Raw genomic sequence first — 556,618 nt, 5'->3', positions numbered from 1 at the left:
AAGGGCAGTTTTCCTCGATGTCTTTCCCAGAATATAAATCTCCATATTTCAGATCATACAGAGGCTGCTTGGGTGGGTGTTTGGCAGTCTAGTCTATAAAAATAAAGCAAAAGAAAAAAAAGTTTCACCCACCTTACCCTCTTGCATTGTCTGTTTCTCCCACCAGCTTCCCCAAGGATGAGAGCCATTTCTTATCTGTCTTCCTTCATCTTCTCCAGAGACCCACACAGGGCCGGGTGCAGATAAATACTTAAAAAAAAAAATGTTGAACAGTATGGCATTGTGCCCACCTTGCTTGCAGTGGGCTCACTCTCAGCTAGCAGCCGCTCATTCTTCCCGCGTGTCCAGCCTGGTGGATCTGTGCTGTGGCATGCACTGTTTGAGTCCTGAGAGACTGGCCAGATTCCAGGGCAGTACTCACTGCTTGATGAAGCCAGAAGAATGCCTGAAGCGGATGAGCACATTCCCATCCAGTGTGCAAATGGTAGTGAAATCACTGTAGCTTCCTGGGGGGAGTCAAACGCCATGACCCCAACACCAGCAGGAAGATGGTGGTGGATACATGAACAGAAACAGATTTTTTCCAGAATGCAGAGTCCTTGAATCTTACTCTATCCAGGGTCATTACCACTGGAGTGTAGCTTTATTGTTTTCCATTGACTTGAACCTGGTGGATCTCATTTGTAAGAAAAGGTTTTCTGATAGCCTCACTTGCTCAAGGGGGGAATGGCTGCTGTGGGAAGTTATGAGTTCCCTGCCTGGGGTGCTGGATAACTAACTAATTGGCAGAGATGTGGTGGAGGTGGAGAGGACTCCCAGCCCCAAGATGCTATGAGTCCCATTGTCCCCAGGAGGCTGCCAGGGGTACGCAATCTGATGCGGATTTCACAACGCAGTTTTGAGGTTAGTGATGCAAGTTCATTCAGGAGAAAATTGTGGCTGGTGAGACCGACCCCAGGCTGCTGCTTGGGGCTCAAAGGGCCTGACTCACGCTTCACAGCCCCTGCCAGCATTTCACAGGGAAGCGATGTTGTCTCTTGTTCTTCCCGAGCTCATTCCCTGAAGTTAGGTGACTGGTCTTCAGCCTTCCTCTCTTCATCCCGCACAACCCCCCTGGGAAATCTCATCCACACCCCTGGCTTCAACCCTTACCTCTGTGATGACAAATCCTCACACTGTGTCTCCAGCCTTGACCTCATCCCTTAGCAACAGACCCATCTAACCAACAGTTTATTGAACGTCTCCATCTTGTCATCCTATATCGCAAACGCAGTGTGTCCCAAATTAGGCTGTTTTCTCCTGCATTCCGACCTGACACCCTTCACCCAGTCAGTCACCCCACACAGAAACCTTCCTCCATCTCCCTCTTACGTCCACTTCTACGTTGCATTCATGTTCCGTGTATTCCCCCCTTCAGTGCCTCTTTTTATCAGCCCGTTTTATTCTAGTTCTTTCGCCATGAATTTCATTACCCCTCTCCTGGGCCTTACTGTCGACGTCACGACGGGTCCTTTTGTGCCAGCTCCCTCTTTTCTAACCACCACACTATGTGCTGCTGCCAGAGGGACTAGCCTTCAGCTTGGGTGGGATCATGTCACTCCCCTCCAAACAAACAAGGATAAGACATAAAAAGACTGACAATATCAAGTGTTGGCAAGGATACAGAACTCCCAGAACTCCCATGCATTGCCAGTAAGAGTGTAAATGGACAGAACGCCTTTGGAAAACTAACCCCCATGTCTATTCGCATACCCTGTGCCCTATAGCTTGACTCCTTGGTAGGTACCCAACAGATGCACGTCCACAGCAGCCCCAAAAGACACGTGCAACAAGATTTACAGCCCCTATCTGGAAACTACCCAATGCTTGTTAATAACTATGGTACAGTTGTACAATGGAATATTAACAATGATAAAGAACAGACCACATTTATGTAGAGCCACATGATGAGTCTTGAAAACATGTTGCTTGAAAGAAGCCACATGCAAGAAAATAGGGAAAACTAGGGGCGCCTGGGTGGCTCAGTGGGTTAAGCCACTGCCTTCGGCTCAGGTCATGATCTCGGAGTCCTGGGATCGAGCCCCGCATCGGGCTCTCTGCTCTCTCGGGGAGCCTGCTTCCTCCTCTCTCTCTGCCTGCCTCTCTGCCTGCTTGTGATCTCTCTGTCAAATAAAAAAAAAAAAAAAAATAGGGAAAACTAATGCATGATGTTAAAGTTAGGATAGTGGTCTGTCTCGTGATTGGGTAGTTCCTGAAAGGGAACCAAAGGGGATTTCAGGAGTTTTAGTAATGATTTGTTTCTTTAACCAGGTGATATTTGCATAGGTGTGGCCAGGTTGTGAAAATGTTTACAATTTTCTGTATATGCTATATTTCAAAAAAGTTTACTAAAACATGCCCACCACACATACACCAAAAACAGTGTTGCTTCCATGTTCCTGATACCCAGATGAAACATTTCCAAACCCTAGCAGAACATTCAGTGTTCTCAATGGTATGACCCAGTCTCCCAGGCACCTCCTTCCCACCTGTGATGTGTGTCATCCACACTAGGTCACTCCTTGATCTTCTCACACATCTCTATGCCCATGCTTCCGCCGTTCCTTCTGCCCAGAATGCCACCTCTACTGGGAGGCCTCCCCTGATTTCTCAGATCAAACAGATCTTTCCCAATATTGCATTCCCGTGGCATTCTGCTTTCCTTCTCTCACAGCTCTTAGAAACCTCTGCTTGCATGTGTTTCCTTGACTGGAGATCAACCTTGAAGGCGGTAGGAACAGTGTCTCATTCATCTTTGTGAAACCTCCTAGGGCCAGTGCTGTGCTACAGTGCTTGAGCTAACAAATGTTTGACAAATAATTATGTGCTCTGAGTTAAGCCACAGTCCATACTGCCAGAAAGCCAAGACACCCAGCATGCCTGCAAAAAAGGTCTTGCCAAGAGCCAAGTCGCTTTGGAAGTAAACACATCCTGCCGTCCTTTATTGGCTGCTGACAGCCAAGTAGATGTAAATATGTTGTGCAGCATTGTGGGCGTGTCCAATTAGACCCGGTGAGACCGAGCAGCCCCACTAACATGAATAAGCTGTGCAAATATGTGGTTAATGACCATGTCGCTCCGTGTCAATTCTTAATCCCAGATAATTAGCAGATAGATAATTGGTGGAAGAATGGGAGGTGCTGATGGATGTCCCATCACTTGGGTGAAGCTAATGATCCTCTGTGGATTAAGTTCCACCCTCTGTACGTGTTGATGGCTCCTATTCGAAATGCTCCTTTTGAAAGGGCCTAGATCCAAGAAGAGGTGTCAGGATCTCCAGAGCAGGGCGTAGGCATCCACACTAATTCCCAGGCTGCTTTCACGGAAGGTGGGTGGATGGGCCTCGTTGTTACCATCCCAGACAGCTCAGAGTCCCATACTGCCCCTGATTTGGTGTGTAATCCTGAGTAGAATTTTTTTTTCTCCTCTCTTGGTTTTACCATTTATCTAATGGCAGTAGGTGGAAAGGATGGGATGGGCGTGTTGCTTTGGGAACCCATTGTAGACAAGAATTCCCCTTCTCTGTTCCTTCTAGGTAATATCAGAGGCATAGTTAGCTGGCCTGGATGATAGGATGCTTTGGAAGGGACATTCTGGGGGAGAAAGAAGTGTCTGAGATGTAAGCTGACAGTACCTTACATGCGCTGAGGCAGGGCCAGCTAGCTGTCCACCAAGACAGTGCACCTAGTTCCACAGTATTGAAGCATCACTGGGATGAAGCTGGCTAGCTAGGGACTCTCTTTTCCAGGCCCCTTTGCCCTGAGCTGGGGACTTGGGAGTGGTTCTCACTACTGGAAGGTGAATGTAAGTGATGCATGTCGCTTCAGGGCCTAGCTATGGAGAAGATGGTGCTCAGTTGCCACATGGAGAGTCACCTGGTAATCGGGAACAGCCTAGATGGACTGTTCACAAGTGGAAAATAAAATCCCATTGTATCAAAATTTCAAAATTCTGGGGATTTATTTATTACATAAAGTGAGAGGTCCCTAACTGACTTGGTAGGTAATCAGGGAATCAGGTTTTTTCCCCATGAAGCTGATACTGAGAGCTGGAAAGGGAAATTCACTTAGAGTCCACAAATATTTACTAAGAATCCTCTGTGTCAGACACTGTACCTACTGTGTGTAGGTACCATGTTGAGTGGTTGATTTGGGATCAAATGAGTCAACGTGAAGGAAAATATCAAGTTAATACTAGTTTTGGTGGCCTGCAGATATGGCAGAAAACAAGAAGGTGGCCTTGAATGACTGGAGGGTCAACACTGACCTATGTCAGTCTATATCTGGCACATAATAGGTGATTTTTCTATACTGGCAAACTCCTCTGTGCCAGGACAATTTTAGACAGTTGGGATACAGGGTAAATAAGTCACTGCTCTGTCGTCGAGGTACTCATGCCTAGGGCCTGGTTCTCAAGAAGGGATGATTTTAACCTTTTGTGGACATTTGGTAATGTCTGGAGATACTTCTGGCTGTCACAGTGGGATGTGGGTAGGGAAGAAGGGGGGAGGTATTGGCATTTAGTGGGTAGAGGTCAGAGATACTGCCAAATGTCCTACAATGCATAAGACAGTCCCCTATAACAAAATATTATCTGGACTCAAGTCTCAATAGTGCTGAGGTTGGAAAACTTGTTAGTATGGTCCTAAGAACAGAGGGGTAAAGAGGTAAATCTACTAGATGCTTCAAATATAGAGAAACAAACACCCAATGTAGTGCTATTATGGTGTAACAAAGATCCATTTCTACTGGTGAGATTCTGTAAGGGCCTTGAAGGATGTTGAATGTGAGTGGGCTGCAGATTGGACTATCCCAAGGGACATACAGAAGGGGGGGCACCCCAGGGAATGGCACTGAGCAACTTGTCATAACTGAAAGTGATGAGCCCCAATTCCAATTGTGAATTATGTCAGGGGAAGCACTGATTGGTTGAGACTGGGATAATGAGTGTGATGAAGATGCTTTGTAAAGGGCAAAATTTGGGTCATGGCAATAGTTATTATAAAGAGATGGACTATAGGGGCACCTGGGTGGCTCAGTGGCTTAAGCCCCTGCCTTCGGCTCAGGTCATGATCTCAGGGTCCTGAGATCGAGCCCCACATTGGGCTCTCTGCTCAGCAGGGAGCCTGCTCCCCACCCCCTCTGCCTACCTCTCCGCCTACTTGTGATCTCTGTCAAATAAATAAATAAAATCTTTAAAAAAAAGAAGAAATGGACTATAGATGTTGGAGGTTGGTTTGGATTTAGAAGTTTTAACGTTTTAAACTCCTGTGTAATGATTTTGTTGCCATAGACAGTCTTCTTTGTCCTGAACCCAGTGGCTAATTTCTTTTTCCAGAAGTGTGAGCTAGTAGCACCAGGTTACACAAACCGAAGGAGCACTACTTGCATTGCTCGGAAGACCAATTCCGTAGACAGTTGTGTGCATGGTGACCCTGGAGTCACACACCCTGGCAGCCCTGGGTTCAAAAACTTTCACATTTGACAAACCCTTCATGTTCATGAGAATGGAACTTAAGGAAAGCTCTGCAGTGGAGTCACGTGTAGAAGAGTGAGCTCTGGACCCAGGAGGCCAGTTTTGAGGCCATTATCATAGCTGGTTAGGTCACACCTTTTGAGCTTTAGTTAGTAAGAATTTTATATAGAATGTGGAACCCAAGATTTTTGAATCTAAATCCAATGTTCTTAAAAAAAATTTTTTTGGTGAAATATATCATCCATATAGAAGAGGAAGTTGGTACAGTATTCTCCTCCTCCTCCTTCTTCTCCTCCCCCTCCATCATCATCATCATCATCATCATCATCATCATCATCATCATCATTATCATCATATCAAAGGAGCATCCCTGAGCCAACCACCCAACATAAGACATCAGAACAATTATCACAGACCCCCTGTGATTCCTCTCCCCTATTTCTTCCCAATTCGTCCCAGGCCAAGGTAACTACTAACAAGATTTTTGTGCTAATTACTCTCATGTATTTCTTTGTAGTTGTACCATGATGTTACAGAGGACTGACATTCAGCCTGTTGCTCAGGTACAGCATTTCCCATTGTTTACAGCTGGTGTGTGTTTCAGTTGGCTGGGTGTCCACTCTGATTGGTTGGTGCCTGTGCTGAATAGTCAGCGAATTTCTAGTATCACTCCTATATGTTTGAACCCCAAACAGAAAGGTATTCTTTTGTTTCATCCATTTAGCATTTTTCTGATGGAATCGTAAAAGCACGTATTCATCTGTGCCTTTTCTTTATCATGCTCAACATTTTGTTTTTAAGATTCATCCATTTTGATGTTTGTAGGTGTAGTTCATTCACGTTCATTTCCAACTTGTATTGCATTGTGTGATATACCACTATTTATGCGCTCTGATTTGATAGACATTTGTGGATTTTCCTCCGTTATTTAGCACCACGAATAGATTGCTGTGATTATTCTTGCACGCCTTTTGGCGCACATTTGCAAGATGTGCTACATCCGTGTTTATGTCCTCTTTTCCTTAACCAATTGTATTTATTTGAGCCTTCTCTCCTCTCTCTCAATCTCTTTCTCTTTTATTACTGAGACAGATGTATTCTCTGTGATGGTGTCTTTGCTAAAAATCTCCTTTAGTTCTTGCCAACTTTTGCTCTGTATTTTAAAGTTGTATTGTTAAACGCATACAAGTTTAGAATTATTCTCTCCCTGGTGATTTGAAAGTGTTATTATTACGAGGTGACCCACCTTATTTCTTGTGAGGATTTTTTCTTTTTTGCCATGAAATATATTTTGTCTGATATTATCACTGATATTATTAGGCTAATTTTATCAATGTGATATATTTTTACATTAAAACTTAATACCTTTAGATAATTATGGCTTTATATGTGGTTGTAAGAAATAATATAGAGAGATCCTGGAACAGCTTAGTGAAGCTAAGCTGTTCTCCACTACTGTAATTTTTTCATTTCAAAAATGATATTATAAATGGAATTATACAGCATGTAACCTATTGGGATTGGTTTTTCCTTCACTAGGCATAATTCTCTAGCAGCTCATCCAAGTTATTGTGTATATTGATAATTCATTCCTTTTTATTCCTTTATTGCTAAGTAGTATTCCATGGTATGGATGTACCATGGAACTATTTACCCATTGAAAGACATCTGGGTTTTTTCCTAGGTTTGGGGGGGATTTTTTGCTATTATGAATAAGCTGCTATAAACATTCCTGTACAGGTTTTAGTGTGAACATAAGTCTTTATTTCTGTGGGATAAATGCCCAAGAGTGCAACTGCTGAGTGTGTGGTGGTTTCGTGTTTAGCTTTATATACTAAGCTGCCAAATTGTTTTTCCAGAGCAGCATTACCATTAGTGATCCAGTTTCTCTGACTCCTGGCCAGGATTTGGTGTTGTCACTGTTTGTTTTATTTTAGTCATTGTGGTAAGTATGGAGTGATATGTCATTGTGGTTTTAATTTGCATTTCCCTAATGGCTAATGATGTTGAACATCTTTTCATGTGCATGTTTGCCATCTGTATACCGTCTTTGGTGCAATATTTCTTTTACCCATTTTCTAGCTGGATCTTTTTTTTTTCTTACTGCTGAGTTTTGAGAGTTGTCTATATATTCTAGATCTAAGTCATATATCAAATATGTGGTTTGAAAATATTTTCTATCAGTTTGTAGTTTGTCTTTTCTTCCTTTTAACAGCATCTTTCACAGACAAATATTTTTCATTTTTTTTTTTTAAGATTTTATTTATTGGGGCATCTGGGTGGCTCAGTGGGTTAAGCCTCTGCCCTCAGCTCAGGTCATGATCTCAGGGTCCTGGGATCAAGCCCTGCATTGGGCTCTCTGCTCAACGGGGAGCCTGATTCCCCCTCTCTCTCTGCCTGCTTGTGATTTCTCTCTCTGTCAACAAATAAATAAATAATCTTTAAAAAAAAAGATTTTATGTATTTATTTGACAGAAAGAGAGACCACAAGTAGGCAGAGAGGCAGGCAGAGAGGGGGAAGCAGGCTCCCCGTTGAGCAGAGAGCCCGATGCAGGGCTCGATCCCAGGACCCTGAGATCATGACCCAAGCCGAAAGCAGACGCTTAACGACTGAGCCATCCAGGCGCCCCTGTTTTTTGTTTTAATAAAGTCCTATTTAGCAATTTTTTCTGTTATGTATTGTGCTTTTGCTGCCAAGTTTAAGAACCATTTGTCTGCCTAGTCCCACATCCCAAAGATTTTCTGCCACCTTTTTTCAAAAAGTTTTAGAGTTTCATATTTTCTGTTTAAGTCTGTTACCCATTTCAAGTTAATTTTTGTATAACATATGGGAGTTAGAGTGAGGTGGTGGTGTTGTTGTTTTGGGTTTTTTTGCCTGTGGGTGTCCTGTTGTCCCAACACCATTTGCTGTAAAGGCCATCTTTCCTCCACTGTCAAAAATAACTTGGTGATATTTGTGTGAGTATATTTTGGGGTTATCTATTTTTTTATTGATATGCATTTTTCCCTCTATTAATACCACACACTCTTGATTACTGTAGTAAAGAAGAAGTCTTGAAATTGGGTAAATGATTCCTCTCACTTTGCAATGGACTAAATGTTTAGTCTTCTTAAAATTCTTTTGTTGGGATTCTGTCCCTGACTATGAGGATATTAGGAGGCAGGGGCTTTGGAAGGTAATTAGGGCATGAGGGTGAAGCCCTCATGAATGAAATTAGTGCTCTTATAAAAGGACCACAAAGAGCCCTCTCATCCTTTTTAACACCACATGAGGATACAATGGGATGCTGGTGTTCTGCAGTTTGAAAGAGGACTCTCACCAGAACCCAACCATGCTGATGCCCTGATCTCAGACTTCCAGCTTCCAGAACTGTTGGAAATAAATTCTTATTGTTCATAAGCTACCCATTCTATAGTATTTTGTTATAGTCGCCCAAACTGATAGAATATACTTAATTTTTAAAAAATCGTTTGAACTATTCTAGTGCCTTTACATACATTTTAGAAGAATTTTGTCTGTATCAATAAAAGCTCTGGCTGGGATTTTTAAAAAAGATTTTATTTATTTATTTGAGAGAGAGAGAGCACAAGTGGGGATGAGGAGGGCAGAGGGAAGAGGGAGAAGCGACTCCCCACTGAGCAGAGAGCCTGATGCGGGTTTCAATCCCAGGATCCTGAGATCATAACCTGAGCCCAAGGCAGACACTTAACCGACTGAGCCACCCAGGCATCCCTCTTACTGGGATTTTGATAGGAATTACAGTAAATTTGTAAATGAATTTGGGAAGAATTTACAGCTTCCTGTAGTGAGTTTTCCATATGTTTCTCCATTTATTTAGATTTTCTTTGATTATTTTCATCAGAGTTTTAGAGTTTTCAGCATACACGTTCTATACAACTTTTGTTAGATTTATATACAAATTTTTTGTGCAATTGTATTTTTTTTTTTTTTTTTTTTTTGGTCAGAGAGAGTGAGCACAGGCAGACAGAGTGGAAGGCAGAGGCAGAGAGAGAAGCAGGCTTCCCGCTGAGCAAGGAGCCCGATGTGGGACTCGATCCCACAACGCTGGGATCATGACCTGAGTCGAAGGCAGCCGCTTAACCAACTGAGCCACCCAGGCGTCCCTGTGCAATTGTATTTTTAATTGTAATGTTCACCTTTTCATTGTTAGGACATAGAAATCTATTTTTGGGGTATGTTTACATTGTATCCTGTGACCTCGCTGGACTCACTTATTAGTTCTAAGAGCTTTTCTTGCTTGCTTCCTTCCTTCTTGTTTTTGTTTTCGTTTTCTTTTCATTTTCCTTTTTGTGGAGTCTTTGGGTTGTTCAAAGTAGATGATCTTGTCATCTGAAAATAGGAATAGTTTTATTTTTTTCTTTTCCAATCTTCATGCCTCTTATTTCATTTTCTTTTTGCACTATGTTGAACAAGAGCGATGAGACTGGACATCTTTGCTGTGATCTTGATCTCCAGATCTTTCACCATTAAGTATAATGTTAGCTGTAGGTTTTTGGTAGACATTCTTTATTTAAGTTGAGGAGGTTCCCCTTTTCTTCCTACTTTTCTGAGAGTTTTTATCGTAAATGTTAATTTTATCAAATGCCTTTTCTGCATTGAATGATATGATTATGTGATTTTTTTTCTTCTTTAGCCTGTCAGTATGGTGGACTACAATGATTGATTTTTGACAGTTGAACTAGCTTTGCATCTCTGAAATAAACTCTGGTCATGTGTGTGATTCTATTCATATTGCTGAATTCTATTTGCCCATATTTTATAAAGGAGTTTTCTGGGGTGCCTGGGTGGCTCAGTCGGTTGGGCCTCTGCCTTTGGCTCGGGTCTTGATCTCAGAGTCCTGGGATCAAGCCCCACATCGGGCTCTCTGCTCAGTGGGGAGCCTGCTTCCCCTGCCCACCCCCACCTGCCTCTCTGCCTACTTGTGATCTCTGTCTGTCAAATAAATAAAATCTTTAAAGAAGAAGAAGAAGAAGAAGAAGAAGAAGAAAGAGTTATTTGTCTATATTTATGAGGAATAGTGGTCTATAATTTATATATGTATGTACATAGTTTATATATATATGTATAAATATACATGTATATTTGATACAACCTTTATCTGATTTTGGTATCAGAGTAATACCAGCTTCCTAAAATGAATTGGGACATATTTCTTTCTCTTCTCTTCTTGGAAGAGATTATATAATTGTATTAATTCTTTAAAAATTTGGTGGAATTCTCCAGTGAAATTATCTGGGCATGGAAATCTCTTTTTTGGAAGTTTTTTTTTTTTTAAGATTTTATTTATTTATTTGACAGAGAGAGAGAGATCACAAGTAGGCAGAGAGGCAGGCAGGATGGGGTGGGGAAGCAGGCTCCCTGCTGAGCAGAGAGCCCGACATGGGGCTCAATTCTAGGACCCTGGGATCATGATCTGAGCTGAAGACAGAGGCTTTAACCCACTGAGCCACCCAGGCACCCCTCTTTTTTGGAAGTTTTAAAAAATTACAAATTCAGTTTCCTTTATCTTTAAAAGGCTGTTCAAATTATCTGCTTCATGTTGGGTGAGTTGTAGTAGTTTTTGTCTTTTGAGGAATTTGTCCATTTTATCTAAGTTGTCAAATTTTTGTGTTTTGCGTTGTTTATAGAATTCCTGTATTAGCTTTTTGATGACTGTGGGGTCTGTAGTGTTTGTTTCATTCCTGATGTTGGTGATTTATCTTCTCTCTTTTTTCCTTGATCAATTTTGCTAGTGGTTTTTTAATTTTATTCATCTTTTCAAAGAACCAACTCTTTGTTTCCTTGATTTTTCTCTATTATTTTTATTTTCAATTTCAGCGATTTCTGCTCTTTATTATTTCCTTCCTTCTTTTCATTGGGGTTTACTTTGTTCTTCTCTTTCTACCTTCTTGAGGTAAGACCTTAAGTTATTGATTTGAGATTTCTCCTCTTTTCCAATGTATGCATTTAGTGCTATAAGTTTCCCTCTCTTGCTTTTTTCTGTGTCCCATAACTTTTTATATGTTATATTTCATTTTCTTCTTTTTAAAAGATTTTTTTATTATTTGAGAGAGAGAGAGAATGAGCAGGTGAGAGGAGAAGAAGGAGAGAGACAAGCGTACTTTTGGTTGAGCAGAGAGCCTGATGTGATGCTCTATCCCAGGACCCTGAGATCATGATCTGAGTGGTAAGTAGATGCTTAACTAAGTTACACAGACCCCTACACTTTCATGTTTAAAAAAAAAAAATTCCCCGAGACTTTCTCTTTCATCCATTGAGGTTTTTTGTTTTTGTAATCTCTACCAACGTGGGGCTTGAACTCATGACCCCAAAATCAAGAGTTGCATGCCCTACTGACTGAACCAGCCAGATACCCCTCTTTTACCCACTGAGTTTTTAGAAGTGTGCTGTGTAGTTTCCAAGTGTTTAGAGATCTACCTGATATCTTTCTCAGAGCACTTTGGAGAGCTTATTATATGTGATTTCAATTCTCTTTTATTTTTTGAGTTTTTTTTATGGTCCAGGGTATGGTCTATCCTGGTACACATTCCATGGCATTTGAAAAGCATGTGCATTCTACTGATGCAGGGTGGAGTGTTCTACAAATGTTAATTAGATCTTATTTTGGTATTGTTGAATTGTTCTATTTCCTTCTGATTTTCTGTGTATGTGTTCTACCAGTTACTGAGAGAGGGATGTTGAAGTCTCCAACTCTATTTGTGAATTTGTCTTTCCCCTTTCAGTTCTATCAATTTGCTTCACATATTTTGTTAGCTCTATTGTTTGGATTTCTTTTTTTAGGATTTTTTCTTCTTTTTTAGATTTATTTATTTATTTTAGAGAGAGTGTGTGAGTGGGGGGAGGGGCAGAGAGAAAATGTCAAGTAGAGCCCCCCGCCCCTGCTGAGTGTGGAACCCAACGCAGGGCTCGATCTCATGACCCTGAGATCATGATCTGTGCCAAAATCAAGAATCAGAGGCTTGACTGACTGAGCCACCCAGATGCCCCCTATTTAGGATTTCTAAGTATACTTGCTAGATTTACCTTTTTGTTATTATGTAATGTCCCTTTCTGTCCCTAGTAGTTTTCTTTGCTCTGAAATCTACTTGATATGAAATTAACATAGCCCTTATTTTGGGGGGGTTCTTTTTTAAAGATTATTTACTTATTTATTGAGAAAGAGCACAGAGTGAGTGAGAGAGAACATGAGAACAAGAGAGGGAGAAGCAGGCTCCCCACTGAGTAGGGATTCTTCACCAGGGCTCCATCCCTGGACATTGGGATCATAACATGAGTCGAAGGCAGACACCTGAGTGACTGAACTCAGGCATTTTGGTTTGATTTTTTAAATTATGTTTGCTTGATATATATTTTTGATCCTTACTTTCAACTTGCCTATATTGCTGTATTAGAAGTGAAATTCTTCAGAGGAGCATAGAGGAAGGGAGGGAAAAATAAAACAAGATGAAATCAGAGAGGGAGACAAACCATAAGAAACTGTTAGCCATAGGAAAAAAGCTGAGGGTTGCTGGAAGGGAGGGGAGTGGGAGAATGGGGTAACTGGGTGGTGGACATGAATGGGGACACGTGATATAATTAGCCCTGGGTATTATACAAGACTAATGAATCACTGAACTCCACCTCTGAAATCAATAATAAACTATATTCTAATTAATTGAATTTAAATAAAATTAAATTTAAAAAAAGTTTCTTACAGATAGCTATATTAATTTCCTATAGCTGCTAAACCAAATTACCACAAATTTGGTGACCATGTATTTATTCTCTCACAGTTCTGGAGGTCAGCAGTCCAAATCAGTTTCACTGGGCTTAAATCAAGGTGTTGGCAAGGCTGATTCCTTCTGGAGGCTCCAGGGGAGAATCCATTATTTGTCTCTCCTAACTTCTAGAGCCTGCTGGTATCCCGTGGTTCATGGCCATGTCACTTCCCATGTATCAATTATCTGGTGCTACATAACAAATTACCCCAAAATTTAGTAGCTTAAAACAATTACATTTATCGGGGTGCCTGGATGGCTCAGTTGGTTAAGCATCTACCTTAGGCTCAGGTCATGATCTCAGGATCCTGGGATTGAGCCCTACACTAGGCTCCCTGTTCAACCAGGAGTCTGCTTCTCTGTCTCCCTCTGACTCCCCTCCCACCCCCTACTTGTGCTCTCTCTCTCTCAAATAAATAAAATCTTCAAAAAACCTGAGTTACATTTATCATCTCCCCGTTTCTCTGGCCCTCTTCTTCAGCATCACTCACAAGCCTGCAGTTGTCTCAAGGTTTGACTGAGAAGGACCCACTTCCTAACTCTCTCACTTATTTGCTGGCGGGATTAGTTCTTTCTGTTGGACTAAAGTCTCAGTTCCTCATAAGTTCCTTAGTTCCTGACCATCTGGGCCTCTCCATTCAGTATTTAAAATATGGCAGTTGGCTTCGTTAGAACAAACAGAGTGTTAGCAAGACAGAAGTCACAGCCTTTTGTGACCTAATCATGGAAGGGACCCCCTATCATTTTTGCCATATCCTGTTCATTAGAAGCAAGCCACTAGGTCCAACCCACACTTATGGGGGTGGGTGGAAACTACACAGGCTGTAAATACCAGAAGAGGGGATCTTGAGGAGCCTTGTCAGAAGCTGCAGCCGTGTTGGAAGCCTATATGGAGCAGGTAGGAGGGACAGATGAAGTATGAGGCACATCGTGCCTGGGACAACTATCAGTACGCCATCTGGAAGGTGAATATAAGAAGTCTGGACAGAGGGCAAGGGCTTGGGTATTCAGGCTATCCATGGGCACCCTGGGTCTAGCAGCCTATAAGATTGGGCCCAGATCTGGGTAGGTACTGGCCCTACTTCCCTAGACCCAGGTTGAGTACCAAGGTGGGATTGACCTTCCTCCTTCTTGCTACCAAGCCACTTTCTTAGGTCTGCATACTGTGAGCAACCACTACAGGCAAGGCACAATGCCAGGCACAGCATTATACCTGGGCCAGTAATGTGCTGGGGTATCCATTCACTTGCAAAATTCATAGTATAACAGCAGGAGCACCAGGTCAGAGACTGATGTCACAAGTTTAGTGTGGGATCCACCGTACTTGCCCGTGACTTCTCTTTGGGCTTCAGTTCTTCATGCTATAAAAACAAGTGCAGTAAAACCGCCCCCATCTCACTCACTTTGGCGTTGTTTAGAAGGCTTTATGAAGTAATGGCATGGATGGCCTTGGAAATAAACCATCATACTACAATTATCAAAAATGTTCACCATTATACACTTCCATCCTCATTTCATATGCAGGGGACAGAGACTCAGACTCACCAAATGTTATGCTAAAGAGACACAGAAGGACACCTGATTGCTCCCAGCCACACACATCTACTCTGTGTATAGATGAGACTACTGAAGACAAGGGATTCACCCATGATCATGCACAAAGTGGTGGCTGTGGATGGGTGAGGCCGAGTCTTTTGACTTCTAGCATAGTGCCTCTCTCAGAACCGGGAGACTTATGATGTGAAGTGTTATCTCTTAGAAGCTCTGGTGCCCAGGGGCACCTGGATGGCTCAGGGGGTTAAACCCTCTGCCTTTGGCTCAGGTCATGATCTCAGCGTCCTGGGATCATGACCTGAGCCGAAAGCAGAGGCTTTAACCCCCTGAGCCACCCAGGCGCCCCAAATAAAATCTTTTTTAAAAAAAGAAGAAGAAGAAGCAGCAGCAGCTCTGGTGCCTGACTGCCTGGATTCAAACTCTGCTCTCCCCATTTCCTGGTTTGTGTTCATTATCTCCCAGGGGAGTTTGTGGAGACCAGAAGGCACCAAACTGTGCCTGCCACAGAGCTCACCGAATATAAGCCATTGTCATTGGTATTAGAGAAGGAAGGCAGTGTTGTGTCCATTTAATTGCTAGGGAAGGTTAGCCTGAGACTTACCTAGGTACTGGGGCCAGGATTTGAGCCAGAACTTTCCTGACAAAAGCAGGCAGCCTCTCAGAAAACAGGAAAGTGCCAAACCTGGGTAAGATTGTACTGTTATTAGTAATATACCGTAGACTCCAGGTTCATTTCCTGCATGAGGATGAATTCAGGAGAAAATTTTCAAAATGAGACCTGAAATCCCCTTGCTAAAGTGAGGTTTCTGCCAGGGCATATAACTTACAGGGCCACTCAACCTTGCTGTAATGTTTTGGGAAAGCTGTTTATGTTCATCGTAGTTTGGGACTTGGGCGGAAAGACTGTTTCAGTTCTGGGGTTTTCTCTCCTATCAGGCCCTGCTGCAGGCCCAGACGGGCCCCTGTTGGAAGGAAGTCAGCCGTCCTCCCCCCAGGAGGAAGGGCCCTGCCGTCTGTGGTCGGGCAGCATTGTACTTGCTGGATTCCAGGCTGTCAGTCTCACGGCAGCACTCCCAGGACGCTTAGCCTGTAGATTGTTTTGTTAGTTTTCTCCTACAATTAATTTGGAAATTACCCAGCTGCCCGCAGCCTCTTCCAGGTGTTCTGTAAACTATGGGCCTGATCCTGCAGCCTGTGCCTTGGTGGGACCACTGGTGGCTGGAGCTGGGAGAGTACCATGTCTGTCTGCCATGGTAGGGCTCATTTTAAGCAAGAGCCGGTCCCCTTTGGCTTTGGCATTAACCGTCCTACCTTGTAGAATCTGAGGCAGCCAGATCTATAGACTTCACAGACAGTGTCTTTAAGCCTCATGCACCCTGTAGAAATAAGTCAGGGGCATGTGGACAATCTACCCCACTCAGAGGCCCAGAGAGACAGGACTTCTCTGCAGCTCCAGTCGAAACCAACAGGCAAGTTTCCCAATTCCCATATCCTGGGAGGAAAAATCCTCAGGCATCTAATTCATTTTGCTGTAGACCTGAGTTGAGTTCCTCAAAGGGTCACATGACCCTGAGCTTGTTCTCTCTTCTTAGACTTCAGTTGCCTCATCTGAAAAAATGCAGCTGAAACCTGTTGCAGAGGATAACGTGTGGAAGTACTTGGTACACCCTGAACACAGCCTCTCTTCCATAATGTCAGAGTTACAAACAGTCAGCTCAGCCACTGCCCAGCCACTTGGAGCTGGGAAATGGTGATGGCCCGAGAGAGCCCTGGACAGCATCTAAGATGTTTGCTCCCTGTGCAACCACAGAAAGTGACCTTCCCTGGTCCTTGGTTTCTCTTTCCATAAAATGAGGATGGAACTAGACAATGTTTCAGCTGCGAGTTTATAAAAATAGCAAAGGAAATCTCAAAGGGAATAAACTAAGAATCAATTTTTCCCCCGACTCATGAGGGTCACCTTTTGTATCAGTTAGGATACGTTTGGCTGCAAGTAACAGAAAGCCCAAGGAAAAGCAGCTTAAACTTGGAGGACATTTGTTATCTCCGTAGGTGCCCAAAGCTGTAACGGCTCTCCAGTGTGGGTTCTTGCAGCAGCCAAGGGACGTTGCCAGGCCTGGCGTTTCTTCCCATCTTTCTGCTTTACGGTCCTCAGCAGGTTGGTTTGGCCAACATGGCTGCCGCACTTCCAGGAAGCATGCTCAAACAACAGTCAGAGAAAGAAAAGGACTGCTTCTCTTCCCCTGTCTCTTTTTCAGAACAAAGAAATGTTTCTCAGAAGCCCTCAGCACAGTTTTCTGGGTATCTCATTGGCTTGGAAAGTATCCTGTGGGCATTTCTAGGTAATTCCTGGCAAGAGTGATGGAATTATCACCATGGTTACTCATAGACAAATCCACATTGAGCTCAAGGGTACTCCAAGAGGTAAGACTTCTCCGAACACACACGGCTATCTGAAACCTGGACAAAATCAGAGTCTTAATGAGCAAAAAAGGGGGAAGTCAGCTGGGTAGATGACTAGCTGTGTCTGGTACACTTTCTTGAATATGGCAGAAAGAGGGTGTACTGTTGTATTTCTTGAATATGGCAGAAAGAGGGTGTACTGTTGTATTTCTTGAATATGGCAGAAAGAGGGTGTACTGTTGTATTTCTCTCCGGAGTTTCCGCTGTGTGGTTGTTCTCAACATGTTCCACTTGACTGCTCTCAGCTCTGTCACCAAGAGTGCTGTGTCCAATCCCCATGGTAGGATACTATTCTTTTGAGCACCATAGCAGAGAAAATGTGGGCAGATCACACTTCACACAAGGTTGAATAGTCGTATGAGGTTGTGATGAAAATCTAGAGTAAGAGAAAAGTGTTACATGGGAGGGGGAAATCTTGAAAATGCTTATATTAAACCTAATGTTTCCCTAGTGTAAGAAGCCCTTCACAGGACCACTCATGGACACACCATGCTTCTACTCTCAGTCCCTGAGTTCCTGAGAGGTCTGGACCTCTGTGAGAGAGTGACATGATCTGTTGCTGTTTGATCTGGGGCACACACTGGCTGCTGGTAGGGGTGTGTCTGAGGGAAGCAGTGGAGGGAGCAGGGAGACCTGTAGAGAGGCTAGTACTGTGAACCAGGAGAGAGATGATAGAAGTTCCTGCTGGGTTGGTGACCTTAGAAGTCCCAAGGTAGCATGAGGTTAGAAGGTAGTGGTCAGAAGAAATTTATGGTGACAGGAACACCTAGGGGTGTCTGGGGAACAGCAGTGGGTGTGTTGGCTGGAGACCAAAGGTGCAGGAAGGGTAGCTATGGGAGGGGAGGTTGGGAAAGGGGCTGGCATAGGTATCATGGAGGGTTCTTAGTGCCTGGGAGCAGTTTGGGCTTTCTGCTGTTGACATCAGGAGCTTTTTCCCAAAGGACTCAAGTTTGGCTTCAGGAAGTGAAGATTGTGGTGGGGGCAGAATGGAGGGGAGGAGTCAGGAACACCCATGCGGAGTTCCTGGCTGGCTGCTGGGGAGGGTAGCAGGAGTTAGACCCTGTGAGGCTATGGTTCTCACACTTTATCTCTGATTGCTGAGTGCCTCTGTGCCTGAAAAACCATGAGGCTCGGCTCTGCCCCCACTCCTGGGAGAAGCAGCTTCAGGTTCTCAGATAGCAAGATAAGCTGGTGCTCTACATCAGGGCTGAGATCCACCCTGATTCTGGCTTCCCAGTCTCTTCCTCACCCTGGGAGGGGCTGACAGTTGATCCCTGGGCCTCCCAGACTACGTGCTTCTGCACCTGGTTAACTCTGGGCTGAGCTGGAAATCTGAGCCTGAGCTCAGAAGAGGGGTTGTGCGCCTGGCAGAGGGGCACAGGGAGCTCCGTAGGGACCAGTCATCCTCTCCTTAAGTGGAGCAGAAAAGGCCATTCCAGGAGCTCTGCAAAGGCCAGCCTTGGTCTCAGCTGGGAGAGAAGATGCTGGAGAGAGGGCAGGGACAGACCAGACACCAAACTTGATAAAGAGCTCCTATCCTCCCTCGCCCCACCAGTCTGCGCCATTTTTCTTCAGTTCCGTTTTAATTTAGTCTGCTGTTCAGTTTAGGCTGAGAAGCACCAGCTACACTGCTTTCCCTCTAGGGTAGTTCTAAGCTATTTACTTAACCCATCCCAGCCCAGTTTTACCAGTTCATCCAGTGGAGGCCCTATCAGGTAAGTCTTCCAAGGCGCAGTCCACCCCAACCCCCAGCTCCCACCTTTACCACGTTCCCATCTGATTACTTCCATCTCCACATTGCCTTTTATTAAGATGATCATCAAACGCGCTCTCCCTTGTGGCAGCGGGCATAGGTTCTAGTCCTGCTTGAACACTTATAGCTCTGAGATCTTGGAAAGGTCATTTGCTCTTCCTTTAGGTCTGTAGAAACTCTACACACACTCACAGTATTCTTCTTATTGAGAATGCATGTGAGCACTGAGACGAGAGTCCTGGTTCTCCCAGTGAGTTGGTATATGATCCTGGGCGCTAGCCCCATTCTCTCTCTCTCTTTTTTTAAATGTTTTATTTATTTATTTGACACACAGAGAGAGAGATCACAAGACTGGCAGAGAGGGAGGGGGAAGCAGGCTCCCTGCTGAGGCTAGATCCCAGGGCCCTGAGATCATGACCCAAGCCGAAGGCAGAGAGGCGCAACACACTGAGCCACCCAGGCACCCCCAAACCCCATTCTTCAGGAGACATGCATGCCCTCTGTCTGAACTGCTTTCATCAGGGACGTTTTTTCTTAGTTACCGGGAGTCAGCTCCACTCAGGAACAAAATGAGCATGGAAACCAAATTCTCCTGAAAGGTGTGTATTTGAGGCAGGACAGAATTCATTAGTGTCCAGAATCTTAGGCTATCCAAGGGGCACTTAAAGGCTGTACTGGAGGATCCCTTGGCCAGGACAAACTCAGAGATGGGGTTTCCTTCCTGCTGGGGCTACTGTGTCCCAAGAAGAGAGCATTATTTTTCTCCAGAATCCCTAACTACTCCCAAATTTGGGGCTAGAGCTGAGGGAACAGAGACCAAGTTTATTCCATACTTGGGAAATGGCTTCTGCTTAGGGAGGTTATAGAGACCAGAATCCAAGATCTTCCTGCCCTGGCTCTAACTGGCACCCCAGCTTTCAAGATGCTTTCAGGTATAACCTCATTGAATGCCAGGTCACAGTTCAGCCTTAAGGCTGGGGACATAAGGTGAGATGCACTAGGGCTAAATTCCAAGACTCAGAAAGTACAAGCCAGGGAGGAGATGAAGTGCTCCACCAGGCCTTCCTCCCTTGCAGCCCAGCTTGCTCCCCTGTGCAGCCAGAGCCTCAAAGTAGCGCTGGGATCACTGGGGTTCTTGGTCAGGAACAGGAGGCTCCTGGAAGTTACTCTGGGATCTCTGATCTTGACAACATAATGCATTTTTTTTCATTTCTCTAAATTTCTGCCTCTTTGCCTAGGGCATATGAATCACCTGAGGGTCTTGCTGAAATGCAGGTTCTGGTCTAAAGATCTGGGGTAGGACCTGAGCTTCTGCATTTGCAGTGAGCTCCCAGGGGATGTCCCTGCAGCTGGTGTATGTCCAACACTTGAAGTTGCAAGGCTTCAGTCTCTTATGTAAGACAACGGGAGCCGGAGCGCATCCTGGCCCTTGCATCCAGGATTCAAGTGACCCAGAACAGAGAAGATCAAGAATGTGAGAGTAGGGGCGCCTGGGTGGCTCAGTGGGTTAAGGCCTCTGCCTTTGGCTCGGCTCGGTTCATGGTCCCGGGGTCCCGGGGTCCTGGGATCGAGCCCCACATCAGGCTCTCTGCTCAGCCGGGAGCCTGCTTCCCTTCCTCTCTCTGCCTGCCTCTCTGCCTACTTGTGGTCTCTATCAAATAAATAAATAATGTTTTTTTTTTTTTAAAAGAATGTGAGAGTAAAGGGGACCTGCCCCCTAGTTTTGTAGCAGGTAAGAATGAGGCCTACTCAGTGTAGGAAGGAAATTGTTCAAGATCTCACAGCCTTTCAGGACAAAAGTTGAGACTTAGGCCTCCTGCATAGGAAAAACAAAAAGGAGAACTAGAGATACTCATTGAGGTGTTCGCTGTGCTTTCTCTGGCCAACTATGGGTTCCTTTGATTTCTTTCTTTTTAACTTGTTTTTGTTTTTTTTCTTTTACAATGAAGATGTACCAATTTTTGTAGTAAGAATACAATTTAATAAAACATTCTCACAAAGTTCTTAGTAAGTGAGATTATGTTTATGAACCGTGCTAGGTAAACTAACCATATACATCAGCTTCGTGTCATGGGTGTGTAGGTCGGCTTTAACCATCCCTAATTTATTTCAAGGACGTTACTCTTACTCCTCAGGGCACAGGAATCACGGAGATGGGGAAGAAGGCCAAAGCCGGTTACCATCCACAACGGCCGCCAGCAGCTTCCTGCTCCCCTCCGCCTCTGCTGTCGGGACACTTCCCCCAAACGCTGGCCGCAGGAATCTTTCCCTGTAAATTGGGGGAGAAGTCTCCCTAATCCGTTTTCGTAGTAAACGACCTCAGGCCAAGTCTGCTTTTGTTGCTGGTTTCCTAAACTTAATTGCAAAGCAAAGTTAATTTGAAAGAAAATAAATGTTACAGCTCTGGGGCGAATTCTGACGAGCCTTGGGCAATTAGGGAAGAACGCATCTAATTACCCACAGCCCTGGGGCGCCTGCACACGACGCTGGGGGTGCAGGGCCCAGAGAGGGGCAAATGATTTTTCTAGTTTCATTAAAGGAAGAAGAAAAAGAGAAACGTACCTCGCGTTTCTGAGCCCCCAGATGGGGGAACAGGGAGGTTCTGTTCCACGGTTTGGGGATTCCTAGAGTTGGAATATTCCAAGACCCCGCAGTGAAATGTTCTCAAGATCTCGAGTCCCGCGGACTGTGGTTGAAGCCGGAGCGGCGCTCCCTCGCCTGCGCAGCTTCTATTCCAGGCAGGCCGGATGGCGCTCGAGCTTCGGGTGTCCGAGGCCCACGGAGAGGCCGAGAAGCGCTGACGGTCTGTCTTCAGCGCCTTGATCCAACCCTCCCGCCTCTCCCCGTCTCTCCCGGCTGGCTTCCGCTGCGCACACCCAGTTCCCTGCTCCCGGTGTCCTCCCTCTCCAGGCCAGACCCTCTTCTAGGGCATAACCACACCTGACGTCCTAGTTGACAAAAGGGAGAAGGGAGGGGAAGATGCGTTCACTTTCCCACCCCATCTTTCTCGCTCCAGGAGGCTTCGATAAGACGGCGCTTTAAAAAATTAAAGCTTCTCCTCCCTCCTGTGCCCAGCACTTTATAATTCACAAAGCGCTTTTCCGTAAACTCTCATCTCCTTTAACTTAAAGGAGGACTCTCTGAGGTGGCCACAAATTCCCATTCACAAATTGGACAGTGGAGAAAAAGGGACTGACAGTTAATGGCCAAAGCACTGGTCTTGGTAACTGAAAAAACAAAGGGTCAACTCCCGCACTAACTGGGCATATAGACCACCCTTCCCCAGCGGGAATACCACGTCTGGGCTCTTGCCAGCCAAGGACAAAACCCCTGGGTGGAGGGCTCTCAGTTTTCCTGGTAACTGCCAACTAGGCAAAGCATCTTGACTTCTGGGCTGGGAGAGCCAGATTGTCAAGCTGCACATGAAGAACCTTAGAATTTCATTCCCGCAAGGGTCCATAGGGAGATGAGAGAGGCCCCAAACAGAGTTTTGCAGTCTCAGGGCTGGATCTGGAACCTGGACCCACTGCAGCAAGGTCAGTGCTCCAGCTGCCTCCTGCCTCCAGAGGGTCATTTACCACCACTGAAGTCAGGAAGGACCAACATCTAGACCTGTGGTGTCCAATACAATAGCCATCAGCCACGTACTGCTACTGAGCACCTGGCCTGTGGTTAGTCCAAATTTAGATGAGCTGCTAGTGTAAATGCACTCCAGATTTGGAAGATTTAGTCTAAAAAAGATAAAATATCTCCACAATTTATATATTGATTGTATGTTCCAATGATAGTTTGGCTATATCGGGTTAAGTACAATGTATTAGTTAATCTCAGCTGTTTAAAATTTTTTATTAATATGGCTACTAGAAAATTTTAAATTACACATGTAGTTTGCATTACACTTCTATTGGACTGTACCGATTGAGACAAATACCCGTCTGGACGGAATCACATCACATTCACATGTCTTTGTGAACAAGATAGAGCAATTGACAAAATTAAAAATAAAAATTACGAGTGGTTTTCAGTCTTCTCACACAATCCCCACCTCTTCCCTAGCAAGTTAACTACACAGAAAGGGGCTGAGTATCTCTTGCCAGAACTCGGTCAAAGATTTTTATTAAAACAGTTCATCTAAATCCTCAGGTTTATCTGAAAGCTGCACACCGAGCCTCCGGAGTGTTTAACATTGGAAATGTTCACTCCAGAATAAAAACTTGTAAGATCTCCCAAGAGAATGGTGAGAAAGTGGTTGGATTTTCTATGATTTTGGTCAGCTTCACGCTTAAAACGAACGGATACAAAACAAAGTGAAAGATCCAGTTTCTTTCTAAAGCTTACTTCACTGGCAGCCCCAATTATTTTTTCTCTTTCCTTTTCATGCGGCAGAGCGTGCCAGGGATGGAAGAGCCGGCTTGACCAACGGAGAACTGTCACCAAAGGGCTCCCCTGACTCCTGTGGTCTCTCTGAATTTTAGTCTGCCAATTTGGTCCGGGGTTGCTTAATGAAAAGAAAGAGTGGGCAATGGAAAAATTTATTTTTACCTGCCTCATTAGAAAACCGAATTTATGACCTCGCAGTAACAACTACCAAATCATCAGCACATCATGCTCAAAAGATTCAAGAAATTATAATATATTTGCTGCCTGGAACCAACCCAGAGACTCTAGGTTAGGCAGCTGCCATGACCTCTATTCCTGTACTTGGGAATAGGGCTAGGCCCTGGGTGGTCCCCCCTATGCTGCCAAATATGCAAGGCGGCATCCTTGACGACAATGGGGCCCTTAAAGATCACACGGGGCGCCAATCCTGCAGCCCTCCTGTCAAACAGCTGGGGGAACAGGGGGTTTGGGCGGTGAGACTTAGGTCACACTATAGAGCTGAGGAACGAACAGTCCAGACTGAGAGTCAGGTCTGTAGTTCTTAGAAGCAGGGAAAACCAGCCCCCAGTCAAACGGAGCAGAGATTTCCCTGTTGTGTGTGTGTGTGTGTGTTTGTTTGTTTGTTTTAAAGAGGGAGGCTACTTCTCTGGCAAATTCATCCTCCGCACCTTAAGGAAGATGCTACTGGAGCCTTTTAGTTACAGTAACTTAATCAAAGGCACAAGAGGCAGAATCGTGTAAAAAGGCCCGAGTTTCTTGCAATATAGGGAAGAGTGAAGACGTGATTCCCCACAATGTGGATCCTAGGGTCTGGCGTAGGCATTGCGCTGCGCCCCGATTATCGCCAAAGACTCTCCCCAGTAGAATGTCAGAAAGACATGTCCTTTGGAACTTCGCCTTATCGAGGGTCCTTTGTCCCAGTCCGTGGACCACCGCAGCCCCTCCCCACCTCCTCCCATTTCAAACGCGAACCGGGTGTGTGTGTGTGTGTAGTGCACCGGTTCCTTCTACGCGGCGCTCAACCCTCTCTCCAGTTCTGTTCTCAGGTCTTGGGGATACTTAGTTCGTGTGGACAGCCGAGGTATCTGCGAATTTCCGACTGTATGCTGGGCTCACATGGCGGACACATATCGATCCACACCGCCGGGATAGGCAGTCGCATGGCGAGCATGATAGGCGCCTCCACTGCTCCCTCCGAGCTGCCCACCAGGATTATAGCAGGGCGCCAGCGCTCCGAACTGGCCGGGCGATGTGCGCCCATAGAAGTCCACCGCGGTTTCGACGCCACCACCGCTGCCACCCGCGGAGGGCGAGGCGGGCCCAGCCAACCGGCCAGCCGCGGCGAAGAGGGCACTGCCCGCCCCTTGCGGGTAGGCGCCATCCGGGCCCGCGTAGGCGGCCGCATAGGCGGAGGGATTGGCAGGTCGGGCCCCAGCGCAGCCCGCAGGCTGGTAGCCGGTGGAGGCGGCGGAAGCGCCGGCCGAGGCAAAGGCGCAGGAGCCCGCGGGCCCCGACGGCGCGGGGCCCAGTTCAGGACTAAGCGGCCGCTCAGGCACCAGGCCGAAGACGCGGCACGGACCTGGCGACGCAGCGGGGTAATAGACTGGGGGCGGCGCGCCGAGCGACGGCGGGGCATAGCCTGCGTAGACGGCGCCCGGGTAAGGCGCGCGGGCAGCGGGCACCGCGCCCGGGAATATGGCGGCGGCAGCGGCGGCGGCGGCAGCGGCGGCGGCGGCGGCCGCGTCGTGCATGTAGGCTGGGTAAGTGGAGAGGTCCGAGCGCTTGAAACGCTTGCGGCGGCGCAGGAAGCTGCCGCTCTCGAACATGTCCTCGGCGTTGGGGTCGAGCGCCCAGTAGTTGCCCTTGCCTGGACGGCCGGCCTCGCGCGGGATCTTGAGGAAGCAGTCGTTGAGCGTCAGGTTGTGGCGGATGCTGTTCTGCCACTTTTTGGGGTTGTCGCGGTAGAAGGGGAAACGCTCGGTGATGAACTTGTAGATGCCGCCCAGCGTGAGGCGACGCTCCGGCGCGTGCGCGATGGCCATGGCAATGAGCGCTATGTAGCTGTAGGGCGGCTTTCCGCGCTGCAGGGGGCGCTTCCGCCGACGCCCGCCCGCGCCGCGACCCGCCGCCTCCGCCGGGACCCCGGTCCCAGGCTCACCGCGCTCCTCCTTCACGGCCGCCAGCGCCTCCGTCTGCGGCGGCGGCGGCCGGCTCTCTGCCGTCATGGCGCAGCCGTCCCGCGTCCCGGGGTGTCCCCGCCGCCCGCTGCTGTCGAGGGGCGGGGGCGGGTTTGGGAAGCCGAGAGGCTGGGCTGCAGGGCCAAGGGAGCGGGCACTGGGCCCCACTGCGGAGAGCGCTGGGAGGCCTCGTGGGCTGGGCACCCAGCGCACCGCTTCCGCAGCAGGGGTGACCGGGAGGCTCGGTGCCCGCGGTGTCCGGGCTGGCTCGGTGCAGACAGAGGCTCAGGAGTGTCCCGCCCACCGACGGCTCTGCTCGTGTTCTGGAGCTCGAAGCCAGGCGCCGGCAGCGGTGTTGGGACCGGGCCTAGGCCCCGATCGCCGGCTGAAGGGCCCTTTGCGCGCTGGTGCCCGACGGTCAAGGGGTCCGGAAGCGGTCCTGGGGCTGGGGCGCCTGCAGCTGCTCTGTGCTTCCCGCTGATCTGAGGTTAACCTTCGAAGTCGTGCGCCCAGAGGAGGCTCCGGGCCGGAAGGCCTGAAGCGAGGGCAGTTGAGACAGGCGTGGGGCACTCCGGTGGCGTCTGCCTAGGCGGCGCCTCTGTGGCCCAGCCTGCGGAGGGCAAGGAGGCAAGATGAGCACTGGTGCAGGCCAGGCGGGTAGGCCGGCGACTGTTCCTCTTTTCACCGTTGGCCTCCGGCCGCTGAAACTGCAGGCGAAGCGCTCCCGTACACACACCCGGACCGGCTCCTCCCTCCGCCGGCTTCTCCTCCTTAAAGGCGCCAGGAAGGTCGGGGCGGCGCCGGGTGCCCGCCCGCCCCCCGACTGCCCGCCCCCTGGGCTCCGGTGCACCACTGCAGGTGGGAGCAGCTGTGGAGGCGCGGCGGGAGCCCCACAACGTCAGAGCGGGGAGGGCACTCGGAGCTCGCCGGGGCTGGCCTCCCTTGCGCGCCGACGGGGAGACTGAGGCCTGGAGAGGCCAGGGACTGTCTCAGGAGACCTTGGCGCGGTAACTCAGCGCTCCCGGACTTCACTAACCTCTGCAGCAGGCTGGGACCCGCAGGTGAAAAGGACCGGCTCCCGGCTCGCTTCACTTTTTTTTTTTTTTTTGTCGGGAGAGGTGAGGAATGGCCGAGGGGGTGCTTGGTTCTTGTGGAGCAGAGAATGGGGAAGGAAGAAGACCTTCCAGTCGGCTGGCGCTTAAGGTATTTCAGGGGTGATTTTCAAACCCCAAAACTGCCTTGCCCATTGCCCATCCTGTCCCTCATCCTTCAGACGAGGATTCCTAGGCCCGATCCGGGAGGTGACTTGCCCCAGCCTCACTTTTGCCGCTTAACGGAGCCTCACACCTTCGGCTGTGTTAAGAGGCGCTTCGCCCGCCCGATCTGTGCCCGAGGCAGCCACTTTCTCTATTTGGGTCCCAGGTTCCTGGACTGCACGGAGTGTTTGCACCTCGAGAGACCTTCCGTTGCCAATTTTTAGGGAAAGCTCCCTCCCCATCACCTGTCTTTGGGTGACCTGGGTCCCCTCAATTCGGAGGAAAGTGGCGCACGGCTTGTAGAGGATGAAGGCTAGGCTTCTGTGCTGTCGTGGTAACCTCCTCCTCCAGTTCGCCCAGGCCAGGGAGGGCTCCAAGTGGCTCCCAGAACCCCGGGGGAAGCGGAGCAGTCCCTTCCCGCAGAGGGGCGCAAGGGCTGCGAGAGGAGGGGGCTTGAGGTGTGGGTGCTCCAGGAGCGCGCGTCTCCAGGGGAAGGGGCGGGCACAGGGGGGATCCATTTGCTTCCCGGGTGTCCGGTTTCAGAGTTCGTTTCCGGCCATCCCCCAAGGTGGGACCTCCGGCCTCACCCGAGACGCCCTGCGGCGGCCGCCCTGCTAGCCTGCGTTCGCTTGGTGGTCTTGCGCGGGTAGACCTTGGGCGGGTCCTTTCTCTGAAGCAGGGCCTCAGTTTTCTGCTCCGTGAATTGGGGGCGGGAGGGCAGATGCGGACCTCGGAGTCCTTTCTGCCTTTAGGAATCCGGGTCTTGGCGCCCATCCCAGAGGTTCTAGCCCGGGTGCAGCTTTCTGCAGGGCTGCGTGTGTAGGGCGAGACGGAGCGAGTCTCAAGAGCGCGGACCGCAGGGCCTTCAGGGATTTTAATCGCGTCCTTGGTGGCTGCGAGCCCGTTGTAGGTTCCGCCCGGCGGAGCATTGAGGCAACTAACTGCCTTCGGTAGAAAGAGGCAGAGAACTCAGATCCTCGCTCCGCCGACCCGGGTTTGGAAGCAGTTGCATGGTTTGCATGAAGACCTTCCTCAGCGGATGGGTGCTTGAATGACTGGAGAGGGGCTTTTTCACTGGTTCAGCAAAACTCTGTTTCCTTCTTCCAAAGTAACGAAAAAGCAAAAATCCAGATTTCACCCTGTTACGTTTTTGCAAAAGGAAAAAAAAAAGTTTAAAAAAATTTATTTTAGCCAGATTACGTCATAGCAATCTTTCAGCGCTCGATTTTGTGGCTCCATGTACTTCCAAAATTCCAAGATTCAGATTTCCAAATTTTTAAGTTTGGATCACTATCCCAACAAGTTTTCATAAATCAAATAATACGATTCTGTAACTCTTAAGTGTCCATGACCAGAAGTCTAAATTCTTTAACTGTAATTATATTCCTATGACTTTAAGCTTCTGCTCAAAATGTAAAAGCGAATTCCTTGTATTTTGAGATGCTTGGAACTAAGATTTTATGTCTGAAAATATGATGTCACTACCGGGAACTGTGGCTTCCTTAGTTCTTAGATATTTTCACAGCTCTGAGATATATATTACTTAATTTGAATTCCTTTCTAGAAATACCTGATTAGAAGATTTGGGTTGCATAAATGCACTTCTCTCTTCTTCCTTAATTCCAGAATGTTAGTACTGGATCCAAAGAATTACAAGATGTCAGTACTGGCTCCACTATTCTGTAACTTGAAGACTCTAATTCTGATAATTCCTATAATAGTCATGACTGTATGCTTTAATGATTGGTCTTTATGATTCTTTACTTTTAAGCTCCAATGATTATGACTAGAAGCCTCATGTCTCGGAATTTCTTGATCCTCAATGTTTTGTATCTGTGAAGCCATTCTTCTAGAATTCCGATTCCTTTTTCTCAGACTTTGCTGCTACAGAGCTACACCTGTGCATCAGATCAAGCGTTAGCATCCTGAGATTATTACTTCCTAAGGTCAAGATTTTCATGAACAAAAAAGGATCCTAAAGATTCTATTCCATAGATGTTTTATTCTCGTAAGACATTTCAAAATTCTGTACTTTGAAGAGTCTGTAAATCCATGATGCAAAATTCGAAGTAAATGATTTGATGAATGAACAGGGAGAGTTAACCGTTTGGATCAAAACTCTGCAAACAGGGGCACCTGGGTGGCTCAGTGGGTTAAGCTGCTGCCTTCAGCTCAGGTCATGATCTCAGGGTCCTGGGATCGAGTCTCAAGTCCCGCATCGGGCTCTCTGCTCAGCAGGGAGCCTGCTTCCCTCTCTCCCTCTCTCTCTTTCTCTGCCTGCCTCTCTGTCTACTTGTGATCTCTCTCTGTCAAATAAACAAATAAAATCTTTAAAAAAAAAAAAAAACTCTGCAAACAGATCCCTCAAGATGCCAGGGCGTTTCTTTGCTTTTGTCTGGTCAAGTCCTCCCTCTTCTCTGGTACAGTGTTCCTTAACATTTGTGGAGAGTAGCACATGCCACTGAGAACCATTTGAAAGCCACAGAGTGGGTTCCAGCCCCTTGGAGGTTATTCTCGTAGTTTAGAAGGGATGGGTTAGTGTAGACGTGGGCGGGTGCTGGGTGATTTCCATCTCCTCTGCACCTGCTTCCAGCCCTCAGAGTATCCCCAGCATACACCTTTGGAAAAACCCATTTTATGTTCAGTTTTTAGGGGGAGGGAAGAATGCTGGTGATCTGTAGAAAACCATGCGGCTCTTCTCCAGGAATTACTTTCCTGAATTTAGAAGTGCCCTCAGCTTTGAAGTGCCCTCAGAAGTTTTGTAAATACAAAGGAGAGGATCCGTGGAGTTATGGGAAATTCCTTCATAGCCCTTGAACCAGATGCCCTTCATGCAGATGCAAAGGTAACTAGCGCTTCTCCCTAAGGAAATCTTGGAAATACAAGTTGGAAGGAAACTAGGCCCAGATTGCCAAAGGGACTTGCTTGAAGTCTTGTAGGGGAGGTTCTGGGCTGAAGGGGAAACTCAGGTCTTGGGGTCCTTACCTTCTGGGCTCGCAGCCTCTCAACCTTTCCTGGAGCTCTCAGAGCCTCAGTTGTGCTTATTGGCCTGGCCTGGGTCACTCTCCTCACCAAGTGACAGTGGAAACTCCAGGCCCCAATGCTTGCAAATCAGATCCAGGAATCTTGGGACAGCAGGGAACACAGTGAGCTCTGTTTGGTTTACTCTGGGACAATCAGGATCAGCAGACTGTATGTCTTCAGAGAGCATCAGACAGAACACTGCCGCAAAGGGGGTCCCGTGTCACAGTGAGCCCAGCCCAGCCACGGATAGCTGCAGTGCTGCTGAGTGAGAGCTCTGACTACAGCTAGCTCAATGTTGGCCCAGAGACCTTAAGCCATCTGCTTCTCTTTTAGGCCTCAGTTTCCCCATCTGTAAAGTGGGGGATCCCCTACCTGTCCACCCTCTTCCAGAGAGTCAAAAGAATGGAGCATCACTGTGCCGTGATTGTTTTCTCCACCTTTAAATTGCTTTCAGGGAAAAACTTGGACCATGGGGAACGAAAAGCTCCTGGGGCAAAGTGAAGTCATTCTCACTCATGGGGGGAGATAAGACACACACCTCAAAGTAGCGGTTGAAAGTAAAATGTTTTCTGCAGCTTAGCGCAGAGGTTTTAGATTTTGAGGCCCCTCGGATGTGGCCTTTTTCCTCGAGTAGCACGACACAGGGACTCCCAGAGCTCCGTGGGGGCCACACAGCTTTGAGCCCTCTTGCCATTGGTTCACTTAAACGCTCTGAACGCAGAATTAGGGTCACTCTCCGAGACAGATTTAAGGAACTAGGGCTGAGAGAGGTGACTTCTGCTTCCTACCCGCCCCCAACCCGCCAGTCCTCCGGGCTAGCACTCCACCAGCTTCCCGGCTCCTGGCGAGGAAGCACCTCTTCCTCGCCTCTCGTCTTTCTCTGCTCCCAATCCCTGCTCCGCAGTCTTCTCCCAATCCTTCCTGCAAGTCCCTGGAGCAGAGGGCTCCGGAGCTGCCTCGGGCATCCTGGAGCTGTAAAGGGCGGCGAAAAGGGAACCCCCCCCCCCTTTTTCCGCCAAGGGCGCGGACTTTGCCCTGTGCGCACAGCGGGTCTGGGACAAAGCCGAGCCTGAGCTTGGGTCTGGACCTCACACCTGCCCAGGTTAGCTCCGCCACCTGTTCTCGGGTGCTCAGCTCAGCGAGCTTTCCCAACTAGGGACCTAGGAGTGCAAAAGCGCGATCCGGCTAAGCTCAGACCCAGCGGGCCACCGCACTGACGGGAGCTTGGTGGTGATGGTGGCTTCTCCTAGGAAAGCCATGTCCCGGTTCAGAGGTGGCAACGAGAGCCAGAAACTGGGTTTTCTCAGTGTGGCGGGTAGGCGCACGTCGCTTAGATTCTGGCTCAGGCGCAAACCTCTGTGGATCGTCAGGCATCCGCATTTCTTAGATTTTCCGTGCTCTCTGCAAGGCGTTGGGACTCGGAGAAGCCCATAGTTGGCATGGAAAATCATGGATATTTATGTCGAGGTAGAGTTCCTGGTTTGCAAGACAATCTCAAAAGGGCTGATGATTACTTCCCTTTCCCCACAAAGGGGAAATGCCCCAGCCTGTATTCTAGTTTAACCCCCTGGCGCACACAGGAAGAGACTGTGATCTGTTCCCCCCCTCTCCAGGCGAAGGTAGGCCCAGAGCAGAGACTGGGATCCTTGATGTCTCCTGCAGCCCGGTGTGGGAGCCCATCAGGATGTCTCCAGGTCCCTGGTGGCCGGCTGAGTGTGGGGCTAGGGGTGATTAGAGCTTGACCGGGTTCCCCAGACACGTCCCCTCACTAACCCAACACCACTGGTTGCTCAGAGCCCAGGGCAAGGGCTGCGGTGGTCAGGGGGAGCTGGAAGATACTTGTACCCTGGGGGCAAGTGCAGGTGTCCCAGCTCTCCTCTGGCCTCTTTCCTTAGGACATTTTGGGGCCTCTTGTATATCTCTAGGCCTGGGAGTGTGTGTCTCTCTGGTCTCCCCTTCTATCTTTCTGCCTCTGCGTGTGAGTAGGCATGTACCTGTCCTCCCTTTCTGGGAGCGTCTCTTCAGAGTCGCTCCCAAGGAGAGCCACTGGTGGGAAGTGAGGGGGCCTGCACACTTCAGCCAGTGCCAGGCTGCCCCCTCATGTCTTCCCCTGCAAAGGATGGTGTGACAATGGCAAGAAGGGATGGAGGGATGTCCGGTCAGGAGGGTGCTGCAGCTGGTGGGAGTCCTGATCTTTAGTCTTTCAGGGCCAAGTCCTCTCAGAGCCCTCTGCTCCCTCCCCTCTGCTGAGCCTAGCCTGAGGAAAGGGGACACAGGGTTAGCAGGTGCCAGCAATCCGGACACGGACACGTCTAAAGCTCCAGGCAGTCCTCAGCAGGATACTCTGTCTCTGCATCAACCAGGCCACTTGGCTGCTCAAGACCCTCAGTGGCTCCCCTTCATCCAAGGCAAGCTCAAGTGCAGGTCAGGGCCCTCCCTGCACAATGAAGCCCCTTCCCAACCCTCTTCCCTTCCTGGGTCTCACTGCCCCCAGCTTCAGCGTACTCCCACCACGTCTTCTCTAGTTCCTTTGTGTAAGTTCATGCCCTCAGCCTGGGGAAGCAGCCCCTTCTCCCCACCTCAGCTCAAATGTCTCCTCTTCTGGGAAGTCCTCCCTTATCTGCCTGAGTAAGTGAAACACGCCCTCGTTGAACCTGAAACACGCCCTCGTTGAACCTGCCCCAGCATGTTTGGATTTTGGCACTTGTCACATGTTTTGTGGTGTAATGATTTGGTTATGTGACTGTCTCTGTTCTTCTCTGGGAGCTCCTTAGTGGCAGGAACCGGGACTTCATGCAACTGGGCACCCAGGTCACCAGCACAGGGTCTGGCACAAGGCACAATGTGGCCCTGCTATGAGAGCCATTTAGTTAGATTTACCCAGGCCAGGGTCAATTCCTATCTCTGCCTCTTCCTAGCTGTGTGACCTTCGACCTATCTTCGACAGGCGCACCTCAGGCCTGTCCCCAACTGGGCTTTGGGGTATATCCAGGAGATCAGGCAGGGCACTGGATCTGAAAGCACTGGATAAGTGTGGCTACAGAAAGAGGCCCCCCTCCGCCAGGTGCTAAGCAGGACATGAGAGAAGGTGAAACTTAGGGCCTTGGGTTTGCATGCAGACTTGGTTTCTGCCCAGGCAGATCTGGCCCAACCTTTTGGCAGGAGGACTGGGGAAGGCTTCAGCATTGGGCTGGGTATATTCAGAGGCACAGTCTTTAGTCCTGAAGCTGTCCATGTGCTCCACCCATAGGGTGGGAGTCTAAGGGCTGTGGGGCTGGTTAGATCTGGGCTTGCCCTCCTGAGGTGTGTTTGGACATACTCCAGGAGTAGGAAAGAGATGAGAGGCTGGTGCTGGGGTCCTTTTAGAGGATCCCACCTCCTGCTGGTGTATGTGGCTTTCTGTCTTTCCTGACTTCTGGCCAGGCCAGACTAGCCCCAGATGGGATGGCCAGATGGACTGCTGAAACTTGGCTCTGGTCAGTGGAATAACAGTAGTGAAACCTCTCGCAGGCTTCTATTATTTCCTTTTCCAACGTTCTAATTTTCTCATAGATGCCAAGTACTTCCTGTTTGTAGTTTGTGGAGCTGCCTGTGATCATTGTTGGGGGACCAGTTTTCTGGCCAGGGATGATCGGCATTGGCTTTACCCAATGAATAAGGTGACCCAAGCTCAGGTAAGTAGCTCTGCCTCCTTTTCCAGGTTCACTTTGCTGACCACCTCCTAGTCCTCCCCCCTTGGGAACTGAGTTTCTGTCATTTATGGTATTGAAATAACCTAAATGGACTAACAGCAATGGAAGACTTTCACGGAGAAGAAAAGAATGTGTCCTTCACATCACACACTAGTTCTGTTCAGCGTTTTGTCCACGATTTAGAAGACCTAGAAGGCAAGCTGATTGAGCTTGTGGCTGACCCCCCACCGAGGTGCTGATGCTGGAAGTTGATAGATGCTAGACTCAGAATAATCACCAGGTTGGGAGACTGAGCCAAAACCAACAAAGGAGATATTTTTAAAAAGTGTTATGAAAACATTGTAACATTACAGGAGACAAAACAGGAAGAAAAAGCCACTCACATGCCAATTACCTCTCAATCACCTACTAGGTTTTCCTATGTTCTGGTTTTTCTTCTTCTTTGTGTTCTTACACTTGTATGTCTGTTTGCATAGGTATAATCATAGTGTACTACAATTCTGTAGTCTTCGCCCATAATGCATTTGCATTATTTTGTAAACATAACTGCATGTTACCCCTTACTTTCCATTTTTCATCTACAATTGTGAGCGAAATGCTCTAGTGTTGACTTAACCCTATCATGCTCGCTTGGCAATTAGGTAATTCTCAAGATCTTTGATTTAGGTGATACCATGAATGTGTTTGTACAAAGAGCTTTTTATTTCTTTTGACATATCCTTAAAACAAATTCCTAAGAGTGAGATTAATGGGGCCAGGAATGTTTTTATGGCTCTTAGTATAGTGCTACCAAATTATCTCCAAGGCATTCTGCAACTTACTACAATCAAGATAATTAACATATCCATTATCCCTGAAGGTTTCCTTGGACCACTTGGTTTATCTGCTCCACCCTGCCTTTTCGTAGGCAATTACTGATCTACTTAGGGCACTATATTTTGCATTTAATAGAATTTTATCTAAATGGAATAGCAACTGTATTCTTTTTGTCTGGCGGCTTTCTCTCAGCATAGGTATTTTGATTCTCGTCCATGTTGTGATATCAATAGTCAATTCCCTTTTTTTTTTTTTTTTTTTTTTTGCTAAGTAGTATTCTATTATATGGATACACACAATTGTTTCTCTATTCACTTGTTGATGGACATTTGGACTGTTTCCATTTTTGTCTATTACAGACAAAACTGCCATGAATGGTTGTGTAGAAGTCTTTGTGTGGACCTATGTGTTTATTTCTCTTGGGTAAATATCTAAGAGAGGAATGTCTAGGTCAGATGGTAGATATATGTTTAGATTTTTAAGAAATTGCCAGAATTTTTCACAAAGTGGTTGTAATTTCACTCATTTCTCCTAGCGGTATATGAAAATTCCAGTGGCTCTGCCTCCTCACCAATATTTGATATGTTCAGTTTTTCAATATTTTACCCTTTTTAGGGGTGCCTGTCTGGCTCAGTCAGTGGAGCATGAAACTCTTGATCTCAGGGTTGTGAGTTCGAGCCCCATGGTAGATGTAGATTACTTAAAAATAAAATCTTAAAAAAAAGTACCCTTTTTAGTGAGTGTACTATGTACTAGTATCTCATTGTAGCTTTAATTTGCATTTTTCTCAGGATTAATAATATAGTATTCATTGTCATGTAACAAATTACCCCCCAAATCAGTGGCTTAAAACACCAAACATTTATTATATCACAGTTTCTCTGGGTCAGGAATCTGGGTGCGGCTTAGCTGGGTGTTAGAGGAAAATTGGAGAGAAGAAGTAAAAAAACAAAGGGCTGGAAAAGTGGACAGAAGAAAAATGAATTAATGGACTTAAAAGAATTATTGTTCAGCTCAAAGTAGTTGTTCTTAAACCTATTGTCAGGCTGTAGTTCTATAGGTTGGAGGAGTTTGTTCCTGATGAGTCTGGGAAATGGAACGTTTGTTGAGTAAGGTACCTGTAATAGGGGTTTGAATAGGAGCTATATGTTAGTTCATTTAATCATTCCTCAGAACAGTCCCATTTTACAGATTGAGAAATTGAGATCTGAGAAGTGAAGTAAAACTTGGCCAAGACCATCTACCTGAGATGGATTTGAGCTCCCTCTTTCTTGCCAGAGCCTGTGCTCTTACATCACAGTACCCTAGTATATTTCTGTGTTAAGATACTTCCAACTCTGCCTCTTGGTGTTCTTTGCCTCCAAAGCCAACGGGATTTCTCTGAGAAAGTTCTAATGCCAGTAAGTAGTGCAGCTCCTCTCATCACTCAGATCTCTAGTTGTGGTAGCCCAAGTGTTGGTGGAGCTTGAGCCATGTTGCAAAACCTCCCACCTTCCCCAAGCCTAATAGACTCGAGTGGCCTCCGTGAGGTTGACCTCACTTAGTAAGAAGACTGTATGTAGGTCTTTGCTCTGGCTACCTCCATGAATGATTTTTTTTTTTGAAGTTGGGATATGAATATTTTTTTTTTATTTATCCATGAATGATTTTTGCCCCATAATGGAAGTCACCCGTCGCCCAGCCCAAGATGTCCTCTGCCCTGTCAGCATCCACCCGGGTCTAACACCCATAGATACAATAAATCTTGGATGTGATGCCACTTCAAGTTTTAGCTCCAAGCAGTAAGTGGGTTTGGGAAGGTCCAGTCTTCTCTCCAGCCTTAGTTTTTCAGCTATCTCATTGAGGGGGAGGATCTGGTTGGCCGCATTAGAACCCCATAGAAGAGAAGAGTACAAAGTCTGTTCCAGTCTCTAAAAGCACTAGGCATTTTCTATTGATGAAGTTATTCATAGGTCTTGCATTAAAACTATGTCACACATAAAATGCAGATCCACTTACAGAAGTTACTAAAGTTTTGGCCATATTTTTGGACATGAAATTCCTCAACGTTTACAAAAAAGTGTATCTACCATTCATGTATGTGTGTATATTTTAAGAACTGTGGAATTTGTACTTGTTAAGAAAAGGATCCTCACTCTCAAAATGATTGAGAAGCACTAAGAGATTCCCTATCCCTTCTGTAACCAGAGGGAGTAATACTAAACATATTTAACAACCACAGTGTTTTTCAATGAGTATAAAGTTACAGTTATACAAGGTGAGTAAATTATAGAAACCTGCTGTGGGACACTTAACAATACAGTGTTGTGAACTAAAAATGTGTTAAGAGGGTAGATCTCATGTTAAATGTTCTTTTTTTTTTTTAAGAAATTTTATTTATTTATTTGACAGAAAGAAAGAGAGTGCACATGTAAGCACATAAATGGGGAGCAGCAGAGGGAGAGGGAGAGCAGGTTCCCCACTGAGCAGGGAGCCCGATGTGGGGCTCAGTCCCAGGACTTTGGGATCATGACCTGAGCCAAAGGCAGACGCTTAATGACTGAGCCACCCAGGCACCCACATGTTACATGTTCTTTTTTTTCTTGAACTTAGTGCCGTTTTATTATTATTATTTTTTCTCAAGGACTGAAAACATTTATTTTTTTATTAACATATAATGTATTATTTGCATCAGGGGTATAGGTCTGTGATTTATCAGTCTTATACAATTCACAGTGCTCACCATAGCACATACCCTCCCCATTGTCTATCACCCATCCACCCCATCCCTCCCACCCCCCTCCACTCCAGTAACCCTCAGTTTGTTTCCTGAGATTAAGAGTCTCCGATGGTTTGTCTTCCTCTCTGGCCTCATCCTGTCCCAGGGAAAATTTTCCCTGCCTTCCTCTATGAGCCTCTGTCTTGTCTCTCAAATTCCTCATATTGGTGAGATCATATGATAATTATCTTTCTCTGATTGACTTATTTCGCTTAGCATACTACCCTCCAGTTCCAACCACATTGTTGCAGATAGCAAGATTTTGTGGTTTTTGATGGCTGCATAATATTCCATTGTATATATACTCCACATCTTCTTTATCCATCATCCGTTGATGGACATCTGGGTTCTTTCTATAGTTTGGCTATTGTGGACAGCGTGTTACATGTTCTTAACACACACACAGGAGTATAGTAATTCTTTTGGAGGAGATGGATATGTATGTTACTTTGGGATGATGGTATCACCAGCTTATCCATATAACCAAACTCACCAAAATGTGTGCATTAAATATGTGTTGTGTTTTGTGTATCTATTATATGTCAATAAAGCTGTTGAAAAAAACCCAAACCAACAAGTCAGGGGTATTGATCAACCAGAATGTAGGCACTGGAAGAGAGGCAAATCAGAATGAAGGACTGCATTACAGCATCCCTCCCCTCCAGGGTTTCAGGCTTTAACCCTGCAGTCATAGCACCTTGGGAATCCCAAGGAATCCCAGACGAGGTGTTGAGACAACCTGGACAGCTGGGAGCATGGATATGGGTGGGGGTGGGAGTTTGGACAGTTGCTGTTTACCTATAGAGCATCTCAGTATTTCGATACCTAAGTATTCAGAGATTGAGTGGAGGTCATCCTTCCAGTTGCTGCACGGAGATGGCACACCATGCCTGGGCACCAGCTTCGGCTCCTGCATCCCTGTACAGCTGACTTCCCAAGGTGCACAGTACCCATCTGCCCCAAATTTGACTTTTAAATACTGGGCAGTTTTCCACCCAGGTGGTAACCTGTGACCCTCCAAAGCTGGTTATGGTTGAATGAGCTCATCTCTTCTTCACTACCTGCATACAAGTGAGCTTTGTAAATGAAAGGAGTCAGAAGTCGGTTCTGGGTTCACATAGCAGCTCTTCTGCTTTTTTCCATATGCTTTCTAGGGCACTGACCTCAGTTTTGTAGTCAGTTAATGGGATGGTGACATCTGTCCTGTCTCCCTCATAGGGCTGTGTTGAGGTTTAAATGACAGGAAGGAGGAGAAGAGCTTTGCAAACTGTAAAGGCTGTGCACACATGAGTGGGTCTCTGTTCCATAGACTGGAGGATTTGAGATCTGAGATCTGAGAATGCTGCTTGTCTGCTTCTGACTGAATCAGGGGTTATAGACCTGAATGTTCCCTGACTATTCTCAGATGGGATCATAATATAGCTTCAGCTTTTTATGGGGAGGGAAAGGGTGGGCTGCAGAAAGTGTGCTCTTTCTTCTCCCTTAACTCTGCAAAATTAGAGCTAACATGGACTGCTAGAGACTACCGAATTCATCCCCTTCATTTTATAAATGGGGTCACTGAAGTCCAGAGAGGGCCAGTGAGTGGGCCAAGACCATACAGTCAGTTAGTGGTGAAGCTAGAACCGGGTCTGATGCTCAGCTCTTTTCATCACAACATAAAATGTGTTTCGTGGCAAACCACTCATTCACGTTTTCATTCATTCAGCAGCATTATTGTGTCCCTACTAAATGGTGGGCTCTGTGCTATTTTGGGGATAGACAAGTTGGGTGCAATTCTGCTGTCTGGTTGCATATGACACTGGGCAGAGAATGCCCTTTCAGCGTCCTGAGAGGGGACCAGATAAAGTGTTACCTCTATGGGTCTGGCAACCTTTTGGGGAGGGGGCTGGGGTCGTTTTTGAGAACAGTCGGGAAAAGTGTGGTGCAGAAGTTCAGTGATGCTGACCTAACACCAGTCAACAACCAAGCATCTTCATCTCCAGCCACTCGCATCGCAGACGTGGATGTTGAGGCCCCAAGAAGGGAAGGGATACAACCAGGGTCTCGAGCTGGAAAGTGCCCGTGCCCCTTTGAGAACAGGGTGTGATTCCAGTGCCTTGTGGATCTTGTGAACTGGTGCAATTTAGGTAGAGAGAACATGGGTTTGGGTGCTGAAGAGACCTGGGTTCAAATTCCAGCTCTGCCATTTCCCAGCTCTGTGAGTTTGGGCCAGTTTCTATTTTGAGGACTTTTTCTCACGTGCAAAAGAGAGAGAACAGGGTACTTACCTCCCAGGGCTCCTGGGAAGGTGAAATCAGTGTCTTGGACTGGAGCTCCTAGCTAGGGCCCGGCATGCAGCGGGCACCTTATACGTGTTTCTTTGCTGCCCTACAGCCCTTCCTGTGGGCGGTTCATCAGTAACTGAGGGACCAAGTACTCCTGGCTCTCTGCTCCTGAGCCCTGTGCTTCCAGGGGAGAGGCCTTGAAGATGTTCCTCAGTTGAACTATAAGGGTGGTGGCAAAGGTGAGGTTTGCTGAAGGCTCAGACGTGCAAATTGGGGCTCTCTCCCCCGAAGTGCTCTCTTGGGCTCTCTCTGTCTCTCTCTCATGGGTGGGGACTCCTCAAAGCTCCCTTAGGCCCAGTTTGGATGCCCAGAGCCAGTGCCATGCCTGACTGCACAGGGTGTCAGTTTTGCCTTGTGCCTGCTGCATTCCGGCTGCGTATGTCAGCACCTTATGAAAATCTTCCAGGTCTCGGCTTTGAATAGCCCCTTGGCTGCCTGGGAGGGAAGAGGCTGCCTCTGTTTTGCCTGTCAAATCCTCCGCTTTGTCTGTCTGCAGACAGGTAGGCCAGGTCCCCTGACATAATACCGCTGGGACCATCGCTGTCAAGGCTGATTTTGTCCCGCTCACGCTGAACAAACAGCCATTCAGACCCACCAGCAGAGGCCATGCGTAGCAGGAGCTGCTATTCTCCCCATGCAGTTTGATGACAAGCTCTAAGCAGAGGCCGACTGCCCCAGCGGGGAAGGGGCTGAGCTCTGACTTGCCTCTCCCAGCCTCTGCCAGTCTTCCTTTCCTAGCTGAGTCAAACCTTCCAAAGGACTCCCACGTTCGCTCTGGCACTGGCTGCGCCTGTGATACAGGGAGTGGGCAAACCGAGAGGGAGACCCTGATCTAGAAAGAACCTGGAAAACGCATAGAGAACCCGATAACCTGCCAGATTTCTTCTTCTGCCTTCACCGCTAGGAGCCCTGGAACAAACTTAGTCCTGGAGGTAATAATGAACTCATCCCAGTTGCCTGGTAACATCTTTAATCAAGTTTTCTTTAATGTGCTTTTTTGTGATGGTAAAATACACGTAACATAAAAGCTACTGGTAGCGACATCCGGTCCATCGGCAGTGCCTGCAATCATTGCCATTCTCAAGCTTCGGGGCCTTTTCATCACCCCGGAAGGAAACTGTTTACCCATTGAGCAGTCCTTCCCTGCTCTTTCACTTGTGAGACAGAACAGGTATCCTTGTGAAGTGAATAGGGGCCATGGTCTCTAAACACAAGTAATAAAAAAGAGAGAAGTCGTAAATTTTATTGCGTTAACTAGATGCGTTCACTTTTTATTTTATTTTTCCATATTCACTTTTGTTTCCTTCTCTTTGTTCAATTAGGGACTGAGTTATGGCTCATTTCTTTTCTTTCTTTTTTTTTTTTTTAAAGACTTTATTTATTTATTTGACAGAGAGTGAGAGAGGGAACACAAGCAGGGGGAGTGGGAGAAGGAGAAGCAGGCTTCCAGCCGAGCAGGGAGCCTGATGCAGGGCTGAATCCCAGGACCCTGAGATCAAGACACCTAATGACTGAGCCACCCAGGCATCCTTATGGCTCATTTCTGATTTGGCTGTGTCATAGCAAATTACCTCCTTTCTTCTCGCTGCCTTTCCGCTCTTCCTTTTTCCCTTCCTTCACACCTTCAGATCTGTTGTCTATCTGACCTATCATCATTCTCTCAAAAATCTATGAAAAAAAATCTGTCTATGAACTATGTATGTGTCTATCTATCCATCTATCTGTCTATCCAATCTATCTATGTCATCTATCTTCCTACTCTCCATCCATCTATCTGTGCCTCTCTTGTTAAACCTAGATCATTGGCTCTCAGTCTTGTACCTTAGAATCACCTAGGGGTTTTAAAATCTGTTGCTTGGGTCCCATCCCAGGCCAGCTGAAATAAAAACGTTTGGTGTGGGACCTAGCTAGGCATCTGTATATTTTTTAAAAGTTCTCCCAGGTGATTCTGATGCATGATGAAGGTTAAGAATTATTCACTTAAATTAACTTCTCTGATGATACTTATCCTTCTGCAGAAACTTCTTATTTCAGTTCTGGTCCTCTGTTGGTCGCTTTTTGTTGTTGTTGTTGTTGTTGTTGTTGTTGTTTTTACATAAATAGCTATTTACCACATGTAATGGTGTATAATCTGCCTTCTAACAGTATGTATAAACAACTTCCTATGTACTAAAAACAAAAAAACAACTTCCTATGTACTGAAATAATTTCTAGAAGCATTATCTTAAAGGCTGCCTAGTATTGTATTAATATATATGTTACATTTATTTCATCAGTCTCCTCTTGGGATTTTGATTAGAATTTTATCAAATCTATAAATGAATTAGGGAAATTTTATGTATATTTGATAAATTTATTTCATTTAACTTAAAAGTATTAACTTAAAAATTTTGATTGTAGATAAAAACAAAAACAAATGATGAGTACCTCGGGTACTCATTGTCTGGCTCCAACAAGTGGTCACTCCTATTCACTTCTGCCTCATCCATAGCCCCATCTTATTCTACAATCCTATAATTTTTAGACAAACCCCAGACATCATATAAATTTATCTGCAAGTATTTCAGTACATATCTCTAAAAGAAAACAAAACCCCAATAACATTGCTGTGCCAAAATAAAAGAAATTAACAGTAATCCCTTAATATCATCAAAGGAAGCTTGATGGCTTGTGATGGTTCAGATATCCAAATACCTCATAAAGGTATTTGTTTAATTTTTACATTTTGTTTGGGATTAAAATTTTTCTTATTGTGCTCATCAACCTTAGAATTGTTTTGATTGGTCTTAACTCTCATTAATTATATAAATTCCCAAACCATCTTTAATTTTTTTTCCTAGGAATTTATTTGTCAAAGAAACTGGATTGTTGGTCTCATAGAGTTTCCCACATTATGGACTATATTTTTATGGTGTATTTTATCTTGTTTCTCTGTCTTCCGTATTTCCCATTCATTGGCGGCTAGGGCTTAAAGTTTATATATTTAACCTTCAAATTCATGAACGTTTTATTCATCACTTTAAATTAGGTTTTCCTTAATGTCTATCAAATAACATTTTCTATTTTTCTCCATAAAACTCTTGCATATCTTAAAATTATTTCTAATATTTGTTTTGGGGTTTTGGGGGATAAAATTGGAAATGTTAGCTGTTCTTTTTCTTTTTTCCCCAGCTTTATTGTGATATAACTGACATATAACATTGTGTAAGTCTCAGGTGTACAATGTGATGATTTGATACAAATATGTTGTGTATATCGCAAAATGTTTACCGTGGCTGAGTTACTTACATTCTTCACTGTACATAACTACACTTTTTGTTGTGTTGGTGAGAACATTAAGATCTACTCTCTCAATAATTTTCAGAAATACAATATCCTATTGTAATTACCATGCTGTACATTAGATCCCCAGAACTTATTGCTCTGATGAGTGAAAAGTTTGTATCCTTTGACCAATATTTCCTCCAGACTCTAGCCCCTGGCAACGACCAATCCACTCTCTGTTTCTAGGAGTGTGACTTTTTAGATTCCACATATAAGTGAGAGATTATCCAGTATTTGTTTTCCTTTGACTTAAGAAATGTTAACTCTCCTTGAATTGTCCTTTCTACTTGTTTGTTGCTGATGACTACAAATACAACTATTCTTTTTTACCTTTGATTTTTAACAGCAACTGGTTAAACTCACTTAAAACTCTAATAATTTATTTATTTATTTATTTAATTTTATTATTATTTTTTTAAAGATTTTATTTATTTATTTGACAGACAGAGATCACAAGTAGGCAGAGAGGCAGGCAGAGAGAGAGGAGGAAGCAGGCTCCCTGCTGAGCAGAGAGCCTGATGCGGGGCTCGATCCCACTTTGGGACTTTGGGATCATGACCTGAGCTGAAGGCAGAGGCTTTAACCCACTGAGCCACCCAGGCGCCCCTCTAATAATTTATTTTAAAGTTCTTTGATTTTGGGGGCGCCTGGGTGGCTCAGTGGGTTAAGCCTCTGCCTTTGGCTCGGGTCACGATCTCAGGGTTCTGGGATCGAGCCCCGCATCGGGCTCTCTGCTCAGCAGGGAACCTGTTTCCCCCTCTCTCTCTGCCTGCCTCTTCGCCTACTTGTGATCTCTGTCAAATAAATAAATAAAATCTCAAATAAAATAAAGTTCTTTGATTTTTAAATGAAGATAATCACATGTCGTATAATTATACAATCTTATAATTATATAATCTGAATAACAACACTTGTTTTATATATATTTGTTTCTTCTATATATATCTATATCTATAACTTTTTTTCCTTATTGCTCTCAGTGCAGTAATGAATGGAAGGGATGATACTGGGCATCCTTGGTTTGATCTCTATTTTATTTTATTTATTTATTTATTTTTTAAAGATTTTGTTTATTTGTCAGAGAGAGAGAGAGAGAGTGCACAGGCAGACAGAGTGGCAGGCAGAGGCAGAGGGATAAGCAGGCTCCCTGCCGAGCAAGGAGCCCGATGCGGGATTCGATCTGAGGACACTGGGATCATGACCTGAGTCGAAGGCAGCTGCTTAACCAACTGAGCCACCCAGGCGTCCCTGATCTCTATTTTAAGAGAATTTTTAATGTTTCATAATTAAATGTTCTATTTTGCTGTAGGTTTTCATTTGTTTTTGATACACTTATCAGGTTAAGAGGTTTCGCTCTGTAACCAGATTTTAGGAAATTTTGTCTTAAGTTGGATGTTAATTTTTCAAATGCTGTTTCCCCATCTGTTGAGATAACCACATTCTTTAATCTGTTAATATTAATCTGATTTTTTAAAATATTGCACCTTGCATTTTGTGAATAAACCTTAACTGGAACATAATGCGTTAGTATTTTTATATATTATTGGATTTGTTTTGCTAATAATTTGTTTGGAATTTCTGCATCGAGCTCATCTATAAGGTTGGTCTGAATGATCTTTTCTTTTAATGTTATTTTCAAGCTTTCATATCAAATTATGGTATAATCATAAAATAATTTGGAAAATAGTTACTTATTTTCTATTAGAATTATTTTTTCTTGGGATGCTTGGGTGGCTTTGTTGGTTAAGCATCTGGCTCTAGATTTTGGCTCAGGTCATGATCTCAGGGTTGTGACGTCAAGCCTGTGTAGGGCTCCATGCTCAGTGGGGAATCTGCTTGAGATTCTCTCTCTCTCTCCCTCTGTCCCTTGCCCTGCTTGTGCTCTCTTTCTCTTAAATAAATAAATAAGTCTTTTTATAAAAAGAATAATTTTTCTTAAGAGTTTGATGGAATTTGCTATTCAGATCTTCTGAGTTTTTTTCCTTTGTAGAAATATTTTCAACATTTAATTCAATGTATTTGATCATAGGACAACTTGGTTTTGCATTTCTTCTTAAGTCAGTTTTTAAAATATTAAAAGATTTTTTAAAAATTTTATTTATTTATTTGACAGAGAGAGACAGTGAGAGAGGGAACACAAGCAGGGAGAGTGGGAGAGGGAGAAGCTGGCTTCCCGCTGAGCAGGGATCCTATGAGGGGCTTGATCCCAGGACGCTGGGATCATGACCTGAGAACGAATCACTTGAGCCTAAGGCAGATGCTTAACAACGGAGTCACCCAGACGCCCCTATTTTTTGAAGCAGTTTTAGGTTCACAAAAAAATTGAGGGAAAAGTACAGACAGCTCCTACATTTTTTTCTTTTATTTTTTTTTGTATTTAAAAAATTATTATTATTTTTAAAAAGATTTTACCTATTTATTTGACAGACAGAGATCACAAGCAGGCAGAGGCAGGCAGAGAGAGAGGAGGAAGCAGGCTCCCCGCTGAGCAGAGAGCCTGATACTGGGCTTGATCCCAGGATACTGGAATCATGACCTGAGCCGAAGGCAGAGGCTTTAACCCACTGAGCCACCCAGGCGCCCCTAAAAAATTATTTTTTTAATTTTTATTTTTTAATTAACATATAATGTATTATTAGCCCCAGGGGTACAGGTCTGTGAATCGCCAGGTTTACACACTTCACAGCACTCACCATAGTACATACCCTCCCCAATGTCGTAACACAGTTCCTACTATTTTCCACCAACTCCCTCCCCAGCCATCCCCATTATCTCTATCTCTAGCCAGAGTGGTACATTTGTTAAAATTGATGAACCAACATTGATACATCATTATCCATTAAGTCCATCATTATCAATTAAGTCCAAACTTAATGTAATTAAGTTTACATTAGGCGTCACTCTTTGTGTTTACATCCCATGAATTTTGACAATTGTATAAGGACATGTAGTCTTCATGACAGTATATAGAATAGTTTAACTACTCTAAGATCCCCTGTAGGGGGTGGGGTGGAAATCCCCTGTGTTCCACCTGTTCACATCTCCCAGCCCTCAACCACGGCACCTATCTTTTAATGTCCCCATAGTTTTGCCTTTTCCAGGATGCTATGTGGTTGGAATCATACAGTATGGAGTCTTTTTTAGATGGGCTTCTGTCTCTTCATAGTATGAGATTCCTTTATGTCTGTTCATGGCCTAATGGCTCATTTCTTTTTAGCCCAGAATAATAATATCCCATTGTATACAAATACCACAGGCTATTTATTGATTCACTTACTAAAGGACATCTTGGTTGCTTCCAGTTTTGGCAATTACGGATAAAGTTGCTATAAACACTTATGTTCAGGTTTTTTTTTTTTTTATAAAGATTTTATTTATTTGTCAGAGAGAGAGGGAGAGAGAGCGAGCACAGGCAGACAGAAAGGCAGGCAGAGGGAGAAGCAGGCTCCCCGCCGAGCAAGGAGCCCGATGTGGGACTCGATCCCAGGACGCTAGGATCATGACCTGAGCCGAAGGCAGCTGCTCAACCAACTGAGCCACCCAGGCGTCCCTTATGTTCAGGTTTTTATGTAGACATCAGTTTCAGTCCATTTGGGTAAATAGGAAGGATCACGATTGCTGGGTCATATGGTAAGAGTATGCTTATAGTTTTATAAGAAACTACCAAACTATCTTCCAAAGTGACTGTACCATTTCACATTCCCACGAGCAGTGAACGACCTCCTCGATGCTCTATACCTTTGCTAGTACTTGGTGTTGTCAGTATTTTGGATTTCTACCATTCTGATAGGTATGAAGTGGTATCTCAGTGTTGTTCTAATTTGCAATTCCCTAATGATGTATGATGTCACTTGCCATCTGTATATCATGTGTGTCTGTGAAGTATCTGTTCAAATCTTTTACCCATTTAAAAAATTGGGTTATTTTCCTAGTGTTGAGTTTTTAAAATTCTTTGTATGTTTTGGATAAGAATCGAATATCAGATTTGTCTTTTGCAAATATTTTCTCCTGATTTGTAGCTTGTCTTCTCATTCTCTTATCAGTGTCTTTCACAGAATAGAAGTTTTCAATTTTAATGAAATTGTCTAATTTATCGATTTTTTCTTTCATGCATCATGCCTTTGATATTCTTTTTTTTTTTAAAGAATTTATTTATTTATTTGACATACAGAGATCATAAGTAGGCAGAGAGAGAGGAGGAAGCAGGCTCTCCACTGAGCAGAGAGCCCGACACAGGGCTCCATCCCAGGACCCTGGGATCATGACGTGATCTGAAGACAGAGCCTTTAATCCACTGAGCCACCCAGGCGCCCCACCTTTGATGTTCTATATAAAAAAGTCATTACCAAACTCAAGATACATCTATATTTTCTCCTGTGTTATCCTCTAGGAATTTTATTATTTTGAATTTTACATTTTGGCATATGATCCATTTTGAGTATTATCCATATTTTGTGAGGGATGTAAGGTCTTTGTCTAGATTTTTTCTTTTTTAACGTGTAAATGTCCAGTTGTCCCAGCATCATTTGTTGAAAAGACTATTCTTTCTCCATTGAATTGCCTTTGCTCCTTTGTCAAAGATCATTTGACTATTTGTGTGGATCTGTCTCTGGACTGTTTATTCTACTCCATTGATGTATTTGATTTTTGTTTTGTTTTGTTTTTGCCAATACCATTGTCTTGATTACTGTACTTTTTTTTTTAAAGATTTTATTTATTCATTTGAGAGAGAGAGAGTGCATGAGTGGGGTAGGGGGTAGGGGCTGAGAGCAAAGGAGAAGCGGACTTCCCTCTGAGCAGGAAGCCCAATGCGGGGCTCGATCCCGACCCTGAGATCATGACCTGAGCTGAAGACAGATGTTCAACTGACTGAGCTACCCGGGGGCCCCTTGATTATTGTAGTTTTACAGTGAGTTTTAAAGTTGAATAGTGTCAGTCCTCTGACTTTGTTATCCACTAGCATTATGCTGGCAATTCGGGGCATTTGCCTCTCCAAATAAACTTTAAAATCAGTTGGTTCATATCCACAAAATACATTTTTGGGATTTTGATTGTGATTGTGTTGAATCTATAGATCAAGTTGGGAAAAACAGATATCTTAAAAATGCTGTCTTCCTAACCGTGAATATAGACTATCTCTCAGTTTATTTAGTTTTTCTTTGATTTATTTTATTAGAGTTTTATAATTTTCCTTATATAGGCTTTGTATAAATTTCTTTAGATTTATATGTAAATATTTCTTTCTTTTTTTGGTGCCAATGTAAATGATACTGTACTTTAATTTCAAATTCCAATTGTCCCTTGTTGTTATATGGGACAGAAGTTGACTTTTGTATATTAACCTTGTATTCTGCAAGCTTGCTATAACTTCCCATTATTTCTAGGACTTTTTTTTCTTGTCAATTCTTTGGGATTTCCTACATAGGCATTTATGTCATCTGTGAATTAAGATAGCTTCCTTTCTTTCTTTCTTCCTCCCTCTCTCTCTCTCTCTTCCTTCCTTCCTTCCTCCCTCCCTCCCTCCCTTCCTTCCTTATCTGTATATTCTTTTTCTTATTGCAGTACCTGGGACTTCTTATTATTGATTTTTAGTTTAATTCTATTGTGGTCTAAGAGTATACATTGAATCATTTCTATTCTTTTAAATTTGTTAAGATGTTTTATGGCTTAGAATGTGGTCTGTCTTGGTAATTGTTCCATATGAGCCTGAGAAGAATATGTATTGTGCTATTGTTGGGTGAAGTATTCTGTAAATGGTTAGTTATCATCATAGCCTTATGTTCATATTTTCTAATTTCTTTTATTTCTTGATACATAATTATTCTGATAATTCTAATAGCTTAAGTTTGTAATTTTTACAGTTCTGATCTACCATGTCCTTTTTGTATGTGTTACATTTCTGACTATGAGATACTAGTTTTTATTGGAACTTAATCTTTGGAAATTCCATGGACTTTATATCCTCTCCCTCTTCCTTTCTTTTAAGAAGTAGAAATACTCTCCTAAGTTTCTCTGTTCCTTTCCTATGTGAAAGTCACCTGGGGGGGCACCTGGGTGGCGCAGTGGGTTAAGCCTCTGCCTTTGGCTCAGGTCATGATCCCAGGGTTCTGGGATCAAGCCCCACATTGGGCTTTCTGCTTGGTAGGGAACCTGCTTCCTCCTCTCTCTCTCTCTCTCTGCCTTCCTCTCTGTCTACTTGTGATCTCTGTCTGTCAAATAAATAAATAAAATCTTAAAAAAAAAAAGAAAGTCACCTGGGTTTTATATAAAGTTATTGATTCACATTTTAAAAAAGATTTTATTTAAAAAGTGGGCTTTAACCCACTGAGCCACCCAGGCGCCCCTGATTCACATTTTTTACTTTCAAAACTCTAGTATGTTACTTTATTGTCTTTCACACTACTTTTGCAGATAGAAATTTGAAGCTGATTGAGCTGATTTTCTTCTTTTGTCTTAATTTTTTTTCTGTCTTTGGAGATTTTCTCTTTTTTATATCTTATGGTTCTGTTTTCCTGAATATATTCAGATGACTTCTAAATATATTCACTGACTTTTCATAGGAAGTGATAAAGCCTTTCAATTCCCGAATTGTCATATTTCATCTCTGATAAGTTCTCTTTTATAGCTTTTATTATAGCTTGTTTCATTTATTCTAATTTTTTAAGGAACACCAGTTAAGTGCATATTGGTTTATGCTTGTTTTTCCTCTGTCATTTTGCCTTTCACTAGTTTAGTGTTCTGAGAAAGTGGTTTTAATTCCCTACAACATTAAAAAGCAATTTTTATTTGCCTGTGAGAATTCATCATTCTCCTATTACTGGACATCATCAGTGCCCTGACTGACATTTACCTTGGCACTCACCTCTGCACATCGGAGGCTGCTTACTGTGAACGCCTATGACTTCACTCTTGGTCCCCATGTACAGCAAATTGGAAGTTCCAGGAAGTGAACATTCTCAGAAGCCACATCAAACAATGACAGATGAAGAGTTGAAAGGTACGTGCCCAAGGTTCCTTACTTCCAGGTGGGAAAACGCTGAGGTATGGTCTACACTGTTGAGCAGAATTTTCCAGTTTCCCATGGTGGAAACCTGCTCAATAACTTAGCCATTATAGGCTTGCTTTCCTTCCCCGATCCACTGGTGCTTCCTGGGATCACTTCCGGTATAAACTACTTGCAGTCACAGCCTTGCTACAGTGTCTACTTCTGGAGAAACACACCCTAAAACAGACATTGAAAGTATTTCCAATTTTTGCTATTATAAACAATATATTGATGAGTATATTTGTACATGGGTCTTTTTTTTTTTTTTTTAAGATTTTATTTATTTGTCAGAGAGAGAGCACAAGCAGTCAGAGTGGCAGGCAGAGGCAGAGAGAGAAGCAGGCTCCCTGCTGGACAAGGAGTCTGATGCGGGACTCGATCCCAGGACCCCGGGATTATGACCCAAGCCAAAGGCAGAGGCTCAATCAACTGAACCACCCAGGCGTCCCTGGGTCTTTGTTTGCATCTTTCACTATTTTTTCTAGAATAGACTCCCCAAAGTGGAATTGCTAGGTCACAGGGCATAAATATTTTGTTTTGCTTTTTTTATTTTATTTTTTAGGTCATAAATATTTAAAATCTATAAAATAGATATTGCCAAATTTCAGGTAAGACTTAGGCAGAAATTGGACAGCAAGCAGTTTATAGCTCAACCCTCTGAGACCAGGGTGCTGATGAAATCTTCATTATTTCTGCTGGCCCATATCCTTATAGTCTTAAAGGATATGAGCAGTGTAGGCTTTTTCAAGTGAAAGGAGTAAATGCTGGCTGTGTTTGATTTTTTTGTTAGGTCAGCCTCACATACTAATCTTATTCAAATGTATCCACCCTTATTTTGACTTTTTAAACCATTAGTCTCTCTCTGTGCCATCCTGTCAGACTCTAACCTTAGCCACGGTCCTCCTCATGCTTACACTGTTTTATTTATGCAGTTTATCTGAGGTCCTTCCAGTGATCCTCAATTTGATAAGCAGATATGAACAGATCTGTTTGGAAAACTGGAAAGCATGTTGAGCCCAGACCTAGGGTTCAGGGTTTGTAATTTTGGATTCATCCCCTTTCCTCTCTTAGCCTCAGTTAGAGTTGAGGAAAACTAGGCTAGAGAGAGGCAGTGAGTTGCCAAGATCAAACAAGAGAGGTTAACATGGAGCTGGGTTCAAAAGCTGGTCCCTTTGAGATGGTGGGACTTAAAACCCCTCTGGGTGGCCATGATGAATCTTCCCCACTTGGCCCTGCCCTTGCCCATGTTTTCTAGCTCAAGCAGATGTTTAATCTGCTACAACGTTCTAGCACCTTCCTTCACAATCAGGGCTTTCCCATCACTCTGGACTCCTCTGCCACCATGCCTCCTTACATGCTTTTTTCCTCATACGTCTCCCTGGCTTGTCTCTTACCTGGTCCTGACCTATCCTCATCTCTTTTCCCCTGCATTTCACTGGGAGGCTCCTCATGAAACACCTGTTCAGCAAAGCTGTCCCTTTCCCATAACTGGTGATTGATTCCTCTGTTCTCTGGACTAGACTAGAAGCTCCTTGATGCCAGGAATGGGTCTGGGAGGCCAGGATATCTCCAGCACTTACTACAGTGCCTGCCCCAAGGCCGGTGTTGAGTGAATGTCTGCAAAATGAGCAGATGATTGAATAAATGAAAACAAATGGAAGGCATTTGCTGATCGTCTTGAATGGGGATTTGTTTGAAGATCAGCAGTCAAATTATTTTAAAGTCCATCCTCACAGAGCTAGGGAAATGACGTGAGAATGACAGGCAAAATGGCTTCTAAAAATACCCGAGCCTCAGGGTCTTATTTTTCACACCTGGCTTGGCCAGTTTTGTTTATTCAGAATTCTCTTATTTCCATATAAATGACATCCCTGATATCAATCTGGTTTTGACTCTCTGTCTTCCCATCTTTGGGTTAAAAATTTTTAAAAAGGTTGTTATGGTGACTGAGTTCCTGGACTTCACATTCAGGTCTTCTTAAGAGGTCCTAAAGTGTCCTATGTCGGGGAGTGTGCCGAGAGCCTGACCTCCGACAGCTAATAAAATCCTCACTGGTCAGTAGTATTCCCCCTCATTTTGTAAGTAAGGAAACAAGTCCAGAGAGGTGAACTTCTACATGGTCACCCAGGAAATGAGCCAAGAAGCTGGGATTTGAACCTACATTAGGATCCTTTCATGCTGCAATTCTTTTTTTTTTTTTTTTTAATTTTATTTATTTATTTATTTATTTAATTTATTTATTTGAGAGAGAGGGCGCACAAGGTGTGGAGGGGCGGAGGGAGAGGATGCAGCAGACTCCCCACTGAGCAGAGAGCCTGACAAAGGGTGGGAGAGGCCTCCATCCCGGGACCCTCAGATCATGATCTGAGCCCAAGGCAGACGCCTAACCGACTGAGCCACCCAGGCGCCCCTTGTGCTGCAGTTCTTGTCCCCCCAATTTATAGAATGATTCCACATCAATCATCTCAGTGACTCTTGGAAGCTACTTAATGAGGGAAGAGGCTCCCTAATTCCACCTTACCGGTGTAGAAATGGAGGGAGTTAATTTAGGACTTCAGCTCAGTCCAGCAGACGCCTCACTCGGCCCTTGCCAGGGATGTGACTGTGTTCCCTCTCCCAGTCTCAGAATCCTCATCTGCAAAATGGGAATGAAGGCTGTTTGTCCTCCACTGACATGGGACATAGAGTGTCTCCTCCAACACCACTGCTCCCACTCCCCGACACCACCTAGGGGTCCTGTGACTCAGTTCTGACCCTGACTACCCAGAGCTAGCGTCAGACTCCGCGGGCTCAGTCCCACAGAACCGCCCTGACTTTGGAGGCCATTCCAAGGAGTGGGCCCTTGGCTTACCTGCACTTCTGCCAGACGTGGCTATGAAGTCGGATTCCCAGAGGCAGTAATGAGCCAGACAAATCTCTCATCCCAGAGAATCTCTACTTACTGCTGCAGTTTACACAAGGAGGTCTGTGAACAGCCTGAGGAGGAGGTACGCAGGGTGCTATCCGAGAGTCCTGAGTGGACAGACTTCTGTCCCCATGGATTGTGGAGCGTGCCCTCCCGGCATCCTGATGTAGTTGCCAACTCAGAAGCTCTCCGAAACCATTTTCTAAGGTTTTTTTCTTTAAGATTTATGTATTTGTTTATTTGACAGAGAGGAAGAGAGAGAAAGAATAACAGAGGGAGAGGGAGAAGCAGACTCCCCACTGAGCAGGGAACCTGAGGCCGGACTTGATCCCAGAACCCTGGGATCATGACCTGAGCTGAAGGCAGACCCTCAACTGACTGGGCCACCCAGGTGCCCCAAGTTTTTTTTTTCTTTAGTGGGGGTTTCATTACATATAATTGGTTAGATCGTTGGCTATTGGTGATTGAACTCAGGTCAGAGGTGAAAAGTAGGGCTGAAAATTTCACCCTTCTAATCTATATCTAGGTCCTTCTGGTGACCTCAAGCTATTTGCACCACCCCCCAAACCACTGACCTCATTAGCATATGCTCAGGTAAGGTTGAAAGGAGCTTATTATGAATAACAAAAGATACTCCCATCACCCCTGTCACTCAAGAAATTTAAAAGGTTTTAGGAGCTCTGTACCAAGAACCTGAGGTAAAGACCAAATACATGTATATATTTATTATTATACCTCAGGGGATAATCATGGTAAAAGTCATGCTGGGGGCATGAAATGAAACAATGGAAGCAAAGCAGCTAGTAGACATGATTTGTGTACAGGAAGCAAAGGGAGAGGAGACGAACACTGAAGCTGGAGTGGATGGGAATGAGGTGCAGCTTGGGAGGGGTTGGAGGGCGGCAGGCAGGGTGGATGGCTGGACTGTCCACAGACTTAGTGGTGACTACCCGCTCATAACTACAGAGTTAGCTTGGAGAGGCCTCACTGAGGGAATGATCAAGTCCAAGCTGCTTGGATGGGTCCAGTGAGGGAGAAGTCCTCGGCCAGCCCCTTCTTCTTGAACCTTTCTTTAGACCTTTCCCTTACCAGCCTATCGAAGGCTGCTGTCTTTTCCTCCTGCCTTCCCAGTCCCACCTACACACACACACACACACACACACACACACACACACACACACACACACACACTCCTGGGACTCATGTATTCTGTCCGCCGAAACAGCCCATCACTTCTCCTAACAGTTAACATCTGCCACCTGAGCAGCTCTCAAGGTCATTCATTCAACCACTCACCAACCCAAGCTTTGAGTGTCCTGCCTTGGCCACATTGAGTTGGATAAATCATGCCTCCCTGCTCAGTAAACAGTTTCTCTGTCAGTCTTCGTGATGCTTTTTCAGATGCATAGCCTGTCTCTAGATGTTCTCGTACCTTGCTGCTGTAGGAGCTAAGGGCACGCTGCCCCAAGATCGGACCACTTTGGCACATTGGTTATTTTGAATAAAAGTTGACTGTCCATGCAAGAAGGACATTCAGAACATTCAGAACTTTCTCTTTCCCCCTGAAAGTAGGAAACAAATCTCCCCTGTGAAAGGTACCTTCCCTGTTCCAGGAGCGACATCCTTTTCACCAAGATTGGAAATTTAGAGCCCAAAGACTGTATAAACAACCCTTGTTACTTTCAACTAATTGACTACCCCAGCCTAAATTCTGTTTAGAAGAGCCAGTCCTTGTTAGCATAGTGGTGAGTATCCCCGCCTGTCCTGTGGGAGACTGGGGTTCGATTCCCTGATGGGGAGGCCGCAGAGTGTTTTGGGGCACCTGGGTGGCTCAATGGGTTAAGGTCATGATCTCAGGGTCTTGGGATGGAGCCCCACATCAGGCTCTCTGCCTGCCTCTCTGCCTACTTGTGATCTCTCTCTCTGTCAAATAGATAAATAAAATCTTTGAAAAAAAAAATTCTGTTTAGAATTCCTTCCTAATTGAAGCTCCCAATGTTAAGTTTTCTTTGTCATGTCAATTCCTCACAGATTTATTGTCTGTCTAAAAAGTATAAAAATAAAAAGTATAAAAATCACCTGTCTTGGACACTTTTTTTTTAAAAGATTTTATTTATTTATTTGACAGACAGAGATCACAAATAGGCAGAGAGGCAGGCAGAGAGAGGAGGAAGCAGGCTGCCTGCTGAACAGAGAGCCTGATGTGGGGCTCGATCATAGGTCTTGGGATCATGACCTGAGCCGAAGGCAGAGGCTTTAACCCACTGAGCCACCCAGGCGCCCCTGTCTTAGACGCTTCTTTAGGTTTCAATTTCCTTATTGAGCTTCCATGCACATGTAATAAAACTTTGGTTCTTTTCTTTGTTAATCAGTATCGTGTAAATTTATTTGTTAGTTTAGCTGGAAGACCTTAGAGGTAGAGAATTTTCCCTTCCCTTTACTGCCCTTAGGAAATTCTTCATTGGCATCCCATTTCTTCTCCTTGAAAATATTTTTAAATTACTATTTAAATAATGTTGAATATTAATAATATTAATATTATACACATCACCTCTTGCCTGAACTTTCAGCTTTTTTTTTTTTTAAGATTTTACTTATTTATATGACAGACAGAGATCTACAAGTAGGCAGAGAGGCAGGGAGAAAGAGAGAGGAGGAAGCAGGCTCCCCGCTGAGCAGAGATCCTGATGTGGGGCTCGATCCTAGGACCCTGGGATCTTGGCCTAAGCCAAAGGCAGAGGCTTTAACCCACTAAGCCACCCAGGCGCCCCATGAACTTTCAGCTTTTATATCTGCATGAATACTACTAAGCTTACAGAATTGATTTTACTGGAAGATAGTACAACAAAGTGGTTAAGAGCTTGGACTTTGGGGTTGGAATAGACCACCTGGGTTTGAGTCATGCTTGTATGTCTTAACAACTGTGAGATCTTGAGCATGGTACTTCCCCTCTACAAGCCTCCATTGTCTTATCTGTAAAAGTGGGGTTATAATGCTCAACTCAGAGTTATGAGTTAGGTGGGATAATGCTTATTATGTGCTTAGCATTCAATGCATACCGATGATTATATCTGTAGTCAGAGTGTATACATTGCCATGACCTACTTTCTCTGCTTATCTTCATTTCAGAAAAATTTTCTATCTTGCTACTCATTGCTCGTATTTATTATTTTGAATGGCTACAGAATGTCTCATCAAGCTTCATTAAAATTAACTTAGTCATTTCCTTATTGCTAAGTATTTAGGTTATTTCTGGGTTTTCTCTAGTATAAATAATGCTCTGATTAATATTTTAGAACATAAAGTACTTTTTAAAAGATTTTATTTATTTATTTGACAGACAGAGATCACAAGTAGGCAGAGGGCAGACAGAGAGAGAGGGAAGCAGGCTCCCCGCTGAGAAGAGAGCCTGATATGGGCTCCATCCCAGGACCCTGGGATCATGACCTGAGCTGAAGGCGGGTCTTTAACCCACTGAGCCACCCAGTCGCCCCTAAAGTATTTTTTTAATAGCAAAACAAATTGAGTCCAACATATTTTTATCTCAACTCTGTGTCAAATCTTATGATAAATGTGGGGCACTCTGATCAGATTGAGGGGCCACCAAATGTGGAGTGTCCCAGTTGGGTGGGGCCTGGTGGTCAGGATGGTGAAAGGATTCACCAAGGCAGAACAAAGGAGATAGAAGTAGCAGGCAGAACAGCAAAGGAGAGATTTCAAGGAGATGGTGGTGAGGGGCCACACTTATAGGGCAGAGTGAAGGAGTATGGGGATGCATGGAATTTCCCCTTTTTTGGTACTCTTAGGAGTTGTGCCTGGCTGTAACTGGTCAGTTAGGGCCCATGATTATTTCAAAGAGGGTCGTTTTGTGTGTGTTGTGTGTGTTTTTAAGATTTTATTTATTTATTTGACAGAGACAGAGATCACAAGTAGGTCGAGAGGCAGAGAGAGAGGGGGAAGCAGGCTCCCTGCTGAGCAGAGAGCCCAATGCAGGGCTCCATCCCAGGACCCTGAGATCATGACCTGAGCCTAAGGCAGAGGCTTAACCCACTGAGACACCCAGCCCCGCCGTTCCCCCGCACTGCCCGCCACACACACAGTGGGTCATTTAATGAGCCTGTATGACTTGCCTGTTGCCGCTCAGCTCAGTGCTCGCTGTAGGCCCTTAGTGTCTACAGTCAATACTCCGGATGCGAAGATGGCTCAGCCTGGCTCCCTTCCTACAGGGATCTCAGGGTCTTTAGCAGGAGAAGCCTTGGACTTACCTGCCCATTATATAAGGCAGGAAATACCAATGCTTTCAGAGAGGAATCAGCTACAGATGACTGAAGTGAAGGTGAGCGGTTAGTGTGGAGGAAGTGTTTGTGGACCAGGAGGCTCCATGAAAGCCCAGCTCATCCACGCAGACATGCATCCAGCATGCTAAGCCCTCCTGCTGTCGGACTGTGTCCTGCCCTCGGAGCCTTCACGCCGTCGGGACTGTAAAACCAGGACTCTAATCCAAGTGGAGAGGCCACAGGGAGACTGACCGCTTTTCTCATGAACCCGTTGCGGGGTGGAGGAAGGTGTCTGAGGAGGGCTTTGACCTGGACTCGGAAGGATGAGGGAGACAGAGTCTTGGGGGAATTATAGAGAGAGGCCTCATCTGGGGTCCTCTGGGATGGAGATGGAGCATACAAGGAGTGAGGACAAATTGTTTCGCTGCTGGTTTGTAGTTGTGATGGGTTCAAGTCCTGGTAGAGGAGGAGGAATTTCTCTATAAGAACATTTTTCTTCCAGGGGACCTAAAACATCTACCTAGCACGAATGTCTGCTGATTTCCAGGTCACTTTCACTCACCAACCCATGACAAAACTGGATAGTAAAAGAAAGCAGCACTCCCTGGGTACTGGGAATACATTTCTTAAAAATTAATTTATTTTTTAAAGTTATCTCTATACCCAATGTGGGGGTCATACTCACAACCCCAAGATCAAGAGTCCCATGATCTGGGGTGCCTCGAGGGGCTCAGTCCATTAAGTATCTGCCTTGGGCTCAGGCTGTGATCCCAGGGTCCCAGGATCCAGCCGCACGTTGGGCTTCCTGCTCAGCAGGGAGCCTGCTTCTCCTTCTCCCTCCTGCTTGTGCTCACTCCCTCTCTATCTCTCTCAAATAAATAAATAAAATCTTAAAAAAGAAAAAAGAGTCTCACGATCTATCAAGTGAGCCAGCCAGGTGCCCCTCACCTTCATCATTAAGTGTACAGTTCAGTAGTGTTAAGTACATTCACATTGTTGTATGACCAATCTCCAGGGTTTTCTCTTGTAGCACTGAAACTCTGTATCTATTTATTGAACAGTAACTCCTCATTTCTCCCGCCTCCCAGCCCCTGGCATTACACTTTCTGTTTCTGCGAATTTTACTTCTCAAGGTATCCTGTATACGTGGAATCATACAGTATTTGTCTTTTTGTGACTGGCTTACTTCACTTAACATAATACTGTCAGTTTCATCCTTGTTGTAATGTGTCAGAATCCCCCCTGCCTCCCCCTCAGACAACCATTAATCTACTTCTGTCTCATAGATTGGCCTATTCTGGATACTTCATTATAAATGGCATTATAAATGGAATTGTACAATAAACAACCTTTTGTGAATGGCTACTTTCACTTACCATAATGTAATGTGTCTAAGGTTTATCCATGTTGTAGCATGAATCAGTATTTAACTCCTTTCATTGCTGAATAATATCCTATTATAGGTGTAAAATACCACATTTTCTTGATCCATTCACCAGTTGATGGACATTTGGGTTGTTTCCACTTTTTGGCTAATACAAATAATGCTGCCATGAACATCTGTGTACAGATTTTTCTGCATGCGTTTTTTTACTTCTCTTGGTTATATACCTAGGAGCGGAATTGCCATTTGAGAAAATTACCATTTGAGAAAATGCCAGACTACCCAGGTGGCTGCACCATTTTACATTCCCACCAGCAGTGTATAAGGCTTCCAGTTTTTCCACATTCTTTCCAACTGTGTAATGTGCATAGTGGGTTGAAAGGGGCTCCCCACCCCAAAGATGTATTCATGTCTTAATCTCTTAATCCTTGGAAACTGTGAATGTGACCTTATTTGGAAAAAGGGTCTTTGCAAATGTAATTGATTTAAGGATCTCAAGATGATATCATCCTGGATTATCCAGGAGCACCTTAAATCTGATGATAAACATCCTTTTAAAAAACACACAGAGGAGAGACACAAAGAGAAGAGGAGAAGGCCATAGGAAGATTGGGCAAAGATTGGACTGAGCAGCCACAAGCCAGGGAATGCTGACAGCCACCCGAATCAATAAGGAATGGATTCAAACTCTCCTAAATCCTCAGGAGGGAGGGTGATGCTACCAGATCTTGGGTTTGGACTTCTGGCTTCCCAAACTGTGAGATAATAAAATTCCGTTGTTTTAAAACCATTTGGCTTGTGGTCTTTTGTTATGGCGGCCACAGGAAACTGATGCTTGTTATTATCTGTCTTTTTGATTATAGCCATAATGTAGCCATTCCCACGGGGGCAAACCCCACCCTTGCAGAGTATGGGGCTAGACAGAGACACAGGACTCCAGAAGTGGCCTGATAAATGTGGGCTGCAAAATGCTGTCGCCTATATGTCCTTAGTGCCTGTGGTCCCAGAATCTTTGTCCCATATTTTGTCCCCAACTTTTGCCTCCATCCTCGTGGTGCTGTTAGTTCTGGGTCTTGGCCCCAAGTCTGCAGCCAGCAAGCTGAGGTGCCAACATGACATCGTGGGTTTGAGCCAACGAAGCCCAGATTGCTAGCTGTTGCCCTGAAACACCTCTGCAGATCAATCCATCAATCCTGGCCATGAGAAGCTCTGGTGAGAGTGGGGCTGCAGCCTGTGGACCTGACCCTGCCCAAGGGTGAGGAGCCATGTGGGGTTAAGGGTTTTAGTTGGGTCCACTACACCTGCCCTGGTGGCTATCTGAAATGGGCAGTGTCCTCTCTACCTCCCCAACGTCACTCTGATCCTGGCCCTCTTCTCCATCCCTCCCTTCAGCCATTGGACCATTGTCTTCCTGGTCTCCTGCTTCCAGCATCCGCCACCTTCAGCCCACCTCCCACACCAGCTGTCAGAGGGCCTTTGCTAAGGCACAGCCCTGATTATGCTTCCTTCGTCAGAAACTGGCAATGACTTCTCATCGCATACCTAGCAGATTCAGCTGTAAGGCTGGTATTCAAAGCCCTCCTTGATCTGGTTCCTTCATCTCTCTCCAGACTCACTTCGGTCTCCACTCCACCCCCATCCTTTACTCTCACCAAACAGAATGACACACTCTTCCCCAGATGCACTCCCTTGCCTTTGCTCTTATTATTTCTTCTTCTTAGAATGCCCTTCTCACAGCATCTCATGGGCTGAAATCTTTCTGCTCTTCACAACTTGGCTCAGATGTCATTCCTCCATAAAGCCTTCTCTTTTCTCCTGATTGGAAGTGGTCTTTAGTGCATTGCATGGCAGTCTTTGGTTCCCTCACCTGCGGGACCAGGGCTGCGGCGGTACACATCTCTGGGTATTGGTTGGCGGGGGGCAGTCCCTTCATAGTCTATGAGACTGGTTTCCCTTTGGGTTGTGCAGTTAAAACAACCTGTGCAGCCCTACATGGTCACTCTGGGTGGGGCCACTTTATCCCCTAGAGTCCCGAGGTATGGGACCTATGACCTTCCAAGGACTTTCCCAAGATAAATGGGCTCCCAAATCTAAAAAAATAAATAAATAAATAAATAAATAAAAATGAGCATACCCAAAATGAATAAGTTCTAAAGAAATATTACTAAAATTTCCTACTTTATAGTAAAAATGTTTCTACTGAAATCTATTTTTATATTAAAACATTTTCATTTTAACTGATGAGATGCAGCTTCCAAAGAAAGAGTTATTAAGGCTGGTGATGCTAATGATGATGATGATTGATAATAAGTAATATATATTTAAGGTTTATGTGTACTATTCACTATTCTAAGCATTTGACACATTTTTAATTAATTTAATCTTTATGGTAGTCCTGTGGTGTTGTGCTATTATCCCCATTTCAGAGATGAGGAGACAGGTGTAGCCTCTAAATCTTAGATGGCAGAGGCTGCTAATGACTCAGTGCTAGGTCCAGCTTAGCACTTGGCATGGAATGGGTACCCGGGGGTTGTAAAATGGAGGAATGAACAAATAACTGACTTGAAGCTCCTTCACAGCATCTTAGATGTGCCACACATGTCTCCAGGAGATGGGCTCTCTCCTATCTTACAGATTTCTTGTAGCTGTTCTTATCCCCATTACTAAGCTCCGGTAATTTAACCACTTCAGGTGGTAAGAAATGGGTTTAGGTGACTGCTTTGCTAAAGGATTATTGTAGGGATTCATAGGAAAGAGAAACAGAAAACTCCTGAATGGTCCACAGAATCAAGACTCAGGGAGACCTGGAGCAGCATTTTGGGTGCACCAGGTTTAAGCGTTGTGCTGCGGAAGCAGGCTCCCGAGGCTAGTAATCAAGATACTGTATACAAAGAGTGAGCAAAAGAGAATGGGGGTGGCTGTAGTATTATCAGACAAAATATATTTTTAAAAGAACTTAAATTTTGACAAAATTGTATATTTTTAATTATACAATGTGATTTTTTTGGCCATCATCAAATTAATTAATATACCCACCACTTGTCACCCATTTGTGTGTGTGAAAATACTTGGGATCTACTCTTTTACAAATTTCAAGTATGGTATATAATATGATATTATTAACCACAGTCACCACAATGTACATTATGTTCATTATAATAGAATTTATCTTATAACTGAAAGTGTGTACCCTTTGATCAATATCTCTTTTTTCCTCCCACCCTGTCACCCCCCCACCCCCCAAACCCTGGTAACTACTGTCCTACTCTTCATTACTGTGAGTTCTACTTTTTCATTTTTGTTTTTTAGATTCCACATAGAAGTGAAACACGTGATACTGTCTTTCTGTGTCTGGATTATTTCACTTAGTATAATATCCTTCAGGTTTACCTATGTTGTTGTAAATGGCAGGATTTCCTTCTTTTTTTCTATTAAGGCTGAATCATATTCCATTATGTTGATATGCCACATTTTCTTTACTCATTCATCTGTCAGTGGATACTTAGGTTGTTTCCATATCCTGGTTATTGTAAATAGTGCTGCAATGAACATGGGACTGCAGCTATCTCTTCAAGACAGAGATTTTTATTTCCCTTGGATAAATACCCAGAAGTGGAATTGCTGGATTATATGGTAGTTCTGTTTTTAATTTTTGGGTGAACACCATACTGTTTTCCATAATGGCTGTACCAATTTACATTCCCACCAACAGTTCATACATGTTCCCTTTTCTCCACATCCTCATCAACTCTTACAATCTTTTTTTTTTTTAAGATTTTATTTGTTTATCTGACAGAGAGAGAGAGATCACAAGTAGGCAGAGAGGCAGGCAGAGAGTGGGGGAGGGAAGCATGCTCCCCACTGAGCAGAGATCCCGATGCACGGCTTGATCCCAGGACCCTGGGATCATGACCTGAGCCGAAGGCAGAGCTTTAACCCACTGAGCCACCCAGGTGCCCCCAATTCTTATAATCTTTTGACTTTTTGAAAATAGCCATCCTTGCAGGTGGTGAGGTAGTATGTCATTGTGGTTTTCATTTGCATTTCCCTGATGATTAATGATGTTGAGCATTTTTCATGTCTCTATTGGCCATTTGTATGTCTTCTTTGGAAAAATATCTATTCAGGCCATTTGCCCCTTTAAAAAATCAGATTATTTGTTTTTTTGCTGTTAAGTTGTAGGAGTCCCTCATAAATTTTAGATATTAACTCCTTATCAGAACTATGGTTTGCAAATATTTTCTTCCATTCCATAGTTTGCCTTTTCATGTTGTTAACTGTTTCCTTTGCTGTGCAGAAACTTAGTAGTTTGACATAGTCCCACTTATTTATTTTTGTTTTATTGCCTGTGCTTTTGGAAACAAATAGAATTTAAGTCAAAAAGATTACAAGAGACAGAGAAGGACAGTATAACCTGATACAAAATTCAATCCATCAGAAAATATTAAATTATTTAACAATTATAAACATGTACACACCTGAAAATAGAGTCCCAAAATATATATAAAGCAAAAATCTACAGACTTGAAAGGAGAGATAGTTGGTTCTACAGTAACTGTTGGAGACAAGGTTGGATTTGGAGTGTTGTTCTCCAACTAGTTCAGGCAATTCAGACTTGAAGAAGAAAAATTAATTACAGAGCAATGAGTCACCATGGCTTTCAGAGCCAAGGTGAGGGGGGAATAAGGGCAAATTCAAAATAAGTGGATGGGATGCTGCAGCACACCTCTGAAGCTGAGGGCATGACAGTTCAACTGGTGGACAATTACAGGTTTAAAAACAAATTGCTATATTTGCATCATTGGCAGTGGGCATGGGCATCAGCACATCATCTACAGCACCTTGGAGGCCAACTGGAATTTCTTTGGTTGGTTGCTGCCCTCCTTTTGAAATGGCCTCTGGTCTTCATGTGAGATTCCTCAGCTTTTTAGTGAGTACCTACTATGTGCCAGGCACTGAAATGAATAAGACAAGGAATGAAGTGCTGACACCTGGTACAATACAGAGGAACTTCCAAAAACATGATGCTAAATGAAAGAAGTCAGACACAAAGCGCCACATGTGATATGATTCCATTTATATGAAATGTACAGAAAAAGCACATTTGTAGAAATGGAAGGCAGATATCCAGATGTGACTGGATAGGAATGAGAAGTGTTGGGCATGAGGGATTTTAGTGGGATGATGGAAACATTCCAAAACTGGTCTGTGGTGATGGTTGCACAGCTTTGTAAATTTATGTTATGAATAATTTAACTGTATGTTTAAAATAAATGAATTTTATAGTATATAAATTATACTTCAATGGGCTTTAAAAAAAATCATGAGGTCTCTGCCTCTTTTTTGGGAAGGTGGACCTTCTTCCAGAAGAGGGATTTGCAGGACACATATTTGACCTTGAGATGGAGCCAACATGTATCAGGCAGAGGGCTAGGCACTTGAGGGGAGGTGGAGGGATGGAGAGGGAGATGTGCAGTTGACCCATTTCGCTTCGGGAACCTGTACTGTACATACTGCATGTTCCATACCTCCCCACAAGCAGTATTCATGCCTAGCTCAGGAAAGGACCGCAAGACACTGCCCATGTCTGCTCTGATTGGTTTATGCTTTGCTGATGTTTTTTGTGATATTCAGCCCTGGGTGTGAGTGTAAGCCCATCCAGCCCAGTCTTAGGACACTGAGGCCCAGAGTGGGGAGGGGCTGTGATCCTGGTTCAAACAGTGGTTGGGTGGATTTGAACCCATGTCTCCAGCACCTCAGACTCCTGCTTCTTCTCAGCAGTTCTCTTTGAGTTCCTGCAGAGCAGGATCTTGAGGACCTGGGGTTGACTTAGAGGAATGGTCTTTTTCTTCTTAGATGGTAGAAATCTGGACTTAAGGACCAGCTGTGACACTGGGGGAAAATGCTCCCTCTCTTGGGGACCTGGCATCTGTGTTTGCAAAATGGGGACCATGGGATGACGTGCCATGAGCCCTGATCTCCTGTGAATAAAGGTCTTACTCTAAAGAGCTGGATAGTTCCAACCTGCCCAGGAGCCTGGGACATCCCCTCCCCTGGGCCAGCTCCTGGAGGTGAGTCACAGGGAAAGAGAAGATAATTCCATTATGGAAGGGGGCCACCCACTGGGGCCTTATTATCCAGCATAATAGTAAAGTAATTGCCTCCATTATACAGTGCCTCATATGAACCTAGCTCTGTGGTAGGTGCTTCCCATGGTTTATCCCACTTAATCCTCACAGGGAAATGGCAAAAGGTAGGTGGTATTATTTGTATTTTACAAAAGAGGAAACTGAGGCTCAGAGAGGCAAGGTAAGCTAGTATACATTCCCTACCCGCATCTGCCTGTTGAAATATTACACAGAGCTTGAGACTCATCTCTGGCACAGTGGCTCTCCTTGGGCTCATCTCAGTGTCTCCTGCAACTGTGTCTGTCTGTCTCCCTACAGCACTTTGGTCGTAGGCTGTGGATCTTTGAGTCTAGGTCAGTTGCCCCACTAGGCTAGGAGCTCTTAGAGGGCAGGAAGTGGGCCCTGATGGGCTCTATCTCTCCAGAGCCTGGCCAGGCCTTCTGGGAATGTAGTTCAGATTGGCACCCAATTTACAAATTGGATCAAGACCCACAGGTAGCAATAAGAAGGAAAAATACAAGGTCAGCAATGGTGAAAGTAAGCCATAATCCCTGCAACAGCCCAATCCCTGGAAGAAGGGATAATGATCTCCATTAAAAAACAATAAGGAAACTATCTCTGAAGCTTGAGCAATTTGATTGAGGTTACACTGCCAGCCTGTGGAGGAACTGGATTCAATCCGTGGCCTGTATGATTCAAAAGCCCATGTTCTTTTCACTGTTCCAAGGAAGTTGCCTAGATTTTAGTCTTTGATTCCTCCTTCACAATTTTTGCCCTACTCACAAGCTACCCATGAAATTGTTTGATCAATATTTTGTCTTTAAATCAACTTACCTTTTTTTTTTTTTCAGGTAGGCTTCACCACCAGGGTGGAGGCCAGCTGGGGGCTTGAACTTACAACCCTGAGATGGAGACTTGAGCTGACATCAAGAGTCAGATGCTTAACCGACTCAGCCACCCAGGGGCCCCTCAACTTACTTTTTTAAAACATAAATTAATTCTGATGAGAAACTTCAGATGGAAATCTAGTACCATTTGTCAAATTAATTAGTCATTATAATAACCAAGTTCATCCCAGTGCCTTAAAAAAAAATGGTCTCTTTGATTTCTTGGTTGACCCATTCATTGTTTAGAGCACGTTATTTAGCCTCCATGTATTTATGTCCTTTACAGATCTTTTCCTGTGGTTGATTTCTAGTTTCATACCATTGTGGTCAGAAAAGATGCACGGTATGACTTCGATAATTTGTTGGGGCTTGTTTTGTGGCCTAATATGTGATCTGTTCTGGAGAATGTTCCATGTGCGCTTGAAAAGAATGTGTATGCTGGGGCACCTGGGTGGCTCAGTGGGTTAAAGCCTCTGCCTTCGGCTCAGGTCATGGTCCCAGGGTCCCGCATCAGGCTCTCTGCTCAGCGGGGAGCCTGCTTCCTCCTCTCTCTCTCTGCCTGCCTCTCAGCCTACTTGTGATCTCTGTCTGTCAAATAAAGAAATAAAATCTTAAAAAAAAAAAAATCTGTTTCTGAAAAGAATGTGTATGCTGCTGTTTTTGATGGAATGTTCTGAATATATCCGTTAGATCCATCTAGTCCAGTGTGTCATTCAAAGCCACTGTTTCCTTGTTGATTTTCTGTCTGGCTGATCTGTCCATTGATGTAAGTGGGTCTTGAAACTATTATTGTGTTACTGTCAATTTCTTCCTTTATGTCTGCTAGTAGTTGCTTTATGTATTTAAGTGCTCCCAAGTGGGTGCATAAATATTTACAATTATTATATCTTCTTGTTGGATTGTTCCCTTAATCGTTATGTAGTTTCCTTCCTTGTCTCTTATCTCCCCAGCTTTCTTTTCGCTTGCATCTGCATGGTAAATGTTTTCATCTCATTCTTTCCCTCCCTCCTTGCTTCCTTGCTTCCTTCCTTCCTAGTTTACTTGACAGAGAGATAGAGCACAAGCAGGCAGAGTGGCAGGCAGAGGGAAAGGGAGAAGCAGGCTCCCTGCTGAGCAGGGAGCCCTATGCAAGGCTTCATCCCAGAACCCTGAGATCATGACCTTAGCTGAAGGCAGACTCTTAACCAACTGAGCCACCCAGGTGCCCCCATAACCTCACTTTCAATCTGCAGGTATCTTAATGTTTAACGTGAGTCTCCTGTAGGCAGCGTAGAGATGGCTCATCCCAGTGGCTTTTTGGGTAGTCTGCACATATACTCTGGGGAATCCATGTCACACATACCGATGTGTTTCACATTGTTCCTATGACCCCTTTTATTATTTTTAAAAAATTTTTAAAAGATTTATTTATTTAAGGGCGTCTGGGTGGCTCAGTCCTTAAGCATCTGCCTTCGGCTCAGGTCATGATCCCATATTGGGCTCCATGATCAGCGGGGAGTCTGCTTCTCCCTCTGCCCCCACCCACTCATGATTTCTCTCTCTCTGTCTCTCTCTCTTACTATTCATGGTCACATGGTGCCACCTTTCTGCAAGGGGGCTAGAAAGTGCAGATTCCTATGGAAGGAAAGAAGAACCAAATAATAGTGAGTGTTAGTAATATCTCCTACATTTTATTTCTCACACCATGGGAGGGGTACTAAATATTATTTCTCTCCTATCAGTGAGGGAACTGAAGCCCAGAGAGGCAAGTGGACCAGAGCTACACAGATGGCACATGGATTCGAACCCAGGCAGTCTGATTGTAGAGTTCACATGTCAAACCCAGAGTGCCTGCCATCTCATCAGTAATCTATCTGTCTTAGTTTCCCATGGCTGCCAAAACAAATCACCATTGACTCTGTGGCTTAAAACAACAGGAAATTATTGCCTTAAGTTCCAGAGGCCAGAAGTTGGAAATAGTTTCACTGGACTAATTTCAAGGTGTAGGCAGGGCTGTTTCCTTTTGGGCGCTCTAGGGGAGAATCCATCTTCTCTTTTCTAGCTTCTGGAGGCAGTCTGCGTTCCCTAGCTCTTGGCCCCTTCCTGGAATCATTCTAATCTCTTTCTCTCATTCTCACTTTTCTGCAGTCAAGTCTCCTGCTGCCTCCCTCTTGTAAGGACATTTGTGATTCCACTTAGGGCCCATCCAGATAATACAGGATAATCTCCCCATCTCAAGACTATTAATTTGATCACACCTGCAAAGACCCTTTGCCATATAAAATAATGTTCACAGGTCCCAGGGATCAGAATGTGGACCTCTTTGGGGGCCATTATTTAGCTCGTTACACTATCTTATTATTTAGATTCTGGTTGTCTTTGGTCTGTCCTTTTCTTGGGGCCCCAAGCACGTTAGACCTTGCAAGATAGCGATTTGTCGTGGTTTATTTCTTCTTTTGGAATTCAAGTCCCCTGAGGGCAGGAACTAGGGCGATTCACCTTTCTCTCTACAGAGTCCAGCACATATAAATGAAGTCTAATTGTGGAAATGATTGAATTGAATGAGCTAAACATTTCTCTTGAGGTCATCAGAAGCAGCTATGGTGAAATGGTGGTGTCCCAATATACCACCTTTCTGAGGAGGAAGAGGGGGTAACTTGTCCCCCAGGGCTCACTGCTGCTTTATCCTATGCTGCTGCCTCAAGCCCATATGTTGAGGTGAGAGCTAAGGGAAAAGCTGGCCGTCTTCTCACCAGCCTCTTTGACTCATTGACTCACTCAGCAAATATTTATTGCCTGTATCTACACATTAGTAACGTGGCCTTAGGAGTCTTTTTGGTGCCTTGTGGAAAGGCTTTGGGTCATACCTGTTAAGTGCATAGGCACATTCCCAATCAAAGAGGTGAGATGGAAGGAGGCTCAGGATATTCTGGCTTAAGTCCTAAATTTGCTGCTGCCTTGGGCAAGTCGCACCCATTCCTGGAGTGTCCACATAAATCTATGTGATTGCATTTACCACATAATTAAAATGTAATAATATATGGTTTCTGCACTCTCCTTCCATACCACGAGTTCCCTGAGGAGAGGATAGTGTCTATGTCATCTTCGTTTTCCCACTCACCTGGTACATCATAAGTTCTTAGAAATAATATAATGGTATAGTAGTGATGATGACAAAAGCTATTTATGGAAAGCTTACCATGTGCCAAGCACTGTTTCATGTACTTTCACATTTAACTCATTTAATCCTTGCAACAGTTCTATGAATTAAATAGTATAATTATCCACCCTCTGCAGATGAGGAATCTGAGGCACAGAGAGGTTAAGTAACTTTTGCAAAGTCACACAAGTAGTAAGTGGCAGTACCAGGGTTTAAGTTCAGATCCTCTGCCTATAAATACTCTGCAGTATGGTTTGCTTAAAGAATGGGATAAAATGTGGAGATGTGAAGTGAGGAACTCCAAGGTCTCTTTAGCTATGATTTCCTGTGAGTTTCAGAAATGTAGCAGTCTCAGCAGACTATAAAAAGAGAAATTTGCTCTGGCATAACAGTGTGGACCAGGGAAACAGGTCCACATTGGTATAGGCAGGGCCAACTGTGAGTGGGAGTGTGAATCCCGACTATGGCAATTATGGATGTGACCTTGACAAAGTATTTAACCTCCTCGATTCTCAGTTTCCTCATGGGGCAAAAGGATACTTACACCTGCATTGTAGAGCTACCAGAAGAATAAAATAAAAATATAAAAATAAAAGAGAATGCCTTATGAAGAAGTGCTTCGTGCAGAGGAAGATCTACAGAAGACTGTGGAGTTTGGGTTGTAATTGTTACTAAGTTGGATATTCTTTACAGCAGAACTTGGTGGGTCATTTAGGTGGATCAGCTTCTCAAGGATTATTGTGAGATCCCCATGGTAAAAAGTTAAGTGAGTCCAAGGGTGGTCTGCTTTCTGGATGTATGGACTTCGGATGGAAATGTGGCAGCTTGGCTGTGTGTGTGTGTGTGTGTGTGTGTGTGTGTGTGTGTGTGTGTGTGGTGGGGTAGTCTTGGTGTCAGTTGCTGGGAATGCAGGTGGAAACATAGAGCGGAACAAACAGGAACTAGGGAATAAGGAAATATGTTCAAATTCTAGCTCTGCCATTATCTTCCTGTGTGATCTGGCAGGTTTGGCAAGTCACCGACATCTTTGGGTTTTTGATTCTCTAATTCCAAGGTGAGAGGGTAGAATTTGAAAGTCTCTATGACCAGCCTGGAAGTTTCCAAGCCAAATTCTTCAATGAATGAAAATTCCTCTAGTGTCCATGTCTACTAAAAGAGCAACTGTTTTTTTCCTTCCTGCTGGCAGTTGCTATGTATTTGAACCAAGCACAGGTGAGAAGCTTTTTGTTCTGGCTTTCAGTTCCCTCCCCTCTCAAGTTAGCAAGGAGCTCCACGAGGCCCACCTGTCCTAGGCAGGTTGGCTCAGGGCTCTGCACAAGAATACCCAATTAGTCAACAAACATTCATTTTATTTTTACAAAAATCACATAATTAGAAAATAAAGGATTATGGGAGAAAACATAGATAAGCAAAGTGAACAAAACTAAAATCTCTTAAAATCCCGTCACCCAGAGATGATCATTATTAACATTTTGGCATATATTCCTCCAGATGCTTTTTTCTATGTGAATTTAATGAAAAAATTAGTCCCGTGCAGTATATACCTAGCATTTTGCAACCTGCTTTCCCCACCTAACATTATATCATGAGTGACTTTCCCATATATTGCATATTCTACATTTGTAACAGCTGCAAATTATTCCATTCCATGGGTGTGACATTTAACCAATCCCTTGCTGGACCTCAGTTATTTCCATTTTTCAGTCTGATGAATGTCATGTCCTTAAATATTTGAGTACAATCTTTCAGGCTTTCTTAAATTTCTCAGAAGAGGAATTGCTGGGTTGACAGATTTGAACATATTAAAAGACTTTGATACGCATTTCTTTTTGCGTTCTAAAATGTTTGTATCAAAACAAATTCACCATGAGATGAGTTTATGTGTTACCATGTTAAGAGCAAATAGGAGGAATGCTTCTGTTAATCAAGTGTCAGGGAGGTCAGGGAAAGCTATGCAGAGGAAATGCCTAGGTGGAGATCTGCAGGATAACTAGGAATGAGTCAAACAAAGAGAGACAACATGTAAGAAGGGCCAGAGACATTGCAATTTCAGGACAGAAATAAGTTCCATGTGGCTAGAGTTTGGAGAGCAGGCAAGTAACAGGAAACTAATTGGGGAGAAACAAAAACCCAATGTAAGGTGACATACATTTGTATTTTAGGAAGGTTGCTGTAGCTTCATTGTAGAGTGGATTGGAGGGGACAATACTGAAGACAGAGTGACAAGTTAGGAGGCTGTTGCAATCCCCCAAATGAGAAATATGGCCATGGCCACGACTGGGATAGAGGTAAAAGGATAGGACGGACTTAGTGATTGTTTGGATTGTAGGAGGATGGGAAAAGGGAAACCTTAAAAATGGTTCTCAGGTTTCTTTTCCACCTGGGGAGGATGGAGAACCTGGGCACTGCCCTATGGTTTTGTGATAGGAAGATGGTATATTCAGCCTGGAACATGCCAAATGTGAGGCCCCTGTGAATCCATTTGAGTGGAGGTAAACATCCGGATCTCTAGAAGAAAGATCTGGGCTGCAGTGGCTGCTGGTACATTAAGTCTTTGAGAAGATGCAGTCAATTCAACCCTCACCAAGAGACAGACATGTCTAAGAGCACCTCAAGGCACACCAACGTCTAAGGGACATATAAGGGAGGAAGAACCTGCAAAGGGACTGGAAGAAACATCCAGGGGTAGGAAGAAAACTTGGAGTGCCTGTTGTCATGGAAGCCAAGGGAAAGGAATTTTTCAAAGACAGTGGTTGACAGAGCCTGATACAGATCTGTACCTCACATTTCCTCAAGGATTACCTCATTCAAATCTCCCAACAAATAACTGGGGGAGGGGGTGTGTGTGGGAACATTCATCATACAATTTTGAAAGAGGAAACTTAAGACCAGAGAAGGAAGGCAAATTTCCCAAGGTCCAGCAAGTCACTGGCAGACAAAGTTTGAATCCAGGTCTTGATTGAGTGTGTGGGCCAGGAGGGAGAGCCCAGCACATACACTTCTTTTTTATTATTTTTTAAAAATTTTTAATAAACATATAATGTGTTATTAGCCCCAGGGGTACAGGTCTGTGAATCACCAGGTTTACACACTTCACAGCACTCACCATAGCACATACCCTCCCCAATGTCCATAACCCCACCATCCTCTCACTACCCCCCTGCCACGGCCACCCTGTTTGTTTTGTGACACTAAGAGTCTCTTATGGTTTGTCTCCCTCCCAATCCCAACTTGCTTCATTTATTCTTTTCCTACTCCCCAAACCCCGATGTTGCATCTCCACTTCCTCATATCAGGGAGGTATGATAGTTGTCTTTCCTGATTGACTTATTTTGCTAAGCATAATACCCTCTAGTTCCATCCATGTTGTCACAAATGGCAAGATTTCATTTCTTTTGATGGCTGCATAGTATTCCATTGTGTATATACATCACATCTTCTTTATCTATTCATCTGTTGATGGACATCTAGGTTCTTTCCATAGTTTGGCTATTGTGGACATTCCAGCACATACACTTTTAGTATGAGCCCCTTGGGTGGGTGATAGGAGAAGCAATGGCAACCACTCCACATGTACCTAATGTGTAGCAGTGTACCTAGAGCGGGCACTGCTCTAGGCCTCACCTACATATTTCCAATCCTAACAACCACCAAGAGAGGTAGTAATTTTGCTCCTAGGGCACACAGGAACCTGGGGCCCAGAAGTGAAGTGACTTGTCCAACATCACATCTCTTGGCAGGTGGTAGGGCCAGGTTGGGAACCAGGCCCTCCCCTTCTCCAACGATGATCACAGGATTGCGCGGCTGCGCTTTCCAGAAGATGGAGGCGGCTACTCCAGCGGGAACACCCAGAGGCAGCCCCCCACCACCCGGGACCCCCATTCGCCCCTCGCCCCCGCGCGCATGCCTGGCCGCTGAGCCGTGAGAGCCGCTGCCCGGGGCCCTCCCTCCCGCGCGCCTTGCACAACCGGTCCAGATAAGTGCTGCGTCTCTGGGCAATTATCGCCTTCCTGCCGCCACCGGGGCTGGCCGGGCAGAAAGCCAAAGGCCAAGGGACTCGCAGCCACCCAAGGAGAGCGGGACCCGCCGGTGGGGCCAGGCACCACCGCCACGCGGTTGCACAACGCCCGGACGCGGGAAGCGGCGGGCGGGGAGGCGGCGCGGCGCGATGACGTCACGCGCAGGCCGGCGCCCGAGACTCCGGCCCCTGAGCCCGGGGCTGGCCGGGGAAAGCTGGCGTGCTGCCAGCGCCCTGCCAGGTAGCCGGGGGCGAAGCGTCCTGTTCTTCCTTCCTCCCCGTTCGTTCTTCTCCGCTTCTTCCCTTTCCTCTCTTCTTCATCTCGTTTCCCTTTCATCCCTTTCTCCTTTCTTCCTTCCTTCCTTCCTCCCCTCCTCTCTTCTTCCTTCGTTTTCTTCCCTCCCTTCACCCTTCTCCGACCACCGCTTCCTTCCTTCCCACCTTCCTCCCCTCTCTCCTTCCTACCTCTCCTTTATCCTTTCTTCACTTTAAAAAATAATTTTCTGAGATCTGTTTTTAATTGTGGCAAAAACAAATAACATACAATTTATCATTTTACGTGTACAGTGGTGTTAAGCACATCCGCATTGCTGTACAGCCCATCTCCAGGACTTTTTCATCTTGCAAAATTGACACTGTAGCCATCAAATAACAACTTCTTTCTTCCTCCCCCTTCCCAGTCCCTAGTAACAACATTTTGCTTTCTTTTCCTTCATTTCTTCCTTTTACCTTTTTGTGCCTTTCTTTTCCTTTATTTCTCCGCTTTTCCCCCTCCCTCTTTCCATCTTCCTCTCTCTCTTTCTTTTCTTGAAAACCTGATGGTCCTTGCCAGCGTTCTACAGTCCGTGCCAGGCGTCAGGCCAAGAGACCTGTCAGTGAGGCTGTTACAGGTCTGGTGAGTCACCATTCCTCCCCCGTGTGTCAGGGCCAGTGGGCGGCCCCTGGAAACTTCACCTAGCTTTTCACTGGTAGGCAAACATGTCCAGCAAGGAACTTTTGCCAGGAAGAGTTAATTAGAGAGAGGCCCTGATTCCAGCAGAGTCTAGGGTCAGGCTGGGAGCCCCTCTCTCCTCTGGGCCTTCCCCAACCCTGGGGCTTCCCTTCTAGGCAGTGCAAGACAGCCATGATGATGGTGATGGTGGTGATAACTTGGACTGACACAAAACTTTACAGTTTACAAAGCATTTCCATAGACATGATCTCATTCTTGTTCTCACAACAATCTTGGGAGGTAAGCCTTATTATTCCCGTTTTACAGGTGAGGAAACTGAGCTTCAGAAAGGTGAAGGGATTTGCCTATGGCCATGGAGCAGGTAAGCTGCCCAGTTGGCAAGGTGGGGACCCAGATTTGTATCATAAAAGCAGAAAAAAGTGGCTAGATTAGAGTTTAAAACATTAAAAACCAAAAAACACCTCATTGTTCTCTTCTGTGTTCCCATGCTACCTTATTTAGACCTTTTGAGTGCAGATGACACCTGATGGGTTTTCAATGCAAGGGCATAATAGGGGGCAGCTACTGAACGAGTGGTAGAGGTATTTGATGGCATGCAAAGAAAGTGTAAAAGAGCTGATTTTCTAGCAGTTAGGAGACTTTAAAAGTCAAATTGAGTTACTACTTAGCTGTCCCTGGGTTACCTGGAATTTTGTCTTTCTGTTCAACATATTGCGAGAATAGAAGTCATGTAAGAGTGGACGGAGTTGGCAGTTCTACCTTTTCTGGGTGGAATGTCTGGCTCATGGGAGTACATTGTTTCAATTCCTTTGTTATATGTTGGTGTGGAAATAATTTTTAGTGTCATGGGAAATTGTGGTAGATTAGTAATGTTCACCAGTATCCATTTCTCCTCTACTTTTGGGTATATGGAGACATACGCTCCCCTGGCCTCTTGGAGTAAAGCAGTACTCTGTGGGCTGGAAGGTCCAGTGACTGGCCCTCCACCCATTAGTTCTCTCTCCTCCAGCTGCACTGAGGCTACACTTCAGAATATTGGAACTTTTGGCCTGGGTCTCAGAGAGATTACCATGAATGTAATCTCCTGTCAACTGTTATGGTTATGTAGAGTGAGTAAGAAATAAACCCTGATGGTGTTAGATTACTCAGATTTAGTCTGTTTGTCACTGTGGCTTAATCTAGCCTATTCTGACCAATACATTATCCACAGAGCAATCAATCTAAAACATTAAGTGCCTAGTCAATTTTTTAAACATAACTTCCATCTTTTGGAACAAGATTTAAATATTTTAAAGACAAAGATATTAAAACTGCATACTTTAGTAGGAAATATAAGCTTGATTTATCTTTTTGTCCCTAAACATCTCATCACATATACTTTGAAAAATGTTTTTTAAGAGTTTCATTGAGATATAATTTAGGGGCTTCTGATTGGCTCACTGGGTAGAACATACAAGTCTTGATCTCAGGGTTGTGAGTTCAGGGCCCATGTTGGACATGGAGGATACTTAAAAAAAAAAAAAGGTATCATTCAAATGCAATAAATTCCTCATATTTAAAGTGTATAATTTGATAAGTTTTGGCATATGCAAATACCAGTGGAATGATTACTACAATTATATTATTAGTTATAAATTATAATTAATTATAAAACTTTCCTTGTGTTTGCTTTCCCTGTCCCTTCGCACCAACCCAACCCTATCATTTAGTCACCAGGCAACCACTGACCTGCTTTTGCCCCAGAAGCTTAATTTGCATTTCCTAAAATTTTATATAAATGGAATTATACAGTGTGTACTGATTTTAATCTGGCTTTTCATCATTCAGTGTAATCCTTTTGAGATTTTCCAGATTTTGCATGTGCCAATAACTTATGTTTTATATTGCTGAATAGTATTCCATTGTATGGATATACCACAGTTTATCCATTCCCCTCTCTCTCTCTTTTTTAAAGATTTATTTATTTATTTATTTGACAAACAAGAGATCACAGGTAGGCAGAGAGGCAGGCAGAGAGAGAGGAAGGGAAGCAGGCTCCCCGCTGAGCAGAAAGCCCGATGCGGGGCTCAATACCAGGACCTTGGGATCACGACCTGAGCCAAAGGCAGAGGCTTTAACCCACTGAGCCACCCAGGCACCCCTATCCATTCCTCTCTTGATGGACTTTGGTTGTTTTCAGTTTTTTACTATTAACGGTAAAATTATTATAAATATCTGTGCATGAGTCTTTGTCTTTGTTTGGACGTATGCCTTCATTCTGTTGGGATACCTAGGAAAAGAATGGCTGAATCATGTAGTAGTTGGTGTATGTTGAAGTTTTTAAGAAACCACCGAACTGGGGCACCTGGGTGTTGCAGTGAGTTAAGCATCCAGCTGTTGTTTTTGCTTTCGGTGGTGATCTCAGGGCTGTGAGAGCAAGCCCTGTCTCATGCTCTGCTCTCAACGTTGGGTCTGCTTAAGATTCTCTCTTCTTGGGGCACCTGGGTGGCTCAGACGGTTAGGCATCTGCCTTTGCCTCAGGTCATGTTCCCAGGGTCCTGGGATCAAGCCCCATGTCAGGCTCTTTGCTCAACGGGAACCTGCTTCTCCCTCTCCTTGCTGCTCCCCCTGCTTATACTCTCTCTCTCTCTCTCTGTGTCAAATAAATAAATAAAATCTTAAAAAAAAAACCCAAGATCTCTTTTCTTCTCCCTCTGCCCCTCCCCACATTGTGCATGCATGCACTCTGTCTCTCAAATAAATGAATATGTCTTCAAGAAAAAAGAAAAAGAAGAAACCACCAAACTGTTTTCCAAAGTAATAGTAACATACATTCCCACCAGTCATCTGTGGTAGAGGTTTCTCATTCTCCTGCATCTTTGCCAGTAATTGTCCCTTTAGTCTTTTTAATTTTAATCATTTTAGTAAGTGTGCAGTGTATGTCATTGTGGGTTTAAAAATTGTGATAAAATGCATAAGCATAAAATTTGCCATTTTAACTATTTTTAACTGTGTAGTTCAGTGGTATTTAGTACAATCATAATATTGTGAGCCATCACCACCATAGTTGCAGAATATTTTCATCACTCCGGAAAGAAGCCCCATATTCTTTAAGAAGTCACTGGCCATCCCTGCTTTCCCAGCCTCTAGCAGTCAGTAATCCGTATTCTGTCTCTGTGGATTTGCCTATTCCGGATATTTCATAATGGAATATGGAATAAATGGAATCATACAACATGTAGCTTTTTATGACTGGCTTCCTTTACTTAGCATAATGTTTTGAGGTTCATCTTGTTGTTGCATGTATCAGTATTTCTTTCCTCTTTGTGTCCAAATAATATCACATTATAGGGATATATCAATTTTGTTTATCCATTCATTAGATGATGGACATTTGGGTTGTTTCTGCCTTTTTGGGTTTTGTGAATAGTGCTACTATAAACATTTGTGTATATTTTTTTTGAAAAAAAATTGTAAGAGCATTTTGCATGAGATCTACCTCTTAACAAAATTTTTAAGTGTATAATACATCTTTTTTCCCCAGAGGCATTTATTTATTTATTTATTATTACTATTTTTTTATTAACATATATTTTTTGTTTCAGGGGTACAAGTCTGTGAGTCTTACACAACACATACCCTCCCCAGTGTCCATCATCCAGCCACTCCTCCCACCCACATCCTCTCCAGCAACCCTCAGTTTGTTTCCTGAGATTAAGAGTTTGTTATGGTTTGTCTCCCTCTCTTTGTTTTTGGTTTTGTCTTGTTTCATTTTTTTCCTCTTTTCCCTAGGATCCTCTGCCTTGTTTCTTAAATTCCACATATCAGTGAGATCATATGATAATTGTTTTGTCTGATTGACTTATTTTGCTTAGTATAATACCCTCTAGTTCCATCCACATCATTGCAAATGACAAGATTTTGTTTCTTTTGATGGCTGCATAGTATTCCATTATATATATATACACCACATCTTCTTTATCCATTCATCTGTCAATGGACGTCTGGGCTCTTTCCTTAGTTTGGCTATTGTGGACATTGCTGCTATAAACATTGGGGTGTAGGTGCCCCATTGGATCATTACATTTGTATCTTTGGGGTAAATATCCAGTAGTGTAATTGCTGGGTCATAGGGTAGCTCTATTTTCAACTTTTTTTTTTTTTAAGATTTTATTTATTTATTTGACAGAGAGATCACAAGTAGGCAGAGAGGCAGGCAGAGAGAGAGAGAGGGAAGCAGGTTCCCTACTGAGCAGAGAGCCCGATGTGGGACTTGATCCTAGGACTCTGGGATCATGACCTGAGCCGAAGGCAGAGGCTTTAACCCACTGAGCCACCCAGGCGCCCCTATTTTCAACTTTTTGTGGAAACTCCATACTGTTTTCCTGAGTGGCTGCACCAGCTTGCATTCCCAGCAACAGTGTAGGAGGGTTCCCATTTCTCTGCATCCTCGCCGTCTGTTGTTTCCTGACTTAATAATTTTAGCCATTCTGACTGGTGTGAAGTAGTATCTCATTGTAGTTTTGATTTGTATTTCCCTAATGCTGAGTGATGTTGAGCACTTTTTCATGTCTGTCGGCCATGTGGATATCTCCTTTGCAGAAACGTCTGTTCATGTCTTCTCCCCATTTCTTGATTATATTATTTGTTCTTTGGGTGTTAGTTTGATAAGGTCTTTATTTTTTATTTTTTAACTTTAATTAATATATAATATATTATTTGTTTCAGGGGTACAGGTCTGTGAATCATTAGTCTTACACAATTCCCAGCACTCACCATAGCATATACCCTCCCCAGTGTTCATTACCCAACCACCCTATCCCTCCCACCCACCCCCACCCCCAAGCAACCCTCCGTTTGTTTCCTGAGGTTAGGAGTCTCTTATGGTTTGTCTCCCTCCCCTTCCCATCTAGAGGGTATTATGCTAAGCGAAATAAGTCAATCAGAGAAAGACAATTCTCATATGATCTCTCTGATATAAGGAATTTGAGAGGCAGGGGGCAAGAGAGGGAAAAATGGAATAATATAAATTCTTTATAGATTTGGATACTAGCCCTTTATGTGATATGTCATTTGCAAATAGCTTCTCCCATTCTGTCAGTTGTCTCTTGGTTTTTTGACTGTATCCTTTGCTATGCAGAAGCTTTTTATCCTGATAAAGTCCCAGTACTTCATTTTTGCCTTTGTTTCCCTTGCCTTTGTTGATGTTTCTAGGAAGAAGTTGCTGCGGCTGAGGTCAAATGTGGCTGCCTGTGTTCTCCTCAAGGATTTTGATGGATTCTTGTCTCACATTGAGGTCTTTCATCCATTTTGAGTCTATTTTTGTGTGTGGTGTAAGGAAATGGCCCAGTTTCATTGTTTTGCATGTGGCTGTCCAATTTTTCCAACACCGTTTGTTGAAGAGAATGTCTTTTTTCCATTAGATACTCTTTCTTGCTTTGTTGAAGATTAGTTGACCATAGAGTTGAGTGTCCATTTCTGAGTTCTCTATTCTGTTCCATTGATCTATGTGTCTGTTTTTGTGCCAGTACCATACTGTTTTGATGATGACAGCTTTGGAATAGAGCTCAAAGTCTGGAATTGTGATGCCACCAACTTTGGTTTTCTTTTTCAACATTCCTTTGGCTCTTCAGGGTCTTTTCTGGTTCCATACAAATCTTAGGATTATTTGTTCCAGTTTTGTGAAAAAAGTTGATGGTATTTTGCTAGGGATTGCATTGAATGTGTAGATTGCTCTAGGTAGTATAGACTTTTTAACAATATTTGTTCTTCTAGTCCATGAACATGGAATCTTTTTCCATTTCTTTGTGTCTTCCTCAATTTCTTTGATGAGTACTTTATAGTTTTCTGAGTACAGATTCTTTGCCTCTTTGGTTAGGTTTATTCCTAGGTGTCTTATGGTTTTGGGTATAATTGTAAATGGGATTGACTCTTTAATTTCTCTTTCTTCTGTCTTGTCGGTGGTGTATAGAAATGCAACTGATTTCTGTGCAGTGATTTTATATCCTGCCACTTTACTGAGTTCCTGTATGAGTTCCAGCAGTTTTGGGGTGGAGTCTTTTGGGTTTTCCACATAAAGTATCATATCATCTACAAAGAGTGAGAGTTTGACTTCTTTGTCAATTCAAATGCCTTTTAATTATTTTTGTTGTCTGATTGCTGAGGCTAGGACTTCTAGTACTATGTTGAACAGCAGTGGTGGTAGTGGACATCCCTGCTGTGTTCCTGATCTCGGGGGAAAGCTCTCAGTTTATCCCCATTGAGAATGATATTCGCTGTGGGTTTTTCATAGATGGCTTTTGTGATATTGAGGTATGTACCCTCCATCCCTACACTGTGCAGAGTTTTAATCAAGAAAGGATGCTGTACTTCGTCAAATGCTTTTTCTGCATCTATTGAGAGTATCATATGGTTTTTGTCCTTTCTTTTATTAATGTAATGTATCACATTGATTTAATACATCATTTTTTTAATTAAAAATTTTTAAAAGATTTTATTCATTTGACAGAGAGAGATCACAACTAGGCAGAGAGGCAGGCAGAGAGAGAGAGAGGAGGAAGCAGGCTCCTCACTGAGCAGAGAACACGATGTGGGGCTCGATCCCAGGACCTTGAGATCATGACCTGAGCCGAAGGCAGAGGCTTTAACCCACTGAGCCACTCAGGCGCCCCAATACATTTTTCAAAAATTTATTTATTTATTTTTTAAAATAAACATATAACGTATTTTTATCCCCAGGGGTACAGGTGTGAATCGCCAGGTTTACACATTTCACAGCACTCATCATAGCACATATCCTCCCCAATGTCCATAACCCCACCACCCTCTCCCGTCCCCCCTCCCCCCAGCAACCCTCAGTCTGTTTTTTGAGATTGAGTCTTTTATAGTTTGTCTCCCTCCCAATCCCATCTTCTTTCATTTTTTCTTTTCCTACCCCCAACCCCTCCACATTGCATCTCCACTTCCTCATATCAGGGAGATCATATGATAGTTATTTTTGATTATAGATCTATTGTATAAGTTTTTGTTTGAATACCTGTTTTCAGTTATTTTGGATATATACCTAGGGGTGGAATTACTAGATCATATTGGTAACTTTATGTTTAATTTTTTTGAGGGTCCACCAAACTTTTTCCACAGTGGCTTCTTCATTTTACATTCCCTCCAGCAAGGCAGGAGGGTTTCAATTTCTCCAGATCCTTGTCAACATTTATTATTTCCCATTGTTTGGATAGTAGCCATCCTAATGGGTGTGAGGTGGAAGCTCACTATGTTGCCTTTGTCTTTGAAGGATAATTTCCCTGTGTATAGAATGCTAGCTTGACAGTTTTTCCTTTTGTATATAAAGATTTTACTCTACTGTCTTCTAACTTCCATTGCATTCAACAATACATCTGTGTCATCTCTTTTTCCCACTGTGTATAATGTGTCTCCAACTGCTTTCAAGATTTTCTCTTTATCATTTGTATTAAGCCATGTGTTTATGATATGTCTTGGTGTCGTTTTTATGTGTCTTCTGTTTGGGATTTATTTGGCTTCTTGGATCTGTGTGCATTTATAGTTTTCAACATAATTGGAAAAATTTTGATAATAATTTAGAAAGCAGATTTATTGAGATATATATATATATATATATATATATATATATACTTCACATATTATATAACTAATCCAAGTAAAGTGTACTATTAAATGTATATTGCTATAGGTATGGAGGATGGACACCCATCACCACAACCAATTTTAGAGCATTTCATTATCCCAAAGAGAAACCCTCCTTTTTTTAGCTCTTGTCTTCCAATGTGCCCTTTCCATCCATTTTTGGTCTCTATAGATTTGCCTATTTTAGATATTTCATATGAATTAAATCATAAAATATGTGGTTCTTGGCCATTATTCCTTTAATTTTTTTAAAAGATTTTATATATTGGGGTGCCTGCGTGGCTCAGTGGGTTAAAGCCTCTGCCTTTGGTTCAGGTCATGATCCCAGGGTCCTGGGATTGAGCCCTGCATCGGGCTCTCTGCTCAGCGGGGAGCCTGCTTCCTCCTCTCTCTGCCTGCCTCTCTGCCTACCTGTGATCTCTGTCTGTCAAATAAATAAATAAAAATCTTAAAAAATATATGTATATATATAAAGATTTTATTTATTTACTTGAGAGAGATAGAGAGTACAACTATGCAGAGCAGCACACAGAGGGAGAGGGAGAAACAGGGTTTCTGCTGAGTAGGGAGCCCAATGCAGGGCTTGATCCCATGACCCTGGAATCATGACCTGAGCTGAAGGGAGACGCTTAACCTGCTGAGCCACCTGGGCACCCCCCTTTAGTATTTTTTTTGTTCCCTCCTCCCTCTTTCCTTAGGTAATCCCATTTAAAAAAAAGTTATTTTGAAAGCTGTATTTCCATATGATTGGTTTCGTTTATATTCTTTATATTTTATTTTATGCATTTAAATACATTAGTCTAAGATACCCATAGGTTTCACTGGTCTAATAGGGGGGTCCGTGTTACAAACATGTTAAATAGAGTATCCCTATTTTGGGTAGTGTTATGGATGAGTGTTTTTCAAACTGATTTTTCAAAGAAAAAAGTGGAGGAGATATTCTTTGCTCACATAAGCTGGGGAAACACTTACCGGAAGTATTTGACATTTTTTTCTGTTGGATTTCTCAGAGCCTTTTATTTGCTAAAATGCTTTGTGTATATCTGAGAGGAAATATGCATGGGTACCATTTTCCAAGTCAGTATAGCACATGGTGTATGCACTCTTTTCAATTCGTTATTTAAAAAAATTTAGGGACGTCTGGGTGGCTTAGTTGGCTAAGCATGTGACTCTTGATTTGGCTCAGGTCATGATCTCAGGGTCCTGGGATAGAGCCTGCATGGGTCTCCCTGCTCAGCGGTAGTCTACTTGAGATTCTTTTCCTCTGCCCCTCTCCCTCACACGAATACTCGCTCTAAAATAAATAAATACATCTTAAAAAAACCAAAAGGTTTAATAACATCTAGTTCAATGAATTCTACAAATGAAATGCTCCAAAATGCAAATCTCCTCAAAAAGGGTCAAAACTCTTTTGCATTATGTGTTTCTCAAACTAAGGATAGTAATCTAATGGACCCATTTAAAAGGCCAACACTTTTCTGAGTAAGAGAGAGTTCTTTCTGCCTGATTGCTTTTGAAATGGGACATTGGCTTTTTTTTTTTCCAAAGATTTTATTTATTTATTTGACAGATAGAGATCACAGGTAGGCAGCGAGGCAGGCAGAGAGAGAGAGGAGGAAGCAGGCTCCCTGGTGAGCAGAGAGCCCGATGTGGGGCTCGATCCCAGGACGCTGGGATCATGACCTGAGCCGAAGGCAGAGGCTTTAACCCACTGAGCCACCCAGGCACCCCGGGACATTGGCTTTTTTGTGGATCTGAAGCCTATTGGCCTTCAGACCAGAACTATACCATCAAATCGCTTGGTTCTCAGACCTTTGGACTTGGAAGTACACCATTTGCTTTCCTGGGTCACCAACTTGCTCACTCATCCTGTGGATCTCTGGAGAATGCTGACTAATATAGGCACTGATGATGGTGTGGCAGTAGTTAGGGGTAAAGTATAATTTTTTAGTATTTAGATATGTTCTATGCAATATCTGGGATATATTTATACTAAAAAAGTATTTGTTGTTTATCTAAAATTCAGATTTAACTGTGAGTCCTGGGTTTTCTCTAGTAAGCTCACCCCTAGGTGATGCAGATTACGATTTTATTTTTTTATTAAGATTATTATCAAGATAGAAGAATTACAGTTCCTCCTGAAAATTTGAGGATGGATCTACGGACTCTAACGGAGAAGCCACTGTGCCATCTCCCAATGGCACTCATTGGGAGAGAGTCTGGAGGCTGTCGCACATCACTGCACCACCCACAGGTAAAGTGGCAGGTTCCGTAATACTTTGTACTCCGGATTACCATAGCACTGCATCACCTGAGAGCAAAGTTGCCTCTAAGGATCCAGTATCAGGGTAGATAGCCTCTCCCAAAAGCCTTCACAGTGAAGGCCCCCTAGGAGAACAATCCCTTCAGGCAAACACACTGTGATTTCTGCACCTCTCACCAGCACAGAAGATCGTTGCCCACAGCCATGAGCCTTCTGTCTCAAGGCCATCTTTCTCTAGGAAATCCTGATTCCCCACAGTTCTGTTTAGCTCAATTATCCCCAGAAACCCCAAAATCACAGGTCAGTGGGATCCATCCCTGTGCTACTCTAAGTAATCTCTAGTCTGACTCCATTTCCCACCCTTTCTGGCACTCCCAGACTCTTTACCTGTGGGTTTGTGAACTCGTGGGTGTCAATTATACTTTCTCCAATATCCTCAACCTCTTCTCTAAATTCACTTCCCCTTTTGTACCAAGTGAAAACTAGATGTCTGCTCGTGACACCATTTCTTCTACAACCCTTTTAACCAGAGGGAGTCTTTCCTTTTAAACATTGGCTACCTGAGGGTCTGGGGTAGGGTAGGTGGGACAAGTGGGTTGGGTTAGGTAGGGCCTCTTTGCTTTCTACTGTTGATTCCAAATCTGTTTCTTCTCTCTCTTCCCTCAAAACTTCGCTCCTCTGAAGTACACGTTAATGCACTCTTTACCCTCATTCATTAGTATCTTTAGCATGGACATACTGTCTTCCTGTCTGTTCTTTTTCCTGACATCATTCCTGATGACTTCAACATCCACATGGATGAGCCATCTGACATGTTGGCCTCTCAACCTCATATCTTTGTTTCATCTTCTCCTCTGTGGTCTCCTCCTCTGTGATGATGATGGAAAATTTTAATGCTTGATCAGTTCTAGGGAAAGTCAACAGGAGGTGGGTATGAGGGGTGAGAAAATCAGAAATCAAAGATATGTCTGAAGGTTTTAGCTCTGATAATTTGTGTGAATGGATATTTACTGGAATAGGGAAGGCAGAGGGAAGAAGAGGTTAAAGGGTGAGAAGAATCAAAAGTTTGATTTGGTACAAGTTAAGTCTGAGACACATTAGACACCCAAGTGGAGATACTCAGTATGAGTTTGGGTATTTATGAGTCAAGGTCCAAGAGGTAGGCAGAGCAGAAGATAAGAGTTTTGGGAGACACCACTGCATAGAGTGTTTCCAAAGTTTTGGACCAGAGGAGATCACCAGCAGAAGATGTAGAGAAGGGGACCTACAGTCAGGACTTGGAGCACTCTGACATTTGGTCCCAGCCAACATCAACTCTTCATGAATTACTGTAGTGGCCTCTTAACTAGTCTCCCTGTCTCTGTCCTTTTCCTCTACTGTCTATTTCCCACTCAGCAACCAGAGTGATTATTGAAAAATATAAATCAGATCATGCCAACTCTTCTGCTTAAGACCCTTAAATATTTTTCAAAGCACCAAGAATTGTTGTCTAAACTCCTTGTCCTGGCCTACAAAGCTCTATGTGATCCAGCTTCTCTATCTCTCCAGCATCTTTTGAACCAGTCTCTTCCACATCAGTTACGCTGGTCTTCTTTCCATTCCTTGAACGCAAATTATTTCCTGCCTTGAAGTTTTTATACTAACTGTTCCCTCTGCCAGCAACTCTCTCCAGATCATTTCACACCTTTCCCTGACACACAGTTGATCAAAAGGAGTCACCCAGATAATCTCAATCACATCATCTTGCTTTAATGATCTGTGTAGCACTTATCTCTAACTAATATTTTCTTATTTGTTATATATCCTGCTAAAATGAAAGCCCTGTGAGAGCAGGGATCTTGTTTGTCTTATTTACAGTTGTGCTCCTAGTGTCCAGGCCAGTATCTGGTTCATAGTAGACATTCAATAAATACATTCAATAAATACAGATGAACAAATGAATGAATGAATAATCATGCTCCCATAAAACAACCACGTGCTCCATAACCAGTATTAAGACTTGCAAGTCTTTAATTGAGGTTCCCTGGGAGGCTTATAGTCTAATGATGCCTTTTCATATGTGAAGTTCTCCCATACTGGTGTGACCTCCCCATATTCATGCCTGTCCCTGTGGCAGACATGACTAATTGATTAGTACACTTTTTCCTGATGAGTCTGGTCAAGGTTCCACAAAACTTCACAACTTCAGGCACCATTGTTAATCCATCAGAGCTGGCAGAGAGGACGAAATCCATTTGTTATTCCAGCGGGGCTCTGGTCTAAACTACTTTACATTGGAATTGTGTCTGTAGTTTGGCTTTGGGAGGTTGGATACAGTTGGCCAAGATAAGGTGATGGTATGAATTTAGATCTGTTGGTTCTGTTCCTTGATCTCAAGTACTGACATCAGTTCTTTGGTAGGACCCCTGAGCTTGTGCTTGGACTGTGTCTTGAAGACAATTTCAGTGCTGGGTGGTGTTGGTTAATTGGAGTGGCCTACAGTTAGTCATGGTGTGAGGGTGCACTCTTTCTAGGGGAGTCAAGAAATAATATTTAAACATTTCTTTTGGGGCTTCAGGGGGTAAGGCCATGTGTAGCCCCTGAATGTCATAATTCTCAACCTGAACGGGGAGTCTTTGGAGATGGAATTTTTAGCACCAAGCAAAGAATTAGATATTGAAAAGGAAACCTGATACCCTTGTGCACACAGTCTAGTGAGATGCACTGCCCTTCTGGAGAAGGTTTAGGGATGAAGTTGGTGAGTATGGATATGGATATGTTGAGATTGAGGTATCTATTTGGTATGTGCTCGTCTTAAATCCCAGGGGAAGATTTGAACTAAGGATAGCGATTTGGAAGTCATCAGCATCTACCTGACAGTGGAAGTTGAGGTGGAGGATGAGATCAGCTGGTAGGTGTGGCCATGATGGAGTCATGATCCTTGATGACAACATGGAGCTCTGATCTTCATGAAACTCTCACATATATCTGTATGACCAAAATTAGGTCATTGATTGATGTTTCTATTGGGAACCAACAATCATTGATGTGGCCCCAAATGGGTGAAATTAACAAATGAATGAATGAACAAATCACTGTGTATAACAACACATTCAAGGTCTTCAATCTCAGCTAGGCTCTTAGGACTACTTGTCCATCCTTTACTTATCCTTCCATTTCTCTGAACAACTATTCATACCCATTTTTAGTTTCCTGTACTCCTCTCTCTATGTCCTACTTCATGGAACAACTGAGACATCAAGTGTTACCCTCTGGTCTTCCCCCCACTTTCCTACCCTCAAATCCAACATCATTTTCTTTATCTCATTGTCAGGATGTTCTTTATTCTTTTCAAGGCCAGTCTTACCCACCTATATTCTGGACCTCATTCATTTCCTCCAACTAGCTCTAGGACCTTGTTCCAACATTTATCTTCCTGCCTTTCAGCTGGTTTGCTAATTATCCAGATTCTTTAAAGAGTAGTCAGTATTCACTATTCCTACTTCCTCACTGCTTATTCACTCCTGAGCTCACTGCACTCTGCCCCCACCTAGGTTTCCCTAAGGACACCAGGAACCCCTAATAGCTTTTAGAAGCTTTTCAGTATTTCCTGATTTAACTTTTTTTCCCTCCTGCATTTGAGGAGTCTTTCATTTTGGTACTACTACTTTGGTACACAAAACATTGAATTTTCCTGATCCTACTCTTGTCTCCTTTGTAGGCTCCTTCTCAACTGACCTTTTTAAAAGTATTAGTGTTCTTCAGGATCCATCCTTGTCTTACAGCCCTTGTCATTCTATAGACTTTCTTTGGGCAGTCTTGTCCACTCCTGTGATTTTTAGCTGCTGCTTATATGCTGAGGAGGCATGTGGGTACCATGGCAAGAACATCCAGTGGCTTCAAATTGAGTTAGGAGAGCAATTCTGGAGGGCGCCTGGGGGGCTTAGTTGGTTAAGCATCTGCCTTTGGCTCAGGTCATGATCTCGGGGTCCTGGGATCGAGTCCCGCATCGGGCTCCTTGCTCATTGGGGAGCCTGCTTCTTCCTCTGCCTGCTGCTCCCCCTGCTTTGCACTCTCTGTCTCTCTCTGTTAAATAAACAAACATAAATAAAATCCTAAAAAAAAAAAAAAGAAGGGCAGTTTTGAATTCTGAGGTTAAGAGGTGAGGGATCTGGAGTCAGAGCCACTCTAGTTAATATTCTGTTCCCATTGCTTCTGCAATTAGATCTGATTGCAACTTTCTGTCGTTTAGTGTTTGCATGTCTGTTAAAGATGTCCACCTACTGATGACCTATAATCCCTTACAGTCTTGGGATATCTTTCTTTCTATCCTCTAGTTGATATTTAGGGTTTTTATAATTTAAGAATACTTATCTGCTGTATTTGTGGTGGACATGGGGAGGTGACCAAGACACCAAGCCGGTTGTTGCACACTCCTGAGAGCTCACAAAGGGAAGGTAGAGGATTACCTGGACTACTCTCTTTAAATTAGGGGTGAAGGATGCACCCCACTTGGATTTTCTCAGCCTCACCACCTCTTACTCATGCTGCTGCTATGGTAACCACTGTTGTGTGGATGCCAGCTTCCTGTGGGCTCACTCTGATAGTGTCTTACCCTGGCTCATGTTGCATGACTCTCTCCTCCACCCTGGAACTTTCCTGGTGACTCTGCTGTAGAGCCCGTGTGATGCCCATACAAGTGTAGCCTAGAGGTACGGGGGAAATGAGCCCTCTGTGGGAGAAACGTTTTAACCTCTGGGAAAGGGATCTGGGGGTAAATTCTTCTCCTTCTCCCTGGAAGGCGGTCCTGAGACCAGGGCAGACAAATTCACCCTGGCTTGCCTGAGACTTTCCTGGATTTAGTACTCAAAGTCTCATGCCCTGGGAAATCCTCTGCAATTCAGTCCTATGAAAACCAGGACAATTGGTCCCTCTACCTGAAAAGCAGATTGCCTGGGGGCATTTCCATGAGCTTGAAAATGAGGCTCATCTGGCAGTGGCCATCTTGTATTGGCCTTCTCTGCTCCTTTACTCCTTTTATCCCTCACTACTGCTCCCTAATAAAAGAGTAGCTCATAAGCACCCCGATTCATGCTCAGCTTTCTAGGGAACCAGGCAAACTGACAAGAGTAGTTTGACTTACCCTGATGACAGTCATATGTGTCATGCTGTGGGAAGAGGATTGTGAATTATTGCAAGGAGGATGGGGTTTCTCTGAAATTCACGTAAGTTTCATTGGCACCTATGCAAGGCCTCATCTTCTAGCCATATGAGCTCCGTCCCTATTGGCCTTTTTTTCCCACCACACTCCAACTGCACTGTATCCCCCAGCCACCATATGTAATTCCCTGCTTCAGACTCTGGGCTCTGCTCCCGGCTGGAATGCCTTCCCTGCCTTCTGGTGAGCCACTCCTACTTGTCCTTCTTGACTCAGCTCAGACACCCCCTCCCAAAGCCTGCAGGCCAAGGCTAAGGAGAGCTCCCTCCTCTCTACCTCGTACATATCTTTACTACCTCTTTTGCATGTTGTTTTCTGTTTTCTCTGTTCACTCACTAGAACATGAATTCCTTGAAAGCAAGGATTTTTTATCTTGTTCAATTCCATATCCCAGCACTTGTCACACTCCCTGCTCAATATGGATTTGCTGAATGAGTGCCTAAATTTTCCCAGCCACTGTGTGAGGTCACTTGTGGTGGTCAGTCGTAACAAAATAAAATCAAGGCTTGGAGAAGGGAGGAGTGATAAGGGAGGTTAGAGACCAGGTCAGGGTCCACTATACCAGTCGTCTCCCTAGACAAAATATTCCTGTTGTTTCCAGGCACTCTATGCAGAGAGCACCAGGGACTCAGAAGCACACACAGAGTGAGAGTCTCAGGGTCCTTCTAGCACAGTCCTTACCAAACCTACTTCCTGCTTGGAAGGCAAGCTCCCTGTTCCCCTGTCACCCTGACAGCTCCTCTGTGACCCTACTGTAGCTCTCTACCTGCTGGGTTTGCAGCTCTCCCTTTGTTTTGATCTTGGAAATGCCCTTACTTCCCTGTGACAGTTCTCATATCTTTAAAATGACTAAAAAAAGTATTGCTCAGCTTATCTGGGTATTTTGTTGGTGGGGAGCTTCCAGAATACTTAGTCTGCTACTTTGCCTGGAGCCCTTCACTTCATTGCCTTCACCACTCACGCTCCATCTTAATGTGCTTCTCCACAAATGAAGGGCAATTGTGTAGAGAAGCCTGAAAGGTTGAACCCCTAAAGTTCTAAATCAGAACCCCTAAAGTTCTGCTGAAGCTACTATGAAAGATTTATACCTTGAGTCTGAAAGATTTATAACTGGGGCTTTCCAAATCTGGGAGGGAACAATGCAACATCCCATGAGGGTATGGGCAGGGTTGGGGAGGGGAGCTTCACACCCAACTGGACTCCTCTTCCCCTGCCAGCCCCAGTTCCTTGATTCTCTGCTGCCTAGAAAATAAAGTCCAGTCTTCTTGGCCTGACCTTAAGGCCTTTCACCACCTGGCCCTGTTGATATCGCCAGTCTCACCTCTCCTTTCAACCAATCACATGGTCTTCCTGGTATGACTTGGACACAGCCCATCTTTCCCACCACGATGTTGTGTCATGCTGTCTCCTCATCCTGTGGCACCCTTTTCCCAATGTTTTGCCCCTCAAATCGCCACTGTCCTCCAAGGGTCAGGTCCAAGGTGACTTCCCAGGAAAGTTGGGAGCTCTTCCTATCTCCTAGTTCCTCACAGCCCATCTCTGGCCCTTTTTGTGGCCTTGTTGGCCATACCTTACTGTGGCTGGCGTCCATGTCCATACAGTCCTGGGGGAAGCCACCTTTGGCTTACTCCATTCCCGCCAGAGCTCAGCACAAAACACTGCACATGGAAGGCGCTCAGTGCATTTGTGCGGAATGTTGAGAACAGGCTGTGGTGGCCTGGTTGCTGCAGGGAGGTGTGAGAAGCCTACCAAAGTAGCATGCTCCCAGTTGCGGGGAGATGACCATCTCACAGTGACCCTGACCTTGATGGAAGGTGACCACTGAGGCTGCTCTCCATTTTCTCATTCAGCACTGGGGTTGGAGGTTCAAAGGCAAAGGTCTGAATGGAGGAGAGTTTAAGGCTCTTATCTTCCAGATCCTGAGAGGAGACAGGATGCCACATTCTGAAATATCCCTCAGCTACCATCACTCCATGGCCCAGACCACGTAGCTCCCCCTAGTAGCACCCCTTTCAGCACCTCTGAACAAATGGTTGGGAGGTCAGCTGATGGTGGAGGGATTTTAAGAGTAATTTTGAGTATGTAGAGTTTTTGCCTTGGACGCTTTAGCCCCCAGCTGTCCTGCCAAGTTTGTCTCCACTTAGCAGCACCAGGCGCATGGCTTGATGAGAAATGCTGTTGTATAAATGAATGACTCCTCCAATGTTAGACTAAGGAGGACCTTTAATGATTTTTAGGCCAATCCACATTTTATGGAGTAATAAATTATAGTAATAACCATTTATCGAAATCTGTCTCTATACTAGACCCCATGCTGAGTGTTTTATATATACATTATCTAATTTTCTTCTTTCAACAAGAATGTAAGCTGGAAGTTGTCCTCCCTTCTTTCCTTCCTTCCTTTCTGATTTATTACTTGAGGGAGAGTGTGTGCATGAGCAGGGGGGAGGGGCTAAAAGGAGGGAGAGAGAGAGAGAGAGAGAAGCAGACTCCCTGCTGAGCAAGGAGCCAGACAGATGGACATGGGGCTCAATCCCAGTACCTGGAGATCATGACCTGAGCTGAAGGCAGATGCTCAACTGACTGAGCCACCCAGGTGCCCCCCTACTTCTTTTTTTTTTAAATTAAAAAAAATGTACTAAGAGCTAGCATTGTTTTCTTCATCAGATTGTTGTCTTAGATAATCCACTGAAGGGTGATCACTTAATCTGACCTGATGAAGCCTGTATACTTCAAGTACTGACAGAAACTGATGGCACATACTGAGGCCATATTTCTGGGTATGATGGTACCAGTTTGAGCAGACACAGCAAGAGTGAGAACTCTGGCTGTAATTTTGGGGATGACTCCAATAGAGCTGCTAGTGACCCAACTTGCTTTCAGGGGTGCAACTAGATAAAAGATTGCCCAGCTGATGACTTGCAGGACCAGCTGTGTCCAGAGCACACTGTTTGACCCTATGCTATACTGCTTGTCATTGCATCTGAAGGAAATAGACCCACGGAATGGCAGAAACTTGACCTGGTCCCCCTCTCAGGCAGGACAGCCTCTCTAACCAGAGGTGCCTCCATTCCTGGGCCTTCCAAGACACCTGGCTGCAAGGACACCATGAAGAGAAAAAAAGAATTTCAAGTGCATTTTAAGAACCACCTTCATTCTCTTGCCCTGGATGGAAGGAACATGTACTCAAAGACCAAGCCGGGAAGAAAGATTTGATCAGGGCAGGATCCATTTCCCATGGCGACGCCTTCTTGAGTAGAAGCTCTGGTATGAAGAAAGACTTGTTTAAAGCAGTTAAAAGCAGCAATCCCCATTGTGTCAAGTGGTGACAGTATAATCCTCCTTAATAATTTTGTTCCCTCTCCAAACTCCCCTCCATTATGCATCCTTAAAATGTGACTTCAGATGCCTCTTTAGGTTTCTAGTCTTGTAAGTGCAGGGGGATTTGGCAAGAGGGGAAGAGGTAAAGACTGTCTCTCTTGCACTCAGATCACTTAGTGATGCATCACTAAAACACCTCCCCCCATTGTTTTGGCTAGAGCTACTTATTTTAAAGTTTTTTAGTGTAAATTTAAATTATGTACAAAAAGTAGAGCTATTAATATGTTAAACCCCCACATCTCCACCTAGGTTTAATAATATCAACATATATGGCTGGTCTTACTTCATTTATACCAAATCAACTCCTATCACCTTACCACTGGATGTTTTAAAGGAAATCCCAGATGCATCTGAGATATATACATCTTTTATCTCCAAAGATAAAGATGTTTTTTTCCCCTTAGGTCAGGAACATGACAGGAATGTCCAGTCTCAACATTGTTGTTCAACATAGTATTGGAAGTCCTAGCCTCAGCAATCAGACATCAAAAAGAAATAAAAGACATCCACATCAGCAAAGAAGTCAAACTTTTGCTTCTTGTAGATGACATGATACTCTGTAGAAAAACCAAAAGACTCTTACCAAAAAAAATGCTAGAACTGATACAGGAATTCAGTAAAGTCTCATGATATAAAATCAATGCACAGAAGTCTGTTGCATTTCTACACATCAACAACGAAGCAGCAGAAAGAGAAATCAAGGAATTGATCCATTTACAATTGCACCAAATACCATAAGATACCTAGGAATAAATCTAACCAAAGAGGTAAAGGATCTGTACTCTGAAAGCTATAGAACACTTATGAAAGAAATTGAGGAAGACACGAAGAAATGGAAGAACATTTTATCCTTATTTTGGAAGAACAAATATTGTTAAAATGTCTATAATACTGAAAGCAATCTACATATTTAAAGCAATCCCTATAAAAAAAACCAGCATTTTTCACAGAGCTGGAACAAACAATTCTAAAATTTGTGTCGAACTAGAAGAGACTCCAGTCAAAATAATGTTGAAAAAGAAAACCAAAGCTGGTGGCATCACAATTCTAGACTTCAAGCTCTATTACAAAGCTGTAATCACCAAGACAGTATGGTACTGGTACAAAAACAGACCTATTAATCGATGGAATAGAATAGAGAACCTAGAAATGGATTCTGAACTCTATGGTTAGCTAATCTTCAACAAAGCAAGAAAGAATATCCAATGGAAAAAAAGACAGTTTCTTTAAAGAGTGCTATTAGGAAAATTGGACAGCCACATGCACAAGAATGAAGCTGGACTACACTCTCTTACATCATACACAAAAATGAATTCAAAATGGTCCAAAGACCTAAATGATGGGATCCATCAAAATCCTAGAGAACAGAGGTAGTAAACTCTGTGACCTTGGCCACAGCAAACTCTAGCTAGACACGTCTCCAAAGGCAAGGGAAAAGAAGCAAAAATGAACTATTGGGACTTTGTCAAGATAAAAAAACTTTTGCACAGGAAAGGAAATGATTAACAAAACTAAAAGGCAACCTACAGAATGGGAGAAGATATTTGCAAATAACATAGCAGATAAAGGGCCATTATGCAAAATCTATAAAGAACTCATCAAACTCTACACCCAAAAAGCCAAAAATCCAGTCAAGAAATAGGCAGAAGACATGAACAGACATTCTCCAAAGAAGACATACAAATGGCTAACAGACATGAAAAAGTGTTCAATATTACTCATCGTCAGGGAAATACAAATCAAAACCACAATGAGATAGCACCTCACACTGGTCAGAATGGCCAAAATTCACAACTCAGGAAACAATAGATGTTGGCAAGGATACAGAGAAAAAGGACCTCTCTTACACTGTTGGTGGGAATGCAAACCAGTAGCCACTCTGGAAAACAGTATGGAGGTTCCTCAAAAAGTTAAAAATAGAACTATGCTATGATCCAACAATTACACTACTAGGTATCTATCCAAAGGGACACATTCACCCCGGTGTTGATAGTAGCAGTGTCCGCAATAGCCAAAATATGGAAAGAGCCCAGATGTCTGTTGACTGACGAATGGATAAAGCTGTGGTGTGTGTGTGTGTGTGTGTGTGTGTGTGTGTGTGTGTGTGTACACACACACATACATACACACACAATGGAATATTATTCAGCCATCAAAAAGAATGAAATCTTGTCATTTGCAACGACATGGATGGAACTAGAGTGTATTATGCTAAGTTAAATAAGTCAGTCATAGAAAACAAATACTATATGATTTCACCCGTATTTGGAATTTAAGGGACAGAATCGATGAACATAGAGGAAGGGAAGGAAAAATAAAATAAGTTAATAACAGAGAGGCAACCATAAGAGACTCTTGATGATAGGGAACACACAGAGGGTTGCTAGAGGGGAATTGGGTGGGGGATGGGGTAACTGGGTGATGGGTATGAAGGAGGGCACTTGATGTAATGAGCACTGAGTGTTACACGCAATTGATGAATCACTAAATTCTACCTGTGAAACTAATAATACACTATATGTTAGCTAACTTGAATTTGAATTTAAAAAGATAAAGATGCTTCTTAATTTTTAAAAATTTTTAAAGATTTTATTTATTTGATAGAGAGACAGAGACATCGAGAGAGGGAATACAAGCAGGGGGAGTGGGAGAGGGAGAAGCAGGCTTTCCGTTGAGCAGGGAGCCTGATGAGGGGCTTGATTCCAGGACCCTGGGATCGTGACCTGAGCTGAAGGCAGATACTTAATGACTGAGCCACCCAGGTGCACTGCTTTTTTATTTTTTAAAAAAGATTTTATTTATTTATTTGAGGTAGAGAGCATGTGCCTGCACACATGAGCAAGGAGAAGTGCAGAGGGGGAGGGAGAGGAAGAGGGAAAGAATCTCAAGTAGACTCTGAGCTGAGCATGGAGCCCAAGGCAGGGCTCAGTCCCAGAACCCCCAAGATCATGACCTGAACTGAAATCAAAGCTGGATGCCTAACTGACTGAGCCACCCAGGTGCCCTGGATAAAGATGCTTTTAAAATTATCTACGATATCCTACCACACCTAACAAATAAAAATGTTTTCTAAATCATTTAATGATTTAATGATTTTTAATCATTTAGTGATTAAAAGTTAATGATTTCTTGTTCAAAATATATATTTTCAAATATATATATTGGTATCCAGAAATAGTCTACAAATTGAATTTGGTTGGTATATCTTCTTAGTCTTGTTTAATCAGTAGATTCCCCTTCTTCCTCAATTAAAAAAATTATATTTTGAAGAAACTTGGTTGTTTGCCCTGTAGAATTTTTCATGTTTTGAATTTTGCTGATTACATCCCCCAGAGATCATTTAACATGTTCCACTGGTCTCCAGGATGAAATCTAGAAGTTCTGCCAGGTTCAGATTTGATTTGGGGGCAAGAAAGTTTCAGAGTCAGTGCTGTGTACTTCCTGTTGCCTCACACCAGGAGGCCCATAAGGGCTGGTTTTCTCTTGGCTTGGCTTGTTAAGAAGATATCAGTTAGTGGCTTGAGGTGCTTTCAGCCTGATCTATTCATTATAATGTTCCTCACTTGCCTTTTGTCTAATGATTTTAGCAGTCATCGATGATCATTGCCTCATGCTATTATTTCATCAGGAATTTTAAATATTCTTTTTATTTTAATAGTATTCTAATTCTGATATTCCCACACATTTATTAGCTATAATTCTTCTGTAAAAAGGGCTCCATCTCACCAACTATTTGGTTACTCAGAAGTATGGTTTATAAAGGAAAGGCAGGATAGAAGCTTGATTCTTTAACTTCATTTACTTGTTTATGGAATTATGAGTTTATTCTCAAACATCCTCCAAAGTTGATGTGCTGGTTATATACGGCTGCATATTAGTTACCCCCAAAGTTAGTGGCTTAAAATAACAACCATTTTATTATGTCCCATAATTTTGAGAGTCTGGAACTTAGGCCAAGATTAGCTAGCTGATCAATTCTTTTTTTTTTTTTTTTTCCTGATCAATTTTTATGCTCTGTATGGTATCAACTGAGGTCACTTGGGGGTAATCAGCTTGTGGTTGGGATGGCCGGGGGGATCTGAGACAGCTTTGCTTATATGTGTAATGCCTTAGAGGCTAGAGAATTTAGCTCTGCTGGGACTGTCAACGAGTGCCTATACATGGCTTCTCCACGGATGGCAGTCATGGGGCTTCTTACGTGGTGGTCCAGGGCTCTCCGAGAATGTTCCAAAAGACCCAAGTAGAGGGGCGCCTGGGTGGCTCAGTGGGTTAAGCCGCTGCCTTCGGCTCAGGTCATGATCTTGGAGTCCTGGGATCGAGCCCTGCATCAGGCTCTCTGCTCAGCAAGGAGCCTGCTTCCTCCTCTCTCTGCCTGCCTCTCTGCCTGCTTGTGATCTCTCTGTCAAATAAATAAATAAAATCTTTAAAAAAAAAAAAAAAAGACCCAAGTAGAAGCTGGAAAGCTTTTACTGACCTATCTTCAGAAGGTCTGCAGCATCACTTTGCCATATTCTTTTTTTTTTTTTTTTAAGATTTTGTTTATTTATTTGACAGACAGTAGGCAGAGAGGCAGGCAGAGAGAGGAAGGGAAGCAGGCTCCCTGCTGAGCAGAGAGCCCGATGCGGGACTCGATCCTAGGACCCTGCGATCATGACCTGAACCAAAGGCAGAGGCTTTAACCCACTGAGCCATCCAGGTGCCCCTCACTTTGCCATATTCTATAGTTACAAGTGAGTCCCAGGACTAGTCCAGATTCAAGGAGAAGGTACCATACAAGTACATGAATAGCCTCTTACAGTTGCAGGGAGTAGAGTCAAAGACTCCCCCTAGCCTCTTTGAATGCACTTGACTCCTTCTTTCCAAGGGGTCTGGCCTTCCTTTTAATTCTGATTGTGAGCTGCCTGCAGGAGCACAGCCTTGTTCCCCTGTCCCCAGTCTCCTTCAAGGCCAGAGGAATGTGGATAATCCCATTGTGAGCAGAGTCACAGTAAGTTATCAAACTCCTGAAAGGTTAGAGTGCCCATTGCCACCTCCTGCCAACCCACTGCCACATGGTAAATCTTGTAGTCCCTGACTTAAGCTGAATACCTTCACTGAAACATCTTGGAGAACTTGGCTTTGACTTGCTTGAAGACTTGAGTGAGGTTCTGTTCTAAAAGCTTGGCCCTTTCCTGATACGAAGAAGCCATCCAACAGTAGTCACAGGGGTTTCTTGGGCAGGGCAAGGGTGCCATGGCCATGCACCGAAGCGATTGCTATTAATGGCGATCAAATAGTTCATCCAATGGATGCAACGTGCTTTACCAAACCACTTCTCCACTCTTGTAAATGTTTGCACTTTTTGATTATTTATGAGTTAATGCTATATGTTTTTGTGCACAAAGCCTGTTTATTCTGTTAAATTCTTAAGCTAGATTTCCAAGAATTGAATTATTTTTTGCTCTTGATAGATCTTATCAATTTGCTTTCCAAAGAAGCAAACAATTTATATTCAGGCAGCAGTGTATGTGCATATTGGCTTTTCTGTAACCACAGGAGCTTTGAGAGCTATCATTTTAAAATGTTTTTGCTAATTTAATAGGTGTAAAGCTGAACTTAAGGTTGCTTTGAACTTCTTTTTTTTCCCTTTACTCTGTTCTAAATTGTCAGTTCTTTTCTCTTATGCCAACATTATGGTGGGTGAGTTTACTTAATTTGTATCAGTTTGGTACTTACTGCTTAAGGAAAACTTAGGTTATTTAAAGCAGTGCCTCTAGTACAATTTGTATTAAAAATGTTCTTTTAACTATTTAAAAAATTTCAAAACATTTAAGTTCTAAATCTTCTCAGAGATGAGCAGCAGTAACTTTTTCTTCTTGGATTCTGCACCTACAAGAAATTTACAAGCAGAAGCAATCTGTAGCTATATCTGAAATAACTCCGAGAAAAAGCAAAAAAAAAAAAACAAAAAAAAACCCCCAAACCAACCAACCCCATAACCCAAATGCCGAACAATTAGAAATAACATTTTACATGTGTAAAACAATTTAGAGACTATAAATAGCTTTCCTATTTATTATCTCATTTGAGTTTTATGTTCATCCCTGGAGGGAGACTGGGAGGACTTATTGTGACAATTTAACAGATGAGAACATTGAGGCTCAGAGAAGTTAAGTTCATAGTGACTCAGTTAGCTAACTGTGGCAGATCTGAGTAGCATCCAGGCTTTCAGACGCCAAACAGGTTTGTTCCTGCATTTATTTACAAAGTCATCAGTGGTGACTCATCACATCTCAGGCAATAGGCTGGGAGATGGGGGTACACTTATAAATAAGAACCTGGCCTCCTAGAGTTTATAGTTCCAATAGGAGAGAAGAGCAGTCACCATATAAAGTAGGAAGCACAGGAGACCTAAACTACCCAGAGAACACTCAGCCCAGCCTCGGGTCAGGGGACAGGAATTAAGGCAGGATTCTTAGAGGAAGTCAAGATTAATGAGTTACCTAAGCTATGAGGGTTGGGGCAAGATTGATCTAGCCCAAGGGAAGTAATTGATTGATCCAGAGATGAAGGTGTGCACAGAAGTAGACATGGCAAGCCTTGGTTGGACGTAGGAGGCAAGAACAAGGGATTCATGGAAGATGAAGCCCAGGTTTCTGGCCTGAGCACCTTAGCGAATGAGGGTAGCTCTGAAAATCCTCAGGTAAATTAGAACATTTCTTTTCCCTAGAGAAAGCTGTAGTTCAATGTAACATAAGTAATTCTGACATAAAGTGAGATGTGTTATGTGGTAGACATGTGCAAGAGGTTCTGAGGGCACAGAGGAAGTCAGGACAGAATATGTGAGGTAGGAAGAGAAGTGTCAAGGAGATTTCTCAGAGGAGGTGATAAAAATGTGGAGAGTGCAAAAGGGTTCCCAATAACAGAGATGTGATGGAGCTGGGAGCTCTGTTTGCCGAGCTGCAGGGTATAAGTGGGAATTCTCTGGGAGCTGGAGAGGCTATGGGGCTGAGAGGTATGGACTTCCTCTTGATAATGGGCTAGGATTCAAGAAATCTGTCTTCAATCACTAGAATGTAGCTGTATCCACAAGAATGTAAGTTGCCCAGGGGCAGTCAGTGAATAGCGTCTGACACATAGCAGGCACTCAGGGAATGGTTCTTGAATGAATGAGTGATTGGTGATAATGAAATCTTTGCCTTCTCTTCCATATTGTTGGGGGATTTCCCAACACCATCTATTTTATTTGATGATATATGTTTCATAATAAGGCTTAACATACAATATCTATATACTGAAAGTAGATTTTATTCATATGTTGAACCTTTTTAAAGGCAACCATTAATTCTTTTAAATAAAAATTAATATATAAGTGGTTTTTGTGGGTCCATAAGGGTTGCATACTATGTAGGAATTGAGAAGTGCACAGACCATTTTGAAAATATAAATAGATGCTAAAGCATTGTAGTTGATGCTGTTCTCATTATCATTAAAAGTTGGGAAAGATCTAATAACTAAAATCATTTGAACAATTTTTAGATATTTCTAGACTATATTATATCCTGGAGCCAGCAATCTAAACGCTTGATGGGTTTAACAAGTATTTTCAAATATCATCATTGTTGGTGTGATCAGTAATACTTAACAACCAACAAAAGTTACCAAATGTTAGAGATGGGGGATCCCTTTGACTTCTGATCCATCTTTCTATTGCAAAGGTAGGAGACTGGGGTCCAGAGAGGGAAAGGGACTTGTCCAAGATCACATAGCAAATTAGAGGCAGAGCCAAGAATAGTGTCAAGATCTTCGACTCTTAGTCCATCACCCTATTATTCCAGGCTGCAGTGGTTATTGTCTTGTCCGTCAAGAACTCCTTCCTGCACTTTGGGAAGTGACTTCCCTCTGGCCACAGGGGTGGGCATGTTCAAGGCCAATCATTTTAGATACTTCACTCTTTCTGGCCTTAGTCATTGGTTCAAAGTATGAACGTGTGACCCAAATTTGACCAATCAGAATCCTTCCCTAGAATTTCTTGAAAGAAAAGGACCATTGCGTCTCTGGTTGTGAAGCTGAGAAGATATGATCTCAGAGCTGGGTGGCTAGTCCTGTATCACATGGAAAGAATGAGAACAAAAGTTAGAGAGAAAGGAGTGGCGGTCTAGATGGGAGTTGAATTACTTATTCTAGTCACCAAAGTGTATCCATCCTGAAGGTTTTTTTAGCTCTTTTTTGTTATCGCTAAACCAATGAAAATCTTAACAGTAACCACCTGATTTTTTTCTCCTTTTGCTTAAGCAAGTTGGACTTCAGTTCCCATTCCTTGCACCCAAAGAGTCTAGCCCAGGATTTCTCAACAGCAGCAGTATTGACATTTTGGAACAGATCATCCTGTGTTGGGAGGGGCTGCTCTGTGCACTGTAAGATGTTTAGCAGCAGCCCTGGCTTTTACCCCACTAGATGCCAGTAGCACCCCACCCCAATTGTGACAACCAAAAGATGTTTCCAGACGTTGCTAGATGTCCCCTGGGGGATGGGGCAAAATTGCCCCTGGCTGAGAACCACTGGTCTCGTCTTATTTAAATAAACAAAAAACTGGATAAGAAAAAAAATTCAGTGAGATGTGGGACTTTTTTCAAGGTGGCAAAGACAGGAATACCAAATCAAGCAGAAAGGATCCAGGAAGTGATACTACAAAGATGTTGGAACATGCAGATGTTGGCTCTCAGAGTTGTTGGAATAATAACAAACTCCACAAAATGATTTGGGATTTTACCCATGACACAGGTGGTAACTCTTTACTTAAGAATTCTCACGCATCTCATGAGATGGTGAGACAAAGCAATGCCGGTTTAATTTCTGTTGTTTTAGATCTTTCTGGTGAATGACTTGGAGGTCTGGGTTCAGTGAACTTTGGTTGTCTCCAGAAAGCTTACCACATGCCCTTCTGAAGGAGATACCCAGGAAGCCAAACCTTGTTACAATTAAAATAAGATTCATTGAACAATAATGTCTATGTGAGATCAATAAAATACAATGAAGAATCAGCTTCATTTTTGTTAGAACCATTTTTGAGGTATTGTTCTTCAGAGGAGGCATTGTGAGGGAAGAGGACTAGCACAGGAATCAAGAGGTCTAGATGCAAGCTTGACTCCGCCACTAATGCTGTGTGACACCCGTGCAAGTGTCTGCCTTTCTCCGGGCCTCAGTTGCCTTCTCTGTATAATGAGGGGTTGGATCAGACAGCACTGAGGAGATTTCTAGCACTGACCTTCAATGATTCTTTTTTTTTTTTTAAGATTTTATTTATTTATTTGACAGACAGATCACAAGTAGGCAGAGAGGCAGGCAGAGAGAGAGGAGGAAGCAGGCTCCCCGCTGAGCAGAAAGCCTGATGCGGGACTCAATCCCAGGACCCTGAGATCATGACCTGAGCCGAAGGCAGAGGCTTTAAACCACTGAGCCACCCAGGCGCCCCTACTTCAATGATTCTTGTAGACAGATACTATGTCATATTTATCTTGGCACTTCTATCCCCAATCTAAGACCTGGTGAAGCCCCAGAAACAAAATAGCACTAAGTAGATGCTTATTTTGTTTTTTAAAGATTTTATATATTTATTTGACAGAGAGAGATCACAAGGAGGCAAAGACGTAAGCAGAGAGAGAGGGGGAAGCAGTCACCCTGCTGAGCAGAGAGCCTGATGCAGGGCTTGATCCCAGGACTCTGAGATCATGACTTGAGCTGACGGCAGAGGCTTAACCCACTGAACCACCCAGGCGCCCCTAAGCAGATGCTTATTAAATGCACAGATAACTGAATTACTTAAGAGATAAATGACAGTAATATCCCAGCTTCCACAGATACGTAGAATTGGAGAAGATCTTAGAGTTGAAAGGGATCCTTAAACTTATTTAGTCAAATTTCCCAACCAAAGCTGAATCCTTTACCTTACTTCTGACAGATGGACATATACTTTCTGCTTAATACTTTGGATGACAGGGAACTCACTGTCCATAGGGGCAGCCAATTCCACTTTTGGATAAGTCTAGGTATTAGAAAATTCTCTTTTTATCTGGAACTTAAATTAGCCTTCTTATAGCTGTCACTTGCTTCTAGTTTTATTTCTTTAAGTTAATTTTCATTTTCATCCAAGAATATATGTACATAACTTGAAAAGTCTGATATTACTAAAAGTCTTTCTTATTTATTTATTTATTAACATATAATGTATTTTTTGCCCCAGGGGTACAGGTCTGTGAATCATCAGTCTTACACACTCCACAGCAGTCACCATAGCACCTACCCTCCCCAGTGTCCATCACCCAGCCACCCCATCCCTCCCCCTGACCCTCCAGCAACCTGTTTGTTTCCTGAGATTAAAAGAGTCTCTTATGGTTTGTCTCCCTCCCAATCCCCTCTTTTTTTCATTTTTTCCCTCCCTCCCCCCCATGACCCCTACCCTGTCTCTCAAATTCTTCATATCAGAGAGATCATATGATAATTGTCTTTCTCTGATTGAAGAGTCTTAGTTATAATGAAAAATAACTATCTTCCTCATCCTTTCTCATTCGACAAGGCTGCTTCCTCCAGACAACTGCTTTCCATTCCTTTAACTGTTTCTTCTGCCTTTTATACATTTCTAATTGATGTGCTTATACTGTTATTTCTTGATTTATAAATCTTAACCATTATCTATTGATTCCCTCACTATGCTATCACAACGTTTGCTTTAGTCAGTATTCAGTGTTTTCATTGGTATGACTGCATAAATATTATTTAATGTTAAGTCAAGTAAAATGCTGTGTTTTTCTGGGGTGCCTGGGTGGATCAGTGGGTTAAAGCCTCTGCCTTTGGTCCTGGGATGGAGCCCTGCATCCCATCGGGCTCTCTGCTCAGCAGGGAGCCTGCTTCCTCCTCTCTCTCTGCCTGCCTCTCTGCCTACTTGTGATCTCTCTCTGTCTGTCAAATAAATAAATAAAATCTTTAAAAAAAAATGCTGTGTTTTTCTTCTTGTACTTCTTGGTTTTCCTGGAATTAATAATTGCTTTGGTTAGTTTTCTGTGTACTTTTCTCTAATTATTCTCAAATACTTCATCTAAACTGTAAAATACTTAATACATCATTTTTAAAAGTTTTTATTTTTATCAAAGTTACACATTATATATATGTGTGTTTATATATAGTTGAAAGAGTCAAATCATTCCATAAGATTTGACAGTGATAAGCCACAATATACACTTGTATAGTGTATATTGTATATAGGTGCTACAATAGACATTTCAGAAAGCGCCTTTACCCAAATCTGAACAACAGCTGTGGCTGTAGGTTGTGTGTTTTTATAACAGATTACCAGAGAGGGGAGATGATCAGCTTAAGATGCACAACAAACACCCAAAAGAGCAGAGCCTTTAACACAGTCCATCATTTTCCCAACTGTGCTTGTGTCTGGAAACATTATTTTGAGTCCAGACTGGCCAATGGCAGAGTGTGCTGTAAAGATAAGGGGCATGGGGGATGACTCCTGGGATGTGACTCACTTCTAATACACTAGAAGAAATCATCTCTTTGCAAATCAGGACTCGGCAACTGGCAGGACTGACTAGGGCTGGCAGCCATCCGAAGCATCAGTGTGAAAGTCGAGAATGTCTCCACACCCTGTAATCCCACAAATAGGGTCTCACTTTTTCAAGACTCCTAAACAATGTTACACAAACCCTCCAGGGGCTTAAACTTGACACATAGACAGGTAAGCAGGGGCAGGTATGTAATCTCCTCACACGTCCCTTTGCCACCTCCCTAGCTGGTAGAGAACAGTATTGTTTTAATCCCTGTGAGGCAGATCTCTTCTTGCTTCTGTTGGAAACCAAAAGGGAAGGATGAGAAATGGCCCCAGGCCTGAAGTCAAATCATTCTCATTTTGCAGAAGTGAGCTCTGTAATGTGGAAAGGAAGCTACATTCAGAAACAACCAGAACAATCCACATGCAATTAGGACTGTGGAGAGGGCCCCTTTTGACACATGTCTGAGGGGGTTGATTGAGACTGACTCCTAAGTCCCCCAGAGGTGGGCGGATGCCTGTCTCTGGTGGTTTTGACCAGAAATAAGGCGGGGAAGATTTGTCTCTTTCCATCTTAGGGCAGCCCTGCCAGGGAAGATGGATGTGATGTTTTCCCGTGCAGACCCCAAATATTACTGACCCTCTTCCTCAGCCTTAATTTCCCAACTCTCCAAGGCTCAAGGTCTCATAATTTGTAATTATTTACAAACCTTTGGGGGGCATCACTAAGCATGACTTTGCTGCTGCTCAGACAACGGACAAACCATCTGCTTCGGGGAATCAGACCCAGAACACCTGGGAGCAGATGTGCAGAGCCCAGGGGAGGACAAGCAGTCTGGCCTCAAAAGGGAAACAGGGAAGTGACAGAGTCTCCCAGCCCACTTCCCTGACTCTGGAGTCCATTGATTCATGTGGGTTGGGAAAAGCTGGTAATAGAGCCCACAGAGCCCTGGAGTTAGAAGAAATGTTTGTGACATGCTATTTGAGAGAGAAGAAGGAGAGGCTCGGGAGGTGGAGGGTCCCAGCTATCCAGGAGGGCCTTGCCCCAGCCATCCAGCAGACTGGTGCCAGAGCTGCTAATAGTAATGATAGTAGTTGAGTGCTCACAGTATGCCAGGCATGGAGCAAATGCTCTGTATCCATTACTAACTCATTTAATCATCCCAACAACTCTTGGCGGGTGTGGGGGGGATACCATTGTTTCTCTTGTTTTTGAGATAAACAAAATGAGGCTCAGAGTGGTGAAGTAATTTGCCAAAGCTGTGGTTTCTAGAAGGGGGCAGGAACAGAACTTGAACCTGGGCCTGTGCTCACAGACTCCAGTGAGAAGTCAGGTCGGACCATACTTTGGATAGAAATTGGCATATTGCATTTGCCTCTGTCCCTGTGTTCATATGTCAGTCACCACTAATTCATGGAAGAATCCGGGAGGCCGAGGAGGAGCCAGGAGGCCATGGGTCCCAGCCGCCTGCCTGACTTGCTGTGTAACTTGGGATATGTATCTTTCTTTCCCTCTCCGAGACCCTCAGTTTCTTCATCTCTTGGGTAATGTGATGAAAGTGTATTCTGTGCTACAAACAGAGGTGGTCACATGTTGTGGACATATTTCTGTCTGTTCCTCAATGGCAAAGGGAAAAAGGCCACCGGAGGAGATTCTGGGTGGTGGCTCAGGGCCTGGCCTCCCAAGAGGCCGGGCTGTTTCTAGCCCACCAGCCAGGCCAACATAAAACCCTGGCTTTTGTTTGACTTGGCTTCTGGTACCTTGTTTAGTCTGCGGGAGCCGAGTTTATCCTGCTGCCTTTGTCACAGGCCATTAGTACACACATAATCCCTAGGGGTTTACTGCTAGCTGCTTTCTCTAGGAATTCAGGGAGGGCCACAGAGGGAGCTCAGCTCTTAGGAGCCATCCTCCCCACCCCTTTCTTCAGAGCTCCCTCAGCTGAGAACCCATGGCAGTGTCTGTTCGTGGTCTGCTGTTCTGGCTGTGTGACATTAGGCCAGTCTCTCCCCCTCTCTGGGCCCTTGTCTGCACATCTGTGCAGGCAGAGAGCTGGCTCAGATGCCCTGAAGGGACTTCAACTTCTCAAGGATCAGAAATGCATTCCTATGTGGTTTTTCCCCCTGGAGGCCTCCCTTGTCCCCCTACTGCCCCCTCCCCCAATTCTAAAACAATTTGTAGCAACTCCCAGCCTTTTGCTGATCCCATCCCTGCTCTGAGCCTGGGGCCAATCCCTCCCTCATTCAACCTTCTGCTTGTAAATTGGGGATAATGATAGTACGGAATAACTCACCCTGCTGCTGTGGGGATTAACTAATTAGTGGTTATTAAAGGATGGAGGAACACAGTGCACTGCTCCCATTCAGGACACTTTTCCTCCTCCAAGTTCCTTCTACTGTCTGCATAATTTCAGGGAGTTAGTTGAGAGTCCTGACTTCAGGCACCCTGCTGTGTAGGTGGAGAAACTGAGGCCCAGGAGGAGAAGGAATAGTCTAGGACCGTTGTCATTTTGCAGCAGAGAGGGGACTTGAACTTCTGTCTCATGCTCCTCCAGCACGCATAGCAGTCGTGGTCCTTGTCTGTGGCAGTGGGCCCTGGGCAGGGATGGAAGACGCATACAAAGGCTCCTGGACCTGGGCCTGGTTCCCCGGGGCTCCGCAGCTTGGTGTCAGGGACCAAAATTTGGCCTCAGCCAGACCTGGGTGCCAGTCCTGGCATCTTGGCTTACTGAGGGGCCTTGGGCACGTCACCCTTGCTTACTCCTTAACTATCAGTTTCTTCCTCTGCAAATGTGGATAATGACACCCCCTCAAAGGCTGCCATGAAGAGTAGCCCAGAGCCGGCATTCAGGAAACAGTCGGTATTTGCTATTATGTTGTTGTTTTCACTGGCTGCCATGATGGCCCAAACTCAGCAGAGCTGGCAGCCAGTCTTTAGGAGTAGACACTCACTAAGTGCCCCTGTGTGCTAACCCTGGGTGGGGCTCCCACCCACAGCACCCCATGTCAGCAAAGGTGATGTTGTTACCCCATTTGACAGAGGCTTAGAGAGGAAAAGGACTTGCCAAAACCATGTTTGCTTTAAAAGTGACATGACTTCATTTTTAGTTTCTTCTCTCCTTGTCATCTCTCATTGTCCCCCTCCTTTTAACTCCTGCGCATTCCCCACCCCCTTTGCTGGAGAGAAGGGTGGGTGATGTCTGGCTCACTACAGGAGCAGCCCAGGGCCTTCATAGCCCCTCAAGCTTCACCTCCATTAGAATATCTAAACTCATCTCAGGGGGTACATGGCTGGCTGAGTTGGTAGAGCATGCAACTCTTGACCTTAGGGTTGTGAGTTCAAGTCCCATGTTGGACATAGAGCTTACTTAATTAAAAAAAGAAAAACCTCATCTCGGAAGTCAGGTATTTGCTGGAAGCCACGTGTGGGTGCAGGGAGCTCTTGGGTCTGACCAGGCTCAGCGTGGGAAGACAGTGTGAATTACACCTGCTTCAGCACTGGGCATGGTCTCTCTGTAATAATATTGATGATAATCTTCGTATTAGCTCCCAATCCTGAGAACTCATGGAGAGTAACGCACAGCGCTAAGCAGCCATTGTTTCTTCATTGCAGGCCCTAGGTTCCATATCCTGTACTACCAGCTCCATTTTACACATGAAGAAATGGAAGTTCAGAGAGACAAAGTGACTTGCTCAATGTCACACAGCTGGTAGCTGTGATTTAAACCCAAGTCTTTTGCCCCTGAGGCCTGTGCATATAGCCAGACTCTATCTTCCTCTGAATTCCTTCATCCTCCCAGCAGCCTGGCACTGACCCAGGCCCAAACCTGAATTGTCCCCCGTCACCTCCACCCTTCTGATTCTTGCAGCTGTCCTCTCACCTAGATGGCAGACCTGTGTATAAGCAGTCTGTTCATCTGTGAAATGGGAATAATATTAATGGCCACCTTGCAGGGTATCGAAGGTAACATGTGAGCAGAACACTTATCCAGATGGCTGGCATATGATAAACACATCATCAGTGGCAGTCGTCACTATTATTGACATGACCTTGGCTTCCTGTGGCGTCCACAGAATAAGGAGGTTCATATGCTAATGAGAAAGAGAAGCCACAGGAGGTCATGGGCAAATAGGATGGGGCATCTTGTCTCTGATGACCTGCTGAGGCTGCAGCCAGGATAACAGCACACTAAAGAGAATGGGTCCTTGTCCCTGAGGCTGGTCCTGGGGTAGCGAGAGCAGGTATAGTCTGTGGAGGCCCCAGAGGGAAAACCAGTGGGGAGGAACTGCTGGAGGGAGGCTGGTGTTTAAAGGCCCAAAGAAGGAAAAGGCTCCCCTGAGTGTTGAGCTCCCCCGAACTGGAGGTGTATGAGGCCGCAGGCTACCTGGCACTGGTGTGGCAGAGGGCATGTTAGTGGCTGTATCACATGATGTCTTGGGTCTCAGGACAGGGCCCAGCATCAGCAAAAGAGTTTTCTGGCAGGTCTGTCTATACAGGTGGATTGTGCTGCTTCTGCGAATGGCAGTGAGGTTCAAATCCTAGGGAGCACTGAAACAGAAGCTGGATGAGCACCTGACAGCAAGGTCGTTGAAGGGCTTAGTGCATCAGATAGCAGGTGGGATTAGATGGCTCCTTAGTGAAAGGTGACATGGCATTGTAGGAAGAACAAGGGACTGGAGTCTAACCTGAGGTCCAGTCTAGCCTCCAACATGTGCTGTCTGGGTGGCCTTGGACAAGAGTCTTTTCCTCTCTGAGCTGTGATTCCCTCACCTGTAAAATGAGAATTACAATCTCTGTCCTGCTTACCTCCCAGGATTTAGTGAAGGGTCAGAAACATGCAGACTATAAAAAGGCTTTGTGAACTCTGAGGCCACTGGGAAGTATTCTTCTGACCCTATCAGGGATAGAGAAGGGAGTGGAGAGGAAGGAGAGAGGAGAAAGGAGGATGTATCTGGGTTTGTGCTGGGCGCTGGATGGGAGAAGAAAGGACTTTGTAGCAGGCAGTTTGCTCCTCTTAGGGCTGCAGCAATAGTTTGAGTCTCTAGAACAGTGCTGTGTACTAGAACTTTCTGCAGTGATGGAATTGTTCTTTATTTGCGCTGTCTAAACAGTAGCCACTAGTTACATGTGGCTATTGAACCTCTGAAAAGCTGCTAGTATAACTAAAGGACTAAATTTAAAATTTTTACATTTAGATAGCCACATACGGCAAGGGCTACCATATTGAATAGCTTAGCTCTGGAGAAGGCAATAGGAACCTCCTTCCTTCCCACCAACCCTACCCTTGCTTCCCAAGCAGCTGCTGTGGCCCCACACTGGCTGGGCACTGCAGAGGTCCCTGAAATGAACAACACATGGTCCCTGCCCTTGGAGTGTTCTCAGCTCATTCTGGGAGGTGAGCAGATTGGCATTTCAGTGGGAATTACAAGCCAAGGCAAGGCCTACAGCTCTATGGCTATGCAGGAATAAAAGGAAGGAGCCATCACTTACTCAGCTGGGGCTCCAGAGGCTGCATGTGAAGGATGAAGTGGGACATCGTAGGCAGGAAAACGCCTTTCTGATGAGGGGGCAGCGTTGACAAAGTCTCGAGGGCAAGAAATAGCCCAGAGTATTTGGGGAGTGAAGGTTAGCCTGAGAATGGAGGTGGGCCAGCAGTAGGGAGCAAATCCCAGGTTCCCTGTCCCAGTCACTCAAGGAATGTCTGCTGGAGGGGCTGGCCCTCTAGCATGCCCAGTACCATTCAGAACAAGGGAAAGGGAATGCTTTGCGAGTCTCCTCCCTCTGCCCCTTATTTGTCTCTCTCCCTTACCGTCATGGAAGGGCCCTCATGTCCTCCTTTGGTAGATCCCTGAGAGTCTTCCTTCTGTGAGCACACCTTCCTGTCCTCAGCCTTCCCCTGAGAACTTGCTCATGACTCAGGCTCCAGCATTACTGGGCTGGGCTGTCTCCTTGTTTCACAGGTCCTAGACTGACAGCCTTACTGACTTCCCAGTTGGCATTCCTGCCTCCAACCCCACCTTACTCCAGCCCAACCCCATGTCAGCTGGGAGAACCTTCCTCACAATAACTGGAGAAGCAACGACTGGAAGACCTGGCTAAAAATTGGTTCTGGACAAGGTGTGTACATGTCTTCACTAACCACCACCCCCTTGCAGGGAGAAAATATCCTGCCCAAGGATTTGGTGTGGCCCAAATTTAAGGAAAGCTTTAGCCAGCATAGCCATTGGATATAGGGCAAAGCACATGGTTGGCAGTCTGCCCAATGCCCTCTCACCTTTTGCTCCTCCTAATAGAACCCTGATGTGATTGGGATAGCCCGCTCATTATACAGCTTCTGAGTGCTTCTGAAGCACTCTGACCCACCCTCAGCTTTAGAGATGAGTATGTTTGGTCTAAGGAAAATCCCATTTTGCTTGCCATTGTCTCTGTCCTAATCAATTGGTTGAGGGAAGGCCAGATTTGGCCAATGAAGCCCCGGAGATACTTGCTGGAGACTTAAGGAAAGTTTCCTTGCCTCGTCCCTGAGAAAGAGCTGTAGTAAAAGCTGGCCCTTCTATTTTCTCAGGTTGATGTCATCCAGATACTTCATATGGATGTGATAGCTGAAATCACTCTGGTCATCTCTTTTCTAGGCATAGTGGGGAGCTTGAAAGAACCTCGAAAACACCATTAAACCTCTGAGTCAATGCACCCTAGAGGTTATCCCACCTCTACACTTCATTTTGTGAAATAATACATTTCTGTTATTTGCAGCAGAAAGCTTTTTAACCAGTACAATAAGGTGAGATGCATTGGTCAGGACTCTTGTAGTTTCAAGTGATGGAAAATTCCAACTGGCTTGAGCAAAAAAAGGAGACATGATACTGTTTGCCTAGTAATATAAGATGGATCTTCATGTGGGCAGAGGAATTGAAGCAGATTATGTAGATATAGGAAAATGTTTTTCTTCTAATAGTCTAGATCCTATGCTGGCTTTGAGAATTATTGTTTAGCTTTGAAATATTGTGAGTGTGTGTGTGTGTGTGTGTGTGTGCGCGCGCGCGCGCACACATGCATGCATGCACTCATGTGTGGGAAGAATGAGTAGGCTTATCCCATACTGATGGAGACACATTGATGAGCACTGTCCTTTGAGTGCCCAAGCCCTTCCCTCCCCTCCTGTCCCCTGTGTTGTTCTGGGGCACTGTGTGGTTATCTAAGACTCAGACTTTGGGAGGGATACTGCTAGAGAGTTACTGTGTACTGTGGGTCACCTTGACTTTGGGTTAGTCCCATCTCTGTGATAAGGGGTTGAGCTTTTCCTAAATGGAAAAGAGGTGGCTTCTCTGGTGAAGGACTGACAAGGGGTTCTTGTTTCTGAGAAGGGAAAGGAAGTGGTCTGTCTTCAGGATAAGAAACTTGAGGAGACACCCTGTGGAGAGTTGCTGTTTCTCTGTTTGGGACTCTTAGAAGGTTCTATTTGGAGTCCAGTTTTAAGGCTGCAATTCCCTTGTTCTCTCTGGCTGTCAGAAGAGGCCAGTAGGCATATAATGCCTTGCAGGTGGGTTGCGGGGTGTTGAGGATGGGGTGGGGACAGAAGGCTGGCCTTTCAGCAGCTCTCACAGGGTGAGACCCTGCGGTAGTAGTTGTATCATATGGCAGATGACCAGTGCAAAGCAAGCGACAGGCCAAAAAGGAGTTGAGAGTGATGGACAATTAAGACCTCTTGAGATCCATTCCTCAGTCTCCTGTAGGTCTCCAAATAGTCCCTTTCAGGCTCCAGCATCAGCATTAGGGTGGATTTGGTACTGGGCCCAAGATCTAAGAGGACACACCTCCCCACCCAGCAGCCCCTCTGCCCTCTTGAGTCCTTCCGGAGCCACCCCCAGGGATGGGGCCCCCTATTACCCTCAGAGTCTGAGCTGGGGCCCCAGGTGCCCACAGACTGGGTTGTCTGTCCTCTTCAAGGAATAGAGATGACTGTTACCTCCTCCCTTGTGCTGGGAGGCTTAGGGACTTAGTGTAGCTGTTGAAGAATAAAGCTATTTAAGTGGTGAGCATTACATTTTGATCCACCAGCCTGTCTGTTTCCAAAACTCCCTTGTAGACATTATCAAGCAAAGCCTTGGCAGGTGTTATTTATTTTTTCCTCCAAAAAGCTGCTACAATTGCTTGGTTAGATGTGATCCAAGAAGTCATTTTCTTCTGTGCTGTTGGTTTCTCCTCTAACCCTCCTCACTGAGGTCACAAACTTGGAAGCTCTCTGGATACAAGGGGAGGGAGCTGCTCCTGACTCCCTGCCTTAGCCTAGCATTTAAGGCTCTTTTTCATGAATTGGTCCTAACTGTCCTTTTCAGACTCAGCTCCAGCACGTACTCTGTTTTTGAAAACAGCAAAGTTGTCTCTATTTTTAAATCCAGAGACCCAAAATATCCCCGTCCCATTCTGTTTCTGTCACCTGAAATACCCTGTGTTCCCTTCCTCATTGCGATCTTCTCTCTACATGTGTAAAGCCTACCTAGCTTTTATTTTTTTAAATTTTTTTTAAAAAATTCTTTATTTAAATTTAATTTAGTTAAAATATAAGGTGTTTTTAGTTTCAAGGGTAGAATTTAGTGATTCTCAGTTGCATATAACACTCAGTGCTCATTATATCAAGTGCCCTCCTTCATACCCATTACTCAGTTACCGCATTCCTCCAATCCACCTCCCCTCCAGCAACTTTCAGTTTGTTTTGTAGAGTTCAGCGTCTCCTATGGTTTGCCTCCCTGTTTTCATCTTATTTATTTTTCCTTCCCTTCCCCTATGTTCATCTGTCCTGTTTCTTAAATTCCACATATGGGTGAAATCATATGGTATTTGTCTTTATCTGACTGACTTACTTCATTTAGTGTAATACCCTCTAGCTCCATCCATGTCGTTGCAAAAGGCAAGATTTCATTTTTTTTTGATGGCCGAATAATGTTCCATTGTATATATATATATACCACATCTTCTTTATCTGTCTGTCAATGGACATCTGGGCTCTTTCCGTATTTTGGTTATTGTGGACATTGCTGCTACAAACTTTGGGGTTTAGGTGCATGTGCCCCTTCAAATCACTATGTTCGTATCCTTTGGGTAAATACCTAGTAGTGCAATGGTTGGATCATAGCATAGCTTTATTTTTAACTGTTTTATTTTTAACTATTTTGAGCAACCTCCATGCTGTTTTCCAGAGTGGCTGCACCAGCTTGCATTCCCACCAACAGTGTAAGAGGGTTCCCCTTTTTCTACATCTTCGCCAACATCTGTCATTTCCTGACTTATTAATTTTAGCCATTCTGACTGGTGTGAGGTGGTATCTCACTGTGGTTTTGATTTGTATTTCCCTGATGATGAGTGATGTGGAGCACCTTTTCATGTGTCTGTTGGCCATTTGTATGTCTTCTTTGCAGAAATGTCTGTTCGTATCTTCTGCCCATTTCTTGACTGGATTTTTGTTTTTTGGGTGTTGAGTTTAATGAGTTCTTTATAGATCTTGGATACTCCCCTTTATCTGCTATGTTATTTGCAAATAGCTTCTCCCATTTTGTAGGTCACCTTTTAGTTTTGTTGACTGTTTCCTTTGCTGTGCAAAAGCTTTTTATCCCGATGAAGTCCTCATAGTCCATTTTTACCCTTGCTTCCCTTGCATTTGGAGACATGCCTAACAAGATGTTGCTGCAGGTGAGGTCAAAGAGATTGCTGCCTGTGTTCTCCTCGAAGATTTTGATAGATTCCTGTCTCACATTTAGGTCTTTCATTCATTTTGAGTCTATTTTTGTGTATGGTGTAAGGAAATGGTTCAGTTTCATTCTTGTGCATGTGGCTGTCCAATTTTCCCAACACCGTTTGTTGAAGAGGCTGTCTTTTTTCCATTGAATATTCTTTCCTGCTTTGTTGAAGATTAGTTGACGAAGTCTACTTTGCTTTTAGAGCCCAGGGCAAATACCACCTGTCCCACGACGCCCTGCCAGAGCAGAGACTGAAGTCATCAGAGAGACCTATGTTCAAATTTCAGCTCCTCTACCATTAAAGAGGTGACATCAGACAAGTAGCATCATCTCCCTGAACTTCATTATCCTTGTCTGAAAAGCGAAGATAATAACTCCCACCTCACAGTCTTGCTGAGAGGAGTGGACACAATGTAGGTAAAGTGCCTGGAACACAGCAAGTGCTTACTGACAGGGACTTCCCTCTCTGCCTTGCTGGGACGGTGGTTTGCTCAAGGGCATTCTGGTTCACAATCCTTAAGGGCTTCCTCCACACTCTGCCTTGAAGGATCATGGCCAAATATGCCTCATACTTGGCCCTGCTCTTTCATGGGGGAAGCCTTAGGACGTACACACTGGCCTTCCTGCTCCAGAGTGCTGGGTGGGCTCACTCAGCTTTCCTTTATGACTACCCTTCTTTGGGCTTTTGGTAGAAATCCACATGTGAAATACAAGTCAAATAATGTTACTGCTGGGCCTGGGTGGCTCAGTCAGTTGAGCATCCAACTTTTTTTTTTAAAGATTGTATTTATTATTTGACAGAAAGAAACACAGCAAGAGAGGGAACATAAGCAGGGGGAGTGGGAGAGGGAGAAGCAGGCTTCCTGCTGAGCAGGGATCCCGATTCGGGGCTCGATCTCAGGACCCCGGGATCATGACCTGAGCTGAAGGCAGATGCTTAATGACTGAGCCACCCAGGTGCCCCAAGCATCCACCTTTTGATTTCAGCTCAGGTCATGATCTTGGGGTCATGAGATTGAACCCCGTGTTGGGCTCCATGCTGGGCGTGGAGCCTGCTTAAGATTCTTTCTCTCCCTCTCCCTCTGCCCCTCCCTGACCTCTCTCTCTCCTAAGACAAAAACAAAAACAAAAACAAAAACAAAAACAAAAAAAACCAGTCACTTCTATGCCCAGATTTCCCTAGTGGCTCCTCACCCAGACTAAAAGCCAAGTCCTTACAATGGCCGTCTCTGCTCTGACTCCCTCCCTGCCATTTTCCTGAAATCAGTCACTCCTACTCACCCACCTCCACCCTCCTCACAGAGTCTCTCACATTTGTGGCATTCTCCTGCCCTAGAGTTCTTCCTTCTGCCTGAAACACTCTTCTCTGTGGGTGCCCTTGACTCCTTTCCCCTCAATCATATATTTACTTAGATATCCCTTTTGGGGTAAAGCCTTCTCTGATCATCCTATTTAAAGTTACAATGACTCCCCTGCTTGCTTGCACCCCTGGGCTGCTTCCTTGCTTTGTTCTTTCTATACACAGGCTACCTTCTAACAGTTGTCTTATTTGTTGGGTATATTTCCTATCTTCCTCTACTAGAAAGAAGGTGATCTCAAGGAGGACAAGGAATTCCATCTATTTAGTTTTCTGCTGTATCCTCCAGTGCCCAGAACAGTGCCCTCCTATTAGGGCACTCAACAAATACTTACAGAATGAATGAATGAATGAATGAATGAGAGAGTGAATGAGAGTGAGGGTTCTCTGCAACAGAGTCCTGAGAGCCACTGAGAGCTGTCCCTGGTGCTACCCTGCCCCAACCCCTCCCTGTCCTGTAGGCAGCTTTGTGATGGCTTATGTGGTCAGTCACAGCTCCGCTGGCCCCTGTCCCTACTCACTCCGCAGCTGCTGAATCAGCCAGTCAGAGGGCAGATGAGGAAGCCACAAGACATAAAATGAGTGGTATGAGGGCCTAGGAAATTAACTCTCAAGGGCCCTCAGGATCAAGTCCAAAATCCTTGGCATGTGTTATAAGGCTCCTGCCTCCCTCTCCAGCCCGTCCCTGCACTGCTTCCTGCTGTGGCTTTCCTCCCAGTCTCTTTCTGTTCTTTGAACAGTACATTCTGTTCTGTTTCTTGTTTACCTGTGGCTCCAGATTTCACACTGTCCCCTCTGTCTGATTCTTTGTCTGGCCAATTCAGTCAGGCCTCAGATTTTATCTCAAAGGTTACTACTTTCCCTGGAAGGCCTTGCTTGATTTCCAGACAAGCCTCACAGCCCCACGGAGCTCTGACCTGCCTTTTGGTGACAACTGTTATGCTCATAATTATTCTTTCTTGCTTCGCTGCCCACTAGTCTGTGAGGCTGTGAGGGAAGGCTCCAGGTCTGTTTCGTGCCCCTCTGTACCTTTGGAGCATGGCACATAGAAAGGGTTCCATAAATCACTTTGAATGAAAGGTCAAAGGAGAAGAGGGAAGCCATAAGAGGCAATCCAGAGAGAACATAGGCTCTGGGATCCCAAATGACCTGGGTCCCAATCCCGGCTCTGTCACTTACAGTTTGTGTGACCATGGGTAAGTCCCTACCCCTCTCTGAGCCTCCATTTCTCATTGCTAAAATAGAGATAATACAGCTGCACCATGATTGTCGGAGTAATGATATGTGATGCTGAGCAGACACTTGGAACTTAGAAGGTACTAACTACCTGACATCTATATTAGCGATGAAATCGTGAAACACCTGGAGTAATCTCTCCCTGCCCAGCTTCTGTAGAAAGTTCTTCCAAGCCAACTGTCTTATTTCATTTTTAGAGTAGCTTGTGGAGGAGGGACACGGAGATTGGAGAGGGTAAGCCACTTGCTCAGGGTCACCCAGCATCATAGGACTGGACGGAGGTTGGGCCAGGCAGCCTGACTACGGAGCTCCTCTTCTAGGGCCCTACCACTCTCGGCTCTGTCTTTTGGTAACTGAGGTACAAGTCTTACAGATTGTCCAGGGTGAACATTGTACCCAGTTTACTATGGAATCCCCAGTTCACAGTGCAGTGTGACAGAGAGCAGGCGGTTGGCAACTATTTGATGAGTAAGTAAGCACGAGTTTTCCATGACTCCATTCATCCAGCTCTCTTTGGCTGCTCAGGTCAGAGAAGGAGCCCTTGACCATCTCACACTGGTCCTTTGGACAGGGCCAAAGGCAGGCTCTGGAGAGGCAGTATGCCCTTGGAGGAAGTGGTGATGGGCGTCACTGGAGCATGTCCCTGGCTCCACTGAGAGACAAGTCAAGTGTCCCTTGGAGCCCTGGCCACCCCTCTTTCTTAGTACCTGCTTGGGTAGTCACTCACCTGTGACGTCTAGGTCAGGATCAGTGCTGGAGAGGGTGTTGTGTGCAGCCCGGTGCCCTGGGATCCCCATGCTTGGCTTCACCCAGGGACTGTGGGGCTTGGATGCCATTTCTGAGCTCTTGGGCAACTAGGCCAGCCTCCCAGGAGACATCTCACCCTTGGGTCCTTCAGGCCAGTGGAGCACTGGTCCAGAGACTTCTCCTAGTCGCTCTCTGGGGACATTTGATTTACTGAGGTTCTGAGGACCTGTAGTATAGAACTCATTTTGTTAGTTGTGAGTACTCCCTGCCTTATGTCTGTTTCCTTTTGAATCTAAGGCATGTAGAACAATGAGAAGAGCCCAAAGGAAAGAGTTGGAGAACATGGGTTTTGTCTCAACTTTGGTTCCCACTGTGGTGTGTCCTGGGCAAGGTGCTTCCTCTTGCTGCAACTTAGCTTCTGAGGGTGAGACATACATCACTGGGAGGCAAGTTCAAAGATACCCCTTCCTTCCCAAGCACAGATAAGCAGGCAGCTCATGAGACTGTAAAGACCGCTGGATTCAGAATCAGGAAACTTCTGTGACCTTTGGCAAGTTGCCTAACCTCACAGAGACTTGTTTTTCCCATCCATAAAATGGGGATAGTGCATGCTTTCCAGCCCACCTTCTAGGTGGTTGGGAGCTCTGGAGATGTCGTAAGTGTCAAAGTGCTTAGTAAGTATGAAGGAGGTGACAGTGATCCCAGCCTTAAGCAGCTACAGTTAAAATCATTAAGTCAACTAATATTTCTCAAGCACCTACCTTGTTCTTGGCAATGCACTGAATGCTGAGACACACGGATATATAGCCAAGGATTTAGAACTTGAGGTTTCTGAGCCTTTTGCTTTCTAAAAATCCCCCAATATAATAATCCTTAGATGCCATTGCTATATTCAGCCAGAATAAGTTTCCAGAGGGCTGAGAAAAGTCAGAGAACATGTGGAGGGGATGTGAAACCAGGCAGAAGGGCAGAGCCAACCATCACTGAGGGCCCACTGGGTGCTAGGTACTATGTGCGTGTGGTGTCCTTCAGTCTTCAAGACAATCTCCAAAAGATAGATGAGCAGTAGCGCAGTCCACAGGCAAGGAGACTGAAGTGGTGGGAAACAGAACATGGGTCCAGACCCTGCAGATTGCCCAGCTCTGATGCCCTGGTGGACTGACTGACTTATTCAGCCCTGAACAAGTTCAGCCCTGAGCTTTACTCCACAAAGATCTGTTGTGCTGACATTTGAACAGAGGGATTTGATTTTTTGTCTGAGCTTCACTTTTTGCTTCCTCCTCACCGGGCTCCTCAAGCTGACTGGGTCTTTCCCGTCTTGTAAGGAGACACGTCAGGCATCAGCCTGGGCACAGCCTCCAGGAGCCTGGCCAGCATCAGGAAGTGAAGGGAGGGAGTATTTGCTAGAGCCTGGCAAGGAAACTGGGTGGTCGAGTGGGGGCTTTGACCCCACCCTCAGTAATATCACTTTATGTTTCTCAAGATTCCTGTTAACCTGATCAGGGCGTTTGTAACACTGAATGAAGCTTCTATTTAGAAACGAGAAGATTTTTGTGGTGAGGTAAATTCTGGGTGGTGATGTGGCAGAGTCCTCACCCCCGAAGGGGGTGGGGCATGTGGCAGGAAGTGCAAGAAACCTGAGTTTAGTCCCAGTTTGACAACCTACTGACTGTATGACCTTGGACAAGTCACTTTGTCTCTCAGAGCCTCATTGTCTCGTCTGTGGAGGCACTGGTGTGTGGGTGGTTATGTAATTTCACATATAGAGACTTGGATTATCTGGTACAGAGAAAGGGGTCCATAAACGTTGGCTGTTATCTGTAGGCAGGATGAGAGTGCCACGTCGCTACCATCACGTGAGGCCAGAGGTAATGACAACTTACACTGTCCAAGCTTCAGCTCTACTCTGGGGTCAAAAGATGACAAGATAAAAATGGAAAGCTCCATACTTAAAAAAAAAAAAAAAGATTTCAAGAATCTCTGGTTATTTAGTAGCAGATTTATTTTTTGTGTAGAGAGTCACCCATTCATATTCTGTCTATGCTGTAAGGACCTACAGAGGCCATGAAGCTGCAGGGTCATAAACTAAGTCATAAAAAGGTAACAATGATAGTAATAATACTAATGAGCATTCACTGAACGTGAATCATTAAATCACACTTACATGTGCCCGGCACGACACGTACATTTTTCTCATTTAATTGTCACATCATCCTTGTTAAGCGGGTATTAACATAATTCCCATTTCTCACCTTCAGAGAAGGGATTACTTACAGGGCAGTAACAGTATTAAGAGGACAAATGAGATGTTAAGAAACAAAGAGGCTAGCCACAGAGGCAAGGGGCAGAGAGAGGGTGTGGAGTCACCAGTGTCCAGAGAGGATTGGGACTGCGGGAGAGAGTCACCTCGAGGGAGCCATAGTCTTGAAGAGCTGCAGCTGCTGCCCGACCGCAGGTGCCCCAACAGGGGAGCATGATGGGACTACACAGTGGTCATGCTCTCCTCTCACCCTCTGCTCTCACGCAGATGCCTTGATGCCTTGTACAGCCATACCCGCCTGGAAGCCAGCCAGCAAGGGAACCTGGGAAATGTAGTCTGCAGGTTCAGCCTCTCAGGACACAGAGCAGGACAGAAAAGGGCTGGGATAGGATGGAAGGATAGGAATGGTGCACATGGAAAACAGTCAGCCCATTTGCCTGAAGCTGCCCTGCTAACAAGATGCAAAGCTTGGTCTAAGTGCTTAACACGATCTGGCAGGTCACATGAGGACAGGAGGGGACTGTCATGAGCAGGTCACTGTGCCCCATCCAGAGAGGCCCACTACTGTTCAATTCCACCTACTTGTTGCCATCTGGAAAGGGAGACCCAGTGTTGCCAAAGCTTCTCATTTTTAAGAGAAGCTGAAAATACGGATTTCAGTATAATGCCTTTCATTCTGAACTATTGGCAAATGATTCTAGCTTAAAATCATACTGGTAAATGGATAAAGAAACTGTGGTACATCCATACAATGGAATCTTACTGAGCAGTAAAGAGACGTGCACTAGCAAGTCGTGACAAGACACGGGGAACCTTAAGTGCATGTTGCTGAGTGAAAGAAGCCAGTCTGAAAAGGCTACATACCGTAAGAATCCAAGCATATGATATTCTAGAAAGACAAAACTTTAGAGACAATGAGAACAATGGTTGCAAGGGGCTGGAGGAAGGGGAAGAGTATGAATATAGGAAACACGGGATTTTTTAGGGCAATGAAACTGTTCCTATGCTGCTGTAATGCTGACTCCATGACATTCTGCATCTGTTGCAACCCATAGAACTGTCCAAAGACTGAACCCTCACGTAAATTATGGGCTTTAATCCATAATAATAGGAATATATGGGTTCATCAGTTGCAACAAAAGTACTGCATTAACACACGATGTTAATAATAGAAGAAACTGTTGAAGTAGATGTAGGGAGAGGAGGTGTATGGGAACTCTCTACTTTCCACTCAATTTTCTGTAAACTTAAAACTGCTTTAAAAGTAAGGGCTATTTTAAAAAATACTGAAAGTGCCCTGTGGGCCAAATACAACACATCTGCTGCATTTAGCTATGAGTTTGTGACTTCTGACCTAATCCAACACCCTCATTTTACAGAGAGGAAAACTGAGGCCCTGCCCATCTCCAAAACAAAGTGAGAGCAGTGCTTCCCATCTTGAGATGCTGGGGATCTTCCCAACAAAGGCCCTCCTCCCTCCCCCACCAGAGATCTGCTGCTTGTGGAAGAAGAGGCAGCTGAGGGCAAAGACCAGTGCAGAGCTCTGGCTCTGGTCAGGTTAGCTGAGCTGAAATGCTCCAGCAGGTGGTGAGAGCCTTTAAGAACCCAGATACTCTTAGTGTCCATGTTTATTTAGCCAGAGACTAGGCTCCCTCCCAGCTTGGCCTGGATCACACTCACTGAATTGGATGCAGAAAGGAGTGGATGCTTGTGACCCTTGTATGTGCCTTAGAGCAAGACAAGACTCAGCAGACAGGAGCTGCCACTGGCAGGGCCCAAGCCTGGAGCTCAGGGACCGTGATGTTATAGTAACGTCAGACAGTTGAGGAGGGCTGGATGATCTGCTCTCTAATTCTTTCCTATCTCTCTGATTTTTTTCTTCCCATCGGAGCTATGAAGCAGGTAGGATAGAGGTCATTATTCTGGTTTTGTGGATATTAATTACCGGGAATCTGGGTGGCTCAGTAGGTTAAGCGTCTGCCTTTGGCTCAGGTCATGATTTCAGGGTCCTGGGATCAAGTCCCACATTGGGCTACTTGCTCAGCCAGGAGCCTGCTTCTCCCTCTGCCTACCACTCCCCCAGCTTGTGTATTCTTTCTCTTGGACAAATAAATAAAATCTTTAAAAAAAAAGAATAATCTTTTAGCCTAAAGACAAAAAGAACTCTTATAAACACTGTTCTAATTGGCAAATGTATTTCCCATAGGAGTAAAAGTTAGCCTTCTGAAACTACATGTATATGAGGGTTTAACATGTATATGCAGATAATGGGAGGCAAGTTTCTCACTTCGGAGAAGGAAATCACACATGAACATGGGGAAGACTAGACGGAAGGGAATAAATTAGAGTTGGAGGTATTACTATGAGTTTATACCTATTTTTTTAAAGATTTTATTTATTTATTTGGGAGAGAGAGAGAATGAAAGAGAGAGAGCGTGAGAGGAGAGAGGTCAGCGGGAGGAGCAGACTCCCTGCAGAGCAGGGAGCCCGATGTGGGACTTGATCCTGGGACTCCAGGATCATGACCCGAGCTGAAGGCAGTCGCTTAACCAACTGAGCCACCCAGGTGCCCCATACCTATTTTAATATATATAGAAGATGGATAGAGGAACATATATAGATACATGTGTGCTCATGGGTTAGTCTACATCTGTCTCTCCCTGCTTTGTCTGCTGAGGAGGCCTCAAAGCAGTGACATCCCAGTAGCTATGAGCACACTCATTGTCCAAACCTTGGTTCCTAGATGCCATTCTCCAATAAAAGGAGCCAAGTTCCCCTGGAGAAACGGCCAGTTCTAGGACTGAGTCAGGGAAAATACAAGGTGATCCTGAAGCCTAAAGTGGTACCAGAAAGTAAGGAAGTATTAAAAGACAAAAAAAAAAAAAAAAAAAAAAAAAAAAAGATGGGACATGTCAAAAGGACATGAAGCAACCCAAAAGAGCTTCCAGTGGCTAAAGTAAATATACATAATCCTAGATTATAACTTAAAGGACAAAAAAAATAAAATTTCCATGAGTCCATATTGATATAAATAAATAAATAAATAAATAAATAAATAAGGAAGAAGAGCCAAATCTTCCCTACAAAAGAATTCCAAATAATAAATATAGAAGGAATGAGGGAAATAGAAAATCACCTTTAGAACACCATGATAATAATTGCAAGATCCATTGATGATGATAAAATTGGTAGGCAAAACCTTAAGAAGAAACAGGATATTTGTACAGCCCCAAGTGACCTCTCCCCAGATATGGTAGTTTCAACATAGGTCCACAAAGTCTTTGATATTCCTCCCTCCAGAGGAAGGACTGAATTCCTCACCCCTTGAACTTTGAGTGTAGTGCAGGCTGAACTCCGTGGCTTTCTTCTCTGAGCGGAATATGGAAAGAGGGAAATAGTAATGCTACAGCGGAGCCATCCTGGCAGGCACTACCTTAACCAAGTGATCAAATTTAACTTCACGAGCAATAACATTATTTATGTCATACCTCTTATGGCACAATGAGGAGGGAACTTCATCTGTGTGACATTCTTCTGAAAAACGCATTAGTTCTGCCATGTCATGAGAAAGCATCAGACAAATCCAAGCTGGAGATATTCTACAAAATATCTGAGCAGTGTTCTCCAAAAATGTCAAGATAATGAAAAAAAAAAAAAAAAGCGGGGGCGGGGAGACTGAGAAACTGTTACAGATTGGAGGAGAGTGAGGAGGCATTGTGACTAAACATAACGTGCGACCCTGTATTGGATTTTGAAACCAAAAAAAAAGGACATAAGTGGGAAAATTGGTGAAATCTTAGTGAAGTCTGTAGTTTAATGAACAGTTTTGTGCCACTGTTAACTTATTTGCTTTATTAACATTTAAGATGTTAATATCAGGGAAAGTTGGAGGAATGCTCTGTTCTATCTTTTGCAACTCTTCCATAAATCAAAAGTTTTCCCAAATTGGGGCGCCTGGGTGTCTCAGTTGGTTGAGCGTCTGCCTTTGGCTCAGGTCATGGTCCTGGATCCTGGGATCAAGCCTTGCATTGGGTTTTCTGCTAAGCGGGAAGTCTGCTTCTCTCTCTCTTTCTCTGCTTCTCCCCACTGTTCCTTCTCTCTCTCTCAAATAAATAAACAAAATCTTGGAAAAATTTAAATATACTTTATTTAAATTTAATTTTAAATAAAGTATATCTGTTGCACAAAGATGTTGATAGTCCCCACTGAGGAACTCCCAAAGCCAGTGAGAACTTGCCCCTGCTGTATAATTCTAAATATCCACAGTCAAAATTAAGCCTTCAGGTCTTGGATCTGGTTTATTTGATATTGGTCCATATTGATCCTTCTAACAACCAAGAAGGGAGTCAGATATTCACTGCAATGCCCATTGTACAGACGAAGGGAAACGAGACGCAGATAATAGTACCCACCTTCTCATTGAACAAGTGCGACGAGTCTAGCCCATAGAAAGAGAAGAATTTGCCTCTGGTCACACAGGCTAGGGGGCCAGCCCAGCATTAGTGTTTCTGTCTCTCTATCCTTGAAACTCTCTTGGCTGCTATTTCAGGACAGCTTCAGACAAAGCTTAAATTTGGACTATTTGGGAAGGCAAAAGAAAGCAAAGGAGAATAATTCTCATCTTGCCCCCACCCACTTCTCACCTTTGAGTTAAGCAATAAAGCTGAAAAGATCCTTCAGCAAACAAATCCCTTCTCATTATAGAATCCACGGGCACATCAGCTCTTAGGAAACCTGAAAGGCAAGCTCCTTAGGAAGGAGGGCTGTTCGTACACGCCTGTCCAGGTCCCCTCTTCCCTGTTCACTCTCAAGGAAGCAGAATGTCTGCTTCAGGAGCAGCAGTTCACTGGACAGTCAGGTTCCCAGACCACCATGGCCGGGCCAGCTGGGCCTGGTGGGAGCAGTAGGCTTCCAGGAAGGCACCCTGGCCAAGGCACAGTCTACACTTACCTATTCCAGAGCTGGATTCATTTTCCACGTTGGAACATGCTCCGGAGTATTTGTCGCTGATGGGAAAAGGCATTTGTGGGGTTAGGCCCATGTGGGTGATCAGATGAAGATTGTCGCCACGCCAGAGGATGAGCCCTTTTTTTCTTCAAACAAAAAGTGAAGCTCCATTGTCCCTTTCAAACTGTGAGAAAACTGGATTAGTAGGAAATGATTTTGCTCCTGAAATTGGGGCCAGGAACTTTGGGCAAGGTTTTGGCTGCACGAAGAGGTGGAATTGCCTTAGAGAAGGAAAATGTTTGCTTAAGTCGAAGAAAGGCAGAGAAAAGACCCCACTCGGGCCATCCTATTTGAGAGATGGAGACTGCTTTCTCCATTTGCATAAACTAAATATTAAAGCTTTTTGTTCGAGAAGCCTATATCTCAGGGGAAAGGAATGCAATCATTCCAGTCATTAACATTTCCCCCCACAACTGTGGTTTGCATCATGCGGGATCTTCTCATTTTGATCCTCTTGGTTCCCAGAAAATGTAGTGTTTCTTTTTCAGGGCCTCATGGAGGAGAGATGGTATTGACAAGAAGACTTTGCATACCTATGATGTCAGAGTCCAAAGTTTCAACTCTTAGCAGATCAGCTTTTAAGATAAAAAAAAAATGCAGTTTAGGGGAAGATTCTGAGTGTTGCTGTCACATCTACCTGGGCTTGAATCCTGGTCCTACTTCGTAGCTATGTGACTGATCTCCATAGTATTGGTTAACTTCTCTGTATCTTTGTTTTTCTGTCTTTAAATTGGCATAATAACTCTTCCTTAATGACATTGTTGGGAACCAGCCCCCTACAAGAGTTCTATCATATAGAAGCCATTCAGAAGACATTCTTGTTGAATACCTCTTGACGATCTTCTCCCTCTTAAGTAGTCTTGTTTTTCAGGGATATGTGTTGACCAATGATTCCCTTTTATTTCTCTCAGATAAGCAAGAACTTATCTCTGCCTGTTTTGTTTTGTTTTTTAAATAACTGCTGTAGGGAGCTATGGGATTTAATTTTAATAATAGCTTTCAAAACATGCAGCAGATTAACCAGAACTTTCTACTCTGAGCAAGCCAATCACAATATAGTTCCTCTACCTCTTCTTTGTAGGAATCACCATCATTTTAAGTGGCTAATTAATTGTGAAATGAATTGTTCAATGATTTGTTTTACTGGAATATTACTTTTACTAAGGTAGGGTTGGTCGGGACAGTGTCTGTCATGTTTATTGTTATAACCCTCATACGAGGTGCTGGCTAGCATATGTGTGTGTCTATGAGAGAGAGAGAGGGAGAGAGAGAGAGATCCAATAGTATTTGCATGAACAAATGAATTAATGAAAAACTAAACTTTGGAACAAAACCAATCAACAAAAGGAAGATATTTCTATATTGGAAGGAAAATATTTCACATGATATTATGGATGACACATTGGCTTTTACTTAAGTTTTGACTGAATTGCTTATGATAGTTTAGCCGTAAGCCATGAGAGATGACTACAGGAATATCACTAGAATCAATGGGTTCAAATCCCAAGTCTTGTCACTTCCTAGCTGTGTGGCTTTAGACAACTAAGTTATTTTATACCTCTGGGCCTCCATTTTTCTAGCCATAAAATGAAAAATAATCTTTATCTCAGGTCTTTGCTATGAGTATTACAGATAATATCAATGATGCTTTAACAAAGTGCCTGGCACATTGGACATGTTTGGCGAAGGGAGCACCTGGGAGAGGTAGTACAGTACAGTGGTTAAGAACATAGCTTTTGAAGTTATAGTGCCTGGGTTCAAATTCTGATTGCATTATTTATTAGCTGTGTGCCTGCACAAGTTTCTAGCCTCTTTGTGACACTTTTCTTCTCATCTATAAAATGGAGATGATGATGATCATCATCATCATCATAATAATACCTGCCTTTTATGGTCATTGTGAAATTTAAATAAGTTAATAGGTAAAGGGGCGTCCGAGTGGCTCAGTGGTTTAAAGCCTCTGCCTTCCGCTCAGGTAATGATCCCAGGGTCCTGGGATCGAGCCCTGCATCAGGCTCTCTGCTCAGCAGGGACCCTGCTTCCTCCTCTCTCTCTGCCTGCCTCTCTGCCTACTTGTGATCTCTGTCTGTCAAATAAATAAACAAAATCTTAAAAAAAAAAAGTTAATAGGTAAAATGCTTAGAGCAGTGTTTGGGGGCCTGTGTGTGTACACACACACATATATGTTAAGCCTAAGTGTTGCTGTGATACTTTGATAGCAGATGTTTATCCTTTGAGGATACAGTCATTTTCAGAAGCAGCCAAAAATTAATCCCAGCCATGTAGGTGATCAAGAGAAATAGAGTTTTTGGTAAAAATAAAGTGTTTTATTAATTTGTTCACTTGGTTACTATTTCTTTAGCCCTAAATGTCAGTAGCCAGGAAATCAGGCATGAAGTGGATACTGTCTTTGGTCTGGGCCAGGCTGAGATCTCTGGCCAGGCTGAGGAGACAGATACGTAGAAGAAGAGCAGTCTATAGGAAAGGGCAGAAAGAGCCTCGGAGCAGGAGGCAGGAGGGTTGAATTCTGTTTCCAGCTGTGCTTTGAGCCTGCTGTGTGGCCTTAGACAAGTCCAGTTCCCTCTCTGGGCCTTTGTACCTTTGTCTTGGAGGAGTTAAATTTGATACGATCTATGGAATCATCCTGTTTGTGGTCCTCAGATCTTAGACTTTTTTTTTTTTTTTTCCAATAATATGGTGCTGCTTCCAGCCATTTTCTTCTTTTGAAGCCTGTGCGACCTCTACAGGAAGGTGTGTGAATTCCACACCTTCCAGCCGGCCCGCCCACCAGCCAGCCCTGAGTAAGTGCCTGTCTTGGCCCTGTGGAGGGAGTCAGAAACCAGCTCCCTGCCCTCACGGGCTGTGCAGAGAGCACTTGCCACCGTCTGGGCCTCAGAACCCCATGTGTACAGTAAAGGGGCTCTGCTCGGAGGTCTCCAGGGTTCCTTCAACAGCTCCATCCCATGCTGTCAGGGTGTGAGGACAACATGAGGGGATATTCTCCAGCAGCATTTTACAAACTGTTTAGGGAAATTGACATTCTGTGGGATGTGAATAATGTTCAGTAAAGCAAAAGGTAGGGAGAAGGAGGTTGTTTCAGCCTTCAATATTTAGTTAAATTCAAATAAAAATTCTCAGGATGTTTAACATGTTTATTAGACTTGAATTTCCTCAAGGGACAATGCAGTAGATAGACAAAAGTAGGCTCACAGAGTGGCTGAGAGCACCAGCTAGGTTTTGAATCCTGGTTTGCTACTTTCTAGCTGTGTGACCAAGGGGAAGTTCACTGGCGTCTCTGATCTGCAGCTTTAGCACTGTTGTGGGGAGGAAATGCAGCATTGCATGCAGAATGCTCTGCACACTGCCTACAATATAAGCACTCAGTACATGCAAGATCATTATTGTATTGCCCATGTGGCACTTCTGTGGAGAAGTAGTTAGAAGCATCCCTTAGAATGCTGGTATTCCACGAGCCCAGTGTGGGCAATACTGACTGCTTTGCTTGTTTGAGCACTATCCTGCCTTGTCACCCTGCCATCGGAAGACTCCTGTGAGTACCTGCCCCCTTTCATCAACTTGTGCTGAGCACAGGGTCTCAGGGCATAATGGGCACAGAGCTTGGGTACTGAGCACAGGGTCCTGAAAACTCATAGGAGCCCAAAGAAGGGTGAGTAGGCAGGTGTGGTGGCAGCAGGGGGCATCTGAGAGGTCATTAAAAGGATGAGGCTGGAGAGGTGGGCTCGGGGAAAGTCATGGGAGGCCCCAAGGCCTGATGAAGAATCAAGGCTTTACCCTGTATTGTCAGGGAATTGTGATGGAGGCGTCTGGGGGTGCTTGCTCCACGGTGCCCAGAGGTACTGCCACCCACTCTGTGTTGCCTCACCTTCAGGGCACATCTGGGAAGACAGCAGCGTGACAGCTAGACCAGGAGGCAGGAGACACTAGACCAGGAGGCAGGAGACACAGATAGAGGGTTGACCCCCTCTCTGCACTGGGTTCACAGGACACGGCACTTTGGTTTTCCATGTCTCAACTTCCACTTCTGTGAAATGGGGGGAATCACCCTTCCTGAGCAGCCTAACCCACAGAGCTATAGAGGGTTCATGGAGATAAAGTATTTCAGTAAGCACCTGAAGTTGAGATCCGACTATGTACCAGGCCTGTGTTCAGGCCCGGAGAAGACTGAGATGAACAACACTGATCTCTGCTCTGGGGGGCCGAGTGTTCGGGCTTACAGCACAGTGAGATGAGTGGTATAGTCAAGTCAAACACATGGAAGGACCCTTCGTCCAGTGTGGAGGCTCCTGGAGGAGGGAGGCATTCAGGAAGGTTCTCCAGAGGGGGCAATGCCTCAGCTGAGTCCAGGCACCCCGGGTAGTTAGTGGATGAAGAAAGAAGAAGTAAGGTTGCAGGCAGAGGACGCAGTGTGACAAAGGTATGGAGGAATGAAACACTGTGGTCTATATGGGCAAATGAGGAGCCGGTGGTATTGTTAGGGCACTGCATTGGAGCTATGGAAAGAGACTCAGTGGATACTACTGGCAGGAATAATGCTTGCATTTAAACAGAGGACATAGTCTAAAGCTAAAGAAGCAAAGCTCTTTCTGGAGAATTTTGTGAATTAGCTAGTATAAAGCTTTGTTTGTGCCACCTGAAATTGTCCCATGGACCCATGGGTCTCTGTGAGAGGTTACATCAGTGGTGCTGGGCAGACCGCAGGCCTTGAATGCCAGGCTGAGGAGTTTGCTCTGTAGCCTGCAGTCTAATGGAAGAATTAACCATAAAAGCCAGGGGATTTAGAATGGAATCCTTAGCATTCTTTGCATGTGCAGGGCTGGCTAGGCAAGGAGGTTCCCAGAAGAAAGACAGAAGGACCTTTGCCCTCCACCTGCACTTAGGCAAAAAGTAGAATTAGGGTAAGGTTGTCTGAGTGATCTAGCTATTGTGCCTGCCCTTTGGGCTTCAGCGTCCAATCTCCCATATTGCAGGGGCTTAAGGCATGCCGCTCAGGAGGCTAGGTGGTAAGCCCTAGCCGCTGCCCGGGCTTTGGGGAGTTATTGCAGGCAAAGAAGCCTGAGCCACGGAATTAGTCCTGCTGTTACCCAGAGAAAGGAACTTGGCTGTCCTTCCCCAGCTGGGAATGCATGCTCTCCAGCCTGCTGCCATTGGGGGGAGTGTCTCTCAGCCTACTCCTTGAGCCCCCCTGAGCTTCTGAGCTTGACCATTGGATCTCCCATCTCGAGACCTCTGGGGTGGAGAGAAGCAAGGGCTGGGAGACACAGGGCCAAGCTCTGGCCCTAACCTACTGTGTGACTGTGGGCAAGTCCTCTCACCTCTTTGAGCTTCAGTTTGCTCATTTCCAGAGTGAGGAAGGGCAGATATGAGCATTAAATAAGATAAAGTGCATGGGAGGGCTTTGCAGTGGAAGAGGTATCCTTATCTTTATTAGAAGAGGCAGAAGGGGAAAGCAGAAAAGCAGGACAATGAATGGAGATGTGAATGCTGCCCTGTTATTTGATAATCTTATATTATTCCAAAGTTTTATGGTATAGTATGGGCATTTTGTCTATGTTTTTTAAAATTAACTTTGTCTATTAAAGGTGCATACTGAAATATTTATGGACAAAACTATATAACATCTAAAATGTGCCTTAAAATAAGGAAAAGGTGATATGAGTGTGGGTAGGATTGAAATAAAGAGTTGGTTGCTAAAGCTAGGTGATAGGTACCCGGGGATTCATTATGCTATTCTGCCTACTTTTCTGTTTACATTTTCCCATAGTAAAAAGTTAAAGAGCATCGCGTTTAGAGTCAAACTGACCTGTCTTCACCATTTAATAGCTGACCCAGGGAAAGTCACTTCCCCTTTCCGATCCCTCTACTCATCTGTCAACAAGTATACTAATAATAGTACCTGCTTCGTAGGGTTCTCACAGAGACCCCACATGATAGTGCATGTAAAATGCTTACCTCCATTCCTGGCACACAGTAGGCATGTGATAAATTATGATTCCCTTCCCTTCCCCTCTAGCGATCTTCATCAAATGTCATCTGTTATCCCCCTGCCCTGCTGGGTGTATCCAGACTCTCTGGACCAGGGCCTGTCTCAGGTGGAGGAAGATGATCATGCCCAAGGCTTTCTCCAGCAGTTGGGGAACAGTCAGCTTGCTGAGCTCGGTTGAAGGAAGCAAAGGGAGCTAAGGTGGTGTCCCCACCCACCCTGGGAGAAAGGGAAATGGGTGAGGGCAAAGCACTTGGATTGAGCATTTTCTCTATACTGGCCATAGAGCTTTACAACCATCCTGTGAGGTCAGGGCTTTCACTCAGGTTGGAAACTTACAAGTAGTTGCACAGCTAGTGAGTGAAGAGGAAAGAAGAAGGATGGAAGAAACAGAGAGCAGATAAGCATAGAGGGGGGTGGAAAGAAAGTGGCTCCAGAGGAATGGCGAGGAAATGGGAATGGAATGAAAAAGGAAGAGGATGGATGGGGAGAAAGAAGCACCAAAGGGCACGGAGTGGGAAGAAAGCAAAGAAGGGGAACAGAAGTGGCCAGTTCCTCTCCTTCTCCTCCCCATCCCTCAGGTGATGAAATTACTTCAACACTGTCAGCCTCTGGACATGAAGGTTGGGAGATGAGAAGACCAAGCCTGTCTCCCCCCGGGGTCCCATTTTCCCCACTAACCTGACACTGGTCAGCACTGCAGGGTGGTGGACAGCACCCAGGCCACACCCCAACTGGGCTGGCATCACCCTCCCTCCTGGATCTCTCTTCCACATGCTAGGTCTGAGCCCCACAATCAGTACCCCCATACCCCCTCTCCTTTAAGAGACTCTTCTCAGTGGGCTTAGGACCTGATCTGAAGGACCAGGCAGACTGGGGGTGAGGTATGGTCTTTCACCAATCAGCCTTGGGTAGGTACTGGGGGCTTCCCAAGAAGTGTGAGAGTCGGACTCTTCCCACAAAGGCTCAGTGTGCTTGGAGAGTTAAGACAGATGGGCTTGTAGAACAACAGGAGGCGTCTGGACTAAGTAGAAGCTGGCGACCTATTCTTGGAGTCTCACAGAAACCCAGCCCTTTCACTCATCAGCTGTGTGACCTTGGGGCAATCTAAGCTCTTCACTTCTCTGGGCCTGATTTCTACATCTGTAAAGTGCAGATTACACAGTCTGCCCTGCCTAGCTCTCAGGAGCTGTTTGAGCATATGTAGGATTATGGGTGTAAAAGCACTTTTTGATTCTTGGTACCCTGCACGCACATGAGCTGTCATTCCTGGGTGCCAGCCTGGGTGACTCTAAACCATGTTTCTCTGTCAGGCTGGGGTTTTTATCCAGGGATTACACCAGAACCTCAACATGAGGTTAGTCCCTTGCTCTTCTTGATGTCACTCTTGGTATTTTATCTCTTGCTTTGTTCAGTGTGTGAAGACACACTCGCTCAGTCATTCTTAGTATGGAATATAAGGGAAAGATGTGTATTTTTTGAAGAAGAGATGTTCTTTTATCAGAAAATCCATCTAGATTCTCTTTTAGCCATTCAGAGTGAAACTTAAGTTCAATAATAACTATATAGATGGTTACTATACAATTTTCCTCTCCTTTTAACCTGATTTTAATTTCTCTACTGCTTTCAGGCTGAGTTGCTTCCAAGCTGATCCAAAGACAAGACCAAGCTGACAAGCCTGAAACACTCCGTTCCAGCCATCAGAAGCGACACTGAACATAGAGGTAGGATACATTTTATAACTGGATCAGTTTCCCCTGGCTGCTGTAACCAAGTACCTCAAACCTGGTAGCTTAAAACTATAGCTATATATTCTCTTAGAGTTCTGGAGGCCTGAAGTCCCAAACTGAGGTGTCAGCTTGGCTGCAGTTCCTCTGGATGCCATAAGGGGGGGGGGGTAATGTGGGGTGGGTGCAACGTGTTCCTGGCCCCTTCCAGCTTCTCGTTGCTGCCAGCATTCCTTGGCTTGTGTCCGCATTACTCCAGTCTCGGCCCCTGTCTTCACATAACCTTTTCCTCTCCGTCTTCTCCTCCTCTGTCTGTACACAACTCCCTGTGGCTCTCTTTTATGAGGCACATGGGATTGCATGTAGGGCCTGCATGGATAATCCAGGGAAAGCACCTCCCAAGAAGATCCTTAACTTAACCACATCCTTTGGCAAGTAAGGTAATGTTCACAGGCTCCAGAAATTGGGACATGGACATATCTTTGCTTCTGCCATTCAGCCTACCACTCCGTCTGAGAACCCTAAATGCATAGAATCATCTACCATCTCTTGTTCATTGCATTAATTAGTGGTGAGAAGCAAGATCTCTGGGAATCGGACCTCTGGGCTCCCATTCTAGCTCAGTTAGTTACTGTGGAACGTATTCCTTCCTACTTCAGCACCTCAATTTCCTCCCTGAAAAACTGAAGATAGTATCTCCCATGCAGGGTTATAATAAGGATTAAACAAAATACTCTGTGAAAATACCTAGTATAGAGCCTGGCAGTACATACTCAACAAATGTTGAGTATAGTATAGTGTAGTATACTATACTATAGTATGTATAGTATATATAGCATAGTAAATACTCAACAGATGTTAGCTGTTATTAGAGATGGTGCTTTTAGCATATGTCTACAAATTCTTTAATATTCCTCCCTTTGAGGGGTGGAGCTTAATTCTCTTCCTTTTGAGTATTGACTGGACCCAGTACCTCATTTTTTTTTAAGATTTTATTTATTTATTTGATAGAGACAGAGAGACCACAAGTAGGCAGAGAGGCAGGCAGAGAGAGAGAGGGAAGGAGGCTCCCTGCCGAGCAGAGAGCCCAATGTGGGGCTTGATCTCAAGACCCGGAGATCATGACCTGAGCCGAAGGCAGAGGGTTTAACCCACTGAACCACCCAGGCACCCCTACAGTGCCTCATTTTTAATGGACAGAATAAAGCAGAATTGACCATGTGTGACATCAAAGACTAGATCAAGATGCTCCAGCTTGCTCCTTGTTCTCTCTCAACTCACTTGCTCTGGAGAAGCCAGCTTGCAGGTCTCCAGCCATCAGCCAGCAGAGAGTGAATTAGGAAGAGGATCCTCCAGCCCCAGTCAAGCCGCTGGATGCCTGCAGCTCTGGCCAGTATCTTGATTGTAATCTTATGACTGACTCTGAGACAGACCATCCAGCTAAGCTGCTCTTGGATCTCTGACCCACAGAAGCTGTGAGATAACAAATGTTGTTTTAAGCCACCGAGCTTTAACATAATTTTCACACAGTAACAGCTAACTAATTATTATTATTTATCTTTAAACATTAATTATCTATTGCATGCCAAGCAAGAGGGTTTACAGGGATGGCAGACTACCAGCCCTCAAGGAGCATTCAGTCTGGTGAAATGTCAAATGATGTTTGGAATAAAGTATGAGACAGTGCCAATGAATTGTATAGAATAGACAAGGCCAAAAACTGCTTTATTTAGACAACATTCTGTAAAGGGGGCTGCTGATCTGGTACTAGGATATAGGCTGACATTCGGGCAGAATCCAACCATACTGGGAGTCTGTGTATAACAGTACCTGTGGGGACTTTATGAAGGAAGAACCTCAGTTACTCTTTAAAATTACACACTGTCGGGGCACCTGGGTGGCTCAGTGGGTTAAGCCTCTGCCTTCAGCTCAGGTCATTATCCCAGGGTCCTGGGATCAAGCCCCAAATTGGGCTTTCTGTTCAGCGGGGAGCCTGCTTCCCCCCTGCCCCACCTGCCTCTCTGTCTACTTGTGATCTCTGTCAAATAAATAAATAAAATCTTAAAAAAAATAAAAATAAATAAAATTACACACTGTCCTGTGATCCAGCCATTCCACTCTTGAATGTATACCCCAGAGAAATGTGGTTCCCCAGAAGACAAGTACAAGGGTGTGTATTCATAGCAACATTATTCATAATACCTCTGAAGTAGAAACAGAACTTCTCTAGGAATCCATTAACCAAGGCTTGCACTTGAACTTTGAGTAATGTCCTATAACATGCTTAAAGATGTTCTTCAAATGTTAATAAACTCCCTGAGATAAGAGAGTATCACGCTTCTGTAGGTGGCCCAGATGTCCATAAGCAAACTGTAATATAGTCACACAATGGAATACTTCTGAGCAATAAAAAAGAACAAACTACCGTTATATTCAACAATATGAGTGAATCTCAGAGACATTACGCTGAGCAAAAGAAGTCAGACACAAGGGAGCATACCTGTTTATACCAAGATCAAGATCTAGAACATTTCTGTTATTTCATTGTGTTCACATAATAATATCTCAATTTAAAATTTTAAAGGTAATTGGAACCACTAAAAGAGAATAGAGCATATTATTAAATAATAATTACATATATTTTAATTATATTTATGCCCAAGTATATATACAACATACTGTAAGCTGAGGGGCTGGGACAAACATCCAGCTTCTTGATGGAGGCTCTCCCTGGCTTCGCTGTGTGACTGACTGAAGGAGCACTTCCTAAGTGGGGTATGCTGGAGTACTGCAAAAATGTAAACTCAGTTTTAGCTACAGTAAGTCCTAATGTAGTTAGAAGACTGAACCGGAGGGATCATGGAGTACAGTTCACTGTGAGTGAGAAATAAGCACAAGCAGCAAGGGGTCATCTTGACAAGGGATTATACCCAAACTCTGCTTTGTGGGTGTGTAAAGGAATAAGTCCGAGCAGCCATTGGTACTAGTAAATCGTGTCACATTGTTGAGAGGCATACAAGTCAACCCTGTAAGCTCCCCGGAGTACTGTGTAGTCCCTTCAGGCATGCCCCTAGAAACCCTAGTATTTGAGAGTGTGTCCCAGTTCCCAAAGATCAAGAATGAGTCAACTAAGGAAGTGTCTCCATTCAGCTCTATTCTGGGCCTTTCTTGTCCCACATCCACACATCTTCCTCTGGAGTCCTGTTCTGGGCCACCTGCAGTAGCATGATACTCTCTTATCTCAGGGAGTTTATTAACATTTGAAGAACATCTTTAGGCATATTGTAGGACATTACTCAAAGTTCAAGTGCAAGCCTTAGTTAACGGATTCCTAGAGAAGTTCTATGTCCTCTGCTCCCTCTTCAAGATTCCTGGGCCTTGCCTTTATATGCATCTGAGGGTTGCCTTCCTTGTCTACTGTTGAAGCCGGGATTTGATCACGTGACTTGCTTTGGCCAGCGGACGTTTGCACATGGAATGCAAGCAGAGACTTCATAAGCCTCCTTGCACAATGGGGTTTGCCCTCTTTCTTGTTGCTGGGGACCTGAGTCTACCACATAAGTCCAGGAAGACTTATCCTCCCGGAAGATAAGATCATGTCAAGAGAGATTCTAGCCATCCCAGCTGTCCCAGATATCCCAGCTGAGACCCTGCACATACGAATGAGGCCAGCCCAAACCAGAAGAACCATTCACCCAACTTACAGACTGGTGAGAAATAATCAACCTGTTTTTATTTTGCTTTGTTATAAGCTACTATGTTTTGGGATGGTTCGTTATGCAGCACAAGCTGACAGATACAGAGAGGATGATGCCATTTAGTAAGATTCTAAATTGGCTAGCCAACTGAAGAAGAGGTGGTGGTCCGGGAGAGGAACATTCCTGGGAGAAGAGATAGAATCCACAAAGGCACAGAGGCATGGAACAGTTTGGCCTATGTGGCCACCTCATGCTTTGGCCTCACTGGAGCATAGGGATGGAGGTGGGAAATGACGAAGAATATAGTTAAAGGAGTAGGGGCGGGGGCTGGATCAGAAAGAGCCTTCTATACCAGGTCAAGGAATTTCCAGGTAGCCTGAGGTCTATGGGGAAACCATGGAAATCTTTTAAGCAGTAGAGACATAATTAGATTGGCAGCCTTAAAAATATCATAGCTGTTATTAATGGAGTGTTTACCGTATTCCAGATGCTTTCGATATGTGTGGCAAAAAAATGTAGCCAGGTTACAGGGTGGAGAGTGGATTTGAGGTGGTCAAGAGGTAATAGGCAGACCAGTGAGGCGACTCCTACAGGAAACTGGGGAGAGTGGATGAAAGCCTGAACTGAGGGGGTGGCCACTGGGATGGGAGATGATGGGGCAGATAGGTGAGGTGTTTGGGAGGCAGGACTGCCTCAGAGGACAGAGAACAGACTGCCTCTGTCCTCTGCATCAGCAGAATGAGGAAGGAGGTGGTGTCTGGTGTGACTGCTGAGTGTCTGGTTTAAGTGGCTGTGGAGAATTTTGGAATCAGTTGCATTGAGGATTCTCAGTTTCATATAAACCCAGCTCTCAAGAACTGAATGGGGCTGGTGGCTGTCTTACCAGTCCGTTCTCTCTGCCTCACCACGGACAATGCTCAGGCTGACGATAGGTAGTCTAGGGCCAAGCCGTTTTTTCTGTGATTGGGGAATTATTTTTATTGTATTAAGAACTAGCACATAAGACCCATGATTTCATAAACATTATTGCTTAGCAAAGGGCCAAAGAAGTTGTTTCTATTTACAAAGTTGGTTAAAAGAAAAACGTTGTCAGTAATGGTCCAGGTGTATGCAGATATGGCTGAAATAGGGCACGAGTGCCGTTCAGGGCACTCTGCAGCACCTAGAGCACACATCTTTTCCAGGGGATCCCAGAGAGCGAAGGCCCATCTCTTCAAGTGGCCGGATGGGACTGACCTGTGGCAGAGCCCGGCTGTCGGCCAGCATCTCTGTCTTCGAATCACCTTCAAAGCGAATTGCAGCTTGTCCGAGTGAATGATTAGGTGGTGGCTGTAAGAAGGTAGAGACAATGAACATGCCCGTTCCTCAGAGGCCTTGAGGAGCCTCTGGCTTAGGGAAATGAACTTGTCCTCACCCGCCTGCCTGCCGCCTGCCTCCTACCTGCCTTTTGTGAAGATGTTTGCATTGTCCCAAGAAAAGACTCCTGCATTCATGTTAAAACTTTGTGTGTGGATGTGGGGACCTGGTCTTGGCGGACACTGGCAGGCATGGGACTCGTCATGCCCCTGGGAGTCCCAAGCTACCCCTAGGCAGGTAAAGGGCAATGCCTGGCCTCTGTGAAGGCACAGCCTCTGGCTCGGCAGACAGGCACATGAGCTCTGCAGCCCAGCAGCCTGCCCTAGCTACCAGGTAGTGGGTTCCCGCCTGGACACAGCCTTTCCCCATGGGCCTGGCCTCCCTTTGTGCAAGGCTGCAACACAATGTGCGTAATCCTGCAGACCTGCCCCGCAGAGGCAGGCGGGCAGGAGCGCGCTTGGCTTCCTGTCTTGCTGAATGGGTTGAATGGGCGCTGGGCCTGCTCTTAATCCCCCAGAGGCTGACTGTCCCGGCTGGGGGAGGGGGGTAGGCAGAGGAGGAGGGAGTGGTGGGTAGCAGCTCACACGTCTCCAGGCAGCAGGCTGGCAGGGCCCTGCCCCAACAGTTCCTCCTACCTTTCTGGGGCAAGACAGGGAACCAGCAATGGCCTTGCTTGCTGGCACTCTCTTGGGACCCTCTACACTTCTCCCAGCACTGTTCTTGCCAGAATTGGGTGTGCTAGAGTTAAAAGCAGGGAAATAATTGTAGAAAAGAGCTTCGAAATCCCAGTATGTCAGAACCAGAAGCAGCCTCAGGAATTCCATTCTCCCCCTCTCATTTTACGGATGGGCTAACTGAGGCCCACATGGGTCAGGGACATGTCTAAGCTCACACAGTGAGTAAGTGGCAAACACAATGTAGGAAGCAAAGACTCCTGATTTCAGTCCAGTGGCCTTTCCAGTAGTGCAGCGACTGTTTCCCAAACTGTTTCCTGCAGCACCCCCAACTGCCGGGGCCATTTAGTGCTCCTGACAAGAATTGCATGGTGGGCTACACCGGGAAATGCTGTGACTCAGGAGCACATCAAGGAGCAGTCCACCAACTTGGACCTCCTCCCCAGCTTACCTGGCAGTGCAGTTCTTTGTATACACGGTGTCCTTTCTCTCACAAAGTAGTACTCTGAAGTACTCTGCAGCTCACGCTCAGCAAATTCTGCCCTAGACCCTGCTGTAAACTCTCTAGAAGTGACTATGAACATGGTGAAGGTGTTTCTGTTTGACCTCCCAGGGGTTTATGCCATGTGGGGGCCTAGACGGGCAGCATCACATCCAAGATTCAGAGTTGACCAGGGTTTATTACTGGGTGCCTTCCACCTTGGTTGTCTCTGACAGCCCTGTTGGCTGGCTAATAGAACCTCAACGTTACAGTCATGGAAACTGAGGCACAGTCATGGAAACCGAGGCACTTGGTACTTGGTTACTTAAAGTCATTTGGCCAACAGTCAGCAAAACTGGGTTTCAAGTCTAGGTCTGCCTAGCCTCTTAAATCCCATGTTCTTGGTCTTCTATCATGTTCCCCTTTCCTTTTTTAATAATTTTTGATAATAAGCAAAAAAACATCACTGGGAATAAAAAAGATTGGATTCATGCCCCATTCCAACCTGATGTATTGTGTGACCCTAGACAAGACCCCCATTCCTGATGCACTGTGTGACCTTGGACAAGACCTCATCTCCCAAGGTCTCCTCTCCTCCCCCTTACAATGGGAGGGTTAGACAAGGCACTTGGTCCCTGGGGATCGCTCCTGCTCAGCATTCCATGACTCCATGATTCTGGTCCTCAGACCCAGGCACAGATCATCTTGTGGGGTAGGTCTAGGAATGAGGTGACATGAAGCTGGGCTCGTAGGTGGGGCAGAGACAGACCAGCACCTGCCTGAGAAGGCAGGGCAGGTGTCAGCTCACTCCTGGCATCTTATCAGAGCCATGGGAAACTGTCACCCAGGGCTCAGGGATGGAGTCAGTCTTGCATGGTGCTGGTTCTCAGTAGCATGACTTGTGACACCCTCACAGGCAATGACCTCCTTTGTGGGTGGTGGAGAAACTTGTAGGACTGGTGAGGGTGGGAGTCAGGCAAGGGGCAGGCAGGTAGTAAGACAGCATTGTGGCATTCTAGACCTGACTTGGATTTACTTTTTATGGGCTGCATTTGTCATAATTTAGCCAACAGGTCATTCTCTTTTTACAAGAAGGCGGTTATCTTAGTTGGGGTTAACCTAGAAACAGACTCAAAGGCAAAGATTCAAGTGCAAGTAGTTTATTTGGGAGAGGATCCCAGGAAATGTTTCCAGGATCATGGAAGTAAAGCAGAGCAGGGAGAGAACACCATGAATGACATGTTATCATGCAAGTGACCCCTGTTGGGCAACTGGATCTTGCCCACGCTGGGGAACCAGTGTGGTACATGTATGTGTTCAGCCTCAATGTTAAGCCACCTGAGGGGCAAGCCAGCTGGAGTATGTATCCCCGACTTGGGTGTCAGAGTGTCAGCCACTGATTAAGAATCATTTCTAGGGAGGGGGCTGTTCATTCCCAGCATGTCTGCTCTGCCCTGGGAAAGACCACCAGGGAGAGCTACTAGGCAGAGTGGCAGGTACTGAGGTCCCATGTGTCTGCCCCAGAGGGTTGTGAGCCGGAAGCTGAGACAGCTACACCTGGGGAGGGGTCTAAGCTCCTCCTCAAACTGCTAGGGCGTGGGTGCGGGAAGGGGAGGAGGAGGAAGGCTGAGTAAGTCATTTGCCATCTTGGAGCTTCAGGTCTCTCATCTGGCAGATGGACGTGGAATCCCTGCCCTGTTTATCACACACAGGACCAAATCCTAAATTACACAAAGATGAGGAGTATATAGTCATCCCTCTCCAATCTATCCTCTCCACCTGCCTGCCCCAATACCACATGTCACTTCTCATTCACTTCACCTAGGATTGTCAGCATTTGGGTCCTCTCAGCACCTATACTTCTCTCCTGCTCCTCCTGGCCAGAAACCATCCCCCTTAGAATGGGCAAGGACTTTAGATTTAGAAATTATGATTCTTATGGGCGCCTGGGTGGCTCAGTTGGTTAAGCGACTGCCTTCGGCTCAGGTCATGATCCTGGAGTCCTGGGATCGAGTCCCGCATCAGGCTCCCAGCTCCACGGGGAGTCTGCTTCTCCCTCTGACCTTCTCCTCGCTCATGCTCTCTCTCACTGTCTCTCTCTCTCTCTCAAATAAATAAATAAAGTGTTTAAAAAAAAAAGAAATTATGATTCTTAGATTCAAAAGGGAGCAGAGGTATATGGGCCTGGAAAACAAAAGGTGTGGATGAAAATCTTAATTCATTCGTTCATTTGCTTAATATTTATTGAAGACCTACCATACCCACAAGTTGATGGTGCTTGAGAAAGAGGACACCATTCCCAAAGGAGCTCTGTACCCTTGGGTAGGCTGGTCCCTTGCCCTTTCTTGGCTTATCTCCGCGTCTGTGAAATGGGCCAGGTGGCTCCTGAGGTACCTTCTAGCACTGTCATGTTTTGCTCTAAGTATAGCACCCCCAGTCTCCATGAGATCTGTGGCCTGGTATCCAGGAAGCATCCCAGGGGGCCAGCGTCCAGCTGTGTCTAGAGACAGTGGGCACGGGCAGGAAAAGATACACGACAAGCCCTCCCATGAGACTGTCACCGTGCCTGGGCTTTGCCTGCTGAGAACTCTGCGTAAGCTCTGCAAACAGCGGCTGAAGATGGTGGATTTGGGCAGCATTAAGCTGTATTAAGTCGAGCTGTTTCTACAAAGAATATGTTTTAGGATAAACCTGGAACCAAAGGCGCACTAAGAGGGTGTAACCCGTGTGAGAAGTGGCTTCATGCCACCCCTAGCACCTAGCGCAGAGAACTGTTCCTCTTTTCCGCCCACATGCAGGACTCCCAGAGAAGAAAATTGCGTAGCATCCCAGTCCTCTGTTTATTCTAGGAGCACATCCCTGGCGCTTTAGGCACATGACCCAGGCTGAGCCCATCAGAGGACGATTGGTCTAGGTACGATCATGTGACCCAAGCTGGGCAAATTCGGGTCCTTTCTTGGGACTTTTTAAAAAAGCTGATTAGAAAGAATCCTTTCCTGATGGGTGTTGGAGGTGTGAGCCTAGAGCTGTTGGGAGCCATGTCCTCATAGTGGGGAACCCTGTCTGTGGAAGGAAGGAAGGAAGGAAGGCAACAGTTAGAAATGAGAAGCTGAGAAGAGAGTGCCTTGGTGTTTGAGTTCCTTGTCCCAGATCTCCCAACCTAAGGCCAGTTCCACCCCTGTCCTTCTTGGTTATTAAATCAATAAAATGCCTTCTTAAGCTTTATTAAGAAATAAAACATTTACTCGAGTTTTATTTCTGTCACCCCAAAACAAGAGAATCCTAAGTGAGAACAGTACCTTCCATGTATTGGGCTTACCATGCTCCAGGAGCGTTTCACTGCATCACCTTATATAATCCTGCACAGGGCCATATGGGCCATGATTATTATGCCCATTGTATAGATGAGGAGGCTGTGAGGCAGAGGGTTGAGGGACTTATCTAAGGTCACTCAGATGTCACAAGCTGGCCAAGCAGGGATTCAAACCCAGTGCTGGCCAACACCAAAAACCTCACGCTTCCCTCTTTGGTCAGAGGCAAGTGTATCCCCTGAAACCCTTCCAGTTCCCACCCTCTGGGAGACTACCTTCAAGACAGACCCACCTTCCATGACTTGACCTTCTGTGTCTTGGCTTCTGGGGCTGCATTTGCATTACAAATAAAATTACTCCCATAGGAATTTTCAATCATGGGGGCTTATGATGGCTCTTAGCAGCTTAGCAAGTTAGAGTCAGTCTCCACATTTGACCTCTTCTTGTACCTTCACTGAACTGAGTATGTTTTTTTATTGGCATCCTTTGGAATGTGAGACATTTCTGATCTTGTCAAATCCTAGCCATAAGAACTTCAAATAGTACTGTTATCTCCAAAGGTTCAAGAGAGGTGAAACAACTTGCCTAGGTCACCCAGCTTGTCAGGCAGTGCAGAATCTGCAACCCAATTCTTTGTTTAGTTTATTCCTTTTCTGATAGATCTCTGGGTCCCTACAGCTCTCAGGGTTTCAAGCCCTCTGCCACCAGACCCCTGTGTCCAGTCATAGATGACAGTGTTGTTGGAGCTAGCACTAGTAAAGAATGTGCAGAGAGCCTTCCTTTTCTGCTTTTACCCAGCGAGAGCTTGAGTTTTCCTCACTGGAAACTCCTATGGGAGCTGTAGACAAGGCTGTGGGCAGGGACATGGGGTAGAGTAACTGCCCTACCCTTCAATGAAAGAGGGTTCCCCCAAAGCCAGTGCAGACTGGAGGGGGTGCAGGAGAGCTTAGGCCCGACCCTGGCATTGGCAATGAATCGGTGAGTGACCTTGAATATGATCATCACCACCTACTCTGCTTCCAAGAAAAAAATATTAACAACCACTCTTGTTGAGCAGTTTTGTACATTCTGACATCATAATCACCCTGCGGAGCAGGTGCTGTAGTCGCCTCACCTGGCAGATGGCGAGCCTGAGGCCAAAGCCATGAAATCCCATGTTCAAGGCAACATGATGCACCAGCAAGTGGCGGAACCAGGATTTGAGCCCCGGCAGTCTGGTTCTAGAGCCCATTCTATTAACTACCTCGCTGTAGCATCTCCCCCTTCCCCCCCGCCCCACAAACCACACAGTTATCGTTGCAGAGTTCTGGAGGTTAGAAGTCCAAAATCAGTATCTTTGTTTTGAATCGTCAATCAGGGTATTCTCCGCAATCTATTCCAGATTTGATGGGGAGGAGGAGGGGCACTCCAGCATGATTCTAAGGTTGAAATCACTAATTTTGTATTAAGGTAAAACTAGAGTAAACTTATCTAATCTCATTTCAAAGGCAGTCCACCTGGCTTATTTTATTATTTTTTTTAAAAAGGGGAAAAAACCCTGTTCTTTGCCATGTGCATGGATGGATTGACTGAGCATGATTCTCAGCACTTTACACTTTGTACAACCAGCTTCAATGTCTCCGAACCCAAAGGATCCTCTGGTCAGACAAAGAGAGTTGTCTCCCATTTTACTGATGAGGAACCGGGGGCCAGAGCGGGGGAAGCACTTGCCAAGTGTGTACGTGCTTGCGTGTTTGTGTGTGTGTTTCGGTGGGCATGTGCAGGAAGGGCTGCGAGTGCCCCTGCAGGCCTGGATCCTGGCCTGGAGAGGAGCTTGTCAGTTTCGATGCTTGGAGGGGAGGGTTCCGGCCCACTGCCCGTGTATGGAGTCACTCAGACTTAGCTAAGTACACAACAGCCAGGAGTCTGCGTTACGGCTGCTGAAATGAGAGGGCAGCACAAAAATGTAGGTGTAGCTCCTTCCCTCCTCCCCCCTGCCCCTTTCCTCCTGCCTCCCACAGGGCAGAACTGCCTGGAACAGGCCTGGCCCAGCCAACGAGTCTGCACACGCAGCATCCAGGAACAACTGCAGGGTGGCTCTGGGGCACATGTTTCCACATGCACCCTGCCCCACATGCATGCGTGTACACGCATATGTGCACACACATGGCTTCCTAGGAGGTATACTTGGGAAAAGTGTGGGGCTCTGGGTTCCAGGCCAGCTCAGCCTTTGACTCTTTGGTGACCTCTGACTCTTCCCTCCTCTAAGCTTTGACTCTCCATATATAAAATGGGCATGATGATGTCTACCTTCCTGAGCTATTACAAGTATCCCCCAAAAAGACAGCAGGACCTGAAAGCCCTGGGTCTGAAGGAGCTCTGGGAGGTAATTAGCCTAATGCTTGACTTCACAGACAGGGATTCTGAGGCCCAAAGAGTGACAGGGAATTGCCCAGATCACAAAGCAAGTCAGGCATAGATTGGCTAGAACACAGGCCTCCTGACGGGACGTGTGCACCAAGCCCAAGACTTGGCCGTGGGAAGAGCAGAATGCTGTTGAAGACGAGTTCTCGCTCCTGCATCTGGCTATCCATGTACATGTGATTTTGAGACCAAAATACACTATAAATACCACTTGTTAACACAAACTCACATGTACTCTGCTGGGGGATGTCCTTCTTTGTGAAATATTAGCTCAGAGAGGCAAACAAAAGCTTTTATGAATCTCAGTTTGCTTAATGTCTTTGATGTGCTTCATGCCTACAAGTTCACACTAAGCTTACCTGTCTGCTGGGCTCTTGAATGACCCTGTATCAATCAAGCTTTCCCTAAAAGATAAATTCCAAAATGGAGAGTCAGGGGAGCCAGGTTTTAGGGCCACTGGGAGTGTTTGCCCAAGTCCCTGACCCTCCATTTGCCCATTTATAAGTGGCTAGGCTAGCACTCATCTGGTGTGTTCTCCCTGCCCTGCCTGCCTCAGCCCCTGGGGTGCACCCCAACTGCACTTCCTCAGCCAGATTCTCACTTTGCCCTCTGCACCGCAGCTGTCCATATAAACTCCTGCCTGTCTGTCAGGGCAGGTACTCCTGGGCAGGAACTGAAACCCCAGTGTCCTTCAGGACCCAGTCTACAGTTGCTGCTCAGGAAACATGTGTCCAATGGTAGGGCTTCTGGTTGAACTTGGAGTTAAGCTATGCAGGTAACAAGAAGAAGGAAGAACCTAAAGACAGTAGGTAAGGCATTGGGAGAGTCAGGATTCCTTTCTCCCACCTCTTCCACCACCGAGCCTGAGTACTATTCCAGACAAAGTGACAGGACTTCCCAGGTGACTGAGATTCTCTTAGTAGTAATTGTACACATTTATTCAGCACATACCATGTGCCTAATGTTTCATATACATGTTAGCTCTCACCCTAACATCAGCTCAAAACCCATTTTCAAGATTGGGACCTGAGGTTCAGAAACCTCCTTATTTACTTCAAGGAGAGGAGATAGGATTTGACCTTGGGTCTGCCTTGATTTCCAAGGCCAGGCTTACTCTGATAACACAGGCCTCTTCTGGAACATTGATACCCTCAGGAAACTTGGGACTAAGGGATTTCCCTTTGCAGGACTTTTTCCTTATTGTAGACACAGGGAGGATAGGACCCTGTCTCCTTACGGATTCTCCTTCATCTCTCTGACCTCAGTTTTCCCATGGGTGCAGTGAAGAAAAGGGCCAGTTCTACCCAAACTTATTGGTAATTCTGATAAGCCATCCATATTCTTTACTTGGGCTTTCAGGAGTGAAGACAAGGAAGAAGTGGGCAGGGAGAGAGCCCAGTTATAACAGGGGGTCTCAGTACGGGACACAGAGGGTCTCAGGCTGCCTGGGATGGGGATAATTCCCCTCACTGGTCTACAGTCATGGAAACGTGGAACCCAGGAAGGTGTGACACCTCGATGAGCAGTAGAATCACCTGGGGATACTTGCTAAAATGCAGATTCCTGGGCCCTGCTCCTGGCGAAACTAAGGCAATAGGTTTGGGGCAGAGATAGAATTGTGCATATTTTTAAAACTTTTTGCAAGTATTTATTTATTTGACAGAGAGAGATACAGCGAGAGAGGGAACACAGGCAGGGGGAAGTGGGAAAGGGAGAAGCAGGCTTCCTGCTGAGCAGGGAGCCCAATGTAGGGCTCCATCCCTGGACCCTGGGATCATGACCTGAGTCGAAGGCAGATGCTTAATGACTGAGCCACCCAGGCACCCCAGCATTGTGCATTTTTAACAAGTGCTCCAGATTATTCCGAGACAGTTTAGGAGCCACTGCCTGAGATATCTGGGTTCTAAGATTCTTCTAAGTTTGAACACTGGGGGCCAGGAGAGCTAATACGGGGGAGAATACTGCTGTGACTTACAGCCCCTGATTCATTTGAAATAGTCACACGTGATAAAATATTTTTATATCCTACCTTGACCCAAATAGGATTTTAAATGATATAGGGAAAAAATACACTCAGAATCCTAAAGTTGAAAGTTAATTAGTACTTTCATATATGTACCTATAAGAAATGCATGTCTGTATTAAAAAAATATGTATAAGCTTGTCCATAGCAGCATTGTTTGTGATAGGTAACAACCTAACTGTCTTAGGACAGTAGAATGGATAAATAAATTGCAGTGTCTTTGTACAATGGACAACTGTGCTTCAGTGAAATAAACCATTGCTACAGTGAAAAACATGGATGAATCTTACAGACATAATGTAGGGAGAAGGAAGCCAGACACGAAAGAATACATATTGTATGATTTCATTTATAACTTCAAAAACTTACGAATGCAAAAATGAATCATGATGGTACCTCTGAGGGGTATTGATAGGGAGGGGGGCAAGAATAAGTCTCCTTGTGGTCTGGTAATATTCTATATGTTGATCCATAGTCAGAGACATAGGTATATGTGTGGGGGGCAGAGGGAGAGGGAGAGGCAGACTCCACACTGAGCAGGGAGCCCTACACAGGGCAGCTCGATATCACAACCCTGAGATTAGGACCTGAGCCGAAACCAAGAGTCAGATGCTTAACTGACTGTGCCATGAAGATGCCCCTAGGTATGTGTATTTGTAAAAACTCATCAAGCTATACACATAATCTGTAATCACTTTACTGAGTGTGTATCATACTTCAATTTTTAAAAAAATGTTACAAAAAAAATTGTAAGCAGGGGAAATCTCAGTGAATTCCAAAACACTTTCATCAAGCAAACCATATTCACAGGCCAGAATGAAAAGCAATTAGAATTCAGTTACTGAAAGACAGCTCCGCCGTCCTGCAAATCCGCACACCTGGGAACAAAAGCTCGCCAGCAAATGTCAGATCTCTTAGATGTTGCCAAAGCAGTGCTCAGAGGGAAATGTGTAGCTCTAGCTATCCTCACTATTAAAAGAGAATAATTTTTAAAAATAAGGAGTGAGATCACCAAAGTTGCAATCCGAGAAGCTAGAAAAGGAAAGAAAGAAACCCAGAGGAAGTAGAAGGATGAAATTAGAAATGACTGAAAAAGAACCAAAGCAAACAAACACCAGTACAGATGATCAACAAAACAGAAAGCCAGTTCTTTGAGAAACTGATAATATAAACTTACCTCAGGCCTAATTGAGGGAAATCATAAGATACAAACAACATCAAGAACAAAAGGAAGGGTGGGAGTTGCTGGAGGACTGTGACTACAGACACGGGCATTTAAAACTCTGTAGGAAAAATAAGCCTTGAGGAAACCATGGTAAGAGTCAATGAAGTGCAGGCATGCATAGTGAGGGGCAGAGAGCTTCTTGGACTTCCCTGTCTCACTCGGATTCAAAGCAATAGAAGAATCAGGCAGAAAAACAGTGCCGTCAGGGGCCTGCACCTTGTGTCCCTGAAGCACAGGCTCAGGATTATGTGTGCAGGGCCCCCTGGAGATAGTCCACCCAGACCTCCTGTTCCTGCCCCAAGGTCCCCTTCTTCTTTTTTTTTTTTTTTAAAGATTTTATTTATTTATTTGACAGACAGAGATCACAAGTAGGCAGAGAGGCAGGCAGAGAGAGAGGAGGATGCAGGCTTCCTGCCGAGCAGAGAGTCCGATGTGGGGCTCGATCCCAGGATTCTGGGATCATGACCTGAGCTGAAGGCAGAGGCTTATACCGCTGAGCCACCCAGGTGCCCCCCAAGGTCCCCTTCTTGAACTCCTCTCCTTTTTGACCTTGAGAGGCTGGCATTGTGTGATGAGATACCAGGTTCCTCTCAGTTCTGGCTGTCTCACCTCTGGCTTGCTTTGATATACAGGGTCTTCTCTCTCCCTTCCGGTGGCCCCAAGGCTTTTCCTCTTGGGGTGGTCAGGCTCAGCACTACCTCCAGCCAGGCTCACTTCCTGGGAGGTCAGGTTCTGCCCCACCCAGGGTGTCCTTTTTCTTCCAGAAAGCCATCTGGCTAGGGCCCAGGGCCAGAGGAATCCAGGGCAGTGAGGATGCCGGTCCCTGGGAGATAGCACCCACCTCATCTCCTACGGCGACACTCTGCTCTGGAACCCATTTACAATCCCTACTGTACCCTTCTCTACCCACTCCTGCCTGTCTCTTCCTGCCTAGTCCTTACCTGTGGTATGTTAGTAGATGTTTACCAAAGGCTCTCCTGAAGAAGGATGTATAATATATGTCTGTATATGTTTACTACACATTTTCCGGATGTAAAGAATGTGTAGCATCCAATTTACAGATAATATGCAATACCCTATCATAAATCCCATATGCTTTTAACTTCAGTGCTGCTATTCCTTGTAAAATCTGCTGTCAGTTTTTCTAATTCTGTTGCCAACAATAGCATTGCAAAACTGAACTATGAACAAATGCTCGGTTACCATAGGATGCGGCGAAGAAAAGAAGTCGCTCAAGTTGTGGAGTGAAGTTCTTTCATGAATATTGGCTGGTATTTTCCTTTACATTATGAGTAAGACAAAATGAAATAATGAAGACATACAATGGAACTTCACTCATTCATCAGTAACAAAGATAACTTGTCCGCTGAGCAGTTAATAGTTTTCAAGTACTGGAAGAATTCCCTCATATTTTAATGCTATTCATAATATTAAAAAAAAAAAAACAACAACCTGTAAGCATGGCAGACTTTTGAATTTAGTCTGCATTGTTAACATATTCTCCATCATTTATTAGAAGTCCAGGGTCTGAATGCTTGATTGTCAACAAAACATTAAGCCAAGTTCTGATTTGGAGCATTTGCTCATATCTGTGATGTCAATACTCCCGGTGCCGGAGTTTCAAGATGGTGACTTGGTGCCATTGAACATGGAGTTGAGAAGAGATGCACATGACTCTACAGTATTCCCACCACACAGTAGGTACAGTAGGTACAGGCACAGTAGGTACAAACAACCTCAAAGGTACAGATAATAGTAAGAGAACGTAAAATGATGAGGATATGATGAATTTTGCATATTACCTTTGCTTCAAATATTTTTATCAAATGTAAGTGTATAGAACTTATTTTTATCAACGGCTTTGCCTAAGCACCGGCCTGCAAGGTTCCTGACAGTTTAGCAGTCATCCCTCTCGAGCTAGCACAAACTGACTCTAGCATGCTGCATGCCCCCTACTGGGTTCAAGGTCCAAATACCACTTCCTCTTTGATGCCTTCCCTGATCACTTCAGGCAGAGACCATCTCTCCCTCCCATGTGCTCTGTGAGGGTGGACACCAGATCAGACCTGCCTCTGTTCCTCGGGGCCTGTCACTGAGCAGGCTTCGTGACTTTGAAAACTCGTGACAAAGCCATGTGTTGAACCAGCCCTCTCTACCCCCAGCCCCACATGTCCTCTGGGACATGACCCTCTTGGTACCCGGCTCTTAGCTTTTCCTCTTTGCCCCTTCTCCTCCTGCAGGCCACATGGGAACTGTAGGGGCAGGTTCTCAGGGCAGAGACAGCCACTTGGCCTCAGTTTCTCTGGCTGTATAGTGCTAAGGAAGGAGGGGATGGCAAGAATAAAAGCACAGTGATATTCCTTGCAGTCTTTTTTTTTTTTTTAATGGAAATGTGATTGTGGGCACTTGGATGTGGTATGTACATGCAACTTAGTGTCTTGTGGTTTCTCATTGACATCATAAGCCATTTTCCCTGTTCCTGTATAGATTTCCAATTTTCCACTTTAGTGGATGCTAAATGTCATTTTTTTCGATGAGAATTCACTTTCTCTTTCCTTTATTTTGAGACATTTATATCATTTTTGGCTTTCTGGAACCAGTTTTGCCTTACCCTCACCAGCATCGGCATTTTCAGTTCAGAAATACATACTAACTTAACACCATAGATTTTCTTATTGTTTAATATGCTTATGTTTTAATTCCTAGTGCTGTTGGACATTTTTCTGTCAACTTTTCTACTACGAACTCTCTCTGCACTATTAAATAGAGAGCACAGGACACAATGCAGCTTGATTCTTAGTGTCTTGAGTCATTACCAACACCAGGGCCTTCTGGAATGTGTAGGCTTTTGACCCCAGACTGTGATTTTGAGTGAATACAGCTGTCATTTATACTCTCTTGGACATTTCTCCTGTCAGGCTGTTAAATACTGCTTTTTTGTTAGGGTCAGCGGGCCAACTCCTTGAGTCTTTGTTTGCTTCTCCTCAGAGAAACCAGACATAATAACAAAGCTTGTTAGAAGAAAATACACTGGGCTTTGGAGCCTGGTCACTTCACGGTGAGGAGGGTGCTTGGGTTCTTGTCATCTGGTGCTTCCTCCCAGAGGCCTTATAAATTTGTATCCCAACTCTTGCCTGGTGTCTGGTTGTCTGAGGATGTTGGATCAATGATACTGAGAAAGGGGAGTGACTGCATTTGGCTTTATAAAAATCAAACTGCTAGATGAAATGTGGATAAAATACTTTTATGTATGTGTACCTTGAGCTTGACACTTGAAGCCTTCTAGATATATTGTAGACCCTCATAGTGCCATTATGGGGTAGGTATGGCTTGACCACTTTATGAACAAGGATGCTAAGACCTGAAAAGACCGTACATCTTACCCAGTTGTCTCTCAGCAAGTGTGTGGCAGGGCTGGCCACGGAACCGGGGCTATGGACCACGGCTCTCTAGCTAGATGCAAGGTCTGCGTGACTGGAGCTCCCGAGTGTCTGGCTCCTTCACATGTTTGCTCATGTTCAGAATGCAGGATGTGGGGTAATTGCCTTTAAGTACAATAAAGGAGAAACAAACGGCTGAGCTCACAAGGTCTTTTGTTTGGGATGGTACCTGTTTATCTAACTGACTCTCCCCGAATCACTAATAATGTCTTTGGAGCCAGGAGACGGGCCACCCTGTATCTGAGACATAGGCATCTCTCTATGGGTTCAGAAAGTCACGTTTCAACCTTCTTGGTGCCTTGTGTTAGACAAATTCAAGAAGAGAGGGGTGACTACGGTGGGGGGGGGGGACCACTAATGCTGTCCTGAAGACACCCACAGGGGCTCTGAGCTTTCTGGAGGCAGGGCGGTCTGTAAGAGTCAGTGGCACATGAAGGATTCCCTATGGATGACCCTCCATGGAAAGGGCATTAGGCCCAGTGTAGTGAGAGACACAGTATAGAAGAGAGTGAGCAGGTTTTGGCAGATCAGATGGACTTCACCCAGGCAGACCAGGGCTGGAATTTGGCTGCCATCTGTGTGACTCAGGGCTAGTCACTCAGCCTCTCTGGGCCCAGTCTCCATGTACCTAACTGTGGTGCCTCCCTTAGGCCTGTGCTGTGTGTAACACTGGTTCTCATTTCATTTCCTATGTTTTGAATGTCCAGCCTTCTTTGGGCTGATGTTCTCAGTGCTCTGCCTACACCCACTCGGATCCCCTTACCATTTTGGAGCCCATCTTTGGCCACATTTCATTTCTTTGGCTGCTGGAATCCGCTTTGCCTGTACCCCAGAGAGCTGAAGAGCTGGAAGCACCTGGGGGATTGCCCACCCACATCCTGTTTTTCAGTAACTGATGGGTACAAAGGTATTAGTGCTCCAGCCCCCTCTCCCCTGTCCAGGACGACCCTGGGATGTAACTTTCACTGGAGTTCACTTGTAGGCTGAGCCAAAGTTATCACAGAGTGACTTGTCTGATAAGGTACTTGCTGGGCCTCCTCTCCTCTCTGATCCCACTTCCCCACTTCTGAGCTTGTTTGGGAACACTCCCTAATTAATCACTTGCACATGAGTCCTTGTCCCCAGGTGGCTTCTAGGGAGCCCAGTTCAAGATGCAGCTGTGGAGCTGCTGCTGTCTTGGGTACAAGACAGACCCAAGCAGGCTCACAGACACTCCCGGAGCTCTTCTCTGCCACCCATGTCAAAGGAACCTGCTAAAAATTCAAGCTTTCAATAAAGCACGAAGCAAATTTTTAAAAAACTCTTGAAGAAAATGATTTACCTTTGAAAGGTTAAAGGATGTTTTGTATATATGGTTTTGTTTGAGTCTTGTAGCACGGCTGATATAGGAAGAACTTATGATCTCTTTTTTTCAGATGAGGAAATTGAGGCCCAAATTGACAATGTGATTTGCCTAAAGTCACTCAGGCACACATGGCAGAACCAGGTCCTGGAAGCCAAGTTTTCTAAGACTTCGTTCCTTACTGTGTGTGGCACAGAGGTTTGTTTTGACAGCGTGACTGACGACAATGAAGTGCTTTCCACCGATTTCTCTTAGTGTTTGTTAACATCTTTATTCATCCTTTTACAGTGTTCTTAGATTGGCCCACTCCATTATTCTTAGAAAGAAAATTCCTTTCACATAATTATTTTCATTATGAAAATTCTCATCACATAAAATTTGGGATATACACGGGGAAAAAAGAACAATATGAAAACAAGTTTCATCATCCTCATGGAGTTTCTTCTAGCTTTCTAGCATTTTCTTCTAGTCCTTCCTGCTTTCTGTGCATGGTTATTTCTTTGTGGGTTAAACACTTAGGATAATTATTTCTAATCAACACATATGATTGCCAATGCACAATCATCTTTATTGATCTGTAAGTGCTATCTTCTCTTCTGTTCTAATCCCCGTGCTTTCCTTTTACAAGATGAGTTTGGTCCATCTTGTGCTGGAGAGTCAGGCAGTGCTCAAAGAAGTGATGGGGACATGTCAAAAAGATATGGAAATCAGCCTGAAGAGACTCCCATCAGCCAAATCTGGGATAATTCAAGCATCAAAATAGTCATGAAAATAAACAATTAAAAAATAGGAATCTCTGAATCGTTGTGATGAAAGATCAGTAATAAGTGGATGAATACTGAGGAAGAGGCTCTTGCTTCCAGTAAAATGCCAGCCGATCAACACGAAGGGAGTTTTAGGGCTGGAAGATCGTTTCGCAGCCATCGTGGTAAAGCTTGGCTTAAATAAAAATCGTCATTCTGGAAGGAGCTCCTCAAGGTGAAATGAAAGGCTGCTAGTTTGTGACGTGAGGACGTATAAAAATACAAACCACACTTCAGGGTGAGTGTGCAGCTCCCAGGAGGACACTCTGTGGTCATCATGAGACCCTCTTACCTGTTCTAAGTGAAAACTGATGGATACGTTTCGATTCTGCTATGTGTGTGCTTGTTGTTTGCTCTCTGCCGTGTCTCTGGATGTGAGAGGAGGGAACTAGAGTGTTGGGTGTTTTCACCTCTCTTAGAGCAAGGCGGCCAAATCACCTTTTTGCCGTCCCTGCTCATTCAGATGCCGCTCCTCTCCGTCACAGTGTCAAACTTGTTGCCCTGTTGTTCTGTCTGTAATGGTAGGTAAAAAGAAAGAAGACACCTCCTCTTGGATCATGGCAAACATTTATGAGAAGCCTCCAAGCTGTTTTCTAGTCCCCTACAACTTGGACAGAATGAAGTCCAAGTCAGAGAAGCAAATATTTGAGAGTTACATGTGGGCTTAGGGAATGTTTATCCAATCTGGGTAAGAATCCTTTGTCACTAAAAGGCTCCACACACCCTACCCCCATCACCGTGTCACCTTGCAGAAGGTCAAGTGGCCTTATGCACGAGGCTCATGCTCTGCATTCTTAATCAAGGGGCACAGAGTGGTGGGTGAAGTCACTGCTGTCACAAGCCAGTAGTCAGGAGGGGATTAAGAGTAGAAGCCCGCCTTTGCAGGGGGAATTCAGATATGCCATACCCTTTCTCCAAAGGCCAAACAGCAGAGGGCTAGGGCTTGTGTCCATTTGGGACAGAGCTTTAGAAAAAGAAACAGGTAGACTGAGGTCTAGACATCATTAAGACGAGTGGTCTCAAGCGACAGTTACGCAGCATATTATGGTTTATCCCATCAGTCTCCTCAGCCTGCTCAAGAGAAAAGAGGCCTCTCCAGAAGGCCAAGTTCCAGCCCCAGCTCAGTTCCTGACTTGCTGGGTAACCTCGGGCTGGTGACTTGCCTTCCGTGGGTCTCAAGTTCTGTAAAATTAGGAATGGAGTAAGTAATGCCTAAGTTGGCACCTGATTCTCTTTTTGGAACCCACATGATGACTCTGAGATGGGTATGAAAAAGAGCATCGCCCCCATCTTACAGATAAAAAAACCTGAGGATCGCCAAGTGGAAGAATTGAGGCCAAAGTTGCAGTGGACATAAGTGGCTCTGAATTCCCTAACTCTTACATTCTTTCCATTACACTGACAACCCTATTGCATAGTTGCCATCGGAATTTTTGTACTTGGGACAATTGTGGGAGAGGGAACGGTATGGGCAGAGGCCCAGAATCCTGTCTTTGTAGCCCAGACACATCTGTCTCCACTTAATGCTCACTACTTTCTCTTTAGGGGCTTAAAAAATTGGCTTATCAATGTTTTGTAACCTTGGTTTTCCATCAACACTGAAGGAAGATACCACGGCAGGTAGTCAGAAATAACCCTGGAATGACAAGAATGTAGCCGTCTCTCTTAGGCATGTCAGCAAAAGATGCACCGGCTGATTCCAAGCAGAGAAAGGCTGAGCTGAGAGGCACCTGCCACAGGCCATGTGAGCAGCAGTGACAGTAGCCCATAGGATGGGGACTCTCTAGGCAGCCACATACCATTTGGGAGCTTCACCCACATCAACTCATCGAATCCTCACAGCAGTCCCAGACGTGGGACACATCATCATCCCCATTTCACAGAGGAGAAAACCAAGGCCCTCCAAGGTTGTGGAGCTTGCCCAGAAAGTCTCCAGGTATGTGTTGGAACTGGGAAGGAATCTGATCCAAATCTGTCTGTCTACAAGGATAAGGTCTGTTTTTATAACCTCATAGCACACACTACCTTCCAGATTACTTAGGGATAATTGCAAGATTCTGTACACACACACACACACACACACACACACACACACACACACGATTAAATGGCCACTTAGAACCACTAATAGTGGATGCCTCTATGGAGGAAGACTGGTAGCTTGTGGGCATAAAAAGAAGAGAGATTTCCTACTAACCATAAATTTTTTACCCTTCTAAAATTTGAAGCATATGCATATATCATCAATTCAAATGAATTTATTTATTTTAAGATTTTATTTTTTAGAGAGAGAGAGAGAGAGAGAGAGCATAAGCTGGTGGAGCAGCAGGCAGAGGGAAAAGCAGACTCTCCGATGAGCAAGGAGCCCAACACGGGACTCCATCCCAGGACCCTCAGATCATGACCTGAGCCAAAGGCAGACGCTTAACTGGCTGAGCCAGATGTCCCTCAAAATGAATTTACATTTAACAAAAGGTTATCTAGTATATTGGTTTCCTGTGGCTGCTATAACAGATTTCCACAGCCTGGGGCTTCAAACAATAGAAGGTGTTTCCTCACAGTTTTGGAGGTCAGAAGTCTGAAATCAAGGTGGTTCAGGGCTGCATTCCTGTCCAAGCTCTTGGGGGGAGTCCGTTCCTTGCCTCTTCCAGTTTCTGGTGGCTTTGGGCATTCCTTACTTGTGGTACGTCACTCCCATCTCTGTGGTCACATTGCTTCTTTCTTCCCCTCTCTGCACATGTGTCTTATAAGGTTACGTGAGGCCGCGTGTAGGGCTACCCTAATCCAGGGTAAGTTCTTCTCAAGGTCCTTGACTTATTCACATCTTTGGTCATGTAAAGTCATGTTCGGTCTTTTGCTATATAAGGTAATACTCATAGGTAGCAGGGGTTAGGGTGTGGACATATCTTTTGGGGGCCACCATTCCACCCATTACAGCTAGGAATTAGCAGGTGAATCTCCACCCCTTCCTGTCTGATGTTGTTTCCCCCCAGTGTATCGCTCTGGGTAAGACACTGGAGTCTGAACACCGCAGCTGTAGCTCTGAAGCTCGTCGAGAGTGTTTCTGTGGCGTTCTTGGATAGTTATGTGCACAAGCTTGGAAGTCAGCCTGGGCGGGTTCTAATAACTCCTCCATTTGTCACCTGGGGGACCCTTCGGAAAACAAATATGCCAGTTTTGCTGGTGATATTATTAAAGTACAATTTTAATATGTGTAATGATATTACAGCCCTTCCTTTAGGCCCTCAAAGGCTCCTCAGTGGATGCCCTAATGCTCGAGGCCTCCGGATGATTCGCCTGCTCGGGCCCTATGCCCCAGGTGTGTTTATCTCAGGATACTATGGACTCATCTAGCTTTTCCTACTTCTTGCTTGTGCTCCTCCCCTGCCTAGAATTCCTTTTCTCCTCACATCCATGTGTTGAAACCCCTCTCATCCTTCAAGGCCTAATCAAATGCCACCTCTTCCACAAAGTCTTTGTCTTCATCTGCATGGAATCTCTCCTTCCATTCATTCCTCTCTTGGCCCTCTGCATCTCCTGCACCAGAGACATACCAGGCTTGGCTTTGTATGGCCTTGAGGCCCCTCGTGAACTGTGGCTGTGTGCAGGCAGGAAATGTGTGTCTTAGGCACTGTGGGAGACGGGCACAACACCTGCCAGAAGGGAAGTGTTTAGTGCTGTTTGTTGAGTTTATATAAAAACAACAGAGACCATACCAGAACAACCCCTCAGTGGTTGTGTGCTCAGAATCCTTGGTTTTATGGATGAGGAAACTCTGACCCAGTCTCAGGTGGGAAACAGGTATCTTCAGCCTTCTCTTTCAAGACAACCTGAATGATTAGAACAAAAGATTCAAAGTTTCCATTTGGGGCCCTATTAGCTGCTGGCTTGGGAAAATATATTTCTTTGTAATGCTGTCAAATGGCAAAGGGTGTGCCTTTCATGGTAAAGTCTCCCTGCTTCAAAGAGACGATTGTGAACTGTTTGGTCCCTTTCTCACCGTTCTCTGGCTGTCACGGGTGCATCCCAGCCCCGGTCTCTCACATGGTCTGGTTAGAATGCTCTTTTAACTCCACTCTATTCTTCTTCTAACCTGCCTTTCCTCAGAGGGAAGCCTGACTTGCCCTCCAGGTTCGATGTTCTCGAGCTGTTTTTGAGAGCCCAACTCTCCCAGGGAAAACACAGGAGACAATGAAAGCCGCCCCGTGCAGCAAATCCTTCTGGTTGTGTGAAACCCCAGAAGGTAAAGCAGTCTTCTTCATCGCGTCTTTGTCATCTGGCAGCGTGTAAAAAAGGGCGAAGCAGAAAGGCGGACCAGAACACCTGTGGCCTTTATGAAAACCAAAGCCACCTCCCGCCCTGCGCAGTTTGTGTTCTCAACCTGCAGCATCTGTCAGCCTCAGATGAAAACCCAGCAATGGGGGGACCCCGAACCCAGGCTCAGACGAGCTGACTGAGGAATTAGAAGGATTTTGCCATAAGCCCATTAATTCTTCTGATTGAAATATCTTCCAATTTCACGCGGCCAAGGACAGCTGCACTTTTGTCTCACATTTTCCATGGTGTTTTACGCCTGCTTGGAAATAGGGGTGTGGGTCTTCACAGAAAGGTGGAAGGGCCGGAGATGTGGACCCCAGAGAGAGGGGGCTCCGCAGCTGCCACTTACCAGCCAGAGGGGGGCTTGGCCACACCACTGAAGCCTCCAAGTCTCAGCTACCTTAGACGATGTATTTTCCCAGGAGTTCACACTTTAAGGTCATGTACAGTTGTTCATTTATCACCAGGTTGGGAGAAAAGGGAAAGCGAAACATCATGGTTGAAGGGAGGCCATTTATCTCAATTTTCTCTTACAAAATTGACCTTGGCCCTTTGACTTACTTTGGGACCTGGGGAAGGCATGGTCTGAGCACCTGGGGTGGGAGGAGCTGGCGGGGAGACCCAAGTGGACTCAGCTATGGAGACCGGACACTGCTGGGACCAAGATGCTACTTCACTGAGCTCGGGGTCATCATCTAAGACAGGCCCGCAGTCCTCCACATTCAGTAAGGAGCACTCTAGTTACTCCTTCTGGAACCCAAAAACTGAAACCACCAACAGCCCTTGGAATGCGGAGAGACACCTTAAATCGTTCTCTTTGTTTATACATTCCTCAAGTATAAAAACAAATGCTAATATTCTTGCTATAATTTTAAATCAATAAAGAGACAACAAAGGATCTCAATGATGTAAAAACTATGTATGCATAGAAGAAAAGACTTGATGAAAATGTTAATTAATAGTGGTTGTATTTAAGAGATGATGGGCTTTTTTCAGCTTTTGTATGTATTTTTTAAAAACCTAAAAGGGGGGACGCCTGGGTAGTTCATTTGGTTAAGCAGCTGCCTTCTGCTGAGGTCATGATCCCAGTGTCCTGAGAGCGAGTCCCACGTCGGGCTCCTTGCTCGGCAGGGAGCCTGCTTCTCCCTCTGCCTCTGCCTGCCACTCTGCCTGCCTGTGTGCCTGCGCTCTCTCTCTGACAAATAAATAAAAAATAAAATCTTTAAAAAAAAAAAACTTAAAAGCTTTCATCAATTATTCTTATTATAAAAAAGGGTCCTATTCAGAAATATTTTAATGCCCCAAAGGGAAAGTTCATTTGTATTATATTTTCATGAAAATTACATATATAACTTCAATAAAAATTAATGATAGCATGCTATAATACTGAAAATTGTGGAAGATGTTTTATGAATATTAATAGAGACCAAGTCTGTGTCACTCAGTAAGTGCAATACACATGAAAGTATATTACGATAAATTTCTTACACACAAAAAATGATCGTGTGATCAAAAAACTTCAATTTCTAAAACTTGTACACTCAATAACAAGGAATATTTGATGCATTTAAGAGTATAATGAGGTGCCTTGGTGGCTCAGTCTGTTAAGCGGCTGACTCTTGATTTTGGCATAGGTAGTGATCACAGTGTCGTGAGATCAAGCCTTTCATGGGCTCCGAGCTGGGCATGGAGCCTGCTTGAGATTCTCCCTCTCCCTCTGTCCCTTGCCCTCCTGTGTACGCACTCTCTTTCTAAAAACAACAAAACAGCAGCAGCAGCAATAACAATAAAATCCAGCATAAAAATTTGGGCAGCCTCTTTTTATTTTATTTTATTATTATTTTTTTAATAACACCCTCTTTTTTTTTTTACTTTGTTGTAATAGAAGGAATCTGCATCTCTGTAAGCTGTAAAACACTGTCAACCTCGTTCAAGGTTGTAAATTGGAATTAGTAGAGGAAGGTATTGATGTTCTAAAATATTGTGGTTGTTATGAGTACGTGCATGTAATAGAAATGTATGTTCTATAGCAACCCTGTTCTATAGCAACGGGTTAAGCTCTGTGGAACAGTTGGCAAGAAGTCTTGGATGTTACGTGAGTAAAGGGTCCAGGGTTTGGAGATGCTGCATAAACCTAGGTTGAAGTGTGCCACAGGCCTCATCCTTGCATGACTTCTTGGAGCCTCAAGTACGCTGATTTTCACTGAGACTCTCATGAGCAGTGGGCAGTAACTGGCATTCGCTCACAGCATTTGCCCAGGAATGTTTTTTTATCCCCCACGCAGGATACTTGGCACTAGGATGCCCAGTGTCATAGGCACGTGAGGACTTCCTCTTCTCATTTATTCTTGAGCCCGCGAAGCCGAGTTTGTAGCCTCTCTTGCCACAAGAGGGGTGTTTTATGAATTTGAAGCATGAGTGCAGATCGCCCTAAACCACTTAAGGAGCCACGTCATGTGGCTCAGAAGCCCAGTTACCACCCTCACAGAGAGTCTCATTCCAAGTCATTCCCTCACGGAAGCTCGGTTCTGATGAGACAGCAGAAGACCAGAAGGGACTTGTGAGCTTCAACCCAGGTTCCGTGCTTTGACCGCCTTTATAAAGTGGCTTAGGAATGACAGGCAATCCTGCAACTCACCCCCTTCCAGCCCCCGACACACAGCTGCACGCCCTTGGCTGGCATGCAAAGCGTGCTCAGAAAGGGGAAGAAAAACCCAAACCACAAAACCCCACATTCCTTTTGAGGGCTGTATGTGTACACACCCTAGACCTTTGACCCTCTTTCCTTGCTGAACAGGGGTTTTCAAGGCTTGGAGTCAGGAGTGCTGGACGGTTAAGATGCAGCTCTACCACGTCTAGTCTAATGGTTCCGGCATTTACTGTCTCGGGGGCTCTGTTTGTTCATCGGTCAGATGGAGCCAGTGAGCCCTGAGTCCCGTCTAACCTTCCAGCATTGTGAAAAGGATAAAACAGAATAAAAATATTACAAAAAGATGGAAACATGAGGCTAGGTTACACCATTATAAATGGAAACAGCCCACTTTCTGTTTCTGAGATGGTGGGGAGAGTGAGAAAAACGGGAAAGGCTGAAGACCTAATGAATGCTCCCCAAAGACTCCTAGACTTCCAGCCTCCCCAGCCCCCTTTCCCACCTACCTCGTCAGTCGGTCTGCTCACCAAATACAGGGCTTCCATGCACCCTAAATTTAGACAGCGGAAGTGGGAAAAGACAAGACGCATGAGGTAAAGCTTGTGTAGAACACCATTCACAGCCTCTATCATTCTGATAAAATGTTTACACCACTGAAAAATGCACTCAAATGAGCACTTTCCTTAAAAATAATGTTCAAAAACATAAAGGCTGGAAGTATCTGAAACAGCCATAAACACTTCTGAAGAAACAAAAAGATTCCAGTAACAACACAACACACCTTTGAAGTCCAACAGCTGAGGCCAGAGTCTGGGAAAACTTGCCATTAATTATAAGGCAGATGGAACTGGATAAAGTCTACCAAAGTGGCAGAAAAAGTAGGAAGACCTGGCACTGCATCACGTAGATTCCAAGTGGTGGTTTAGATTTTTAACACAAAGCAACAACAGTAACTATAATAGAAGTACAAATAGCAAAGTACTAATAGGAAAAAACCACACATATTTTATATAGACTATTTCTATCATCTTGGAGTGATAAAAGCCTTTCTAGAAATGGCTCAAAGGCATATACCATAAAGAAAAATACTGCTTTATTTGACTAGGAATAATTTAAAATTTTAATGCATCAGAAGGTCATAAATACCTCATGTGTTGCTGGTGGGATTTTAAAAATATGCAGCCACTTTGGAAAACAATCTGGCAGTTCCTCTGATGTTAAATTTAGAGTCACCACATGACCTAGAAATTCCACTCCTAGGTACAGACCCAAAAGAAATGAAAATACACATCTACACAAAAACTTGTACATGAATGTTCATAGCAGCGTTATTCATAATGGCCCCAAAGTAGGAATAACCCACATGTCTATCAAGTGATAAATGCATAAACAAAATCTGGTGTACCCATACAATGGGATATTATTCACCCACAAAAAGCCATAAAGTACGACAAATGCTACAACATAGATTAATCCTGAGAACATTATGCCGAGTGAAAGAAGCCAGTCACAAAGGATCACATGTTGTGTGTGTATTTTGTGTATATTCCTGTGTTCTTATGAAATGTCCAGAATAGGCAACTCCTATTATTCTTTCCAAAATAGGAACGGAAATGAATTAGAAGTACCAGGAGTTACAGGGTCTGGGGATAATTCTGGGCAATGACTACCAACGAGTTCAAGGTTTCTTTCTGGGTGCTGAAAATATTCTGGAATTAGAGGATGATGATGGTTTCATAACTGTGAATGTACTAAAAACCATTTAATTGTATACTTTAAAAGGGTGAATTTTATTGCAGGTGGATTATTTCTCAGTAAAGCTATTATTTAAAACATATAAACAGCTACTATAAAAAACATAAAATGGCAAAGCTGATGACAATTGTAACATTTTGCTATAAGATTAATATCTATAATATACAAGGAATTCTTACATAAAATTTTGAAAATAAATAAGCGATTTTAAAAATTGGCAAAGGTAGGGGTACCTGGGTGACTCAGTCGTTAAGTATCTGCCTTCCACTCATGTCATGATCCCAGGATCCTGGGATCAAGCCCCTCATTCCATTGCATCGGGCTCCCTGCTCAGCGGGAAGCCTGCTTCTCCCTCTCCCACTCCCCCTGCTTGTGTTCCCTCTCTCGCTTTGTCTCCCTCTGTCAAATAAATAAATAAATAAAATCTTTAAAAAATTGGGCAAAGGCCAAGATACCCATTTCATAGGAGAGGAAGCACCAAAGGCCAATAAGCATTTTTGTTTATGCTTATTATGAAAATTTGAAGTTTCTGTGGTTGTTAGACCTGCTGCTAGAGGTTATCAGTGTGTTAATAATGAAGCACACATTTACTATGTCATATTCTGAGAAGAGGTCCTCAAGCTTTATCAGAACACCAGTGTGTGTATGGCACAAAAAGGGTTAAGAATCCCTGATTTACATGAAACTTAAAGTATGGCATATCCGTATAAGGAAATGCTATATAGTCATTATAATTGATATTGTTGGTAAGAATGTAGAACAATTGGAACTCTCATACACCGCAGGCAAGAATGTAAATTGGGGCAACCATTTTGGAGACTATTTGGTATTTTCTATTAATGCTAAACATTTGCATATCCTGCAACTTAGTATTTGCACTCCTAAGCATATATGCACCAGAAATATATACATATGTTCACCAAAAGACATCTAAAGAAGTTATAGCAGCTATAATAGCCCAAACCTGGAAACAACCCATGTGTCTATCAACAATAGAATGGATCAATAAATTGTGATACATTTATACAAATGTATAGTCTATGGTAATAGTAAGTGTGAATGAACTGTTGCCAAATGCAACAACATGAATGAATCTCATTCCTCTACTGTCCAGTGAAGGAATATAGACATGAGAATGAACACCACACAATTCCATCATAAAAATTCAAAAACCGGGGCGCCCGGGTGGCTCAGTGGGTTAAAGCCTCTGCCTTCGGCTCAGGTCATGATCCCAGGGTTCTGGGATCGAGTCCCGCATCGGGCTCTCTGCTCAGCAGGGAGCCTGCTTCCCTTCCTCTCTCTCTGCCTGCCTCTCTGGCTACTTGTGATCTCTGTCAAATAAATAAATAAAATCTTTAAAAAGAAAAATTTTAAAAAGATAAAAGCTCAAAAACCAGGAAAAACTCATTAGAAATTAGAAGGCAGGATAGTGGTTTATTTTGGGGGAGAGGAGACAGTACTGAGGAGAGGATCCAAAAGGTTTTTGGGGTGCTGGGTAATGATCTATGATTTTATACTGGTGCTGCATATAAAAGTAGATCTCATTTGTGAAAACACTTTGAGCCTTACACTTAAAATTTTTGCATATTTCTGGGTGTTTTTTTTTTGTTATACTTCAATCAAATGTCTGCTTCAAAATGACAGAAAAATTTTAATGGCATGGAAAGATGTTCATATTATATTATATTGAAAATACCGATTAATATAGGAGCAAACTGTGCATAAATGGTACATTTCCTTTTGTTAACTATATGCCTATATTGCCAATTCAATGCAAAAGAAAGCAGGTTACAAGCTGTATCATCTCATTTTTGTGAAAATTAAGATCCGGCCCTATCAATATCAAAATGATAACCATGGTTACCTCTGGGTAATGGGCTTATGGATGATTTTTCTTTCTTTTTGAAAAAAACATTATGTGTATTTTCTCATTCTTCTAGTGTGGACATATATTTCTTTTGAGAATGAGAAAAGTCATAACAATTTCTTGCAATTCCGGTTTAATCAGTGTTATTGAAATGTAATTTTTGTACAGTACAGTGCCCTGCTTTTAAGTGTACAGTTCACTGAATTTTAGAGAGGCATGTGCACCCATGTCCTTACCACTTAAGATGAGAACGTTTCCACCCCCAGAAACTCCCTTCATGTTTCTCCGTAGTCAACTTTTACCTCTCCGAGTGAGGTAACTGTGGATCTGATTTCTATCACCACAGTTTTGTCTGCTCTAGAAGGTTCTAGAAAAGGGATTATACTTAGGTACTTTTCTGTCGGACTTCTTTCGCCCGACTTAATGCTTTAGAGATTGATTTCTGTTTTTGTGTATATACATTCCTTTTTTTTTTTTTTTTTTTTAAGCAAAGAGTCACGTCGTCAGTGCTTGCTGCTTCCTGATCTGTGGAGTGAGACACCGTCCACGGGGGAAACAGCCCTCCACATCCTCTCCAAGCTTGTCTGCTGCAGGCCGAGTGATCTTAGAGCCTTCCCCACCTGGGAGGAGAGACACCAGCCCGCCCCTCCTCTCCCCCCCCCCCCCGCCCCCCGAAACAATCCAGGTCTGCGCCCCTCCCCCCGCGGCAGCGCCAGACTCAGGTGAGAGCCACCCTGCTCCTTGCCATTGTTCCGCAAGTGACAGCCTCCGGGGCAAATGGAAAGCCGTCAACCTGAGGGCTGTCAACTGCAGACAGGAATTCCTTTCTTTGTCAGGCTGGGTGGTCTCTGTGGCTTCGAGAGCAGCCGGCACAAAAGATGATGAGCGCCGAGTGCGCGCCCGCAGAAAAACACCGCCACCACCCGACGGCCCTCGCCGCACTTCTTTGTGACACCGGGATTAGCCCTGCGTGGCTTCCCTTGACGGTGTGGGAGGCGTCACACCCAGCCCCCGCGAGGGCATCCGGGGTCGTTTAGTCCAGGGTCCCCGTGTCCAACCCCCTGCCCCCGACCTGCATGTTTCCGGAAGAGTATTTGCCCCAGAATCTTAGTCACCGACAGCTAGCGGGGCCCCCAGAGATCACCTGGCCCGACCGTCTCCCTTTGCAAAAGTGGGTCCAGACACCGGTCACACAGCACAAGGACCCGGGGAAGGACAAGCAGCCTTCTGCGAGGAGCTCTTAACACTACTCTAAGCTGCTTTTTAAATAAACGACCCTCAAATAGTACAGTGTAAAATAAAATTTTCCAATAAAAAAGAACGTGTGCGCAAATCCACAGACTTGTGAACCCCCCCGCCCCGCGCGGCCTTTGTAGAGATGCTTTCGTGCGCTCGCGGCCTGGACGCCAGGCGGATTTCATTTATAAGTAGCTTGGTGCCCCCTACTGGTCATCAGCTGCAAGAGCGGCTGCCTCTCCCCAGGTGCCTTCCGCATGCACCATTATTTCTAATTTCAAACTTAAATAGCGGGACTGTAGACTAGGCAGTTGTATCCCATTTTACAGATGAGGAAATTGAAGCCTCTAGCGATTAAATAAGCTGCCCAAAGTGGCTGAGCCTGGATTCAAACCTACTCTTGTGGAACTCCAACTTCCTTCCACTCCATGTCAATACCACTTGTCAGTATCTGGACGCTGTGTAGCACTTTCCCTTAACAAAGGATTTTTTTAAAAAAGATTTTATTTATTTATTTGAGAGAGAGGAAAGAGAGCGAGATAGCTTGAGTGAGGGAGGGGCAGGGGGAGAGGGAATAGCAAACTCCTCGCTGAGCAGAAAGCCCCGATGCGGGGCTCCACGCCTGGACCCTGAGATCATGTCCTGAGCCCAAGGCAGCAGCTTACCCTACTGAGCCCCCCAGGGTCCCCAAAAAACGATTCATAAATACCTCAAAATAGGCCATAAAGTAGGAGCTAACACCCCTGTTTTAGCACACAGGGAGGCCTGGGCTGGGACATCAGTGACTTGCCCAGGGCCACAGGTCCAATAAATGGTCACATGCCCACTCATGGCACCAGGCTGCTGCCCAGAAGGAATGCTACACACATGGTCCAGGAGGGAACTTATTTCCTGGGCAGGCTGCATCCTTGTGAGGAACAGGGAGGCTGAAGTGTTCCCATGCAGGCCTTGTGTGGGAGGGAGACACCAAAGAACTCAGGGATAAAATAGGTTTTCTACTCATGGGGAACTCACATCATCATCTACTGGGTTCAACAGATGTGCAACTGAGTCTATGGTGTGTGCGTGCGTGTGTGTGTGTGTGTGTGTGTAAATGAGTGAGTGCATGAATGAAATGGCCTAGAGAGCAGGGGCCTAGAGAACAGGCAGGTCAGAAGTGCTTGGGCCATTGTGCTACGAAACGACTGATTTCCATTTAGTTGGGAGAGTGCGTTTCTAGCAGTCAGAGCAGTCCAGGGTGACCCACGGCTGCCTCCGTGGATGTGAGTGCCAACCGCAGGGACACAGGCCAAGGTAAGCAGACCGCAGCTGGGATGTTCTAAAGGGATTGTAAGCTTGCATGATATTTTCTGAACATCAACATTTAGAAATGGGAAGATTTCACATAAAACCCCAGAATGTTAGCTCTTCTTGAACAAAGTGGAAGGCTTGACCTTACTGGGCCTGCTGCAGTGCCATCGGCTGTCCCTTCAGCTCCCAACTCCCACCCTAGCAGTGAGGCTGATCCCATCCCATTAATGAGGTGATGCCATCTCTCATTACGTGTGTGCTGTCATTTTTCTTATTGTAAGAACAAAAACAAACATTTTTCTCATCAGGTTTTCATCAGGAAAGGAAAAATAAGAGAGCAAGTCATTTGTTTTAGGCAGCATAGGGCACGACATATTCATCTGCGGAAGTGAAAACATTTTTATACATTTAAAGGGCAGGGGCTTAACTTGCTTCATTTGTTTTCATGACCAGCCTGGACCCCACGGCAGCTTGCACTGCCTACACTAGAGAGTCTTCAGTATCTCCTTGTGTGTGGATCTCGGGTCAGACTCTCACCCTGTGGCCACATCTGTCTTCAACTCCGGAGAGAGGCAGGGCCCCTGGTGCAGGCTTTGAGTATAGTCCTGGGTCTGGGGGTCTGAGGGAAGAAGCAATTCTGCCCAGTGCGCAAATCTTCTGAATTGGCCTCCCTCCCAGCACTTTTCTTCCTATGAGAGGGTTTCTTAGCCCTCCCCATCCTGGCCACATGGATGGCTGATTCCATGCGTGTTGTTCAGAAAGTGGGCACATGCTCCAGATGTGGTCTGAGCAGCTGAAAACAGCAGGACAAACATCTCCCACAATTCAGATGCCCTACCTTTGTTCTTGTTACTTCTACTCACATTGTCTTTTTTTATCAGTTGTGTCACATGTTGGCTCACACAGAGTTGGTGAGACACCAGGACCTTCAGACTGTTTTGCATGAATGCTTCTCAAGAGAGTTCTACCTAAACTGAAAATCACAGACACTGAAGGTTGGATGTGGTCCCGGAGGTCAGCTAAGGCCACCTCCCACATATGCAGAAGGAGACCACTTCCTCAAACACCTGGACAGAATATTTGAACTGAAATGAGGAGGTTCACACTTAGCACACTTGATTTTATATTTGACCCACAGTTCCATTCTTCCAAGAATGGATCTTGATTTTGTAAAAAAAAAATCATAACTACTCCATGTATACTCACTAATACCAGTTTGTAGCTGGGATAACTGAGGCCCAGAGACATTAAGTAACTTGTTCCAGGGCATAAACTAATAAGTGACAGAGCTGAGCTCAACTAGGCACAAATAATGGTGAGCAGATGAGTGCCATGGTCCAGGGTGTACTTTAGGAAGACAGCGCTGTATGGCCAAGTGAGAGATAGACCAGAAGTGGTCAGCCTGGAGCCGGCAGAACAGTTAGAGCTGTTCAGGCAGGAGACGACAGGAGCTAAGGGAGGCCAGTAGCGGTGGGACCAGAAAAGGGGGGGGGGTGGAAGGAGCCTGCTTTCCAAACATAAAAAACATAAAAACAAGTGATAAAGTGTTCCTCTGTTTAACAGAATTATAACTATTAGAAGAAGTCCTTGCCAATAAAATATAAGTGGTTTGCGGTTTGAAGCTGCAACCACACTTGTTATAAAGGTAATTGAAAGGAAAACCCCAATTGGGGGTAGTAAGAAAACAGGAAACCACAACCTTGCAACCCCATTATCTGGATTGGATTTCATCCACGTAATAGATGAACCCTGGACCACATTCGTCCTCCGCTGGCCGTTGGCAAGATAGTTTGACAATGACTCTGGGACCAGGCTTTGGGCAGAGACAGTCCTGTCTATTTCAAGCACCTTGGTTAGCCGCGTGGGGCATTGCAAGGACCTGGTTTCAGCTCTGCACTGACTCAGGCAGGACCACTAGTGGAGGATGGAAGAGGAAGACTCGTTCTAAACTAGGGACTTACAGTTTAGTGGTGGAGAATATTCCTGCCAGGCTGGTCTGTGCCTGGTTGAATCCAGCTCTGTCACTTAACATCTCTGGGCCTTAGTTGTCTTATCTATAAACTGAGAATAGTGAGGATACTAGAAAATTGGTTGATTTAAAACGCTAAAGGAACACTGAGTACACAGTAATCACCAAATAAGTGTTTATTATTGTTATTGCTATTATTATTATTACAGTGAATAATGGGCAAAGCTGGACAACAGTGGGATTACTGTTTTGAGGAAAGTATTCCATTACCTGCACAAGCAGAGCTGAGGTGGTTGTAGGGTTCAGCTTTGGGCCTTGAGTTTCAGTGCTGTCGAGACATCCAACTAGGTTCATTGAGCATTACTGTGGAGACCAGTGTGGGGCTTGAACTCATGACCCTGAGATCAAGATCCGAGCTGAGATCAAGACCTGAGCTGAGATCAAGGGTTGGATACTTAACTGACTGAGCCACCCAGGTGCCCCATTATTCGTTCTATTTATTTAATTCTACAAGTATGTACTGAGCAGCTCTTCTGTACCTGACACTATGGTAGGACTTGAAGATACTAGGATGAGTCAGACAGTCCCAGCTCCCAAGGACTTGATAATTTAGGAAGGATGGGAGGTAGGAATCTCCTCTCGTGTGTTGAGTAAGTGCAATACCAGCACATATGAGGCTCACAGACACTCAGGAGAGGGAGTCAGGGCAGGTTTCCTGGAAGAGGCAGGAAGAAACAGTGTCCCCTGGACCATATTCAGAATCTGGGAAATGCAGAGTAGGGGAGATCTGCCTTTGCTGGTCCATGATTAACAGAAGATTTGGGCTTCCAGTGCTGATGATCATTTTCCTCAAGCCCTGTACTAAGTGGAATCACTTGGGCCTTCCCACTTCTTACTGCTTCTGGAAAAATTCTTGTGAACCTCTAAGATGTTTTCCAAATCTCTTTGAACACACATTTTATTGATCAAGGTTTCAGTATGATGGTTTTGCCTCAACCCCTTGATCTTTTGGTGGAGGGAGGTTGAAATCGAAGTTTCTCCAGAAGGAGGGTCAGTCATAACCAAAAGAGACTACATTTCCTTAATCACTGAATCAAGATAGCTTGAGCCAAGAGGATTGGGCTAATTTCTGTGCTGCTGCACCCCTGTCCCAGACAGTTCCCTGCCTTGGCGTGCTCCTTGCCACAGATGTTCTTCTACTGTGAATTTATGCCAACCATGTTCAGAGTGGCCACATTAAGGGGTAAAGCCCTGGGGAATCAGGGGAAAAATTAAAAAGAAAGCCACACACATGTACTATTTGCTCGATCATAAACACAAATACGTTCACATCCTGTCATCTCAGGCATGAATAACTCCAGTAATGCTCTGAGCGAGGAGGCCCCGTCAGGAAATGCTGCCAAGTTTCTCCTTCCCCGTCCTGACTTCCATTCTTGCTTCCCCGTTCTTCAGGCTCTGGTTAACGCTGTCAATTCTTTCTGTTATTTGTTAATTACCCCTCTTTCACGGTTGGTCTGGGAGAGGAGAGGTGCAAAGCAGGAGGAGAGAGGTAGTCACAGGTTTTTCCAGAGACCGTGAGTGGGGAGAGGCAAGAACACATCCGCCGGGTCTCTTCTCCTTGCCCCTTTTCCTTTCGTGCCCCCACCAAGATGACTCATGCTGCTCAGACTCTGTGACTGAGATGTACAGATCAGGGCATGCACTCTTCCTTTCTCTAAAGGAGGAGTCTCATTTTAGCGGGTTGAGGTATCAGCTAACAACTCAGACCCAATTTACATGAAACTTGCTAACAACGGTCAGGACGCCAAAGAAGGAGGAGTCACTGGTCAAAGAAAATCCAACATGTTGTCAAGAGTCACAAAATACATGTACAGCATCTGAACTAGGTATGGTCCACATCCTTCAGGTTTGGAAGGCTTCGTTGGGGACAAGGTACTAGGGGCTAATTATTCTCAAAACTGTTACCTTGTTCTCCGGAAGTACTGCATAGTCTCAGAGGCCCTTAGAGCTATGAAAAGTCTAGAGGGCCGTCCAGGGTGTGGGCTTTCCAAGTTTGCTGCCCATTAGAGGTATAGTCCTCTGACCAATGAAGTCAGAATATCTGGGAGTGGTGCTGAAGCATCAGTGTTAAACTCCCCAGGGGCTTCCAATGTGCATTCAAGTTTGAGAACTTCTGAGCTGGACCCTCACCTTTCAAAGTGTGAATGGTGGAATGGCAGCCCCAGCAGGGAGCTTGCTGAAGGTCCCACCATAGACCTACTGATTCACAATCTGTGTTTTAACAAGGTCACCGAGTGCATGGAAGTTTGAGAAGCAGTTACTTTCCTCACGCATTGGTTAGTCTGGCGACAATGGGCCCAAATTCTGCCTTGGCAACTATCAGCGGGAGCGGGGTGGTAGCTGCCCCCTTTAAGAGGGGCTTTGACCCTCCGGTTTGCCTGAGTCTCACACCTGGCTAGGTTCATTGACTTCCATCACCTGGCTGGGACCCATCAGAATTTGAGTTGTTTTTAAAATTTATTATAAAATAGAGTTTACCATTAGTAACATGTAATGCATTCACAGTGTTGTACAACTGTCACCACTATCTAGTTCCAGAACATTTCGTGACCCCAAAAGGAAACCTCATACTTATTAAGCAGTCACTCCCCAGCCCCCGTCCCCTAAGCCCCTTGCAACCATTAATCTGCTTTCTGTCCCTATGACTTTGCTTATTCTGAATGTTTCATAAAAAAGGAATGCTAATGTCTTCAAGGTTCATCCATGTTGCAGCATGTATTAGTACTCTTGCTTTTTGGCTGAATAATATTACTCTGTATGGGCATATCCCATTTCATTTATCCATTCATCATTTGATGGATATTTGGGTAATTCTAACCTTTCGGTTACTGTGAGTAGCACTGCTGTGAACCCTTGTGTGCAAGTTTTTGTTTGAACACCTGTTTTCAATTTTTTGGGCTATGTGGAATTGCTGGAGCAGAGTTTTACAACAACCTGGCACACTGAGGTTTCACACCAGTGTTCAATGTTTAAAATTTGAGCAGCACAACCTATTGGTTCTACTCAATTGAGAGAGAGAGAGAGAGAGAGAGAGAGAGTGTGTGTGTGTGTGTGTATTTATTTAAGCTGGAGAACATTATATAAAGCAGACTGAGTTGAACTGCTGACTCATGTGGTAATTTTATGTGTAACTTTTTGAATAGCCAAACTGTTTTCCATAGCAACATTTTATATTCTTACCAGTCATGTTTGAGGGCTCCAGTTTCTCCACATTCCTGCCAACACTTGTTATTGTGTCCCCCCCCCCCCTTAATTCTAGTCATCCTAGTGGTGGTGAAGTGTTATCTCACTCTGCTTTGACATGTATTTCCTTAAAGAGCAGTGATAAATATCTTTTCACGTGCCTGTTGGCCATTTGTATAGAAGAATGTCTCTTTAAGTCCTTTGCTTATTTAAAAACCGGGTTGCCTTTTTGTTATTGAGTTGTAAAATTTCTTTGTGTATTCTGGATACTAGGCCCTTATCCAATACATGATTTGCAAATATTTTCTACTAGTCCGTGATTTACCTTTTTTATTTTCTTGATGTTGTTCTTTAGATGTACAAAAGCTTTCAATTTTGATGAAGTCTAATTTGTTTTTTTTCTTTTGTTGTTTGCGCTTTTGATGTTATATGGAATTTGAGATTTTGTCACCGGGACAAGGTCAATGGTTAGGAAGAGAAAGAGGGGAAAGGGAACAGGGATTGCTTGAGGTCTCTGTCTCCAGTTCAACCAGAAGATCTGAGCATTTATCTGCTTTTTATAATGTTCTCCAGCTTATATATATATATATATATATATATATATATATATATATAAAATCAATAGATTAGAACCACTAAGTTGTGCTGCTTAAATTTTAACCAAGGAAAACATATATGAAACCTCAGTGTGCCAGACTGTTCTGAAAACTAGACCTAAATGGTATATGTAGTAATTAAAACATAATGTGTTTCCGGTTTCCTGGTTCAATTAAACTTCATTTGTAATTTAAAAAAAAAGGCATACATTCTTGGAAAAGCAAGCAATGTTTCTTGCAAAATGCTCCATTTACGACACTTTTGGGAAGTCAGGATTTGGCCCAAATATAAACCCACTGTTTACCTGGTGGCATCTCATCCACACTTAAGGAATATTTCATGGAAAATATAGCCAAGTTCATGCACACCAGCTTTGATACCAGGTGCTACATTTGGTTGATATTACACAGCAGGTGAGAGTTTGAACCCAGGGGTTCCCATTTCAAATCTAAGGCTCTGGCCCCTAGGACACACTTTCGAAGCAGTCAGATGAATCATCCATTGATCTTTTTTTGACAGGCACTACTACCGCTACTACCTGCTATTATTTTTTGGAAGCTTCCTATATGCCAGGCATTGTGCTGAAAACCTTTACAGCTCATCTAACAACCCAGGAAGTGGTTCGGTAATTATCCTCGTTTTTTTCTACTGAAGAAACCGAACTGAGGTTACATAACTTGTTCCAGCAACCAGTAGTAAATGTCAGAGCTAGAACTTAACCCAGATCTGACTCCAAAGCCCGTATTTTGAACCTCTAAGCAAGACTATTATTTTAAAGATGACCAGGTCCTGAAAATTGACCTCAGCCCCGCCCCTTCTAGACTACATTCCAAAAGGTAGGTATTCCCGGCCCCAACGCCTGCGCAAACTCCGCCACCGCCCTCCCTTCCGCCCCGACATCCTCAAATTGCGCAGGCGCTCTCCTCCGGGGCTGTACTGTGGAGTGCCCGCGGAGGCGGTGCAGGCGTCGTCGGGACGGGGTGCCAATGCGCAGGCGCGGGGCTGGAGCCTCGGCCCCTCGGGGAGCTTGGAGATGGCGGCTGCCGGGGACGCTTCGCGGGAGCCGGCGGCCTCGGAACCGCCGGCGGAGCTGCCTGCCTCGGTGCGGGCGAGCATCGAACGGAAGCGGCAGCGGGCGCTGATGCTGCGCCAGGCCCGGCTGGCGGCCCGGCCCTATCCGGCTACAGCGGCGGCGGCGGCTACCGGAGGTTTGGGCCCTGGCGGCGCCTGCCCCTTCCCTCTGGCGGGCCGGGTGCCGCGTTCCGGGTGCAGCGTCGGCTGCCCCGTCGGCTGCCCGCGCGTCTGCGCATCTGTTCTCCCGCAGTCCCGGGAGTCTGCTCCGCGGGCTCTTTCAGAGCGGGCTATGACCACTAGCGGTTCCGCGCTGGAGCCGGATCTTTCCTCACTGCACTCGGGTGGCCCAGCTCTCCTCTTAAGCTTGGGGGATGCAGCCGCCCTCACCTTCGGGAGGTGCCGCCAGTGTTGGTCGGCGCCTTAGCTTTCCCTTCCCAGCTGCGCGTCCAGCGGTCCCAGGGGCAGTCCTTGTATAAAGCTTTTAGGCTTGGGACCGGTTGCCGCAGCCCTCCTGCACCGCTCCCGAATTCATCCACTCAACAAAGGGCGATTGAGTGCATTTTCTGGTTCCGCTCGCTACGTGCCTGGCATCGAGAGAGGCAAATAGGCAGGAGCTGCTGCCTTCGTGAGGCTCTCAAGTGTGGCACCTGTTGTGTTTCACATGTTTCAGGTTGACTGACTTGATTCTCACTGTTAACTTGGAAAATGATTAGAGCAGCGTTTGGTACCGGTGTTTTACTGAGGTGGTCATTGAGGACCAGGAAGGAAAAGGATCTGTTCAGGTTCTTGGCGGCAAGTGTATAAGCTAATCAGGACTAGAATTGAGTTCTGATACTGCGTTCACGGCCTTTCCTTTTCACCAACTGCTGCTTCTGTGCCAGGCACTGTCTCACTTTTAGGAAGAAAGGCTGTTACTTCTGTCTGAATTTTTATCTTCCCCCTTTCATAGGGCAGCCCTTGACTGCGTGTCTTTCATGTATGTACGTTTCTGTCATAATTTTCCACTGTAGTCCCGTAATAATCTTCTCTAGGGTACTTAAAATAGTTTAGATGACATGCAGGTCTTCAGGACTGCCTCTGTAATGTGAAGTACATGTGTTCCTAAACCTATATCCCATACTGTTTGCGTCGTTGAGCACAGTTTGGAGCTGTCCTCTACTACCCCTTTTCCTCAGCCAAGAGAAAGGAAGAATGACAAGAAACTGGGGCTGGCAGTCTGTCTTGATATTCATCCTGAATCTGCAAATTCCAGCCACTTTTAATGGTTCTGGTGTCATCCTTCTGTTTTCTAGTTCTCTTATTCCTTTCTCAACTTGAGATGTTACAGAGTCAGGATGAAAGTTGTTCATTTGTATTATTTCCTATTCATGATTTCATAAAGGTTTGTAGATCTGTGCTACATGGTTGTGGAACAAGGGTACAAAAAAGAACATACAGAGGTATTAAACTTCTGATCGTGGAAAGCAAGGTCGAATGTATGTGCTGTAAGAGTTTTCTGGCAAGAGTTCTCAGACAAGGGACTGCTCTGCGACATGGGCTACACCCCGCTGTGCTTCAGGAGCCTGGACCAGCTGGAGTTGTCAAGACCTTGACTTGAGCAGGATACTGAACGATGCTCAGTCATGCCAAGACAAAGCCCCGTTTCTCTCTGCTGCTCCAGCTTGCTGTTTCCTCAGGCCCTGAATACCACATTCTAAGCAAGTTCTTCTCTGTCTTTTCCATGGCCTATGTCCTAGCTCAGACGAAAAATGGAAATTGTACTGTAGCTGAAATAAAGTACTGCAGATAAAATCTTAGCACCAAATAGAATATTGAGGCTTCCAGTCTGCGTGTGGTCTGTTTCTCCATTTATATTTAGGTCTTTGATATCTCTCAGTGCGCTTGCACTAAAGAGGTTTTACACCTCTTTTTCTCGATGTTATTACTTAGTTCTGATTGTAGATTCTTGTGGATATTCTGTGTACTTAATCCTATCATCTGTGGATAAAGACGGCTTTACTCCTTTCCAGCCTTTATGCCTGTTGTATTTTCTTACCATCTTGCAGTAGTTGGGCCCTTCAGTATAATGTTGAATAGAAGTGCTAACAGTGGACATCTTAGTCTTATTTGATATATATTAAATTTAAATAACTTGTTTATGCACAAGGGAACATATGGGCTTACTGGTTAAATCATTGACCACTTTTACTTACTTTTCATAGGTGTGGCTAATGTAAAAGCAGCCCCAAGGATCATTGACACAGGAGGAGGCTTCATTCTGGAAGAGGAAGAAGAAGAACAACGTACAACTGGAAAAGTTGTCCATCTACCAGGTAAAGTGTATTTTCAGAAAATAGGGATCTATATTGGTCATTTGGAGTAACATGCATAATTCTTTGTAAATCGATGTTAGTGCCATACCTATTGTCAGTGAGCAGGTCAGCTTTGTGAGAGGTATAGAGTTTGGCAGTTTTGCTGGTAGATTAAAAATTCAACCGGTTTGGCAATAATTAGTTTAACTTGTGGTTTGTGGACTTACGGTTGATGCTCTCTGTTATTTTAAAATAGGGACAGCCAATATATTGACTTCTGATATACTTCATTGTCTTAATAGGCCAAAATGAGGGGCTAGAACGTTCTACCAAGGGATAAAATTTAGGACATTCTTTTACTTGTTTGGAGGAAAAATGGGATATATAGATATCTGTAACTCTATCCTTGGGGAAGCTTAAAAAACCTAGTTTAGTTTTAGCTGTGACAACAGAAATGTTATGTGTTCATCAAGGTAGGGAAGGATCCTGTTCTATTACACTGTCTTCAGAAGCTGAGATTTGAAGGATTAAAATATTTGTTCAGTTTGGGTGCCATATTTAAGGGGGATATTGACAAGTGTATAGTGTCCAAAATAGGGTGATCAAAATGGAGGTCTTCATGACGTGTGAGGAACAGTTGTCAGAACTGGTTAGGTTTATCTTAGAGGACTCTTGTAACTGCCTGCAAGTGTAAGTCCTTCCCTGTGGAAGAGCGATTATACTCACTGTGATTCGCTTTGGAGGGCAGAACTTGGAACAGTGGGTGACAACTACAATACAGTGAGGGGGATTTCAGCCCAGTACCATGCATCTATTTAGCAATTTGCACTTACAGAGTGTTGGCACGTATTTCATGTGAATCTTGTGGGGACTCTGTGAAATGGAAAAACTTCCCAACCATGTGAATTGCTGCTTCTAAATAGCAAAACACTGGAGGGGTTCAGAGATGGAAGGACCTGGCCGGGATATATTAGAGAAGCACTGTAGGAGGAGGGAAGGCATCGAATCAAACCCTTTAAAGTCTTTTATGGATTTATGGATATGAAGACTCATGGTAACTTTGTCTGCAGATTTTGGACTCAGCTTTGGGCTGTAAAGCCTATACTTTGATTTAACAGGTCACACAACAATTTTTTTTTTAATATTTTATTTATTTATTTGAGAGAGAATGAGAGAGAGAGAGAGCATGAGAGAGGAGAAGGTCAGAGGGAGAAGCAGACTCCCCAAGGAGCTGGGAGCCCGATGCGGTATTCAGTCCTGGAAGTTCGGGATCATGACCTGAGCCGAAGGCAGTCACTCAACCAACTGAGCCACCCAGGCGCCCTAAGATTTTATTTGTTAGAGAGACCGTGTACACACATGCAGCAGGGAGGGGCAGAGGGAGAAGCAGGCTCCCCACTGAGCTGGGAACCCGATGATGTGGGGCTCAATCCCTGGGATCATGACCTATGACCTGAGCCGAAGGCAGACGTTTAACCGACTAAGCCACCCAGGTGCCCTGTCACACAACAAATATTTATTGATAACCTATTGTTGTGCCTTCTTGCTTAACGTAGGTTTACTTCTGCATCGATGGTGTGGCTGCCGCATGTGAATAGAACTTGGGTAGTGAGTTTGTGGAAGTTAGAGAAGGTGTGTGTGTTGGTTTGCACAGTGGTATGTACACAGAGGGCACAAGACTGAAGGAGTCAGGCCACTCCACATTGGTAGGTGGCAGCTTTAATTATCAAGGGACCGTAGGAGGCTTGTCTTGGGTGGCTGCGAGATGAGGACATCTCTGCATCCACCTGCCAAATATTAATAGTTTATACAGAGGCTTAAGTGGGTTCAGTCCCGCAGTCAGGTCAGATGGCCTCAACGACACCTTACTCTGTCAAGGGTTTGTCCTTGCAACAGCTCCCACTGTGGGACTGGTGGGCAGAATGAGCATTCCAAGAACAGAGTAGGGGATAAGGAGTGTAATTGCCCAGGTCTGCCTCACAGGTCAGCTGGCCATCATGTCCTCTCAATTACTTCATCAACAGTGTTCCATTTGGGAGACACATTAGAAAAGGCCCTCATTCTCTGGGCTGACTTAGCCTGGGAGAGGGAGAGATACTGTCTAGCAGACTCCCCCCTGAGCATGAAGCCTATTATGGAAGTCTAATGACTCCTGAGATCATGACATGAGATCAAGAGTCAGACACTTAACTGGCTGAGCTACCCGGGCACCCCTATATCATGTTTTCTTTGTTATTATTTTTTTTTTTTTAAGATTTTATTTATTTGACAGACAGAGACCACAAGTAGGCAGAGACAGGCAGAGAGAGAGGAGGAAGCAGGCTCCCCGCTGAGCAGAGAGCCCGATATGGGGCTTGATTCCAGAACCCTGGGATCATGACCTGGAGCTGAAGGCAGAGGCTTTAATCCACTGAGCCACCCAGGTGCCCCTCTTTGTTAGTTTTTAAAGAGCTTCAGCATAGCTGAGAAAAATTAAAATTATTTGGGCCATTAAATTATTTAGGTCATTTGCCTATAAAGCAAAGCCTATCGAATGCTTTTATAATCTAGAATAGACGTTCCCCAGGATCACTAGGAAGGTGATAAGGGAAGGTGGGTGGTGAAGGACTTCTGGTTATGAAATAAGTCATGAGCATGGCAACTAGTTAATATTACTGTGCTGCATATTTGAAAGCTGCTAGGAGAGTAGATCTTAAAAGTTCTCATAAGAAAGATTTGTAAACTGTGTATGGTGACAGATGTCAACTAGACTTATTGTGATAATTTTACAATATATATAAATATCAAGTCATTATGTTAGACATCTGAAACTAATACAGTGTCAGTTATACCTCGGAAACCTATGTGTGTACGCATGAGTACTTGCGTGTGCGTACATATATGTATGTGTGCATGTATTCACACATATATGTACACACATGTGCATGTATTTCTTAGCTCTGTCCACAGAAAGGGCCTTGGAAGTGAAGAGAACCCAGTGGCAGTGAGCATACCTGGTGTCCAGATCTTGGACTCGGATACTGTCCCCCCCACCGAAAGGAACCAGGGCCCTACAGAGAAATAGCTGATTCTAGGGTTGGGGCAGGATGGCCACCAGGTGAGTTTGGAACAATCTGTAATGCCAGAAATACGTAAGTGTTCAAAAGTAATAGAAGTGTGTCGCACAGTTTGAAAGGACTCCTGTTGGCCAAATCTGAGACACTTTGAGCACTGAACTCATTAAGGACACTACTGAGTGGTAATGCCATTGGAAAAAAATTAGGAATCTGTGTGTCTATATCTATAATTAATAGGTACATGAGTGAATGAATGGCGGGGAGGGTAGGCTCTTGCTTACACTAGACTGCCAGTTTCCACGTGATAAATTTAAAGGGAGTAAAGGAATAGAAAAATCATCATGATGGACATTTAAAATTTTCCATCATAAAGACTTTCTAAAATTAGGAAAATGCACATTTTATGGCTTTTGATTAATATTGCTATCCAGTAGTCTCTTAATTGGTATGTTTTTCTCCTTTCTAACACATTTTAGTAATCAATTTTTTGAAGATCTTTGACTGTATTTTTAACTTTTCCTTTTGTCTGTGGCTGTGCCCTGCTAACATTCTAGAAGGAAGAGTGATATTTTTGTTAGAGTTTGGAGATAGTGGAATTACGGAGTGCTGGAGTATTTACTGACCTTGATGTGTTGAAAGTAGGTAAGGGAAGGCAGTGATAGGAATATGTTGAACCACTGTGGACAAATAATGACTACCTTCTTCTTTCCACTGGGAGTTGTGGCAGTTCTTCAAGCAGGGGGCTTGGCAGTAGCAATCATCCTAAAGACGTACTAGTAAAACTGCAGACTTGCTGAGAGAACCAGTTCTAGAGGATAAAGATCCTTAGGTATTTGAAGTCCTCAAAAAAATTGAGCTTTACTGAGAGTATTTCTGTGCTGGGAGCTGAGGATATGTAGCTAAATATAATCTCCACCCAGAAGTTTACAATCTCATTGTTGAGATATTGGCTCTCTTGGTGGTAGTAGGGTAGAATGGAGGGAGATAAAGTTTCCCATTTGAAAGTGAATTCTGTCTTGTGTCTTCTAGTGTTGACTTGCTCTTGACTGCCCTTTCCATGTTGTCTGTTAGTGCCCGTCTCCCTGTCTGTAAGACCCCTCCCCTTTTTACTCTGGCACTGCCCTCCTTTGTCCTTTTTTTTTTTTTTTTCCTCCCCTCCTTTGTCCTCTCACCAGTATGGTGGTAGGTTGAGTAACAGTTCCCAAAGATGTCTCATTCCAAGCACTGTGGATCCCATGATGTATTACCATACATAGCAAAAGGGACTTGGCAGATTGATTAAAGTTAAAGACCCTGAGATGTGTGGGAGATTATTCTGGTATTATCCAGGTGGGCCCAGTGTACTCACAGGCACTTAAAAAGCAGGAGAGAGTCGCAGGGAGATGTGGTTATGGAAGAAGTCAGAGTGATGTGAGAAGCTGCTGCTGCGGCTTGGGAGATTGAGGAAGGGAGTCCTGAGTCAAGGAAGGCAGCCTCTAGAAGCTGAAAATGGCAGGTGATAGATTGTCCCCGAAAACTCCCGGAAAGGAAAGCAGCCCTGCCCTTGACTGTAGCCCGCTGAGACCTGCGTCAGACTTAGAAACTACAGATCTGCAAGATAATAAATTTGTGTTATTTTAGCCAGATTTGTGGTAATATGCTACAGTAGCAATACAGAATGAATACAAGCATCCTACACATGGTTTTGGGTTCAAATGTACTTGATGAATTGATATATATTTTTTTTTCTTAAAAATTTTTTTTAAAGATATAAGGTTATTTAATCATGGTTTTGTCTTTCATGTAAATGTATTTGTGTCCGTTAAAGAGTACATGCTGATAAACTTAAGATATGGGAAAAATATATTGTTCTACGTCACAAAAAAGGAAACCTAAAGAATTAACCTTTCTTTCTTCAGGACCTGTTATGGAATTTGATTATGCAATATGTGAAGAGTGTGGTAAAGAATTTATGGATTCTTACCTTATGACCCACTTTGATCTGGCAACTTGTGATAACTGCAGGTACTTATTTCCGATGACGTTCTCAATTGCTAAAGTTTAGTGTTAGCGTGTAGGTTTAGGGCAAAACAATAATTAGATCCATGTGGATTTAATATTCTTAGTAATTACGATTTTCATTCTAGCTGTTTCCTAAAATTTCTCTGGTTTCCATTTTGCCAAAGAAATACAGGAAGTCTGTGTTTATTGTGGTGATGATGTGCCCCGCACGTAGGAGGGATGGCCTGGTTTGGCCGGAGATCTGTTTTCCTTTCTCTGGGCCTGGTGGGTCTTTACATCTTTCAGTAGCCGGTTCCTAAGTATTTTCTTCCTCAGGGCCCTGTGGGTCCCCTGTGTCTTATCCCAGGGTTTGTGGACACCTTGGTCAGAGGTTTGGGGCCTTCAGTGAGAGGAGGGGACTGAAGGGGAGAGAAGAGATGAGGAAAAGTCACATTCTTCTCTCACCCTTTTCTTCTCCTCCTAGGCTCTGTCCTCTTTGTCACCCCAGGATAATGCTTCTCATGCCACATGGTTGTGTCCCTGCTGTTTACCCTGCATGTCCTGTGTTATATGTGGTAATTTAGTTCCCAAAAGCTATCCATCTGTACTTTAAGAAGTGACAGTACTGTGGATCTTTTTTTTTTTTTTTTTAAAGATTTTATTTATTTATTTGACAGAGATCACAAGCAGATGGAGAGGCAGGCAGAGAAAGAGAGAGAGGGAAGCAGGCTCCCTGCTGAGCAGAGAGCCTGATGTGGGCCTCGATCCCAGGACCCTGAGATCATGACCTGAGCTGAAGGCAGCGGCTTAACCCACTGAGCCACCCAGGTGCCCAGTACTGTGGATCTTAACCACTGTGTGTCAGTGGGACCAGAGACCCCATTTGAGATTCTTACTTAGCCCTCTTCTCTGTTCCCTGGTCCTCCTTGGACCTGCTACCCAGATCAACTAACTGCTCACCTACCTGGAGAACCTGCCCTTTCTGAGTCCCTGCTGTGGCCGTCGAGAGACATCCCCACTGACTTGTTGCTGGGTAGAGTCCTGGGAAGAGGGCATGGGAGATGTTGCTGGTCTCACGATCAGATCTGTGGCTGGAAATGTTTCCCACCTGTTGGGAGTTAGAAGTTAAAACTCTTTTCCCACTGATACACAGTGGTTAAGATCCACAGTGCTGTCACTCCTTAAAAGTATGGATGGATAGCTTTCGGGAACTACATTACCACATACAGTCTTACTTAACATGAGAAGATAGAAGTGCCTGATATATCAGTTAAGAGAAAATTGTGTAGTAGTCTGGAAAAATTCTTTTAAACTTTAATTAGGAACACAGCCCTTTATCCTGTTTCCTTTCAGTATCTTCAAAGATTTTAATTTTAGTAGAATATCATTTATCTGTCCCCTCTTTTAGCTTAAAATTCCAAGTTATTTAGCTCTCATAAAGTTCTTCACAATTTTTAAGTCTCCCTTCCCCTCCCTGACCTATATACCTCATTTCAGTAAAGGCCAGCTTCACTGGCTGTTTCTTTTTATCTTGTGTTTAATTCCAAATCCATTTGGCTCTGTGTTCATTCCATATCCTTGCTTCACCCTCTCGTCCCCTCGCCCACCACGACTTCTGCTGAGGCCACCATCAACCCGGGCCTGGAGCACGGCACTGGTGGTCTTCTGACTGGCCTGTGCCCCCTGCTTTGTACCGTTGTCATCTTCTATGGAGACATTTTAGTCAGAACTCTTCAAAGGTTTTTAATCCGTGTAGACTAGAACTGTCTCTACACTGCTTACAGGGCTTCCACCTGTCTCAGAGTTGATCTCCTGCCCCCCGCCCCCTGCTCCCCGCCCGTCCCCTCCTCACCACCGCTCCTCCCTTAAGCCTTCTGGTCCCGCCAGCTCAGTTGCTATGAGTCCAGTTGCAAAGTGCACTCCTGCCCTAGAGCCTTTGCACTTGCTGTTCTCTCTGCTCAGGATGTTCTTTCTCCAGCTGTTTAGAATGTTCTGACTTTTTAAGGGCCATACTCAAATGCCCCCTCATCAGTGGCCTTCTTTGATTACCCAGTCTATCAGAATTTCTGTCCCTTTACCATGCTTTGTGTTTCTTTATAGCACTTTTCTCTGTCATTATGTTTGCTTATTGAGTGTCTTCTTCTAACCAGAATGGGAGCTTCATGAAAACAAGGCTTTGTTTTCTTCTTTGCTATTTTTCTGGTACCTTGAATAATACCTGGCATGTAGATGGAGAACAAGTAAATGAGAAGAACTGTGTAACTGACTAAGCCTCCATTTTTACCTTGGCTTTGAAACAACTGAGCCAGTTGGAAACTAAAGTGTATTGGGCCAGTTGGAACTTGTATACTTAAATTCCTTCTATCCCACCGACCCTGACTTTATGCTTTGATTTATGTTTTCTTACCCATTGAGTCTTACTTCTCATTTACATTTTCTATACTCTTAGTAATTTCAAATCCAGTGTGGCGAAGAGCTACTTTAAATAAATAGAAAAGAAATTCTTACTAAATGACCGGGATCTGCTGCTAATCTAATATAGCTTCTCCAGATTTTAGTAAAAGATAAAGTATCTTAATGTTTAGAATTTTTATGCTGCTAACTTGACCATGAGAGTTGAAGGAAAAACTATTTTTTTTTTTTTTAGATTTTTAATTTTTATTTATTTATTTATTTTTACTAACATATAATGTATTATTTGCTTCAGGGGTACAGGTCTGTGAATCACCAGACTTACACATTTCACAGCACTCACCATAGCACATACTGTCCCCAGTGTCCATCACCCAGCCACCCTACCTCTCCCCTCCCACCCCTCAGCAACCCTCAGTTTGTTTCCTGAGATTAAGAGTCTTTTGGGGTGCCTGGGTGGCTCAGTGGGTTAAGCTTCTGCCTTCAGCTCAGGTCATGATCTCAAGGTCCTGGGATCGAGCCCCATATCAGGCTTTCAACAGGGAGCTTGCTTCCCCTTCTCTCCCTGCCTGCCTCTCTGCCTGCTTGTGATCTTTCTCTGTCAAATAAAAAAAAAAAAAAGAGTCTTTTATGGTTTGTCTCCCAGCCGATCTCATCTTGTTTCATTTTTTTCCCTCCCTACACATCACGACTCCCTCACCCTGCTTCTCACATTCCTCGTATCAGGGAGATCATATGATAATTTTCTTTCTCTGATTGACTTGTTTCACTGAGCATAATATGCTCTACTTCCTCTAGTTCCATCCATGTCATTGCAAATGGTAAGATTTCATTTCTCTTGATGGCTGCATAGTATTCCATTGTATATATATACCACATCTTCTTTATCCATTCATCTGTTGATGGACATCTAGGTTCTTTCCATAGTTTGGCTATTGTGGACATTGCTGCTGTAAACATTCGGGTGCACGTGCCCCTTCAGATCACTACATTTGTATCTTTAGGGTAACTACTCAGTAGTGCGATTGCTGGATCGTAGGGTAGCTCTATTTTCAACTTTTCGAGGAACCTCCATACTGTTTTCCAGAGTGGCTGCACCAGCTTGCATTCCCACCAACAGTGAAGGAGGCTTCCCCTTTCTCTGCATCCATGCCAACACCTGTCATTTCCTGACTTGTTAATTTTAGCCATTCTGACTGGTGTGAGGTGGTATCTCACTGGGGTTTTGATTTGTATTTCCCTGATGCTGAATGCTGTTGAGCACTTTTTCATGTGTCTGTTGGCCATTTGGATGTCTTCTTTGTAGAAATGTCTGTTCTTCTACCTGTTTCTTAATTGAATTATTTGTTCTTTGGATGTTGAGTTTGATAAGTTCTTTATAGATTTTGGATATTAGCCCTTTATCTGGTATGTCATTTGCAAATATTTTCTACCATTTTGTCAGTTGTCTTTTGGTTTTGTTGACTGTTTCTTTTTCTGCACAAAAGCTTTTGATCTTGATGAAGTCCCAATAGTTCATTTTCGCTCTTGCTTCCCTTGCCTTTGGCAATGTTTCTAGGAAGAAGTTGCTGCGGCTGAAGTCAAAAAGGTTGCTGCCTGTGTTCTCAAGGATTTTTTTTTTTTTTTTTAAGATTTTATTTATTTATTTGACAGAGAGAGATCACAAGCAGGCAGAGAGGCAGGCAGAGAGAGAGGAGGAAGCAGGCTCCCTGCTGAGCAGAGAGCCCGATGCCGGGCTCGATCCCAGGACCCTGAGATCATGACCTGAGCCGAAGGCAGCGGCTTAACCCACTGAGCCACCCAGGCGCCCCTGTTCTCAAGGATTTTGATGGATTCCTGTCTCACATTGAGGTCTTTCGTCCATTTTGAGTCTATTTTTGTGTGTAGTATAAGGAAATGGTCAAGTTTCATTCTTCTGCATGTGGCCATCCAATTTTCCCAACACCATTTATTGAAGAGACTGTCTTTTTTCCATCGGACATTCTTTTGTGCTTTGTTGAAGATTAGTTGACCATAGAGTTAAGGGTCCATTTCTGGGCTCTCTATTCTGTTCCTTTGATCTATGTGTCTGTTTTTGTGCCCATACCATACCATCTTGATGATTACAGCTTTGTAATAGAGCTTGAAGTCTGGAATTGTGATGTTGCCAACTTCTTTTCTTTTTCAACATCCCTCTGGCTATTCAGGGTCTTTCCTGGTTCCATATAAATCTTAGGATTATTTGTTCTATTTCTTTGAAAAAAATTAATGGTATTTTGATAGGGGTTGCATTAAATGTGTAGATTGCTTTAGGTAGCATAGACATTTTCTTTCATGAGTACTTTGTAGTTTTTGCCTCTTCGGTTAGGTTTATTCCTAGGTATCTTATGGTTTTGGAAGCCTGCTTCCCCTTCTCTCTCTGCCTGCCTCTCTGCCTGCTTGTGATCTTTCTCTCTCAAAAAAAAAAAAAAAAAAAAAAAAAAAAGATGGTTTTGGGTGTAGTTGTAAATGGGATCGACTCCTTAATTTCTTTTTCTTCTGTCTTGCTCTTCGTTTATAGAAATGCAACTGATTTCTGTGCATTGATTTTATATCCTGACACTTCACTGAATTCCTGTATGAGTTCTAGCCATTTATTCCCCATAAAATATCTTATCATCTGCAAAGAGTGAAAGTTTGACTTCCTTTTTGCTGATTCGGATGCCTTTTATTTCTTTTTGTTGTCTGATTGCTGAGGCTAGGACTTCTAGTACTATGCTGAATAGCAGTGGTGATAGTGGACAGCCCTGCCATGTTCCTGACCTTAGGGAAAAAGCTCTCAGTTTTTCCCCTTTGAGAATATTTGCTGTGGGTTTTTCATAGATGGCTTTGATGATATTGAGGTATTTACCCTCTATCTGTACACTGTAAAGAGTTTTGATCAAGAAATGATGCTATACTTTGTCAAATGCTTTTTCAGCATCTATTGAGAGTATCATATGGTTCTTATTCTTCTTTTATTAATGTATCACATTGATTGATTTGTGGATGTTGAACCAACCTTGCAGCCCAGGAATAAATCCCACTTGGTCGTGGTGAATAATCCTTTTAATGTACTGTTGGATCCTGTTGGCTAGTATTTGGTGAGAATTTTTGCATACATTTAATTCTCCTTTTTGATGGGGTTGTTGTCTGGTTTTAGGGTCAAGGTAATGCTCATAAAATGAGTTTGGAAGTTTTTCTTCCATTTCTGTTTTTTGGAACAGTTTCAGGAGAATAGGAATTAATTCTTTAAATGTTTGGTAGAATTCCCCTGGGAAGCCGTCTGGCCCTGGGCTCTTGTTGAGAGATTTTTGATTACTGCTTCCGTCTCCTTACTGGTTATGGGTCTGTTCAGGTTTTTTTTCTTCTTGGTTCAGTTTTGGTAGTTTATATGTCTCTAGGAATGTATCCATTTCTTCAGGTTGTCAAATTTGCTGGTGTATTGTTGCTCATAATATGTTCTTAAAATTGTTTGTATTTTTTTGGTGTCGGTTGTGATCTCTCCTTTTTCATTCATGATTTTATTAATTTGGGTCCTTTCTCTTTTGTTTTTGGTAAGTCTGGCTAGGGGTTTATCAGTCTTACTAATTCTTTCAAAGAACCAGCTCCTAGTTTCTTTGATTTGTTCTCCTATTCTTTTAGTTTCTATTTCATTGGTTTCTGCTCTGATCTTTATTCTCTTCTGGGTTTAGGCTTTATTTGCTGTTCTTTCTCCAGTTCTTTTAGGTGTAGGATTAGGTTGTGTATTTGAGACCTTTCTTGTTTCTTGAGAAAGGCTTGTATTGCTATATACTTTCCTCTCAGGACCACCTTTGCTGTGTCTCACAGATTTTAAACAGTTGTGTTTTCATTTTCATTTGTTTCCATGAATTTTTAAAATTCTTCCTTAATTTCCTGGTTGGTCCATTCATTCTTAGTAGGATGCTCTTTAGCCTCCACATATTTGAGTTCTTCCAATTCTCCTCTTGTGATTGAGTTCTAGTTTCAAAGCGTGCTCTGAAAATATGCAGGGAATGATCCCAATCTTTTGGTACCATTTGAGACCTGATTTGCGACCCAGGATATGATCTATTCTGGAGAATGTTCCATGTGCACTAGAGAAGAATGTGTATTCTGTTGCTTTGGGATGAAATGTTCTAAATCTGTGATGTCCATCTGGTCCAGTGTATCATTTAAAGCCTTTATTTCCTTATTGATCTTTTGTTTAGATGACCTGTCCATTTAAGTGAGGGGGGTGTTAAAGTCCCCTACTATTATTGTATTATTATTGATGATTTTCTTTGATTTTGTTATTAATTGGTTTATATAATTGGCTGTTCCCATGTTAGGGGCATAGATATTTAAAATTTTTAGATCTTCTTGTTGGACAGACCCTTTAAGTATGATATAGTGTCCTTCCTTATCTCTTATTATAGTCTTTGGCTTAAAATCTAATTTATCTGATATAAGGATTGCCGCCTCAGCTTTCTTTTGATGTCCATTAGCATGGTAAATTATTTTCCATCCCCTCACTTTAAATCTGGAGGTGTCTTTGGGTCTAAAATGAGTTTCTTGTAGATATCATATCAATGATAGGATATCCTATCATATCAGTGGGTCTTTTTTTTAATCCATTCTGATACTCTCGTCTTTTGATTGGGGCATTTAGCCCATTTACATTCAGAGTAACTATTGAAAGATATGAATTTAGTGTCATTGTATTGCCTGTAAGGTGACTGTTTCTGTATATTGTCTCTGTTCCTTTCTGGTCTGTTACTTTTAGGCTCTCTCTTTCCTTAGAGGACCCCTTTCAATATTTCCTGTAGGGCTGGTTTGGTGTTTGCAGATTCTTCTAATTTTTGTTTGTCCTGGAAGCTTTTTATCTCTCTATTTTCAATGACAGCCTAGCTTGATATAGTATTCTTGGCTGCATATTTTTCTTGTTTAGTGCTCTGAGTATATCATTCCAGTCCTTTCTGGCCTGCTGGGTCTCTGTGGATAGGTCTGCTGCCAGTCTACTGTTTCTACTGTTGTAGGTTACAGACCTCTTGTCCTGAGCTGCTTTCAGGATTTTGTCACTGAGATTTGCAAGTTTTACTGTTAGATGACAGGGTGTGGACCTATTTTTATTGATTTTGAGGGGGTTTCTCTGTGCCTCCTCGATTTTGATGCTTGTTCCCTTTGCGAAATTAGGGAAATTCTCTGCTGTAATTTGCTCCAAAATGCCTTCTGTCCCTCTCTCTCTTTCTTCTTCTTCTGGGATCCCAGTTATTCTAATATTGTTTTGTCTTATGGTATCACTTATCTCTCGAATTCTCCCCTCGTGGTCCAGGAGTTGTCTCTCTTTTGCTCAGCTTCTTTATTCTCTGTCATTTAGTTTTTTATATCACTAATTCTCTCTTCTGCTTCATTTATCCTAGCAGTAAGAGCCTCCGTTTTTGATTTGCTTAAAGATTTTTTATTTATTTAAGAGAGAGTGAGTACACAGAGTGAGTGGGAGAGAACCTGTGTCGAGGGAGAGGGTTAGAGGGAGAGGGACAGGCAGAATCCCAGCCAAGCAAGGAGCCTGATCCGGGGAGGGGCTCTATCCCTGAATCCTGGGATCATGACCAGAGCTGAAGGCAGATGCATAATGACTGAGCAACCCAGGAGCCCAGAAAAAACTATTTTAAAATAATGTTTTGGCATGCATGCCTCTAGGTTGTTGGACTATTTGAAAACATAGTTTATTTAAAATAACTAATACAGTACTGGACTTAATTTGTTTTCAGAGATGCTGATGATAAACATAAGCTCATAACAAAAACAGAAGCCAAACAAGAGTACCTTCTGAAAGACTGTGATTTAGAGAAAAGAGAGCCGGCTCTTAAATTTATTGTGAAGAAGAATCCTCATCATTCACAATGGGGTGATATGAAACTCTACTTAAAATTACAGGTCTCTGATATGTTATACTCCTTTTAATCCCTTGTCAGGTGAAGTTTTAATGGTAGACTTAGTAATTTAGTTTAGTTTTGCTTACAGAGTTAAAAAGATTGTTTTCCTTCTGTTGTTCTGTGTATGGGTCACAGTCTTAAGTAATGATTTTTTGGTGTGGTATTTCGGGGCAAATACATTAGGTAATGTTACTGGTACAATTTGGGAGCTAAACTGGGAGTAAAAGTTGGGCCCCATTTCCCTAGCCACCCATCCTCCACTGAAAATCCTAAGAAGTTTCAGGAATTTCAAAGATGCCTGAAATCTAACTCCACTTGGGAAAATGCTCATCTGGAACCGTGTCAAGTGTCTCTGTAACTCTCCTGTGTCTCAGAGTAGATCTTTCCAACTCCTGGTCTTTTAGTGGTGTGTGGAGATAGTTACTGCTTAGTGTGAGTGCTTTGGGTCAGAGCCTCCCGTATCTATCGCAGAAGAGTACAGAGATCCTATTTTTGTGCCATTATATTAAAAAAAAAAAATGAGAGGCATTGCTTTACAGCAGGTTGATTGGAAAATACTAGAAAATCCTAGTAGCTTCAAATAAAATTAAGAAACTACATTGTAAAGCCAATCGTTTATTGAAATTTATTAAACCGGAGACAACACATTAATTAGAGGAATCACCACTATTTTATGTATCATTAAAAATGAAAAAATGCCAACCTAATGCCTTGTTATCACTTGAAGCTTTTATCTTCTTACTAAAATAGTGCCATTAGATTTATCATAGTCTTTTTTTTTCCTGTATGTTATGCTTGTGCATACATATATAAGAAACGTAACTACACCAGATTTATTACAGCATTCCTAAACTTCTTTGCATTCAGAGTCCAATTCTTCTGAACCACTTTGTGACTCAGCTGTTAAAGCACTGGTGAGCCAGTCGCTGTTGCTGCAGCATTGCAGGGGTGTTAGAGTGTGGAAAATGTGATGTTTGAGAATTTAGGAAATGCCAGGATATTGTTTGATCATGTCAGGAGGAAATTTGAGTTTGGCTACCTTGATTGGTATTTTTGTTCCCTTAACGTATTGTGAGAGAGGTCCTGAGCATAATTCTTAGTGTATTTGTTAGTCTCCTAAATGTAAACAAATATTATAAAGAGTAAAGATACTAGAATGCAAAGTTTTTAAGCTAGAATAAAGACTTTAGGTCCTTCAGGTACCAGTTACAAAGAAAAAAAGTTAACATTCTAAAGATCAGAAGTCACTACTGGACTAAGAGGGAGAAGAGCAGTAGTGATGGATTCTCTGTGGGGAGAGGTTTCTGGAGATGACCTCATGTTCACATAGGCTGTGGCTAACTGGTCTGCAGATTTTTTTGGTGAGTGTGACAAAACTCATCCGACCCACTGGCTACTGATACTTCTGTGGATTCATGTGAAAACAGAGAAACAATTACAGTCAGACCCCAGCTCTTGTACTTACCGTCTAATTCAGCATACATTTACTGAGGTTCTGTAGGCTTAGATAAAGATGTTATTAGAGTTGTTTCTTAGCACAATTTAAAATCTTCAGAATTTCAAATACTTATCGCCCTTGAGTGAGATCATGTTTTGGTGTCCGTGGATTTAATCATTACGACTTTATAATACTTAACTCTGAATCATGGCTTATTTAAATCTGGATTCTGTGTTGTAGATTGTGAAGAGGTCTCTTGAAGTTTGGGGTAGTCAGGAAGCATTAGAAGAAGCAAAGGAAGCTCGACAGGAAAACCGAGAGAAAATGAAACAGAAGAAGTTTGATAAGAAAGTAAAAGGTAAGTGGAGGGGTGCCTGGCTGGTTCGGTCAGAGCGTGAGACTCTTGCTCTTAGGGTTGTGAGTCTGAGCCCCACATTGGGTGTAGAGATTACTTAAAAAATAAGGTCTTAAAAAAAAAAAAGGAAAAGGAAGTGGCTACATTGATCTCATGAAGGACTGTATTTTATTGACTTGCAAAAAGACTTTACTAAGTAGTTCTTGTTTAAAGACCTGTCACCGGTAGATTGGAATGTTTTTTTCATTCAAAGACAAGACTGAAAGTTTGAGGCTCTCAGTGCAAACTTCAGAGTATTACAGTTCTAAAAAGCATGTAAATCCTCTCAGAGTGAATTATGTGTTTATATAGGAACAGTGGTAGAGCAGGGATATATCCTTGGTCGAGGATTTGGCATCTGTTCAATCTTAAATAGGATTAACCGGGTTATAAAAATGGTATCTACCAGCAAACCTTTCAATTGCTTAAAATGAAAAAATCATGCCTAAGTGTTAGTCCTCTAATTTAGTAGCTAGAAGGAGCTGTCTCATGTCAGCAGGTCTAATCGTTCTTCTGTTATATGTGAATAAAAGGTAGAGTGACTTGTTACATCGGTAGTTATTAGTGAGGTGGGACTGGAAGCAGGCTTTCATAACCGAAAGTCTGCATTGGTATATTCATTCCTTTGTCAGTACATCTGTCTGTCCATTCCTTTGACCATCTTTCTCTGTACCTGTCCATCCATCCATGTATGCCTCTGTGTGTAAGTCTGTCCAGTCATCCATCTGTCCAGCAGTGCCTCCGGTAACATCACCAGGCACTGCGCTAGTGTCCGCGCTGGAGGTCGAGTCAGTCAGAAGAGAAAGTAAACTTAACCCCCTGTGGGAGTGTGGTCAGTGCTGATGGCGGGCAGCGGGGGCTGGCGTTGGAGCAGTAGGAGCACTCCGTGCTAGACCGCCGAGTCCCTGGATAGCATCTCGCTCAGTAGCCATCCGTGTTCTCCCGTGGGAGTTGTAGAGGCCCGCTGTCGTGTGGGTTGTGTCTGGATGGCATGTATCTTACGTATTTACTGGGTTTATGTACATCCATTTAAAATGAGTGTCTTAGCCATAATAAATAAATTTGCTTATGTTTAGGATTTAGAAGAGGTTTTGGAAGGTAGTTCAGATGCGTTAAATATTACAGCAACAAAAATTGTAAGCCTGCCTTGTTTCTTCTTGTGAGGATCTTTTTTCCCTCTTTCCATGACAAGATTGTGTGCAGTGCAGAAAAGTTGGGAAACTGTGAAGAACTTGTAGTAGTCTCCTGCCCAGAGACCATCAGTAGTCTTTTCTAGTTCTTTTCTACACACAAACTCTTTAAAAATATTTCTTATAAAATGGAAGCACTGTTGATACTTACGACATTTATCAAAACCCTTATAATAAACATCCTCACATGTCTTTTTTTTTTTTTTTTTTTTTTTTGATGGAGAGAGAGATCACAAGTAGGCAGAGAGGCAGGCAGAGAGAGAGAGGAAGGGAAGCAGGCTCCCTGCTGAGCAGATAGCCCGATGTGGGGCTCGATCCCAGGACTCCGAGACCATGACCTGAGCCGAAGGCAGCGGCTTAACCCACTGAGCTACCCAGGCGCCCCTCACATATGTCTTTATATAAAGTCTAGCGACTTAAGAGGCCAGCTCCTGAGTCAGGGGACAAGCGCACTTCTCTGGCTTGGTTAGATTTCCTGTGGCAAACTGTGCTGTCTAGAAGCATTTCATTGAAGAGTCTTCCCCATGTGAGCCACTGCTGTACCGGGTCACTGGAAACCCCGGCAAGGACCACCTGAGGGGCTTTGGAAAGACTTTTTTCAGTTTAGTCCTGTCCTTTAATCTTCCATTGACTATGTTCACCTGAGATTTTGCTTCAGCCCTTCCTTCTTCCAGCATCAAGGAAAGCTTTGAGGGGGAAAGTAACAGAAGCTTCTTACTGGGCTTGAGAGAGGACTGCAGAGTTGCAGACTCGTTACAGACCAGCCTGAGGTTGTCGGTAACTCTAGCTACCTGAATCGCCTCCATTCTTCCCACTCTGTTGCCCCTGAAGCCACTTCCTGATGGTGTTTTGGTGCAGACAATAGTATATGGATAAAGGCATTAGAAACTGAGACCTGCAAAGTGATGAAATACTTCAAAAAGGGGGGTGATCTGTAATTTTTCTTTAGATACGCCGATCTCTGTAGTTTGGTCAAGAGGTCATCTGAATGGGGCTAAGTTCCTGTAATTTGACTAACAGTAGAAGATTATAGGATCTGTTTTATACTTTTTTCTATAAGAATTAAGATAACAATTCTTTTAAGATTTATATAATTTTCATAGGTATTAAAGGAATATAAACTCAAATGTAATTGGCTTTTTTTCTCACTACATTAAACTGCTGCTGTTAATTACCAGATAAAACTATGGTTTTTTCTCTTCCTGGAAGAGTTTGAATTTGCCCTGAATTTTTTCATGGACCCTTAAGACTGGTTTCTTAAATTCAGTTCCTTTCTTGTTGAGATGAAGCATGTCTTTTTGAGGAAATTTTTCTGAGTGGATGTATTTTCCAGGTTCCTCCAAACCTAAGTGTTTTCTAGTTTCCTTTGCATATGAAAACCTGAGCACGCTCTCAGTCGTAAAAGCGTTGCTCTGTTGTCTTACGGTATTTTCCTGTGCAGGGGTCAGTGGGGTACCCTGTTTAATTATGGCTTCTTCTCGTTGGTTTACTTTAGAGGTCGGTGAACAAGTTCCAGTTCTCCTGACTAGGCCACAAAGGGCTGAGAGTGGAGTAGATACTGTAGAGATTAGGAACAAGCAGCTTACTGTGCAGTTTGCTCAGAACAGAGAGAAATAAAAGCAAGTCTAAATTTAGTTGAAAAGAAATTGGAACCTGGTTCCTCTTGGTCTTCTGGTTTTGATCCACAAAGAAGCTGACACAAAGCTTACTTCTTTATGGAAAGGTAAGAGATTACATTTACCTGCTTTGAAAATGTGATCTGCTTAGCAGTTTGAGAAAGTACTGGTTTTACTACAGAAAAAATTTAAGTATAAATAGTATAAGGTATTTATAAATATAGGCAAAGTAAAAGGCAAGAATTGTCAGCAAATTCAAGTTATTACTAGATCTCTTAGATCCAAGAAGACAGAAGTAGAAACAAGGGCATCACTGCTGCTCCGTTTAACTGGATTTCAAAGAATGCACTACATGCTGCCTTTGATCCGGATGAGATCTCTCATTTGGTGCTAATACATAAAATGTTTTGGGCTTGCACGCCTCTCCACAAATAAGGTGGAGATGAGGCTTTTCTTTAAAGTTAGACTCCAGGGGCGCCTGGGTGGCTCAGTGGTTTAAGCCTCTGCCTTCGGCTCGGGTCATGATCCCAGGGTTCTGGGATCAAGTCCCGCGTCGGGCTCTCTGCTCAGCAGGGAGCCTGCTTCCTCCCTCTCTTCTGCCTGCCTCTCTGCCTACTTGTGATCTCTCTCTCTGTCAAATAAATAAATAAATCTTAAAAAAAAAATAAAGTTCGACTCCATTTTCTCTTACTTAGTACTGATAGAGGTAAGCCTTCTAAAAAATGGAAAATAATTCTTCATTGTTAACGATGCATTTTTCCTCCCAAAAGGGTGGGTAAGAAAGCCCCCTTTGGAGTTCCTACTAAGTGTGTGGACATTTTACATTCTGGGTCTGTGGTTCTATTTATGACCATTTTCGGGCTTCTCTCAGTGGAGTTTGAAGGACACAGTTCCATGTTCCTTTGCTTCAGTGTATGGAGGAGGACAAGATAAGATCAAAGCGTCATGTTATTTGGATATTTCCTTGTGACTTTTCCTCTAGTTAACAAGGAGCACCCTATGTCACAATTTCTGCCCTTCCATCAGGTATATAAAAATATTTGGTCTCCCTCAGCTAGTTCTTCTCTAAGTTTACCTCCTAAATAGTATTGGGCTTCTTTGAATACAAGCCGTCTTTTTTACAAAAGTGTAGGATACAATGCAATAGAAGAACTAAAGGAAAAGAAGCTGTATCTGTTTTAAAAGACTGACTTAATGCAATATGATTATAACTAGAACTGAAAAACTATTATAACTTAGAAGAAAGTTTAATAATGTTGCTGGATACAGGATAAATATCTATAAAACAACCTTTCAAAAAAAGGCAAATAAAATACACATTTCAGAGTGGCATAACCTAAATTTTTTCATTGAAACAAGGATTTAAAGGGAAACTTCTTCAGGTAAAAAGAATATCTCTCTGAAGATATCCATAGCAAGACTGTTTATGGTGAATATTTTTATACATTTCCAGAGAGGTAGTCCACAGCTTTCTGTGCTGTGAAATTCTAGGCCTGTGGGACTGGGAGGTTATAACCTGGTAACATGTTTTGTTCTCCAGCTCAGCTAGGCTTTCAGTGCTGCCTGGCACAGTGCCCCCTCCTTGCTCCCAGGGCTCCTTAGCTCTCCCACGGGCCTAGCGAGGCTCTCCCATGGGCCTAGAGAAGCTCTCCCACCCATCTAGGCTCTGACTTTTCTGCCTCCCTCTTCTCACTCAGCAGTAGGTGGTTACCTCTACTTTCTGGAAGTTTTAAGTTGCTTAAATGAAGTAATGTAAAAAACTTCATTTAAAAAATTTTGATTTCATCAGATGTTGGCATTTTGCCACATTTGTTTATGTGTGCGTGTACACACACACACACACACACACACACAATGTTAACACATTAGAGTTGCCTGAGGACATTGTAATGAATATTTCAACGTGTTATCTCCTGTAAGCAATGGCATTCTGTATAACTGAAAAGCAGTGTCAAACTCAGTAAAGTTAATATAATGCTATTGTCTAGTATGTCCTAGACATTCAGTCATTCTGATGTCCTTCACAGCTTTTTAGTTGTTGGATCCCAGGGCCAATCAAGGGCGGTGCCTGTCTACTCTTTTAAGTCCTCAGTGGTTTTCTTTTCAGACTACTATGGACATTTTTGGAGACTGCCAGCAGTTTGCAGAATGGCCCCCATTTAGGTTTATTAGCAGCTTATTTTCACACAATTAGATTGTGGGCATTTTTTTTTTTTAAGATTTTGTTTATTTATTTGACAGAGATCACAAGTAGGCAGAGAGGCAGGCAGAGAGAGAGAGGACGAGGAAGCAGGCTCCCCGCTGAGCAGAGAGCCCAACTGGGGGCTCGATCCCAGGACCCTGGGATCATGACCCGAGCTGAAAGCAGAGGCTTTAACCCACTGAGCCACCCAGGCGCCCCAGACTGTGGGCATTTTTGGTAGGAGTCTTTTCCTGGTGATGTGTCCATGTGTGTCACATCAGGAGACACATGCTGTCAGCTGAGAGGGGATCTTCTGTTTGCTAGCGTGGTTGGGGTGGTGTCTGCTAGATTTGTCTGTTGTCTAGGTATCCTTTCCCCATTATAATTACGAGGAAATCTATGGGGTGGACTCTGGTACCGGGTGAGCATCTCCTTCCTTAAGTCTCACTCCTGGGTTTTAGCACATGGTATGACTCTTGTTACTAGGCGGGATATAAATGGTGACTTTCTATTTCTGTTATTCTTCCTATAATTATTATTTGGCTTCTTTTAGTATTAAGTCGGATTCATGGATTCTTTTGCTCAAATCAGTGTTACAGTCCATTCCTGTTATTTTCAGACTCAAATGGTCTCAAATTTGGCCCCTTCAAGCAAACTACTTTTTAAGTTTTTATTTGGAAATAAATTCAAAAAGTTCCAGAAGATTGCAAAGATAAGTATAGTATAGAGGATACAGCGGTTATATCCTTACCCCAGAGTGATCTGCAGCGTCCTTTCTGCCATTTTATTATCGGTATGGATTCATGAATTCCTGTTCTTCTCCTTGGCTTTTGATTCATTTTCTGTACTTATTTTGGTGTTAAGATTGAGATTTGGGCCAAAAGGAATCTTTAAGCAAGCTCCTCTGTCCTTTTGCCATGTCTTGTCAAGAACTTCTGCTTTCTAGCACAAAACGTGTATTGTCTGTATTTTTATGTCTGCCCATATATGTTATAAATTAACACCTTGAGTTCACACTCACATACCCAGTTCTAATCTAGGATTTTAGAATTCATTCTCATTTTTTCCCCTTGTTTGTAACTCCCTTCTCTGAGAGTGAGAGACCTGATTTGCACAATCTGTAATGTAGTTATTCAATTGATGCCCCTGTACGTAATTTCCCGTCACTCTTGCTAGCAGCCTTCACTGTAGGGAGCTCCTCACTTTTCTTGGGCCCCCTCTTCCCTACCACAGATGCCTGCTTTACTTGCTCCACTTAATGGCTTTTGGGACTAGATTGTTCAGGAAGGGAAAGAAGGCAAGAAAATGATCAACATACCAGTGTTTTAGTACTTCCTTATCTTCTAGCTCAAGTTTTTTCCAGGAGTGTCTGGTAAATACTACAGATATGGCTTTATTTCTTGTCATTATTCTTGATACACTAGCTGAAGGATGGGAAGAAAAAGCCATAAAGTCAGTAAAAACCTTATGTACAATTATGACCAGTTATGGATAGTAAACTAGATTTTGTTGTCAGTATTCTAGTGTTAAGCAAATAGCTCTCTTCTTTCTCTTCCTGAGTTCACATAATGCTCAAGTTAGAGGTTAGTGTTTAGCAGTGACCGGGTTGCAGTCAGATTTTGAGAGCGTTTTCTCAGTGGAGTAAAGGAAAAGCAGATGGGGTACCTTGTATCAGAACAGATTTGGAGGGGAGCTATTGGAACTCAAACAGGAGACCTCTTCTTGTCATTGACTGAAACCATGAGGCATCTGTGCTAGTCAGCACATGATTTCATTTTTTATTTAGAAATACCTTAAGGTTAAAAAAAAATGGATAGGGCATTCTAGGTATGTCTAGAAAAAATTGCCACCTTCAGAATGTGACAGAATATAGGAATACAGATTATTGTTTGAATGAAGATGATTTTCCCCCTAGTTTGGAAACTGTCTAGAGGTGTGTACGCTGAAGCCTGAAAACAGTGGTCTGAGATCCAGGGCTTCTCACACCAGAGGTGGGGAAGGGCAGCATAGCTTTCGTGGTTAACAGGAACGTGAGACAGACCACGCCTTCGCCATCAGCTAGCAGTTTGATATTAGGCACAATGAATGTAACTTCTTTGGGCCTTGGTTTTCTCATGTTAAAATTAGGATGGTAGTTGTACTTCTCTCCAAGGATTGTAAGGATTAAATGTGTTTATAGATAAAGTGCTTAGAACAGTGCCTGGTACATAGCACTCCCAGCTGTTTATCCCTAAGATACAATAAGGGCCGAAATACAAAGGCTCAAGTATTTTGATACTACTAATAAATCTAAAGAGAATTAAAGAAAATGTGTGATCGCTTAGTGTACAGTGATTTTTATGGTTGAGATATGTAACCTACTCCTCCTTAGGTAGCGTGCTGTCCGAGCTGGGCTTGATGGATCACTGGTCAGAATAAAAAAATGTAAATGACTCGTGTTGCTGTTCATTAAACCAGAAATTGAAGTTATTAGCTTGTTAATTTCCAGTTAACACTAAGCATTTGGTTCCTTCAGGTAATGCAGTATGAACTTTCTACATGTGATTGGCTTAGTTACTTTTCAAAGTATCCAACAGTTTTTTGTTTTTTTTTTTTTAATGACATTTTAACATGATACAATGGAAAAGTTCTAAGCTCTGGAATAGATGACTTGAGGTCACATGCTATTTTTGTTCCATTTCCCGGCCTGTAAAATAAGTAAGTAAAAAAAAAAGGGGGTGGGCGCCTGGGTGGCTCAGTGGGTTAGGCCGCGCCTTCGGCTCAGGTCATGATCTCAAGGTCCTGAGATTGAGCCCCTCATTGGGCTCTCTGCTCAGCGGGCAGCCTGCTTCCTCCTCTCTCTCTCTCTCTGCCTGCCTCTCTGCCTGCTTATGATCTCTGTCAGATAAATAAATAAAATCTTTAAAAAACCCAAAAACCAAAAAACACCAAAACCAAAAGAAAAACTGTCCTTCTTTCCAGTTCTTAATTGGCTTTGATTCTTATATTTAGGTTGTCCTTTGCAATAATTAGGAATCCCTCTCCTAAAATACTGCTTTCATTTTATAAGGTATTGAATGGACTTCAGGTCGGGTGCACAGGCAGTTGCTCTAGGATGAAACCCCAGCATAACAGCAGACTTCTTGGCTTTCTGGTTCTATTGCAAGCACAGCTTGGCCTGCCTCTTAGAGAAGTGATGTACGGGACTTGGAAATGGGTCTTGTCCTGAATTATCCAGCTGACTGACCCCCTCTTTCCTGCTGTGGCATCATTTTTCTTAGCTACTTGAACAAATCCCATTTTTTGAAATCCTCTTTTACTCCTCTTCTGAATTTTTTGTTTTACTGTCCCTCTAACCCACTTACCCCATTTCTCTCTCTCCCATTTCACATGGCTCCAACAGTAATTTCACAGACCAAGCTGGCTAAGGTTATAGAGTCAATTTTGATTTGTTATAAAATTAATGTAAACCATATTTGGTTTACATTACACCTTGATGGATTTGGGCTTCAGCTGAATAGCATCACTGAAAAACGGCTTTTATTTATTTTCTTAGAATTACGGCGAGCGATAAGAAGCAGTGTGTGGAAAAGGGAGACAGTTGCTCATCAGCATGAGTATGGACCAGAGGAAAACCTAGAGGAGGACGTGTATCGGAAGACTTGTACTGTGTGTGGCCATGAGCTGACCTATGAGAAGATGTGACTTAAGTTATTCACAGATGAATGGGACACTTGTGTAAATAACGCTTCCGAAGAAATATATATGTTACAGCTTCAGTTTCTGGTCTGGTTGTGGGCAAATACTGGGTCTGTGATTGCTTTTCTCTACAGTAGGGATTAGAGCCAAGGGGGTGGAATAGGTTCAAAAGTCAGCTTCGAGCTAAAGTTGAGAAATATACCGAACCAAACCCTAGATTGGAATAGGAGGAAGAACTTTTTGGTAAGGGCAACTGAAGTGAATTTTTCTAGGAAACAACAGGGACAGTAGTAGATCCTGCGCCCCAGAGGCTAGCCAGGTCTTCTAGACCCTGTCTCCACATGAGGGAGTGGGGAGCTGTTGTTGGACAAGGCCTGACAGCAGGAATTGAGTCATGGCAGTCTGATCATGCTTTCGGTATCCTTATGGCTTATTACCATAGGCCCTAATGTCCTTGTTGAGGTAGCCATTTTCACATCTGGATTAAAATGGAAAAACAGCCATATTGTCTTCTTGATCAGAAAAGGTACTAAGTGTATCCTAACTTGCTAACATTTTACAGAGCACTTACTGGACCAGGCGGGTGTGATGTGAAATGGCTTACAGGTATTCTCATTTAATCCTGGGAGGGAAGATAATTTCTGTTTATTTCACACTTCTAAAGTGATACTACAACCTGACATCACCCCAGACATCTGGAACAAGATTAGTCACTTTTGCTGTCTTGTCAAAAGATCACAAGGTAGTTACAGCTATTAAGAGGATTTGTGCTTGATTATAGGATCTATGCAAGATAGATAGATATACACATACACAAAACCTGTTCAGGTTAAACTGGATATTATCAAGTTGTTCTTTGACATGGCTTTTTTAGTCCTGTTGCTACAAATAGAAAAAATAGGAAGTTTATATGTTTATATGTAAAGGAAGATGTATCATCTTCTTTTCTAGATCAGCTCTCCTGGAGATGATGCTTGCTTGAAGAAAGGCAAATCTAAACTAGTCCAACTCAAATAGACTTTTGAGACTGTAATTACTAATCGTTCTCTAAGAATTCAACACAGAAATGTTTACTATATTAGTCCAGTGTTTATATATATATATACATATATATATACAAATTTTTTTTTTAAGTGTGCCATGCCAATTACTGACTGGTTCAGAATGGGCGGCAAGATGCTCCTGGTACCACAAAAAAGCTTCCAGCTTGATGTTAACAGAGTAATGAGGGGGTCTAGGCAGCTGTATTAACTGCATGGGCAATAAAAAGCCGTTGAATCCCAGGAACTTAGGTTCAAATTCCTCTTTTTTAGCTGTGGGCCTTGGGTATGTTACTTCATGGGAGTATTTTGATCTGCTGGATGGGCACAATCATCTCGCAGAGAACGGTTGTGAGGATTAAAGATGGCCAATCTGTGGCATGTGGCACTTGAGCATGTAATCTCATCAGGACAGCACAGTTCTAGATTTGTCTGGTTTCCCGTATGCTTCTATGCACGCTTTCATCACTTGAAGAGGATCCCAGTATCCAGAGAATACTGACAGCACAATGTATTCTACCCAGGTTGGCAAGTTTTTTCCTCCTTTCTCATTTTTAGGTATAATTACAGATTAGTAAATTATGTAACAAACTATTAAATACTTTCCAGGAAGACCAAGCAAACTTATTTTCATATGAACCACTGCCTGAATTATTCCTGGAAGGGAGATTGAGAATCAAGGAAAACATAGCATATGTTCACTTTGACGAAGGAAATGTTAAATGGCATTGACAGAGTAGTTAACAGGATTCCTTTGCGAGGTTATGGTAGTGAGCTGCCGTTCTTTTGTCTGCATGAGCTGCTTGAGTGGGGAGAGCAGCTGCTGAATGTTTTTGCTCTTATGCCTTTTTTTGGAAATTCAACTTCGTTTTTTTCCATAAACTTAGCTACCAAACTGTACAAGAGCAGGGTCCCGCCAGTGAATTCTTGTGAGAAGCAATATTACACGTGAAAAGAGGATCCAAGAGAAAAACTCCTCTAGACTTGGGATCCAGCAGGTATACCAGCCAAACTGCAGGTACACTGGGCTAGGGAAGGCTACAGGACAGTGTAGGGTCAAAGTTGCCAGAGCCATAAATGGTTATTGTTTTGGCCTCTTGAGGACAAGAGCCATGTCTGACTTGTGGGAAGGAGGAACAGCATAACTAAAAGAATATTTAGACAAGAACCTGGGTGTTGGTCCCTTTCCTGCTGGTAACTTGCATTATTTGTTTAAATGGTATTTAAAAATCCTAGGAATTCTTCTCTCTTGAGTAGACTATATTCTGTAGCTACTAAATGTGGGGTAAACCAAAGAAACTGGGTAATATGAAAAATGCTAATGCCTGCCTCTGCAGTTTATGACACAGTAAGTTAACAATACCGTGTTGCACAGATGACCAGGAACACTACTTACCAGTTGTGGGGTTGCTGATAAATTTTTAAGTTTAGTGAAGTCTTAAAATGCTAGCGATTTGCAATGTCAGGGAATCCCTTAGACGTGATTATTTCATGTGCGGTCTTATCTGAGCTAAGCTTTAATACCCTATAGGAAACAGGCTCAAGAATTAGTAATTACTTGGACCAAGTTCTTTAGAAACAAAGTTCAAACCTACATAGAATTCCAAGTACAGTTTTAGCTAGTCTAGCTACTTCTGTTGCCAGTTCAACATGTACTTCCCTAGTGGATCTTGGACAAATCTGAGACTAGAGGAGATGACCAGATGGCTCCAAGGTCATGGTTCCCACAGCTGCCTGCACACTGGACAGCACCAAGGGAGGCTTTAAATGATGGCTGGCTCCACTTCACTCCCCAGAGATTGTGGTTTAATTTAGAAAATAACTGAAGAATTTGGGTGGTGCTACTCTGAATAACATTTATTAATATTACTTAAAATACTTTAGAGAAGGAATTCGAAGTGAGGGACGTACACCTTCAATAAGAAAGCGATTTTTAAGTAGACTGAGATAAATCATGAAATACCGAAGTTTAAAAAACATTTAGTTTTATTTCAGCCGTATCAGGTTATCCATGAGCTGTGAAAAGCTATGCTACTTGATAGTAAACCCACCAGTTCTATATACTACTTTGTAAGCTGGACCTCTAGTGTTCACATACCTTAAATCACTTATCTTTTGTGCCTTAAGGAAAAAAAAAATACCAGAAAAGTTGTATCTGTTACATATATAATACATCCTATGGTCATTGTCACATAGTCGGGAATTTTCGCTTTGTAGGGGCCATTGAAGGTAACCAAATGCTCTATTCCTCACCGTCCTCTTCCCTCCCCCCCCTTTAATAAGTGAAAGGATGCTACAAGAAAGCAAGCATTCAAACCATCAAAAAATAAGACAAATTATTTTGAGATATTTTTTAAAAATCTTGACAAGGGAATAAAAGGATCCTTAGGCCTGTAGGGCACAGAACTGCTGGAACACAGCCAGGATATGCGGGTCTAACTCGGCAGTGAAGAGCAGGTTCTCCAGGGTCACCATGTATTGCTGAATTATTTGGTGATGCTGTGGACACAGAAAAGGGGAGGTTTAGGTCAGGAAAAAGACCACTTGAGCAGCCTGTCCCTGTTGTGGAATGAATGGGAAGGGGCAGGAGAAAAAAAGTGGTTATGCTTGATAGGAAGGATGGGCTCCTGAAAAGCCCCAATGTTAAGAAAATGTAGAGGGAAAAAAAAAAAGCAGGGAGGATGTTCAATAACTTAGAAACAAAGTAGCCAGAACTGGATTTGAATGTAAACATAATTCATGTTTCAGAGCAGCGTTCCAGACTGGGCGTTCCAGACCGGGCGCAGCTGGGTCCCTACTGATGAGGACAAGACAGTAGGACTCTTTAAAGGGAGCCCAGACAGGGACTGGCCTAAGATTAAAAACAACCTGGGAAAGAGGATCAAAACTATGGTTGCTGAAACATGAGAAAAGATACTTTGCAGTATTTTCCTTTTACTGGTTAGACATTTAAAATTTTCTTTTACAAAAACATAGATCACTGGCTAATTCTCTACAAACTATTCCACAAAACAAGAAACCCAAACTTCATTTTATCTGTCAAAAATAAATAGCTCATGTGTCTCACTGAAAATCTAGGACTTGTTGAGGCTGTGTGGGGGGGTGGGGGAGGTCAGAAAATGAAAATCTCTTCTATCTGTGCCTGTAGGACTCGCACATGCAGAGACTTCTACAAGGTCTGGAGAACAGCAATTCCTAAATCGGGGTGCTGGAGGACCCATTCGAGCCTAAATATTCTGATGAGCCACTGCAGGAACAAATGGACAGTAAAAGGGCCTTACGGGTACTACAAAACCTCCTGACAAATCTGACCGTTTTTTAAAATGGAAAATTCTTGGGGCTGAGAACAGTGATGTTTATTAGCCAGAGTTTCCCGCAAACCTGTAGGAAGATCTGCTGGAGCCGCTCTATGCAGTTCTTGTACCACGCGGTCAACGCGCTGGTCCCGTCGGTCTCGCATCGCACCAAGTGCTCGGTCAAGATCATGATAAAACGCTAGAAAGGGGGTGCAAAGTTAAAGCAGTGTGACAGGAAGAATTTTTCTACTTCAGAAAACAATCACATTTTTGACCAAGAGCCCTCAAAGGCATTCCTGTTCCACATGCTCTTCGTGGTATGTATCACCAACTTTCCTAAGTCAACACGTGCTGTCAGTCTAGAAACACAGACCAGTGCTAACATGAGTGTAGCCTTTTTTCCAGTACACGAACAGCTTTAATATCTAGATTACTATGCTTTTCTCAGCATCTGTTTTTAAGGACCTAATCAGAAATGTAGGTATAAAATGATCAACCGTTGGGAATAACTGAACAGAGGGAGGGACTTCAAGCATCCTCGCACAGTCTGAGAAACGGTCCTGTAAGAACGCTAGGCGAGCACGCAGACGGGGGGGGTACACACGGTTACCTTCAAGTAGTGAACTTTTACGTCCTTTGTAAATTTTTGTATTTTAAAGTTTCATAAGTGATTTTTATGATTATAAAATTTTTGAAATCTAAAGAAATATGTAGATTTTTTTTTTTTTTAACCTATCAGTGTCCCAAGCCAAGATACCTGGAATATGACGAGGAAGAGGTTCTTCTGTTCACTCTGAGCAGATTCCACTTTTTCCTGCAATCTTTCTATTTGCTCCTCCAGAGCCCCATCTTTCCTATCACTGCTTCTGTCGTCATCGTCACTTCGCTGCAGGAGGCACACGAACAGAAGGAAAATGCCATTCTGAATTCCAGCATGCTAACCTCATCAAGGAAGGGCAAGGCTGTTCTTGTGTCTGGTCAAGGCCACTTGGAGGCTGGTATTCTAAGGTGAAAGTACTCCGCTCCCCTAAATGCACACACGTACCCCAACAGTCCTGGGGCACTTATCCAGGCCAGGGAAACTTTGGGGCAACTGTCTTAGATGACAGCAGGTGGGCATGTCTGCAATCCCAGCAGAAGTGAGCTATAAGACAACCCATTCAGGGAGGAAGTGTGTGTCACATTTTTCTTCCATTCAAAATGAAAACAGCGTTAATTAAGCTCTACGGAAAATGTAGATTCTTGTTACTCACCATCGTTATGTTTATGCATTAGCTGTGAACCCTGAACCACTGCTTGGGGAAGGACAGGGTTAGGTTCTTGGGAGCCTTGTAGCTTGTATCTGTCACCTGATCGATATGTAACCTTATGTGTGTTTCTGTTTGAAGATCTCTTAATATGTTTTACAAATAATTATAAACACAGTTCTTTATACTCAAACACTGCCTGAGAAGGACTGAACGTTTTCCGGACCCTGAGTAATGGGACCCTAAGTCTCTTTGGCTTTCAGCCTCACAAGAATGTCTTATGAATCCACAAACTGAGCTGCTTTGCACAGCACCACAGCTGTTACCTGAACACTTGATGGAAGAGCCTCAGGGACAGATCAGTGGATTCCCTTTTCCTGGATGTAAGAGGAGGATGCTGATTTTGAACTCTGAGCTCATGGCGAACAGCACTGTCCCTGCCGGCCAGATGAAGCCCATCTGACCAGTGTACTTTTACCGTCAGACACACGACAGCCTTCCTGCACTTAGTAACATCAGACAGCATTTCAGCCTTATGCTTCAGGGCCATTTTCAACAGTAAAGTCACCCAAAAAAGCTCAGATGTGGCACTAAATACACCCTGAAAAGGATACCTTTTTAAAACAGCATGAGACCTGAAACAAAAGGCAGAGTACTGCCTTGTTCGATCTTATCTGAGAACAAGCCTACTGGACAACATGAATTTTTCACTGCTCTATGTCTGAATGACTGGGAAAGCACTATGAGTATAGATTTCGAGGGCACAAATTTTAGCAAGTTTGCAAAAACAGAACCTGCATATAATGACAGATAATATATTCTTTTAACTCTGCCACTGCTCATTCAACAAAATCGATGGCCAGTGAAAAGACCAACTGTGCGTTCCAGTCCCATACACTGCTCTATGATCCTTTCACCAGGAACCCCAGAGAGACAGCTCGCCAGGCCTGCGTACAGCTTGAGAACCTGCTCATCCCTGCAATGATTTAGAAATGGCTCCGACTACATATAATAACTCAAAGCAGACTGTTCAAAATTCTGCTGGCAATGACATGCTCAAGACATCCCCGTTAAGCTTTAATAACTCCCTTCCAGCTCACCCTGAAGAACTTAGAACATTCACAGGTATTATCTTTTTAATTTAGCGGTTAGATGACTTTCCCAGTGTCACAAAGCTAGTAGGTGGCTGAGCCAGAACCTGACTCCAGGGATCTTACGTACCAAGGTCCTTTGGTCCTTTGAGCAAGAAGGCAGGCATCACCAGCCCTGGAAAGCCTATTTCCTTCTAGATAACATGCTGTTGATAAGGCCCCATCTGTGATGGTCTTCTCCCTTTTTGGCAAAATTATCAAAGCCCCTCTCTGTTTTTATAGAATTCTGCTTTTATTTCTAATGTAGCACCTGTTATGGGGTCTGCCTTATTATGTTGTAGGCAACTGGGTAGATGCTGGTTTTTTTCCTGACAGCACACTAAGGTTAGGTTCGAAGTCTACTATCTGGTAGACCTTTCTGTAGGGAGGGAAATGTTACATCAGTCTGTCCTGCCCATCACAGTAGCCACTAGACATACGTGACTACTGAGCACTTGAAATGGCATTGGGGTGACTTAAGAATTTTAAATTGCATTTCATTTTAATTAACTTAGTTACGTGTAGTTAGCAGTTACTGTGTTGGACATGACCGATCTAGAGAACAGTGTGACATGAAGGAAAGGCCCTGAGACTTGACAGGCCTGGGTCAGATCCTAAGCTGTGTCATTTACTAACCATGCAAGCTTAAGCAAGTTACTTAAGTTCTCGGAGCCTCAATTTGGACATGTATAAAATGGGGATGACACCATTTACCTTGCAGTATTTTAAGTTTGTCAGTGTGTATTTATATGTGATATATACATGTATGTATGTATGTATGCATGGAGACTAGCCCTTGAAACTGCTATATGTTCATGTAAGTCATTAAATTTGTTTCCACCCACTCTGGTAAATATGCTGGGACAACACTGGAAAATACTGTTAGGAAAAATACTAGTAGTACTATTCTGTAAAATTGTGGAACGCAGCTCACTGCTTCCACCCAAAATGGCGAACCATACTTAGGGATATGAGAAGGATTCTATAAACCGGGGAATGATGGCCCATTCCTCCCCACAGTACAGGGGAAGAGGTACACAGTCTTCTCTCTGTCCCCTCTTGCACCAGAAACTCTTATTAGAGAAATGCAAGTGTCCTCTTTCCTTCTCTGCCTTCCCCTCTGGGAAGGGCAAACAAACTGATCCAGAAAGAACAAGAGAAAGGCAAGGTTTGTGGCTTCCTTCCAGGTTCATCACAGTGTAGCAGCAGGGAGCAGCAGACCCCCAGGTCCATACTCTCCCTCTACTTCTACAACAGTCTGCGTAATCTGGCCTCAGAAAAAAAGAAGTTCCTATCAAGGTAATGAACTTTGAATATTTTTAAGAGTTTCTGGCATATTTTCTTTGACCGTTTACGAATCGACATAAAAACTTACCCGTTTGTGTTGCCTTGCGAGTTTCTCTTTCGCCTCTTCCAGCTCTTTCTGGATTTTGAGAACGTGTTTGTTCATCTTACGAATCGTGGAGTGCAAGATTTCCCAAACAAATAATCTTAAAGTAACATAGTGTTTAGTTAATGTATGTTCAAGTACACTTACGAGAAAATAAGATCTCTCAGCTTTTATAACCTACTCATGCTGGAGGTCTTCTTAGTAGACAGAATTGGTCCTATTTCTCCAGCAATACTTAAAAATTTTTTTGTATTACAAATTGTGCAAACATCTGTCTCTACCCATTAGACTCAGGTAAGCTTTCTGAAGGCAGTACTGGGTCCTTGTCATTTTTATTTCCATCCCCTACTAGACATGCATAAAAGGTATGTGTATGTACTCAATGAAGTGAAATGGCAAACTAGAAAAATATATTTTTTATATTTATATATATATTTTAAATATATATATATTTTTTATATATTTATACATATAAATATATATATATTAAAAACAAAATTTTCTCTCTTCTAAATTTAAACATTATGTATTGGAGTTGTCTCAAAATGGAAACCTAATCTGAGGCTCACTTCACATGCTTTAAGCTACTTAACTATAGCATGTATTCAGACAATTCTCTGGAACATTTAAGAAACTTACTAGTTCACAACAGCTATCAACTGCTGGGCTTTCAAGAATGAGATAAATTTTACGTGTCCGGTTCTGTATCCGCAAACTGCTCAAGCATGGTCACCTTGTAGGTGCTTTAAAACGTTTGTTGCATAAATGGTTTATTTTTTGAAGCAATGTCTTAACTATATCTGTCTACGAACTAGTTCTTCCTAACCCCAAGATACAGCACAGAAGAGGACTTCCCTCTAAACATTTTGACTTGGATGAGGATAGTTTCAGTGTAAGATAATAAATCAGCCAGTCATCAAACCCAGTCGAGAGCATTAGTGGACAGGGCGTAAGAGCAGAATACATCAGCTCTGGAAGGGGTGGTCAGGGAATACTTTGCCGAGTTAGGAATCCTTGAGCTTAGGGTTTAAGAACTGCTGGAGCTTTTGAGCCCGTTACCCATTCAAGAATGCCCGTGTTTGAATTCTGACTCTGCACTTAGTTGTGACTTCCGACAAACTACTTAAACACTCTGCAGCGCTTTCCTGTTTTGTACAATATAGATACTGTAACTCCCTCTACAGTGTGGGGTGAGGATAATGGCTACCAAATAACCTGGGCGATCAAATACGAGAAACGTCATTGTCTTCGTTTATGAATGCCAACCTGGCTGATACGGTAACTTTAGATCAAACCCTTCCACCCTAACAAGTTCATTTCAGACCAGTGTCCTCTGCAATACCAAATACAATGAAGAGGATAAAGGCTGTGCGGATTTTTTGATCTTTATAAGCACTATTCCTTTATTTACTGTTTTGAGACAACTACTGTTCCAGTCCCAATCAGTTCGAAAGCCTATGAACTCACCTCATGAGTAAGAACCAAGCTTAATGAAAAGTCTCTTCCTGTAGGGCAAACGGGCCTAGAATGAATCTTCTGCATTAAACCTAGGTTTTTTGTGACTGAGGTGAGACACCCTACCTTCCCCACGGGCACTCAGGTGCCCATCAGACTTCTCCTGATTCGATTTACATGTGTGTCCTTAAGAGACACTGCAAAACTGTCCAGGAATCTTCTGCCAAGTCCAGTCCTACCAGATCGGACCGTCGGTACATTAATGATGTCTGAGCCAGAATTTGGAGCTCATGTATGAGACCAAATATAAGTCAATTCTTAAAGAATACAAACTTTGTAAAATAATCCACACTTACCTAGTAAAGTCTCGAGATAGTTCTGAAGAGAAGATCCAATTTGCCACTGCAGCACAGTCAACAATCTGTGTACGGATCATCTTATCTACTAGTACAGCAATCATCTACAATGATTAAACAGCTACTAGGGTAAATCACACTTAGATGGAATCCCACCCATGCTACAAAACCAAAATAGAAAGTCTGAAATTCATTTTCAGCGGTTATGGATCAGATCAGTTTGATCATTAGGTCTTAAGCTTTATTCTGCATTCTGCTTGGCTCTGGTACTTACTCTAAGACAGCAAGAGAACTATAATGCCAATAAAGATGGAGCAAAAAGAAAAACTGTTAGTGGTAACACCTAAAATTTTTTGAAAATATTAGAGAATACCAAAATATATAAACTCAGCTGAATCCTTAAATTAAAAAATCTAGGGATGTTTTATTATAAAAAAAGTGTTAATATATTCCATTTATTTTAATGCTTCTTTAAAACCTACAGTATGAAAACAGTAACTTGAGTTTTGAGAAATCCGGAGCTTCTCTGTAGAAATTGGGTAGACTTGACAACTATTTCCTTACCCAAGTGGTAGACTCTTCTAAACAACAAGCATTCTTACTACATATTTACTACATGTACATACTACAACATATTTAAAAAATGTGTTGACATATTATAGTCTAAAACCAAATCATATACTTGCTCTTTAATGAATGAATCAAATACCATGATTTCTACAGCCTTAAAAAAACAGACTCAAATTTCATGTTCTAAAACAATGGTATTAATTGCCTTATTTTTATACCTATACAATCAGAGCCTCAACATGTCTAATTAGAATTTTTACCTGTGGATGGTTCCTCCAGACCTCAAACATAACTCTCAGAACATGTAACTTTCCTTCATCACTCTCAGCTAGGGTTTTGAAGACTTCATGAAACCTTTTGACAGTGGGGGTAAAAAAATACCACATAAAAACTTATTCATTAAGGATTTTAAGTTTTTCAAAGCTTTTTTGATGCTACTCAATTTACAGTGTAATACATAAATACAAAATAACTGAATGTTAACCATTAAGGAAATAAAGGGTATGATTAGGAATTTATGGTTTGCATGGAATTTGCCACAAATCTTAGGTTTTCAATACACCACTGTTAGCCTAGGACTATAGTTAACTGTGTATCTAAGACTAGGTGAGGGCTAATGAACCGTCTCCAAACACAGGCGAAGTATCCTGCCTGCACTTTCTGTGGGAACCCTGCAATAGACTCGAAGCTGAGATGGCTGAGCAGCCCAGTTTCTCTGCTCAGCTGGAGGAGTATCTGTAGGCTCTTCCTGCTTCTGCATTGTCTGAGGAGTTAGAAAGCTCTGTCTTCAGTACCAACCTTTGGGTCACTCCCCAAAATGTAGCTGGCTCTATTTCTGCTCACTTTCCTCTAGGAAGATGTTTGGACAGGATGGGAGCTGCTTGACGATATATAGGATTGTCCTATGGACTCAGGTTTCTCACTAGTTTCTCTAGAAGTCTACCTGAAAATAGGTACCTGCCATGTATATGGCAAATTGTCCATACGGACCGACAGGAGCCAAACAGGATGTTAGTACTACAAGCCGGAACCGCTGTATTAAAGTATATGACGATACTATTAAGATCTTCATGTTCAACAATTTCAGCTAAAAATTACTATACCACTGGTATACACCAAGCAACATTCCGAACCCTCAAAATAGAGTACGTGTTCTTGTTGCACTTACTTTGCAAGAGCACTAAACGAGTGGCTGAATGATTTGGCTGCCAAGTGTAGCAGAGTCTGTACAAAGACCTCGATTTTCAAAGGGTTAAAGCTGAATCCTTCATCTGAAAAATATTCCACAGTAAGAAAGCTAGAAAATTTAAGTATAGCAAGTCCTTGGTCTACCACCTAGAGTGCTAGACGGATGGCATGCTCACATTCAGGCATCAAGTCAGACGCGTCAGTCATTTCTCTGCACACCGATGGAGCAATAAAAGACCACTGCTGATTTCAAATACTCGAAATAGAAAACTAAGCATAATCTTAATTCTTAGTTTTTTGGGATTGTTTCCCTAATTCTTTTATATGATCCATTTCTTTTACAAATACAACATAAACTTTGTTCATATCTTTCTGTATGGTGGCAAAATGATATATTAATAAAAAAATTCAATAAACACTTAACAGTTAAGTCTAAGTCTTAAGACGTCTGACAATGTCTGAATTTACGACCAACATTTCAACATCTGCTTTCTAAATATATCTTCTATCATAATACAAATTTCTTAGAAAAATCCGAACAAAATCCTAATAGTAAGTAACCCAAGGGCCATTCACGTTTTATTCTGATTAAATCATTTACTATGCATGTGTCCTTATGTACAAATCTAACAAAAAATTTTCCCCGAGAAGTCGCCTCGTTGTCCAGGAGGCTTTTTACCTGTTTCACTGATTTGTCTCTTCTCGTGCCAGGTTCACATTATTCCAGCTACTGCAGTTTTCACGGTATCTCTTAATAAATGATAAGGCAAGTCCCTCTCATCATTTTTTGACGTGTTCATTTACTGATTCAGGTAAACTTACAAATCATTTTGCCTATTTTGCCACTCTTGCCCAGAGAAAAACCTAGGGTTCGGGTTGGAATTACATGGTACATCCTCAGTATGTGTTAAACATTCTTGTTATAATTGTTTAAAAACTGGTGAAAATGTCAACTTTATAATTCACCAAGTCCTCCCATTCAGGAACCTCTCTAAAGTGAAAACGGGAAATGTTTAAAAATTTCTAAATGGTAATAGCATACTTTATGTTGTGTTTAGTTTCTAAACTGAACATCAGCTATCCTAGGGAAGCGAGGTCTCACTTTACATAAGGGAGAAAGTAGCTGGGGTCTAGGAACCGCGGACACCAAGCAGGCCTTAGGTTAGGAGCAGCTGTTGAGATTTCAGAGGAGCTCACATTCTGCCTTCTCTCTATGCCGTGAGCCGGCCTGGGCACAGCGCTCCTGAAGAAATACTCAGTCCTCTTACCGTCATCATCCTCCTGGTTAGGATTTGGCACATCTTTCAGAATGCTGAAGATTTCATCATTGGTTGCTTTACTTTTAAAGGCAACAGCTAAACAGAGGGCAACTGAGTGTCCAGGAAGAGAATCTAAGCACAGAATGGGAAAGAGGGTAGATCAAGTTTTAAGACTGTTCTTGTAAATAGTTAAATAACTAAGAAACTTCAATGGCTGTCCTTTGACAGTCCTCAAATCCCTAGGCTTTTATTAAGCCAAACAGCTGAGACTTGATGTATTTCTTTCATTTTGGTCAGTGCCCCTTCTTCCTCCTTTTCCCTAAGACAGTGACAAATAAGTTTGAGTCTGAACAGGGGAAGGCCGTCAGTTTGATAGGTTTTTGGCCTTTGTCTTTTCTGAGGCCATACACTTGCATCTGTATAAGCCAGATGCTCATAGGCTGTGACTCCATGTATTTAATACTATTAGTTATCTGCCGAGTCCTTAACTGTATAAAATTTGCACTAATATATACTGTATGGCATCCCCAGGGCAACTGCAAATCTTAACATAAGGCAGACAAAGGGGTAACAAATAAAATGATAATCCTGACATAGAACAGGAGTTGCTAAGCATTTTGAAGTCAGTTACAATAGGTCACATGTGCTGTGTAGCTTTTCTTTGGAAGTGGGAGAGAAAATAAGTGGAGAAACAGAAAATCCCGTCACTAAAGGTCTACATTGTATTGGAGAACCACCAAGGCAGTCACAAAAAAAGTAGCCATAGCAACACAAAACTGGCTTGCTAAAGGTTAGTATTCATTGGAGAGGAGCCTGGGCCAGACCCTAGAGAGAATACAGGAACTAAAGAGAGAAAGGGCTTTCCAGACTGAGGTTAATGGCACAAATAAAGGCATAACTGAGAACCATGAGGCCAGAATAAATAAAAGAGGAAGTGGCCTGGCTGGAGCAGGGGTCCTCTTGGGAAGAAGTGACAAATGACACAGTAGAGACAACTGTTAGGAGGGCTTTAACTATTAGGCTTAGCTGCTTCTATGGGGAAAAAAGAAAGCTCAACATTCAACGGAAGTTTGAGCTCTTGCTATCAAAGACTACCTTATGGTTCTCTGGGCCAGTATAAGGCAGAACTCAGAACTCCGCACATGCGCGTGCTGCCGCATCAACTTTGCTCTTGCAGGAAAGCACAGCGGGAAGAGTGAAAGGAGGGATGTATGTGAGCTGGGGCTCTACCACTCAGAAGCCATTTCACTCTGGCTTCACCTCTTTGAAGAGATTCTTCATTGTAAAATTGGTATAATAAACACACTAATTCTCAGAGCTGCCTCAAGGATTAAGTGGGATAGTGGTGAGGGAAATGTACTCAGCATTGGGACCAACGGAGTTCACTTTAAGGAAAACAGGTGTAGTGTGAGGTGGAGGTGGAGAACCAGGGGCCAGGAGAAGGCAAGGGAGGGGAGTGAGTTTCAAGATGTAGGAACTGCCACACACCGTGAAGTGGGAGGCTCACGGAGGAGCCATATGCAGTGCCATCTGCGAAGACTACTGTGGAAACCGCTGCACCCAACTCTCTACCAGCGATCACCAATGCACACCTTACCTTCCTTAAGCATAAGGCACAAAATGGCATATCACAGTATAGGCCCTCTGACTCACAGCAAAATCTCAGACTTGAGGTAACCAAAAAGTAAGAAAACCGTATTTAAGAATTGACTTCTAGAGGCATATTGCTGGTCAAAATACAGTCAATGTGCACCTATGTTCCCACACCTGAACGGGTACCACATGCTAATCAATTCAGATAATCTCTACCACCGTGACAGATCCACTCATTTTAATAAGTTCTGGCTCTACATTCAACTTGCTATACTTAGCAGCATATTTAAGATAATCTCATGGATATAACATTATAAAAAATATTAAGGAAAAAAACTTACAAGCCAATAAGTAAACCATGAATCTTTAAAATGATGACAGGGCAAACAAAATAATAGCGACTAGTATTTCAAACAGACAAAATATAAACCCAAGAAAAGAGAAAGTTCACTTTTTCCACCTTAAATAACTGACTTCAGAGAATATTGGTATCAGTACTTTTAAAAGACAACAGGATGAATTATATTCTATTACTTACTGCTACTTTCATCTCCGTACTTGTAAATGCAGGTTGGGTTTGCAGGACATAGAGCTGAGAAGGTAGGAGGAACAATATCTAATATACGCTGATGATAAGACAACCTATAATACAAATAAGAGCCTCAGAAAATACTGTTCATCAGTTCCATTACTTGGTAACCTACAATTTACCAAGAAAAGTCCCATCTCCAACACCCTGGACGTAGCTGACAGCCAAGAAGCCAAAGGGGAAAACAAGTCCTTTAAGCTTTTGTCTACGACAGCATACTGAAACTCAGGCCTTCTTCAAAACCTACTGGTTCACAATGAGGGGAAGCCTGGTGACCAAGGAAATGGAGTGGTACTGGGGTAGGGTGGGGCAGAGGATAGTCTCCATGATGGAGACACTGATTATACTGTAGCAAATAAATGTATATCAAGGCTAATGGGAGCCAAGTTTTCTACTGCCTGAGAAGGTATTTAGAAATCATGGCAAGGGGAAGGCTAGAAAAAATGAAGTAGAGTCGGAGGGATACACACACCTTGGTTGATATAAAAAGTTGTGTGTGTGTGTGTGCATAAATGTATATACTATCTTTGTCCATCCCAAGAGCAATGAGCACAGTAAGTGTCCAGATCTTGGTTCCTAAATACTATACTTCACTATTAGGAACCTGGGCTCCATGAGGGGTGCCTGGGTACCTCGGTTGGTTGAGTGTCAGACTCTTGATTTTGCCTTAGGTCATGAGCTTAGGGTCCTGGGATTGAGCCCTATGTTGGGGTCGAGTCTGCTTGTCCCGCTCCCTCTGCCCCTCCCCCTTGCTTGTGCGTGCTCATGCGTGCATGCGCGTGCTCTCTCTCAAATAAATAAAATTAAAAAAAAATCAAAAACAGAAACAAAAAACTTGGGCTGTGTGACTAGATGATTCCAGGGGAGGGGTAAGGAAACACAAGTTGAGCCTGGTACAGCTTATGCCAAAAATAAGGAAATGCTTAATGAATGGAGGGGGACATTAAGAGGGAAAAAAAAGGACACAGGAGGCACAAGAGACTCCGCAGTAAACAAACTGGGGGCAATTTAGGCATCAAAATTATTAATGACAGCAAGAGATTATAACTCATTGAAGGAAACAGAAATCTGTTAGTCCCTACTAGATTTATAAACACAGGACTAAATAAATAAATGGGTGAAAAAGGATAGTGCCTTCTTACAGGAGAATACCAACTAATAAATGTAGGGAAAAAATGGAAAAAGAATCATTACTTGGCAGTCATCACAGTGGTGGCAGATAGAAGTAGCTGTCAGTAGACATCTGATGCAAAACAGAATAGGAGTATGATCTCAGGATATCTCCCACAAAATATTAATCACAAAGGGAATAATAGTGAATTTAAGGTGGAGAAGCATGGCAGCCACTGACATGACCAGTGCCCAAGGTTAACATTTCCAGGGGTGGGGCTCATGTGCCTCCCAATGTGATGCACGAGGAACACTACCAACGATGCAAGTCCTGAGTCTGGTTAGGAACACACGTGAGGGCAACTCAAGAAAGAAATTCCTAGATTCTTTAAAACATGAAAGACAGGAAAGAGCAACTGGTCAAGTGAGGAACATGAAGGGAATGACAACTAAATGCTACCCATGTGTTCCTGATGGGATTCTGGCCCTGTAAAGGCAAAGACATTATGGCGATGGGTTGGCAAGGTTTGGTCTGTGGGCTGGGTGGCCGTATTCCTACACTACAGCCGGTTTCCTAATCTGGAGGACTGCATGCTGGTCATTTAGAAGCGTCTTTATTTTGGGGAAAGATAAAATGGATTCTTAAAGGGTGAAGGGCCATCACTTCTGCAGCTTGTCTTCAGAAGGTTCAGAAAAAGACCAATGTGATGAGTGTATACACACAGAGCAGGGAAAAAGAAGTGAACATGTGAACAAGTGTGAAGTGTTAACAACTAGGCACTCTAAATGAACAGGGTACAATGTTCTTTGCACTATTTTGGCAACTTTCCTAAAATATGAAATTATTTCAAAGTACATTTGACAAAAAAAATATTGGCCTAATTCACATACAATCCAGATGGCATGGCTGCTTAATTTTTTTTAGCCTGAATCTTCACTAAAAACTGAAAGGGAAGAGAGGCAGGTACTTGGATTCAAAAAATGATATTCTGGTCATACATCACACATGCAAAGAAGAGACACTCCCCACCTCTGCCATAGAAATTAGGAGAACTAAGTTAAGGAGAAAACACAAATACCTTACCTCATACATTTTTCTAGAACTTCTCTTACAAACTTTGGTTTGGGACTTTCAGGATCTTGAGTAAGACAATCTGACCTAATGAGAAAATGGTAGTTTTATAAGCTATTACACACAATCTGCACTTACACCTAATGTGTACTTAGCCATAATGAATTTCCTTGTACCTACATTCTTTCATTTATACACACACACACACACACACACACACACACACACACACACACGTATAACAGAAATAATTATTTCAGACTATGTAGGAGATTGCTTTTATGTTATAGCTTTAAATATTAAGTTTTTTTTTATTATGACAGACTGCAGAGAAAAGAACAATAAAACATACCACCACTTACCAATCTTCCCAGCTCCAACGGAACTGGAAGTTACTTAGATGATGGGAAAACCAATTAATAAACCTATAGAGAGAAGTGGGCAGGGGGTGGGGAGAAAGAAAAGGATGAATGGTTGCAGTTTGTAACAGGAACTTATATAATCCTTCAGACAAATAAAACCCTACTTTATAGGGTTAAATGAAAAGCGTATGTCCCTACCAAAGCTGTATCTTCTGCTGTCACTTAGCCTTTTCTCTATAAATCCTAGAATTCATCTTCTCCCCAAAATAACAGTCCCCTGTTTCACTCCTTGTAATAGTACTATCCTTTTAAAGCAAATAACAGATATGAGTACCTGTTTTGTGCCAGGCACTATATATACACGTGTGTGTATGTGTCTATCTATCTACCTATCTATATATATTTGAAACTCGCAATAACTTTCAAGTAATGTGCTATTTCCCCCCATTTCACTGATAATGAAACAGAGGCAAAAGAAAAAAGATGAAAGGAATTGCACATAAAACATTTTACAAGTGGCAGAGCCAAAGTGTAGTCTCTCATCACATTATACCCTTTTTTACCACAAACAAAATTGTGTGGACACAATAAAAATACTGATCTAACTAGACAGAAATCACCTTAGTATACTAGTATACTTAGTATACACAGTATAATGCTGTGAAATTTTAAGAGCCAAATATGTATCTGCTGAATTTCAAATGGCATAAATGTGATATCCAACACAACTCCTAGTTTTATTAATTAGATTGGGAGAAAAAAATCAGAAGACGCTTTCTTAAGGCATGTCCCTTACAGATCTGTAATTGCAATCACTGAAATTACTCAGGATAATAGGTGTGACATACAACAGTGCTTACTGATAAGTTCAGATATGCAATCTGAACAATGGACATGAAAGATCATGGTGACTGGGAAATGTTCAGGACCTGTCCTGATCTGATCTGGGAAACTGACAGAGGTAAGAAAGAACACCAGGTGATAAAGGTGGTATACAGGCCTCCCCCAAAAGACAGTGGGCATGCGATTACTACTCCTCTAACAATCCAATATGGTCTTTTGTATAAACTGAGTCTTCAAGGTATAGTTATGCAGAAGCTAATTATTTTAGAAGCAGACACTATCTATAAACAAAAATAGATACATATTTATACATAACAAATATACAGTATTAGATTCTGCTTCTGCATAGGTGATAGTTAATATAAAGCCCATTAAAAGCTTACATGTCCAATTACAAAGGAAAAAGTGTAATTATACCAAAGCACCAAACAAGTAAACAATGAATGAAATTAAAGAAAACCTCAGCATGGCCATCATTTCATACTGAAAGCTGTACTAGAAAGCATAATGTTACATTATGAGTTTTATTATGATACAGAGGATTATTTGGGGGAGGCAAGAAAGAAACTTCTAAAAAGGCAAATGTTTTACTGACCAAAATTTTTATACCGTACAGGGAGTAGAAGCTGCTACCCATCAGTATAGGAAATAAGGCAGTTACTGTACCTGTCCACACATGTAGTGTTCATCGTGTCCAAACGCATGTATAACATTTCAGTTGCCTGTGCAAGCTGTGAATTTGAGGATAAGGAAAACTACTCTCCATCCTCTTTCAAAATAAGTTGTGATTAAAAAAAAGATTTCTTAGAAGTCTGTATAATGACTAATAATGCTGAGCATCTTTTCGTATAATTGATTTTTTTAAAAACATCTCTGAGTTACCAATGATGTACAATAAATCGGAACTGCATACACCCATGAAATAAACACAGTGAATATTTCCATCACTTCTCCTCTAAACTCTCCCCATGCTCCTTTGTAGTCCTTTCTTCCCCTCCTCCCCTGTGTCTGCAAGCAAATATTGGTCTGCGGTCACCGGATCACTTTGCATTTTCTAGAATTTTGTATAAATGAAATCATATAGTATAAATTCTTATTTGTTTGGCAACTTATATTCAGCATACTTATTTTGCAATTCATTCAAATTGTTGCCTGCACGAAAAATTTGCTCCTCTTATTCCTAAGTAGTATTCCATTGTGTAGATATGACAAATGTGTACATTCACTCATGTACTGATGGATATTTGGGTTGTCCCATTTGGGGTTATTATAAAGTTTCTATGAACATTAATGCCCATTAATTAATGCTTCTATGAACATTAATGTAGGGTAATGTGCTTTCATTTCCGTTAGGTAAATTCCTAAATGGAATGGCTTGATTGTGTTTAATGTATGGTTACACATATGTTTAACTTTTGAAGAAATGGCCAAACTTTCCATGAAGTGATTTAAACCCACAGTAAGAAATATTTAATAATCTTTTAAAACCAGGCCAAAGAGAGTACGTTTAAAAGCAAAGGGAAGGATACAACTTGGGGAAGAGAGCCGGGCTGCAGTTTGCACAGCTCGATGAGCAGCGTAGTGTACATCACATCAATGTGTGGGGGAGCTGGCAGCTGGAACAGCTCTGCAAAGATCACCTACAAAAGAATCATGAGTCAGAACTCAATTCAACCAGGACCTTTGTACTTCCATCAGAAACACCTCAATATTCTAAACGTAAACTCTAACTCCATGGCATTCATACTGAAAAAATAATTACTTTTTAATCTGTAAAATTATGCTCTTTAAAACATGGAGATCTGTAACTGAATACTGTAATGAAAATTTCATCTTTCTGTAACTCAATCAAATAAGAATATGCAAAAATTAATGCTTATTTGATACTGCCTAAGAACTGTGCAATTAAATTCCAACTCTGGAAGTATCAGAGGTGCTTCAGGCACGTGGTCCATCAGGGTGTCATTCCTAGAAGAGTAAAAACTCTCACTAGATTTTTGAGAATAGGAACTGAGGACATTCCAGGCTGCTACTTAAAAACTGGTACCCGCCCATCTCTTTGGCAGTTAAGATTTCTTTGCCAAGATTATTGTTCAGAAACTTGTTTCTACCCTCCCTATATAATCCATGGACCACCTATCTAGATTCTAAAGCCTGGTCTGCATTCTTTCTTCTCACTCCCATCTCTCTGTAGTTCATTCTGATGAATTTTTACATGTTTTTCAGATTTGAAAACATGACATATTTTGCATTTCAAGAGATGTGTCAATGAGTCAGGTTCATAGTCTAAACATACTCTCAAGTTGTATAAAGACAGGATAAATGCATTATGAATAAAAAGTGAATCTGTAATATATCATAACTATGCTCACTTTCATGAGTATTTTAACACAAAGGAATAACGCAATCAACAATCTGAGTCACACATATGTCAAGTGAAAACTGTTTTTTAGAACATAAATCTCTACAAGGTGTTCAACTTTACTACTACTATCACCCTTCTTCTGCATGACTTAATATGGGGTCAAAAGCATCATTTCTTCTTCTCACTTCCAAAAACAATGGGCTTTTCTTATTTCTAGGAATAAATATTTATACTTATTCCTACCTTGTGATACAGAGAATAATATACTAGTAAAGAGTATGCTAGCAATAACAGGCCAGATAAACACAATTAAGGATAAGTTAATCACTTAAAATAATACAATATTTTATTTATTTTTAAAAAATATTTTATTTATTTGAGAGAGAGAGAGAGAGAGGACACAAGCAGGGGGAGTGGCACAGGGAGAGGGAGAAGCAGGCTTCCTGCTCAGCAGGGAGGCTTGATTCCAGGGGCTTGTGGGGCTTGATCCCAGGACTCTGGGAACATGATGTGAGCCATAAGGCAGGTGCTTAACCAACTGAGCCACCCAGGCACCCCAATAATACAATATTTTAAACTATTCAAGCCAATTATACATCTGGTAAGTGGACACAATGTACTGACAGGACTGGAGGTAACTTACACTATCCATGAATGAAGACATACTATGTAATTTATGGGTAACACAAAATTCCATTTGGCTCAAACACCTCTTTTTACTTTACTAACATGGCTAACAGAGCACCAAAACTAACAGCAATTTCCTTGCTCCTGTGTTACTTTTCAGTACCTGACAACTTGCAAGGAAAAAAAAAAGCCAAGAGTCCTTTACACTTTAAAATCAGCAGAAAGATTCTGAAATTTAGAAACATGCTCCATGTGGAATGCATACCTCAACTATATGGTAGTTCAAGGGGATCTTGTTCTTCCCTGGATAGCTCACCAGCTGTGCAGCGCTACAAAAAAATGCAAGCGAGGTTTAATAAGTATACAAAGATACAAAAAATATATATAGATAGATAGATCTTTCTCTCTCTATATAAATGTATCTCAAATAGGCAACTCTAAAAGCAGCGCATTTGGATTTAAGGAAAAGAAATCTTTCCTGAAATGCTCTAGATTTCGTACTTCACTTAACTACAGCACATATTACTTTATCACAAGGAAACTCTTTAATGCAGCCCCAAATCCTTGAAAGATCAAAAGGAGTATATTCAAATCTACTAACTTTGAAAGTGTTAATAGGGTAGACCATTCCACAAATACTATATTCCTTTCCACCTTAAAATCTAAACCAAAACTTTCCAAGGCTCAAGGAAACACTAAAAATAAACTTTTCCAAAGCGTGATATCTAAATGCTTGAAAGCTATTAATATTCTTTTATTCTCATAGCATTCATACCAAAACCAGTTGATTCCAGTTAGTCTGTCCATAGCAGATGGCAAATATCCACAAAAAAAAGCCAACATCATGTGCACATTACTATAAAGCACCACAGTGTTATGAAGCAGCCAGAGAGATACTGTTTGAGTGTGAAAGGCCGTGGAAAAGCAAAGAAGTGTCTTTAGAGATTGGTCTTATTTAGCAAGACAGGGCATCAGAAGAGAGGAAGTTTTTCTTACACTCTTAACATATATTTTACCAAATCAAAATTGCTACTTTTTCTCCACTCAAAAAGTTACCATGAAATCTTACCAAGTTTTCCTTTCCTTCCAGTGGGACTTAATGATGCAGTGAAGATTCTCTTCTATGACAAATCTTTCAACTGAATGACTCCCTGGCATTACAGGACCCTGGAAAGAAAACCAAATGTATATACTACAAACCTAGAAAAAGATACTGCCTTTCATTTATCCAACAAATATTTGAGAGCTTATTATGATCCAGAAACTGTACTGGGTATTAAAGATAAAAGTTCAGAAGTGTGAAAACTCCTATCACCATCATAGTCACTTCTATCAAATACAATTAGAATGGCAGTTCCAGCATTTCTGCTAGTGCCCCTGACACCATACCACCATCATCCATCTCAATTAAACCAAAGAGTTCATATTATTAGCTCTATATGGTTTGATTTTTTTTAAACCACGAGGTAGATTAACTTCTATAATAAATATGGAAAGAGGAAAAATTTTTATTTCAGTTACTGTATAGACATAAAAAGTCATATATTGCATTGAAAAACAGCCATACTCAGGGCACCTGGGGTAGCTCAGTCAGTTAAGCGCCTGTCTTTGGCTCAGGTCATAATTTCTGGGTTCTGGGATCAAGCCTTGCATCAGCTCCCTGCTCAGTGGGGAGCCTGCCTCTCCCTCTGCCCTTCCCCCTTGACTTGTGCTTTCTCTCTCTCTAATACATAAAATCTTAAAAAAAAAAAAAAAAAAAAGACAGCCATATTATATTGTTTAAGAAAATAGTTAAAAAACGTTACCTGCATGTTATTATTCTTTTTTAAGGCATATGCATAACAAAGAGGTCCAAAGAGTTTTATTTTTACTTATTATTTACTCTTGTAGATTTTTAATCCCTATTAATTTTAATTTTTTCTAATAAACTTTTTTTTCAAAGACCAAAACAAAAGAACCAAATCCTTTTCATTTTTAGGGGAACAAATCTTTTATATGTTTATGCTCTTCTGGCAAAGGAATATGGCCACATTAGAGAGGCAATACCAATTAAGTATACGTTACTTAAAAATTAAGTAGAAATACACAAGCAACATCAATTAAGAGAAAAACATTTTGAGATTCTATTCTAGTTTCTCTTGTACAAACAAGTGCCTAACTACAAAGATTCTAGCCATCTTAAATGTATATTAGATTCCAATTAGATATCCCTATTAGACCATTACATAATGTCGACTAAAAGCATTTCACTATATATGCAGTAAAGTGGGTAGCAAACTGATAATTCTGTAAATACAACTGATTATCTGACAGTGTTTTACTCTGAGACCAGTTATACATATACTAAATTTTCACTGCCCAAAAGCAATTTACGGTAGAACAGAAAAGAGAAAACAGGAGAAAGAAAATGCCAAGTTTGATCTCAGGTGGCAATACTGGTTCTCAAAACGGAATAATTTTGCCCTCAGGGATCACCTGGAAATCTCTGGAGAGTTGTGGTTGTCACACCTGACATTTTCCCTCTACAGGCCGCTGGTAGAGGCCAGGGGTGCTGCTAAGCATCCTACAGTCACTGGACAGCCCCCACCACAAAGAATTCTCCAGCCCAAAACGTCAACTGTGCCAAGGCTGAGAAACCCTACTCTCTGCTGACTAGGATGTACTAAGCAATGGGTACGGTACTTTAGCCAGAACTGATCCAGTCTTCCCCATGCTTGCTGCTGGGATGTTCAAGTTAAGACAGTCATTCAAATGCAAAGATATAAAATAAAATGTGAAAATATAAATATAATAAAAATAAATAAATAATAAAATAATAAAAATAAATATAATATTATAATAAAATAAGTAAAAAAATACATATAAATGTGAAAATATAAAATAAAATGTGAAAATGTGAAATTTTATACCAAAAGTTAATATCAAAATCATACATTTTCTTAATTGGTGAAGTGTCATAGCTGTTAACAACTTGGCTTCATAATAAAGAATATGTATATTTAAAAACTATAGTCAGCTTATACTCATCTTTGAGGTTTTTAAATTAAAAATATTTCTAAAATATTTTAAGATTTATTTACTTGAGAGAATGAGTGAATGTGGGGGAGAGGGAGGGGCAGAGGGGGAGAGAGAGAGAATCCCAAGCAGACTCCATGCTCAGCATAGAGCCTCATGGGGCTCCATCCCAGAACCCTGAGATCGCGAGCTAAGCCTGAAATCAAGAGTCGGATGCTTAAATGACTGAGCCACCCAGGACCCCTAAAAATATTTCATAATATTTTAAAAAAACAGTTACATAGTACAAATAATAAGACAAGCTGTGAGAGTTAGAGAGAGATGGATAATCTCAAAACCTGGGTATTTCTGGGGGGGGGGCGCCTGGGTGGCTCAGTCAGTTGAGTCTGCCTTTGGCTCAGGTGGTGATCCTGAAGTCCTAGGACCGAGCCTGGCATCAGGCTCCCTGCTCAGTGGGAAGCCTGCTTCTCCCTCTCCCTCTGCCCCTACCCCCACACCCCTGGCTCATGCTTTCTCTCTCAAATGGATAAAATCTTAAGAAACCAAAAAACAGCAACCAAAAAAAAGCCCAAAGAACAACAACAAAAAAGCCACCAAAACCAATAAACAAAAAACAATCCCCCCCAAAACTTGGGTATCGTTCTTAAAAAAAAGTCTTATTAATAATAGCTAAAATTATTGAGCACTCATGTCACATACCGTTCCATGCATTTTATGCTTTAGTAATTCAATCCTCATTAAAACTTTATTAGAACATACTTTTATTATTATTCCATCATGAAACAAAGGCAGAGAAGAAAGTAACTCACTCTATCAAGATCATACAGCTAGGATCTAACTAAACAGGATTAAAACTCAAACCAGGGGCACCTGTGTGGCTCAGATGGTTGGGCATCTGCCTTTGGCTCTGGTCATGATCTCCACGTCCATGGGATCTCCATGGGATCGAGCCCCATGTCGGGCTCCCTGCTCAGCAGAGTCTGCTTCTCCCTCTCCCTCTGCCTCTCCCCCTGCTCGTGCTCTGTCTCCCTCTCTCAAATGAATAAATAAAATACTAAAAATAAATAAATAAATAAATAAATAATAAAAAAATTTAAATAAATAAATAAATCAAACCAGTCTGGCCGCAGAACCTATTGTACCTGTACTCTCAATCTACTTGCACACACTGAGCAGAATTTCTTGCATAATGAGGAGATACCATTCACTAAATTAAACTGTTAACTTCACTGCTGTTGGTCCTCTCAGATAATAAACTACTCGAAATTAAAATGTATCACAGGTATTATTCAGACAAGATCAGGCCACAAGTACAATGCAGTATAAGCCCTCTGACAGGAACTTACAGTTGGTCACATACCTCGGGATCATCCGTGTAATCAAACATTCGGAAGATGACCCGTGGCATCGGGTACACTGAGTCTTCCGTGTGAGGAGGTGGCGTAAAAGGAGGCAGGTTGTGCTGCAGTGCTTCACAAAGGATGCTGTCAAAGGCAAGATAAGGTCTTAGGATGTGCCGCTCCTGCCAGCGATCCTTTTTCAATTTCTGAATCTGGGCCCACAGGCAATCTAAATACTAAAGACAGATTAATTTTTAATAATTAATATATATATTCGGAGGTACATAAAAATTAACATTATGACTACATAAACCAAAAACCATTACCTTATAAAAGACAGGATACAAAAGTAAGCTAGTTTGCAATTAAATATAGTACAGAGGAATGGTGCTAAGTTTTTGTTTTTAATTACTTTATAAAGTCTACCTGTCTGAGGCTGTGACCACTTCCATTTTCAAACGGGGCATTTAAATAAAAAATAACTGTAACTGGGGTGCCTGGGTGGCTCAGTGGGTTAAGTCTCTGCCTTCGGCTCAGGTCATGATCCCAGGGTCCTGCTCAGCGGGGAGCCTGCTTCCCTCTCTCTCTCTGCCTGCCTCTCTGCCTACTTGTGATCTCTCTCTGTCAAATAAATAAATAAAATCTTTAAAAAAAATAAATAACTGTAACTGGAATCACACAGAACAGGGAATGCTTTGATTACATTCTAACACTTATTAAAAATCCACTATATGCCAGGGGCGCCTGCATAGCTCAGTCAGTTGAAGTGTCTGACTCTTGATTTCAGCTCAGGTCACGATCTTGGGGTTGGGGGATCAAGCCCCATGTTGCACTCCATGCTAAGCATGGAGTCTGCTGGAGATTGTCTCTCCCTCTCCGACTGCCGACACTCCCTGACTGACCCCAACCCCTGCCCCTGCACATGTTTTCTCTCTCAAATAAATAAAATCTTAAAAAAAAAAACCCACTATACACCTAGAGCTATGAGGAGCTGGACCCCTGATATGGTATGTGGAAAACAAGCGAATGTATATAAACGGAGGGATCTGACTACATCAGAGCTAAGAATCTGCTCAAGAGCTGGCTGTGCTTGTGTCCTGAGACGCTGAGAATCCACTCACCTCTTCTTGCGGGTGTGGTTTCTCAGCCGTCCATACCTGTAACATGGGCACATGTGTCTTTTGGCGTCTTCTAAACATAGAAATAAAAATCTACACTTAGGTTTCTAACAACACAGAAAGATGTTCAGCTGTTTCATAATTAATAAAATGCAAATCAAAGCAGTAAAGTAACATTTTTACCTATCAGATTGGCAGATAACAAAAATTTTGATCATGTATATTGCTGAAATGTGGGCAAGCACACAATTTCAAACACTGCTGGCACAGGGGTTAATTGATATCATCTCTTTAGAGGAGATCTGGAAGAGTATAATCTCTTTGGAAGGCCATTTGACTAAGTCTATCAAAATTAAGATTGTTAAGACACTTCAACCCAGCAATGCCTTTTCTAAAAACTCCCACTCTCCACAGATATATTATCTTACGTACATGAAGACACATACATAAGAATATTCACTGAAGCACTGTTTATAATACCAAAAGACTGGAAATAACCTAAATGTCTACTAACAAGGGACTTGTTAAATTATGGTATATTGAAAGAGTGGAATACTGTACAACTGTTAAAAAAGAATGAGGCAGGGACGCCTGGGTGGCTCAGCTGGTTAAGGGTCTGCCTTGGGCTCAGGTCATGATCCCAGGGTGCTGGGATCGAGTCCTACATCAGGCTCCCTGCTCAGTGGGGAGCCTCTTCTCCCCTGCTTGGGCTCGCTCTCTCCCTCTGTGAAATAAATAAAATCTTAAAACAAACAGTCAGGCAGTCCTATGTACTTTTATGCAATAAGTTCAAGCTATATTAAGTGGGGAAAAAGAGCAAGTGAAGAACAGTACGTATGCTGGACTACCATTTGTATAAAAAAGGGGAAGGATATATACTCAAATGTTAAGATATTCATATTCTTTTATTTTTATTCTTTTGCAAACACCTACATTCTAAATAGAACCAGTATGACTTTCAAAAAACATAAAAATGTTAGAGATTTACCATTTAAAAGTAGCTTAAGAACAAAGGAAATTCTTATCTTTAGACTTCTTGTAACTTTGTAACTGACTAACAATATCCAAACAAGTCACCTATTGATAGAATATGAAACTTAAAACAAAATCATTCTGAAAGAACTTAAGGGGACACAAAACCATTACCATGCTGCCGGTTAACTGCTAAATTTAAGAACAAGCCCTATTGTTAGTGTTACACCTAATAAGACAAACCAAGTCTTTGCGCCACTTGGCAGAAAAGGTAATAAGAGGACATGAGACTATTTTAACTGAAATGTGTCATATTATTCAGGAAGTGTGCACTGGGTAGAAGTTATGAGCCACTGTTTTAAGGACTTGGCTTGGGATTAACTTACATGAAATAAATACACTGTATGTGCTAAACCTCTCTCTCCAGTACTGTGATTCAGTAGGTCTGCAGGTTGGGGTCGGAGCCTATTTAAGTACCATTGGTGATTCTATGCACACTACGATTTGAGAACCACTGTGTGAGGACAAAAGATCTTTTATGGCTTTGCTAATATGTACCAAAGTGGCTTAAAAGGAGCTATGTTACCAACTCCTTCGCGCCAGCAAAGTAAGCAAACATTTGATTACTCTGAGGTCTCAGTAAATTACAACAGTAGGGGAATGAAGTTACTTAGAGGAAGCCATAGGGAAACCCACAGCTTATCTTTGAGAAATGGAAACTAACACGGCAATACTAACAGATACAATACAACACATTCATCATATCAGTAAGAACTATGAGCTGTGTCCTTACTTTAGATAGCTTTCAGTGTTAGCGAAGATGCGGTCCATCTCTGCATCTTTCTTTTCGTACAACTCCTTTCCAACCCAGGGCAAAGACGACAGAAATGCATAAATATACCAATCTCTCCGCACCTGAAGAATTTTTAAAAAGGCAAACTTAAAATGTGTGCTAGTTAATTTTCATTCATATTGTGTTTACTTTTGAATGAAATCCTATGGAGGCTTAAGTAAGACACCTTGCTTAATCAGAACATTTCTACCTTTTATTAGTTTTAATTTTATTGGAATCATTTGAATTAACATAGCGATACCAAGAGAACCCACCACTATGGCAGATGACTTAGCCTGCAGATATTAAGAATCTAGAGTGTGATAATATACTGTTATCTTTTGGGTTTGATTACTAAAAGGTCACCAAGTGAAAAATTCTTTGTACTATATGGGTAAGATTCAACATAAGGGGTTTTCTTACCTGAGGTACATCTTCTTCCTGAGTTACACTTACAAAATTTTCAAACATAGCAACCATGGATGGGGCAGCAATGACATGACAATTCACAAGATCAGATAAAAAACGGACCTATTAGGGAAAACAATTTCTATTAAATCTAAATGTGATAGAATCACACAACAGGCAATCTTGTAATGACTGAGACCACAGGTCTGAAAAACTACCCCTTAAGGCCGAAACTAGCCTGTGGCCTGTTTTTCTTTTGCATAGCCTGTGAACTAAGAGTGGTTTTGGATAGTTAAATGCTTGAAAAAATCCAAGGGTATTTTACGATTTATACAAATCATATGAAATCAAGTTTCAGTGTCCACAAATAAACCTGTATCGGAACACAGTATACTCACTCATTTATATACTGTCTACGGCTGCTTTTGTTCTACAACAGCAGAGCTGAGTAGTTATGACCGGAACAGGATGACGGACAGGAATCTGCATTTACAGGTTCCCATTCCACAGAGCTACCTCAACCTATCATCTTCTTTTCTGTTCTCTGTGAAAAAATTTTCCCTGGATTACAAACTGGAAATTTCTGAACGGCTATCTGTTGGATATCCTTTGTGAGCCACTGCTAAGCAGTATTAAGATCCCTGTCATGTGGGAGCTCACAGTCTAGTGGGACGAGCATAATCTCAACCCAAAGGAATGACTCCTATACTAGAGGGTAAATAAAAAGCGTTCTAGGAACAGTGCTAAGGGAGTAGGGGAGAGCATTGTAAAGGAGGTAACACCAGGACTAGGTCATAAAGGATGAGTGAAGTCTGCCTCGAGCGGGGAGCAACAAGACTATTCTAGGCAGAAGGATTCAAAAGGATGTGCTCAGGGATCTGCAAGTAACCGTTGACAGCTGGAGGGTATATGGGTGTGTGTGTGTGTGTGTGTGTGTGTGTGTGTGTGTGTATATATAAATAGACATATGTATACATATATTATAAGGACAGAGAAACAGATTGGGGCAACCATAAAACGTCAATACGGAATCTGGACTTAATCTTACAGCCTGATTGGTGGCTAACTTTTTTTTGATAACATACTCAATAAAAGAATTTGATCACATGCCTCCAACTCATGTGATATAAATAAACATATGCATCATACTTAAATAAATACATATAATACACACCGGCCCACTGTCAATCCATGTATTACACATTAGTAGGGCTTATTAATTCCATTTTCTTTTAAGATAAATATTTATTTCTGCTAACCCAGTGATTCATCTTATGCACAGGCTTTTAAGACCCTCCACTTTAGAGAATGGGAAAGAACAGGGGTTTGTGATCTATACCAACATGAGCAGAGTGAGTTACAGAAAGACCAGTCTGGTGCCACAGTAGACAATACAGTGAAAGGCAGAGAATCCGGATGCAAAAGAACAGTAAAGAGGCTATTTGAAGAGATGAAGAGGAAGGGAGTGCCTGGCTGGCTTAGTTTAGGGCATGAGGCTCTGGATCTTGGGAGTAGTGAGTTCAAGCCCCATGCTGGGCATAAAGCTTACTTAAATAAAAGAAATAAAAAAGCACAAGAGGAAGGTATGAATTATGCCAGAGGCCCTGGAGACAAAAGGGACAGACCAGAGAGCAATTTAGAAGGCAGAAGTGACAGGACCTGGGGATTGCTTAAAGGATGAGGGGGCAAAGGGAAGGCAAACATTAACACTCAGGTCCCTAGCTGGGTTATGCAGTAGACAGCAGACCCTGTGTGCAGTTTGGAGAGAAGACAGAATGATGCATTACTTTTAGGAATTTCCAGGCAAGATATCTAAGGGCTATCCAGCAGTATTTGGAACACAGGTCTGGAGCTCAAGAGAAAGGCTGAAACAGGACATTCAGTTACTGACTTGTCAGGATGGGGGTCGTGTCACCCAAATAAAGATGGTTAATAATGCAAAGAGAGAGTAAGAATGCTTCAGGGGAGAGTGTTTAAAGTGAAGTGAGGACAGAATCCTGGGAAACACAAAATGTAAGGGGTAAAGGAAGATGACCCAGTAAAAGGAGACAGAGGAATAGAAGGGAGTGGCAGCAGCAGGAGATCCCGAAATAGTGGTGTTGCAGAAACCCAAGACAAAAAAGGAGTGTAAAGCATCACATGCTATAGGAAGGTTAACTAGGATTTAAGAGTGAAAAGAAGCCACTGGATTTGGTAATGAGCTCTGTGGTACCTTAAGTGAGAATGGTTTCAGAAAAGCAGCTACTGTGGTGAGTGGGGAACTCTATTTCAGAAGAAAGGATAAATTCGTTGGTTGTAGCTCACTTCTCCTCTCCATCCCAACACTACGTCATAATACACCAAAAAAAGTAACTTACCAAATATACAGCTTCATTATAATTGTTTGCTTTTAATGATTCCTTAAGTTGTCGAATCATAGCTTCTACAAACTCTCCACCAAAGTTGTAATTCCTGGCATTCAGCAGTCCAACTAATGTTGTATAAATTGTCAACTTCTCAGGTAACAGGCGTGCACTGATTTGAGAACCCAGTACAAGAAAACCCCAAAACAACAGTATTATGTTAAGTTGCTCAATTCTATATTATATAAATCTTTTATCATTTTACCAACATTGGAACAGAGTTACTTTGAGCAATATTTAAAAAAAATTTTTTTAAGGGTTTTATTTAGAAGACAGAGAGAGAGAGAGAGTGCACAAAAGCAGGGGAAGGGGCAGAGAGAAGGGGAGAAGCAGACTCCCCATTGAGCAGGGAGCCCAATGCAGGGCTCAATCCCAGGACCCTGGGATCATGACCTGGTCTGAAGGCAGATCCTTAACCAACTGAGCCACCCAGGTGCCCCATACTTTGAGTTATATTTTTAAAACTACTTCAGAAAAGGCACAAATGTTGAGATGAGTTGCAGACATGACCCCTGAGATTTTTCATTTTATTTCTAGCTAATCCACAAATTAGGTAAAACACTTTAATTATAAAGTTATCAAACTAAAATAAATGTAATTAATGCTAGACCAGTTTTTCTTCCAATGTGTTTAGTGAACTCTAAGAGTAGTTCTACAGAAGATGTTTCCATGGTAAAACATCTGGGGAATGCTGGGTGAAACCAGTTTCTTTAATGTGGAATCATTAAGGGGGAGATAGAACATTCACTATTTCTAAACTTAGCTAACCAAATGTCACAGGATCAGAATTACACTTTGAGAAACACCATTCTAGTTGCTAAGAAAAAATTCGGAACTAAAACCACTTCCAACTAGGTTCCTATCAGTTAAATTGCTGAATGTCAAGATGGTACTTGGACATAGTAATATTTCTTTACATCCCAGTTTGCTTACTCTAGGTGTGTTAATTTCATTAAAGTTATTTGAAAAGCAGGGAAGAGGATTACAATAATTAACCTTTGGAAAAAGGAAATGCTATTTCCTAATTTAGGTAGCCTTTAGAAATTCTCTCAAAAAGAAAAGCAAATAGGAGCTAATCATCAGTCAGACTCTTACACATTTTGTGTTTTCCCAAGGTGCCTAGCAGAGCAGTAGGGACAATTTTGGTTTAAAAAAATACTTGCTCTGAGAGTAACCATCTTCTCCACCCCCAAAGTCATGGTTTCCATCACAGTTTTAGCATAAATCTCTTCTATTTTAATAAACACTTTCAAAACAGAAGGCACCTTCTAGATCACTACAGCAAAATAATTTTTCTTAGTCATTTCTTAGTCTAAGGACAGGTCTTCTTGAATATGAAATGGATTTCTTTCAAAAACTAGAACCCAAATAATTTGTACTTTATGAGAGGTTAAAATGAAATCTACTGATAGCTATGATTTATGCATACATTTTTAAATTTCAAAAACGAGCTGCAAGCATTAATCAAAATATCTGAAATAACTTACAAGTCAACTTCATGTTTGAAATTTTAAAATACCTCATAATATAAAGTACAGCACAAAGACCCCTTTTATCTAAAAGTTGTGACCATTTCTTTGCAAAGCATAAAATTCAGAATGATCAATGTCCATCTGACAGATGCGAAAGCCTGGATTGTTAATTCCACCATGGGAGAGACTGTTTCATAATTTCTTGAGACTTTTCCCACTTTAATTTACTCATGGATTAAATAATATTTGTTCTAGCTAACTTAACTCAAAGAAAGATTAAGCAAAGTAATAGCTTCAAAAGCTTCTTCGGTCTTCTAAGAAGGACTATTACTCAAGTGACCAGTTCCCACATTTGTTTGGTACTACTGGCTAAAAATACACATTAAACTCTTATATTAAATGCATATGCTTAAAAGAAAAATCTCTGAATGTGAAAAGTGTCTACTTTCTCACTTAAAAATAGTCAACTCAAATGATTTCAAAGTTCCAAGAAACAAAATGTAAGGAAAATGCTCAATTTTAGTCTTATTTATCTCTAAGAAAAAAAGAGTACACAAAGTTCATTTTGTTCATATAAATTTCCCATTAGAAGAAAAACTAATGAAATATGAATGTAAACACATCTTTTGCACATTCCCAAAGCATTTAAGAGTAGATAATACATTATCACCTGGATTCATAAATCTTTTGCATACATACACTGTACAAAGAAGCCTTAAGATCTTGCTCTTGTAGTTAGGAAGATCAGCTTCTAAAACACCTGCCAAGCCTTCTAGGTTGCTCTCCAGAGAGCAGGCACTCTGTAGAGGACAGCATATCAAATATCTGTTAAGTACTCAGCAATTAGTGAGTTAAAATTTTCTATGTGGTCATAAAAAAAGTTAAAGCCTTACATGCATAAGGCACTATGACAGGTTTAGTATAAACCAATTCAGGTAATTACTGTTCTTTAGAATCCATAAAAAGAGAATGAATGAAATTTTCAAAGCAAGGAGTCTAAGGTAGCAGAGTAAGAATCAGAAATGGGGGGACATCATTGGCTCTCTTGTATCTCACACTTACTATATGACTCTGAGCAAATTACCTCGGGTATCCAGAACTTGTTTGGTTCATTACTTATAAACTGAGAGGGTTATTCCTTAAGGTCTCTTCTAAGATTCATATTTATGTTGTATGACGGTTACTAAAAACATTTAACTCTTAATAATCTGCATCCCAAGGGTTTAAAATGAATTTACGTTGGGATACAGATTAATGGTAATACAACTTTCACCTAAAACCTAGATCACCAAGTTTCAGCTGCAGAAATGAATCAAGCATGGTCAACTACAACCCTAACCCCATCACAGTTTGGGCCTATTTGGCACATACCTTTTCTCCCACTTTGCATATTAACGATTCCAAATGATCTTCAGTTTCATTGGCATCAGAGGTCTTTCTCCTTTTGTGAGGCTGTCCTCCTGTTTCAACAATGTAAAAAAATTAGTATTACATGATAAATCCACTATTGCAAATTTTACTTAACCTTTTAAATACTAGTATCTCTTTCCTACCAGAAACCCTAGTTTTTACAGAAGCTCTTAACTGACCCACCACCTCTCTGACTGGGCTAGCTAGATTCACCAAAGGTCTCCATACCCAGGGACACTGTTGTAACTCCAAAAGGCATTCGTTATGTTCAATTTGCTGTGTCTAGTGCCCCATGAGGCTATGTAAGGCAGCAGCCCTGTCCACTCCTGGGGATAGATAGGAACGCTGCTTACAACATCCTAACCACTGTAGTTATTCTGTGGAACATGGAATAACTGTACTGTTATTGTACGGTACTGTACTGCTACTCCCATTCTTTAGACAGAATTGTTCACCGATCTTCAGCTGCTTGGTCCTAAAGCCTCCTATTGCCAGCAGTACTCATTATTCTAGTAATGAAAATTATTTTGTAAACTGATGAAATATGGGTACAAAAACCAAGCTAAATGCTTTGGAAAGACTAGGCAAAAAAAAGGGGGAGGACAACTTCAGAAGATGGGAAAGGGAACATAAAACATCAGGATTCCTCCCTAGTTTCACAGGAGTCTGAACTTTTAACTCTTCAATTAATAGCTTTGGTTCTGTAGACCATGCAGCATTAGGGTATTGCTTACCCCAAGCAATGGGAATCATAATCAACAGACATATACTCAAAGAAACATCCTGAGCACTTTATCAAATAATTGGTGGGGGAAAAGTATGTTTTATCATTTCCTACTTCAACCACTAGTCTATTATATTAAAAAACTGTATCATTCAAAGAATCTTTAAAAAAAAAAAAACCTACCACACTGAAATCATTACCCATCATCCATCTGTCCTTTTGGTTGCTGAAGAATTCAAGATGAACAAACTATGAATCAACTTAGGTACTGGACTGTCTACTATTGTTCGGATTCTTACTATTAATCATCTCTTACCATTATGTTTAAAACCTTAATACACACACCTTATATCCTTTTGTGGGATAACCTACTGCTTAGAATTTTTAAATTAATAGTGTTAAGTATAGAACATGATGCTGTTGATAAACACAATGTTGGCTAGTCTCCCAATATAATTCAATTTTGATTTCCACTGATTAGATTTTTAGGACAGCATGTGAACAAGGAAGCAATACTCTGTAACAGTGTTAGGGATCTGCATTAATAATGAAATCTGCACTTGGATCTAGAATTACCTAGAAGTAAGTTAACTATAACCTCAATCTTCTCCAGACTTGTATAGACAAAGGAACTGGGCCATTTTTATAGAATTCATAATCACTTACTTGCCACTGTTACATCTGGCTTGAAATATACGGTGATTCTTAAAAAAAAAACAGCACTCCACTATCCTAAGCTTGGGTGTTGAAAGTCTCTTTAATGACTGAAATGATCTTCAAGTACCACTTGAACTTAGCTGAATAAAACCAATCTGTTACAATCCAGATAGGACCAGATGGAAGTGCTATACAAGGCCACAGATTAAAGCACTTTGTGCTTTGACCCCCCTGACCCCTTGTTGTTATTATGATCTGGCTTAAATAATACATGAATATAGTTTTGAAAGGATAATGCCATAAAAAGATTTAACACACACGCAGTGTTACAGAGCTGAGATGTATTCCTGGAGATCCCAGCCCATGTAAAGTAGACATGTGTGACACAGTGGAATCAGTGACCTTCATTCTCAAGTATGCATCAAACCTACTACATTACAGGATCTATAATGGTTCCATCACCCAAACAGCCAACTCTGACACGAAAGTCTTCTATTTCTAGGATTTATTCACTGAAAAAACCCTCATATTCAAAGCAATGTTTATATAAGCTGACAGCCAGGATGTTAAAATAGCAGTGGTTCTTAATTGGGTGAGTTTTGCCCCCGCTAGGGGCAGCGTGGCAATCTCTGGAGACATTTTTAGCTGTCACAACTGGGGGAGTGCTACTGACATCCAGTGGGTAGAGGCCATGGATTCTGCTAAACATATTACATTGCCTAGGACAACTCCCAACAACAAAGAATAATCTAGCCCGAAATGTCAATGATGGCTGAGCAACTCTGTCTAGAAAGCAGAATATACTAACGGTGTTCTTCAGAACCAGATTCCGGTAAGGTTGGGAAAAGCAGATAGTGAAAAACTAGCTGAATGAGAGCATTTTTTTGCTTTTTATTATTGTTTTTTAAACTTTAACTACCATTACTTTCTTTCTGGCCCATCTACTCCACTCACCCTTTATCTCACATCCCACCCTCCGTATCCTCCCTAAATTACTCTCCAGCTGGCTTGTTCCCAAATCAATCTGGAATCATATTCCAGTGTTTAAAGCAACCCTCCCAGACCCTCGTGTAACCTAGAAAAGGAGAAAATAATGCAGTAGGAGAGAAGGTAGGATTTCTGAAGAAAACAGAAAATACAAGTACATGGTCCTCCCTGAACTACAACTCCTATTTTCTCTCTTGCCATTCTGACTATAAGAAAGCACACGTTTTGTTTGGAGAATGGGAGGAGGCAGAAAGTATTAAGCAGATATGCCCTACTCTCACCTGATATTTGAGAGGATATGAAGGAGAGGTGGTACAATTACAGACATATCTGAACTCATGACAGTACAGGATATTGAACTCAGAAGAGAACCTGGGCACACAGAATAAAGCATCTTCATTAAGAATAAAATTTTGGGAATTAGCCAAATGTTTTCATATGCCCTCAAGAAAACCTATCTATGGTAGCTCCCAAAGCAAGAACAGATTTTATATTAAATGTAACAACACAGAAGTTTTACAATATAGATTCAAGTTACATATTGCCACTTCATTCTGATACCCTTGGCTAGTATAGGAGAGAAACAGAGGCAGGTCTTTATTAAAACACATTTGTGGGCACCTGGGTAGCTCAGAGGGTTGAGCCTCTGACTCTTAGTTTCTGCTCAGGTCATGATCCGAGGGTCATGAGGAAGAACCCTGCATCAGGCTCCACAGCGGACATGGAGTCTGCTTGAGATTCTGTCTCTTCCTCTGCCCTTCCCCCTGCTTGTATGTGCACTCTCTCTCTAATAAATAAATCTTAAAAAATTTTTTTGAAAGGATCTCCATACACTAGTATTTTCTCTGTAAGACAAATCCTAACTTTATATGGATATACTGAACTACATCTTAAACCCTTAATTATTATAAAACCCACAAACTGGAAAACAAAGACCAACCCTATAAGAAAGAAAGTAAAGTAGCAAAACCAACCAGGTAAAAGGCAAAAATAAAGTACCTTGATTTTGGAGATTTAAGGCAGAGGTGACTATCATGCCTGAAACAAACTATACTCTTCCCTGGAGTAACAAATCCTTTCACCTCTAATCATTTTTTTGTACAGTTAAGTTAAAAAAGTAGTCATAGTCTAAAAGATAAGGACCTAATTCTAAGTAGCTTAAAAAGGGGTTAATATGGGTTTTTGACAAAGGTTATAGATGATATACTTTCTCAGAAGAACAAAATAAGCAAAGTACTGAACAGCTGTTATATGTATATCCTATAATAACTGAAAAGCTTCAGAGAAATTCTTAAAGGTATTCTAAGAAGTGAGTTAGATTTAGCATTGAACCAGTATCCATACACACTAATTTCCAATTTAGGGTTTCCCTTTCCTTCTCTACAAATTGAACTCCACTCCGGCAGAACTAGACTGGTAGTTTCCTAACTTATTTCTCTGGATCCTGGATACTCTAGTCTCAACAAAGAGATACAATTTTAAAACTCTATGAGCTTTAACTCTATTTAAGCCCTCTATGAGCTGATCCTCCCAACCTCTCTGATCTTAGTTCCTACAACTTCCCCAACCCCACCTCTCCCACTCGCTCTGCTCCAGGGACACTGGCCTTGAATGCTCCAGCTTTAAGTCCTCTGCACTCACCGTTCTCTTTTCTTAGACCACTGCTTTTCCCCATACAGCCACCTGGTTTGCTCCCTTATTTCCTGCAAGTCTTTGATCAGATGCCATTCATAGTGCAGCCTTTCCTGATCAACCCTAATAAAATAGCAAATCCACCTCGCCAACAGTCTCTATCCTCTTTACCCGTTTTCATTTTTCTCCATAGCACTTACCACCATGTGATGCACTATATTTTATTTGATTGTGTTCTGTGTGTAAAAGGGAGGCTTAGTCATTACACTGTTCACTACTATACTGCCAGTAGTTAGGACAGTGCCTGGCACTGTTAAATGCTTGTTGAATAAATGATTGTATCTTGTCAAGCATATGGAAAGTCATGGCAGCCAGTGACAGATAAGAGCTGACAATAATCCAGAAGTGCTCAAATGTATCAAATTAATTATGACTACTACAATTCAGGCTATTTTAAAATAGCCTTCTATAACATTTAAATGTCTACTATTTCAGATATTCAAAAATCAGTAGATACTTAGCTAAAATATTTAGCTTACTGTTTAGGGTAAACCCCAGCTGATTATTACCCAAATTGTGGCAATTTATAAAAGTTCCAGATTTGGTAGAGTATCCCAGAGAACTATAAACTGCCCCTCTACTACTAAATTATTGACCAGAGTAAACTTTAATTAATTCATTTTACTTCTTTTTGTCTTAATTTTTCTAAGGTTCCAAATGGACCATGATTTACTGTCCAGCTGGTATTAAAAGAAACTAACTCCCAAGAAAGTTATGCCACCATCACAGTAGCAAAAGCAAAAGTTGTTTTCTATATATTCACATTCAATTCTCCAGGTTGCTCTCTGGAAACATTTTCTCTCCCTTTAAGGGTGCCCCAGAAGGGAGAAGAGTGGAGAAAAGCAAGAAAATGGGAAGAACTTTAAAAGACTCGAGTTCCCTAAACCCCAAACAATCACTTCAAGCACATTAATTTTAATGAATCCAACTCAAAGCATATGAAAACTGTATTTTCTGTGCCCTGTATGTCCATTATACAAAAAACCTCATGTGTTTAGAAAAAAAAAAAAAAAAATCTAAGCACGCAGCATAGAATACTTGGGTAGTGAAGAGAACCCTGGACTTGCTTTCACCAGTGTCTGGGCGCTGCTAGCTATGTCTCCATGTTTATTGCACTAAAACTCTGGATCCTTAGGTATCAGATAAGGATGAACTAGAATATTCTCTCAAGCCATTCCCTAGCAGAGATCCAATGTTTCATTATTAAAACCAAAGACATGTGATTCTGTTCCTACTCCCAAATGTCCCAAAACTCAAGGATAAGAAAATGTTAGTGAAGAAAATTAATTAAATAAAACATTTTCTTCCATAATTGACATCTGCCAATGTTTGTCAGTTCTTTTTTTTTTTTTTTAAAGATTTTATTTATTTATTTATTTATTTATTTATTTATTTATTTGACAGAGAAAGATCACAAGTAGGCAGAGAGGCAGGCAGAGAGAGAGGAAGGGAAGCAGGCTTCCTGCCGAGCAGCGAGCCCGATGCGGGACTCGATCCCAGGACCCTGGGATCATGACCTGAGCCGAAGGCAGTGGCTTAACCCACTGAGCCACCCAGGCGCCCAATGTTTGTCAGTTCTTAAGCATTAACAGATGATAAGTAAATATCATCATGAGATATTTGTTACATGTATTAACTCCACCCTCATAAAACTGAGAAGAGGTATCACTACATTATAGACTTCTACTTTACATTTCTAAATTACAGACTAAGCCTTACAGAGGTGAGAGAATCTGGGAAAGATCATGAACTAATGGTAGAGTCTAGCTTTGAACTTAAACCCTCTGATTCCAAAGTCTGGCCTCTTAACCACCACACCACATCCCTTTTAAAGAACAATAAGCTAGAATATAACAAGAGAATTACTCGATTTCTTCCTTGTTTGGTGGACGTATGTTTTTGATGCATTTCTGTAATGTAAGCATCTTTTCCTGTTGGTTTTTTTTTTTTAAGATTTTATTTATTTATTTGACAGAGAGAGAGATCACAAGTAGGCACAGAAAGAGGGGGAAAGCAGGCTCCCTGCTGAGCAGAGAGCCCGATGTGGGGCTCGATCTCAGGACCCTGAGATCATGACCTGAGCTGAAGGCAGAGGCTTTAACCCACTGAGCCACCCAGGCGCCCCATCCTTTCCTGCTTTTAGCAAAATTATCCTTGGTTTTTATGGTGGCAACATCATGATCCCCTGGAGCGCAAACCATCCAAATGGAGTAGAGAACCCCTGATCTCAATCCCTAAGTGGTCTCCAGTTAGTTTTCCGGCACTTTTCTCTTCAAGAGGGAAATACACTTGCAGCTAGTTCGAAATCTACCGTAACAACGTGCATCTGTTTATTGGTAAACAGATGTGGGTGAGTGTGGGTAACAGACTTCTCTCCTTGCAGCATGAGAGAAGGCAAACCAACGGATGACGGGGACAGCAGGGCTCTCAGACTGCGGTTCATCAGATCTCCCACTCACCGCTTTGTTTCTTCCCTTCTGGGAGCCCTTTTTCAGATGCAGTCTGAGGGTCAAAACGAGACACCGGGACCAGTGGGTACCTGTCACTGTGCCTAAGAGGTGGCCGCACAGACCCAGGTGTGCTTCCCTACTAAAGACCAGATCCTGAGAAGTCCTTACAGACCAGAGGTCCACGGGGCCAACCACTAAAGGAGTTGGGGAGGGGGACAACGGGAGGCTTTTTAGAAGTCGCTCGGCCACATTCCCGCTCTGCCTGCCTGGTCCCCCAAACGCTGCCGGGGTGTGGGGGTGGGGGTGGGGGGCTTCCCATCCCTTTCCTCGAGTCCCCGAGACCTCGGCCCCTGCGTGGGCGCAGCCTCGGCGGTCGGGCCGAGGGCACTCACCGTCGTTCTCGTCGCTGTGCCGCCGCCGGGACATGCCGCACGCCGGGGCGCTGCCGAGCTGAGAGAGGCCGGGAGGGGAGCGCGGTAGGAACTGTCGGGCCGCGGGCGGGTGAGAGGACAGCGACAAGGCGCGCGCGGTGGCAGGCGCGCAGGCGCACTCGCTCCCGACGGGTGCAGCAGCGCAAGCTGGAGAGGCGGCCGGCTGGGCTCGGCTGGCTCGGGTGCCCGAGAGCCGGCGTCTGGAAGCTCACCAGGCCCAGAGCGTCCGGTCCGCACGCAACCACCCCCTCGGGCTTCCTCCGCCTTTCGGCTGCTTCCTTCTCCCGCCTTTCGCTCTAAGTCCTTCCGGGGACACGCGGAAAGCACCGCCTCTTCAGCCAGCCGGAGGCCGCCGGCCGCGAGCCAAACCTGACGGCTGCTGGTCCACCGCGCACACTGGAGTCCCCGCCTCAACTTCAGACCCTCCCCCGGGCTCGCGGTATTTCCCGGCAGCCCTTTCGCCAACAACACCCCCCCCCCAAGACTTCCGGGGCGAGGTGACGTCTCCAGGGTTCCTTCCTCCGTGAACTCAGGTCGGGGACCGGTGGAGGGTCTTGGGACGGGGAGCAGTGAGTATTGCTAGGCGGACACGGCTCGATGAAGAATGATCTAAGAAAGGACCGGGACTGGCGGGTGCGTGCTCCTCTTACTCCCACTTCCGGGCCTTTGCCTTGTCGGGAAAGCCGGGCGGAACGATTGGCCCGGCCCGGCGCGCGGGGTGGGGCCGGTCGGGGGGGCGGCGCCGCGCTTGCGGCTCCAGGCACTGAAGACCCGCCAGAGAAAGATCCTCCTGCTACGGGGTTACTTTGGCGGTCGTCCTACCCCTCACCCTTCTCAGTTATTTGGTAAGGAACAGGTGATTGCTTTAGTAATGTTTTCAATATTGGGTCCCTGTTTACATGGATGTGAACGTCCCCTGCCCTGGCGTCTCTGATGAGCACCACACCTGCTTATCTGACTGCTTTGGCCGTGGTCACTGAAATTCCACACGTCGAACTGGAGCTCTTGTTTCACTCTCCTGTCCTAACCTATTCCTGTCAGTCATACCCATTTCAGTGAATGGCACCATCCATCTGATTGCTTCATCCAAAAGTGTAGGTGGGAGTCATTCTTGGGTCCTCCTTTTCCTTTACTTCTTACATAACAGTCTATCTGTAAATTTTGCCAGCTCTACTTTCAAGACAAATCTAGAATCAGACCACGTTACGCCTTTGCTTACAACACTCCAGTTACTTTGCATTGCAAACTCCATACCCTGACCTACAGGGTTGTGCTCTCTCATCACTGCCCTGCATCCATTCTTTCTTCCTGTTTCTTTAAAAGAAAAGCTACTGGGCGCCTGGGTGGCTCAGTTGGTTAAGCAACTGCCTTCCGCTCAGGTCATGATCCTGGAGTCCCAGGATGGAGTCCCGCATCAGGCACCCTGCGCAGTGGGGAGTCTTTCTCCCTCTGACCTCTTCCTTTTCACGCTCTCTCTTTCCCTCAAATAAGTAAATAGAATCTTTATATTAAAAATAAATAAATAAACAGCAAGCTACTTCCCACTTGAGGAATTTATACTATTTCCTCTGCCTCTGCTCTTAAATCTGCATGGATGGCTCCTTGTCCTTTAGGTATCAGCTCAAACATCAAGTCCTTAGTGAAGCCTGTCTTGGCTATCCAATCACTGCTTTATTTCATTCTACAAATGCTGTACTTACTGACATTTAGCATCTTCTGTATGCCAGGCAGTGCTAAGGGTGAAGAGGTGAACAAAGGAAGACCCTTGCTTTCTTGGTGCTAGTGATCCATTCAGGAATGAACAGACATAGTGCAGTCAGAAGAGTGATCAAAGGGACAGTAGTAGAAGAGACTAGAGAGGTGGTGGTGGGAGGGGCTTTGGAAGGACTTTAAACTTTATCAGAGTATGTTGAGAAGTCTGGACTACTTTTAGTATACTCTGAGGAAGAGGGCAGTTAGGCTATTGCAGTAATTCAGTCAAGAAATGATGGTGGCTTGGGATGCCTGGGTGGCTCTGTGGGTTGAGCATCTGCCTTTAGCTCAGGTCCTGGTCTTGGGCTCCTGCTCAGGGTGGGGCAGTGGGGGTCTGCTTCTCCCTCTCTCTCTGACCCTCCTCCCCACTTGTGCTCTCTCTCTGCTCAAATAAATAAAAAAAAAAATGATGGTGGTTTGAATGGGGTTGGTAATATGTCCATTTTGACAAGATTTGGCCACACTAGAGATTTTTATATTTTATATTTCTGTTTATTAAAATGGGGCTTTCTTAGTTGTTATGTCATCTAAGGAATGGAATTTGCACAGCTCTAAAATTAAAGGGCAAAGAACAACTAAGTGTTTATAACTGAAGGTACTAGCACGTAGCTTGGTTGATTTTGGTTGTACCTGGTGCTTTTCTGGTATCATTTACCTTAAATGTTTGTAGGGCTAACCCCTAAATGAGGTTCCTGCTCAAATGCTACTGCCTCAGAAAGACTTTACCTACTATCTGTTTTTAAGAGTCCCTCTATCACTCCTGACTCCCTTCCCTGCTTTTCGTCTTTGTGGGCCCTTTTTCCTACCTGACTTTTTAAATTTAATCAATATATTCATTTGTTTATTTTCTTTCTCTTCCCACTGGAATATAAACCCCAAGAAAGCAGAGAATTTTTCTGTTTCTTTCACTGCTCTATTCCCATTGTCTAGAATAGTGCTTGGCATAGAGTAGGTGCTAAACAATTATTTGTTGAATGAATGAGTGAATGGATGGATGGCTTGGGCTGCTGGGCCCATGCTCATTTGCCTGACTGATTGATTCATTTCAAGTTTACTTCAGGTAGAATCAAAGACTGACATTGTTGTTTCTCCCTTGCTTCCTAGGAGAAAGTGAACTGAAAGGAACCTGCTCTACGACTGAAATCAAACCAGATGCCTTCTTTCACTTCACCAGACCAAGGAGATGACCTGGAGGCCTGTGTTTTAAGATTTTCCGACCTAGATTTAAAAGACACAAGGCTTATCAATCCCAGTAGCAGTCTCAAAGCAGAGTTAGATGTCAGTACAAAGAAGAAATACCCGTATGCCAAGAAAAAGGTAAAATGGCTATATGGCTCTTATTTCAGGATCGTGTATGATGGTTAACTCAGATACATCTATTAGTAGCTCATCAGTCATCAGGGTTTTCCTCTAGGGAGCAAGAGGCTGCTGCCATGTTCAAAGTAAGTTCTAGTCAGGGTCATGATCCAGTGATCTTAAGTCAGTGCCAGGCAAAGAAGAATCATGGGCAAGGTGTGGCTCTGTAACAGTTATGGTTGAGTACTTGAGGATAGATCCTAGACATATGGGCTGGATTTTTTTTTTTTCCCACCTAGGGTTAGAATCACAGGAACCTAGGAGACCTTGTCATTAGGAGAACAGATAGGCAGTAGGATAGTTGCCATGTAAGGCTCCTGACTGATGTAGCTGGCTGGGTTCTCTTGGTTAGGAGAAAGATGGAACAGCCCAGAATGGTTGTGCAAGCTTACTGAGGACAGTTGGGATTGGATTGTAATGGGAGGTCCATTGATACGCTGCTCTTCTATGTCATTTATCCTTTTTTCAGAGATCATTATCTCAAACCTCCTCCTCTTGAAGCCCAAGGAAGGAACATGACTTGGCCAAGGACATGCAATTGCGACTCAGTTTTCTCACCTCCAGTCTGCTGTCCTTCCGCAGTTAGTTTTTGTTGACTTCACGTCAGTGAAGAATAGATGTCTTCATTACTTATAACTTCTCTGTTCCCCTGTGCTCTCAGTCTCACACAGATGTCCTTGAAAATGAAACCCAAAGGGTACAGAAAGGTTTTTTCAAATACCATCCTGCAATAATTTCAGACTTAGAGAAAAGTTGCCAGAATTGTATTGAGGATCCTCATATCCCCTTGCACACAAGCTCCATTCATGTTTCATCAGGTGTCCCAAATGGCTTTTATAGATCTACTCTCGGGTCACGTTACATTGAGTTGCCATATCTTATATCCTCCTCAGTCTGGAGCACTCTCTCATTTTTTCTACCCTGAAATTATGACCATGATATATTCGAAGATTGCATGAGTTATTTTGTAGACTACCCCTTTGATTTTCACTCATGTTTCCTTACCATTAGATTGAGATTAGTGCTTTTTTTTTAATAAGACTATTCCACAAGAGATGCTCTGTTCATCCGGCTACAGTCTATCAGGTGGTTCACAGTGGCCGTTTGTCCCAAATTGGTGATGTTAACTTTGGTTACTTGGTTAAGGGAGTGCCTGTCAGATTTTTCTGCTATAAAAATATTTTCCCCCCTTTTAATTGCTCAGTATTCTGGGGGGAAATGGTTTGAGACTGTGTAATCATCTTATTCCTCATCCAACTGTCATCTGTCAGTTTTAGATTCTTTGATGTTTGTTTGCTTAGTTGATTGTTACTATGAAGGTTGCCGAAGGGTGATTTTCTAATTGCTTCATTCCTTCTAGATTTGTTCGTCTAGATTCCTTCTAGATATTGTTTGGCATTCCGCTGTAAGGAAGAGCTTTCTCTTCTCCCGATTTATTTGTATCCGTGTGGACTCAGGTTACATTTTATTTGTTGAGTTATAGGCCATTATGTTACTATTGATTTTGATGCTTAGATTAGATTTAGATGCTTAGATGCTGAGATTATCTCAGATTTGGCTGAGAGCCCTTTCAAGCTAGTATCTGTGTCCTTTCGACTTGCTCCCATCATTCTTTGAGCATTTCCTCACTTTCTGACTAAACAAAGTATTCCAGGCTCATCTTGAATTTTTCCTGACCCATCCCTGGAATCAAACATTTCTTCAAGGAGCTCTGGTTCCTTCTAGCAGAGTACTGTCAAAAACCAAAACCTGGAGGCTCGGCAAGCTCTTTGCTACTAAATGTTGCCTTTCCCAGGACCTCTGATGTATGGAGCTAGGAAACTATATAGATAAATACACAAATGTCTACATGTACTATACATAAACTTCTATACATACGTACATACACTTCTATATTTACTACTCAATATGAACCAGTTCTATTCCAGCCTCATAAGAGTTTTTCCTAACTCTCCCTTCCCCATATTTATAACTTCCCTATTTGATGTGATTTGGTGAGAAACTGAGTTCCTATTAGTTCCAGTGTATTTCCTTATTTGCTTTTTCTCCTGTATGTAAAGTGTACCCACCCTGCCAACCTGCTTCCCTACCAGGGCCTGCTTTCCCCTTGTGGGCCTCTGAGCTGCCATCCTGGCTCTGGCCTGTCTCTTCTTGAACAGAACTCCACATGGGCCCTAAACACTGCTGGGCCCTCAATGCCTTGTTCACGAGGCCTTAAAAGACCAGATAAGATTTGAAAATCCCAAGTTTACTATAAAGAAGCACTTACATTGACGTACATACTATCTCCTTTTTTTTCTCCTATTTTGAAGGGTTTATTCTATAAATCCTAAAAAAAGGCTCTCCAGTGTAATTTCCTGCTGCTTCAGTCTGAGACAGTCCAGATACAGTTGTGAGCAGCTAGGATGGTCCCACAGTGGTGCTTCATGTCTATGACCAATGTTTAGAGTGCCTATTTTTGGTAGTATCCATATGCACTAAAAAAGTTAAGAAACACACATATACACACATGTATATATAAATATTATATATCCCCATTAGACCAGAAGGGAACAGTTGTTGAGAGGCTGATGATCATAGATCCCATTCAGCCTCTATTTGTACATCAGAAATACCACAAAGTTGAAAAACATGACAAACTGGGAAACAAATTTGTGATAACCCTGATCAAAAAAAAGGTCACGGGTCGCCTGGGTGGCTCAGTGGGTTGAGGCCTCTGTCTTCGGCTCAGGTCATGATCCCAGGGTCCTGGGATCGAGCACCGCATCGGGCTCTCTGCTCTGCAGGGAGCCTGCTTCCTCCTCTCTCTCTCTCTCTGCCTGCCTCTCTGCCTACTTGTGATCTCTGTCTGTCGAATAAATAAATACAATCTTTAAAAAAAAAAAAAAAAAAAAGGTCACTTAAGAAAACTTACAAATCAGGAAGAAAATAAATGCCACAACAGAAAAGTTAGGCAATAGATAGGAACAAGCAAGTTAGACAAGAACAAGAAACTGATATGGAAAAATATTCAGCCTTACTAATCAAAGACATGCACATAAAAACAATATATCTCTTTTGCCTCATATTCAGGTCAACACTAAAAATATTGACAATAAAGAATTGAATGCTGATAAAACTTGGTGCTGTGGATAAAATGTCTCCTTGTTGGTGAGCATATAAATTGGTTGGTTTTTCTGGAAGTCATTATTTATCACAATTTGAGCTTCATGTTTCTTCACCCCAAAAGCTTTACTCTAGATGTTTATTTAAGAAGATAGATGCATAGAATGCTCATTCAACATTGTTTATAATTGCAAATATTGGAAACAAAAAAATGGCCATTCATTAGGAATTGGTTAAGAGAATTATGGTACATCCATAGTTTTCTTTTTTTTTTTTTAAAGGTTTTATTTATTTATTTGACAGAGATCACAAGTAGGCAGAGAGACAGGCAGAGAGAGAGGGGGAAGCAAGCTCCCTGCTGAGCAGAGAGCCCAGTGCAGGCCTAGATCCCAGGACTCTGGGATCATGACCTGAGCCAAAGGCAGAGACTTTAACCCACTGAGCCACCCATGTGCCCCCATCCATAGTTTTCTGTTTAATTTTTTTAAACAGTGAGTATAAATCATTTTTATAAAGACAATAAAATTATTTTCCAAAAATACAGGTCAAACATCTTGGTATATTTCTTTCCAGTCTTTTCAGTGTACTTTTTAATGTAGTTGAGATTATGTTGTATAAGCAAATTTGATTCATTGTTTTTCATTTAACATTATGTCATAAATAGTTTCCTACATAATTTAAAACTAGCTGCTCAATATTCCATAATAAGTATACTCCATATTTTCCTTGACCATTTCCTTTTTAGAAATGACTGATAGTGTTGTTTGTTAGGTTTTACTGATATTCATCTGAAACTCAAGCCCTTTCCTTAAGAACAGCCCCTAATGGGGCACCTGGGTGGCTCAGTGGTTAAGCAGAGGGATCGAGTCCTGCATGGGGCTCCCTACTTATCAGGAAGCCTGCTTCTCCCTTTCCCACTCCCACTGCTTGTGTTCCTGTTCTCGCTGTCTCTCTCTGTCAAATAAATAAATAAAATCTTAAAAAAAAAAAAAAAAAGAACAGTCCCTAACAAATTTTAGATCGAAGTATAGTTTAAAGAAAACTGTTAATCTCAGGAGGTTCTTTTATAGAAAAATAGGACATAGAATTAAAAACCCCTGTGGAAAGATAATATAAGGGATTCACTGAGATTCCTGCCAGCTTTAACCTAAGGTTAACAGTGGCGTATTTGAAATGTAATTGCAGGCATTTGCCCTTTTCGTCAAAACCAAAGAAGTTCCAGCATGTCCTCTTGAAAATAAAGAAAAATGGTGGCGATGCTGTCAGCAGCTCTTCAGAGACCGGATCAGCATCCACAGACACGTGGCAACACAGCATGCTGATGAGATTTGCCACCAGACTGCTTCTGTGTTACAGCAGCTGGCTGTGACATTGAACACCTCAAAGAGCCTTAAGTCTGAGGACAGTAGGATCCCTCTACAAGAGGACTTCTCCTGTAATCCTGATGTGTCTGTTTGGCTTCCTGATATAAGCTGCTTTAGCCCTGATGAGCTGATAAGGTAAGAATTTCATTCTGTATTTTGGCTTAATTTTAAAAGTTTTTCCAGCCACAAGGAGACACCACTACCTATCCATAAAAATGGCAAAATCTTTGAGGCACAGAATTTCTCTATAGGCCTAAGCTAGGCCAGTAGCCACATACTCTATATCCCGGAACCATACCATATTACCCATGCAGCTGGCTGCATTCGCTAGGTTCCGTGGAAGGCTACATCTCATCTCCTCTAGGGACAGGTGATAAACAGAACAGTGTATTATTTTCAAAGAGAGATTGGAAGGCTCAGAAATGTGAATGATCTCTCTACCCTCATAATATTGGAGCTTAAAAAACAATTTTTGTGGCCAAATGTTTTCTGAGTTGAATATGTTTTAGAAAGGATGTTGACTTTTAGCACTGGGACACAGGATTAGAAGTTTGGATCCTGCCTTTGAAAAACTCACCAAATTATATGACAGAATTCTAGAGGACAGATTTCTGATTTTAAGCAATTCCTGAACTATTTGGTGAATAGAAAATGTCCAAATTTCATATACTTTTGTCATTAATATTCAGTTTCTCCTGCCTTTGAAAAACTCACTAAATTATATATATTATATATTTTTTATATTATATATAAATATAATATAATATATAATAATATATAAATATATTTATCAAGAAAAGGAGCAAGTTAGAGAATTGAACTTGGAGTCAGAATTGAGCTAGTCTCTAAAATTCTTGGTACCTTTATTTCCTCACCTCTAAAATAATAATGATGCCTGGCCCGCTTACCACACAGTGTTACTATATAAATTATATAAAATATGAGGATTGTAAGAGCACCGCTGAACTATAAAGTGCTGTACAGACATGGCCTTTTTGTTTCTAGATGGCCCTGTGCCTCAGGGAATTTACTTTCTAGTGGGAGAAACAAAGAAAGGATACGCAAAATAACTCGCGGATGATATGAGGCAGGTTACCTAAGTATCAGCTAAATTGTGTGGTGCAGATCCTAACTTGTTACAGCAGTGTAGAGAAAGGAAAATAGGTTCTGAAATAGATGAGGTTTCAGAGGGGAGCCGGCCCTGCCATATAATGAGGATATTGATGACTATCAGATTCCAGAGTCGGGTGGGGCCTTAATGATCATCTACCGTAGCAGTCTCTAAAATAAGTTCTATGCAACACCAGTTCTGAAGGATGCTAACAGGTGTTGAAAAGACGTGCTAAAGACAAGTAAGGTTAGGAAGGACTAGCTTAAAATGTCCTTTACTGCAGGGCTTTTCAGAGCCTTCAGCAGATAAGGGGCTTTCACTGAGATTCTCAGAGAGGAAGATACTGTCAGCAAGGTTTCTCCAATGTGTAATTTCATGGAATAGCTTCAGAGTACACTTTGGGAAATGAAGTTTATTTCACTTCTCTGGTTTTACAGTTGAGGGAATCAGTCTCAGAGATGATAAGAGACCCTCCCAGGTCCCACAACTAGTTAGTATAAGATAGCACAGGGCAGCAGAAAGAGTATGGATTCTAGTGTCAGAAGATGGTTGTCCAAGTCTTGACAGTCACTCTACTTGTCTCACCTGGGAGGAATTGGCCTTGGTTTACTCACCTGTAAAGTGGGGATAATAATAATCCTTCTCATGGTTAAGAGGATTACATGAAATAATGGAAATGAATCCTTCTTGTATGCTGATGAAATGAGGAAATCAGAGTAAACTCACTTTTTACAAAGTTGGGTGCAGATAATGTCTTCTGCAGAGCAAATACTGACAGGAGCTGCTTCTTATTTCTGAACAGTTAGGTTCCATCTCGGCCTTCCCTCTGACACTGCCTGGGGATACTTTGTGAATTGTGGCTTCATTATGCCAGTGACTCAAGTGCTTTCCCCCTGTGGTTTTCTTCTTCTAGCGGCCAGGGCAGTGATGGAGGAGAGGTGCTGCTTTATTACTGCTACCGTGACCTGGAGGACCCCCACTGGGTGTGTGCCTGGCAGACGGCTCTGTGTCAGCTCCTGTCCCTCACGGGCAAGGTAACACCTCCCACATCCCATCCTTCACGGGACTCTTCTTGTCTCCAGTTTGGATTACAGAGGCTGTGCTGGAGACAAAAAGGATTTACTGTTAGGTTCTCAGAAGTCCGAAGAATGCTGCAAGGCTTTTAAGTAGACTGCCAAACAGTTGTTAGCATGGCCTTTTATGACAGTATTTCCTGGACTAAGAGTCAGCAGACTTTTTCTTACAGAGCAAAATAGTGAGTATTTTCAGCTTTGCACGAAGACTACTCACTCCTGCTTCTATTAGACCCTAAAATTGTGTGTGGAATTGTGAAGAAATTATAACAAGATACAGTTGGGCTAATTCTGCACTGTTTCTTATCAGTTGTCTAGCCATTGTATATTGTTTAAAAACTAAAGTGTAAAACCTTAGGATCTTGCCTGCTAGATAAGCTGTTCTTGGTAGAAAATTCCTATAGTCTGTATTCAAGTGCCTAAAATCGATTTTATTGATTTTTCTTAAGACTTTATTTATTTATTGAGAGAGTGTAAGTGAAGGGAGGAGCAAAGGGAGAGGGAGACAAATGTCAAGTTCACTCTGCACTGAGCACGGAGCCTGACGTGGGCTCAGTCTCATAACCCTGAGGTCATGACCTGAGCTGAAACCAAGATTCGAATGCTTAACGGACTGAGCTGTCTGGGCACCCTTGATTTTGTTGATTTTTAAGTCTCTCTAATAAATTATATCTGTTTCCTAAACACATGCCACGGTCTTTTACCAGTTTGTGGGATTGACATTTGCTATTTCTTCTCTCTAGAGTGCTTTCCCCTAGATCTTTGCTTGGCTCATTTCCTCCCTTCAGATCTCTGCCTGAGTACATGTTATCTCCTCAGAACTCTGATCCAAAGTAGTCCTCTCTCTAAATTTTATCACCTCCTTCTGCTCAGAGAGTATCAAAGAATTTGTTACCATCTGAAAGTACAGTATTTGTTTAGTTACAATCTGCCTCCCTAATAAAAACTTGGTAAGGACAGGAACTTTGTCTTAATTAATTGATGTATTCTTAGTGCTAGAACAGGGCTTGGCGCATAGCAGACAATAAATATTTGGGGAGTTTTGAATAAAGGACTGAATATATTTCATTTGTAACAAAACCACAAGTGTTTGTGTATAAAGATGGAAGGTAGTAGATAGTAAAATGTTAGTCGTGATTATGTCTGCATGATAAGATTGTGGATGGTTTTTGTTATTTTCCTAAAAGAATTTTTTTTTTTTTTTTAAAGAGGCGGGGCACTTGGGTGTTTCAGTTGTGTCCGACTCTTGATTTTGGCTCAGGGCATAATCTTAGGGTTGTGAGACTGAGCCCAGCAGTGGGCTTTGTGCCCAGTGTGGAACCTGCTTAAGATTCTCTTTCTCCTTCTCCCTCTGCCCCTCCCCACTTTGTGCTCTCTTTCTCTAAAAAAGGTTTGCTCTCTTTTTATAAAAAAAAAAAAAGGGTGGGGTCAGGGAAGGGGGAGAAGGAGAGAGAGGGGCTCCATCTCACAACCCTGAGATCATGACCTGAGTGCAAATCAAGAGTTGGATACTTAACTGACTGAGCCACCCACGTGCCACTTTTCTAAAACATTCATAATGATCACACACACACACACACATAGACATAGATTTATAAATACATATATACATATCTGCATATAAATATATATATGTAAAACCAGAGAGATAAATAACATACTTTTATAAACTTAATAGGAAATGAACTTGGTTTGTTCTGAGATCCCTTTGGGGGTATGACACTGTACTATCTTAAGCCTATTCTTTTCCAAAGGTGTTTTGACTCCCCGAGGCAGTCCTTTGATCAGTGGTTTTCCACACCCATGTTTCCTAAGAGATGATGCCAAAAGCTTCCTTTACCTCATTCAGTGCATTATCACATCCTGCCCTTTCTGCCTCTACAGTATCCCTTGCCTCCATCCACTCCCAGTCCCCTTCCACCACCTGACAGCACTCTCTCATCCACGTCAGTAGCTTTCAGTCTTGTTCTCCTGTCCTTGCCTGCCATTTAATCCGTTCTCCACTCTGCAGCCGGAGTCCTCTTAAAAAGTAAATTGAACACTGCTGCTCGCACTCTCTCAGTGGCTATCATTGCATTTAGAGCAAAACCCAAATCCTTAACATACCCGTAGGTTCCTGCATGATTTGGCCCCTTCCTATCTTTTCTGTCTATCTAATGTCGTTCTTCACTCACCATACTCCAGCGACATGGTCTTTCAGTTTTTTGGAGCCCACAAAGGTTTTTTTTTTTGTTTTATGTATCTTTGTATCTTTTTCCAGGCAAACTCTCTTCAAGGAATTCTCCCACACCCACTCAGTTTCTCCTGTAAAATTTCTACTCAATCTTCAGTTCTCCGTTTCAATGATACTTCCTCAAAGAGACCTTTCTTGACCTTCAGTCTTAAGTTCACTTTTCCCAGTACATTCTCCCAAAGCATCTTGTGGTTATTTTTCATAGTTCTTTTCAGTTTGTGACTTTTATCTTAATACCTGTCACCTCCCCTAGTTTGTAAGCTCTAAGAGGGCAAGAGCTCTTTTATTTTTTTATTTTTTATTTTTTTGTTAACAGGTAGATCACGAACTCCTAACACAATTCCTGGCGCATAGTTTAAAAAAAAAAAAAGGCAAATATTTGTGGAATGAATACCTTTGTAAAACAGCCTGACAGGGGGCTCCAACTCACAGCCCTGAGATCAAGACCTGAGCCAAAATCAAGACTCTTGACACTTAACTGACTAAACCACCCACGTGCCCCTGGAATGACTTACATTTATTGTCATCTCTATTTAGAGAACACCCTGAAAGATGGGTGTTTTCACAGTGAACCCGAATGTACAAAATATGAAATCAGTCTCTTTCCTTGTTTGGGGGACAGATTATTTTCCTTGTTAGCCCAGCCTGAGGTGAACCTGCAATGAGGGTGTCCACCCACAAGGTGGCAGCACCTGCCTAAATCTTAGTCTAAAGCCTTAGGCTTCAGTGATACATGCCCAGTTTACTGAGGTAATTTTCTGCTGGTGGGAGATTTGGCAGAATTGGCATTTAGGTGGAGAGAGAAGAGAACTTGAAAAGTCTAGAAAGAAGTTTCTGATTCCTATAGCTATATGTTTCTTTTTGCCTCAAGAAATCTGAGGGGACATATTGGAGGCTTCAGTAGGGAAAATTACATGATTTGGAAGGAGCAGTATCTGGCTTTGAATCCCAGATCTCCAACCTACCAGCTCTGTGCCCTTGGGCAAATTACTTGATTTCTCTGAGCTTTTGTTTCCTTTTCTGTCGAATGGAGATTATGATACCTACCTTTCTGGATTATAATATAAACCTCATATATCATAGTAGGTGCTCAATAAATGCTAACCATTGCTTTCCATCCCTGAGGTATAAGGCCTTTCTCACCAGGGAGCCACTCTGAAGCTTTGTCTTGAACAATCTTAGGGATTGAAAGGCTAGTAGTTTATGAGTTTAGAGATTGCTCTGCCCCAGCTAAACAGGGATTAGGTGTGCTGGTCCTTGATTTGGGTTTTGAGATTAAAACAACATAGGAAAGAATCTACTAGCCTACTCTAAAGACAGCTCCATAGAAATATGTACTTTATCTGCCACAGTCAAAGACAGTTTTAGAGTAGACTTCCTGACACATTGGTTCACCTCTATTTTTCTGTGTAGGCCCTTGAAAAAGTATTAGTTGGTTGGTGGGAGAGTAGTCTATACAGCAGGGATGGCATATTCCTTCTGCTTTCCTCTCTCATGCCCAGAACAGGCTTTATCAGATTGCAGTACTTTCCCAAGGAGCCCGGATGTGATCCAGAATCCTCACCGTGGAACTCTGGCTAGCCACTACTAGTGAGTTGGCACTAGCTTATGAAATGAATCCCATTTATATCCGGGCCCTAAAGAGTCAAGTGAGGCAACTAATAAAATGATGTCTTCTCTGGGCCCTGAAAAAGGACAGCTTTTACATTTTTCAAGTTCTAATGCATTGGTAGGTATCATTGTCGTATCATTGGTAGTAATAATAATGGAGGACCTCTCTCTCCATAGAGTACCATGATACTAGAGCGTCGTGCTTTGTCTCTAGCACTTTGCTCTAGAGAGCTCAGCTCCTTCTAAAGAGGATCCAGCTTTAAACTCATCCACAGGATTTTATAGTACCAGGAAAACTAACTTTGCAGGCCTCCCTAAGCATTGTCTCTTAAGGGAGGGCCTTAACCCAGGTTCTAAAGTCCCCCAACCACTGAAGCATTTCAAAGAAACTACGTGTTTGAGAAGCCAGAAAGCTTCTGAAATGGATATACATTCATTTGTTCAACAAATATGAATCAGGTATCTACTTGGCAGGCACTGTTCTAAGCACTGATGCAGCAGTGAACAACAGAGACACAGACCCTTATGGAACTGGCATTCTAGTGGATGGGTTTGGGGTCGTGTGCTTCCCCCCCAAACGCTGTGCAGAGGCATACTCACATGCATTCCTTGCTCTCAGCTGTGCTCTGACTTGGGTAATATCTCCTCAGCAGTCCTCTTCATTATTGGTTCTCTTCTGTCTCAGTTTTAGCAAGGTGAAGAAATTGGGGTTCAGAGAAGTAAGTTAATTTTCTCAGGGCCACACAGCAAGTAAGTGGCAAAGCTGAGTTTTGATCCTAGATCTGCTCACCTGGATTTAGGTTAAGCTCGAAATTTATTTCTTTGGTCATTGGACAGCAAATGGGGCTTTCCAGAACTTTCACTCAATCCATTCTCTCGTCCAGTGCACATCTATTAAGTACCTTGTCTGAATTGTGGGCAGTGCCATTTTAGAAAGCTACAAGTATCTTCATGTGGTAACACTTTTATTGTGTCTCTGCTATTTTTGTTAACTTCATGGACACACACAAGCCTGTTCTGGCCTGGGAAGATTTAAACTAAGCTAAGAACAGACTACATTCCCCTTCTCTCACTGTCTTGTGTCCCAGGTTCGAATTGCTACAGAAGGAATCAATGGGACAGTTGGTGGAAGCAAACTCGCCACCAGACTCTATGTGGAAGTCATGCTTTCCTGCCCATTGTTTAAGGATTATATGTGTAAGGATGATTTTAAGGTAAGAGAAATTGAAAAAAAAAATGGATTTAGAGTCATTGCCTTCTGCCTCACTACTTCTTCGTGCTCTAGGCACTGAAGAGGAGAGTGTATGAAGGAAGCAGTGCCAGATAAACACCTTTCCCCTAGTAGGCTGCAAGGCCATGTGGTCAAAGGAGCGTCTGCATCCAGTTCTTTACGAAGCCGCCATGTGGTCTCGGGCAAGTTAGTGCCCTCTTGGATCTCAGTCTCCCTTCTTGTAGAATAAGGACAGGACAGTTTGCACAATCTAACTCTAAACTTATATGATATTTGCCCACTTGAGGGACCACCTGGCTATTTCAGGGCATCACTACGTTTTTCGTAAACTTGGAATTACAAGACCAGCACTTCATGCCACGTGGGGGATAAAGCTGCTGCTGTCACAGCCGAGCTCCTTTGAGTCACCCTGTGCTTGGTAGGCTTGGTAGGTGATAAAGGTGGGGAATGCCTTACCTAGGGTTAGTGCTGGTGGTGGCAGGGAGAGAAAGCTCATTGCTCCAGAGCAAAAGCTAGGATGTAATCTCACATAACGAAACCACTCAGTGTTGTTTCAGTTTTATAGTTAAATGCTTATAGCCGTAGAAACCCTTTTTTTTTTTTTTTTTTTAATTTTATTTTTTATAAACATATAATATATTTTTATCCCCAGGGGTACAGGTCTGTGATTCGCCAGGTTTATACACTTCACAGCAAGGAACCCTTTTTCAATTTAACATTTCTGTATGTGGAATGTATGCAATAAATATTTATTAGTGTTGAATTATCTGAAACATTTTAGGCCCTGACTCCCTTTCCCCATTAAAACATTAATTCTTACTTTGAGGTTTCTTAAGACTTGAGCTATCATATCACAACAGATACAATTCTTATATTTGGCACTTGTCTTATATCTGGAGATGGGAGAGTAAGACTGTTCTGTTTTGCTTCTCATTGGCTAGACCAGCAAAGGAGGGGCTTGCTGTTTTCCAGAATTGCGTGTTGGTGTATTTGAAGAAATTGTGCCCATGGGCATCAGTCCCAATAAGATCTCCTACAAGAAGCCTGGTATGCTTGCTTTTAGAAGAAAAATTTTGTTTTTCTGCAGAGGGACAAAACTTGATATAGAAACAAATGTGGAAGTCAGACACTCTGATCAACAATCACCTCTTTAAAATAGCTTTGGGGTATGGAATTTAAGAAACAAAGAAAAAAGAGACAAAAAACCAGATTCTTATGTACAGAGAAAAACTGGTGGTTTCCAGAGGGAAGGTAGGTGAAGTAGATGAAGGGGGTTAAGAGTACACTTGTCATGATAAGCACCGAGTACTGTGTAAAACTCTTTAATCGTTACACATCCGAAGCTAATATAACATTGTATATTAATTATACTTATAAAAAAAATAGCTCTGGAATAGCTAGCCTGTGGGTTATTCATTGTTTAAACTGGTTTTCTCTTTGGTGCTATGGTAATTGAAGACTCACCCCTTAGAATGCTTTTTCTTCTTGATGATTTGGCAAGAAGTTGTTTTCTTGTTCCAAAGATAGCAACCTGGGAAGAATGTAATTATTACTTGTAAATAGTTCATCAACTGAATAACACATAGGCTTTTTGCTACAGGAAACAAGAGGCTTTCAAATCCAGAGCAGTTTGTTTGCAAGTATGCTAGAATGTTCTCTTCCTCTTTTTCCCTGTGGTTACCATAGATGGTTGAAAGACATTTGTTTGGTAGGCTTTTTGTTTTTGTTTTGCTTTTTACTATGAAAATTTCAGATGCTAAAAAAAAGTACAGAAAAGAATACAGTGAACTCATGTACCTGTCATATAGCTTCAGCAATTACTCATTCATCGTCAACTTTCTTCTATAGCCTGTCCCCTTCCCCCATCCTGGATCATTTTGAAGGGAATCCCAGTGTCATGTCATTACATTCATAAATATTTTAGTAGAGACCTCTAAAAGATAAATGTTTAAAAAAATAACTGTAAAGCCATTATTACATTTAAATAAAACATCGTAATAATGATTCCTTAATATTATCAAATATCTAGCCAGTGCTTAAAATTGGCTAAACCAGCAAAGGAGGAGCTTGCTGTTCTCCAGAATTGTGTGTCAGCGTATGTGAAGAAATCGTACCCATGGGGATCTCATAACTTTTTTAGTTGTTTTTATTGGGATTCAAGTAAGGTCCACTCATTGTGATGGATCCCTGTGTCTCTTTAAGTCTCTTTTAACCTATACACTTGCCTCCCCTTTTTTCCCCCCTTTGTTTATTTTTTGAAGAAACTAGGTCATTTTGTCTGTAGAGATTCCCACAGTCTGGCTAAAGCTGCCTGCATCTCCTCTGTCCTCTGTGTTTCCTACAGAATGGTAGTTAGCTTTAGAGCAGTGCTAATAGAAATGTAATTGTGAGGCACATATGTAATTTTATGTTTTTTAGTAGTCACATTTTAAAAGTAAAAGGAAACAAGTGAAATTCATTTTAATAATATGCTTCAATGCAATGTAGGCAAAATATTTTCACATGTAATCAATGTAAAAAATTACTGTTGAGATAGTTTACCTTTTTTTGCTTACTAAGTACTTGAAATCCTGGATCAGTGTCACTCTTATTCTAGCACATCTCTGGCCACATTTCAAGAGCCTGACCTCCCCATGTGGCTGGTGGCTAGTTAGACACCTCAGATCCAGAGACTTGGTTAGATTCAGATTTAACTTCCTTTTTTCTTTCTTTCCTTCCCTCCTTCCCCAAGACTGCCTGACAAGTAGTATTGTCCTCTTTCATCAGGAAGCACAAAAGTCTGGCTGTCTCTGCTCATTTCCCCATATGTAGGGATTTAAAAGAATGCTAGGGGTTAAGCCAGAAGGAAATGGGACTAGGATACAAATATCCAGGAAAAGAGACTCGTGCATGAGGAGGGAAGGGCCCAAAAGGACTGTGTCTGCACAGTGTCCCAACATCAGCAAGATGACTGAAGAGCTCCTTCTTGGTGCTACAGGCCATTGCTTGGGAGGTTAGGGGACAGTGGGCTCCACGCCATGCTGGGCTGCTTGGATTTAAGCCACGTGGAGTGAAGGCAGCTCTTGTAAACGTGTCTCTCTGAGACCCTGTCCAGTCGGTCTTTGCAGGACCAGGAGAGCAGCAGTGGGGAGCAGGTTGGGTTCCCCATGGCACCCTGTCAGTAGAAGTCTTAGCAGATTTCCTTGCTTCTCATCCCAGTTTTGAGCCTCCCTTTGCACCCCCCTGTTTTGGTAACCATGTAATTAGGTGGTAAGAATGAATAAATTCTGGCCTCATTACATTTGCCTTACAGTTCTGGGTTGGGCAGGTAAGAACCCAGAGTCCTTGGCCAGGCCCTGGGGCCTCTAGCCCCGCCTGGGTACTTAGCAGCTTCAAGTGGTTGTTGAGGTACCCCTCTGAGCAGAATGAGGCTCCTTTGGTGCCATCAGCCTCTACCAAGAGTGGTTGGTGACCGCCATCCGCAGAGCCCCTGTCCCTGAGCGGGGGTTACTGCCCTTTGCCAAATTCACCAGAAGTTCTTCACAATCGTTTGGAATGTCTGGACCTCCAAAGATACAGGAATATTTCTATTCTGGAGAGTCCAGAAGGCCAGGTACCCCAACAGACTGAGGTGCTCTCCTTTTAGTCTCCTTGGATTTGACTTATTTTTTTCCTTTCCTTTCTCTCCTGCCTGCTTTTAGCTTTTCCCTCCTCTCCCTCCTGCCCTATTTTCTCATGTGTCCCTCCTGCCGTCAGCCCCTCCCACCCTTTCTCTTTCACTCATGGACACAGACTTAGACACATTCTTCTTACCCTTTTGTATTTTTAAAGAACAGTCCAACTTTATTCCATAAATTTATACTCTCAGCTGCCTGTCAAGGTTCTTAGCCTTGAACTTGGGCTTGCCTTTGTTACAGTGAAAGCCTATTGTCAAGCACATACATGCCCAGTCCCCTCCCTGTACAATGAAAATAGAACACTGGCCATGTAATGGACCAGCAAACCCACATGGCAGTTTAGAGCCAAACTGTCTGGCCTTTATCACTGCGTTGAACCAAGTATGAGAATGGAAAATTCTTTGACTAATCATTTCTAAACCTCCAGGTCTCCATAGTGCTTATCTTTGGAAGAAGGAAAGTGAGGATATCTGGAATCACTGAATAATTTCATCATGATCATCAGAGTTATTTTCAGACACAATAGCAATTATGAATAATGGTCTGGGTGGAAGAAAACAGAGCAACATCTAAGTCATTAGGGCTAGCTGTGATTGGATTTTTGTCTTAAGTAAATTTTTGGTTTGGTTTTAGGAATCCATTTATCCCCAGGTGAATTTCATAAAGAAGTAGAAAAATTTTTGTCTCAGGCAAATGAAGAACAAAGTGATACTATCTTACTGGACTGCAGAAACTTCTATGAAAGCAAAATAGTAAGTAAGGACCAGAAGTGAGGTCCGAGAAATGGTGTTTGCCAACATGGCATGTTTGCCAAGTGATGTCGTGTATGCCCACTTGTGGCCAAGTCACCCAGATCTCCCCCCACTACTAGCAGCTTCAGAGAAAACCAAGCCTTTGAACTCAGGATTTACTGAGAAAGTCTAAGAAAAGAGGAATGAAAGACATCTTGGCACATAATGTACGTCTTGGCTCTCATGTGCCTACCTTTGACATGTGTCGAGGATCCTGTAAAGCTGGCTTTGGGCACCTTGTCCAGTTCCACTGAGGACTCTGGGAAAGATGACCCATAGCCCACTGCCTTGTTTCTGAGTTCCAGATCTTGAAGTTGAAAGGTCAGAGTGTAGGATGAGAATAGCAACTGGTCAGTGCTCCCTTATCTCTGACTGGGGTCAACACACCTTTTCTTCTTACCAGGTATGTTTTTCTGATCATTTTCCTTCTGCTTCTCCTGTATCATAGGGACGATTCCAGGGCTGCTTAGCCCCAGACATCAGGAAATTCAGTTACTTCCCTAGCTACATTGACAAAAATCTGGAACTTTTCCAAGGGAAGAAGGTGCTGATGTATTGCACTGGGGGCATCCGGTGTGAGCGGGGTTCAGCCTACCTCAAGGCCAAGGTGAGTTAGCACCCTTGGGGGTGATGTAGGTGTAGGGGTAAGGAAGGTTCCACCAACAGCATGTGCTGAGCTTTCCACCCCACCTTCAGTCCTCCTCCCACCCCCGGCCCGCCAGGGATTTCTTTTTCCCTTGAATGGTTCCAGCACAGAGTTTGTAGGTACAAAACTGAAGTTCTTACATCTCAAGATGTGGGAGAGCACTTCATGGTCTTAGAGGCTCCTCAAGTACAGAAGAGAAAGCTTAGTTAACCTCTCCCTTTTCCTAATCTGTATGCTTGATCCTGAGAAGGACAAATTCCCATTACATGTTCCAACAGGTGTCTTTCTATATTTAGGGGAGAGCTAAAATAGCTGGGCTCCCCAGGATCTAGTGAAGGCCCTGACTGCCATCATCACCTGCCACTCGTCTCTGCAGCTTACCAGTCTTTGCCTGTCTCCTCAAATTTCCTCCTGTTTTTCCTCATACAGGGCGTGTGCCAGGAAGTGTTCCAGCTCAAAGGAGGCATCCACAAGTACCTGGAGGAGTTTCCTGATGGTTTCTACAAAGGGAAGTTGTTTGTTTTTGATGAGCGCTATGCCTTATCCTACAACAGTGATACAGTGTCAGGTAGGTCAGCACAGGCTGGGCCCTAGACTCACCATCAGGCATGTTCTGTGTATGAACCCTTCTGGAAGGCAGACCAGTACTGGTCATGTGAAGAAGAAAACAGGGAAAAGAATAACATAGTATGACCAATTTCCCAGCAGAGTTGGCAATGTAACAGTGAAATAGAATTCTAGATCAGGAATAGGGAGGCCTGTCCTGGGTCCTGGCTTCCCCGTTTGCCAGTTAGGCGAGTCTTTTATAGGGGGGACGAGGTCACTTGCTCTGCCTATGTGCTGGGAGTTAAACTAATAGGCTGAAACAAGGGGTTGTAGAATTTGGCAGTTCTGTGTGAATTTGGATGGGAAAATAAATATATCTTTATTTTCAGCACCCCACACTAAATGTAGCACTTCCTGTGCTTATTAATGTCAGCAACAAATCAATAATATTAGATGCACCAGTGACTTCACCATCAACAGAAACCACCGTAGTTTCATGTATTACAGTTGCTGCAGACTTCTCCCAATAGCATTTACGCTCATCATTGTCTCAAAGTGGAAGTAGTTATAGCCCCCACCCCTGCCTTATTTATTTAATGTGTTAATAAATATTTTGCCTATATCATAGATTCCCAAAAATGTTTTGTATTTTGTATTTCTATATAATTGGCTTCCTTTGTAATCAGTGTATTTTAAGAACCTCCAGTTCATATCATCTGTAGACACATGTGGTAGGTTAGGTACTTCTCAATGGTGGCCGGGGCATTCCAAGGTGGGAGCTGAACCCAGGGCCAAGCCCAGAGGCAGGGGTGGCCACAGGAGGGTGTGAGCTCAAGAGGCCTATGCTTTGACTCCAGTTTTAAGTCCTCACCGATGTGGGGGTACCAGATGAGATCAGTAAAAGGAGGATGGAAATAATCCTTAAGAAAATTGGCTCTGCCTGGATGCCATAGTTTTTGAAACAGGAAAGGTCATAGGCAGAAAACCCTAGTGGCTGCTGTAACTTTCTAAAACTCCTGTGATCAGGGTCTAAGATTGAATTACCACTGTGATAACGAATAAGATTTGAGTATGATTGCCTTCTCCCCTTTCTTCTTGATTTCTTAATTAATTTTAATTATCTTGTGTTTGTGTCTCGAAAGCTACACAAAGTCTATTTTGGAGCTAGATGAAGTATAAATTATAAATAAGTAGAAATAGCGGATTTGCGAAATGTTACTGAGGACATGCTGGCAGGATTTGATGGGTACTTGCATGTGAGTGTGAAGGCAAGAGGGAAGGCCCAAAGGTAGTTTAGATAAAACTAGTTGAGGAGACTTGAAGAATGATGTTTTTGTCATTGCTAACAGAAAGTCGGCTGGGAAAAATGGGCTGAGAAAATAGATAATGGGAGTTTTTTTAGGAATCGGGTAGTCAGGTGTCAGTTAGCAAAAGCAGGAGAACCTCAGGCTTGGAGAGGAGGGGTGTGGACTGCAGGAGCTGAATATAGGTGTGGCATCATTTGTATTCACATATGCTATCTCCCATGAGAAAGGGGAATGATCTACAGGATCATTGAACTAAGGGGTAGTTGACCAGCTTTGGAATGAAGAATATTGACATGGGACTGATCTGTTGCTAACATTAACAATCAAAGGAAGTGCTACATTTGGTGTGGGGTGGTGAAAATAAAGATAATTATTTTCCCATCCAAATTCACACAGAACTATCAATTCTGCAACTTCTGGTTAAGATTCTTGTTTCCTATTTTCTAAATAGGAAAAAGAAAAAAAAATGAGTCACAGAATGTTGCAATCAGGAAGACAGTTCCCAGGGGTGCCTGGGTGGCTCAGTGGGTTAAAGCCTCTGCCTTTGGCTCAGGTCACTATCTCAGGGTCCTAGGATTAAGCACTGCATCAGGCTCTGCTCAGCAGGGAACCTGCTTCCCCTCCTCTCTGCCTGCCTCTTCCTACATGTGATCTCTGTCAAATAGATAAATAAAATCTTTAAAAAAAAAAAAAAAAGGAAGACAGTTCCCAGATGACTCCCCCACCCCCAAATAGTGGGGGTGAGGACAGGAGACTTACTCTTTAGAAACCTTCCCTGGCCTAATGGAGTATATTAGCTCGTGTGCTAAGAGTTACCTTTAGGACCTGGAGAAGTACCTGTCTACATGTGTACACGTGTATGTGTTTGGAACTGGGACTTTTCTTTCTTCCCCAGAATGTTCATACTGTGGAGCCCCATGGGACCAGTATAAACTCTGCTCAACTCCTCAGTGCCGCCAGCTCATCTTGACCTGCCCTGCTTGCCAAAAACAAGGATTCACAGCCTGTTGTGTCACATGTCAAGACAAAGGGAGGAGGTTGGCTTTGAGTCCCACCCAGAACAGCTTTAAAGAGGAATGTGAGTGTACTGCCCGACGGCCACGCATACCCAACGAGCTGCCACGGCAGGTGCGGCTCCCTGTGAGCCCCAAGCCGAGGCCAGATATTGGTGAGGATGGGCCACGCATATGTGAGCAGAAGCAGCACTTCCCCAGGCCTGCACAAAGCTAGTTCACAGTGACCACACATTGGAAAATATCAGAGCTGCAGCAGCAAAAAAACTTGAACTTGAATTGCTGGTTTTGCCAGCATCGTAAACTGGGTACCATATTGGCCACCTAAGCTTCAGAGGGGCCGGGAAGAGGGGGTAGGGTGCTGACAACTTACCTGAGACATTTGACTCAGAAGATGCCTGAACACAGGAAACGGTGAGCTGTGTAGAATCCCAGCGCTGCTGGGGGAGAGAGCCTTGAGCCTGGTGACCAGGTCATGCCCTCTCTGTGCCATGCAGCAGGCTGGTCATAGTTACTTGTCTCGTCAGCAGACCGGTTGATCCTGGTGGCAAAAGCACGAAAGCTATGGCCTTGGAGGGGGACTCCTCAGAAGCAGGCCATTCCTGCTACCTACCATCACCCACCATCCGCTCCTACCCTCATCCCTAAATCAGGATCTGCAGATTAGGGCATTTGACTGGCCTTCTGGTTTTATAAATAGTTTTAGTGGAGTAGCCACACCCATTCATTTGAATACGATCTGTGACAGAATTAAGTAGTTACAACAGAGACCATATGGCCCGCAGAGCCAAAAACGTTTGCGATCTGGCCCCTTTACGGAAAAAAATAGCCATCCCCTGGTCGAAACCCAGCAGCTCACCCGATGGAGCAGGTGATCTGAAAGGTGGCCCACCGTCATTGTTTTATTGATTCTGTTTCTCTGATCGATCTCCCCCTAAGAGTCCCTGTTTCCCCCCAGTACCCACACTCTTAGCTTTTAAGTACAGTCTTTGAGAGATTCATATTAGCTTGAGGACCCTGATGTTTGGGCAGTTTGGACGTGAACGTGCCGGGATATAAACACATTCAGAGTGAGGCCATTCGGGACTGCTGGGGTAGTCTCCCGGCCTCTGGCCAATGTGTCAGGCGCATGTCCGTGTCACACGAGCCACAAGAAACACATACACGACCATCCATAGACCAACAGATTTAATATTATATTGCAGTTTCCAGTGATGCAGAATGCAGCCGCAGTTGTGTTTCAAGAAGCCTAGTGGGGCTGGCCATCTCAGCAGCGTGGTGCCACTCCCGGCCCGCCCGCAGCCTCAGTAGACACTCTTGCATCTCGGGGAGGCCCTGGCTGCACCTCCGGTTACCCTGCACTGGCCGCGTCATTACAGTTCAGTGTGCAAGACTTTTCCTTTCTCGTCAAAAGCCTCTGCTCAGTGCTCTGCAGCTTGGTTCGCGCTTGTCAGATCTTTGGCCTGTCGTTTATCATAAGATTTGCTGAATCACTCAGGAAAATAACTCCCAAGCAACAGACATGCTAGTTTAACTGGCACTGTGGTATATTAAAAGGCACAAGGGCATAGTGGCTTAACATTTTTGCTGGATCCCAAGAGATGAACATGATGTTAAAAAGGGATCTGGCAGAAACACCATAATTACATTTTCAGAATCATCATCTTGGGATGGTTTGGCCAGGGTTTCCTAATTCTTTAATATCTGGGTTTTCTTCACCGTTGGCCTTCAGAGGCTTTCTTTACAGGCATGAGATCAGTGGTGACTTGTCTAATGAGTGTCGTGACACATGGTTGAAATCTGTAAGCATAGCCGCGATGGACTAGAAATTTCTCTAGTGTTTTACCTCACGTTAGCCATCGGACCACCGTGCAATGTGGAAGGGTGTTTTCAAGTATTTGGCCATAGGTTTTCACATCATTGCGGATGTCAGTCAGTAAGGAAAAAATTCTTTCCGATTCCAATATCAAATTGTAAATAAATCCCAGATGTTCGTAAAGAACACTCAGGGAAATGTTTGTTGCCTGGGATTGGTAAAGAAAGGACGGTTTTTGAAACCTGAAATTTCACCATTGGCTTTTTCATCATTTCCTCGCATCCAGCAAAAGGAATCTCACATTCCTGGATTCCTGGCAGAGCTCTGTGGCTTCGATCTCTCTTTCTTGAAGGGCAGAATTGTGTTCCTGACCCAGGAATCAATTTGGCAACTTTAATCTTGAGGTTCTTCAAATTTAAAGGAGGGTTAATAGAGAACGATGATCTGTTTGCTAAATACTAAAATCAAATTCATAATAAAGTATTTTTTAATGCGTCTCAGCCATGCGGAAGAGTGGGCTGTTCGTTCCTGTGGTACACATGCTAAATACCCTTTTTTCAAGTTAGAAAAAAAATAAAAAATAAAAAAATAAACACCACGCAGTGAGGCCACCAAAACTGGGCTCCCAGGGCTAAGTCCTGCTGCTAGAACAACTTCAGTAAGATCTGTCGGTTTGGGGTCTTCTTAGTTTTTAAATAATAACCAGACTGAACTTCTGTGACTAAAGAAAAACTTCACATTAACCATAGTTTATAAAATTTTCAACTACAACCATTAGTTAACCTAAATCTTAGTGCATCAAGAACTGAACCCCGAAAGGGTTCTGTGCCGGCATTTTGCCTTCTGGTTTCCACTGCAGAGCACGGATGATCAGTAGGACATGTGCAGTTCAAAGGCGCCGTCCTCCCCGCCACACACTAGACGCCACTTCGGACCTTGGGAATGATGGGCCCGGTCAAGTCTGCGAGCCTCCTCTTCCTCACTGGAAAGGAATGGAGATGAGAAATAAGCCAGCTGACCCTATGCTCTGGGAACCACCTCTGTGGCTCTGAGAAAGCCCTAGGAAGCTTCTCGCTAACTTTTTGGTTAGCAAGGTCCAACGTCTGTTGTTTCTAAAGGATGGTTATGTGTGAGCTGTGTAAGGGCCCTCCTGCTGGTCAGCGTTCCCTGATGAGGGCTGCGTGTTGACTCATTCATAAACTACTGCTAAGCCTCTGATCACACAGGCGTAAAACCCGCTTTATCTGCCTCCACTGTGTTTACTTTTACACCAGAGGCCCTGCAGTTGAAGATCCTTCCTCCCGGAGGCTCAGATAAAGGCCAAAGTTCAGTTGATGGTAATGAGAGTAGGGTCTTAACCTGCTGGAATCATTTCCCACAGCTCCTTCTGAGTTCCTGGCCTGCCTCTTGTCTTATAAAAAAAAAAAAAAAAAGTTTCCACCCTTGAAGATTACCCTGCAGTATCTGTGTCCCCTTAGTGTTAACCTTGACATTTTCTCAGAGGCAAGACAATAGAAGCTCAAACGCTGTTCACTTAACAAAGTCGTTAAATGCCATAAAGAGGAAAGCACAAGCCAGAAGGTTGCAGGCTGGAGTCGTTACATGTAGGGTGACGGAGAGGGGGAAGGGGGGCCCTGTGTTGTCACATGGGAGAGTGTTTTGAAATGAATTTCAGTGTCTGCAGATGCAGACCAAGGAGCCGGCTAGATCCGCCCCAAGAGAAAGGTCAAAAAGTCCGGAGAGGGGCACCTGGGTGGCTCAGTGGTTTAAGCCTCTGCCTTTGGCTCAGGTCATAATCCCGGGGTCCTGGGATGGAGCCCCGCATCGGGCTCTCTGCTCAGCAGGGAGCCTGTTTCCCTTTCTCTCTCTCTGCCTGCCTCTCTGCCTACTTGCGATCTCTCTCTGTCAAATAAATAAATAAAAATCTTTAATTTAAAAAAAAAAAAAAAAAAGTCCGGAGAACCGGTAGGTGGCAGTCAAGGAGGCTGCTGGTGGCTGTGGCAGCCAAGGAAAGAAGTCTGTCTGTACTTAGATGTCTTCCATTTCCCGAGCTGAGCCAGTAGACCTGCGGCCACCAGATCGCTGCATGCGAGCTGCACTAAGAACCTGGTCAGCTTGTGCAGGACACAGAGCATAACAGAGCAGAAGTTCCTGGGAAGGGGTGGTATGGGGTTGTGGCTGGGAGCCGGAGCACACAGCTCACCCAGACTGGGGCTGGAGTTCAGCCTGTCCCTGAGCTCCTACCCACCCCTCCACCCCTGTCAGAGAATAATGAATGCAAATCAGTGGGCTGTCTTCCTGGAGAGAAGACACTGCATCCAGCTTAGGCCTTGGACACCATCAGAACGTCCAGCAGCTTGGGAGAAAAGGTCAGGGAACAAAAACCAGAACCTGAAGAACAGAGAAGTTTCGTCGAAAGTGACCAGAGAGTTTACATGAGCCAGACATGTAAGTAACGGCACGTTAGCTATGCAAACATGCCCCACAGGGCGGTCCTCATTATACCTCTTCTACACCCAGAACCTCACCAGAGCCACGCCACCGCCAATTCTGGAATGTCAACATTGTTATCTTTCTCACATTACGGAGCAGGAAAGTACAGCAGAGAGGCTACACTTCGTGCCCAAAGCAGTAAAGCTGGTCCTAGACAGACCCAGGGTGTGTAGCTCATCTGGAGCCTCAGCCCAGCACCTCCCTCAGGACAGTTGGGGACTGTCTACATAGGGCCTACACAACTGATTCTCACAAGGGCATCCACTCCTTTTCCCTGGAGAACAAAAGGGAGCGAGAACCCCTTAAGAGCTAGCGGCAGAATCAGGATGGGAACCTGAGTCTCCAGCCCATGGTTCAGGATACAGACAGGGATCCCAGGTTTCTTTTCCCCACCACGTGCCCTCACTGTGTACCCTGGGCAGAAGCCCCACAGCTCCCATAGCCCTGGCTCTCATGGGGACCGGATGGGGGAAAAGGGCAAGGCAGCCACCTGCTTAGGTGTTACTCTTTTCCATTTTTTTAAAGATTTTATTTATTTATTTGAAAGAGAGACAGTAAGAGAGCATGAGAAAGGAGAAGTATATTCCCCGTGGAGCTGGGAGCCCAATGTGAGACTCGATCCTGGTACTCCGGGATCATGACCTAAGCCAAAGAGAGCCGCTCAACCAACTGAGCCACCCAGGTGCCCCTTTCTTCTCCATTTTAATAATGAAGGGAATCGAGGCCAAGAGAGGGAAGTAAGTTGGCCCAAGTCACAGGGAATAAGTGACAGAAGCAGAAGCCCAGGTCTCCCAACATCTTCCTTCAATTCAATCTGCTTTTAACTTCCATTAAAGCAAAATCCTTATCACTGCAATGGCCAGACCTGTTCGCTGAGCCAGAAGGAATCTCGGGTCGTCTGGACCAACCTTTATCTGCTGCTCAAGCTCCTTCCACCACTTCCTACCAAGCTCAAACCCCTCTATCATGTCTTTAGGAAGTATGTATGTATGTATGTATGTATTTATTTATTTATGGGAAGCATTTAAAATTCACTTATATGTTCAATAGCATTCACCGAGTACTATTATGTGCCAGGCACAAGGATCAGAAGTAACGATCTAGCTTAACAGGGCACCAAGCTATACCAACAGTGGGTTTGAGAACATGCTATACGTTCCCTCGTAGCTCTCTACCAGGGAGGCATATGAGGCATAATGAAGGAAGTGGTTGGAAAGACGGCAGGGAACGGGTGCACCGAGTCTGGAAGGATAAAGGGGCAGACTGAGAAGGGAAGGGGAGCGTTAGGAGTAGGTGCCCTCTACAGGGATACTTTGGCCTGGGTCGCTGGGAGGCACTCAAGCTCCTCGGACCAGCTGGTGCTAATACGGGGTGAGAGGATGGCTTGTCAGGGGACAGAGAAGTCCCAGCATGTCCTCACCACGAAGGGATACAGGGGCATAGGCTCTGAGGTCCGATTGCAGTGCAAACCCCACTTGCACCCATGACTGTAGGTAAACTTACCTACTTCTCCAAACCTCCACTTCCTTCCTGCAGAGTGGGGGGTAGTAATGGGACCTCACTCAGCCGGTTGTTGGGGGCCTCATGTGGTTAAGTAAGACAGGAAGTGTTCACTGCAGCTCCTGGCACTCAGGAAGCGTGGTGTACGTATCAGCTCTGACTACTAAGGGATGTGGGAGCCCAGCAAGGGTACTAAGTAAAGTGACAGAACAAACTCTGGGATGGGCGCTCTGTGAGATTTGCTGGTCAGCTCACAGAAGTTGTAGGACAGGAGGTGAATGTGCTGAGGCTTGGCACGAGGCAGGGCAAGGGGGATGGCCCGGAGAGGACTGACTGACTGGGATGGGAGCAGCATATAGACAGAGGCCTAGATTTCGGGCTTGGAGGCCTATGAGTAAAGTAATACCTTTTGTATGAGTAGTTTTGGGGGATGATGATGACATTGATTTGGGGTGCATGGTGTCTGGGGTGCATTTTAGAAAAGCCTTCCTTGAGAATACAGTAGAAGAGAGAATTCCCCAGGAACAGGTGTTTCCTGCTTTGAAACAGGTTAGCCCTGGTCCCCACCCCACTTCCACACATACAACGGTCTTAAGTTGGAGCTGGCATTCTGAGTTCATTAAGTGGAAAGAGCTTTGGAGGCAGATTTACAGGACCTGAGAGCCATGCTTAGCTTCTCAGCTATAAATAGTGTAGAGGTAGGAGTCATCTGAGGTATCGCTATACGAAAACATAGATGGGGACCCATGGTTCCTCCCTGACACTGCCGTGTAGCTGGCCGCTCAGTGCAAAGGATGGGAAGGACCGAAGACACGCCAGCCAGAATGGGTCCCGGCAGGCTGCACGTAAGCAGAGGCACAGGCTGACCTCTGGCCATGGGGATTGAACAGCCCCCAAGGAAGAGCCCACCCACCCTGCAGGCAGGCAAAACCCACCACCGAGGCTGTCTGTGAGCCAGGAGCCAGCAGGGTGCAGGCTGGAGTGAGAAGCTGGAGAGGCTGGGCCCTGCCTGTCTTCCCTGCTGCAGCAGCGAACTCTGCTAACCACCACAGAGGCTAGGTATGACCCACGGAGGCTCTCGGGATAAAAACATGCAGCTGGAAAGCACAGAAGCCTGTCTGCCTCATCGGAGCCCTGTGAGCAGAATGAAAATGTCGTGTTGGAAAGAAAGGACTTTTTTGCAGGAGAAAGCTGGTGCGCTATCTGAATCAGAAGTGTTTCTTTAACAAAATTTAGCAGATGGGCACAAATTGGCCTTTAAAGCTAGAAATCCTATTTCACCCACCAGCACTCAATATTATGTGTAATCATGCAAGCAATTTTGCTCTAATGCCTTTGGTGGGAAACCCCAAGGGAACAGCTGCACAGTCTCCTGGGCTAACCCTGAGGCCCATTTTGATCACCTGGCAGTCCTGTCCAGGAAACTGTCGGTCTTACCTCCTACCTGCTCTCATCACCAAACTCCTGGTCCTGCCTTTGCTCATGCTGTTCCTTCTGCTTGGCATGCCCTTCCCTCCCTTCTCTATGAGTTCCTATTTTTCCTTCTAGGTCTAACTCCCTTTAACAGTCCCTCTACTCCTTTTGAATTTTTCTGTCTCTCCTAGCTGAAATACTAGGTCCTCCCACCTTGCCTTTGCCTGTGCTAGTACCCCCACCAAGAACACCTGACCACCCTCCCAATCTCTCTCTTCCCTGCAAGGCTGGTTAAAGCCTCCCCCGGCCCCCCCCCCCCCCCCCGTGCCCTTTAGCCCAGCCCCAATGAGGATGCTTTGCTTAACCAGCCTCAGTCCTCTCAAGTCACTTCCTCACACTGGGCACACTTTGCAGGCATTCATGAATTTTCAGGCACACCTTGAGTCTCTTCTTTCCTAAAAGGCCATAAAGGTTCTGGAGTCAAAGAACTAGCCTTTCTGCTGCCCTTTACGTCCCCTGGCACAGTCCTGGACACACCAGAGTTGCTCCCAAAATGCTGCTGTAACTAACAACGGGTGGGACTTGGCTGAGCTGCTCCCTTAGAAAGGCAGTCCACCCCCACAGGCTTCAGTTTCCCCAAAAGAGAACTGGGTGGGGGGGGGGGGGTCTGAAGAGCCCTTCCAGCTCTGGCACTCTAGGACCCCGCCACTGTAACCTCACAAGCTGCTGGGGATAGGAGTCAGGCCTAGGTTTTGGAGGCACAAACCCTCAGGACTGGAAGAGTCCTCAAGGGCCAGGTTATCCAGGCCACAGCTAATTCTGGTGCCCCTCCCCCACCACAGCACCCCTACCCCCTGGTCATCTGGAACCTCTGTCCCTAGAAAAGGCCTCCAGGCCATTTTGCCACTGGAAGACAAAAGCTGCGTTGGCCCTGGGACAGGGAGCCAGGGGCACAGTTGAAGCTTCATCTAATCTGGGAGGGGAAAATTCGAGGCTATGGGTATCAGAACACAGGGCTTTGGAGGGCTGGCTCTGAAGCTGGATCCCAGCCAAGCCCAGAGCGTTTGGACTGCTGGCCTTCCTCCACAGCTCAGTGCAGCCCTCACCTCTGTGATGCCATAATAATGATTCATAATTATTTGTGCTTATTTCAAATAAGGGCACGTCAGATAAACCTGGATACTAGGTGAGTATTTCTTTCTTTGTTTTATGGACTTTTCTAGACCTGCAGCTCTAGAAAAAAGTGACACCTAGAGTGGGCAATGAATGAATAACTTCTGGACTATGATATCCTCCAGAGTAGAAACCCATATTGCCTTATGGGACTTTGACAAATGTTTGTTAAATTGAGTAACTCAATTTAAAGTGCGTGTGAGCGCGCGCGCCCACGCGCGCTTGCAGCTCTGTGGTTATCTGTGCAGAGGTTCTGTGAGTACCTGCCTTGTGCACCTACACACTCCCCTCCATTCTTCCAGGCCTTCCAGGTAATAACTTAGCCTCAGACTCATCACTAGAAAGTGACGAACCTGAACTTTGAGACGTGCTTCAGTATTAAACCCTTTGCATTTTACTGAGTGATAGAAAACAAAAACCCCACATGTAGAACAGGCTTGAATTCGATGAAAAGCTCACCGAAGATGCTGTCCTTTCGAAAACATAGTCATTTCATAATTCAATCCCGGAAAGAAACTCTCTTTCTTTTCTTTTTTCCCTTTTTTTCTGAGCTTGTTATGCTTCCTTCTCTTCTGTAATAAGAGTATTGTAACTTGGTTCATCTTCTTGCCTTGGTTGAGAAAACTCACAGCTAAATATGATGATCAATTATGTTAATGTATTAGACCAACTCCTTTTCTCGTTTTTTTCCTCCTATTTCCCTACAGTCTCAGAAGGCAAAGTCGTTTTTGGACAATGTATCAGATCCTTTTAGCAGCCAGCAGGAATACAAGTCATAAACGCTGGGAGAGCTTGAAAACAACAGGCACCTGGAAGTAAGTCAATGATCAACCGCACTTTTCATCCGGACAATTCGCATACCTGTTTGGCCCATGCTCATCAAAAACGATGGTGACATTTTCTTTCCTTTCCTTTTCAGAAAAAATATAAGCTATGCTTTTAACTGAGATGAAATTAATGGAACTGGCTTAACTTTCTATGAAGTCGCCATTTTCAGCTTTTACCTTGAAAGCCCTATGAAGTTGCTGGGCCTGGGGTTTGGGTAGGTGTGCTGGTCCCGTGGCTTTGGGGGCTGGGACTAGAGCCAGATACCATGCTTGCGTGGTCGGGGAGAGGGAGGACCCTGAGCTCGGGAAGGGTATTCGGAGAGGGAAAGACTCCCAGTGAGCCTATGCTCTGCCACATTTCCTTTCAGGCAGCGAAAGAAGATGTGGATGGCACAATGGGGCTCCAGCCCTGTGCGCGCTGAGCTTGCGGGAAGGAACGAGCTCAGCCTCAGCTCCAACTGGACACCGAAGCAGTGCGTACAGGCCAGGGGAGGCGGAAGGCCAGGCACGAACAGAAACCAAGGAGTTGTGACGAACGTCAGAGTCAGGAGTGGGACTCAAGAGGAGGAGAAGGTATCAGTGGAATATTCCCTGCCATACCGCCCCGCAGGATGGGTGGGAAAATGACAGCAGGTGGGCCGGTAGCCCAGGATCACTCACCAAGGTCGTTATTGTTCATCATGGCGTTGGAGGCCCGCAGCCGGGGCCCCTGCTGGGTAAAGTGGTAGCCGAATTTGAGAAGCGTTGCGTTCTTTTCCAACATGCTCACAATCTCCATTTCTACTTTGTTGCCCAGAGGCTGGCTCTTCGATGAAGGAAAGAACAGCAGTCACCACTCACCCGTTTGTGCAGGAGCTCCTCTCTAGGAGCAGAACCCGGCGTGGTGGGCGGGGATTTTAGCCACTCTCCCCTCCCCCCACCAAGACCAGGGAATTGGAAGTTTGGAGAAGGCAAAGGGTCACACAGCCAGGAGTGCATGAGCTGGGATTCGAACCCAGGCCCTGCTAGATGCCAAGAACAGATCTTTCCTAGAAAACTCGAGCAGGAGGGCTCTTCAAATGAACAAGTCACAAGGAAATGAACAATTCTACTCCCTAGGCTCTATTCCATACTAATTAAATCAGAGTCTCTGGGAATAAGACTCAGGTGTCTGTGGTTTTTCCAACTCCCAGGTGATGTCAGCATACAACCAGGTTTGGTAACCAGCCACTTGACGAATCCCTTCAATTTCCAAGTGAGGAAGTCGAGGCCCAGAAAGGGAAAAAGATTTGCCTAAGGTCACACAGTAAGTTGGGAATGCCCAGAGTTTGTTTTCTAAAGCCTCTCTCCCTCTGATCATGTTAGTTCCCTACCCCAAGACCTCTAGTGACAAAGACTGAAAGAAAACAAAAGAAAAGGAGAACCTATAATATAGTGTTGGGAAGGATACAATGAGGATGTTTATCAGTCTTATTTATAATCCTGGGGGGAAAGGAAGGCAACTTCATCTAGAGAGGGTTCTCAAATAAATGATAGCTGAACTTTAAATGAGAACATGAAAGCTGTCAGATGGTGATGCAAATCTTTGGTCACAGGCCCTGAATGATGACCACAAGACAATATAGAGAAAAAAAGCCCAGTAATAAAACAGGTCATATTTAAGTCAAGTTACATGTATCTTCCGTACACATATATATGCCTAATGCCTAGAAAAAGCCAGCAAGTGTCCTGGAGGTGGTGGGATTGAGGAGAGTTTTTGTTTTCTTCTTTGTAACTTATGGTTTGAATTTCCTGTTACCACATATAATAAGATAATACAAAATAAACATAAGCTTAAAGATATTTGAAGAGACATGGTGAACAAGCTAACATCACACCAAGGCTTAAAGATGTTCCTCCTAAGGGCGGGAACAAGACAAGAATGTTCACTTTCACCAAGACTGTCCTGGGGTCTCAGCCAGGACAAGGAGGCCCCCTTCGTCCATCTCACCCACCCTTCCCCCATCACCTCTGGCAACCACCAATCTGTTCCCTGGGTCTATGAACTTGGTTCTTTTCTCTTTTTGTTTAAGTTCCACATACAAGCGAGATCGTAAGTATTTCCTTCTTTTTTATGACTGAGTAGTATTCCTCTGTGTGTGTGTGTACAGATACATATACACCGCATCTTCTTTATGTATTCATCCATTGGTTGTTTCCATGTCTTGGCTATTGTAAAAAAATGCTGCAATGAACATGGATGTGCAAATATCTTTCCGAAATAGTGTTTTTGTTTTCCTCAGGTAAATATCCAGAAGTGGGATTGCTAGATCATATGGTAGTTATATTTATTTTTTTGAGGAAACTCTATACTGTTTTCCATGGTGGCTGCACCAATTCACATTCCCATCAGTAGTGCACAGGGGTGTCTTTTCCTCCACATTCTCACCAACACTGTTATTTCTTGTTCTTTTCGTTTTAGCCATTGTGACAGGTATGAGGTGATGTCTCATTGTGGTTTCGATTTGCATTTCCCTGATAATTGGTGGTGCTGAACATCCTTTCATGTACCTGTTGGCCATCTGGACGTCTTCTTTGGAAAAATGTCTATTCAGATCCTCGGCCCATTGTTTAATGGAATTTTTAAATTTTAAAATTTAAATCATGAAATAAATAAAATTTGAAACCCAGGTCCTTAGTCTCACTGGCCACATTTCAGTTGTGCAGTTAGGTCAGTGCAGATGTAGAACCTTTCCATCATCATGTTACATGGGGCTTCCCTAGCCTGTGAGCCCTTGGATAGTACATAGTACTCAATACCTCCAGGTCAAGGTCAAGGAACTGAATGGAGGAAGGAGGAACATAGTTGACGCACAACAACACAGGAGGGCTGAGAAGCCAGATTACCTCACCATCCAAAGGGACAAGCAGGGACCTCAGTTGAGGCGCTTGATGGAGAACTCCTTCAAGGTCTTATGAGTACACCAGAGCCTGTCTGGGTTCAAATGGGGCTGGGAACACCAAGCTGGGCAGGTAGAATGACACTGGTAAAGTTCCATTGCCCATTTGTCATGCCTCCTGAAAGAGCTTGGAAGAGCTCAGGCCTGTCCTCTGAGGACTCAGCACAGCCCTCGGCTCTGGCCCACCTGGCCTGGCAGATAGTATAGACACCATATAAGGGCCCAAGAAGGAACTGGAAGGTCCCCCACCCACCCCACTTAGTAGAGAAGCCTGGCCTCTCCTTGAGGCTGTTCTCCGGGAAAGGCCTGCTAGAACTCAGGAGGGGCTCATCTCAGAAAGCACAGTGTCCCCTGAGTGCAGGAGCTGCCAGCATCTGTGAGGGCTGCTTCTGCAAAGCTGACACTCCGTGCCACTCAGTCAAGAGCACAGAGCACCCCCCTGCAAACTTCCCCCACTGACCCTCCCTACATCCCTGGGGAGGCAGCGCAGGCAGCAACTGGCCCTCCGTCGTCTTAGAGATGAGTAAACGGAACCCATGTATAGAGGGAAGCTGGAACGTGCTCCCTCCACTTGATGCCAGAGCCAGGGCTTGACCTTGACCTGACACTGGAAAGACTTCAGAGGATCCTCTAGGCCCATGTTCTCACACAGGCATCCAGTATGCCTGGGATATGTGCAGATGTGTCTGGGTGTATTGGAGAAAATACAGGATTCTGCTAGATAATCATGGCCAGTCTTCCCAGTGTTAATCTTTGACCAAAACCATTATTTTTACATTAAAGAGTAAAATAAGAAATGTGCACACATCTTAAGAAGTATCACACTTGCTTCGTTCTCAGGCTATCCCTCTTCAGGGCCTCAATCCTTTCACAGATGAGAGAAGAGGCCATAGGGACACTGCCAGAATCAAAACTCTGATCTGTTATTTTGAGATTTAGTGATCGTTGTGTACCAAGTAAAGCCATAGAAGCACTTTCCATAAGTGAACTCACTTTCTCCTCCCTATAAACCTGTGGAATCTGTACTATTATTATAATTTTCATCTTCCAGCCGAGGTCCATGAAGAACAGAGGCATTAACAAATTTCCCCCAAATCACAGAGCTAGTTGGTAACAGAACCAGGATTTGAACACAGGAGTTCCGCTCGAGAGTTTGCTAGTTCTTGCCTAACTTGAGTGTCTTTGAGAGAGCTCTGAAGGCCAGGGTAGGGTTGATAAGAGGGACTACAGGCAGATGGAGTTTGGCTCAGCGTGCAGGATTGTGATCTCACTGTCCATAGTGTCTGCGTGTGGAAGGAACTGCCTGGGAAGGCCGTAGCTTCCTGTCCCTGGAAGTGTGTGGACAGAGGGTTGATAGTGTCTTGTGAGAGCCTCCTACATGTCATTATGAATGGAGAAGGTTTAGGCTCTGTGACTTTTCAGGTCTCTGGGACCTGCATTCTGTGAATCCATGAATGGCTTGCTTGGATGGCATAAAAAAAATCAGGAGGCCACCTGGGCAGTGGGCGAGGGGCAGTTGGGAGCTCATTTGGCAGAACCCCAGGGCAGGTCATGCCAGGACTGGCCCCAGCAGACTGTGGCAGCTGAGCCGGGGAGAGGGGGCTGGAGAAGAACTCTGATCCCTCTCCCTTCAGATGTGCTTAAGAATGAAATCAATCACATGTGAAAAAATATAATCTTATTATTAAAATTCAAATGATACTAAAGCTGACTGAATAAAGTCAGAGAGCTTCCCTTCACATCCCTAATCCCAATCCTACCCACTTTTCACAGAGTAAGCACTAGGCCAGTGGGGTGTGTTTCCCTGGATTTTTTTCTATGAAGTAGATAGTAAAAATGCGCGGATTTTTCTTTTTAATTTTTTCCTTTAGATGGATTCCTATTGTACACATAGTTCTGCAACTTGCCTTTTTCATTTAACATTTTCTGGAGATCTTTCTAAGTCGCGACACTGAGAACTACCTCATTTCTTTGAACGACTTCACGGGATGCCCTGGTACAGATGGACAAGGAGCTGGCTTCTGTGTTCCTCGTTATAGGCAGTGTGGCTGTGGCTTTGCAGGGGAGGGAGCCCATGCTCTTTAGGCTGGTCATGGGGCGGTGGAATGGCTGGGTTGAAAGACAGGCATACTCTGAGTTAAAATTGCCAAGAGGCTATAAACGCTGACATAACCTTCAGCAGTTATGACAGCTCTTGTTTCCCTGTGGCGGAGCATCACCAGCCTGATGAGAAGATGACCAGATTTGCTGACTTATGAACAACCAACCAATGCTCTAGGTGGAATTGAGTGGGTGGCTCTGAGACCCCCATTCTGGGCAGAGGTGCCATGGGCCTCAGGAAGCTCACTTTGTGCATCTGATGGGATCAATCAGATCAATCAATCTGATGGCCTTCCCTTTGTGGTCCAGAAGACATGGGCAAAAGGAAAGAGTCTGGGAATTATCTAGTTGAAGTTCAGAGTTGCAAACCCAAGCTGATATTAAAATTCCCTCTGTATTGTAGCTGCCAAGTTCTGTTCTGCTTACACACCCCTGAGGATGGGGCCACATCACCTGTGAGGCACCCTGCTCCATGTCTGGGTACCTCTGCTGGTTAATAAGGTCTTTCTGGCCAAACCAGAGCAAAGGAAAATAGCACAGCTGATTCTCACTTTGATGATTTTAAAGCATGTCGGTCAATTCTTTGATCCTCCTCCCTTCCAAACACCCCTCACTTTGAGGGTGGTTGTGCTTAGTGACTCACTTCCAACAGAGAGACCATGGCTGAAGGGACTGTGTAACTTCCGGGGTTGGCTCATAGAAAGGCATGTATGGCTTTCTTCTTTCTCCGCCTTGGATCACTCACTCTGGGAGAAGTTAGCTGTCATGTTGTGAGGCCACTCAAGCAGCCTGGGGAAGAGGTCCACACGGCAAGGAGCTGAGGCTTCCTGCCAACAGCCATGGAGGGAGCCATCTTGGAAACGGTATCTCCATCCCTGGTCAGGCCCTTAGGCTGTACTTGACTGCAGTCTGGTCAGAGAGCTTGGGCTGGAACCATGTGGGCAAACTGCTCGAGGATTCCTGACTCCCAGAAACTGTGAGCTCATACATGTTCTTTGTTATTCTAAGCTGCTGAATTTGGGGAGGTAATCTGTTCCACAGCTATAGATAACTGATATGCTCCCAGACAACGATGAACCAAAAAACTAGACCTAAAACAACACCGTGGGATTCCATTTACATGAAGTTTAAGAGCAGGCAAAACTCATCCATCATGACAGAAATTGGGACATGATTGCAGTTGGAGGGTATTGATTGGGATGGGGCATATGGGATACTAGAAATATTCTATATCTTGACCTTGGTGTTGATTACCCAGGTGTGTTTGTGTGTGTGTGTGTGTGTGTGTGTGTGTGTGTATATATATATATATATATATATTATATAATAATACATATGCCATATAAATCCATATAAAATATATATAAAAATCCGTGAAGCTAATTATGATGTATTTGTTACTGTATGTAAGTTACACTTTGATAAGAAGTAGACATAAGTAGGAAAAGGAACAAGGAAGGACAGAAAGGAGATAAAAATTGTTTTCTGTACCAGCTAGACTCTGTCAGAAGTCAGTGCTCCCCACCCCACCCTTCCAGTACTGACTGGTCTAACTAACAATAGAAATATTGTGGCACCTGGGTGCTTTAGTTAATTAAGCATCGACTCTTGATTTCAGCTCCTGGTCTCGGGGTTCTGGGATCGAGGCCTGCATCGGGCTCTGCCCTGGGTGTGAAGCCTGCTTAGGATTCTCTCTCCCTTTCCCTCTGCCCCTCCCCCATCCCTCTCTAAAAAAAGCCCAAACAACTACGACAACAATAAAACAATAGAAATATCACCTCCCTCTTCTTGAGAGAAGAAACATGCCAGGTACTCATTAAAGGATCAACACATGAAAGCCTCTAACAACCCTATTCCACAAGTATGTGCATCCTTCCCATTTTAGAGGTGAGGAGACTGAGGCATGGATACATGAAATGGTCCCTCTCCCCCATACACAGCAAGAATACCACAGAGCAGAGGCTGAGCTTGGACTTGATCCTCATTTGACTTCAAGTGTCAGAGATTTGAAGACAGGTAATCCCTGGGTCAGGCTGTCTCCTGTCTGGAAATCTCCTGGCTTTTCAGAACAGAGTGCAGCCTCCACTGGGGAGCGGTCATGGCGCGAGATGGTTGTTGTCACAAATCTTTATTCTGATTCATGCTGATCTGTGTCAGAAAACGATTTTCTTGACCTTATATTTTTTGCTCTTATTTCCACTGACTCTATCTCGTTTTTTGCCTGAGAAGTGAGGTCAGTGAAGGACCATACTTGGCATTTTGAAGAAGGGACAGTGACGCATGGCTGTCCTCTCTTGGAGGCTGGATGTTTCCAGGCTGAATTACTTCAGTACCCACGGAGACAGACACAAAAATTATGCACAAGCCAAGAGCTGCAGCTTAGAGGCTGAATGTATAAGGAACAAAGCAGAGAACATTATGGGTGGTGAAGCTTTGCCTGTTTGGTTTTCTTCCTTTTTGCAAAACCAAAAGTCACATTCAATCACATTTAAAAAAACAAAACAACAACAGCAAAAACTTAGCCATCTGCCTTGAGTATGTAATCTAAAATTAAGGGGGTATCACCCCGTGTGAAAACCTTCAGGATCCTGTTTTGTGGCTGTGTTTTCTTTCTAAACTTATTTGTACTAGGAAAATAATCCAATCTGGGTAAACAAGAATATCTAGTCCACTTCCTTGATCTTCTTTTCAAAATATGAAGCATATCCTCACTGTCCAGTGTTGGAAATGAAATGTGAGAGATCCAGCCAATATCCCCCAGACACGGCACATAACTTCATTCGGGAGGGGTCATGTTTTCGGGCCTTGTCTGCTCTGAGGCAGGGAGTACCCCGTGCCCCAAGATCCTGGGGAAGGGCCTGCTGGAGGTGGCTTTGTTGGGACTGATGAGGGCAGATCAAGAGGGACAGAAAATCACCATTTGGATTTGGTTAACTTGGGGTGGAGAGGGTGGGCAAGCACTCTGTACACAGTGCCTGCTCCTGGGGCCTGAGGGTCTCTCTTGTCCAGCCACAAATGCAGCCTGTCTGGAAGGTGGGACACCTCAGTTCTGGCCCAGCTCTGGCACTAACTTGATACCTGACCTCAGCAAGTCCCGCTCCTTCTTTGATCCTCAGTTTACCTACCTGCAAAAGGAGGGTGGAACTAGACATTTTCTTTTTCTTTTTTTTTTTTTTTTTTTTGGTTATAATATATTATTTCTTTTTTTTTAAATTTCTTTTCAGTGTAACAGTATTCATTGTTTTTGCACCACACCCAGTGCTCCATGCAATCCGTGCCCTCTCTAATACCCACCACCTGGTTCCCCCAACCTCCCACCCCCCGCCCCTTCAAAACCCTCAGGTTGTTTTTCAGAGTCCATAGTCTCTCATGGTTCACCTCCCCTTCCAATTTCCCTCAGCTCCCTTCTCCTCTCCATCTCCCCATGTCCTCCATGCTATTTGTTATGCTCCACAAATAAGTGAAACCGTATGATAATTGACTCTCTCTGCTTGACTTATTTCACTCAGCATAACCTCTTCCAGTCCCGTCCATGTTGCTACAAAAGTTGGGTATTCATCCTTTCTGATAGAGGCATAATACTCCATAGTGTATATGGTCCACATCTTCCTTATCCATTTGTCCGCTGAAGGGCATCTTGGTTCTTTCCACAGTTTGGCGACCAAGTTCATCATCACTAGCCATCAGGGAGATTCAAATTAAAACCACATTGAGATCCCACCTTACACCAGTTAGAATGGCCAAAATTAGCAAGACAGAAAACAACGTGTGTTGGAGAGGATGTGGAGAAAGGGGAACCCTCTTACACTGTTGGTGGGAATGCAAGTTGGTGCAGCCACTTTGGAGAACAGTGTGGAGATTCCACAAGAAATTAAAAATAGAGCTTCCCTATGACCCTGCAATTGCACTACTGGGTATTTACCCCAAAGATACAGATGTAGTGAAAAGAAGGGCCATCTGTACCCCGATGTTTATAGCAGCAATGGCCACGGTTGCCAAGCTGTGGAAAGAACCAAGATGCCCTTCAATAGACATTTTCTTGATGACTTCGGCTCTGGGTCCTGGCCTCTCCGCCCCCTCCCACCCTCACTGCTGGCTCAGGGCTACTGGAGGCAGAGTACAACATTGCTTGGAGATAAAGAGAGATGACTGAGAAAACAAACAGCCTCAGGATCCCAGTTCCCGGATTTGGGTCCTGAGCCAGCCAGCCAGGCTCTTGTCACCGGGGCAGAACTCCCCAAGTCCCTTTCTCCTTTATTTGGCTGTATAAGGACAGAGGCTCCCTAACGCAGGTTATAGTCCTAAGGGCTCAGGGGAAAGCTGTGGCCTCTGAGGAGCTCGGTGACTAACCAGGAATGAGGAATAAATCAAATACCACTCACCACCTCCTCTGTGGCACAGCCCTCAGAGCCCAGAGTGGGGGCACCCGAGGAGAGATGCACTGTGAGAGGCCACTGGTGGCCTTCCCTAGACTCCAGACCTATGGGAGCACTGCCCCACAGGTCGCCCTCATCTCTCTGGTCTCCCAGGCCCTGATGCCTGCCCTCAAGCCTCTCCTATCCAGCTGGCAACCATCTTTCCAGAACACAGCCCGCAGCCTCTTTCATCCTACCTACCTATTCAGAGCCCTTTGGATTTTTAACTCCCTTTCTGGATTCTTCCAGGAGATGGGCTCCACAGCTTTCCCTTCTCCTTCTCTTTCATGTGGTTCACTGCACTAGAGATGCTTCGGCCTCCATTTCACTCTCTGAGATACTATCCATCCTAGGAGTTTATCTTAAACTCTACCTCCTCCAAGAAGCCCTCCGAGATGCCTCCTCCTCCTGACTGAGATGGCTTCCCCAAAGGCCCACCATCTGCAGCTTGCTGAAGCACCTGGTTCAGTGATCATTTCTGTACTTGTCTGCCTTCTTGTCCAGCGTGGAATCTCTGGAAGGCAGAGCCAGAGCCTCATTCATAGACAGAGCCTAGCACAGCCCTGGAGTTCAGCCAGCACTCATCAAACTCTCAGATGAACCAAAGATAAGGCTCCCAGGATGGTGGGGGGAGGGGGTGACCAGCGCCCTGGGCTCTCCCCCAGGGAAAGGGACCACTGAAAAAGCCAAGTAAGACCCACACAAATCTACAGTAGGAGTCAAAAGACCAGAGAAGTACAGTTCATGGACTATGGAGTCACATCAACCTGGGTTCGAATCTTACCTCTGTCACTTACTCACTGTGTGACTATGGGTAGATTACAGAACTTACCTGGGCATTAGTGTCCTCATCTACAACACAGAGGGGGTTATCATGCCCACTCACAGAGAGTCCTGGAGAGCATTCAATGAGATAATGGATACATGGTACCACCTCAGTAAATTAGCTCTTAGAATACTGTGTGAACTCTCTAGGTCACCTTTGGAGTAATTATGAAAGTTCACAACCTCATAGTTGACATCTGTCATTTACTTAGAAGTAGAAATTCTTTTGATCCCATTTTGTAGGTGAGGAAACTGAGGCTCAGGAAAGTGAGCATGCTCACACTGGGTGTTCAGTGAGAGGGAGGGTGCCGGTCAGCACTGGCTCTGACCCTGGGCTCAGCCAAGGTGGACAACAGCAAGAGGGAAGGTAGGCAGCTCACGTTCTGTCAGCTGTCATCACAAGGACCCAAGGCCAGTGCTCTGGGTCACTTCTGGCCAACATTCTGCCCCAGGAGTCAGGTTTCAGCTGACGCTGGGTAGCCCCTGACTCCCTGCCCAGCCAGGCTTGGAGTCACACGAATAGCCAATCCCAGGCCTTGGTCCAGGGCTGCTGCTAAGCCTGCTGCATGCCTTTGTTCCAGTGGCTCTGCCTCTCTTGCCTGCAATAAAGCAGGATCAGCAGTGGCAGAAAGAGAGGGAATGGGGAGGGGCTGGGAATGGGTAATGTGGCAGCAGCCATTGGCATGCGAGAGATGCAGGAGTCCAGTGTAGCAAATTCACATGACAGGGCTGCTGCTCTTTATATGAATTAGAAAAAAGTACCTTCTCTGGCTGAACCAAGCCCCATACCAAGGCTTGGAGAGTAGGGTGTGGGTTGGATTTTGCCCCCTGTCTCCTGTGCTGTGAACAACATACACAACCACCCAGGGCAGCCCTGCTTACCAATCACCACTGATGGGCCAAGTTCTGAGCCAGGCACTGAAATAAAGAGATGGCTCAAATACAGTACCAGCTTCTGAGAAGCTCATGGGAAGCCGAAGTGCTAGGAGAACACGGTGGGGATCACTTAACTCTTTCTGGGGAAAGGGTTAGAGGCTCTAAGGTAAGCTAATGGGAGAAAGTAGCGATAGGCAGGCTCTCAAAAAAAAAAAAAAAGTTGAATTTGTAGTGTTTGTCAATTTCCATAGTGTAAATGTTCCCACCAGGAGTGATTTCAAGTTACCAGCGTGACATCACTGAGGTAGAGTGTGGAGAGATGCCTACAATCAGCTCTGGCAAGCAGGTTCTAGAACACCACTTGGGGAGAGGATTCAACTGAATCTAGAAGGTAGAGGAGGGATTCTCCAGGCTGAGAAGGAGTAGGGGCGGGAGAGGACATTCTAGAAGGAGAGAACCAAGAGCGAAGACGTGGAGGTGCACAAGCAAAGGGTTATCAAGGGGTTAGGGTTGGGAAGGGCTGACCAGTCTTTGGGAGCCTGGTTATGCTTTAGTTCTGGACTCGCACAGGGGCACGTGCCCACCATGATTCATTAAGCTGCCCACTGAAGTTTTGTGCACTTTTCCATATGTGTGTGATATTTTACAATAAAGATCTCATTCAGGGACATATCGCTGTTTATACTTTTGTTATATTTCCTTCCAATCTTTTTTTCCCATGCACGTATTTATACGACCATCTGGCAAACACTGTCAGGTAGGAAAACAAAAGTTTCCTATCCAGAGCCCCTAAAGAAGAAAGCATTTTAACATCAAAAGCAATGTGGTGTCATGGAAAGAGTGTGGTCTCTGGAGTCACAGAGACCTGAATTCGAATTCTGCTTCCCAAAGTGCTAAGTGACTGGTGCTAAGAAAGTGGCTTGTCTTAGCCTGTCTGGCTGCTTCTCTTCTGCAGACTGAGTTAGATAATACCCACATCCTGCAGGGTGGTCGGGCAGGTCAGAGATGTGTGTAAGGTGCGTCACACAGAACCCAGCCCACCAGAGACCCTTAACACAGGCGACATGTAAGATATTGTAGCCAGCATCATCTTAGAAAGTCAGAGCTGGAAGAGCTGCTCTGATAATAAATGACTGAACCCCAGAAGCTACAGAGAAATGGTAACCCCATAAGGTGAAAATCAAACTAGTATTTGCCCAGAGAATAAACGTGACGGTAATGAGACTGACTCAGAAGCCCACTGAGTGGGGTGGGGGAAGTGTTTGAAGAAAACAGGGATAGTTAGCCTGATGGGGAAGACTCTAGTGGTTTATAATATCTGTGCCCCAGATGAGGCCCATGTGCAGCAGAGAAGAGAATTAAGTCCAATAAACATGACTTGCAGGAAGCTGATTTCGACTGGATATGGGGAGGGATAGTCTCACTAAGAACCGGAGGGGTGATCTGGGAAAGGAGTGAGCTCCCATCACTAGGGGTATAGAAGCAGAAGCTGGCAGAGCACTTAAAGGGCATGATGAAGAAGGAAGATGAGCATGGTGGAGGGTGGGGACCAATGACCTTTGGGGTGCCTTGAAGCTGGGCCCTGGATCTGTGCCATCCAGCAGCATCTAGCCATCCCTCAGTACAAGGGCAAGGGTAGAACCATGAGCATCCTGCAGGGAAGGACACAAAGAGACCTTTGTGCATCTAACCTGGTTATCGATTTTCAATTCCACTAGAGAAGTGTTGTATGGAAGAGCCTCCACCAGGCGCAGGATCCCGGCTCCGGAAATGAAGTTGGATTCCACGTTCAGCGTCTTCAATGCCTTATTGACCTTGAGCATCTCCGCAAGGGCCTTGAAGCACGGGAGAAAAACAAGGGTATCTGTGAGTCACCATGAGCAAGGCTGGAGACCCTCTAGGGTAGAACCTAAAGTACCGAGAGGGCCTTGCTGGGAGTAAGCGTTCCTTGCACACTCATGCTGCTCGAGCCAGGGACCAGGCAAGACAATCTCTACAACCCCCTTCACAAAGCACAACTCCCGTGTCTCTCCTCCCATCCAATGCGACATGGCTCCCAAACCTCTAACTGGAGAATTCTACATTCCTTAGCCTGCATCATCCTCGAACATCTGGTTCTCCTCCCTTGCCTGGCCTCAAGTCTCATTGCTCCCTTATGGCGGGGCTGATCTTAGCTGCCTGTGCATGCCTGATGCTCTCCCACTGCTTTGCCTTTGCTCATCCTGTCCCTGCTGCCTGGGATGCCCTTTCCTTTCCATTTTGTCCAAACTCTGCCCGTCCTTCAAGGTCATTCTCAATTCCTCTCTAGGAGCCTTTATACTGATGGCCCCAGCTAACTGAGGCCTGACCTCTTGCACTTTGTAGAATTTATCCGTAACTTCCCTCATGGAACGTGTATTCCTCTGTTCAGAGTTGTTTTTATACTGGTGTTGTCTCTGCCATCAGACTCTCTACTCTTGGTGGGAAGAAAATGCATCTTATTCATCCCAGAGTGCCCATGTGCTCAGCACACAATAGGTTCTCGGTCATAGTTCACTGAGTGACTAAAGGAGTCCCAACCTCCTTATGTATCCTCCACTTGTCGCTTCTATTTCCCTGTTGAGTTTCCATGCAGTCATTGTTCTCTTCATCTGAGCAGCAGAGAGCACAGAAGGATGCCTGGGAAACCACCCCACTGGGCAAGTGACCAGGGCAAATGGGAGGAGAGGAGCTCAGGTGGCCCCCAGCACGTTTCAGAGGAATTCAGCCAATGGGGTGTAGATGACAATCAGAGCCTCTGAAGGAAATGAGGTAATTAGCAGTTGGTGGAAACGATGTGTCATGGAGGAAAGGGGACACCAGCAGCTGGTAGCCCAGGATGTGCCATCAGTGGGCCCTGGTTGTCTGAAATGACTCTCTGAGCCAGGAATGCCCTTCCCACAATCCCTGCTTGCTGAAACCCTACACGAGCTCAGCTCCCAGAAAGCCTTCCTTGTTGAAATCATCCTTCCCTCCTCCCCCTGCTTCCATGTGCCCCCAGAATGGCATGCTGGCTTTCTCTCAGACCCTGAGGATGTTGGACACTCCTGAGGAGAGGGCCACAGGCTGTGTTCTTTCCACAGAATCTCTCTTGCTCCCCAGAGAAGACCTGTCCAGGTCTGATAATCAAAATATTTAATAACTGATAGGCAAGTGCCCCAGACCAATCCAAGTGGACCAGCTGGTGGCTGAGCAGGTCCCAGAGACCTTGTCATGCTAGGTGTCAGCTCTTTCCTGGATCATGGTAGAGGAATGGGGGTACAGGGAGAGGAGCTGGGGCAGGGAGTGGGGGCGCTCACAGAACTTTCACTCATCTGTAGAATTTAAGTAACAAATGAACAAAGGAAAAAAAGAGACACACATGAAAATAGACTCTTAAATACAGAGAACTGGTGGTTGCCAGAGGGGAGGTTGGTGGGAGGATGGGTGAAATGGATAAGGGAGATTAAGAGTACACTTATCCTGATGAGCACTGGGAAATGAAGAGAAATGTTGAATCATTATATTGAACACCTGAAACTATTATAACATTAATTATACTTCAATTAAAAAATTAACTTTTTAAAAGAATTGATTGCTACTCAATAGACTTCAAAGCCAGGAAAGTTGTTAGGGATAAAAAGGGCATTACAGAATGGCAAAGGGGTCAATTCTCCAAGAAGACATAACAATCCTTAATGTATAGGTGCCCAACAACAGAGGGTCAAGCTATAAGGGGCAAAAGTTGATAGAACTGCAAGGAGAAAGATGAATCACTGCTAGAGTTGGAGATTTTAATAGCCCTCTATCAGGGATGGAAAGATCCAGAAGGTTGAAAATCAGTAGGGATGTAATTGAACTCAACAACGCCATCAATCAACTGGATAGAAGTGACACTTAAATGCTATTTTATCCTACAACAGCAGAATACACGTTCTTCTCAAGTTCACACAGAACATTCACAAGATAGATCACATTCTGGGCCATGGAACATACCTTAATAAATTTACAAGAAACAAAATCATACAACATCTGCTCTCAGAGCTCCGTGACATTGAGCTAGAAATCAGTAACAGAAAGATAACTTTGAAAATCTACAAATATTGCGTGGTGATTAAACAACACATTTCTAAATAACATGTAGGGCAAAAAAGAAACCTTAAGAGAAATAAATAAAAACATACCTTATTAAAATTTGTGGGATGCAGTGGAAATAGAACTTAGAGGGAAATGTCTAGTATTGAATGCATAGATTTAAAAAAATCTAAATTCAATAATCCAAGTTTCCATTTTAGAAAACTTTTAGAAGAGCAAAATAATCCAAAGTAAGCAGAAGAAAATAAATAAGAATTAGAACAGAAATCAATGAAGCAGGAAACAGATGAATAGAGAAAATCAGTGAAGTGAAAGGTTGATTCTTTGAAAAGATCAATAAAATCGATAAGCCTTAAGCCAGGCTAGGAAAAGAGAGAGAGAGAGACAAATTACTAATATCAGAAGCGAAAGAGGCCCATTACTACAGATCCCATGGGAATTGAGAAGATAATAAATGAAAATTGTGAATAATTCTTATGTCCACAGATTTGATAACTTCGATGAAATGGACTAATTCCTTGAAAGATACAGGTTGTCAAAGCTCGCATAAGAAGAAATAGATAATCTGAGTAGGCCTATACCTATTAAAGAAATAGAATCAATAATTAATAACCTTCTAAAACAGAAATCACCAGGCCCACAGAGTGAATTCTACCAAATATTTTTTAAAATTTGTTTTTATTTATTTATTTGACAGAGAGATCACAAGTAGGCAGAGAGGCAGGCAGAGAGAAGGGAGAAGCAGGCCCTCTGCCGAGCAGAGAGCCCGATGTGGGGCTTGATACCAGGACCCTGAGATCATGACCTGAGCTGAAGGCAGAGGCTTAACCCACTGAGCCACCCAGGCGCCCCCTACCAAATATTTAAGGAAGAAATGATACCAGTTCTCTACAATCTCTTTCAGAGAATGGAAGCAGAGGGAATACTTCCTAACTCATTCTATGAGGCCAGCATTATCCTAATACCAAAACAAAGACATTACAGGAAAACTACAGACCAATATCTCTCATGAACATAGATGCAAAAATCCTCAAAAATATAGCAACTTGAATTTAACAATGTATAAAGAGGTTATACACTGTGACCAGTGAGATTTATCCCAGGTATGCAAGGCTTGCTCAACATTTGGAAAACAATTAATGTAACCCATCACAACAACAGGCTAAAAAAGAAAAGTTACATGATTGTAACAATAGATACAGAAAAAGCATTTGACAAAATCCAACACCCATTCATAATAAAAACTCTCGGTAGATTAGAAATAGATGGGAACTTCCTCAACTTGGTAAAGAGTATCGACAAGAAACCTACAGTTAACATCATGCTTAATGGTAAGAGACTCGAAATATTATTACTAAGATTAGGTACAAGGCAAGGATGAACCCACTCACCACTCCTTTTCAACATCAGAATAGAAGTTCTAGCTAATGCAATAGGCAGGAAAAGGAAATCAAATATATAAATCAAATATAGGGACGCCTGGGTGGCTCAGTTGGTTGGACGACTGCCTTCGGCTCGGGTCGTGATCCCGGAGTCCCGGGATCGAGTCCCGCATCAGGCTCCCAGCTCCATGGGGAGTCTGCTTCTCCCTCTGACCTTCTCCTCGCTCATGCTCTCTCTCACTGTCTCTCTCTCAAATAAATAAATAAAATCTTTAAAAAAATAAATAAATCAAATATATATATATATATATATATATATATATATATATATATATATGAAAGGAAGAAATAAAACTGTTTGCAGCTGATATGACTGTCTTTGCAGAAAATCTGAAAGAACTGACCAAAAAAAAAAAAACCCTCCTGGAACTAATCAATGATTATAGCAGGATATAAGATTGACATATAAAAATTAACCACTTTCCTATATTCTAGGAAGGAACAAGTGGAATAGGAAATTAAAAACACCACACCATTTACATTAGTACCCTCAAAAGTGAAATACTTAGGTCTAGAGCTAACAAAATATGTAGAAGATCTATATGAGAAAAGCTATAAAACTCTGATGTATAAAAATCAAAGAACTAAATAAATAGATACTCCAGGGCGCCTGGGTGGCTCAGTTGGTTAAGCAACTGCCTTCGGCTCGGGTCATGATCCCAGGGTCCTGGGACTAAGTCCCACATCCAGCTCCCTGCTCAGTGGAAAGCCTGCTTCTCCCTCTCCCTCTGCCTGCTGCTCTGCCTATGTGTGCTCTGTCTCTTTCTATCTGTCAAATAAATAAATAAATTCTTTAAAAAAATAGATATTCCATGTTCATGGATAAGAAGACTCAATACTGTCAAGATACCAGTTCTTCCCTCCTTGATCTACAAGTTCAGTGCAACCCCAGTCAAAATTCCTGCAAGTTATTTTGTGGATATTAACAAACTGCTACTAAATGATTAACTGCCATCTTTGGTAAGCTAATTCTTGCACTTTTAACCTGCTATTAGTGTTGTAATAATCATACTATACTGTGAGGCTTTAGTTGTCTGCATGGCCAAATGGACTGTTATATTCATGAAAGTGGGAGCTATAGGGGCACTTCGGTGGCTCAGTTGGTTAAGCATCTGCCTTTGGCTCAAGTCATTATCTCAGGGTCCAGGGATCGACTCCCATGTTGGGTTCCCTGCCCAGCAGAGAGCCTGATTTTCCCTCTCCCTCTGCCTGCTGCTCTCCCTGCTTGTGCTCTCTCTCTCTCTCTCAGGTAAATAATAAATAAAAAAATAATAAAAAAAAAAAAGTGGGAGCTATGACTGTCGGTCACCATTATATTCTTAGAGCCTAATTCGGTTCTGGACACAGACAGACTCTCAATAAATATGTTTGAATATTTAACAGAAAAGAAAAAAAGAATTGTTGGCTATTTTATAATAAATGCAATTTAATTTGATCAGCAATATCTTTATGACTTGGGCAAAAAGAAACAAATAAAATTGGTCATCAGGACCCACTGAGTAAGACCATGATTTTGGATATAGAGGAACTGAAGCCCAGGGAGGGGCAGGTACTTCTCCAATGCGGTGTGCTGAGTGGGGACAGATCTGCTTTAGAACCAACATGACTTGCATCTAAATCTTAGCTCCACTTCTCACTTGCTGTGCAACTTTGGACAAAGAGAAATGCCTGAACTCCCTGCACCCCAGGTTCTTTGTCAGCAAAGTGGGGAGACCTTCATCCCTGAGATCAGGGGTGACTGTGGATGTTAACTAGCATAATGTACAGATGTTGCCTGGATAACGGCGCTTGTGTTCACATCGTCTCCTGGCTCCTGGCCCATTGCCTTTCATTGTACCACACAGGGTTCTTCCTCAGTGGGGTTCAGCCAGTCCTGGGGCCACAAGCATCCATCCTTCTGTTTCTAGCTCCCCAGTTTCAATGCAGCGGAACTGAAATGTACATACATGTGCCACGGGGTCATTGCTCCGTGTTCCCACAATGCTGAACTTCTTCACATATGAGTTCTCTTTCAGGGCTTCGGCATAGGCCTTGAGAGTGGGAATGGGGATGTTCTGCAGAGAGAGAGGCAGGTGGTGAGGAGCAGCCCCGACCAGGGTCAGGCTGGGAAGACAGATGGGGCAGTAACCCTCTCACACATGCAGCCTGATTCCTAGTAGGTCTCTGACCAGATCACTGGATAGACAAAGAGTTCCTGCTTTGCCCCCAAAGGCTGAGATCTGGAGAGAACTTTCAGGTAAACAGATTGAGAAAACCGTCCCTGACAATTTCAGGGAGGACCCACAATTCTCTGTGCAGGTGGAGACCAGAGAAGGAAAAATCAAGGCAAAGGATGCAGAGGAGTGCTGTGCCGGGGGCTCAGGACTGGGGTGTGGGAGTGGGCAGGGCCTTGGCCTCTGCCTGGACAACTGGCAATGCTTATGACAGTCTGACACTGGGCAAAGTCTCCTCTCTCTCTAGGCCTGTTTTTGGAAAACCAGGGTCGGGGGCTGGACACTGCCCTAGATGATCTCTAGGAGACATCTGTCCCACCAGGTCTCAGCTGTACCTCACAGCAGAGGCTCCTGGGGAACTTCTGTAAACTGCTGATGCATGGGTGTGGACCAGACCAATAAATTCAGAGTCCCAGGGGGGTGGCTTTGGCATAGATTTCTTAATCTTCTCAGGGGAAAACCACTGATCTGGTCCAAATTTTTCACATGCAGAAGGGAAACTGAGGCCTGGAGAGGGACGAGCCTATGGGCCTACGGTGAAGGCACACAGCCGTGGCCAGGTTCCACACCCCTGTGCTGCTCTGAGCCAGGGTTCACTGCCAGGGTACAGAGTGCTGAGCTGAGCCAGGGCCTCCCACTGGGCACATGGCAGACAATGGAGGCACCCGAGAGAAAACCTGGCTGTGTTTGCAGGATCTCTCATTTCAGAGTGTCATGTTAGCTCCCCGTGGGAGCAGAGCCTGGGGAGACCAGGTGGAGGAGAACACTGCAGGTGCAGGTTTCTAATCAGATTAGGCTGTGGGGCTGGCAGCCGCTTAAAAGAAAAAGGAGAAGAAAGGAAAGAGGAGCTGGGGAGCAGGGGCGGGGGGGCCCACTTCTTATCTTACCCCCATACCCTCCCAGAACTAATCCCCCTGGGGTCCGGGCTAAGCAGGTGGGCAGGCAGCTGGTTCCGCTCCTGAATTCCTCCTGCAGCCCGTCCAGGGTCAGAAGCTTGTCCATCGGACCCTCCTCTGCCCTTGGTGGTCACACAGGCGACATCTGGTCAGGCTGAACACAGGGGCTGACAGCTCCCTGCCAGGGCTGCAGAACGAGGCTGACCACACAGATGATGGCGTGCGGATGGTTCAGGGCCGGCCCCTCCCAGGGCTGTGGGACCCCATTCACCTGCTGGGCGCAGACTTTTTCTAGCCTTAGGATCCCTGGCAGTCAGGTGTCTGACTTATGATTTTAGCTCAGAGAAGCTCTCAGTGTTTCGAATAACAAGGCAGGTTTCCAGAATCGAAAGTGTGTTGGCCTATGGTGAACACCAGGGCCTGAAGAAACCAGGGCCATAGGATGTGTTTGCTTACACCGCCCAGGCCTTTGAGAGGTTTTGTTCCCTTCCTGATCTGGAAGCACCCAGAACCCAAACAGGTCCCTGTTCTCTCCATACAGCCAAGCCTGGGCATACACATGGGCTCCTCCCACCCTCCCCAGGTGAAGGGAAATCAAAAGGCCTTTACCCGGATGTTGTTGAGGTTAACCTCCTCAAGTTTGGGGTCATTGTTCTTTATCCGCTCCAGGGTTTCCTCTACGTCTGTTGAATTTGGCTCTTCATCAGGCACAGGTTTGTATTGTGTGGGTTTGATCACGCCTAGAGGGACGGACAGAAGAGAGGTGGCTCACAGGAACACAGGGAGCCTCTCCCTCCACAGGATTCTCTGGAAGGAAGCAGCAGCAGAGTTCAGCCCCAAGAAAAGGCCGCACATTCGGGGGCGTCAGCAGAGGCTGGGAGACGCGCTGACCGCGCCCTGCTTGGACTCCGCCTTTGAGTCCTACATGCCCGGGGTGAATGACTGAAACCCTCTGACACTCCACGTCCTCCTCTGTAAGGTGTCAGACAGTTGCTCTACCTCAGTGGACTCTTGTGAGGATAAAATGAAGCCTGAACGTGAGAGAAACGTATAAGCCTTCCAGAGAGAGGGTCAGTATTCTTCTGGCACCCTCACTGATTTGGGGGGTCAAAAGGCCAGCTAGGGACGATGCAGGGGAGCAGGAAGAACAATACAGTATGGTCCCAGGAAAGGACGAGGGGAGTCGAGGAACAAAAGAGGCCCCAGGAGACAGGCACGTGTGGACGTGTAGAAATTCATGATCATGACGGAGTCCCAGGCCAGCGGTGGAGGGACGGATTTCGCAAAGAACAGTGTTGTCCCCGTGGGAGAGGCATGAAAAGTGACCGTTTGATCTCCTCTCACACCGCACCCAAACACAGACCCAGGCAGAGTAAGAAGTGGGATACGAGAGGCGAACCTCTAACACTCTCAGGAGACACTGCAGGAGGACATTTTTGCTACATGAGGACGGAGAAGTCCTGCACAAGCAAGACACAAATCCCAGCGAAGGTGAAGGAAAAGGTGGATAGATTTGGCTATGTCAAAATTTTAAAATGTCTGCAATGAGCCAAAGAGCATGAGTGGGCAGAGGAAGCAAGAAGCCTCGGACGCCTTCACTTCCGGGGCGTCCTTGCTCAGGGAGGGGGGAGGGGGCAAAGCTGGGGATGAGGACGGTGTACTCACTGTTGAGTCCCTCCTTGTTCACGATGGAGCTGCTGCCCAAGGCCTGGTAGTACTGCTGGTTGCTCATGAGCGTGTGCATGCCCAGGATAGCTGCGGGGACACGGGGAGCGCTGTGACTCTCCTCTCTCCCACAGAAGAGCCTCCGGATCACGGATGTCCCACACCCCAGGCATTTTTGCTCATGGAAATGGCAAGAAACACTTGCATGGTTTTAAATTTTATGTGATTTTTGCTCTCGTCTCTATTTATGTGACGTTCAGATCTCTATACCCAGTGGAGACTTTTCCAGCCCCGGCCTCAGATTCCTAGGTGTCTCCCAGTGTCCCACGGGTACCTCCAGCCCAACTTGGCCAAAGAGAACTCGTCCTTCCCAGCAACTGCCCCTTCCTTTGAATCATCTTCTGTCTTGTCATCCTGCCTGTCCCCTCAGTGTGGACCCTCGGTCGCATGGCATGCCCTAAGTCCCCTCCCTCCTAACACTGTCTCTCGTCTGTCCCACCTCCCATTCTGTCTCCTCTGTGCTGGCTGAGGCCCTACCATTCTGCAGCTGTGTTATCACAGCCATGTAATCACTGCTGTCCTGGCCCCGGTCTCTTCCTACCCTCCCCCCAAACAGCATTCATTACAGAGCAGCCAGAAAGATCCTTCTGGAAGTGCAGATCTGACCACATCACTCCTGTGCTTAGTTGGGCTTTCATCCATTCGTTTGTTCAACACTTATTGAGTGCCCACATCATATGCCTGGCTCTGGGTGGGGTGGCGCGAGAGGGGGTAGAAGAATGGGGGTGGGGCTGGGAGGGAGTGGGGCTGTGTGTGGGAGGCAGCAAGGAACAGCAAAGTCTGTTGGGGGAGAGAGATGCTAGGCAGGTACCTGCACAATTGAAAACATAAGCACAGAGTATACGTGTTGTAGAGGAAAAGTTCAGTTGTTCTGGGAGAACTGAATGGAGGGACTTGGGATAGGAGGGATGAGTAGTGTCGGCCAAGTCAAGAGAAAGGAGTGGGGGCATCTGGACAGGCAGAGGGAATGGTGGGTGGGAAAGCCCTCAAGCTCAGGGAGTGGAAGCCTAGGGCAGGAAGGGGAAACAGAAGGTGGACGGAGCTGAGCTAGACGCATGGTGGACCTCCCCCACCCCCCCACTCACTGCATGCTTGCTCAGGGCCAGAGAGTATGGTAAATGTCAGTGATTCTCAGTTCAGCTGCACATTGGAATCCCTGGGGCATCTTTTCAAACACCTGAAGCCCAGGCCTACCCCAGACCCATTAGACCACCATCTCTAGGGATGGAGTCAAGCCTCTGCCTTTTTCAAGGCTCCCTAAGTAGATTCAGGGGGCAGCCAAGCTGGGAAACTGCCTGACACCACCCCCACACCGAATCCTCACAATATCACTCTGGAGTAGATTTAATTCAAACAGGCACATTTCGATCCCACAGGGTCTTCTAGGTTGCGGTAAGGGGTTTGTGTGTCTTTCCCCAGGAGCAGCTGAGAAGCCACTGGAGACCTCGGCAGGGACCGAGATGTCCTGACTCGGGTCCTGGGAGTGTCACTCTGGCTGTGTGTGCAGAATGGACTACAGAGGGAGGGAAGGATGTGGGGACCGTGAGGCTTTGCAGCCACCCAGGTCGGAGGATGGTAGCTTGTGACCCTGGAGCCTGGCTTCACCAGCCCTCCATGGGCCAGCCGCTTCAACGGCCTGTCTCTCACCCACACCCTTTCTGCTCCGGTGATACAAATGGTCACGGCTCAGTACATTCTCCCGCTTCTGTCAACACTGTCCCCTCTACTGGTGGTGAGTCTCCCTCCATCTGCCATGTGTGCTGCTAAAATGCCCCCAGTAGTGTTGCTAGATTTAGCAAATGAACATACGGGATACTTAGTTAAGTTGGAATTTCAGATAAGCAACGAATAATATTTTAGTATAAGTATGTCCCATTCCGTATTTGGGATCTACTTATATTAAAAATTATTCATTGTTGATCTGAAATTCAGATCCAACTGAGCATCCTGTATATGTGTATTTGACCCAGCAACTCTACCTTCCCATCCTTTAGACTTGGAGTAACACTTCTTCCCTCATGGAGGCTTCTGGAATCCTCTCTCTCCCTCTCTAGTTCTCCCACGGCACCTGCCGTCCATATCCTAGCATGGACCACACAGCGTTAGAGGTAGCTGGACGCATGTGTGCTTCCTCTATTGGACTTTGGGCTTCCAGAGGTTGGGGAAGAATAGTCTCTCTCCCTTCTCCTCCAGAGTATAGTGTTTAGTAAATATTTGCTGATCCATTTTAATTCCCCTGGCCATTTCATTAGACATGATTTCTAGTGAGAGAGACTACGTGAGAGTCCTTGGTGAGGAGTCAGGAGACCTGAGTTAATCCCGACTCTACCCCTGATTCCGTGTGACCTGGGGCATGTCCCCTGCCCTCTCTGGACTTTAGCCTCCTCTGTGCGAGGAAGGGCAAAACAAGCCCTTTGGTTCTCTACCCCAGCTGCACATACAAATAACCCGAAGCTTCAAGACAATATTGGTGCTCCTCCTGGACCAGCCGATCTGAATCTCTGCAGATATATTTTTAATCCCCTTGCATGATTTTTGATGCTCAGTGGGGGCTGAGAACCACAGGATGAGCTGATCTCAAAGCCCTTCTGTTTCTCACATTCTAAGAATCTTCTCTGCTAAAATTAGACTCTCCTGTTCATCACGGAGTACTTATAGGGAGAGGCATCTGCATTTTTTAGAGCTCTCTAGGCTTTAATTTAGGCTGCTTCTACGTGGGCAGTGGGGGCCAAGGTCTGAGTCAGCAGCCGGGGAGGTGGGGAGTTGGCTCACCGGGAGCCACCTTTTGGAGCTGGCTCTTTCCCATCCCAAAATGGGCTGGTGGCGGGTGGTGGCTTATGGTGATTCTGGGCTGCAGCTGGGACCCCAGTTTGGAAAAAAAATTCGGAAAGGTTGCTAAGAATCAGAGCAAAGATGTGACATCATATGGCTGGCTGGTCTTGCTGAGAGGTATAGAGAGGTGGGGGATGGAAAATGCCCTTTGTGTTTCATGCCAGCTTCCTATAATGGTCCAGAAAGGGGGGCAGGAAGGGTACAAGGAAGTGGCTGGGGACAGAAGGAAGAGACCTGGGCTCCAGGCTGGGTTTTGGCACCAATTTGGCACCAAAATGTCCAGGACATTTCCACTTTTTTGGGCCTCAGTCATGTCACCTAAAAAAGGGAGTATGTTTGAATGCCAATCTCTTACCCTCACATAGCACCTAATAGTCACGTAACATCTTATCTCTTTTATAAAAAATTATGTTCAGTTAGCCAGTATACAGTACATCGTTAGTTTCTGATGTAGTGTTCAACGATTCCTTAGTTATGTAAAACATCTCATCTTTTTATCCCATTTGATTTTTATAACAAGCCCCCAGCCAGGTTCTCTGGTTTTCCAGCAGACTCGAGAGGGAAATGGCTTGTCAAAGCCTGCTCAGTGAGGGCTCTCCTGGCTTCTGAGACCTCCCATCCACTCCTCCACAAACTAGGTCATCAGCAGTTCCAAAGTTCTAAACTGCCCCCTCCATGCCAGAATTCCAAGGACAGATAACACGCCTATTCTGGAAGGCACCAGACGTGTCAATAGCAGTTCTCAGAAGAAATGAAACTAGTTTGCAGTTCAGAGGAAGTTAGGGTTTGAGGAAGGAAGGAAGGGAGGGAGAGGGAGGGAAGGAAGAAAGGAAGTGAGGGAAGGAAGAAAGGGAGGAAGGGAGGGAAAGACCCAAGGAAGGGAGGGAGAGAGGAGAGGGGAAGGACTTGGGGCAGGGGCTAGGGGGCATGCACCACACAAAATCTCCATTACTGAGCAGAAAGCAGAGCTTGGTGGCTCGAATCCTTTGGCCTGCCCCAGGCACCTAATCACGGCTCTCCCCTTGTTTGGTTTTGCACACTCATGTCGCCACAAGTGAATGATGGAGGAAAACAGCACATCACCATTGCCTGCCGCTTCATTCCTTGTAGATATTGGCACAGCTGAATTTAGCACTGGGAAACATGACTTTTTTTTTTTTTTAAGACCAGATCTTCCTCAAAACTGAAAAAGGACTATTTTTGAACTCTGAAAAAGAACATCGAGTTCTCTTTCCTCTTCTGCCTTGGCAGGGTTCACTCGGTTTGTAATTCCACTTAGGATGCAAAGAGATCACAGCACATATCCCGGGCCCCTCCAGCTGCCAACTGCTTGGCCGGCCCCGGGCAGACGGCGGGAAGGCGTTTTCCTGCATCACAGAAACAGGTGGGAGAAGCCAGCTTTGGCCCAGAACTTGGGAGCCGTCAAACCACTCCTAGATAAGCCACACCCTGACCCTGGCAGAATGTGAGGAAAACCAGTGCCCAAGGATGTGTGAAGACCCCAGAAGCTCGGGGTGGGCGGCCAAGACTGTCTCTGAGAATCACAGGAGCTGGGGGTACCAACTGCCCATGGGGGCGGCTGGGGACTGGGCCTTCTGGAGGGAGAGTCTCTTCCAGGCCGATTCCCTTTGGAGTCTGGCCGCATCTGAAGGGTCCTCCCTAAAGGTGAGTCAAGATCGCATTCCAGATGGGGGAGGGGGCACTGATAATGCCAAGGGCTTGCCACAGACTCCCAGTGGCCTCTGCATTACAAGCCGAGGCCACAAGCCAAGAACTCAGCACTGTCAGGGGCTTGCCCCTTCTGCTCATTGCCCTGCAGTCACACTTCTCACATTGAAATTTATATGCTTCTGGTCTCTCTTCCTCCTCACCTCCTGGGTCCCCCAAGGGCAGGGCCTGGATCTGATGCGTCCGAGCACACAGTAGCTTGATGATGCCCGTGGACTCCGTGGGCGAATGAATGCAGGCACAAATGGTGCACAGACACGAAAACAAATGAACAAACGGGAGTCCCCAGCTCTGCCTTCCCTAGGCCACACTCGAGTCAGGACGACACATCTGCTGGGTGTCTCTCTACATCTTCCTGTCACCGCCGAACGTCAAGCCTGCCGCCTGCGTGCCGAGCAAGCCGCGCAGAGGGGCTCAGAGCCTCGCTCCTGCTGTGTGCCAGCCTGGGACATGTCTCCCCCATCCCCCCCCCAGCTCACCCCTGCTCTTCCTCCTTGGGGCTCAGCTTCAGCCTCTACCTTCATGTCCCCTGGTGCCAGCACCTAACCCAGCCCCCTTCTTGCTCCCTGACCTTTCTCAGGATGACACTCACTCTCATCTGTCACTTCTTATTGGCCTAAGTATTTGCTGAACGTCAGCTCTGAGAGGGCAAGGACTAGCCGTCCCTGCATGCTGTTCTACCAGGGCTCGCCTGGAGCCGGGCGCACAGTGGGACGACGCTGGATAAATGGTGGCCGAGTATGTGAATATGAGGGACCAAAATTAAGCCAATGGAAGGCTCTGCCTGGGAGCCATGTCCCCAACACCAGAGATGTCCCACAGACCATATGCCCTCTTCTCCTTAACTTTCCTTTCTCTGCTGGGTCACCCACACTCATGGCTCCAGCAACCCCATCCTTGAGAAGGGATCTGAACCCCTGGCTTGCCACACCAGACACTCACGCAAGCTCCCGCCTCTACCTCCTGTGGCCTCTTGGCCTCTTGGCCTCAGGTCCAGTGCTAGGACAGCTGCACGTCAGACACAGTCCCCAGCTCTACCTTAGCCCTTGACCTTACCTGGGGCCAGCCTCCTCCATCCCTCCGTCCTCCAAACACCACCACCTTTGCCTAAGCCTCTGCTTTCATCTGGCCTCTCCCAACAGTCCCCATGGCCCCATGGATCCTTAAGGGTCAATGCCTTCCTGTGACATACAGAGACTTTCCTAATGTGGCCCCACCGTCCCCCCACTGGGCTCCATGGGGTGTGGGGGTGAATCCCCTCTTGCCCACCCTCTGTGTCCCCTCAGAGGACGGCTTCATCTGCATGGTGGTGGCTGGTGCTCTCTGGAGGAGAAGTGTGCCCTCTGGGGAAGCTGCCTGTGTTCAAGCCCCATAGGCAAAGCAGTCAATGTCACTGCCTCCTTCTCCATCCATCAAACGGGGACAACAGGGATCCTTACTTCTTAGGATTGCTGGGGTCAAGAAATGCGGCAAGGCTCTAGAAGCCACTCCCAGGGCACCTGGGCCATAAGGAGGTGGTCAGCAAATATTCCATCCCTCCTTCCCCGGAGCCCCTGCCACCCCTTCAAATGACTGATTCACAGCGACCAGCGCCCAAGGTTAGCCAGTTGATACTGGTGTTGCCTTACAGCTCCCCCTGTCCTCTCCGGACAACGGAAGGGTACGGTCTCATGAACAGATAATAATGATTAGCCATGCCAACAAAAATAAAGGGAAATAGTTTCAAGAAACCAGCCCAGAAACGTAGCGCGATATTGCACTTCTATTTTGGCCCAGGAACTGGCGGTTCTGACCGGGGAGTCATCCGATAATCCCTCTGAGCTGCCTAATGAGGGCAGTAACATCACGGAGGGTGATCAGAGGAGGAGGGCCGGGATGAAAACAGCCCCAGGGTGAGTCCGAGTGGAGAGGCTGGACCCAAGCGACAGCCAGCCTGCCCCCAGCTGCCCGGGTTAATGGAAGTCAGGCGGGCCCCCAACCACGGAGATGGTTTGCTGGAAATATGGGAGCCTTGGGAGGACTCTAATAGGATTTTTGTGGCTCTTGGCTCGCTGCTTCTGTACTCCACAGCCAAATGAAGGCCTTTCTCTCTCAGCCCCGGCACCCTGCAGACCACTGCCCTGTGGCCTTACCCAAATGTTCTCCCTCCTGAGGAAAATGGTGGTTTGGACTCAGAATCTGCATGTTGGCTCATCCCATCACACACTCCTCAGGTCCCTGCAGCCTGGCGTTGGCCATCAGGCCCACCTCGCATCATATGGTGTCTTCTCACTGTCCCTCCCCTCATGGTTCCACTACAGATGGGAGGCCACCCCCTTCCCGCTCCCTAGCATGAATGTCACCAGGACTCATGCACAACGCCCACGAGAAGCCGGAGGCTGTGAGCAGGCAGAAGACAGCTTTGGTAGCCAAGTCCCCTAGCCCTGTGGCCTCACAGCTCCGGGTCTCCCACCACCCCTGAGCCTTCATTCTGTCTTCCAAGCTCTTGCGTTAGGTTTAGTCTGTCTTTACATCGTTTTGTCTTCTGGGCCATGTGTGGCTTACTGGCCCCCATTGCGACTAGCTTTGTCCCATTTCCATGCCCTATCTCTCACAGGTTCTCTCTTGGCCAGGGAACTTGCCTCCAGAACCCCAGGCACCCACCTGAGTGTCACGCTTTCTGCCTGAAGCTTGACAATGTTAATGACACCACAGATCTCTCTGCATTCCTGAAGACTTTCAAGGCCAGCTGTCCCCTCCAGGGTGGCCCACAGGCACATCAAACTTTAAAGATCCCACAAAGAACTCAGTCCCTCCCCTAAAACTGCTCGTTTCCCACTGTTATGGGCTGAAATGTGTCCCTCCAAAATTCACATGTTGAAGTTGTAACTCTAGTACTTCAGAATTTGCAACTGTACTTGGAGATAAGGTCTTGAAAGAGGTAAGTTCTGAGAAGGCTGTTAAGGTGGGCCCTGATCCAATCTGCCGGGTGTCTTCATAAGAAGATATTAGGATGCACAAAGGCACACCGGGAGACACACGCACAGAGGGACACAGTGACCTGTGGCTACCTGCAAGTCAAGGAGAGAGGGCTCAGAAAAAAACAAACCTACCAACATCTTGGACTTCTAGTCTTATCAGAACTGTGAGAGAACAAGTTTCTGTTGTTTAAGCCATCCAACCTGTGGTATTGTGTACGGCAGCCCAAGCACACTACTATACGCACCTTCATTAATAGCACCACCATCCATTTAGTCCCTGGAGCCAGAAATCTGGAACCATCCTGACTTCTCCCCCAACCTCAGTGTCACAGCCAGACAATCACAGCTGACTCTATCCTTTCTCTCCCGTTCCCACTTGCCCTGAGTCTCTTCTCACCCCATCCACACTCCTGTCGTTATCTGGGCTGGTGGTTAGTAGCTCCCAAGTTTGCAGAATGAAAAGGCCCCTTCCCACCCTCCAGGCCACGAAGGATTACCATGGTGGGCGTGTGGGGTGCTCGCTACAGACCGAGTCCAACCCTCGGCAGGAACAGAACTCAGGGTACACAGGGCAGGTACTACACCATAACAAGGAGACAAGTGTGGCAAAGGGCTCTGAATCGCAGGTCACCTTCTGGAGATTAAGGGCTGAGTGTGAAGGTTGTATGGAAACACATTTTGCGACGGACAGTGTTGTACAAATCCGTGATGAGGGGGCGAGCTCCTCAAAGCCTGATCTCTGAGCCTCGGAAGGGCCCTTCATAACCCTTCCAGGCCTTCACACCCTCTGCCTGTCCCCCTCTGTTCGCTCTTCGCCGGTGGCTTGGGCAGGATTTGGTGCTGCGGCTGGTGGAGGACCTATGCTAGCCCTCCCTGGGAGGCTTCCCATTGCTCTGGTCTGGGGTCTCATGGCAACCACAGCTGACTCCGTGGAGTGACAGGTTTGGGTGGTTTTATTTCTCTTTTCTTCACTTTGTTTTTTGATCCTGGGTTTCTGTCTTAATATTCTGGAGAATAATAATATAGTGAATATTATTCTGTCTCCTCAAGTCCTTTTTAGAAATGGAAAGTGTGTTCATGTTGCAATAAACCATCTAAGAGTCCCTGCAAAGGCAGGTCAAACTCTTGTGGAAGATATGGCGAAGCTTCGGGAAAGCCTCTTACCTGCGATGTCACAGAGTTCTGCATCTGAGGCGTTTGCCAAAGCCTCCTCCAGCTCTGGCTCCAGGGTCACACTTTCCAGCACGGGATCCATTGGCTTCTGCTTGGGGACCCAGACCTTTCCTGCAAAACACGAGCGCCTGTTACAGGGCAGGCGACTCTGCTGGGGCAAACTCTGCTGATGGCCCTAGGAGGACTGTCCCAGAGCGCTGTGGGTCCCTCAGGGCTGAGACTCGCTCCCTTCAGGCTTCTCCCTCTGGAAACCCAATGCCGAACTTCCCCAAGGAACAAGAACCAAAGATCTCCAACAAAGCACCTCTCAGATTTGCAAAGAAGCACTTTCGATCTTGGTCCAAATAGACTGCTCGCTATTAAAAACACTCGTTGCTAATGAAAACAACCTGTAGGCAGGTAAAAGCTCCAAAAGAAAACTTTAATCAAATGTCAGGCTCTGGGATACCCTAACCCAGGGTTTGGATGTGAGAGAAAAATTTAGAAACATTTCTAAACAAAATACACTCAGATTGTTAAAAGAATAGGGAGCAAAAGTGTATCCTTGCCTCATGGGACATTATATTTTTAAAGTGTCAGACTCATGACTGGACGAGGGGGCAAAGAGCACACAAGGATGGTCACTGCACTGGCCACCGATAGAGGGTTGTTGAAGAAATTACGGGACGTCTACACGATGGTGTTCTCACACTGATTATAAAGGATGATGGAGATGTCCACTTATGAAGAAGGACAAGCAGGACATAAAGTAAGAAAAAGCAAGTCTGTAAAAGAGCACAAACAATGTAATTCAATGTACGAAAACTGCATTCGTTCATCGTTCGTTCATTCACTCATTCATTCATCGCACTAGATATTTACCAAGTGCTTCCTAAGTGCCAGGCACCCTTCTAGCAGCCAAGGGGAGGGGGAGCACTGAACCATTCACGATTTAGTGAAAGCAGACAGACAGTAAACAATCATGCAAAGATATCACATGGCATTAGGCATTGTGGAGGAAAATAAAGCAGAGCAAAAGACTAGGAAGTTCCAGGCTGGGGTCCAGTCGAGCTTGGCTTTTTTCGGGTCGGGTGGTCAGGGAAGGCCTCACCGAGATGATGGTCTACGAGCTGGTCTACAGGACAGAGGAAGGAAACATGCCCCAAAGACCAGCTGCAAGGCAAGGATATCTGCCTTCACCGTGGCTGTTAAATGTGCACCGAAAGTTCCAGTCAGAGCACATGGACAAGAAAAAAAATGGCATCCAGACTGGAAAGGAAGAAGTAACATTATCTCTGATTGTAGCAGACATAATGCAATATGCAGAAACCCCTAAAGATTTGACAATGCGCTGTTAGGACAGATAGGATAAACGCTGCTCTGAGCGAGTTACAGATTAAAACAAGTTCCGTGTGCACAAACGGGTGGGGGTTTCTGAATGGCAGCAACCTGAAAGGAAAATTAGAATGGTCATTTCACCTACAGTAGCATCCAGAGGAATAAATGTTTAAGGATAAATTTAACCAATGAGCTGGAGGACTTGTGCAAGGAATGCTAGAAAACGTTGCCAAAAGAAATTAAGGAAAACCTAAATAAATAGAAAAATATCCCAAGTTCGTGGATTGGGAAACAATATTCAGATGGCAATATTGCCCAAAGCAATCTCCAGATTCAAGGCAACTTTTACCAAAATTCCAAAGTCCCCCCCCTTCTTTTTTTTGCAAAAATAGAAAAGCCATTTCTCAAATTAATAAGGAAGCACAAGGGGTCCCCCAAAAGGCAAAATAATCTTAACGGGAACAAACCTGGAGGGCTCAGACTTGCTAATGTCAAAACTTACTACAAATTTAAACAGTGTGGCACTGACAAGGATAGACATATTGACAGTGGGATAGGATAGAGAGTCCAGAAATAAACCCACATGTCCATGGAAAATTGATTTTTGACAAGGGTACCAAGACCATTCAAGGAGGGAAAGAATAGTTTCTTCAAGAAGCAGTACTGGGGGTGCCTGGGTGGCTCAGTCAGCTGAGCATCTGATTCTTGGTTTTGGATCAGGTCATGATCTCAGCGTCATGAGATCAAGTCCCTTGTCAGGCTCCACACTCAGTGTGGAGTCTGCGTAAGATTCTTGCTGCCTCTCCCTCTGCTGCTCCCCACTGAACTCTCTCACTCACTCTCTCTCTAAAATAAACAAACAAACAAACAAATAAATAAATAAAATGTATGTTTTTAAAAAAAAGAAGTGCTGGGCCTGGACATCCATACACAAAGGATGAAGTTGCACCCCTATCTCACACCATATACAAAAAAATGAACTGAAAATGGATCAACTTGAATATAATAGTTAAAACTATAAAACCCTTAGAAGAAAAACATATAATCTACACATAAGATCTTCATGACTTTAGATTTTGCAACATATTCTTACTCTTTTTTTTTTAATTTTTTTAATTTATTTATTTGATAGAAATCACAAGTAGGCAGAGAGGCAGGCAGAGAGAGGAGGAAGCAGACTCCCCATGGAGCAGAGAGCTTGATGTGGGGCTCGATCCCAGGACCCTGAGATCATGACCTGAGCTGAAGGCAGAGGCTTTAACCCGCTGAGCCACCCAGGCGCCCCTGAAACATATTCTTAGATATGACAACAAAAATTTAAAAATTGGTCAAATGGATTTTATCCAAATTTAACATCATTGTCCCTCAAAGGACATTATTGAGAAAGTAAAAAGACAACATACTGAAATCACATATCTGATTCGGTCCAGAATCCAGAATATGTATAAAATATTTTTTACAACTTAACAATGAAAAGAAAAACAACCCAACTTAAAAATGGACAAGAACTTAAAAGATATTTCTTCAAAAGCAGCCACTCTGGAAAAACAGGATGGAGGTTCCTCAAAAAGTTGGAAATAGAGCTTCCCTATGACCCAGCAATTACCCTAGTGGGTATTTACCCTAAAGATACAAATGTAGTGATCCGAAGGGGCACGTGTACCCCAGTGTTCATAGTAGCGATGTCCACAATAGCCAAACCATGGAAAGAGTCTAGATGTCTATCAACAGAAGAATGGATAAAGAAGATGTCACACACACACACACACACACACACACAATATGGAATACTATGCAGCCATCAAAAAACACCAAAATCTTTCCTTTGCAGTGATGTGGATGGAACTAGAGGGTATTATCCTAAGTGAAGTAAGTCAATCAGAGAAAGACAATTATCATAAGATCTCACTGCTACAAGGAATTTGAGAAATAAGGCAGAGGATCATAGGGGAAGGAGAGAAAAATGAAACAAGAGGAAACAGAGAGGGAGACAAACCATAAGAGACTCTTAATCTTGGGAAACAAACTGAAGGTTGCTGGAGAGGAGGTGGGTGGGAGGGATGGGGTGGCTGGGTTATGGACATTGGGGATGGTATGTGCTATGGTGAGTGATGTGAATTGTGTAAGACTGTTGAATCACAGACCTGTACCCCTGAAACAAATAATATATTATGTGTTAATAAAAAAAGATACTTTTCCTCAAAGAGGATATACATATGGCCAATAAGCACCTGCACAGATGCTCCGCATCACTGTTCATTAGGGAAATGCAGATCAAAATCACGGTGAGATGCCTCTTCACACCGACGAGGACGGCTACAGTAAAAACCAAAATGGAGAATAACAAATGTTGGCGAAGATGTGGGGAAACTGGAAACTTTTTGATTGCTGATGACTGTGTAAAGTGGCGCAAACATGGAATTACCACTTGATCCAGGAATTCCACTCCTGGGATTATAAGCCCCAAAGACTTCAAAACAGGTACTCAAAAAACTACCTGTACAGGAATGTTCATAGTAACACTAATCACAGTGGCCAAAAGGTGGAAACAACCAAAATGTTCATCAGTAAGTAGATGAATGGATTAATAAATTGTGTCATATTGTTCAGTCACAGAAGGGAACGAGTGAGTGTCAAAAACAACATGCTAAGTGAAAAAACCCAGGCATGTAAAGTCACATAGTTTATGATTTAATTCATAGGAATTATCCAGAAGAGGTAAAGTCACAGAAACAGATCAGTGGTTGCCAGGGGCTGGGGACAGCAGGGACTGGGGAGTAACAGGTTATGGGGCACAGGGTTTTATCTTGGAGTGATGAAAATGTTTTGGATCTTTATAGAGGTGGGGGTTGCACAGTACTGTGGATGCACTGAACACCACTGAATTGTTCACTTTACAATGGTTAATTTTATGTTACGTGAATTTTATTGCTTTACTTCAATTAAAAAAAAAGTTCACTTTGGTTATTGATTGAGAATTGCCTGAAGTGGGGCAAGAGGGGGAGCCCAGACCTGGTGAAACTGGAAAAGGACAAAACATGCGCAGAAAGCAAAACAGCTAAAAAGAAAATCTGCTGTAAAAATGACTGATGTAATAAGTAGGTTGGCCCTTCAATAAATGTGTCAGACCTGTGGTTTCTTACACCCCTGTGGCATGTGCCTCCAGCAGGGGCAGTGGCTCTAAGACACAAGAGGGGGTCTGGACTTCCTCCTTTCCTTCATCTTACTAGTTGGAACATGGATGTGATGGCTGGAGTTTCAGCAGCCAATATGGACCACGATAACAAGGACATACTGCAGGGATGGCAGAATAAAAATCTGGAGAAGGTCTTGATTGCTAATCTCAAGGAAGATGCCCAACCAGCCCAGAATGCCTAACCCTGTAGCTAAGCAAAAGAAAGTTAAAACTTTTCCTTGATTAAATCTCTCTTATTTTACTTTTCTCCTCCACACGTGTAGTCAAATCTAATCTGCATGAAGAATTCAGTATAATTCTGCCTTAAAAATATCCTGCATGAAGCTTTATTCTGATCCCCCAGTTGAGCGAGAGTGAATGAAAGTTCAGATTCCTTAGGACTTCGTGCCAGTTTATGGCTCCATTGCATCCTGCTTGGTCTTGCAGAGATGGGGGTGCTGTTTCCCCTCAACCTTGGCTAGTTCTAGGTCTGGCACTGGGTAAAGAGATGCTCAGTGAGGGCTGGACACCATGGCCTTGAGTCTGCCCCATCAAGCCAGCAGGTGTCCTTCCTCAACACTCTGCTGAGACCCTCACTTATTAAAAAACTGTAAAGACTCCAACGGTCATCGCATAAATACTTTCTGATGAGGATGCTGGTGGTAGTGGTGATGATGGTGAGTCTCTGAGACCGGTCACTATGTGCAAACAAATAAGTTCTAGCTGCCCTCCTTGGGTCGGCATGTTTTTTCATGAAGGCCGGCAGGCTCCGGCAGTCTGGAGAGCTGTTCCCGGCTCTATGCCAGGCCAGCATTCCACGGGGGGGCAGCAGGATGGGTCTGTGTACCGCCCAGATTCCATTTCCCACCCCCAACCCCCATGTCCAGCTCCTTCCCTTGCAGGGTGGTGGGTCCATGGGGCCATGTGATGACTCACCCATAGTCCACCCATGTATGCTCCTGACTCTCGGTGTCCCCATTTTTCAAAGGTGCAAGTGGACAACGGGAGGCCCCATAAGGCTGCACAAAATCCAGAGATTCTATCCTTGTCTGCTGCGCAGGACTCGCCCCTCGTGGCACAAATGTCTCGCTCAAAAACCTCTCGTGCCCACTCTCTCAGCCGGGCACACCCAGCCCTTATGGTCAAGGCCTCCTCCTCCCGCACCCTCCCCAGCATGCCTCAGACCACACCATCCTTCCGACATTCTGTAACCCAAATGTCCCTTGGGCTTGTCTGACCTTCCCAGGTTTCTGTAGAATCTGAACTAAGCTCCAAGTCCAGGGTTTGTGACGGCTTGACCTCCTCCCCATGAGGCCCCCCTGCTTGCTTTTTTATTTGATTATTTATCCCACAACAGGGACACAGAGACAAATGCTATAGACTTAGACTCTGGGCTCAGCACTTTTATAGTCTGGGGGGCGGGGAGAATGGAGGAAACTGCAAACAAGCAATTACACAATGAAGTAATTGATCAGAATTAACGGTGTCATTCAATCCAACGCTTAATCGGGTTGCTTTCCACGTGTTAATGTTTATTAGGTGTAGATGTCACGACGAGCCAGATAGATGTGGTCCTTGTAGCTGTGGGACTTATAGTGTGAGGAAGCAGCCCACAAGACTCCCTGTGGATTTATTTAACTTTAACTCATTCATTCAACAACTCTCTATGAGCCCTGCTGTAGACCAGGCCCTGTGCTGGGTGCCGGGGGTGCTGGGTGAGCAAGACCAGCCTGAGTCCCTGGCCTCACGGGACTTACAGCCAGTGGGACAGATGAGTGATACATAAGGAGAAAACGATAAAGTGGAAATCACTCTGAAAGACACATATGCAGGCTCCTGAGATGGAGAAGAACCCAGGGAGAGCTGAAGGGACCGCATGTCCTAAATAGGGTGGATGGGAAAGGCTCCCCTAAAAGAGAAGACAGCACAGTTGAGAGCAAATGGATAGTAATAGGTAGGACTTACATAGCATGTGCTATGGGCCAGGTACCTGGTTAAGTGCTTTACAGGTATCTTAACTCAACCTTCCTAACAACCTCACAAGGCTGGTAATAGTACCTTCTTCATCCCCATTTCACAGAGGAGGAAATGGAGACACAGCAGACTGAAAAATGTGCTCAGGCTCACACAGCTAGTAATCCAGGCTGTGTTTCTAACCATTAAGCCTCTTATACAGGGGAGGAAGAGCCAGCCATGAAGACAGCATGGAGCCAGACAGCTGGAGCAGCGGTTCAGGAAGAGGGAATACGTGCAAAGGTTCTGAGGTAGAAAAGAGCTTGGGATGTGTGAGGAAAGGAAGGAGGGTGTGGGGCAGCAATGGGGTGAGCAAAGGTAAACATAATCCAAGAGGACAGCAGAAGGGTTTGGAGTACAAGGGGCAGTCCTGGAAGAGTTGGACAGTCAGGGAATGCTGTTTCCCAGTCTTCTAGATGACTTGCCTTCTGCTGGGGCAGAGAATCTTAGAAGGACAGATAGAGAAGCACTGGGGAATGAGCATGGACAGTGAGGGCAGAGGGAAGTGACCTTGTTCCCAGTTTGCACAGCACAGGCCTTGCACAGGCCTTATGTCCTGATGTCATGACTAATAGTTTTCACTTTCATTTTCAAAGGTGTCTACATTTGTATGAAAAACAATCAGGACACCCTGGCTAAAGGGGATTTAGGGGAAAGTTTTGCTGGTCTTTCCTTAGTTTACCCAAAACTTCATGAAATCTACATTATGTGTCGATGCCCTTGGTGTTGGGTTTGTGAATTTGGGCCGGGCAGGCATGAGGGCAAGGAGGCCCAGTCACACGTGGCTCAGCACAGGGCCTGCATACGGGTGGCACTTGACAGTGATGCACGGGGAGTGATGCAATCATAAGAGCAACAGTATTCAGTACCTCTCTTTTCCCCTGTGTAGGGGACCAGATCTTCTCGGTCTTTAAACTCCTTTGCTTGCTTTTCCAAGTGATCCAAGAGCTCCTCCCTTTTAAAGGGGCCTGTGGGCGCCTTGGTGGTCTGATCCTTCTGCCTCAGGCCTGCAGGCAGCAGTGCATTCTATAGTGGAGGTTGTGGGACCGGGTGACAGAGAGAGAGAGAGAGAGAGGGAGAGAGAACGAGATAAAGAGAAAGAGAGTGGTCAGCAGCTGAAGACTTGCATTTCTCCCCAAATTCTTCTTGGACCCATGCAACCTCAGAGCCCATCAAATCAATCCAGGTCGCTCATTTCCATGTGAGGGATCTGACACCCAGGAAGGGCAGGGACTTGTCCAAGGTCACCCACCAGATGAGGGCCATAGCAGAGCTGTGGTGGGGTGAGGTGTGCTTTTGGGCTGCAGCCCTGGCTGGCCCTCCCGGCTTCTTTCCACCCTGCTGACAGGCCATGCGCAGGCCACTCTGTCTGTTAAATATTTTGAACGTCGCCCTTGGAGATGGGTGTCTCAAGAAAGATAGCATCAGCCAATCCCCGTGTTCCTTCTTCAAACATGGTTAGTCTTCTAGGTGTGGGCTTGCCACCGAAGCAGACTAGAATCAGGGTAGATCTGAGTCACGTAGGCTTCCCTCACCTCAGCCCTCCCTGTGCCTTAGAGATTCAAAGAAGTCTGTGGTTGCAAGGATGCTTAGATATTTTCTAGTGCACACAGCTGCCCTCCAAGAGGAAACTGAGGCCCAGAGCAAGGAAAGATTTGCCCAAAGAGTTTCGGGGATAGATTTAGAACAAAAACCAGGGTCCTTCTTCAGATGCGGGGGAGGAGGGCAGTCTTCATTGCAGCACCCCCCAAACCAGCTAAGCTAGAGAGCCTTCCCACCTCCAATCTCAGTACCATCAAAATGCATAGTTTTGGCCACTCCCACACAGTCTGGATCCTTTGGAAAGCCCCCTCTGGGAGGGGATGGGGATGACATCAGGTATATGAAGACAGCTGTGGGCCTGGCCACCGAGAGCAAAAGCTCAGGAAGAAAAGACCACTGCTTTACTTTAGTATGATTTTTCACAAGAAGGTTTACCACCATTTACCACAGCGGGGCTGCTCCCCTTGGAGCCCTGAGTGCAAATGGACCTGGACCATGAGTCGGCAAAGACATTTGGGAGTTGGAACATGTTACGAAAGGACGGCCAGTAGGTAGAAAATCAAGCCATGACTGATTTGGGGGTGAGCATCAAGAAGATAAATGATGCCACAGACACCCCAGTTTCCCTGAAGCAGCCGTCCTCAGGTACTGTCCACCATGACACACTGGATGTGTGTCATGGATGGATGAGGCTCACAGGGGAAGGAACTTCCGTGGGCATGGCCCGGGCAAGATGGGGTTTGCTGTGGCCAGCTGCATGTCCACGCCTTCTCTCCCATGGTGGGGCACTCATGGGGACTCAAGTGAGAGAGAGAACCACCTAACTGTCCCATAAACCTCTGTCTGTGATTACCCACTGGGAGCAAACCAGATTCTCTGTGACATGCCTGCAGCTCACAGTTAACCACCCCGACAGGCCTACGCCCTGGCCTGACATGGGCTGACTCCAGCTGTACAAGCATGGGCAGGTTGCCTCATCTCACGGGGCCTCAGTTTCTAAGGCTATAAAATGTGAATAATCCGCTCTCTCAGGCTTGTTGAGCTAATGCAGGAAGAGTGCTTAGCCCACCGCCCAGCACTCACAGATTGCTACTTCTGGTCAGATGGAATTCATTTTAACAGGAGATGGTTACCCAAACATGTATGTTGAAATGGAGATGTATTATCCAAATAGATCTCAAAATTCAAAAAATGAAGACACGCAAATATAAAGCACTGAAAGCAAGCGTTTTCCCAATGATCCCCACAGTGGAAGACCTGATAGGTTGTCGTCACTGTAAAGGGTTTTGACAGCTGCTGTAAGGTGCTGGGGCATGTGCTGGCCCTTAAAAGCTCAGAGATGGGAGAAACCCGCAAGGCTAGAACTGAGGGGGAAAGGGCTTGCAAACTCACATCTCTTTTGGAATGTATCTGATACCGGCCACTGCTTTGGTTAAAGTAAGGATTCTTAACCTTGGCACAATTAACATTTGGGGCTGGATGATTCCTTGTGGTGGGGGCTGTTCTAGGCATTGTTAACTATTGGCCAGCATCTGTGTCCTTGACCTAATGGATGCTGGTCGCACCTCATCTCCAAGTTGTGACAACCGAAAATATCTCCAAACATTGCCAGATGCCCCCCGGGGGTGGGGGCCAAAATCACCCCTAACTGAGAACTACTACTAAATTGAAGCCCATATCATCACAATAGGGGAATGAAGATCTTTTTAATGTACTTTAAAAATATTACTTATGCATCAGGTTAAAGTATGGTTTCATTTATTTAAATCTTCACTGAAAGCAGTTGATTTTTTTAAGAAACAAAAACATCAAAGGCCATTTCTAACTTCGTTTATTGGACTTTTAAAGTAAATATTAAGACTATAACCTCTTTAGGGGTTAAAGTTTTTTTTCCCATTAAGTGATACACTTAATAAAACACAACATTATATTCAATTAAAACCAAAGACTGTTGCATATTTCTTAAACTCCTGGTTATTTATCATTTTAACTTGTTTTCAAAAATGGCACATGATCTCACATAATACATACAAATTAACTTCGAGTGTATCAAAGATCTAAATATAAGAGCTAAGACTACAAAACTTTTAGAAGAAAATAAGCATAAATCTCTGTGACCCTAGATTGGGCAATGGTTTCTTGGATATGGTACTAAAACAATAAGCAACAAAAGAAAAAATGGATAAAATGACTTCATCGAAAATAAAAATGTTTATGCTTCAAAGGAGCCTAGCAAGAATGTGAAACCCACAATTTGAGAGAAAATTTTTGCAGATCATCTATCTGATAAGGGTATAGTATTCAGAATATATAAAGATCTCTTATAATTCAAAATATAAGACAAGTAACCCAGTTTAAAGATGGGCAAATGATCTGAATAGACGTTTCTCCAAGGAAGACATAAAAACGGCCAATGCACATATGAAAAGATGCTCAACATCATTAGCCATCAAGGAAATGCAAGTCAAACCTAGAATGAGACACTACTTCACACCTGCCAGGGTGGTTAGAATAAAAAAGACAGATAATCACAAGTGTTGGTGGGAATAGTAGCCCAGTAGCATTTTCAGAGTAGCCAAAAACTTGAAACAACTCAAATGTCCATCAAATGATGGGTGCATAAACAGAATATGATACAGCCATACAACAGAGCGCTAGTTGGGGATAAAAAGAAACAGCAGTGATACATGTTACAACATAGGCAAAACCTTGAACACATCGTGTTAAGTGCAAGAAGACAGGCGAAGGACTACAATATCGGAATCCATTTATATGAAGCTTCAGATCTGCAGAGACAGAAAGTAGATGAGTGGCTGCCTCAAGCTGGGGAGGCTGGAGAGAAATAGGGGTTTCTTTATTAGGCGATGAAAATGTTCTAATGTTGATTGTGTGAGGTTGTACAACTCTGTGACTATACTAAAAAAAAAACAAGACCCACTGCATTGTATGCTTTAAGTGGATGAATTTCACGGTATGTGAATTATATCTCAAATAAAGCTGTTATTTAAAATGGCATATGTTGGGGAGCCTGGCTGGCTCAGTCAGTTAAGTAGCCAACCCTCGATCTCAGCTCAGATTTTGATCTCAGAGTCGTGAGTTCAATCCCCACATGGGGCTCTATGCTGAGTGTGGAGGCTACTTAAAAAAAAAAAAAAAGGCATATGTTATCTAGGGGAAAATTATAAAAATGGCTGATGCAGGAACTAAACCATCAGGGACCGCCAGGGACAGAAAGCTCTTTGTGAGCCTGTGGCTGGTAGCGATGGTGAGATTGGCCAGAGCTGGCCAAATTTAAAATGGTGTCCTGTTTGATGATGTGGTGAGCCTCACTGTGTAAATTAGTTATGGAGAAGTTCAATGGGTGAGAAAATGCTGCCTTGGATCTCTCAGAAGTCTTAGAACCTAAAACCAAGTCTCAGATACAGGCTACCCCATTGGTGAGGAAAAGAGCTCCCACAACCATTTAGTTGGTGGTTCTGACCAGGAGAGCACCAGGTGAACACATATGAGTGGACATGTCTCTTTCATTCCCATATTCCCTGGTCATTCAACACACACCCCATGTGTCCAGGCAGTGTGCTAACAGGCAGGGCCAGGACCCCGCAAAGAGATCTCTAATTTGGAGCAACTGGGGAGAGGGGAGGTCAATGGAGGAAGTGGAGTAGAATGAGAGCAGAGTGTCCATTACTGCCTGCTTGGAGAACGCTGCATTGTTTTCGGTTTTTGAGTTAATTAAGATCCTAAATGGGGGTCGGCTCCACTGACCAGCAAACAATAGTCCATGGCTAGTCATTCCGTTGCAGGTAAAGGTTGTCTACTTCCACGGTGCCCGTGGTCATCAGAACCTCTAACCTTGAAGGAACCTGTCTTGTTCTCCTGATCTTCAAGTGTGTGCCGGGGAATCTGCTGGGCACGTCCTTCTCTGTGGTTAGTTCTAAGGGAAGCATCGGTCTGGCTCCCCCAGGCCACACATCAGTGGTACATTGAGGAGGACAGTTTCTGACAGGCATATGCCACACATGCGTCTTCCCTCCAAAGACAGGTTGGTGAGGGGTGAGGTTTGCTTTGGGAGGACGAGCTCAGTCCCTAGGACTCAGAGCTTGTATTCACATCCCTCCTTACACTTGGAAATGTACTCCTGTGACAAGGACGGCTCTCCGATCTGAGGCTACAATGTTATGTGGGAGATGCTTGGGAGTGGTAGGGACTGGGGCACACTGGGTTATCCAGTGCCTCACTATCCAGTTCCAGAATTATCTCCATGTGAGGATATGGGTGGTGCTATTAGATCTGCTCGTCTTTATGTGAAAGCACTTGATTTTTAAATATTGATACAAAGTGCAAGTATTTTAAAAGCAATGCTCAGGTCACGGAAAACACATCTGCAGGCCAGATGGGGTCTGTGGGCTGCCGCTTTGCCACATCTGATCTAAGATTCCTATCAGACTAGAATTCAGTGTAGACAAAGTCAAGGTATTCACTCATTTATTCGACAGATAATTACTCGAGTGTCTCGCCCATGTCAGGCTCTGGACTAGAGGAAGAAAGAGGTCTATCCATGAGTTTTCAATGTAGTGGTTTTAAAAATTATAAAAACCCATGAAATTTTAAATAGGTTTTTAGAAATAATCATAGAGGAAAAAATTAGGTGAGCTCTTCCTGTGGTCCCCCACTCATGGGTTTTTAAATGGTGAGTTCCTTTTAAATGCTGGAAAATTAAAACTTGGATGTGCATCTTGGCAGGTTATCTTAATCTGACTTTCACACCTGCGCTCTGGAGTCCAGCTGTCCAAAGGACAATGTAAAGTTTGACGGATCCTTAACGGGGCTGTGAGGAGCACTAACATCCTGCCAACAGGGGTCAGTAAGGCCAAATATCAAGTATTTGCACAATTATCATTGCTATAGATAGTTAGGGCTATGTCAGAAGCCATCCCAGCTAAGACCACTGTGGGCTTGTTCAGACATGCTTACACGTACAACACTCGGGCAATACACACACACACACACACACACACACACACACACACACACACACACAATGTATTAAAGGGGCTACAAAGCTCTAAGAGAGCCTGTGGACCAATTCTTTCATTTCCAGTTGAGGAAACTGAGGCACAGAAAGAGCCAGAAAGTCTGAGTTTATATATAGATGACACTGTATATAATTCGCATGCCTAAGGATCAGTGTCACCCTTTTCAGGCCAGTGTCTGATCATACATAAAATATACCCTCCTCTGTTTCTTTATAGTGGTCAAATAAACAAACAACTTTATCACTTTTCTCAAATAAAGCATGTCTAAGGACAAGGGACTATGAGAGGTGCCCCCCCAACCATGGTCCAAGCTCCAGGAGTCCTGGATTCCTGTGCTGTGACTGAAGCCCCCACAACTCCCCAGCAGAGGATGGGCCACAGAGGACAGTGTCTCTACGGCAGCCGAGGATCAGGGAGGGAAGGGCCTGGCTTGACGTCATACGCTGGACCAAGAGCCTGGGACTCTTGACTTCCAAGCCACAGAAAATGTTCCATCCCACCTGACAGCCTTCCTCTAGGAACAGACCCTGGAAACCAGATGTGGTGCCATATGAGAACCAGGCCTCCTCTCCAAGTGTTAGAAAGCCAGAGCTCACCTCCTTATCAAACCAGTCTCGGTTTACAGATGGAGAAACGGAGGTCCCAAAGCATGGAGCTCCTGTCCTGGGGTAAGAGTGAAACTCAGGAGGCTAAACTGCCCAAAATACCCACTGACTTCCCTCCCCCTCCCATTTTAAATAACCTAAGCCTATCCTAGATGCTCCACCCCTGCCCACCACATCGGGAAGGCCAAACATTTTATAGGCCAGTCATTCACACCACTAACTTTTACAAGGTATTTGACAAAAAAAATAAAATAAATCATTTTTTTAACTGGACTTGAGGATTTTTTCAGTTAAAATGAGGTCCTCTAGACCCTCCGGGCCTGGATGATATGGAGCACTCTGCATCTGCATTCCTGACCAGCAGCTTCTAGGTTCCACTAGAAATCACTCAGTGGGGCTTCAACAGAGCAAGCTAGCTTGCTTGTTTGCTTTCCCTTTCTTTCTTTCTTTCTTTCTTTCTTTCTTTCTTTCTTTCTTTCCTCTTTCCTTTCTTTCTTCCTTTCTTTCCTATTTTATTTATTTATTAGAGAGAGAGAGAGAGAGCAAGAGCACAGACAGAGACCGAGAAGCAGGCTCCCCACTTAGCAGGGAGCCAGATGCAGGGCTCGATCCCAGGACCCTGAGATCATGATCCAAGCCAAAGGCAGATGCCTAACCAACTGAGCCACCCAGGCATCCCATCAACAGAGCTTTCTTGTCACACGTGGGGGACATATCCTGAGAGTGTAGCAGGAGTGAAGGGGGCCACACCACTCATGCCCCAGGCACAGAGGGGACAAGCGGGGTCCAAACCTCTAAGTGCCCCTCCCTCTTCAATCATAGTGCCACTCCAACACACTCGGGGCATCTCCCCCTTTCCTCTTTCTTTCTAGAAAGATCCAAGCCTTCGGCTCAACTGCCCTGACCTTGCTATAGGACCAGCAAAACCCCAAAGTTGCTATCTTCCCCAGCCAACTCTTCTAGGGCATTAGAGCTGACATCCAAAGGTAACTCTGTGGCCCAAGTCCAGTAGCTGAGGTGTGGTATCTCGGTCATAACAGCACACTTTATCTCATTCTGGTGTTCACAGCACAAGCTGGGCCGAACTGTCCCTTCCCCATGTTCTGATCCTCTTTTTCTGCCTCACATACAAGAATAAAGTTCCACTGCTGTGCTGGGCCCTGGGCATCTTGAGAAAATGAATGTGGGATCCTGCTCCACGGGGCTCACAGCTGCAAGGGAGACGCACGTCCAAGTGTGAGCAATTGCCCTCGGCTTCCTGGAGGAGGGGTTTCCCAAGCTTGGTGCACCCCAGTGTTCCAAGCAGGAAAAAGCCAGGGCAGGAGGACCAAGGGGAGGGTGTCACAGGGGATAGAAAGCACATCACAGAGAGAGGTGTGGCAGAACCAGGGGCACAGCCTGTTTGGGGGAGTCTGAAGCTGCAGGGTCCTGAAATGTCTCCACCCCGTGCATACCAGCCTTGTTCAAGCTGCCATGGCTCCAGCTGGGAGCATGAAAGCACCCTCCTGGCTGGCCTGGCTTGCACCTCTCCCTCTTTACTCCTTTCCCTTCCTGTCACCCAGCCGGACCTCACCAACTTCAGCGTCCGACCAGGTCGCACCCCAATCCACTTACAGATGTCCAGGGCCTCTACTAACCTAAAGAGTCACAACCAAATCCAACAGCCCGGTACAGAGAACTTTTCACGGTTTGACCCCAACCTGCTCCAGCCTCCCAATCTTCCCATCTTCCAGGATCCCAGATCCCAGCCTCTCCAGGCTGCTCCACATTCCACAGCCGCACCCTGCTCTCCCGTTGCCATTCCTATGTGCAGGCCGTGCCCTCTGCCTGGCATTCCCTCCCGCTTCCTCCCCTGCATTTGTCTTTTAAAGTCCTTCCCCTGGGCACCCTGTTTGGCTTTTGCAAGGCTCCCCACATCGATCTGGAAATTCTCTATCCTCTAGGCATCCTGCCTGTGCTTATATAATGTTACCTTATTCTGTCTTGGAGCACATCTATGTCTCTCTCCCCAGGGAGACCCAGTGGGATGTATCTTCATCTTCTCCGCCTCCCTGGCCCCAAGCACTGGGCACTAAGAACATGTATTCGGAATAGTCCTAATCCACACGGCCCTGCTGCTCCCGCTGGGGAAGGCTGGTATTACTTGGACACCCTCCAGGTCAGCATCACACCTGCGGTCAAGGCTACCTGACTGCTGCCCAGGCAGTGTTGGGGGAGGGGACATATGAAAGGTGCCAGGGTGGGGGTGTCCAGGATGGGGCCAGTTCACGGATGGGAGTTTTGGGAAATGCAAGCTGGCCTCATGGGATGTTTTCTTTAAGGGCCTGAATGTGGTTCATTTCCTCCCAGCTCTGCCTTGGACCTTTTGGCAGAGTGGGACCTCAGGCCATCAAGCCGGCAAACTCACAGTGACAACCTCCAGACAGTCCCTGATATCATACCTCCCCTTCGTTGGCACTAACAGCACTCTACTCTTAGAGCTGAGGCCAAGGCCTCTGAGACTAAAGACTACTTTTCCCAGGCTTCCTTGCAGGTCGGGTGAGTGATGTCATGAAGCCGTGGTCAATAAGAAGGTTCCAGTGGAGAGTTCTAGTAAGCTTCCTTAAAGGTTGGTTACATATGGTTTTTTCCTTTCCTTTTTCTCCCCTTTTCCTCTTGTCTGATGTCTCGTGTGTAGCTATGATGGCCACCACCCTGGACCACCAGGGTGAGGATGGTACCCCAGGGCTAGCCAGAGATGAGCTGGATGGAATCTGGGAGCCTGGGAAGCATGGGGAGCTGTGCTCCATACCAGCCCTAAAAGGCCCACTTCTGGGCTCAAACTTGAGGGATGAATAAACCGCTGCTCATGTCACATTATTTTCAGTCTCTTACACTTGTCACCAACAGCATCCTGACTGACAACGTAGGTTCTCATCCCAGGGCTGTGAAGCCACAGACTGTACACTTGGTATTCTCTGACTTCAGATTCTCCTCTCAAATGAAGTTCAAAAGCCTTTTTAGCATCAAGCCTCAGAATAAAGGTGTGAACTCCATACAGATGCAGCTTACCGCCTGTTAGTTTCATCATCATAGGGAGTAATTATTCATTTCCATTCAACTGAACAGACACTGAATGGTGGGGACACTCAGAATATCGACATCTGATTGGGGAAGTTGTGTACTGCACAACTTCAATTACATTATATTACATTACATTTATGTGGACAATGTTTTCTGCAAGGCACAACTTATACAACTGTCCCTGGCTGCTCTGTATTTGGTGGTACAGTGTGGCTCCAAATTCAAGAGGCCTAGATTCTAGTGGGCAAAGTGTATATTCAGGTTCAAGAAACATTTATGAAGCTGTTACTGTGCGTCAGGCATTGGGCTAGGTGCTTTTCATACATCTAACCATCCTTCTATTTGTGTGTGTGTATGTAAACAAACACGAAAGCCTGTTATTCAGAACAGAGCTAAGTTGCAAACTAGGAGACCTACAGTCCAAATTGAATGCCAAAACTTGGGTTGGTTCGGCTGTGCATTTAAATGTGCCATCAACATTTTAAAAGAGGGAACTTGCATGTAAAACTTCACATGTCCAGGGGCTCCTAGCTGGTTCAGTCGGTTAAGCATCTGACTCTGGATTTTGGCTCAGGTCATGATCTCAGGGTCATGAGATTGAGCCCTGCTGGGGAGCCTGTGTGAGGTCCTCTCCCTCCCTCTCCCCAACCCCTGCTGCTAAAAAAATTCAGATTCTAGTATCTCTCGAAAAATTAAATGATCTGGCAATAAAGGCCCCATAGGGCCTTCTGTCCACCTTGGCAACATGGGCGGAGCTGAACAGCAAGTACCCTTCAGTCAAATACAAACTCTCCTGTTTGCCTCAGTCCCTGCCACTCCCTACTGTCGCCAACACAGAGGTCTAGAATCAGGTACCATTCATCATTGACTGTGTTGTTAGTGTTCTTCCTGGGGGGTTAAGTTGCCAGCAAAAACTTTCTTATGTCTACATCTCTTTTAAGAGTGGAAAAGTGAAAGATGAATTAGGATGGCCACGTTTCTCGAAAAATTGGCACACCTTCCTTCCTTCACTTATATTACCTTCCTGGTGTGGGTGCTTGGTTTACTGCCTCTCAAGTGCAAAGTGTCCAGTAGAGGGGGAGAGATGGGGAAGAGGCTAGGGGTGGGAAGACGGGTTTAAAATTTATCTACAGGAGTGCCTGAGTGGCACAGTCCATTGGGTGTCCGACTCTTGGTTTCGGCACGGGTCACGATACCAGGATTTTAAGATTGAGCCCCACATCGGGCTCCAGGCTCTGCATGGAGTCTGCTTGAAATTCTTTCTCATCCTCTGTCCTTCACCCCCCACCCCACCACTCTCTCTCTCAAATAAATAAAATCTTTTTTAAAAAACCTTATATACGTGATTTTTTTCTTTTTAAGGGTGATCTGAATAAAATAAGGTAAAATTCTTACTTTTGTTACATCTAGACGAAGGGAACATAGTATTGTCTGTACTTCATGTGTTTCGAATGTCTCCCATTGAAAATGTCAAAATCAAAACGGAAATTGCTCAGTGTCCTCAGTGTGGGGCAGGTGAAGTGCTGTGAGTTAGAGGGGGACAGGCAGGGAGGTTGGGCCTTAAAAATGGGAGATTTTTGAACTATAGGGTGAATGGCTCCAAGACCAAGAGGATCCCCCAGCAAAGAGGCAGGGAGGAGAGGGGCGGAGGAGAAAGTAGGGCTTCTGGGGAGGCTGGAGAGCTTGCAGGGAGGTGGTCATGGGGCCAGAAGACAGAGGTTAGGGTGGGGACACACTGACACCTGGCCTCACTCACCCTCACCCTGCCAGGTCCATCCTTGGCTCTGTACATGGCCGGCAGTGTTTCTAAGGATGTGTGCCTATTTTTAGAGCAGAGATTTATTTCTTTCCATTTCAACTGTTTACTTCTGTCCTGGGCTTACAATTCTGCTGGTTTGTGTTACAAGGGAGGACCATAGCCCTGTGGACCAAACTTGGCTGCTTCCTGCCTGGTCAAGAGCGTCTTCTGGTTCACAGGGTATCATCTGGGGAGCAGGGAGGATTTTAGGATTTTGTGGGGTCTGATGGGAAGCAAAGTTGTGTGACAGGAAGTCCTGCGTTCTCTTCCTGGGTCTGTGACTGACCTGCTGTGTGACCTTGAATAAGTACATTGCCCTCTCTGGGCTCCGAGGGGAGGGGATTGCTGTTGTTTTGATTTTTCATCATTACAATGTCAATACTACGTCTGATGTCATAGGGTTGGTATGAGGACCAACACATAAAAGCATAAAAGCATCAAGTGAACGACGTGTGTCCAGGAGGGACCCCATAAATGAGTTTCTTTACCTGTATTGTGTACATATATGCAGGGGCAGGGGAGGGAGGGTTCGAAGGTTTTAGGTGTCCTTTCAGTGCTGGGAGTCTACAGTTCTAGGTTTTCTCCTCCATTGTTTCTTCCTGTTGTTCATGGCCCCTCGTTCTCAGAACTCTTGATGTATTATGGACGAGGAGAAACAGGTCTGCCTGAGCCTCGCCTCCCACCTACCAGCTGCATGATTCTGGTCGTCCATTTCTTGTTTTTTTTTAAGGATGTATGGACCGCAACCTTTAAGGACCGATCTCATAGGATCCTTGTAGTGATCCTTGTAGAGGTGATGCCCATACAACACTTAGCACAGTACCGGCCTGTAAGAAGCCCTCCACAGAGAAAAGAGCTATAATAATTATTTTGGGCCCTGCAGGGAGACTGCTCCTTCCCACTGTTGTTTCTGAGGCTAAAACGGGCCATAGCCTCCCAATCCCTGACTTCAAAACCAACCCACAGAACCCGATTTCTTTATAAGGTTGGGATTATCTCTACCATCTTCCCTCCTGCTAATATTTTAATCCTTTTACTGAGACACTTCAGAAAAATTCTTCCTTTTCCCCAAAGCTTCATTATCAAGCGATATTTACAAGGAAATTCTTGGTTTCTTTTTCTTTCTTTCTTTCTTTCTTTCTTTCTTTCTTTCTTTCTTTCTTTCCTTCCCTCCTTCCTTCCTTCCTTCTTTTTTAGAAGATTAGCATGGATGGTGAAACTCACCTAACAACTTGAAAGGAAGTTGTATCGGGAAAGAACAACTTGCTGGGCATTCCCCATCCCAGGCCCTGGCAGGCCCCAGCCCACAGGTGCTCCCAGGAGGTGGTGATTAACAGCACAGGCTTGAGGAGCGGGACTGGAGGCTGGAATCCCAGCACCGAATGTGTTACAGCCCGGATGGGTTACGTCCTTTCTCCAAGCCTCAGTTTCCCCATCTTTAAAATGGGTCCCATGACCAAACCTGTCGGAGGATTAAATGAGATCATCCACACAAACTATGCCCACGGCACAACCAGTAAATGTTAACTACCTACTGATCCCCTAAGAACTAGCACACGGCACCCGGTGCAAGTCACAGTGTGACCGGTCGGTGTTCGATGTTTCTTTATGTTGTTTCTTTCCCCCCACTGCCTGGCGCAAAGACGATCTGAACCAAGGAGTTGGCTTGGTGTCACGGCGGCATCCACTTAACTCCAGAGAGACGAGAAAGGGCAGATCCTCTTGGGGAATCAGTCAACAGTGGATACTTTTAGCACACGGAGCATTCCTCTCCCGCGGGAGTCCAAGGGCAACAATCTCATGATAAGCTCGAGTTTTTCCAGGCCACAGAGTGAGAGATAGAAAGTTTCAGGGAATTTTTTTTCCCCCCTTGCTTTCTTTCTTTCCCTCTCTCTCTCTCTCTCTTTTTTAAGTGCACAAGCTTGGAATCCTCTGCTGCAAACAAAGGCGCTTTCCAACTCCGAGTACTCTACTCTGTCACATGACCCCGGGGCTTAACAGTTGCATCACTGAAACCCTAACCCCCTGAAGTGTCAGGTAATCAGACTGCCTGCCGGGTAGCTGTTTAGAGCTGGAGGGGGTGTCAGAGGCATCCAGGCTGACTGCTCCCCTTTTTCAGAGAGGGAAACCCAACTCCAAAGAGGGAAGACACATGCCTGAGTTGGGAGAGGAGCCAGGACCGAACACGGACTTGTGCCTTTCAGGTTACTTCCAGGAGGAAAGGAGGGTGATTTTGCATCCAGCACTCGCCCCTACAAAATCAGAGCACATCTGTGGCTCAAACTCTCTTTCTGAGACCCCCATGGGGCTTTAGAGTGGCTCTCAGAACCATGTCATGGCTCCTCACTGCCTAGCGTGGGACCCTGGGCAATTTGCTTCACCTCTCAGTTTTCTCGTCTGCAAAATGGGGCTGATAACAGCGTCTGCATCACAGGATTATGATGATGGTGGAATGCATGAAGATTTTCAAGGTGCTTAGAACAGTGCCTGGGCACAAGTAGTGCCGTGTATGCCCCTGTTAAACAGAAAAGGAAATAGAAGCCGTATAGAGTGTCCCAGACAGGGCAGAGGACCTGGGCCTGATCTCATTCCATTGGGACCTGTGACCTAGAGCAACCTCCTTTCCCTGTCTTGGTCAGTTCCTGCTCTGAAAGTTGGGGGCATGGGCTCTCCTGGTCCCTGTGCTCCTCCCAGATGGCTGGCACCAGACCTCTCCTGGTCTGCATACCTTTGGCCTCTCCCTGTGCTGGCCTCAGAACACGGGCCAAGGGCAGGTGAAACAGAGCTGGAATGTTTGTGCTCTCAGAAAGTAGGGAACCCACTAGATCTTTTTGAAACTCACACACGGACCTGCAAATCAGGTAATGGAGACATCTCTGTGAAGGGGCCAATTGTGTGGCAGGAACAAAAAAACCCCACTGGTCTCTGTTATCTCCTATCTTCTCTCTGACTTCTCTTTCCTTGTTCTTGGACTTAGAGAGAAAGGGGTCTTTGAAAATGTCCATTCTGAAACCACAATGGTATGAGAATCATGGGTCTCTTGATTGCTCAACCCTTCTCCAAATCTGTAAGCACATTTATTTTCCTCCTTTTGGAGTGGAAGCTGAGAGAGCCCTTGGAGCCTGTCTGGAATCTGAGCTTCCACACCCTGGTCCTATGACCGGGGCAAGTTAGCTTTCTGGGCCCCAGGTTCTCTGTTCTCCCTCCAGGGCACACACCTTCTTGCTGATCTTCTGGGAGGAGGGTGAGGGTGCTGGCTGTGTGAGGGGGAATTTGCTACTGAGGCCAGAGACCTTGATTTACTGGGGGAGCCCTTTGCCAGGTTAGAGCTAAAACAGGGCTCCCAGCTGGGGGTCTGAGAGGCCTTAGGTAAGGGCTATACTCCCGTCCTGAGAACGCTCTTCTACCTCCCCCTGTCCCCTTCAGGTCTGATGCTTGGTTTGGACCTTTGGCACCATCCCTGTGACTTGTAGACACAGCCTCACCTCACCCCAACTCCACCTGGAACAAGACAGCCAAAGACAGAAGGCTTTGCTCTTCATTGCACTGGGGACAGCAAGTCTGCAATATGGTGGAAAGCTCGTGGGGAGGGGCGGGGCCCTTCCTTAGCTTCGTAAAGAAACTCTCCCACCAACCAGCCAGGCCTTCCACCTCCCACCCATCTCACTGGCACCTCCTTCAGTCCTGTCCTCAAAGCTCCTGAAACCAGCAAGCCCAAAAGTCACTGCCCCTCAAAGATTCCTCAGGCCTACGGAGAAAAGTCTATACTCTCCAGTTCCACCCCATCCCCCCACCCCCACCACCTACCAACCAAAACTTCCTTCCAAGGTCTCCAACCCCCACAGAAACCGCGCTGAGATTCTAATTACCACTGTCCCCAGTCGCCTTTTGTATGTGAGCTTTGCATGTGGCCTCCGTTGGGCCTAGAATTCTTTGTTTTTATTCTTGACTCAGAAAAATCCCAGGGCCCAGGGCCCCATTCACCTGCTCTGTGAAGCCTCCCACCAGGAAGAATCAGTCGTCTCCCTGAGCTCCCCATCTGTGCCCGCTGAGGACGCTGATTATCACGCTTGCGCTCCCCCAGCCTGAGCGGACTGACACGGGATGGCAGGGTCCCTGACAGGCTCCCCTGTGGTGGCCCACACAGGGCCTGGTACCCGGCAGGTCTCTATGCCATGTTTACTGAGCTGACAAAAGTCGCTGCATCCCCTTTGGTTCTCACTTTTTAAAGCAGCTCGTTTGTGTAATTCTACGAGACAGTGGTCTGGGATTGAATTAGAACAGAATAATCTCACAGCAATAAAGCTGGAAGCCTGGTTATTCCTTTGCCTATAGCGCTTGTTTTTCCCAAAGCCCAGGCTTCAGGGCAGCAGGAGTGCAGGGGAGGGAGGAGGAGATCCAGGGTTCTCGCACCAACACTGCCTTCCAAAGCCCTGGAGCGGCGTCATCAGAGGGTCCATCTCCTTGTGGCTGGGTAGGCAGAGGTCATGAATAGCAAGAGGGCTTTGTCATTCTACAGGGCCTAGGACCCAGGACCCCTAGACTGGGATTTCTGGGTTTTCTAGAAAGAAGACCTTTATTTGAACCTGGAGATAAGGCCAGGTTAAAAGCACATGGCAGCTGAGCCCTGAAGGGACTATTCAACCCCATCATCTCATGGATGGGGGACACTGAGGCCTAGGGAAGGACAGCGACTGGCCCAAGGTCACATGGAGAGTAAGACACAGGCCCAGAGTTGGCGTTGGGACAGCTAACCTCTAGTCCTGCATTTCTCCCTCTGCTCTGGCTGTGATCACTTGAAGGTTAGTGCAATGGTGGAATGGTGTTCTTTTCTTCACAGATCACTGTTAAATCATAACTGAGTGATGACAGGTTTTCAAAGAAAGGTGTGAAATGCTCCATTTTTAACTAAAAATATACAAAATGGAAAATTCAAGTTCCTTCAGTAATATTCATTATGTACTTTCTCCAGACCAAGCATGGACCTGGGGAGATGAGTATAGATAGAGGAGGAAGGCCCCTGTCTAACAGGCCACCTGGGAATCCCTGTCTCGGCCCTGCTCATGGCTCCTTTGTGGTTGGCCAAACCACACACCGGACTGGGGAGCTTCCTGCCCCGTGAGCCTATGATCCTGATGGCAGAGGCCAATTCTGAGCATTAAACACGCTTCTTAGGTTTGCCAACCGTAAAATGCAATGATAAAATCGTGTCCCACAAGGGAAAGGGACACTTGCAATACTTCATTCTTCAGTTAATTCCTTCTACAACTCAGGGCCCCCACGACCCTGTAGCAGCTAGCTGGAGAGAACGGCGGAAGTGGCTTTTGCAGATGTGCTGCAGTTCCAGGAAGGGAGCAGCACCTTACGGGGCTGGTTCTCCAGAAGGCTCTACTTGCTCTGAATCTGTGTCCAGTACCTGGTGCTATTTCTTCACTAGTCAGGATTCATGGATCCAGGAATCACGGGTAGAAATGGAAGATGGCCTCCTCACTGTGACCCCTGGCGACCCACTGGCAGCATGTTTGCTTCCTGTCCCTGTGACCTTATGTTCTTCTGGCCTGGAGGTCTTAGTCCCAAAGGGAGGAATGCTTCCACTGGGAGACACAACATTAATTCCATTGGACTGGACATTGATACTGCCTCCCGGCCCTCGGGTCTCCTTATGCCACTGAGTCAATGGGCACAGAAGGAGTTTCTCTACTGATCAGGGTGCCTGATATGGAGTTGGGCCACCGCCCCATGACGGAAGTACAGAAGTGTCTGCCTGCATCCAGAGACTGCTGACGGGGCCTCTTACGAGCGCCATGTCCTGTGACTAAAGTTAGTGGAAAACGACAACAGCCCAATCCAAGTAGGTTACCATGGGCCTAGACCCTTCAGGAATGAAGGTTTGAGTCACCCAACCAGGCAAAGAATCATGACCAACGAGGGGCTTGCTGAAGGCAAAGGGAATACAGAACAGGGTGTGGAAGAAGGTAGTTACAGTGGCAGCAACCATGTGACCAGTTAGAGAAACAAGGACTATAATTGTCATGAGGGTTTCCTCTTCATATTGTTTTGAACGTGTGTGTGTGTGTGTGTGTGTGTGTGAAGCAAGTATCTTTGCTTTTTTTCCCTCTTTTACTCTCTTATCATGTAGCATAAGAGGTACTGATTTTATATCGAAGTTCTTAGGCATTGTTAATTTCATACCATAGCGCTTAAGTATTATGGGATATCAGGGACAGGACCACTTAAGGACTTCACGCCCTCTTCTGGACTCTCCCTTCCTCTTACAACCTCGTTATTGTCTTTATAATGAGGGAAGTAAGATTTTGGATGCGTATGGCTGCAAAGTGGGCAAAGAGTAGACTTGTGATGGTTAATTTTATGTGTCAACTTGACAGGGCAATGGGGTACCCAGACATTTGGTTAAACATTTTTCTGGGCATGCGTGTAAGGATGTTTCTGGATGAGATTAACATCTGAACCTGAATAAAGCAGACTGCCTTCCCTAATGGGGGCGGGGGGGGAGCATCCAATCAGTTGAAGTTCTGAATAGAACAAAAATCTGGACCCTCCTGACCCTCAAAACTGCCTTGAGTAGGGTAACTGGTCTCCCTCCTGCCTGCAGACTCAAACTCAAACATCGGCTTTGCCTGGGACTTGCGCCTGCTGGCCTTCAGACTGAAGCCACACCATCAGCTCTGCTGGTTCTCCAGGCCTTTGGACCCAGGCTGGACCCATATGGACAGCCCTCTTGGATTTCGAGCTTGCTGACTGCAGGTCTTGGGACATGTCTCCATGTCATGCTTCCATAATCATGTGAGATAATTCCTTACAATATATCTCTTCCCTTTGTGAATATACATGTTCTACTGATTCTGTTGTTCTAGACAACCCTGACAAACACAACACACACACACACACACACACACACACACACACAGCCCTGCAAAGGTAGTGTTATTCTGGGTCATTGCTACAGAAGGAAACACACAGCCCTGCAAAGGGCAGTGTTATTCCAGGGTCATTGCCACAGAAGGAAACAGGAAGAAGTAGCTATGGGAAGTCTGCCCCTGTCCCTCCCCCAGGTGGTAATGATTGTGTCCCCCCATCTGTCATGACAGGGTCCCCTTTCATGCCTACTCACGTCAGGGTCCAGCTCATCCAGCTCATTTTCCAGGGTCCTGAGCTCTTCCTCTGTGAGGGCTCCAAGGATTTCATCTTCATCCAGGTCCCGGTATTTCTCTAGCTCTCGTCTGTACGACATGGTAATAAAATCTGTGCTTGTCTTCTGACTTTCTGTGATCTATGACCTACCGGAAAGAGACAAATCTTAGAAAGACCTTTCTTGAATTTTCTCTCTCAGAGCAAATCAATGCTTGGCGGGCACGTGGTGGCCAGGCACGCTCTGTGAATGGTCAGGAACACTCTAAGTCGGATTAATTCTCCGTGTGAGGTAAGAGTCCTGATGGCATGTGACCGACTAAATTGTAATTGACTATATTGGCATGGCCATTAATTCCAAGGAAACAGGGAATTGTAAATGGTTTGTGAATGACTGAAAACTATTTTATTCTTTAAGTAGTTCTGGTGATTTTCTGTAGAAACGCCCTCCACCCTTCACCCCTTGCCCTGAAGGAAAACATGAATGGTGGAAGGTCTGCCAAAGCTGATTTTATAAGTGGAGGGGTGTCATTTGAACACATGCTTCCTGCAGGTCCTTCCCCTACAACATCTCAATCAAGCCTAGCAAAAAGGAGCCGGCAATAATGGCCAATGTTTACCACCACATCCAAGCCCTGGGTTAAGCATATCACGAGGATTTTCTAATTTAACCTCTGAGGGAGGTATTTGTTGTCACCCTCATTTTATGGATGAGGACATGGAGCTTAGGGAGGTTGAGTGACTCACGGGAATCATGCTTCCAGGAAGTTCTAGAACCACCGTATGTATCCTGATCTGCCCTAAGCCCTCTGTCCTCCCTGTTGGCTCAACGTGTCTGGTCATGGGACAAGCCCAGCTCACACATCACCTCCTCCGTGAAGCCTCTGTGTCCCGTCACTAAGCAAAGCTCACTCCGGCCCTCACGCTGGGTCCGCACTCTCCACTCAGCTCACATCCATGGCCTGTGGCGTTCCCCACTGCCAGAGTGCCAGTTTGCCGCATCCCCCTTCCCCCAGGGCCCAACCCTGGGGCCACACATGCAACAGGGTGCCTTTTACTGAAATGAACCTAATTGCAGTTCTACCTGCATCAGGCAACTCTGGGCTCTTCTCCTCTCGGAAAACGTCAGCTTGCTGCGGAAGCTGCCGGCATCTTTGTGTTTGAGCCTGTTCCCCCTTTGCCCTCCTTTCTGAAGCTGACAGGCTACACAGGGAGCAGTAGCTCAGGACGTCCCTCATTGCTGCGGAACGGAATACACTCCTGTGTACAGCACTGGTGTTAGGGGTTGAATTGTGCCCCCCCCCCAAATTCATCTGTGGAAGTTCCAGCCCCCAGGACTTCCAGAAGCCAGCACCACACTGGAAGGAAGAATGTGACATTGCCTGGAAATAGAGTCATTGCAGACCTAATTCGTTCAGTTTACACAAGGTTTTACTACAGCAGAGTGAGATCCCCATCCAAGGACTGGTGGTCTTGTAAAAAGTAGAAATTTGGACAGACACACACTCGGGAACATTTGTGAGACCAGGGTGATGCTTCCAACAGATCAAGGAACATGGCAGACTGCCAGCAAAGCACCAGAAGCAGAGGGAGAAGCCTGCAGCAGACCCCATGGCCCTTGGAAGGAACCAACCCTGCGGACACCTTGATCTTGGACTTTCAGCCTCCAGAACTTTGAGACGATACACGTCTGTTGTTTAGGCCATGCCGTTTGTGGTACTTTGTTACGGCAGCCCCAGCAAATGAATTCGATCAGTATCGCCTTCACCAGCAGTTTGTGTTTTTAGACCCCTACATAAACACGCGCGCGCGCGCGCACACACACACACACACACACACGCACGCATGTGCATGCCCATGGCTCCTCTGTTACAGCACTGATGGGATTTTCCAGCATAGAGAGAAAAGAAAGCTAGGAAAAGACAACCAACTCCTCAATCAAAAAGCTGGAATAATTGTTAACTAAAAACAGTCCGTGCACTTAAAGTTCCCTCAGCCGACAGGAAAAGCCTCCATTTCGGAAAGTAGAGAGACGTGTTATTAATGTACGTCTGTGCACGTGCCAGCATATTTGCAGGAGAAATACAGCAGGCCGGTCTGATAAGAGAGAACTTGCTTCCCAAACACAGAAAACCCCAGTGCCATCCTTTTCTCTAAGAATGGCTCGGCTTGGTCTGACATCTTCCTTTGCCCAGGCCCCAAGAATGTGATGTTCAGACCATAAATGGGCCCTCTTTGATTCATTTCTTTTTATTTCCAAAGAAAGCACAAGCTTCTGACAATACGCTGGTATAGATGGAAAAAAACACAAAACACAAAAAACAAAACCCTCTATGAATGTGTGCAGAGAATACCCTAATTTGGCTTTTCTTTTCTTTTTTTTTTTTAAAGATTATTTATTTATTTATTTGATAGAGATCACAAGTAGGCAGAGAGGCAGGCAGAGAAAGAGGGGGAAGCAGGCTCCCCGCTGAGCAGAGAGCCCGACGTGGGGCTCGATCCCAGGACCCTGAGATCATGACCCGAGCTGAAGGCAGAGGCTTTAACCCACTGAGCCACCCAGGCGCCCCTAATTTGGCTTTTCTTGAGTGGAATAGGAAAGCTTCTATAGCCAAGAGGGACACCAATGAATGGTACAGAGGCTTCCAGAACTAACTCATAGAGACACCTCTGAACTAGCTGCCAAACATGTTCTCAACACGCACTCAAACAGGTTTTGGGTTCTCCAAAGTTCCACAGGACCTGAGACCACAGGATTTTTCAAAACTTTCGGTATGCTTCCACACATTAGGTCCCTCCAGGAGAAATAGGTTACATGCAGAATTTTCCTAGTCTTTAACCATGAAACGCTGTCTCTGAGAAAGTGCTCCTGGGATTGAAATCCCATGAAGCAAAGTTTGGGTAACAGCCTGAGCCTCACCTCTGGGTTGCATGACGGAGCCACTCAGACTCACACCAGAAGGCACCTGGGGACAGGACCAGCTGGGACAGGTTTGGGACACTGGGAGCTTCCCATGCTTGCTATCTCTGCCAGAGGACTCATTTCCTAGATGATTTACACTAAAATCCTTAGGGAAAAAGTGACAGACAGAGCCTGCAGAAGGGATGAGCCAGGTAAGGGACGAGAGGACAGTAGGAAGAGCAGTTGCAAAGGCACAAGGAGAGAGACGTAGGTGGTGACTATGGGACCCACTGAAGGAGGGACGGCCTGGGCACCTCCAGAGATGCCACCCTGAGGGGTGCAATCATGAACATTCCCGAAGGACTCCCCGGCTTAGTACACACAGGGAAGGGAAGTTAACATTCCTCTTACACACTCCAAGGTGCTGCTGAATTTAAAAATCCTATTTCAGAGGATTTAAAGGCCCTTTCTTTCCCAGGAATGTTACAGAGCGACCGGACCTTCTGTTAAGTAAGCTAAGAGGAGTGGAGGGCTCCTAAGGACAGCTAGGAAGCTGTCCGCTTCAAGCCATGCTCACCTACTTGGCTCCCAGAATGGGCTTCTCTAAAGCAAGATTCTCCTACTGGGGTCAGTGACGTGGAGAGCTGGAGGTGGGGAGGGACACCATGTGTGTAGGGTAGGAGGGACATGAAAACCATGTGCGTAGAGCCCACAATAAGCTTGACTTTAAAATGTGGCTTGGAAGAGATGATGTTTTATAGCTGGTAATAAAAGGCCTCCATTTCCTAATAAAAGAGGTGTCCCTGATGGACACAGAGCTGAGATTCAGAATACTCTGGTTGGAGCGCTGGTTGTGGTGGTGACTCCCTTGCTAAATGCCTCCCTTCCTTTGGGCCTCCATTTGCTCATCTGTAAAATGAGCGTAAGTGGACTGGGACACTCTGCTTGTAACCTGTGCCTCTTGAAGCTCTCCAAACACTGGATCAGATGGGCGGTCTTTGAACCGTGAGCAGGGAGACCTCAGGCTCCTTCAGGGCCCCTGCTGGGGGTTACGTAGGAAAGGTGTAGTGAGGGGGCTCACCTTGGTTTTGCCCGATGTATTTATTTGGGGCTCCATACTAGATTTTCCTTGAAGAAAGGGGGGTTCAGCTGCAGAAGTAGAAAGTTGCCAATCATGCCAAACAGTGAGAGAGTAATAGTGCTTGTTCCCCCCATAGCATGTTGTGAAGGTTAAGTGGCCTTGAGCAGATCAGGTACAAAGCCTGGGGCTGGTGTGCAGTCAACACAGCTCCACAAACACTAGCCATGACCATGAGGCTGCCACCCCACTGCTGCTGCCACTGGGCTTGCCTTCCCCTCCCCCTCCCCCAGGCCCTATTAGCAGACTGTAACTCCCCTCAGAGAAGGACTTATGTCTTATTTGTCTTTGTGTCCCCAGTGCCTAGCCCTGTGCCTGGTAAATGCGCTAGTAGAGAATGAGCACATTCAGGTTTCAGTCTAGTGCCCTTGGGCCTTTGGGCAAGTCCCTTCTCCTCTTGCATCCTTTGGGTCTAGGAGAGCTGGGAACCCAAGAGTGGGGGACAGCACCAGGAAGGGGGTGATGATAAAGTTTCCGGTATGGCCTGCCTGAGGTGCCTCTCTTACCTGCTTTATAAATTGAGTTCTGAGTAAGAGTTGGTAAGAAAAACAAAAGAGCATCTCAAGAAACATAAGACACACGGCAAAACTCAAGTTTTCCACAGCTAGAGTCTGTGTCACACCAGCCAGCGTACTTGGCCACCTCCCTTCTCAGCAGCCGAAGCCTTAGACCGCCGCTCAACGTGAAGAAATAGAACTTACAGGCTGTGCCAGGAAATAAAACTAGGCAGGTTGGAGAGTAAAAAATAGTGGGTCAAGGGCTGAGGCCATCCATCAGCAAGCTTCAGAAATGAAAGCTCTCGGAGTACCAAATACACTTTTAAATCTTTCGTGGGGAGCTGGTCCAGTCACTTCTGCTAACCGCGTTTCCAGCATCCGGCCCCATGGGAAAACTCCGGAAGGAGGCACTGGAACAGCGTCAGGATTTATGGACTGCGTTTCCCTGAGGTCAGGAGGGGCTGAGTCACAAGTTCAAATGAATATTTTCCAGGGGTGCCATCTTCTTATCTCAGCCATAGTGAACATCAAGATGATGGGTGAAGAAAGGCTGATTTATAAAGTTGATGTTTCATACTCGATCTTCTTGTGTCTTTGTCCTTCTTTCTCTCTCTTTTGAAAGATTTTATTATTTATTTGAGAGAGAGAAACAGCATGAAAGGGGAGAGGGTCAGAGAGAGAAGCAGGCTCCCTGCTGAGCCGGGAGCCTGAAATGAGACTCGATCCCAAGACTCCAGGATCATGACCTGAGCCGAAGGCAGATGCTTAACTGACTGAGCCACCCAGGTGCCCCACGTCCTTCTCTTTTGGAAGACACTTTGGTCAAAGAGATTTTAGGCCACATCACCAAAGCCTGTCCCTCTCTCTTCCCTTGACACAAGAGTGCCTGAGATACCCTCTTGAGAGAGCTGTCTCCCCACTGCCCTCCTTCATGAGGCACTCCTGGGGGCAGCCATGCTTCACACCATGTGACACTTCCTCTCAGCTGATTGGACAAAGTGGGTGCCCGGCTCAGGGCAACAGATTACTCGGCTAGTCAATGAGCCATGAGGTGGCTTAGAGTTGGGTGAATGAGCTTTTATTTCTTGGCATTCGTATTAGTTCCTGGGATTGTCTTAACGAAGTACCACAAATGGACTGGCTGAAACAGCAGAAATGGTTGTCTCTCAGTCCTGACAGCTAGACCTTCAAAATCGAGGTGTAGGCAGCGTTGGCTCCTTCTGAAGGCTCTGTGGGAGAATCTGGTCCCCATCTCTCCCCTAGCTCTGGGAGCCTCAGGCATTCCTAGCCTTGAGCTGGCGGTCTCCCTGTTCTGGACGTGTTTGTGCCTACACATCCCCTTAATATAAGGACGCCAGCCATACCGGATTAGGGCCTGCCCTTGGGAGCTTATCTTAACTTGATCGTCTGCAAAGACCCTACTTCCAAATAAGGTCACAATCACAGGTATAAATTTTGGGGCGATACAATTCAACCCACAACAGCACTGAACAGGGACTCCAGGAGAAAGGGAGGCAGGTGGCAGGGGAAGCTGGGGATGAAGAGACCACCATGAGCATGTGGAAGCTGAGGCCACGAGGGAAGAGACATTTAGGGGAGTAAAAGTCTTCAGAGGAGGGCGAAATCCTGGGATGAGAAGGAGATAGAGAACGCTGTGTCCCCAGAAGGGCCCTGCTCCCCCAGGTCTGGGTTGCTGAGGCTCATGCTGGATTCCCATGAGAACCCCATCCTCCCACAGGGAGGCCCTCCCTTGGGAGGCCCACCCTGTCTCCCACATGCTACCCTCCCCGCGCTCAGTCACCTTGAATGAGCCCTGCTCCTTGTAGCCCACGAGAGCTCAGACTCTCTGGGCTTCCCTCCTTCCTTTCTGCCCTTCCTTCTCAGTCACCCCAATGACGCATTCATTCTCCTTGGCCCACGGGTCCCTTGGGCTCTGCCCTCTCCTCACATCTCACACTTCTCCTGGCGCTTCTCATCTTCTCCTGTGTGGATTTGCTTACCAGTGATAAGCTGATGACTCTCAGCCAGTCTCTCCAGCCCCGGCTCCTGCCAGGCACTCCTGGAGCCCCCCAGGCCCCACATGCCCAACGCTGAATGTGGGCCTGCCTGCCCACCCCCACCTTCTCCTCCTGGGTGACCACCGGAACAGCCTCAGTCACCCCTGGGGCCAGCCTGCACTTCCCCACCCCACTCCCCTCACTCTGGTCAGTCCCCATGCCCGCCAGTCCTCTCTCTCTTTCTCTCTTATTTTTTTTAACATTACAGTGCTTTTGAAATTGTGATAAAATGCACATAACAAAATTAACCATTTTTTAAAAAAGATTTTATTTATTTACTTGACAGAGAGAGAGAGAGAGAGAGAGATCACAAGTAGGCAGGGAGGCAGGTGGGGGGCGGGGAAGCAGGCTCCCCGCCGAGCAGAGAGCCCAATGCGGGGCTCGATCCCAGGACCCTGAGATCATGACCTGAGCCGAAGGCAGAGGCTTAACCCCCTGAGCCACCCAGGAGCCCCTAAAATTTACCATTTTAACCTTTTTAAGTAAGCCACAGTGGCATGAAACACAGTTGCACTGTTGCGAAGCCATCGCTGCTGCCCATCTCCAGAACTTGTTCGGAAACTCACCCCATTAAGCACTAACTCCCCATCCTGCCCTCCAGGCCTCCCCAGCCCCTGGCAGCCACCACTCTCCTTCTGTCCCTGTGAATGTGACCAGCCCAGGCACTTCATCTTAGTGGAATTCTACCGTATTGTTTGGGACCAGAAGCCTAACTTTCTCCTGTCCTTTCTGTCTGTCCTTCCTCTCCCTTTCCATGAGGCTTGTCTTCTTCTAAAATCTATGTTATCACAACAGTCCCCCAAACTCTCCCTGCTTCATCCCTACCTTCCTGTCCACGCCCAACTCAGCCTCTAAATGATATTCACGAACGTCAGTTCTGATGCTGCTCCGAGCTGAAAGCCGCCTTCCAAGGCCCCATCATGACAGACGGAAAGCAAACACGTCCGCCTGGGGTTTGAGGCCATTGGAGAGCTGGTGGCCGCTGGGCCTCCCCAGCTTCTGATCCAGCCCAGGCCTTCCCTTTCCGGCTGTGCTAGAACACTCGCCCCAGCAAACCCCTGACATTTCAGTCCTCCCAGCTGTCCTGTCAGCCTGGAGTGTCCTCTCCCGACCTCTGAAGACCCGCTAAGTCCTGGAGGCACAGTCTCTCCAGAGAGCGAAGCACCCCGACCTCCTTATTGGGGCGGCTGGCCTTCCCCTTGCACAGCCTCCTGGGGCCTGGGGACGACTGTGTCCCCATGTCCCTCAGCACCCCATCCCCTCCCCCACTAGCTGGGCCCGGTGGGCAGCCCCCCTCAACCAGCTCCACATCTCGATGAGCAGCCAGGCCTGGCGCAGAGTGAGGGCTCCGTCACCGCAGCTCGGTCAGGGACACAGGCCGGGGGAGCAGAGCAGACGACGGAATTCCAGCCGGGGCCAGTGACCCGCAAGGGGAGAAAGTCAACCAGCCCTGGGTGGGGGCTGCTAGGTAGGGTGTGAAAGGAGCAGACAAGCAAGTAATGGAAGCTCTAGGTGGCTTAACCTCCTCGAGGTTTAGGCTTTGTAACAGGGTCATAGAATGTGATGCAAGGATCGTACCAACCAGCATGCAACGTGCAGAGATCTTTGCAGCTGATACACCTCGAGCACTTCCAGGCCGCTGTTCCGTGTCCCCGGCAGAGCGAGGGGCGAGTGTGCCTTGGGGAGTGGTGTCCCTGTGGTGAGAGCCAGCCAAGGAGCCAGATGAGAGGGCTGAGCTTCCTAGCCACTTGCTGGCCCATGTCCCCTGCCATCTTGCTTCCCCAGAGAGCCCTGGCCTGCTGCTTAACCCCCACTGGGCCGTGGGAGGAATCCCCCCCACCCCCACCCCGCCACGGGCCTGGCTGCCAAATGAGCCAGGTCTGGGTCCAGTGCAAAGTAAGACCATAGGATCGATCCTCTGTTCAAAATCAGAAAAAAGTGCCACTAAAGGTACCAAGATAGAAAGTTTTACCTTCTTGCTGTGTCATAGTGTTTCCTTATTGTTTAATTTCTGGGTCACACAGGTGCCCGTGGGCTGCGACACAAAACATGCATGCCAAATGCACTAGCAGCCACTCTCTCCCCCTCCCCGCCCGCCCCGCCGCCCCCCTCCCGCCCGGAGCAGGATACGCACAGCCCACACACAGAAATGAGCCATCTGGGGGATCGCGACCTCTGTGCTGGACTAGGGGGGACAAGAGGCAGCGTTGCTGGCAGAATGTACCAGAGATCCGCAGAGGTAGCTTCAGGCAGGCTGGTGGGACCCGGGTGGTGCCCAGGATGGGAGGCAGCTGGGGTCTAAGAGGCAGCAGGAGGTGGGGACTTGAGCAGGCCAAGCCGCTAAGCCTGGGGCATGCTCTGTTGGCCATGGGACTTCACTTAAAAATACAAAGCCAAAGATAAAATTAAGAATTTCAGGAGATATCTACAGATAATTCACCCAAGCCCAGGGTCGTTTGCAGAGTACAGTCTCTGCAACTATGTCACCTACAAGCCACCCCCAGTCCTCTCCCCAGGACACACATCCTGAAGGCCCTAGAGCCAGACTCAGCTTTGTCACCCCTCAGATGGTCCTTTTTCTTCCTCCCTAGTATCTTCCCACCCATGGTCCCTGCCTCTGCAGGAAGCTGTCCACTGGGCAATGGCAGAAGGAGCCCTACGATAGGAGTCAGGGGATCTGGTTACAAGTCCTATTGGTTGAGGACTTGCTGTGCGATCTTGGGCAAGTTGCTGTACCTCTCTGGATCTCAGTTTCGACAACCCAATTCATTGGGTATTTACTGAGAAACTATTACGTGCAGGTCATCGTGGGCCTTTGTGGCACAGACAGAAATTAAGATATTTCCTGGTCCTTAGGATGCTTATAGTGAAGTTGGGAGGGTAATACTCACATAGAGATCCCTGGGGCCATGTCACACGCATGGTGCTATACAGAGAGAATGAGATAAAGGATGATACAGTTCACATTGCTGGTTTCCTTCCCCTTGTCTCAGTCCCACAATGCTTGAGACCTGACAAGCTAACCCCATAAACATGAGATGGGTGGGGACATAGCTGAGCAGCCATGAGAAAGATTTAGGGGCTCTCAAGGGACTGTCAACCCAACGTAACTCGACAGTGTAAGGCACTGGCCCCCAAGGGTCATGATGGGATCTCCTCTGCATTCATCAAAGTACAGTGGCTGAAGAAAGGCAATGGCAGTCTTGCTTAGCTTCATGCTGGGGCTTAGCTCTTGGCCCCCACCCTTCCATTTGAGGGGGTCACTTTTTTTCCTTTTTAATAAGGCATTGGCTTTGTATGTAGTCAAGTGTGCAAGTTTTTTTTTTTTTTAAAGATTTTATTTATTTATTTGACAGAGAGATCACAAGCAGGCAGAGAGGCAGGAAGAGAGAGAGGAGGCCCTGCTGAGCAGAGAGCCCGATGCGGGGCTCGATCCCAGGACTCTGAGATCATGACCTGAGCCGAAGGCAGCGGCTTAACCCACTGAGCCACCCAGGCGCCCAAGTTTTTTTTTTTTTTTTTAAGATTTTTATTTATTTGTCAGAGAGAGAGGAGAGCGAGCGAGCACAGGCAGACAGAATAGCAGGCAGAGGCAGAGGGAGAAGCAGGCTCCCCGCCAAGCAAGGAGCCCGATGTGGGACTCGATCCCAGGAGCTGGGATCATGACCTGAGCCAAAGGCAGCTGCTTAACCAACTGAGCCACCCAGGCGTCCCAAGTGTGCAAGTTTTGAGAGCACAGCTCCCTGAATTTCCCACGTCTGCACCTATGTAAACACCACTTAGAGGAAGACAGGGGCCATTTACAGTCCACCAGAATTCTCTTGTACCTCCTCTCAGTCCATCTCCCTCAAAGGTAATTGCTCTTCTGACTCTTAAAACCACAGGTGGGTTTTAGCTGTTTTGAACATCACATAAATGAAAACACACAGTGGGAATGTTCTCACGTCCGGCCTCTTTCACGCACATCACAACTGTGGGATTCATCTGTGTTGTGTTAACAAGAGTTCATTCTTCTTCACTGATGTGTAGTATTCCATCAAACAAATTACACCATAACTTAGTTACTCTACTGGTAATGAACATTTAAGTTATTTCTAGTATTTGGTAACTATAAATAGGGCTACACATGCCTTTTGGTAGAAATAATCCCTTATTCCTCTTGGATACATCCCTGGAGTTGAATTACTCGCCTGGAGTAAGTGTACATTTAGTTTCCGTAGACACTGTCAAACAGTTTCCCAAAGTAATTGCCCAATTTTCCATTTCCACCAGTGATGGATGAGAGTTCCTCACTCTGTATCCTCGTCAACTCTTGCTATGGTCCGTACTTTTCATTTTAGCCTAAGCCATGATGCCGGGTGACTGGTGGTATTTCGTTGTGTGTTTCCCTGCTCTCTAGCAATGCTGAGTACAATTCATACGCCTGGTGGCCACGTGGGTGACCTCTTCTGTGAACTGGACCTTTGCTCATGAGCGCTGATGAGTCCAGAGAAGAGAAGCAGGGTATCACAGGAAGAACAGTTGAAGGACCAGGAGAGACATGGTCACACTCTTCACGCCCGTAATGCGCTGCCTCTGGGAAGGAGGGACAGATGTGCTCTGGGACTCCCCAGCAGGCAGACGACCTAGATTACCACAACGTGGATTTAGGATCTGCACCAGGAACATTCTCTTTAAGAGACTTGTCTCTTGGGCTGTTTGCTTTTATTTTCCCCCAGCTGATCTCATTCTCTTAGTCATACGGGAAAACACCTGCTGAAAAAGCAGGGAAGCTAAACACAGTGTTTGACCCCGTCTCTTTCTGCCGTTGCTACGAGCCCCATCCCAGGACACTTGGAGTCTCAGAGGTCCACACGTCCGTCAAAACTGTCCAGCGGGTTAAATTAGAAAGGCCATGTGCGTGTGGGTGCACGCGGCTGTGCGTATGTTCATTCTGCATCTCTTGAGGTCATCACAGTGTCTGAGTCACCACACAAATCACTGTAAGCAACAGGGTTCCAGGAAAGGGCTCTGAAACCATCTCCTGACCCTGGCCGGCCTGCAAACCGGGCCACAGTCTGTTCTGGGGCTCCTTTCCCCCACCTCTTGGCAGCTCCTCCAGCGCAAGCCACTGTGAGCTCTCACCAGACCCAGCCTCTTCTGTGCCATCTCTCTCCCAGCTGCAAAGGGTTCTAGCAAGCCAGACATCTTAGTACAAGTGGGAGAGGACATCAGAGTTCGGCCAACAGAAGCATCGTCTTACTGTACCCCTCTGTCCCCCAGACTGAAAGCTACTTGGGAGCAAGCGTGTCCCTCTCCCACGGTCCCACACAAAGCCTGTGCCTCTCAGGTGCTGAGGGCAAGTTTGCTAAGTAAATGAATGAACGCCTCGCCTTGTTACTGGCTTTGACAGCCATAAATCAAAAGCACTGGTAGAATAAAAGCTGGTTTGTAGAAAAGCCTGTGGACCTCACTCCTCTCCTCAGTTTCCATTTGACAAACACAACTTATCACCTTGCCTCACAGCAGGTGTTAACATAAGGTTTGGCTCCTGAAGCTAGTTTTTGTATTTTCGGGAAAAGCAATATGAAAATCATCAAATGGCAAATGGCGGAGGGGGAAAATATCGGCTGCTCATTGAACAAAGGGCTAATTTATTTAATAGACAGAGTCCTACCAAAAAACCAAAGCAAACCAAAGTGCCAACAACTAAATCAGCTCAATGAAAACATAGAGAGAGGAAGGGAACAGGCAATTCACCTAAAAATACAAACGACTAAAGAACCTAGAGGCAGATAACAATGCTCACTCCTAATTACAGGAAGGTAAATTAAGAAATGAGCCATTGGTTCCATCCATCACATTAACAAAACAGTGAAAGCCTGAGAATCCCCAGTGTTTGCGAGATGTGGGGGAGAGCAGCGTTGTCACAGGGAAGAGAAACTCCCATTGGTTTACTCCCTTTAGAGGCAAGTTAAGCCGTATCTACCCAACTGCCTAGGCCCTTTGACTCAGCAATACTCCTTCTGGGAATTTATCCTGCTCATTTACTCACTGAATTATACAAAGATACATGTATCAATCATCTGATTATTATCTGTATTAGCAAAAAACCGGGAACCACATAACAGTTCGTCCACAGGGCCCTGGGTACATGAGGTCTAGTGCAGACATAGGGCCAAGGCTATTAACCTCAGCCTTGGGGCTGTTTCCCCCAGTGCGTCACTGTACCTCATAATAACAAGTGCTATTCTGGACATCCTGCATCAGGGGCACAGTGATAAGCGCTTTCTACAGATTATTTCAAGCAATCTTAATAACTTTAGGAAGTAGGTACTTTTTATTCCCATTTTATAGATGAAGAAACTGGATTGCAGTCATCTGACCTCATTAGCCCCCAAGGGGTGCCATAACCAGTTACCACAAACTGGACGGCTTAAATTTGCTCTGTTGCAACTCAGAATGTCAAAAATTGGGAACCAGGATATCAGCAGGGTTGGCTCCTTTTGGAGGCTCTGAGGGAGAATCCGTTGTCTCAAGCCTCTCTCCTAGCTCCTGGTGATGCCGGGGCTCCGTGGAATTTCTTGGCTCGTACCTGCATCACTGACTCTGTCATCGCAGGCCCTCCTTTGTCATGAGGGTCCCCTCCTCTTACAAAGACACCAGTCGCTGGATCTAGGGCCCACCCCAATCCAGTAATACCTTGTCTTAACCAATGACATCATGAGGACCCCATTTCCAAATAGGGTCACCTTCTGAGGTTCCATGGACATGATTTTGGGGGGGACACGATGTAACTTAGTACAGTGACCAAGGTCACCAAGCTAGTAAGTACTTGAGCTGAAATTTGAATCCAGACAGGACTCCACTTGACTGTGTGTGTCATCACTACTCCAAGCTGCCTCCCCGTCAGAGCTCACGCTGTGGGATGCTAACCATATCACAGGTGCAGTCTTACACACTCACGTATAATAGCTCACTTAGTCCCCACAGCACCCCCGTTTTATAGATGGGGAAATAGGTTCCCACAACAACCCTATTTTATAAAAGGAGAAACTGAGGCATGGAGAGTTTAAAATCACCTGAATTTACATAGCTAGTAACAGGAAGACCTTTGATTTGAACCCAGGGAGTTGTCCTCAAAGTCCATGTTCTTAAGCCCGATGCTAAACTGACTTCCAGGGGCGCCTGGGTGGCTCAGTCGGTTAGGTGTCTGCCTTCAGCTCAGGTCATGATCTCGGGGTCCTGGAATGGAGCCCCACATCGGGCTCCCTGCTCAGCAGGGTGTCTGCTTTTCCCTCTCCCTCTGTTCCTCCCCATGCTCATGCTAGCTTTGTCTCTCTCCCTCTCTCTCTCAAATAAATAAAATCTTGGGGAAAAAAGGAAGCAGCCTTTCACCTAGTGTTGCATTGTGATGTATGGTCTGGGAAGGAGGGCTCAGAAAACACCTGTCTCCCCTGAAAGACCAGTGTTCTTTTCATCAGACAGCAACCGTCCCCCAATTCATCTTGTGTCCCTTTCCCCTTGGCCGTCATGATTCATCCCAGAGCTGACTTGGGTGTCCAAAATCAGTTGCCATCTCAGCCAAGACGCTGGCCTAATTACCACCCCTTATTCTGCAGTGGGCATTTTTAACCTGGGGTTTCGAGTGACCTTCAGGGGGACTCACCCGCCCACTGTAGTGACATGTGGTGATGAACTGCCATGCACAGGAACATTTGTTTTTCTCTAGAAAAAAAAGGTGAGAGCAAGGCCCTGAGCTCCCATCAGGTTCCCAGGATTTCAGAATCCTGATTTTCAAGCTTGCAGCCCTGTCTTTTTTAAAACATCTGTTCTTCCCAGTTACGTTGCCTGAGCAGGTTTATTTTAAGCTGTCTCAAAGCCTTTCAATGGTGTAAATGGAATGCAATAGAAAACCACAAACAAATGCATACAATGTTGTCTTCCCGTCTGACTTTTTATTTTTTTATTTTTATTTTTTTTTAAAGATTTTATTTATTTATCCGACAGAGAGAGATCACAAGTAGACAGAGAGGCAGGCAGAGAGAGGGGGGGGGCGGGAAGCAGGCTCCCTGCTGAGCAGAGAGCCCGATGCGGGACTCGATCCCAGGACCCTGAGATCATGACCTGAGCCGAAGGCAGCGGCTTAACCCACTGAGCCACCCAGGCGCCCCCGTCTGACTTTTTAAACTGTCCTGGGTTTGCCAGGAGGACGGTCCCTCTTTAGGGCTCCCCCCACCCTTGTCTTCTAAGTGGTTCTGAGGGAGGCAGCCGTGTCCCCATCGCAGCACCAGGAGCACTCATCCTGGGCTCACAGATGCCTCACTTATAAGCAGTGTGCCCTGAAAAGGCCACGAGACACAGGAGTCTGGGGAGAGGTTCTAGGCTGGCCAGGAAGTGGGCAGTTGGGCATGACAGTCCTGTCTGGGCCTAAATCTCTGCAGGTTGCAAAGGAGGAGGGAAGGTAGCAGAAGATGGAGATTACCCACTGCTGCTCAGCCCCACCCTTCCGGCGGCAGGTCGATTTTGGGGTCTTGCCCTCACCAGCGTGCTGTGGCCACATACGTGCCTACCACAGGCCCTCCCCACCATCACTGGGGTCCCTGTTACCTGCCCATTCTGTCCTCCCAAACCCCCGCCTCCCCCACATTCCCCACCACCTCCAACCTACCCCATCAGCCTCCGTATGTGTGCCTTGCACGTGCTCCCTTAAAAACAAAACCAACCAACCCATCAAGCAAAAACAAAAACCCAGTAAGAGCCCTGGATTTTGAGTCCGGGCTTAAATGAACTCATTTGTAGATTTTAATAAAAAAATGATATCTTAATGCAAGGGCCAAGGGCAACAGTGGAGATAACCAGCCCTCCCCTCGGTGCTCAAAGTATGGGAGTCTGTGCATGCAGGCCGAGCATCGCAATAGGAGGTGTTCATTAGCGCTTATCATTAAGCCTATTACTTAGTAAAATGATTAAAGCTTTTTAGACACGAGGAACTTATTAGAAATTCAGAATCTCAGAACCTGTCCCAGGTCTACTGAACCAGAGTCTGTATTTTAATAAGATCCCAAATGATTCAAATGCTAGAGAAGCCCTAGAACAGGACGCAAGCCCTCTCACTTCTCAAGCCTCCCAAACCATGGAGAACACTTTGGCTTTTCTGGAATATGAACCCCAATTAGATGACCTGGGATAATTCCTATTTGGGTTCACTGTCCTTTGTCAACAAAGGGGGTTAATAACACCTACCCTTCCCCCCTTACAGGATTCCTGAGTTTCAAATGAGATCATGGATTCATTCTGTGTGTTGAGATGGGGCTGATTGGGGTTTAGAGTCAGGGGGAGTGGAATAGGGTTTTTTGCCCTCACGGAGTCAATGGTTTGGGAAAACGTGCTGTAGATACCAGTTTCTGTTTTGTGATTGTCGTCGCTGTCACTGGGCTCTCATTTGCATACCCTCTTACTCGCTCACTCATCCTTCAATGGTCAGTCATTTGTCACCACAGAAAGTGCCTACACTGAGACAAGCTCTGAGCTGGAACACTGGGGAAGCAGAAATAAATCAGCCATAAATTGTCTTCAAGGAGCTGTCAGTCCCTTCAGAGACAAGGATTTAGCTGACGATTCCATTTAGAACACACTACGGCTGGTGCTCTGAGGTCCATTTTGGTGGCTGAGGGAACACAGGTAAGGCAACGAGGAACTTTACTTCAAAGGATGACCACAAGTCCACCATGTTAGGAAGGGAGAGAATAGCATTCCAGGCAGAAGGAACAGCAGAGCTAAAGCCAGGGAGCCATGAAGTCACATAGGCTGGCTCCATGACCAGAAGTTAAGGAGAATTTGCAGGAGGGCCAAGAGGTGGTTTGGGAGAAGTAGCCTGGGGCCAGATCTTTGATGGTCTTGGGTCTAGTGCTAAGGAATCTGGTAGGAAATGGGGGGTCCCTGAAGGGAGAGGGATAACAGGGTTGGAGTTACATTTCATAAATATATTTATTTATTTATTTATTTATTTATTTGACAGACAGAGATCACAAGTAGGCAGAGAGGCAGGCAGAGAGAGAGAGAAGAAAGCAGGCTCCCTGCAGAGCAGAGAGCCCAATGTGGGACTCAATCCCAGGACCCTGGGATCATGACCTGAGCTGAAGGCAGAGGCTTTAACCCACTGAGCCACCCAGGCACCCTCATAAAGATCTTTCAACAGTGTCACAGAAGAAGAAAAGGCTTGATGCAGAGAGACATTTATGAGGCTCTGACAATAGCTCAGGGAAGAGACAGCAAGTACTTGATTGGCATCGTGATTGTGGAGGTAGAAATGACTAAAAGGAATATTCAGGAAGGTAGAATTGACAGGATTCTCGACCAAATAAATGGGGTGGTGAAGGAAAGGGAGATCTCTGGCTTGGTGCCTAGCTGGATGGTGTTACTAATGTTAACCAAGATGGAAGACATTGAAGGAAGAGTTGGTGATGAGCCTGAGTCAGACCTGTTGGGTGTGAAGTGCCTTTGGGACTCCCTATTGGCTTTGTCTGATTGGCAGGAGGCATGGATGCCTGGAGCTGAGGAGAGCAGCCCAGGCAGGACACAAAAATCTGGGAGTTGTGAGTTTATGGCCCGTGGCTGGAGCCCTGGGCATGAATGGGATTGGAGGAGGGTGTGGGATGGAAAGAGAATAGGATTGAGAGTGGCACTGACATTTAAGAGATGAAAGATGAGTCCGTGAAGGAGGCTGAGTGAGGCCAAGAGCCGTTACTGCTTCCTTTAGTTCCCAGGGACACGGAGGCTGAACACCCTAGTGGCCACAACTCATGACCCAACAGAAGCATCCCCAGGAAGGGCCATGGGGTTACTGCCCTAGAACTCCCAGGATGCGCAGTTGCTCAGGCTGGGGCCTGTGAGAAGATGTCCTGAGGTGGGGACACATGGGCACCTGAGCTTGGCCTGCCTCCTCTCCTCTCATCCCCGTGCACAGTAACTCTAGCCTTTCACAGATGTGTTTTTGTCTGAGAGAAAAACAAAAGGATGCAAGAAAAGAGAAACAGAAGAAATGCTTGAATTTGTTTCGTTTTCAGACCAGACAAGGGCCCAGCATTTCCTGACATCGAAAAAAACCTTCCAGACGTGTCCTAGGTTGACTCCAATGAGCTCATTCTCTCGTTATCATTAGGGACAAAGAGAGTCGGGTCCTTTCACAATTAACCAACAGAGGATCTTATAAAACAAAGCAAAAGAGAGGAAACGATCCCAGAATTCTGCTCTCCGATTCGTGTTCTCCTACAGAAACAGGACTGTGGCTTTACACTGATAATGGCTCGGAGCAGCCAAATAATTGATCTATTCGGTGTTCTGGCTTTCAGTGAAAAGTGAACCAGCCTCTTTAGAAATGTTGGCAGCCTGGCTGGTCCATTAGTAAGACTGAAAAATCAAAACACTGACTGGAAAAGGCCATTATGACTCCTGGACTCAGCAGGAGTCATCGATAGATGATGTCATTTCAGAAATAAGCAAGCCAAGGTCACAAGGCTCCTGGGCCAAGTCAAACTACCCTTCGTGGCCCATCACTACCCTCCTGAAGCCTGCTAAGGGGACGCAGGGGTTAGAGCCATGACTGGGTTCATTTTACTTTACTTCATTTCTTTGCTTACCCTGATTCTAGAGGAATGGGGTTCTAGAGGCTGTGACACTCGGCAGGGGTTAAGGCAGGCCCTGGTCCCCTCCCATTTGCACACCCCCAGATTTTCTTTTCGGCTTCTTCCTGTCCTCTGGGTCCTTTTTCACCTCTTCCCACAAGCCTCATCCCAGATGCACCTGTCCTCCCTTGCCCATCGCCCCCCCACGCCTGTCTTCAGCTCCTGCTACCTTTCCTCCCTACTCCTTTCTCAGTGGAGCTTTCAGGAGTGGTAGACTCTGTTCCCACGTCTTCTGCTCCCATTAGCCTGCCTCTTCCTCTCGCTAACACTAGAAATATCCTTGCAGGTACCAAGCCCTTGAGCTGAGGGCTCTCCCAGCATCACCTCACTTCATACCCACAGCAACCCATGTGAAACTGGTGTTGTTATTATCCCCATTGCACAGAGGAGGAAACTGAGGCCGAGACAGACAGGCTGGGTCACTGGCCCCCGTAACGCAGCGGCAGAGCCCATGTTTGATCCCTTTGCAAGGCCCAGTCCAAAGTCACCCAAGACCACGTGCCAGTCTTGGTGGCCCCTTCCCAGTCCTCAGCCCCTCTGTCTTTCCTTAGCAACGGCCACTACTGACCTCTCTCCTCCCCTGGCTCCTGGGAAACTACTTTCTCCTACTCCTTCCCTCCTCTTCACGGTGTGTGTGGGGGGGTGTCCCCCTCTCAGTTTCACCCCTGGCTCTTCACTTTTCTCAGGCTAGCAAGTCTTCCAAGGGAACCTCTGAGCCCTCTTAACCCCAGGTCTACTGGGGACCATTCTGCCCACCCCCTCATTGCTCAAGGTCACTCAGAATGGGTGGCAGAGTTGGGGTGGGAGCCAGGAGTCCTAACCTCCAGGTCAGTCCAGCTCCTGCTACTCAGAGCTGCCACTAAATACCTACTCCCTGTTTTTCACATTTTTGCTGAGCGGCAGCAAGCAGCCCTACCCTGGGTGAGGGAGAAGGTGTGAGGCCCTGATAAGGTGGGGCGGAGGCTATTTTTAGAGGACACTGGCTTTCCACTCCGGCTGGGAGCAACTCGCCAGCCAAGCCAGGCAAAAACATGAATTTGTAAGGTGGGCTCATGAAAGGGAGTAAAGACACCAAATGACAATATTCCTTGTTTTCACTCTGTTTGTTGCATGGCTCAGATTGATGGGGCTCTGTCTGTCTTCATTCCCCCTTACTTCTTTATCAGTGAGGCTTTGAGGTCTAGAGAAAATGTTTAATAGGAAGTAAAGTTGAAGCAAAAATGAAATTTCAGAATGAGGGCGCTATTGTCTGAGCAGTGGAAAGTTCTGGACCACAGCAGCTCAAAAAAGAGGGGGCACTGGTGGGGCGCTCATAGATCACAAGACCTGCCCTAAGAGCAGCAGGAAGGGTCAGGAAAGAGACAAGAAAGGCTAGTGGAATACGCAGGCCTCCTGGCCTGCCCAGCAGCACGTGACCTTGAGCAGGGGGTCCTGTGACCCTTGATAAAGAATGAAATAGCCGTCATCACTGGAAGAAAGATGATGATTTGGGGGGTGCTCCCTCTGAGGGTCCTGAACCCGAGTTAGGGTCTGGTTCGGATATGGAAACATTGGGGCTAGGTCATCTTCAAGAACCTGAGAGAGTGAATGAAGGTGGAGACCACTTGCAGGGTAGGTGCAGCAGGAAGGGGCTGGGTGGCTGGGGGGTGGCGTGGTGCTTGCGTGTCTCCGAGGCCGCATCATAAGCACTGTATAGATGGGGAAATTGAGGCCAGGGAGCAGCTGGACTGGAGCCTGTGGTCCTGCCCAGTTTGTCGGGTCTAAGGCTGTTTGAATCACAGGCTGCTTTGTGAGGGTGATGGCTGCTCCCCAGCAGAGGCGCCCGTAATTACCGTGGGACGCTCTTCCTGGACGTATAGGGCACAGGCTATTCCGAGTCCCAGTAAAGGCCTGAGTCAGAGGGGCTGCCTAAGTGTCCGGTTTCCATCACGCCCCAGGCTGTGGGCGGCTGGGCCCCGGCGTCCCAAGCCAGAGCCAGGGAACAGGTGTGGGGCAGCGCCGGTGGTCAAGAGCGCACCCTGCTGCTCTCACCGCCCAGACCCCTAGCTCCATCACCCGAACCAAACCCTGCCCTTAGAACGGGGCCCAGAGAAGGGAGGGGGCTCGCCAAGACCACCCCGTGAGTTGGCGACAGCGAGGGGGTTTGTGCCTCCAGACTCCTGCCCGCTCTACCTCGGCACGAAATGCCTGCATCGTGGTGCTTTCAACCGCGTCAGCTCCCGTAGTTTGGGAAACTTTTCCTGTCACCAACTGGCGCAGGAACCTCGGTTTCTCGTCCACCAAGCACGAACGCCCCACTCCCACCCCCAAACTCTCGGCAGCGGGGAAGGGCCACGCCTCGTGCCGGGCTCCGTCGGGCAGCACCTGTGCCCAGCAGAGCGCCCGCCGGCTCAGAGCCCCGCGGCGCGAGTGGCGAGCGGCGGGGGTGGCCGCTCCGCCCGGACCTCCGCCCGGACCTCCGCCCGGACCCCCCGCCCGGACCCCCCGCCCGGACCCCCCGCCCGGACCCCCCGCCCGGCGCCGCTCTCCGAGAGCGCACGGGTCCTTCCGCCGCTTACAGACGCGGCGCGGGGGGCGGGAGACAAGAGCGCCGCGGCTGGGGCCCCGGGAGCCTAGGAGCGCGGACGCAGCGCGGGGCTCCGGACCCTGAGACCAGCCCCGCAGGCAACCCGAGGCGGCAGCTATTTATAGAGGGAGCCACGCTCAGTCCCTCTTGGCGGCGGCGGCGACAGCTGAATATTTTGCCCAGATATGGCTGGGGCCCCGGCGCGGGGGCAGGGAGCCCCGCGAGCGTGAGGGGTACCCCGGGCCGGGTGGGGGGCTTACCGGTCCGTAGAGCCGCGGGGACGGGCGCGGGCGGCGACGGGGCGAGCGCGGGCGGCAGGCGGACGGGCGCTGGCGGTGGCCGGCGGGCGGGCGAGCGCAGCGCGGGGCTGGACGAGCTCCCGGGCGGCCGCGGGCGGGCGCTGTGGGCTCCGGGGGTGGGAGCCAGGGGCGGGCCCGGCTCCGCGCTGTCACCGCGCCCCGCCCCGCCCCGCCCTCCCGCCGCCCTCTCCCTCGGTACCTCTCCCTCCACTCGGGGGCGCCGGGGCGCCGCGCACCGTCCCCGACCGGAGAGCAACGTCCGCTGGGGGCAGCGCTGGGCAGGGGCCGGGGCTCCCCGAGGCTTGGTTCCGCGGACAGACGGCTGTGGATAGCCCCGAGTCTCGGTCTCGGTTTCCCCACTTGTACCGGGAGGAGTTTAAGCGGCGGTAGAGGTGTCTGGGAAAAGGGCGGATTTGCATTCCTCCGGCGTCTGGGAAGTAAGAATCGGGCGGTCTTTGGATGGAGCAAAGCCACCAAGCAGCGGCTGCATCTTTACTCTTAACTACAGCAACCACCTGTCCCATCTTACCGGCCGCCCAGCTAGGTGTGGTAGGAGCCGAAGCTTCAATAACGATCATTTTGTGAGCCCAAAGTGCCAAAAGAGTCGGATGCATTCCCTCTATTCTTAGCAGGAATGGAGTGTCCAAAATACCGACTTAAGATACAAAACCAGAAAAAAAAAAAAAAAAAAAAAAAAAAAAAGCCCACTTTCTTAAAAGGCAAAGGGCCTTTTAAGAAATGTTTTCCAGAACAACCCACTTAAAACCAAACAAAAACTTTAATTTTTTTAAATGGCCCCTAAGGGGCGCCTGGGTGGCTCGATCGGTTAAGCAGTTACCTTCAGCTCTTGTCGTGATCCCCCGGCTCTGCCCCCATCCAGTTCCTCACTCTGCGGGGAGCCTGCTTTTCTCTGTCTCTCTGCCTGCCTTTTGCTCTCCCTGCTTGTGCTCTCTCACTCTCACTCTCTCTGTCAAATAAATAAATAAAATCTTTAAAAATAAAATAAAAATAAAATGGCTCATAAAAAGGATTTCGTGTTGACCAGAGGGTATGGTTTCTAATTATTATGGGAAAGTTTCTTGTGGAGTAGACCCTAATAATGTTACTCTTTCTAATCCTGGTGTATAGGGGCCCCTGGGTGCCTCAGCCAGTTAAGCCTCTGCCTTGGGCTCAGGTCATGATCTCTGGGTCCTCGGATGGAGCCCTGTTCATGCTGTCTCTCAAATTAATAAATTTTTAAAAATCCTGGTGTATGGATTACTAATGAAAAATGTTCATTTTTGTTTTTGTAAGTCTTGTTTTCCACAAAAATGTATTCCTACATTAGAAAACCCTCACAGCTGTAAGAGAAGGCTCTTTTTAAGGGGCTGTGTGTCATGCATTTTTAAATAAAGCAATGATTTATTTCAGATTATTTTAAAACCCTTTTTGCTGTGGAATCAAACATTTAAGAGAAGTTATCACATGAACACCTGTTGCAACCACCAGTCAAGAAACAACATGGCCGGCAGCCCAGAAACCAACCTGTGTGGTTCTGAGTCACAACTCCCTCCTAAGATGATTGGTTCCTTGACTACTATCATAATCATTTCCTTGACTGCTTTTCAAAACTCCATGGTTTGTCTCCATTTGCCTGCATGGCTTCATGTGGCTGTAGTTTGTTTACTTTCATGGCTGTAGAGGTTTCCACTGCATGAATATACCACAGTTTTTAAAAAATGTACTTTACTGGGGTGCCTGGGTGGCTCAGTGGGTTAAAGCCTCTGCCTTCGGCTCAGGTCATGATCTCAGGGTCCTGGGATCGAGTCCTGCATCGGGCTCTCTGCTCCGCGGAGGGCCTGCTTCCTCCTCTCTCTCTGCCTACCTCTCTGTCTACTTGTGATCTCTCTCTGTCAAATAAATAAATAAAATCTTTTAAAAAATTTAAAAAAAATAAAAACTCCAAAAGAATTTTAACTTTATTTCTTCATTCCCATTGCTACCCTCTTAATCCAGGGCCTTGCCCCTCTCATTTTCGGACCACTGCCTAGGAAGGCCTCCAACCTATCTACTGGCCCATCCTGTCCATCAATTAGTGAGCATATAATGGGTGCCTGATGTGTTCAAGATATCATATCATTCTGTCTGTTGTGGAAGACACAGTGTGTTCTGGACTCCACTGCACAGGCTCACAAGAGCTGCTTGGGCATGTCTTTCCCCAACTCTACGTTCAGTGATGTCACATTGTTAGCGGGAACTCAACAATGGTGGGAGTATTTACATGGGAATCATCAGTTACTGGGAATCAAGGCTTACTCTCTGCCCATGCCCACCAGAACCAACTGTCAAATATTTACCAGTACGACACTGGAGAGATGACTAAGACCCCTCCCTCCTTTGAGCAGTTCACAGTCTGGCTGGGGTGATGGGTGCACAGACAACTAGCTGTAGACTATAAGCCCAATGAGGTCTGGGCACCAAGAGGGGCATACTGAAAATGTAATAGAGTAGGAAGGGCACCAAGGAAGGCTTCGTGGTCAGCCTGGGACGTCAGGGAGGATACTGGCCAATAAAACCAGCGGGGGTGGGTGGGGAGGGTGGTGGGGGAGAAGGAGCAGCAGGCTGAAGCAGAATAAGCATGGTTTGGAGGGGAGCAAGGCTTGCTGCTGGGTGCCCATGCCTGGGGTTCAGGAGCCAGATAAAGGGCCAGTGTGGCTGGTTAGGGACCAGTGGGCAATGAGGTTGAGTAGGGAGACTGGAAGGCATGGACTCTCTGGGCAGTGAGGTGCCACTCAAGATTTGGGGTGAGGGGCAGGCTTTGGGGTTCATCTGGGCTGCTTCCCTATAGTACCATCAGCAATGCTAATGTGCTAAACAATCACACAGATTGGCGGTCACTTGCTTTGGGACGTACCATTACACCAGGGTTAAATCATGAATTTCTCACAGTCTAACTGTAAAGGAACCCATCATCACCCAGAAGACATGAATAGAAAGGGAAACCCTTTATCTTAAGATCAAAAAGCCTAGAAATGATGAGGCAGCCAGTTTTTATATTGATAAACATTTTATTCTAATATTATAGTAATAATTCAAGTGCAAGTTTCTTTGAAAAGTCAACTCTGTTAAAACAAAACTTGTTAAATATCTTTCATCAAACAGAAGCGTATTCTTTTCAATCCCCACAGCAGTCAGAGCTCTGTAGCAGAGACAACGTTTCTTTTTTAAAAGCCTACTACATTTTGTTATTGCTAAAAAATCTGAATTAGTTGTCAACGTCTCAGAAGCAGTGATTAATTAACTTTTGAAAGCTCTACCAGATACTCTGACATAAAATCATGAATCCAGATATCTGTGTCTGGCAACGATGTGTCCACTAAATAGACCACTACTTTCCGGTCCCAAGGGTTAGCATTTTCTATAACTGTCTGCACCAGTGCCACCAGAGGTTTCTTCTCCACATGATTTCGAAATACCATCGAAGCCTCCTCAGACCACTGGTTGCACTTCACCCCTAGGAGAAAGACAGGGAGTAGGATCAGTGAGGGGTCAGAGGAGCCTTTCTTTTATCCATAATAATGGAAAACTATTCAGTCAATTCTAAGGTAGCTGGAACATCCCAGGTTAGACATGCCTAATTAAAAAAAAACCCAGTTGCTCAACAATCTTAGAACAGTCCATTTATAATAGTTTCCCTATTCTAAATGGGTTTACTTCTGTAAACCTTTACCTACAGACAAAATTTTCAGTGAGATTTATTGCTGTATTATGAAATGAAGTTATAATAACTAGTGCCCATTTCCCTATATAAAGTACATGTAGATTTAAACTGATAATGGGGATAACCAAGGGGAATAAAATATCAATAATATCTATAACATTATGTGTCAGCTATACTCGACTAAAATAGAGTATCAATGATCTCAATGATATGTCTCTTATTTACAGACTTTTTTCCTGATGAACCAGATATAGAGAAGGAGGAGGATGAGGAAGAGAATTCATATACTTAGAGCTTTGTGATTTTTCAAAATTATATACAATATCATGACAAAAGCACTGGATTGAAAGTCTGGAGACCCCGTTTACCATTCTCAACTCTTCCTTCCTCTATCACGTGGTATGATCTTGGGCAAATCAACTGGCCTCTCAGGCTTCAGTCTATTTATAATAAAATAAATGGATTGGACCAGATTGACTGTAAACCCCAATGTATTTCTAAATCACTATGACTTTTAAGCTTGAGGGCTCAAGTTAGAGAATTCTAAATTAGAATTCTAAATTAGGCTTTAAAACAGAATTGAGATAATATGTATTTTTCAAAAAATATTAGTAAGCTAACATGAATTAAGTCCACATATACTAGATTACAGAAACTGTAAATGATGTCCCATAGTGATGAAGGCCTGGGAGTTTCACACATAATTTGCCAGACCTGCCAACCACGTAGTGAGCGGGCTATGTTCTCTGAGAGCAGGAGAAGCCTAGAGCAGCCACCAAGCTGCTGCTTCCTGACCCAGTTAATAGCGATAGTACCAGTATGGAACCATCCTCGTGGTGGGGAGAAGTGGATAAAATGGAGGGGCTGGCAGAGGGCTTGGCACATAGTAAGTGCGGGGGACGGTCAGCCACAGTGCTGGCTATGGGGATGACGGTGCCATACACCTGCTCCTCACAGAGACACCCTCTCTGGACAGTCTGACTGTTGTGCTTAATGACATGTTAGCAAAACCTGAACATTCAAAACTCAAAATAAAAAAAATGTGATCATTAAATCTGAAGAAACCCTTTAGAGATCTGAATTCCAAGCAGTCCAGTGCTAGCCATGCTCACCTGCAAATGCCATTTTTGGTTCATATCTAACTACCAAGGGCATTTCCTCTGAAATCTAGCAGGAAGGAGACACAAAGAAACCCAAAAAATCCTTCAAAATAACACTATATATATAGATATCAATAGCTCTTAATAAAAGCTGGTCAAAAATTACAAGAAAAAAATCTAGATACATAATCTCTTTCATTTCCAAGATCAAATCACTTCTGTGCTAAGTGTACGGGAGGAACCAGGGGAAGGAATCAGGGTGGTCAACCTGTGGTCAAACCTCCAGTTTCCCAGCACAGCAGGATGCAAGGAGCCCCAGATGGCTGGCAGTCTGCATCCTCAGCCCTCTGGCTCCATACTCTCTGCTAATGCTGACGGGCCCTGGGTGAAGCGCCACGGAACTGTGCATGCTCCCCACCGGCGGAATACACACAGCCAGCTGCCAGCATCTGTACTGCTGTCAAAGAAACCTAACTGGACAGGTTTACTTAGGTACCTAAATAAGTACCCCTGTACACCCACCAGCTTGCATCCTCAGATGTTTTTTATTTTTTAAAGATTTATTTGAGAGAGAGAACATGTATGAGCAAGTCAGGGAGGGACAGAAGAGGAGACTCAAGCAGACTCCCTGAGGCGGGGCTTGATCTCAGGACCCATGACATCATGACCTGAGTCGATATTACTGATTGGATGCTCAACCGACTGAGCCACCCATGCGCCCCAACAGCCTTGGATTTTAATAATAATAGTCAATAGGCCTTGTAAATGTGGTAAAATCACATACTTGCATGCTGTTAATTGCAACGCAACTGGAAACTCACCTGACCATAAAGAGGGTCATATTCTATGACCTAGGAATGTTTTCTAATTGTAGAAACCTATTATGTATTTGTATTATAATTCATACACTGTCATGACATATTAACTGAGCAGTGTGCTCCTCCTATTGGTTACTGAGGTTGTTTCACTGTTTTTGTGTTTGTTTTGGTTAGTACACACAGCTACAGATGTCTTCATAATATTACACTAAGTATAAATGACCTAAAGACTTAACAAAAGGAAAATATTAATTAGACAGAATCTTTTGCAGCTATTAAACATCACTATCAAGGCTGTCAAATGAATACACAAAAAGTAGTTAGGACCAAAAAAAAAATGCTGAAAAAGAAGAAAGCAGCATGCAAGACCGTCCCTATGCTAAGATGACAGCTTTAGGAATACACCCCTATGCCAGACCACATACAGAAAGGAACATGGGAAAATAGAAGCAGCAGATATAGTAGGAGGGCATGATGGGTGAGAGATGATTAAAAGTTGCTCCCAATAGGACCAGGAAGTTGTTTGCCAAAGGAAAAAAAAAAGTTACCTCAATAGGGCCAGTGACTGTGTGCTCCCCGAGTGCCCAGGACAAAATGACACCATACACCATGTGTGGTACAAGTTCAAATTCCGCAGAAATTACCTGCAAGTTGAGCTGTGACAGCTTGAAAGGGCAGCTTCCGGAACATGTCCACCAGGGGCTGCACCTTCCTTATGTTGACGAGTTCGTGCTTGCCATAGTCCAGCTCATACACGGACACCAACCCGTTGGTCAGGATTCCTTTTAAAAGCACCCGGTGCCACCTAGATGTGCATTGGATTAAAAAGGAAAGAAAAATACGCAAAGTCAACATCTGCTTTATGGGTACCAATGTATGATAAAAAGAAATAGGAATGTAAATGACGTTTATTGAAATATGGAACGGTACTGTCATTAAAGTTTTAAAAGAGACTGCTTCTTCTTACCCTAAAGGTTACCATTCTCTGCCACCAGCTCATTTGATGGAGTCTGTTCACTCAACCCCTGTTTACAGGCCTCATGGGGCTAGTGCAGGAGACCAAACACAGAAACCAGTGTCCACCACTAAACAGACTCAAACAGATGGAGGCTGACTGGGACGAGGCAAGGAGAGCCCTTCACTCTGACGGGGGCACAGAGGCAGCCACAGATCTGAGATAAGAGATATGTGTGGAAGATGGGCAGAGGGAGGCAAGCAGACACTCATGAGAAGAAAAGGCACAGAAGATTCTACAGGGCATGGCAGCTGGGAGTGGGGCAAACACCACAGCAGAGCAAGGAGGAATGTGTGAAGGAAGACGAAATCAGACCCAGGGGAGAGTGTGGGAAGAGATTACAAAACATTCTGAATGCAAAGGTGACAATTTTAGTTATGCCACGTGAGGACACTGGGAAACAAAATAAAACAAAACAAGAAGTCCAACCCACTGCCTGGAATAAAGAACCTGGAAAGGATAGGAGAGTGTGAGGGAAGAAGAACACGCTTTCAGATCTGGAGTTTGAGGTGCCAGAAAGAAATTCATATGAATGCAATTTTTCTCCTCTGGGCCTACACTCATCATCATTACAATTAGAAAAGCTTAGACTTCGAAGTTAAAATACGAAAGGCCTGCAATCTTGATTACATGATTGAGGAGTATTACTACGCTAAGGAAAGGAGGATGGGTTGTAACATTTAAAGGTAAGCGTCCAAAGGTAACGTCCACGCTTCCACATGGACCCACTTTGGATGGCAGGCCCAGCCACCCTCTGAAACAGGTTCGTTAGCTATAAGCCCTGAGCCCAGTGCAACAGCTGGGCTGGGGCTGGCCAGACTGGACCGATTCTCAGCACCCTGGTGGAGAACGGGTCCAGGAAACCCCCAGAGCTGCTTTAGGGTGAACTCTCATAAGAAAGCTACAACAAGGCCAATTTGGGGAACTAGTGATTGGGGGCTTTGGGTGGAAACTCCAGAAACCTTCACATAAGCCCACAGTGCAGCAAGCAATAATCCATGAGTCACAGAGACAACAGGGACACAAAAAGGTATCATTATAAGTATATGAATTTGGGGACCAACAGACTTGGGCTGGAGTACCCTTGAGGCCATGTTCCAGCGATGTCATCTTGGGCTTTTATTTAACCTCTCTGAGCCTCAGTTATCTCATGTGCAGTATTTAATTTTAACTCAGCAGAAACCATATATATAAAGTTCCTAGCACATGACTAGGCACATCACAGGTGCTTGGCAAATGGTAGCCATCATCATCATTATTATGATTATTACTAAAATGAAGATAAGCTGTGCAAATACAAGCACATCAGACCAAATTACAGAGAAATTTTCATCTGTGAATGTGCCAGTTTGATGCAGGTTGTTAAATTTGTGTAAGTGCAAAAGGAGATAAAAATATTTGGTCTCCACCTCTAGCATTATCTTTAAATTGTACAGGGCAAATGCTGTGGTCTGTACCTTTCGTACAGAGGTACTAGGAGGTACAAGCAGTAAGGGGAGAGCTAGCAGAGGACATATGTGTCCTGCTTCTCTGTAGCTTTTAATTTTCAACACTAATAGCTTAGCTAAAGTCTTCTGTTTGGACTAGATTACCAATTTCAGTGCAAGGCCACTTGTGAGTCATCTGGAGAGTTTGTTAAAAACACTGATTCTGGGGTTCCGCCTCCCAGAGATTCTGATTTAGGATGTCTGGGGTGAGGAAGGAGAATTTAGGCTACTCCTAGCCAAGATGGATTTGGAAACCACTGCCATCAACAGTGTATGTGACATTCCTAAGCCTTAGGTTACCACAGTTGGGAACAGGGCTTGGTAAATAGTCCTGGAGTATAGGCAAGATAGAAACTCTTTACTCAAGATAGAAACTCAAGATAGAAACACTTTACGCTGACTGAGTTCATGAAGTTTAAGAAAATACTGGATAATCTGTTCTCATATGTAAGACATCCTTGATGATCTAGAGACGGATGAGCTGGTTAAAGTCCCAGAGCTGGGACAGGACTGTTGGACTCCCGTGGGGAGGAAGCTGAGTCTGAAGCACCACACTATGGGGTCTCTGGTCTAGGGGTTCTCCTGCCCCACACAACCCTTGCCCCAAGTAGGACCTCCCCACTGCTAACTAATTACCATTGCTCTGGCCCTCAGATAACAGTTAACATTAGTTTCCTTTAAACTGTGATTAAATTATTCTGTGATGAGTTCTGATGTAGGCAAATTTGCACCAGTGATGCTCCTGGGTGGAATTAAACCCACACATGCTTACAGTTGCAAAGAACGTGACATAGTAAAAATGCATTTTTTGAAGAGGAAAAGCTTGTGACATAGAAGCTGAATGGTTTTTAAAATGAGGACTATGATACTTTTCACTCTTAAGAGTTAAAAATTAGGGTTTTTTCCCTCATGAAAATAACAAAATTTTACAAATGCCTATGCTTGATAGCTTAGGAACAAACAAAAGCATTCTAAAAAAAATAATAAAATAAAAGAAGTAGTGTGACCTTTCTAGCTGAGTTCTGGGGGGGGTGTGTGTGTGGTGGGGGAACAGTTCTTTGTGTGTGGTGTCTTCACATAAGCTTGGTCAGTTTCCCTGAGAAAGCTGGTGAAGGAGACAGGACACGGGTCCGTTGTTCCTTTTTCCAGAGCTTCTATGACCTTGTAGCCCACACAGTGTGGTGCTTGGGCTTCCTGGGTTGGAACCAGCACATACCCGCTTCAGGAAAGGAGGATGTGGAGCCGAATGTGAACTGTGAGAAACGGACTACAGTGCTACACAAATGAGGGACTGTGATTCTCACTGTCTGAAGGCTGAAAGCCGGAGCAGCGAACTACGCACTGTTTTGCCTCATAAAAGGTGGAGGAAACTCTCTGGGAGCAGCGGGCAACATATATCAAGAATCTTGTAGTCTTTGAACAAGTCATTTCTCTTCTGGGAATCTATCTCAGAAATAAATAATCTGAGACGTGAACAAAGATTCATGCTCATTGTTAGTTATAACAGTGAAACATCTGGGAGGGGGAAAACCTACATAAGAGAACGGTAAGTAAATTATGATTTCTCTATACGGTGGACTATGACTCAGCCATTAAACATGTTTATGAAGAAATCTTATCACATGGAAAAATGTTCCCAGGATTTTGTGAAGTGATAAATGGAGGTGTGGAATTATATATAATAATACTGTACCAATTGTATGAATGGGTATAGAAAAGAACTAGAAGAAATATGTAAGCAGTTGAACAAAGTTGAATAAAAGTTATGTCTGATTTTCTTACACTTTTTTGCATTTTCTAAATTTTCTACAATAAGCATTTAGTTTTTAAAATTTAAAAGTCATTCACTTAAAAAAAGTTATTTTCTGAATAAACCATATTTTATCTAATAGAAAAGGAGAAAAAACATTTAAACCCGCATTTTAGACATAATTAGGTCTTAACAGGAATTTAACATACGGTCATTTTATTTTTAGATAAATGACATCATTTCAACTATTAAAAATGGCATAATGGGGCGCCTGGCTGGCTCAGTGGGTTAAAGCCTCTGCCTTCAGCTCAGGTCATGATCCCGGGGTCCTGGGATGGAGGCCCGCGTTGGGCTCTCTGCTCAGCGGGGAGCCTGCTTCCTCCTCTCTCTGTGCCTGCCTCTCTGCCTACTTGAGATCTCTGTCTGTCAAATAAATAAATAAAATCTTTTAAAAAATGGCATAATGCATTAGTCTCATTTCACATTCAAAATTCCCATCTGTGCAGTTCAAACTCCCCCTGCAGGGATTAAGGACTCTTGGTATCACTCTACACATTTTTCTTAGTAGAATAAAATGCTTTGTCCAAGGACCTACTTATTTTCCACTTTTGCAGCGTACACTTGGTCTTTCTCCACGGCTATGTGGCGCTCCTCAGACACGCTGTAGTACAGAATCATCTCTTCCATCAGAACTTCCAGCTTGTGTATCTCCTGCCAGGGCTGGATGACAAAGTAGCCCGGGTGACAGGCCACAGGCACATACACATCCATGTGCTCCCCTGGCTTCGAGAGGTGGACGGGAGGTGGCAATTCCTCCGTGGAGAAGGAGCTGCTGTGGTCTACCACGGACTTCTTGATGGCATCTGTGAGGCTCTTTCTGAAATTCTCTCCAGTGTTGCCCAGAACGGGGATACCACCACTTTTGCTGTTGGGAGAGCTAGCCCCACTGGATATGGCACTCAAAAACACATCCTTCTGATGCTTCCACAAGTCTGCGTTTGTGATCTGGCGATTGATGCTGCGGTGAGGATCGGGGAAGTTCTTGGGGGTAAATAAATAAATATGTGCGATGCCTCTGGTTTCGTCCACTTTTGTGACCTTTGGAAAACACAGAAGACATTTCTACAAATCTACTGAATTCCAAGAGGCAGTTATAATATTAAACTTGAGTATTAAAACACAGTATTTTGCAAGAAGCCCCAGCTTGCTAAAATTCATTTTATTGAAGGTAAGAGAAATGATCTATGATGGCTGTAGTAGTGGACAGGTGCTTAGTCTAGACAGGCGAAGAGTCTAGATGCTGGCAGCTGGCTTACAGAAATGAAAACTTCATTAACCTCTAAAAACTGAGGATCCCTTGTAACCCACCAGAGGTCATTATCACTGAGATGGAGTCTACATATCATGATAAAAAGCTTTTTTAATTAATGACATTTAAAAACACTCGAAGTAAAAAGAACAGTGTGATGAACCCTCATGTGCTCATGTCCCAACTTTAACAATAAAAACCGGTCACAAGAATGACAAGATGTTCCATGTGCATTCCACCCAGGCTGTTGTACCCTTAAACTGGGAAGCAAGGGATGAAGCTTTGACATTCACTGTACTGTTGGGGACCTCTGGTCCAAATGCCTTGTTTGGTCCTAATATCTGCCCCCAGTTACATGGGAGGAAGGGAACCTAGGGAGAAAAAGAGGAAACAAACTACACAGTTTTGCCCAGGAGACCTTTGTCTCATCGACTGACAGCTGGGCTTATACAGCTGTATGTTCCATGGTCTCAGTGCCCAGCTCCTCTGGTTTACCCTGGGAATGACAAAAATAAGATGCTTCCAGCCACACTTATCTCTTACCAAATAGGGCTGGGACTGAAAGGCAGGAACAGAGGCTTGAGACAGGGAGATAAGGCAATCCATCTATAGTAATTTACTTAAAAATATTTCTCCTAGCAAAATGAATCTATTTAAATTAATTAGCACTTCAAAGTACTATGAATGAATGCCTGCTAATTTATTTTGATACTTATGATACAGAAGTGCCATTTCAAAAATCAACCATTAAAAAACATTTTTATTGAGTACCCAACACTCTGGCTTTAAGATCTTAAACCACAGATGAGAAAACAATATTCCTTATCATGTGGCAATTGAAGGATATAAAATGGTAATTAAGTGTATTATTGTATAAACATAAGAAAATCCATGTGAGCTAGAATAATTTAGAGATTTTCATGAAGATATTTCTCAAGGACAATTCACGGTTAAATGCTTATATAAAATAACATTGCTTTCATTAGTTAAAACAGAGAAATACCTTACATTTCTATTCTTGGAAATGAAAGCAATGTTTTTGATACAGAGGCGCAAAAATACAGAGAAAGAAATAGGAGCTCGTGAAATAAAGCAGTTTAAGAAAACTTTAAAAGGCAGAAGCAGGATTATAAGCAAATAAACCAAATGATTTGCTTATAAGCCATTCTACTCTAGGGGGAAAAAAAGAAGACGTAGAAGACTATTTAAATGATCTTTAGAAACATTTATCAAGAGATAGATGGTCCCTCTGTGGGGAACTTAATTCTTTGGAACTTCATTCATGGAGAAAAATAGGAGCACAGAACTATCTCTGCTACCTTTTTAATAGTGGAAAAATTATATGAAGGGTTTGAAAGTAATATTGGAGAATAGGATAAATTCTTAAAAATAAAATCATGAAATATCTTATCACACGTGTAACCAATCTCTTAACTATGACAGGGTATCAGATCTGAAAGCATTAGCTTATGGTAAGATAAAATTCTCTCACAGAAAGACAGATGAGCCCTTCTGGCTGACAGCTCCCTTTCCAAATGTATCAAGAGAACTAACCTTAATGCTACAGTCCGAGCAATTCAAAACAGAATCTCTCAGCCAAAGCACAGCATCTGGTGTCCACATGCCAATAGACTGTGGAAGATCTGCTAGACAGCACTTGATAGCCTGGAAAGAAAACATGATGGAAGAACAAACACACCATCTTAAAATAGGTACTGATCAGCAATGTCCATGTTATTTTCCTGTAAATCGCAACAGCGATAGCCACTGATGACGATCGCACTCTTGGGGTAGAGCGTCTGCTATGTTCCTGGCTCTGCTTATTTGTCCTCTGCTGTCTTTACTCCTGTTACGAGCCACGGCTCACACCAGGTACTTCACATACTTATCCTATGATACTTCTGCATATGGGCCAATGTTGTGAACCCATTTTACAGATGGTGAAATGGAATCAAAGAGCCTAACTCGCATCGGATCACAAAGTTGTGAAGACAGGTTTGGAACTTATATTTAAGTCTTCCCTCTAAGTGCAACTGAAAAAATGAAGTGTCATTTGGATGAAATGACCCTAGTTGCAAAAATCTTTTCAGAGGCCGACATGCTTCATTCAGCAGTTCCCGAGTACCTGTCGGTGCCAGACATTTGTGGTCACCTTTGGAAGGAGTTGTAATGAGAGTTAAGGAGGGTAAGAAAGATTGAAATTCATAGATACCTAGATGCTTCATTTTCCTCAATGCCTTTGATGTCCCACCATCACAGCACAAACTTCTGTAGAATGGCTGGAGCAGGGAGTAAAAGGTGACCTTAGGGACTCACGGAAGCCTTGAATTGTTTGAGGCAATTATGTGATGGGAAGAAACCTATTTTCAGGATTCCTGGATTCCTTCTTTCCTCTCTAACTCCTGTTCTTCTTTGGGGGCTCTGGGTCTCTCACTGTGCCCCCGGATGAGGTATCTTTCTTCATGGGGAGGAGGTCACTTAGAGCAGAGAGAGCATGCTCTTCCTGCCTGCAGGGGCTAGGTGGCAATGAGGGAGCAAGACAGGCCAGATGCGGCCAGCACGCTGGTGAGCAGGGGCCCTACAAAGCACAGTGCCACTTCCCAAGCCCCCACAGAGCACTGCCCCATTGAGGAGAGTGCTCGATATAATCAGATTTTTCTAGTTTGTCAGGAGAAGCTGGAAGTCAGGATTTTTGTGTGAAATTTTCTGAGTTTTAAATCTTGTTAACCAATTCACAGTTTCAAACACTGTAACAGCCAATAGTCCAAACCCAGTATTTATGGGTCAGCTTGGGCCTACAGGCCTTCAGTTTGCTATTCTGACTTAGACCTCTTGGGGAGATGTTGTCAGCCAGAGGCTTGGCCCAGCTGGCTCTTCAGATTCCCCCAACTTTGTATCTATGAGATAACAAACCTAGACAGGATTTATAGGGGGAAAAAATGGAGTGGCTTTTAACACTGTAGCACAAAGAAAGTACAATTGTGTGGCCTTCTGACAATCAGAGGCAGAAGGATGGATGTCTTTTCCCCTCCAGCTGGGGAGCCTTCTCCAGGTAAGGCTGGTCCTGGGTGGATGTTCTAACAAGGGGAACCAAGTGAAAGTGGCATTTAACGGTTTTCAGTATTATGGCTGAGCAACAATAAAAGTGATTTTGAAAATTGGCTTGAACACAAGCTCAAAAGCTTTTCTGTACTAGTCATTTTAGAACAGGCAGTGGCGACAGGAGTGAGAGAAGGTGCAAAAGCCATGCTAATTATGGTCAAGCACTTTTTACTCACTGAATTTTGATGGTATAAAATATCTTCTGGCAAATATAAGTCAAGTGGCCTTTTGAAATGATAGGTTGTTGAATGATTTTATTTAAAAAAAAAAAAAAACCTACTGTTTTCTGTACAAAATCCTCTATTTCTCCTAAAGGTAGGAAATAGTTTTTAACAATTTTAATTCAAAATAATGCAAAAATTCTAATTATCTGAATTGTTATTAATGGAGGAAGATTAGGCAGAAATTAATCTTTTTACTTAAATCTATGGGGGGAAAACTCATATAAGAAAATGGTTGAATGTGGGGCGCCTGGGTGGCTCAGCGGGTTAAGTCGCTGCCTTCAGCTCAGGTCATGATCCCAGAGTCCTGGGATCGAGCCCCGCATCAGGCTCTCTGCTTAGCAGGGAGCCTGCTTCCCCCTCTCTCTCTGCCTGCCTCTCTGCCTACTTGGGATCTCTCTCTCTGTCAAATAAATAAATGAAATCTTTAAAAAAAAAATGGTTGAATGCAAACAGGTTTCTTAAGAGAATGGCCACTTAATTAAACTAAGAACTGTAGGAGTAGAATTTTCTTATAAGATCCTGAAGCTGTATAGAAGTCAGCACTGGCATCTAGTTATTAAAATTGAATCTCTAACTGGACAACTTAGCCTAATGATACTACACAATTGAAAAAAACATTTATCAAACAATATTCTGTAAGTTTGACTGCTCTTCTTGTCTAAGACAGTCAAATTTTATGTCTGAAAACAAGTGAACAACCATTTCTATTGTTCTTATAAAATTGGGCTTCACTCATTATCAAGATCAAAACTGAGGGGGTACCTCACAACATGATTACAAATATAGCCAGATCTCTTTCAGCAAATCCCCCAGCTTGTAACATACAATACCTGAGGTGGTATCACAATGATTTCTTGTAGAAATCGGGGGGGAATTTCCCTGAGTTCGGATACTTTCACAGATGTCACAGTGCCAGAGTCCAGGAACTGAACATCAAGGGCCCGGCTGCTGTGAACGTTCGTGATCTGCAGTGAGACAAATGTTGGTTAATTTATAAGCATACTCAAAAGGTCAAGACACGTCTATGCCATTACATTTGTATAACTCTAAAATGCACATAAGAAGGAACAAAGAAAGTATTAATTTTTTCATTTTAAATTTAAATTCAACTAGGTAACATATAATGTATTATGGGCTTCAGAGGTAGAGGTCAGTGATCCATCAGTCTTATAATATCCAGTGTTCATTACATCACATGCTCTCCTTAATGGCTATTACCCAGAGATAGAGGATCAAGATGGTGTAGGAGTAGGAGACCTAAATTTCATCTGGTCCCAGGAATTCAGCTAGATACTTATCAAATCATTCTGAACACCTACAAACTCAACAGGAGATTGAAGAGAAGAATAGCAGCAATTCTGTGAACAGAAAAGCGACCACTTTCTGGAAGGTAGGACATGCAGAGAAATTAATCCAAGATGATATATGGGAAGATAGACCACAGGGGGAGGGGCCAGCTGCCAGCAAGTGAGAGCGCAGCAGAGCACAAAATCAAAACTTTTACAAGTCTGCTCCATGGAGGGACATTGCTCCAGTGGCTAAGTAGGGGGTGGGATCTTCACTGGGTCCGTGTGGTCTCAGGACCCTTGGGTGTCTCAGAAAGATCAGGATTGTCTGAATGTGGCAGAGCTCCCAGGTATTGAAGCGGGAAAGCCGGCTACAGAGACAGAGCTAAGGAGTGAGCTCTCAGCTTGAAGTTGCCATAAACCATGATCAGAGGCACAGTTGGGTCACTACTTTTCGAACAGGGACCCCACATGTGGCAGATCCAGGGAGAGCCCCTGCACTTCCTCCCCTGGGAGTAGTGGGACAGGAGCATGCTGCAGGAATCTGCTGGGTTTGGAGACTCCAAATGGGGGATGAGTCAGAGATAGAAATGCTTGGTCATAGGCTGGGTGAGCACAGAGTGCAGGTGGAGACCAGGGAAACAGGCATGATTGATGTCTTTCTCTTTCTCACTGAAGGGGGGACCCTGAGCTCTTGGCAACTCTGGGCCGGAGACTGGGAAGCCGCCATCTTCATTCCTGTCCTCCAAAGCTGTATGGAAAGCGTTCAGGGAACAAACCCTACCGAGAGCAAACCCAAGCAGATTACTTAGCCCAGCCCCTGGCAAGGGTGGTACAATTCCGCCTTGGGCAAAGACATTTGAGAATCACTGCAACAGGCCCCTCCCCCAGAAGATAAGCAAGAACATCCAGCCAAGACCAAGTTCACTGATCGAGAACTGTGGAACTCCAGAGCTCAAGGAAAGCAACACATAGAATTCATGGATTTTTTCCCCCATGATTCTTTAGTCTTTCAAAGTTAAATGTTTTAAATTTTAGTAATTTTTTCTTATTCTATTTTCCTCTTTCCTATTTTAACCAATTTAACCATTTAATTTTATCAATAACTTTTTAAAATTTTTTCTTAATTTTCATTTTTATAGTCATATTCTATCCCTTCATTGTATTTAAACTTATTTTTTGTATACATATAAGTATTTCTTTCATTGAAATTTTGGGACACAGTTTCTTCCAACAGACCAAAATATACCCTAAATCTAGCATATGGCTTTGTTCTAGTCTCCAGCCTGATTACATTCTTTCCCTTTTTTTTCCCCCAATGAACTGCTTATCTTATCAATTCCTTTTTAAAAATCTTGTTTAGGGGCGCCTGGGTGGCTCAGTGGGTTAAGCCGCTGCCTTCGGCTCAGGTCATGATCCCAGGTCCTGGGTTCAAGCCCCACATCAGGCTTTCTGCTCAGCAGGGAGCCTGCTTCCTCCTCTCTCTCTGCCTGCCTCTCTGCCTACTTGTGATTTCTCTCTGTCAAGTGAATAAATAAAATCTTTAAAAAAAAATAAAAATCTTGTTTAATTTTCATCTTTACAGTCATATTCCATTCCTTCCTCATGTTTACCCATATATAGATAGATAGATAGATAGATATGTATAACATAGATCTATACAAATATAGATATATGTTTTTTTTTCTTTAAGATTTTGGGAGGTAGTCTCTTCTAATAGACCAAAATATACCCAAAATCAAGTGTATGGCTCTGTTCTATTGACCAGCCTAATAATTTATATATATATTTTTTCCCTTTCTTCTCCCTCTAGTTTTGGGTCTCTTCTGATTTGTTCAGTGTACATTTTTCTGGGATCGTTGTTACCCTTTTAGCATTTTGTTCTCTCATTCATCTATTCTTCTCTGGACAAAATGACAAGGCAGAGAAACTCACCTCAAAACAAGAACAAGAGGCAGTACTGACTGCTAGGGATCTAATCAATACAGACATTAGTAAAAGGTCGGAGCTAGAGTTCAAATGATGATTACAAAGATGCGAGCTGGGCTTGAAAAAAGCATGGAAGATACTAGAGAATCCCTTTCTGGAGAAATAAAATCCATTTCTGGAGAAATAAAAGAACTAAAATCTAACCAAGTTGAAATAAAAAAAGCTATTAATGAGGTGCAATAAAAAATGGAGGCTCTTACTGCCAGGATAAATGAGGCAGAAAGAGAGAATTAGTGATATAGAAGCCCAAATGATGAAGAATCAAGATGCTGAGAAAAGGAGAGATAAACAACTACTGGATCACGAGGGGAGAATTAAAGAGATAAGTGATACCATAAGACAAAACAGTATTAGAATAATTGGGATCCCAGGAGAAGAAGAAAGAGAGAGGGGTCAGAAGGTATATTGCAGAAAATTATAGCAAAGAATTTCCCTAATTGGGCAAAGGGAACAAGCATCAAAATCCAGGAGGCACACAGAACCTCCCACAAAATTAATAAAAATAGGTCAACATCTTATTATCTAATAGTAAAACTTACAAGTCTCAGAGACAAAGAGAAAATCCTGAAAGCAGCTCAGGACAGGAGGTCTGTAACCTACAACAGTAGAAATATTAGATTGGCAGACCTATCCACAGAGACCTGGTAGGCCAGAAAGGACTGACATGACATATGCATAGCACTAAACAAGAAAAATATGCAGCCAAGAATACTATATCCAGCTAGGCTGTCATTGAAAATAGAAGGAGAAATGAAAAGCATCCAGGACAAACAAAAGCTAAAAGAATTTAAGAACACAAAACCAGACCTACAGGAAATACTGAAAGGGGTCCTCTAAGCAAAGAGAGAGCCTAAAAGTAACAGACCAGAAAGGAACAGAGATAATATACAGTAATAGTCACCTTACAGGTAATACAATGGCACTAAATTCATATCTTTCAATAGTTACTCTGAATGTAAATGGGCTAAATGCCCCTATCAAAAGACACAGGGTATCAGAATGGATTTAAAAAAAGACCCATTGATATGATATCTACAAGAAAATCATTTTAGACCCAAAGACACTTCCAGATTTAAAGAGAGGGGGTGGAAAACAATCTGCCATGCTAATGGACATCAAAAGAAAGCTGGGGTGGCAATCCTTATATCAGATAAATTAGATTTTAAGCCAAAGACTATAATAAGAGATGCATAAGGATACTATATCATACTTAAAGGGTCTGTCCAACAAGAAGATCTAAAAATTTTAAATATCTATGCCCCTAACATGGGAGCAGCTAATTATATAAGCCAATTAATAACAAAATCAAAGAAACATATCAACAATAATACAGTAATAGTGGGGGACTTTAACACCCCCTCACTGAAATGGACAGATCATCTAAGCAAAAATCAACAAGGAAATAAAGGCTTTAAATGACACACTGGACCAGATGCACATCACAGATATATTCAGAACATCCCATCCCAAAGCAACAGAACACACATTCTTCTCTAGTGCACATGGAACATTCTCCAGAACAGATCACATCCTGGGTCACAAATCAGGTCTCAACCAGTACCAAAAGATTGGGATCATTTCCTGCATATTTTTAGACCACACTGCTTTGAAACTTGAACTCAATCACAAGAGGAAAGAACTCAAATGCATGGAGGCTAAAGAGCATCCTACTAAAGAATGAATGGGACAACCAGGAAACTAAAGAATTTTTAAAAATTCATGAAAACAAATGAAAATAAAAACACAACTATTCAAAATCTTTGGGATGCAGTAAAGGTGATCCTAAGAGGAAAGTATATAGCAATACAAGACCTTCTCAAGAAACAAGAAAGGTCTCAAATATATAACCTAACCCCACACCTAAAGGAACCAGAGAAAGAACAGCAAATAAAGCCTAAACCCAGCAGGAGAAGAGAAATAATAAAGGTCAGAGCAGAAACCAATGAAATAGAAACCAAAAGAACAGTAGGACAGATAAATGAAAGTAGGAGCTGGTTCTTTGAAAGAATTAATAAGATTGATAAGTCCCTGGCCAGACTTATCAAAAAGAAAAAAGACCCAAATTAATAAAATTGTGAATGAAAGAGGAGAGATCACAACCAACACCAAAGAAATACAAACAATTAGAAGAACATATTATGAGCAATATACGCCAGCAAATTTGACAATCTGGAAGAAACAAATGCATTCCTAAAGACGTATAAATTACCGAAACTGAACCAGGAAGAAACAAAACACCTGAACAGAGCCATAACCAAAAGAGAAATTAAGGAGTAATCCAAAATCTCTCAACAAACAGAGTCCAGGGCCAGAAGGCTCCCAGGGGAATTCTACTAAACATTTAAAGAAGAATTAATACCTATTCTCCTGAAACTATTCAAAAAAATAGAAATGGAAGGAAAACTTCCAAACTCATTTTATGAGGCCAGCATTACCTTGATCCCAAAACCAGACAATGACCCCAACAAAAAAGAGAATTACAGACCAATATCCATGATGAACATTGATGCAAAAATCCTCACCAAAATACTAGCCAATAGGATCCAACAGTACATTAAAAGGATTATTCACCACGACCAAGTGGGATATATTCCTGGGCTGTAAGGTTGGTTCAACATTCGCCAATCAACTAATGGGATACAATACATTAATAAAAGAAAGAACAAGAACCATATGATCCTCTCAATAGAGGCTGAAAAAGCACTTGACAAAGTGCAGCATCCTTTCCTGATCAAAACTCTTCACAGTGTAGGGAAAGAGGGTACATACCTCAATATCATCAAAGCCATCTATGAAAAACCCACAGTGAATATCATTCTCAACAGGGAAAAACTGAGAGCTTTTCCCAAGGTCAGGAACATGGCAGGGATGTCCACTTATCACTACTGCTATTCAACATAGTACTAGAAGTCCTAGCCTCAGCAATCAGACAACAAAAAGAAATAAAAGACATCCAAATAGGCAAAGAAGAAGTCAAACTCTCACTTTTTGCAGATGATATGCTACTTTATGCAGAAAACCCAAAAGACTCCACTCCAAAACTACTAGAACTCATACAGAAATTCAGTAAAGTGTCAGGATATAAAATCAATGCATAGAAATCAGTTGCATTTCTATATACCAACAATAAGACAGAAGGAAGAGAAATTAAGGAGTCGATCCCAGATGTCCATCAACGGATGAATGGATAAAGAATATGTGCCATACACACACACACACACACACACACACACACACACACAAATATTATGCAACCATCAAAAAATTAAATCTTGCCATTTGCAATGACATGGATGGAACTAAAGGCTATTATGCTAAGTGAAAAAAATCAATCAGAGAAAGACAATTATCATATGATCTCAGTGATATGAGGAATTTGAGAAACAAGACAGAGGATCAGAGGGAAGGGGAGGGAAAAATGAAACAAGACCAAACCAGAGAGGGAGACAAACCTTAAGAGGCTCTCTGTCTCAGGAAACAAACTGAGGGTTGCTGGAAGGGAGAGGAGTGGGAGGGAGAGGGTGGCTGGGTGATGGACACTGGGGAGGGTATGTGCTATGGTGAGTGCTGTGAATTGTTTAAGACTAATGAATCACAGACATGTACCCCTGAAACAAATAATACATTTGTCAATTATGTCAATATATGTCAATTAAAAAAAAAGAAGGTATAGGCACTAAATAAAGCTTAGACAAGTTACAATGTCAAGAACAAATACATCATTTAAACACAGGATCTGCTTTTCATTAATCATTCTCCCTTCCCTAACTTTCTACATATCACTAAGAGAATGAACATTTTAGTTACCTCCAAGGCAGATAATGGACAATTTGATAGGAAAAAAAAATAATACTAGATATTCATCTAAAGTATTTGACATATGCCAAAAAGGTATTTTGCCAAAAAGGAAGAACATGATGTGACACAGGAAGAAACTGAAGCTGTCAGACACTCTACAAAATGTGGCTACTCTAGAAACAGAGCTACCCTAAGTCCCAGCAATTGCATTTTTTGGTATTTATCCAAAGGATAAAAACACAGGAATTTGAAGGGACATGTGCACCCCAATGTTTATAGCAGCAATGTCCACAATAGCCAAACTATGGAAAGAGCCCAGTTGTCCATTGACAGATGGATAAAAAAGTGTGTGGTGTGTGTGTGCGTGCGCGCACACACACACACACACACACAGACACACAGACACAGTGGAATATTACTTGGCCATCAAAAAGGATGAAAATTATTATTTGTTGCGATATGGATGAAACTAGAGGATATTATGCTGACTGAATTAAGTCAGTCAGAGAAAGACAAATACCATATGATTTTACTCATACGTAGAATTTAAGAAACAAAACAAATGAACATGGGGAAAGGAAAGAAAAATAAAATAAGATGAAAACTGAGAGGAAGGCAAAACACAAGAGATGCTGAATTCTAGGAAACAAACTGAGGGTTGCTGGAGGGGAGGGAGGGTAGGTGGATGGGGTAACTGGGTGGTGGGCATGAAGGAGGGCACTTGATGTAATGAGCACAGGGTGTTATATGTAACAGATGAAACACTAAATTATACCTCTAAAACTAATTTTTAAAAATGTTACTGCTCTTCAAAAGGCCACAAATGGCAAAGAAAGCCAGAGCACCTGCCAGGTTGGCAGAAACTAAGAAGACATACAATTAATTACAACTTGGGATTCTAGAGCAGAAAGAGAACATTTGCGGGACAGTGTTGGAAAATCAGTGGAATCTGCAGATTAGTTAATAATATTGTATCAGTGTTGATTTCCTGGTTCTGATAATGGTTATGTAAGACGTTAAGAACTAGAGAGAGTGGGTAAAAGACATATGAAACCTCTTTGGACTGTTTTTGCAGCTTTGTAAAAGCCTGAAATTATTTGAAAATGAAAATTAATTGAATATGTGTGCATTTCTATGTAATACACTAAACAGCACAGAGCTTTAAAATTCAAATAATGCTGTGTTCTTTTTAATGAATTATGTTTTTAAGGTTTATAGTTAAATATGCAACTCTTGGTCATATAACCTCAGATCTCAGGCTCTAACATTCACATTAATGACAAAAATTATTCCCAAACTGCTTTCATTAGATATGATGAAGTTTTACTTAAATAAAGGGAAAATCAGTATAATTAAGTTATTGGAATATTACTACACAGCATCAAAAAATCAATAAATCAATGGTTCTCACCTTCTTAGGGTTGGTTTGAGAATCTTATGAAAATTAGGATACTGTCCCCCCCGCAAAATACATAATACACACACCTAATTTGTATACAATTCTATAGGGTTCAGGACCTCTGCCCCCTTAAAGTAGAGGGTCTTGCACCCAGATTAAGAACCTCTGTAACAAAGACAAAAAAGGAATAAAAAAAAAACACATTGAGATATCACCTTACACCAGTTAGAATGGCCAAAATTAGCAAGACAGGAAACAACATGTGTTGGAGGGGATGTGGAGAAAGGGGAACCCTCTTACACTGTTGGTGGGAATGCAAGTTGGTGCAGCCACTTTGGAGAACAGTGTGGAGATTCCTCAAGAAATTAAAAATAGAGCTTCCCTATGGCCCTGCAATTGCACTACTGGGTATTTACCCCAAAGATACACATGTAGTGAAAAGAAGGGCCATCTGTACCCCAACGTTTATAGCAGCAATGGCCACGGTTGCCAAACTGTGGAAAGAACCAAGATGCCCTTCAACAGACGAATGGATAAGGAAGATGTGGTCCATATACACTATGGAGTATTATGCCTCCATCAGAAAGGATGAATACCCAACTTTTGTAGCAACATGGACGGGACTGGAAGAGATTATGCTGAGTGAAATAAGTCAAGCAGAGCGAGTCAATTATCATATGGTTTCACTTATTTGTGGAGCATAACAAATAGCATGGAGGACATGGGGAGTTAGGAGAAGGGAGTTGGGGGAAATTGAAGGGGAGGTGAACAATGAGAGACTATGGACTCTGAAAAACAATCTGAAGGGTTTGAAGAGGTGGGGGGGTGGGAGGTTAGGGGAACCAGGTGGTGGGTATTAGAGAGGGCATGGACTGCATGGAGCACTGGGTGTGGTACAAAAACAATGAATACTGTTATGCTGAAAATAAATTTTAAAAAAATGATTAAAAAAAACAAACAGGGGCGCCTGGGTGGCTCAGTGGGTTAAAGCCTCTGCTTTTGGCTCAGGTCATGGTCCCAGGGTCCTGGGATCGAGCCCCGCACTGGGCTCTCTGCTCAGCGGAGAGCCTGCTTCCTCCTCTTTCTCTCTGCCTGCTTCTCTGCCTACTTGTGATCTCTGTCTGTGAAATAAATAAATAAAATCTTTAAAAACAAACAAACAAAAAAACAAAAAAAAATCAAACCCAAGTTTGCAATTTTAACAATTGGACAAACTAGATATCAAAAGTAGAAGGAAAGAACGAAAAGAAAGAAGAAAGAAAGAAAAAGAAAGAAAGAAAGAAAGAAAGGAAGGAAGAGAAAGCAACCACAAAAATCCAAAACCTGCCTTTGAAAAACATATAGAAATATATGATAAAATATAACCTCTTTTCAAATTCATAACTGTGCTTGCAAGAAAATAAGAAAATTATGAGGAACTAGAAATAGAGGAGTATGTGAACACTGAAGCCAAAGCCATCCTGGGCAGGAGGGAAGGAGAATCTGAGACTCCCCCACCCCAAAACAAGCCAGAACTCTCAAAGGGCTACACCCCCACTCTCAGTGGAAGGGTGACTCCGGAGAGCAATTAGGCAACATCTTGTGAAACTGAAGACATGCGCTCTCTCCACCCAGAAGCTCCGTTCCTTCCTGGGTACCCTGGGAGACAGGCACTGGAAGGCTCCTGGCAGTGCTGTCTGTAACAAAACTTTAGAAGCCATCTAAATACCCATTGGAAGGGGAGGTGAACCATGAGAGACTATGGACTCTGAAAAACAATCTGAGGGTTTTGAAGGGGTCGGGGGTGGGAGGTTGGGGGAACCAGGTGGTGGGTATTAGAGAGGGCACGGATTGCATGGAGCACTGGGTGTGGTACAAAAACAATGAATACTGTTACGCTGAAAAGAAATAAAAATAAATAAATAAATATCTGTTGTTAGGAGAATGGAGTGATCACATTGGTATCTTCACACATTATTGATTCAAACAGCAGTGAAAACAAATGAACGAGAGCTGCACACACCAACATGAACCTCACACATAATGAATGAAGAAGCATGTTTCAGAAGAATCTATATATTCTACTATTTACATGCATTTTATAAACGTTTATCTGTTAAGTTATATTTTATTAAGTTTTACTATAAATATTCTATATACATTTCATTTCTGTATTTCTACTATCTCTATATTAGAATATAAATTTGTACGTATAAATACAAATAGAGTGAAAGTATAAAGAAATGAATAGGAATGAGAAATACCCCTTTGGCTGGCAGCCCCCGCCAGGGCAGGAGTAGAAGGGGATGCGGACACGGAGCCTCAACCATACCGGGCATATTTTCTTTCTCACATGGTAATGAGTACATGGGTGCTTATTTCATTTTTTTACAAAACTTGTTTGTATATCTACAGTATTTCCTAATAAGCTTTAAAAAAGAAATCAAGTGACTGCTTTTACCTCTACTCGTAACCATTTTCCTTTGCAATGGAAGAGGCAGACTTTCCCACAGAAGGGTAATGAAACGAAGTACTCAGAAGTCATGTGCTGCAAAACAGAAATGCGTGACACTTTTATTGCTCTGAGCAAGGAGCAGATTGCCACACAGTTAGAAAAACATCGCCGTGGCTCAGGCCAACTGGTGAACCAGTATTTAGCCAGGCTCCCCATGAGGAGTGCGCAGTGGTGTGTGCATGAGGGTGATGGCCTGTCCTGTTTCTCAGACATTTGCTGGTGGCCTCCTCTACTCTCCCCCTCGCACATGGCTCATAAATGAGCACTGTTAAAATGTCTCCAGACGTCAGTGTGCAGGTCAGTGTGATTCATCCAGGCACTGATGCCTTCAGTTAAACAGGAAGAGGGAGAATGAATCTGCCAAAAACGAGAAGAGCCTGGAGGAAAGTGACGTTGGGCTAGCCATACAGAAGGCCTCTTCTTTTCAACTTTTAACATTTAGATTCAAAGATGAGATTTTACTTTCAAAACAAATGTTATGCACACAAATATGGATATCAGTGCCAGTGAAATGTCTACAAATCACAGCTGTGGACCTCTACTCCCTCCTCTTTGCTGTAGTTTGAAGCTGGGGACCTGCCTTGGTCTCTCTTGTTCAGGGTGAATGTTTCTACTGTCCCCACAGGCAATGTCTCCATTCAGGTTACCAGAGCACTAGGGACTATCAAGAGAGCTTTCACCACCATGGGTAATAAGCACATGCATTCCAGTCAGTCACGGGAGGCAGCTTCTCTGGATCTCTCAGATTTCTCTCAGATTTCAGACTACCAAAGCAAACTTCAGTAATGACCCTGAGATATAGCTAAGACATCTGTAAGGAAGAGGTAAAGCTACAGATCTAAAGCTTCTGTTCTAGACTGTAGTCTGAATACAAGTTTAACCTGATTCCGCAAATATTTTGGAATACCTGTTCTATGTATGACACTAGATTAGGTACTGTAGTTTGTAAATGAATTAAGTACCCACCAGTACCTGGTAAGGCTCTGTCTCTGCCCTCAAGAAGCCTATACTCTAGTAAGGCAAACAAATACCCAACAGCTAAACTACCAGGTGGCAAATGACGCCATGAGGCATATTCAGAGGTTAGAGGGAAGGGTTCACTTCTAGGAACAAGGGGGAATATTCTGGATTACAACTATAATGTCCCAGTGGAGGTAAGACCACCACCTTAGAACCTTAAAACAAAACCTCTACAGGCCCTGATTCAGAAAACAATACTAGAATCAAAGGGTAAGGAGCTTATTAATACATTTAGACAGAGAACCACATTTACAGAGGTAGTAGCTTCTCAGGGACCAAAAAGAACGTGGGGAGTGGTGCCTAGGAGTTTTATCCTCCTCCTAAATTCCATGGGATTTTTTTTTGCCCCAGGCAGAGGACCCAGCTGGCTCTAACAGACGAAGTCACAAGCAGGTGCACTGTAGCATCAACTGTATCTTGTAAACCACAAATCTGTCAGTTGCTGAGCAATTGCTCTGTGCCAGGCACTGTGCTGAGCAGGCCTGCCACGAGTCTTCACGACAGTCCTATGGATGGCTATATACACTATTATTATCTTCATTTCCTAATGCAGAAACCAGTGGCTCTTTTGTCTTTTAAGGTCTGCAGTCTGGGGCTCTTACCCACTATTCTACAACTCTTACCTCAAACTAGTCAAAAGTCATACACTTGTAACCTCTTGTTTGAATTTTTGGATTAATTTTCAAGGCAGGTGATGCTTGGCCATACCTTGCAATGGAAGTAGTCCTCTATCTTGTGCAGAAGATCGTTGAGCTTGTTCAGACCTTTACAGGGCACCTGGCAGTAGAGTGTGCCATCGGAGCAAATATTAGTCACTCTGACATTGGTGTACATAGCATCAATCTGGAACAAAGGACACACCAAGGATGTCTGAGAATAGAGCCAGCTCTTCTTTCCTTAAGGGCTATCTACCTCAATAATCTCATTGGTCTTTGCCTACTTAAAATCTTTTAAGTAGGGGCACCTGGGTGGCTCAGTGGGTTAAAGCCTCTGCCTTCGGCTCAGGTCATGATCCCAGGGTCCTGGGATCGAGCCTCGCATTGGGCTCTCTGCTCCGCAGGGAGCCTGCTTCCTCCTCTCTCTCTCTGCCTACTTGTAATCTCTGTCTGTCAAATAAATAAATAAAAATCTTTAAAAAAATCTTTTCAGTCAGCTGGAGAATAGATAGGATAATAGAATAATGTGAAAAGCTCACTTGGATATCTCTCTTCCCAAAAGGAGTATCTGATATCACTGGGTCAGGCACAAAGTAGACATTTGCAAACATTAACTTATTACCAAATTTCATTACCTGAAAGGCTAAGAATATCTTTCATTTTGGTTTATTTTCTCCACATTAATTGAGAGAAATCATTATTACATGAAACATATTTTTGTGACATTAACAGAAATGAAAATAAAAAAACTCACAAAACCAATCCCATCTTCAGCATACTTTCTAACCTGTGTTTATCCGCCACATGAATTTTAGTAATTTTTAAAAATGATAATCATAATAAAGGTTTCATTTTGGCCATTTTTTTAGTCAAACCATAATATAGAGATCACTCACAGTTGTTCTACCTATGAAACACACGTTTTCTCAATGTTGCCATGAAGTCTACAATGACCATTTTTAACATCCTTTTCTTTAGAGTGGCTGTTCTGTAATTTAAAGATTTCCTTTTTTTGCAGGAATTTTGTGTTTTTCACATTTTAAAACTGTAAAAGCTAACAATTTAATAAACATCTTCATGGATCTAATTTTCCCTTCTTTTGTATTATCTGCCCCTCTTATCTTTGCAAAATAATTTCATATAAAATATAATTTTAGTGTAGACACTGGAATATAAAATGAAAACCCAATTCCTAATAATGACTGTTTATGTTTTGGCCTTATTTCCCCCCTCCCAGCTCCCCCCTACCTTTTTTTTCTCCATTCACAGGGAATGTGTCCCTATCTATTGCTAGCCTAAAATTTATATCATTCTTTTCCAGTAACTTTCCTCCCTATAGTATGTGTAACAGATGACTGTAGTGGTCACCGTGCTACCTGAAGGTGAGCCTCCAGAGACTTGTCACAGATCGCCTTCAAGCAGGTGGCGTTAATATTGACATCATCTTCTCCTGAGGTGTCGTACAGGACAACAAGCGGGATATCCGCTTTTTCAAGTATTTCCACTGCAAAGATCTTTCCACAAGTTAAAGATTCAACCACCTTTACTAAATCAGGATCATCACTTAAAACTTCCAACCCTGAAAAATATTGAATATTTTAATTTCTACTTAATTAGCAGAATCATTCTAAAATTGAACGGGTTTGTTTTGGCCACTTATTATAATTGTGATTCTACTAAAAAATTCTCACAAAATTTTCCAGGGAAGCTTTGTTTTACAAACTTTTTCCCATTACCAATCCTTAGGTCTTAAAATACATATTATAGTGTGAATGCCCTTTTAAATGATTATACAAAGGCAGGCAATCTTAAAACGAAAAGTTGGTGCCCTATCAGAATTTGTATCTCAGGAGAATGGTCTTCACTTTACATACAAACACATACTTAAAACAAGAAAACTAGTATACATAAGAAGCTATCAATCAGTTATGTCTGCCAGTCAAGTATTTGTAATGTTTTTCCTAAAAATTTATCCTTGACCTTTTTCATTTTTTCTAATTAAATATATGATTATTTCATATAAAATGAACATGAATGTATTGGAAATTTACAAAATCACTTTTTTTCTTTAATTCTTCTTAAGCATGCCATGATGATTCTGAGTATACCAAAGAACTTTGTAATTTATCAGAGAAAGATTAAATTGTATTTAATATAATATGGTTATTAGGTGAGTTTTATTGTAGTCTGATTACTCTTTATTTGAAAATTGTAATTCTATGTAGCATATACATGATAACTCAAAGTTATTCTATTACACTAATTAAAACTAGCTCACCATTTCCGAAGTGGTGCTATAAGGCCCATTTCCGTATACTTCCCCTTGACAAGTTCACAGACTACCTCTGGCCTACCTCTCTCATTCTTGTTCTGTTCTCCAGACATGGAACATTACAGCTTTTACCAAACCTCTCATTTCAGCATCCTAAATCTTGGCCTATGCTCTTGATATGTTCTTTTCAAAACTGCCTCCCAGGGGTTTGTAAGAGGCTTCTAACATTACTTGAGATTTATCTCACAGACAGAGCTGTACCGAGCTCCTCCAACAGACACATTCCTGCTGAGAAGGAGGTATGTCTCCAAGGGCTAATATTCATGAAAGAATGGCGATCATTTCCCGAATCTAGCTCAGGCTCTCGTGGCATGATGCTTACACACTTCCATGTCTTTCCTCGTATGAAAGTGGCAACCACGTCCTCCGTGGCTGGAGGCTATCCCTACGATGTCACTCATGCTTATGTGCAGAGACGCACGAACTTGAGCTTGAGGCAGGTGATGTGTTACTTGCCAGTGAGCAGCAACCAGAGCCCACCTCAGTGGGAAAGAAGCACGGAGTCACTTCACAGCATGTCAAACAACGGGATTCAAACTGACCAAACCTCATGATACAGGGCCTCTAGCATTGTTGCTAGGGCAGTCAGGACAACAACAAAACCTTTAAGGTGGCCAATACACATTTTTATGATAAAATATATATAAAATAAAATATTATAATGTATTTACAATGATCACATCTTATAAAGAGGACATTAAACATGAATTTATTCGCATCTTTCAAGAAATAACACATTATAAGACTCTGAAATATTTAGTACATTTTAGGATTTAGCCACCCAAAAGTACAGTGATAATAATATATCAAAATGGAGTGAGCATTAAAAAAAGTTCCTCTTACCTGCTAGCTTACACTTGGTAGCTTGGAATGAGAGTGAACAGAACTTTGGGTTCAACTTGTATGCTTTGCTCTTTTCAATATTTTCACTAAAACCATAGTCAACATAGCATACCTGATGATAACAGAAACATCATTTAGGTTCAAATAAAATATTTTAAGCTCACTTCTTTAAAAAAAATCTGACACATTTACCTAGTTGCATGTATTTCATAATCAGCATGCTATGTGGCACCAGACTGCCTGGAAAATGCCTGATTCAGCCCAGGAGAGAAAGGGTAGGGCTGGAACCAGGGAAGTAAGGGCTCCTGACTCCAGGCCCCACTCCGCTTTGCCAGTCAGAAGAACGAGGGAAGACTGTGAACTCGGAAGCCTGGGTACCAGCTTCTCAGCAGCACCACCATCTGGTTCTGCCAGCCCTGACTGCCAAGAGGCAGACTGTCCCTGACTGTCCATCTCACCTTATTCTTTCTTGACTTACACACTTCTACTACGGATGCACGTCCTTAGATGGTAGTGTTTGTTTCTAGAGAGAGCACCACCTAGAGAGGGGGATTTATCAGATTCGAAATCCCCAAATCAGCAATTGTGACGACGGCCTATTCCCAGCAACTATGCTTCGGAGGACCGAGCTGCTCTCTGTCAGTGACAACAGTGATGTCATGGCTAGACAACAGGGAATTTTACACTGTAAAAATAGGTACTTCTGGTTCATTTTATTTCAGTGGTACAAAGCTGGGTTAGGCCTTTGTCCAGCTCAGCATAACACCTTAAATTGGAAAGCACTATATAAACAAAGCCTCTTTTTTGAGAAAAATAAAATCTAGAAACACTGAGCTGTGGTTTAGAATGATAACTACAGAATGATAATAAGAATCTGAGAGAAGCTGTTGAAAACCTAGTATGCTTCCTAATTCAAACAGGACATTATTAAAACAAAGCAACAACAAAAACCAGAGCAAAGGCATGGCTAAGAAATAATGAGTAGCACAGAGCCAGGTGCTTTCACTTCCTGCAGAAAAATTAAGTCCATAGGCCAGCTTCTTAGTACCTAGATTATTTGGATGTACTAAACATCCGAAACAGAAATTCTCCCCAGCAGAGAATCAAAAGCAAAAAAGAAGAGATGTAGAGACTGCGAACGTCTTCCAGACCACCAGATGATTGGGTGTGTGGGGCCTCCATGTCCCATGCCGGAGACAATCACCTCCCAGAGACCCTATTCTGACTCAGAGCTCACATGGGTTGAGATCTCCAGTGGGGCTCCCACAGAAGGCGGCCAGCCATTTAAATGTGGGGCCCGTTTCTCCAGTCCCAAGTCACTGGGACTCCGCAGAGGCCTCAGAAGTCAGGAGCACTCCCCTCCTTTCATAGCTATCGCCACCTATAACTTGGGTTTTGCTCTTCCCAGACCCAGAATGGAGATAACACAGTCTAACAACAGGACACAATCCGCGAAATCATCAGTCTCGGGAAACTCAGAGTGTACTCCTAGTGTCACGAGACTCAAGAATAAGGGCTCCAAAATCTTCAGAGGGTTTCTGTAGTGCTTGGAGTGTGTTCTCTCATCTTCCCTCCTTTCTGAATCGAACACCGTATGGCAAATACTTGCATGGCAGCTGCAATTTACAAAACACCTGCTGGGGGACTGAGAGTTTGACCCACACCACACCCTGCTCTGGGTCCTTTGCTCTGTGAGGACTGAGTGGGATTTCTCTCCCTAATGCCCTGGGATCCGCACAAGCAGGCTCACAGTCCTGGCATCCAGCCCCAGGCGATTCCTGGTTCTCTGGCACCATCCAGTGGCCGCAGATCTCACCGTGCCCTGTGAGAGAGAAGCAGCCGGTCTGGGTCAGCACCAGAGGGCACCGCGTCAGGGCATGACTTCATCCTCCTGTTTCCCATACTCACCAGCAATCTGACAAGTGGAAAGCAAGGATCCCTCCCTGTACTCGCTGTCGGGCATGGCACAGCTCGAGAGGAGTAAGACTGGCTAAGTAGCTGGGGTCTCCAGATAAAGGGAGAACTGCATGTCTGTCTGCTTCATGGGCTGTGGGGAACAAGCTCGGGCCAGAATCACTCCAACCCCTGCTGTGTGAGGGCTTAGGACTGTACAACATAGGAGATACCCCTCCACTCCAACACTCTCAGCACCCATGCTATGGCGCGCACTCCCTCCCCACCAGACACTTGCTTCTTCTGGCTTTCATGACCCTGCCCTCCTGGTTTTTACTTCTTCTTTAGCCATTCTTAAGATGTGTGAAAGGTCTTCTTTTCCAGAGGCAGCTCCGGTGAAGATAGGGTCTCTTGATCGGAGCGTTTTCACCCAGGGAAGGGCATTTGAGATGCAGAGAAGGGAATGGAAGGACTTGAGCAAGGGCACAGGACATTCACAGGCAGAAACAAGACTAGGGCCCAAGCTGCTAATCACACTGTGGTCTCCACTAGTCCAGTTCTATGTTTGGTCCTTAGCTTCTAACAGATTTTTTTTTCAAACTTTATCTACATATAATTTATATTGAATGAAAAATGTCCATTTAAAGCATATAGTTTGATGGATTTTGACAAATGTATGTACCCATATAATGTACCCATATAAATCATATAACACCATAATCAGGATACAGACCATATCCACCACTCCAAAAAGTTCTCCTTTACCCCTTTCCAATTAAACGCCCTCCACCTCCTGTCCCAGGCAACCACTGATCTGACTCCTATCACTACAGACGAATTTTACCTATTCTTAGACATCATTTACCTGGAATCATACAGGATAAGTCTTTTGTATCTGGCTTCTCTCACTTGAACAGTCTGTGAGTTTTATCCATGTGACTGTTTTCAGTAATTCATTCCTTTTTATTGTCAACTAGTATTTTGTTATATGAATAAACTACAATTTCCTTATACATTCACCGACTGGTAAAATATCTGGGTTGTTTCCAGTTTGGGACTATTAATAATAAAGCTGCTATAAACATGTGTACAAGCCTTTTTGTGGACCTATGTTTTTACTTCTCTTGTGTAAATACTTAGGGTCATATGGTAAGTTTAGCTTTATAAGAAACTGGCAAACTATTCTAATTATCAGATTTTTAAAGTCAGGTCAATTGCTTAAAAGTTGGAGCTTTGTAGATTTAGTTAAGGAATTTCCTAAATCTCTCTGTGAATGACTAAGGATGGCTAGGTGGTTTGGGTGAGCTTGCCTCTGGAAGGGTCAGGGCCTCTGCTATGGAACCATTTGGGCAAGAAACAGCAAGTGTCTCTTTCTGAACCTCCTGACACTGTTCTTGGGGTCAGGGGTTTCGGGGGAGAGTATCTGATGGACCTAGGCCCAGGTTCAGCAAGTAGTATTTGCACTCTGGGACACAAAACGGGTTATTTTCCAGAGACTGACATCACCCCAATAAATATGTTTCAAATTATGGAACAGAGACTGCAGAAATAGAAGTGTATTTCCCTGCTTACAAAACCTAGACAAAACAGCGCCTTGAGAGTGAGCGAGTTCTCCTGTTCAGTCTGCACTGAGGCTAAGAAAAGAGGTCATGCGGCAGAGGCTGACCACCAGGAACATGGCCAAGTCTGGAAGTCTTGGGGCCTGCTGAAAGAAGAGATTGGCAAAAGAGCCCTCTGACCTCTCCAAGAGGACCAAGAAGGCTACACATGGACAGCTCCTGGGGCATGACCCGAGCCCTGTTCATGGTTCTCCTCCCCCGGCTGCAGAAGAGGGGAGAGGAAGAATGTCATGTGCTCTGATCTGTATGCTTCCCTGACTCCAGAGTGCTGACCTGGATAGGCAGCCCACAGAGCTCTGATCGTGTTTATTGTATATCTCCTGAGAATAAAAATAAAGGCCTTTTCCTGATTATATCACAGATTTTGAATAGTGCCATGGAAAAGACTATTTTTTAAACTAAAACTCTGAGATAATATGACTACCACTGACTTAAAAGCTGACAGAGATAATCTTTTACAGATATTATCTTGTCAACTGGGAAAAAACTACATGCAGTTACAAAGGACACAATATTAGAAGGAACACTTACATTTGAAAAATAATGTGTTTGTCTTCATAACACTATGACAAAGTAAACAATGCTTGCCTTTATTTTGTTCTCTTCCATTGAGATGATCTGTGCCCGTAACCAAGCATCCTCCTCAGCATTTACCGCCAGTAGCTGCCCTACATGCACGGTCTGGACTGGCGTGACCTTAGGGTTCTTACTGTAATACTCCTTCATCTCATCTTCCATTAATTCCTGAGCAGCAGAATAGTCTTTGCCCACATACCTGAATTATTTAAAGGAAAGAACACACAATGAAGCAACCATAGGAATTCATTAATGTTTCTCTGTGTTTTCCACAGCCATCTCTGGTTCCAGTCTCAGACCTGGCTTACACCAACAGGTAAGAGAACATATATTTAGTAAACATTTCCATCTTGATAAAGGAGACTGTAATATTGTGGAGTTCATGCAAAACAAGACCAGGTCGAACACAGCAGGGTAAACACGTGGCAGCAGTCCAGATAGCTAGAGGATGTCACAGTAAGCAGTCAGGGAAACTACAGGGAGGACGAGGCTGAGAAAAGATTCAAGGGAAGGAAAGAAAGGATACACGGTGGAAAATGGAGATGCCAGTGCAGGCCACATTAGCAAGAGTAGATTTAAGATTCTGACTAAGGCTGCTGGAAGTCTTTGTAGATTACTGAGAAGAGAATCTAGTTGACAGCTTTGCCCTGAGGCTGGGTTTGAACAAAGCTCGAGCTCTGAAAACAAATTAAATTTTAATAGAGAAAAACAAAGCCTTAAACACACTAAAGACGACCATGTGACAACCTCTCCCCCCGCCCCCGCTTATTGAACAAATTTGAGCAAATTATCACAAAATGTTGAGTTTTGATATCCTTAAAGAGATGATATCTTCTAGCTATATCTCTCTTAAATTATACCCTTTCTGAGAAGTCTTTTTTAGGATATGGCCTATCCCCTTCTATAATTTTCTGCTGCTGAAACTGCTGTCACCTTGTCCAAGTTTATGTTATCAAAACACATTATTTCCCTTTCTCTCACAAATAGGCTGTTGTTTTCTTGACCATCATCTCAGGGATAAGTCCACCAAAGGCCTCCTTCCAGGATGTAGACTCCAGCAAACCAAGCTCGATGCCTGCAGCAGGAGCGGGCTCGGCTGGGAGCTATGCTGACCACTGAGATGGGGACGTGCCACGAGCACACCACCCTCTGCACTCTTCTAGGTTTTACCAATGCCCCAAATGGTCCCACAGACCTTTAAGAAACTATTCCTCTGGGAATGTTCTCATGCGTTTTTGGTAACTATCAACAGGACAGAAGACATCCTATTCAAGCTATTTGTTACTTGAGGAGAAAAAGCTTTAAATAATCCTACACAAAATAGAAAGAATGCCTCTTTTGAGGCAATGGCTACTTTAAAACCAAATATTACATGGACATCACTTATTCTAGAGGCCAAAGAAGCTTTGTCACACTCTATGGGTTCAGGTGACTGAGCTCTGCTAATGTGAAGGTGCTGCTGGAGTGCAGGTGCAGGCTTGCCTCCGAAGTCCCCCGGGGGGTCCGCAGCTCTGCCTAAGAGCCTATCTCCCGGGACCCTGACTCTCCCGGGCCTCCTTTTAGTGCTGCTACATCCCTGGGAGCCCAGTGGGCCAAGGCCTGTGCAGCAGCCTGTGACTTGGCAGTCTGCTCAGCACGGGCACCTGTAAGGGAGGACGGGGGCGGACTGAAGCAGCATGAAATGTGCTCTCCGGCAAGCAGTAGAATAGACTGGCCACACGGCTTGTGTGGGGTTGATAGTACAGTTGTGGCAAGAATGGTGGGTAGTAGCAAGAATGAGGTCCTACCTTGTCCCCAAATTACCTAAGCAAGTGGGAAAGAATGACAGGTAGGCCAATTCAGTTATGCTGTTAAGTACAAAAACTTTACAAAGTAATTTTTGAAATCAGAGACAAGGGATTCCCGTACTTGATCTGAGGATTCGCTACAACACCTTCTCAGACCCTTTATGAGTCACAGGCCCAGTTTCTAGAACCTATTGCCTGCCTGGGTGAAGATGTAAATACAGAATAGGGCTCAACCCAGCTGGAATCTACTAAGTCTTTGGGACTGGGGTGGGGGATGCCAATGACCTAGGGTCAACCTAACAGCACACATCACCCTTTGTGCTTGCTGGTTGCCAGCCACTGTGCTGAACAGGCAGAATACTGACTCCAGGACTCAGATTTATACTGGAGAAGGAGATCTAAACAATCTGAGGACCTGGATCTAATCATCCTGAAGGAGATTAAACCCTTTCACTAAAGTCCTGGACCTGATCCAGATTCCTGCCAGCCCTTGGTAGGAACACCAGAAATCCCATGATCTGTCTAGCCCAGTGGCGGGTGCATGGTCTGACAACAGAACCAGCAGCTAATAGTAACAGACACCAAAGGATCTTGCCAAGGAGGCTGATTTAGATTTCCTTCTAATGCTAAATGGTAGAAGGTAGCATGTGCTCCTCAGCATCCTTCCTCTACATCAATTTATTAGTGAGCCACAGTGGGATCCCTAACCCTCAACAACCCATTTACATCTTCAGGTCATACCGCATCTTAGAAGAAAAGCTTTACTCATTTCCTACCTCTGTAGCAAACAAGGCTTCTCCAAAGCTTCTGTACGTTCAAATGAAAGAACTTTATAATTTTTATCTATTCTTTCACTTAAGGAATTGGACAATTTTTTGTGGTCTTTCTTTAGGCATTCCCAGTTTAGCTATGAGTCTCTGGAGGAGTAACAGCCCAAACCATATGGATGCTTTGGTTGAAGAAGGCTGGATACTATTCTGATTCAGCCTTTTCCTTTTCTGTCCACAAGCACACTCCGGCAGGTGCCTCTAGAGATCTGCTATACACTTCCCATTCTTGATCCTGAGTCAGAAACTCCAAATTATAGTCTTTCAATATCTTCTATGTAGTCTATATTTTCTCCAAAAGTCCACATCAAGTGCCTGGTTCTGGACCATTTTTTCGTAATTCCAATGATCACCAGCCACTTTGACAATGACTGTTATCAAAAGGTCCGAGTAAGTAAGCAGAGTAGCTTTGGCTCCAAGGGCTAATCGGATGTATTATACTAGGTAGGCAGTGCTTAGGTATTCTGAATTTTGTGAAATGCTACATAGTCCCAGATTTAATAGTCTTACCTATCTACTGAGGGACTTACTTTTTCTATGGATCAGGTATTGCTTCTGACATACATAGTTATCATTATGCTTTCAACATAGATTCTGTTTCACATTCAGAACATACTATCACTCCAATTTTTAACTAAGTTTTTTTTTTAAGATTTTTTTTTTAAATTTATTTGACAGACAGAGATCACAAGTAGGCAGAGAGGCAGGCAGAGAGAGAGAGAGGAGGGAAAGCAGGCTCCCCGCTGAGCAGAGAGCCCGATTCGGGGCTCTGATCCCAGGACCCTGGGATCATGACCTGAGCCGAAGACAGAGGCTTTAACCCACTGAGCCACCCAGGCGCCCCATCACTCCAATTTTTAAAACTGTTAGTTATCTTTTTTCACAAGAACAGATGTATATTTTTTAAAATATAACAAATATTAAGAATATATGCAGAGACTGATTTTTTAAAGTGCTTTGATTTCAAGATGCTCAACACCTACTGGGAGAGACAAATGTACATATATAGTTATAATGAGGAAGAAATAAAAATTAATCTAAGAGATACAAACACAAGAAGTTCCAGTAGTTGAGAGAAATGTACAAAATATGAAAACAAGAATTATTATTATACTTCATTATAACTCTGCACAACTAAGAATATACTATTCTTCCTCAACTCCCAGCATCCATGGGAAGAATAGCCAAGCGACAGTAGTATACCAGGGTCCTAAAGAATTAGAAAATAAAACTCACCTGATAACCACTTCGTTTGTGTTGCTCAGTTCAACCACCAATACTGATGGGGACGCCTCAGTCGGAATGATTAACGGAGGAACTGCTATATTCTCCACAAAGGTATCCGCACTTTTGGCAATGTTTTCTTCTATCTGCAAATACTCTTGTTCAATCATAGACTTGATATCATAATCTCCATGTGCTTGCCCTGCATCCTTCAGGATTTTGTCAGTGGGCAATGGAAGTTTAGCATAGAGAATGGCCTTCTGGGGATTTCCAGAAATGTAGTCTATGGTGCATACATCAGAAAACGAGGCAAGATTTTTTAAGGCATCCTCAGGGAATTTCACTTTGTACATGTCCGCAAAGGCTTTGGGGAGTGCACTGGCCCAAAGACCACTTGAGTATTTTGCCAGAAGCTCTGCAACTTTCTCTTTCAAGTCTCCTGGCATAACTGTTGGACACTCTTTTAATGGTGGTATTTGTTTTGGGGCAGGTAGTGGGGATGGAGGCACTTTTTCACCATCCAGTTCACTTCTCAAAAGCTGCTTTCTCTTAGCTGGATAAAGAAGTAAATCTTGACCACCACTGCAAGGTTTTTCCACCTGAAATTTTTAAGTAAAGCAAATGACAGATATCTCAATGGCTATAAACAACCTGAAAACATATTAATGCATTTTAAATAAGAACAACACTGTTTTCAAATTAATGAAGAGAATACAAAGTGTACACTTTACTCTTTTCAACTACGAAGACTTAATGCATTTCCTTCATCTACAAATAACATCATGAGCCACATTTCAGAAATAAACAGGGAAATAGAATAGCATTAATTTCGCTTATGAGGCATCTGATCTCCAACAACCCTACGAAATCCTGATAGTTTCAGCCCTACAAATGACACATCTCATTGAGTTCTCTGTCAGATCCAAAGCAACAGCTTACAAAAACAGACTGAATATAAGGTAGGATGAAGCTATGAAATGTATCAGAATGTCAGGAATAAACTGTTGGGAAGAGAGCTAGGAAATATTTAGACAAAATGGAAGCACCAGCTGTTTTTCTTCTTCTTGTAGTGTCCTGAGAAAACCCTTAACTTTCCATTACTTAGAAAAAGACTTTCCAGAGAGAAGGTGCAGTTTTTACAACCACTAAAGTAGAAAGTTAGCTGAAAACTGACCCTCCAAAGAACAAGAGATGAAAATGCCTATAGCATTTGTACATCATCCAATCTCTAATTTGATCTGTTTAACATTTCTGAGAGGCATGGCTTGATGGCATCTCGTATAAGAAAGAGAAACTGATGTATGGCACCATTTTCCCCAAGTTTTAAGCCTATAGGTTATTGGACCAGGGGTCCGCAAACTACAAGCTGCAGCCCAGTGCAGCTCGTCACCTGCTCTGGCCTTGCCTGTGAGCGAACACGATTTTTATCTTTTTAAATGGTTGAAGAAAAACAAAAGAATTATTTCGTGATGTGAAGATGGTATGAAATCCAGTGTTCATAAAGATTTGTTGGGACACAGCCGTGCCCATTTGTGTAGGTGTTGTGTTTGGCTGCTTTTGCACTTCAAGAGCGGAGTCAAGCAGCTGTGCCAAATGGTGGGTAACAATGACAGCTGTTGGCCCTCAAAACTGAAAACATTTACTACCTGGCCTTTTATTTTAAAAAAGATTCTCGACTTGATTAGACTGAAGTTAGCACTCCCAAGTTAAAAAACATAAAACGGATGTAATTTTTTTCAACTGAAACTTTAAGATTTTCATGAAAATTTGTTTTTCTCAGGCATTCTACAGTGATTGCAACCTATCTTCCACAAAATATGTCTTTGTCTCTCCTTAACTATCTAGTAAATAGGCTTACAAAAGATACCCACTACTGTATCCCCAGCTTACAACAATCTCCCCAAAGATAAGGAACTGCTATAATATGGGTAACAGTGTGGTGTCCATTATTCATTGTGCTCTGGTACATCCAACCAGATTGTCATGTGATCTCCTGCTGCATCCCCCAAGTAGAAAGCTTTCCTCTAGCCTTCAAGAATGACCAAGGTAAGTCAACAGCCACTTGAAATGTGGCTTTTATTATATATTTGGTATGATAATCAGCAGCTCATCATTTCAGTTATCTCTTAGGAGATAACTTCTTTACACCTTCTTCAGTCTTCCTGATCCAAATACATACCTGAGGAGGGAGTCATGGGCCTTCTGTTCTGTAGGACAAGATTCAAGGTCAAAACCTACCCTTTTCCTCCATATTTTCTTTGTTTTGTTGGCTCTACATCCCCCCCTCTTTGGCTTTGGATATCCACTCAAAAAGCTACCTGGGAAGTGGCATGACCTGGAACTCTACATCTTTACTCACTCCACCTCAACCTCACCCCCAACAGGAGAGACAGGTAGGTAACAGAGAAGATTAACTCCCTATTCCATGGAGTTTAAACCACCTCCTTTGGCACTCATCAGAAGATTCTGGTATCTAATATGCCTTAAACTTTTTATCCCCATAAGTTCATTATATTTAGTTTCATTTCTGCCTCACTTGGGACTGCAGTGAAATACTTCTCTCACACCCCTCTGGGACTTTTTGTTTATAGTAGACATATTAGGTTTGATATATGAGAGGCCCAAGGATTTCAAACATCGATTTCTTCAGGAGCCCCATTTGTTCATACAAATGTCTTTATCCTACACACCTAGAAACTTTCTTCTTCTTAATTCCAGAAGTCTTTACTTCTTCCTTTCTAATTTTACGTGTAAACTTAAATTCCTGAAGCCCAAATCCTTTGAGTCTATGGAAGGCTCATCTGCTAACTCTGCAGCATGAGGCACTGAGGTAAACTTACTGTCTCTCATGGAATCAGAATTTTCTCTGGGATTCTATAATAGAATCAGTATTGTCCAATTAAAAGGTTTTCTGAAACAGTTGTATTGGTCTCATCCACTGGGTAGTTTCCACTGGGTAGTGGTTCTTTGTGTTGAAGCTTTAAGTTCTTCCTTTTTTTTTTTTTTAAAAAGATTTCATTTATTTATTGTTTGTGAGAGTGAGAAAGAGAGATAATGCAAGAGAGCATAAGCAATGGATAGGGAGAAGCAGGCTTCCCACTGAGCAGGGAGCATGACGTTGGGCTCGATCCCAGGACCCTGGGATCATGACCTAAGCCAAAGGCAAGTGCTTAACCTACTAAGCCAACCTGATGCTCCAAAGCTTTAAGTCCTAAATTTCATTTTTATGGTCACCATCCAATACAAACCCAAGAAAGAACTGTAAAATCACATTTACCTGGAGGTCTGCTTCTGAGCAATCCAAGCATTAGCAAGGTTTTGAACTCAAAAAGAAACCAATTTAAAAACTCAACTTCAGCAGTGAATAAAGACCCCTGAGTACCTTGCAACAGTGAAAACATCAAAGAGTTACTGACCAGAAGCTAATACTCTACGATCAGCCAGTTCACAGAAAGAAAGAATGACTGGTTGATGACCTCCTTAAGAGCTCAGTATTTTTGTGCTAAAGCTGAGGAGTGCTAGAAAAGTCAGACAATTGAGAAAGAGATGAGAATATGGTGCTCAGTGGCACCACGGGGTCACAGTGAAAACAGACTGATAGGTTGGGAGCTATAGCCCATAAGGGCAGTGGGTGGGGCATATCCTGCATGCAGGAAAATAGAGATGAGCTAACCCACCCATCTAACGTTCCACACTGCCTACATCTGCCGCGGGCTCTGCGGTTTACCAGTACTAGTGGTGCTGAGCCCAAGATATTTAGAAACAGTTACAATTTTTAGTTGCTTCTGTTTAAGAAAGCACCAGTGTTTGTGGCATCTTCCACAGAGATTTGCTCAAAGATAAAGGTAAAAAGTGCCTTGTAGAGGGTAACCCCTGAGTGTTTACAAACCTTCTGCCCAGCAAAAACTCTCTCCACCATCTTGGATGAGTAGTTCTATGGACTGTATACAATTTAAGGCTCACAGTCTCTTTCACCTCTCACTCCTTTCTCCTAGTAAGGACTTTCTGATGACATTGACTGCCAACTATTTATGTTAGGATAGAACTCACGTCATTTTCCTTCAGTGTGTCGGAGGTCAGGCTCTTGCTCCATTTCCTTCAGGAAGACGATGACATCTTCTCCTGGTTAAATGTGTGCAGAGCTTTTGGGGATGATCTTGGCTGGCAGCTGTGGTTCCCCTGTGCCTTCTAGGCTCAGTACGTACTCTAGGCATGCTCTCATTACCTTTGGCAGCGGAGGGGGTGCCCCTTGGATAACAGAAATTCACCTCATCTTGGAGTTTTGATTCCTTTGACTTCAGTCACCCACTGCTCCTTATCTTTTTCAGTTTAACCTTTTGTTCTTTCATTAGCTTTTCCTCTGTCTCCACTGAGCCCAGTTCCTTTGTAGAGCTCACTGGGTATGTCTCTGGTTTCCAGTGGGTTCTAACCTGCTTTAATTTAAGCTTTAATTGAGGGCTGCCCCTCAAGAAAGAGCGGCCCTTTCCCTAAATACCTGCTGCGTGTCTATGCTGCACTGGCAGCTGCTTTTTATAGCTTGTCCCATTTCACACCAGCGACCTTATGCAATGGACAGAGTCACATTTTAGAGCAGAGTGGGGCCCTGGAAGGATGATTTGTATGTTGAAAGTAAGACAGCTAAGAAATGGCAGGGCAAACATGGAACTCCGAAGCCCAAACTCCTCCTATCCTGCTCTGGCGCCCTGTGGGCAGTTGCTCCATTTCAAGTCCCAGTGCAGCAACATGGTCCACATCAACATCTCTGTTCTCATTTCGCCACAGTGCTATTCTTTCTTCTATTGCGATGCTCACGGAAATTAAATTTAAAAACTGTTTCAATGTGTTCACTGAGTTTTTTTAATTGGTGAAAGATTAGAAAAGAAATTAGGTTCTGATTAGATATTATGGCTCTACTTTGAAGTCCTCGGTTTATCTTTTCACTGCTGCTTCTCCTGGCGTTGTGCCTAGATTGTATCCATGCTATTAAGTCTGACGATGCATCCATGCTGTTTGATTTATGTTCACTTCCTTAGAAAATCCAAGTTGGTCAGTTTTAGCCCAGAAATATCCAGGATTTTAAAAAGATCGCTTCATTTCGCATGGCCTGACAGGTAGCTTTATTTTCTTAAACTATTAATTACCACAATTAAAGAAAAATTCCTGAACACCCCAAAATATAAAAATGTATCTTTGTAAGTGGTGGAACTGTTGTCGCCTCCTATGATATTACAGAAATTACTGTATTGATGCAATTCAGAACTTTGAGAATTTTTTAGAGTCCGAGGTAGAGTTACTCAACAATGTAAAGAACAGTGATTTCTAAGGGGTAGGGAAATGTCATTTAACAAAAATGCAGATTAATAGTAAATGACTTTTTGTAAAAGCATGAATAATTAGTACAATGGACAGTTTTTTGTTTTTTTTTTTAAAGATTTATTTATTTACTTATTTGTCAGAGAGCAAGAGCGAGCACAGGCAGACAGAATGTCAGGCAGAGGCAGAGGGAGAAGCAGGTTCCCTGACGAGCAAGGAGCCCGATGTGGGACTCAATCCCAGGACGCTGGGATCATGACCTGAGCCGAAGGCAGCTGCTTAACCAACTGAGCCACCCAGGCGTTCCAATGGACAGTTTTTTCATCACTTGCATTTTATGTTCTAGAATTCATGCTCTCATCACAAAATGTTATATTCATAATTAAGGCCTGGCGTGCCTCCTGAGCAACTCAGAACGTTGCCCCGGCCATCCTGAAGTGGCCCTGTGCTCCTTCTCCAGGTCTCTGAAGTGGGGTGGGAATTCTTCTCAGTTGCGCGCATGTGGTCCTGTGTGGCTCTAAGACAAGCTCCCCAGCTCTCTGTGCAGCAGCAAATAAGGCTTTAAATAAATACACACGTGCTGGCTCATGTGGGAATGGAGAGGTCTCTCTCTCCACCCATAATGCAGAGTGGGGAATGTCGACAAAATCTCAGGTGTCCAACAGTCATTGTCATGAGATTTAGAATTTTATTAGAAAGCAAAGTCTGCCAGAGGCTCTGGATCCTGGGTGACCTCCCAGTGGGGGGTCCCTGCCAAGTTCCCACCAACTGACGTTTCTAGGTAGCCTCTAGCCTCTGCTTGCCTTTTGAGTTTCATCTTGAGCCATTCTCTCCTTATTGAATTTCTTTCAGTTTCCTGAAAAAGCTTTTCATTCCATCTCAGGGCTCTGGCACCAGCTGCCTCCTTTGCCTTTTTTTTTTTTTTTTTTAATTGTTTCACTGTAGCAGTCTCCTCCTCCGGGAAGTTTTTCTTAACTCGTCATACTAAGTTGGGCCATTTCCCTAACACCCTGGACTTCTCCTTCAGTACAGTCACAGGCTTATCATTATTTGCTCAATGTCTATTTTCTCCCTTGGACAGTAAGTGCCATAAGGGCAAGCAAGGACCATGTCTGTCTTGTTTACTGTCATCCTTAGCACCCAGGGCAGTGTCTGGCTCATAGAAGCATTTTATAAATCCTAGCTAAACACAGCAGTTAAGAACATTATTAAAAAGACCAGCATTTTAGAACAGCTAAAAGGTGTCACCATCCTCCTCCTAGGACTGAGTGGGAATTCTCAGACTCCAGTATCCTTGGTCTAGCGACCTACCATCTTGGGCTCTTTGCCTTTCCAGGATAGCTTCCGCACAATTTCCAACTTCCCTCACAAGTTGTCTAGGAACCCTATGCAACAGGCTCATCACTGTGAACATGACTATATTCTCTTTAGATTTCAAAACTCAGTCCACATTTTGTTGTTGGAGAGATTAAGGTTAAGAACAACAGAGTCAAAGCATCCTTCCACCTGCATCAAAAGGTAACCCAACATCCTTGTAAAGTGGTTTATGGCACACAGCTGGTTAGAACCTCCATGAAAGTAAAATTCAGAGGTGCTCTTTGGCCCAGAAGCTCATGTTGCCCATTCTGATATTAGTGGAAACACTACTATTCTGATATTAGTGGCTATCTCTGAGTTTGTCATGTACATACGGTGTATCCATTGTATACAGGTATAAATGGGAGATCTTGCTTTCCTAACTTTATTTTTCAATCTTTTTTATATAGAATGTTTTATATGATTGGGACAGAAAGCATCTTTTAGAAGAAATAGGGAAATGTGCTGCACTTGGGTTTCTTCTTCAGTTTCACAACGAGCTGTGTAGAGAGATACACACTACCAAATCTTCCTTACCCAGAATTTTCTATGTTGCATTTGAGAATGTACACGTCTATCATAGCATCAGCTCTGGGCATGCTATCAGTCAGCATTTCTGCTTTTCAGGAAGGCGAAAAGCAAGAAGTCAGAAGACAGGGAAAACAACTATGGTATAACTGTTTAACACTGTCTAAAAATAACCATGGTGTAATTGTTTAAAACCGTTTACCAGCAGACTGTTAAAAATGTTCAGAGGTTATAAGAAAACAGTTTTGAAAAGATTAATAGACATCAAAAAGACTGGCAGTTTTGGCATCCTAGACACAGTGCTTTAACACTAAGCAAATTCTCATCCTTAATAATTTATAGTGTTTGCATCTAAACAATCCTACTCAAAGTTGAGGGACACAGAATATAGATAAGAAAGGTATATTCTGTGTCTTTTTCACGTTCTACCCTCACTGTCTGAACATTATCATGCAACAAAGATGAATTTGAACAATCAAAAAATAAAAAGTCAGTTGTTTTGGCACCTGAAATTTAGTAAGAAACCTTTTATTGTAGATAAAGTTTTAAACATCAAAGAAATACTCTCTCGCCTACAATCCTAGCAAGAGAAATCTTGGAGTTTTGCAGACAGATAGTTAGCAAAGATGAAAATTTCTCTCCAAAAGCCATAAATTAAGCTACACAGACACTAGTAGTTATCATGGAGTATAAAATAAAGTAGCCAGAAACAATAATGCATTAAGATCTGTGGAGTTAATTTTTAAAAATTTACTCCAAAGACAACTTTTTTATTATCAAACCTTTCTGTGTATACTGACAAAAAGGGGCTCTAAGTTTATTGAAGATATGGTGTACGTTTATGACTATCTATAGATTTAAAAAATAAAAGAGCCCTATGCATTTGGAGAAGGGGCTCCAGGCCTTGCACCTCTAAACTGAGCAGCCCAGTGAAACATCGAAAGTCCCCTCGAGATGAGGGAACACTGAGGGGGCACATCAATGGTGCTAAATCTGCACCCAAGGAGAAAACTCACCCTAGGAAGGAGTAAAAATGGAATGAAATAAATGGCAAACAACAGGAATTCCCATTATAAGAGCAAACCCTATATTCCACATAAATCAGGAGTAACATAGTCCATAAATGTTCTTGCCTCTATAAATTATAGGGCAAAAGCCTATTTCCAGAGTTTGCTATTTCTCCTTGTTTTCCCACTTTTCACTCTGTATTCTGACATGTGACTTGGTCCTAAGGGGTCCTTGGCATCTACGGCGGTGATTGGTTCCTGCAGGTGCACAGTAAATGGTATATAAACAAATGGTCTGGATGAATGAAGGAATGACTCTTGCCTGGAAAGTGACTGGGACTCTATCTAATGGGTGTCAGAAACCTGGAGGAAAAAGTGGTTACAAATACATGTTGTCTTTAGGCCAGGTGCTTAGAAAAAGAGTGGCCTGTGCTTTATCCAACAAGGTTGGGGGCCCAAAATATATATTTGATTAGATAAATGAAAGCCCTCTATCAAACAAAAATCATATACATACTTAATTCTGCAAGCTTAGAAGCCCCAAGTAGCTTGCCATTTTAAAATAGTTATACATCATTGAATATATTCTATGTAAATGACAACATTAAGAAACATAGTAACTTTTGGGATGCCTGGGTGGCTCAGTGGGTTAAAGCCTCTACCTTCGGCTCAGGTCATGATCCCAGAATCCTGGGATCGAGCCCCGCATTGGGCTCTCTGCTCAGCGGGGAGCCTGCTTCCCTTCCTCTCTCTCTGCCTACTTGTGATCTCTGTCAAATAAATAAATAAAATCTTAAAAAAAAAAAAAGAAACATAGTAACTTTAGTTTAAGAATCTAATTGTCTCTATTGCTGGCTGAACTAAGATTTCTAATAAACTATTCTGATCTATCATTTTATTATAATAGACTCTCAAGTAGAAACAGGTATAGAAATTGATGTCAGTTCACTTGTCAATTTTTTTCCTCCAAAGAACTTTATAAACATTTTAAATCACAACTCTGTATTAATTTAATAATTAAAATAAGGTATTCTATAAATAGCCAAAATAATAAGCATGTAAAATTTGAGGCTAATAAAGTTTTATTACCGGTAAGTTTAACTTATGAAAATGGCAAAGTTAGTAATATCTACTGGAAGCAGGTCAATACAAAATGGTATTCATACTGAATGCACTTAAAAGTAATTTAAGACAAAATATATAAAAACAGCAATCACAACACACGTAGCCCTCAATCTTGACATACTTCTATAAATAAGAACTGATATATGTTAATCTTAGAGATAAATATTAATGAAGCAATATTAATAAATCAAGTGCTTCGTGCTCCCAGGGTAAAGGTGATATGACTAATAACTCAAATTCTGAAAGTGGGGCAGGAAGAAGGCATCAGAAGGAAGGAACAGGAAAAACATACCGTGCAAATATGAGGCCAGTGTTCAAATTGTTGTAAAATTCCTTGATTAAGTTCTTCTTTATATAACTCTTTGTAAAAATGTGGAAGCTTAGATATCCAAATGCCATTGTTATGCTTGTTTAGTATTTCCTTTATGCGGTTCTGAACCTCATCCATTTTATAAGTGTAAGAGGCAGGAGGCGTGACATTTGGTTTTTCAACAGTCTGATTTAAATTATCTTTAAATTAAAAAAATGACAGAATTAACCAGAAGGCTTAACATTTTAGATTATCCACATTATCTAGTATTTGTGTCATTAGGCTTTGTTACACTTCAGGTTTATGGGGGTCAAGGGACTTAGAAGCAAGCGGGATTTAGGCCAAGCAGGACTATAACAGCTTCATTCTAAATTTTAACCGTGAAACAACCAGCAGGCTCAACAGTCACCCACAGATGGAACCTGCTTCCTTTATGTTACCAGGGTGATTCCTAATTTAATTTAAACATCAGAATGATCTTGCTTTGTAAAAAATAATGAACTTTATTATTTAACCAATCATTTCCGAAGTGCAACTAAGAAAGGTTAAACTTAAGACAATACTGGATTATATGCAATACTCAATTTAAAGCTATATTCCACAAAGCATTAGGATAATGCCTTAATCATAAGGTCAAAGAACATTTTATAGAAAATAAAAAATTGTCTAGGTTTTCTGCTATTAATGAGAAAAATAATTTAGCAATATACAGAAGTTCAAAAATTGATCCACCTACAATAATCATCCTAGCCTCAGCTTATAAACTAAATAAAAGCTCTAGTGTTCACAGATAAGTATTACTAATTTGTTTTTATTTCATCAATCCAAATCATTTATCTTTTATAAGTGATTTTTAGATAAAGTTTTGGCTCTCTTTACTCACACTTATTTTTTATTTAAAACTTAGAATGCCTGAGAAAACATCCTAAGACAATAAAGAAATTTGAATGTCTATAGCTGACAGTTCCGGTATTTTAAGAACAATGAAATTCATTCCAAACCTCTTCACTGGGACAAGATTAGAGTGTATTAAAGATTACCATCTACAAGCAAAATATATTTGTACTTTAATATATTTGTACTTTTTTTCCTACTGGGATTCAGCAAATTTTATTCTATTTTAAACTGGCAGGTAGAGAGATACACAGACTGATTTGGGAACACTGGCCTCTGAGGATGCCAGAAAGCCAAAGGCGAAACTGTTCTTTGAGGATGGCTAGATGCTGACTTTGCCTTATCCAACACAAGGCACAAGACTTAGTTTGGCTCAGCAAACAAGTAAGTCCATCTAAAGGTATCACTAATTTATTTAGGTTTGCCCCAAATAATGATACAAAAGGACCAGGAATAAGGAAAAGATGAGCTTCTGAGAACCAGACCTCCTTTAAAGGGAGAATGTCAGAACTGATGCACAGTTGGGAGTCTCTGCAAATGCACGTGTTCTGGGGGGCCACTGGGAGTCCCCTAAGCTTGTGTGCCTTTTGTTACACAAATCAAGGAAGCAATCTGTTTTACAGGTAGGAGAGACTGTGTATAAGGGTGTACACATCCGCTGCCAGGTGAACTGCAGTCGTTCTGAAACAAGTCCTCATGGTTCTGTAGAAAAAAAGCTTATTCTAATTGAAAAAGATTTACAGTCTCTAAAGGGTATACAACTTTACTGAGTTGCCATGTTTCAGAAAATGCATGTGTAACAGTAATTGATATAAACAAAAATCATATTCAATTAGTCTCCATAAGAAATACTGGAGATGTGTTCTTATGGGAAAAATTAATTTGACTCAGTAAGAATCACACTTAAAGCAGCAAATCATTTCAAATCACACTTAAATTTCAGGCAACATAAGTACTGATTGCGAAACGCTGTGTCTCTCAGGTGGATCTTTTAGCAGGGAATTTATACTTCGGTTGGAAACGACAAGATAATGAGTGTGTGCATTTTTAATCTTCAGAATCTTTGACTTAACTGTTTTCATAATAGTCCTTTTGGATCTTATAACCCAAGGAATCATTTATATTCATACTTAGATGCTTAGTGGTCATTGTACACAGTTTACAGTTCCAGGCTTTTCAATGGTGGAGTATCTGAAACCATTTTAGGAGTTGAAGTCCCATATTTGTGTACTTTAAAAGTCACCCCCAATGAGTGAGAGGGTGGCAAGGGACACAAGTACCTCGGCAGGTGACAGGCGGAAGTGAAACAGGAGTGGTCTGATGTGAGGAAGGCCTTACCTCAGAATGAGGATATCCCTGGAGGTATTGTTTGTTCTTTAGATGACTTCATGTCATAACGTAAAGAAATGAGGAAAGAAGGGAGGAGAGACATATTCCAAGTAGGATAAGGTGAGAGCAAATGTGAAATACCACCACCAGACACTTTTCTCAGGGGCTCTGAGGTTTCAGAAACCAAAAGGTATCATGAAGATAATGGTTAGCACACATACCACTCATTTCCTTAGCACATGTTCTTGAGAGATGCATCTGAAAAGGTGGTGGAAGGGATGCCTTTGGGCTAAACCTAAGGTGTTATAAAAAAAGAAGAAAAAGGAAGTTAAAATTCTAATAGTGAAGCCTATGTCAAGTTTTAAACACCACTTTTCATTTAAAGTCTCTGCAGCCCTGAACAGCAAAACAAGTCAGAATATTTCAAAATGAGCAAAAATGAAAATGATACCTGGTATTATTAGCTTTTATGTTTCATATTCACCCAGAGAAAAATGTGTTAAAAGCTAAATTTATTTTTTTAATTTTAATGTAGTCATGTTTATTAGTCTTTTTATTATGGTTTTCACTTTTGTTCTATTATGTTCAATTAGCCAACATATAAACACATCATTAGTTTTTGATGCAGTGTTCAACAATTCATTAGTTGCATTAACACCCAGTGCTCATCACCACATGTGCCCTCCTTAATCCAGGGTGATGGGTATTAAAAGCTAAATTTAAACTAGAACTTTATAGGTTTTATTTATTTATTCATGAGAGACAGAGAGAGAGAGAGGGAGAAGCAGGCTTCCCACCAAGAAGGAGCCTGATGCAGGACTCGATCCCAGGACTCTAGGATCATGACCCAAGCGGAAGGCAGACGCTTAACCATCTGAGCCACCTGCGTGCCCTAAACTGGAACTTTAAAAGAACTTGGAAGTTAGATTTCCAATTAATCACCTTTAAGGGACTAGACATATAAAGTTAAAAAAAAAATCATGCAGAGCTTAAGTAGTTGAACATAAAGAATATTTTAGAATATAACTAAAAACTGAAGGACTTCTATCACCAGGAATTGAAATGAGTTATAAAATTACATTTATAATCTTTGAACAGAACTAAAATGATACGGAGCATAGAAACACCCAATTTACATTGTATCTGAGCATATGAAAAAAAGTGGCATTCCAAACCACAGAGGGGATTGCTCAAATAACAAGGAGAAAAGAAGAAACATAGATTCCCCATATCTCACACCTTACTCAAATAATAATTTTTATATAAATTATATTGGATATATGTAGGAAGATTCCTCCAAATAGGACAAAGACACCACACACACACACACACACACACACACACACACACCATTTGTGTTCATATCAGTCTCCCTCACTAGACTCCAAGTATCTTAATGATCTGTTCCCAGTGCCAGTTTTGCTGTCATTTTATAGATTCAATTCAAATTCAAAATGGATCTTGAAATTTAGGCACACAACTAGAGGAGCAATGGTACCTCAGTCACATATTAGACCCAACTAGTGCTTTGGAGAAACTGGTTTAAATGATGTATTTCCCAGACCTTATCAAAATTATAATAACTAGCCATAACTAGCATTAAACATATACCATTATGAAAAATTTTACCTAACTTATTAAAAATAACAAATTCCTTCTAAATATTCTAATATGGGGGACAGTGCTGGGATTTGTGAACGCTGAATTAAAAGGATATGATACAACAAAATTTATTTTATAAAGAGACAAAAAGAATGAAAGAATGTGATACTGATTCATCTATGTGAGGAGTTGGTAAACTTTTTCTGTAAAGGGTCCACTAGTATACATTTCAGATTTTGCAGGCTATACTATCTCTGCACAACTACTCAGCTCTGTGGTTGTGCAAAAGCAACCACAGACAATATATAAACAAAGGGATATGGCTTTGTTTCAGTAAAATTTTATTTACAAAAAAACAGGCAATGGGCCAGATTTGGCCCATAGGTCATGGTTTGCTGACCTGAATTACCTTATAAAGCCATAAGACTTAGAGCCAGAAAGGAACTTTGAGATCACCTAGTTTAACATTTTCATTAAATGAATGAGGAAACCACAGCCCAAAAGATGAAGTAATTTACTTATTCACCTGGCTAATAAATGGTAGCACCCAAACTAAGACTTTAAGCTTGTCCTTATTCTGTCCAATATTCTGATGCATGGATGTATGATGCTACTGTATAATTATACTATATATATATATATACACACACACACACACACACACTGTATGTATATATATATATATATATATATATACTATATATATAAATATGACTATTAGAGCACAATGGAATGTGTAAACCAATATGATTTTATTAAAAATTTACAAAAGTAATTATAAGAAATATTTTCAGAAAAAAATGTAAGTTATGCTGAAATAGCATCTTAGAATAACTTGTGAGAGCTTTTCTGTTTTTTCCTGTGAGAGCTTTCAACATGAATTTTATAAGGAGAGATTACCAAAAATGCAGAGAAAATATAAAATGAAGATATTCAGACAATGACATTTAGATAGCAGGAAAAGTGGCTTTGTAGTAATGATACATTTCCCTCCTACATGTGAACTTACATTAGATAAACCAGAAAGTATTTCCTTCTTGACCTAAACATACATTTTTAACATTAATTATCCTGTGTTCTCCAAACTTCTCCTTTTAGCCAGATAAAGCCCCAAATACCTGTTGTTTGTAGGTATGGTCACATGCCTCTGCACTGGAACGTCTTTGAATACATCGCTTCCGATAGTTGTGTGTAATGTGTAAGGTGGCATTTCAGCATCAGACTTAATTCCAAGAGAGTTTCCTTTGTCTCTTAACAGTGTTGGATTAGGTTTTTTGCTGATAGAAAAATCTGAAGAAATTCCTGGTTGTCTGAGGGTTGCTTTTGGTTTCCCTATGAAGTTAGGCATACATAATAAAATCAATTAGCTTTCCCAGAACCTAGTTTCACTATCCCACTCCCCTGTCCAGATGTTTTCTGTGGGTCTCTATTCTTAGAACAGTGTGTAAGAACACAAGGAAGTTGTCACTACAGGGTTTGTCAGTAGGGGAAGAACAGATTGGTATTTAGGTGATGAGATTCTTTAAAATGTGGCTTCATCTGCTAAACTAGTCAGTTACCATCCCTCTACTCACCAATCAACCCTTCAAAGACAGCCACTTTATGCTGCTACAAATGCAGCATACTCAGTCTCCCTGTCTCTTCTTCATCTATTTAAATTCTTCCCATCGCCCAAGGTCTGTGTCAAGTCCCCCTTCGCCATGAAGTCCTCCACTGCCATTCTTACCACAATTGCCCCCTCATTGAAAATGCTCACTGTGGCATTTAAGCATCTACTCTTTTATATTATCTTTGAGCTACATCTTGAGAATTTAGTTTTAGAATGATTATAAGCTCTTTGAGATAAGTGTCCAGTAAACACTGGCTGAGTTTCCTACAACACCTTTGTGTATTATATAACTCACGATTTTTTCCTGAAAATAGAGGATTTTAGTATAAAAGTATAAAGACATGATTTTTGTATAAAGACGTGATTTGCTAAATAAGTCATTGAATCCTAGGTTCTTGGTTTATCCAGCATTCTAGATTAGGCTATCCCCCAAGTAACTTAAAAGAATAAAGCGATACTTTGCCATAATAAAGCTTAATTAAAATCTACTCTTGAGTTAGTTCACGCTGTGTGGTAACTTAGTAGGTCATGCTCATCATCTGGTGATGGAAGTCAAGTTCAAATGGAAATATCAGCTTTAGGATTTCCCCCTTGACATGTGAATGTTAACAAATATAGGTGTTTATCATGAATACAAGCAATGCTTCCATAATTCCCTATGATAATGTATTCACAGACAGGCTTAAAATTTCAGCATATGAAAAGAACGTACCTTCTAGAAAAAATGGCATGGTTTTCTTTACTCTCATCTGACAGTTAACTTGCCGCCCAGTTTTCCTTTTAGAACTCCTCTGACGGGCCACAAGCTGAGCAATTCTCGCAGTTTCTGTGCAGGCCATGGCATAGCAGGTAATCTGTTCATGAGCAGCAAGGGGAAAGGAGAAATATTTCTCAGATTCACTGGTGCCTAGAGGCTCATTTTTGAAAGTGGATTTTTGTGAGGTTACACATCCCAAATCAGACTATATGCAAATGTTTAAGTCTCTCTCCTTGATACAGTGAGAGCAAAATTACATATTCTACAAGAGAAACCAAAAATAGTCCAGCATATTGAATAATCCCTCCTCAAATTGAAAATTGTACTTATTCCTTAAATAGCTACTCATTAAGCATCTACAATGTGCTAGGTACTATGGGATTAACAAATGAACCAGAAGAAACCTGTGTCACACATAGTATCTCATATAATCCTTGAGATATATTTTATTCCCACTTATATATGGATAAGGGAGGCTCAGGAAAGTTAAGCAAACTTCCTGCCACACAGCTAGGCTATCTCTCTGAATCCAAAGTATGGACTCATAACTGCTACTTGTATTACCTCTCAAAGATCACCCAACCCTAATCTTGTCACTGAAGTGGATTAACCAGGTGACTTGGGATAAATCAGTTTCCCTCCCACATCTTAGTATTCTCAGCTGTAAAGCGGGAGTGGGCTTAGAGCTAGGGTTTTCAAACTGCTCGATGGCAGCTCCAGGGCCTCACAATGGCAGAGGGGTGGTGAGGGCAAGGCAGGCCAAGCAGAGGCCCTGGACCCTGTGGCACCTGCTTAAAACATGACAGCTCAGCTTTTAACTTTTGAAAAAACTGGTGTGACATACAGGAGATTTTTTTTTTTTTTTTCCAAGTATGTAGGTCTCTAAAGCCCCACCTAGTGTTAAAAAGCCTCTGATTCTAAGTTGAGAGCAGAACAGGAAAGCAATGAGGCTTTATATAAGCCAAGATACACTCCTATTCTTTGGCCCAGTATTTCTATTACTGAAAATATATTACAAGAAATGACTGAAGAAAAATGTACATACCCAAATATGTGCAATAGGGGTTATTTTAATAATCAAAACTTGGAACCATTAAAAATGTTCATAATAGGAGAGCAGGGTTCAGTGAATTATAGCATAGTAGCCATATGAGGCATTATTAACTTATTAACTCATGCAGACATTTAATCATTCACACATTCAAACATATATTTACTAAGCAGCAACTATTAGAGGTGAAAAAAAAACAATCATTCATCCTCAAGAAACAAAGGAAAAAGACACAAAGAGACTAAATAAAAAACATTGTGTCAAGAGCTATCTTGGGTGTATTACAAAGTGCCAAGTAGACAGAGGGGAGGGCTTAGCACTGTCTGGCAGAATCAGGGATGTTGAAACAAGTTTTATTATTAATATAATAGTTAACTAATTTATACATGCTCCTTATAAAAATTACTACAGGTCAGGTGAACCTTCCCTTTGATCACTCTCTCAATCCTGGTCACCTTTTCCCTCCTCCACTGCCTTCCCTATGCCACCAAACAGAACAACTATTATAAGTTTTGGGGAGAAATAGCCCAGATTTGTGTATCTATCTACACATGCAGAAGTGTACTCAGAAGAATGTGCTGTTTGGGGAGGTGGGTGATTTTTGTCTTTTGGACAATGGTTGTCTATATCTTTCACACTGTGTATTGGGCAGATACCAAGAGGTGAAACTGCTGAGTCACAGGGTATGTGCAATAAAACATTTAATTACTACTCCAAATTGTTATGTTATACATAAAATGTTCTTCTGGAGAAACTAAAAAAACTAAATCATATGATCGTAACGGTGTGAAGGACAGAAGAGCCTAGAGAACAAAGGGATTCAAGACAAGGAGAATGGTGGGACTAGCCCTGTAATAATCAAAGTGCTGAATGCTCTGCTAGGGATTGAACTAGTGTCCAGATAATAGGAACAGATAGGAAGGAGGTCAAACCATGAAAATTTAAAAGTATCTATTAGCTTTGGTAACCAGGAGGTCATTACCACCTGGGCTAAAACAGTTGTAGCAAGTTTGTAATGCTTGTAGTGTGAGACCTGGCAGGTCTCCAGTAGACTTATTTTGCTTGAATGCTGAAGACTGGGTAAACTTTAACTTTAAAATGTTTGATTTAACATGATTAGGGTCTACTTTTACAATGAAAAGAATTTGAGGGATCAAGTAAAAGACCTAAGAAGTCTAGACTGTGCTTTGGATGCTGTTCTAACACTACCAACTTCAAACCACTTAGCTAGTACTTTTCCACTTTGACTTCTAGTCTAGTTAGGAGATCAGAAGTGCCAGGTAGGTAATCAAGATTGGTTTGACTCTTGTGACATGCACAATTACCTTCTTACCTCTCCAGATCTACTAGTCTCTATCCTCACAACTGCTGGCACACTTCTCAGATAGGCTTCTAGTGTAGGGTAACCTAACTGCTTAAAGGGGATCCAGTCTCCAGTCAAGGATCTGTACTCTCCTTGGAGCCGGGGTAATGCTATTCCGTTCTTATGAGACTGTAGGACAGCTCGTAGCATTTTTGAAACCAGATCTGCTTCCAGCATCTTCACCTATAAGAACACAATAGAAGGTTACTATAATAGGATTCAATAGTCTGTGGATTCAAATAGATTTTCAGAGTGTACACGTGTTAGATTATCCCACCAACTATTACTGACTACTTTCTGTGCTATTACAGTAGAGAAATAACTGCTATGGTGGAGAAAAGCACAGAATATTATGAGAACACAGGGAAGTCAGAAGGGCAAAAAGACTAGTCTACAGAGGGAAGACATCCGGGAATTTTTCCCAGATAAGGAGAGGCCTGAATTGAATTCTGAAGGACATGAAGGAATTAGCCAGGCAAGGAGGAAAAGGATGTGTGGGGTCAGGATGGGGAGAGGTATCAGCCTCTAAAGGGAACAGGAAGTTCAAAGGGCACAGAGGTCAGAGAGAAGTACATGGTTGATTCTGAGGAATTCCAGGCAGTTACGTGGCTGAACATGATTGAACAAAGACTCTAAAATTATAAGCTGAGGACTGAAAGATGGGGGTAGGAGAGGTAGAAAGAGGCAGACCCAGATGAGACTCCTATATTATGTTAATATGTGCATTTCAGCAAACATAATGTGGAGACTAAGTTTTCTAAAGTTCTGCACTTTAGAAAAGGTAACTACTCAGTAGTGGAGAAGATAAATGCAAAGAAGAAAAACTAATGAGCTGTAAAGATACTTGGAAATGTGGAGGACTTGCAAACAGAGCCCTGCGAATAAACAAAAAATCAATTTGAGAGGTAATTGGGAGGTAGAAGCAACAGAAATCGATTAACTGGTTTGGACAATGAGGGAAGTTCCCAAGTTTCTAGCTTAGAAACATGGTGGGTAGTAATGACCCACACTGGATGAGGTAGAACAGGTTTGTAAGAAAGGAAGAACATGAATTCCTTTGGGACATATGGAGACTGGGATCCTTGTAGGTCAGCCACACAGATATATTCACTAGGAATTCAGGTTAGAGATCTGAAGTGGGTTTAGAGTTGTTGCCCTTCAAAATATATGTGGTATTTGGTATCCAGGGAGTAAAAATTAAGGTTAAGGATGGACCTCTACAGAAGGCTGTCATTAAAGCATGGGCAATGAAAGAAGAACCTATAAAAGGCTGAGAAAAAGTGACCAGAGAGATATAAGTAGAAAAGGCAGAGCTGATGTCATATAAACAAAAAGAGGAAAGAATTAGAAAGTGTCATACCTAGCAAAGAGGTCAAGCAAGAGAAAAAAAGAATTTTGGCACCTAGGAAATCTGTGGGGACCCTGGCTAAGGATTTTCATTGGTCATTAATTGGCATTTTTCAAGATTAACCACTCATATTCTCTTTGGACTAATAGTAAATGGAATGGTAATACAACAACAGAATGACATTCAGGAAGCCAAGAAAAGTGGACTTAACAAGGCAAGCCGTGGACAACTTGTTAAAAAATTCTTCCTTCAACAGTGCTACCCAACAGAACTTTCTATGCTGACGGAAATATTTTGTATCTGTGCTGTCCAATACATATGGTGACTGAGCACTTGAAGTGTGGCCAGCACGGCTGAGGAAATGAATTTTTAATTTAACTGGAATTAAATGTGTCTAGTAGATACTATATTAGACAGTACAGAATTCTTGACAGTCTTATTCTTTCTCTGGTTTAGATAACAAAAAGGAGGAATAGCATACATGCTAGCAATTCCCTCATTTGTCCATTTTGAAAAGGAGATAAGATAGCAGCTTATTTGTGAGTGCTCTTAATGACAAATATGATACTCAAGTGACAGCAAGGTTTACGTGGCAAATAACCTAAATACTCATTATATACTTCCCTTTGCTAAACATTAGCTCTCTTCAAACTGTCACCACCAGCACCAACATTTAGTTAATACTATGTGTATATACACAATGTGTAGTATGCTACTATTTGAAAGGGGAATGTGATAAAGACATATATTATAAACCTTATGGCAACAACTAAAAATTTTTTAAAGAAGCATAATTAATAAGCCAGTAGTAAAGATAAAACAGAATAAAAAATTCAATAAAAAAACAATGAGATATACACCTGAGATTATATAACACCATATGTTAAGTTCATTGGATTTTTTTTAAAAAAAGCAATTGAAAGTAAAAAAAAAAAAATTAGGCAAAAAAGTGGGGGGTGGGGGTGGAGTCAGAAACAACAACTGCCACAAAGAACAGGTAGCACGAATAGAAAACATCTGGCAAAATGGTAGATTTAAAGCTGGCCACAGCAAAAATTACGTCAAATGTAAACATTGAAAATATCTCAATAAAAATTTAGGATTGATGGAGTGGATATAAAAGACTTACCAATACACTATATATGAGAAATTATTTTAAATAGATAAACAACATAGGTTCAAAGTAAAAAGATAAAAAAAAATGCCATCTTAATTAATACCAAAACAAGGAATATCACTTGGGATAAGGACAGACATTACATAATTAAGGAGTTAATTCATCAGGAAGCTATTACAATCCTAAACATGAGTGCACCAAATATCAGTGCTTCAAAACACACAAAGCAGAAACCAATGGAGGTGTAAGAATATCTTCACAATTATTTGGAAAATACAAAACTTCTTTCTCAGTAATGTAGAACCAGTAAACAAAAACCAGTAAAGATATAGAAGAGCTGATTAACAACATCAATCAAACTGACCTAATTGATATTTATAAAAGACTCTACCCCAATAATAGCGGAATATACATTCTTTTCAAAGACAGAATACACTCTGGGACTTAAGGCAATCCTTGACCAATTTAGAAAAACTGAAATTATACAGAGTATCCTGTGACCAGAAAAAAACTAAATTAGGTATCAATAACAGAAAGATAGGTGGACAATCCCTTTGTATTTAAAAACTTAATGACATGCTTCTAAAAAAAAAAAACCAAGGATCAGAAAGGAAGCCTCCTTCAAAAACATCAGAAAATATTTTTAAATAAATGAAAACACAATGTACAAAGATTTGCTGGATGGCATTAAAACAATATTTAAAGGGAATTCTGCAGCATTATATGCTTATGTTAGGAAAGAAGAAAGGTCCCAATTCAGTGATCTAATCTACTACTTTGAAAAAAGAGCAAATTATACTAAAAGTAAAAGGAAGAAAGTAATAAAAATAAGAGCAAAATCAATATTGAACTGATGAAACACATCAGTAATGAAATAGAAAAGAAAATTAAAGAAAAAATAATGAAACCAAAACTACTTTTTTTTAAAATTTTTTTTATTTTTTTTAAGTTTTTTTTTTTTTAAGATTTTATTTATTTATTTGACAGAGAGAGATCACAAGCAGACGGAGAGGCAGGCAGAGAGAGAGAGAGAGGGAAGCAGGCTTCTTGCTGAGCAGAGAGCCCGATGTGGGACTCAATCCCAGGACCCTGAGATCATGACCTGAGCCGAAGGCAGCGGCTTAACCCACTGAGCCACCCAGGCGCCCCCAAAACTACTTTTTAAAAAACATCAATAAAATTGATAAACTTCCAGATAGATTAATAAAGAAAAAAAGAGAGAAGATGTGAATTATTATTAATGGGATTAAAGAACAGGCCATCAATACAGGTCTTACAGACATTAAAAAGCAAATGTCTGTAAACTTATAAACTTATGCCAATAAATTTTGTCAATTAGATAAAATGGAGTAAATTCATTGAGACACAAATTCCAAAGCTTATTCAAGAAGATATAAATAATCTTAATATCCCTATATCTATTAGGGAAGTTGAACTTGTAGTTAAAAACCTTCACACAAGGAAAACTCAAACCCAGATGGTTTGTCAATTCTACCAAAAACTTCAAGAAAAAAATACTACCACTTCTACACAAACTCTTCCAAAAAACAGAGGGGAAGGGAATACTTCTAAACTCATTTTATGAGGCCAGCATTATGCTGATACTGAAACCAGAAAGAGGCATTATGAGAAAAGCACAAACCAACTACCTTCATTAACATAATTGCAAAAATTCCTAACAAAATATTAACAAACTAAATCCAACAATATGTAAGAAGGATAACACATCATGATCAACTATATGGTTTACTCTAGAAACACAAGACTGGTTCAACATTCGTAAATCAACCAATGCAACTGACTGTATCAACAGACTAAAGGAGAAAAACCACATGGTAATAATAGGTGAAGAAAAGACATCTGACCAAGTTCAAAATCATTTATGATAAAAACTCTCAGAATATAAGAAGGGGACCGCCTCAACCTGATAAAGAACATCTGTGAAAAATCCACAGCTAACATAACACGTAACAAGAAAAGAATGAATGCTTTCTCCCTAAGATTGGAAACAGGGCAAGAATGTTCACTCTCTTCATTCCTATTCACTATCACACTGGAGATCCTAGCCAGTGCAAAAAGACTGATTTCCAGATTTACTTAAAAGTATATTAATCAGGGACGCCTGGGTGGCTCAGTTGGTTAAGCAGCTGCCTTCGGCTCAGGTCATGATCCCAGCGTCCTGGGATCGAGTCTCACATCGGGCTCCTTGCTTGGCGGGGAGCCTGCTTCTCCCTCTGCCTCTGCCTGCCATTCTGTCTGCCTGTGCTCGCTCGCTCTCCTCTCTCTCTGACAAATAAATAAAATCTTTTAAAAAAAAAAGTATATTAATCAATGTAATGTAGGTATTGTCAAAAGGACAGTTATCAATGGAACAGAATACATAACAACAGATATAGACTGACACACATATAGTCAACTGATTTTCTTTCTTCTTTTCTTATTTTTTTAAGTTTCCAATCAGTATTTTTTGTTTAACTGTGTTATGTTAGTCAAATGATTTTCAACAAAGTTACCAAAAGAAATTCAATGGACAAAGTTCAATCAAAAGTTCTGGAACACTATTTATCCATATCCAAAAAATGAACCTTAAACTATATTCAAAATTAAACTAAAATAAAAACCCAGATCACTTAGGTCCTACTTGAAAAAACTAAAACTGTAAAATGTTTAGAAAAAAACAAAGGCGTAAATCTTCGCGATCTTGGGTTTAGCAAAGATTTTTTATTTTTAGAATACAGAAGAAAAAACTGACAAATTGATTTCATCAAAATTTTAAATTTATGCTCTTTTAAATATAAATTTCTGTTGAGAAAATGAAAAGACAAGCCATGGACTGAAAGGATATATTTTCATAAAACACCTGGTAAAGGACAGGTAGCCAGTGTATGTAAACAACCCTCAAAACTCAATAAGAAAATAAAGAGCCCATTTTAAAACATGCAAATTATTTGAACACATACTGAAGCTTACTAAAGTAGAGATGTAGATGGCCAAAAAACACATTCTTCATTAGGGAAGTGAAAATTAAACCCACAATGAGGCATCACTACCCATCTATTAGAATAAGTTAAACTTTTTTAAAAAACCAACAGTATGAAGTGTTGATAAGAATGCAGAGCAACTAGAATTCTCATACATGTCTTGTGGCATGCAGAACAATACTTTGAAAAGACATGGCTTGACAGTTTCTTATGAAGAAGCATGTTTTTATCATACAATCCAAAAAACTTACATGTCGGTCATTACCCAAGAGAAATAATGACATATATTCATACAAAAACCTGTACCTAAATATTTATAGTAGCTTTATTCATAATTACCACCCAATTAGAAACAATCCAAATGTCTATCAGCAGGTGAATGAATCAACTAGCATTGCATATCCATGCAGTTAAGTAGTACTCCGCAATTAAAAGGAACAAATTAGGGGTGCCTGGGTGGCTCAGTGGGTTAAAGCCTCTGCCTTCGGCTCAGGTCATGATCCCGGGGTCCTGGGATCGAGCCCCGCATCGGGGTCTCTGTTCAGCGGGAAGCCTGCTTCTCCCTCTCTCTCTCTGCCTGCCTCTCTGCCTACTTGTGATTTCTGTCTGTCAAATAAAATAAATAAAATCTTTAAAAAAAAAAAAAAGGAACAAATTATTGATACCTAGAACTGTGTGGATGATTCTCACACTATGCTAAGTGGGAGAAGCCAGACACAAAAGACTATATGTTGTACAGTTCTATTTATGTAATATTCTGAAAAAGGCAAAACTACAGGCATAGAAATTAAATCAGTGGTTGCCAGGGGATGGGAGTATAGGGAGGGGACAGACTGTAAAGGCGGCACAGGGCAATTTTGGGAATGACAGAAATATTCTCTCTTGATCATAGAACTATAGGGGCACCTGGGTGGCTCAGTTGGTTAAGTGTGTGCCTTCAGGAGCACCTGGGTGGCTCAGTGGGTTGAAGTCTCTGCCTTCGGCTCAGGTCATGGTCCCGGGGTCCTGGGATCGAGCCCCGCATCGGGCTCTCTGCTTAGCGGGAAAACTGCCTCCTCCTCCTCTCTCTCTCTCTCTGCCTACTTGTGATCTCTGTCTGTCAAATAAATAAATAAAATCTTTAAAAAAAAAAAAAAAGTGTCTGCCTTCAGCTCAGGTCATGATCCCGGCGTCCTGTGCATCAAGCTCCCGGCTCAGTGGGAAGCCTGCTTCTCCCTCTCCCACCCCTCTGCTTGTGTTCCTTCTCTCTCTGTGTCTCTGTCAAATAAATAAATAAATGAAATCTTTTTAAAAAATTCATAGAACTATAGACAAAAGAGGGGGATTTTATTATATGTAAAGTATATATCAGTAAGTCTGAGAAAAAGAAGTTCTTTCAAGTTGTGCCACTTTGCAGGCAGCTCTAACCCTCTCATACACGTGCTGTCCTGGCTCCTGGCAGCCACTGCTTTGCTTTCTGTCAGGATAGATCACTTTTTCCTGGTGTTCTTGAGTTTCATCCATGTTTCCACACTTAATAGCAAAAACTTCTCATACTATGATAAGCAGTATTTCACTGTGTAGACATGCCACAATTCATTTATCCAACCGAATGTTGATAGACATTTGGGTTGCTTCCAGTTTGGGGGTATTATAAATAAAGCTGCTTTGAATTATATAAATCTTTGGGTAGACATGTTTTTCTTCCTTGTGTGAGAATCCAAGTTCTGAGATTTGGATTTTCTAAAAATTTAATATACGTAATAATTCTAGGAGGAAATTGTTCTCATTCTACAGATGAGAATGCCAAAGCTGAGGGAAGGTAAATCACCAAGATATGATAAGATGTATGGAAGCCACTCACAGGGATGGTTCAGATTCCAAGTCAGTGATACTGACAGGCACTCTAAAGGGTAAACAGAAAATTCATGGCAGCAAAAGATGACAGCTGTAGTGTCTCAGAACCTCCATTCCCTTGATGTCCAACTACACTTACCTGAATGTGTTGGGGAGCAGCTCAGAGAGGATGGTTTTGACACCTATATTTCAAGGTTGCCAGAAGTTAAATCTAACATGTAAATTCTGGCTCTTAAGTAGTAAACTTCCAATGTAAGAGACAGACTTTGATTTGTAATGGTTCCTGGCTCAACAGTTAAAGGTCACTGAACCTGCACTGCAGTTATTTCTTCAAATAGGAAAAACCATAATGGAGGCTGGCCAAGTTCAATTTGTAAGAGGAAAAGCTAAAGGGTAGCCTACTACCCCCCCGAGCCAAGCCTCCCAAACTTTTTTACCCCCACCTTTCCCATCTTTCCTTCAAAACTCTGTCTCTCCCACCTGTTCATCTAGAGCTCTTCTGAGTAAAGCTGGACTTTGCATCTCTGCATATCTGCAGATGGGCCCGGACCATGAATTATGCACACGTGATGTGGAGATATGATGCCAGGTGGTCAGCACACACGTAGGAATACACCCACTTGCGTGCGAGCAGGGTACCTGGATCCATTTGGACCAGACTGTTTAGTACTGGCTCCTCCCTAGTCAGAAGCACTATAAACTCCTGCTGAGACTATCAGTAGGAAGGACCTATCCTTCATCTTGAGGAGGAGTTTCTATTGCCTCCTCCCCTTCTTTCTGGAAAGAGCATCTGTTCCATTACCACCTCCTCACTGTGGTCTACTTTTCTCCAGCTACTTTAGTGGGTGGGCATCAATCATTAATTTGTGCGGTTAAAAAAAAATTCTCATAGAATTCTACTCACTAATGGACATCCTGTGACTAAAACATAATAGAACTCCAGTATGCTGCTGGCTCGAAAGGACAAGTCTAATCCCATCTTAGAAGCTAAACAGAGACTGGTTCTCTAGGCTGCCCTATGTGAAAGCCTTCTACTCCTTCCACCCTTGGGAGAGCCACTTCAGACCACTTTCTCTCAAATGTCCCCTTTACCTTCCCAAGGCCTGCTCTGAAAGAACTGCTGGTAAGGATCTCCCACACATTAACCATCTGGGGGTGCTGCTAACTAGTAGTTGATATATTGATTTTGATTTGATTGTGGGGAGAGACGAGGGATTGTGGAAGGCTGTGCCCATGCCTCCTCTTGCTAGTGTCTCCAAGTTCAATAACACTATGCAAACAGCACTTATTTTCCTGGGACAAATCCTTTCTCCTGGGGCTCTCACCTCCTTCTCTGTAAAATGAAGCCACTGAGTATTAGTGACTCTCAACTCCTTACCACCATCACCACGTGATACATGAAGAGAGACAGGCTGACATTCACAATTCCCCCACTCTTGACTGTCTCGTGGTGAAGGCTCTAGTCCATGCCAACAGCATCTTTTGCCTGGATTGGGGCAACTGCCTCCTTGCTGGTCTCAGCTTCTACTTCGCCTCCTAGAATCTATTCTCCACACAGGGGCCACACAACTCACTGCCGCAGTTTCTTTGAGTATTTGCTCAAAGGTTACCTTCTCAGCAAGGCCTTTCCTGGCCACCCTATCCAAAATCCAAACTGTTATGCTGGCTGTCTGGTATTCCCTACACCCCTTCCCTACCTTATTTCCCTCCTTTGCACTTATTACCACCCAGTAGTCCTTATTTAATTGTACCATCTGTTTCCCCAACTTGATTATGAGCTCCGTGAAAGCTGGAATTTGTGGGGGGTGGCTCAGTGGGTTAAAGCCTTTGCCTTCGGCTCAGGTCATGATCTCAGGGTCCTGGGATCGAGCCCCACAACGGGCTCTCTGCTCAGCAAGGAGCCTGCCTCCTGCTGCCCCCCTGCCTGCCTCTCTGCTTGCTTGTGATCTCTGTCAAATAAATAAATAAAATCTTAAAAAAAAAATCTAAAAAGCTGGAATTTGTGAGCCTTTGTTCACTACTGAATCCCTAGAGCCCAGCCCACAACAAGAACTCAATAAACATTGGATGAATGAGTGAGAAATCGTCCATCTATCTAATACTCCTTTCTACTTACTAAAACATAGCATAATGCATGTGAGCTATTAAAGGAATCATCTTAAATTTCTTTATTAAAAAACAACTTGCAAATTTTAACGATTGTCATTAACTGACTGAGACACCCCATTATGTCACCAGGCTGTGGTTGAGAATCATCAGGTAGATTATTTCACGGCCCTTTCACTCTGAGCCAGTGTTCTCAACGACCCAGTGTTCCTGTAAGTTCACACATACCGATGAGCCAGAGGCACAGCCTGAATACCAGTAAGTGTCTCACACTGGCATGTATTCCCTGTTTTTCAAACATTGTGCCTATACTGTTGGGATTCACAAAGAAACTGATACTGAATTCACAACAACTTTTAGTAGCTATATCTTTTTGGAGGGAAAGGTGGTCCCTTGGGACTATGAGACTGAAGATCTCACAGCTGGTGAGAAGCAGTTAAGCACAGTGAAGCCTGGGAGGGAAAATATGACTACACATCTTGTTCAGATGTAGGTGGTATTCTCATGCTTGTCAGTTTCTTCCAGTTGGATCTGTGATTCCTACATTAGTAGTATTACTTTGGGCAATGACCAAAAAGAAAGTTACAACTAAAATAATTTTTTTTAAAGATTTTATTTATTTATTTGTTAGAGAGAGAGAGAGCATGAGCACAGGCAGACAAAGTGGTAGGCAGAGGCAGAGGGAGAAGCAGGCTCCCTGCTGAGCAAGGAGCCCGATGTGGGACTCAATCCCAGGACGCTGGGATCATGACCTGAGCCGAAGGCAGCCGCTTAACCAACTGAGCCACCCAGGTGTCCCACAACTAAAATAATTTTTTAAAAACAATCATTATTTTCTAATCTATATTGCTTTAAATGCCTTAAATTTGAATTCCTTGATTGTCATGGCATTTTTTTGAAATTTTCTGAAGATGGTAATTACACTCAATAACTTTTATAAAAAGCATACAATCCTCTCCTCTAGCTATAAAAAATTAAGTTTATTATCTTGGATGTCATCCATTAGAAGCACAAGAGGAAGTTTATGAGAATTTCAACTCTGGGCCTCAATGGCAAACCTTTAGTCATGCTTCCCCCCAAAATTAAGTTTCGAAGTTTCTCCAAAGTAGCTCCCCAAATTTTTTAAGTTGCTGCTTTGACTTGTCAACTCTCTTTCCCCTTTATTTCTACTCTCTGAGAGTGCTGTGACAAATATTAATTCTGAGTTTAAGAAAACTCAAGTTACTTTTATTTTGAGAATGTTACTCAAGTCCTGGTGACCATAAATTAGGCTAGGCTGGGAGAAATAAGGCTGGCTATCTCTGTTTTAGAACACAGCTTCTCAGGTTAAAATTCTTAAGGGTTTCCTTAATTTCCTTAAGAATTAAAGGTTTCCTTGAGAATTAAGGATATTCCTTAAGAATATTCTTATTCTGAAGACAATATAGGGTCTGCTTGAGCTGACTAAGAATCCTAAACAGCAGAGTAAAGTAGAGGTGGGTCTGGGGAATTATTTAATCAGAGTACTTTTGATCTCAAAAACTAACCAAGGTCAGTTAGCAAAGACCTTAGGAAGGAAAAAAATGGCCACAATAGGTCACAACCAATTGCATTTGACTTTCACTTCCTTCATCTTGCTCTTTTTCCTCCTCCTTTCCTTGCCTCTCTTCTGAATGACAAGCATCAACAGTAGAGTTTTATGAGCTTGGAATTCAGTACTTACTTGCGTTTCCTGGAAGCATGGTGTGGATGGGAAACTACCTATGAATATATGTATTAAATGGCTAAGAGCACAATGATAAAAGCATTGGTATATTGGGGAAATGTTTAGTACAGCATTAAATTTGAAATACCAGAATTTTCCCAGATTTTCTTATTTGCCTCATTAACATACTTATGAACTGGGAAGCTTGGTAAGAAAGCAACTGGATCTCCTCCAAAATTTCTCACTTAATTAGTAGACAAAAAGTCACTTACTGCTTTGGCAAAGGCTCAGGGAGCAGAGATTCCATGCTAGACCACAAGCCCACAATGTTCCCACACCCTGCCCGACTTAGGGAAGCAGCATAGAATGGTGGGCCCAACCTCACAGTAGAGAGCTGAGAGAAGCATGGAAAGCTGGTGGGCACCTTCAGACCATCTCCTCCAAACCCTTCAGTTTAATAATGAGGAAACTGAGGCCCAGAGCAATTATTCTAGGTCTCACATATTCTCACATATTTTTGTGGCCAGAATCACAACAAGAACCCAGGTCTTCTTGTTTCCAAACTTAGGGCTTCCTTTTAGACAGCTGCTCCAAATGTCTAGAATTGGCTTCTCTTAAGTAATTTGGAACTTAGGGGACACTGACTTCGTGATCAGCCCTTAAAGTGGCATGAAATAGGGATCAGCCATGTTCTGATTTAAGGGTATGGGCACCCAATCCCAAAACAATCTCTAATTATTGCAAATATTCAGTGTGGCAATTGACATTTCCTTTTATCCTTTCACTCTGTCCTTTCTTTTTATTACACAATAAATCGTAGAGAACTCCAAAGTGCTAATAATGTACAAGAAGTGGAGCAAGGAGTAGGGGAAAGTAATAACCTTTAAGAAAGCAATATTTAAATAATTTAAATAGCCTAAAATAACTCTCATACTCAAAACTATGTTTGGAAATTCACAGCTTTTCTCCTTAATATACCTGATAATCATCCTGAGAAAGTCTTATTCTGAAGAATGTGGTTTCAGTGTCCTCTAGATACAGCCTTTACCACTGACTGAGCCTCCCTGACTCAGTCATTTGCATGTTATGTGCTTCCCAGAGCCTGAGATTCCTCACTACCCATTAGCCCAGCTGGCCCAGCTCTCACCTGTGCATGTTCTTCTCTAAATTTCTCTTTTCTCACCTATTTCCAACTGTCCTGTTTGGCTCATCTTCCTCAATGTCATAAATCCGCATTTCAGAGTGGCACTAAACCCCAGAAAAAAATCTGAAAAATTATTAGGGTAAATTGAAATTACCGAGTAACCTCTCTTACCTTCTTCAGTCAGTTACACAATTTTTAGTACCTTCTTAGGGCAAATACTTGTGGTAACTGATTGCCCATTTACTTGAAGACACTATTTTAGCAACATGCCAGGCCCTCAAAGTTCAGAATGTCTGTGCCAAAAAGATTTTAGATATCATCTAGTTTATCCCAACCCCCTCATTTTACAAATCAATAAACTGAGCCCAAGAGAGGGAAGGTTTTGGTCTAAGACACTTCCAGGATGATTTCTCATCTTGCAACAGTTTAATATGTTCTTTTTTCTTTCCTATTACAGTATAGTCTACTTGTGACCACCTGAATTACTCCTTTACCAACTCTTTTTAAAAAGAAAGAGTAATTAACACCTTCAAGTGATGACATATTTCCATAGGGCATATTTAGGGAGCATTTTTTATTATTATTATTATTATTATAATTTCAAGCTCTAAGCTGTACATGCATTACTAACTACATATTACAAATAGTAAGTAAGGGGTTTCCATAAATCTACATATTAGAGAAAAAAAACTCTTGCAATAATAACGTGTCTTAGTTAGGATTTGTGATCTTAATCCTAGTTCTGCTACTAATTAGCTGTGACCCTTTGAGTGAGTCACTTCAGGTCACTTTTTTTCATATGGAAGATAGGAAGACGGACAAGAGCTGTGACTCTCAACTTTCCTTGGAGTCCTTCAAGTTCTGAAGTGGGAGCCAAATATCTAATGGAAACCATAGGTTGGCTTCCTCCTGACAAAGCTGCACAGCTATAATATTGAGTTTGCTTTGGGGTCATTGGGCATTTTGTGCTGACCAGCAGCTCTAACTGGCATATATACACATTGCAGCTAAAAATCACAAAATCAATTACTTTTAGATAGTTTGAATGACAAAATTTTAAAAAATACATTTGGCCCATTGGGGAAATAATAAAAAGAATGAAACCTTCCAAAGCACAAAGACAGGAGTAGAGGGCAAAGAAAATAAGTTTTGCATAGAGAAAGAAAAACCAATTCACATAAATATGAAATTACATTTCACTCAAGTACCAAGGAATTTGGGTCCTTACTGTATTCATCTGCTGATCCTGAAAGTGCCCAGATGCAAAGCCCTCTGTCGAATCTCAGTTCTTGAAAACAGCACTTGATCAAACACATAGTGGGCACTTAGAGTTGGTTTACAAAGTATTTTCCTTTAAATTCATATTAAGTCTCCAACTAGATTACATTGCACAGAGAATTTAAAGAGCAGTCCTTCAAGAAGTTTACATCTCTTGGTACAAAACACAGTAAGTTCATTCAGCCACGTTCAACCAATACACTTAAAAGGGCATTAGCAGGGATTATGTTCCATCTCCAGTCTACAGTCTCCAGGGACTGAAATCCGAAGGCACTGCCAACGGTTGCCTCACGGTCTCACTGTGTTTAACCAGCAAAGAGGAAATCTGTGTGCCACCAAAGGGCCCTGGGCTGGGGCACAGGAGATGTGGATTCTAATGCAGCTGGCCCGGGGACCAATTACACTACACCCAGCACAGTACTTTGTAACTGATGCTCTGAAATGTCCATTAAGTGCAGATGGAAAAATCCCCACCACATGCCAATTAATCTTATATTAGAGGACTCCAAGAAACTGAAATCCAATTACGTAAAATACGGGAAATTTGGTGGAAAGAAAAGAGTTAACATTTTTTGATCATTATTATAAACCAAAGGATTTACAGCAGTTACCTCACAAAAGCTGTGTGGACTTATGTTAAACATTTCCATTTGATACACAGAAAACCAGGCTCAAAGAAAGTAATTTATTCACCATCCACAATCAGTAAGAGGAGCAGCCCAGATTCCCAACCCAGGTCTGCAAAGCCCACACTATTTGCAGTATGCAACACCTACACATCCAAGCAGCCGAAGGTGAGTTAGAAATTTGGGTCTAAGTTTCATTTCTGTCATTAAGTTGCGGCATATCACTAGGCAGAACACTTTGCTGCAATTTTTCCACCTGCACGACTGGGGCGGGGTGGGGGGGGCAGTGGGGGTTGACCCAGATCAGTAGTTTGTTTTGTTTTGCAGGGCAGTAATGAGAATCCTTTGGGGCCAGGACTTTTTCTAATAAAGGTATTAACCTTTCTTGCTCTCTGAAACTATTTGGGACTGGTACCCTTTGGTTATAACGGGAAATATATTAAACCCCGCAAGCGGAACGTAGAAGAAAAGTTGGGCGGGCTCTAAGCCCCCTCCCAGTAACTTGAGGCTGAGCACCTGACCCTGTTGGATCTTGATCAAAGTTAAGAGACAACTCATTCATGGATTCGTGTCTCCTTCCTCGCTGTGTCCCGGCCTGTCTCACGGTTTGAGAGCCTAGTATAGTATTTGCGCCCCGCATTACCTGAGCGGCCTGCATGGGCCGGTCCGCAGAGAGGCCCCTGCCTTCGAGGGACTGAAAGCTCAGGGTGTAAAATACCGAGCTCAGGCAGCCGGGGGTTCTGATATGCCCCGCTCCAGGCAGGCGACTGTGGAACCACTTCCTGGTCAGCGCCTCCCGCCCCTCGTCCACACCCGCACTGCTACATTTCCCCGTTGCACTGAGCGCTCGGCGGTCTGTCAGGCTCCCGGGAGGACGCCCAGCCTGTCACCCAGCGGCCGGGGAACGGGTCCCATCAGAGATTTAAAAAACACAACGCTCTGGAACTCCAACTCCACCCGCGGCATCCCCGGCGGCTGCTGGGAAGAGGCCCCAGGCCCGTTCTTGTCCCGCCCGGGCCACTGTCCCGCTAGTGACCCAGGTGCTCCGCGCCCGCCCGAAACCTCGTCCGACGTCGCCCAGCACCTGTCGCACCCGCAGCGGCAAGACGTGCGCTCACCTCGTCCCGGGGGCCCACGGCCCGTCCCCGCGCCTCTGGGCCCAGCTCCCGCCGATGTCTCAGCCAGGGACACAACCGCGGCCGCCGCCCACTTTCGGTTTCCCCGCACGGCCGGAGCCGCCGCCGCGGCTCGGGAATCACCTCAAGCCCCCGCCCCGCCCCACTCTGCCCCGCCCCGCCCCGCCCCGCCCCGAGGGCCCCCCGGCCTCGGCTCTGCGCACGCGCGGGCTCCCCGGCCGCGTCGGCCCACGCCGGCGTCCGCGCGTGGGAAGGGAAACCGACGCCTCCTAGCGGTTTCTGCGCGTGCCCACGCACGGGCCGTCGGCGGAAGACGACTGCGGAGCGGGCTCAGGCGCGCCTCCTCGTGGACAATGCAAGTACGGGCGGGCTGCGAGGGCCGGGGACCCAACGCGACCCAGCAGGACCTCGCCAGCACTTGTGCGCTCCTACACCTGCCTTCATTCGCTCCTCAGACATTTCACTCAACTCTTGCTCACTCTTTTCGTCATTTACGGGGACAGTTACTTTTCACTCACCCAGACATCCACTTGGTCCACTCGTTTCCCTCAGGGTTTTTCACAAGCGTCACCTTTTCAAGGAGGGTGCCACTTTCGAAAAATGTCAGTCCCCGATATGTTCTCTCTCCTCAGCTTTCTCTCTCTTAACACCTATCGGGCACACTGTATTTTACTAATCTTTTTCCTCTTGTCTACTGTCCTCCAATTAAAGCTCTGTGAGCACAGGGATATTTGTCATGCTCTACAGGCTATTCCCAGAGCCTAGAATTGTGCCTGGCACAGAAGGGTGATGTAAATTTTGTCAAATTCATTCCTTCGTTCATTATAAAGTTATTGAACACCTAATATTCACTTATTTCTTCTACACATTAATTCTATCAAGATATATTGAGCATATTGCTTTGTATTCCTTAAAGCAACATTGAACACCTCCCTGCGTTTATTCTGTATTCATTTATTGGGGTCTGCTGTTTTATCAAGCAGTATTTTTTTAAAAGATTTTATTTATTTGTCAGAGAGAGAGAGTACACAAGCAGAGGGAGAAGCAGGCAGGCTCCCAGCTGAGTGTGGAGCCCCATGTGGGACTTGATCCCAGGACCCTGGATCATGACCTGAGCCAAAGGCAGCCACTTAACGGACTGAGCCACCCAGGCACCCCTCAAGCAGTACTTTTTTTTTTTTTTTGTACAGCTTGAGTGTAATTGGCATACCGTAAACGCCACATTTAAAATGTATAATTTGATGTTTTCATGTATGTGTACAGCTGTGAAACTATCACTATACATCCATCACCCCAGAAAGTTTCCTTGGGTCACTTTTGTAAATCCTCACCTCTTGTGCCTCTGACCTTGCCCCCTCAACTGCTGATCTGCTTTCTGTCACTATAGATTAGTTGACTTTTTTTTTCCAAATATTTTATTTATATTTATTTTTAGAGAGAGCATGAGTGGGGGGGGTGAGGCAGGGGGAGAGGGAGAGAGAATCCTCAAGCAGAGTCCACACCCTGAGCACAGAGCCCAAGGCAGGGCTTGATCCCAGGACCCTGAGATCACAACCTGAGCTGAAACCAAGAGTCAGACACCCAACCAACTGAGCCACCCCAGTGCCTCTGGTTTGCTTTTTCTAGGGTTTTATATAAACCTACATACAGTATATGCTGACTTTGGGTGGGGTGGTGGTGTCCAGCCTTTTTCACTCAATATAAATATGTTGAGATTCATCCATGTCATTGTGTGGACCATAGTTCATATCTTTTTATTGCTGAGTAATATCCTAGTACATGGAGGTAATAAACCTACCATATGATCCAGTAATTCCATTTCCAGGGTTTACCCAAGAGAAATGAAGGCATATGTCCACATAAAGACCCGGACAAGAATGTTCACAGCAGCCTTGTTCATAATAGCCAAGAATAGAACCAACACAAATGCCCATTACTAGGTGAACGGACAATCAACCAGTACCTACTAACACCCACTCTTATGTAATTTTCATGGAGTGCGTACTATGTTAAGGCACAAGCCTACGCTTGCGGAGTTTTTTTTATTTTCAGTTTAGTTTTTTTTTTTTTTTTTTAAGGTTCTTTTTAAGTAAACTCTATATCCAATGTGGAGCTCAAACTTCTGACCTGGAGATCAAGAGTCACATGTTCTACGAACTGAGCCCTCCAGGAGCTCCTTGAGGGGACCGTTGGTTCAGTGAAAAGGGATAGCAGACAATGAAAAGGTAGATTGGAAGTAGACCATGGAAGGCCTGAGAGCCCACTCAGGAGTTTGGGCTTCTCCCCAGAGGCGGTGGGGAACTATTGAAAATCTCCTTTGTATGCTGTTCTCTTTGATACTCCTACAACTAGTCTCTAACTAGATCGGCCCAAATGTCTCTCCCTGGCGCTCCTCTCCGTCCCTGCTGCTGTATTTCAGTCTGTTCAGGATCTCTCTCCCAGTCTGCTCTAAACACTGCAGTGGATTTAATAGACCTAAAATATAGCCAGACCCAATTTGGACTCCGCAGTGCTGATAACCTCCTCTGGTTCCACTTTTAAGATTGGAAAGATCTAAAAAGCAGCTCCCAATTGAAAGAGTGCCAGTTGGAATAGAAAATTAGGAAAAACTCCAGAGTCCAATATGCAAGGTAAGTCCTAAAAGCAATGTAACGGGACCTCAAGTCTGAGATTAGTTGTCCTTGCAAAGGAATTCTGTGTTTGGACTATCCTATATACAAAGAAAAATGATGCTCTGTAGCTAGTTTTTTTTTTTAATTCAGCTTTTTCCATGAATATTTTACATATAATAAATATTTTAAATGTACAGTTGGATGAATTTTGACAAATGTATTCAGTCATGTGTCCACCCCCACAGTCAAGATGTAGAACGAGTTCATCATTCCAAAAGATCCCCTGTGCCTCTTCGAGTGTCTGGGTGGTTCAGTAGGTTAAGCTTCTGACTCTTGAGCTCACGTTATGATCTCAGTCGTGGGATGGAGCCCTGTGACAGGTTCTGCTCAGCAGGGAATCTGCCTCTGCCTCTCTCACTCTCTCCAACCCTCCCATCCTCTTCTCCCTGCTGGCACTCTCTTTCACAAATAAATAAATCTTTTTTAAAAAGTTCCCCTGTGCCTCTTTATAGTTAATTTCTTCCCCCTCTCTCCAGCCTCAGGCAGGCATTGATCTGACATCTATCACTATAGCTTTGCCTTTTCTAGAATGTCATGTAAATGGAATCATATAGTGTGTAGTCTTTTGTATCTGGCTTTCTTCACTTAGCATAATGCATTTGAGAGTCACTCATGTTGTCACGTAGATCAGCAGTCTGTTCCTTCTTATTGTATAACAGCATACCATCACAGGTATGGGTGTGTCACGATTTGTTTATCCATTCACATTTAATACACATTTGTGTTATTTCCAGTTTGGGACTATTATGAACAAAACTGCTATAAGCAATCACATGCAGGTCTTTGGGTGGTGACATATTTTTCTTGCATTAAGACTTAGAAGTAGAATTGCTGGTTGTAGAATCAGTGTATGTCTAACTCTATAAGATAAAACTGTCAGATTGTTTCTAAAGTGGCTGCATCATTTTGTTCTCCATGCCCCCACCACCTGCCAGCAACATATGAGAGTTCCAGTTCCTCCAAATCTTCTCAAGTCCTTGGAATTGTCAGTCATTTTAAGTTTAGCCATTTCAATGGATGTGGATACAGATATCACATTGAGGTTTTTAATTTGCATTTCCCCATGACTAATGATATTGAGCATCTTTTCATGTGTTCATTGGCCCTTCCTATATGTTCTTGGGTAGTGTCCATTCTGCAGGTGGATTTTTGGCTAAGACATATCGGGAGTTTCTCAGAACTCCATGGGTAGCTGACATAGCAAGGAGAGGTTAGGAAGTTTGTTTACTTTCTTTGGAAATGGTCCAAGGCCTGGGGAGTTTAAGAATTAATTCCCATGCTCTGGATGTAATTGGATTATGGGGGAATCAGAGATGACAAATGGGTTATGAGAGAAGGAAGTCAGAATATGTGAAAACAACACATGGATATAAAATTTGGCATATGACCTCAAAAATGGTTTGGGGGCACCCACTAGGAATCTGTATTGAAAATTGCCTTATATGAAGGCATATATCCTGAGGCCAAAGAGCGGAGTTTTCAGAATGAACTAGACTGAGGGAGAAGGTATTCTCTCTCAGCAAAAGCCCAAGATCATCTTTGGATGACACAAGTGGGGGCCAGGAGCCTCTGTGGCTCTCCCTCAGGAGAGGCAGGCACAGCTTCCACCCCCAACGGCTGTCGAGAGGATGTGATCTGCACCAGGTGGCATTTGGATATAGGGGAGTGGATAGGAGGGAGCAGCTGGCCAGTGGGCAGCAGCCTGGCAGGTAATCTGTGCCCATCCAAATACTCCAGAGAGAGAGATTGTCATGGAAACAGAGTGCAAATCAAGACCCAGGTATAAGGAAGGAAGTTGGATTTATGGCTGCCTTTTCCTGGGCTGAGAAAGGTGCGACTATTAGGGTGAAATGTCCACCTAAAGTCCTTCGTGCATTTTTTGGAGAGAGCCACCTTGGATGCAAACACCAAAGCACCTGTACAAGGCAGACAAGGCCAAAACCATTGGTTGAGGCACCTCTCTGTCCTTCCCTCTTTCCCCTCTCTCAGTCCTGCAAGACACCATGTAAAAAAAAGGGAAGACAGCAACCGTGCTCCAAGACCACGTCTGTGGCTCACTTCGTTTTTATCTCATCTGATGGAGTGTGTGGTATGCGATACAGTCTAAGAAAGAAACCCCCTTAACCCTCCTCTTCTGAGTTTCTCTGACTTTACCTCTGCCATCAGCGGCTCTTCCACTCTCCAAAATTGAGAGGGGCAATTTTAGAGACCTCTAGATATTCTCATCTTACTTTCCATCTGAACTCATCTGTTTCTTCCCTATATTGTCTCCAAAGAGAAAACCCAAACCAAACCTCTCATGTCCATCACTTTGCATACTGCCAAATGAGCCATAGGGTCTCGGTTGTGGTGTTATTCAGTGTCTTCATTAATTCCTCTCCGGAGAAACCTTCCTTGCAGGCCCACCTGAAAGTGACTTCTCCCTGGGCTGAGCTCCCAGTGTAACTTATTTTTCCTGCAAAAATGTTTACAGCAGGGGAACATGTTCTATGTCTCATCTCCCTTATGAACACTCGAAAGACTTTACATTTGTCTTTTTTTTTCCCTCTGTGTTACTTAATTGCAAATAATTTCAGCAATAATAATTTTAAGTCCTTCTCGAAGCTAAACAACAACATGTTCAATGTTATATTATGTGGATTAAGCCCAGCCTCACTGGTACTTTTTGCTTACACAAGGTCAGGAAAAATGGATTCATAACAAAAGAAATTTTTGGACAGATCTATGTTATGTTTGGTGAATCATTAACATCGTGATCTTACCCTCTCCGGTCAGCTATTGCCTCGCAAACAAGTATAGAGAAATTTCTAGACAATTGCATTTGTTTTAACTGAGTTAAGAGAAACAAAACAAAACAAAACACTGAAGGGAGAGATTGCTGGGGCCCTGCTAAAATCCAGGCCCTGATAAAGCTCAGGATATGCTGATCGAGCAAAACTCCCTAATCTGTCCACAAAGGCCTCCAAGGTGAGTCAGCTGAAAGGGGCTAATCCCCAGAAGGGGCTGATCCCTAAAGCTGTAGAGGCCACACAGCCATCGAACACTGGAAAACAGGGGATAACAAAAGCTTAAAGCCATATTGTGTACAGCAAGGTCATAGGACCCATGGGGGGAGGGTCTTGGCTTCTAAGAGGTGGCCTCTGTCCCTCTGGAGCTGTGGTTCATTCACCCAGCCCAGCCTTGGACACAGCCCAGAAAGGAGGAGGACTCCAAGGGTGCAGGTGTTGAGTTGGCAGCTGCTGAAGGGCCCAGATGTGGGGTGGGGCATGGAGGGAGGGTAACTAATACTCTGAACAAGGGAAACAACTACAGCATTTTGGATTCTGTAGTAGTTGATGAACAGACTGGTACAAAAATTATGCTGCAGTAGATGCTAGGGGTGAGGAAGGGAGGAGGCAATGAGAAAGAACCATGTAAGTGTACAGGAGGCGCTCAGCATTGGTTAGCTGACCCTGAAATCAAAATTGCAGATGGTACTCAAAAAATGTGGGTTCAGGGTGCCCGACAGACTCAGTCAGTAGAGCATGTGCCTCTTGACCTTGGGGTCATGAGTTAGAGTCCGGTGCTGGGTATAGAGGTTACATAAAAAATAAAATCTTAAAAAATTGTGGGTTCAGATTCGAAGTAGTATTCTGGGAATATCACTGGCCCACTTAAACATTTGACCTCGAGGGGCACCTGGCTGGCTCAGTCATTAAGCATCTGCCTTCAGCCCAGGTCATGATCTCAGGGTCCTGGGATTGAGCCCCACTGCATCAGGCTCCCTGCTTGGCGGGAAGCCTGCTTCTCCCTCTCCCACTCCCCCTGCTTGTGTTCCGTCTCTTGCTATGTCTTTCTCTGTCAAATAAATAAATATACTAAATAAATAAATAAAAGTTTGATCTTGAATAAATCGAAGTCTTTTGTTGGATCGGGAGCCCTTTGGGCTCATTCTAACCTCAGATTTGCTTAAGTGGCGATGTTAACCCAGTAAGTAGAAAAGGAGCCTTCCCTATGGGCTGTTTGATGGTCAGTTCCCATTCACCAGCTGTTCTCCATGGGAGTAACATCTCCCTGCTGTTTTCCCAAGGGCACTTTGGACATTCACGAGGTTATTTTAGGTTGTCACACGATGAGGGGGCACCTCCTGGGATTTAGCGGTCTAGGCTGCATGCTTGCTGTCCTGGTATATACGGAAGAGCTCCCTCATATCCGAGAAGTTCCCTTTGTCCCAACCAACATGTGAATGTCTTGCCAGTCATTCTTGTAGATGAAAAACCTTTGCTTTATGTATAAACACAAATAATTTTTTCATAGTTTAACCTAAAATGAATTTTCCAGGTTATTTTATCTGTGGATTTCATATCAGGAGAGTTAAAGGAGGGATTACAAAATATTCATTATAAAAGAAGGTGGTGGGTCAGATAGGTCTTGAGTGCTGCTTCTAGAAATCCCCCAACAGCCAGTCCTACCCAAAGAGAAGCTGAACCAGACATTCCTGTTTATCCCAACAGACTTAGGAATGAATGCATGTACTTATATTTATTAGAATTCTGCATCACCCCGCTCCCAAATTATCTGATTCTATCTAGTACTCACAACCAGCTGAGGAGATTAAAGCCACTGTTTTGAGGGTTCTGCGTAGAGTTCATTTAGCCCATAAGTAGAAGAGATGGTCTTCCTTCCAATTCCTTCTTCATCCCCTTGCACTTAGTCTTTTTCCATTTAAAACTGTGGTCCCTGCTCTCAGCAGCAATTTCCTTAACACAGGGTGTTTTATATTTGCAATTAGAACATTGTAATACCTAGAGGCCAGCTGTTGGTTAAGAAAGGAGCTAGCAGGCTGTTGGCCAGAGTAAGACACTAGAGGAGATTTTCTCTAGGTAAGTGGTTCTTAATCTGAGAGCAACACAGTGGTCAACAGTGACATAGCATTTCCTTCCTTTTGTGCAATACATAATCCCGAAAAGGGGTTTGAAGGTTGATTATAGATAGGTAGATAGATAGGGATATAGATATATTCCCTAATCATGATGATTGCAGTGTTCTAGTGCTTGGCACATATAGGCTTGTAATATTTACTCAAAAGGATGAATAAATAGGGAAGGGTTTAAGTCCATCCTCTTTCTACAATGCTATGCTGCCTCTATGTGTACCTGATGAATGAAATAAGGGACTGAAGAAGTAAGCAAAGTAAAATGCATGAAAAGTATAAGGACAAAGTAAACTTTTTTCCCTTATCAAAATCTCTAAGGAAAGCCATAGACCTATATAATAGAGGTTAACAAATAGCTTGCACCAAATCCAGGTACCAATTTATGGGCTGACAATTGTTCAGAAAGAGACTTGATCTTTATTTTGCCATTCTATATCCTAGAATTTTTCCTTTCACATCTCCAGATGTTTCCAATCAATTCTTTTCTTCTCTACATCCTTTCCTTCCTGGGAAGGCACTGTGTTCACCTCCAATCCTAGTAGATCATGGGTGGTAAGGTAGAGAAGAGGCTGGAGGAGTGTGACCTGATACTTCTCCAGATGCTTGTTGACATCAACAGTCCTGTCAACTAGACAGACATCCTTTATGAACTATTTCAAAACATTGTTCCTCTGTGTGGACCACTTCTGTATTAGTGAGGGACTTCCCCTTGTGTCTGAGCCCTGTCTTTATTGGGCAGGTAGCTCTGAATATCAAAATGCCATTTGGATCTAAAAACTCTCTCCCTAGAGTGCCCACTCATAAGCTTTAGTGTTACCTGTTGGCTAAAGAGAAGGAATGTAATCTTCCCTATAGAGGAGAGCTTGTTTGGTATTTGGAGACTGCTGTCACAACCTTCCCAATGTCTTCTCTTAATTAAATGTCACACTTACCTCCTCTAAGCAAGCTTTACTTAATCAAATTTCTTGAAAGTGGTACCCAGAACAAAGTCCTAAATTGTTGGTCATTTCCTTGCAAATAAACAAGACCCATTTAGAAAGTGCTTATAACTCAGATAATGGCCAGATGTTTTCAATAGCATAATTTGCAACTGTTTTGTCAGAATCTTTCCTTGAGGGCATTTGGAGCCTATACTGCTAAAGTTGAGAAAAGCATTGCTCTGGGTGATTCCAAGTCTCAATCCTGAACTTGTAATGTGTCTCGGAAGGTAAAAAGGTCTTTGAAATTCCAGGATTTGTGGCTAGGGATTATGACATGTTGCATAAACCCTATTGCTGGAAAGCTGATTTTATAACTTGGAGGCAATGTTTACAACATCATCAGCAACCTACTTAGGACTGTGGTGCTGACAAGATAGAAGTGAAGTCTAGGCCAATGTTGTATAAACTGGTGTCCTTGGACTTATTCTTGGGGGTCTGAGAGTTCTCAATAAGAATATAAAATATTTGCATTTTCATTTGGATGATTATCTAAATAAATACAGCTACATTTTGCATCTTCTTGAGGACTACAACAAAGCATTGTCATGCTAACAGATACTTAAAAGATCTTTATAGGAAAACTATAACTCTGATGAAAGGGACCAAAGAATTGTTAAGTGTAGAGATATCCCATGTTCATGGATAGGAAGACCCAATATTATCAAGATGTCAGTTTTCCCCAACTTGATCTATAAAGACAATGTAATCCTAATCAAAATCCCAGCAAGTCATTTTATGGACATTGACAAATTGGTTTTATAGTTTACAAGGAAAGGTTAAAAAAAAACCAACAACAACAGGACAGCTAGCACTGTATTGAAAGAGAAGAACAAAATTGGAGGACTGCATTACCAGACTTCAAGACTTATTATAAAGTAAAGCTACAATAATCAAGATAGAGTGGTCTAAGGGTGCCTGGGTGGTTCAGTTGGTTAAGTTGGTTAAGTGTCCAACTTGGTTTCAGCTCAGGTCAAGATCTCAGGGTCTTGAGATCAAGTCCCAGCATCTGAGTCCCTGTTCAGTGGCTAGTCTGCTTACCCTCTCCCTCTTATCCTCCCCCTGCTTGCACACACACATTATCTCTAAATTAAATAAATCTTTAGAAAGAATGGTGTGGTTATAGATGAAAGAATAGACAAATAGATCAGTGGAACAGAATAAAGAACCCAGAAATAGACCCTCACAAACATAGTCAACTGGTCTTTAACAAAGGATGAAAGGCAATTCAATGGAGAAATGATAGTTTTTACAACAAATGGTTTTGGAACAACTGGACATCCACTTGCAAAAAAAAATGAACCTTGATAAAGAACTTGCACAAAAATTAACTCAGAATGTTCTGATGTAGAATGTAAAACTATAAAACTCCTAGAAGATAACATAGGAGAAAATCTATGATTTTCTATGACAAATCTTAGATTTGTCAACAACTTTTTAGATGAAATATCAAAAGTTAGATCCATGAAAGAAAATGCTGATAAACTGAACTTCATTGAAATTAACACTACTCCTCTGCAAAAGACTGATAAGAGAATGAAAAGACAAGCCACAGACCAGGAGAAAATATTTACAAAACACATTATCTGATAAGGGACTGATATCCAAAATACACAAGGAACTTTTCAAACTCAACAGGAAGAAAACAAAGAATTATTAAATTTAAAAATGAGCAAAAGATCTGAACAGACACCTCAGCAAAGAAGACATAAAGATGGCAAATAAGGATGTCCAAAACATACAAGGGATGCCTAAAACACAACAATATCTCAATTTGTAAACAAAATCTCAGAAGCAAAACAAACTCCTTAATTCAAGAAAAAAAATACCTCAAGCAAATCACTAAAAAAATGGGCAATAAAAAAATGTATGGCTAATAGATCTGAACAGATAGTTCATCAAAGAAGACAAGCAGATGGCAATAGGCATATGGAACGATGTTTAACATCATATATCATTAGGGAACTGCAAATTACAGCCACAATGAGATACCACCAAACACCCATTAGAAGGGCTAAATGAAAAATAAAAAGAAACAAACCAACAAAACCCTGATCAGACCAAATGCTGACAATGGTATGGAACAATATTCCTGCTGGGAATGCAAAACAGTACAACCACTTGGCAAGACAATTTGGCAGTTTCTTAAAAAGCGAAACATAGTCCTACCTTATGATCCAGCAATCACGCTCCTAGGTATTTACCAAACAAGAGCTGAAAACACATCTACACAAAAACCTGCACACAAATATTCAACAATTATGAATAACTGCCCCAAATTGGAAGCCACTGAGAGGTCCTTTAATAAGTAAATGGATAAACAAACTGTAGTACATCCAGATGATGGGTATTACTCAGCAATATAAAGAAATGAGCTACCCAGCCACAAAAAGACATAGAGGAACTTTAAATACATATTGCTAAATGAAAAAAGTCAGTCTGAAAAGGCTACGTACTATATGATTCCAACTCTTTGACATTCTGGAAAGGGCAAAACTCTAGCGAGGACAAAAAGTGTTTGGGGGAGGAAGAGAGGAAAGAAGAGGTAGAACATGGGATGTGAGCCTTGTACAACTATTCTGCCTGATGCCCTAATGGTGGAGACATGGCACTCCACATTTGTCAACACTCACCAATTGTGTAGCAGGAAGAAAGAGACCTACCATAAACTATGGACTTTAGTTGTAATAATGTACCAGTATTGGTCTGTAAGATTTAACAAATGAACTACTCAATTACAAGATGTTAAAAATAGAGCAAACTGGGGGGAAGGGAGTGAGATAAACAGAATTTGGTGCTACTTGCTCAATTTTTCTTTAAACCTAAAATTGCTCTAAAATATGAGGTTAAGTGCTAAAAAGTGAGACAACATTCGAGAAACAAACATATAGTACAGAAACTCAATTGTAGCTTATCTACTTTTATTATTAAGTCACTGCAACTATTTATATCAAGATACTTTTTTTACATAAATTGATTTTTGGCCCAGATCATAATTTGCTGACTACAGATTCTGCTATTATAAATTTTAGGGGATTATTATTTTTATCAAGTCATTTTTCTGGGGTCAAGTTATGCCTATCAAAATGTTTTTCAAATATATTTTTTCCTCCATTAATTTTTAGTCAGTGAGCTTCACCATGAACGATGTTAACCACTGTTAGTTTTATTTTGTGTGTATTATTTTTACTAGTATAATCACCGTGAGGTTCAACATGGTGGGGTCAACAGATTCTATTCTTTGATTTACAGAGATATAATTTTGACTCAGCATTTCAGGAACACGTTGCTTGCTTAAAAGACTTCACAAACTGACCTCTACCCACCCCATTTATGAAATAGAGAAGGGTTTGCTCAGATCTTCCTGTAAGGGACAAGCAGATGAAAGCCAACACAGTAGTTCCCATCATTCTGTTGGAAGCCCAAAGCAGAGGTCCTGCTCATATGCTGTGGTTTAGAGCAGAGACTGTTCTCTCTGTGAACGAGTGAACATGAAAGAAAGAGAGGCTGCAGACGTCCTACCCAACCCCCTCTCCTGTTCTTCATCTTGGAGTTCTGGGTAGCAAAGAGTGCTGGTAGTTTCCACAGTTTTCATTCCCCCTTTGCTTAAAGACAGTTTTAATTTGGGCAGCAATTCTACAAATGAAAAGATTAAAGTGTCTAACCTCTGTGGCAGCTAAGAGTGACCAAAGTTCAGGCCAATGACATGTGATCAGAGTGTGGTGTGGGACTTCGGGGAGGCTGGCCAGATGGCCCAGACACAGCTGGGAGGGCCTCTTTTGCCCTCCTCCTTTCCTCCTGCTGCTGTCTCAAGTGTAGGCCTGGTAGCTGGTCTAGGCTGGAGCTCCAGCAGCCAGCCACCCTGGCCAGGGACAGACTGAATGATGGAAACCACAAGCTAAGATGCTGGAGGACAGATGACATGGGGTCTTCCATGATGAGCAGTCCAGGATCAGTAAGGACTGCCCGCCTCTAGAGTTTTGGAGGGGGGGATTTGTTTTGGTTTTTGTTTTCTTTTATTAGCAAATGTCCTCCACCGCAGGGGATGTGGGAAAGTTTTATGAATACAGAGAAGGGGGGTTACTGAGGACAGCCCATCTCCCTGAACATAAGTAATTTTCTCTGGTTATTTTGAGTAAGTCACAAATAAGTCAGTGTCATTGTCTAGTTGCGGGGGGTGGGGGTCACTGGAGTTGTCGCATGACAGAAAAAGAGTTCTTTTATATGAGAAAGATACAAATCTCTCTCTTGTTTATGCCACATTACTTTGGGTTTTCTGCTATATATAGGCAAATCCAAGCCTAACCAAAATATGAGGTTGGCCATTGAATCACTGTGTGATTTTGGACAAGACAAGTCCCTTCTCCGGGGACAGTCACCTGAGCATAGTGGCAGAGATAGGTTTGGAGGCAGCTTGCATGATTCTGAGACTTGGGGAGCTTTTGCCTGCCCGACATCTACGTCCTCGTCTGTTGGGAACGGTAGTACATCAGCATTTCTTTGGGGAACTGCCCCTTCCCTACCCCCCATCCTAGTTAAAGTGACACCCCTGCATGGGTCTGGGGGAGAACTTGTGACCCAGGCTTCAGCAGCTGTGGGGTGCACAGAACTGGCTGCAGGAGAACCACCTCACGTGTACAGCACACGTGCACACATCAGTTTGAGGGCTCACGTGTATGCACTCTTCTCGGGTCTTCCCCAGGGCCCCTTGTATGTGCCTGGCTATGGGCAGACAGACTGGCTGCCACGCCCTGGTTTCTTTTCTGTACCCATGCTACTCCACCCGGACACCTCCAACCTGTTTTGGTGGAGCCTGACCTCACCGAACATCCACTTATGTGGTTCTGTATCTGGTCTCTCATTACACAATTAGGAAACTGAGGCCTGGAGTGTGTCAGTGACTGGTCTGGGGCTTAGGAGGTGGGCAGAGTCTAAAGGAAAAGGAAGAGATTTAGGCAGGGCTCAATTCACCTCCCTTAGGGGTTTACTTGATGCTGAGAGCCTCTAAGATCCTAGGGAGACCCCTGTCTACCCCCTTCTCCATATAAGGTCATTTTCCTCTCCACATCCTCACTTGGGCACAGGTACACTCACTCACACTGACTTCTCAGGTGGGGATCATGGAGGTGTGGCTAAGGAAGAATAGACATAGGGGAACTTACAAGAGGGAGAGTTAGAAAGAGACTGGAGGCAGCTCTGTCCTGGGGCAGTGGCATCCATTTTCCTAACTACCTGCTCTATGGGGAATCCCTAAGGTCCGAAGGGTAGTTTTGAGGGGAGAGGACTGGAGTCTTGCAGTCCACCTCTGCGGGCATGTGGAACTACAGTGAGCCCACAGCCCCTAGTGTGGACCATGGTTATAGGAGAACAGGTCAGGAGACAGGTCAGCAGCAGGCCAGAGGACAGGTGATGCAGGGTGGGGGACAGGTGAGGAGGACAGAATGTGCCTGCTGTGGGAGGTGGAAGGGCTGGGAGCGAGGCTAAGTCGCCTTCCAGTCTCCCCTTCCCCATGCTTCTTGGGATCATCTCCAAAACAAACGACTTGTCCCCAAGTCCTCGTCCACGTTTGGGGAACCAAAAATTATGCTGAAGGTCTATGCTGGTTGTGTGCCTTTAAGTAGGTTGTCTCCGCCTTCTGGATTTGCGTTTCCACACCTGTAAAGCAGGGGCAAAGCCCCCCTCATCAAGTCATTAAAAGAGGTTAAACATGGGAAAATCCAAACTGATGCAAAGTCCAAACACAAACCAGGTAAAAGAAACAGGAGTTGACGAAGTCAAAGAAGGAATGTAGGCAGCCTGTCCATCCGCCACAGAGAGCTACTGACCAATGAGACTTGGCATGATTAGGCCACCTAATCCAGGAAGATAAAATCAACAAGGAAGATGGCACCATGTAGGCTTCTAGAGAGAAGGATCTGAGTCTCACAAGATTAAAGAGGTCCCAGGAAAATTAAGAAGGCCTGGGAGGTTTTCCTCAAAATGCTCTAATTTGGTCAGGCAAATTGCCAGACAGATACCCAATCAAGACTGGATTAATTCTTTGTTGGTTGCATGGTTGCAATTATTTTACACTGTGAAATGTAAAATGTATTCATGCTCATACATTTTAATTATTGTGTTTTCCAAGCTGAAGTGCCAAGCATGCCTATTGGAATTACGTCCTCTGAAGTGCTGGTCTTTCTTTTAAATGGCCCACGCCTGTGACCCACCATCCCTGCTAACCACGTGGAACTCCCCTTTCCCCTCCATCCTCCTCCTTGGAAGTGACCTCCACAAGGACAGAGACCACACCATGTCCTGGTCACTGATGGAGCTACAGAGCTGGGTATAGAGCAGGGATGGATGGATAGATGGACGGATAGACAGAGAGAGAAGGATTCTAGTAAAAATGAGCCTTTACGTGGGGTGGGTTGAGGGTATCACAAGTACAGGCCCTGGATGGTAAGCACGGAGCGCTTCCAGCAGTCCTTCCAGCTCTGAGCCTCCTTCACCTGCAACATGCTGTCCTCCTGGATCTTCTTCAACTCCTTTTCAAATAGTGTTAGATATTTCTAGGAGCAAAGCAGCAGGAAGAGGCCAGATGAGGACGGTCTTCAGGACGGCCGCCCACTCTCCCGTGGCCTCTGTCCCCTCGCTCTCACTCAACCATTCCTCTGGAAGGTCCTCCTTCACCCCCCAGTCTGGGTGGGATGTCCCTCAGCACCGGAGCTCAAGCCATCAGACCCACGCTGTCACTGGGACTGGACACGACCTGTAGATCTCAGCCTCGGGCTTGAGAACATTAACCATCTGGAGTGTTGACACCATGCTCTGGGGCACCCTGACATGGGTCATCTGCTCCATGGGCCAAAGCTCGGGGAACCCTGTGACAGGAAGCTCCCTTCTTCCCAAGGCAGCCAAAGAGCTGCCCTGCACTCCCTGGGTCCCACCTGGCCCCACCTGGTCTCTCTGCTCACCAGGTAGACGGCATCTCGGGCTTCCACGGCTGCCAGGTGACCCAGGGTCGTTTTGGTAGTGGTGATGCATGATGTCTTCCGGAGGAGAATATTATTTTGGATGGTGACTTCGGTGGGTTTGATTCCTGGCCACTTCCTGCAAATAAACACGCATGGTGAAGTCTGACAGGCTTGTCCTCATCATCGTTCACAGCGCGCCCTCCAATCCTGGTGGAAGAGCCTAGCAGATCTTTTTTTTTTAAACATCATGTCTGAAATATTTTCATTAAAAGGAAAACCCTACTGAGCATTTAACATTATGCTTCTTCAAATTCTTTCTCGTACTTTCACACTGTTTAAATCCGTGTGCATGGATGGTCTTGGGTTCTGCGCAGGGCGGGAGGAACGCCATACCGCTGGTTGGCTCCCTTTACCAGGCCTGTTTCCTCAGCAGGGGGCCGGCCAGGTGGAAGGCACCCATTCCTGGCCCATTCTTCCTACTGGGCTGGGCAAATCACTGCCTGACTTCTTCTAGAGCCACATTCTTGGGGCCCAGGGAATAAGCACTTTGACAACTCCCATGCAGGGGTTCATGGTGCCACTAGCACCTCAAGAATGTGCCCCATACTGGGATGGGCCTCTCTTTTTTGCAGTCCCCACCCCTTTGTGTGTCCTTAGCAGGGAAACTGATAGCTGCTGAGCTTTTGCTATGCGCCAGAGGCATTCTAAGAAAGATCTCATCGAACTTTCTCTTTGGAATACCATGGAAGGTGGGCTGCCATGACCATTTCTCAGGAGAGGAAACTGAGGCTTAGAACATAATGCTTTTCCAAGGCTTCCAGGCTCCTAACCATCCCACTGCCCCGTGCTCCAGCAAACACCGCCCTGGGTGAGTATTCCTCAATGCTCTCGGCTCTTACCTGCTCCCCCGTTCAATCAGGGGCTTCTCACTTTCTTCCTTCAGGGAAAGCCTAGCAAGTTTCCTCCGTATGAGGATTGATGTTTTCTGTTTGGGGGACTCCATCCCTGGCAGGCAAAATACAGGTTATGACCATGGCCTCACACAGGCTGAGATCGAGGGGATTTCCCCCTGACCTTACGTTTGGAGGGATGAGGGCTTCCTCCCCTCCTTCCCACTTGGGAGTCTCCAGGGGGTCAAAGAGCCTGGTCCCACAGAGAAGCTGAGGGCACCAGATCTGTAGGCCTGGGGTGGAGGGGGGCAGCCAGCAGCGGCGGGCAGGGGGCCTGGCTGAGTGATGGGAAGTATGGTTTAGGTGCCCTTCCCAGCTCCAAAGCCCAGGACACGATGCTCTGACCTTCACACAGTTCCCATGAGCCTCCAGATAAGTTTTAGTTCATACTAGCGCAAATGGGTTCTGATGGAAGAACTACCCCTGGGGCAAAAATATTCAAATCGTCTCTCTGATGTCTGGCTCGCTGACCTGTCCTTCGATGTGCTTTCCTGAGAGGGCCGCACCAGTGGTATGAAAGCCAGCAGGCAGGGGCAGCCCCAATCTCCCAGGGAGGGAGCCTGACTTACAGCAGGAAAGGCCTCCCTGGGGCTGATACAGGGCGTCTCCCCAGCATCCCAGTTCCTTCCAAGGTACTGAGAGTGTCTTCGCTGCTGGCTGGTCTGCCCATTCTCCCTCATCTCTAGTGCCTCTGCAGGCCCCGCTTCCCACACAGGGCTCACCCTGGACAGAGAGACTGCCAGTATGGGAACGTGACCAGTGCCTCAACATGCATATATACGTTGACCCCAAAAGTCCACTTCTAGGAACCTAGAGCCCCAGAATAGAGATATAAGGATGCAGATGCTCCCTTCAGCACAAGCACAGGAGTGAAAAACTGGAAATGGCCCAATGTTCAACAGCAAGGGACTAAGTAATAAATTAGGATGCACAGTAAGAGAAAATTCTCAAGAAGATGACTGACTGGCTTGGCCAATGACCACTTGAGGGTGAATTAAGTTATAAAAGAGCACACACCCTATAATCTGCCCCACATAGATACACACGCTCAGACCTGTGCCCAAAAGGAAAGGCCTGGAGGATGGACAGCCAACAGAAATGGCACTTCGTTCTGGGTGGAAAGACTGTGTTCTTTATTTTACTTCCTTTGTAACTGAGAGTGAGTTCTTAATTTTACTATAAAAATGTATTGTCCTTGGAAAACAAGCTTTTTAAAATAAAAATATTTTAATTACTTGCTAAGTTAGTGATAGATGGATAACATTTAATACATGATTCACATCTTTATATATAGTAGCTTGCTAAAATATCTGTCCAGGTGCCTCCGTAGCGCAGTAGGCAGCGCGTCAGTCTCATAAAATATCTGTCCAGTTTGTGGTCTGTCTTTCAATTTCTTGACTTTTTGTTTTTGTTTTTGTTTTGGCCACAGAAGAGTGCCGGCCGTTTCCTTAATGGCTTCTGGCTCTCCTCTTATACTTAGGAAAGCTGCCCCTACCCCAAGATTATGAAAATATTTACTATTAGGGTTTTATTTTTTTACATATAATTTTTGACCCATGTGGGGATTTGCTTTTTTAATTTAAACAACAACAACACTTTACTTTTTTTTTTTTAAACACTTTACTTTTAATGAAAACAAAAATCCATCAATCCTCTCAGTGGAAAGTCTGTTTTCATTCTGGTGGAATGGGGGAAAAGCAGATGGCTCTGGCCCATCACCCTCCACCTCACCAACCCCCTGGGGCCCAGGCATAAGGCCGGTGGCACGACTTACTTGCAACCCGGACATCATCGATGGTGACCACTTCATCCAACTGCAGCAGGAACTTCTCGGTGAAGGAGGCCAAGTTGGCTATGAAATGCCGGCCGTACCTCCTGATGAATTCCTGGGGAAAACATGGGCAGCCTGGTGTTGCAGGGAGAGGAGGCTGCCTCCAAAGGCAGGCCAAGGGAGGACTTGGGGAGACGGCAGGTGAGACAAGACCAAAGCCATGTGTCGGCTATGTCCAAGGTAAGTGGCATCTAGTCCTCAGCCAAGAGGCCTCTCCCAAAAGCTGACTGGGCTTGAAGATAGGAAGTGATTCATTAGTGGCCAAGGGATGCCCACAAGCAATTCACTAAAGAGATATAAATAGACATGGATCTTGAAAAAAGTTCTCATTAGTAATTTTATAGTTAGCGAACTGAGAAATCAAAAGACACACGTGAGACCAGCCAATAATGACGAGCCAGCCCACAACACATGCTGACTTTCATGCCCATCTTCAGCCAGGGTGCCAGCTAGGCGCCATGCTCAGTACTGTCGCTGGACTGTCAGTTGGGGCAGAGGAGGGGCAGTGCTGCCCTCAGCATCCCGACCTGGGCACCACTGACCTCAAGCTTTTCCCTGGTTGTCACGATCATGGTGTCTAAATCATTCTGCCTTTTCTCTTCCACTTGACACAGAGACTCCATTTCTTGGAAATGTGCAGGATGTCCAAGATTTGGGTGGAGCTTCTGGGCATTTTCATCCTTCAATCAAATAATCCAGAAATCGGTGGGGGTTTTGACCTGGTTTCTAGGTCAGGAACAAACGGTCATTGGCCCATGTCCTCTGCTAATAAAGGCCATGGCCAGAATGATGTGTGCTCCAACTCGGGTGTGTGAAGGGCCATGGATGGGCAGAGGAGAGGCAGAGAAGGCCAGATGGGGGCATGGTTGGAGCTGATGCTGAGAGCTAGGGAATGGGAGAGCTGAGCAGCTGCCTCAGCACAACCAGGGCCTTAGTCCAATAAAATTGATGGCATCCATGTCCCATGCCTCTAAGGACCAGGTAGCCCATCACTGTTGATGTCAATGACCACACTCCCACAGAAACAGCAAACCCACCCAGTAAATAAAAAAATAAGTTTATTGAATACCTTCTATGAAGAAGACATTTCTCCAATTCCCTATGCCTCTTCCCTCAGAGCCAATCCGTCAACCCCAGCCTGGCCAGTTCTGCCTATGCCCTGCCTCCATTTCTGAGCTCTCAGGGCCCTTGGTCCTAGAGAGGAAGGGCTGGGCTGGGGGCCCCCACCTTCCCTTTCTCCAGCTTCTCCTGATAATTCTGGAACTGTCCCCGGATCTCTTCGGCAGAGACACAGAATCTTTTCCAGTGGTCTTCCTTGAAGTTCTCCATCACCAGCCAGCACACCTGGGGCAGCAGCTCCTCAAATCTCCTCATCTGGGCCCGTAATTCTATAAGAATTGGAGGTGGGGGGATCGGGGCGGGGGACAGGAAAAGGCAGGTGCTGAAGTGGTCAGTCTCACAAAATCCCAAAGCAATGTCCCAAAGAGAAAGACGGGGTCTACCACCTGGCAACAGCTACCTCATTAGGAGGGGTGGGGGCGAGGTCAGAGCAGTGTAGAAAACACTGGATTAAGCAAGTTCAAAGGACTTCTCTTCACCACTCGGCAGGACCACCCAGCTCATGAAAAGTGCAGCCACTCTTGAAGAGTCTTTCTCATCCCTTCAAAGACAGCCTTGACTCCAGTCCCCTTCTGTCCCTCTGGACCCCTAAGTAGCTCTATGTTAGATCTACCTTCTCATCCAATATCCCTTTGCCTCTCTCCCAGACTGTCATCTCTTTTTCTGCTTTGTATTTTGGATGTTTTCTTTGATAGTAAAGCCATTCATAATTTTAAAACTTCCATCTATTTATTTCTCCAATTTAGAAGTTCTATGTGGTTCTCTTTCCTATCTACTTGGTCATTTTAATAGCTTCTCACTCCTTACTCATTAATTAATTAATTCTAATAAATTCTAATAATTAATTCTAATTAATTCTAATAAATACATGATTTTATATTCTGGTCTGATATGTTCAATAGCCAAAGTCTTTGCTGATCTCATTCTGTGACTCACACTTAAGGGGCCCCTTTCTTGTGTGTGTGTGTGTGTGTGTGTGTGTGTGTGCGCGCACGGGTGTGTGTTGTCTGTTATCTTACTGTGAGTTTTTATTCTGGACATTTGATGTGTGAGAATCCTTAGAGGTCTTAACTGAAGGCGGGTTTTTTCTAGAAAGGATGTGTAGTTGTCTCCACCAGGTAAGCATCTGGGCACCACTAACAGGAGCTCATTTTGAGCTATATTATTCGATGGAAGTCTTTTGGATGATCTGCAAAAACAAAGTCAAATTCAAGCACAAAAGCTGTTTTATAGTTATGGATTTTTTTTTTTTAAGATTTTATTCATTTGCCAGAGAGAGAGAGAGCACAAGCAGGGGTGAGGGGCAGAGGGAGAAGCAGACTCTCTATTGAGCAGGAGCCCATCACGGAACTTGATCCCAGATCATGACCTGAGGCAGAGGCAGCCACTTAACCAAATGAGCCACCCAGGCGTCCCAATAGCTATGGGTTCTCATTGGAGTTTTCCTTCTGCTTTACCCAGTAGCAGAGTTTCTAATAAGACTGTTTCCTTCTAGGGGCGCCTGGGTAGCTCAGTGGGTTGGGGCCTCTGCCTTTGGCTCGGGTCATGGTCTCAGGGTCCTGGGATCGAGCCCCATGTCAGGCTCTCTGCTCAGCGGGGAGCCTGCTTCCCACTCTCTCTCTGCCTGCCTCTCTGCCTACTTGTGATCTCTGTCTGTCAAATAAATAAATAAATCTTTAAAAAAAAAAAAAGACTCTTTCCTTCTAGTCACTGGTGGTGGTAGTGGTGTGGAAATGGGGAGGGGGGCTTGGTTTCTGTCTCATTTGCCCTTCTCTGCAGCTGGAGCCCTTTAGGGTCCCAGTTTTCTGTGGCTTGTGTCCTTCCAGACTTTCTCCCTTGGGTGGTCTGGGGCTTTGTCTCTTCTTCCCAAGGCCCTGGAGACCCACGAAAATAAAGGTGCAAGTTCACCCGGGAGTCAGCAAAGGCCATCGGGCAATGTGTTACTATTCAATTTCTCTCTTGGAGTTCCTATTGTCACCCAATTTAGGGGCCTTGTGTGTTTCTTACTTTATTGCTAGCTCATCAAGACATTTAAAAGACTTTATCACAGGGTGTCTGAGTGGCTCAGTTGGTTAAGCAGCTGCCTTCAGCTCCCGTCATGATCCTGGAGTCCCAGGATTGAGTCCCAGGATTGAGTCCCATATCTCAGCAGGGAATCTGCTTCTCCAGCTGACCTCTCTCATGTTCCCTCTCTCTCAAATAAATAAATAAATAAATAATCTTTTTAAAAAAATGACTTTATCACAAAAATATTATATCCAATACTTTCAAATGTTTTCAGTGGGAACATTGGTCAGGATACTGGACTCCCATGCTTTGAGAAATGGAAGTCACCATTTAATGGGAACTGTGACTCCTGCAGAGAAGGACATAATCTGCAGCATTTCCCAAACCCATTTGACCAGAACCTTTGGTTTGAGGACGGTCATAGAGGCTGGGATCCGGGAGTTCATGTGGGGAAATTCTGAGCTAGAGAAACAGTTTGAGATCCAGTCACTCTACTGTAACAGCAGCAAGCCCCACACGGCTGATTTTCCCTGGATGTGGCGGGTCTCTGCGGCAGTCAGTGTTGTCCTAATCTCTGGTGTACAGATAAGGAAACTGAGGTTCACAGAATTGAGGTGACTTAATCAAGGTCACAAGGCAGGGAGATGACAGTGCTGGGTCTTGATCCGAGGTCTGGGTGTCCCCTGATCCTCTTCCTCTTCTACCAATAAGCATGCTTGTGAGGGGCCCTCAGGATTCCTGCCTTAGAAGCAGGAATAATTAGGGCTTACAAGAGCATACAACAGACATGGCTATGGACAAAGCTGTGGAGGAACGTGGAGAGATGACAAAGGTGGGCACTGGGTGTGTTTTCACAGCTTCTTTCAAGTCATTACAATAAACGTGAACAGACGATGTGTTCTACCTGTTTTTGTGTCCCTGCTCTCCAGGAGGCTGTGTCTGCTGGGGTCATCAGAGCCCAGCACAGGCCAGGCATACAGTAGACACTTAAACAAACAACCATGGGAAGTTTTCTTCAAACGGTCGAATACAGAGTTACCACGGGGCCCAGCTGCTCCACTCCTTGTTATATACATCCAAGAGCAGTGAAAACATACGTCCACATGAAATGCATGTGCGAATGCATGTGGCAGCATTATTCACAGTGGCCAAAGGTGGAAACCACCAGATGAATGGATAAACGAACCATGATACGTGCACACAATGGAATAAGAATTGGCCATAAAGAGGAATGAAATAGTGCCACTTGCTACAGCGTGAGTGAACCTTGAAAACATTACAGAAAATGAAAGAAGCCGGTCACAAAAACCCACACGGTACATGGTTCCATTCATATGCAAGCCTGGATTAGGAAAATCTATAGAGGGAGAAAGCTGCTGAGCAGTGCTGAGGGCTGGGGCAGTCACGGAGGGACAGGGGTTCTGAAACTGGCAGTGGTGATGGTTGTCTGACTCTGTGAGTCTCCTAAAATCCACTGGCTTGTACTCTACATGGGCGAACGGGACGGCATGTGAGTATCTCAGTAAAGCTCTCAAAGTCATCTGTGCAATGAACAAAGCATTCTTAGTGATGCCCATCACCAGATTTCTCAAGAAACATGATTTTTTTTTTCCAGCATTGCTTTTCCTCCCAGTTCAATCCGATCAACACTTTGATCTCACCCTAAGAGGATGGCTCTTCTTAGGGAGCCTCCCAGGCCTCCCCCAGTGGCCTCCAGGTCAAGAAGGCTTCCTGCGGGCTCTGAGGCCCAGGCTCCCCTCAGTTGGTGGCATGTGCCATGCCCCTGACCCGCCCACCTGCCTGCCACCTGCACCCACCTATGAGGCAGGAGTTATGGTACTCGTCAGCCTGCATGTGGTACTCCAGGATCTTCTTGCAGATGTTCTCGGCGCACTGGTCAAAGTTTTCATACATGCAGTCAGGCCTGGTGATGGAACGCTTCTCTCTGCGATAGAACTCCTGCAGGAGAGGCTGACCGTCACTACGGGGCTCCGGAGCATCACCAAGCTCCTACGACCTCCACCCTGTCCTCCACGCCGCCTAGCCCTTTCTCCTGATGGCACCCCTGCCAGCCACACTCCTCCTACCCAATTGCCCTTTTCACCACTGTCCTTATCCCAGATGCAAGGCACACATGACTGAATGGCAAAACTCTATTTGTTCTTCAAGACCCAAATGGAATCTTATTTCAATGATCAGGTCGATAGCTTTCTATGATGCTTTCTCTGAAGTGCCAAGCTGGGTACTAGGCCGAGCACCACCAATATGGAAGACTCAGAGCCCCAGTTCTGAAGGATTTGCAGCCCAGTGGGAGGCTGACAGGAACATGCACAGACACCTGCGTGTGGGGTGTGCTGGAACTGGGCACTGGGTAGCTCCCATTGGATGTCCCCCCCAGGGTGCCTGCTCTAGCAGCCCCACCCGTGAGGCCATCATGCCTGTCGCCCATCTGCGGGACATTGGCCTCCCAGGGACAGAGACTGGGCTTGCTGTTCTTGGCCCACTCAGTATCTGACACACAGTGTCTGGGAAAAGTCTTGTAGATCAATACATAGATAAATTATTGAATGAGGTTTAATTTTTAGGAAAACACAGGACGTGACATGAAGGTGGGTACTTGTGGGTGTGGGAGCTGGAATCCCTTTCCTCAATTTCACCCATAAGGCCATTATCAGCAGAACAAAAGAGGCAGAGGCAGCGGTGATGTGTGGCCCACAGCCGGTCAAGGGACAGGCCGAGGCCTGTAGGTAGCAGCCCTCACCTCTACCACGTTCAACAGATGCTCATTACTCTCCCAGAGAAGGGTCAGGATGATCCCTTTAAAGTCCCTGCAACACACAAAAGACAGATCCCTGAGGGGCCTTGTCTAATCACACCAAATGGTGTAGACAAAACCAAATGGACAAAACATTCTGAGTGCAGAGTGGCCCAGACAGAATTAGACACTTTATGTGATGCCCAGGTGTGCTCTCACCTGATATTTCTATGTGTCTAGTTTAAATCCCTCTTCTATGTGACAATGTGGGTTTGGCCCCTTACAAGAGTCTATTCTCTTTTGGCCTCATTGATCCTTGTAGCTATTTGTTCCTGCCCAGGACCTTTGCACATACCGATTCCCCTCCCCACCCCGAGAACACTGCCAACTTTCCTGTTGGTCACATTTGCTACTGCTCTTCCTCAGATCCCAGCTTGGTGACAATTCCTGACCATCCTATTCCCATGCTCTCAAAGTGGTCCTCAGCCCTACAACACTACCCACAGGGGGATTTAGGACTGACTTGTGTGACTGGCTGATTAACCTCTATCTCTCCCAGAAAAAACGGTAAAGTCCACCTGGACACAATTTTTCACAATTTCTGTTAATGACACAGTGACGGTTGAACACACATGTTATTGGCCAATTTCTAAAATATATGCATATCGGTCACTTGATGTTTCATTTGGAAAATCTGCTCATCATAATTAAAGAAAATTAGAAATAGACTGAAAAGCAAAGGGAAAAATGAAGGCCAACATCTTATGATATTTCCTTCTGCTGCTTTTAAAATCAGTTTGGAATTAGGTTCATGTATATTTTACATTCTGTTCACTTGTTAAGTGTTCCCCCACATTAAGATATCTTTTTAAATGGCTGTGTAACACTACCGAGTATGGAAGCACCATGGTTTGCAATCTCCTATTTTTAGAATGTTAAGTTTTCCCATTTTTAACCAGGATAAAAAGTATTGCGTGGTGTATCTTTGTGTGAGTTCTCTCTTCTCAACGGTTTCCTTGGGAGAAACACCTTTTGGTGCACAAAAGGCATAATTCTATGGCCTTTACTACCTTCCCAAACTGCTTTCTGGAAAGATCTTTTACTGGCCGTGATAAAAACTCTTTTTGGCCAAATGTTAGACAGAATCCTTTGTATTTTTTTACCATCCCTTCCCAAACAGTCTGCTGTATGATTCATGCCACTGGCATGATTTGACTAAGGGTAATGTGGAACCTCACTGGCTTCTCTGGGAAACTTCACGCATCCCCAGACTGGCCCATCTAAGCCCTCTGCCTTCGCCTCACCTTTGTTCCTTGACTTCCTCCTCTCGCTACCTCCATCTCCCCTTCAGTTTCCTGGTACACTTTGACATGCCCCCCTGCAAAGCCCCAGCTCTGTCCACCCTGAAGGAACTTTCCCTTCCCATTCCCACCCTCAGCTCCCACAGTCCCTGAACTCTAGGTTTCCCATCCCTCTCAGGGCTCTCAGGGAACCAGAGAACGCTTAAAACAAATATCTGAGATGGAAAAGGAAAAAGGGCTAATTGGAAATAGGTTGAGTGTTTTAGCCACTCACATGCACCCCAGAATTTGAGAACTCTTACTGAGTATACCTATTTTCATGGCACTACAACTAATCATGGGGGTTCAGTAAGAATCCATCCTCCTTGTAATGGGACATACTTCAAAGCACTGATATATAACCAAGGCTTTGGCCAGAATATCATGTGGAGAAGGACACATAGAATCAGATATGACCAGACAATTTTAAGGAACTAGGGTCAATTTTATGGAGCCAATGGTTTTTACAAAGCCCTCTTGGGAAAAGCAGCCTGTACCTGGCTTACAGGGTTCCCAGCTTACAGGTGAGGAAGGAAGACCCCTTCCTAGCAAGCCAAGAAACCTAGAATACTGTGGGGCCTCAAGAAGAGAGGGTTTCACTTAAATCTAGAAGGATTGCAGGTGAACTCTGGCCTGGCTTCTTAGCCCCAGGAGGCTTTTGCAAGTCTACTCTGAAACTCTTTATGAAGAGATCTGTGCGGTCAGTTACCACACTTGCAGCACCTACATGAAGAATCGGGCCAAACCTAAAGAAATCAGGCATGTTCTGTAGACAAGCATCAGAAAGAGGGGCGATAGAAGTTTTATGCCTCAGTGGAAAACTAGCACACTCTTGCGGGTTAGAAGATTCTAGTCCTGTTCACTGTCTTTGAGCTTGTGTCACCTACCTGTGAAAGGGACTGGGATCTTGCCATCTTGCACAGTTGGTCAGTCCTTACCAAACACTCAGTTCTGCTAGTTTCCTTCAATATCTGGCTACAACTCCCCCAGTGAATGTTTCCAAATTCTCTCCCACTCGGCTGACTTGATGCCACCGAGAACAAGGCTTGGCTGCCTGGATCTTTATTGGGACTTCCTGTCGTCTATGGCTGGCTTTCCCTCCAAAATCTAATGAAGTCCAGCAAGCTGACACTGGACAAGGGACAACCATAACGCCTAGAGCTGCTCCCGTGTGGGCCACTCAGGATGCTTCAGGCCCAGCATCTAGAAAGCTTGACTGGGTACCCTACCACCGAGTCTCAACAGGTGGTTCAGCTGGTCTTTAAGGAACAAAAGCCGATGGAATGAGAAATGAACTGATAGTATTTCCTTGAATAAGAGGAGGGACTGATCATGACTCTCTGCTCGACCAGACTTCAGACAGGCTCTTCTGAGCCTACTTCCTGACGAGGCCTCATCCTTGGGCACCGTCTTTGGCCTGCTAGGTCTTATGAGAGCAAGAACACTGTTAAGTCAGTTGAGACACAACCCCCCACCCTCATATTGGATGACCTTCGCTATCCGATCACCATGACCAAGAATCCTGCTAAGTAGGCTTAGCAAGAATCCCACTACCCTTCAATTTTCCACTTATTACCCCCCTCGCTCTGCACACTGGCTACAGATCTTCTCTTGTCCTTATTGTATTCTGAGTTGAGGCCCACTTTCCCCTGTTGGAACAGTCTTGGTCCTGTATAAAGTCTTCCTTACTGTTCTAACAAGGATCAGAATAAAATTTCCTTCAACAACTCACACTGGGAGTTGACCATCTGCACCCTCCCTTGATACCTGGGAAGTACCTGGGAGGGACCATCTGCACCCTCCCTTGATATACTGGGAACTTCCTCTAAAAATCTATTTACAGATTGGTTAATCTCAGGCAAAATATGGAATGGATCTCTTCCCCTTTCGTTGGTTTGCATTATAGTGAGAATTAGTGTTTTCTCCACATGTGTGTTCCTAATTTTATCTCCTCCTTGTGTTGTCTCCTCCAGTTCTCCCCCTTACCCTACTGAGTGCTGGAAATTTCCTTAGCAGTTTGCTGGGGGTAGGGAGGCAGGGAGAGGAGCCAATTTTTGCTTTGTTGACCTTATCTACCACTGTTGTGTCTTGGCTGGTTATTATGTAACTTTTAATTGCAATTTACCTCAGAGGAGTTAAAAAACCTATTTTCCAAAGTTTTCCATCATTTTTCCTTGTGATTTCATCTAGTGTTTCTTGGGGTGATGATCCTGTATAGTCAAGGGAGGCCTGTGGGTGACCCTCTGCTCCTCTCTACAGCTCCACGAGGAGGATCGTCTTCTACCCACAGTGCACAGAGAAGGTGAAGGCTTGGGAGATGTCGCTTAGCCAGAGTCCCAGTGTGGGGGTCAAAACATCATCCATCTGATTCCATTTTCTGATCAATTCACCACTGAATGGGGAGAGGAAAGTCTCTCCCCTTTCAGAGATTTCATAAATGCTGGATTTATTTACTTTTTTTCTGTTTAGTCTGTGATTTTTTTTTTCCCTACCACAAAAATACCATGGTGCCTCCATATGGTGGCGAACTATTTAACAACACAAAGGGATGGACTACTAATGCATGTGACAGCTGGGGCGGACCTCAAGGACATTATGCTGAGTGCAAAAAGCCACTCTGAAAAGGTCATACACTATATAAGACTGTTTATATGACATTGTTGAAATGACAAAATGGTAAGCCTGGAAAATGGATTTGTGGTTGCTCAGGGTTGGAAATGGTGAGGGAGAGAGGGTAGGTATGGCTATGAAGGGATAGCAGAGTGACCGATCTGTTGGTGGTGATGGCATAGTTCTGTTTCTTGATTTTGGTGATGGTTATACGAATATACACATGCGATAAAATGACAGAACTATACAAAATGGAAAGAGAGAGTCAAGGTTTTAATGATAAGGAATGTCTTTTTGTGAGGGAACAAGGGAGATTCTAGCTGCTGACTTGTACCCAACTTCTGGGACACCTGAAGTGAAAGCCACCTTTATTTTTTTTATTTTTTTACAAAGTTCACAAAACCCCAGAGATAAGACCAGTGGGGCAAAAAGACTGATAAGTAGGGGTGCTGTGATGGTGAGATCCCTGGTTAAGGGGGTTATGTGTGTATTCATTGTATATCTTGACTTTCTCTGAGGGTCCCCAGTTTTCTGAAGTTGAAATCTTGCTTGTTTAAACAGCTTGAAATGTAGCCATATTAAGTGGAAAAGAGTTTGTCTTAATCAATAAAATTAAAATAAAGGAAAAGAGGAATGGGGGAGGTGAGGCATTAGAAAATTGAAAAAAAAAAGCCCGACAAAAAACCCCAAACCTAAAAGGGGTATGCTGCCCTGCTACTTAGCTTGGAAAATGAGAAATTTTGATGAACATGTCTCTCAAAAGAATTTAGGTGAAATGGAATGAGACACATTGACCTTGATCCTTACCTGTCCTCTCACCCACCTCTCCTTCTTCTTTTCCCCCCAGTTGTGTCAGGTTTAGCCACCCCCTGAGACAATCAGTTAAAGAGTTAAAGGATGAGGTTCCACTTACTCAGCTGGAGGTGGTGGCTTCTCCCCAAGCACCTGGAACTTTCTGTCCATTCGGTTGGGCTTGGAGTACCGTGTGATGCTGTGAGACACAGGTGAGTCAGTGCCTGGGAGGTTGGCATGGACAGGCAGGTCTCCTGTGCCTAGAGCCTCTGGGGATACCATGACTCCCATGTCTGGGGCTGAACCCTTCAAGATACTTCCCTACTCCCCATCTTCTGTGGAGATAATCTTATAGTGGGGGTGAAGTTCTTATCGTTAAAAGTCACCCAAGGTCCCTGAGAGGGGGGTGAAGGGCCAGAAATTATGTATCCTTGCTTCCCTGTAGTGAGGACCCAAAGAAAAACAGGTTGAGGTGCTTCTCAAATCAAAGTACGTTATGCCCAATTAAACTTGAATTTCATAGAAGCAGCGAATAATGTTTAAGTAGGTCCCAAGCAACATCAGATAGCCCTAGCAACATGGACTGTATTTTGTAACCACTGAGAGACTGACTGTACAAATGGATAGCAGCTGGACTGTACAGAAATACAGAAAGCTCTGACCCACACCCTACAACCACCTGCCCAGGAAAGCAACTCCTTGTTGACTGTAAAAAAAAAAACTTGGGAAGCCAGCCTGACGTAGGGCAGACTTGCAGGAAGCCTTACTGTTATCTCTCATGGCAACCCAAAATGCTAAACAACAACTCATATAACAGTCAGCTCCAAAAGGTTAGGACTGGATGATTGTCCCTATTTCCAACTTGGGACTAACCAGGGAAAGCCAAATACACAGCCCCAAGTAATCACATCGATTGGCTGCTTCTAGCTGGCCAGCCTCCAGCTTCCCCATGTCAACAGCCTCCAATAAAAGCACACAGACAGTCTTCCCTTTCTTCACCGTCGCCTTTTCACTCCCTCAGCTGCCTTTGAGTTTCTGCTAAAATATAAGTGATGCTGGCTGACCCCCTTGCTATACCATGATCCGAATAAATAGCCATTGCTTTTCCCATTTGACTGGTCTTGGGTTTATTTCCACATTGCAGATGGCGTTCATGTTCAATTGGGCCTCTTGGAGGTATGCAAAGCAGGAATTTCCTCATTACCACTTCCTCAAAACCAGGAACTAAACCATATAAACAAAGGCTCACAGAGAATGCAGAAGTCATTTCAGCCACTGGCTCTGTTACTTGCCTTCTATAAAATCATTATCAGGGGACAGTGGGGCCCACACCCACTGAGCCATGAGTCGAATGACCCCAAAGTGGGCACAGTGGGTAGAGTACCTGGCCAGGATGCAGAAGTCTAGGATTCCTTCTATAAGGGAAGCCATCTCCAATGTGCCCCCCGCTTTTTAAAGATTTTATTTATTTATTTATTTGAGAGCGAGAGAGGATGAGAGAAAGAGAGCATGAGAGGTAGAAAGGTCAAGGGAGAAGCAGATTACCTGCTGAGCAGGGAGCCCAATATGGGCCTTGATCCTGGGACTCCAGGATCATGACCTGAGCCAAAGGCAGATGCCTAACCTACCGAGCCACCCAGGCACCCTCCAATGTCCCTCTTTTTTTTAACCAGGATGATGGATATGGGAAGAGGGCTAGGATCTAGCAGCTGCCACCACGGAAAGCCACAGAACATCAAGATGGATTCTTGAGGTGGGAGGTCCGTGTGAGCCAGGTCACTCAGCAGGAACGAGCACAGATCTGACTAAAGCCAGCTTCAGAGCCAGCCTCTCATGGGGGTCCCTTGGGGGTCTCAGAACAGTGAGCATAGGTGGTGCCTTCTGAGGACAGTCTAGTGAAGCAACAGTGTGGGTTCTGGCCTATGTCTTGGGGGTGAGGGAAGGCATGTGGGGAGGGGAGATCCTGGGCAGCCCAGACTCCCTACCTTGCCGTTGAAGTGGCACTGCCACTGGACTGGGCTTTCTTCACGACGTGTTCCCCCCGGTTCTGGTGTCGCTTCAAGCCTTTGGGTGATGAGTGCCCAGGGCAAGAATGGAGGACCGGAGGTGAGGATGGGCCAGGGGGCTCCCCCACCGCCAGTCTCCTGAGACCCACAGGCCTGTTTGCCTCTACCTGTCTGGGACCGGTCTTTGTCACATGGCTGGGTTGAGCATTTTTCATCGGGAAGTCTGAAACCAAAGGAAAGGACATGAGCTTTTTCCCAGTGAGCACAAGGTCAGCAACCATCCCGGTTAGCCCACAATACTGTGTGTATCAGTCTGATTATGAGCCTCATTCCAGAGAAGGAAACTGACGTTCAAGAGGAGAAGGCGTTATACAAAGTCACAGGCTGTCAGGGGTGGGAAACTTGTGTGTGGGACCCCACGGATGGTGCCTGAAGTTTCGAGGCCATGAGCTAGGGTGGCAGGCCCTCTCGCAGATCCGATAGCCACTCACTGCAGGATCTTCTTGACCACTTCCACGGCTGGGTCTTCAATCATGGGCTTCCCCATGCGGCTCGGCTGGGCGAAGGACTCGGGGGTGACCAAGTCTACCTTGGCCTCCTCTTCAAGGGCTTCTGAAGACACCATGATGTCACTCTCCACCTCTAGGTCGGTCATGACATTGTCCTACAGGCCCAAGAGAAGGACCTGAGTTGGTGGGCCCAGCCTCGGTCCAGGGATGCAGGCAGGTTGTGTTTGTGTTTCCAGGGCCTGCAGCTGGCAGCCAGCTGCCTGATTCTCTGAGCCTCAATTTTCCTTCTTAAAAATGGTAATGGTCCTATCTCCTTTAGAGGGTCATTCATGCAGGTATGCACGCGTGCATTTATGTGTGCGTGTTGGCTTTCAAAATGTTTCCCAAGTACTTGCCCAGGTGCTGCCTGGGGTCTGGGACACAGCATAAAGGTGACATGTGACCCTCATCTTTATGGGGCATACAGTCTAGTCTAACATGCGCTTCCACAAATAAATGATTGGTCAAAACTGGGACCAGCATTGTGAAAGAGAAGTTCCAGAGTCTTCCATGAGACCAAGGATCATGGACTTATAAGGCCAGCCTGCAGATATGCCCAGGCACTGTTCTTGAAAGGGAGGAGTGAATGAAAGTGTACACAAACGAGGAGACAACACCCCCCAAAAGTTGGATCTTGGAGAAAGGGTAGGAGTGGTGGCCCACAGGGGGTGCTTAGTTAGGTTGTTCCCTATCTTACCGAGTGTCCTTCTCTCAGAGAGAGACTATAAGAGGGAAGGACCCTGACTGGACTCCTGAGTTTCGTCTGGAAGGGCACAGTGCCAGTGGTGTGAGGGACGCTTAGTACTGGTGGCCTGGTGTGAAGAGCCTTCCCATAAAGGAAACACTGGCTCAAAACGTGGCAGTGAGAAGGTGCCCAGAGAAGAACTTGCGGGGTGTCGCTTTTGCCCACATTGGTTCTATGACACTCCACCCCTGGAACATGGTTGAGTGCCTCCAGCATTCAAAGCCTGATGTGAGAGGCTGAGTATGGGTGAAGGCGACAAGCTCTGCCCTTTTGGGGCACACAGTCTAGAGAGACAGCCCCTAAAAATGGAGACCTCACTGTAGGGTCTGAAAGAGAAGGCCCGGGGGTAAGCCATGTCTTTGGGGTGTTAATGAGGGCGAGAAATGAAGAGGTCATGGAGGGCAGGTTGAGAAGGCCGCTGTAAAGGCCCCGTCCCAGGGTCTGGATTTCACCCTGAAGGCAGAAGAGTGACACAGTCAGACTGATCTTCTCCAGACTGCAGCTCAGGGAGTGGATCAGGAGGGGGAAGTGAGAGGGCATGGGCACCCAGGTGGGCAAGGAGAGCGGGTAGGGATGGGGTGGGGAGAAGATAGTGGTTGCTCATGGGTGTGGGCAAGAAGGAAGGGGCTGAGAGGTGAGGGTTGCCTGAGAGCTAGTGGGTGGGGTAAGCCGAAGGTCCCAGTGGAGATGAGGAGGTGGTGTCAAGAGGTGAGGGGTCTTCTAAGCACCCAAGGCAGGGAAGTGGACTATCTGGGATTTGAGCTCAGGTCTGACTGCATAGCCTATAGTCTTTCTAGTAGATACTAGATCTAGTAGATCTAGTCTACTACTAGATACTAGTATCTACTAGAAAGTATATATATATATATATGTATATATACTTATATACTGACTGACTCAGTATATAAGTATATATATATACTATATATATATATATATATAATATATATAAGTATATTTGAGCTCAGGTCTGACTGCATAGCCTATAGTCTTTCTAGTAGATACATTATAAATGTATCTACTAGAAAGTATATATATATATATATATATATATATATATATATATATATATAGTCTTTTAGTAGGCCTATTGTCCAACAGGAGCCTGGGAGCCTCCTCTTCCCTTAGGCTCTACTGAGCCTATACCTGATGGCTCCCCCACCCTTTTCACTGCCAGTCCCTTCCTTTACTGTCCATTCCTTACGGCAAAGACCACTTGAGTCATGGACGCTGTGTCCAGCCTGCAGTTGAGGTACTGAATCCTCTGGCCCAGTTTCTCTTTCCAAATCTGGATGAAGCCAAGGAGGTCTTCCGAGGTCACCATCTAGGGGAAGAAAACCACAGGAAGCGGGCTGAAGGAAGGCTAGTTTCCTACATTTGAAGTGCAGGCCTCTTGGTTCTCTGGAGGCCTCTCACTTGCAGGGAGAGCTCCGAGACAGTGGGCGATGCCAGCTGGCTCCCCTGTGCAGCTGCACTGGGGCAGCAAATCCTTCAATGATGGGGCATAGGAATTCTAGTCCTGGTTTTATGGGTTCATTCTGGACAAATCATTTAAATTTGCTCAACTCCATTTCCTATTTGCACGGTGGTGACCCAGAATGTTCCCTCGGATCTCTTCTAGCTCTGACACTCTTAGAAGGAAATGTTTGGCCCAAGATGGCCAGGCTGTGTAGGAGTGAAATGACCATAGCCTTTCTGAAAGGTGATCTAATAAGGTCAGGGGCACATGCAGCAATCCCACAGACCATGCCCCTAGGTGCACAGAGAAGCACCTGGAAGGATGTTCACGCTCACTGCACATTTCACACATCACTCAGCAGTCCTCACACTTGGTCCCCTGAATTGTCCACTGGCCTCTATAGACAACCCAGGCCAGGAGGTGCGTTGGCCTCTTCCGCTTCCTTCATCTCCACTATGCTCTGAATCCTATCCATTCCCCTGCCTCTCAATTCTGGAATCAGAGGAATCTCTGCTGGCACAATTCTCTCTGCCTCAGTTGCGGCACCCTGCCTCACTTCTCACTCCCTCCCTGACTTTCTGCACACAGCAGCCAGAAGGCACTCTTTGTGTGTGGCACTGAGCCCATGACCCTGGCCACATCTGCCCCTGGTCCCCACCGCCTCTGCCATGTATCCAATGCATTGTTCCCGTCTCCCAATCACTGCTTTGCAGATAGCCAACCAGTCCCCTCCATCCAACACGGTTGCCTGCCCACCCAAGTTCATGCTCCCCTGCCCTGGCCAGGAGGCTGTGCAAGCCCCAGGCCCCCTGTCCGGCACCCTGACACCACCAGGAGGGTACAGTGAGGGGGCTGGGGAGGTGAGGAAAGGTGGAAGAGCAAATGTTTCTGCTCTGGAGAGAGAGCTGTCTCTAGAGGGTCTGCTGAAGGGGTCACTTCAGATATATCTGCTTTCTGTGTTCCTGGGTATGTGTAGAAAATTAGTACAGGAAAATACAGAGGTCACTGGGGGCTCTGCAAAAAAAAAAAAAAAGAGAGAGAGTGAGAGAGAGACAGAATAAGATGAAGGACATGTATTCGCTCTGTGCTTTGTGGATGTTTGAATTTTCTTCAAGAAGCCTGTGTTACTATGCAAGAAAAAGCAACAAAGATAGACACTAAATATCCTCTCAGTGTTGACAAAAATAAAACCTCAACTCAGTCACTGAAATGGAAGAGAAAAGACAGAGTTTGATGAGGAAGGAGCATCCCGCTCAAGAAACCTCCAGCTGAGACTTCTGGTTCTCGAGTGTCCGGGGGAGTCGTTGAGCAAACATTGCTCAGGGAGGCCAGGTCTGAGCGTGAAACTCATGGGGGAAAACAAGCAAGGAAACAACAGAAACGTGCAGAGAGACCTGCTATGCGGATCCGTATCGCTCTCGTTTGGACTCTTCAGTTTATACATAGAAAACAGAAGTCGCCAGTGTGTGTGCCATGATAAAAAAACCAAGCAAATGAAAACAACAACAACAACAAAAAAGTGGTTGTTCAGAGGCCAGAGTCCTGCTTCTATCTTTCATTGAGGGCTGAGTTCCAGTTACAGGGAGGGATGCCTGGTGACATCGGAGGGGGAGTGAGGTCAGACCTAAGCCCCCAACTCTCTGGACTCTAGAAGCCTGCTTGGGAGGGTCTGGGGGCTGAGGGAGGTAGCTGTGTTTTCTCTTCGTCCTTAATTCCATTGACTAAAGCAGGAGTTGAGTAGGAAGGCTAGGAGGCCCCTCTGGAGTCAGAGGAATTTTGATGACAGATATAAGTTTACTTCTAGTTTATAATTCTGGTGTAATGCATCTTTACTATTCATAGCTTAGCAAATACTGAATACTTACTTTTTTATCTCCCTTTGAGTTTCGACACATTTCTACTTTCCTTTGGAGCTGTTCCAGAGAAGAATTTAATCCATCTGTTTGCAAATTGGATTTTGCAACCTAGAAAAACCAGAGGTTCCATGATTTGTTTCTAGAATACTTATTTTGATCAGGAAAATATATTATCTGGGAGGTGAATTCAATATTGGAAAAACGAAATGGGGGAGAATACAAAATGTTATCAGAAGCTAGATCAATGCAAATGTAAAAACTTTTTTTTTTTTTGCTTGCTTTTTATTCTCAAACAGATAAGGTTTAAAAATAAAATCAACAGGGCACCTGGGTGGCTCAGTCAGTTGGGCGTCTGCCTTTGGCTCAGGTTGTGACCCCAGCGTCCTGGGATTGAGCCCCGCATCGGGCTCCCTGCTCATTGGGGAGTTTGCTTCTCTCTCTCCCTCTGATTCTCTGCACCATTCACGCTCTCTCTCTCACAAATAAATATAAATACATACATACATACATACATACATACATACATAAATAAATAAAATAAAATCGACAACCCACAGTAGTGGTTAAGGGCATTGTCCCACTGGGGAAGGTTGTCTGTATAAGCCACCTAGAAAACATGAGGAGCCTTAAAACATTCGTGCTCTGCCCCCGTGATCCGGCTCTGCGAGATACCCATAGACATAATCAGAGTTTCCTGTGCAAGGGTGTTCATAATACCATTGGTATAATAAGTGAAATCCACCAAAATGTTCCTCCAAAAAGGAATGGCTAAGTAAAAATGGCAACAAATTCAGGAGAGGGAAGCCATCACAGTAGTGTTTTTGAAAGAATCTTTAAAGATGATACACTTTTAAAAATTGTATAAATAGCATGAGGCCAGTTTTGTTCTTTATGTATGTGTGTACACACACACACACACACACACACACACACACACACACATATATATGAGAAATCTTTCCATATATAACATTATTATTATTATTATTTTTTTTTTTTGGTCAGAGAGAGTGAGCACAGGCAGACAGAGTGGCAGGCAGAGGCAGAGGGAGAAGCAAGCTTCCTGCTGAGCAAGGAGCCTGATGTGGGACTCGATCCCAGGACACTGGGATCATGACCTGAGTTGAAGGCAGCCATTTAACCAACTGAGCTACTCAGGCGTCCCTCTTTCCATATATAGAAAAAAGCTTAAAAATAAGTCAAAGTCACTCCTGGCTTTATTGAGATATTATTGACGCATAACATTATGTAAGTTTAAGGTTTACGTGTTGATTTGATACACTTATATATCACAAAATAATTATCACCATAACATTAACTGATACCTCCACCACATCAAATAATTACCATTTCCTTTTTGTGATGAAAACATTTAAGATCTACTCTCTTAGCTACTTTCAAGTATACAACACAGTATTTTTAACTATAATATCATGCTTCACATTAGAGTCCCAGAACCTATTTGTCTTATAACTGAAAGTTTTTACCCACTGACCCTCATCTCTGCATTTCCCTTACCCCTCAGTCCCTGGTAACCACCATTCTATCCTCGGTTATCTCTAAGTCTGGCTTTTGTAGATTCCACATGTAAGTGAGATCATATAGCATTCATCTCTCTCTGACTTATTCACTATGATTAATGCCCTCAAGGACCATATGTGTTGTCACAAATGGTAGGATTTCCTTCCTTTTCATGGTCAAATAATGTTCCATTGTACAGATACCTCTTCTTTACCCATTCGTCTGTTGACAGACACTCTGCCACATTGTTCACATTCACATTGTGAAAAATGCTGCAATGAGCATGGGAGTGCAGATATAGCTACAAGACCATATTTTCATTTCCTTTGGATATATAACCAAAAATGGGACTGCTGGATCATATGGTGGTTCCATACTGTTTTCCACAGTGGCTGCACCAGTTTGCATTCCCCCAAACAGTGCACAAGGATTCTTTTTTCTCCACACCCTTGCCATCAGTTACTATCTCTAATCTTTTTGATGACAGCCATTTTAACAAGTGTAAGGTGATACCCCATTGTCATTGTGATTTGTCTTTCCCTGATGATGGGTGATGTTGAGCACCTTTTCATCCACCCGTTGGCCATTTGTATGTCTTCCATTGGAAAATGTCTATTCAGTTCCTTTGGGCAAAGGAAATTTAATTTATTATTTATTTTATTATTATATTATTATTTATTTATTATTTATTATATTATTATTTTATTACTAAATTTAAATCATATTGTTTACTTCTTTTGCTATGGAGTTATAGGAGTTCTTTATATATTTTGGATATTAACCTCTTATCAGATATATTATTTGCAAATATTTTCTCCTATTCCGTAAGTTATCTTTTCATTTTGTTGTTTCTTTTGCTGTGCAGAAGCTAGTCAATGTGATGCAGTCCCACTTGTTAATTTTTGCTTTTGTTGCTTGCGCTTTTGGTGTTACATCCACAAAATCATTGCCAAGACTAATGTCAAAGAGTTTTTCCCTATGTTTTCTTCCCACAGTTTTATGGTTTTGTGTCTTACATTTAGGCCTTTAATCCATGTTGGGTTAATTTTTGTGTGTGGTGTAAGATAGGATTTCAATTTCATTCTTTTGCATGTGGTTATGCAGTTTTCCCAACACCATTTATTGAAAAGACTATCCTTTCCCCCATTGAGTATTCTTCACTTTCTTGTCAATACTCAATACTCCTTGACTCTATATGTGACAGTTTATTTCTGAACTTCAGATTTTGTTCCATTGATTTATATGTCCATTTTTATGCCAGTACCATACTATTTTGGTTATTATAACTTTGTAGTATAGTTTGAAATAAGGAATTGTGATGCTTTGCACTTATTTCTCAGGATTGCTTGGCTATTTATAATCTATTGTGGTTCCACAGAATTTTTAGGATGTATTTTCCTATTCCCATGAAAAATTTCAATTGGATTTTGATAGAGGTGGCACTAAATCTACAGATAAGCTTGGGGAGTATGGACATTTTAACAGTATTAATTCTTCTGATCTATGAACATGGGATATCTTTCAATTTGTATCTTCTTTGATTTCTTTCATCTAATTCTTATAGTTTTCAGTGTGTAGATCTTTCATCCTCTTTGTTAAATTTATTCCTAAGTGTTTTATTGTTTTTGATGCTAATGTGAATGAGATTGTTTTTCTTCATTTTTTTAGATGTTTTACTGTTAGTATATACAAATGCAACTGATTTCTTGATAATGACTTTGTATCCTACAACTTTACTGAATTTGTTGATCAGTTCTAACAATTTTTTGATGGCTCTTCTATATATAAGATCATATGTTCTGCAAACAGAGATGATCTTACTTCTTCTGTTTATTTTTGGATGCCTTTTACTTCTTCCTCTTGCCTGATCACTCCGGCTAGGACTTCCAGTACTATGTTGAATAGGTGTGGTGAGAGGGTGTGTCCTTGTCTTGTTCCTGATCTTAGAGAAACACTTCCAACTATTCACTGTTGAGTATGATATTACTTGTGGGCTTCTCACATATGGCCTTTATTATACTTAGGTATTTTCCTCCTTTACTTCATTTGTTTAACATATTTATCAAGAAAAGATGTTGTACATTGTCAAGTGCTTTTTCTGCATCCATTGTGATGATTAAATGATTTTTATCTTTTATTCTACCAATATGGTATCACACTGATTAATTTGTATATGGAACCATCCTTGCATCCCAGAGATAAGTGACACGTGATCATAGTGTATGATCCTTTTTTTTTAAAAGATTTTTAAAAAGATTTTATTTATTTATTTGACAGACAGAGATCACAAGCAGGCATAGAGGCAGGCAGAGAGGGAGAAGGAGGCTCTCCACTGAGCAGAGAGCCCGACGCAGGGCTTGATCCCACGACCCTGAGATCACGACCTGAGTCGAAGGCAGAGGCCCAACCCACTGAGCCACCCAGGTGCCCCCATAGTGTATTATCCTTTTAATGTGCTGTTGAATTTGGTGTGCCAATATTTTGTTGAGGATTTTTGCATCTATATCCATCAGGGATATCGGTCTGTCCTTTTCTTACCGTGTTCTTATCTGTCTTTGCTATCAGGGTAATGTTGGCTTTGTAAAATTAATTTGGAAGTATTCCCTCCTATTCTATTTTTTGGAAGAGTTTGAGAAGAATTGGTGTCAAGTTTTCTTTAAATGTTTGGTAGAATTCACCCATGAAACCATAAGATCCTGAGTTTTCTTTGTTGGGAGGTTCTTGATTACTGATTCAATCCCCTTACTCATTCTTGGTCTCTTCAGATTTCCCATTTGTGTATGATTCAGTCTTGGTAGGTATGTTTCTAGAACTTTTTCCGTTTCTTCTAGGATATGCAATTTGTTGGCATATAATTGGTCATAATAGTCTTAAGATTCTTGTATTTCTGCAGTATCCATTGTACTATCTTCTCTTTCATTTCTGATTTTATCCTGGTCTTATCTCTTTTTTCTTAGTCTGGCTAAAGGTTATTTGATTTTGTTTACCTTTGAAAAACCATCTCTAGTTTCATTGATCCTTTCTATTGCTTTTCTGGTCTCTATTTCATTTATTTGTTACCTGATCTTTGTGATTTCCTCCATTCTGCTAACTTTGGGTTTAATTTTTTTTTCCAGTTCCTTGAGGTGTACAGCTAGGTTGTTTATTTAAGATCACTGACCTCAGTTCACATTTTGATTTCACATTCAAGAGCTCTGTGCTCTTGTCTAGGTCACCTATTACTCTCTGTCTCAGTTTCTTTGTCTCTAAAATAGGGCGGGAAACAGGACTTGCTTCACACTGTTCTTGGGAGGACTAATATAGCTGATCAAAATAAGTCAGTTAGCAAGATGTATAGTGTATAATAACTCAATGAATCCTAGAGGTTATTATGATTTAATATCTATCTCCCTGGGTGGAGTTCAAGTCCCATGCGGCAGAGCCCATAGTCATATCCCCAGCACTTGGGACAGTGTCCAGCACGCAGGTGAAGAATGAATCTGTCCTACCTCACACTTGATGTTTACTTGCAGATTTGTTAGCAACCGCTGGATTTTCTCTATGAAAATAAGGTCCACAGACAGGTTATGGAATTTGCTTTCAAACTTGTTGATGACATCATTGGCCTGTAAAGATATATAAAAAGTAAAGGAGGTGGGTTTAATTTGGAACTTACAGATTTCGGGAGCAGAGTGGGACAGGCACAATTTTTTGGAAAGGGGGCTTGATGGACCCGTCAGGCAACGAGCAAGTGTGTCCTGGGAGCCTGGCTGGAGGTCAGGGTCAGGGCTTCCCCACCTGGTCCAGGTATTCGCTCTCCATCTTCTCCATGTTGATCATGATTAAACTTTCAACAAACTCTATTCTAGAAGCTTCCTTCTCCAGTCGATGACACAGCGAATTGATTTCTTCAGAAGAAAAGTTGCCTCCCTCAGAAAACAATCTGAAAGTGGTTTGAGAGAAATACAAGCCACTGATCAGACCTCAAACTTCCCTCCCATCCCAAAACCTGTGGTTGATGAAGCTTTAGAAAGTATAAGCTCACGGAAAAAATGGATACAGGGGGTTCAAAGACAGAAGCAGTGAAATGACCCAAATGTCCTTCAAGGGAGGAACAGAGAAACAACGTGTGGTGTATACACAAAATGGAGACATATTCAGCCTTGAGGAGGAATGACATTCTGACACATGCTACGTGATGAGTCTTGAAGACCCTATGTTCAGTGAAATAAGCCAGATACACAAAAGGACAAATATTCTATGATTTCATTTACATGAGGCACCTACAGTAGTCAAATTCACAGAGACAAAAAACAGAATTATGGCTGTCAGGGGCTGAGGGAGGAAAATGAAAGCGTTCAACGGATTCAGAGTTTCAGTTTATGAAGATGAAAAATTCTGGAACTGGATGGTGGGGATGGTTGGACAACAATGTGAATGAACTTAGTGTCACAGAACTAATGGTCCACCTGAAAAATGGTTATAATGGACAGTTTGATGTGATATATTTTGTCACAATAAAAAAGTAAGGGGAAACAAGACCAATTCTCGACAGGGGAAGCCCAGGGCCCGCAGAGGCCCTGGATGCAGGCTCCCACCTGCAGTGCTTGATGAACTCAATGTTGGTGAGGCGAAGCTTGCCCAGGCTCTCCTCCAGGTACTGGCGGAAGCTGCGCAGGGACACCTGGATGACGTCGACATAGCTGAGCAGCTCCCGGTGCAACGTGCTGCTGAGACTAACCAGCCTGGCGGACACAGGAGGGCAGGGTGGTGACCCGGGTGTGGAAGGGCAGCCTGGGGCCTGCTTGAGCTCCACTGCTGTGCCCAGCTGTGGGGCCACCAGAACCACGGCCATGTTCCTCTGGGTAGGAAAAGAAGCTAAAAGGAAGTTCAAAATGCCAGTGTGTACAGGACACAGCGTGGAACTCTCAGTGTGCTGTCTCAGAGGCCATCTCTCGCTTCTCTCTGGCCCTCGCTGCCAAATTACTGAAGGAATCCCCAGGTCCCACAGGATCTTCAGCCTCCCTGCAGCGATCTCTCTCTCTCTCTCTCTCCCAGCAATGTGCTTCCTGTGGTTGATGCTCTCCTGAAGGAGCACCATGCAACTTTCCTCTTTACCTGAAGTCCACCCTCAGCAGCCTCCTGTGTACTTGACACTAGGGAGGGCTCCTCACCTGTTACCTGACGGAGGCCTCCCTGAGCACGCAGGAGCCTCCATCTCAAAGCCCTGAATGGCCTCCTTGGAACCCCTTGCTCTGCCATGAGCACATTCCCACCTCAAGCTGGGCCAGTGCTCCTTTCTGAGGGGGAAAATTCTGTCTCCTCTTTACCTTCCTCCATCCCAGGACAGGGGGGTCCTCCTGCAGGAAGCTCTTTCTGATTCCCCTGGGTGGAAGTGGCCTTTTCCCGCATGGACATTTTGGGGCAGCTTAGTAACATCCCTGCCTCCTGACCACGGGTGCCCTTTTCTCTCCCTGGCTGCTCACCCAGCACCCAGTGCCCATCTCCCCGCCAGAAGAGTCACACAGTTAGCCCCTGACACCTGTGAAGAGGTGAGCTGAAAAGGGAACGTTGCTGTGGGGCCTGGAAAACTGACTCATGTCCACCAGGAAGGGACCACTCCTTTTAGAGCAGCCGAAGGCTGGCATCTCGTGTCTGGGATTCCATGGCCCTCACCTCTGGCTCTTTGTGGCATTCGAGAAGATGTGTTCCATGTTGTAAATCTTGCGGCGGAAGTTTTTGCTCTTTATGTTTTGCTCTTCTTGGAACTGGCAGAACATCATCTTCTCCTTCCTTAGCGTCTCTGTCACCCCAGCACAGTGGCTGTCCAGCCGCTCTTGGTGAAGCAAGAGCTCAGCTGAAAAAGGACAAGGCAGAGAGAGGCCCTGTGGGATCTCAAGTCACTTCACGACATTTCTTTCCTGGATGGTGACAGCTGCCTCTGCCAGGGCTTGGGTGGGGAACGGGTACCGATCTGAGAGGGGCCGATCTGAGACTGCCCCAGGGTCTCTCACTGGAAAGGAGGCTGACCAGGCTGTGAGCAGGGGAGTCCCTGCGTGTGAAGAGATCCAGGAGCAGGCAGGTGGGGTGGAGGGTGTCAGGAAGGGTGTGAATGTGGTGAGAAGAGTGTGGAGAAAACAACCAGCACAAGTCTGGGCAGGGCAGCTGGATTTTGTTCCTTTCTATCAGTGGCTGCTCTTTCCAGGGAGCTCAAACTCCAAAAGACTTCTAGGGCAGAGTAAACGGAACTGGAATTTGGCTTCAAGGGCTTTGTCAGAGGCCTTTAGAGCTGGCGGATAGCCCTAGGTCAGCCCACCCTCTCTGCCTGCGGCCTACAGGGGAAAGTACTGTCATCCCAGCTCTACCAAAAATGAGTGTGGGGACTCTGGGACCTTGTTTCTCTGACCTCAATCTCCCCATTGTGCACTGGGGCAGGGATCCAGGGAAGACGCAGGAAATCAGCCTTCATAGAGAATCTCAATTTATACTTATATTTAATGCACACATTTTCCGGATGAACACAATGAGGTTCCAAAGCCAAGCAGGGCTTCCTGGGCCACAAGCACTGGGATTCCAGGCCAGGCTGTCTGATTCCACAATTCTGTCACTGTTCTAGGCAGGAGGAGTTTGGTTGGGACCACGTGGGGGGTCACTCTGGGAACTCAAAGCATTTATGAAAAAGTCCGAAGTGTGACACAAGTGAAAACCCAACAGGGTCCCTGAAGATCCAACTAAAAGTATGCCACCTTCTAGGAGCCCTCTGCCTAGGAGAGAAATGGCACCTCTTCTCAAGTTATAAATTATAAGCTGAAATTAATGGGTCCCACTTGCTCACGATTCCTCACTCTACCCTTTCAGGGAGAGTTAGTTACCATCAACAATATCCCCTTCTACGAGTAAGGGAGGGATCAGAGAGGTCAGGTAACATGTCCAGAGTCACACAGCCAGAGTCTAGTAGCTATGATTCTTGAGCTACAGCTTGCCTCTAGAGCATGTGCTATGCAAGTGTGTATTGGATAGGTGTGTGAGCAGATCTGGTATTCACACAGCTAAAACAGGACAATACTCTTCATTCTATTTAAAGAACTGTAAAAAAAATTTTTTTTAATTTTAATCTCAAGTGTGGGCTCTGAATACTGCCTTCTCCACCAGCCTCGAGGGGTAGAACCCTCAGACAGGGGCACCTAATGAATACAGAACTGCCGTGGCAGAGACTCCGGCTGTCTGGGGCAGGAAGGCCTTGCCAAGCAGGGTCCATACCTGCCCTGACGTTATGGATGTCCTTTTCAATGCACTTGGCTCTTGGCTCATGTAGATGCTGATGCAGCTCCAATTCTGAATCCAGCTCATTGATCTTGGTGGCCACCATGACCCGAGTTTTGAGGACACACTGGTCAAACCACTTCTCTAGGTGCTCAAAAAGGCCAGCTCGAAGTCTGAGGGAGAGACCGGTGAGGGTCAGTTCTGCCAGCGGCAGTGAGCAGGGAGAGAGCTTTCCCTAGTGACCCAGAAAGTGCTTCCCCCTTTCATTTCTTCCTTATTTTATTTCCCAACTGTATTCTATTCCTTTGTCTGGATGGAGCATCATGAATTCAGCCAGACTCCTGCTGGAGGACACTGGATGGTTTCCAACCATTCGTTCTTCAAAAAAAAAGCTGCAACGAATTACCTTGCACATAAACCAAGTATAGAAGCATTTCTACAGGACATATTCCCTGAACTGGAATTGTTGAATCAAAGGCTAAAATACATGTGTGGTTCTTCGTGTGTGTGTGTGTGTGTGTGTGTGTGTGTGTGTAAATACTGTAACTACTGAATAACTAAAACACAGCCTTTGTCTGTTTTCATGTACAATTTTGCAAACAATGAGAAACAGAAATGAAATGGTTATACCTCTGAGGCAAGTCTCCTTCCCCAAACCATATGCCAGAGATATTTTTTATCAGTTTAGTTAGCTTTATAGTTTTTAGAGACTAATTTTGCAACAGAAGCAAAAGCAAACTGTACTTTCAGAAAGCTTGTAAATGCTATTTCTAATTTATATCAAGTACCAAAAATTTGGTTAATAAAACTTTAATGCTTTACAAGCATACAGACAAACACAAATGTGGGGTTAATGTCATTATGCAGATTTCTCAAAATTTCTAGACAAAATTGCACACTTGAGAATTAATACCTTTCTAGAAAATAGTTATACACAATTTGGATTTTTAAGTTAACACTCTCAAGTTTCCTGATACAGTGCCATCCCTATTAAAATACCATTGGGGGCGCTTGGGTGGCTCAGTGGGTTAAGCCTCTGCCTTCAGTTCAGGTCATGGTCTCAGGGTCCTGGGATTGAGCCCCACATCAGGGAGCCTGCTTCCCCCTCTCTGTCTGCCGCTCTGCCTGCTTGTGGTCTCTCTGTTAAATAAATAAATAAAATCTTAAAACAAATACCATTGGCACTTTTTAAGGAGCTGGAGTAAACAATCCTAAAACTTGTATGGAACCGGAAAAGATCCTGAATCACCAAGAGAATGTTGAAAAAAAAAAAAAAAAACAAAGCTGGGGGCATCACGTTGCCTGACTTCAAGCTACATTTCAAAGCTGTGATCACTAAGACAGCATGGTATCAGAACAAAACAGACACATAGACCAGTGGAACAGAATAGAGAACCCAAAAATGGACCTTCAACTCTATGGTCAACTAATCTTTGACAAATCAGGAAAAAATATCCAATGGGAAAAAAGTCTCTTCAATAAGTGGGCTGGGAAAATTGGACAGCTACCTACAGAAGAATGAAAGTGGGCCATTCTCTTACACCATACACAAAGATAAACTCAAAATGGATCAAAGGCCTCGGTGTGAGACAGGAATCCACCCAAATCCTAGGGGAGAACATAGGCAGTAACCTCTTCGACATGGGCCACATGTGTGGTTCTTAAAGATATAACTTAACTGCTTTTAAGGCAAGACAACCAGAACTGCCCTCTGTAGTAACAGCTCCCATTTCTCCAGAGTCTTGGAATAGATTGCCAAACTTTTGAATTTGACAATTTCATCATGGTATGACTGAAACTGAGCATACTGGCATGTGTTAAGACTATTTAAATTTTTTTCTACATACTGTCCATTAATATCTTTTGCCCATTTCTCCATTGTGAAGATGTTGTTGTTCTTTTTTTTTTTTTTTTAAGATTTTTTATTTATTTATTTGACAGAGAGAGATCACAAGTAGACGGAGAGGCAGGCAGAGAGAGAGAGAGAGGGAAGCAGGCTTCTTGCTAAGCAGAGAGCCCGATGTGGGACTCGATCCCAGGACCCTGAGATCATGACCTGAGTCGAAGGCAGGGGCCCAACCCACCGAGCCACCCAGGCGCCCCAGATGTTGTTCTTCTTATCAGTCTCTATACTGGCACTCCTTATATATTGGGAACACGAAATCTTTGACTGTGATGTGAGTTGCAATTTTTTTCCCAACTTATCACTTCTTCTTTTTCAAAATTTATGTCTTGTTCAGATGGCGATATTTTGTTAAGGTGTTGGTTTTCCCCCAAATATATCTATAGATTTAATTCAGTAACATTTATCTATAGATTCAATGCAACCAGGGTGCCTCAGTTGGTTAAATGTCTGACTCTTGGTTTTGGCTCAAGTCATGATCTCATGGGTCATGAGATCAAGCCCCATGTCGGGCTCCACGCTCAGTGGGGAGTCTGCTTGAAAATTATCTCCCTCTGCCCCTCCACCTTGTGTGCACACACACTTTCTAAAATAATTGAGTAGATCTTTTTTCAAAATATTTTTACTTATTTATCTGAGAGAGAATGAGAGCAAGAAAGATCACAGAGGGAAAGGGAGAAGCAGACTCGCCTTTGAACAGGGTGCCCGATGCACGGCTTGATCCCCGGACCCTGAGATCACGACCTGAGCTGAAGGCAGATGTTTAACTGACTGAGCCACCCAGGTGTCCCATGAGTAAATCTTTAAAAAAATAAATAAAAATAAAAAGCTCAGTAGATGTCTTTTTCTAGAAACTGATAAGCTGATCTCAAGTCTATGTAGAAATGCAAATGGCCAAGGATAGTTGAAGAGAAGGCCAAAGTTGGAGAACTTATACTACCAGATAATAAGACTTAGTGTAAAGCTACAATAATCAGGCAGGGTGAGGCAGTGATGCAAGGATAGACACACAGAGAAACAGAAAGGAAGTACAGTAGAGCAGTGGGGAAAGGAGAGTCTTCTGGGGTCAAGTAGTTATCCATATAGAAAAAAATGAATCTGACTCCTATCTTGTACATAAAATTAATTCCAGGTGGATTTTACATCTATATGTGGAAATTTAAAACAATAGCATTTGTAGTACATACCATAGGAGGATACTTTCATGAGCTTGGGGCAAGTGAAGATTTCTTAGATAAAACAGAAAGTACACTAACCTTAATGAAAAAAGTTGATGAACAGGAACTTAATACAAATAAGAATTTCTTTTCATCAAAAGATGCCTTTAGGGGCGCCTGGGTGGCTCAGTGGGTTAAGCCGCTGCCTTCGGCTCAGGTCATGATCTCAGGGTCCTGGGATCGAGCCCTGCATCAGGCTCTCTGCTCAGCAGGGAGCCTGCTTCCTCCTCTCTCTCTGCCTGCCTCTCTGCCTGCTTATGATCTCTGTCTGTCAAATAAATAAATAAATAAATAAAATCTTTAAAAAAAAAAAAAAGATGCCTTTAGGAGAGTTAAAAAATAAAAAAACAAGCACAGAGAGGGATAAGCATTTGCCACATATTTATCTAGGATAGGTAACTTACTCACATAAATTAAGAAAAAAAAAAGATTGATAATCCACCAGAGAAAAATGGGCAAAAATGGGCATTTTATTTCAGAAAAGATAACCGAATGGTCAACAAGTATATGAAAAGGTACACATCATTACTCATCAGGAAAATGCAAATTGAAACCACCATGAAGCATCACTTCATGTATACTGGAGTGGCTAAAACAAAACCTCTTGACACTCCCAAGTGTTGATGAGGATGTGGAACAAATGGAACTCCTACACACTGTTGTAAACTGTTAAAATAAAATCACTTTTGAAAACTCTTTGGTAGTATCCTTTGGTTGTATCTTCTCAAGATACATGCATATAACCCTATGCCCCAACAATTCCACTCTCAGTTATATATCTAAAAGAAATGGAGACATATGTTTGCCAAAAGACTTGTACAAGAATGTTCAACCCATAGAATGGGAGAAGATATTTGCAAATGACATATCAGATAAAGAGCTGGTCTCCAAGATCTATAAAGAACTTATCAAACTCAACACCCAAAAAAACAAATAATTGGGTCAAGAAATGGGCAGAAGACATGAACAGACACTTCTCCAAAGAAGACATAAAAATGGCTAACAGGCACATGAAAAAGTGTTCTACATCACTAGCCATCAGGGAGATTAAAATCAAAACCACATTGAGATATCAGCTGACACCTGTTAGAATGGCCAAAATTAACAAGATAGGACACAATAAATTTTGGCAAGGATGTGGAGAAAGGGGAACCCTCTTATCCTGTTGGTGGGAATGCAAGCTGGTGCAGCCACTCTGGAAAACAGTATAGAGGTTCCTCGAGACATAAAAATTGAGCTATCCTATATCCAGCAATTGCACTACTGGGTATTTACCCCAAAGATACAGATCAGTGAAAAGAAGGGGCACATGCATTCCAATGTTCATAGCAGCAATGTCCACAATAGCTAAACTATGGAAGGAGCCAAGATGTGCTTCAATAGATGAGTGGATAAAGAAGATGTAGTTCATATATACAATGGAATATTACTCAGCCATAAGAACGGATGAATACCTACCATTCAGATCAACATGGATGAAACTGGAGGGTATTATGCTAAGTGAAATAGGTCCAGCAGAGAAAGACAATTATCATATGGTTTCACTCATATGTAGAATATAAGGAATAGTGCAGAGGACCATAGGGGAAGGGAGGGAAAACTGAATGGGGAGAAATCAGATAGGGAGACAAACCATGAGAAACTCTCAACTCTGGGAAACAAACAGGGTTGCAAAAAAGGGTAGTGGGGGGATGGGGTAACTGGGTGATGGTTATTAAGGAGGGCACATGATGTGATAAGCAACTAAGTTGTGTTATATGCAACTAATAAATCATTGAACAGGACATCACAAACTAATGATGTACTATATGTTGGCTAATTGAACTTAAAAAAAAAAATTCAGAGTGGCATTGTTCTATTCCCCAATGAAAAACAACCCAAACATGCACCAGTAGTAGAATGGATAAAGAAAATGAGTGATGTATTTTTATAATGGATTACTATACAGCAGTAAAAATGAGACGACACACATTCAAAAATGCATATGAATCTCATGAACATAATGAAAGAATTCTAACATAAAAGAGTACGTTTTCTATGATTCCATTTAAATAAAGTTCAAAAAAAGCAAAAGAAATGAGAGTATTTGCTATGCTTGAGGAAGAGAGAGCAGTGACTTGAGATGAATACATGAAGAGGCTCCTAGAGAGTTGGTCATGTTCTATTTTGGGTGTGGGGGTACTGGTGAGCAGGTGTGCTCCCTTTGGATAATTCATTGAGCTATATACATTCATGATTTCCATACTTTTCAGTATTGTATTCATCAATATGTAAATCCAATTAGTTTAACACAGAATTATTTTTCTGGTTAATCCCAAGGCCAGATGACATAATGTTTGGCTTAAGACTCCGGAATCACATGGTCTAGATTCATATCCTAGATCCAACCATTCCCTATCTCCGAGATCTTATCCAAATTACTAATTCCCTGAGCTTCAGTTTCTTTGTGTGTAACATAAGCTAATTATAGTACCCCTTCATAGTTATTGAGAGTATTAAATCCTCTCAATAAATATTAGCTCTTGTGGTGGTCCTTGCTTTTCTTCTTTAAGGAGAGGACAGACAATGGCCTGTGACAGAGGAAGGAAAAAGGATGAGTTTCAAGTCAAGAGATTATGCTGAGTGAAATAAGTCAAGCAGAGAGAGTCAATTATCATACTATTTCGCTTATTTGTGGAGCATAAGAAATAACACGGAGGACATGGGGAGGTGGAGAGGAGAAGGGAATTGGGGAAAATTGGAGGGGGAGACGAACCATGAGAGACTGTGGACTCTGAAAAGCAATCTAAGGGTTTTGGAGGGGCGGGGGTGGGAGGTTGGGTGAGCCTGGCAGTAGGTATTATGGAGGGCACGTATTGCATGGAGCACTGGGTGTGGTGCATAAACAGTGAATTCTGGAACACTGAAAAGAAATTTAAAAAGTAAATAAAAATTTTTAAAAAAGAAACATTTTCAAGATGAGATGATGCTAAGATGAAAGAGAAGAGTCCAAAAGCCTGACTTAACTCCTTTTATCCCCTGCCCATGTCTACACATAGGAGGGACACTAATCAGGTGATCTCTAGCTGGTCAGTCCTAGCTATGACATTTAGAGTCAGGAGGGCAATGGAAGTGCTATCCTAAAGCCAACTGCAAATTTCCACATTGGGTCCAAGTTCAAACACAGAGGCCCAGAAACCTGGGAGTTAGGGGAGGTAAATTCTCAGTGGTAGAATTATGGGTTATTTTATAATCTTCATTGTACTTTTTTCAGTTTTCTAATTTATGCAATTAATATGTCATATAATCAGAGCCAAATACCATACAGATACATATTCATGCCTAGAGTCTATGTCTACATAATCATTAAAAAAAAAAAGGAAAAAAAGGGAGGAGAGGGGGAAGGAATGAAAGAAGGAAGGGAGACAGCAAGATTCCACATGTGCTGGGGTTCTAACATCTTGCAGCGAAAACACTATTTCTTATGTACAAGCCCCAGGCTAGCAAGGCATCCTGGGAGAGGTGGAGGGGATCACTCTCACAGAAGATACATGTGACTACAAATAATTCTCGGAAATTTACTATTTTTTAAAATTGTTTCTCATCTCAACCCTCAGTTACCTACACATTTTCTTTTTCCAGTTGAAACTATTCCAATCTTTTGTTACAATACCTCACTTTGTTAAAAAAAACTTAGGATAGGAGAATGAGAATAAAAGGGGTTTCTACTCACTGTTTCTTAATTTGTAAAACTAGTCTGGATGGAATGATCACTTGTTCTAGGAAGCTGGCACTGGAAATGTCATTGACAAGAATGGCAGAAAGGTTGGAATAGGGTTTCTTGCAACTCTCTTCTTGTTGTTCCAGGGTTAGGAAGACAAAATAAGTGTGTCCGCTGGAGGTTGTGAAGGACTCCATGTCCTCATTGTGGGAGATTTCCTCCACACTCTCTTCCTGGGCTCCGGCCTATGCAGAAGAGAAGACTTTATACTTGACATCACCAGACAGACCTGGGGATCCAGCCACAGGATCTTTGATATCAAGGTTATACACCTGTGGGCTGAATCTTGCCTGTAATTATTTTTTTCCCCAATATAGTGCTTTCAAAAATCAGGAAATCCTACAAAGAATTTGGATTTTGGATTTCTCTTAAAAATCAGGAAAGCTGGCAATTCTGTCTGCATTCCCACATGGTGTTATTGGCTGGAGCTGAATAATGACTGCACAGTTGCCTTAGACTAAATGTTGGGTGCTCTCCGAAATTCATATCCCCAGTGTGTTGGTATTTGGAGGTGGGCTTTTAGGAGGTGATTAGGTCAGGAGGGCAGAGCCCTCAGGAGTGGGATTAGTGCCCTTATAAAAGAGTTGGCGCTTTCCACCATATGAAGTCACAGTGAGAAGATGGCTGTCTACGAACCAGGAAGTGGGACCTAACAACAAATCAAGTCTGCTGGCACCTTGATCTCGGGCTTCCCAGCCTTCAGAACTGTGAGAAATAAATTTCTGTTGTTTATAAGCTGCCTAGTCTATGGTATTCTGTTATAGCAGTCTCAACAGACTAAGACAATCAGCTTCACCACTTGTTACTATTTTATACTTGGTCTCTAGACCACTTTTCTTTTTTTTTTTTTTAAGATTTTATTTATTTATTTTGAAAGAGAGGCAGTGAGAGAGAGCATGAGCGAGAAGGTCAGAGGGAGAAGCAGACTCCCCGTGGAGCTGGGAGCCCGATGCGGGACTCGATCCCGGGACTCTGGGATCATGACCTGAGCCGAAAGCAGTCGTCCAACCAACTGAGCCACCCAGGCGTCCCTAGACCACTTTTCTATTACATGCCTGTGGAAATTTGAATTTGGGATCTCTGCTCAAAAACGAGTCTCCTATGCCAATTCTTCTGTAGCGGTATAGAAAGAGTCTTGCAATTTAATGATTATGGAATTCAAGTTACTGTTCTATGAGTTGGAATGTGTTTTGAGGACAAGACTTATTAATGTGAGAGTAACTTCCCTACACTCCAAGGAGAGCTCTGTCTGCCATCTTGGATATGGATCTTTTCTGCTACAGAAGAGAATGGGAAGAGAGAGGAAATGGAGAGGCGAGGTTGGTCTACACAGGAAAGAAGAGTTGGGAAAGAGATGACCAGGGAAAGAGGAGGAAAGCCATAGAGTTAAGGGTGACTTCAGAGTAGGTTGCAGGATAAGATGTTAGGAGAAGAAAGTGAATTTTAAAAAGCACTGTTGTGAGATAAGAATTGGATTCCTTTTGACAAAATAAAAGATGTGCATACATTTGTAAATCCCAATGGACACTGCACCACTGGGGACCCCAGCTTGTAATAGGGATACACAGAGTGAGCCTAGAACGCTTTCCCCATACCCAAGAATGGATCCATTGCTGGCCTACCTCTTCTATAAATAAACTCTCATGTTCTTCCTCCTCCTCCCCCTGCTTCTCTTCCTCTTCTTGCTCCTCCTCTTCCTCCTCCTTTTCCTCCTCCTCCTCCTTCTTTTTCTTCTTCCTCTTCACCTTCTCCTCCCTCTCCTCCACCTTTTCCTTGTCTTCCCCCTCTTCCTCCTTTTCGTCCTCCTCTATCTCTTCTTCTTGAACCATCATATCTTCCTGGTTCAGAGATGGTTTTAAGGAGCTGTCTCGTTCAGCTTGTATTTTTTCTGATTCTTTAACTGACTCCTCACTGGACTCATCCATCTTGTCACTCTGTAGAGATGGTTCCTGTTGGTTCACTGCCATCTCCTCAGTTAAGGAAGACTCAATTTCTTGATCATCTTCTTCCATCTCTTCTGCTGGATTGGAGGGACTTGTCCTGCTACTTTCACCTTCCTCACTTCTGCTCATTTCCACTTGAGCCCTCTGTTTGCTTCTCCAGCTTCTCATACTCTCCTGGAAGTGCTTTTCGTACGCTTCTGTTGATGACCAACCCCAAAGCACAAGGAAAAACAGGTTACCAAGGTAGCCTGGATTGGGCCCACCCAGCCCACAAATGTACAAGAGTGAAGTCAGAGAGGATCAGACTTGAATTAGAATAGTGTTACCTGGTTCCCTGAATTTGAAAATGACTTCCCCATCCAAAGTCTACAAAGAAAAACCACAGGGCACTGAGTGAGCAGCACTGCCTTTCTCCAGAGTGCCACTTCTAAGGGCATCTCTTCTCATTTAAGTAGAAGCACCCACCCCTTCCCTTCAACATCTGACATGGCCTTGACTACTTATTTTCCTGCGGTAATCAGTGTTCCCAAACCGGAGAATCAGTTTTCCTTAATCCCAAGCAGGCTTGCAAATCTTTCTATCCCACAATAGGCATTATCAGTAAACGAACTCTCATTCTGACATTTTTGTGGTGATCTGGGGCAAAGAGCAAGAAAGTATAAATCGAGGGATGCAGACCAAGGGGCAGGGGTCTGCAGCTCCCAGTGCTGGGTGTGAACATACAGAATGAACATGATTTACATGACCTGGGAGCCCCTTCATTAACCCTACAAATTCCTTGTTTCATAGACTCTACATGAGTCGTGAATATACTGCGCCATGGATAACACTGTGGACTGTAGAATTCGCAGGTCCAGATTGGAATCCCAGCTCCTTTCAAGCTGAGTGACCTCAGCCAAGCTCCTTAAGGCCGACAGAGCTCAAGGTCTTCCCTTGTGCCATGGAGATCACAATAGATACTCAACATGAACCGAGGCAAGCAGACCAATCTCAAAGTGCAGATGGTGAGCTCCCCCTCAACCTAGGCGCCAGAGGAAGCATTTACTATTGACTGAAACAGAGATCCTTCCTCTCTGCAGGGATTCCAGGGATTCTCAGAGTAGCTGGGGACCCTGTGCATGCGAGAAAGCCTTGGCCAGGTTTAGTGATAACTGCAAGTAGTGTCCGGTCTGGCCATGCAGGACAATGGCTGGCTGGGTGGGAAGGAGACAAACTCTAGGAGGGTCAGGACAGGACGTTCCAGCTAGTCATGCATTCACCAGGGAATATTCACTGTGTCCGAATCATGTGCAAGACACTGTGCGAAGGGCAAGTGAAGCTGCATCAAAGTTAGTGAGACGTAACCTGCCCTTCAGGAAACACCTACTCTGGGATATTCTGTGCTCCTCTCTTTGCCAGCCACCAACACACAAGCACGCCTGGTGAGAGGAGCAGGGACAGGGGCCGAGGAACGTGAGTGGTTGGGACATTAGTCCCTGGTAGTGGAAGACTGGCTGGCTCTGGGATGTGTGGAGACAGAGGGCTGCCCACAGAGAAGGCTGAGGAAGGCTGGCGGGGTGGGGGGTGGGTAGGGGGAAGTGGGCAGGGGTGGGGGGTGGACTCCTGAGGGGAGAGAGGGTAGGTCCTAGCTGTATTATAGGACACTACGTGGCAGTGGTGGGGAAGATGAATGAAATTCAGAGTCCTAGAAAATCGTCTTTTCTTCATAATTCCATACAAGCCTGAGGCCTGAATTCGGAGCCCTTCAACCCCTTTTAATCTAAGAAAGAGAAGGTCTCTTTCAGAAACACCTTCGGCTTCTTACCGCTTGCTGTCCTGACCGAGAAGGGGTTCGTGAAGGTATGGAAGGGAAGGCAGATCAGAGCTAAAAGATACCCTTTCCCCTTTGCTTCTCCGGGAGTGGCTGGGTGTTTGCACCACTCTCCATACCTGCTGAAAGATCTCCCGAACGTAGAAGTGTCGGCTGAGGGCGGAGCTGTAGGAGTTCAGTTCTTCCACTATGATCACTGGGTACTCCGTCGCTTCCTTCGTCAGGAGCTTGTGGAAACACTCATACCTGGGAGGGAGTGAAGGAGGGGGTCTAAGGCAGGGGGGGGGTCCACTGAGTTGGGGGGACCCCAACCCAGAGCCACACCCCAGGCTGCTGGGAAATGGGCTGGGGGCCACACAGAGCCAATGCCCAAGTTTCCTTTAGCTTTGGCAATCCTTGGTTTGTTTTGCTATTTTTCTGATCCTACAAGGAATACACACTTTTTGTAGAACATTTGGAAAACACACATGGAAGAGTTCTCTGTTTGTTATAACACGTGTTCCCATTTCCTGTCCACGGTCCTAACCCTGTGCTTGAACTTGACCTACATGATCCCATCAAACCTCTAGGCTCCAGGGATCAGGCTTTATGTGTCTCCCAGATAAGGAGAGGAGGTGACTTACCTGCCTCAAGATACACTTCGGAAGCTAAGTACTCAAGCTAAGTACTGCAATCATTTGGCAGTGCAGTGTCATTTCTGTGAATGGTCCCTATAGAATCAGTTGTATAAAGGCACAAAGATACAAGACAGTTCACAGAGTACTGTTTTTAATATTGTGAAAGTGGAACCAATCTTAAAGAGCTAATCAACTGGGCGATGGTTTGACCATTATGAAGCACCCATATTGATGAATTCTGGGCATTAGAAAACGGATATCTATCTGCAGTTAGAGATCTACTTGCATCGCCTGAGTCAACCTTTATTGAAAAAAACACTGTATATGTGTTTACATCCACATAAATAAATGTACACACCCATGAAAAAGACGAGGTGGGCAGGAATGAGGGGGAAATTTCTACATGTTTGTATTGGTTAACTTTTTTGTCTTTAAGAAAGAGCATCTATGTTTTAAAATCCGAAAAGGTAGTGGGAGGGCCCATGCTCTTGACCTTTAAACTACATGGCCTTGAAATCTTCTTCCATAAACTTTTCAGAGGAAAGTTCTTCCTGGAAGCTTCTGTGTTAGAAGGACCACTAGGACATTCTCCAAAGCTAGAGGCAACATTTTAATCTTGAGCTCGCTGAGCACACCCTGGGCTCCTAAGCAGGCGGCCTCTGATCTTAAATATGAATTTCAGGCCATTCCCGTCTGTCTTTGGGATCTGGTCTGCCTACCTGGATTTCATATTCTTCAGGAAATCTTTGGCTTTTTCCAGGTGAATCTTCAGTGTTTCCTCGTCGCTTTGCTGCCTCAGTTGGTCCAAGAGCTTATCCAGGTGGGCTTCCAGGGCCTGGCAGCCACCCCCAAAATACAAGGAAGCAGATGTGAGTTACCAAAACTCAAAACTCACCGAATGCCTATGAGTGACATGCAGAGACCCTACCACCAGAACCAAGGGGCAAGTGCCTCAGGGCAAACACAGGGCTTTTTCCTAGAAAAGGGGGCACCAAATGTGCTACCTCACTTACCCTCAATGCTCTGGGCTCTTCTGTCGATAATGTTCTTCTCTGTCTACTTTACATCCCTGGAGACCCAACTCAGATGGGACTCCTCAGGGACACGTCCCTATACCCACACCGCCTCGGCAGGCCACCCCCCACACCCTCCCACGGTGCCCGCCCCTTGCTCTCTTTGAACCAATTGTATTTAAAATCAGATGCTGGGTGTGTCCCTCCATTTCCTAGATTGTGTGAAGGCAAGGGGGGTGGGGGCCCAGCTCATCTCCTGTGGGCACGGGGTGACTGCCATAGGTAGAAGCTCCGCACCCCACCCCAGTCTGTCTCTCATGCACACTCTTACAGACACGTTTGGGTCCAGGGACCCATCACTAGCCCAGACCTAACAGGTGGATTTCTTCTACTCCCATTTAGCCCATGACCAAAGTGAGCCTTGATTTCTCCATCTGTGTAAGTCTTACAGCTTGAGGTTTTACATTTGAATCTAAGATAAGTTTGGGGTTAACTTTTATTTACTCTATGATAAATATGGTGGGTTATTTTATTTTTGTTTTTGTAATATGAATGCCCACTGAGGTTACAGGCCGCCCAGCAGAGCCATCGGGCAACTGACTGACTGGGTGTGGCCCTCCCTTCCATCCCCACAGGGGCTTCTGGGGGGTGAGAGACCACACCTTCTCGTCCAGGTTGCGCTTCTGCCTCAGCTGCTCCATCCTCTTCTCCAGCTCCAGATCCAGCACCGACAGTGTGCTCTGATGTGCCTCCCACAGCTGCACGGCCTCCTGGAAGTAGCTGAAGAGATCTGAGCTCTGCCATTCTGTCTGCTTTGCCAGGCCCTCGAAGGATATCTGCAGTGGCAGAACCCAGAGAAGGGAGCTTGAAGGCCAATGGGCCCAGGGTGAGAAGAAGGCCACCCCCTCACAGGGCTCCCTCGCCAGCCAGTGGAGGCCCCACCTCTCCAATGACCGGCGTCGCCATCACTGCCTGGGCACCATCCCTTGGGGTCATCTTCCTGTCACACACTGGTTCATGGCTCTCCCTCCTCTGGAACAGCTTCTGGTCTGCCCAAAGCCATGCCCTCATTCTGGCTGAGCCTGAAGTCCCATCTCTAGATCTGTCCCATATGCATTGAAGTCACTAGTGGGAAGAAGGGGAGGTTTGGGGCCTAGAAGAAAGCAGGAGCCACCCCAGACGCCAGCCTGGGTACTCAGGCGGGCCACGCCCATCTCAGCCTGGGCAGGTTTCCTTCTTTGGAGTTCCCTGATTCTCAGCATCTGAGCCAAACACCATTCTCGGCTGTTAAATCCTCACCTCTCCCCATTTCGTGGTTGTATTTTATGCTCTCATTGGGGTCCGGGGGCAGCAAACTTGGTCTAAGAACTAAATTTGGCCCTCTGCCTTTTTTGTATGTGGCCCTGAGAGCTAAGCTAATTTTACATTTTTTTAATGGCTGAACAAAAAAATCAGACAAAGATACCAAATGATGTGGAAATTATATGAAATTCAAATTTCAGTGTTCACAAATAAAATTGTCTTTTGTGTAACAAGAACGGAGTGAGAAGTTGTTACAGAGACTTGACAGTCTCCAGGGAACTGAAATATTTACTATCCAGCGCTTAGCAGAAAATGTTTCCCCACCCAGGTCCTGATCCTAAGCATCTTGGGGCAGGGGCTTGTTGCTCCTCATGGCCCTTGGGCATGCAGACTCGACAAGGGCTCAGAGGAACTCTCCCTACCCCAGCCCTGGGCAGCGCGGCTGTCACTGGGCAGCAGGGCGGGGGGGGGGGGGGGGGGGGGCGCGTGTCACAGGGGAGCCCAGAGCGCCCCGTGCAGAGAACTACCCCAGAGGGGCAGCCAGGACCGGGGAAATGGTCTCACTGGTGACAAGAAAGTTTGGGGCCCCCGGACTCCGGTCTTCTCATAGCGGGGCACTCCAGGTGACTGCTGCCCCCAACCACCCACCCCACTCTCCAGCTGTGCGGGTCCCCAGCTACGCACATCCAAGAGCTCCAGCTCCTCCTCCACCTTGCTCTGCAGCTCGCCCACCATCTGGAAGAAGTGTGGGCTCACCAGGCTCTCTGCCTCCTCCTCAGTGAAGGCTTTGCAGTCCAGCAGCTGCTTCTGGAGGGGAACCAGGGCAGAGTCTGGCTTAGGACGGGGGGAGGGCTTCACCTCAGGGCCTGGCCCTGCCCCCTGAGGTCTGCCTCTCACCCAGCCTCAGGAGAAACCCTCCCAGCGGTAGAGATGGTCCATCTTTACGGTCGGCCCACAGAGTACAGGCGCTGTGCACTATCCCTGTTCTCTCACTTAGCCCCACTTGACAGATGAGGAAACCAAGGCTCAGAGAAGCAGAGGAACTTGCTGGAGGCCACACATCTGGCAAGTGGGGGGCTGGGACCTGAATTCAGAACTGTCCTCCTGCAGACCCCAGAGACATAATCAGCCATGCTAACGGCCTCGGTGTGGCTACAAGTCAGACGGGCTCCTACTTCCTGTAACTGAATTCCTATTATGCCATCTGGAAAGCAGTCTTCTTCATATTAATAAAGCCTTGGTTTATGTACAAAATCTAATATAAACCAATCTCCCCAAATAAAAATTGTCTATAGTTGTAAGCTTTCAATGCTGCTGAACAGGAATACCAAGGGCCCTTCCTGTCCAGCCTAAGACACTCCTGGGGTGTGTGCTGACTTCAACTTAGCCCCTGCTGAGCCTGACAAAGAGAAGTAGGATGGGCACAAGAGTCAGCACTGAGGGCCCCTGAGCTCCTGCGGAGGTCCCAGGCAGCAGCAGGGATGAAGGGAGGAAATCCTCAGGGGCATGGTGCTGGGAAGGCTCTCCTAGGGTCTAGGAGCAAAGGTTTCCACCCTTCTCTCCCTCCATGCTTTACTTCTGAGGCTTGACACCCTGAAAAACCTGACTGAGAGGCACGTGGCTGGCCCTAAGGCCACAGAGCACTGGACCCTGCCTGATACCATGAAGTACTCTGCTCCCCGTGAATTCTGCTCACCCCAGAGTCTCGGGGGCAGAACAAAAGCTGCACAGACTCATGACGGGAGGAGGAGCAGGAACTTGTCGGAGCCAGGAGGCAGGAGGGGGCATTCTGCCCAAATTATCTTCCTGTACCCCAAAAAAGCAGGCACTGTCATGGAAGTAGTCTGTGAGGGACCCACGGTCTCGCCCTCTGACGGGGGCCAGCAGGGTGGACAGAAGCTGGGTGTGACAGCAGTGGGTGCACTCACTTACGGAAGCGAAGCCCTGGAAATAACCCCCTGGTCCGACCTGCCCTGGATCAATGTCAAGTGCTGTAAGGGGTACAGATGGTCAAGGCTGAAGGCTGACATGGTCAGAGTGTATCACCGCCCCCATGGGGTTGGGACGTTTTCCTGGAGGAGATCAGGCTGGGCTCCACCCTGAGTGACAGGTGGGAAAAGCTGGGGAGGAGGGGTCCGGGCAGAGGGGGTGGAGGGGAATCCAGGCTGGAGGAGGGCAGGGGTGGGGCGGGAGGGGCCCCCACCTTGCACGTTTGCACCTGGGCCAGGCACTCCTGCCACGTCTTCTCGTACTGCAGGCGGATCCGCATCATGCTGTCTATGTGGCAGGTGTCTCCGTGGACAGAAAGAAAACATGTCAGCTGCTCTTCCAGAAGGAAGAGGGGACATTAGAAAGAGTTTACCCTCTGCAAGGGAGGCAACTTCTCCCCTTAGCGAAGATAATTGAGGTGAGATCCGTGGTCTCGATTCGGAGCAGGGGCTGGGATTCCCTTCCTCACAAAGTCTGTGACACCCCAAGAGAAGGGCTTGGAACGAGGAGTTGCCTTTATCTGTTCTGAATCTATTCTGACCCTGATTCTTGACTCCATGTCAAGGCTAATGAAATTCTTTTCAGAGGGTTGCACCAAATCATAAAACAATACCAAGGGTGCAAATTAACAAGAGTTTACGGATCACGTCTGTGGTTAATTCCCTAAGAAGTGAAAGGTTTGGTGGAACACTCAGAAGGCGGCTGATTTTTCTCTCCTCCCCGACTACTGTTTCCCACTTTCTAATAAACTCATTGTGTGACTCTTGGTGTCTAAGACATGCAGTTGAGAAGTTCTAGAAACTGAAAGCACAAAGATTCTGCAGCGGGGTTTTTGTTTTTGTTTTTGTTTTTTTGGATGAGGGCTGAGGAGGAGGACAGGGTGGATGGAAGCTGGGTAGATGGCGGACACAGGACAGGGGAGGACAGGTATGTAGTGGAACCGACAAGGAGAAGCTCTAAAGCTGGTTTCTCCAGCCCCAGGGCATCTCCCTTGGTGAGCACGTCCCCACCCATCCCCTGAAGTCACAGTGATCTGTGCTTCCACTCCTGTACCCTTCTGACCTCTTCCCACTCTGACCTCATCACTCCCAGCTCAGAACTTTGCCCTGGGTTCCTGCTCCAACCACAGAAAGCCCAGCTTCCCCCAACATGGTGACGAGGCTGGCACGGTCTGGGCCCCGGGGCCCAGCCTCTCCTGCGATGTTCTCCTTTCCCCAAAGGCCTCAGCTCTGTCTTGCCCGTGAGCCTTCTCACATGCTATTCTTCCTGCTAGAAAATCTCCTCTCAGCCCTGGGTTTGGCTAACTCTTGCCTTGCTCTTCTTGACTGGAAGAACACTTCCCCCGCAAGGTCTCCTATGACCCATAACGGAGCTGCGTCCCCAGAAACATGCTGGTCACCTGCCTGCTCCCCGCTGTAACACCCTGCATAGCCTGACCCCCACCCTGGATGGGAAACACCCAAGGAGCCACCCTGCTGTGTACCGAGGCCCGGGCCCACTCCCGTCCCTAGCAGGTGCCTGCTAAATGGCAGTCATTGCTATTATTGAGGGTCTTAGGGCTCTTACCTTGGTATTATAATACCTTCGCAATTCTAAACCTGAGAGCCTTGGGAGCAACGGTGGGTACTCTTAACCGAAGTACCCAGGTCAAGTTCAAGCGTGACTTCATTAGCTGTGTGACCATGGGCAGGATACCTCACCTCTCTATGCCTCTGAGTTCTTCCTTATCACAGGGGGACAATGACACTACCGACCTTACCAGGTTGCTGTAAGCCTCAAAGGAGATGGAAATATCCTATGTCTTCCAGAGCAAGCCTTGGCAAACATTTTCTATGAACGGCTAGATAGTAGATACTGCCAGCTTTGCCAGACATAGAGTCTCTGTTGAAGCTACTCTTTTTTTTTTTTTTTTTTTTCAAGAACTTATTTATTTGAGGGGCGCCTGGGTGGCTCAGTGGGTTAAAGCCTCTGCTTTCGGCTCAGGTCATGATCCTGGGGTCCTGGGATCGGGCCCCACATCGGGCTCTCTGCTCAGCAGGGAGCCTGCTTCCCCCTCTCTCTCTCTGCCTGTCTCTCTGCCTACTTGTGATCTCTCTCTGTCAAATAAATAAATAAATTCTTAAAAAAAAAAAAAAAAGAACTTATTTATTTGAGAGAGAGAACTAGAGCACAAGCAGGGAAGGGGCAGATCCCAGGACTCTGGGATCATGACCCGAGCCGAAAGCAGACACTTAACCATCTGAGCCTCCCAGGTGCCCTGCAACTATTCGTTTCTGTTGCTGTAGAGCAGAGGCAGCCAGAGACAATATGGGAACAAACGGGCAGGGCTGTGTTCCAACAAAACTTACTTGCAAATAAGCAGGGGCCCGTGGGTGGGAGTTTGAGGATCCTTGATATAGAGCATTTCTAAACATTACCATTTATTATTGAGCCTCTCTTGTAAGCCAGGCATTGAACTACGGACGACCGGACTGTAGGATGTGATTCCCACAACAACCCCACAAGGTAGGTACCTTTATTGTTCCTCTTAGATCCCTATTTTACAGAGGAGCAGTTCGAGGCCAAGAGAGGCTGCACCTTCCCCAAGGTCACACAGCTGGAACAGCACAGAGCTGGGGGGTCAAACCCAAGTCTCTCTGACCACAAGACCACATGCTTGGTATCCCCTATGCCCAGGGCCTGGCCCCCAAGCTGTCCTCACAGAAGGTCATCAGAGCCATCCCTCTGGCTTCCTGCTGGTTAAGGGATCAGAGTGTGTGGATGGCATGGCTGCCAACGGGGAAGAGACCAGGAAGCTGTGGGAGGGAGGAAAGGTGCTCTACCATGCAAGGTTTGGGAGATTTTATGTGAACCCTCAGAGCTCATGCTTGCATCTGCATACCCTCCCTCCTCTAGGGGGATGTGCCCCACTTCTGAGTTTATGACAGGCTCTCACATAAATGACTGGCTACTACTTGAACAGGTTCTGAAGAGACCCAGGTGGCATCCCACAGACTTCACTCACCAAGGTGCTTATTGAGGGAGTTGAGAGAAGAATGCCATTCAGTCAGCTGAGCTTTGCTGTAACTGGGGGGTAGAAGGTCACTGGGGAAGGAATATAGGACAAGTAAGCCATGCTTGTATAGAACGTTCACTTACCAGAACTGGTAGCATCTTCAGGCACGTGGCCCCAGTATTATGTGGTATCTATATAAATATCAAAGAAATAGTTGACTTGTTGGGGACTTCCTGGTACCAAAAATATAACTCATAAGAGGTCTACTAATATTACCAAGTCTGTTACTTAGAAAATAAAGCCAAGGACATCCGAGTGGCTCAGTTGGGTAAGTGCCTAACTCCTTATTTCGTCTCAGGTCATGATCTCGGGGTCGTGAGATGCAGCTAGTGTGGAGTCTGCTTAATATTCTCTCTCTCCCTCTCCCCACCTACTCCCCACCTCATGCGCATGTGCACTCTCGCTCTCCCCCCACTGCCCTCCCCCAAAAAAAGAAAATAAGAAGAAGGAGAAGGAAGAAAAGAAACTAAATTTCCTTAATGGAAAAAAAACAAATGGCTTACATGACTGGACAAAGGAAGCCTACTTGCCTACTTCTAGGAACCGAATTCGAGATAACAGTATAAATGCATACAAAGTTTATGCATTAAGACATGCTTAACAGTAGTGTTTATAAGCACTCAAAAAATCATAAACAAACTTCATATCCAACAACTGGATTCTGTCTAAATAAAGCACAGTGCATTCTCTTCTGAAGTCACTGAAGATCATGTGGCAGATTGAAAAACGGGCCAATATCCTTAGCTGCTCCCCTCCGTCTACTTCTCCACCCCTGCGCTGGGCCAGGCCACGTGATTTGCTTTAGCCAATGAGGCATTAGCAAATGAGCTGCAAGGTGGAAAAGCTTGTGTTCTCCCCTTTCTCTCTCCTGTTGCAGGTATCTCTGCCTCTTCTACCAGAGAAGCCTCAGCTGTTCCAGTCCAGGCTCCAGACACGGGAGTGAGGCCATTCTTGACCATCTAGCCTCAGCCCGGCCAGCCCAGACCAGGGAAACATCCTGTGGGAAATGACCCACAGAATGGTGAGAAACAGCTTGTTGTTTTAAACCACTAAATTTAATGGTATGGAAAGATGCATACAATGAGGACCATATAACGTATTGTCCCAAACCAGGACATCTTTGATGATGAAGAGAGGGAGTCTATTAATGATTATACCAGGACAAGATGTGTAACCCAGGACGGCCTTGGGCACCCTACTTATGGTGGGATGGTAAAGAGCAAAAGATAAGTCCGAGACTCGCACAGCATAATCTCAAGTCTAAACATTATACTAAGAGCAGTACTTTGTCCTGGCTTGGATCCTGGGACAGAAAAAGGGCAGTGGCAGAAAATTGGTGAAATCTGAAAACATCTGGTGCCTAGTTAATGGGAATGCGTGAGTTTATTTCCTAGTTTTGTATTTAAGATAATGATAGTAGGGGAAACTGGGTAAGGGGTCTACAGGAATTCTATGCACTATCTTTTTAAGTTTTCTGTAAGTCTAACATCACTCCAAAATAAAAATTGAATTAAAAAATATTTTAAAATTATATGCACATATGCTTATCAGATCCAGGAAAATCCACGGAAATACTCCTAGGATTTTGGAAAACTATCTCTTGGGAGCTCTGGGAATCTTATCAAGACCCCCCCAGCCCTGCGACACCAGTGCCCACAAGCCTACAGAGGGCCTCTGCATGAGCAGAGAAATAAAGTCCAGGCCTCTGGGGTTTCAGGAGTAAGGCCTGGAGCTATGGGAGGATGGGATATGGAATCCCATATGAGGTAGCTCCTTGAGACAGCTCCTTGGGGCTTGACAAGAAGGCACCCTACCTTCCCAGCAGGGGCCAGAAGCACCAGGAAATGCATTTTCCTCCCTGTCTTTGGCCCTGTCTCTCCCTTCACTCAGGCAGGTAGCCAGCCTATGTGTTCACAGCCTATGTGCAGGATATGGCAGGGTAGAAAAGACAGCAGCCTAGAAATCTTTCTGGATCTTGTCTCAAAATCTAAGTTTTCCGGGGAGCCTAGAGCACTGGGGAGGGGAAACCTTGGCGGGAGAGGGCTGAGAGCCCAGGGGAGGGGAGCTGGGCTGGCAGCTGAGACCTGAGGACCCGGAGCTCTCTCCTCACCCAACAGAAGGGGGCTGGGGACAGGGGCGGGCAGAGAGGACGGCTGCCTGGCAGGGGCAGCCTGGGTCCTCCTTCCTGGTGGAAGGCTGGGGAGCAGCTGTAAGACCCGGGTACCAGGAGAAAAACAGCTCCCTGGGTGTGAGGCCACAGGGGCACAGAGTAGCCTCAAGATTCCTGCAGCCAGCTGTCTAGAGGTGAGGGCAGCTGCCCCGGGGCAACTGGGTGGATCAAACACAGAGGAACAGACCCCTTCATGTGGCTTCCCGTGGGGAATCATGGCTTCACCTCAACGGCTACAACCCCAAGAAAGACCTGAGTTTGGCCCGGTTTCACAAACAGGGACTCAGAAAAAGTAGAGTTACAGAAAACAAGAAAAGCGCTTCATCTTGTGTGGAGATTTTTATCCACCTTGTTGATTTTGCACCAGCATGGAAAAGTGCCGGCCGGGGGAGACTGGCTGGGGTTCTAATGGTCACTGACACCAGAGGAGAACGTCGGCTCTGTGGTGGGGAGATAAGCAGGGCCCCCTCACAGGCGTGGGAGGGACCAAGGCACACAGGAAGAGGAGGAGCGTCTCCCAGCACGTGAAGTGTTTCCGCTGTCTGGACCACGCGTGCTCCGTCCTGCTGCTGAGGCAGGATGCTACAGGATCCCCGGGCAGCGGGCTTCCAGGGTGTAGCACATTCACTGTGTGCCTCACCAGCTTATTATGGGGTCAGAGCTGGGTGAGCCCAGGGCTGAAGGGGCGCAGCCCCGGCCTCTGACAGGTTCCTCGTCTGGTGGCAGCAGCCTCTTCAAGGACCTCAGGCTCCAGCCTCGGACGCTCCCACTCACCCTCCAAACTGCGAGGCTGCTGGAGCCATATGCTCCCCACCAGCTCTTAGGAGCAAGTCCAGCCCCTGAACCTGCTCCCTCCCCGCCCACTCAGCCTGCCCACCCACCCCCCACCACTGCCTCCTTCCAAGTTTTTTGGCACAGTCACACTAAACTTGTCTCCTCAGCAAATACATCCTGTTCTTTGTTGCCATTGTGGCTGGAATGCCCCCAGAACGTGGGCCCAGGCGACCAGCACAGGACTAGGGAAGAAAGAAATGGCCTGGCTTGGGGGATGCTCCAGGAGAATGGTCAATGCAGAGGACTGTGCCTGCCTCCCCCACAGCACCCCTCACTGGAGCCCCCACCCCCACCCCCCCCCCCCCCCCCGCCCCCGCAGCATACCAGATGGTGCAGAGATGCTCCAGCCGCTTCTGCTGCAGGGCTTTCTGGTCCTTCAGCATGCTCTCCATCTCCTTCCTCACACCTGGAGGAGCCTGGATCCTCTCACTGGCCATGAACTCACTGGGGATCCAGATGCATTGGTACCACGGAGAGGAGAGGAGAGGCAGGGCAGAAGGGAGAGAGGGGATGAGACCCGTGGTGAGAACATTCTGAATCTAAGTACCCTTACACCCTCCAGCTGCTTCCTCCCCACTAAGGGCCTCTGGGACAATGATGAAAGGAGGGAGGGTGGAAGGCGAGAGAGAAGAACTAGAGAGCCACCAGGGAGGTTCCGGCACTAAGAGCATGTGACCAGCAGGCACAGATCTAGGTGTGGGTTCTGACTGCTGCCTGCCAGCTCTGTGACCTTGGGCAAGTCCCTCCCCACCTCTGAATCTGTTTCCTTTTCTGTAATAGACCTTATAAAGAGTACCTTCCTTGCCTGACACTTACAAGGACCCAGTAAGATAATGCAAGCAAAGCCCCTCAGACCATGCCTGGCTCAGGGGAAATGCCCCATAAATGTTAGCTCCTGTCATCACTGTTGATGATTATTGACATCTGTAACAATCTCCAGGCCCAGGCCCAGACGACTCACTTTCCATATAGCATCTTGATCATTACTGAAACCCTAACACTGGCCCATCATCGGGTCTGCTTTGCATAAGGAGACAGAGGCTCTGAGACGTTCAAGTGCTTGATCAAGGTCACAGGGAAAGTACAGATGGATCCAGGTCTCAGTACTCCTCCCTGGTGTCAGATTCTGGTGTTCTCCAAAGGGAAATTCAGGTGTACAGATGGGCTGTAGATGCACCATGCAGACGGACAGACAGACATCCTTTGGCATCCTCAGACATCTTGGCCCAGCAAGCAAAAAAAAAGCCTTGCTTGTTGGCCAGAAGCCTCAGGATCCTTGTGTCCCTATTAACAAAAGGGCCACCTGGCGGCAGAAGCATGGAGATGGGCCCTCTCCCTCCCTCCCTGAGGTGAAACTTGATACCAGAAGGCAGGAAGTACCAATGCCTGAGGAACCCTCATTCTCCCTAACCCAGTAACAGGGTTATATGCAGCAGTAGTGTGGAAATTGGGCAGATAATCAGACGGATGTTTTCAAACAATTTGTACCGGGCTCCGAAAATGCTTATGTGATCATGTTTATGGAGGAAATTAAGATCCATAAGCGACATATGCAGTGTGGGTCTAAAAAAGCTTGGGAGGAAATATACCAAAATATCAGCTGTGCTTCTCCCCATGCTGAAATTAGTGGTGATTTTTAATTTCTTCTTTCTACTTTGATCTACTGAGACTTGAAAAGAAAAGAAGCACCTATTTTCCACCCCAGAAGAACAGCAGGCCTCTGGAGTCCCAACAGAAAAGGGAGGGCGAGGGCCACAGGCCTACTGTGCCGGCCTCCCAGGGAGGCTATGGAGGGGCTACGGGCAGGGTGGGCAGCCACGGACCCGAAACTCTGCACCAGAGCCTGCTTCTTGAGATCTTTCCAGGCGTCCACCAGGTTCTGCCAGTGGCGGTGGCTGTGGAGCTCCTGCTGCAGCGTGGCCTCCGTGAGGTTGATGAACAGCTGGGCGATGGCCCTCCGGTTGCCCAGTAGGGCTTGGTTTATAACCTGTGATATAGGCAGGCAGGCTCTGCACGAGGCGGGGGCTCTCCAGGCTCAGAACAAGGCTCAGTTGGAGAGGGATGATGGGAAGAGGAGCCAGGTGAGCGGCAGGCAGAGGGCCTGGGCCCAGCAAGGCCAAAGAGGACAGTGACAGCATCTGAAGGGCACTGAGGGGTCACTGGGCACTCAACAAAGTTGCCTGGGGCTGAGCGGCCATGGACAGGGACAGGGGCCTTTCCTGAAGGCTTACCTATGAACCCTGACTTAACTATGTACCCTCAACCCAACCCCAAGACCATATCAGATTGTTGAAGAAGCTGATTTTAGGTCACCGGAGATAAGCACTCTCATGGACTCTTAGTGTTTAATTGTTTTGTTTTGTTAATAGATTTGTTCCAAAAGCAGAGTGCTTATGCCAACAGGGATCAGTCACATATGGTTATGATGAGAATGAAGACCCAATTACCAAATGAGGCCAGATCTAGAACATTCGTCCTCAGTCTTCCCAGTGAACCTCCCCTGGGCATTCTTGGTAAGGCAGCGGAGACAATTCTTTATTGTGTGGCGCTGTTCTGCTACTTAGTAGCCTGCCCCCTTTATGAGAGCAGTCTCCCCCATGCCCCCGTGGGGTGCGGCAGCCAAGTGTCTCCACAGCTGCCCAAAGCCCTCATGGGAGGCGCCTCCCTGGGGCAAGGGTGGAAACCTGCCGAACTCAATGGGTAGAAATTCTAGTAATAATTTTCACCAGAACCTGAGGTTTGTTGCCAGCTAGACTTCCTAGTTGGGGAGCACTGGCAGGTTTTTCCTCAACCTCCAATTCTGCAGCCATAATCTGAAGCTAATGCTATTGGCAGCATAGGGATTTTGTGAAATTACATGAGATAAATGCACATGGAGTCAGGAGCAAGTGCAGCCATCCTAATGAGTCAAGTAAGCGTGTGGAAGTCAAACAATGAAACATCCCCGGGACGCTGCTAACTCTGACGCCCCCTCACCCCACAACAGATCAAATGGATAAAAGTTAGGGACTCTTGCTTATTTCAAATGACCGGGGCCACTGCTGAGCCATCTTTTACCCCTCCTCCCCGCAACAAGCATTGGTATTTAAGGATCGTGACCCCCATTTTATGGACAGGGAGTTCCAGGTGCTGGAGCAGAGTGATGTTGGGAGCTTGCGCGTCTGGGTGGCGGAGAGGGAGGTCTGTGCCTGCTCCGTGTCTGTGGTTCGTCCGGGACTCCCGCACACTGCTGGGAGGCCCCACTTTCTGCACAGGGCCTAGAAGCCCGTGCAGGCAAAACGTGCCCCTGAGTAGCCAGAGGAAGCAACAACATGCATGGACACAGAGCGTGCTGTGCTAAGTGGAATAAGTCCGACAGAAAAAGACAAATATAGGATTTGACTCGTGTCAAACTGAAGAAACAAAACAAACAAACAAACAAAAAGACAAAAAAAAACCCCAAACTCCATATAGAGAACTGGTGGTCACGAAGGGGAGGTGGGGGGGGGGAATGGGTGAAACAGGTGAAGGGTATCAAGAGCACGTTTGTCATGAGGAGCACTGAGTAATGTACGGGTGTGTTGGGTCACTGTACCATACACCTGAGACTCCCAGAGCACTGCAATGTTACTTATACTGGAAGAAAATACATATGTACATACACAAGTGTCCTTTCACATGGCGAAGGAGTCAGGCTTAACTCTGACTTTGGAGGCATTATGAACAACCTTGAATTTCTTGTTTTCTACACCCAAAGAAAGCAGCTGGACAAGGGTGGGATGCGGACAGAGCTAGGAGGCCGGCATGGTTTAACAACAGGCACTGAGAGCCAGCAGGAAGGCAGACAAGAACCACCAGAAAAACAGAGCAGGCTGGGGTCACTTAGGAGGGCACAGACCACCCAGAGAGCAGGACTGCTCATCATCTAGCACCTACGACACTGCACAAGGGAAGCTAAGACGGGGCCCAGACCTGCTCAGAAAACCATCAGTGCTCAAACCAGTGACCCTGTGCTAGGTCACTGGGATTCAGACAGTAGGGATGGGTGCCATGTACTTTAGAAAGATTTCTATTGAAAATACTTAACCAAAACCCTGGTTCTGAACCCAAGTGACCAACCCAAGTTACCTGGAAATGTGACCTACGAGAAAACCCCTGTTCCTGAGACACGGGGCTTGGGGCATCCTCAGGTCCCATTCCACCTCTGGGCCGACCCCTTGCACGTGCAGACCACTCACCATGGCCTCCTTGTTTATCAGCCTGTACACGTCAGGTTGCATGAGGTAGGAAGTCTTCTCTATGATTTCCGCATACTTCTTCAGCACGCTTTTGAGCTAGAAACAAAAAGGTGCCATTGTTAGCAACTGTCTTCTCTTGGAGCCCTAAAAGGACACAGACGAGGCCTCATAAATCCCACAGGTAGAAATCACGACGAGCCCACATGCAGGCCAACTCACTTTATCTGCCCGAGAGAACTCGGCCTTATACAGGGCCTCATCCAGCTCCTTGATCCCCTGCTTCTGGAACTGGAACTTCTCAGCCACCTGATCCCACAGCTCCAGCAGCGTCTAGGCCGAGAAGCCTGGGTCAGGCTGGGAGGACAGAGAGGCTGGGAGGGAGGGAGCAGGACCTGGGTGGGGCGGGCCTGGCCACAGGGGAACCCCTCCCTACTTCGATGGTGTAGTATTTGAGGTCGGTGTTGCTTTCCACCTTCTTGAAGAGTTGGTTGATGTCTTCAGCTGACTCGACCAGCTTTTTCATAAGAAGCATTCCTGGCTCCAAAATGAAAGGTTCCATTTCCTAAAACAGGCCAGTAGGGCCACCACGGCTGTGGGGTCAATGCCACCAGAGAGCCCGGCCCTCCCTCCGCCCCCACCCCCCTGGGGCCTGTGCTGGGGAAGTGCCAACTGTGGTCCTGCCTCAAAACTGATAATTATTCTCTAGACCTAAGGGGCTAGGATTTACAAATCCGTTCACAGCCAGAGTACAAGGGCCAGCGCCATTTATTCGGTCACAGGCCTTGTGCCACGGGCTCCACTCTGGGCTGAGCCCTTGTCCTCGTCCTCAGACTCTCATGCTCCTCATCACAGCCCCTGGAGTAGGTGCTGACATCAGGCCTGGCCCATGGCTGGGAGTCGACAAATAGTCATTAAAGAAGTGCCCAGTGCAAGAATCCCAAGTTTACTTCTAATGAGGAAACAGGCTCAGTTGTGCTGTATGACCAAAGCCATAGAGCCACAGGCGAAAGTAGAGCTCGCAGACAGCTGGGACAGATGAGTGAAGTGACAGCGGACAGGGGGTGGAAAGACCAGCGGCCCCCGGGCCCCCCCCCTCCCTGCCCCTAGCAGGACTGAGCAGGGAGCTCAAGGGCTGGGCTTTGGCCTTAGCTCTGGAGTCCAGTTCCCACCTGGCCCCTTACATGCCAAGTCAGGCAAGACGTTCTGGGCCTCACCTGTAGACTAGGAGAAACAACGGCACCTGACTTAGCTGTGCGTGTGCCGAGCACTCACCATCAGCCACTCAGACATGGCTATTCTGATTCCATCTACACTACTGGAGAGCCACTCAGGACCCCTGAGCTGGGAGTGGGGGGGTGGGACGGGGGAGGACTCTCACCATCCCAATCTGGGCGATCTCCTTCTTAAAGTTCCCCAGAGCACTCTCATAGTCCCGCCTCTGGGAGTCCATTCCCTTGGTGCCCAGGGTGGGGGTGCAGGGCCTCTCGGGAACTGGGGGAGAACAACAGAGGTGAGGAGGCGGCCCTCAGAGCTTCGAAGCGTGGGGAGAGCGCCCAAGAGAAGTCAGCAAGGCAGAAAGTGCCTCGGTTCAGGAGATGGACCCCCAAACCAAACCACAGGGTCAGAGGCTTAAGGAAAAACAGAAAAGACAAAGGTGATGCCTAAGTGCTGTAAGGACTGAAGTTTTCATCCACAGTTAAATGCCAGATAAAGTTTCCGAATGGGACGTATAGAACAGGACCAGTTATGTTTGTTAAAAAGTTTTATAGAAGCACATATGTACACTAGTAAGAGTAACCCACACTTAATAGCACTTACCACCTTCCAGGCATTGTTCTAACTCAACTACCACTCCTGAAGACGCCAAGAGGCAGTCGTATTTATTAGTCCCATTTATGTAAAAAGTGAGGAAGGTCAGGCATGGGCAGTAAAGAACAAACACGGGCAGTGGCTGAGCGGGGGTTTGGCTGAGGACCGTCTGCTCTAAGCTCTGTGTGCCTGCCCCGTGCTAGGCTGTCCCCTGAGTCTATGGGGGAACCTAGACACTGGACTCCCCATGTGGTTTCACGGGGGGTGGGCAGTCTCGGGAGGAGGCAGTGCTTTTGCAAAGGGAGAGTTTTTACTTTCTGCTTATCTCCTTCCTTTGTTTTTCTACCGTAAGCATCTATTAGGGGGTGTCTGTTATAAGTCTGAACCCCACCTTGGGTGTAGAGATTACTTACAGTGAGCACGTATTATTTTTTTAATCATGAAGAAAAAGACCCTTCCTCCATTGTAAGAAGGAAGACAAGGTAGATTGAAATCCTCTTGTGAAATTGCAGTAAAGTCAGCCCGTTACCAACTGATTTTCATCAGGACATGCCAAGTGTGCACAGCCCCTCACCCCCTCGCCCCCTCCCCAGCCCCCTGTATTGAGGAGAAGGCCCAGGGGAGGAGGCTGAGGGGAGAAAGCCGAGCCTGCCCTTGTGGTTGGACAGAAGCTCACCGATGGTGTCCATGAGGCCCCGGACCTCTCTGGCAGCAATGGTACTCTCACTTTCTTCAGCTTTTTTCTTCTTGATTATTTCCTTTTCCCTGAGGCACAGAGGAAACAGTAAACCCTCAGCCCCCTCCCCCATACCAAGGCAGCTCTGGCACACAAGGGAGTCCTCAGAGGGACCGTGGGCATCAGCGATAACCTAGGCTCACCCCATCCCCGACAGCCCTGAGGCCATGCCAGTCTCCCAACGGACATCTGCAGCCAGCAGGCACCATGGTCCCCAGACAAAAAATCAGGGACATGGGGCACCTGGGTGGCTCAGTCGGTTAAATGTCTGCCTTTGGCTTAGGTCATGATCCCAGAGTCTGACTCAGTGGACAGCCTGCTTCTTCTTCTGTCCCTCACCCTGCTCATGCATTCTCTCTCTCTCAAATAAATAAATAAAATCTTAAAGAAAAAAAAAAAAGAAATCGGGGTCTGCTTCTGCTCTGGCTGCAAACCAAGTGTGGGTAGTAAGAAAGAGCCACTTCCACACGGGGATACTGAGGACCAGAAAGGGCGTGACCAGCCTGAGAAAGTCAGGCCGGTGCTAAGCATTCAGCATTTGCTCCTTTGGCAACCCATCCTATGGGGCATTTGTGGGGAAAGGGGTTTAGAGAAGTCACTGTATGAAGCAGAGCTGAGACTCCCAGACCCACATGTATGAAGCCAAGGTCCATAGTCCGTGGGGTTTGGGTGTGGGAGGAGAAAGCTGAGACCCCAGGACAATCCATCTCAGCAGGGAGGAGGAGGGTGGCTGAGGAGGACCTTAGCTTTGGAATAAAATCCCCGAATGCACTGTCCACAGGACAAAGCAGCACAGAAATGCAACATATCTCAATGACACCTGCCATTCCTCAGGGCCCCCACATGTGTGGTGGTTTCTAGTCGTTTCTCACGCAGTCCTCACTGCAACCTTACCAGCAAGGAACACTGCAGAACCGGGGCTGGCCCTGCAGACGTGGGTCCTTCAACCTCATCGACCAGATGCCCATGGGAGCCCAGGTGCTCTGACTACAGGAATGCTGATGGCTCTGGCTTCTCAGCCACTTGACCCAAGGAATTGTTTTACACTGGTGCTGATCTATCCCTACCTTGGGGTCCCCTTCCACTCACCAGAGGCCCTGCCCTGGGTGAAGGAACACACAAATTGGCTGGCTTTGCCTGGCTGAATTTTCAAGAAGGGGACAAAGCTGGCGGAGAGACGCCAATGCTGAGTCAATGACCCTAGTCATTGGAGGGCAGCAGATCCTGCCAGGTTACAAACGCATCTTTCTTCCTGCCACAGCCCATAGGGAGTTGTCCTCTGGGTCTGCATTCAGGGCAGAGCTGGCTTTGTCTGTCCATCCCAGGAAGCAAGCTCAGCACAATGCCAGCACCCTCCATGAGAAGTGCCTTTCCTAAAACACTGTCCTGTGGGGGCTAAGAGGTCCTGACTAATCTGGTTATTGGGATAATGGGTGGTCCTAGGCTAAACCTTAGGAGGCACAAGGACTCTCAGGTCAGCTGAGAGGGGGCTTAGACCCCGCGGGAGCCAGAGTCATAGGCAGGCTCCAAGACCATCCTCCTGGGAAGTAAGGGTAGCATCAGCAGGGCCCTGCCATCTGTGCCTCTGGACCCCTGCACTGGGCATCAGCACTGACTCCCAGCCTGGGCTTGGGTGCCTCGTGGGTTTACCCCTCTGGAGGTAGTTAAGGGTGCTAAGGGTCAGAAGCTACAGGAGATTTCCCTGGGAAAAGTCAAAGGTAGGTCGGGGCAGAGACCGTTACCCAGCATCGGATCAATCTCCACCCCAAGGCAGGTGAAAGAGAAAACAAGGGCAGGTCAAGAAAGACTGACTTCCCCTTCAGGGTCCCAGGCCTGAGAAGGGTTTGTGACTTGTGCCCCCTTGCAGCACGAAGGGAAGGTCAGCTCCTGCTGCATTCTCCCCAGCGCCCCAGTGAGGTAGATGCAGCCTCTCCGTTTCCTTTTCTCTCCTTTTCTCCTGCTTGAGGCGTCTGAGCTCAGGGAGCTGAAATGGCATGCTTGCGAATCTCAAGTTCAACTTCTAAGCATGGAGGTTCAGAAGGAACTCCCCGTCTCCCAGCCCCAATACCGTATGCGCCCATCTCAGGGAGTGGCGCCTCAACCATCCACGCAAGCACTCAAGCCACAGACTCAGCAATCTCAGGAGGCTTCTCCTCCCATCCAATCCACTACCTCATCTGGGGGGTTCTGCTTCCAAAACAGACGTGAAGTCCGCTACTCTCTGGCCTGCAGCCCCACCAGGCTTCTAGTGACGGCGGCAGCTCCTCCCTGGCCTCCCAGCCTCTGGGCTGGCCTCCCACACTGTGCCCACAGCAGCCAGAAGACCTTCAGAAGGCAGGTCAGTTGCTGACTTCAGCAGGCCCAAATCCGGACTGTGGTGCAGGCCTCTCCTAGCCTCCTCTCCCACCCCTCTGCCCCAGGCCCACGGACTTCTTAGGTCTTCTGGAGAGAACCAAGCCCTTCCCGCCTCAGAGCCTTGCCCCGTGCCTCCCTCCCCTCATCCTCTGCTCTCAGATGAGGCCTCTCCTCAGGGGCTTTCTCACTTCTGCGCCACCGCTTGTCCTCTGGGTCAGAGCCTTCCTACCTTTGGGGGAACTTGCTTATTTTTACTATCAAGGCCTCAAGTTCCAGGAGGGTGGGCTCCCAAACCCAGTACCTGGCCCTAGGTGCTCAATAAATCAATCATTCCTGACACAGGGGTGGGGGATAGGAAGAAGCAGAAGGGAGAGAGCAGCACACAGACCTGCAAAGTACCTCTTTCAGAGGAGGTACCTGGGACTCCATTCCTACCAGGCACTCGTCTAGTGTGAGATCTTTCTGAGTTTTCAGACTCTGAGCCCCCCAGTGTGTGGTGGTGCGGTGTGGACCACAGGACCTACCTGTAGAGAACAGGGTTTTCTGTGACCCAGTCATTGGGTAAGCTGTGTGCCCATTTCTGCTGCCGGAAAGACATCATCTCTCCTTCAGGAATATCCATCTTCTTCATCAAGGGCTTCCTGCCATTCTTGGGGGTCATAGACCGTTCCAAGGCATGCTTCCTGGAGGCTGCTAGAGAGCGCACCAGCTGCGCCTGAGGCCACAAAAGATCCCAGTGGTGGGTCAGAGCAGCCGGCTCCCCAGCACCCTAGCCTGATCCCACAGTCTTGTAAGATCACAGGGGAACTTGCCAGCAGGAAAGCACTTTGCTGGGGGGCCTTCAACCCAGGGTACGAACCACATGCTCCCCCAAAACATTCAGCTGTCTAGAAACATATTTCTTAAGAAATTTCAATGAGGGCTAAGATGCTTATCGCAGCATCCTTAATCACAAGGAATTAGAAAAATGGGACTGTCCAGTGATAGGGACTGGCTGAGTAAACTTGGTATGTCCCTTCAGTGGACTGTTAGGCATTTATTAAGAATTTATTAAGAATCAGACTTACAAAGGACTTCTTATGGCACAGGGAAATGCTTACGAAAGACTATAAAACATATCAATTAAAAGCCCAAGTTAAAATTATAACCAAAATTATACATGATCTCAAAATTTTAAACTTACAGAAAGATGACCCATAGAACATGTGCTAACTGTTAAGAAATGGTGTGTTGCTTCCAGGAGCGGGATCATGTGAGTCATTTGATTCTTTGGTTTCCTTACACTTGTATAATTTCCAAACCTTCTACAGAAAGCATTATTCAGGGCTCAAAGTAGGAAGGAAAATCCCTTTTAAATAAGCAGTACAGTAAGATATTGTTCTTGTCTGTGCAGTTTTTATAGACAACAAGGCAATTCAAGCAACCTATCAAGAGGTTGTCAAGAGGGTGTTGCTTTAATACATGATGGGAGGTCGGAGATGAACAACTAGGCAGCCTCTCAACATCCTGAAGTACATGAATGTCCCTTGACCTGGGAAGGTCTACATGATACTGCTAACAGGGAAAAGGCAGGTTTCAAGACACTGGTATAGAATCAAACCCATTTTTACATAGAAAAAACTAGAAATCCTTTTGTGCATAGAAAAAGGTCCCAAGATATTTATTGGTTAATTCTGGCTATTTCTGAATAATTTAAGTTTAAATTTAATTTAATTTAATTAAAATCTTAATGTAAATTTTTTTAATTTTCAAGAACAGATATTCTAATTTTGTATTCCTATGTTTTAAGAGCCAATAAGAATTATTTTTAAATCAAAGCAATTTCAAAGCCTTATTTCATTGGATTCCCAGGCAAAAAAGCCTTCAGAGGGAGGGAAGCTTGGGAAGGAGAGGGAAGTGGGTGACAGAGGGACGGACCTACCTCAGCCTCGAAGATCTGCTGGTAGAGTTTCCCGCTAGGAACCTGGGTCACCTTCCCCACCGAGGACATCTTGGCTCGACCGCTGGCTGAACGCCCCTGTTGGGAATTCATTGTCTGGGAATCCTGTCTGGGGTTCGGCCTCCACTCCGACTGAGGTTGAGAAACTGACGCCCCCACCTCCAGGACAAGTCCTCCGCCTAGGACAAGTCCCACCCAAGCAACGCACGCTACTGCTCTGAGAGAAAGCCTGGGGTCCCTCTCAGACATCAGGGTTTTCATTTTAAACAAAAAAAGAGGAGAGGGGAAGAAAGCAAAAAGGAAACAAACCTCAGGTGAGGACAGAACTCACGGAGAAGGCTGACTCTTCCAACCGGGCAGAGTGCAAACCCGAACTTTGGGGGCAAAGAATAATAATAAATGGTTATTGTTTTGTGCTTCACTGTCCCAAGCTCTCCTGGGAAAAGTCAACGTGCCCAAGGCGTCGGTTTGGATTTTAACCCGGCCTTGAACCTCCAACCTGGAGCTGAACAGGGTTCAAGGACCCCTGACTCCCCACTCCGCTACTCCCCACCACGAGTGGACACAAGGAGGTGGTGGTGGAGGGAGGGAGCAACCTGACTCTGGCTACGCTAATTAGGCACCTACTGTATGCTGAGAAGACCCAGCAGGCTCCTCTCACGCCACCAGCCCTGCCAGCCTGCAGAGGAGAGGGTGCTGGAGGCAGTCCCTGGCCATCCCCTCTTAACGCGGCGGACGAAGGGAGGCCCTGCGCCCCGGGGCCTGACGTCCTACCTGCAAGGCGGCACCACTCAGGTCAGCCAGGGCCCTTCTAGGCTTAACTGCGACTGGGCGCACTTGGTCACCAAGGCAACGCAGAGGGGCGGGAGTCCCGCTAGCCCCGCCCTCACTTCCTTTCCGAGGTGGGAGGAGATTGCCCAGAGCAACGTGAGCTCTCCACCCGGAGCAGTGAAACCGCTGGGAACCTATTCCCTCCCTGCCAGTTTCTCCCCAGCGCGAGAGGGCGCCTCGGAGCTCTCAGGAACTTCCGGAGCAGCACACCAACTCTAACTCCGAGCCATGGTAGTCAAGAAAATCCCATCTTTGCTTGGTTAAAACCAACCTCTGCTGGCAATAGCACAGTGCTTGGCTCTAAGTAAGAAACTGAACGCATCTCTAAAAAAAAGACCAGCTCTTTCTCAGAGTACGTGGTTGAAGGGCTCCGAATTCAGGCCTCAGGCTTGTATGGAATTATGATGAAAGACGGTTTTCTAGGACTCTGAGTTCCATTCATCCTCCCCACCACTGCTTCATAACCTCCTAACATACCGCTCGGACCTGCCCTCTCTCCCATTCAGGAGTCCACACCCGCCGCCCCACCCCAAATCTGGAGGCCCTGCCAAATCCAACTCTGTCTTAGATGACCACAGAGGCGCCGACGTCTGGTTCGCACCTTGCCCCTCCCTGCTTCAGCTAGCTCTCCACTGTGCGTATGCCCCTGCCCCCTGCCTGCCCATCCACCCCCAGAAAGGCCTTCCTCAGCCTTCTCTGCAGGCAGCCTTCTGTCTCCACACATCCCAGAGCCAGCCAGTCTTGCACTACCAGGGACAAAGGTCCCAGCCACTCACGTTCCTCAAACCCTGTCCCTGCTCCTTTCGCAGGGTGTGCTCGTATGTTGGTGGCTGGCAAAGACAGGAGCACAGAACATCCCAGAGTAGGTGTTTCCTGAAGAGCAGGTTACATCTAATTTTGATGCAGCTTCACTTGCCCTTCGCACGGTGCCTTGCACATGATTCAGACACAGTGAACGTTCCCTGGGTGAATGCACGACTAGCTGGAATGTTCTCGTCTGACCCTCCTAGAGTTTGTCTCCTTCCCACCCAGCCAGCCAGACTCCAGACCGGACACTACCTGACGTTATCACTGAACCTGCCTTGAAGGTTTCCTATGTTTTGTGAGGTACCCAACTCCCCAGAAAATCCCTCCCCTCAGCAGAGATCTCTGTTCCAATTGCTAGTAAATGCACCCTAGGACAACTTCCTACAAGTGATCCTTCCACCCAGACTAGTTTCAGAAATTAAGAAACAGTGAGTAGAAAAACCCTTTTATTCCCCTTCTTTGGCAATGGGTTTCCAAATATTATGTTACAAATACTGTAACAAAAGGTTGGACTAATTTTAGCTGCAAAATGAGAAAAGTGTAGATAACTGAGGGGGAGGGAGAAAGTCAAAACTAGGAAATGTGGGAGCATCTGCGTGGCTCAGTCAATTAAGCATCCAACTCTGATTTTGGCTGCCGTTATGATCTCAGGGTCGTGAATCAAGCCCTGCTTCGGACTCTGATGGAGCCTGCTTAGGAGTCTCTCCCCCCTCCCGTCCCCAAAACAGGAAATGTACAGGGATGATTTAGAGTCATCCATACTCTGTCTTGTCCCAGGACACCCTGTTGGCTTGACACTTGCACATCAAAAACAGTGTTTTCCCTCTCTGGATGTGTTCTGGATCCTAGTTTCTGGCACATCTATAATCTGGGAGTTCCTTTTTTTTTTATGTATATGGATAGAAATATGTAGGCATGGATAGATCAGGTACAGTGATTTGTTCTGAGTGAGCAACACACTTACTGTATAAAACAGAAAAATACTCCAGGGAGAACATAAATATAACCCATAGTCTCACCACTGAGAATTTACCTCCCGAGTCTGGGTCTTTGTGTTTGAGTTTGGCTCAAACATGGGAACTTGTGTTTGGCTTCTGAATGCTATTTGCATTGCCCTTCCAACTCCACAATGTGATATCCACAAGATTAACCAGCCAGAGATCACCAGGTTAGTCTCTACCCCATGTGAGAGGTGGGCAGGAGGCAAGAGACAGGGAATGGGGCTTAGTGGAGTCAAGCTTTTGAACTTTTTCTGCACCTCACCATCATATCTCAGGTTTCACCTTGAAAATATCTTCATTTTTTGTTTTTTTAGTATTTTTTTAAAGATTTTTTTTTTGACAGATGGATAACACAAGTAGGCAGAGAGGTAGGCAGAGAGAGACGGAGAAGCAGGCTCCCTGCTGAGCAGAGAGCCCGACGTGGGGCTCGATCCCAGAACCCTGGGATCATGACCTGAGCCGAAGGCAGAGGCCTTAACCCACTGAGCCACCCAGGCGCTCCTAGTATTTTATTTTTAAGCAATCTCTCTACCCAATGTGGGACACAACCCCGAGATCAAGAGTCACATACTCTTAACGACAGAGTCATTCATGCACCCCAGAAATGTCTCTTAACTAGAGTTTCATTTTTTCCTTCCTCTTCCACTGGCCATATTCCATCTTCTCCACAGTCCATAGAAGAAGACTGATAAGACCAACAAGAGCTAATCTTTTTTGAGAGGATGTAATCCCTTTACACAGGGTAGCATAATAAGCCTATTTTACAGGTGAAGAAACTGAAGTTCAGAGAGTGAATAATTGGGCCAAGATCTCCATGATAGGAAATGTTAGATCCCGGCTATGAATTGAGGTCGAGATCATGTAATTCCAGAATGTTGGACCAAACGCTATGCCAGCTGGCCTTGGTACTAACCAGGAAAAATCCTGGATCAAGCTGACTGGATTTGCATGTTTAAGCACAGCGTACATACCAGAAAGTATAAGGGTATAGTTTAATACATTACCCATAAGGAACACACCTGGCAACCAGTACCCCCAAGAACTCAAACATCACCAACTCTCCAGGAGCCCCTTCATCTACCCATCTTCAGTCACTGCCCTTTATTCCCCAAGGATAACAAGTATTCTAACTTCTGAATTAGTTTTGCTTGTTTTTGAACTTCATTTAAATGTAATCATACAGAACATACTCCTTTGTTGGAAACAAACATTTTTTAATGTAGCTGTAAGTTCATTTTTATTTCTGTATAGCATCCCATTATTTTTTATGCCTATTTTATTTATTAAATAAATAAATTTTAAATGCCTATTATTTATTTATTAAATCCCTATTTTATTCTATTATTCATGCCCATTGGGGGTGTTTCCAGTCTAGGAAATTACCAAGTCGGGCTACCCTGACCATTCTTTAGCATGGGGAACATATGTAGGCATTTCTACAGGGTATTTACCGAAGAGTGGACTTCTGGGGCCAAAGACTAGGTGTAAGTCCTTCTTTAGCAGATACTACCACAGTTTCTGAAAGTGGTTGTGTGTGTCTCCACCTTAGCAATGTTTAAGAGTTCCAGTTCCTCCACATCCTCCTCAACACTTGCCGTTGAGTGTTTCATTGTCTTTTTACTTTGAACCTTCTTGGTAATGATGTCGTGTAAACTTTTATACACTTTTAGTTGTATTTCTGAAAAATATCTGATCAAATGTTTTGCCCATTTTTTTTTCTGGTGGATTGTCTCTTATTAATTCATAGGATACAGTTACATATCCTATCTGGTGCTTTTCCCCCAATAAATAGATGACAAGTGCTTATTCCCATTCTGTTCTAGCCTTCTAACTCTCTGGAAGGTAAAGAGAAATTCTTAATTAGGTCCAATTTATTAATTTTTGTCTTTATAGCTGGTGTAATTTATGTCCTAAGGAATCTTTGCCTGCCCTCCAGGTCATGAAAATATTCTCCTAGGGCACCTGGGTGGCTCAGTGGGTTAAAGCCTCTGGCTTCGGCTCGGGTCATGATCCCAGGGTCCTCGAGCCCCACATTGGAATCTCTGCTCAGTGGGGAGCCTGCTTCCCCACCCCGAACCCCCGCCTCTGCCTGCCTCTCTGCCTACTTGTGATCTCTGTCAAATAAATAAATAAAATCTTTTTAAAAAAGAAAATATTCTCCTAAATTATCTTCTACAAATGTTACTGTTTTGAGTTGACACATTTAGATTTAAAACCCACCTGGAATTGATTTTGTTTATGATGGGGATTGGGGGTAGGAGTCCAGATTAATTTTGCTCCCATATAGATAACCAATGACCCTGGGCCATTTACTGAGAAGACTATCTTCTCTCCATTTATCACCTACAAGATGTTCATATGTATGGGTCTCAGCTGGACTCTGTCTGTTGCTCCTTCTGTCTGTCCTTGCACTATTATAGCTCACTGTCCAGATTACTGTTGCTTTATACTAAGGCTTACCATCTGGTAGTGTAAGCCCTCCAAGTTGGATCTTCTTTAAGATTGTCTTGACTATTCTTGGCCACTTGTATTTCTATGGAAATTTTGAAAGCGTACAGTTAATGTCCACCAGATATCTGCTGACATACTTTTACTGTGGCTCTATGAATCTATACATCAGTTTCGGGAGAAATGACATCTTAATGACAGGTAGAAAAACAAGCAAACACACGCACCAAAAACAAAAACAAAAACACCACCAAACCGATGAAAAAGTCCTAATAGAATTGATGAACTGGGAATAAATATTTGCAATTCATATCACAAAGGGGCTCTCATCCCTCATACCTAAAGAGTTCCTAGAAACTGATAAGGAAAAGAACAGACACATTGTGGGGAATTTGGCAAAAGACATGAATCCACAGTTTATAGAAAGAGAAATATAAATAGCCTTAAATATGTGAAAAGAGGCTCAGGCTTAGTCATAATATGACGAAATTGTGAAGTTTAAACGTTTGACAATACATTCTAAAGTTAAAGGGGGAAAATAGAAAAGTAATTCTTTCCTCCCCAGGGTCTCCAGCCCACCAGGTCCAGCACCCCGTGGACCCACCTTATTGCAGGCACCCGTGGGGCTCCAGAGGTCTTGGGGAGCTCAGAGGTGGCACGTGGTGGGATTACATAGAACTCACCTAAGCAGAACCATTGGTCCAGTGAGCAGCTGGGCACAGTGAGGTGGGCTCAGCTAGAGAAAGCAGAGCTTCCCCTCACAGCTCATTCTCTCCCCCTTTCCAGGAAAGCTGGGTCCTCGGGAACTTCTTCTCACTGCGTGCTATTCGTTGTCTGAAGAAGACATGGGGAGAAGTTTCCAGAATGGGAGGCCTCTCTCCACAGGAGCAGGGTGGATGAGGAATCTCCTGCAGAGCTGGCTTTGCCCCTTCCTTCAGCTGGGACCTTCTGGGAGGCAGCCAACCTTGGGGACAGGGATTGAGCTGGGAGTGGAGCCTCTCAGCCTCCCTGGAAGCTTAGACCACTAGCTCTGCTTCAGGAATCCGTTCCCTCCAATGCCAGAGATTGGGCTGGGCCAAACTGGAGATTTTCAAGTTTTCACTTTATAGCAACAAATTCTACGTCCAGTTGGAACCAAAACCAGTCAAAACAATGCTGCTTAGAAGAAATGAGAATGGGAGCCCCAGCATGAAGACCAGTATGAAGGTTCCCCTTCCCAGGCCTATGGAGCCCTTTGAGCTCAGAGGAAACCAGTGGAAACCCTAATTTGGACAGTTTTGATCTTTTGGGTACTCAAATAACAAGTATTGACACTCGCAGCTTTCCCATCATTCCCCCAATTTTCCTTCCCCCTGTTCTTTCTCTCCCCCTCAGGAAGAGCTCCTGAAAACTTCAAAAGCTTTGTAGCAAAGACAACTCACTGGGCAGGTGGAGTGGAGCCGGAGGTCTGGAAAGAGAGGAGGAGGAGGTGGGGAGGGGGACCAGGTAGGGTGTGGTTTTATTTCTCATCTAAAGTATCTTTGAAAAATTCCAGTCTTGTCTACATTAACAGAAAGAAGGTGCTGTTTGGTCTATAAGCAGGTGGGGGGCACTTTGCTGGGCAGAAGGCCCTAGTCATGGGATACAGTGGTGGTAGCTGGGCTGTTCCAGAAGGGGTCTCTGAGCTGGGAGAATTAGCAGGAGTCCGGCTTCCATGCTGGTCCATCCTCCTGGCACTTAGCTTCCTCCAGGCTGTTGGGGGCCGGTGGGGGTTCCTTTCTTCCCTAAATAAGCCCAGCCTGTCCTCAGGAAGCCAGACCCCTGCTGCTCCTCCAGGATTCATCTCCAAGAGGAGGGCATCCTGCTTGCACCGGGGTGGGAGCTGCAGGGGAATCCCATGTGCCAGATACACAAATGGCTGTTTAGGCTTGGGTGCAGATGGCCGGCACCAGGGACCTGTAGCTGTGCCTTCTGTGACTTCCTACTTTGCCCCTCAAGCATCACTGCCAATCAGTCAGTCAGGAGTCTCATCTGGGTGTCTAGCTGACATATGTCCCAGATGTCCCAGACATGACATATGTCCCAGATACCTTCTAAGAGTTTGGGGAACCGATGGATTCTTTGTGGATCCTTCCTGGATGGAAGTCAGAAGCTTCAAACAGAGAAAGCAAGGTGTTCTCACGTTATGCTCTGGTCACTCCCTCCCCCGTCAGCCAGAGATGGCGCCTCAGCAGCCACTTTCTGAGTGGAAAAAGGAAGACAGCTTCGGTGTGGCTGTAGGCCCAGCATGGGTGGCAGAAATCCCGGCGGGCTTGGGCAAGCAGGGGCCATTCAGCCAGGCTCCCAAGACCCCTGTCCCTCTTCATCCACAGCTCGGGTGGAGCTAGGGGTCAGGACTCACACTGAGAGCCCAGAGGACAGGACTCTGGTCAGTGATGGGGCCAGGTTGGGGGAAAAGCAGCTTAGGCACAGCCTCTGCCTGGAGATGGGAGCGGCTTCTCCTCTGTAGGCCTCTGAGAGAATCACTGCCCCTCTCTGGGGCTCTGTCTCCTCATCTGGAAGGTGGAAGGTGATGATCCCGTGGTGCAGGCCTCACAGGACCCGGTAATGATAAGGTTGAAGGGATAAGAGGAATGTGCTGGGGTGTGCAGAGAGATCAATGATGATAGTAATATGACACTGAATCCTTGGAGACCCTGTGAGGTAGGTGGAGTTCTCCTCACACTCCTCTGATGAGGAAACAGGCCCAGGAGGCCAGGGCTCAGGCCCGAGGCCACATATTAGGTGAGTACTGAGCCAGGATTGCTCTAGAATCAGAGCACTCTAGAAGACAGAATAGCACTGGTAGTCACGGACTTAGGTCAGTTGTCCACGGTATGAGGGAATCTTGGAAGAAATGGGATGCGGGGACAATGGCCTCACTGACCTTGTCCTTGACCTTAGCAGGAGGGGATCTCCAAGTCTGCCACTGTGGATGATCCCCCACAAAGCCCAGAAGAGGCAGCAGCAGAAGGTGAGGACACCTGTGGGGAAGGGGGCCCAGGGTCAGCCGAGAGGAGCCTCCTAAACAGAGGTCTCCACACCAAGGGGGTGGAGCCTTCCCCCTCCAGCGCCACCTCCCGTCGCCACGTTGTCAGAAACCCCCCATTAGCAGTGACTGGGACCCAGGACCACATACCTGGGGATTGCCAGAAGCAGGCCCTGAGAGGGGACTAGTAGGGGTCTGGTGTTCTTAGAGGGTGACAGGAAGAGAACTAGGGGGCTCCCCGTGGGAACCCTGGGGTGGAGGCTGAGGCATTTTCAGGGGACAGTCCCTGGGGGCACCTGAGAGCCAGAGCTCATCCCCACTCCTGCCCTGATGTTCCCCTTCCTTGGCATGTTTCTCACTGACCTTGCAATGCAGGATTATCTGGAAGCCAGAGAACCTGGGGGGCAGGACAGCAGGGTTTGGAAGGAGAGAGCTGCCTACTGAGTCCTGAGGTCACAGCACCTGGCAGGCCTCTCCCATGCTGGGGTTTGATGCTCCTCTTAGGGAAGACTGAATGGAGTCACCACATAAACCTCATGTCATGGTTCCTGGGGCTGCCCCACAGCAAAGCTGCCCAAATGGGACTCAGCCTCTCCTTCAGGAGATGCCCATGGAGGGGAGAGAGATGTAGGGTTCCTCCAAGTCAGGAGACACGTAAGTGGCTGGGCAGTCACTTCCTGCCTGAGACCTTAGTCTCCCTGTCTGTCATCAGAGTGGGTTGTGCTAGCTCCTCCCTGAGCTTCAACTCTCACTTCCCACCTTCTCTGGGGCCCAGAGCCTGGCCAAGGTCCCTGTCTTGTTATCTGTGCATGCCCTGCCCCCTAGAGGGCCTCGGCAGTAGTGCATCCTGAGAAGGGGTGGGGAAGGGAGGCTAGTTACGGGCTGGGGACCTCTTTCTGATGGACCCTGGCTGTCTGCCTCCCAGGGGAACCACATCAACCCCCAGAAAAGGAATGAGGTGAATATCTCTCGAACTCACTGCAGGGGGAGTATTGCAGGGGTTTGGGGGAGCAGGAATCAGAGCCCCCACCCCTGCCCCAGGCAGGACACTCCCTGGGAGTTTGATAGCAGAGAAGTGGAGACCCATCCATTTGGTGGGTGGGGTAAGTCCCACTTCCTGAGGGGGAGCTATTTACACCCATCTCTGAGGATAGATAGGATCTGGATGGAATTGAAGGGTTTCCAAGTGTACAGAGACCCAGAACCAGCCTCCTGCCTCTCTCCTGACCCCCAGAATGCCCCTACACACCCCCTGCTTAGGCCCTGTCTGCATCTCTCCCATCACCAGAAGGCCTGGAAAGGGGGAAGCAATGAGGATCCTGTTGGATTAAGGCCACACTTTCTTCTAGAGAAAAACTGTTTTAAATAGTTAAGTTCTCCTGGTGTAGACATTTTACCACTTTCTTCACAAAGTTCTATCCTGTAGTCAAACCGAGTGCTTGTCCGTACAGAAATCCCCAGCGCCACCTCCTAACCATGGATAGTGGAAATCATTATTGAGAAAAGACTGTTCAACAGAAATTCTCTTTAGTTCTTGATCTTTTTACCAAGGGACTGGATTGTTAGACCTGACTTCGTGGTTCAGCCCACGTGCCGTCCCATGACAGTGACTGCATCCTCTCACACTGCGGGGGACAGCAGCTGGGAGCCTGGGCCTCGTCTCAGGGGCAGTTGTGCTGGAATGGCCTTGTAGCAACATTGGTTGTTTACTGTCAGCTCTCTGAGCACGTCAGCAGGATCTGGGTAAAGTCCCGGGAGCTGTGACCTTGTCTTGCCTTTCTGAGCATGACAAGTCTGGGGTTGTTGACCAGGGTCTGCAGCAGGAGCCACCTCGTCCTGGACCTGGCTGAGATTCGGGGACCTAGGAGTGAACCAGAGCAGATGGACTTGGGGGATGGGGCAGCTTGTCTCTGTTCTCAGAAGCTCTAGGAGAAGCTGAGTGGTAGGTGTGTGGTGCAGGAGAAGGAGCTGGATGGGGACTTCTGGGGACATGAGGGCAGCTGGAGGGATGTGAGTTTGTGCCAAAGCTGGATGTCTGCAGTTAGGAACAGTGACGAACGTAGTCCAGACCAGTGCTCACAAGACGTGGCTAACTGGTGGGCTTCCCAGCAGAAGGCAGAGCAGAGTAATAAGGGTGGGAGGGGTGGGGTAAACAGTCTTGATCCTCAAGGGAGCAGAGAATGGTAGCCAGAAGAGCTTGGTGTAACTAAACCGAGCCCCATCTTGGAGGGCGTCTGGCATGAAGCCTGGGATATGGGTGAGGTCTCAAACAAAGGGACTGGAGGACACAGACAGCAGAACTAGGGCTCCTTCCTGGGAACATGGGAGGAGCCCACTTAGAAGGACAAGGACATCAGGCCTCCAGGGTCCCCTGGCCAGGCTGGCTACGTGCTAAGCCTCCTGGTCTCCTCGGTAGAGGGCTCCCCAGGGCACAGAGTATGGAGGAAGGGGGAAGCTGGGCCATGTCATTGGGGCTCCCAGAGAAGCCTTAGGGTCCTCGTTGCCTGTTGTCCAAGCTCAGCATAGGTTCAAACAGGAGGCTTACCTGTCGACTGATTTAGGCACCAGTATTTGATGGCCCGCTGCAGCTTCCTCTCCCTCTGCCCTGTGATCAGGATGTTACAGAAGCTGACGAGCACAGGGTTGGTATGATAATGATCCACATAGAGCATGCCGATCCAGGCACTGAACCCTGAAACGCACAAGGCAAGTCAGGCCAGGCAGCACGCCCTCTGTCCTGTCCCGGGACGCACGAGCCTGGGCCACGTTGTTCCTCAACAGTGCTGTTTTCACTGAGAATCTAGAAAATCAGGTACAAAGAGCTAGAAGGGTTCTCAGGCTATCATTCTAATCCATCCCTTTTGCAGAGACCTAAGCTGACAGCGGGAGGAACGCCGTGGCTTGTACGGAGAGGCTGCCAGGCATACAAGCAATGGGGGAGTGAATGAATGGACACAGGTCAGAAAGAAAACCGAGACGATTTTTGCTCTACAGAAATGGCTTGATTTGGGAGTCTTTTCATCAGGACAGACCATTTTCTTAACTATGTTTCCAGCTAATGACACTGTTAATTCTATGACGTATTCTTCCTCAAAATGTTCAGGTAAATTAGTTACATTCTAACTGTTCAGATGGAGTTCTAGTACTTCTTACCGCTCTCCATGATACCGGGAAGGTCTGTCAAATATGCAGCTGTTTCACTAGCCTGAATTCTCTTCTATTAGGCTGAATGCTTTTTTTCTGCTCAGCATTAGAGCCTCCATGAAAGCTGAATTCTGGGCAGGAAGAGGGTGTGAAGTCCAGGCCTCCGGGACCCGACCGGCTGGCAGCTTCCAGAAAGCTGCAAGAGCAGCGCCCCCCTCGCCCCCCGCCCCCGACTCAATGCATAGCCACCGGGGATCAGCCACTCACCCATGTCCGCTCCCTCATAGCCATTCTGCATGATGGTCCTGTCAATGCGTGCGATCAGCCACGTGCCCAGGACGCAGCTGATGAGCAGTCTGGAGAGACAAGCGCCCAGGCCCAGCAGTACGTTGTAGAAGAACAGAAAGTAGTTGAAGTTGTGGAATGCTTTCCTGCAAACAGAGGCAGGCAGAGGGGCAGCAGGCTTTGAGCAGGAGGAGGCGGCTGTGCATGCTGGCTCAGGGCCCCAGGCCTGGGGTAAAACCCTGCAACTCCTGTCTCCTAGCCGTGTGACGTGATTGTCCCGGCCACACAGCCCTGGTCTGGGGATGAGCTCAGATACAGTGCAGGTTGTCAACGGTGGCTGTGATGTTTCATGGGATCCTTGGGTTTTAAGGTTTCCTGTACCACAAGAAATTTCGTGGCCACAGCTGGCTTTGTGGTTACAGCAGAGGTTGTAGCTTTCCCACTGTCCATTGTCATAATGACCTGCTCCTCTCCCCCTTCCCCCGCTGGAACTGTTCCAAGTCCTCCAGGGGAAACTTCCTAGATGACCACTGGATTGTGTGGTTTCCTGTTGCCTGAGGGTGGGATAAGTCCCCAACTCGGGCATCCTGGATGTCTGGGCCATCTCTAGGAGGGGTCTTCCTGGGGTCATCACTCTGTACCCCCTGTCTGCCCCTCACCATCCAAGGCCACTGCACGGTTGCCATATTGAATTCTCACTGTTCTTTCAACACGTCTTGCCCTTTCGTGGCCAGCTGCCTCCATCTGGACCACGAGGGCTGCTGGTCACGCATTCTCCTCAGAGTTACCCACCGGAATCCCACCAGCCTACTGCATTCAGCTCAAACGTCCCACTTGCCATTGAATGACCCATTTCTGTCTCTCTTTCTCCATTACCTGCCTCGCTCTCATGAGGCTGTTACCAACCACCCCTCACCCCGGAGTTGTCGCCATGTGTCTGTGTCTGCTGGGCCCTGTGGACGGGGAGCTTCTGCAAGCAGGTCATGGAGGGATACCTCTGTGTCCTTAGTGCCGGCTTTGTTTCCTCCCTGAGTGAAGGGCTTTGAATGAGTGAACCACAAAGGATCACGTCGGACCAGGCACTATTGTTCTAAGTGCATAATGGAACACAGTTCATGCTCCAAATACCTCTCTGAGGTGCGCAATTATTTGTAAAATGAGGAAACTACCATTCATGGGTGTTCTGGAGGGCCACATACAGTGCCATCGCCCATAAGAGAGCCAGGATTTGGACCCAGGCAGTTGGGTCCCAGAGGCCGCTCCCAAACCACCACCCCTCGCCCTCTCAGGGAGAGCACCGTCTGCCCAGGAACCTGCCAAGGGGGAAGAGGAAGGAGCGAGAGGCTGCTGACATCCAAGCCTCCGATCCCCACTCCCTTCGTTACCCCACCTGTTGTTGAGCGCCAGGGGCTTCTGCCTGTCAGCTGCGCTCATCTTCGGCTGCAGGAAGAAGGTGGCGGCGATCCACACCTGCAGGACCATGAGACCCAGGACGATGGCTATGGTGAGGCTGAAACACAGGGCAAGACAGTCCTGAAGTGGCCTTGTCCAAGCCCTCCTCCGGTGCCCGGTGACAGAGAGGACAGGGACCAGCCAGCCTGCTGGGACAACATGAGCCCCGGCTCTGGGCTTTATGCCTCCAGAGCCTTCTCACACCCACTGTCTGATGAGAAAACAGGCTCACGAAGGGCGGACGGCTTTCTCAAAGCCGCATGGTCAGGTCTTGTGACTCCAGACCGGAAGTTCAGGATTTAATTACATGTGACCGCTAAGCTGCGTGTTTAACAGCATGGAAATCAAAGAAAAGGATGGGGCTTTTCGAGAGTTCATGAAGGCCCTGAGAGTGGACAAGCAGGCTCTGCCCAGCCTCCCACGTGGCTCTAGGGGAGAATGGAACCAAGGAACTCAGAGCAGGAGTTCCCAGAGAGGGCCATGTCCTGTGTTTGCTTCCCCGAGAGGCCGTGCGGGGCGCTTAAATGGGGCCTCGGCTTCAGGTGGCTAGCTCCCAATCCTGCCTCTTCCCCTCCTTGGACATACTGGTGAGGCCTCTGTGACTCTGCTTTCCTGTGTGAAAAATGGGCCTTAATATGAGACTCAACCTTCCAAGGGTTCCTAAGACAAAAGATGCACAGTGAATTCTCAGTAATGTCAACCTTCACTTTTACCTTCCACAGGGGTAAACTGAGGCTCAGAGAAGCAGTTCACCCAGGGTCACAGAGCTGATCGAGAACCTAAGTTCAGGTTTTCTCCTCTCTCCTTCCACTCTACTGCCCTGACTCTCATGTCACCTCCCTGAACCTCAATCTTCCCGGCTATGAAATGGACACATATGTCTCCCCCACAGACACAACTGTGAGCACCCCCACTGACCAGCGAGAATGCAAACAGTCTGTGAACCGTAAGGTTCCCATGGTGATGAGTTGCTATTTTGGCCCATCCTTGGGTCAGAGCTGAGAACGTGGGTCCAGGAATTAGTGAGATCCCAACAGGGAAGGGGCAATTTGAACAGGAGCTCCAAGGCCCCGGGCATGGACAGAGAGCCCGCCCAGCACTTACGTCCCAATGCCCAGTCCTTGGAGCATCTCCAGGCCCTGGTTGTGGATGACAGGCAACACCAGGCTGTACATGATCAGGATGCCACAGAGGCTCTGCACCACGTGGATGATGAGGTAGCCTGGGGGCCAAGGGAACGCACAGTCACCCGAGGCCCTTCGTGACCCAGTCATACCTGGCCCTCCCTGAAGTCCCCCCTCCAGCCTCTTCCCACTGAAGGTCCTGGCATTCTTGCTTGTGCTGTGTCTTCTGCCTGGGACAATCTCTCTTCTCTCTACCCACAGCCAGGACTCTGCAGGCTCCTGGGGAACGGGTGTTGAACTACAACAGGTCACGTGAAGACACTTACCCCACAGCATGTAGGCTATTTGCCAGCCAGAGTACCTTGCAATGGCCACCTGGAATTTAAAAAGAAAAAGGGTCTCAGAGGGGAGAAAACACTGATCACCTCTAACACATGGGTCAAGCGTCCCTGCCTCATCTGAGGTTCACCAACCCATACACCAAGACAGGTGTCATGACTGTCATCGTTTTACAGAAGAGGAGACCAAGGCTCACCCAGCAGCAGAAGTGAGGCCCATGGACTCCCAGTCCGGGCTCTTCCTCCCAGAGGCTGCTGCCCCGTCCCAGCTGCAGGACACCAGGATTCAGCAAACCCCTCGGTCTCAGAGCAGAGAGAGGCCTCAGAGAACTCACCACACTCTCCGAGGAGGAAGGATTATGGAACTTCAAAGGGAGAAAGTGTTTCTTTCCTGCCCACAACCTCTTCATGTGCTTTCTAGAGGAAAAAGTGGGAAATCAGGAATGTTCATGGCCACAGCTGTTTATGCGCTTCGAGCTCAAGAGATGTAGACAGAAAAGCCAGTGGAGGGAGATGGTGGCCGGCTCGGCTTCCCTGTGTTGACCATAGCTCCTGGGACGTTCTCGTCAGACTTAAAAATACTTTCAAAATACTTTTTAAATTGAGATATAGTTGACATATAACATTATATTAGGTTCAGGCGTACAACATAATGATTTAAGTGTATATTGCAAAATGGTCACCATGATGAGTCTAGTTAACATACATCATCTTGCATAGTTATAAGATTTTTTTCTTGTGATGAGAGCTTTTAAGATCTATACTCCTCAGCTTGTAAATCTGAAGCACAGCACTATTACCTAGAGCCACCAGGCTGTATATTACATCCCCATGATATTTATTCTATAACTAGAAGCTTATACCTTTTGAGTCCCTTCACCCACCCCACCAGCCCTGCCTCTGACAACCTCACATCTGTTCTTTGCATCTGTAAGCTTGGATTTTTGTTTTGTTTTAGATTCCACATATAAGTGAGATCATACAGTATTTATCCTTCCCTGTCTGACTTACTTCACTAAGCATAAGACCTTTTAAGGTCTATCCACGTTCTGCAAATGGCAAGATTTCATTTGTTTTTATGGCTGAATGGTATTCCACTGTGTGTGTGTGTGTGTGTGTGTGTGTGTGTGTGTCGCATCTTCTTTGCCCGTTCCATCCATCAACGGACACCTAGGTTATTTTCATATCTTGAATATTGTAAATAATGTGGCAATAAACATAGGAGTGCAAATATGTTTCCAAATTACGGTTTTTGTTTTCTTCCCGTAAATACCCAGGAATGAAGTTGTTGGATCATCTGATCAGAAGTTCTATTTTTACTTTTTTGAGGGACCTCCATGCTGTTTTCCACAGCAGCTGCACAATTTGCATCCCCATCAACAATGCACGAAGGCTTCATTTTCACCACATCCTCGCGCATACTGGCTACTTCTTGTGGTTTGGGGACTAAACTAGCCATTCGAACCGATGTGAGGTGATGCCTCACTGTGGTCTTAACACAGTCATATGTTTCCCTGATGATTTAAAAATCTTAATATAGTTTGTAAAAATAATATGTAATTACCTAGTCTTCATGGCGACTAAATGTGGAAGTTGAGACTCTCTGTGTGTGGCTTTTATTTTTTTCAATTTGCTCTGTTTTCTTATTTGTTCTGTGATGAATATGTATTAGTTATGTAATAATATTTCAAAACAGGTAATAATGGAAACCCATATTTAATGATAGGTCCACCTTATAGCAACATAAAGGAAACAGAGAAAGGGACCACAGCCCCTCATGCTCCCAGCACCCCTGCAAACTGCTCTCGACCTGGCCCTTTGAGTAAAGATTAGGCTGGTAATGGTTATGTTCATGGTGCATTCTCATCTGTGTCCTGCCTTTTTCCTAACATCCTATCTCCAGCATTTTCCAGGACGTTTTGCGATTTTATGACCACTAAATTGGGAAGACTCAGTATGAAATAAAGAATGTAAACATGTCATTAATAGTTTGCATACATGGGGCATTTGGGTGGCTCAGTTAAGCATCTGGCTTCGGTTCAGGTCATGATCCCAGGGTTCTGGGATAGAGCCCCACATTGGGCTCCCTGCTCAGCGGGGAGCCAGCTTCTCCCTCTCCCTCTGCCCCTGCTTGTGTTCCCTCTCTCGCTGAATCTCTGTCAAATAAATAAAATCTTGAAAAAAAAGTTTGTGCATTTATTACATGACAAAAAGATGGTTTGGGGTTCTGTTAGGTTCAGTAAAATATATTCAATTATTTTCATCTCTTTTTTTAACTTTTTAAGGTTAAAAGTTAGTGTCTGTTAGGAAATTCAAAATTGCATCTGTGAGCTTCATTGTCTCAGCTTAGCAGCCTGGAGTAGAGTACGCCACCAGGAATGCAAACACAGAATGCAAACACAGATTTGCACAAGGCACAGACAATTTCTGGAAGGATACAGAAAATGAATAATGCTTAGCTCTGGGGCAACAAACTGGGATCTGAACGGGAGAAGGATTTTACAATAAATATTTTTATAACATTTTAAAAAAAAGAGAGATTAGACTAATTCTAAGAGAAATAAAAATACGAGCACAGTGCTAGTACTATCTGGTTGTGGCATTTTCTTATCCACTATTTCCTTTGCCCCATGGTCTGTAAAGCAGACAGGATGGGGGTCATCAGTCCTCATGACAGGAATGGGAGGGAGGGGCCAGCCTGGACAAGAATAAGGCCTCCCACCCCTGTGCCCTCTACCCATGTCAGCGCAGACAGCTCTAAAAGGTGGTTGTGGCTGGTTGTGGTCCAATGTCTCACTGATCATCTCCCAGGCACTTGCAGGCCATATCCCTGCATCAGGGAGGGCAGGGGAGAGTGGCAGTGTCCAGTCCACCCACAGGATCCAGGGACAAGAAAGCAGAGAGAGGGAGCAAGCTAGGGCTGGGATGGAGAGCTGGGGCCTCTTTGTACCAGGAGAGTACTTACTTGCCTGCCATCTGCAAGAGAGCCACACTTTGGGCAGCCAGATGGGGAGGCTGTAAAGGCAGGATGCTCCGGGGAAGGGGAGGCAGTAAGAGATGGCCCTGGGCCTCCTGTGACTGCATGTGAGGGAAGAACTGAGAGACAGAGAGATACTGAGAGGAGAGAGAGAGGAGAGAAGGCGGATACCTAAAATTCAACCACTGTCTGCAGTGAAATGCTCACTACATATTCAAGGCCATCCCCTCCTCCTGCTCTGCTCTTTTAAAGACTCGTGCACCCGGTGTCCTTGACCTGATCTCCTTTGGTACCCCCTGAGCCAGATGCACCTGCTAGGAACCCACTGTTAGTCCTGGGGAGCAGGGCAAGTCTGAGCCCCAACAGAGATGCTGAGCGTACAAGACGTGATAAGGCATCTCAGGGCAGAAGACATGGCCAGCTGCTAATGGCACGGCTGAGTTCTCTTGTGTTTTGTCTCAGCCTTCTCAGCTGTTAAAACAGAGATGGAAGTGCCTCTCAGGTTGTGGTGAAAATCAAAAGAATTATTTTTTTAAAGATTTATTTATTTATTTATTTGAGGGAGAGAGAGAGAGAGATAGATCATGTATGCATGTCAGGGGAGGAGCAAAGGGAGAGGGAGAAGGAGGGAAGCAGACTCCCCACTGAGCGGGGCTTGATCCCAGAACCCTGAGATCATGACCTGGGCTGAAACCAAGAGATGGCTGCTTGATCAACTGAGCCACCCAGGTGCCCCTGAAAATCAAAATATTCTAAGCACAATGTCAAGCTTATAGCAGAAGCTCAGATCAATAGATTTTTTGGTTTGGGACTTTCTGTTTTACAACCAATAAATGTGGCTACTCCTGGATGGCATACACATTCCTGGTTTCAATTCGGGCACTGCTGTCACTACTCAGGAATTTCTAGAAAATTCTAGCTGAAGACACACCAGTGACTCCCAGAGCCCTCTTACCGGTAACAGGCCAATATGTGGAACAGATAGCTCACGCATGTGAGGGAGGCGGGCAAGATGGTCACCAGCCAGACTCCTGAAAAAGAAGAAGTCACGGCAGAGGCCTGAGAAGATGAGCCAGAAACATTATTTTCAAAATACAGCTGTTCACATCAGAAAGAGCCGGGTGATTCATTTTACTTCCTTTAACACATTTCTTGTATACATAAAGTTTTGCTTCTATTTCTTCTATTTCTGTCTCATTTCAGACACACACACGCCCTTGCTATGCTTTGCTTCTTGCACAAGCCTCTCCTTTGATATTAAGATTTTCCATCTACAGTAAGTAATGGGAAGAGAAAATGAAGGAGTGTACACCTCCCAGTCACCTCCCACCCTTGTAGAATGACTCATAGTTGACTTCTCTTTGCCACCCCCGGTAAAAAGCAACCCTGCGCAAGGGTAATTGGAGCCAAGAGGTCTTGACTGACGTCTTTCATCACTCTTTTGGCAAGTTTTTAATATGTTGTATCTAATCTGCTTTCACGTGATCCTGTGTGCTTGGGAGCAAGTTGGGGGTGAAGAAACAGGGAAGGGGAATGATGCGTATATAGAGAAGCTTCCAGACAAGCTGTTTATCAGTTGGGCCAAAAACCATTTTAAAAACAACCAATACCTCTTCATAATGAAAAACACTCCATAGAGTAGAAATAGAAGAGAACTTCCTCAACCTGATACAGAGCATTTGCAAAAAAAAAAAAAAAAAAAAAAAAAAAAAAAAAAAAACCAACCAAAAACCAAAACCAAAACACAAAAAACCCACAGCTAACACCACGCTTAACAGCAAAAGACTGATTGGTTTCCCCCCTAAGTTCAGGTATAAGAAAATCAATGTCCACTCTTGCCAGTTCTACCCAACATCGTACTGGAGGGCCTAGCCAGGGAAATTGGGCAAAAAAATGCAGCCAGTCTGCAAAGGGAAAAATAAAACTACCTCTGTTCACCCGTGACATGTTCTTATATTTTAAAAATTCTATGGAATGAACAAACAAAAAAGATTAAAACTCATTAATAAACAAGTTCAGCAAGCTTGCAGGATACAAGACAAATATATAAAAATCAACTATATTTCTAGGCACTGGCAATGAACAAAATGAAAATATGCTTGCATTAGCATCAAAAAGAATAAAATACTTAAGAATAAACAGAAGAAGTGTGCAACCTGTACCCTGGAAACTACAAAAGACTGTTGAAAGAAATTAAAGAAAATTTTGATCCATGGAAAGACATGCTGTATTCCTGTACAGGAGGGTCTCTGCTAACATGGTAACACTCCCTGAACCAATCTAAAGTTTCAATCTAATCCTTCTCAAAATTCCAATGCCAATTTTGCACAAATCAACAAGCTAATCTTAAAATTCATATGAAAATGAAGAGACCTAGAATAGGCAATATAATCTTGAAAAGGAAGAAGAAAATTTCAGGACTCACATTTCTTGATTTTAAACTTACTACAAAGCTACAGTAATGAGGACAATGTGGTACTGCCATAAGGATAAACAGATCAGTGTGATAACCTGAGAATCCAGAAGTAATCAGCGTACTCACCATCAGCGTACTTTCAACAAAGATGAAAAAGACAATTCAATGGGGAAAGAATATGCTTTTCCACAAATGGCACCGGGGTAACGGATATTCACATGGAAACCAGTGAAGTGAGAACCTTACCTCACAGCATATACAAAAATTAACTCAAAGGGGGATGATAGGTTTAAATGTAAAAGCTAAAATTGTAGAAGTCTTTAAAGGAAATAGAATAAATCTTTGTGACCTCAAGTTAGGCAACGTTTTCTTAGATGCACACATGTAATGAAAGAAAAATGACTATGCTGAACTCCATCAAAATTAAAACCATCTGTGTTTCAAAGGACACTGTCAAAAAAGAGGAAAAGCAACCCACAGACTGAGAGAAAAATTCTTGCAAATTGTATCTCTTTTAAGGGATTTATGTGTAATATAAAGAATTCTTACAGCTCAGTAATAATTTAGAAACAGGCAAAGAATCTCCATGGAGATAAACAGAAGATGTACAAATGGCCAATCTCCTCCAGTCCCATCGCAGTCAACATCCTTAGACATCAGGGAAATGAAAACCAAAACCACAATAAGATGACATTTCACACTTCCTAGATCGCTATTAAAAAACAAAAAACAGGGCGCCTGGGTGGCTCAGTGGGTTAAGCCGCTGCCTTCGGCTCAGGTCATGATCTCGGAGTCCTGGGATCGAGTCCCGCATCGGGCTCTCTGCTCAGCGGGGAGCCTGCTTCCTCCTGTCTCTCTGCCTGCCTCTCTGCCTGCTTGTGATTTCTCTCTGTCAAATAAATAAATAAAATCTTTAAAAAAAAAAATCAACATGTGTTGGTGAAGATACGGAGAAACTGGATCCCTGATACATCACTGGTGGTAATACACAGTGAGGCAGGTGCTTCTGAAAATAGTCTGGCAATTCCTTGAAAGGTTAAACATAGTTACCTTACAATCCAGAATTCCACTCCTAGGTATATATCCAAGACATACGAAAATATATGAAAACCTTGGAGATGAATGTTCACAGAAATATTACTCATAATAGCAAAAACGTTGAAACAACCCAGATTTCCATCAACCGATGACTGGATCAACACAATGTGGCATATTCATACAACAGAATAAACTCCAGCAATAAAAAATAATGAAGTTTGGTCGCATGCCATGACATAGATGAACTTTGTAAACATTTGCTACGTGAGAGAAAACGGTCAAAAAAGACCATGTATTGTGGGATTCCATATATATAAGAAGTCCAGAAGAGCCAAATCCACAGAGCCAGAAAACAGTGGTAACCTAGGGCTGGGAATGTTGAGGGGAAATGAGGAGAGATTGTAAATGATTATGATTTCTTTTTAAGGTGATGAAAACGTTCCACATTTGATTGTGGTGATTGGTCGCACAACAGTGATGGCTGAGAATATACTAAAACCACTAAACTGTACTTTAAGTGGATGGATTGTGAGGTGTGTGAGTTATATCTTTGGAAAGATCTATAAAGAACTCCTCAAACTCAACACACACAAAACAGATAATCACGTCAAAAAAGAAGACATGAAAAGACCCTTGTCCAAAGAAGACATACAAATGGCTAACAGACACATAAAAAAAATGTTCATCATCATTAGCCATCAGGGAGATTCAAATCAAAACCACATTGAGATACCACCTTACACCAGTTAGAATGGCCAAAATTAACTAAACAGTAAACAGTAAGTGTTGGAGAGGATGTGGAGAAAGGGGAACCCTCTTACACTGGTTGGTGGGAATGCAAGTTGGTGCAGCCACTTTGGAAAACAGTGTGGAGATTCCTTAAGAAATTAAAAATAGAGCTTCCCTATGACCCTACAATTGCACTACTGGGTATTTACCCCAAAGATACAAATGTAGTGAAAAGAAGGGCCATCTGTACCCCAATGTTCATAGCAGCAATGGCCACAGTTGCCAAACTGTGGAAAGAACCAAGATGCCCTTCAACAGACAAATGGATAAAGAAGATGTGGTCCATATATACAGTGGAGTATTATGCCTCCATCAGAAAGGATGAATACCCAACTTCTTTATCAACATGGACGGGACTGGAAGAGATTATGCTGAGTGAAATAAGTCAAGCAGAGAGAGCCAACTATCATATGGTTTCACTTACTTGTGGAGCAGAAGGAATATCACGGAGGACATGGGGAAATGGAGAGGAGAAGTGAGTTGGGGGAAATCGGAGGGAGACAAACCATGAGAGACTGTGGACTCTGAGAAACAAACTGAAGGTTTTGGAGCGGAGGGGGTTGGGAGGTTGGGTGAGCCTGGTGGTAGGTATTATGGAGGGCATGTATTGCATGGAGCACTGGGTGTGGTGCATAAACAATGAATTTTGGAACACTGAAAAGAAATAAAATAAAATAAAATGAAAAAAAAGAAGGAAAAAGAAAGCTGATTTCCATTCCTTCCAAGTTTTAAATGTGTTTCTGTCCCAGCATCACCAGGATTAGGCAAGGGCTATATCCCAAACTTCAAGCATCACAAAGGATGCGGGTAAACCCCCATAAATCTCACCCCCAGGGGCACAGGGAGCCTCGAAGGAAAGGATGGGAGGTGTCTGGCCATGAGCAGAGCGAGTGCAGACTTACTCCAGCCAGCAGCGAGAGCATGGCTGATAGCACAGTTTTCATTTAAGGTTTATTGTCCCAAAGATGAATGTTTATCTTCAAAGATGAAGCCTAAAAGTCTCTCTCAGCCAGGGGACAGCGGTATTAAAGCCGAAAAAGATCAAGATGGAGCGAAAATTTTATGTTTTGACTCTCAAAGTATCTAAACATGAGAGAAATACACAGAAGAGGGGGTACAACATGAGTGAATATGGTGATATATTTACTCCGGGTTCACCCAGAGTGAGTAACCGAGGTTGGCATTACAAACTTGCCCAGAGGAGGGGGAAAATGTAAACTTTCAAAACTATGACTTAAAATCAGTATGACTGAACTTGAAGATTAGACTAGGCTTGCTGAGCTCGGTACTCAGGGACTCCTCAGCCTGAGCATGAACCTACATTAAAAATGAATGGGAATGTTCAAGGGCAACAGTGAAGTATGTTGGTATGGAAGGGGTGGTACCCCAGTGCTCCCATCAAAGTAACTTTCCACGCCACGTGTATGAAAGAGAATTTCCCTCAAATAATTCACAGGAGATCTGTTTCCTTCTGGTTGCCGTACTCTACCAGATTATGTGTCTTAAGTAAAAATATCATTTGCAACACCTGTTTCACAACTTAAAGAACATTTGGTAATTTATGGCCATTAAATGTCGATGCTACTGAGGTTTTTGGAAACCACTTCCCACCCCGTTCCAAGACCCCATTTAAAGATGAGGAAGCTGGGGCACCTGGGTGGCTCAGTGGGTTAAGCCTCTGCCTTCGGCTCAGTTCATGATCCCAGGATCCTGGGATCGAGTCCCGCATCAGGCTCTCTGCTTAGCAGGGAGCCTATTCCTCCTTTCTCTCTCTGTCTGACTCTTTGCCTACTTGTGATCTCTGTCTGTCAAATAAATAAATAAAATCTTTAAAGATGAGGAAGCTGAGGACAAGAGAGAGGACCTGACCTATCTGATGGCAGGGAGTTTACCTAACATCTAGTCTAGGGCCTTTCTTAGCAGGAAAGAGGGAAGAACTCGCCTCCCTCCCTAGGCAACAGACAAAGAATTAGAATGTCGTTTTCAAAGACAGCTGGTATCTTAAGGTGAAGTGACTGCTATGGACAGACTCCTATATCAAGACCCTAACCCCAGCATGATGGTAGGTCGAGTTGTGGCTTTGGGGTTTAGTGTCATTATAAGAAGAGAAAGGAGACAGCTGGCTTCCTCTCCCTACTCTCCAGCACTGAGGATACAAAATCAGGAAGCAGGCTCTCACCAGACACCAGACCTGCTGGCACCTTGAACTCCTCAGGCTCCAGAACTGGGGAATGAGTAAGTGCTTGTTGTTTCTACTACCCAGTCTACAGCAATTTGTCACAGCAGTCCGCACAAACCAGAAACTACATATGAACAGCAGAAATAAAATTTCCATATAACCCTAACGAAAAGCCATGACTTGCTGTTTTATTTTTTCCAAAGTGAAAAAGAGATGATGATTTAATTGTTCCCACTGGCATCAAAACAAAATGGGCTATTTAAAATGAGAAAACTCTATGGGGCACCTGGGTGGCTCAGTGGGTTAAGCCTCTGCCTTTGGCTCAGGTCATGATCTCAGGGTCCTGGGATCGAGCCCCACATCCAGCTCTCTGCTCAGCAGGGAGCCTGCTTCCCTCCCCCCGCTACCTGGCTCTCTGCCTACTTGTGATCTCTGTCCGCCAAATAAATAAATAAAATCTTTAAAATGAGAAAATTCTCAGGGCATGTTTAATTTAGCCCCAAACAGATTTTAACAGAATGGCCCGGATCCCAACCTCACTGGCCTTCCAGTCACCCAGGGAGGCATAGACCAGTTGTAACCCACTTGTCTCCCAAACCAGGCACCTCATGCAGATAATAGCAATGCTACAGAAATAATTATCCCAAGGGTGCACCTGCCTCGAGTTCCAAGTCCTTCTCCCAGTTTCCCACTCTTTCCCAACAAAGGAGGTGTGGTGGTTTTACCTTTGGTGACGCTCATCAGCTCTTTCACTTGCAGACTGACTGGGGTCAGTGTCCCCGTCTGGTTCACGGAGGCGATGTAGCTCTCCAGCTCCCCCTCAAACACATCCAGCTCGTCTCTCACATACACGAACATGCAGAATTCAATGACAATGAACTGGTACAAACAGCAAACATTTCAATGTCACACCCGAGTCCAGCCTAGTAAGTGAATAACATATGGCCCTCTCTTTGGTTTTGAGGTCAAAACTCTTTAAAGCTCAAAACTCATCTGAAATAGACTCTGGACAGTGGCTATCCCAACATGAGCGGGACTGTGACTTCTTTGAGGACTTCTTTGGAGTCAGCCCAAACTCTTTTCTTCACCCAATAGCACACAAGACTAGGTCCTACAAGGGCTCAAGGAACTCTTCAAACATTAATTACATCCAAGTGAAATGAATGCCTAACTGTGACTAAGGAGTGACCTTGGGGACAATCCCAGCTGTATCTCTCACCACTCACTGTCTTTCTGGTGTCCTGGTGGTAGCCATGTTAGAGAAGGTGCTGGTTCCTGTATGCAGGTCACACGTGCTCACTCCCGTCATCTTGTCATCATGGTTCCGTGGCTCTATGCCTACCATCATACCGAAGCTTCTAGAGTTCCTACTACCATTTTACTTCATCAACCAGATTTTGTCTGTCTTTGAATGTGCAGCTCCAAATGTTACCATCTTCAGGCAGTGTCTCAATCTAAGATAATTCACTCAACTTTCAGAGCACTTTCACCTTTTTTCTCTCTTTACATGGCGAGTACTTCATACCACATCGTATCCCCTTCTCTTACACCATGGGCCTCTCCTAGGCCAAGACTGATGAATCCACTGTCTTCTCTCTTCCATGATCCCGGGGCTTGATCCCAGGACCCTGAGATCATGACCTGAGCCGAAGGCAGAGGCTTTAATCCACTGAGCCACCCAGGTGCCCCATAGAGTTTTCTCGTTTTAAATAGCCTTCCATCTTAGCATGGTGCTTGGCATTCAGTAGAGAGCCACCAAAGACTTAAGGAACACAGTAACTTCAGGTTGGTTATTCACATTGTGGAGAACTCCAGTTGTCCATTAAAATCCATTCTCCCCTTTGGGCACAAAGCTGGACTACCTTTCCCAGCCTCCCTTGAGTTAGATGTGGCCACATGACATGGTTCTTGCCCCAGAAGAGGAATGGAAGGAATGTGTGCCAGTCCACACAGGTCTTTGAAAACCTTCCATATGCATTTCTCCATGCACCTCCCCCTTCTGCTGACTGGATGCAGATGGTGAGGGTTCTTGGAGATAATGAGGAACATGACAGAACAATCTGGGTTATGGAGTAACATGCAGAGGTCCGCTGCCCTCCAGAACTGAACCCCACCCACTCAGCATTGTTACATGGGCAAAAATATAAATAGTGTCAAGTCACTGAAATTCAGGGGTTTATGTGGTACTTCAGCATTACCTAACACATTCATTTAAAACTCAATCACAGGATTAATTTATATATAGGTAGCATCCAGAAGACAATTTGGTCTTGCTATTTCTATCTCTCCAGGTTGATCCCACTTTTGACTCAGACATTTTACCTCAGGTAACTTTGACCACATGAAATGTTTTGATCCCATGCTTAATAAAATATTAAAATCAAAATTATGCCAACATTTACATTTTTTGGTTGTTGAGAAAGCAAACTTAAATAATACACCTAAGCTGAAACATGATTATCACCCATACCCCATAGTTCACACGAGGGTTCACTCCTGGATTCTATGGATTTCAACAAACCTTTGATGACATGTATCTACCATAATAGTATCATATAAAGTATTTCCACTGCCTCAAAAATCTTTTGTGTTCTGCCTATTCATCCCTCCCTCTTCCCAACACGTGGAACCCACTGGTCTTTTACTGTCTCCATAATTTTGCCTTCCAAAATTCATGCAGTTGGAATCATACATTGTGTGACCTTTTCAAATTGGCATCTTTTACTTACTAATAAGCATCTAAGTTTCTTCCATGTCTTTTCATGACTTGATAAGTCATTTCACTTTAGTGCTGAGTTGGATCCCATTGTCTGGATATACCAAAAACTATTCATCTATTCACCTACTGAAGGGTTCTTGGTCACTTTCATATTTTAGCAATCATGTATAAAGCTGCTATAAACACCCATGTGTAGGTTTTTGTGTGGACATTAAGTTTTTAGTGCATGTGGGTAAATACCAAGGAAGGTGATTGCTGGATCACATGGTAAGAGTATGTGTAGTTTATCAGAACTTACCAAAGTATCTTGCAAAGTGGCCATACCATTTTTATTTCCACCAGCAATGAATGAGATTCCTGTTGCTCCACACTCTTATCTGTATTTGATGTTGTCAGTGTCTTGAATTTTCGCCATTCTAATAGGTGTGTAGTGGTATCTCATTGTTGTTTTAATGTGCATTTTCCTGAGGACATATCCTGTAGAGCATGTTTTCAAAAACTTATTTGCCATCTGTCTATCTTCTCTGGGAGGTGACTATTAAGGTTTTGGTCCATTTTCCAACATGGTTATTTATTTTCTTCTTATTGAATTTTAAGTCTCTTTATATATTTTGAATAAGACTTTCTCAGATGTGTCTTTTGCAAATATTTTCTCCCAATGGGGCTTGTCTTTTTGCTCTCTTGACAAGGTCTTTTGCAGAGTAAAAATGTTTTTATTTTAGTGAAGCCCACCTTATCAACCTTTCATGGACTGTGTCTTTGGTGTCATATCTAAAAAATCATCACCACTTCAATGTAGAGAACAAACTGATGGTTACCAGAGGGGCGGTGGGTGGAGGGATGGGTGAAATAGTGAAGGGGAATAAGGAGTGCACTTGTTGTGATGAGCACTGGGTGATATATAGAATAGTTGAATCACTATACAGTATATCTGAAATAATATGTTAACTATACTGGAATTAAAATAAAAATACATACATACATAAATACATAAATTCACACTTATCAGTCCCTCAAATAAATGCTTGGTAACGCCAAAAATAGTAACAATAATAAATTTCACTTCATTTAAAAAAAATTAAAAGTCATCATCAAACCCAAGGTCAACTAGATTTTCTCCTATTTTACCTTCTAGGAGTTTTATAGTTTTGCATTTGATGGTTAGGTCTGTGATCTATTTTAAGTTAATATTTATGAAGGTCTGTGTCTAGATTTTTTTTTTTTTTTGCATGCAGATGTCCAGTTGTTCCAGCATCATTTATTAAAAAGAAAATCTTTGGGGGCACCTGGGTGGCTCAGTGGGTTAAAGCCTCTGCCTTCAGCTCAGGTCATGATCCCAGGGTCCTGGGATCAAGCTTCACATCAGGCTCTCTGCTCAGCGGGGAGCCTGCTTTCCTTCCTCTCTCTGCCTGCCTCTCTGCCTACTTGTGATCTCTGTCTGTCAAATAAATAAATAAAAATCTTTAATAAAAAAAAAGAAAGAAAACCTTTGCCCCATTGTATTGCCTTCGCCCTTTTGTCCAAGATAAGTGACTGTATTTATGTTGGTCTATTTCTTAGCTCTCTATTCTGTCCACTGAATCATTTGTCTATTCTTTGCCAACACCGCAGTGTCATGATTAGCGCAGCTTTTGCAGTAAGTCTTGAAATTGAATGGTGTCAGTCCTTCAACTTTCTTCTTCTCCTTTAAAATTGTGTTGGCTATTATGAGTCTTTTGCCTCTCCCTGAAAACCTCAGAACCACTTTGTCAATGTCCACAACCTAACTCCCTGGGATTCTGATTGAGATTGCAACTGAATTCCAATATAGATCAATCCCGATATATGTAGACCAATTTGAGAAGTACTGATACCTTGACAATATTAAGTCTTTCCAAGCATGAATATAGAATATATCTCCATGTATTTATTTGATTCCTTTCAACATAGGTTTGTAGTTTTCCTCATATAGATCTTGTACATATTTTTATTAGATTTACATGTAAGTATTTCTCTTAGGGGAATGCTAATGTAAATGATATTGTATTTTTTAAAAGATTTTATTTATTTATTTGACAGACAGAGATCACAAGTGGGCAGAGAGGCAGGTGGGGGGTAGGAGGGGCAGGCTCCCTGCTGAGCAGAGAGCCTGATATGGGGCTCGATCGCAGGACCCTGAGATCACGACCTGAGCCGAAGGCAGAGGCTTAACCCACTGAGCCACCCAGAGGCCCCGATACTGTATTTTTAATTTCAAATTCCCCTTGTCCAATGCTGATATATAAAAGAGCAAATGACTTTTGTATGTTAACCTTGTACCCTGCAACCTTGCTATAACTACTTATTAGTTCCAGAATTGAGGTGGTTTTTTTTTTTTTTTTTTAAGACTTTAAGTAATCTCTGCACCCAGTGTGGGGCTCAAACTTAAAACTCCGAGATCAAATGTCACCTGCTCTACTGACTGAGCCGGGCAGGTGCCCCTTCAGGAGTTTTTTTGTTGATTCTTTTAGATTTTCTACATACACAAACTTGTCATCTGTGAACAAAGATATTTTAACTTCTTCCTTCCCAATCAGTATAGCTTTTATTTCCTTTTCTTGTCTTATTACTTAGCTAGGATTTCCTAAGTAAATGTTGAGTGGTGAGGGGGAACAGTCTTGCCTTCTTCCTGATCTTGGTGAGAAAGCTTCTAACTTCTTACCATGAAGTATGATGTTAGCTGTAGGTTTTTTGTTGATATTCTTTATCATATTGAAAAAGATCCCCTCTATGACTAGGTTGCTGAAAAATTTTCTCATGAACTGGTATTGAATTTTGTTAAATGCTTTTTCTGCATCCATTGATATGATCATGTGGTTTTTCTTCTTTCAGTTACTGATATGACTGATTACGTTAATTTTAATATTATACCTTTGTATATCTGAGATAAATCCCACTTGGTTGTGGTGTATAATTCTTTTCAGTAATTGCTAGATTTTATTTGCTCCCTTCCATTGTGGTTCTCCTACCCACCTGTCTGTCTCCAATTTTAGGGGCAATGGTTTGTACCATGACTTCTCTTTCTTTATGCATTTAAGAAGAACTATGGATTTTTCAGTTTGTTCAGGTTTTTACTTGTTGTTAGGATCGAGTGGCATCTTGCAGACTCTTTACATAGAATTGATAACCAGAAGCCTCCATAAATTATTCAATTATATTTATTAGTAATATTTGCCATGTGGGTGAAAGTATCCTTGGAGTAAAAATGGTAGGGGTCAAAATATTGTTCTTCTTTGATTTACAGAGATTTAGTTTTGACCTAGCTTTTAAAGAATATCCCCTGCCCTAACCCCATCCCATTTATGAAACAGAAAAGGATTTGTTCAGATCTACTTACAAGGTACAGGCATATGAAAGCCAACACAGTGGTTCCAATCATTCTGCTTGGGAACTGAAAGCAGGGATCCCACTCATAGATTCTGGTTTGGAACCAGGATTTTTTAGTCTCCCTGTGAATGAATAAATAACAAGAAAAGAGAGGTTGTAGTTGATAGCAAATGCCTAATTCTTCTGAAAATAAACTTATTGCCACTGCTTCATCTTAGAATGCAGGGAAGAGAAAGAACACTGATATATCCCAGTTTTCATTCTCCCCTCATTCTTAAGAACAGAGACTGTTTTACTCAATACAGCGATTCAGCAGACTAAAGGGCTATGGCTTCTGACTCTTACAACTAAGACTGGAAGACCAAGCATGGGCTGATCAGAAGTGACCACAGTGTGGCATGGCATTTTGGTGAAGGTGCTGAGGTAGAATTGACACAGCTGGGAGGGACCCCACTGCCTTTCCTTCTTTTCTCCTACCTGGCGTCTGAAATGCAGACATGATGGCTGGTCCAAGCTGGAGGCTGACCAGCATCTACCTTGGACATGGACAGTCTTCATGATGACAATCACTAAGAATGGCAGCCGAAAGACAGGTGATCAGCAAACTTCCATGGTGGGCAATGTGGGGTCAGTATGAACTGCCTGCCTGCAGAATTCTTTTACATGAAGAAGAAAGAAATCTCCCTCTTATGTGTCCCACTGTTGTTTTCCATTTTCTGCTACACGTGAGCAAATGTAGTTCTAACCAAAGTATGAGCCTTGCCATTGTATGACCTTGGACTAGCCACTTCCCTTCTCCGGGGCACATCCCCTTGTATATGGTGGCAGTGGCAGGGATAGGTCACTGAAGACCAGGTGCTTTTGCTTGGCCATGAGCTATGTCCTCTTGTATTGGTAGGAGCACAGCAGTCTTTCTCTGGGAACCTGCTCCCTCCCATCAGTCCTAGTGGTTAAGTGAGCCTGAACAACTTCCTAGTTTCAATGGTGAATATGTGACAGGCTTAACAATCCATTTACTCTAATTGCCTAGCCACAGGAATTGGTTTCGGAAAGATGTGTAGCCCCATGTGATCCAACGAATCACAATGTGATTTTGGTTTGAATTATTAGAAAGGAAAATGTCTTTTTCCTATGAGCTTAAACCAAGAGGGTATAAGCTTAGAGATTCTGGGGGCCACCACGGGGAGGAAACCCCCCTCACTACAAGGCTAACACAGATCAAAGCAGAGCTAAGAGAAAATGAGGGAACTTGCCCTGATTCTTTTATCAATGAAGCCACTGGGTCAATGGCCATCTGCGCTCACCGCCTCTACACTTTCAGTTATGGGAAGCCATACGTTTCCTTCCTCTCTTAAATCTACTTTGAGTTGAGTTTCTGCCATTAGCAGACAAGAGTCCTGACTACTCTGTGCCCTTCCAGGCATCTCAGGGGCTGCCACACCTCAGGGCTCGTCCACACCGGTGCAAACATGGAGGGGTGAATGGGGGTACCCCGTGGCTTACTGCAGGGGGGGCTTCCTCAGGAGACGTTTGACATGTTCCGCCTGGTGAACTTCCAGGAAAGGCTTTTCTTCCTGTGAGAAAGGAGACAGATGTATGATGGGGCTCAAAAATCCTTGTGACAGGCTCTTGTCACAGAGGCCAGGAATTTGGATCAAGTTGTTCTTCTGGATGGAGCACAGTGGTTAAGAGACAGCCTCAGCAACCGAGCTCTCTGGCTGTGGTTCCCGCTCTGCTCCAGACCAGCGATATGACCCTGGGCAATGCAACCCACCTCCCCGGGTCCGAGTTTCCTCACACAGAACTGGAGCAATAAGAATAGCGCCTCCTGGGTATTTTTTTTAAGATTTTATTTATTTATTTGACAGACAGAGATCACAAGTAGGCAGAGAGGCAGGTAGAGAGAGAGGGAGAAGCAGGCTCCCCTCTGAGCAGAGAGTCTGATGCGGGGCTCGATCCCAGAGCCCTAAGATCACGACCTGAGTGGAAGGCAGAGGCTTAACCCACTGAGCCACTCAGGCGCCCCCTCCTGGGTATTTACCCCAAAGATACAAATGTAGTGATCCGAAGGGGCACGTGCACCCCAATGTTTATAGCGCAATGTCCACAATAGCCAAACTATGGAAAGAACCTAGATGTCCATCAACAGATGAATGGATAAAGAAGATGTATATATATATGTGTGTATATATATATACATACATATACATATATACAATGGAATATTATATATATATACAGTATATATATACAGTATATATATACAGTATATGTATATATATATGTATATATATATATATATATATATATACACAATGGAATATTATGCAGCCATCAAAAGAAACAAAATCTTGCCATTTGCAATGAGGTGGATGGAGCTAGAGGGTATTATGCTAAGCAAGATAAGTCAGTCAGAGAAAGACAATTATCATATGATCTCCCTGATATGAGGAATTTCAGAGGCAGGGTGGGGGGTCACGCAGGGAAGGGAGGGAAAAATGAAACAAGATGGGATTGGGAGGGAGACAAGAGGCTCTTAATCTCACAAAACAAACTGAGGATTGCTGGGGGCTGGGTGGGGAGGGATAGGGTGGCTGGGTGATGGACATTGGGGCATTGGGGAGGGTATGTGCCATGGTGAGTGCTGTGAGTTGTGTAAGCCTGACGATTCACAGGCCTGTACCCCTGATGCAAATAATACATTGTATGTTAATTTAAAAAAAAAGAAGAAGAAGAAGAATAGCGCCTCCCTCCTGGGGTGGTTGTGCAGACCAGACCCATGGGGACACACACGGGGCTCCTACTCGGTACTCACCGTCTGCAGCTCCCAGCCCAGGTGTACCCTCAGAGATTTGACAAACATGTGCAGGAAGCGGCCCAGCAGGAAGGCCAGGCACAGCAGCGAGGGCCAGTAGAACAGGACCGTCTCGAACCTCCCCAAAAACTGCAACCAAAACAGAGCATGGTGCGGGCTATCACTGGGCCAGGGCCAGGCCACCGGTGAGGCTGTGGCCAGGGATCTGCCTGCCCCTGCCCGCGCCCAGCAAGCCCACTCTCTCAGAGCTGGGCAGCCAGGGGTCCATCTCTGCTCCCCTAGCCCCCCACTGTGGCACCTGCCAGGGCCTACAGCCCAGCAGCACTGGGTGTGAGTCCTAATATCCCCATTTTATTTTATACAAAGGGCTTTCATGGCTTCTTCTGTTCAGGAATTAAATATTGCTTTCAGAAAATACAACAGTGGGGGAGAGAAAGAAGGGTGAAGAGGGGAAATAGGGAGGAGAGGACAGAAGAGGAGAAAATAGGGAGAGAGTAGAGAGAGAAGGAAGAACGGAAAGAGAAGGAAGAAAAGGAAGGAATGAAAGGAGGAAGGAGGGGAGGAGGAAAGGAAGGAAGGGAGGGAAGGAGGGGAAGGCACAAAGGAAGAAGGAAGGAAGGAAGGTGGGAGGGAGGATAGGGAGGAAGGAAGGCCCCATAACTGCTATCATGTTGACAGCAACACAGGTTCCCAAGTACAGATCTCTCAAGATGGTTCTCATAGTTTATCTGTGATTTTAGTTTCATTTTAATGACACACACACACACACACACACACTGTAAATTTTTTTCACTGTTTCAGGACAAGTAATATTGTGACTTATCTTTCACAATCTAGAGTTTGGTTTTGTGGAATTTTAAAAAATGATTTATCTATTTATTTCAGACACAAAGGGAGTGTGTGCTTGAGCAGGGGGAGGGGCAGAGGGAGAGGGAGAAGGAGAGAATCCCAACCAGACTCCCTGCCCAGTACAGAGCTGGACACGGGGCTCCATCCCATGACCCCAAGATCACGACCCAAGCTGAAATCAAGAGCTGGCAGTTCAGCTGACTGAGCCACCCAGGCGTCCCAGTTTTCTGTGTTTCCAGAGCACTTGCTCCCACGGGGAGCTGGGTTTTGATGTCGTGCTGTTCAGGTGGACGGAAGCATGCTGAGATGTGGGGGCTCTTGTCTCCCCTTCATCCTCCTCTCTAATGTCTGTTCCCTGCTTACACATCAGACATCACCACTGCCGATATTCCCGTTTCTTCCCTCTGTATCCAGCCTTATATCTCTATCATAAACTGAAATTATACCAAATACATAGGTCTGTATACATCATAATCAGCTGCCCACAGGCTCACAAATTATTTGCATACATCACTCCTAATGCTGCATAACAGTGCCTTATTTACATGAACCAACTTTAAAGTTTCTCCTAATTTTTGACTTTTTAGACTCTTCCAATGTCTCATTTTTATATATAATGTTTCCATGAATACATTTCAGAACATGAGACGAAATCTTTATTATTACCTTAGTCTGGATTCCAGGCCCATGATTTTTAACCCGTAAGTCCCATTAGCCCCTGAGCCTCATTTTCTCATCAGTGAACTGGGGACGGCCCCCACAGACAGCCTTCAAAGGGCCTCGAAGCACTCGTTAATCTGGGGGGCTGAGCCTCGAACAACACCTAGCAGACAGCAGTTCTTAACATTAGTGATTCTGAGCATAGAGGTAAGACCCTGCCCTCTCCCTTAATTAACCACGAATATTTCAAATTTCAGAAGAACCTCGGAAGCCTGGAAGCTCTCCAAGATACCAGAGTAAATGCCGGGGATCTGGAATCTCCGGCACTGTGAGCAGAGTGGAGGGTATCTTTTTGGGCAGAGATGTGCTAGAATGTTCTTAATCCCAGCACAGAGATGCAGAGGGAAAGCCCGGCCCCAAACTCGTTTTCTAGCCCAGCTCCCCCAGACTCCCTTCTTCACACCCTCTAGTCCCCCACAGTGAGTGAAGCCCAGGATAGACCTTGGCAAGGCTCCTATCAGCTCCAGACCCCAGTGGCCCACTGGTGCTCCCCCCACCTGCCTAGTCACCCTTCTAGATGCAGCGTGACACCGTCTTTCATCTTGTTCCTTTTCCTCACATACAAGGCCAAACAGATGAACCAGTTCCCTCCAGTTCCAACCTGACATGGTCAACCTGGAGGGTTCATCCAGTCCAACTTCCCATTTTCCGGACAGAGAAAGTGAGGCTACATGAAGGTATTGAAAGAAATGAGCTTTGGAGTCAGCCAGACCTGGTCTCAACTCGCGAATCTGCTATTTCTGAAGAGTTACTTAATACACTTGGCCTCCGTTTCCTCACCTGTGAAACGGGTCTGCTGAGAGGCTCCTCACCTCAAGGGGCTGCTGTGAACATGAACTGAGAGGACTCTGTCTGTGAATGAGCGCCTTGATAGTGTAAGATGTACAAATGGAAGCACCATGAACGGTTCCAACTCTCCTTCCGTTCACACGAGGTAACTGAAGCCCAGAGAGTGGCAGGGGCTCGTCCAATGTCACACAGCAAACTGGTCACGGGGACAGGACTGAATACTCTAAACTTAGCTCAGCAGGGACTCACCTGTCCGTGGGGACACTCTGTGATGTAAAGGACGGTGACAGCAAACCTGCAGGACACAAACAGGTTTGGGGTACTGTGGCTGCCCCCTGCATAGCCTGCAGGAAGAAGCCCAGATTCCATCAGCCTGGAACTCCCTCCCCTTCCCCTCCTCCTTGGGAGGGCTGGTGCCCAGGCCTCTGTGTCCCTCCCTCCCAGATCAGCCACCCTGCTTATGCTCAAGTACGGGCACCAAATTCATCTCGCGTGAGCTCGGACAGGACACAATTCTGGTCTGCATCTGTGGGGTTGACAATCCATGAAGGATGGGCTTGTATGTCCCACCGGATCGAGTCAGGGACGGTAGTCCACAGGGGCAACAGCAAGATACAGACCAAGAGGCCAGAACACATGATCCACAGGGACTGGCCTGTTCTCCCGCGTGTTCCTGGGCTCCGAACAGGGATATGATAGGGTGTTTGCCGAGGGAGTAAGCGGGTGGGTGAAGGGATGCAGGAGTCTGGCGTGAGCAGTGGTGTGTGCTGGAGACTGTGGGGGATGGAGAGACAGGGGAGGCCTGCCCGCAGTGCCCTGAATGTCAAGCTGAGGTGCACGGACTTTTGGCTGGGCTCCCAAGGGGGACAGGACAGCACAGAGAAGCAGCATCCAAACGGGACTCCTACATGCCCCCCACCAGGACTCTGGGCAGTTTACAGAAATGAAGTCTGCTCCATTGCTGACTTTGGGGAACATTCTGATCACAAGCGGCTCATGAAGCAGAAAGCACAGTGGACCGACCTTCTGCAGCCTGACGTGCAGTCCCACAGACAGGCCCCAGTGGGACTGCGACCAGTCACCCCACCCGCCCATCTTGAGCCTCAGGTCTGGGCAAAGAAGCCCTCCATGGGGAGCTCCCAAGTTACCCCCAGCCCTTTGTCCAGTGGTCAGCCACGGCCGAAGCAGTCACAGGAAGGCAGGCAGGCGGCGTCCGTCTTACCAGATCAGAGAGTAGCTGAAGCCGAGGACAGAGCTGAGCAGCTGGAACTCCGAAGAGAGGCAGGCGAAGAAGGGGAAGTGGGACAGGCCGACTTCCATGCCTCCGATCAGCAGCACAAAGGCTGGGAGAGACAGAGTGAGAAATGTCGTGAGTCCTCTTCTCACGGGCTCAGCGTGTACCATGGAAGCGATGGGGCTTTACAGGGACTTTGGGTCGCAGGCCTCAGGACCCAAGGAGATGAGATGACAAGCCCCAGCTCCGCAAGGAGGAATGCAGGAATGTCTTTCCCCCTGGCAAATGACCCTTCCTGGGACCTCTTCCATGCCAGGCACTGGCTACGTATTGAGATGGAGAAGACCTGGCCCCTGCCTTTGGCCAGCTCACAGCGTGAGGTACAGACAGGCCACGTAAAGGGACAAACAGAAACGACCAAGAGTAAAGCACTGGGAGTGGACCACGGCAACACAAAGCGAGGTGATGTGTGTGCACAAAGCCTCGTGTAACCACCCTGTCCTAGATGAGGCGATCATGATATTCATTCTGCCACTGACTAGCTCTTAGAGGGTTTAACAGGGTCCAGGAAAATCTAATCATGTAAGATGACCTTTACGAAGTATCTGCATTAAGCCGGGTCCAGAGCCAGGCACTAAGACTACAGGAGGAATGAACTAGCTTCTGCTTTGAGATGCTTGCTGTCTAGTAGAGAAGACAGGAGGAAGGTAAGTGGTGTGTTAACAGAGGCACAGTCAATCTGCTGTGGGACAAGAAGTGGAAGCCACTGACTTCACCTGCGTCCCGATCAGGGAAGGCTTCATGGAGGTGGTGACATTTAGCAAGGCCAGGAAATAAAGCAAGTGTTTGTAAGATGGAGAGGAGAAGGGAAGGAAGGGAATCCTCAATCCCAGAATGGGAAGGAGATGGCCGGTTGGGGGCTGGTCAGTATTTACGTGCATGTGAGGGGTGGGTGGTCAGCAGGACAGGACCATATATGAGGAAGAATTTTTGTGAGGAAAGAAGCCCCAAGAGCATTATTTTGCAATCTACCTGTCATAGAGGCAGACAGGGCAACTAAGACGGCAAAACCAAACCCAGAGAAAACATCTACTAGAAATCTAGGTCTCGAGGCCATTTGGTCTCGACATCTGAATCGTGGAAACAGAGGAAGGCAATGGGATGTCTGAAGGCCCGAGAACAGAACAGCCCCCAATCTGCCCGCAGACACAAGACACCGAAGCTGAAATCCCAGCTGAAAGCGACCAGGTGACAAAGGCTGCAAATCACGGGTGAGAAAAACCTGTTGGCCCTGACCTCGCTCTGCAGGACTATCTCAGGCCGCTCCCACGACACAGCCCCATTGAGGCAGCCTGCAGACCCATACGACTCTAAAGCGAGAGGGAGAGGAACGTTAGGAGCTGGGAAACCAAGGGTGCAGACGCCAGCGGAGGGAAGAAGCTGACTGGGGAAGGCTCAGGGTATTAGGAGGATACAGCTCTATGATCACTTTGTGACAACAAAAGAGAGGGAGCTCGAGCCACGAAGCAGGAAATGATGTTCTGACCCTGCCAGCTGCTCTACAGCACTGGTCTTTAGGAACCTGCAAATCCAGATGGCAATTAGATACTACCTTACCCATGCTGAGATGCTGTCATTGTTTTAAAAATAGAAAATACCGTTGGGGAGGGTGTGGAGAGAGATCGGAGCCCCCACATGCTGTAGATACATGGAGGAGAGCAGAGTCCGGTCACAGATCCACGAGTATGTGGCCGATTGATGCTGACAAAGGTCCAAAGGCAATTTTGTGGGCAAAGAACAGGTTTTTGAAATACATGGTATTGAAAAAAAAAATGGATAACCAAAAGCAAAAAAAACCAAAAACAATAACAAAAACAAACCCTTCATCCTTACCTCATACTATACACAAAACACTTAAGTGCAAATATCATGATTATAAAGGTTCCAGAAAAACACAGGAGAAAATCTAAATGACCTTAGATTAGACAAAGATTTCTTCTAGAACACCATCAGCATGATCCATAAAAGAAAATGAATAAGTTAGGTTTCATCAAAATTTTAAGTCAGCTTTTCAAAAGAAAGTGTTGGTAGAATGAAAACAAAAGCCACAGGTGGGAGCAAATACAATTCAGACATTTGATAAAGACTACCACACAGAACGAGATATAGAACCATCAAAACTCAATAGGAAGGAAACAAAACCCCTCACTTTTGTAAATAATGAAAGCGATCCAGGACCCTTTACCAAAGCAGCTACAGGGTCAGCAAATAAGCACATGAAAATATGCGCAACCTCCTCCGTCATCATGAAAATGCAAATTAAACCACAATAAGACAGCACTACATGCTTCTTGGAATGGCTAAAATTAAAAAGACTTCGCTTATTCATTTGTTTTATAGATTCTACATATGAATAAAGTCATACAGTATTTGTCTTTCTCAGTCTGACTTACTTCACTGTACCTCTAGGTCCATCTATGTTGTTGCAAATGGCGAGATTTCATCCTTTATGGCTGAGTAATATTCCTCTGTGTGTGTGTGTGTGTGTGTGTGTGTATCCACAACTTCTTTATCCATTTATCGATGGGCACCTAGGTTGCTTCTATATCTTGGCTACTGTAATAATGCTGCAATGAACACAGGGTGCTTCTATCTTTTCAGCTTAATGTTTTTCATTTTCTTTGGGTAAAATGCGCAGTAGTGGAATTACTGGATCGTATAGTAATGCTATTTTTAATATTTTAGGACTCTCCAACTATTTTCCACAGTGGCTGTACCAATTTACATTCCCACAAACAGTCCATGAAGGCTTCGTTTTTCTCCACATCCTCGCCAACACTTGTTATTTCTTAATAAGCAAACAAACGAAAAGCAGAATCAGATCTATATTTACAGAGAACAAAATGATGGTTGCCAGAGGGAGTGCAAAATGGATGAAGGGGACTCATAGATTGCCGGTTATAGAATGAAAAGGCCACAAGAATAAAAGGCACAGCATGGGGCATATAGTCAATAACATTATAATAGCGTTGCATAATGACAGATGGGAGCTACATTTGCGGTAAGCAGAGCATAACATACCGAGATGTTGAATCACTATGTTGGACACCTTAAACTAATGTAATTAAATTAAAAAAAAATTTTTTTTGAGTGAGACAGTGCATGCATGAGTGGGGGTGGCAGAGAGGGGTAGAGAAGGGAGAGAGAGAATCTTTTTTTTTTTTTAAAGATTTATTTATTATCTGAAAGTGTGGTGGGGAAAAGGGAAGGGTAGAGAGAATCTTTTTTTTAAGACTTCATTTATTTATATTTGTCAAAGAGAGAGACAGAAATAGCGAGAGAGAGCATAAACCCAGGGAGTGGCCAGCAGAAGGAGAAGCAGGCTCCCCCTGAGCCAGGAGCCCAAAGCCAGACTCAATCCCAGGACACTGGGATCATGATCTGAGCCAAAGGCAGACACTTAACTGACTGTGCCACCCAGGCAACCCTGGAGAGAGACAATCTTAAGCAGGTTCTACCCTCAGTGTGGAGCCGGACATGGGGCTCGATTTCATAATCCTGAGATCAGACCTCAGTCAAAATCAAGAGTCACGTGCTTAGCTGACTGAACCACCTAAGGGCCCCAAAGATGATGATTATTATTTTTTTTAATAATGTATTGCATTTCTTTTTTTTTTTTAAGATTTTATTTATTTATTTGACAGACAGAGATCACAAGTAGGCAGAGAGGCAGGCAGAGAGAGAGAGAGAGGGAAGCAGGCTCCCTGCTGAGCAGAGAGCCCGATGCGGGACTCGATCCCAGGACCCTGAGATCATGACCTGAGCCGAAGGCAGCGGCTTAACCCACTGAGCCACCCAGGCGCCCCCAAAGATTATTTTTAAAAGAGACTGACTCCTCAAAACAAACTGAGGGTTTCAGAAGGCAGGAGGTGGGGGGATGGGGTAGCCGGGTGATGGGTATTAAGGACGGCACGTGATGTAATGAGCACTGGGTGTTATATACAACTAATGAATCACTGAACACTACATCAAACACTACTGATGTACTAGATGTTGGCTAACTGAACATAAAAAATTAAAAAAATAAAATAAAGGGCACCTGGGTGGCTCAGTGGGTTAAAGCTTCTGCCTTCAGCTCAGGTCATGATCCCAGGGTCCTGGGATAGAGCCCTGAATCAGGCTCTCTGCTCAGCAGGGAGTGTGCTTCCTCCTCTCTCTCTCCCTGCCTTTCTGCCTACTTTTGATCCCTGTCTGTCAAATAAATAAATAATCTTTAAAAAAATAAATAAAATAAAAGCTGAGAAAGAAGGGGAAAAAATAAAAAGAGACTGACAACAATATAAATAAAAAATAGAAAGACTGACTACGTGTTGCCAAGGATACGGAGAAAGTAGAAGTCTTGCATGCTGATGGTTGTAATCGAAAATGGAACAATCACTTTGGAAAACGGTTTGACGATTTCCTTAAAAAGTGTGATCTTCTACATGAAGATCCAGCCATTCCACTCACAGGTACGTACCCAGGGAAAATGGAAGCAGAGGTACACAAAGATTTGTGCACAAATGTTCATAGTGGCTTTATTTGCAAGAGCTAAAGACGCAAATAAATCAAATGTCCATCAAGAGGGGATTTCTCCCCGGTGGGATGGCCAATTACAAGGTTTCCAACTTTTGGTTTCCGTTCAGGTCAAGGTCCCAGGGTCATGGAGTTGAGCCCCACTCAATTAGCACGGAGTCTGCTTAAGACTTTCCCTCCATCTCCTTCCCCGTCTCCTCCCCATCCCCACCCCAGGAGCTCTCGCTCGTTTGCGCTCTCTCTCTCTCTGTCATGAATAAATAAATCTTGTTAAAAGGAAAAAAAAGGTGAATGGGCACACACAAAGTCTGTTTTCTCAATATAGTGTAACACCATCTGGCAATAAGAAAGAATGAATTTCTGGCACAGGTTAAAGGTATATGAATCTCAAAATAGCTACGTTCTGTGAAAGAAGATACACCAAAATAAAAAAGTACATCCTGTATAATTCCATTTATATAAAATTCTGGAAAAAGATCAGTGATGAGGGCAGTGATGGAATAGGGTGGGAAGGAGAGATGACAAAAGATGACAAGGAAGTTTATGGGGTTCGTTGTCTTGATTGCGGTCCAGATTTCACAGATGTCAACATTTGTCAGAACTTATCAGATTGTACACATCAAAGAGGTGTCTGGTGGCATATCATTTCAGTGTTATTTGCATTTCCCTAAAGACTAATGAGATGCTGACAGGCATTTGCTCATACAGGCCTGGAGGCCCTCAGAGAGAACCCAGCTGGGCAGAGAGGTTTGGAGTCATTGTACTGGGATGGCCTATTCGGTAAATTAGAGTCGATCCTTCAGGGAGAACAAGAGACATGGGGAATGAAGGGGCCTCAGACCAATGGCAAAGAAATAAGCATTGTTCTGTGAGGAGGAATGCCAGGGCTTGTTGATATCAAGAAGGCAGCATGCCTAGGACTCAGGACTGAAATTTCAGGGGTGGGTGATGGTGAACCCACTTTTTAAACCTTTATTCTCTATCTGAAGGAACTCTGACTCTCCCTGGAAGAAAGCCGCACAAAAAAGCTTTGAGACCTGGCAGATGATGCATCTTCCTTGGGGAGGTTACAGGCAGGGAGGAACACTGATGGCTCATAACGTTTATCCCGATCCCTGGGAACCCGTGCATGTGCTCTCTGAAAGCAAGACTTGCCACGGCAAAAATCCCGGCCGGTATGCGGCAGCCCTTACCTTGGGCCCACTGTGGGATCTGCAAGGGCTGGTAGCCTTCTGAGAACAAGAACATGACCTTATTGGCCGTGGCCCCAAAGGCGATTCCATAGGACCATCGGTTACTAAAGGTGCCCACGAAGTCCAGAGGTCTGTGAAGGAGGGAAACAGCTCGTGAGGCCAGACCGTGGCTCCGTCCAACAGTTCACCTCCAAATTATCAATCCTACCCTGAGGAGGGAGTATTGGGTCGTGAATTTTTCATTTCAACTGGCATTTTCCTGAGACCCTCAGGGCCAATTCTGGGGGTAAATGTGGATTCAGGGTACCGAAGTGAGGAAGACCAAAATCTTTGTCCTTGAGGAGCTCCAAGTCCTGGGGAGGAGAATGAGGGAAGGGACACAAGCAAGGACACTAATAACCATGAGGACAAACAAAATAGGATGAGTTTCATCTATGAGAGACACAGGCAGTGTGACTCAAGAGACCGAAACAAGGACTATGTGCTCAACAGGCCTGGGGGAACCTGCCCTGTGCCCGGCTGCTAGGAGCGCCTCAACATCCCTGGAGAGGTCTGGGTAGCATTGGCCATGGGGGTTCCACGCAAGCGTACCTTCCCGGCCACAGCTGACTGGACCAGGGGTGACCACCTGACCCTGGATGGGCCAGTCAGACGCCTGGTCTTGGATTTTGGGCTTCTGACCCTGAGGACACGGGCCAGTCAGCTGTTAAAATTCTGTTTTGGAAAGTCATGCCACATTGGGATCAGAGTTGGTGCTAGAGGCAAATGGAGGTTTTAGGGAAGGAAGGATCCTAAATCAGATGATAAAAGCAGATAGCAGAGAGGACAATAATAAAATGGTGCTGAGGGGCTCTTGTGACGCAGGGAGGCAAGAACAGAATTAGTCTCCCAGAGATGACCATCTCAGGAGACCAGCGGCCATGAGGCTGGCCTTGCCAGATTCTGTGAAATCTCTGTAACTTTATAAAAATCCTTTATTACCCTTCTACAAAAACAAGCTTTATAGGATGTCTGTTTCTTCTAATCAAAATAGCTCTGTCCAGATCAAAGTCAGCAACCACATCTGGAAAAAAGAAAGGACTTTCCCGTCAAAGGACCATCTGAAGCAAGTTTTGATGAAAACACTGGGAGCAAGGCGTGGAGGCAGGGACCTGGGGCCAGGGTCTGGATCTCACCTCCTGTCCCTTTAGTCTTGCTCATCCTGTCCTTCAAGGCCCAGCTCAAGGAGCACCTCTTCTGGGAAGCCCCCCCATTATTACCCAGACCCCTCCCAGCAGGCCCACCTAGGTGCTGCCTTGCCTGTGTCCCCTCAGCCCTAAGGGCATGTCCGTGTTTCACACACTACTGCTTGTCTAGAAAACTATACGCTCTAAGGGGTGGGTACCTAGTACAGGCTCTTGAAAAGAGTGGGTGCTCAGCGCACATTCACCAACACCCGTTTTGTGGACGGGAACCAAATTCAGTCAGTCCCACCTGTGGTACCTCAGAGATATGTGAGACTGTTTCCAGATCCTTCAGACAGATGGCAGCCCCCGCTCTGCTTATGGCGGCAACACCATGGGTGGCAAATGAAGAACTGCTTGGCAAACTGGTGTGCCACGCACCAGCGAGGGGCTCCCGAAGCATGAAGACGGTGGGCCTGACAGAACTCCTCAGAAAAGCGGGGGTTTTAATGGAAAAGTGGCCAGGGAGCAAGCAGGCTGTGCCCTTACCAACTGAAGTCGAAGCAGTTCAACATGACCCATAGGGAGCTCCTGCTTCCTAAAAAGTCCCACACCAGCCCGCCTGTCAGACGCCCAGGGCCGAGTCTGGCTCTGCACCCCAAACAGTGGGGCTCAGGCTTGGCCTTTCGGGAGCAACTGACCCCTTCAGTGGGTGCTTTCCAGAATGAGTCTGCTCCTCAGAGCTGGCACAGGGCCTCCCTATGTCACCCTGAACCCGTAGGTCACTGCTAGCCTTGGTCTCGATGCCCTGCTTCCTCTCCCTTCGCCAGAGCCCAAGGTGGAGACCTTAGTGTGTTCGTACACTCGAGCCTGCTTAGGCTCCAACACTGGGAGAATCAGAGCAAATATCAAGCAGACCTCAGTGAAATCTCTTGTCACTTGTTAGCTGTGTGGACTTGGGCTGTCATCCATGACCTGAGGATAAGAACCTCCAGTATGCTAGGTCCGCAAGAAGGCTCGTCCAAGTAATACAGGCAAAGCTAAAGGTTCAGTGCCTGGGTCACGGTCACTGTGCAGTAACTGTTATCTGCTTTATCATCATTATTATTATGAATTATTAAAGGATGATGTGGCAGGGATATGAACGATTAGAGCATAAAGATAAATGTGATCAGGAGTGCAGAGACTCAGGATGGCAGAGCCAGCAAGGGCTTGAAAGCAGCCTCGTCCGGGCGGGATCTCCTGGTGTGTGACCCATGGTGCCATCCCAGCACGAATGTTTGCTGCTGCTGGTGACCAACCCAGAGCTCGCTTCCTCCTGCTTCCCAAGGCCGCCACAGTGCTGGGTGTGCAAAGGCCGTTCCCACAGGGAGCGGAGCCTCCCTGAGACGTTGTAATCACATCTGGGCAGCCCTGGGTGCTGAGGCCACACTGGCTTGGAGGCCAATTCTGAATTTCCAGAGCTGGGCAGGGATGGGGAAGGGAGGGGAAGGAGGGGTGGAGAGGAGGCAAGGCTGGAGCGGAAACGGGGAGCTGTGCTGGCCTTGCAACAGGGTTCCCCAAGCTGTGGCGACCACTCACATGATGATTTCAAAGCGGTTCCCCAGGAGGTGAGAAGTGTCCTCTCTCTGCTTACGGTGCTCTCGTCTTTGGAGAAAGGACAAGATCAAAATGATGAAAAGCTACGGGAAGAGAAGAGGAGAGCGTCAGTGGGAACATTCATCCTCAGCGTGGCCACGGGGCCTTCCCTGAAAGAAAACGTGTGGTGAGCAGAGGGCATGGAATGTCTGTGACTCCTCAGACCCCCGAGGCGGGGAGCTGGCTACGTGCATTCTCGAGCTTCCAGAAAGCTCAGTTTTGTACTGAGCTTACCTTTGTTCTGCCCTGAACAGGTTCAAATCCCGTCTCCCCCACAGACTGACTGGAAGAGAGACCTAACTTCGCTGATTTCCATTTCCTCATCTGCAAAAAGGGGATAAACCCTGTCAGGTTACAAATCCTTCTTTGTTCTTTTTTTTTTTTTAACCTCCTGTGGATTCAATCATATTCGCAATTCTTGATACCTCTTGTCTCTCCCCCTTTACAAGAAACCTCTTGAGAGCTGTCTACATTCGCTGCCTTCATTTCCTCGCCTCTCGCTTGCTCTTTAACCCCCTAACCTGGCTTCACCCCCATCCATGGAAACACCTCTGGCCAAAGTAAAAAATTACCATCAATCCAATGGAATCTTGACGCCCAAATCTGGTTGATCTCTCAGCCGTGTTCCATGGTGTTGACCACCTCCTCCTCTTAGAAACACCCTCTTCCCTAGGCTTCCATCAGCTGTGCTTTTCTGGGTGTTCTCCATTACCTCTCAGCCTCCTCTGCTGGATTACTAAAGTGCTCCTCATAATGCCTCATAGTTCAGTCCAAGGACCCCTTATTACCGGATCCTCTCACCCACATCCATGCCTTCAATGACCATCAATGCACAGAAGACTCACATGCTTGACTCTTCAGCGCAGACCTTGTCCATGAGCTCCGTAACTGTTCATCAAACTACAGAGTTGGCGTTTCTTTTTGATGTACTGAAAGCTTCTTAAATTCAGTATGTCTTAAAATGGAATTCATGATTTGCTTCTCTGCCCCGTTCTTTCAACCACCCTAAACCCTGATGTCTTCTGGTTCTCCTTAACTAGTGAATGTCAGATACTGCCATTCTTCTGGCTGTGCAAGTGATGAAACCCACACCCCCTCAACTCTTCCTCTCCCTAACTTCTCTATTCGATGCATTACCCAGTCCTATTGTCTTTCCTCCCAAAAGTCTTAAGCTGACCACCACCATCCAGGATGAGCTAAAATCTGTAACCATCTCCTCTCGGGCCTACCTCTATGTGATTCCCGCAGTGCGACCAGAAAGATCATTTCAAAACAGAAATCTGATCACACCAGCCTCGTGCTGGAAACAGTCGTTACTCCCTACTGCACTTGGAGTGCAGACACCACTCCTTCGCACAGAGCCCCACAGGGCTCCACCAGACCCAGGTCCACTCACCTCCCAGATACCTCCACCTCAGCTCCCTACTCCAGTCACACAAGTCCTCTCAGCTCCTCACACTCTCCATTCCCCTCTTCCACAGGGCCTTTGCACGTGCTCTCCTGCCTGCCTGAGAGGCTCTATACCACATCTCCCAGCAGACCTCAGCTATCATCGCTTCCTTAGAAGAACTTTTTTTTTACTCCCCTAAAAACCAGTGTCTTTGACTCTTTGGCCTTAAAACGCCTTCTTCTGCCTGCTTTTTTGGTGCATAATGCAAGACAACAAGTTGAGGAAATTCACCCGATGTCTCTCTGCTGACCTATTCAGGCTTCTCTGGGAGTCTGTGTATGGGAGTGACCCAGTCTGCTCCATGCTCTCCCCTGCTTTTACTTACTGATGGGATGAGGGAATAATGGAGGAAGAGCTCCAAGTCCACCGAGCCGACACAGGTGCCATTTAGCTGCCTGGTTCTGAAAAACAGCCCAAACCACATTCACACCATCAGTCACGGCTGCAGTCACTGACCCGTCAGCCTTTGAGCATCACTGGCAGAAGCTCGGCTTGTACCCCACTAAGACCATCTGATCTTTTTTAACTTTGCTTCCTCAGGGCCAGCACTGCCCACTGCGATGTGTCTTCCCTAAGTGAATTTATCCTCATCCATATTTCTTTCTCCAGCCTGATTATCTATCCAACTGTCCTGCTAACCGGATCTAACTCCTTTTTTCTTTCGTTCCTTTTTTTTTTTTTTGATTAATTAATTTATCTCTTAAGTAGTCTCTATACCCAACATGGGCTCAAACTCATGACCGCAAGGTCAAGGGTCATACGTTCCATGGACTGAGCCAGCAGTGCTCCTAGCTCCTTCCTTTCTTGATGACACCGTTGGGAACAGATTCAGGCTCTGTGAGGCCCAATGCTTATCTAATTTGGACATCCTTTTCAAATAAAACTAAGAAATCCTCTTACTTTTTCCTATTTTCAGGAAAACATGCCGCCACATAAACACTTAACAGGGTGCCCCCCACTCCTCAGCCTCCCGCCGAGCCTTGGCAGGACTCCCTGTGTGGGAGGCTGGAGCTTCATTAACTGGGCAGGAACGCCACAGGCATCTGGACCAGTGGCTGCAGACTGTGTCCTCCCCAGGCTGCAGGAGCAGGATGCTGGGGCCTCGGGGCTAAAAGATGACAAGGCAGTTCCACGACTTCTCTTGACAGGGACCCTCTCCTTTCCGGACTCCCCATACTTTGCTCTTGCCGCTCGGATTCCACTCCACCCCCTCCCCCCCAGGGTGCGCTCACGGGCACCCACAGGTCTGCGCTACCCATGGTGGCATCCGTCTGGCCCTCTCCAGGCTTCCTTCCCTGGCCGGCTCCTGCTTTTCCCTCCAAGGTCTCAGGGAAGAGCACTCCTCAGGGAAACCCGTCAGCGGAGCACCTTTCCCTGTAGTTCTTTAAAACCCCAATGTCCCCCAGGTGTGTGTAACCATGGGTCCAAAAGATCCTAGAAGTGGTGGGGAAGGCGCAGGAACCCAGGTCGCCAGAAACATGATAGAACCCTAAAGGTCACACTTGTGCTTTCAGGAGGGTACACGGAGCACATACACCAGCCTCCCCATCCCATACAAAACCCTCCAAATGACAAAGATGTCATTTAAAAAAAAAAAAAATCGCTCAGGTCATGATCTCAGGGTCCTGGGATCGAGTCCCGCATCGGGCTCTCTGCTCAGCGGGGAACCTGCTTCCCCCCCTCTTTCTCTCTGCCTGCCTCTCTGCCTACTTGTGACCTCTCTCTCTGTGTCAAATAAATAAATAAATAAAAATTAAAAAACAAAACAGAGAAAGTAAACAAAGAAAACAGATATTTGAAAGCAAGAAGGGGATCTAAAAAATAAATGAATAAATAAATAAATAAATAAACAACGAAAACAGAGATATTTGAAAGCAAGAAGGGGATCTATCAGGGACAGAAACTACAAGAAGACCCTGAATGATACAGAGCAATTAGGATTACAGCAAAGAGGGGAGCCTGGGTGGCTTAGTCAGTTAAGCATCTGCCTTTGGCTCAGGTCATGACCCGGGGGTCCTGGGATGGAGCCTCATGAGCCCCACATCTGGACTCCCTGCCTTCTCCCTCTGCCTCTGCCACTCCCCCAGCTTGTGCTGTCGCTCGCTCGCTCTCTCTGTCAAATGAATAACAGCAAAGAGAAAAGGCATGAGTCAACAATACCACACACACAGGGCTCTACACCCACAGTGCAAGAGGGGAAGCAGGACAGGGTTGCCAACAGCCCACTGAGTGATGAACTGGGGTCTCGCAGAGTCCCAGCTGTCCTCCCACCTCCGCTGACCAGCCACGGGCAGTGGGGGTTGTCCCCAGGAGTGGTGCATATGGGTCACAGAGAGAGAGAGAGAGACGGGTCGTGCTCTGGATCACAGGTGGTCTGTGAGGGACCAGGAACTTCACCTTCCAGATGGCCAGCCCCAGAGGCACCCCGCCTAGCGGTGTCTCACCCTCCAACCCACTGCCCTGACGGCAGCCTTAGGACAAACCACCTTCCAGAAAGCGGGCACCCCAGTGGCCACTCAGTCACAAAGATGAGCACACAGCCGAAGGCCATCAAACATCTGAGGAAAGATTACACCACAAAAGAGAGCTAAAAATTGGGGCAAGACAGAACCTCTCTGAAGTCATTACTATAGGAAATTTTTCATAAGAAGCATAAAGCCAAGGAAGTAGAAGGGCACAAGGAGCAACAGCAGGCAAAAAATCAGCAAAATTTACTGTTAACCCCGAGCACGGGATTTTAAGAAAATATACATTTAAATAAATACATAAACATACAAATATATATGACATAAATGAAGATAAATTTATCTATCTAGCTATATCTAGAGAGATATATCTTTATAAATAGATAACATTCTTAGAAACACAAGGACACAAAAGACCCTCTGGAAAGAAAAGTGGAAGAAATTCTCAAGAAATAAGAAAGAGGATTCTAGGAAGAAGGAGAAGGGTTTTAAAAGCAACAACTAACAGAAAATGAGTAAAATACATGGTTAAATATCAGGGTGCCTGGTTGGCTCAGATGGCTAAGCGTCCAACTCTTGATTTTGGCTCAGGTCATGATCTTGGGGTTGCGGGATCGAGCCCCACGTCCAGCTCTGTGCTTGGCATAGTCAGCTGGAGATCATCTCCCTCTCCCTCTCCCTCTGCTGTGCCGCTCCCCCCGCCACTCATGCTTTCTTTAAATAAATAAATATCTCGGTGAGTAGTTATTGTGACACATAATGTGTGAAATGCCAAATTGGAGGTAAAATACCAGGTGATATCCTGCAGTGGGGAGGGGTGGGGTGGGAACAGGTGTGGACCCAGAGGGGAGAACGGCACCATCCCATTCTCCTGTTTGGCAGGAGGATGAAGAAAACGGTTTTCTCTTTCTGGGCAGTATAAGAAAAAAGTAGTTCTAAGTAAGTATGTTACAAATCCATGGGTAACTGCTAGAAGAATACGATTATAGTGTAAACCCATATATTAAAAAGTATCTATGAAAGAAAGAAAATTCAATCGTTCCAACCAACTACAGGAAGACAAAAAAATAAATCAAGATTAGAAGAGAAACGCCACGAGAACAACAATGTGCAGAGAACAGTAAGCCACCAACAAGGAAGATAGAAATATGCAGAGTTCTTAAAATTCCAGCTAGTAAAAAAGTAGAAATTAAGATAAAATGCTATCTTATCTATTAAATTGGGAATTATTGAAGATACTACCCAATATTACTAAAGGTTAAAGCAAGTTAGTATCCATTTACTGGTAGTAAGAGGTTTAACTGGTATAACCATTTGGTGGACTAGTTTTGCAATATATACACCAAGAACTTTCCAGATACAGCAATCCCACTTCCAGGAATTCTACTTCTGAAAAATATAAGCTAAAGAAATACTCAGAAAGGTGCCTACAGATATGCTCAGACTCTCTCCCTCTCTCTCTATCCTCACTGCGTCACTCTCTCACGCGTGCATGTATATAACATTTGAAATGTAATATATGCTCATTGTAAAACACTCAAAATATGTACTAATGTATAAATGCATAAAGTAGTAAATAAAAGTCCTTTCTTCTTCAATAACTATGTGTGTTTACAACATCTATGGTGTTAAGCAAAATGTTAAGCAAAAATTGGGTCTAACTAAACTCGATTTTTTCATTTAATCAAGGAAAGAAAATGCATTTACTTAGGAAAGGAAATATCTCATGTCAGTACATACAGAACCATCACACTCTTCCAGACGGGTGACCTCCCACACAGATGCACCAGCGGGCCTGTCTCCTGCTCGAGGGGCTGAGCCGAGAGCTGGTCTGGCAGCAGCTGGAAACAGGTGAGCTCAAAACGGGTCCACAGCCATGGAGTCTGGCCCCCTGGGCTACACTTCCTCTCCGGCAGCCACTGCCGTGAACATATGAAGCCTACCACAGGCAGCCCAAGCTCGAAAGCCACAGAGACCCCTTCCTGGCAGATCCCGGTGGGGCAGGTGTGCTGAAGGGTGAACATCTACAGGGCAGCGGCAAGCAACAGCCCTAAATATAGAAGACCCGCCCTCCCCAGGTGATGCCTTCTTCTGGCATCTGGAACTGTTCTTCCAGAATTCAAAAACTCTTATCCTATTCATCTCAGAAATAGTTTCCGTCAACTGAAGAACAAGTGACATTCTGACCAACCCTTGTCTTCATTGTTTCACATCTGTCTTACTCATTAATGCAAATAAAACGATCAAATAACATTCACATCGAAACTATGCTCATTCATCAATTGCAGGTTGGCTACAGATAAGAGTTCAGCAAAAATCAATGAAAGCATTCCATGAGAATTAATTGGCTGTATGGACTCTATAATAAAGAGCGTTGTGTATTTCATTATGTACAAGTTGTGTGATACATGCTAGGTAGGTACAATGTATGTCAAGCACATATATTTTTTCCAGGGAGTCAGCCGTTGCACACCTCTGGCCCACCTCTGGACAGACGTGGCCCTGGCTCTGGGCATGGGCAAGAATAATGAGGATGTCCAACTCTGGAAACAGATGTCGATATAAATTATGCTTTGGGAGAAAGAGAAGTTTAGAGGAAAGAACACAAGAGGGGGCCAGCGCCCCAACCTAACCTCTTCTCCCAAGCTCTGCCAAAGGAGGAGATTGGATCAGTTCAGTGTTTTTAGGTTTTTTGACTACAAGTCATAGTTGTGGTCAAGTACACACTGTCGCCATGAGCCAGTTCACATGTGTGTGTATGCATGTAACCACACGCAAAACTAATTTTCACAACACAATACCCTTCTTATGCACTGTGTCCTCTAGGATTTTTAATCTGATTCAATTCTCTTCATTTTGTTCTGGCCTGCTCCATTTTGTAAGAGGCAGGTCATAACCACTATATTAACTTTACAGTCCATTAATGGATCTCAGTCAGCTGCTTGAAAAAAACCCTGATTAGGAGGTGATCGGGAGGGCAGGAGCCCCCCACCCCTGAAGGCGTCTGACTCATAGTACCTTTGGCAAGCATCTGTCCTTGCACCAAGGACAGATGTGTCTGTCCCAAACACCAGGCCTTGCTCCGATGTGTCACAGCAGGTGAGATCATCTGGAAACTCTTTAGCCCAGGCCCCTTATCAGCCTGCCCTTCAGGACGCTACACCAGCCTCCTCGCCCTGGCTCGTCTCCCTGGTGCCAGAGTCCATCCCTCGGCGCTCCCCTGGGAAGGACTCCCCCCAGCTCCTCAGCCACATAGCTCCCTGGCACTCATCACCTCCTGTCCCAGGTGCTTTCTTCAGGCCCGAGCTCTCACTCTTTGTCTGGGCTTTTCCAAAGCAAGAAACATTTCACTCGGCTTTAAATTCCAACCATCTCCCATCCCATTCCAACCTCACCCCTAGCTTCTGACTTGGGACAGGTATATAACAAACCAAATTAGATGCTGAATGAATGAATGAAAAAGGAAGGAAGGAAAGGGGAGAGAGGGAGAATGAGAAACACGCAGCTCTGGTGTGGTGGGCTTGCCTGTGTCATGGCTGTGCCCTGTCCACCCCTGAGGGAAAATGTTCTCATCTACCCAGCCATGGAATCACAGACTCCTGCCCAGTCACCAGAAGGCTCTGGAATCCATCCCTCTTGGATGCCTGAATGCCTTCTAGGACCCTCCCCACCACACCCATACCTAGAAGTGAAGATGTTTCATTTGGGCACTTCTAGGCGTGGGCATCGTCTCCCCCACAAAGCCAACCCTTCCTTCTTACTGAGTCAGCGGGGTCTGGAGGGAATGGAAGCCAGACAGACCTGAGAGACAGCCAGCCCCACCACTCAGCAGCTGTGCGACCATGGGTGAGCCATGCCTTCTCTGGGCCTTCTACTCCTCCTTCCAGGCTGCCCAACAACTAGACACAGTGAGTGTCAAGTGCCCACCTCATGCTCAATGAGAACTGATGTTCTTTTCCATCCTGTTCCCGCTTTTGCACAGCTCTGACCAAAAAAAGGGATTTTCCTGCTGCTGGGCAGAAAAGGTACTCTTGCTGGCTGTGTTTCCACCTCTTCAGACCAGAGCCTATCTGGTCCTCTGTCCTTGGAGTGTGTGCAGTCAGCCCTTCTCAATCCACTGCACAGCACGGCCTGGCACCCGCCGCCTCTTGCTCAGCAGAAGGGTATCAGGGACCCCCCTGCCCTTGGCCCCATGACTATGCAGTGGACTGAAGTCCTTCACCTGGTTAACCAGTAGCCACAGTGGCTGCCTACACTTGGCCCAACGACCTGCCTCCATGCTGTCCAGAAGAGCCCCACTGCCCTCCAGAGCCGCTGGCTCCTGAGACCCGCATGTAGAGAACTGGCCAGAACCACTGCTTCGAGGCCACCCGGCTCTGCTGTTAAGTGCCGTGTGGCTCCTCGGGTCTCAGTCTGGTCACTCAGACTGGTGAACTAAGAAGGCTGAACTGCTTGGGGCACAGCCCACTGCTGGGAAGTGTCTCTTCCTGGGTCTGCACCCCCACTGGATGGGGAGCTCCCCAGGGGCTGAGACCCTTCTCATCCATCTCTATGAGTCTGGCTCCTGGCCCAGCACGTGGCCCCAGTAGGTGCTCACTACTATTCCCTTAAGTGGGCAGAGGGACAGCCGGCATCTCCCCCGGGGCCCACTGTGCACCAAGCTACGCTTTAGGAGCTGTACATTTCTTAGCGAACTTCATACCCGTGACAGTCCTGTGACAGAGGCACTATTATCACCCCATTTCACAGATGAGAAAACAGATTCATCGAAAGGTCAGGAAGCTTGTCCAAGCCTCCCCAGCTAGTAAGGGGAGGAGACAGCAGGACTCGAGCCCTGGCAATGTGGACCGTCACATAAGAGCTTTCTGATACATTCTAGGACTCTTCAATGTCATATTCTGCGCCTGTGACCACGGCAGGCCGAACGTTCTCGGAGGAAGACCAGAGACGCACAGGGGCTGTGAAGGGTTGACCTTGTGTTCCAGGTCATCTGCGCACAGTTTTAAGAGTTCCACAAGGAGAGGCAAACTCCCTTCACACTTGACACGCATGACGAAATGACAGGCTGTCTGGAAGTGGGGAGCATGCGGGGATGCCCACAAAACCAGACTGGCCATGGGACTCGGTGATGGGAATAAGTGGGTTCGATATACTATTCCCTCCTCTTCTGCATAAATGGTATACTTCCAATTTTAAAACTTTAAATTGTGAAAAACAAAATAAAATTAAGTCCATGACTATCATGAAACCCACACAGGTGCCACCTTGCAGACAATCTCTTGTTTTCCGCCCAACCCTGCTGCCCACTTCAGGCCCTCTTCTGACAGTCTTTCCAGAAAGTTCTATGTGTCTTCTGTTTCTCTCTTACTGCCTGTTGTCTCTGTTACTTTCTGTGACTCTCTGATAATCAGGGGAAAGCTGTAAAATGAAAGATATTTACACACCCTGTTCTTATTCCATTTTTCCCCCAGGGTTTCTGTCTCCTCTGTGTCCAAAATCCCAATTCCTTTTTTTTTTTTTTTTTTTTTTTTTGGCCTTGACTACTCCCTTTCATTTTGACTTTGCTGTACAGTTAGAAACAGTCAGCTCTGGGTCGGTAACATCCTTTAGAGGGTGTGTAATGGAGTGTTTTCATGCTCATGTGGGACCTCAAGATCTGTCTGGAGGGAAGAGCCTGGGATTTGGACTCAAACAATCTTGAAATCTGGGGTCAATCATTTCTCCTCCCGCAGCCTTGGTTGCATGTCTGTGGCATGGGTGGGATGGCAGCACTCGCCTAGATCAGGGGTGCCTGGGTGGCTCGGTTGATCAAGTGACTGCTTTTGGCTCAGGTCATCATCCTGGAGTCCCAGGATCAAGTCCCTGCATTGAGCTCCCTGCTCAGTGGGGGGTCTGCTGACCTTCTGACCCTCCCCCGCCCCATGCTCTCGCTCTCATTCTCTCTCTCAAATGGAGGAATAAAATCTTAAAAAAAAAAAAGGGAAGAAAGAATGGGTCTGGATGGTGCATTGCTAATTGAGGCCCGTGTCGCCTTCCCCTACAGCTGCCTCCCCCAGATGCTGTTCCCTGAGCTGCAGGCGGATTCCAAGCAGCAGCCTGGCCCCCAGGGGGCCCTAGGGCACTCCCCTGGGCTGGCACCAGCATTATCGAGAGCCACAGGAGAACCTTGTACCAACGAGCTGGACATCCTGGGTGGGTGTCCCGGCTCCACCAGTGTCTCAGAGAGACAGAAGCATCTCGGACAGGTGGGGAACGGCGCTCTCTGCCTGGGGCCCAGGAACCACGTGATCTTTGCCAGCGCCCAGCTACAGACGCCGCGGGATAGCACGGGGCTGCACAACTCACACAGCGCTCTAACTCCCGAGGTCTTGCTGCATCCCTAGCGAGGTTCAGAGAGAGGTTGTCATTTATCCACAGGGGACTCTGACACAGGCACGAACTTTAAGCTCTGAGGATCAGAGATAAGGTGTTAATAGGCCTTTCGTGTCTTTGTTCCATTTTCTTCCCCTCCACGTGTCTAGGTCTTTATTCTCTTTATTCTCCTTTGCTCTCACCTCACCCATTGCTTCGAGCTTTCTGCACAGCTCGGAATGGTCAGCCTGGTGGGTAAGTGAAGGGGGGTTCTCACCCATGTCTGAAAAGTTCAGAGAGGGTTACCACAAAAAAAAAAAAAAAAAAAAATCAGTGAATAAAGAAGGCAGAAGCCCATTTTTCTACTGCTACCATTCCTAACTGTCCGATAAGGCAACGTTCATTTTCACTTCTTCTCACTTAAAAAAATAACAATAATAACAGGTGCTGTTTGTTGAAGGTTTACCATGTGCTAGACACTGGGCTACAGTCTTTTAAGTTATCAGCTCCCTGAATCTCTCACAACCTGTGGAGCATGGACACTTATTCCCACTTCATGGGTGGAAAAACTGAGGCTTTAGAGAGAGGAAGTAAATGACCACAGGCCCTCAGCTAGCGGCAGAGCTGGCATGTGAACCCTTCTTCTATTTTCTAAACAGGAAACAAACTCACACATTAAAATTATAGTAAGGGGGCGCCTTAGGTAAGTAAGGGTGGTTCAGTCGGCTAAGCGTCTGCCTTCAGCTCAGGTGGTGACACCAAGGTCCTGGGATCGAGCCCCACATCAGGCTCCCTGCTCAGTGGGCAGCCTGCTTCCCCCTCTGCCTGCTGTTCCCCCTGCTTGTGCTCTCCCTCTCTCTCACAAATAAATAAATAACATCTTTAAAATCACACTAAGACATGGATAATGGCTCCATGTCGGGGGTCCTCAGAGAAGACAGTGACCCCTGCTCTTCACCGGCCAGACAGATCTGAGCAACACGCTCAGGCCTGAGCCCTACCCTGTGAGAAGGGCCTGACAAGGTCCAGGCGATGACCACGACAAAGAGGAGGTCCTGGGAGGGGCCCTGAAGGTCATGGGGTCAGTCACGTCCTCTGGGTGCAGCACAGACTTATTCTGAGTCGAGACCATATGGCCAATTGCCTGCCTCCTGGTCATCTCGTTTTGGATGTCCCACGGGACTCCAGTCCAGCGTGTCCCCACTGGACACCCCTGCCAACCTGCTCCTCCTCGGGGTTCCTCATGTCAGGAATGGCTCCTCCATCCCCTGATTCAGCCAAGCCAGAGACCCAGAGGCACGATTTCCAATTCACCCCCAGATCCAACCCAGTCAGGGGCACTCTGCGATCCCTGCTGAATCCAGACATGTCTCTGTCCCCCCAGCCCCTGCCACAGCCTAGGCTACCCTCACTGTCACCTGGATTCAGGGTGGATTTCCTGCCCTGTTTCACCCTTCCTGGTCTGCCCCCTCATCCGTCCTCTACCCTGTGACCAGAGGGACCTCCCTGAAGTCCGAATCCAACCACACTCCCCTGCTCCCTCTCAGCCCAAGGAGTCCAGCTGGAGAGAAGAGGAAGTGATGAGCGCCCTCCGGCTTCCTGGATCCTGTCCCCTGGCACTCAGCTGACTCCCCTCTCTGTCCACCTGTCCTCCAGGACCCCCTCTTCTCTGTTTCCTGTCCCATGTCCTTTTCCACCCCCCGCCCTCTCCATTCCCAATGCCTGGGGCTCCAGGGACAGCTACATCCCACTCTTCCAAAGTTCATGTTACGCCACTTCCCTTCTACAGAAGCCCTATGTTAGTCCCTGTTTCCATTAACCAAAAGAAATCCACAGGTGATTTTCCCCTTTATGAAAAAAAAGCCAAAGTGAAAACAGTGTCCTGGGTTTGTTTCACAAGCCAGTAGAGAAGCAGCAGGGACCCTGGGAGGGAGGGGGCTGTCGCCATGCTCCTTCCCCTGGAGACACATTTCCATCAAGCCGCCAGAGCTTCGAATGGGGTGAGCACTGGTGCTTTATCTCCATTTAGTTTGTGCATCTGTTAGCAAAATGTGTCTGAGGGTAACAGAAAAGCCTAAGAGAGGTTATTTTTGGGGTCTGGGAACACTCAAAAGTTTTTCCGCATAATGGCTTTCCAGCATTCTGGCTTCTGAAAAGTTTCGTGGCAGACAGCGGAGAAACCTATTACCTGCTTTCCCAAGTGACCCCCGGCATGTCTGTCTGTCCACAACTCCTCTTCTACCTCTCACCCTCCACGACAGCCCCCTGACAACCTAACCAGACACACTAGGACACCAGAAAGTAACAGTTCTACTTTCTGTCATACTTTGGACTCATCTTTTCAGTTCTTAGATCATTTGAGATTAAATATTTAAGTTCCAATGTTTGAGCAAGAATTTTAATTGCTGGCATCTGGACCGGATTGTCAGATCTCAAAGTCCTTTCACAGTCTCTCCTCCTGTGATCTTCCCTAAGCTGGGTGTTGGGGGGAGGTCAGAGTTCTTACACCTGATTTATAAGAGAGGAAACTGAGGCACGAAGATTTTCTAGAAACTACAGAGCCAGGGCTCCGACTCGGCTCCTCCAACACCATACCTGGGCTCTTCCCATTTCATTCTGGCTCCGAACTGAAGATAAACAGAAATCTGTTCACTGACCCAGGAACCCATCCGTGGTTCCTGTCCGCGTGCAAGCCCTACCTGCAAGTCGGCTAACCCGATGCCCTTCCGCCAGTTTCCATGAGTCGCCAGCATCAAAGAAGACAGTTGCCAACGACGTGTTTGTCCAGCAGCTTGTCTTCAGTCTGACTCTCATAACTCACCTCGAGTTTGGGGAAAGCATCTCGGCAGGGGGACGATGCCCGCAGCCCCCGTGAGCAGTCTGCCTCTCTGGACTGTGCTGCGAGCTTCTCCGGCCTCTTAGTTACGGACGGCTTCTGAGAGTCTGGTGTCCTGCCCAGTTCTCTTCACAGCACCCAAAAACCACAGAGAAAAGGCAAACACCCAGTCAAATATTTACCAGGGAAACGAAAGCAGGCCGGTGGCCTTCTTCCTTGTTTCAGAAGACAATTTTTCTGTTCTTCCTCCCCTTCTCCTGCTTTCTCATTTGAAAAGCAGGAGCTGCTTCCTCTTTCCTCTCTCCTGGACAGCTGTTATCTCTGTTAGCCTGCTGGGGTGGGCAGGGGGCCCCCCCTGAGCTATCAGAACTTTGCCCAGTAGCTAAGGCCTCTTTGGCTAGCTGTAAACATGATTATAGGCAATAAAGTAGGATTCTGGCTCAAGGCTATAAACTAGGAAACTAAGACCACTGGCTTCAAGATTCTTTTTGGAAAAGGACACCCATTGCCGGGAGAGGAGGATGGAGACAAGTTCAAAACCGAACCCTACCCACGGAGCAGAACCGGCTAGCCGTGCACCAGGATTCCTGATCCCTTTCCATAAAGTGAGGTCAGAAGGACTGGCCTATCCAGAGCCACAGTCCCCAGGCTCTGGCCTCCAGGAACAGACATGGGGCCAAGGCTCAGCAATGAACGACAGAGGTGACAGGGGTTAGTTCTGGGCTGAGAGAGTTAAAGACGCCTTCTCCTTCCCCATCCGCTGGCTTTCCCTAAAGAAAAGGGATGGGAGGAGCCTGGGTCCCCGGATCACTCTGTAGGGGAACCTGTTCTCTGCACCAACTGTGCTTTCACACACTGGTCCATGAGCAAGAAATAAAATTCTACCATCATAAGCCAGTGAAGCACAGGCCTCTTTGTCACAGCAAATGTAGCCCTAGGATG

The 556,618-nt window shown here is 44.7% G+C and overlaps 8 protein-coding genes and 1 pseudogene across 21 annotated transcripts; 2 read left to right on the top strand and 7 right to left on the bottom strand.

Moving 5' to 3' along the window:
• Positions 1-23,013: 23,013 nt before the first annotated feature.
• Positions 23,014-25,668, bottom strand: FOXE1 (forkhead box E1). The gene has a single exon (XM_047700415.1). The coding sequence runs from the start codon at positions 25,666-25,668 to the stop codon at positions 24,556-24,558; it is 1,113 nt and encodes a 370-aa protein (XP_047556371.1). The 3' UTR covers positions 23,014-24,555.
• Positions 25,669-91,356: 65,688 nt separating this feature from the next.
• On the bottom strand, positions 91,357-91,967 carry LOC125082988 (40S ribosomal protein S29-like; annotated as a pseudogene).
• An 80,293-nt stretch (positions 91,968-172,260) lies between these two features.
• XPA (XPA, DNA damage recognition and repair factor) lies at positions 172,261-202,260 on the top strand. 3 transcript variants are annotated; one of them, XR_007122301.1, is made up of 7 exons: positions 172,261-172,525; positions 174,593-174,703; positions 179,637-179,742; positions 187,881-188,046; positions 189,724-189,841; positions 198,401-199,365; positions 199,828-202,260. XR_007122301.1 is itself a non-coding variant. In XM_047700287.1 (6 exons), the coding sequence occupies exons 1-6, from the start codon at positions 172,351-172,353 to the stop codon at positions 198,547-198,549; spliced, it is 825 nt and encodes a 274-aa protein (XP_047556243.1). In that variant the 5' UTR covers positions 172,261-172,350; the 3' UTR covers positions 198,550-202,260. The 3 variants fall into 3 exon arrangements, 1 of the variants encoding a protein (XP_047556243.1); XR_007122300.1 differs by having other exon boundaries at positions 198,401-200,107; positions 200,193-202,260; XM_047700287.1 differs by having other exon boundaries at positions 198,401-202,260.
• On the bottom strand, positions 201,552-240,038 carry NCBP1 (nuclear cap binding protein subunit 1). 2 transcript variants are annotated; one of them, XM_047700279.1, is made up of 23 exons: positions 239,907-240,038; positions 232,966-233,054; positions 232,294-232,394; positions 230,078-230,234; positions 227,736-227,843; positions 227,274-227,395; positions 225,512-225,581; positions 224,411-224,626; positions 221,105-221,202; positions 220,301-220,364; positions 218,573-218,683; positions 217,710-217,774; positions 216,201-216,263; positions 215,851-215,925; positions 213,606-213,709; positions 211,484-211,606; positions 210,196-210,298; positions 209,288-209,381; positions 208,458-208,561; positions 206,632-206,746; positions 203,637-203,765; positions 202,965-203,078; positions 201,552-202,082 (listed from the first exon to the last, which is right to left on the bottom strand). In XM_047700279.1, the coding sequence occupies exons 1-23, from the start codon at positions 239,938-239,940 to the stop codon at positions 201,969-201,971; spliced, it is 2,373 nt and encodes a 790-aa protein (XP_047556235.1). In that variant the 5' UTR covers positions 239,941-240,038; the 3' UTR covers positions 201,552-201,968. The 2 variants fall into 2 exon arrangements, with proteins under 2 accessions (XP_047556235.1, XP_047556236.1); XM_047700280.1 differs by lacking the exons at positions 232,966-233,054; positions 239,907-240,038 and having other exon boundaries at positions 232,265-232,396.
• A 298-nt stretch (positions 240,039-240,336) lies between these two features.
• On the top strand, positions 240,337-265,056 carry TSTD2 (thiosulfate sulfurtransferase like domain containing 2). 4 transcript variants are annotated; one of them, XM_047700284.1, is made up of 10 exons: positions 240,337-240,478; positions 242,802-243,014; positions 247,344-247,657; positions 249,547-249,667; positions 254,639-254,764; positions 255,723-255,828; positions 259,071-259,189; positions 259,677-259,835; positions 260,304-260,442; positions 262,623-265,056. In XM_047700284.1, exons 2-10 carry the CDS (start codon positions 242,850-242,852, stop codon positions 262,955-262,957), a joined length of 1,584 nt encoding a protein of 527 aa, XP_047556240.1. In that variant the 5' UTR covers positions 240,337-240,478; positions 242,802-242,849; the 3' UTR covers positions 262,958-265,056. The 4 variants fall into 4 exon arrangements, with proteins under 4 accessions (XP_047556240.1, XP_047556237.1, XP_047556239.1 ...); XM_047700281.1 differs by having other exon boundaries at positions 240,427-240,578; XM_047700283.1 differs by lacking the exon at positions 240,337-240,478 and adding an exon at positions 240,656-240,790.
• TMOD1 (tropomodulin 1) lies at positions 263,912-349,073 on the bottom strand. 2 transcript variants are annotated; one of them, XM_047700285.1, is made up of 10 exons: positions 348,942-349,073; positions 327,839-328,004; positions 309,532-309,688; positions 302,149-302,268; positions 293,405-293,494; positions 292,349-292,479; positions 290,577-290,684; positions 284,788-284,931; positions 272,623-272,767; positions 263,912-265,538 (listed from the first exon to the last, which is right to left on the bottom strand). In XM_047700285.1, the coding sequence occupies exons 2-10, from the start codon at positions 327,956-327,958 to the stop codon at positions 265,474-265,476; spliced, it is 1,080 nt and encodes a 359-aa protein (XP_047556241.1). In that variant the 5' UTR covers positions 327,959-328,004; positions 348,942-349,073; the 3' UTR covers positions 263,912-265,473. The 2 variants fall into 2 exon arrangements, with proteins under 2 accessions (XP_047556241.1, XP_047556242.1); XM_047700286.1 differs by lacking the exon at positions 272,623-272,767.
• A 2,934-nt stretch (positions 349,074-352,007) lies between these two features.
• TDRD7 (tudor domain containing 7) lies at positions 352,008-420,926 on the bottom strand. Of its 4 annotated transcripts, none has more exons than XM_047700460.1 (17): positions 420,711-420,926; positions 405,443-405,655; positions 403,014-403,155; positions 401,811-402,024; positions 399,312-399,385; positions 396,850-397,067; positions 387,241-387,827; positions 383,403-383,589; positions 379,303-379,414; positions 377,504-377,706; positions 376,180-376,314; positions 374,398-374,484; positions 364,316-364,450; positions 361,714-361,824; positions 359,446-359,948; positions 355,243-355,403; positions 352,008-352,473 (listed from the first exon to the last, which is right to left on the bottom strand). In XM_047700460.1, exons 2-17 carry the CDS (start codon positions 405,647-405,649, stop codon positions 352,253-352,255), a joined length of 3,297 nt encoding a protein of 1,098 aa, XP_047556416.1. In that variant the 5' UTR covers positions 405,650-405,655; positions 420,711-420,926; the 3' UTR covers positions 352,008-352,252. The 4 variants fall into 4 exon arrangements, with proteins under 4 accessions (XP_047556416.1, XP_047556415.1, XP_047556417.1 ...); XM_047700459.1 differs by lacking the exon at positions 420,711-420,926 and adding an exon at positions 420,236-420,320; XM_047700461.1 differs by lacking the exon at positions 405,443-405,655.
• Positions 420,927-432,452: 11,526 nt separating this feature from the next.
• Positions 432,453-498,944, bottom strand: CCDC180 (coiled-coil domain containing 180). The gene is given in 39 exon segments (XM_047700849.1): positions 432,453-435,843; positions 436,249-436,384; positions 437,148-437,253; positions 438,973-439,084; positions 439,572-439,709; positions 440,257-440,417; positions 443,973-444,114; positions 444,917-444,983; positions 449,774-449,851; positions 451,638-451,717; positions 451,719-451,881; positions 452,150-452,322; positions 454,156-454,275; positions 456,276-456,374; positions 461,276-461,392; positions 461,565-461,709; positions 462,365-462,511; positions 463,443-463,623; positions 465,027-465,202; positions 471,862-472,094; positions 473,532-474,049; positions 474,179-474,218; positions 475,782-475,908; positions 476,999-477,114; positions 477,955-478,128; positions 479,279-479,401; positions 480,798-480,886; positions 483,588-483,667; positions 486,967-487,086; positions 488,466-488,629; positions 490,860-490,955; positions 491,079-491,189; positions 491,293-491,421; positions 492,238-492,350; positions 493,345-493,433; positions 496,284-496,474; positions 497,681-497,776; positions 498,008-498,134; positions 498,473-498,944. Coding segments are annotated over 37 exon segments (5,055 nt in total). The 5' UTR covers positions 497,750-497,776; positions 498,008-498,134; positions 498,473-498,944; the 3' UTR covers positions 432,453-435,711.
• Positions 498,945-507,300: 8,356 nt separating this feature from the next.
• LOC125083866 (stimulated by retinoic acid gene 6 protein-like) lies at positions 507,301-555,933 on the bottom strand. Of its 4 annotated transcripts, none has more exons than XM_047700852.1 (18): positions 555,859-555,930; positions 544,350-544,425; positions 542,518-542,618; positions 539,774-539,904; positions 533,994-534,114; positions 533,021-533,066; positions 530,414-530,542; positions 529,102-529,172; positions 527,609-527,720; positions 522,260-522,413; positions 516,068-516,143; positions 512,471-512,552; positions 512,124-512,172; positions 511,778-511,895; positions 510,612-510,731; positions 509,204-509,367; positions 508,338-508,484; positions 507,301-507,653 (listed from the first exon to the last, which is right to left on the bottom strand). In XM_047700852.1, exons 4-18 carry the CDS (start codon positions 539,826-539,828, stop codon positions 507,505-507,507), a joined length of 1,593 nt encoding a protein of 530 aa, XP_047556808.1. In that variant the 5' UTR covers positions 539,829-539,904; positions 542,518-542,618; positions 544,350-544,425; positions 555,859-555,930; the 3' UTR covers positions 507,301-507,504. The 4 variants fall into 4 exon arrangements, with proteins under 4 accessions (XP_047556808.1, XP_047556806.1, XP_047556809.1 ...); XM_047700850.1 differs by lacking the exon at positions 555,859-555,930 and adding an exon at positions 555,662-555,849; XM_047700853.1 differs by lacking the exon at positions 539,774-539,904 and having other exon boundaries at positions 555,859-555,933.
• Positions 555,934-556,618: the final 685 nt, after the last annotated feature.

The sequence above is a fragment of the Lutra lutra genome, chromosome 13, assembly GCF_902655055.1.
Source record: "Lutra lutra chromosome 13, mLutLut1.2, whole genome shotgun sequence".
In the NCBI taxonomy this organism is placed as follows: Eukaryota; Metazoa; Chordata; class Mammalia; order Carnivora; family Mustelidae; genus Lutra; species Lutra lutra.
Note: the sequence above shows the minus strand (reverse complement) of the source record. Positions and strands in the feature narration are given on the sequence as shown.

Excerpts from the sequence above, each read along its gene's own strand:
- FOXE1 (XM_047700415.1), bottom strand. The coding sequence starts at position 25,668 with ATGACGGCAGAGAGCCGGCCGCCGCCGCCGCAGACGGAGGCGCTGGCG.
- XPA (XM_047700287.1), top strand. The coding sequence starts at position 172,351 with ATGGCGGCTGCCGGGGACGCTTCGCGGGAGCCGGCGGCCTCGGAACCG. Across the intron at positions 174,704-179,636 it reads AAAAGTTGTCCATCTACCAG|GACCTGTTATGGAATTTGAT; the intron begins GTAAAGTGTATT and ends TTCTTTCTTCAG. Across the intron at positions 179,743-187,880 it reads GCAACTTGTGATAACTGCAG|AGATGCTGATGATAAACATA; the intron begins GTACTTATTTCC and ends ATTTGTTTTCAG.
- NCBP1 (XM_047700279.1), bottom strand. The coding sequence starts at position 239,940 with ATGTCCCGGCGGCGGCACAGCGACGAGAACGACG. Across the intron at positions 211,607-213,605 it reads GTACGGAGATGAAAGTAGCA|ATTCTCTTCCTGGACACTCA; the intron begins GTAAGTAATAGA and ends TTCTGTGCTTAG. Across the intron at positions 210,299-211,483 it reads TAACCAGGAGGATGATGACG|ATGAAGGATTCAGCTTTAAC; the intron begins GTAAGAGGACTG and ends AATATTTTTCAG.
- TSTD2 (XM_047700284.1), top strand. The coding sequence starts at position 242,850 with ATGCCTTCTTTCACTTCACCAGACCAAGGAGATGACCTGGAGGCCTGT. Across the intron at positions 243,015-247,343 it reads ACCCGTATGCCAAGAAAAAG|GCATTTGCCCTTTTCGTCAA; the intron begins GTAAAATGGCTA and ends ATGTAATTGCAG. Across the intron at positions 249,668-254,638 it reads TCCTGTCCCTCACGGGCAAG|GTTCGAATTGCTACAGAAGG; the intron begins GTAACACCTCCC and ends CTTGTGTCCCAG.
- TMOD1 (XM_047700285.1), bottom strand. The coding sequence starts at position 327,958 with ATGTCGTACAGACGAGAGCTAGAGAAATACCGGGACCTGGATGAAGAT. Across the intron at positions 292,480-293,404 it reads GAACAAGGAGGGACTCAACA|GCGTGATCAAACCCACACAA; the intron begins GTGAGTACACCG and ends CCGTCCCTCTAG. Across the intron at positions 284,932-290,576 it reads GCAATGACCCCGTGGCACAT|GCCCTTGCGGAGATGCTCAA; the intron begins GTATGTACATTT and ends CCGTGCTTCAAG.
- TDRD7 (XM_047700459.1), bottom strand. Across the intron at positions 383,590-387,240 it reads ACAAACGAAGTGGTTATCAG|GTATGTGGGCAAAGACTATT; the intron begins GTGAGTTTTATT and ends TAAATAATTCAG. Across the intron at positions 364,451-374,397 it reads GAAAATGGTTACGAGTAGAG|ATCACGAACGTTCACAGCAG; the intron begins GTAAAAGCAGTC and ends GTCTCACTGCAG.
- LOC125083866 (XM_047700850.1), bottom strand. The coding sequence starts at position 555,681 with ATGCTTTCCCCAAACTCGAG. Across the intron at positions 529,173-530,413 it reads TGGGCTGGGAGCTGCAGACG|GAAGAAAAGCCTTTCCTGGA; the intron begins GTGAGTACCGAG and ends CCTTTCTCACAG. Across the intron at positions 512,553-516,067 it reads CACATATTGGCCTGTTACCG|AAAGCACATGAAGAGGTTGT; the intron begins GTAAGAGGGCTC and ends TTTTTCCTCTAG.